We start from the raw sequence: 477,926 nt of genomic DNA on the forward strand, positions 1-477,926 counted from the left end.
CAGATTGTGCATCTTCTGAAAACAAAACAAAATAAAAAAAAAAAAAACACAGAAAAAAACCAACAACTTTCAACTGAGGCATTAATTCCTTTTTAGGCAGCTTTGGGTTATTCAGCTGCATTCATTGCCTGGGAAGGACCTCTTCCAGGGCAGCTGCATGAATACCCTCTAAATTTCTTCTCTGTGCCCTCAGGAGCTGCTGCTGCTGCACCATCTGTAGAGTAGAGAACATTTCTAGATCATCTCTATGCTGATACAGCTGCAGGTGACCTAGAATTACATATCCTGTGACCATGCTACACCAAAAATAAGGTAATTTTTTAACTAGGTGTTGCTCTCATGCTTCACCATGTTACGTGAGTATCTTTGTCCTTTGGATTCTCAGACCCAAGAGGCTGGGGGAGGGAGGGATTTATTGGCATTATTCAGTGATTCCCTCCATTTTCTATTTTTAAAGTAAGAGTTTAAGAGTTCTGCTGACGTGTGGGACAAAAGCATGGTTATGAAAGATGCAGCTGTGGCACTGTTACAAATCATTTGCCTTTGAAAGCCCTTTAGGAAGGGTTTCTGATGTGAAGAAATTAGAAGATTAATCAGTGATTTGAGAACTTAGCCAAATGGACGTCGCCAAAATACTGTAGTTTGTGAGCAGAAACCTCGAGTTGGAGGGAGCTCCATTGCTTGTTATGAAACCAAGGACAAAGGACAGAGGACGGACTATTTCCTCTTGTCTTTTGCTTGTGTGGCTTGTTTTTATGGGTCTGTTTTTTGCCAGCAAGGCCGTTCTCTCAGTTATGGTATGCACTTGACTGGCACATACATATGAAAAGCAGAGTTAAATTAAAAGCAGAGGACTTATCAACAAAAGGGCATCCAGAGAAGTTAAGCAAAGCATTTAGGATTGTTTTAATTCTCAAGTGGGTTTTCCTTTTTACGTCCAAAGCTGCTTGTGATCTAAATGAAGTTGGTTTGCATCTGCCTAGAACTGCTTCTTCTGCATAAAGATCCGGTGTATTTCCATGTATGTTGTGACTGATGCACCTTAACTCTTCTGAATGCTCCTCTATAAGTAAACTGCTATTAACTTTTAGCTTCTTGTATGCAGGAGTCTGAGCTACTTGAGAACAAACAAATATTCTTCTTCACCTTTTTTCTTTTATATGCGTATAACCAATTTTGGTAGAATGAATTGTCCCATGTTTAATTTTAACCTGCAACGTTGTTTTTTAAGCTTCTGCAGAATTTAAAAAGCAAAACACTTCTGCCAAGTGCTGTAATGGGAACTGGAGGCTTTGTACACTTGTATGGAAAAAGGGTTTTATCATAGTTATTACTTTTGTATTATGTGTAGGAAACTACACATCTTGAATGGCTGTTTCAGAACTGTTATTTTCCAGCTGTCTTTTGTGTGTCTGTACTAAGATTTCAGCTAGCCTTTCCATTTCAGCTTGTGTCATGGAGCCCAAGGAATGACTGAAGTAAATGGAGACTGTGTGCTGGCTGGGCAGCTGTCTTCAGTCACTTCTGGTGTAGGCAACCCAAAATGTGCATGTTCTCGAAATGCTGTGCTCTCCCAAAGAAGTTTCTTCCTGTATCCAACTAGCCTTGCTTTTCCTAATAATTAATGCAAAATCCTTCAGTGGATTTAAGGACCATTAACCACTTTTGGTTAAATGCATAAAAAATATTCCTTTTTCTTTGCAGTAACTTCTGATATGTTTTTTGGAAGAGTGTTATTGTGTTTCTTCTCTGTCTTCTCTCTAGGTTAAACCCTAGTTAGTTGTTTTCCTACCTCAACCAGTTTTCTAGACCCGGATAGTTTTTTTTCCTTTTTTTTTTTTTTTGTTCCCCAGTTGGCTATCCTTTCTGAGGTGAGATACCCCGTTTGAACCACATGCCAGCTGAGGCCTTCTCCCTACAGCTGTCTCAGAAGAGACAGAAGTGGGTATCGAGTTTATATTGTACATCTGTCAATCCTTCTAGTAGCAAGTAGTCTTATTATTTTTTTGAACACTGGGGGACATTTAGGCACTTTAAGAGACACCTGAAGTTAATGAGCCTTTATAAATGGTGCACGGAGGCGTAAGGCTGGACTGCAGCTCTGAGAGGGGGATTAATGCCCTGCATGGGCTGCAGCTTAGAGCACTGCACGGCTGTAAATGCTTCGAGTAGCTTCAGCCTTTCAGCAAGCACTGGGGGCACGTTTGCCTTGCCACCTGCAGCTCCTGTGACTGGGGCAGGGCCCGGGGGGCCGTGAGGCGCGGGGGGTTCCTGCCCGCTTCGGTAGGAGCCGGGCCCGGCCCCGCACACTGGGGCTGCGCCTGAGGCGAGGCCGCCCGGGCCCTGCGGTCAGCGCGGCCGAGGTACGCCGCGAGAAGCCGCGGGCACGCGAATATAAAACAGCGGCGGGGGACGAGGAGGAGGAGGGCGCGGGGCCGAGCCGAGCCGGGGGCGGCAGCAGCGGGGCCGGGGCCGGGCCTCGGGCCGGGGCAGCCCCCGGCGGCTCCTCCTCCCGCCGGGCTACAACCGGTTCGTGCCGGCACCGGCCGCGTCCCGCCCCGCCCCGCCGCGCCGGGGATGCGGGGTTGCCCCGGCTCTCCGGGGGCGGCTCCCGCCCGCCGGCCCCCGCCGCCTCCCCGCCGCCGCGGCGTGCAGGTAACCGGGGACGGCGCCGCCTCGGGGGCCCCGGGCGAGCAGCGGGTGAGCAGCGGGGGCGGCCCGGCCCTGAGGGGGGGCGGCCGGGGCCGCCTCGTGGCCGCGGAGGGGGCTGCGGCCGCCGGCAGCCAGGGGCCCCCGGGGCCGGCGGGAGGCGCCGCTGAGGGCGGCCCGGCCCCGGGCGTCGGCAGGCCGGAGGCTCTGAGGGGGCTCCGCGGGGCGCCCTGCGGCGCACGGGCGTGAGGGGGCCGAGCCCCTTCGGGCACGCTCCTCGCCCTCGGGGGCCCCCGGCGGCCATCACAGGTGCCCACCGACGCGTTGGTGCCTGCTGAGAGCGCCCATCGACGGTCAAGTGGGTGCCCGGTGGCATCATCCCCTGTGGGCAGCCATCAGCCTCCGCTGTGGGCACCCAGCGGTGTCTGTGGCAGGTGCCCGTGTGTGCACCTCACTGATGCCCGTCAGCCCATCGCGGGCTCCCCTTGGTGTCTTGGAGGGCAGCCCCTCGCCCTGTTTGCATGGCCTTGGGTGCTGGCAAGGGGAGCGTGCCCGAGGATGTCGCTTGTCACCTCACTGTGCAGACGAGCGGCCGTTGCCAAAGCAGGTCTGGGGCAGGAGGCGTCGTGTGGGACTTGGCCCTGTGGAGCAGGGCAGCGGGCTGGCCTCCGGGGGCGTGGGAAGGGGCAAGGCGAGCCGGGGCCATAAAAGCGCATCTGTCCCGCACAGGACCTGGCTGAGGGCGCAGACGGGTGGAGAGAGCGGACGCCAAGTGGAGCCCTTGCAGGTTGTGATGCGTAAGGTGTGCTGTGCACTCACCTTTGCATAGGAGTTCTCTTCTGCTGAACTAGTTGGCTGGTGGCTTATAGCAACGCTGGCTTCCATCTGTCTGTATAGATGCGTGCTAGCCTCTGACAGCCAGTTATGCTTGCAGGGGGGTTTTCCATCCCTCTGGGGCAGTGAGGCTCTGAAAACAGGTAGGACTGGTTCTGCTGAGCTGACAGATTTATACAAAGCTGGCTGGTTTATGTGCTGCCTTGATTGATGCTTCTTTATGCGAACTTATTTTGTGCAATGGGAAGAAGTTGTTATGTTTTCAGGAAGTTTTGTGCTAGTATTTTGTTTTAAACTCCATGCTGCTTTTCTTATCAGGCAGAAACGGAAGGAAATGCTTATGTTGATGAGCCTCCTATGTAAGCTACAAAAGGAAAAGTAGAGGAACGTGAGAAATTTGTAGACCTGAATGCTGATAACTGAGAGGGAAATGTGTATTCAGTGTAGAAGTACTTAAAGACAAATATTTAAACGTGGGGAGCTGCTATTGTTAGAACATCAGTTTAAGTCCGACATCATCAAAGTATAGATGTGTCTTTTTCAGTGCATTTAACACAGTGCCTATACGTGTTGTCACATCTGTATGTGTGCAGATGTGCAGAGGGTCTTGGCATGAATGCGTTGGGGTAACTGTAATGTGCTGCTGCTGCTCTGACACCCTAGGTATTACTGGCAAATTAAGTGTAGCACAAACTTCAGATGATAATTGTGAGAATGTTGATTGAAGAATAAACACAAATCTACGTGAAATCTAATGCATTTTAAAATGAGAGATGTTACCATTCTGCCTGGTACTGTCTTAATTTGTAGCAGTGCCTTGCAAAACTGGAAGAGCTGTTAATCACCCAGTGATTCTGCTGACATTAGCTTTCTTTGCAGCCATGTGCTGCTCACAGAAACCAGCATACTTAACGAGGCTCCAGTTGCACAAATAACAAACTGAAAACAATCGTTTTGCTACTGTCTTTCTCAAGATTCCCTTTGCCACAGATTAATACAAGTTTCTGTGCTGAGGGCTAATGTTTCGGTCATAATTGTGTTCTCTAAGCCAATTCTTTTTTTTTTTTTTTATTTTCGTATGTGTGTGTGCTCATCTGTCATCTTTAAGCTAAATTTTAACATTTATAGAAAAAGAGCTTGGTGTTTTGATAAAGCTGATTATATAAAAGAAAGTGGTTACAGCATGACACCACCATGTTTCTGTGTTAAAACTGTTGTTGTTCAGTTCTCTAGGGTTTTCTTTTTTTTTCCTTGTTGTTGGTAGAGGCTTTCATCAGACAGCTCTCTTCCTCTGATTCTTATTCGCTGTGAGTACAACTCATTGAAAAGCTTTTTCTAACCAAGCTTCAACTTACTGTTTAATTCGTTATGCTTTATTTCGCCATTTTTCTATTTTTGAAGTGCCTAGGTTTCCTGGAGTCCAAAACAACATCCTTAGGTTTTGTGAACAGTTAAGATTTGTGAAATGATTCCCACGTAAATCTTAAATCCACAGTTGTTTGTCTCTTTCCAGGATCACACAAGTCTTCCTTGTCCATTGAGCTCTCTTCTGTATGCGCTTCTGCTTCCTTATTTTTGATGATGTTTGTCCTCCTTTCAGCCAGAGACAGACAATAGTGAGAGGCACTTTGGATCCCTCCCAGGTAGATGCGCAGACTAGATGCACGTCCAGGCAGTGCTAGGAGTAGCGATGGTTTAGTTCCCACTGCCAGCTCTTGTTCATCCTTTTAAGTTTTTGTACTGCAACTTGTTATCTGCAGGGAAGTATTAAATAATGTAGCAATAAAAAGTGCATTGATGTCCACAGCCACAGTAACCACTTGCTTGACTGGGATACCTTTAACAGTGTACCATAGCAGAGGGCTCCAGGGAATGGGCTCCTCACACAGGGCTCTCAGCTCGCGTGCTGTCTTCAGGAGGACTTCATGCTTTGGGGAATGTTAGAAAATACACCTTGTTTTAGGTAGTAGGCACACAGCAATGTGAGCTAATGGGGCAGTCTGCAAGAGCAGGAAAGAAAAGCCAGGTTATGGTGGCTCATAAAAATTACTTGATAGATCATTTTTTCACTTCAAGGACGATTTGTGTGGGGGAAGCTATGGTGATTTTTACTTTGTGCTTGACAGTTACAGTCTGTAAATGGCTTGAAGTGTTTAGAAAATAGAGTTATTTTTGCCATCTAAAAATCTGTTATTTTAGCTAAAAGTTGTGAAAGATAACTTCTGTGCAAAATAGGAGGCTTCAGGATGTAGAAGGTCAGCTCTTTTGCTGCCATAACTTGACAGAGCTCTGTTAAAGTCAGTGAAGCTATGTAGACTTGCAGCAGATGAGGAACTGATCCAGATGGTTTTTTTAAGTCTATTAGAAAAGACTACATGACCTCAGGCTACGAAAACTTTTTTTCATCACCTGCCCTGCCCTCCCTTCCCCACTGAATGTTTAGAGTAGCAGAACTGAATCAAGGGTTATGTCTGTACCAAATTTTAGAGTGTCAATATAATGGAAATCAATATAACAGCTAGCATGTATTTGTCTTCTAAAGATTACTTTTTAAACAAATAGAAGTTGGGATTATTCACTGTATTCTGTTATTTTAGTGGCTTTCTGAAAATGTCCTTGTTTTATCTCAGTGAAACTGTCTTTTCTTAAGCTGTTATTTATTTCTACCACTCTTACTTCAGTCAGGGGCAAAACAAGCCAAGTGATACGCATTTAGTGCAAGGAGAGGTGCATATGCCCGCTCTTTTGGTGACTATATATGTACAGTCTAAATATCTTGTTTAGAGATGAAGGATCCGCTCATGATCCCCTCTTTTGTATAATTGTAAGGGTTATTTTTGTAGGAAAGTACCTATAAGCAGCTTTTTAATACTTTGATGCCTTAAGGTATGTCGTGATATCTGTCAGCTGTCACCCTGGCACCTAATGTAATCAAGGGACAATTGCCAGACATTTGAAGAAGTAAATCAAAACCCAGATTTATAACTGAAAGAAAACTTTGGAACATTTGTACCTGGAATACTGTATCTTGAAGGACTGTCTGTATGTTAAAACTATAAATCTTTCCCCAAAGTACCTAGAACATCAAAATTTATTTCATGTTAGGAAGCTATGTTTTTGTTATTTTGGTGCTCAAGGCTGCTGTCAGCTTTTGATCATTGAGGGAGGATCAGTATTTCTCCACTGAGATAATTTGATAACATGAATACTTCTGAAGTTCCTCTGAAAAGATGTTGTTTTTACTGTTGTAGTGATACTTTGGCTGAAAACTTGCTTTGCTGCTCTTTTTCTGCAGGTAGAGTTGCCACCTGAAGCTACATTTGTAGGGGGCTGAGGTCCCACCCCTCGTGGTGTGTCGTCATCCGTAAGTATCTACCCTCAGTGTAACACTTAAGTGTATCTAGGAACTAGAACTGTCCTTTTTCATTTTTCTATAGTCATTATTCCTCAAAAAATTATACCGCAGCTTTTTTGTAAGTTTTCCATGCAAGTTCTTAAAAACCGCTTGTGTGGAGTATGGGCAGCTTGAATTGAAGTTCTGTTATTATCTTCTCGTTTATACAGTTGCTTTCATAAAGCAGTCATTTTTTTCCTTTCCACTGAAAAGTTGAAGAGCTCCCTGCTTGTCACAAACAGGCAGCAAGACGTTTATTTTTCTGCTTTATTTCCTGGGGTCTCCCAGAGCAGAACTGTTACTGCAGCAGTCTTAATGCACACTCTGCAGTGTGCAAATGGTCCTTGAGAACATTTAATGAGAAAACTGGGTAAGATCTTATCTGTCTTACAGGGTAAAGAAAATAAAATAGTTGAAAATCACACATCTGGTTAGTTAGGGAGCCAGGAACAGAACATGGGTTTTGTGATCATCAGTTCAGCAGATTGCTCCCTAAAGAGAGGGAGGGCAGGTTAGTTTCATGCAAGGGAACTCACGTATCTTTGGAGCCATCCAAACTCCAAAGTAGCTTAGCCTGGGAACTTCTGAATTCTTCGCTAAAAGTTAGAGGTGCCAGTCTCTACATTCAGAAATTACTCTTGAGAAGGTGAGGACAGTCGGTTATTTAAAGTTGTAGATGAACCGATGATGGATCTTGCCATGCAGCAGAGTAGATAGTATTTATGGAGCTGAAGAAGTGAGTGCCAGTTTGGTGAAGGGGGTGATATGTGAAAACTGTGCAGAGGGCAGACACTGTAACAGCTTGTAAGAGATTTTTGTATGCATGTTTAATACTGTCATGTCTTGCCATACAAGCCAGACCAGTATACAGTTTTAGAACTCACTTTATTTACTTACTAACATGTTCAAAGTGTTTCTGGAGGCATCACTCCTCTACATGTCACCTGGTCAACACAGGGAAGTTCTGAACTGTTACTGCATCCAGAATGTCAGTAGTCGTCTTCTTAGCCTGCCCCTCCCAGAGTGTGCTGTCTGGTTGCAAATACATTGTGAAAATGCATAGTACTATGCTTGAAAATGGAATCAGAATTAAGTAGAGGTTTTGTTGTTGTTTTTGGACCTTGAACCAATATTTTTATACTTCTGATTTTTTTTTCAGACCTGGATTGTTTATTGGGGTTGTTTTATACTTGTAGTTTTTCTTGTCCTTTGAGCCTATATTACACTTTGCTCAGGATGGTGGCGCAGCTGGTGGCCAAGTGCTTCTCTTGTTGAACTGTGCCATATACTGATGTCGTAGGTCTTCACATAAGCCTACTTAACACTCAGAAAATGAAATCTCCCCCCTTTCTGTAATACAGTGCTGATGTTTGTATGACATACGTCATAGTGCAAGAATAATGCGTGAAGCTGAAAAGGTAGAAGTACCAAATGGTAACTGATCTTTGTTGCTGCATGCTGCATTTTAGATATTTCTTGAAGGTTGCTTGGCAGTGTCTCACTTGTACAGCTCACTTGTATTAGCAGACCTAGGTCAGTCACATTTCTAATGCCCTGTTCTGTCTGTCTGTTTTTTGTTTGCACAGGGTTCATCTGTACATCTACGCTCATCTGACAAGATGGTGTTTCGGAAACCACCCGATGGTGGCTGGGGTTGGGTGATTGTTGTCGTTTCCTTCTTTACTCAGTTCTTGTGTTACGGATCACCACTGGCTGTTGGAGTCTTGTATTTAGAATGGCTGGATGCTTTTGGAGAAGGGAAAGGCAAGACTGCTTGGGTTGGATCACTAGCAAATGGAATCGGATTGCTTGCCAGTAAGTATAGATAGATACAGTATTTATCTGAAAATGATACGATTCCTTTCTAATAGATGCTTTCATCTGTGTGTACTTTTGGAATAATATTAAAGACAGCTGCAAATGATGAAAGAGAATGAGGGACAGTGCGTTTTTGGTTTAGGTCAAGATAGGTAAGAACATTGCATTTATAGTTCCACTTCCACTGTACATAAACCACAGCATAATGGTAAAAGAACAATAAAAATATTAACCTCAGAAAATTCAAAATAAATGTATTTTAATAACTTGGAAATACCAAACCGTGTCTGAAAAGCTGAATGGTAATTTTGTTGATGGGATTTTTTTTTTTAATTTAATGAGACTTTAACTAACATTTATATTAGTATCTTTAAAAACAGAGCAAATTCCTATTCTGAAGTGGCTCAAGTGCTCCAGGCAGGAAGTTCTGGCTGGATGTGAGAGGTCACTTCTTTACTGTGAGGGTGACAGTACTGGAACGGGTTGCCAAGAGAGGTTGTGGAGTTTCCCTCTCTGGAGATATTCAAAACCCACCTAGATGCCATCCTGCGCAACGTGCTCAGGGTGATCCTGCTTGGCAGGGGGCTGGACTAGATGATCTTCAGAGGTCTCTTCCAGCCGTGGCCATTCTGTGATTCTGTGGGGAGAAAAAAAAAAAGTCAGTTAATAAACCAGTTACTCATTCTTCAGCCCTGGAAACAAAACCACCAGTTAGGGTGGGTGAGGGTTGTTTTTCACTGTTTGTTTCAGGGGAAGAGAACTGCTTTTGAAGCCTGTAAAGTTATGGATAACGGTGGCATTAAACAAAACAACTTTACTGAAAGCTTTTCTTTAGTAAGACATTGTCACTTGATGAAGAGGAACAGCAGGAAAATTAAACACTGTGAAAGTCCATAGGTCCATTTTGCTGTTATTGTTTTAATATTGAGCCACGGGTATTTTACTGGGTAGCGTCACTAACTTCTGCTTTTCAAAGATTTGCCATGGGAACTATTATCTTTTTGCTGAATCTGGACAAAAATTGCCTGTCAGCAGAGAAATTGCTGTGGGCAAAAGCAATTAAGTAACTTCAAAATTTGGTTGAGGATTCTGAGGAAATCTCTCCTTTAGAGAGAGTTGATGTTCACATCATGGTACGGAACTGAATAAAGGCCACTGCTTTGTAGGACTCTATAAAAGGCCAAATACCGGTGCCACTTTCGTGTTGGGGATTTATATCACTAGGCAGAATAGAAATGGGCAAAGGCAGGTGAATCATTAACCACAAGAAGACTATATTCAGTCATAGGGTGTAAGTGGGCTAAGGTCTGTAGACTGATCTTCTATCATACGTTTCTGTTTTCATGCTTTAAGTGCCTTAACTCCCATTGTAAAAGAATTAAAGCCTAAATAAACTTGAGTGAGAGAATGAAGTGGGGGGAAAAAAGTCTAAACAAGATAGTTACTTTAGAAAAACTAGGCAGAAGGGGATTGCAAGAGAAAGGGTGAAGAAAAAACTTTTTCTCTGGAGACCAGAAGTCTCTGGCTCATTCTCATAACAACAGCCTCAGTCCCTTTCCTCATATGTCAACACAATGCTGGTTTCCAGATTTCTGAGTTCTCTCTGCCTTGCCTCTCTCAGTATTGTACTTTATAGCAAATGGAAACTTCTGTGACTGAATGATGCAAATAAAAGATGCTGTTGTAATTCACTTTGGTATGGAATGATCAAATTGCTTGAAATTTTGACAGGGGATTGGAGGAACACTGTCAGCGTGATTTAATTCTTTCAGTTTGGGGTTTGAGAGCTTAGTAATTTGCAATGTTAATTCAAAGAAAAGTACAGACAGGGCCTTTTAATTGCATTGATGTAATCAGAGTTGACTGAAAACAAAATATATGTTCCCTACTCTATCTTAAATGGAAGATTCCCCTCTCTTGGCAAGGTGGGATCTGATCTTAATGATAACTCTACTTGAAGTAATCTTGCTGGAGGGACAGTGTAAGTATTATAACCTTTTCTGAAAACTAGAATGCTTTTGACAATTTACAATTTTGTGTCCTGCTGGTATACTTCTGTACTTCCGGAAAATTCCCCCAATACCCTTTACGTAGTAATATTTAAAAGTTAACGCTGTGGGACTGATATAAACACAGTAATTATATTTACTAGTTGATGTGGTCGTACATAGCAGGAAATAATGGAAAAATCCTATTGCTTTCTCATGAAATCTTTCGTCTTGAGGGAGTAATTTTTAGCTCTGGTAGTAGAAGCTGTTTATTGCAAATAAGGACTTCATGGAGGAAGTTTAGCAAGGACTAAAAGAATGGAATTGATGCTCTTTAATATGTGTCTGTGAGAATGGGGAGAAGAATGGTTAACTTGCAAAGGAATGGACTACTGATATCATATCTTCTATTCCCTCTCTGTGGGAGATCTGTTTCTCTTCCCATGCAGTGCAAGAAGGATGCATTAGTGGCAGTCACTAAGAAGCTCATCAAAATGCTTTCATGTTGTGTTAAAAGTGACCTGAACGACTACAGTTCTCTACACGTGTTTTTATTGAAGAGCAGTTCTTTTAGGATCAGCAGTTACTACTAGAGAGCACATAAAAATATACGGTTATTTAATTCTTTTTATTTCTACAAATGTCTTGATCATTTAGTGTGTTAAAATTCAAAGGGCTGCAGTAGATCAGCCTTCTGAATTGGTACAGGGAGCATTTTCAGCCTTGCTTGTGGAACATTCAGTCTCTTACAGATTGTTTTTCATGCAGTTTTCGTAGCAAGTTTTTTTTCAGACATAGTCACTAGTGTCAAGAACATGTGTTTTTAGTGCAAAAATATTGGTATAACACGCTGCAAAGTTAGACCCTTTTCATGAATATGGAAAAGGAGAACTTGTTTGTGTTCTCATTTCGGCTATTGCATGTTTAGTATTGCAGGCCAGATGGGACCATTCTGTGTTGTAGCCTATGATATTAAGTGGATGCTCAGGCTAATTGATTTTTTTTCTAAATTAGCATGTTTTCATGTATGTGAAAAGGTGCAATCTACAATTTAGTAATTTAACAATCTCCCCAAGCAAGCTGATTTCATTGACAGAATTGCTTGTGTGAATGCTAGTAACAGGACAGCTTTACCTCAAAGCCTTTCAGTAGTCCCTTTGCCTCTTACTGTTCCTAACTTCCGCTATTTCTCGTTCCTTTCCTTCTCCTTTATTTTTATTTTCAAGCACCGATCTAGTTATTTGCAGACATATTTTCAAATATTGATACTTTTAAAGTGATACAAGTTGCATGAAGAAAAGATTGTAATTCTCATTTGAATTAGAAAGTGTTTGGTTAGTGCATTCTTCATCTCTTACAACTTTACTTGGTAGTTAATTGCCTCCTTAAAAGTATGTAATCTTATGATAGAAGTTGCTTGGTTTTAATTTTCAGCTGAAGAACAAGTTTATCTTTAAGTGGTATATTTGAAGTGTCCCTGAGTAAGTGTGGTGTGTGTCTGGAGACTGCAATCAAATTACTTGTAAGTTTTCTTTTAAGCCTACACCTTGATGCAGTCCATTTGTCATCGATGCAACAGTCTTTTACTCTGTTAATTACCCTTAAGGCTCTTCTGTAAGCCTGATCCACCTTAACATCACCTTTGTGAAGCTGTGGGTGCCAGACTGGAAAAAGAATGGCATTGTGGTAGGTTTACAGCAACATGCATACAGGCAATAAGTTAATGTCTGTTTTCTTAAGGGAGATTTTTCTCATTGATAGCACTGAAAAACACATTAGATGGTGTCTGTAACAGTGGAAGGTAGGTCCAGTGGCTTTTCTAGATCTATACTGTAATGTCACTGAAAAGAGGAATATGTCCTTATATGTCATTATATGCCAGCTGGCAGCAAAAAACATTTGTGTGTCTTCTCCCCTTCCCTCTGTAAACATAATCTTAAACATTTTAAAAATAGTAGATGCTGGTGAGTCCTTTCACATTTGCTCTATTGGTATCCTTTCTACAGTGTTTACTTCTGACTTCTGTGAGAGCTAAACTTAGACCAAGACATAGAAACCTAGTACAGCACCCTGTTTATTGAGATGAACTCCCTGCTAGCCTGGTGTTCGATTTCTGTCCTCTTGTAGTACAGACAGTGTGGCTAAAGCCTGTGTTCAGCCCCTGGCTGGAGAAAGGGATGGGACAGGGACCTGATTCCTTGCAGGGTGACTTGAGTCATCATCACTTTCTGTGATGTGACCTTACCATGTATTGAAAGGAATGTGCCTATAAAAGAAAGAAAAGCAGCAGTGTTGTTATGCAGGGCAGTGGTGAGACCTCATCTACAATATTAGCTATCATAGCACTGATCAGGCTGTAGTAGATATGGGAGATGGCTCCAGGGATGATGTAGGGCTTGTTATGTAGGAAGAACTTAAAAGAGCTTAGCATGTTTTCCCTGGTAAAACAGGCCAGAGGACACTATTTATTATGTTCTTGAAGATAGCTTGTTTCTCCTGCACCAAGTGTTCTTAATTTTACATGCATTTGGAGCCTGAAATTAAATTAGAGCCATGTTATACTTGTTAAAAGCAAAACAGACAAAGACCTTGGCGCCTGTAATTGGCACCACAGCTGTTTATAGTAAGCTGATTTCACAGTATTTGGCATTGCAGGAGACACCAACAATGTGTGTCCCATTCCCACTTGCCTTTATTAATGGAGAAAGAACAAAGGCGAGATTTTCTTGAAAGATGTCTTGATAAATTAATGGGGTGTTTCTGCTGGCCTGAGGTATTCCGTGTTAAATGTCAAAAAAAAGCTTAGTTTTGTGTTTCTAGTCAATATTTGTACAACTGTGTAAAAGACCTTTGCAGCATCTGCAGACTTTGGGACAAAAATCTTGCACGTAGATAGCTCCCACTCAAAACTACAGAAGCTGTATGTAGTTTGGAGGGAGTGGAAATGTTTCCCAGATTCCTCGAAAGAGGAGCTCAGTTCATTTAATAATTTTGTCACAAAGGAGCAATCTTTCCGATGAGGTAGAAGGGGGCTCCTGTCTGGTGTGAAAGGTTTTTTTTGATTCTTATACAAACACTTGGAGGATATTGCATGTATTATGAACAAGTTTTAGCAATGCTTTTAATATGTAAAAATATTCTTTTGTTATGTCCAATGGATTTTACTTACAGTTTGTGAGCATTGCTTCTACTCTACCATTTCAATGGGCTAGGACAGATACCAACGAGTAGGGTGGGTCACATTGATGCAGGTGATAAGAAAAAGAACTGTTGTCCAGTATTATTTGTTTAGGAAAAGGTTATGTGTGTGTGTGAGGTGAAGGAGTGAGGACCCTAGATAGAGTGGGGAAGGAGAGTATTTGCTTCCAGATTTTTTTCTCTCCATGTAAGAAGATCGAGGAAGAGTATGTTAGCTCTTGATGCCTGTAAAAGAAAACAACTCTGTAGTGAAGCTGCAGACTGAAGCATCTGCTTTGGAAGGATTGTGTCTGTAGAGGTCAGAAAATGATGGCAGTCATAAAGTTCTTGTGTCAGCAGTAGATGGCTTGTTTTCACATCTTACAAAGGACTCAGCGTCATATCTGGGTGTTACTGAGGTTAAAGTCTTTTATCTATTCATAAAATCTTAATGAAAATATCAATGTACAATTGATTCCTCCCAGGAGTTCTCTCTCTTTGATCTTTCTACCTGAAGATATATTGTAAGAGCCTGTCTGTTCTGCTGCTACTCCTGGTTTTGTCCAGGGGGCTTCTGGACCACTCGCCTGCATAAAATACAATTATCAGGCTGCTGAGCCTTGACAGGTTGCGTGCAGAAGAGCACTGGCTGTCCTTGTGCTGCCTTCAAAGTCTTTCAGAGCAATTCAGTTTTCCTCCTAGAGTTAGCTGCCATTCTGATAAACTGGGCTGGTTTCTTTTCTGATAGACTTTGGTCTAGTTTTTAAGATGCATCATTTAGAAGAAAAAAAGCCCCAGGGATTTTATATGTCAAAGAGGTAAATATTTAGCATTGTCTTCAAATACTATTCTAGTACCAGTGCTAACTCCTGGAGTTGCTTAGCAAACTGAAGAAATGCTGGCTTAAAAGCCATTTTCTGTGCTTCCTATTGAGGATTGCCATTGGGAGTCTATTTTCTGTTTAAGTTATGGTGGGAAATGCATTATCAGTGGAAGGATCTTTCTGAAATAGTTGACTAAATAAAAACCCTTCTGCTGCCTGAAAAGCTGTTTGCATCTGATTGTACATTGACTCACATTCTTGAGAATACGAGCATCCACTTTGAACAAAATCCACAGGGCAGGAGTTCACAGAGCAAGTTGCAGTCCCACTCTGGGAAAGTTGAATGTTTGACCAGATTTAACTGCTTTTAGCCCATTGTGCTTGAATTACTTTCTAGAGAATTACATGTTTGTGTACAGTAAACTCCTGTGCAAATACCATGGTAATAACCAAAGGTACTGCGCCTGTTGAAAGCAGTGCCAGCTCTTTGGGAAATAGAAAGAATGTGGAGAGGCAGGAAAATGAAACAAAGATACTGGCTGTCATGGGGGGGTTCTTTTGTGACTTATTTTCTAACAGTATGATGAGGGGAGTGTGAGAGTAGGGCCTAGTGTGGATGGGAAGACGGAGCTGTTTTTCTTCTTGTCCTGGGGACATATAATAACTGTTTCAATAGTTACTCTGGGGCTCCTTCTGATAAGGAGTGCCATTGCTGAGATGCCAAATCTCTTGCTGTGTGAGATGATGCATTAATTCTGAGTTTACTGGAGCAGGTTCTTTAGTTCTGTGCAGGTTGTTTTCCATGTCAGACCAAAAAGATCTCTTCGTACTTTCTATTCTCTTTTTGGGATTATTTTTCGTAATGGGGAGAAGCTGGAAGAATGTCTCCTTGGACCCTGTCAGGGTTACCTTTGATGGTGTTCCAGAGGAAAGAGCCCTTGTCAGGGTATGCAGATGTGTTGCTCAGCTCTGTGTCTCCCTTCCTCTGGCTGGAAGCCAGGAGGTCCTGCTTTACCTCAGATTTTCTGATAGCCACCAGTGCAATCCCTATCAGCACCACCACCGCAGGCTGGGCGGAGAGCTTCTCAAAGAATGTGTCACAATACAGATACTGTTTGTTTTAGCAGGGCAGGGAGTAAGAAATAAAGAGTAGAAAAGAGTGCAAATTCCTCTGCTTAATTGAGTTATGTTATCACCACCTAATGTTCTTTTGGTGTAGAAGGTTTTCAGTACGTAATACAGATTCAATCCTTTGTTTATTTTTAAATCCTGCAGTTTTAAGAAACGTACCTATCTTAATCTGCCAGTTCTACTAATTCTGAGAACCAGCATCAATCTAATGCTCTCAGCTTTTGTTCTCGGCAAGTTACTCTGCCCAAGTTATTCTGGCCAGTTTTCATTCCCACAGCATGCTGGTTTTGAGAAGCAGCGAGTGCTTACATCTTCCTTTTTCATCATTTCCAAAGTCCTTATAAACCCAGCTTCCCCAGAATGCTTTCTTGTTTCTTCTTCAACTCTCGACTCTTTGTCTGGATAAGCCCTGACTGAAACTCTCTTCAAGTTCCCTAAACAACTCTCACACAGGGCAGAAGTTCTGACCTGCCTTCTATCTGAGGATTGTTTCACCTGTTAGCAAATCTGTGCTTCTGCCTGCCAGAACTGCTTGTCCCATGGCTGGTAACCACCCAAACACCTTGTCTACATTCCCAGCTGCTAGCTTCTGTCTGTAAACCTAGGCAAGCACCGTCATCAGCTCCAACTGTTTTTGTTCACCTTATATCGTCTCTCAGCTCAGCTCCCATTTGCCAGGAACCAGAGTTTCGCATGAGTCAGGGAGGGCCAACCTGAACAAATGGCAGACTCCTAAACTACTCCTTTTGCAGATTGTAGCGATTGATCATGGAGTGCCTTTACCTCAGTGTGAATGCAATACAAAGGTGGTGAGGGATTTTTTTTGTTTTGTTCTATAAGTAATGTCATTTGTGCATATATCTAATTTATAATTTAATGGCTGCCACATGTAGGATTGTGGGACTAATAGTCAAGTCTACTTATGAATGGTTGGAACTGAGGGGTTTCAGAAGACAATTTGTCTTTTGCAAGCCAAGTCCTTTCCTGGTTACTTATTTATGCAGAACACCAAGCTTGCATGCTACTTCAGACTAAAAGGCATATTCCAGGTCACACAACAGAAAATTAAGTGCTTATTCTACAACTTCTGTGAGGGAAGAACTGATTCAGTACAAGCAGGATATGAACATTTCCTGCACTTCGTTCTTGTTTTGAAAAACTAACCAACCAAGAAATATTGGGGAATAAAGAGAGGGAGAAACCTCTTCCAAACTTTTTAAATATTGCTTTGGATATTCTCAATAAATACCTTTTATTTTCCGTAGTTGTACAGTAAAAACCGATATAGGGAAATAAGCAGTTATTTAATAAAATGCTAACTGGGAAGTATTTAATTCCCCAGAAAATCAGGGAAGAGTACCGTTTGTCTTTATCTGGCATGTCAGCAGATATTTCCTCTATCTAAGCACCAGGTGGCATTGTTACTGTGATTATGATCAGAAGACATTATTTTCCATCTCACTTTTATAAATTTCATCTTATATCAAGATGACTACCAATACTGTCTTTTCTGAAATGCAGTTTTTAGTCTCTATGGAAAAAAAAAAATCAACTTGACTAAGGCTTGGCTGAAGGTCTAGTTTTTTTGGTACCTACAGATGAAAACACTTTTCAGAACCTTTGTCAAGTCCTTAGGTTTGTGGTCACAGTGTTACAGGCTAAGTATGTATATGTATCATCCTGTGTTTAAATAATGTTTTGCTCTCTCTCTTCCTCCCCACCCTGGTACAATTTCATGTTCTTTTTTTCAGTTTCTCCTTGAGCAAAGTATTTGCAGGCTTGATCATTTATGTTTTCATAACCTATCTTTTTAAAAATCATGTAAAAATGAGTACTCTTGATTGATATTTAATTATATATTTAAATAAGTATTACACAAAACATTTCCACAGTCTGAGGTTTTTTGTAGTTGTTGTTTTTTGTTTTGTTTTGTTTTTTAAGTTCTTGCTGTTGCTGCTATTTACAACGAATGTTTTTCCTGCTTTTTCTCTAGGTCCTGTCTGCAGCATATGCGTATCATCTTTCGGAGCAAGACCAGTAGCAATCTTCAGTGGCTTTATGGTGGCTGGTGGCCTTATGATGAGTAGTTTTGCACCTAACATATACTTCCTGTACCTTTCATATGGGATTGTTGTTGGTAAGAAAGAGCTCCCTTTTATATAGACACTTATTCTTTATTGTTCTTAGTCTTGCTTTACAAATCTGGAAGAGGAAGCTGATTCACATAGGCAGCTGTAGTCTGGGACTTCAGTTAGCAAGGAGTATTTTGATTTGGGGAAGGGTCACACAGGCAGCCTGTTGCCATGTAGTAAATGACAAAAGCAGTACTGTTTGTCAGAATTCGAAAACAATTTGTCCTCTGTTGATGCAATTGTTAGAGGTGGAAAGACTCAGGTTTTACCTAAGGGATAGACTCAAGCAGTTCTTCAGTGGGCAGGAAGTGCTAATCTTAAAGGAATAAAATCTCTTCAGGAATTTTGTCATGTACTCGTTCAAATTTGGTAAATTAGAGATAATTAAGGAATGGTGTTCTCCACATAACTGGATTGAACCTAATATGCTCAGGTATTAAGCATGAAAGTGCTGTTCTCCTGGCAGGGGGTGACCTACCTCTCTGCTGCAGAGGGCTGCTGTGGGTGGTTTATCAAATTGCAGATTAACTGTGTCAAGAATCCAGGCGCCTTGCTGGCCAGCAAGACCCAGCAGGGTGTGCTGGCTTGGGCACAGTGCCACGCAGACGAAGCTGCACTGTTTGCCAGGGCCAGCCCCAGGACTGAAAGCCATTTAACCGCTTCCACATAGCACAGAACCTGAGCTGGTGAAATCCTCAAACCAAGCCAACTCCATGCAGATTTGGGAAATGGGACTGGCTGTGGGGAGAGAAGGGTGGGACAGTGCAGGCAGCCTAATGTCTCTGTCAGTGTGACCAGTGCTGAGCCAGATCTAACTCTGTCTGGGGTACGCCGCTGTATCATATGGGGAGTAAATGGGGACATTCATTTCCCAGAGTATGCTGCATGCTTTATTCCCAAATCTTTCTCCAGGGCTTGGATGTGGCCTTTTGTATACTGCAACAGTTACCATCACTTGCCAGTATTTTGACAAACGCAGAGGCCTTGCACTTGGTCTGATTTCAACAGGTATGATTTTTAATTGTCATTCCCTCTATCTAACTTTTCAGCGCTAATACAGTTACCATTACTCTGGCAATAGTAAAACAGAAGATTATATTTTTCTGTTACTTCCAAAAGTACTTCTCAAGTCAAAACATGAGCAATGATCATGTAACAGCAGGCTTCAGACAACATAGTAACTACGTTTATAGGTGTATGGTGCGAGTTATCCATAATGATGAGAAAAGGGGGTTCACCAAAACGAAAGCAGATCGTAAGTAGCTTGGGCTGTATGCCATGAGTAATGCCAGGGGAACCTTTCTGTAGAGCTCTCTTCTCTCTCTTTGTACTTATACAAGATCACAGGTAAGAGAGAGTCTGGAGATACAGGATGTAAATGCTGGGTTACCGTAATCTCACAAAGCTCTGTCTGTTAAGGAGTAATTGAAGTTTGGGCTTTTTTTTTTTTCGTTCTTCCTTTTTTTTTTTTTTTTTCTTACTTTCCAATATAAAAGGAGAATAATGTCTGAAACCTTCCAAAAGGTCATCCCAACTTTGTCCGTGCATGTTACAGGGATCCTAGGGGAACGAGCCTTTGATAATACAGGGGAAATTCTTTGAGGGATGCTGGACAGCCTTTCTCATTCTCTCTCTGGGTGTTTAGGTTGTGTGGTGTTGTCCTTTATACCAAAAGGAACTGATAACTTAATGAACAAAGTCAGAATAGATACAGAAACACAATGTTCCACACCTGGCTTTCTGTGTTGTACAGTGTCTCTCCTCTGATCCCTTTTCTCATGTAGCTGTTATTAGAGAGAAGCTTGATCAATGTGGTCAGTGTTGCAAGATATTAATGCCTGATCCACACCAACATATTGAAGAGGAACCTCTACAGAAGTGTCCCTTGGAATTGTTTTCATTGGCTTTTATTGGGTTTACAAGTGGTCTGCAGTAAGGCCTGATCATATTGAGTCTTAGTTGATTTTAGTACCTTGGGGATAAAACAAGTCTGAACTTCACAAGTTTTTGTTGTGTTTTTAGCGCTGAAGTGTATGAATTGCTTTAATAAAACCTAGGGACAGTCTTCAGAAAATCATTTCAAATTAAAGATTGTGAGTGGAGATCCATTGATTACAATAGATCTATGCTCGCTTCAGCCAAGAGCTTTTTCTTTACGTTGGTAGGATTGCATAAAATTCTTGTACCCATAGTAATTGCGTACCTTTCAATATTTTCTTCTGAATAGCCAAATTTTTCAAATGCGTGTTTGCATTTTGAGCCCCTGCAAGGCTTCAAAAATGCCTTTGGAGTAAATTCACTTGTAAAATGTGAACCACGCTCCCTAAAGATCAAACAGTCACTTGCTGTTTGTAGGAGGGCTCTTGATGAACCACTGGTCTGTTCTTGCCTTGGAGGAGGAAGGTGGCAGCAGTGAGGAGAAAGCGGAAAATAATCTCGGATGAAATTCTAACTGTACTAACTCAAAATGGTACCTGAAGGAGTATATGTATGTATGTGCATGGCAGAAGAATGGCTTAATTGTTTATGATGTTTTTTGTCAGACAGAATATTTATCCTACTTGTTTCTGAAATGTCTGCTAGTGTTAATCATTACAAATTGTTCAGGTATTTTGAAAAGCTTTCATTTTGGGCATACTCAATAAAGACGGTTGTGCATTCTCACAAAGGTGATAACACCAGTTTGTTAAATTGGGAAGAGGAGCACTAATGACTTAGCATTCCTGGGACTGTGTTTTGTAGTTGCTGAAATGTGGCAAATTGTTATTAGTGAATGAAGTTCTCAGCTCTTCAGTTTAAACCAATCTTATTTTCATTTTATAGGCTCAAGTGTTGGACTCTTTATATATGCAGCATTGCAAAGAGAGCTTATTGACCTGTATGGACTGGATGGTTGTTTGCTAATAGTTGGTGCACTGTCTCTAAATATATTAGCGTGTGGCAGCCTAATGAGACCATTGGAGTTATCAGATTCCCCTTCACCAGAAAAAACATGTGTAGACAAAGTCCCAGACCAATGTTTTGTTTACCATGAAAAAGAAAAGACTGTTGAAGAAAACATAAGCATCCTTGAAAAGGGCTGTATTGACGAGAAATGTGCGAACAATGTGCCTGATTACAAACAAGACAACATTTTAAATAAGAATGTATTAAGCTCAATAAATGTAAATGAGAAAGACACTTATAAAAAGAAAGTTGTGGAACAGACAAACTTCTGCAAGCAACTTGCCAAAAGAAAGTGGCAGCTCTATTTGAACTACTGGGAGGAAACCATTGTTCTTTTTAAGAACAAAGTATTTTCAGCTCTCTTTGTTGCCATCTTGCTCTTTGATATTGGTGGATTTCCTCCTTCCCTGCTCATGGAAGATGTAGCAAGAAGTGCAAACATTGATGAAGAAGACTATCATATGCCCCTTATTTCCATTATAGGCATTATGACTGCAGTTGGCAAACTTATTTTAGGAATACTGGCAGATTTTAAGTGGATTAACACTTTATATCTATATGTAATCACCTTACTAATGACAGGAGTGGCCTTGTTTGCAATTCCATTTGCCAAAAGTTACCTTACACTAGCAATGCTTTCTGGGATTTTGGGTTTTCTGACTGGGAACTGGTCAATTTTTCCGTATGTAACAACGAAGACTGTGGGAATAGAGAAACTGACTCATGCGTATGGGATATTGATGTTCTTTGCTGGACTTGGGAATAGCCTCGGACCACCAATTGTAGGTAAGGTCAAATTAGATAATTTAAAATTAACAGAAAGAACTGCCCACAGGCAAATTAATTCTAGTTGGTATTAATTACAATGAAAAGATGAAGTCAAAATCTTAAAAATTAAATCCTGTTTCTCTTGAGCTGGGCAATCTGATTTTGTTCTGTTTTCATCTTTGATGAAAAGCACATTTTCATGTGTAAGTGGTCAAAGTGTGTATTAGATTTTGGCCCCTTTATTTAATGATGCTTTTCTAAATTAGGGTGCTGTGTTCAATTTAACTCCGCATTGATGCTCTTTTATTTTCACCCTCAGGTTGGTTTTACGATTGGACACAAGAGTATGACACTGCATTCTACTTCAGTGGCTTTTGTGTTTTACTGGGAGGATTTCTTCTGCTGTTGGCAGCACTACCCTGCTGGAATGCCTGTACCAATCAGAGCTCAAAGCTGCCTCCAAATACTTACTCCTACAAAGTTGCATCTAGTGCTTAGGTGACAACTGGAAAACACTTCATGCTTTTTTTATATTACAGAGCAAAGTATTTTAGTAATTTTCCACTTATTTATGAAGTCCAAAAATCCTCATCCACTAGAAAAATTCCATTGCTGGTTGCTGTTCAGTTTTTTTTTCTGTTTTTTCTTTTTTCTTTTTTAAGAACAGTCTTATTTTGTCTACTATGCACTGTATTTTCAGCCTTTGTCTACTGTAATTTCCTTTCGCCTGTAATGGGTATATTCTGCTGTATTATCAGCTGTACTGTTTTTTATAAGGGTTGGGTGGTGTGGAGGGGTGAAGACTTTGAAGCAAAAATGAAGGCCTGTTTCTTGTCCAAGAAGGCTGGCGTTTCTGTCACCTTCTATAGGTCTCCAAGTTGCACAATCAGACTTTACAAAACATTGATTTGCCTTATGAGAATGTAATGCTGTGGCAAGGTGCTTATAACATCGTGTTTAGATTAATTTTTTGGACTTTTTAAAGTTTCTCTAATTTACGATGAAGTGCCAATTGGGGAGGGGAAGAAGAGGGAGAACAAAACCAACCTTGTGTTGCATAACTGAACGTCATGATGGAAGTAAAGATTCTTACTACCACTGCAACTAAGAACTGTTTATAAATATTGCACATTTTGTGAAGTCTGTTTATAACACTGTTGAACCAAAATCTTTTAAACCAAGGAATAAATATGATTGTTGAAACCACGTAAAGAAATGCTGACTCGGTTATGCAAGTTGAACGTCTTTAGATTGGAGTTGGAGATACGCTCACAGAAGCCTGCAGGTGAGTGGTTCTAAGCAAGTTGCTGCAGTCTGGCAGTACCGGGTGCATCTCCCGTTGCACAGCTCCGGTTTAGTTGGTTGAACCTGCTGCGGAGACCTTGTGCTTAGTCATAGAGCTTTAAACTGGGTTTGATTGAAAAAGGTAAAACGTGATAACAATATATTCTTCATTATTTTTTTGATTTAGCAAGGAGAGAAGGGAGTAAAAGGGATCAAGAAAAAGCATGGGGAAGTGATAACAGAAGAGGTAAGGGACAAGCTGAGATGGTGAGAGTTGGGACACTTGAACACCAAACAGGCTCTGAGTGAGCTCCTGAAGCTACTGCCCAGAAACTCCCTAGCTGCAGTCCAGCTCTGTGCCTGTGTTGTTTTTTCCCTTGTGTTTAGCCTGAGGCCCGAGGTTGGCATGACTGGGGGATGCTGCGTGAGGTTGAAGTCTTTCCTGAGCAAGGCAGGTGATACAAGGCAGGATAGCTCAGCTAGGTCTGCACTGCCCTGCAGGCCCTGGGCAGTAGCTGTTGCTTCGCTGCTACTCCCACACTGAAGATGTGTCTGGTTGCTCTTGCACTGTAGTCACAGGAATCTCCTGTCCACTGGTGGCACATCCTGTGAGCTTTGGCTTCTTACTCTAGGATTGAACCTTACTGGAACGCATTGGGAAACCTTATATGAGGTGGAAGTTCTTAGACTTTCCTGAGCTGCATACTGTACAGTTGTCTGCAGCTGCCCAAGCAGAACATACTACTTCTCAGTAGTAGTATTGTCTTCAGATGTCTGCTGTGACTGACTCGTAAACAATCCATAAGATAAAAACCAGACAAGTAATGAGCAACTTTTATTGTCAAAGTACTATGAACAGAGTTACTGTTTTTGCAGAACTCATTAAGCAAGAGTGATATAACCTTTAAGTGGGGTAGACATACGTGTAAGTTTTGTTCCCTTTTCTGATCCAAGTTGGGAAAAAGCAGGTTGTCTTAAGACATTTTCTGCTGGCTTTCTGGGACTCACTTATTTCTGTTTGTATTAAAGCCTGACAAAAATAACAATGTAGTTACTTGGCTTTGTATTTTTTCCTCCATGTGTCATCTGGGTGTAACCACTCTGGTTTTTATTTCTTGGATCACTTATTTAATGCACGTGGAAAAAATATCGAGTACTCAGTATATGTACAAATGCAACTCCAGTTCCAAATTGGTTTCCTGTGTATCTGATGTGGAGTTGCATCAGTTGTATGGCAGCTATAGTCAGATTTCACTGCACGCACATGAAGGTGGTACCATTTTACACATCTTAGAGAAACTGCTGTGGTATACTGGATATAATCAGAATGTGTGTGACTGCAGATTAATATATTTTAAAGTCTTTCACTTCCTGCCAATGATACATTCTTAGTACTTTAAATACGAAACTGTTATTACATCACTTGTCAGTTTTTGGAAAAAATCAGCTACAATTAATGTTAATGATTGGGCAACATGTAGCACACTTTTGCAGTGGAAATAATGTCTATTATTAGACAGCTTGATGTGTTTAGAAATCTGACTAGTGATCTGTGACAGTTTGCTGATGTAACCCTACCCGTCAGGGAGGAAAGAGCCCAGGCTGTGGAATAACCTTATATTACCACTGCAGTCAATATGTGTTAGGACTCCTAATTCTAACCAGCTGGTTGATTACAGTGACTGTAATAATTGATAAACAAAACCAAAGATTTAATGCTTCGATTTTCACTTCTACTTCTCTAGTTTTGGGGGGTTCATTTTCTAAAAGATGCTTCCAGGGTTGCCGCAACTTGAGTTTTGTATGAGAGCTTTTACTTTTTCTGTCTGGCAGGCTTCATTCAAATTGACCAATAGGCTCAAATGTTTTTGTAGGAGCGGTACACCATGATTATCTATGCCTCATTTGTTTGATAACTGGGTCATTAACGTTGACAGGCTCTTAGATGCAGGTAGATATACAGTTCTGCCATGTAGAATTTAATTCTGCATCCTTTTGAATCTTACAGTCCTTGACAAATAGCTCTAGAACAGGAGGAGTTAGAAGCTTAGATAATTATTCTTTATACTCTATTGTAGAAGAAAAAGTTATTGTTGCATAAATTAATTAGTTGCTGTGGAGTCGGTCATGAATAGAACATTTATCTTATTTGCAGATCTTAAAATTTATTGTAGTTACCAAAACAAGAAAAATGAAACAGCTAAGTTTTATTAGATTTATAGGCTGCTATGTGCCTTGCTTAATTCGTAGTTTTTAAGGCTATCTGCAAAAATTGATTGCATTCCTTTGGTAGCTGTTAATTTGCCTACATCCTGCTGATACTGGATTCCAGTGTCACATACTGCCATTGAAAAATGTGCTGAATAAGGGCTACGGATCTTATGAAAATTGGCTGAGATGTTTGCACTGGATTATACTGACATTGCAGTATTTTTGACCTGAAAGATATTTCACGCGAGGCTCTTCGGAAGGGCAAGCCTGGTGTATGTGTTGGCCTGAGTATTATGCTGGTAAAACGTAAATGATACAGAAATTGGACAGATATGTCAAAGGAAGTGGCAGAAGCTTCTTTTTAGTTTGAAATAGAATTCCTCAGATTCAAAGGACTATTTCAGTGATGTTTTGCTGTAGACTCAATTAATTATGCTGAAGAGCCAAGTTAGACTTGTCAGTCATCTTACCAGTAGATTCTCAGTCAGAGCTAAAACCAAGTATGACTGGTATGAATGCAGCTCTCTTGACTTTTTCTGCCTACAGATGCTCAAGACTTCATTTAGTGAGGAATGGGAGTCTTGAGCATGTGAAGAAGACAAATCATTTGGCTCCAGGGTCTCACCACAGTGTTTTTCCTGCTGCTTCTGTCATTGCAGACTGAGAGTCTAACCTCTCTTACCTTTTTCTGGTGTCACAGTTCATGTTGAAAAGTAAACATGTTTTCTATCATTAACAGTAATGACTAGATGTTGCTGAGTAACAAGACAAAAGCCTGCCCACCTGTTCTGTAAATGGCCGCTGCTCAGACCAACTCTATAGTTACAGATCATATCTAGATTATGTACTTTTTTCTGTGGTTATAACTTTAAGTTGTGGTAACATGAAATGCACATCAGGTTGCGTTAGGTCATGCTGCCTTCTGTTGGAATCAAATTACTTTGCTGTTTAGTTAAAATGTCCCGGGGTTAGAGTGGCTCTCTCTCCGCTTTGCATTACTTAGGGGGCTGTCCTTGCAAATTGGGGTAACTGAAATCTTCTGGCATGTTTTGAATTAAAATAAAACCATGTATGGGGGCAAGGGTTCATAGAAATGCTTTTATTATTTATTATTTGTTCCAAATGAAACAGGTTTATTTGGAGATTCTGTGAGGGAATAAAGGACAAAAGAATTACATTTGTGAGAGTGGGTTTGACAATCTGGTGTCTCCCTAGGCACTATCAGTTGTAATAACAGAATTAACTAGTCACTGTTTTGGGTGTGTGGTTGGCTATTCTGGCTACCAAAAACAGAGGAAGAGAGATGGGGAAAAGGGAATTCCCACTGAGCACACCATGTATCGTGGTGCTTCAGAAATTGGAGGCTTGGATTTGTTATGACAGGATTACTGAAAACAGGGTTATGTCATCTTGCCTGGAACTGGAAAGGATAATGGAGCTGCTGCTGCCATTTCAGTTTTTTGGAGGAAAGATATCATGTTAGAGGGTCTTCCACCTTTTTCAAGTTTTCTCTAATTTTGATCAAAAACAAGAATCACAAGGCTATAGAAGACAGAGTTGCTAAAATTAATACAAAGGAGCAACTCATTTGAAACAATATTGAATCAGTGAGGACCAAAGGTGTTGAAATTGTGTGCTATTGGAGAAATACAGATAAAAACCTGCCTCTACCTGACTTCTACATGTGTTTGGGCAGCGTTCATGCATGGTGCAAGAGGATGCTGAAGTCTCCGCTTACCATATTCCTCCCTTTTTTTTTTTTTTTTTTTCAGTCCTCACCTCAGATGTGCAAGCTAGATGCAGAGAACAGGCAAGGACTAACCATGTTTTATTTCTTCACAGCTCTTCAAAGATTTCTTCAAAGAGGTAATAATGTGTTGGAACTGTATTATTTCTGCAAAATGGCAGTGTGCAGTGCCAGAGATAATTACTTCAGCTAGAGATTCGTAGCCCAATTTTTCCAATCTTCCTTCAAAACAGAGAGAAATGAGGCAGCCACCAGCAAATACCAATCAAATTTGCATGAAAAGAAAGTTTTATTTTACTTTTCAGACCAAGCCCCTATTCCCATGACTCCCTTTTCTTTGTCTGTGTGTGTACTGCACCAAGTAGCAGGTTGAATATATTTGCATTTCTGGCAGGGATGGTAAGACTCTAGGGATGGAGGTTGTTTTTTCTTCCCATCACATATTTCTTTGTGTCTTTTCCAGTAAGAAATAGTGTATGCATTGGCATATGAACTGAAATAAGGAGCGGTGGTAAGACTCTAGTTGCAGAATAGCCCTTGCACCTTTGCTCAGTTTTTACCAGACAGCCTTTACGGAATACAGTTACTACTTCCCAGCTAGTTTGAATATACTTTTGCTCTCAAATTTACCATCTGTGTCAAAGTTTGGGATTTGCTTTCACACAGTTAATTCCCAGAATGGAGAATTCAGTTATCAGCTTTATTCATATGTATTTTGAACTTAATATTATAGACTAAAATATTTTTTAAATAATTTGTAAGTCCTGAAAAGAGCTTTACTTCTTTCATTACCCGCAGCTGTTTTTCCTGATGTTCCTGCTCTTTAGGAGCAAGAGCAAGACAGTGCCTTTAGATAATGAAGCAATATTGAATTTTGAATGCTGACTTGTTTTCCCTGGAACAGCATCAAGAAAATTAAGAGGTTTAGGTGCCAGATTGAGATTAGAGGAAGAAAATGAAATTCAAAACAGGAAGCAGAGAGAGGCAGGCTCCAACTCACCTTCAGGCCATTTCCCCCAAGTGGAGAAGAACATTGACAGCGATTGACCTGTCACTTGCCAGGTACTTGCAGTTCTGCATAACTGCCAAAGAAACATGCACTTATCTGCATGGTTTTCCAAAACCTTTAAAAGAAAGCTGATGCTGGAGAGTTTAGGTGGGGGAGGTGAACTGGGGAAGCAAGCAAGCAGTCCTAACACATGCCTCCTGCTGTTTTGTTGGACAGTTCTCCACATGCCTGTAGTTCAGCTGCTGGAAATAGGCTCTGCTGAGCCACTGCAGGACACCAACACATCCACTGCCAGAGATGGGTGCAGATAGAGGGAAGCAACTACAAGCTTGCCAGGTGGGTTAATGTAGTGCTGCGTCTACAGTAATAAATAGCCTTGCCATGACTCAGGAGATATTTGCTGAGGCACAGCACTGGAGTGGTGTGTGCCTGGCTGATGGAGAAGGGGGCAGTTCCTTTGTGCTTGGCCTCACCGTGCAGACATGCCCGCCTTTGCCCCAGGCATCCGCATCCTGAGGAGACCACCCGACCAGGTGTGAACAGAAATAAAGCTGTTAGAGGGGACACTGCTGGCAGCTGATGAGCTAGCCTGGCAGGAGGGACTGTGGCCTGTGTACTCTCCCCATAAGCACACTGAAAGCAATGCATGTAGCAACAGGGAAGAGCTACATTCTTGTCAGGACAGCAAATCTTCCTTTTTGATAATTTGGCTTGGTGAGTAGACATGCTTGGTAGTCAAAATACTGTGATGGGGGATATGCAGCAATCATCCTTTATGTCTGTACTAACACTTTTGGTTTATTTCTCCACAGCTAAGTTGTGGAGAAATATATTGTGTATTGATACAGTAGTGATTAAAATAGAAATACCATTTTTTCATGCCTCATTTCTTGCCAATGATTACCTAATACATGCATTTTCCTCCCCTACATACTTCTGTATTGGTTGTCATGAATATTTCCATTTTTTTCTTTTGTTTGAGAGATCCAGTGTAGTTTCTCCATTAGCTCTATCTTCTTACCTTTGAAATGTGTGATTTTTCATAATGTACTCATTTTTCAGTTTCAAGTGGTTCATGATGAATTGGAATAAAATAGAAAAGTGCAGTGTGGCAATGAAACGTGCTTTGGAAGCCTGTAAGACAGATTTATCTGATGGAAACTCATCTGTGTATCTGGTCCTGAATGTTTTCTGTGATAATTCAGGGATACTTTTATGGGGTAAGGACACTGGAGTTGTCAAGCCTGAGATGGTGTAACTGTTGCATCATAACGCTTTTAGCAAGGGTTCATGTTGTTCCCAAAATATTACATAGAGAAGGGAAAAGATGCATTCCTGAACTGGACAGCTCTGAAGATTCTGAGCCAAGGAGTAGACAGTGTAATTTTTCTGTTTTCCTTCTGTTCAGACAAATCACTAGGGCCTTTTAGTGTTTCCAGTCATACTTGCTGAAGCTGTCAGCTGTAAGAGATCAGCACACACTGCTGGATGCTGCCAGGATTTTGTGTGCCTGTCATGGTGTATTATCCTATTTTTAAAAAGCTGTATGAATTGCAAAGTCAGAGCAATAGTGTCCCCACTTACGCAAGTGACTTTTCTGAGATCCCTACCCAAAACAAACTGTGAGGTAAAAAGGGCCAGACAGACAATGTTGGAGTCCTGCATCCCCTACTTATGCCATCAGCTTCTTGTGCTCCCTCTTCTCACAGTGCATTTCCACCTCCCTCTGCTCCCACGTGGTCTAACATGGGTCTTACAGCTGTGGGGTTGCTGCCTGGGTGCATGCGCTGATTCGCCTGCTGCCACCTGCAAAAAGCAGCACCATTATCTATGAGATCCTCTGGGATGCTACCTGGGTGGCCTTCGCCACTAGGCAGGCATTTGTTTAGATATATGGAAATTGAAGATTTCAAAAAATGACCTAGAGGTTGATTATGTGAACTTGTAGTGTCCAGTGTTCTGGATGCAGCACAGTTCATAATCTGCCTGTATTGTCAGTGTAAGTTAACACCTCCAGCAGAGCAGTCGCACAGGGTCGAGTGTTTAAGTACGCATGGAACAAATTTTGTGCTGTATTCATGAGTTGATTAATTTGTATTTAGGCTGTTCTCTGACCTCATGTACTCAAAAGGGTTTTTCTTTTCTGCCATTATTCACTTGAAAAAAACAATGTAAAAGGCCTAAACACTCTAAATGCAACAAGGCATCAACACAATTAAAATCAAGGCGTCACAAATTCTGTTTTAGGATAACAACAAATTCTGTTTTAGGATTTTTAGGATACCAGGAGACAAGCAGTGTGACCAAAACACAAGCATTTTTAGGTGGACAGTGCTTCCAATGAGAAACATAGTATTGGGTTGAATTTCTTTGGTTCATGTCAAGCTTTATGTGTTTATTTTTGAACCCCATGGTTCTCCTCTGATCCTGAGCATCCAATACTCAAAGCCTGTGGTTTGCAAGCTACTCTTCAGCTGGGACCAGCCACACTGCCCTCCTCTGTGTTTACTTCTAACCCAGAGCCACCACGGCCTCTCCAGCTGGACCTGAGCCATGGCAGGGAAAGCGGCATGGCAGGATTGCCTGAGCTGCATCCCCACTGTGGCCTCCCCGCAGGCATGCGTTCTGGCTTGGTGGCTCTTGCCCACCAAGAAGGGCTTTCTTTCCTTTTTGTCTGGCTGCTTTGAGACTCCTGAAGCTGAGATGTGGGTTACTAGATCAGCAGAACAGGCTGCTTGCAGTTTTGAAAGAAAACTAAAATGAAGGATAAAACTTCAGTTAATTGTTTTTCTTGTTGCTATCATTTTGTTTGTTTTTACTGCTGCTGACAGTGGATTTACCACAGCTACCTCTGCCCTCTCCCACAGGGTTCCTGTTGTTTCTAGTGCTTCTTTAAAAAAAAATCTAAGGAAGAAAATGAAACTTTTATGTTTTCCTTTTATATTTATCATTGTATATTTATTTTTCCTCTATCTTATCAAGAAATCAGCAGGCCTCAAAAGCCAGCCCTGTTAGTAGTTGGGAGGCCATACCCCTGCTGAAGAGTACCAAAGCAACCCCTGATGTTCCCCCAGCCTCCTTGCACCACCCAGGCCAGGGCACTGACTTTTCTCACAAGCCTTCCTCTGAGTAGCAAGGTGTTAGGAGACCAAAAGTTTTGGTTTTAATTTAGAGATGGCCCTTGAAGTCAGAGTGGCTTCCTAGGGTACCACACATCACAGTCATGCAGCCAAAGTCCTGCAGAAATTCACTTTGATCAGAGGTTGTGAAGCAAGGGTTTGAACTGCAGCTGCATGGTATAAGCAGTTACATGTTTTGTTTGTCATGTCTATGTCTGTCATTTCTGCTCTTCATACAACACCAATGCATGGAGAAATCTCTGAACTGTGTTACTTTGTATGGAAGGAGTATGCCCAGGGCTTAGGTCTCCTTGCTGTGTTTGCAGTGAGGGTTGCAGGACCACCTCTGCAGCATGTCTCGTGTGCCCTCTAGCTGCTGCAGGCTTTCTTGAGAACCAAAATATCTTTCCATTTTATGTAAGCCTCACCGCATTTTGGTTTGAACTCAGCAAGTAAGTCTTGGAAACAAAGCCTTGAGTAATTGCAGTTAGAGGAGCAGCAGAGACCAAGTGGTCGATTGTAGTCACTGCTGACTTGTTTGTGCAGCTACTGCTGTGATGATCCAATAGAAAAAAAAATGTGCTTGCTGCTCAGGCAGGGAATTTGTTCCTTTAAAAGGTATTTGCTTAGAGTTTACACGTTCGGCTGAAGCAGGGGGGAACAAGGTGTCAGCAGGACGATTCTTATGAAATCTAGTAAGAAGGGAGTAGAAACATACTGTGTGGTAGGGAGCAAAGAGTTGGGGATTTTTTTTATATTTTTTTTGAACAGGTTTTATGTAGAGAGCAAATTGCTGCCAGCCTGCAGGCACAGTTAGCTGGAGAGCTGGTGGCTCTGAGCGCCTTGTGCTTTCGTCTGTCCCAAAGGGTGCTGGGGGTATGGCACCATCAGCCTTGGTGCTGCCTGTGGGCCCAATGCCTTTGAACCAGCTTACCTATGAAGTGGGTAATTTCACAGGATGGCTGTGCTGGCGGGGTCAGGGCAGGGTTGGGGCCCCTGAGCTGCAGCTGTGGTGATGGGCCCAGGTGGAACATGCCTGTGGTGACAAGGCTGGGCTGCTCAGCTGTGTGCACATCAGCAAGTAGCCATTACGAGGTCTCTCTCTTGTAGTTCTGGGGGAGACTGGGTTGCTGGGTAAAGTGGCATCAGCCCCCTGTGCAGAGCAGGTGAGGGGCTGTGGGTGGTGGTGGTGGCAAGGAGAAGGCTGTGGCTTTGTGTGCAGCCCAGGGTGGCACAAGGGGCAGGAGGGAGTTGAGATGATGGTGGGCTGTAGGTCTGCATGTGGCTGTTTCCCCCCACACCTGTCTTCTGAGCTCTTTCCTTCACCATGCCCATGTCCTCCTCCATCACATTGGCACAATCAAAGCCTGCTTTTTTGGTGCTGGAGGGAAGTCCAAATAATGCCTGCTAAGTTCTGTGCAACATCTGCCTGGCAGGAGAGTCTGGTAGCCTGTGGGCCTGGAGGATAAAGCAAAAAATAAAAAATGCTGGAATACCCAGATCTGGAGCATGCAGAGAGAGCAGTGAGGAATTTTTGTCAAAAGGCGAACCCTGCTTAGTATGCATTTGGCCATCTTGCTACACCTGGGGGTAAAGATGGTGGTGGGCATGCACTAATACGAAAGCAAGGCCCTCACCTGTGTGCACTCATCTCATTCCAGCTGGGCAAGAAAACCTCAGATCATAGGGCAAGAAATCCTTAAACAAAGCATTTCCAGATTTCACTGTGAGGTCATGTGGAGAGGTGAGCGAGCTAAAAATCTGTATTATTTTTTTAAGTGGTATTCACTCTTCTAAGGTACTATCTGTGTTAAACCGTCACTGTGGTGTGCTGACAGAGTAACTCCTGTTGTAGTACCCTACCAGGGGAGTTTCTCTAAGCTACTGTATTTTATTTTTATTTTTATTTTTATTTTACTTTTTAATGTACCCATTAGAAAACTGACTGAATTTGAGTTAAGAATCTGTTACATTTAATTGCAACATTAACTGCTTCATTGTGGTTTACTTAGTAGGAGAGGCTTTACATCTGAAAGAATTGTAACGTAGTATTACAGTATCTACATCTTAACAGTATCTACATCTTCTGGATTTCAAAATCTGGCTGGATCATTGCTCATATATTTACCAAAATGTTTGTGCAGGTGTTATATAATTGTATATTTATACCATGTGTGTGCTGTGGGCCACCTCAAAATATTGTACTTACCACTGGTGGCAGGCAGAGTGGACAGCAGGTAATATGAATAATTTTAAACCTGCATTGAAAGAAGCTGCTCAAAACTACATATCAAATGTGTGATCTGTGCACTTTCAGGAAGCTGTGCCATTGTGTTATGGTGCTATGGAAACATCTCTAGATGGTAACACATAGTGAACTTTTGCAATATGACTTTGGAGGCAAGTGTTGGCTACAAAAAAAAAAAATCCTTCCTTCTCTGCTAGGAGTTATGTTCTACCTGGGACAGACTCTGGAGTGAAACTGCTGATTATGATGATACTTAGCAATTATACTATGATAAGTTAATTACAGAGGAACAGTCCAATGGCTGTGGTTTGCTTTGGCTGGAATGCATGAATTTATAATGGAAAGAAAGGTGATGGCATCTTCTGAGCAGCACAGCTGAGATACTGATATTCTCCTGCGGTCTAATATGGGAGCAAGTGCTTCCCTTTCAATTTGTGTAAGTGAATTTAAATCTGGCTTCTTGAGTCTCTCTCATATCTTTAATTCTTTCTGAGGAAGATGCACTTATTTTCTCAACTCAACTGTTGCATCTGAAGAGGTTAAGAGGAGGTATTTACAGTAGAATATCATGTGTTAAAAGTCTCTATTTTAAAATTCTTGCATCTTGTATTTTAAGACATTTTCATATTATTTTTTAACTTTTTTTAAGGCAATTATTAATGCTTTAGCGTTATTATCAAGTTCTAAGCTTGCTTATATATTGAAAGAGCAGAATAAGGTTTAAATTTTTCAGTCTTCGTGTGTGTTTGTGTGCCTTTGCCATGGCAACAAGGCTGAATACAGCCAAGTCAAGTTCTGGCTTGTGACATTGTTGAAGGTGTGCATTTTATGAGCTGAAATACAGCTTGTTCTATAGCAGTTCAGCTACAAATCCATAGGAAAGTCTTTCCTTTTTCCAGAAGGAAATGTAGTAATAAAAACATTGAAGGTTAGTTTTAGAATGTGTTGGGGTGGGGCTATAAAAAATTAGAATCCGCCTTTAAAATGAAGTATGTATATTGTTTAAATCTTCTTAATGCAGAACTGGTACCAGCATTTAAATCTGGATATTTCATGGTTGGACTTCTGCTTTCATTGTGTTGTGTAAAATGTCTGACTCTTTAAATATGAGTCCTCTTGTATGCGACTGTGAATGTACCCTGACTGATAATAAGTAAATAACACAACTTTCAGGGCTTTAACTTAGCTTGTGACTTGTGGCCACCTAGATTTGAATGAAGAAGTAGTAAGAGTCTTGTGGAGCTCAAAATGGTTGCTGCTGTGACATGTTGCTCTTCTCAGCAGCCAGCTTTGAAGGAGGTCCTGCTTTTAGGGTTTCACATGATATCTAAACCTATTGCTCATGTCCTTTCATGTTCCTCTGTATTTTAAACTTCCTTGTTGGATCTCTGGCTGGGCTTCATCATTAGATCATTCTTTATTTGTGAGTTACGTACAAAAGTTATATGTGCTTCAGTGTGGAAACCGCAGCGAACATGTTAGTTCAGCATCCAACTTTATAAAGATGGGCTGAAGGCCTCTGTGTCACTGCTCAGCAATGCTTGTCAAACGCAAGCTGTATTTGGATTTTTACAGTTAAAGTGTTTACAGCAAACAGTACCAGAAATCAGATGATTGAGTTCTGGAAGCAGTAATCTAGACTTGGATTTGCATTTGAAACAAATAGGGCAAATTAAAAATCTTTTCAATTTAAGCAAAAAGACGTAAGCTGCTGCTTGCTCTGGGAGTAGTCTTCTTTCATGACTTTTGTATTATAAATAGGCCTTTCTGTCGATAAAGCTTTGCAAATGCCTCAGCCACAGGGTAAAATGCCTGCAGGCTGTCCCTTCCTCATGCCGCCAGCCCCTGAGGGGTTCAGCTGAGCCCTCGGGTGTGGCCGCCAGAACTTTCTGGAACCTTCCAGAGGCAGTAGGGGCAGCCCCGCCCTCTCCTCACAGAGCCCCTCAGCCAGTGCCATTCCCCTCTCAGCCCTGGGCAGCCTCTTCCTCCTCATGAGACAGAAAAAAACAGCTCCAGAGTGTATATTGTTCATGATTTCTTCTGTACGTTTTTGCATCGGTTATCAGGGTAAGAAAAAAGAAAAACCTGATGAGCAGAGGTGGGAAACCTTTACCCGGTTTGTGCTGTGGCTGCTGCTTAAATGCCTCTTCTGGCACCATTAATCTTGCTTTTTTTTTTTTTTTTTTTAATGGTGAATTGGGCAGGTGGGATGAGAAAGCTGTGCCCTAGCATTAGTCAGCCCTTTGCCTGGCTGCTTGGGCTCTTTTTGGGGAAGGGGTTTAGCAACCCCTCCCTGTCTTAAACAGGGCACCTGCCTTGACCTGGACCCCTATTGCCTCGCGGTTTTTGTGCACAGCATTGTCTGCCTCTTTACACACACAGTTTCTATAATTGCATTTCAAAAAAAAAAAGTCTCACTTTGTGGATGGTCCAGACACATTAGTGTGCACATATGTGAAGTAAATGTGTCATGGTTTGGATGTCTTGAGGTTTTAACAGAGCAGCATGCTGTCACTGGGCCCAAGCAGGCCTGGGATGGCAGCTGCACAGAAGAGAGGGCAAAGCCCAGCCTCTGTGGTCACAACTTGTGGTTTTTTTGGTGCTGGAGTTGGGGGATCTGTTGAGATCTGGATTTTGGACTTGAGCGGACTGTAGATATGTATAGGTTTTGTTAGGATTTACCCCGTTGTAGGTCCTGTCTTATCTCTACAGAAGGATATTAGGATTTTAGGAACATGCCATGGAGGTAAAATATGCATGAGGATGCCTTAATGAGGACAATAATTGAACCTAATATGTAAATCCTTGAACTTTAATAACAAAAAAAAAAGTGTGTGTGTGTGAAAATCTGCTTCTTCTTATTGCTTTTCTGTTTTTATTCCCCAGAAATCATTATCTTCTGTTCAAGTCAGGCGCACAACAAATAAAGTCTCACCGGATCCACAGATCGACAGAGAAAGAACATTTGGTGTTCCTCTGGAAGCTCTCGTACAGGATGCAACACAATGTGGAGTCCCTTTTCTCGTCACACAGATGGTGGAATACCTAGAAGTATTTGGTAAGTTTATGTTTTGTCTGTTCTGGCCTGTTGTTTTTTGCTTAAGCAGTGCTTTTCGGCTGTAACTACTCAGCAGCTTTGTGGTCTATTTTTACAATTATTGTGCTTTTGTAGAGGAGCTCATGCTTTTTGAGATCCACTTCTCTTCACGCAGGTATGATAATGCAGCTGTTGCTTACTGTTTCATATTCCTTCTTGGGCAGGTCTGCAGCATGTTGGTATATTTCGAATCAGTGGTTCAGTGAATAAAGTCAAAGAATTGAAGCAAAAGTACAATCAAGGAGAAAAGGTAGACCTCATTAATCATGGAGATGTTGATTCTGTAGCCAGCCTTCTGAAACTGTTTCTAAAAGAACTGCCAGTGGCTGTTTTTCCAGACAATGTCTGTGCTGGCCTGCTAAAAACTTTCCAAGGTACGGAATGGACACCTTCCAAACTTCTGTCCTTTCTCTGACAGTGAACGATACTGTGTTCATAGCACCTTTGTAGTAAGCAGTGGTTTCAGTTTCCTTGACCCTAGACTGATGTTTAATTGCTTTTAATAGACCAGTCTTCCATGAAAGTGTCTGTAGTCTTTTTTTCTTTTTTTTTTTTTTTTTTAATTCATTAAAGCTTTTGGACACGATATCCTGTGGCAAGGCATTGTGCAATCCAGTCCTCTGATCTGTATTCTCTGAGAATCATCCTTTGTATGTTTTCTTTTAAAATTTGGTGCCTTACTACTTACTGAGATACCATTTTTATTTTTAATCTAATCACCATCATAATGCTGTTCATGCATTTATTTATCTGCTGCCTCACTCCTCTCTTTTCCAAGCTGAGGCCTCCCTCTCTATTTCACCTTCCCTTATACAGGAGCCTTTCTGTTCCCTGTTCTTATTTAGTACTTTTTACTAGTTTTCTTATTGTCTTCTAGGCAGCAGTGAGTGGAGTGGCATGAAGTGTTTACATCTCAAAGCCAGAATGAGTACCTATAGCAATATGCTGACTAGTTTCCTGTTCTTGTCTGTAGTTCTTAATTGTGTAAAATCAAATAAAACCCCACTACTGATGGTTGAGCTAATGCTTTCAGACAATTAGGCCAAGTGATTTTGAGTGTTAACTAATTCAGGTGTTTGCATACAAATAAGTAGGTTTTGCGGGTTAGACTGCAGGCTGCTCTTGTTCAAACTTCATCTGCTGGATTCTGAGTTATGTACACATTTACAAAAAAAGAAAGCAACAACAACAAAGTCCCTTTCATCAGATCTGAAAAGCGTATGCTGAATGATCCTTCTACAGAATTTTGCAATCACCTTGTTTTGACCATCCTGAATAGTATTGCTTAAATCCTCTTTTTTTTTTTTAATTTTTATTTTCTTTTCTCCCTCCTTCCCTCCCCTTCTCATTAATATGTTGAGCAATGTGAGTCTTGCCCTTTATGGACTGTGTTTTTTAGGGCTAGAATTGCTCTTTAGGATGTGATTTGCTATTCACAATGTTGAAGCTATGCAGATGTGTCCTGTCCTGGAGATCTATGGCAAAATTGAGCATCAACTGCCAATTATTGAGCAGTACTGCTACCTCAGTTCTAATATCCAGGAGAGTTTATCATACTAATTCTGAACTGCTGATCAAATAGAGTTGTTTGTGAAGTCATTTTTTTTGCCTTGTGACTCTTCTTTGAAGAATGGGAATCAAGGAAATGTGAAGTATTCCCAATTTAGATTTTTAAGCGTCTCTTGTGTAACAACAGTTGCATACTTAAAGAGCAAAAATGTTTTGAGACTGAGAGCTACCAGTTAGTCAGGAAACGGAGATGATGCAGTGCTGAAAGGATACAATTTCTTACTCCTTGTAATGAGAATCATACAGCGTGTGTCAAATCTCTGGGGAGAATCAAGGCTGATAATCTTTTAACATCTTTAAAGGCAGCTTTAAGGATTCACATACATGACTACTGCCTATAACTCCATTAAAAAGCAGCAAGTACTTTTGTCCTAACAGGAAGAATAGCAAAACCAGAGTATATAAAACCCAGTATTTGGAAAATCCACAGTACTTAAATACTTAATATGTGAAAATAGTTTTCCAAATTTAGTGTAGAAATTCTTCATTTAGAACATATATTAGAGCAAAGTAAAGAATAAATATTTTAAAACTGTCCCTCTTTCTCAGATCTATAATAATATCTATGATGAAATCATGTTATTATTAGGAATATCTATGGAATAACTTTTTTTTTTTTTAACAGAGCACAAAATCCACACAACAGAATGCATAAAGAATCTGAGACAATTACTCAGCTGCCTGCCCGAAGCCCATCAAAACCTTCTGCAGTTCCTGTCTGCTTTTCTGTTAAAGATAGCAACGTACAGTGCAGTGAATTTCATGACTCTGGAAAACCTAGCTGTTGTGTTTGGACCTGCTCTTTTCAAGTGAGTACTCCATATCTATTTACCCATCTTAAACAGTACTACTTCATCACGCTTTAAAACAAGGCCTCCCATCATAATTGTGCGTCCAATATAAGTACAGTATTTTGAAAGTTAAATGTTATATGCAATATTAAGGGCTAACGTGAACAGTTTCTGCTCAGGCTGACCAACTTGGCTCTGTTAGGTTGGCTCTTTACAGGCAGGGCCTCAAGTAAGAAACCATCTAAAAAGAAGAGGTGTGAGGGCTAGAGAGCTCTTTAATGAGACTTACTTGTGTTTTCCTGTCCAAGCTATGTACGGGCTGTAGAGGTTACTTACTGAGAGCACCAATTCTGAAATGCTAAGACTCATTTTGACCTCGTAATGGCATTTGATATCAGAGAAGAGAAGGGAGTCTCTTCTACCAAAGTAGAGGAGTAATTCATTCTATCCTTTGTGGAAAGTTTCGGATATACTGGTGCCAGTAAAATGCACATGGAAATGTGAACAGAGACCAGCTGAGCTTGCAAGAGGTAAGTACAGAAGCTGGTGAAGGTGTGTTTGGGATGACGGAGGGTGGCCACTTATCTGGATGCTAAAAAAGAAAGGTGGGAGAGCATGTCGGGTAAGTCAAGGTGGTGAGAGAGAGGAAACAGCCTAGAGTGGTGTGATGGTGGATTTTCCAGAGAAACTGAAATGTTTCAGTGCTTCATCCTGTTTGTCATGTTGATACAGAAAAGTGATAGTGTTCATACCTATCTTAAGATTTGTAAACCTTTGTTTCAGTGAATCAGTCCAGCTGAATGTAAACTATAAGTGAATCGCCAATTTGTAAAACTTAAGCATTAACAATTAGTGTTTTCTATACAGCAAGAAATGCCTTGTTGTTTCCCACTTTTTTTGTGTGTGTGTTTCAAGTGGAGGAAGTTTTTAAAAGGATAAATTCAGCAAAATTGGTACCATTTATATTAGAAATCACTGACAGGCTTTGTTTTGGGGAAACTGTGCTCATAAACCTTGCTGCTGTTTTCAGAGGGCTCTGTTTGTGTCTGCTTAACTGCTCTGTAGGCTTATCACCAGATGTACCAGCTTATAGCCTTTGCAGGTGATACAAATAAAAGGAACCTTACTTTTTAGCAAAAGTACAGCTGGAGAGGTGAACCTAACAGTGTGCTGTGTAACAGGACTTATACTGTTCACTCCTGTGAGAGTAGGTTTCACTACGGAGGATATTCAATTGTAGAACAAAGCAGTTACACAATAAAAACCCTTAACATCTGCATGCTGAAATCAATAAACGAGTGCAGACAGATGAGGTTTACTCCCAATGTCTGAAATAGTTGCATGACAATGCTTATAAATAGGTAAAAGGCAATGTTAAAAAGCCTTCACCAAAAATCCAGCCTTTAGACCTATGCTATCTCAAGGACTGCACTGACTGTCACTCTCCTGACATTAGACCCCTTCACCATCACATCAAGCTTGGGTGCATGCACACACGCAAGTATACTTTATTACTTCTGATATCAAATTCTCTGAATGTATGCCCACTGATATCTGAATCTGCACAGAAAATTCAAGTGAACTCCCCTTTTGATGGATGAACTGTTTCGGTTTTTAAGTACCCTAGCCTGTTTTGGGAGATCATCCAGCTACTTCTGAACATGCACCTCTGTTTTTTTGTTTTGTTTTGTTTTTGTTTTTAAGACTACACTTAGTGCTAAACTATTTGTGTCAAGTGACCTGTCTGAGAAACTTTGGAAACAATCTCTGCCAGTTACTTGTCAAGACCACACAGCTACCGTAAATAGAAGTTATAACTACCCTATGAACATTAACACCAGCTTTATGTAGTCATTCTGATCTCACCATCTCTGGGAGAAAGAAAAAACAAAGTCTGGAGCTCATTTTTTTGTAAAGTGTGTAAGTAGTGCTGTCCTTGGAGAGTGATTTTCTGGAATTATGAATAATCACCTTTCTAATAAATGGGTGGAGAGGAGAACCTTGCAACTGATATTTTCACTCAGTGAGATTGCTGTACCCCTTGCTTCTGAATGACCCAAGGCCTCCAAGACTTAGAACAAACCAGTTGTATTTTCCTTTATAAGAGGAAAAATTAAAGGCAGTCTAATGTTGAGGACAATTCTGGTTCTAATCTGCAGAAATGCATACCCTGTGCCATTGTTGGAAGTAACCTATTACTTCTTGGATGTACTATTAACTATAGTTATGGTGCTAACTCACTGCAGGTGTTAACTGTTCTGCATGCGTTCTGGTACTTGCCTTTTTTTGTGCAGTTACTTCTTCCTGCCTTTGCTTTGGGTTGTTTATAAACCTTTCTACTTTAAATTTTGATCTATTTATATTCAAGTGTAAATTCTCTCTGTGACTATCACCTGTCTCAATCTGTTGACACTTTATTTGTGGAGACCTGTCATGTTCACAGTTTCACTGAAGTGACTGAGCTTGAATATAAAGTAGTTGGAATATGGAACACATGGACCTTGGGGACACAAAATTAGAATATAAAACTTGCTGCTGATTGGACCTGATACTAACCTAAACTGCCTGTGCTTCACAGTTAGTAAATACACTAATTGCAAATAGAAGCCTTAGCACAGGTATTACGTTGGAAGCCTAGTTACAGGATCACAGAAAACCTCCTATTGCCCTGAATTTTAAATCCTAAGAATATAGTATCACTGTCTGAAAACTGAATTTTAAATAAGATGTCCATTCTCTGTTTTTAATGTTACAACCCCCTTAACTTACTGCTGCTTATTTTGAATATTTGACTGAAATCACCTTCATACAGGAATTATTCTGTTATAATGGTAGTAGTATATATGCTTCCTGTCCCTATTCAGGGTGATGGGACCCAAAGCGTGATGAAGAAAAGATGGTATGTTTCAGAAAAAGTGTAACTTAGTAAAACACTTTATTTTTACCTCGCTCTGCTTTGTAAACCACCTCCTTCTGGTTTCTTCTACTGACCTTTCTCCCTCATGCTGTTTTTCACCTGTGAGACTGTCTTCACCACTATGAGCTTGCTCCACCAGCATCTTTCAGATTGCTTTGCTCTTAGATTTGGAACCTGGCATCTGTTTCTTATCTTCTGAAACTTCAGTCTTAGCATCTGCATTATGCAACTTTCACGTCCTAACTTCCTTGTAGGTGAGGGAACCACAAACATAGCTCATAGGTGAAGTGTCAGGCTGGCTGCTCCCTAGACTTCCTGTGCTAAGATCTACTCTTCTGTCACCTTCTACTGGTGATTTCTTTCTGCTCATCCTCTGAATTATTTATTTCTGTTGCCATTCCTCCTCCTTCTTGTGAGCTGTATCATGTCCTGTAAGTGCTGAGGAGAAAGCGTTGCTTTTCTTTTATCAGAGATTTGACCAATGTTGCTTAGGTTTCTACAGGTACAATTTTATTTACACCTTCTCTTGGTAAAGAGATTTCTGCTGTTAATCTCAGTAAGCAATTCTTGAGCGTGTGCATAAGGATGCTAGCCAGCTAGCTGTTTGCATCTACTCACTTTGACTCAGTCTTCCTGTAAATTTACAGAAAGTCTAATACACAAGCCTCTGCCAGCAAGGAACTTTTGCAGATCTCCTGAACACAACCAAGGCAAAGCACTGTATGGCTTTTCTAGCTTGCCCTTTGTGGCAAAGCAACTTTGAAAGATTTAGGCTCTCTCAAGGAAACCATAGTTGATTCCTGATGGTCAAGATTCAGTTGTTTCTTATTTGTTAGTGTTCTCCTGTGTTTGATTTGTACTACAATTGATTAGAGTTTTTATGGTGTAATGCAGAATATACTTCAGTAGCTATGCTCTTCCTAGGAATGTATTCCTGGATTCAGCATTCTGTGAACACGGCTACCCTATTGTCAGCCTGATTACAGGATTTCTGCTAGAAGCAGAAGTATCTGAAGAGGCGCAGGAAATGTTTGTTTTACAGAATTAATTGAAACTCAGCGAGGAAGGTGGCTTCAGAGGAAACTAAAAATGTACTTTCTATATTTGGAATACCCATATGTTGCTACCCATGAGTGTTTGCAGATGAGCAGATATTGATATTTGGAGTCAGCTGTAGGGTCACATCCTAGAGTACAGCTTTGGTTTGTGTTAAGCTGACTTGAGAACTGAGCAGCCAAAACATAGGCTGCTACTAAGGGAAAGTGGGCCCCAGTAAATACAGAGAGAGCTGTTTATCTTCAGGAACAACTTGTGGAGTGCACCTTGCTAGCAGGGAGTTAACAGTTGGTAGGGATGAATTAGAGAACAAATGTTTAAGTTAAAGAAGATTTAAAAAAAAAAAAAAACAAAACTGAAAAGATTGCTTGTATGGCTTATGAGTTGAGAGTGTTAACGTTTGGGTAAACCCTGAGTAATTTCTTGGGCTTACTCTGTGCCGGAAAGGCTGTTGCTCAGCTAACCAGGTTTAAAAGCCATGCTTGATTTTATTTATTTATTTATTTATTTATTTTTGAGAAATTGAATCTGTCCTGAGAAGAGGAGGAATCCAAGAAGGAGAATTGTTACTCAATCCTGAAAAAGAACTGACGACACAGCAGTTTATCCTGTAAATCTAGGTCATACCTGCCTATAACTCTTCTTAAACCATTCTTTTTTAAAAGGAGCCCAAACTCGAGTTCTCACAGAAACAAATGTAGATTTACAAAATGAGAATGTGAATGAAAGCACTTGAACTGGGCCCAGTGCATATATTTGTACTTTAAAATTGCAAATAAATAATGAATGTACTAATTTAGCAAACAGAAGACTGGTGTGTGTGTATGTCTCCTCCTTAGTCTCCAGAGTTCATTAATTGTTTAATTATTGATATTATGTTGGGTGGACCTGAGTTGATGCAGCATTTCTGGGGAAGCTGGATTAGGTTACAAAATTCATATGCAAATATCCTCCAAGCCTCCAGATGGTTCACAGGGGGAATACACAGTCCCTTCACAGAATGAGATGAATCTCTTTATTTTGATTAAATGATTCTGATTTAGTCTACTTGTACGGATAGTACAAGTGAAGCTACTACTTATTAAAAAAGGAAAATAAAATCTGCTAAGGGAAGCATGGGAAGTTCCACTGCATGTGACTGAAGTCTGTGAAATTACAAATTATTACGCTGTAACAGTTTCTTATCTATGTTTATTTCAAGGCAGTTCTGGTAATAAGATATTGTTCCGGTGTTCAAAGTTCACCTTCAGAAGCTAAGCTGGAACAGCAAAACAACTCTTCCAGCCCCTGTGCCACTGAGTGGTGGCAGGCTGGCAGGCTTCTGGGGCTTTTTTTTTTTTTTTTGTCTTCATCATTGCCTTTGTGAACTTCATGGCAGACTGCCAGGTTCTAGCTATTTTGTTGCACTGCTTCAAAGATTCAGTGGGATGTGAACCAGTGTAGCAAACGCGGGTTCTGTCACTGTGGGGTTCCCAATGTTGTGACCCCCACCAAGTGGAGATGATTTTTGTTCCAACAATTGCTGATGGGAAATGAGCCTGGAACACTGTTTTATCCAGTTGCCTGGCTGGCTGCACTGGTGAATTATCTCGGGTACAAGGGGGTTCCCTGCATCACTAGCCCCTGGTATGAGAGCTCCAAAACTTAATCCATTTGTTCTTCCCTTAGGATCCCTGTCAGTCCCTTGGCTTGTGAAGAACAAAGGCTTTACAATGGTCTCCTGCTGTATTTGCTTCAACACTATGAGATGCTTTTTGTTGGTCCAAACCCTGGTTTCTCACCGAGTCAAGTAGGTGGCCTTCAGGTAAGAAAGTTACATTAATTGATTCAGCAAGGAATCAAAAGTGCTTCATTAGGTTGTAACCTACAAATGGAAATACATTTGCTTATACATAGTGTGAGTACTGACTATACCTCGTTGCCAGCAGCCTAAGTATTCATTGTATGCCCAAGCCAGAGCGGAAACATAAGTCTTTAAATTTCTGATTATGGAAAAAAAAAAAAAAAAAAGGTGAATGTAAAAGTAAAAGGTCAAGAAAAAAATACTAACTTTTTCCACTTTAGATATTTTAATGTAGAACTTTGTTAGATCAAAGCCACTGAATGTTTCCTCAAGTGAAACACTTCTTACTGCTCTACTATATGTAGATGATGCAGAAGAGCAAAACCAGAAGGGTGAAACCCCTCTCATCTTTTCAGAAAATGCTGAGTATGTTTCAGCTTTTCCTTGGGTATGTTCTTTTCTAAAACAATGTTAGTACTTTTCCTTGTTTGCCTTATTTGTCAAAAAATCTCCTAGTGGAAGAAGCATGATAGACTACTGCTGCTTTAGGGAGAGGGTCAATGTAAGTCTTGTTTTCAGGGTGTGATGTATCATTGCTGCTTAACTGCTTAACTTGAAATTGATTTTTAGAAAAGGACTTGAGGGGAATGTAGTAATAAGATCTGCAGTCTAATACTTTACCATGAAGTTACTACACATCCTTGCAGTTCAGATTGATGGAAGTGTGCCAGATCAGGTGAAGGATTATAAAAAAGATTTGCATCGCATGTAATTATAGCTCATGCTGCTCATGTTTGTGACTCCTTACTTTCCTGGCTTCTTTCTTCATGTATCTCTGTTAAGAAAAATCGGGAAATTTATAAAGTCAAATACTGTATTTAGAGCATATTATATATCCCAAAGCAGAATACTGGGACTGTTGTGCTCCTTGGAACCTCTCTTTAAGAAGTTTATCTTAAAAAAAAAAAAAATCCTGTTCAGTTGTAGGTACAGAGAACAGAAGGCACTGATGTAAGGATGTTTATGAAATATTCATTGTGTGATACAGGACATGGTCCCAAATCTAAAACTGGGGTCATTTCACACAGAGACCGTGTTGGAGCCCACACCTCTACCTTTCCTCACACTCTGATGTCTTATGCCACTACCATCTTTGGGGATTCCTGCAAATGAGTATGCAAGACCAAAATATTAGGAATCCAATTATATAATGTTTCTCTTCACAAAGCTAGGCAGATTAAGAAGCATCAGCAACTAAAGGAGATTGGAAAGGTATTAGAAAAGCCCAAAGTCAGGCCTTCTGGCTTTCTATTGCAACACTTTTGTTTTAAAAGCAACTTCATTCCCTGTAATTCTGAAAAAATGTCACAGTCTGTTTGAGATTGTGGTGATATGGGAAAGAATTCTGCTGGAAAAATCCTTTCAAGTTCTTTAATAAAACCTCAGACAAGGCATAGCCATGAGGCACTCTCCTACTCTGAGGTAAGCTTATGAAAGAAATCCCATCTATGGTGAGAAGGGAATTCGGTATTCTGTGGTTGATCTTGTTTTTGTAATTTCTGGCAGGAAATCCAGCACATTGGATAGGTACTCTTCATCTTTCATAATGTAACAATTGCTGAAAGTCCACTAAATGAGAAACATCAAAGTTAGGTTTACAAACTAAACATATTCAACGTGCATGAACTAGTTCCAGCAAAGCAAGCAGAAAGTGAAATGGCAAGCCTGGCTCAGATCCCTTGTTGCTTCCTGGAAATGGAACTTGCTTTTATTGGCTGTTTCTCATGAAATAACTTGAAGCAGTAACGCTGATACTTGCATTTGGACTACTTAATTCAGGAGATTTTTTTCATTGTTGTTGCGGTGCTTTTTTTCAGTGTAGATTTTTTCACTTCAATTTTATATGCCACTATAATTAATTGAGCTTGAACAAATAAAAGCCATACTGATCTGTCAAGCATGCTATACAGCTGACATAAGCTTAATAGGCAGCTGTGTAGTTTGTAGCCTGAGATGAACAAGACTGATTGTTCCTGATCGTAGCTCTTAGGATACCTAGAAGTGCCTGGAGTCATCCCACCTACTCTATCCCTGTAGGCTGATTCAGGCTGGCTGCTTGGGAGAAGAATTTGCAGATTTTAGAAAGCTGCCTGTCTAATAGATCAGAACTAGTATCCCAGGCTGGCTAGGAGACTGTTCACACCCACCTATTCCATCTAAAGATAGTTGTTTAAAAGATGTGTGCAAGCTACTATATGGCTTTAGTTTGTCCTTTTTCCTGACCGTTGCTGTAATGACAATGTAAGGCCTTAATGGAACCCCCTTGTAAAGGGATTGCAGAGATTCAGGTGGCTGGGGAAGGGGAGCAGGGCACTCTCCTAGACCTGCAGAAAGACTGCAGACACATCAGAGTGGATTTCTCAAACTATGCAATGTGGTTAGGAGTTGGTTGGGATCACTGAAAATTAAATATTAAAATATTAAAAGCTAAATAATATTTTATGGAGGCTATTTGAATGGTTTTTTTTGGAGAAGGGTTTTGTGGTCTAGGGAGTTTTGTCAGTATCAGACTTATAGCTTTTTTTTTTTTCAAAGAGGGAGGGGATGTTTCAGCATTAACCCTTTTCTTAAAAAATAAAAAATGAATTGGTGCCTCACTTTCATCTGAAGTTGCCATAAAAAATTGTGGTCTCCCTGATAAACTGCTCTCAATTTCAAGGACAGCTAATAACTCAACTGATATTTTCCTTTGATAATCCCCATAACAATGCTTTTGAAATTAGTTTAAACCTTTCAAAAACAGAACAAACATGATCTTATGATACAGTAAACTCAAATTTCCAGGTTAGACTAAAGTGTCTTATTGATGAAATTCTTCTTGGATAGGGGAACATATTTCCAATTCGTATTTGTGGCTCTTAGCACTTTTCCTTTACTTTAAATTGGTACAGATCTCGATTTTTTTTTTTTTTTTCTTTCACTTAAGTTCTTTGCTTAGCAAAGGTAACTTCCAGTTGCACTTAGGTGTGAACATAGTGAGTCCTGTGTGTGCCACCTGAACTTCCAGGAGTTTTGTCAATACTTCTGTAGGGATTGCTGTTACATTATAGAGAGATTTCTTCATATTGCTTCCCATCCCACATAAAAAGTGTTTCCCTACCTTTGTAAATTTAGCAGAAGCATGGACTTGTTAAACATTAAGTTCTAATTTTGTATTTGTGAACTGCCCAAACCAGAAGAGTGGATAAAAAATGCCATACCTTGGGGATCAAAGCAGGACCTGGATTTCCACAAAAATTGTGGGCCATAGATTGTAAGAATGTATTTTTTTTTCTTCTGGATAAACTGGGAAGCATATATTACTGACTACAGGCATAAGGGTTTGATAAAGAGCACTGTACTAAACAATTGTGACTTAAAACAGCCAAAGTGGATGTGGCTGGAGTATTCATTACTCATTCCAGGTCTTCAGCACCAGAGCCTTTCTGTCTATAGGTGAAGGGAATAGGGCATGGAGAGAATGAGGTGCTATTTCTGAGCACTGCCTGTGATCTGCAGCAGACCTGCCTTATAGCGGAGATCTGAAACTCAGAAACAACAAGTGTGCCTGGTCTCCAGTTTTAGCAAACTGCAGGGTGTGGAGGTAACGTCATTCATTTATTTAATGTTTGCTCCAGCATTTCTGAGGCTTTCTCCTGACCTGCTGTGTGTGTGCTGTGGGACTTGCTGTCACACTTGTAACCCTTTCTGTGACTTAATTGATTTTTGCTGGTCACCTCCCTCCTCCCCACATTATCTACGTTGTTTCTTTATTTTTCACTTCTCTTTTGGCTGTTGAGAGCTGCACCAGGAGAGAATGTCGGAAAAACATTTTGAAGGTGCTCCGCTGTGCAGAAACAAACTAAGCAGTAGTAGAGACTCACCTTTGTTACCTCTTAGTCTGTGAAGGCCTGCTTTAAGTTTTGTTGTGAACAGAGCATCTCAAAAACCCCTACCATAGTCAGACTCACAGAATTTATGTTGATTACAGATTAAGGAGTCTTAGTGCATTTCCTACCTGATGTGTTCAGAGTGGCAGCTGGTTGTTTGCTTACTAAGGTGTCAGCTACACTAGAAGGAAGAGGATTATATTAATCAGATAGCATATACATTAGGATAACACACATTTCCACTTTCAGAGGATGCATGTGGTCTTCCTCCGATGTTTTAAAATTCACCAGATTACCTTAACTGAAGACTTGCGGCTCTGAGATTTTCAGGCATCTCAAGTTTGCAGCAGCGTTTTCTTCCACTTGGTGTCAGCATTGTTCTCCTTCACTACTTAGCTGTATTTGCTTTGAACATAATTCTTTCATATGTTCTGAGTATCTTAAAACTAGGTATTGTATTTCTATTTTTGTAACATATCAGCACGTCAGCCTGTTCCTTCCTCAGATAATTGCCGATATCAGAGAGGCATGAAGGAAGGGTATGAATTCACCTCCAAACCACTGTGAAATACAATCATTTTTTGTTTTATGTTCATGTCACCTTCCTTAACTCAGCAAGACTACCAATAAAATCTGTTATCACTTTTTGTATTCCTTTTCTTTGGTGTACATAAGCAACACAATTTGTTCCAGATATGCTGATGATGAGGGCATTTGGAAAAAATAGCAGAAGTGAAGTCTTTGATAGGAAACTCATCCCTTGGGAAATTAAAAGTATTTTTACTGACAGTTCTGTGATATCTAAACATCAAAACGTTTCAGGCTTTTTTTTTCTATTCTTATAGCCCCTGACTTTGTAAAGCCAGTGAGGGTTTAAGTTTAGGGATGGGAATGGGAAATGTTACCAGAAAAGCAGACAAGAAATGCAAAATAAAGCAAAAACCTGAAAAAGTCCACTGTTAAAAGAAAATCCCATTTTTTTTATTCAACTGTAGTCTTTAGAGAGACTTGGGCTCTCTCCAATGCAGGGCTGTGTAACAGTGAATTTAACAGACGTGTTCTGAATACAGGCCCTGCTCCACCTGCCCCCAGTTCTTAGACCACTTTTTTCCTCTTTAATGAGTTTATTTTACCTACCTAGCAGAGATGCAAACATGCCAAAGTATTTAACTTTGCTTGCCAGAAGAATATGCCAACACTTATTGCAGTTGCGTGAAGAAAGGCTTGGCTGAATCTTGAAAGCATATTAGCACATTATAGCCTAATGCAGTTTCATTCTCTCCCAGCTTATTTGTTTTTTTGCTATAGAGCAGTCTCTGTGGTATTTAGTTTCTTTGCTTCAAGTAAAAAAAGGAAATATGTGTTCATGAGTCAGCATTGCTGTTAAATAGTTTCCAGAGCTATCAAACTAAATACTGGCTACCTTTTTATTTTGCTGTGAGAAAGGAAAAGGATGAAATACACCTGTAATAAAAACACAAATGCAGTTGAGCCAAAACCATGAAAAACATGATGAAATGTATGGCAAAGATGCATGTTACTCCTGTTTCCTGGGGGTCAGGGTTAGAAAAGTTTAGTTTGAATTGTCCTGATTTACTGACACATCTTAATTTTCTTAAATAGAGAGATGTGTGGGGAAGAAAAAGGGAGGAGAAAGCAGAAAATGCCTTTAAGAATATTACGGAAAAATCGACTTGATACTTCAGAAAGTTATAGTAAGAATAAATAAACACAACACCTCCTCATATGTTTTTTTCCAGATGTGTTCCTACTTATTTCAAAGGCCATTTTTAATTTAAACAAACATTACGGCAGTTTGGCTTTGTGCACATGGGTTGGCTTACACTGCTGGTAATTTAGATGCTTGAAGCTGAGGTTCTGTCAACAACCTTAATCCTGACCTTTGAATTTTCACTGACCATACTCTCGAATTAGATGTAGTCCTGTTCCCAGAGCACCACAGATGAGCATGCATGGATTTGTGCCAATAAGGAAATAATACTGTTGGCCTTCAGCTGTTCTGCCAAGTGACCCAACAGTTCCTGGGGATGATTGTGTTAAAGGATGCTGATCAGGACTAAATGTTTCCGTAAGCTGTTAGGTAGACAAGGAAATGAGGGGCTGCTGCCGTATGACGCAGCATTGCTTCCAGTATGCGACCGGAGCTTCGCCTGGGAGTTGTTGGTGTCACTGGGCTGTGCACAAAAGCAGCATAGGACCTAAGGTGGGAGATTCCTCTGCCAGCATCCACACACCGAGAGCTGGGGTTGGGGGGGAGGTGTTGTTTGCCAAATCAACAAGTTAAAAGCCACCTCCCCTGCATCTCACTGATGGAGTGGCTGCAAGATACAAGGTTTCCTAAGCAGAGGGTGCTGGGATCTCTGCCTGGCTTAGGAAGGAGAGGCACCCAGGTGCTAGGTCAGGGAAAAAGGCTGATCCCCATCTAAACCTTGCAGACTTGTGGAGAGGTAAAGCTTCACAAGATAAGGATATGGGTGTAAGCAGAGGAGAGCAGATGTCTTAGGGAGGTCTTTGTAGATCCTAAGCTCTAGCTTTAGGATTTTTATGTGCTATTTATATTTTTCCCTCACCCAAAGCAGTAAACAAAATGGAACTATGTTGGAATTAAAAAATATATTGCTATTAAAAAAAAAAATGAAGAAAAAGAAACCAGAGCATTTACATGATGGTTTTAGGATTTTCTTAAAGTAGTGCTGTAGATCAAGGAAAGAAACTATGATTTAGAACTCTCTCTTTGATATTATTTCAGTTGTTAGCTTTTTAATTCTCAGAGTTTGAAAATACGCGGATAGCTTTCATAGAATATCCCAAGTTGGAAAGGACCTACAAGGATTACTGAATCCAGCTCATGATGAGTTGGAGCATCCTTTGAGCATCCTAATCTTTTTTACCAGTCAATACAAGGGTGCAATGCAGCAATAATAAACAGTGAGCTGAATTTGGTTATATGCAGCACACTGTAACTCAAAACCATACAGTACTTCTAAAAATATATTTGTCTTTTTCATATTTTCACTAGGAAAGTATAGCAAGCAATCTACCACTTAATTGCAAGGAATGATGTGTGAACAGAATATTTCCTTGACTAAATATCTGATGTGCCGCTTTATGTTTTCTTCCAACTCTTCCCTTCATGTCCTTAAAGTTTCTTCTAAGCAATTTCCTAGCTATTTTACTAACCATTTATGTTCCATAACTCTTTCCATGCTTAAACAAAATGCTGGTTGAGGTGGAGGAAAAGGGAGATGAAACTGATAAATAGATAAATATTAAATGCGCTATAGGGCAGTTCAGACAAGCTGTATCTACTTAATTAACACTAAGCACAGTTCATATAAGAAGCTTAAAGCGACTTGTGAAAACTGCTGCTGACAGAACACCAACCTGGTGTGTTCTAGATAATCAGTGAGCTCTGCACGCCTTTCTTCTCAGTTGCCCTTAGTAATTTGGATGTTACAAAAAAAAAAAAAAAGTCTTCCTGCAAGTTGTAGAATAAAGATGCTTCTAGAAACTTTGGAATTGCAGGCAGATTTGTCAGCTAAAAGAAAATTTCCTTCTGGATCTGCCTGGAGTGTAAGTTACTAGCAGCAGCAGCAGTGTGTTGACTTCTTCTGTAGTGTTCCTTATACCCTGTGTTCTTAATGGTAGCAAAGTCACTATGCTTTCTAACCAGAAAGAGCATAAGCAGGTGAAACCTAAATTCAGATCCATGTAAACGTCAATTCTTACAAACATCTCTGTTTCTAATATATACAGTAAATGCAGGTTCATGTGATTGTCATTCTTTATGAAGTCTGTTTCTAAAGTTTAAATCATAAAACCGAATTCACCTCCTTCCTGTTTTCCTAAAAACTCAGAGATATACTGTTTCTGCAGTGTGCTTAGGGATCTCCTAAGCCATGATTTAAAAAAAAAAAAAAAAAAAACACGAAAAACCAACAGCTTTGAAAAGTTTTGCTCCAAGTTCTGTTTTGAAGCCCTTTGCTGATACCTGAGATACATACTTCTAAATTTAGATGCTGTGTTTTCCTTCAGTGAAGGCTACTTACTTTAAAGAAAGAGAGAAGTTCAGATTGGGTCAAAATCAAAGAAGAAAATATCAAAACCTTTATTTGCAGAGGAAGACATTTTTTTTTATATATTGTTATTAGGCTGTCTCTCTTGAGAAGCTTGGCACTGCCACAGACACTCTGCAAAAGGAAAAGAAACTCTTCAAAGTGCTATATGGTAACTTCAGTTAAAGGACAGGTCAGCTCTTAAGAATACTGAGGGGAGTGACGGTTCTCTTTAGTACAACTTCTTCCCACTTAACAGATTCTACATTATGTAACGTTCCCTTTGAAATCTTTATTTAGTATGGGATTTCTCTTTTTTAAAGTTAACTTTGGAGTTGAAGGTCTGCTGCTGTCCCTGTATGGTCTTTAGTTGTGGCTTTTTATTTAATCGAAAGGGAAGAAATATCAGTAGTGGAAAATAGAAGAATAAATTAATTCTTCAGTATCAACTCATACATCATTTCTGTGAAGTTGAAAGTGGTGTTCTCATCTTACCCTTCTGTAGTTCTTCTACTCAGCAAAATATTAATTCTGGAAGCTGCTATGTGGTCTTTAGATATACATTTTTTTCCCATTCTCTACCAAGAGTTTTCTTGAAAGTGCGAAAGTATGATTTTATACTCTGAAACTCTTGCTATTACAGAGTAGAACAAACAGTTGGCTTTAGAGAGACTCTTTATTTTTCTTTCTTGTTCCTTGCTAAATTAAAACAAATAGGGAGGAAATTTTCATCACTGAGCCACTTCACATCTGCTAAACTTTTGCCCCTTTGTCTAATATGATACTAAAGCAAAAAGTCGCCTATCTAGAAATCAGGTATTGCACTGATGGAGGTGCAATAGAAAGGAGTGGCAAAGTTTCTTTCATACCTTAATGCATCTCAGCCTGGTAGTACAGCTCTTGTTGCAGAGGATTTTTTTCTGAGAAGGGAAAATATTGGAGAAAACTCTAGTATATTTCACGCTCTTCACTGGCTGTTAGTTGCTTTGGGTAGAGATTGAAGGCCTTAGTCCAACTGTTAGAAGCCTTCAATGGATCAGCACCTAGCTGTGCCAATGAAAAGATTATTCCTGTATCATGTCTACTCTGAGTTGTGTAGTTGATGTGGCAGAGATCCCTGATAAAGCTAATTTTGACTCGGGAATGATTTTGTGGAGAAGAGAGTACTATTTCTGAACACAGTGCTTTCAAGGCATTTTGCAAGAAGAAATGTTTTACTTATGGTAAAGTAAAGGAGAAGGTATTATTCTCTTGACAGAAAATCCCATCTTACTGGTTTCTTATGCTCTGCACATGTGGCAGGTGACCTCCCACCGTAGCAGAAGAGAACACGTTTCACTGTGAGTAATGCTATGCCAGTCTCGTTACTCTAGGTGGTGCTTGGATATTATCACGGGAAGCTTGGAATATCAGGTGAAGTGGAATAAACATTCTGAATTGCATAACGGTGGCTTCTTGAAATTTTCACAGGGTATCTGCATTTTTTCCCTCAAATAGGCAAGAATTCATCAAATTTCAACCAAAAAAGCGCTACCATGTAAGCAAAAACATGAGAATTTGGAGGCATAGTTGTTGGGTATTCAAAGGGGAAATCTGTCTAGTAAAAGCTGCTAGAACTAGAGGTAAGAGCATTTTGGGGGATGAAGAAAGACAATATTGAAGAACCTTTATCCAATATTTTTCCTGGCACTTAAGAGTTTATTTGAAAAAACATTTTGAAGAAATAGGTTCTAAGGATCCAGGCTGAGTCCCAGGAAGAACTGTCTAGTGGCACACATGACAAACCCTCAGGTAAACAGTAATGGGTAGAGATGTAGTTAAGTAATGCAGATCTATGCAGGGAAAATATTTTCATTCCATTTTTTTTTCATAGAAGGAAGAAGGAAAAGGTTGATACAGCTTTTATCTAATTCTGAATATTTTGTTTCCTGATCCATTAACTCCATTTGCTTTATGCCAAAGGTAATTTGGGTTGTCTCTGTTGCTCTGAATAAAAGCGTAGGGGATCAGATGTGGGATGCTGTGTTAGCTCAGGCTGTGAGTCCAGAAGTAGTAGCACATCTGGAGTTTTCCCAAATGAAAGTATTGTTCTCCCCATTTCACCAGTTGATTGAAAGTTGACTGTTAATTTTGGGCAGATAGTTGTTTGTATAATAAATTCTGTTTGTGTAATATATTCCGTACGAAGACTGATTTTGACTCTTTGGGTCAGCCCATGAGATTTGTGTAATCTGAGACAGATATTCCACAGTAATCCTTGGAAAACATTGTGAATTAACTATGTACTTAATAATTTCACTGGGGGAGCAGTGCTATTTTTCTTTCATTAGTCTGATGCTAACAGATTCTGTGAAGGACAACCCAATGCTGTGCAAAGGTGCCTGAGCTAGCTCTACATTACACAATTGAAAAGGGTACAGAAGGCAGGGCAAGAATATATTTGTGTTTCATGGATGTGTGTTCCTGAATATCTTAAGCGTTTTTAATTTGCTTTTAAATTATGAAAAAAAATCAGAGCAACGGGCTGCAGCAGGGAAGTAGTCAGGGAATCTCTTTCACATGCTTTTTTTTGTATGTAGCATGGATAGTAGTTCAAAAGGGTGACTGCATTCTCAGCTGAACCTTTGACTAAAGGCTCTTAAGAGCCAGGACAAATATTGGATAACGTTTTTTCAGTATTGCCTTTCTTACTGAAACCAGAGTATTAAAAAAGAATTAAAAAAAAAAAAAAAAAAAGGAAAGATCTGTGGTGCTTACAGAAACTCTATCGTTCCCTTCTGGAGACTTAAAACCCGATCTGAAGCATAATCCATAAAAATGCGTCAAGAGGATTTGTTCATAAGCGTACCGTGCATTGACATCAGCAAACTCTTATTCGCGCTGTCTTGTTCCATATCTTGAAGCCTCATTCTAAATCTTCTGGCAGCATTCAAGTTCAGTGCTTTCAATTTTGATTGAATTAATTAGGGAAGTTTGGATGGATCCCCTGACTGTGAAGTTGTCAGAAATTTTTAAGAGGATGTTTGTAAAGGTTATTTTTACCCTAGTTAATAACAAGTAGGACATCTGACTGCATTTCTATATTGTTTAAATGGAAAATACGTTGCCCATTTGGAAGCAGAGAAAATGGTAAATGAGAGCTGTATTTATGTACTTATCTTGCCTTTAAGTTAATCTCCTGTTACTAGTCTTGAGCCTTTCACGTTGCTATAGAAACTGCCACAGCCTCCAACTGTGCTTCCGCCAAGACTTAATTGCATTCTGAGTCTCATAGACTCTCTATTAACTGCAGCACTGGCAGACACAAGCACATTGCAGGAGTTGAATTAATGGTTCAATATGATGTATGCATTTTTTTAATACTATGTTTCCGTATCCTTTTTCAATTTTTCCTTTACCAGCTGCTTACGCTCCTCTCTAACATGTAGTGATACCACAGGGATGGATTCTCTCTGTTCACTGCCACTATATTTGATGTTTTCCAGTCTTCAGCGCCATTCAAGTATCTGAAAGAGTCATTAGTCTTAAGGATTTTTTTTCCTTAGAGGAGTCAGATTATTTATGAACTCTCTTAGCTTCACTGAAGTCTTTCTGAGACTTCTTCACCTCTGCATTTGTGAAACAGACATGGAAGTGCATAGCTGCTATCTGGTAAGCTTGTGCTGGGTCAGTGCTCTTACTGTGTGGTTTTTATGTGATTGGTGTGCGTCAAAGATAGGTGGCTTTTCAGCAAGGCCTCTTTTTAGGTCAGAAATGTCAGTTTATCAAAGTTGAAACTGAGTATGGCTGTGCGCAAGGTTCAATAAGACTTTACTTGGAATTATTTATTATGTCCTTGATGGAATTTCTCATCAAAACTAGAGAACATCTCTCATTTAGCTAGTGCAACCAAATCTCAGAGGTCTGTTTCCCCACTCGGTTCTCAGCATATTGATGATGGCCGTGAAAACACACTGTTCTTACTGATGCTGTTCTACATTCAGTGGGGATGGACTAGATTGTAGCTAGTTAACAGCAATTACCATAAGAAATGGATGTAAGTTCAGAACTTCATGATAAAAAAAGCAGTCCCCACTGTTCTGATGCGCAAAAAGAGGGGAGAAATGTATTACAACAGGAGGAAGAGAGAAAGTCATGTATTTCCATTTCTGTGTTAAGCTCTCTGTCTCAGCTCTGCATTGCTTGTGCTTAGGGGATAAGACAGCGAATAGGACACACTCTGTGCACTGTTGCTCTTATGGGATGTTTCCATACTTGTGTTAATGCTGGCCCAGAGATTTATTTCTATCCTGTTCTCATTAGAAGCATTAGAGGCAGCCCACAAACTGGTGAATGGACAAAGTCAGACTGAGGCTGGGAGCAGGGCAAAGTGAAATTTTACCAGCCTTCACTGCAAAATGTTTGTGCACATTAAGTTATGCTTTTAAATAATGAACATCTGAAGACAGCTTAAATATACCTGTTGTAACATTTAAGCTTTTCAAATACCCTTTAAAATGTGTGTAGTATTTTTCATGTGGTTCACTTTTTTTCCTTCTCTATTTTTTTTTTAATTTTGAATACGTGCTGTGTTTATTGATGGGCCTTTATTAAAAAAGTCATGTAATTAAGGAGAGTAAACCAAGGTAGCCTTTCTGGTCTCAGCCTTACTGCTAGAGTTTCTCTGTGAATTTGTGTGGAAAACTTGTGTGGAAAACTCTTTTTGACTCTTACAACAAAGAAAATCGATTAGGAAAGGAAGAAATTGTGATAGTATTGTCAGAATTGACCTGAAAGAGTGTAGACAGTTTTGCAGTGCTCCATTTTCACTCTCTTTTTCTTTTTTCCCTCGTGTCCTTTTTCATTAGTTACCTATTTTGCACCTCTTGCTGTGACACAGTGCACTTCCTGTCATGGAACTTAAATCTCTTCCACAAAATGTCATCTTTCCTTTTTAGCAGCTCTGAGAGTTTGCATGTTAGAGAGAGCTGCATTTCCCTGCCAGCTCTGGCTCAAGGTATGTTTGCTGGATTGCCCTACAGTATGTCAATGTATATTCTGAAAAGCTGTGTGTGATAGAGACCTTCCTCAAACCTTCTAAAAACACCTACTTTGGGATGGAGTTCATTGGGATTTGAGTATAAAATAAGCATTATTTGTTGGCTCCTGTCGTTCTTGAGAAGCCAGATAGTTGCCACGTCTCCAAGTCGTCTGTCTGCTCGAGCTATTTTCCAGTCAGTGACAGCACCTCATTTACATAAAGCACTGCTTGCAGTGTTTTTGTGGGTATTCAGAATAAAGGTCTTGCCTATGAGCTGAACAGCCGGATGTGTGTGTGTGTGGAGGGCTTTACATTGGTTAAATATAGTTGTTAGCAGTATTAGTAAAGAGAAAAGCCTCATTACAAGTCTGTGATGTGCCAGGTTGTTTTACTGTACTGTAGATTGTATTGCAAAAGCCTTTTTCACAAGCCATCATTTCTTATGATTTCTGTAGAAAGGGTGGTGCGAAACTTGACCATAAAAAGGATTTTGGATAAGCAGGGGAGCTGGTGAAATGGTGCATGCATGTCTCAGGCAACTATCCCCATTGAAATAAGGAGATGCACAGAGAATGGAGAGGACAGGTAGGGACAATCCATTTAGCAGGTCTGCTCTTGGGTTCTGTATCATTTTTTTTGGTTTGGTGACCTAAATACAACCATCCTCTAGTACACACAGAGCAAGATGGAAGGTAACGCAGCTAAAATGTGTGTGTAGAGTGTAGGCTCTACAGGGCTGAACTTTAAAAATTCTTGGAATAGAGACTTAGAAATTACTTTTAATGTGATTTCCATCTCTTTATCCTCCCTCTTGTGTCCCCAGAATCAATCCCCAGTGAAATTTCTATTTTCTGTCTTAACCCTACTTACCCCAGTGGCCACTTAGCAGAAGAGTTTCACTTGTGTCAAGTAAACTGGTCATTTTGTATGTCCTTGCATGGCATGCCACGGAAATGAGCATGAACTCTATTAATATCTGTTCTTACGTAAACAGAATCCATTTTCTTCAGTTCTTCAGCTAATGAAGCGCTGTGGGAACAGGACAGTCAGAAGCTTGGGAATTACTCTACAAGGAAGAATCTCAGTGTTTCTTGGCAAAAGCTGCTTTATGCTCTAGGCTTTCTTGGTAAGAGCCAACAGTAACAAGGTCTTATTCTGGACAGAAGTTTAAACAAATAGACACAGAGTATTTCTGCTTGTCTTTGAAAACTGACACACAGAAATCCCAAAGTTGATTTCAAAGAAGGCTTAATTTTTGTCTAATTACAGCCAGATACTTAATTTGGAGGTGGGGGAGTGTTAGTCTAATGAAAGAAAAGAGGAGTACCAAATGGGAACTTAGTCTCCCTTTTCCTTATTTATTTCCAAATGCTGGCAGAATGGGAATATTTTTTCCTCAATTCTTTGTCAATTTCCTTAAAGTAAGAAGAAAAAACTAAGAGGCATAAGGTGGCTGAGGTGACTTACTCAGCAATAACTGGCTTTCTAGCATCAGTTGCTATTAAATTTCAGTTAACGTTGCAAAAGGAGCAGCTGAACTGTCATAAATGGTCATACACAGACTACCTCATTTGGGGATTGTTGGCAAAAGCTGTAGTGGAGGCATTAGATGGCATTAGGTTTTTGCTGTCATAACTTCTACAACGTCCTTTACAAATTTTCTTGCACTCTTACATTGCATGAGGAATAAATGAGAACTTGTGGCTAAAAGGTCAGTGTCTCCAATCTTGTGTCATGTGCAGGTGACCCTATACCCCCATGCACCCATCTGTCTAGTACTGCCCTGGTGCGCACTGATGGAGGAAAAGAGGGAAGCTCTCTTCCCTAATGTCTTCTTAGCTAGACTGAACACTGACAGCTCTGTGAACATGGTATAGCACGTTAGCTTCTGTCTGTTAAGCTGAAACCAAGGTATGTGCCATTTGACACTGTTGCATGATTCAGGAGATACTACTTGCAGAGGCCTTTTGGTTTCTCTGAGACTGGATCTGGCAGAATATTATTTCAGCATAAAGATATCATCAGAAATATAAGAAAAAGATGAATAATCCTGTTTATTCTTGTGTTGTTGGTTTTTGGTTTTTGTTATTCCATGGACCATAAGATAACAGCTAAGAAAAATTTCAGAACACAATCTTGCATTCTATATACTGCTGCAGATCTGGCAAGAACTAATGTGACAGAGGGCAGGACTTTCTGTGTTAAATATTTCTGCTTCATGCATTATTCTTCTCCCTTTGTGAAATCCTATCTTCAGCCCTCCCTGTCTTTCTGTTTTAATAAAAAGCTGAACTATGAATTTAAAACTCACAGGAAAAATGTGACCCAATGTATCTTTGCATCCCAGATGAAGCAGGAGCCTGTTTCTCTTGGCCTATGTTTTCTAATTGCCAGTTCACAATACGTTGTTACATTATCAGTAGAAATGTCAACAGGAAAGCAAGGAATCACTAGTTAATGCACTGAGCAGCACAATTAGTCTTCAAATAAATCAGGATAGCTACTCAGTGTTTTATATTCAGTATGCATTGCAACAGTTGATGTGCAACAAAATCATCTGCTAAGACCTGCATAAAAATACAGCAATAAAAGAGATATCAATCTTCATAAATGCAGAACAAAGCTGAAGGAGATTAGGACCATATGGGGAGCACCAGTGACAAAAATGAGCCATTTATTCCCAAGTCCAAAGATAAATTTATAACTCTCTGTATGAACTGGTTTTCCTGGATCCAAGCATAATGAAATAGAACCTGTATTTTGTTAAGTGCCCAGTATTGCACCTGGCCACCTGAAAGACATTTCTGAGGTTCTGGAAAAGCCTGTAGGAATCTGAAAAAGGCCAAAAAAGCACGCAGAAAATCTCAGTAACAAAACAATTAAAAAGCAATACATTTAAAAATAATTGAGAAAGTAGTTAGACAAAGAAATTGTCCCAATGCCCATTTCCTGGGAGTGTGCACTGCGCAAGGAAATACAAGGTCCTTATTCTAAGCACACCTGTGGTAAAATCCCTAATTATAATCATTCAGATAAAAGTTAATTAAAAGCACATCTTTAATATAGCAGTGCGCTTTTCCCTACATACCTTCATCTGGGACCAACTCTCTTCTGCCCTCTCTGTTATTTAACTTAAATAGAAACAAGTAGCTGCAAATGTACTTCCCATTTTCTTTTATCTGCCGAACAATACTATGTGTTCCAAGAGCACGCATGCGTGTGTGTGTGTGTGTGTGAGAGAGAGAAAGAGAGAGAGAGAGAGAGAGAATGAAATAGTGTCTCACTCTCTAATGCCGTTGAAAGTTAAAAGAGTAACTGAAAATGTATTTGCTTCTTGGGAACTGCCTTTTGTATTGCTCCCTTTGGTTCCTGCTGTCCACCACCAAACAGGTCTGCTCTTCTGGGAAGTGTCAACATCCCTGTTGATTGTTAGTCTCCTGAGACGACTTTCTCTGTAAAGTGCTGGTCTGGCACTCCATTCACAAACAGGTATCAGGTTCCCCGAGCTATGTGAGATGTGATGTGATTTACCCAGAAGATAACTTAAGGAACTAGGATAGGGGAGGGAGATGTAAATACAGCCATGCAGTTGAAGTCAAATGATCAAGGTGGTGTTTAAAATGCCCAGAAAGTTAAAACTGCATTTTCTTATAAGAAGGAATTTTGATAGCATTGCTTACGTGCGTGGAGAGCACTGATGGGCTCTCATGATATTTTGGTAATTAACTGTGGCATTATGAAGGATAATAGAGAGAACTTCTCTTGGATTTTTTTTTTTCCAAGAAGTAGCTCAAGAGTTTCTCGATGGTGGAAAAATTGGTGGACATTGCCAGCCTTTGCTAGGTCTTGCAAAATATGTGGGTTTGGAGCATACTCCCATCCCAGCCTCTTTTCTGTATGTAACTTCCACTCCTAAGTACTGTGTGATTTTTTTGATTTTTTTTTTAATGCAATGAAATTTATTTCCAGAGCATTCCCATGTCTCTCCCCTAAACTAGCCGATACTAGATTATTGCTAACAGGCTTAATGTTTCACCTAGCTAGAGGCTTCCCAAATCAGAGTTTCCCAATACGCAGTTCAAAAATAAACCAGCCCCTACACTATTGTGATGGCCCATGTTTCTGCTTCACAGAAATCAGATTAGTAATGAAATGCATCCTCTTTCTGCTCCTTGCCCCCAAAAAGTCAGTTACATTGTGCTAACAAGTACAATAAGACAAATCAGTTCTGAAGCTTATAGTTGAGGTATTAGCAAGAACTTTTGAAAAGAGACTAAAAGGGAAATGTTTGAACTCCTTTGTCTTCAAAATATTTGTCTAGCTTGCTTGCAGTGTGCCAAAATAATTGTGCCCTGTGAGGAGATGTGTCAGTTGGAATTTGAGGTAGGTAGTAAGCTGATTTCCAGGCCAGCTTGAACGATAACTGAACAGGACAAACACTTCCTCCCTGTGTGGCTTTTTGAGCACTACAACAAAGTGGCATTGCAGTGTTTCATATTGCAGGTCTGAAAGTTTGTGCAGAGAAACAAGTACAGAGTAAGAAGGCAACATATATCCAAACAAAGGTTTTAATACAGATCAAACAGAACAACCAAAAAAAAAGGGGGGGGGGGGGGGGGGGGGGGGCCGGAGGAAGGGAGAATGTGATAGCCACATTTAGCTATGTTCTTTATATAATGTTTTTAGGAGTTTAGTGTGTTATCTTCCTGCTCGTCAGTGTAGAGGAATGCTGAATTCACAATTATTTGCTACTGCAGTGGATGATACCTGTTTTCACCGAGTGGGGTGTTTAGAGTTGAAAACAACTGTTTCTTTTAAATGAATAAACATTTTAAAATTTTAGTGTGTGTTTTTACAAACATTTCAACTAATTAAAAATGATAACATGCCATCAAATTATCAACTGAGATAAACTCAGGCTGTATCAAATTCTATTCTAATTTCTAATTAGAATAGAAGTTCTATTCTAATTTCAGAAAAACTAAATTTACCTATTCAGGCCTTGGAAAGAGATAGAAAATATGGCTAAAACTAAAATCTCAGCCCCTACTGATTTTTAATATTCTGTCCAGAAGTTTCATTAATACATTTTGAGATTAAAGTTGGAGACAACTGATTGTGGCAGTAAATACTTAATTGTCTTTCATTTCAAGACGTATTTGTATTAATCTGTTTCTTTAAAAGCTTTATTTTTGTAAAATTATATTTTTCAAGCCAAGAATGAAAGTGAGAAGGCTTGGGTCTCCAAGCTGGTATTCTCACATAATAAACCATTTTATGTAAGTGTTGTTGAGCTCATCACCTTCCTTTTCACCTGAGCATTATTACTATTAGTAAGATAAATAAATGGAAATTGTGTAGTTTAGTGCTATGCATGAAATTCCTCTTGGCAGGCACTGACAGCTCTGTATGTGTGTGTTTGTGTGTTAAAGAATTAGATCTTGCTTTATTTAACAAAACAGTCCAGTGCTTGCCAACCTACTTAGCAAGTGCTTAGCATATTTAGGTTCTTAAAGTTAAATACATGCATAAGCATTTTCCTCACTTGGAGCTTAAATCACAGGTTTTCTATGTTTATGGTAATTATCATAAAGTTGCTTAAAGACTTGGCATAATAGAAGGTTACTTGGCACTTTTTGTGCGTGACAAGCTCTTCCTGGGTAGCTCTGTTTAAGTACATAATGGATATTTCATTACTACAGAATAACTACATGACAGAGGTAGTTATGATAACACTTATATGTGTACACAGCAAAATGGTGAATATTTGTGGTGTCCTGATTCCTGCACTGTGGAAGGAAAAAAATACAAGGGATGAATAAAAAGTGAAAAGTGTAGCAAAGTAAAAAATATTTTTTTCCAGTTCCCTACTACATCATGAACTGTTGAGTCCAGATAACACAAGATCTGATTGAAAACTCTATTTTCTCTTCTCTTAAAATAAATGAAAATGGTACTGCTGAGATTTTTTTTTTTTCAGCTGAACCCTAGTTCTGTCTTAAATGTAAAAAGTACAAGGTAGTTTGGGGAGAATTTTTGTAGTTTGGCAACATTGATGTTTCCCGTATTCCCATAGATGCTTCCCATTATTGAACTAACAATTCTTACTGTTTCAAATTTATATCTTCTGTTTGCCACACTGTTTACCAATTATAGGGTTATCATAGCTTTTAAATTGTGTAAAATTGCAGATTCCTTGAACAAAAAGGGATTTAATATATGTAATGCATTAGATTAGTGTGAAAAGCAGCAGAGCCAAGACTTCTGGGAGCAGAGATGACTGCACGCAGGCTACAGCAATGTCAGAAAATTTGGGCTTGGACAAAGTACTCTTTTGAATCTAAGATAAAGTGTCCCTACTGGTTTGGATTTATTACCATTGAAAATTGAAAACAGGAAAACAAACAAACACACATACACACACAAAAAAAAGCCTACTATTGCTCAATCAACAGACTTTTTTTCCCCCCTCTCTAAGGAGATGCTATATACAGTTACGTTTTATGGTCTGGGTATTTTTTGTACACTTTTCGTTTATTCCTACTAAGTTAATGTATTGCTTTATTATATGCAGAAAGATGCCACTAATTTAGTGGTCATTAAAGTATTATTTTAATACTTTAAACAGAACAGGTTTTCCTCTGTTTCTGTTAGGATTGTCTTTTTTTTCCAGCTCTCTTGCATGGGCTGAGAAATAGGAAAATGATAGCATGCAATCTTGAGTACAAGAAAATTACAAATGCTTTAATAAACTGGAATTGTGTATGAAATAATTAATTTTCATGAAAATTGACAAGAACAGCACAACAGAACATCGGACAAACTTGTCTTGAACTGAAACCCGGTCTTGTACATTTTGTTTCTTTTCTTGGTGCAGAAGAACAATACAGAAGATGAGGAGAGAGACAGATCTGCATTATTAAGGTAGGATGAAAGCACCTGTTATTTAATGGCTCCATGGAAACTTTTGATATCTCATTACCAATCCATATAATACACATCTATAATGTAATGACAGTTGGTTTATTGGAGCAGTAACCCCCCCCCCCCCCCAAATGAAAATTCTCAAATCTTAATGGTAATGTATATGAACTACAGACAGATAGCCTAGCAGGCTAAAGTCACTCGCTGACACCAAACAGATGTGTATTCTAGATTCTTGGGTGCTTTAACTTTATTTCTTTAATTATTTGGTATTTCTCTAATTTTGTATTCTGCTTGTACACGGGTATATCTCTGTGTGAGCCTATATCACGGGTCACATGTTGGGATTTCCTAAAGTGCAAGCATGAACGGCCTGGTTTCACAAAGTGTTTCATGGCTTTTCACTGGTGTGGTATTGCATCAAGAGGCTGAGATATGTTCAGAATAAATATATAAATAACTGTGTTCACTTACTCCTGGGAAGGGGAGGATGTTGGCAGTGAAATCAGCATCTTGATAGCTTACTTTTGGAGCAGAGTGGGGTGGTCAACGACTATGCCTTATGCAGATGGTTAAATTTGGTGGAGAGAGGAAAACTGATGCATAAACAAAGCTGAAATCCTTTGCTGTGTTTGTCAGAAGGATTTGGCTTTTACTAGACTTAAGTTTATGTAAGCAAGCAGTATTTTGTTATGCCCCAAGACTAGATTTTCTTGCATCATTTCTCCAGCATACGACTTGGGGGCTGTCTGACCACGGGACCATAGCTTAGCCAAAAAATTTCTTAAGGGAATATTTTTTACCTATAAGGCTTAAAAATATAGTAATGCCTTCACACCCTTTTTTGCATTTTGCAATAGCTATACTTGGACTAAGCTAGCAATCGCTGGAAAATCATAGTACATGTTCCCATCTTTCAGATTTTGTGGGTTTTGTTCTGAGATTCCACTGAAACACTGCAGTGGATGCCAAGTTAATTGTGCTCTGCAGTGAAAAAGCAGAGGTAAAGTTGTTATAGTTCAGAGCAACTTTAAGTATTTCCCAGATATTTTGGAACACCAGACACTGCTACTTAATCCCACTTAAAATTCTGCTTGCTTTGCCAGAAATGCAGAACATTAATAAACTGCATTAGTTAGGAAATAGCTTTCTGAGTGAAGTAGGGAAGATAATTCAAGGTTTTAGACAAAGCTATTGAAGCAGAGACAAGCTGGCATTTCCCAAAAGCTAATCAAATACTCATAGAGCAATAAGAGACTATAATATATCATTTGGGAGACAAAAGTCATGGGAGAAGATTTCAAAGGCTACTATCTCTATTTGCCAGCAGGTAGTACCTCCTGGTGTTGAGACTTGAACATTATAGAAATTGCCAAACACTGCTTGAAGTAATCCTGTTCTGTGAGAGGGTATCTTCTAAATCATGCTGATTGTTTAGGCCTGGTGGAAGACTTGCATATAGACCTAACTCATATCTGAATCTGAGATTCAGTGTTGGGTTCAGTAGATAATAACAATTCTGGACATTTTTTCTCTGTTTTTGGATCATAATGGAACAAATGGCAATTGTTTTTTTCTGACTGCACTGAGTATAACTCCTTTGTGTCTTACACAGTCATTGGTAAGTGATGATTTGGATGTTCATCCACCTTACAAAACAGACGAATTTCAGTATTTACAATGAATAAGTGTGTATATTTGTGTATTTGTATATATATGTATGTATAGATATATATGTGTGTTTCACTGTTTACATAATAAATGTAACACATGTATGTTCCACTGTTTATTAAATACATACATGTATGTATGTGTTTTATAAACAGCAGAACATAATAGTAAGGAGACTGGAAAGGCTCAGCTTCAACTCTACTGGAATTAGGACTTTCTTCTCTGGAATTTCAGTTAAAGTCTGGGGAAGGAGGGGAATTTAAAGTCAAATTTTCTATCTGGAGTTTGTGTCATAAATTTTGGTTTAAAAAAAAAAAAACAAAAATAACAAAACTCATCCAAAATATTTTAGTGAATACATTTGACGTGATTTTTTTTTTTTGCTAAATGAAACTTCTGCAGCAAATTCAAACCTAGTTTGTGTTTCTTTGGGACAGCTGGATTCACCTGTCTCACTGAACTCAGTATTCATTATTCTACAATGTATGCAATAATGGTGTTCGTTATTCTACAGCCAAGATCTGGTGAAGATCGGCAACAAGTAATTTTTTTCATAGAATCAACTTTGAATATGCCTGTCTCAGAAGCAGTGCATTGTTATTTTTTTAATACGTATCAGCAAGTGGGCCAATTACTGTTATGAATTTCCTCAATTTTTTGTTTTTGTTCAAACAAAATTAAGAGAATGTAGTTGAATAATCACTTTACAGACCCTTAAGCCAGTAAAGGGTACCACTTACAAAGCTGTAAACCCAACTGTTTGTTACTGCAGCTCTGCTGGTGTGAAAATGCATAGCAATTTGTTTCTGGTAAAATAGGATGGACTACCCATAACAGGTCATTTGAGTTAGCTTGGCAGATTCTTGTCTAAACAGAGAATGGAGCACCTCAATGAAGTGACTAGACTTCTGGCAAGTAGGGGCACTACCTGTATTGGGCAACATTGTTGGTTTTAAAAAATTATCCACCACCATCAGAAGGTCACAAATCTGCCAGTCTGCTACCCAAAAGATCTGTACTGCACAAAGATTCATGAAGTAAATATGTAGGAGAGAGCCATAGCCTCAGTATGCTGTGATGGGAATAGGTACTGTAATTAAGAAACCTGCTGGATGTACTGTAAAGCTTACTGATTCAGAATCAAAGTACTGGTATTCTGTTAGCAAAAAATCACCTTTCTGTTAAGTCTAAGCACAATTAAGTGCTGCCCAGTTTCTCAGTATATACATCAGTAGAGGAAAGTGTTATCAAGAGTAAGTGACTGGGAAAGGACAGTAAATCTACTTCAGCTTGCCAAAATTCATGTCTAGCTCTGAACTTAGTGAGACTAAATACCTCACACCTGCCTTAACATCACTGACATTAAATACAGTAGTTGTTGTTTAATACATCTATATGGTGGAGCTAGTTTCTTTGGCAATTCAGGCATTCTCAGATAAAACAGGATAGCGGTTCCCTTTTTCAGTTACTGCATTTTTGTATCATATTCTAGAATGAAAACTTTTCCTGATTATTTAACTTTTATCAAATTCCTTTTATAATGGAAAAGTGAGGATGACTCTCACTTTTGGTTAACAAGCTACAGACTTTCATTTACTTTACTTTGATGCTATTTTAATTTTCTGTAACCAGAGGTGTCTTTCATTTAGCTGGTTTACTATTATGCCCTTTTAAAGCAATTCAGTAGGCTATCACAAGATAGCTATTGACTGATTTTCTGTTGCTTAACTTGATGCATATACAAACCTGTCAGCTTAGGAATCTGATGTACAAAAACATGTTTGACAGACACCTATCAGTATGCTTAGCCAGGCAATTTTAGTCCCTTTAAAGTACATTTGTTATTAAGGGCAAATAAAGTGTCTTTCTTGGGGACAGACATTAGCATATATGGGATTCTAGAAACACTGTGGGGTATTTCTCTTTTGCGAATAATTGATTTTGGCAGATGCATTCTGTTGGGCTTTTTTTGTTGTTATTTATTTTCATGTAAAAGCTAATTGTTAAATATAATTAGATTTACCAACTGTGCGTGGTGAATTCAAGGATAGCTTCAGGAACACCCCAGAGCACCACACTATAACCAGTGTAGTGTCACTAGTCTGACTGTACATGATGCTAAATACTGTTGAATCTAGTAGGCACAACAACTATCATGGGTCTGTTATTGCTATGGGAGACTGATGTTTTGTTCTGCCTAGCCCCATTATATGTCTCCCAGTATATATAATTCCAATGACCTTTTTGAAAAAGATGTGCAAAGTAGCCAGAAGGCTTAGAGTTTAAAATTTTAGCAATGTAAAACTGATGTACTTAGTCCCACCTATCAAGATAGCTTTGTCAAAAATGATATAGAACTAGCAACTCCACAAAAAAAAGTTTGAAATGGATGAAAGTGTGTTTTGAAGGAGAGGATCATAAGGCTGGTGTTTCACTTCCCTCCTTTACTCTTCTAACATGCTCTTCATAAAATATGCAAATGAAACAGCAATTAAAATTGAAGATCAAGGATGGCAAAATTGATGAGCAAAGGTTCACACAGTCAGGCTCGTCAAGAGAAGGCTAGTCCAGTGATTTTGAGCATTGTATGTAGGTACTTAGGGAAAGATCCAGACTAAGCGGATGCAGGTACATCTTCTCTAATAGATGTGGAAGGATCATCATGAATGTTTGTAGCTAATGTGATCTGCTTTCCAGAACCAGGTCAGTCCTGCTGTATCTGTCCATGTGTGTGCGTGCACTCTTGAGTCCTATACATCGATATAGTGTATGCAGCAGGGAATATTTCAAGTGGATTTGATGAGAATGAAGCCATAAATTATGTAACTGAAACTCTTTGTAAGTAGGTATTGTGCCAAACATTAAGATTTCATTTTTAACTTTCACTTTGGGAGGGGAGGAGGAAAAAATTTTTGAGTATTTTCCAAATGAAAGTGAATAGTTTTCATCCAGTCACCAGTAAAATTAAATCCAATGACAACTGACGTGCAAAATCCTTGGGAGGTGCTGTTGGCAGTCATTATAAATTGTAGTTCAGTGGGCTCCCTTTCAGCTTTGGGGGTTTGACAGTAGATCTCTACAGAAGCTTTAGGTTACTGTATTTCAATCTGCAAGTATAATTATTCAAATTTCCCTAATTTCCCCTTAAAAGCAGTCATTAAAATTTGCTGACTCTTCACCCTTTCTTCGGGGAGCATGGCAGACTGAGGAAGAAGAAGTTTTCCAGAATTTATGCCAAAGCAAAGTTTTAACTTACTTGCTGTCAAGTAGCTTATTTTTCACGCAGCTGTAAAGCAGGTGTCTGTATCTCAGTATAACTACTGCTACAGTAAAATGAGTGAGGCAAGTCCTAATATCCTTGAAAGCTGAAACAACTTTGAGGATCATGAGTCATATCAACTGTGTGGGTGGAGCTGAAGAACTGGAATTACACAAACTGTTTCCTTATTGATTTCTTATGAAAATACAGTTTATTTAAATTAAGAGCTTTGGGCAGTGTATGTAAAAGGAGAAGGCTGTCCGATTTGCAATAGGGACAGTACTGAGCTACAAAATCCAGAGTTTGTCCCAAGTCTGAGATTGGGTTTGCTTTACTTCCAAATTTCACAGTCTGTCTCTCATTAAATTGCAGCATCTCAATGCTGGCACCTTTCTTTGCTACTCTGGAATAACAAGGCTGCATTTCTGGATCCAGCTGGTGACGCATCTTGACTGGGAACTGAATGTGATCACCTTGGGCTTTAACAGTGACAGTGATAAACCACACGGAACCATTTGGTAACAGGGCTTTTTCCTAACTCGAGGTAGTTAGTAACTGTCTCTCATTTAAGCCTTACCTAAAGTAGTGTAGCTGATTGTATTTCTATTCTGAAATGTTTTATGATGGCATATAACTTGCTAAGCCAAAGTTGCATTTGCTCTTAGCTCTTGATAATTCAAGACAAAATTCTTCTCCAGAGAAACTATATGGCAGTTATTTCAATGAGAGGAAAAATGCTGGAGAACTGAGTCAAGAAACACGTTCCCAAGTCAGAGCCCTTGTTAAGAACACATTTCAAACATATGATAATTATACTTTAAGTTACGGATTTATGTTCTGTCTGTAACTTCAAATACTATGAAGACTTTCTTTCTTCTAAATTTTTCTCTTTTCAACTATTGCTGCATCAAACAAAATCTGCCTGTGTTTTGAGAATTGCCAGCTAATTGGGCTTTCTAATTATCATAAAATGTGTCGGTGCTTTATAAAGAATGTTGCTGTTGTGTGCTGTAGTGATAGTGTAATTCAATCATATGCAAAACATATAAATAGCCTTGTCTTTTTGCACGTACAGTAAATATATGCTGTCTGTGGGTGAGCTCTTGGACAGAGATGTTCTGGTGTTAATGGGCAGCGCCGAGGCATGGGGAGCAGAGCAGTGCAGGCTGCGCTCCTTGCTCTTACTGCACCTCTGCCTGCCAGTGTAAGCAGCTGTGGTAATCCAGCCTCGTCCTGGGCTCTCCTTTTGGAGCAGTTCCTTAGCTTTAGAGGCAGTTAATGAGTAAATCTTTCTTCACACAGGAAGGGTATGAAAGAAAGCGTCTCAGAGCTGATTTTATTTGCTGCTGAAATGAAAAGCAGAACTCTGTAACTAATTGAATTTATCTTAGCTTCCTACCCTAGCTTCAATATCTTGTGGGTTTTTTAGTACTCAAACTTCATGGGAAAGGTGGTATGCAAAGATGTTTTCATAAAATGACATCGTTAGTGTGGAATATTTTAGGTTTTTGTTTTTATTCTTATGGTCAAATATGTTTTGCTTTTTGGGATCTGTTCCTTTTGAGAAATATTGAAGACCTCTATTGTCTGTTGACTTTGTTACTGTTCTGCAGATATACCTTTGACAAGAGCTGAGCCTAGAAAATAGCAGATTATGAATTTTATGAACACCTTTCTCTGAAATGGCACTTTAGGATGTGTGGTTTTCTTCTAGTGTGACATTAATGCTGTTTATGGCACAGCAGGACTGTCAAGAGAATTTGAAAATTAGAGGATATGATTTATCATAAAAACAGTGGTAATGTTATTTTCCATGACTACTGGCCCATGATGTAAATCTGGATCAGATCTTGCCTTATTATTGGGACAGAATTGTGGCAGGTTGGGAAAGAATTTCCCTGATATCCCTTGAAGCTTTCTTTGATACCACAGGCAATCCAGCTGTTTAATTTTATTTAATTGTTTCAGAATAATGTAGTAACTGAGAGTAATGGCACGAAAACGTGAAAAAAAAAACCTCTTAGCACAAGAGAGCAGAAATGCTAGATAGTTATTGTAACATCCTGCAAAACGTTTCCAGAGAGGATGGATGTGGCCTGAAAAGGCGTTCCTGCTCATTTCAGATTGCCAAAGAGGAGATCATCAGGCCCACTAATTAATTGTCAAGTTTAATGAAGCATTCTGAACCTCAAGTTTGAAGGCACTTATAAACCACTAGCAGTATGCAAAGCCTCTGGTTTTCCCTTATTTCGTAATAATTATAAATTTGTTCTAATATTTCAACATCCCTGAATCTCCAGCATGTGGGGTTAAAATGCTCTGTTTTGCTTTGGTTTACCTCTAAGCTGAAGACTCAATTACGGTTAACTTCAGTGAATTAATTAAAGTAAGTTTTGGCTCTTTATGTAGTAGTGAAATTTTGGTTGCTAACAAAAATATTATTTATTGTTGGTTTTCACTACACATTCCTCTGAACACTTGTGATAAAACATTTCTGGGGGTTTTAATGTAACCACTGGGGATGATGCTGTAGATACTCTTTCGAAGTATCGGGGCATCCTTTTTCTTTTACCACTTAAAGGACTTGAAAGCAATGTTCTTATTCTGCAGAGAAGGCTGAGAGAATTTACTTATTAAGTAAATGTCCCAATACCCCCTTGTCATGTGCCACAGGCTTTTACGTTAAAGGAATAAGGGAAAACATTGGTAAAATCCAAACTCCTAACATGAAGAAAAGGGACCTGTTTCAATAGGTGTGGTGTACAGTGCATGATCTGTGCTCTAAAATGTCTTTGCAAATGTCACAATTGAGGGGAACAGAAAAAGGCTTGTGCTGTGATATGCACTTAAACCTTTTTTTTTTCTGTTAAGAAAAAACAGAAAGAAAAAAAAAAGTACTGCTGTGCATATCACACATCTGACACTTGCAGTCAGCGTCCTGCAGCAGCAGGTCTAGCAGGCAGCGGTCCTCACGTCATGATGCTTTTTCCTCTCCCCTTCTGCCTTCTGTTATTTGAGCTCTGTTTCTGTGATTGTGCATTAGATTTTAAAATATATCTGTCTTCTTCTGATGTGTCTCACTGTTCTTCTCAAAACAGAAACTTAGTTTCGCTGCCTTGTGGTTAATTCTTAGCTCTCCAAGAGGTTGCCTTATTCATGAGGGACTGTTCTGTACCCTTCGTTTCACTGCAGAATGTTTTATTTTCAGATCACTCTGGGTCATCCTCTTACCATGTTCCACAAGAGTTTTTAATCCAAGAAGATTTCTTGATAAAAACTTTTAGGAAGACCCATATCCCTCTGCAGAGTGTTCCTTCCTGATAATACAGGGTGTTTTGGTGACACTTCATTGAGTGTAGAATGAAAAAGATTCTAGCCAGCTCTCTGATAGTGGATAAGTGTTTTGCGAGTATTACAGCTGACAGCTGATGTTCTGGGTAACTGTGAATTTGTTCTTGTTTATGGCCAATGTCAGAAATTCATTAGTAACTGTGTAACTGGATACTGTTGAACATCTGAGTCATAATGTATTATTCTGATTAGAGTTTGTTGTTAGATAAATTTACAAAGCCGTAGACCTTCAGATAGCTTTTTCAATATGAGGCTACTGGCAACTGGAAAAAAGATTTGGTTTTGTTTTTGAAGGGCAATTTTGTGCACTGCTTGGATTTTGTCATGAAGGGAAATGTTTGTAACTATTTGCCTTTTCTTAAGCCACATTGCTACTAGGAAAGGAAAGCCTCATCCTGGTTTGTAGGAGCCTTTTAAAGGAAAACTCTTTTGCTGAGGAAAGAAAGCAGAATTAAATGTTTTCCCTAGTTCTTGGTGCAGTGCTTGGTACTGTTTTATGGAAGGAATGGAAACTCTGGGTATTTCATTTTTCTGCTTGGACTGCATGCCTCAGAAGTGGCAGCAGGTACTTTTCTCATAGAGCAGTCAGAAAAATCTCATGCAGTCCATCTGTGGCTAACGAAGACATAGGACATGTGGATGGTGCCTCCAGGCGCCTGCTGGGGTTCTCTGTTGGGTAGCACCGTGGCAGTCAGCACCAAAAGCCAACAGTGCTTAGGAACATGGCTCTGGAATTTCAAAAACTTTCTCTAATGTCTGGGCATGACTGGAGCTAGGGTTTGGTTTAACCCCTAGCAGTGTTTTAGAGTCTGTAGGGCTCTGCTTGTCCCACTGCGTACAGGCAGTGGCACTGCCCAGGCAGAATAACTGGGAGCATGCTGTTGGCTTTATAAAGTCCCCTTGCAAACTGAGGCAGAGTTTTGACTTTATACAAACACACATATTGGCTATTTTGTTCTTACACTTTGAAAGATAACTGCACCGTGCATCTATTTATCAAACTATGCACAACACCATGATCTTGAACACTACTTTCATCTTTTTTACTTTTTTTTCCCAAGCATGATATACTGACTTAGTAGGGGGTTGCTAAATTTGTGTTACAATTGCTATACTATACAGTGGGCAGTATACAAGCTGTTGTTACCTTGGGCTTGACCAGGTATGTGTTTGAATATGTAGGTCAATCTGCAGTTTAACAGTTAAGGCTGTCATTTTTTTCAGTGACTGCTGAATTACTTTCTCGGATACTGATTTTTATTCATTTATTTATTTTTTTAATGAAACTGACATTTCTTTGCCACCTAGTTTTCCAAAGAATTTTCCATTTCCCTTCAGGGCTTTCCAAAGCTTTGGCATTTTTACATCACATATGTTACATACAACATTTTTCCAAATAATAATGGGGATATAGTGAGTTTAGAGTTATTCAGAAGAAATAACCTTACATTTCACATTATAACCTTCATGAAAACAAACTCTCTGAACCTGCTATGGTTTCATTGTAGTATGTTGAAATGGATATGTCAGCAGCAGTATTTTTCATCCTAGATTTCAAGTTCAGTACTTTTCCATATAAATAGCATATTCCTGAGTTAATGGAAAATTCATGCTGAGCTACTTCATATTGGCTAGCTTTGCATGTCACCTCCAATGTTTCTGTTGGCTGGCAAAAAAGGCTGGTATTTTCTATTTATCAGTTCTTTTGACTCTTTCTCTGCAACGAACTAAATCTAATAGCCTGCAGGTGGAACACTTCAAATATAAAAGGAAAATATGGCTTATTACATCGAAAGCCAGCAAGCTTCCAATCACACTGCTGAAATGTTGTTTCTAAATCAATTTTGATATTTAATTCGTTTGATGTGTTTGATGATTTTGAAAAATATTTTTGTAACTCCGAGAAGGCTGATGTCTAGATCGTTTACTCTTTTAATGTGAGAATAAATAAACAAATATGTTAGAGCTGTCAAGGTAAAAAATATCTATGAAACAAAAAAATTATGGTGCAACCTTGTTAGGTTTTAGTTTCAGCATGAAAAAAGCTTAGCTGTCTTTCAGAGAAAGCTGTGAGAAATCTGCTGCTTACATTTTTCACTTGCTTGTTCTAGAGACTGTACAAAACTGTTAACAGGAAAGACTATATGCTGACTGAAATTCAGACTGTAGTTGGATTTTTGCTGTTTTATGACTATGTATCCTTACCAAAACAAAAAATCTAAGAAAAAGTTTTAGCTGAGCTCTTACAATTGTCAGCTTTCATCCTTTACCATTGGCAGTTTAAAAACATAATGTGGTGACACAGATACAGTATCTCATTAAAACTGCATGCTGCAGCTGTTTTCTCATGGAAAATGTCTTTCCAGTAAAATCCTTGATGCATTTTTTTTTTCATTGCCCCCCCTTCAAAATACCAAATCAACAACTCCTTCACCATCTGCTCTTAAGAGAAGCAAATTGACAGAAGTTTTCAGCAGAGTAGTTAGAACCCACTTCTTCTCCCCAGTTCTGTTCTTAACTGTGTATATTTTAGGTTTTCTTAATTCTGTGGTGCAGAAAATGTAGTGTTTTTTTCAAAACCACAATTTTATATGAAAAAGCACTTCCATATCCTCATCTGTTCAAACAACTGTATCCCTTTGTAGTCTGTAGAATCCTGTGGGAATGTTTTGTATCATGGTTTCTTGCTTTTCTTTTGTTTTGTTTTAAGAGATTTGTTCAGAAGATCAGGGATGGTAACAGGATTTTGAACAAGCTGTACACAATTAAAATTGGAAAATTTTCTAGAATGTTGTGGGTTTTTTCGAGAATATTTTAAGCCTGGTCCCATCTGAGCACCAAGAAAGACCATACAAGAGTTTATGAGACTTGTAAAAGTGTAATATAGTTATGCTGGGAAAGCAGATGGTGAAAGTACAGTGTGGGTGGACTCCTGGATAATATCCATATAAAGACTACAGTCTCAGGTGTCACGAAACCATAGAGAAAATAGTGTCATTTTGCAATGAAGCTGACATATCGTTGGGTAGCCAAGTAGGGAGTAAATTTACACCTTGCTCCTGCCAAAGCTGTGGTGCAGTCAGGGTAGGACTGCAGGAGCCAGAGGTGCAGCAAGCATACAGACCGTCTGTGTCCGAGCTCCAGGATGGGAGGCGGCACACTTAGCCCTTGTATTTTGATATGACAGACAGCTTGTTTAGTCTCCCTTCAGTGGAGCTGAAAGGTGTGAGGCAGGCTAATGAAAATATTATGAAGTGGTCACCAGGAAAATACAAGAATCTTACAAATGTTACATCAACATCCCACTTCATTCTCTGTCTCTGAAATAACTTCATCTGTCCATTTCATTCTGAATGCATTTGCTCTGTTCTATGCCAAAAAGAGGTTCATTTTTAAATACACCTGTAAAGCAGTAAAGTATTTCATTTATTATATACTTATGCATCAGTGGTTTGATTTGCTTTTGTGGTTTGGTATTTTTGTTTGAAAGATTTCTATATGTCTGCTTGTCTACTGCAGTCTGGTAGCTGAAACTGCTTTATAATGTATGCAGAAGAACGGTTCTGGGTACGTTAATTCAGGTTAGCTGAACTAACATCAGTTTAGCTTAGAGCTCCATGTAGATTATAAAAATCAAATTAGGAGCTTAAATACTGAGAGAATGGAGCCCATGCTGAGCTCTGGGCTCTCTCTGGCTAAGTAAGAAATGCCTGTAGTTGAGCTATCTGGTTTAAAATTAACTTGGCTGTATCTACGTGCTCTGTTATGGTTGTAGCAGTGACCACTGGAGAACTGGTTGCATGTTCCCAGGAAAATTATGCTAGGAATACTTGAAAATAACCAGGATATGAATCTGTACATTTTGTTCTTGTACTGTCTTGTATGAATTGACTTTTTGTGACAGGCTACAAGTATTTTTGTATCAATTGAGTGACAAGCCAAACATGTGCTAGTAACATACTTTTTACTCTGGTTCACAAAGCTGCTATTTGAAAGCAGCACCCTGACAACACTTGAGATGGGAACAAAGTTTCTTTTGGAGAAACTTTATGACTTGTTAATGACTTCTAGGTGGTTTATTTTATCAGCAGGAATCTCTCCCAGTTGAATTTGAAATTGGCAAAATGACTATTTGCTCCTTTATTACCTGCCCATCATACTGAGATATTCATGCTAGAAATATTTCTAGCTATGCAGTTCTCATATCAGCATCCATATAAATCAATTTTTATGAGAAGGCTGACATTTTTACTTAATTACACTGTTTTAGGATAGACATTTGAAATCACATTTGGTGTCTTCTGCTTTTTCTATCATCTAGAATGCTACTGGAACACCCCTCACATCCTGCTCACGCTACCAAGTTAGCACAGGCACCTAAGTTGGCTGCTGACTTCCACTTAGGGCTCTTTCTCACTCCCTGCTCCAAAGAATAATGTTCATGTTGAATTTTGATTTCTTTTGAGGAGATGGCTTTTATGTTATTCAATAACCAGGTAATTCAAAATTCAACTAAAACTTTCATTTTGACTGTGGGAGATCTCTGAACTCCTTCTAGAGTCTCCCTTTCATTATGTGACAGAGTATAAGGGTAGGTTTATCCAACTGTGTCTGTTTGGGGCTTCTTATTTTGTGTGTTTTGTTGTGATATTGTTAAATCTTGGTAGGCAGGACAAAAAACTTTGGCAGATAGACTTTCAGACATTCCTGCTGGCAAGGTTTCATCAATGGGTGAAGCAGTTACATTGTCATTTTTGCAGAATTTGAGAAATGACATTTCTGAAGGTGATCAGTTCTGGCATTTGTTACACTGTTGTTCCTTACAGTAATTTTCAGTATTCAGACACATATATCTGTACCTTCAATGTATTGCCAGCTTTTTCTTCTTATGTTAAGTTGAAAATAGTATTTCAGCTTTCAGTCAGGCCTTATATACTTGTTTACTAAAGCCGTATTTTATTGTAAAATGTTCTTTAGTGCTGTTAACATTACAAATTCCATTAAGAATAGCTGCAAGTTCTCACCTCACGCACTGTTTAACCCCTCAAGAGATCAGGTTATCAATTTACTCTGAAAGAATGATATTGACAGGCAGAAGCTGCTGTAACCTTCTCTTGTTTTCACCCTTATCTTCAGATAGAACAGAAAATGGTGCAGAAAGAGCCCCTTGGGTGGGTAATTTTCCTGTTGAAACACTTGCATAAGTGCCATTAATACTAATGGACCACATAAGTAGATATTAAAGGGCAAACCATGCATATGTTTTACTACCAGTGTCTTATTCTGCCTGATCATTGCTTATCAGGGAAGATCAAGGTAATGGTGGGGGAGAAACGATGGTTTACTTCTTCTGTTGTTTGTATTTTGAACCAGCTGGGCAATGCAAGAAATAAACATTTTAGGGGCAAGTCTTTGAAGGAATATGTTTCCTAGCTCCCAGAGACTGTGATTAATCTCAATTTTGTGTGAGTTTCTGCTGGGAGACAGTCACTGGTGTGAGAAACATAAAGGACAAAAGGAAAAAAATCTGCGTACACCTATTTTTAGGCAATTTCCTATCCAGATTGGTGTAATATTTTGTCTAGTTTTCTCAAAAACTAAAAATAATCTCATCATGTCATTGTTCTCCACCAGCAGAGTGTTTCTGAACCGTTTCAAGCCCAAAGAGTTTGTAACCTACTGAAAGTTTCTAATGTGATATTTAAAAGCCAAGGTAATAAAACAGGTTCACGTTAAAAAAATAGACGTATTATTACAGTTGGGTAAGGATGTCTAATGCAGTTTTCTCCAGACATGCTGCTGACAGCTGTGGGCCATTAGGTCATATTTGGTACCAAAAGATGCCACACGTTATCTCCCAGAGTCACTAAATTAATGAAAAACATCTCAGCATCTGGCCACCAACTCAGAAAATAAGTTCCTCTCACTGAGACAGGCTGATGAGTGGTGAGGATTTACCAGTATTCTCTGAATTTCTGCCAGTGTAATTTCAAGACATTTTTAGTATTTGCTCTCAGTTATTGTACTTCTGTCTTCCTTAGATAGGAAATACAGATACAGTCTTAATTTGGCCTATGAATTTCCCAAGACAAGCAATGAAAATTATATCCTAGCTTGCAAAGAAAGAACAGGAGGCTGATGCCTGTGAGGGTTGTCAACATTTTCAGATGAACCTGCATAAAGGGATCCACTACTAATCCATAGTTAGTTACAGGCTGCTTCGCAGAAGTACCGAGACACCAGGGCTGTGCTGAGTAGAGTACGAGAACAGCTGCCAGTGCCCTGTTAACCCAGCCATCCACCCAGCTGGGTTAAGTGCTTGCATGCATGTTGCCTTCCTGAGCCAGCACCCTTGAAACAGACCTGTTTGGGCCCTGATGTCTACCTGTCATTAAAAGTTGAATTCTGAGTGTATTTGATGCAATGAATATTTTGCAAAATGGAAAGAGAGTTGGGGGGAGGGGAGGTAAAAATAACTTCAGAAGAGCAGCCACAAAAAAGAACCAAGTTATACAGTACGTTCATCTAATGCTCGTGTATAAAGAAGGCTGAGTACTTCAGTGAGCTTTGGACTGCTGTTTGAGGGAGGGTAACATATAGCCTATATTACATATAGGGAGGGTAACATACAGCCTAGCACTTGCAGCTCTCCAATGGTAAGTAATACATAACGAAAGAACTTTACCCAATTTCCCAAAGTATTATTAAACAGTTGGCAGAAATGTCAAATTCTAGTAAAAGGACTCTCAAAAGAAACAAGCACAAAAAGGTAACTTTGTGTACTTCCCAAAAAAGGGGAAATCAGAATGCTCTAAAATAGCGCGGTGTGTTTCAGTGTTTTTTGTGGAATGTGATAAGCAGATTACTAATTTACTGCAGTAAGCTAAAATAAATTATCAACTGCACTTAAAAAAATAAATAAAACCCACCAAATTAACAGATTTGAATTCTGTAATACCTAGAATTGCCAAAAAAAATTGTTACCATATTTTTGCGTCGGTCAACTTCAAGTGTACATAAACTGGAAATGCAGTGATAAGCAAGTTCAGTAGCGACATGCTGGTTTTGACAATGATGTGCCTCAGCACTGGATACCAGAAAGAACTCTTTATTTCATTTGGCAGTATCATTAGTTCATCTTCCAACCGTGGGTAACAAGCTGGACACCAGCTGGTACCATAAATATATATTTTTTTTCATATTTCCTAAGGAAAACTTTTGCTTTTGAAATTGCTGGTATATAAGGACTTTCAGGAAGCAGGTCAGTAGTTAATGTTCTTCAGCCACTTGAGCAGAGATTCTTACTGTGAGCAAGGTCAGGTTAAACTTTTTCATAAAAAAAACTGAATAAAAGTGTTTCACAAATCATTGAACTGGGAAAAAAAATCCTTGAAATAGTGCACTGTCGCTATTTTGGGATATACTATGTGTACTTAGTATTAATAATAAGTACTTTTTTTTTTTTTTACTGGTTTCTCATCTTTGATTATTTTCTGAATGTGAAAACGAGACAAATTGAATTACAAGGTCATGACATACTTCTTTCCTGTTCTCCTGCTCCTGACCTGTTTCTCAGTGCTGCCTTGGTTTGTTTTGTTGTTGTTGTTGATTGGTTGTAGTTTTTGTATGTGTGTGGTTTTTTTTGTGTTTTTTTTTTTTTGATATGCCAAGTTCCCTGTAAACCTCATGCTTTCTTGAGCTAAGACAGATATAAGTTGGCTGAATCACAATTAATGACCCCCTAAAATTGATGAGCTAAAAACAGCTTCTTTAATATTTAGTAATGTAAGGAAAAAAGCAATTTATCTTAGGACTTTAAAATAATTTGTAATAAATACAGGATAAGCAAAAATATATGTGCACATATCTTACTTAGGAATACTCAAGTTCTAATTTTGGTAAAACTTGTTTTTTCTGAAATCACATCAAGGCATGTGAAGATAACACCAAGAAAAACAAGTGCTGGAACTGAACAGTACATAATTCGCCTTGGGATACAGTTTCCTTTGTCATTTTGTGATCCTTTGCTGTTGCATTTTGAAGTGTCTTGCCAGGTGTGTATGTCACATAAAAACAGCAGTTTGTGTAGGCAACTGATAGAAAAATCAAAAAAGGTGGTAGTGATGGTCTGGGCGAGTCTTTTCCATGGAGACAGTAGTACCTAACTGCCATAGAAAGTTCTGTCTGTAGGTGGTACCTTTGCACAAAGAACACATGGTAAACTAACTGTTTACTGAAAAATGTTTCTATAATCGGTGTAAACATATTGCATGTGTTCACCAGCATGTCTGTGTTTACATAAAAAAGAAATCTATTATGACCCAGAATGTGAAAACCTAAAGGTCACATTCAGAAAATGTCTATTTCCAGAAACTGCAAGGAAGAAGAAATTTCTAGAGCAGTTTAGCAAAGCTAAGCTTGCTTAGCAGAGAGAATTATTTTAAAATGTATTTATTGCTTTGTATCTTAATAGAATTTCAATGTGTTTGCAATTGTATGACAGTCACCAGTCTGGCTTTCCTGTTGAGAGTGAAAAATTTACTTTCAAGATGCTAGTAATGGAGAATTATCTTACACTTTTTGAAATGTTTTCACATTTTACATACAGTACTGATTTCTCTTCTCTACAAAAAGAAGGTATGTTTCATGATCTATGGTACAAATATATCTTTTAACAAGCTCTCAGATCAGGAGAGTGTTCAAGACTATCATCAGGTGTCAGTGAAACATAAGTAAGGGGTGATTGTAATAGGTCAGCCAGAGAGATTAGTGACCTGAGGACAACTCAAGGCCTCAAGATGTTAATACTTGTTCTTTTTTTGGAATGAAAAAAAAAAGAGGTAAAAAAGAGAAAACTAATAAAAGACAATACTGCTGCAGTTCAAATGCTTTTGTTTGCCTCTTTATAAGGAAAAGCATTGTATTACTTCTCAAAAACGTGGAAAACAGCCATCTTCATAATTTTGAACGTAGGCATAGATATTTGTTGTACTCCGGGAGTTCCAGTGTTAGTTTTGCTTTGTTATGAAGGTTGGCATAAATCTTACTATCTAAGCTGTGTGACAGCAGCATGTTCTTTGTCACTCAGTATGAATACCCATTTTTCAGTAAATCTGGGATTTGTTTGCCACTCATCAAGAGTGTTGATGTGTCATGGTGATGGCCCTGCTATTCCCCCTATATGGTTTATCTCCATGGATCAGCAGCACGGTGTTTTTGCAGATGTTATCAGATACAGTTAGATAGAAAATTGTTGCCTTGTGGCTGAAGATCTTTCAAAGTTCTGATGTACCAAAAGGGTATGGGTGTTTTATTGAGATCTTCTTTGCTTTAGTGTGTGCAGTCTGTTAAAATGGTCCTTTTTTACTGAGAACATGATGGCCTGCCAGATGTTGTCAATTGTGAGGTATGTTTCCTTTGTGTTACTATGTTTTTGTTTCTGTTTGTTTCTGTAAGAGCTGATTCACCCCAAATGCCAAGAGAAGGCACTAAGGAGAGTTTTGCCATGCTTCAGAGTAGCCGATAAAGCGCTTTGAAACCTTCCAGATATGAGCCGGGCAGTGAGACAGGCTTGGCTGTGAGACCAATGATATGCCCAGCCCTTGGCCTTTTCAGTGGGAATGCTGGTGGGGCTGCCATTTGGCCTGCAACAGGAGTTTGGTGTGGGTGATGTGTGTGTTTGCTCTTAGAGTGAGTTAGTCTCTGGTGTGCATGGTGACAGACTCTAGAAGGTGATTTCATTCAACATTTTCCAAAGCACTCCTGTAAAAGAAGAATTGGGAGCCAAAATTTCAATGATGGATCAATAGATCTGAACACCTAGCTCACTTAAACCTCTAAAATTTTATACTAGGCTGCTGTGCAGTTCTTTGGTGCTAGCAGTACTACTCACTTGCATCATTTTTCATCCTGAAGTCACTTATGTGCTCCAATGATGCAAAACATTTTATTCCAACTGCAGTGATGTAGCACAGGTCCTACTGGTGATCATGATAGCTTTTAATGAAAACAGAGTTAGGGAATGACTAAGCAGAGCAGAACTCTGAAATTCTGCTTCATCAGCGGGGTTAAAAATAGCAACATCAAAAAGCAGTAGAATATATATAAAACATACAAATATGTGTGTGCATATGTGCATATAAAGGAGTCCCTTTTTCTTTTTTTCATTCAGTGGTGTGCTAAAGATATTCTGTGATGAAGGTCCAGCATAGTAAAGACATTTCGGTAGTTTTCCTGCAGATTCTTAGGACTTCATACTTTATTCTTCATTTGTCATTCTGCTTTTAGACTTTTTAGTTCATGTTATTGAAAGACTTGCTTTATATTAGTGTCTGTTTGAATGTCATCTTTGTTCCTTGTCAAAACTGTGTATTTTACAATGTACCTATGTCCTCAGATAGGAGGTATCTTGATGTATTGCTGAAAACTAAATAGTTTTCACTGTCACCAAGAAAGTATTTTGGGGATTTTTCCAGATTTTGTAAAAACAGTAGTTCGATTGATCTTGTTCATAAATTATGTGCTACATAATAAAATATTTTAGTTTTCATTAGTGCCTTTATAAACCCAGTAGAGGAATTTAATCAGAGTATTTTTTCATGATAAAATCTTGACTGTAATAAAAAATAAAATACCTTCCCTACAATTTTTTGTGTCATTTAGCAGTGTATATAGTGTCTGTCCAGATGTGATATTGATCAGAGATCACAGGGGATTTGATCTTTCAACCAAATTCACAGCCAATTCCACCCCCCCCAGAAGTTTTAGAAAATTTTGAAATCCTTAGTAATTGATAGAGCTGAGTATTGAACATGTGTAAACCAAAAAACATTTGTAGTGTACGTTTTAATGAAATGCAAAATTCACAATAGATTTTCCATCTGTTACTTTGACAAAGCAGCTGATGCTTTGACCTCCATCGCCCACTCTGAAGCATGGCAAAACTTAATGCAGTGTGTGCTATTCTCTCGTCCTTCAGCATATGGGACTAGTTGGCTCTTACAAACAGGAACAAAAATCTAATAACGCAAAGGAAATGAATAATACTACTATTCTGTTAAGACAATTCGTAACATTTCAGCCAAGTGCTCACTTCAAAGCAAAGAGAATAAAATACAAGTATAATCTTGCTTTCTTATCTCTGAATTGCTCCTTGTTTACTTCTTTCAATATAGCAGGCTGCTTTTCTGTTGTATTAGCTGTAATTTACTTTGAGACATGTATTGAAAGAAGAAAAACTAAACTCTGAAAATGCTTTCTCCTGCAGTTTTCCTATTATTTTTCAAGCCATACTTTAGTTACAATTGAATGAATAGTTTCAGGTTAAGAAATAATTATTTTGGTTAAAAAACTTCCTTTTTTTTCCCCAAATGCACACAGGATTACAGTATCACTTTCTATCTGCCAGCTCCACAGACTCTGCCTGTATCTCTGGATTTCTTAGAACTGCATGTTCCTGAAACAGGCTGCTGTGGATGCCAAAGAAGAAACTGAAAACCTGTTTCTAACCTGGAGATCTTGGGTAGTGAGTAGGTGATAAAAATGGATGAGGGGCTTTCATGCTGCTATTACCATCTCTTAGCTCCTGCTAAGGAAGGTAGGAGCTCGAGAATCTTTAAAATGGAAAGAATTATTTTAGTTTATAGTAGCTGTATAGAATGGTAGCAGGCATTTGAGAAGAACAGAAGAAGTATGAGTGCACCAAAGCAGAAGAGAACAGCAAAAATGTTTAATACACTGAATGGACAAAGCTCTCCTTCCCACAGTTTTTTGCACAGATGGTCTTGGGGCAGTGCCAGGCATGTACAGGTGCAGCAAGCCTTCCCCTGGTCCTCATTCCCTTGAAGCAGCTCTCAAACTCACAGCTCCTCAAATCTTAGGAAATGGATTGCTTTTTGCTTCTCACCAGATAATTTATAAAGGTTTTGCCAGCCACCTAGAATGTGTGTTGCTTGAAATCCCTCAAAACATTCTGTCTTACCTGGTAAGATATAGCCAGCTGAAGGAAAAAAAATGTATGTTTCAGTACTGATTATTGTGGTTTTGCCCTGTAGAAGAAGGTGAAGTAGCTCTGTGATGTTGCTATAGTAGCTGCAGTTCTTCTTGAGCATCATCCTGAGAGTTACAAGGGCCGTGAAGGCTGCTCCAAAGACAGACAGTGATTAATGCTATATTCATAGACTCACAGATCTGGAAGAAACCTCAGGAGGTGGTCTAATCCATACTTCTGCCCAAAGGCAAGGTAAACTCTGCTTAAAACATTCCTTACAGACATTTGTCTAACTTGATCTTAAAACACCAGAAGCAACATCCCTGGACAATTTACTCCAGCACTTAACCAATTTGTCTCCCTCTTCTTTATCTTCAGCTACACAGTGCTTTTTGTCATCTGTCATAGTTCCTTAGCTTTCGTGATGTGTTTATTTGTGAGGCTTAAGCTGAAGGTAAAATAGGGTGATTCAGCCCTCCTAGATTTGTTTAAAATACTGAAGACCAAAAAGAAAAGATAAGTTTATTTTGTTTAATGTTAACTGAATGAGCTCTGCCTGACTTGGGAATGGGTTAAATAGAATCACTTGGCTTCTAACTACATTTCAACCAAAGAAATATGAGCAAATTCTGCTTCTGAAGCACATCATGCTGAATAATTTAGGAACTCTTGGGCTGTTTGCTATATGTGAGGTATTGCAGGGGGTAGTATATCATTAGTTTGCACAGAGGTTTTATGTATTTTGGAATGGAATATAGAGCGTATTGCAGCAGATAAATCCTATCAGATAATAATGAATGCTTGATGAAAATTATCTGTCCAAGCATTAGTTGCTCTGTCAAAATAACAGATCCAAAATCTAATGTGAAATTTGTGTTTTGATAAAATTAATGGAGCCCATCACTGGGACTTGTGAAGGTAGTTTACGATGCTCTCACAGTGTAGTGGCCATAAATTAGCTGGATCAATTTCACAGAGAATGTCTAGACAGGCAAAACAAGTCTATACTGCAGCTTCTGGTAGCCTGGAGTATGCTGGGAACATTCGAACCAAGGGGCATGGCAGTAGTTCAGCTCTAGTTATTTGGGATATAAATGTTTCATGCAAAGACGCGTGTAGCTTTTGGCACCTGAGTGCAGTGTCAGTTGGCCTACAGTTGATTTGAGGGCACACAGGACTTGGTGACAGATCGTGTCTCCCTTGTGTCACATGCTGGTGTGTTGAGCACAGCTTGCTTAACATAAAGTGGCCTGAGAGCATGTTGCTTCTGATTTTGCCTTTTTAAACACATATCCAGTTAAAAGTACTTACATCTGTTGATGAGCAAATATCAAAGACAAAATTTTATATGCTTCTCTGTGCTTGTTGCTTATGAGGATTTTATAGTAGGGTTTTTAATTGGAGCTGGGAAGATAAGTCAAGGTATTCCACGAGGAAAGATTGAGACACACATGGTTCATTCATCTGATGCAAAATATCAAGTGAAAATGCCTACAGTACATCAGGCACAAAGAATATCTGCTTTATTTAATTCACTGGGAATAATTCACTAAACAGCACTTCTGATTTTTGTCAGTCAAAACTAGATTTCCATCTTGAGTTAGTTCTAACTTTATGGCCTATTTCTTTCCTGAATGTGTGCTGGATTTGACCTTAAAACAGTTTTCTGCACACTATACTGTTTGATGCAGCTGAGTCCAGGTGTATGATTTTAGTATTCTAATGAATACCATTACTTGTAAAATGATGTTAGTCCTGAGAGCTACTGCAAGTGGTAAGAATACTAAACTCAGTGCCACTGAAACATCTGAGCTCTGGTGCCAGTTTTAAATCTCTGATGCCTTCAGTGGTGAATATTAGAAAATGTAAAACTGGATGCACCTATATGCATGCTTATTTTTGTGGCAGTCATTTCTTTGCCTATGCAATGAACTGACTGAAAGCAATGTAACTGCCCTGGTAAAATGGATTTATTAGTTCTAACTGTAACACGCTAGACTTAATAAAAGTCTTTCAGCCAGCTCATATAACAAACTTTTATCTAGGATTCCTCTGCAAAATACTGTGTAAATGTCTGGTTAGTAGCTTGATGAGGGAGGGCACTTGCTTCCTTCTAGTACCTCTGTTGAATGGCATGAAACTTTTCATTTTGTCTGGTAAAGTAGCTGTGGAAAAAGGTTGGCACGTCCTTGCCTCATCCTCCAGAAGAGGATCTATGTCTTTGACTGGCATAGTAAGATTAGCAGAGAAGCTCAGGGTGTGCCATCCCTCTGCCCAGGAGAAGAACAGATGTATTGAACGTGGTCATATGTGAGGATGCATTCAGAAAACAGGAATGGCACCTGAGCTCCTGAACTACTTTTTCCTGTTGGCTGGCACTATGTCTCAAGCGAGACATAATTAGTGATAGGATATTTGAATAAATTTCAAGTCAACTCCAGCCAAATGTTGACTTGGCTGTGTTTCTGTCCAGCAATATATTTTAGAGCTTTACTGTGCCTTGTAAATAGAATAATGTGCTGATTAAAAAGTGCAATTTTATGCAGATTGCATTTGGTGAAAGTTTTAGTCCCTAAACTCCCAACTAATTTTTCTTTTCCAAGTTTATTGAAACATTTTTATAACGTCTCATTTTGGGGAATGGAATTCATATGGGAAATTGCATGTCACTGAACTGAAGAGATGCGTTCTGAGTCCCAGTGCTCCCTTCTGTTGAATTAAATACAAACTGAATTGCTTAACAAGAGAGGTCAGGAGAGACTCATTCTTTGTAGCCCACAGTCTGGGGCAAACTTTGGAGATGAACAGCCACAGTTCATATTCACACTCCAGGAAAGAAAAACTGGGCTGTGATTCCTGGTACCCCTCATTCAGGTGAGAATTACAGGAATGGTAGGAGATTGAGAAGCTGAGAAAGAAAGTGCAGGGAGAAAGTAAGCATCTCTTTTGTTGCTCTTTTATGTAACTCTCTGTGTAAGGCTACTTTTTTCCTTTTAAAAAAAATGGGAATGTTTTGTTTGGATCAAAATAGGTATTGAGTTGGTACTCTTTACTTCTTTTTTCTTTTATTTGTCACTGATGACTGCTACCTGATTGAGTTCTGAACAAGTGTGTTTTCTAGTTTAGTTCTATTAAGCTATAAAGAGTTCTCTTAGACACTGCATTAAATTAGCTGGATACATTCTGCTTTCATGCATTAGTACTGAACAAAACTCAAAACATTTTTTATTTCATTTTATGAAAAAAATTAAATCCATTAAGAAATACTACTGAAATATTTGAATCTAAGCTGCACAGAAATATTCTATCTAGAGAAAATGATTCATTTATACTGCTTTGTTGCAAATACACTAGCTTCCAAATAAATCAGTACTCAGGCAGCATCAAGTCCTATTTATTTCCATCCCCAAGTCTCACCTGCCTATCTGTCCTATCTGGTTAGCCCCTATCACTACAGATATGAATGTCTTGCAAACATTGAACATGCCAGAATTTTTGCTTCTGTTTTAGAATGAAAGCCTACATGCACAACAGCTGCAAATTAGAGCTGGTAACAGGAGATAAGGAATTCAAATATAAATCTAGCAGTGGCAGATACAAATATAAATCCGAGTGTAAGTCTTATACTCATGTGAGGTGTTGTATGTTAAAAAAAAAAAAAGTTTATCTAATTCTGTTAATAAACAAAAACTTATTTTTTTTTAAGCTAGTCTGGCTTTTATCAAATCCAGAATAAAGAATGGGTACAAAAATATTTATTTATAATTCTAATTATAAACAGTAAATTTATTTATAATTCTAATTATAAACAGTAATTAATAACAGTTCTAATTTTAATCCAAGCTCTTATTTTTCAGCTCTGTAATTATTTCTAATTGTTCCAAACTCACAGAGGTTAAGTTATAAACTGTACTCTGTAGATTATTCTAAAAACCAGAGTATAAGTGAACTGCCAGAAGATCAAAATAGTCACAAAGGAAAAATATGAAAATATAATTTGCATTAGTTGCAAATAGGTATTGCACACATACTTAACCAACTGATTATTTGTGCATGCAGAAATCCAGTTTAATGAATACATAAACAAATGAGAAATGCAGATTGTGTTTTCCTGTTTGCATATGTTACTGGTTGTGTATGTATTTCAGAAACATTGAATCCTATCTATCTGGGGTGTTTGGGTTAAGGAGCCATCATTGGGCTTGCTTCCATGGCTGGAATTACCAGATGGCTTTTTATGGTCATGCATATTTCCTAGCATTAATTCAATGGAAAGGAACGTGTAACAGCTACATTTTTTTTGGTTTGTTTTTGAATGAAATGCAAAATAAAGGAAGCGTAGTTAGCAACCCAAACCTCTGCTCTGGATTAATTAGATTTGCAAATTTTCAGAGATTTAGTAGTCTATTTTTGGATACATCTGGAAACCGTATCAATCATGAAAGTTTCTTTAAAATGCTTGGTAAGAGTAGGTTATTCACAAGGGGGCTCATCAAAACAGTTTGGTTTGCAGAGTCTTTTTTACAGGTTTTGCTAAAAAGAAAAAAAAGGAATTTGTCTGCCTATAAATACAGGAAAGATAAATTACCTTGACTCTTATCAATTCTTTTTCTTCTAGCCTATTATTTCTCTGTTATCATAGTTAATTTTTTCTGTGCTTTTGGAAAGCTTATCATCAAGATTCAGCCTTTCCAATTCTCTGTCTTCTCTTTTCCTAGTTCAACATGAGACCAGTTTCCTCTCCTCAGATTTTAGTGCACCATCCCACTCCATCTGAACAATTCAGCCTTCCCCATAAAGGTGCCCTGAGATACTTCTGCTTGCTTCAATCTTTTAACATTATATTTCTCCTCACCCCCCAGAATTCATTCCCTTTTCATTTCCTCAGGTTTGGAGCAGTACACTGATCTTTTTTTTACATTGCCCAGATCTGTTTTAAGTCCATGAATATTTTTTTTTTTTTTTGGCAGGCACAGTGGGTGGAACAAGGGGCTCTAACATGTTACTGAGGTATGGCAGTGAACCCAAGAGTGTCAGCACATTCCTGCCGGGCACTGACTTCTTTTTGTCCCCTTCAGTGATGTGAGGAAAGAGGACTTCTGGGGCATCCAAGCCTACAATATTCAAGAACTAGCAGTAAGTGTAAGACAAGTCACTCAGAAAGTAGTTCTCCAGAAGTTTAAATACAACCAAGGTCAGAAAGGAGAGTTGTGGCCTCCCAGCAGTCCCGCTGGGCTGAGGAAGGTGCTGGGCCTGCTTTTGGCTGAGATCAGACGCACAGCAGAGCCTGGGGCAGTGGTGCTGTGGAGAGCAAACGTGCAAGAGCAGCCCCAGGAGGGAGTGTGCAAGGCAAAGAAGGGAAGTGATTGAAATTGTTCCAGGGCATTAAAAAAAAAAGGCTTTTGAAGAGGCAGTGGTGAGAAAGCAAGAAGTTCCAGCTGGAGATTTTGCTGGGATAATGATGGGGGGAGTAGCTAAGCTACTCCTACTAAGCTACTAAGCTAAGGAGAATGGAGGATTGCATGAAAACAGAATTCATGTTCTCTTAAAGTCTGATAGCCAGCACATAACCAATTAGCTTATATGTAGTTTATTTTATGTAAATCAAAAGTTTGCCTTAAGACATGACAGATTGGAATTTGATAATGGCGAATTGTGAATGAGTCCTAAAAACTGGTCACTGGAAAGGCTACAGACCATCTTTAGGAAACTTTGCAATGTGGCAGACCTCAGCTAATCCTATCAAATGAAAACTGATATTCATCTGTGAGAATATTGTAATCCTGAGATTAAAAAAAGAAGTTTTTCATGCTACTGAATTCCATTTATTTTTGTTGTTGTTTATGTTCTTGCAAGATATACTCATCTTTAAAACGCTAGCTTGGCAATCAGAAACATTGGACTTCCGTTAGACTGACTTTTAAGGAAGCAACAATACTTTCTTTATCTCTTTGTGTACGGCTCCAAATCTTTTTCAGTTTTCATCTTATTTTGGGTAGCCATTGGAAAGCAATATCCAAACTCATATTCAAACTAAGGACTTAGCAAAGTCATGTTAAAGCCATGTTTCAAAGTAAATAATATGAAGCTCCTTTCAAATAGTGCTGATATATTTCTAATTTACATTTGTGTAAATGCTAGTAGGAAGGTATGTTATGTAGATGATGGCTGTGTCTGCATCTGAAACATTTACAAGAATGTTTTACTAGATTAATGACAGGCTTTCAGATTCCTGAAATTGTGTGGTTGTTTTTAATCTTACAACTGGGTGACTTCTTCCTGCTGAGGAAAGTGTCATGTTGATCTCAGCAGTAGCAAAAATTATTCTGAAAACTGCATACTGTGGAAACATATATAGAAACACAGATGGCTAACTGATGGTTTGAGCTGTGGGGACTATGTGATTCTTAAGATTCCTAGGATGTTCCAGGGCTTAGATAGCAGTTCTGCACTAAGACATGGATCGTGCTGTCTACATCAGTGCTATAATGACACTTTATGACAATGGTAAAGGTCTCAAGTTGCAAGCAGACTTGTTACTTGTGTCCTTTTTGCTCATGGGGAAAAACTGGAGGTCTGCCTATAAATGCAAAGTTTTGAGATTCGTTCCTTAAAATTTTTAGTTTAGGCCATCAGGTAGCAAGTGTTACAATTTTTAAGATACCTGAGCCCTGTTTTTATAGGGCTGTAAAGAGGTAACAGTGCAGCTTACTATTGACCTTTGAGTTATGCAGATGATGATGTTTATATATTTACAACTGGTATAATCAGTTACGTGATGTTGCATTTAGACCAAAAAAAAAAAAAAAAAAGAGGCCAACAAAGTAAAGACTACTGCTCATCAATATAATCAATATGGGACAATGTCACAATTTTTCTAGACTAAATTTGAGGCACATGCTTCCAGTTTTACACTTTCTCAGTTATCGTATTAAATAGGGAAGTTATTTTTGCACAGATCAGAGGACATTATGAAAAAAGTTGATGATTATTCATGTTGAGTGGCAGCAGTGTTCTGACTCACCCTTTTCACGGGCATCATTCCCTACATTCTTAATGGATTGTGAAATTTGGAACAGGTTTCTGCCAACAAACAAAATATTAATGAAATGTAGAGTTGCATAATATATTTTTTGCGTAATGTAATTCTTCCCAGAAAATGAAATGACCACCTCCTAAAATAACTGAGGAAATGCTTCATAGTCTTATTTTGCTGTGAGCTAAAAGGTGTTTGGGTAAGTGCATTGGCATACTTACTTGTAGAGCCTCTGCAGCTTTGATGCACAACATAAAACTCCTTAACCTTTTAATATATGATTTTTCACAATGCCTGATACATTAATTACAATCAGTTTCTCAGACTTGAGTAAGAAGCATTTCATCATTTTTTGTAAAGTGTGCAGTGCACAAGCAGGGAAGAAAGGATGCTGAGGACAGCTAGGAAACGCAGGAGTTCACCGGCACAAAAAAGTAAATATTTTTCTGAGTAATGACCTGGAAACTTTCTCCCAGAAAGCAGAGAGATGCTTGACTAGACTGCCTCAGCTGTTAATCAATCAAATGCTTCCTACAGTATGGATTAAATTAAGTATATCCTTGGTTACTGCCTAAGCCCCCTGGTGACAGCACAAACCTTTTGTCCTCTTTCTCTCGCTTCCCCACCTAAGGCTGTAAGTAGGTATTCATATCAAGGCCTTTGGCAACAACCTGGTTGAAGCAACTGGATTTTATACAGTCAAGGAGAGAGCAGTAAATAATAATAAAGCCCATTAATCCTCTTTTCCATTAGTGGCAATGTCAGATAAACCTGCTTAGAGACTCTTGGGAAATGTTACATGGATGATTTATTATATGTGTAGTTTTAGACGTAAGTGTAATTTTGAAACATGGTACCTCTATATATTCACATAGTGACAGAGCAGAATAGCAGATGAATTACAGCACCATATAATGGGCAGTTTCAGTATATCTCTTTAGCTGATTTCAGCTGATGAACTGAAAATTTAGTGGTGGATCATTGGGGTGACAGGACACTTTGTGGTAAGAATTGAAATTAAAAAGCTTATTCTGGTCATGCACTGGGAGAAGAGGTTTCATTTGGTTCCTTTTCTTCTGCCTTTTTGCTGTTTGACTTTGTCCCATGACTATTTGCAAAAATGAACTAGCAATAAATTTATTTGCCTACTGTACATCGCAGATGCAAAGAGTAGTTACGGTTTTATGAACTTTTTAAATACTGGGGATTCATCTTAATGGTGTATGAGGAGGAATATTTACCCTGTATTGAAGAGAGTGGGCTAATAATGAACGAATACTAAACTTTCATTTCTTTTATGGATTTAACATCCCTAATAATTTAAAAATGCAAAATGCTTTTTGCCAGAAGATGGCTGTTCCTCAAGCTCTCCCTAAAAGCATAGCTGTTCCTGACCGCAGCTGCATTTGTTTCTAAGAGAGGACTCAGCTACTTTTTTATTCTGCTTGAAATTCTCTACGCAAAACTATAATGTGGTTGAGCAGGGAGTTGTAGAGCACCTGCAGGCAGGGTGCAGGCACTTGATAGCAGGATGACTCAGCTCTGCATCCCTCTAGTCTGGTGTTCAGTTGTATTTGCCTTATGCTTGACAAAGATATAAGTCTTTTTTATTTCTTTTAGATTCTGCTAGATTCTAGAAAAAAAAAAAAACAAACAAAAAAACTTTCCTAATGCTAACTTTCTACATGTTTTATTTAAAACTTCAAGCTCCATTTATTTGCTTAGATTTACACCGTGATTCTGCTTTGGTAATCATTTCAAGATTATGGAATGCAAGGCAATTGAGAACAGACACACAGAAATGATTTAAAGGCTGACTTTTAAAAAGAGAGCTATTAAACAGGTTAGTCACAACCATGAGTCACTTGAATTGAGTCATGCTCAGTTTTTTCTAGCTATAGATTATCTGGTTTTCCTATTTCCCCACATAGCTATGAGTAATGCTGTATTAAGAAATATTACTGCTTTGGAGAATGTTTTTTCCCTACTCTGTGTGATGCCCTCCCTATCTGAATACATTTTTACATTGGTCAGTTTACAGTGTCATTGTTTGGCTCATTCTTTCAACCACTGAGTCGCTGGCTGCATAAAACAAGCAATGAAATATGTGCCAAGTGTCAGGTTGAAGAGAGAGATGAGCAAGTAAGGGACCTCACCATCAGTCTGGGATTTGCACCATTTCTGTGGGGGTTAATTTGAGATGTTAATAGTTATCTTGGCTTACATGAGCCTGTAAGCCACCCACAGCAGCTGAGGTGGGAGCTTTGGGATAGTTATACAGGATGGAGATGGTCTGTGGAGAACAGTTCAAACAAATGTGAAGGGGGGACAAAAATATGTCCTGACATGGTAACGGAGTTGATGGCTTAATAACTGTTGAAGCTGGGTTTGGATGTTGTTTTTTTTTTTTTTTTTTTTCTATATTTGTAGTGAACGTGCATCAACACAGCTGTGGTGTTAGGCATAATCACAGAGCCCTTACAACCATCATTCTAGAAATAAATTTAGCATAATATGTATTGGCCAAATGTTTTCAGCTTGGTGGCTACCAAAATTAGTCTGAAACTGTGTAGGTGCTTAAATGTGGGTTTGGGAGACTGGATTTGGGCTAAAAAGTGTAGGCTGTAGTTCTCCAAGCATCAGAAAAGAGAGGGGAATTACTGTAGCTTTGAATATTCGTGAATATGCCTACATTTAGACTGCAATATTCATTGCTGTTTTTTAAAAAGTACTGTCAGCACTTTTGTTAATATAAAGACAAAACTATGTTTCCATGCAATCATTACAGAAAGAAAATAGATATTACAGATGAGGTTTCAAGGATTTTTTTTTTCCACTGGTTCTGCTTTTGGGAATTTTTCTGAAATCTCTGATTCTCTCCAAAATGGATAGCTCACCTAGAAATAAGGCTTTCTTCCATGACTGGTGTCTTTATGATTGGTGCTGCATGGTTGCTAGATGAAAAATATTACTAAAATTAGAATGAAAACATCTTTCTTATTTTTGAGTCTCTGCTGAATAACCTAAAACCAAAACCAATTTTCTCTAATTTATCAAAGAGGTCTGGGGACAAACAATTTGAGTTAGAAAATGTGATGATGTCATGAAGAGCACTCAATGTGCTTACAACAAAGAATTCAAATGCCTCCAAAGAGAAAAACAATTTTCACTGCCATTTTGTAACAAAACTGTTGCAATAGATAGCAAAAATGGTAAAGCTGCTGTCAGTACAAATGTCTTTCCCATATGCTTCTGCTTCATTTCTGCAGATCTATACAGGAAATACTTGAGTCACGAATAGTTTTCGTAGAGGCCAACTTTGTATGAGAAGGGGTCATTTGTTCAGTGTCATCAGTTGTAAAGCTGCACAAGGTCATTCCAGAAAAAAATCTCACATGCAAGTTCTTTCTGTGCCTTAAAAGCTGTTGCTAACCTTGGATGAGAACATGTTAAAACAAATAACCAACTGAAAAAGAGCATGAGGGACGTGTTTTATAACCAAAGGACTGACTGGTGTCCACTGTGTGTGCTTATATCAGTTCAGCGAACTAATTCTGGAGACCTCTGTGAGGTAGTCTAAGTCAGAATGAAAAGTCGGCTCCTGCGGAGTCTGGTTAAGATTTGTCTTGATCCTTGGAAGAGGACCTGCCCTCAAGACTGGAAATTGTGGGCTATCGTAAGGATCTTTGAGTGGTGCCCAGGGTGACAGATCACCTGCGGACCAGCTATGTCAAAATTCACGTCTTGGTAAGAGAGCAGGAAGGTCTGCTACCTGAGAAATGGAGATGTACCAGAGTCTCTTGCACGGGACATGTCTGCAGACATACTTGAGCTCACTGCTATCTCAGGATACTTCTTGCATGGCAAGGGAGCCAAGCCAGCTCGCAAGATAAAAGCACACTCTCTTAAGCAATATGCGGTGCGGCAGGACGGTAAAAAGCAGAATGCAGATGACATGTAGTTATGTGGATATTTCCTCAGTTTTGTATTGAAATTAGGTCCTGTGTTTCTTACGTTTCAGTGCCTGCAACAGGTTTATCTTTTCCCCAAACAGCCATCAAACAAAAGGAAAGGCTTTTAAGTAATGAGAAGGTAAATTTGGACATATGTATAAGACATCTCTGTGCCTTTTATTTACGTTTTCTGTAGGGTTCTGGTTTTATGCCACAAAGCTGAATATTATGTTACAGGATTATATTATTTAATTTCTGTAGAGTGCTGTCTTGTCCCACCAGTTCTACTATGCTGAAAGACGTAATCTGCTGAGAATGTATGTTCAGGTAAAATAGAATTTTCTGTGTTTCCCTTAACCTAACATATATATGTGCTTAATGGGGGGGGGGGGGGGGGTGGGGTGTAGAGTTAAATGCATGAGTTAAAACACTTTCTGAAACTTCTGAAAAGCAAACTTTTATCTGTGCTGAGGAGTGATGCATCATCCTTTAGGGAAATTAAAATAGTAGGTGGTAGGATACTAGCACAGATTGGGAGCTTGGATAGAAATAGAAGCTGAATAAAAGAGGACTACTTTTTATGAGAAGAAATTAAAACAGATAGGTAGAAGCTGAGCAAGAGTTGACCACTGACTGTGACTGCTAATGTTGACTGGCTTATTCACGGCTTTTTGGTGAAATACAAGTGCAGACGAATGTGCCATAACTGATGAGATTTTTCTGATGTCAATGGATCATGATATTGAGAAAGTTAATGGTCTGAATCAGCAGTTTTCAAATGTCATTGACTATACATTGGAGTGAATAGAAAATCAGAAAAACAACTTGAAAAAAAAAAAAGAAAAAAGGTGGGATTCATTACCATGCATGTTTCATAATGGAAATGAGAATGAGCAACTGGAGCTACAAAACTAGATGAGCTAATGCCCATAACTAAAGGAAGGGATTTCCCCCATCTGCCTATCACAACTGCATTTTATGTTGTGATTCGTTGCTCATGTTACTTGTTTTGTATGTGCTGTTTCTTTCATGCTGTCCTTTTATTTCCTCCAGTATCAGTTTCTTTCCTTTTGCCAGCCAGATTATTCTCTCTTCTGTCTTTTCTCCCTGCCCAAAATTCCTAGCCACATGAGTAGCTTTTCCTCTCAATGAGAGGTAAGATAGCTGGGAAGAAATATTGTGCAGAATTGACATCTAGACAGGGGGAGGAGGGTAGCTCCAAAGGTGCCTGTGAGAAGTTGGATATATCTTGCTTTTAGATTTATGCAGCACATGCAGTGAATTTAGAAAAGGACATATAAATATTTGTATTATACCAATTGATGAGGCACATCATATCAAATGGATTGTATGTGCTGGGCTATAAGTACTTGTGCAGCATCCTCAGGTGGTGTAAACTAGCGTGGCTCTGTGTGGACCACCAGTACACCTGCCTCAGAGAGCTGCCTGTTGGTGTTTCCTTGTAACCGAGTGGTAGAAGTGCACACACTCATGTTTTGTAAACTTGAAAGGGGCTTAGAGAGGACTGAGTGTGAGTCTGTTTTTAATGTTATCCGAACTGTCCCTCAGACATCACCAGGACCAGTCAGCAGTTGTCATGTGGTGCACAGTGCATGCTGGGGGAGAGGGCCAGGCCTTGAAAACATGTTATTAATGATAATGAAGCTCTTTGATAATTCTAATTTAAGAGATTTTGCCTATATGTCACTGAGAATAAGCTCTGGCATCAAGCAGTGTTTGTTTTAAGTTAATATTATTATGTGATTTCTACACTGGTTTAGATTTCATTTTCTATCATTCTGGCTCATGTGCTTTTGGAAGGATAAAGCTGCAGGTGAAGCAAAGTCAAGTGTTACTACTGTGTTAGTTAGGTGGGAGTTAGTGGTTTGCAAAGCACCTCACAAGTAAATGAGGAAGAGCTCTGAGTAAAAGCATGTGTATACTTTCTTGCTTATTTTTTCCTTTCAGGAAAAAAAGTAGATTGCCCAGCATAGTCAGCCTTATTCTAAATGGCCACTGTCATTCCCTGAAGAGACAGAAAAGAGTCATGAGGGCACCTTCATACATACATGGCATATCTTTGTCATGTCTGGGCTTAACTTGAACCAAACTGACTGGGTGGCTCCATGTGTCTACAGATGCAAAGACCTAACAGAAAAAGGCTTTAATGTTTCTTGAAGGTACGAGCAGCAGTTTGCTTGCTATTCCATTTACTTTCAAATGCTCCGCCTTTTGAAAATAAGGTTGAGCTCAAGTTCACCTTTCCATTTAATTCTGTATTGGAAAATGCTAGGAACACTATGCACATTAACTTTAGTTTGGCTTTCTTGCACATGAATTACAGTCTGGCCTTTACCTATATGGTCACATTCAAGTTGTTCAGCAAGATCTGTACTCTTAGAAAGAAAAGGACATTCTTGAATTTTGAGACTGAATTCCAGAACTATTTTCTATTTCTGACTAGGTCTTTTTGGTGTTGTGTAAGGCTGTTGTACGTGAACAGATGAAATAACATAAGCTATGGAACTTTCCTTAATTTTCGTGTTCATACTCTATGTAATAGTAATAACATAAACGTTTTCCAATGTTTTCTAGGGAAAAGTAGTGTGTTTCTCTAAAGTAATCAGTCTGGGATGCTCAGAAGACAAACTTGATTTTGAATTAGTGCTCTGTTGAGTCTAGCCCAATGTTGGTGTAAGCCTGCTGGAAATTGTTTTGTCATCTGTGGCAATACCAAATTACCTGCAGTGGATGACTGCAGTCAAGCAAGTGTTAGTGTCTGTAATGGTTCAGACACCAGCACCAGTTTGACTGGTACAGTTGAGTTTGTCAGCCAGCCTAGTGCATGCTGGATAATGATACTTGGGCATCTCTGCATGACGATTTTCAACAGAGATGACTGGACTTCATAAAGCAGCTTGTTCTTTAATAACAGGCTTTGAGGTACAAATCTGTATTTCCAAAACAAAATAACTTAGCACACTTACTCAAGTCTGCAGACCCGTATGAAGTTTGCTTGTGCTAACTAACCAGGGCACCAGTAGCACAGCAGGTGTATGCACCAGAGCAACAGAAATGTAACCTAAGCAATGGGAATGAAGTGGTTCACAAATCAGAATTTCCAGTCTGCATAAAATTGTGCATTTCCATGATATTTTTCCTTTTGAAAGGCTAGGGATTTGACTGGTGTGGGGCTGTGTATTTTGGACTACAGGGTAGACATACCTCCCCCAGTACAAACTTGGATGTATTATGAAGTGTGTATGGGACTTACGGGCCCAGTGCTCAGAAGGCTTGAGCAACGACGTATGTGCGGTTTAATTGCTCACTAACTCATCTTCAGAAAATGTAACCCTGAAAGTCTACGCAGTTACACAAAACTTTATCGAATCCAACATATATATGCTTTATAGAATTGCCCTGGAATGGATGACAACAACTGTGTCTGCACCTACACTCCGCTCGAGTCTCTTCGTGTGTGAGCATGTCTATGCATTTTAAGACATACAGCAAGATCAGCTGAATGCTTTTTTCCCCCAGGTCCATTAACTCAGATGATGTGCTAATTAGGTCACTGGGAGAATCAAAGATAGAGAAACTGGACTGAGTGCTCACAAACCGGCTCCTACATGTAATTGCTGTATTTTAGTTTAATTTGTCTTAAGATGTTTTCTGATGTCTCTGAGAATGTCACCCGTAAAAAGGCAGACAGCATGTCAAGCAAGCAAGTCAGTGAACACATGAATATTTTCAGCTGCTTGAATGTATCGTTCAGTATTTATCACTACAGGAAAGAAGCATATGGCTTCTCTCTCACACGGCAGTTCCTTGGTTTATGCCTTACTGATTGGAGAGTAGCAAAAATATCCTGCAGGATCCCTCATGAAGAAAGGGCAGAGCACTGGAATGATCCACAGCGCTAACATTTCCTGCAGAATGATCCCTGCTCTTATCCCATAAAAAATCCCTGTGTGTTGGAAGAGAACAGACGTGCTGAAGGTGGAGATGAGTGACTGCAGAGTCCATCAGTTTGTTTTCTGCTTAAATGAAAGTGTTCTGTCATAACTGTGACCTCAGAAGTAGCAGTGTGACCTGACAAGCAAACATATTTAATCTGCTGTTTGGTGAGTGAATGTATTTTGTTCATAAAAGCATATGTAGTTTGTGTGTGCACAGGTAAGATTGAGTGTATCTCTGTGTTGGTACAGTCTGAGAGGGGGATGATGGACTGTTGGAGCACTTCAGGGTATTGCTACTTGGCAGGAGCACACATACTCCAAGGCAAACAAATTTGCTCAATGTTTTTATGAGTCTCTGAGCTCAGCTGGTTCTGGCAGGGATGACTTGACTTAACCCGGAGAGGCAGCAGGGGAGAGCTCATTCTAACTTTCCCTTTATTTGGGTAGTGGAACATGAGTAACATCTTCCCAGACAGGAGGGAGCCGCCTTGGCCTCCTCATCATGCGCAGCGTGTCGTACCATGTCTCTCGTGTCCCTCCATAGCGTCTAGTGCAGCTCCCTTGTATGGCCTAACTGTAGTGCAAAATGTAATTGCCTTTGATGCAGCCATTTCAGCACAAGCACTTTGGACTCTGTGGAATAACAAATAGTAGTAAAGAACACAGTCTTGCAATAAATGTTAATCACACCCTGTAGGATTGCACTGAATTTGTCGTTATCAGATAGTAGATATTAAATGCACAAATTCTAACTTTACCAGAACCTTTGAGAGATTAGAGTTCTTTGCAAATAAGTAATTCTCCCTCTAAACATACAGGTTATTTCCCAATACAAATTCTTCATTATTCTGTGGTTAAAATTGAAAAGCCTCGTCGTTTACTTGAGTCAGAAATCCCCTTAGGAGAATACAGTCATTTACTCAGATGGGCAAAGTCTGGAAATTGTGGCTAAGGTTCTGTTGTTCGGTGAAACCAAACTGCCAGGAAGTCTGCAGGTGGGTGACCATTCAGACAGCTGCAGCTTGGCAGGTTTTACCATTCCTCCTTTTTGTCTGGCCTTTTGATCTTGATCATTGGGCTTTCTTCTGTACTCCTGAAGCCAGAACTACTATTTGCACATAAATTACAGTCTGGCCTCTGCCTGTATGATCACATTTGAATTGTCTCGCTACCTCTCTCTTCTTTTGAAGTCTTCTGCAAATAGACCATACTGTCTTTGTATAGCATTCACTGGCTGATATGTTTATAGTGCCAACTAATGTTGCTCGGAGTTTATGAATCTACAATCTGTATTGTGCATGTGTCTATTACATGCAAAACTGAGCTAGAGGCTAAACTGATTCCCATCTCAGCCTTCCTCCTGAGCTAGCAGTAATTCTCTTGATGATACAAACAAAAAAATAATGAAATTTCTATGCCAATCTATTTGTCAACCATAAAAAGACAATATTTTACTCAAATTTTAAGAAGTGAACAGCAACATATTTCTGAATCCCAATATCTCCAGAATATAGGTAGATGTTTGCTTTGGAGTCCTCTATATTTATTGCCAGCTGACAGCTGGCATGTGATATTTATGTTGGTTTGATCAACTTTTGGCAAAAGAGGGTGAAAACAAAACTGGATATAAAATAGGAAGCTTTTAAAGACAAAATTTTCTTTCCATAGTTAGGATATTGGAAAAATATAAATCCTTTAAACCACTAGACGTAAGAAAGGAAAAACTGATTTAAAGTCCTTTATTTTGAGAATAAAAAGATGTATTTTAACGACTTCAAAATATAATGTCCTTAAAAGTATACTTGCTCTTCAGTGGCATAGTCCAATGCTCACTTCACATACGGGTGTAGCATTATTTTCATCAGGATGATGAGAGACCAGACACATCATGTGAAAGTGGTGACAAAATATACCAGGCACTGCAAATTTCAGTATGTTGAAGAGTGATGTTTTATAGCATTTCAAGCCTGATTGACTTTAACTTCATTACTGAAAATGAGGAGGTTGTGCTTGGAGCTTAGAAGCAAAAAAGATGCAGGTTTGAGCATCTTTGGCTTTGCCGCACCTGACTCGTCGTGTTCTGGTCTTGCCCAGAGCGTGTGGATGGGAAGCACATGAAAGGAAGTGGGGTTAGCCAATAGGGCCAAGCCAACATCACTGGTGAAATAAGTGTTTCCCCTTAAAGAGAAATTCCTTCCTTCTGGGAGTAAAAGAAAAGAGGTGAAGTTATTGTGAGTCTGCAATAGTTGCTCCCTTGGGCTCCCCCAGGAATAGGATGGCTTCATCTGTCTGGTTGGAAGATTAGCTCTGAAACAGGATCCTGGTTTTAGCTGGCCTTTATTTTCTTTATTTATTGATGTTACTCTGTTTTATGTGAAATCTTGTTTGTTTGTTTGTTTTCCCCCCCAGATGATTTCACAACCTTGCAAAAAGAGACTATCCCATAACACTGGTCAAACACCATCTTTAAAACAAATGGAAGTTTGTTAGTGACCTGAAATAAATTTAAAGTGCTTGCCTAGAAGAGATTTAGCAACAGCTGTTTAGCACTGAAGTTCATACAAACAATGCAAGAGATGACATTTTAAAGTTGGTCTCCGTCCAAAGCCTCCCTATTTTACAAACCGGTCTTCAGTCATGTTCTGTTATTAGTAATAACAAGAAAGCACTGCAGTATGTTTGCACAGGGAGTGAATTAGCAGAGAATTTGACCTTAACTTTACAGTTAGAAATGGAGAAGTTATGTTTATAAAATCCTTGTTTTCATTCTCCTTCTTGTGCATGTATAGGAAGGAGAGTAGGGATAAAAATGTAGTGTTTCTTTAAGCTCTGCTCTAATCAAGCTGTGATGCTTGTCAGTCTGATTTTGTGATAAAAAGCTGTGATTCCTCCGTTGCACACTTGAAATGCTAGCTGTAAAGTTAGCCTCAGCATTTAAAATCAAGAGCCAAGCATTTACAGATTCTGAAGTATATTTATAAAAGTAATTTAAGATTTTTTAGTTGCCCTCCACTTTTTTTTTTTTTTTAGCATGCAAACTGAGTTTTTGATTGCCACAACAGCTAGAAGCATACCTTTTGTTCAGGTGCTGTCCTGCAAATAGAAAAACAAAAAAATGAATTTAGATCTGTACAGTCAGACCCGAATAGCTAGAAACAGGAGGAGAAAAATTGAACTTCTCCGTCTAGGGCAAGTTATAAATGCTAATTATTAAACTTAGTTTTTCTGTTTGCCCTTCTCTCACAAAACCTGTTTCTTTGTAGGGCAGAAGTCCCTAGAGACTGGCTGTAATATTCTGATCCCCAGATAATTTGTGCTGTGATATGAATTGATACATATACAAATACAGGAAAGAAAAGAGCGAATAGTCTGTGCAAGCAGGTAGGAAGGCTGGGAAGAGATGAAGAAAAGATGCACTGCCAGCACTGTTGGTGAGAGAAGGGAAATTGTCACGTCTGTGGCTCCTGCCTGCTGCTGCCACCTGGGAAATGTGTCGATACCATGCAGCAACACAAGCTGCTGCAGGGAGGGGGACGCTGTACCTCTCTGTATCCCTGCTCTGCTTGCTGCTGGCGTCTGTGAGGTGCCATTGTCACAAACAGGAGTGCTTATAAGACGCTGTTGTCTGCACTGCCTTCTCTGCTTCCTCCCAAGCAAAAACAACAACAAAAAAATAATAATAATCCGAGTTCTGATATGTATCAGTGAGAATGGATTTTGTTTGTTTTGTGCTGCTCTAAGATTTCAGAATGATCCAAGAGTGTATTTACTGGCTTTGAGAGGTGTTGTTTGAGGGGGAATTCCACTGCTGCCTCAAAACCAGCCGTTTACTGTATCCTGAGTTGACCCTCAGTGAATATATTACATCAGGTCTGAAACATTTTGCTGCAGGAGGGCAGCAGCCTATTCCTTTCATAGGAATGGTTTCGTCTATTGCTTGTGGTTTGCTTAATAGCCTTTTGCTACTTGAACTGTCCTTTCTACTAGATTATTTTTTCATAGCTTCCCCTGGGGTCTGGCCACGAGCTGAGCATGTAAGAGACCACCAAACAAGAAGAAAAAACATCCAGAGATCTTAGCTGAGCAGCCCTATTTAAGTAATAAAAACAACATTGTGTTTGATGAGCCAATTACATAGAACAGGCATTTAAAGGACAGAATGCCGAATACTTGTTTGTAAACCTAAGACTGTATTAGCAGCAGTGTTACAGTTACAAAAGAACATGATCCTTTTCTGAGCCTCACGGACTACCTGCATCGCCGTATTAATTCAAAGCACTGCTGGATGGGCTTTGTGAGTGCTGTAGGGCTAATCCCTATGGTTCCTTGATTATGAGCATGTGCAGAGCAGCCGAAGGTACAGTCGTGCATGTAGAGCTAACACACAGAGACTTGCCTTGCAATGCCATGTTTGTGCATGTGTTCTTACAACTGAGAAGGATACAGGGAGCCTGCCTGCTTTGCTGACTTGTCTGATGTTTTCTTGTTTCTGTTTCAGCATTCAGGATAATTCCTTCAACACCACAGCTTTAGCAGAGTAAGTGAACACTTTAAAGATGTGCCTTATTTTTAAATAAGAATGCTGAGTTTAGCTACTGTAGAGAATAATTGTAAGTACTATGTGAGAAGTCCCAAGCTTTCTGTCATATGTTTTAATTCAGTTTTCTGTAATCTAATTTTATTATTGAGAATATGGGAAGTGTTGCATAAAACAGCTGCTTTTACTATTTTTTTGACCATTTAGCAATGAAATACCTTTCTAGGAGGATATAAATATGATGCACATCACACATGTTTAAGTGCATGACTTCAGTGTAGGATAAATCTCCTGTGAATATATTGCTCGTTTCTGGTACTGATGATCTTAACAAACTCAAGTATGTCTGAACACATGCTCTGTACTTCCTGCATACATTAGTAAGAAAAAGAATTCTTTGCAAATATTTTGAAAAAATAATCATACATTATTTAGATGGACCAAGCACCAAATACATTGTTTCTTTGTAATCAATTCCATAAACTCGTTGGAAGGGTTTTCATCTATATCATGATCATAAGGATATGTCTGTTGATTTTGTTGTTGTTTTAGAGAGACAACAAAACAGGACATTAGAAAGTTAGAAAGGTGAAGAGTTTAGGAAGGATTACAAATGAAATGGTCTTTTTTTTATTTCAGTCTAAAATGTTTCAGTTTACGTATTCTCTCTCTCATTATTTTGCACGCTTCTGATTGTTTCAAAAGCTTTTAGGGAAGACTCTTCAGCAGTAATGTGCCAAGCAGTTTCTCAGGAAGGAGATGATTTATAGATTTGTTTGTATATTAGGTGAGTTCTACACTGCTAAAACACTCATAGTTTAAAAAACCCTACCTGGACTGTGATGTGTTTGCCTAAGTGTTGTGGGGAGAGAATACACTCTGAAAAGCAGGCCAAGTTGTAATTTGGTCTGAGCCATCCCAACATATTGTCAAAATCACTATGGGAAAATATAAGCAATATTTCTTAGGGATACAAATAATTAATCTCTCCTACATTCCTGCCTTACTTTAGTTGATATTTTAAATTAGTCCCTCTTTCTGTGTGATTGTGGTAAATACGGAAAGATTTGAGAGGAGGTAGTTAAATCAGTAAGTCATTTTAAATTATTTTTTTTTTGTGTACCTGTAAGTTAAGTGATTAATTGTGGTATGTGAAATTCTGGGATGCTCCTCCTTCACAGAAGAATAGCCAGATTTCAGATAGTACATTTTTCATATTTTTGTCTCCTTTCCTTTGCTCTGTCCCCTAAATACACCCATTGTTTCCATGTTCCCCTGGTGTGGCCTGGTGCCTGCCTCACTCTTGAGGTTTTCTAGAACCTGAAAGTGATAGCTTTGCTCTGTGGTGCTTTGTGTGACATTATGATAAGGGCTAGGATGGCAGAAAAGCTGACAGCAAAGCATCAGTACTGCCCTCGTAAAAGGGAGGAGGAGAGGGGTGCAGCCCGTGCTGTGTGGAGTGAGAGGCAGCAGCGTGGCAGAGCTGGGCTAGGAACTGCCTGCAGGCTGAATCTCCCTCATTTAAGCTGTTGTTGGTTTTGTTTCAGGGGCTTTGATTTTTAATCTTATTTTCCCAAACACAGAAGTAGTAACATGCTTTTAGAAAACAAAGCAAGCGAACATCATCATCTGAAAATCATTGTCCAAATGAACAAACCTGGTTTCCAGAGTTGGTTTCCCTAAATCCTGTTTTAAAGCCTCCCCAAAGAGCCTGTTTTGAGAACTGCTGAGGATACATAATTCTTACTGATTTCAGCACTAATTGTTTGTGCTAGCCATCTCTGAAAAGAGGTACTTCTGTTTAACAGAATAAAGAGGGAGCTTGCCGTGCAATTTAGACAACCCCATTGACATTTTGTCTTTACTTGTGGCAAAGAAAAAAATCAGGGCTTCCTGAATGACATAAAATCACTGAAACAATGCTTTCAGGAACATTTCTCCACATAAAGCAAGTGCCTGGGGCTGCTATGCTCCCAGCAAGCCATGCGTGCAGCCAGGTGGAGAAGCAGTTGATATGAACATCTTAAAGGTCAAATCTGCAAAAGGAAGCAGTTTTCCAGCTGTACTGAAATGGCTCCTATGGAAAGGTGAAAATGGAAAAATAAAAAGCCAGTCCCACTAAAACAGAGTTCTCTGGAAGAAATGTACAGAGGCATTGCTATAGAGAGTCAGAGCAGCAGTCTGTCTAGACTGGGATCCCATCCCATATGTCAAAAGGCATATTTCATGCCCATTCTAAGCTTCAACCCATATGAATTTATGACTTAAAGCTGTTCTGGTGTATACTCTGATTTTTTAGGAAAGAGTTTGATGCTGCTGCAGTTTTTCTGTTGGTCGGAACTCTCCCTACTGCATGGCCACAAGCTTTCACAAGACTTACCAAATTCTTGAGTATCCCTCTAGCTGTTAAATGCAGCTGAAGTTGGGCAATGAGATTTACAAGTGGGAAGAGATGAGTGTGAGCATCTGTGTGTTTGTACGTACAGACAAGTGGCATGAACACATAAGCTGCATTTCTAAAAGAAACCAATGTAAAAACACTGTGCTTTCATGGTGGATATTTTCATTATATCGTGAATTCATCTTTTAAAAGTTCTGCTATGATCTTAGCCTCAAGCAGCATCTTGTGCGAGTGTGTTTCCTTGGTTAATGTTTATTCCTGCAGAGAGAAAAAAGTCTATTCACCCTTTCAGATTTTGTGCTTCTGAACTGCCTCATAGTCTTTTTCATTGCATGATGGTCACTGTCTTCTATGATTCACCATTGCTTATCTTTCATATCTACTGCTATCTTGTTACTTAAATACAGCTTATTGTGCTCACAGAGTATTTATAACCTGTCTTGATTTATAACTTTAACCCGTTACTGCATGCCGAGTTAGGCTTTGCGCTTCTCCAGATCACCCTTATTACAGCCAGATGAGGGAAGGTGATCGCCGAGGGCACTTCCCCTGGTTAAGGTGTGTGCACCCAAATACGCACACATAGCCTTGGCTGATGGACCTGTGCTCAGTCACCCACTGTACTTCCAGAGAGTGTTCCCAGTTGCCAAAATGGCCTTCTGTGAGTGAAGACTTCTGAGTGTGCTGACTGGTGACAGGAGGGGGTGAGTGAAGCTGGTGTTGGAAGTGCTCCCTCCCACCTTCTCTTGTGTCACACGTGGGAGGGAGAGTGGGCCCCATTGGGGGTCCCTGGCCTTTGTTGCCTGTGGCTTAGTACACGGTGCATGGCACACCTGGTGGCATAATCACCCTGCTCTTGGGTCTGTGCTGGGAGTTCTGTCCATCCAGCTGTCCTTGGCACTGTCTCCTCACTGTGCACTTCCTGTCTATATTTTCTCCTTGCCGAAAGTTTCCATCCAGGTGCCTGGCTCCTTTTCTACTGGGCTTCCCTCTTCATACTAGAGAATATTCATATTCCCCATTACATCCTGTCCTCACGTCTTGCTCATCTCAGAGACCCATAAGGTCATTTGTGAGTGATCAGAGGAGAAGGTGTGACAGACATCCAGAGGCAAAGAAAGCTGAATTTCTACAGTGAATTTATTCACTGTGTGCATCAAGCTCTGTCTTCCATCTGTCAGCCCGGTTTGCCTTGCAGGGAGAACTGCACCCATTGCAGGAATATTATGTGACTAGGGGGAACCTGCAATTGTAGGTATACATTCCAGTTGCATGCAGTGAATGCTTTCACACAAATGCTGATGTATTCAGGAAGTATAAACACTTGGTATCCCTTTAAATAATTTCTGCAGCAGTCTGGCTTTTGGTAAAGATACTGGCAGAAGACTGGTGGGAAAGTGGAATATATTAAAATCCTTGCCGTCAAATTGCAATGCAGAGCTATGAATTTATCACTTGATGTGCTCTGTCCTAAGCCGGGCAGCTCTTCTAAAAATTTGACAAGTCAGCGGAAGTACAGGCTGCTTCCCACATAATGAAGAGATTCCTCTGCCAGCAAACTTCAAGTGCTCCAGGCCTACTTAGTGTCTGTGCCCTGTGAGTATGAACTGAGGGTGAGGAGAGGGCCCTGACTCTTTCCCAGAAATCATACCCAGGAAGGGTATGTACATATTTGTTGGGAGTGTATGTGTATATATGTTTGTTTGGTTGAAGAAAAATTGATCTTGGGCTTTGCAGCAGTATCATTCTGCAAAATTAAGCAACACTGCACAGTATTCAACACAGTGTTCAACACTGGCGTTTTGCATATTTATCCAGACTTTTCTTTTTGATTATGTAGTCCTATGATAATTTTGCTATTTTTTACACAGTGGGATTGAATTGATTATGATTCTTCGTGGATTTAAAAAAATTCTGATAGTTCACTTTTGACTAATGGTCACTTTGTAATTTATTTGGGGATTCCTTTCCCTGCTGCTGAAAGAATGACTACTGTACTGTTGTTAATATTTTTGTGAGTCTAAGAGAAAAAAAAGCCTTAGCTAATTGTTGTTTCTAATTCTTTTTTGAATGTGAAGTATATTATATAAGCAATCAAAACTCAGGATTTCATGTAAAATTTTTCTGTAATTTTTATGGTAACATCTGAAGTCTTTGTTGTCATTATTTCCAGCTGGCTGAGAAAGATATGCCGAATTGTGTACATTTAACATTTCAAATACTCTTCTTCCTCTGAGATGTAGACTATCACTGAGAAGCTATGACATTAAACGATTCAGCTAAGGTGTGAAAATGTGAAATGTGTTTATGGATATTTTGAGCTGCACTGTCATGTTATTAAAAGCTAAATTTTTGCAGCAGCAGCAATTATTTATCAACAATTATTTTCTATCTATTTTCAAGGTGTGACAGGAATTCAGACTCTGTACATGAAAATCAAGTGGCCAGTTGCAGCACCAGGTATGCTACTGCAAATTTTGTCTGAAATCCATTGGCAACAAGTAAAGTTGTCAGAGTACTTCTGTTAAACCATTAGAAAGAAACCTTTATTGTCAAAAGAATGTAAAATTTCTGAGGTTTTGCCTGCTGTAGCTATTACCATTTCTGGGAAGTGTGTGTTAGTATTATATATATGTAAACAATAGGAGGATTAAATGTCGTTCTATAAGAAAATATGTTATGGTCTGTGTTTTTAGCTCCAAATCATATTACTTTCATTCATATGGAGCTCTGAAACTAATACACTGTATTTTACTGTACAGCAGCTGGTACAAAGCAGTAGTAAGTGAAGTTTTGTAACTGTGCAAGGATATGCACATTGAAGAATCTCTGTGGAAAAAAATGAAGCTGACAACCGAAGTTCCACCTGCAAACTAGGCAATAGCCAGGGATTTCAGAGCAGTAGTACCAGTCTGCTCATCCTACAAACTAAGTAGGCAGTCCCACATCCTGCATTTGGGTTGTTCCCAGTGGAAGGCATTAGAGAGGTCTAAGGTGGGATCGGTTGGATGTGGATAAGGCTAACAAGGTCTCCTTAGGATAGGTTGCACCTTGTAAACTAGGCAAAGATTGAAAACATCTGTTCAAGATTCAGTGGTTATCAGAGCATACATGAACAACCGCATCTGTTTAAACCAGCGAATATGGTGTTATAAAGGGGAATCTTTCTCCAAACTCGTGGCATTTGATACTTATCCCATCCACCCAAACATCCCTCAGGTTTTTCAAACCCTACTTCGTGTGCCTACCTTCCTTGCTCTGCACAAAAGCCCTCAAAAAGATGAGGAAAGGCTGTCAGAAGGGAGGTGTGACTATAGGGAGGAATCACTCTGTGTGAAAACATTTCTGTGAGATTATAAACTAGTGTAAAGCATTGGACAGGGAGAGGCCTGCTGCATGAAAAAGATAGTTCCAGGTTTTATTTGGGGAATATGAAATGTAGAGCTGAGGCCAAAGAGTGCCTCTAAAACTAGTCTCATTAAATGTCTCCACAAATGAATATGTAATAATACTAACTGTAGTTTAGCTTGTGATTTCTGAATAAACAGTAGCCTCTTACAGTCATTTTACTAATATATGCAATGTTTGTTTGGTGGGTAGGCAACAAACATTTAACATTAAAATTAAAACACCATGAATAGCTGAGATCTTGTTGATGTTCTTCATAATGTTTTGACAGGTGTCTGAAGTCCTGTCTGATGCATTTCATTTTTGTTTTTCTTACAGAGATGATGATAACAAAGAAAATTATCTGGACAACGCTGCTGTCTTAGGAGAAAGGCAGCTGCCTTTGCAAGACAACCAGCAGCATAAGGAGCAGGCAGTAACTGACTATGCTCTAAAGCCTGACATGGGCAACTTAAAGCTAAGAAAGCCTAAGCCCTTGGCAAAGCTAGAAAATGGAAAAAGCCATGAGGAAAGTCAGGTAAAAACTGAACTTACCAAGAGTGGGTTTACGGCACAGTGTCTGAGCAAACACACCTTTTGAAATGCAAAGTGGGACTCTGGTAATCTATGATGTAGCTATAACCCCACAGTAATCTACCCCAGTTTTCAGGGACCTGGAGTCCTGGAACCCTCCTGTAATGACAAGTAATTTCTTTGAGGCACGGAATTGCAGGGAGGGCTGTCTTGCGACTGTTGTCAGAAGTAAGTGGAGAGCATATCTGAAGATACACAAATCTCTCTCTTCAGATTTCCTGTGACTACTTGATAAGATTTTTCTGTTTTATATGACTGAGGATGTCTTGTACTGGTATTTTGGCTGCCCGTGGAAAGATTTTGTATATCCCCTTTATCTTACTTTCTGTTTTTCTCATCTTTAAGTAATAAATTTATTCCAAAAGTCTCTGCAGAGACTAGTACCAGTGCTCTGCCCACAGGCTTACTTGCATTGAGCTGAGGGGAGCAGAACTGTAACTTTCCTAAAGGCTATTTAAAAGACTAGAAATGAAGAAGCTTCTGCTGCTGACAGTGCAGGTACCCAGCTACATAGGCTCTAGGCTTACCATGCCCCCAGCACCTGCTGGAAGTGCCTCTGTTCTCCCCCAGTGCTTCCCAAGTCATATCTTGTGTGCAATGTAAGGGATAGAGCTCTTGTCCAGGTTTAACTCAGCTAGAAATATTCTCTTAACTAAGACTGTTAATGTTCACTTTGGTAGATTGGCAGCCCACACTAGGGAAAAGGCCCATGAAATGTCTGTATTTCATCTTTTATGTATAGCGTATTTGCCTTTTGTATTTTCTGTTTCTCCTCTGTTCTTGTTTGTCGATAGAAATTTGCAGTGTGCTTTCTGAAGTGCTTTGAACCATTCATAGCCCAGGAGTGGTTTTGGTCCATTTTTTGGGTATTCATTATTTTGGATGGCATCTGTTACCTTCAAAATCAGGAATTTCTTTTTGTATCATGGAACAAAAAGCAAAAGCAAATAGCATCCTAGTGGTATTATCACAGTCTCTTTCAGGATATCAACATTAGCTCTTGCCTTTTTGCATGCTTTTCCTGAAGTTTATCCCTCAGATGAAGTAATAACTTCTTTTTTTTTTTGGTAACTGTATTGTGTTACTAGGAAATACTGTGTAGGCTGCAGGTAGGTGAGGTGTGCGGGTTTACTGGCAGATAAAAAATAAGATTGGAAATTTTTCCCTATGAAGAGCAAGTGGAGGCAAATCAGGAAGAGGAGTCATGAGAAAGTCATAAAAACAGCAAGATCTGTCTCATAGATAATCTCTTGCTCTTTCAGCTGCCTGTGAGTCTTGTCTGCCCTCTCCCTGTGTACATCATGCCTGTATCTCTCACTTGATGAAAGCTAATATAGCACAGATTTGCTGCTCCATGGTATTTTATGTGGCCTGAAGGAGTTAAATGAAAATGTTGATATTCTTTCATGGGAAACTTTTTGAGCATATAATTAGACTGCCATAAAATACCAGTGCAACTCAGATATGCAGTCTCTGGAAGGAAAAACAGTGTCAGGCAGATAATTTTCACATGACTCAAGGGCTTGAATTAGGAAAAACAAAAGTGGTCCTGTGCCCTCCTCCACCTCCCAATTGCTCCCATCTTTGTCATACTGGAAGAGGTGAGATGTGTAGGCACTATTTTATCCCACCTTTGATTTGCTGGGACTACTTGAGAGACAGGAACTAATGTAGAGCTTTGAATGCAGTATAAAACAAGAACACAAAGCAAACATCATAACAGGAACTCCGCAAATTCATAGAGGGAATTGTATCCTAGTACTGTGAAAGACTTTTCAATGAATATCCTTATATCTATGCTGAGTTCAGTGGTGTTTGCAGTGTGGGAAAGTGTTTACCCCTTGGAATAGTTTACACAGGGAAGCTATTCAGGAGAAGGCATCTACCGAGCCCCTCATATGACATAGCCTTCATTCTCATTAGTAGGGATGTGCACACTCCTTGATCCCGAGTGCTTGCCTTGCTGCATCTTCAACTACCTGAAAAGCTTTTGTTCTTGAAGAAGCAAGCGCTTGGTTCATGGCTTTGTTTAAGGTGCCTGTGAAAAACAAGACTGCTTGCAGAAGTGCTCTGCAGAGTGTTTGTTTGTATGTGAGGGATTCTCATTGAGATCCTTGGTGTGTTGTGACCTTCAAAAAACTGCTGCAGCTGTCTGTGTTAGCAGCCCGAATCATAAGCTGGTTGCATCTGCTTCTCTCCATTTTGAAGCTGAAAGTGAGGTGCTGCTGTGTTTTTTTCTAGTAGCTCTTGGTTTTGTGCATATGGCAGGTTGTTGTTACCTGGGGAAGTGGGCCAGACTGATGCTTTGAAACACTGTGCAACTGCATATACCTTCCTTTTGTGAAACAGCTTGCCACCAAGCCATTCAGTGAGATAAATGATGTACTTAAAAGCAGCTGATGTCAAGCTGACAAACAGTAATATCTGAGTACTAGCATTGTAAAAGAAAAGTATGATGCGCTGCAAATGGTGATTAAATTGTTCATCCTCGTTTTCTTGAGTTTATTGATACTGTACTTTTCCAACAGCCTCAATTCCCCAACCTGAGTTCTCTGTGGCATAAAAAAAAGAGACTGTGACAATACTGCAGTGACAGTGTCTCTTTTACAGATGTTGTTCTGATAAGTCAAGAATGCTTGCTACTCACATGTATGTGTTATAAGCCTGTGAGCTGTATTTTTAGAAACTAGTCCCTTTAAAATTGGAACAGGCTTTTGGTAAATAAGTTTGCTGCATGTGTTGGAAGGATTAAAGTCTGTTTGGATGGAAACGATTTTGTGTGCCTTTCTGCTAGCGAGAATCCAGGGGATTTCCGCTGTAGAAAGGTCACTGAGAGGGAGCAGGTCTCTGTGCTCAAGTAGGGGAAAGATGGCCATCTTGGGGATTTTGAGCTTCGTGAGGCTCGGAAGTGTGTGTGTCTGCTGAAGTGTGATTTCTGTGCCTCTGATTTTTATGACACAAGTGTAGTACATGTGGTCGTGTCTTGATGAAGAAAAGGTTCTTGAATTTCCAGTGATGATTAACAGGACCAAGTCTAATAAAAGCGCAGTACCAAATGACGTCAGTTGACAAAACATCAGCTGATAAAAACTCACTACAGCAAAGCTGTTTCTTGGATATTGCATGTGGTTATTTCTTTGGAGGCAGGAAGTGGGTATGGAGGCAGAAACTGAGTGTGGAGGTTGGAGCTGGGCATGGGGGCATCTGTAGATTTTCCAAAGTATGGAAACAGGGGCAGGCTGCTGGAATGTGGCTACAACGTTGTATTAGAGCTACCTGGGTTCACCATTCCACTGGTTTCATGAGCTCTGTTTAGTAATTCTGCAATATTTATCTCTAGAAAATCAAATTAATTAGGATTTTTGGGGCTTCAAGAGATAAGGAAGCATATGCTTAGAAAATAGTTCAGGCGTTTGGTGTGAGAACAGATGGTGAGGAATGGAAAGTCTGCTCTTCTTGCCTAATCCTTTCTCTGGTCACTCACCATTAGTACACAGTCATGAATATAGATTATTAAATTAATTCATCCTCTGAATCCTCATTGATATTGAGATATTTTTATATAATGACACTAAACGTACTAGCTAATTGGTATAACAAGTATAAGTTCAGTTTTTAAGTCATATTATTAAAGTAAATGACTATTAAATTGAAATGGTGGCTTAACAATAGATACCCAGAGATGGGAATGCTGAAAACTGCTGTGTGAAATTTTGTATTTTGAGTATAAACTTAAGTTATCAGCCTACATTAATTTCAGAGGACTTCCAGTATTAAAGTTGTGGTTTTAAATACACAGAAAACAAACAAACAAACAGAGCCAATGTAAAGACAGTAGCCACACGAGCACATGAACATATCAGGTTCCACTTTGTTTTTTACATATACTCTGTTTATGTTCAAATTATACCTCCTGTCATGGATTAAATCTGTTCAGTTCACTGTCCACTAAATAAATCTGCTTCTTTTCCTGTGTAGACTGATGATTTCAGGTGGGGGAGTAGGCACTTCTGCTCAGGACTTTAGTCCTGGCTGTTTTCTGCATTGACACAGCACCATGAGGTATACCAGAGCTCTGGTCCCAAGTGCTGGTAAAGTATTCCCAGGGGCAGGAATCACAGTCAGGAATTTGCATTTGAAGAGATCTAGAAGTGTTTGTGTGTTGGGTAGGGCATGTTAAGGTTGCAAGGCACTTTTGGGGGTTCAAGAGCAGATAAGCTGCTGTGTAAACACAGCACAAGTTTGTATGTCTGTACCATCATTCAGATGCTGTGACAGAGATGGTTTATGATATGCTGTGATTGGAGGAAAACATTAAAAAAAAATCAGCCTGTGAAACAGAAACTGATTTATCTCAACATGTGTATGATGGTTGTTTTTGGCTGCTTCCAAACCCATGTATTATTTTGTGTATAAAGCAAAACTCACAGCAGTGATTACACAGCACTGAGTCTACTTAGTATTGCCTGGAGATTTCCCTATTCACAAACTGCTTACAAGATGCAGCCTGACTAGAGAAGCCTCAATCCGTAGTGAAGAAGAAAGAAAATCATAGAATGGTTTGGGTTGGAAGGGAAAGCCCATCCCGTTCCAGCCCCCTGCCATGGGCAGGGACACCACCCACCAGCCCAAGTTGCCCAAAGCTCCATGCAGCCTGGCCTTGACCACTTCTAGGGATGGGGTGTTCATGTCTCTGGGCAACCCGTGCCAGTGCCTCACCACCCTGATAGTAAAGAATTTCTTCCTTATATCTAATCTAAATCTACCCATTTTTAGTTTAAAATCATTACTCCTTCTCCTATCAAAATAAATAAAAAATAAAATAGAAGACAGCTCTATGCTGTTTGTTTCATCTGACACAGCAGAAAGAGATTTTGTTGCTCTTAAGAAACAGTTGTCCCATCAAGGGTGATTCCCTAGGGTTTCTCTATAACATCATAACAACTTAACTTACAAACAAAACAAGTAAACAACCAAAACCCACCACCACCACAAAAATAATAATAATTAAAAATACAACCACCCCATGTATTATGGTCCTCAACTTTCTCTTTCACCTAAGAGAAAGCATCTTGAATTGTCATTTTCTTTCTGCTGATAGTTGAGAGTGGAAAAGTGGCAAAAAAAAAAAAAAAGTGGCTTCTGCTGAAGCAAGTTTACCACTTGTACTTTATCAAATGCAGGTTTGGTTTAGCACTTTTAACTGGACTGGCTTTTTGGAACTTAATAATTTAAACAGTCCAACACTGAGAAGATTTCAGCCTCAAGATAAAATTGCTAAACTTGAAAGGCCGTTGTTTTGATCATTTACATAGCACCCAAAGTTTTATTTTTGCCTGTATTAACAGCTGTTGTCGTCAACTTTTGAATTTAAGCGCATCTAAGCACAAATATTTACACTTCTGTGAAAGCAGTACACAGGCATATTTTTACAGATCTCATAGACCAAGTAGAAACTAATATTCCCTTATTCAACAAGTATCCTGGTACTTTATAAGAGGACTTAGATTAAAATAAATTGTAAGAGTATAGTTAAAATATCATCATAAGAAGGAAGTAAAATGCCAATTATTGGACTTTTTATTTATTTATTTTTTACCAGGTCTTTTTACAAGTTCCTTTAGTCCTTCAACATTAATTTTGAGAGGCAAGCACTGAATATTTTCTCCTGAGAGGAAATCATTTAGGCAACTTTCTTAAATTTTATAACTTTTAGTAGAGTTTGCAATTTTATAAAAGAATAATTTACTTTTGTTTAAATAGTGTATCTGTAAGCAAGATTCATTCATAATATGTAAAGATAGAACAGGCTAAGAAGGAAGTGAAAAGCAGCCATGGTTTTTGTAAATGTAGAATGACTTCAGCACTCCAAATTCCCATCCGAGCAGTCCTATCCAATCTTCTGACTTTCAAGCTTGCATCTAAGCTTTGAGACTGGAGCAAACTCAGGAACATTGTTTTACCAGAGGAAGTGAATGTGTTGTTTTGCAAAACACATTGCATTTTAATTTTGTAAATGAGTAGAATAAAATATTGGCTGATAAAAGCTAATAAAGAAAGTAAAACAAACAAACAAACAAAAAACAACAACAACGAAAAAAAACCAAAAAAACAACTTTGATTTGAAAAAACCTTCATTAACTTACCCCTTGGCAATGCAATGGAAATATTATAACCCATTTTATAGGTAAGGAAATTAAGACGTGCTAAATAAATTGTCACAGCCATACAACTGGTTTCTGAAAGCTTGAAGTCAAGTGTATTCCTTTCTAATTCCTTGTTCTGGCTTTGATTTGTTGGACAAAATTGCCTTTTTTATTTCCTTTGTGGCTAGGTGTCTGATGTGACTGTTTTTTTTTGTTTGTTTGTTTGTTTTAATTTTGCTCACTGATTTTCACTCCTCTGCAGAAATACTCTATTCATTAAGCTATGAATATGCTGGGGAAGGGAAAGAGCAATAGGAACAAGAAGCTGGGTAAACTTTACAAATTATATTTAAGTGAACTGAATTTGCTTTTGTCAGCCAAAATTTTTCTGATTATGCCCAAGCAATGAAATATTACTGACATGTGAATAAATAATTTCAATTTAAATTTTAATGTATATATATAAAGCAAAAAATATTGAACTCTGCATACAGCACCTTTTAGCTCAGATGCTTACGTATGTTATCTAACTAATAAACATCAAATGGGTTACAGTAGCTTCTTGTCTGCATTGGTTTCAAAAAGCATTTTACAGTGAATGACGATGCTGCTTTGTTTAAAACCTTTTCTACTCTGTGTTTTCCAATTGTTTCCAGATTGTTACCAAAAAATAACAGTGAACCACAAATCAGCATCCAGTTCCATAAGCTTTTTCTTCCTTAAAGCAAAATATTCAGCTGAGTTTGATCAGTACTGACAGGACATTCAACATTTTTGTTGCTTTCTGCAGGAGCTGGAGAGCTCATTGCCAGGCCTCTCAGACTGGCAGGAGAAGGAAGGATCCTCAGCTAATGACTATGCACAGAACGTGTCCTTCAGATGCCAGGAAGAAGTCGTGAGGTTTCAGCCAAGGTAAGCTTTTGGATAAGACAGTGCATTTCATTTCTGATCATTTCTAGGAAAGGCTAATTAAGTTGCTGCCTTTTGTATAAAATATTCAGACTCCTGGCTCCGAATTGGCAGTTGTATTCTGTATTTATGTGCCTAGAACTGTTTGGAGAAAATGAAAGGGATGAAGATAAGAATGCAAATTTCATCTTTCTTTAAACCCCTTTAATTTCAAACAGGAAAAACATCCTCAGATCAGAAATTTCAGTTCCTGTGTGCCAATGCCAAGTTTCAAAAATAGCTCAATACCCCCCCCCCCCCCCCCCCCCCCAATGCTGACTTGCCTCAGTCTTTCTCAGAGCTGTATTCCCACTGAGAAATGGGAAGCCACACATTTGATTTTAGCATGGGTATGTATACATTTACATATTGTTTACACCCTGAGCACTGTGGAACTGTGCTTCTTTCAATGCTGTGAAGGGTATTGGGGGGGGGGGGGCGGGGGAGTGGGACACATTCAGGTCAAGTGTTAGCTGGGTCTTGATTACAGACAACTCAGCAGATAATGAAGTAACCTACCTCTGGTAACTACTGGGAGTCAGAATTCCATTCCCAATCTTCACAGCTCTGCAAAAGGCTGGAAATGGGGCTTCACCTCACCCAGCTGACCTGACCTACCAGTAAAGGCATGTCCCAAGGATAAGATTTAGCTCTTACTGATGGGCTTGGACTGTGTAAATAAGGTCATGCTCTTCAGAGTCATCAATTTTCAGGGTACTCCTTACAGATTTCCCATGCTCAGGTGCTGGATCAGCCCTGCTTTGCTGTGCACTTAGAGTTTCAGGCAGGTGAGCCAGGACTCTCTGATCTCTGTTCTCTGCCCGAAGGTGCATGACAGCCTTGGTGCTGTGAGCGCTTCCACTGCAGTGTGACAGAGGCTCTGGCTGTCTTTGGAGGGGACTTGAGCAGCAGCTGTACATCCTGGAGGTGATCAGTGGGTCAGGACACAGCTAGTGGACACACAGAGCTCATTGCCTCCAAGGCCTGTCTCAAGTTGGTGCTAGGTCAGTTATAACAGTTGCCATCTAATGGTATTTTGGTGCTTTATGTGAAAGGAACCGGTTGCCTTCATGACAGCCTTTAGTAGGCAATGTTGTAAATGATTTTAATTTGTGCTCTCAAAGGAAACTTTAGCAGAATGACCAACCATTTAATTAGCTTTCACAAAGAACTATATTCACTCTCCAATGCTTGTATCTGCAATTGAGACACTGCAAATCCTGCATATCAGAAAGTGTTTCTAATTACCCCTAGCCTAGGAAACCTGCCTTCTACATCTCTGGGAAAAACCTGCCTTCTACATCTCTAAGAAAAAATCACATGGATTACTTGTCAAGAGGAGAATAGTGAGTTTGGTACCAGAGAGTTAGACCTACATAACGCTCTGCTGGTAGGATCTCTGTGTTAGGATAGATAAGGAAGTAACATTGATTAATTTTGACTGGTGACAGAAACATAATGAAAGAAAGATGGACTTTAAACATAAAAGCCATAGTGTGCACGAATTAAACGGCAACAACAGCAAAATTACCCTGTGCACTTGAACTGTTTGGCCTTTTCAGTTTGCCTGGTATGAAACTGTTGCTCGCTATGCTATTTACTTGTTTAACGCCTGGGTAGTTCCTTAGGAAGCTGGCTATCCACAAATGCTAAGTTTTTTAAATAGTGGCACCTGGATTTATCATGCTAAGAGCTGTGAAAGCTTAGTCATCACATCTCAGTTCTGGCCATGTCTTAGTTTGATTATTAAAACAAAATGGAGGTGACTTTGCTGCCAAAAAAGGGACTTTGAGCGTGGAGTGAACACACATTAGCTCACGGTCCTTGGCCTCACACACACATTGTATTCACTTTAGCTGTCTCAACTTCCCCACCACCCAGCTAGGGCAGAGGACTTTGAATTGCATATGATGAGGTTAACACTTTTCAGTTTCAGGGTCACTCTGGCTGGTGACTCCTCTTAAGAGTCACCAACAGCTTGCCTCATCTCTTTGCCAGCAATAGGCTTTGATTGGGCCAGAGAGTCGTTTTGTGCCCATGTCTCAGCTTGTGCAGATCACTGGCTGCTGTGTCAGGATCACAGAACTGGCTTGTGCAATGGGCTGTGAAACACAGCTGCGAAGCTATGATGTCTTGCCTTGTTTTCTGCCTTCTCTGCTCTGGAACATGGCAAAGGTTAAGTATTTGGGCTTGGGAGCAGACAACGGTCATAGTTAGATTTTGACAGAATGCATCTGCTAGCCCTGCAAAACTTGAGTTTCGCTACCTTCTAGCTGAGTTTTGCTGGGTTACTGGTAAAAGTGAAAGTTCGTCACAACATTGCAACTTCCTAGGATACACAACTCATAGACCAGAAGCTTTCTGGTCTTTTGAAGAAGAGGAGATGACTGCATTACTGCAGGCGTGCCACTACTATCAGATGTGTGTGGGGAGGATAGGAGAGGAAGGATTTATTTGTCTCAGACTAAGGTGAATTATTTCTAGTAAGCTTTGTTGTTCCTTCTTCTATAATATAATTTCTTCAGATTGCTATAGCTCTGTAATTAGCCTCATTGGAGTTTAAAATCTAAATACATCTGAACTGTACGGAGTTTTTGAAATCTGTTCTAGTCAGTGCAGAACCAGGTCAGTTTTAATTTGACTAGATATGGATAAAAAACTGCTGAGATACAAGAAACTTTTGGGCACAGTCCCCATTTAGCAGAGCAGTCTAAATTCAGGGTGACGTAACACAGTAATTTCATAAACAGATACGTGACAGAAGAGCAGAACTCGCAATGTAAGAGAAACAATTCATAGAAATAGGGCACAAGTGCATGCGTAGATTGTTTGGGTGGAGGGGTTGGTTGCTGGTTGGGTGCTTTCATTTTATAATGACTCACAACCACTGAAGCAGTGAAGGAAAAGTTAGTGGGATTTGAGAGAAATAGGAGAATAGACTTGGTGAAGAGATTTAAGGATAACTATATTGCATTTGAAACAGAAGAATGAGGGGATATTGTCTTGGTCTTGGCTAAGCTGTATTTGCCCTGTGAATCAAGGGTTTTAACTTTGAGGTGTTTATCATGCATGATTTTATGAAAATCAGCATCAATTTAGGATATGAAATTCCATTTGTGTAGATGGAAACCTTTACAATTTATTAAAAGAACATGAATTTTTAATACTGTTGCCACTGATTACATTGAATACTGCTCTAGTCATTGTGTGTAGCTGGGTTTGGATAAGAGTATAATATAATCTGCACCTCTGGGAGATAAAAATTACATGCAAGCCCCAGGAACAAATGGTGCAATAAAGAGAATCGTCTTTTTTAAAAGAGAACAGGAAAGCATGTATGATTTTGCATGATTGCAAAAAGCTGCTCTTACTGATTGCCTTCTTAAAGTCAATCAGCAAAACTGATCCAGATTGCAGAGCTGTGCCCGCAGTTTACCTGAGTGGAGGATGGTGTTATCTTCAGATACTTGTTACACAGGCGGGGGGCTGAAGCATGGGACTCCTGGGCAATGGGAATATCAGTGTTTCAGAGAAGTTTGTGTTCCAAGTCAATGGGGGAACTACATTTTTTTTTTTCTGACAAAGAAAAAATTCCCTCTGCTTTATATTCCCCAAATAAAATAGAAGTGGAGCGGTTTCATTCAGTAGGACCCAGCTTGTCCCTGGGTTGGACTGTAATTTCTGCAGAGGTTTCAGGATAGCTATTGCTGTCAGACCTACAACTCTTCTCCAGGAAACCTGGGAATGCTGAGAGCCCTGGGCTTCCCTGGATCTGGGGCTCAGCCAGAACCTCCCAGGATGTCTCTGCCCCCCATGGGAGGCTGAGCTCTAGCAAGGCTTTCAGTAACAAACTTTTTAAGGCAAGTAGCTTTTGAGAGTGCAGTTCAAGTGGTGACTGATATCTTCCATACTTTCTGCTGAACAGATACATCTCAGAGATGTGTCAGAAAGAGCAGGGAAGATGCAGAATTGCTGATGTCCCCATACCATGTGGCGGAGCCTCATGGGTGAGGCAGGGCTGGGGAGGCTTCACTCCCATGCAGGTAGCCAGGCAAGCCGGGAGAAAACCTGGCCATATTCCCTCCGATCTGGCAAAAATTCATCATGACCAGTCTGTGTCTGTGCTTACCTCTGTGTCAGCAAATCTTGATTTGCTGATAAAGCACTGTTTTGCTGGGAAATGATGGATCAGTTCCTAAAATCAGTTTCTTCAGGAGTCTTGTATTAAAATATTGATGTATAAGGTGCTAATGATACTTCTTGTATCAAGAAATGGAAAATCCACGGGCAAACTCTTGGGTTGCCATCCACTTTAAAAAAAAAAAAAAAAAGGTGGCAGTAGTGGTGGTGGTATGACACAGGGGAAAAAGAAAAAAAAGCATATTACTGTAGCCCAAATAAGGACTGTGGGTGAGTATGAGATGCACTCATAATAAGAAAAGCAGATAATGGTGGTCCACAGCCAGCCTTTAACTACTGCAACTTGAGACGGACAATGCTCTGCTGGCTCTCTGGATGTCTGCTTGCTCCAGCATTCAGGGACTGCCCATAGAGTAGCCTAGGATGTGTCCAAGCAGTCTTGTGCCCTTAAAGATGTTTTTTTGAGAGTTCACATTCTATGTTAATCCAAAAGCCTGTTGTCATTCTGCTTTGCTTTTTAAGGATTCATAAGCCGGCTTTTTAAGCGTTTACTTGCAGCCCTGTATGAGGTGGTGAGTATGTTTGAATTTTGTAGTGCTTTTTGCCATTTGTGGGGCTCAGAAATGATGTTTCCATTTCCCTGATGCTGAGGTGTGTCGGTTGTGGGGTCTGCCATTCTGTGAACCCATGTAATGTAACCTCTGGATAGGCTGAGTCAGTCCCCTGATGTGGTACTGAGACTACATTTTCTGAGCTGTTCTTCTGACAGGCCATCCTCACAGTGGGCAGGGTAAAATTGATAGACAGACTGGAGATGAGGAAGGAATATGGGTCCAGGACAGACTGAAAGTGAATCTGGAAAAGAGGTTTCAATCCACTGCACAGAATAGAGTTTGCTTTCAAGGAGTTATCACTAGTGGCACCTCTAATGTATTACTTGGCCCAAGATGCTGAGCGCATGTGGCACTGTGGTGCATAAATGTCTCCAGAGAATGGTGTTAGTGTAATCCAGGGTTACACGGGTTTAAACATACAGGAATCTAGTCCTAATCCGAGGTAGAACTGCGAGGAGTGTAAAGGCTGGAGATGTCAAGATTATAGAATGTAATGCTCCTTTCTGGTTTTAATCTGGGAAATAAGAATTAAGTTTGCTTAGGTTTAAACATTTTCCCTAGTTTTTAAAATTGTGTGTTTTTATTTGAATTTTATATGAGTTTAGAAGTGGTATCATGCATAATTCAATACTTTACATGTTTTGATCTGTTTTTTTAAACAGCTCACTGCTCATGCAAATTCGTCCTCTCCTTGAAGTCTGTTAGGAGCTCTGTTATGATAATTAACATTTAGATTTTTTTTTTGTTATGTCCACAAGCTTCAAATGTACATGTTATTGGATTGAATCTTAGTCATCTGTGCCATAGCAGAACACAATAATTCTGCCAAAGCCAGAGTTGCCAGACTGCAGGAAGGGTGAGAGATCAGGCTTTTTATAGTTTGTAAAGAATAATGTTACACATATTTGAATAGTAGCTATAGAGAGAATTACATTTTCATTATTTTATGTGACGTCAATAATACAAAATAAGGGTTGCCTGCAATTATTCAAAATTTCAGCTGCAGTTCAAAATAATTTTAATGTTCTCAGTACAGATGGAAAATTAGGGCTTCTTGCTGCTGCTTTTGAAGTTAATGGATAATTTGTGATTGACTTTTAATGAGAGTAGGATCCAACCCTTAGTTATTAAATTGTAAGCCCTTTGTTGCCTGGTGACAATCAGATAACCTGCATTTGCCTAGCAGAGTGGTTAATCTTGGTGAAAACAAAGAAGCACACCCCCAAACTCTATAGAATAGGATTAGCTCAGCATATATAGATTGCTGTTAATGTTTTTTCACACAAAAATGGTTATTCACGTTAATGATTTCAGAAAAAGTATTTAGCATCTTCTGAATCCAAAGAACACAAAACTAAGAACATCTTATTCCAGTATTTTCAGTGAAATAAAAAGAGTAAAATGCAAGACTTCTGCATCCCTAAAACAGTAGACAAGTACATCATCTCGAATGAGAGAGGTAGTACTGCAGGGATGCTGTAAACTTTTTACCCTCCAGAGTGCAGGATTCATGAGTGATATAGCTGTGAATTATGTAGAATATCATCCTGCACCTATAAGAACTGCTGATGTCCTTCTTTAGCTTTTTTGTTTTCTTTTGCTGAGGTAGGCTAAGTTCTGCTGCATCTGATACACCCTGAAAAGAGTCATCCAAATAATACCAGAAGAGAACAAATTTGACATGTCTTTTCTTCCTTTCCACTTGTCTAGCACTTGTTCAATGTAATAAATCACTCTAAATATTTTTCACTTCATTAGTGGATTGATTCTTCAGCTGCTTGTAGTCTTGCAGGTCCTTCCTTATATGTTATTAAACAAAACTATGAGCATTTCACTTTTCCCTATTCAATTAGTTCTTTGGCTCCCCATGGTATTTCACAGTCTTGTAAAACTCTTTTCTGCTGCCTCATACTGTTGTCGCTGCTGCGTAAAAGCTAGAGATAAGTTGTTAGGCATTAATCTTTTTGCTTCTGTAATTTGGTTTTCCTTCTGTTCTCTTCACATTACAGAGATGTTTGCTATTCATTTTTAGGGGAAATGGCACAAAGGATATACATGTGGAGAGCTATACAGACATGTAGATAGATGCTGGTACAACAGTCAGCCAAAGGCACCTTGCTGCTTAAGTACCTCCAGCAATCTCTCATACACTTCTGAACAACGTATCTTCACTGAGGTGCGGGCTGGCTGGCCTGTGAGGCCTCCCATGCTGGTGCTACATGTACCACCACCAAAATGACTCCTTTTTGTTCCTACAGAAATTGCACATCTCAGAGCCTTTTTGAAGGCAAGTGGATGTTCATTGTGCTATAACTATCATGTGTATTTTAGTATAGAAAGTTTTTGTGGCAGACTTTGTGCACATTTCAGTCTTTAAATGCATAGTAAATCTATGAAGAACTATAGTTCTTGGTAAAGAACTACACAAAGGACTGTGTATTTCTGTACTTTGTTGTCTCTAGAGACTTTTAAAACTGCTTGGTTTTGCTGGGATGAGAGTGAGCACAATAGGTTGAAAAATATGAATTATTTTGTCCAAAGGAATCCGGGTTTTGTAATGATTTTGATCACATCCACAAGTGAGTTCTTGCAGGGACCAGTCTTGAACAAATATTGCCACCTTTTCAGCAATGAGAAATCTCATTCTCTGGGACAGCAATGGTTTTCTTGCTTCAGCTGAATGCTGTTGTTGCAAGTCAACTTGTGATACACCCATGTCAGTCTTTGAAGTTTTATGTGGAAAGAAAGCCTCTGCTTTGGGAAATGATAGAACTGTGGTATGAGGCTTTGCAGGTTTCTCACCTAGTGCATGGCAGGTTTTTATTAGGCTTCAGTTTCATTCCTTGATAGATGCCTGTAACTAACCCTGAAGCTGGTGTGCGTGTGGAGTCCTAGGATATGACTGCATCTGCCTGGACATGGCACAATCCTCTCACTAGCTATAGTCAGTGGGAAGAGATTTTCCCCTTGCTGGTCCAGGACCTTCCTTTCCTATTTCTGCATGGAGAAGTGGTGATAAACTGAGAGAAAATCAAAGCTATGGACACTGATGGCTGCTAAGTGAGAGTACAAAACATGGAAATCTCTATTGTTTAAAGGTTTTCCAGCTCCTCATGACAGTCTGGTGAGTCTTTGTGAAATTTGCAAAAGAGAACTTAAGCAGAAAGTTGAAGACTGGGAGCCTAAAATATCATCAAGTAGAAATACGGAAAGATTTATTCTTTATGGCTCTGATACAGGAAAACTTTTGTTCTTAACTTAAAGCATGTAGGACAAATCGTACTTAGGTTTAAATGTTTGGGCTTACTTTTGGCTTTAACCCTATTAACTTATGATGCTGAGAGCCAATCATGCTGCTGCAGGACTCTTTGTATGACAGAGCGAGCCCACACTTTAAAGTTATAGTTTCCAGGTTCTCATTCAGAGTTTAAATATATTATGTAGAATTCCATAAAATCACCAGTGTTTTTTGCATGAGGTATAAAATACAGAAGTAACTTTCATAGAAATCTTATTTTTTGAATAAATATCCTGTAACTTGCAATTTATGTACAGACATGATGAAAAGTTTGAAATATTTGCAGCACACACAAGCAATTTACTGAGTGAAAATTCTTGTTTTATTTTGTAGGCTAGATCAGAAAGCATATATTTCACGAAAGGAAGCAACTGAGCAACTGCACAGCTTAAGTGAGGTGAGTGTAACCAAAAGTTGAAATATGGTGTTACAAATTTTGAATCAAATATTTGTTTTTTGTTAATTCTCAGCTCTTGGAATAATGTAATCACTTGTGAATTGTAGGTTAGCTTTTTAATGAATCATTCTAGTCGTGTTTTTGGAGAAAAGCATAATAATGTGATGCGAGACTACTATAATGTTTTAAAAGTTGGAAGCAAGAGATTTTAAAAATATTTTAAGTGAACTATGCTGCTTTCTATCTGTGATCAGAAAAGAATTAAACATTCAGTATTGACTAGATGAAATGCCATCTTGCAAGAACGTTTGATTTTTTCATCATATTACAGCTTAAATATGTTCAACCACCAATTATGTTTTGTTTAAAAATAAGATCTCAAGGTTGCTACATCCTGTATAAATAAACTATGAACTGTATAATGTAGTCTGAAAGATAGGCTTGTCAGTAGGAGGGGAGAGTTGGAGGGAAGAGAGAAAGCAAGGGAAGTCAGATAACACCTGTGACACTTGAAAGGGGAGCTTTTTTCATAGTGATTATGTCAGGAGCACAGCATGAGAGTAGTGCGCAAAGAAACTATGTGTGTGACCATGGATGAGCCTGGGCTAAACTGTCACAGTTAAGGCAATATACGGAAGGCCAAAAACAAGTTGTGCAATTACTGAAAATGTCAAACATTATAAAGCATCTTCCACAAACAAGGGTATCTGCATACTAGCATAGACCAAACTTAATACTTCAAGATAGTACTGCAAACATGCTTGGACTTAAACAAGGAGCAGACAAAATTTTAAGTGTAGACTAAGATGACATTAAAGGCAGGTGGAGAAAAGGAAGTCTATTCCTGTCAAACCATGGAAAAACAGCTTTGTTTGTGTAATGAGCCACTGAATATCTATGCCTATTAATAGATGCCTGACTTTCATTAGGAGAAAACCACAACTTGTCCTTTTGAAGGAATTCAGACTTAATTTTCTCCTTACGTTTAATTATTTCCTGTGCATTTGTGTCATCGTTGTGCAGCTCACTGTTGAAAATCCTGATAATAACTAGGCACTTTCTGCGACCAGTATAAGGGAGTATTCTCAGCACTAGTCAAGCCAATTAAGGTCCTGGGAAAAATTACTAAATAATCATTTCTTCTGAGAAGCTCCATTGCAAACGTCACCAGAATTTCCAGAACCAAAATTGGTGAATCATAAAAAATCCTGAGGTCAAAGGCACCCACAAGGGTCTTTGAGTCCAACTCCTGGCTACACACAAGATTTAAATTACAAGATTTAAAATTCTTGCAAAGGATTCCTTAAAGGCTAAGATAAAATATTAGAATAAAAACAGTGTGAGATATTAAAACAGATAAATAGATCAGAAATTAAAATAAAATGCAAATCATTTACAGGGAATGAGCAAGAGCTACATTCTGGTGCTAACTTTCTTTTGCAAAATCTTAGATTGTAGTATATCTCAGGTCTCCTTCAAACCCAAATGGAAATGTGCCATTAGAAAACAAGTTACCTTCTTGCATCAGAGAAATTGTTGTCTCTCCTCACTGGTCACCTGTGACATTATACAAACCCAGGGCATATCTTGTTCTATCTTAGAGTTGCTTGTTTGTTCCTCGTAAGGGAAATTTTGAATTGGAAATGTCAGTTGCCTCAAGACACAAGTATTGCCCTAGCAGATACCACAGATTTATTTATATTCATATAAAATACACCTATCTTATTTTAACCTCAACTCTCAGATTAAAAGGCAAGGGAGATGCTTTTATATGTCACTGCTCTAGCTCTGCTTTTAATTTCCTTACAGTGAGGAAATTGAACGGGCTGATATTTGTTCAGTTTCCTTTCTGTATGAATCACTTCAAAGGCCATTAAATTCTGAAAGCTTGGATTATTCTCCTTCTCTGCCCCAGCTGATTTCATAGATCCAGTAAATCTGTCAGTAAACTGCATATAGTGGAATAGCTGCCTTCCTGTCCCAGGGTGGGCAGGAGCAGGCCCAGGGGCAGGGTGCAGCCATCCTGAATATTCAGAAACACAGTGTGGGGAAAGGCAGCTTCAATTTACACAGACTGCACCAAGCCCAGGCTTTTCTGACACTGGGCAGGGTTTATGGGAAGGGGCAGACCCATTCCCTTTCCCTCTTTCCTCAGTTCCTAAATTTACAAGGTCTTACATTTCCACAGGAATCAGATGAAACAGGGAACAAAATTATTTCTAACAGCAATGGCTCTCTTTTGGCCATTGGTAGCTATGTGCTTTCTCTGGGGATTTGCTGTGAGCACTGATTAATTAGCAGGCTTAATGGTACCATAGCCCTTACTGCAACAAGGGAAATATTGTTGGGCTGTGAGGCTCCATTTGGTACGTTGTTTTCTCTTGGGATGCAGCTCCCTGGTCATGCTGACTGACACAGCGCATAGGGCTGATGTTACAGGGCCCCGTGCAGGAGACCTTCAGCTGGAGAGGGAGGTACTGATAGCACCAATTAAAAAATTAAATAAATTATATATATATATATATATATATATATAAAAATCTATTTCAGGGGTCTTACATTCATTGCCAGAGAATTTTGGTGATAAACAGGGCACATTTGTTCGTTCAGCGTCACATTCTCCAGAGTGATATAGCAGTGTGAGTATAGGTGCGTGGTATTTATCTTTAGATATAAGAAGTTATCTGTCATCTCAATAATTCCTTGCCCTAAGGCCTCAACCTTTGATTTTTAATAATCATTTGCTGGAAAGAGAGATGGTCAGTGGGTACAGTCTACAAACTTGCTGGTTTGTAAAGATGGTTTCTTTACTACAGGCGGAGCTTCCTCAGCAAATGACGATCCTTTTGTATTGTTCTTTCTCCAGCAGACAAGAGTACAATACTTTAATGACTGTGTTTTCTTAAAGTGGTAGCAGGAATTACAAATAGGAATTAAATACCACACTGCATCTCTTTCTGTTTTCCTTGGACTTCTTGTAAATGTCTATATTTTTCCATTATCTTTGATCTGCAGTAATGCAGGATTTTGTTTCTTCTTCCTCTAGCGGAATTGGTATAGCTCAAGTTCTTTGAATTGTCAATTACTTTAAGAGGACAGCGAATATAAGAAACCCTTTCCCAAGACAATTATAATTTTTTCTTTTTCAAATTTGCAAAATACTGTTCTTAAGAGGTGACAATATTGGTTTTCTTTCCAATAAACTTAAGGATCCATTTTAAATATTAATATGTCCTTTCATTTCTATTAGCACGAATCAGGAATTATTGCATAGCACTAGTGTTAGGCACCAGAATAAAGTTGGAATGAGCATCAAGTCTGAAGTATTTGAGATGAGGTTGTCAGCTGCTATAATATGCCATAGCTTAAATTTCTTCAGTGATACTGGTTTTCCATGGAAGAATTTACCTAAAATTATGACGGTACCTGCCGTGACCTAACATTTCCCTCTCTCTTTATGTATTGTAGCTGTTTGTATTTGCTTCTAACTTGTTCTGCAGATCCCAGACTGGCAGGATCCACCTGGCTGCTCGGCCTTTGCCGGTACTTCAGACAGCCCCTCAGAGAGGGGGAGGGCAGGCAGCAGGGTCATCCCTACCCTTTTGTAGGACCCTCCTGTTGCTTGTGAGCTGATGACCCTAGGCAGATTTCTGCTTGGCCGCTGCTTAAAACTGTCTGTACATGGACAGGTGGTGGCTTTTCCTGTATGGTGTGCTGTGGCTGCAGTATAGTACTCAACTGTGTTTTTTAGGAGTAAGATGAGGTTGATGGCATACTCCAGATTCATTTCCCTGGTAACATCAAAGCGATAAAAGTTTCTTACTCTTTTTGTCCCTACATAAAATCTCTGTCAAGGGCATATTCAGGAAATTATAGAAGGTATTTCTATCATTATTATATGGTGTTTTTTTCAGTATTTGGCAGGGGCTGGAAATTTGCCATCCACCCACCTTCCAAAGATGGGTGAAAAAACATCATATAAAACTCAGTATAAACCAGCTAGTGAATTAGACCACAGGCATTGCTGAAATAGTGTTTAACAATATAGTCTGTGTGAATGCTTTTATACTGAGCTTGCCATAAATATTAATGTATCATAAGAAATAGTGATGCAAAATATGTTTTCTTGACTTGGGAATTTTTTTCTCAAATGCTGAAGTCCATGAAGGTTACATGTTTTTGTCAGTTATTTGTTTATGTTCTCCTTACTGGGAGACGTAGAGACTGGGAGACTTAGAGACTCCCTTGCAAACTTTGGAAGGGTGCTTGCTAAAGGTCCATGCGATAAGGTCAATGCTGGGATCAGAATTCTCACTAGTGTGTATAGTTACTGTAAAACACTGCCCATCTGCTGTGGTAACTCCACAGCCACACTGGGTCTAAGTGGGGTGAGAGGTTGTAGAAAATGAGGCCCGATGGATCATGAAAACTCTTCAAGAACCAGTGCCATGGGTGCCCATTCAAGCCAGCATACCTAGTTTCACAGGAAAAAATCACTTTTTGCTTTTTCAAAACTTCCCTATTTTGAGGTATCTCCTTGAAAGAGCTACTTTCCAATCCCTTTTCACTGCCTGAATTCTATAAAAGGATCAAGGCTGAAAGTCTTCTCTTCTGTTTTCGTTCAAATTCATTTACCTTCTTTAAGAAAAAAAAAAAAGGGCAAAAAAAAAAAAAAAGGCTGGCATCTCTTGGGCTTATAAAATGGCTGTATTACAATTAAAGTAATGCACAAATATATTAAACTACTTACTAAATAGGTGATATATTCTTACACAAGGGAAATTATTCCAATAAAGAAATTAATTATTTCTTTAAATGAATCAATAAATTGGGTTCAGAACTTTGATGCAGTAGGGAAAAAGGAGCATTTTAGGGTTATGAACTTAAGGAATATTTTTTTATGTTATGAGTCAGATTTTTTTTTTCAGAAAATGCTCTTTACAAATATGTACCATTTGAGTGATTTAACATTTTATGTATATTCTGAATGTGCCAGCTGTGTGATTATTAAGACAGCCTTGTGTGTTTTTGTTTTAAGCTGCAAGCTGTATTTCCCTTGAGAAAGGGGAGCTGAATGCACGGGATATCAATAGTGAGTCATTTCGCCCAGTTGGATGGTGATTAGGGCTTTCACAGCATTTACATCACAGCAAGATGCTTGTGTCAGATTGTACAGCTGAATATCGCATGCAGCATTAAAGATTAAAATGAGAAATGGACCAAGCAGGACACAGTAGCTGGAAGTGATGTTATAGATAATGGGTCTCATTCCCATTGATTTGTCTGTAGCAAGTGACAATGATCTGTTAATTTTGCCTTTGCAGCAGATTGGAAATGATCTTTTTGCCCTGTAGAAGCAGCAGCCGCCTACATAAAAGCAATGTCTACATAAAGAAGTATCTCTAAAAAAGCCAATCAAAAAAAATCTCTTCCAAGAATCCCATGAGGGAGTGTATTCTCAGTAACTCTTTGTTCACTGCTGTGTACTGCACAATAGGCTGGAGAGGGATACCTTTTTTTTTTTTTTTATGAATGGTGAATGGGGAGGGACATAATATCATCAGATCGTGATGTCAGCCCAATGAATGAAATACTTGCTTAGTGTATTGCCTCAAGACCAAGAAAAGGGACACCATCTCAATTTGCCTTCCTAGAATAAATTGTCTTTTGCTGACGATGTCATCTTTCCCACGTGTCACGAATAATCCATTTAAATTGGGACTTAAATAACCAGAAGTGAGGAAACTCGTGGAATAGTGCGTGTTTGTTCTCTTGCACATCCTCTCAGAGCTGCTAGTGGAACACCCCTTTGCAGGCGTTTCTGATGGGCTCAGTGAGTTGAAGAGCTATCTCTGTATTTTGTTATTCTCTATCTAGCCCAATGTTCTGCTTTTGTCTGCAGAATTCTTTGTTGAAGCTACAAGCCCTCGAAACCGATCTGTGCTCTGCATTTCTGCCAACCCAGGAGGAAACTCCTCAGCTGCCGGCACCCAAGGATCCAACCCCTTCATCAGTCCAAACCAGTGTGCATCTTGATGGGGCCAGTTGTGGAGGTAAGGGATCGTGTCATGATGTGCTCTCATTTGCAATTATAAGAAAGCCTTGTGACTTGCAGTTCAATCTCAGATTTGCAGTCCTCCGGGAAACAGTGCAGAGCTAATGCAAAGCACCATTTCCTGATGCAAATGCTATGTAATGCAAAAAGGGATGATACCTGTTAAAAGAGCAGAAATGAATGTCTGTAGTCCTCTGTTTTTCTGCAAAGGAGTGGTACTTTTCAGACAGATTTTAGGAATCCTGATTCCTTTATTTTCAGTTTAAGTCTGTAATTTGTTCAAGTAAATTTATGCTCTTTATTTCCTATGTCTGTATTGTGTGAGATCATCTGCCATATCGTGTAATTCTATTTTTGTCATTCTTTTGTCAGACCAATATCACTTCATTTCTGCTATTATTGATTTTAGTTTAATGCATCAGCAGAGAGATAGTGAAGGTGAGTTTTTACAGCATGTGGATTTTAATCATTCATGAGGCTTTATTTAAAATTACCAATGTGGGCAAATTGTGGTGTGTTATCTTTCCCTTTTTCCTCAATATGGAAATCAGTCCTTGCAAATAAATAGCCCTAAGGCTCCGCGCTATTTTTGTCAATTCATAGCTTGTAGTCATTGGGCTGGCAGAGTCGTGATGCTCAGTAGAAGAGGAATCACTGTTCGTGAAAAATAGGTCAAAGGCAATATGACTAATACATCTCATAGACAAGTGACATGAATACACAAATACCTAAATTGTTGACCACATATGGTCAAAATTAAGGCAGATAGGTAAATAATCCCTTTGCAATTGACATTTAATGTCTGAATAAATGCTAGATTCAGAACTTATTTCAGAAACTGTTTGCTTATAATTTTCAGCAAGAAATAGCAGCAAGTTATGTACCTAAAAAGATCACAAATTATAGTATTCTACTTAAGATGTTCTACAGTTTGAGGTTTGCGTTGGGCAATAAAGAGAAATGGTACGTAGAATCCAAATTATTATAAGACAGAAGGAATGTAAAGAATACTCATTTCTTTAGCTTAAAAAATGGGTGGTTTTGCACAGTGAGGCAAATACCTTAATGGCTCTCGGATACAGGTATTTAATTTTGCAACAGTGCTATTCCTTGATGTGGATCTGAGGCAGAGACAAATCTGTATGTATGTATGTATGTGCAAAAATCCACATTTTGCAGCTTATCCAAAACCTGCACTGACTTTTTCCTTTATGACAGGGTGAGTTTTATTTCCTTTTCCTGTCATTTACTGAACTATTTTGTTCTGTTAGTTTCGTAATATATTGCTAGGATGAATTGCTAGGCTTCCTTTGATTATTTTGATTATTTTTTCTCTTTTGATTTGATTCTGTTTTAATTTAAAGTGTTCGTGAACCCCTACTTTCTATCTCTTATGTGCCTATCTCCCTCTACACATGCGAATATTGGATGATGTAGCATTTCTCTCTTGTAGTTCAGAGCATGCTCTGTAACTCTGGCAGTTCAAACTTGTGCTTTAGATAAAGCTTACTTATTTAATAGATTTCAATGGATTCTCCTTTGTGGTAATACCTGTTTTGTGGTTAGTTTGCTTGTTTTTAATGACTTTCTATTTTTTATAGATGGAGCTAGTTTTAATTCTGTCTCTTAAATTACTAATGAAATCTTCTGAAAGATGCAGTTTAGGTACAGTTGCCACGTGGGACTGTTTGTTATTTTGGGTTGAACTTGGACAGAAGTCCAGAGATTTGCATCAGGCTAGAAACAAACTTTCTAGAGGATGTGCCATATACACTATGTCCCTAGTCATTAGCCTTTGCTTAGTGAATCAGGCAATAGAAAAAAAAACTATTTACAATGTACAGATGTGTTATTTTAAATATAAATATGACTGTGTAGTGCATTTCCTTTCTGTTGTTTCATGTCCCAGACAACAAAAAATTCAAAAAACATATGAATTTATAAGTGTGGTGAATGAAGCCAGAACAGTTTAGTAAAATGACAGGCTATTTCAAGACACAAATTTTAAGTGATTAACAGTAACTCTTGCTGAGAAATATCAGCAATTTCCAGTTTACTTTTGGATATGGAAAAAACTTGAATTAGAGCTGGCAGAATAAGACTATACAGAATTGCAAGGGGGGTTATTAAGCAAGGTTTTTTTAAAGGGAAAAAAGAAAAGCAGATTATAAATTAGAGTTTTGCATTCAATGCATCTGTGGTATAGTATGGTCGGGACTAAGACAGTTCTTGGGTCCATACCAAAGTGGTATAGTTGCATTAGTTTGCAAACATTAGTGGAGCAATGCTGTCAGGAGGACCTGGTGCCAAGGAAGAGGAAGGACCCTGGCCTTTGGGAAATCTACCTGGCAGGAAGGTTGTCTCCTTTTCATCTTGCTAGCTGGATGAAAGGACCTCCTCAAATGTTGGGCAGCTCTGTTTCATTTTACACTGGGGTTGCTCCAGCCACTACTCGTCCTTTGGATTTACCTTGCGGAAGTGTTCAGTTTTGAGGGTGTCCTGTTTTGTAATTTCTGAGACTGGGTTTGGCCTACTAAAATGGCCTGGTTGTAAATGTGCAAAGGGGCAAATGTCTGTGACTGTATGGCTTATCAGTAATACAGACTGCCTCCTGTAAAAGGAGAATTCATCAGTCCACTGGAAATCAGAGTTCAAACGCTGGAAAATTTTCTCCTGCCCCTATCATATACAGACCGGCTGATTTTTTTAACATCATTTTCCTTTCACAATATGGAGACAGCTACTTAATATGACTATAAAATAGTGTCTTCATTTTATTAAGAGCGCATAAGAAATAAATAGTGAAACTATTCTTAGCCAACATACTTCACAGTGATTATATGTTTATGGAAGTTCGAAGATGGTGAAATAAATAAAAAAGCCTGTTCCTTCTCATTGACAGTATTATTTTTCAGAAGTAAAAATATAAGAATAAATATTTTTTTTTAGTCTTAAAGACTAGGGGAAGATTAATTGCCAGAAAGTAACAACACTCTTGTTTGCAGAACAGCTTTTATTCTAGTCTTTATCACTGTATGTTGTCTGTGTAAATAATTTCCTTTGATGACTGGTACAATATTGTACCCTTGCCTTCTCCCAGATGCCTTTCTGGATCTATCTTTGGAAGGACTTGAATCTCATACTCTGTTTAGAACTTTTGGGAGTTGCTCTCATATCTTGGAGAGGTGAATCTGACCTACAGATCAGGAAGTACCTAGAGGAAAGATGCTAGGTTAGAATTAATGATCAGCTACATAGTCTTATTGTGAAAATGCTTAAAATAATTATAATTAATTATAATCAATGGTGCTGTTAAAGTAAATGAACACAGAGGTACAAAAGTCACACATAACTTTTGCATGACTTAAACTAAACTGTGATTATACAAGATACAGCTGGACTTTTGTTGTTGGCAAAGCAAAAACTGTTGGATACTGCCTGATAAAATAATATTTTAGGCCATTCTAACTTTTATTTTTGAAATCAATAGTTGGTTTCTATGAAGGGTGCCATTTAGAGCCAGTTTGTCCCCAGTGTTCTGGTGCAGCAATAAGGACTTACAGCTTTAGAGTCTATTGGGCAGAGGTCAGAAGAGATATATTAAAAAAAAAATCCATTAAAATCCTAAAGAAAATAACTGCTCACTGCGGGATTGTCTTGTCCTATGCAAAAAGGTGAAAATGCAAAGCAAGTGAAGATGAAAGAACTTTTTTAGACTTGCCTGCTCTTCTGGGAGTAAATCCACATACAGTTGTTTTTCTGTGTACTTTTAAACATTTATTTAATAAAAAGATTCTGTGAAATGTATTAAAGTGCATGCTATATTACGAACATAATACTGACTAGAAATAGCATGCATGCTGCCTGGAAATATAAAATAATTGATATGAATTCAAAGGCTGTATGTATATATGGTTTTAAAGGAAAAAATAATGTAGCTGATGTAAAATGTTTTGTACTATGGAAACTGACATAGAGGAATCTGAGAAGGAGCACTTTCTTTGCTTTAACATATACTTTTTGGTCTCATGGGGAGAGCTTTTTATGAGGATACGGAGTTTCTCCATAGAAGTATAATCTGTTTTCAAGCAGAATTATCTGATAGTGAAAATATCAACTACGTTAGATTATCTTCACACATTTTACCCACTGAGGGGTGAGGAAGAAGATTCAGTGGTCCTCCCTATTAGTATACCCAGGAACAGCCAAGGGAAGATGAACAATTGGTCTTCCATGGAGGTAGGCTCTGTAATGTGCCCATCAGTTTCCTTGTTAGCCATGAGTAGAATCAGTGTGATAAGGTTCACCAGTTCCTACTTTTTCAGACCAGAATAAATTATTTTGATTTCTAGCTTGACCATTTCTATAAAACAAATCTTACCTTTTGAAGCACCTGAGGTGAGGTTTCCATTTATAGTCAAAGACAGTATTAACGTAGTATTGTTACTGTGACTCCTCCAAGTAGCAGTCACTGTACATTACCTTGAATAACTGCTGTGAATGTTATTTTTTGTTATTGCTGTTTCATATCCAGTGTTCTTCAGACCCATATGTATGTTATTGGCAAAACTTAATGAAATTCTCCAGGATACTGCAAGCAACACTAGGGATTCTTAGCATCAGGAAATACTGTATTTCTGTTCTGGTTTTCTCTTGACCAAGGGACAAAATGCTAAATTACAAAATTAAGCTTGTTTTGTATATTTATCTTCTGCTTCAGGAATGTGGCTTTCAAAAGCAAAGAGATTTATAAAAAAATAATGCTTCTTTTCTAGGAAACTCTTCATCTTTATATTATACTCCATAGTTTACAAACACAGCCACCTACCTTCTCTTCTGGAATTTAAAGATACTGTATGTCAAGTCAGTAACTGTCCTTTCTATTTTCTCATCCTCAGTATTATGTTCAACCTGCATGTGGTACTTTGTTCAACTATTTGCTATGTTTACTTTGACTACTTAAGTCTTTTAATACTTCTGTATGTATAGATTTGTATTTATGTGAGTAACTAAATATCTTGTGAATGACATTCAATCCATATTGTTTTATGTGGTTTTTTTTGTTGTTGTTTGTTTGTTTTACTAGAGCCTTTACCAGCCCAGAGAGACTGGCAGAATGACATGGACAGCAGCCCACAAGAACATCACTCCCTAGGGACCAGTCGACTGCTGTATCACATTACTGATGGAGACAATCCTCTTTTGTCACCACGCTGCTCTATCTTTAGCCAAAGCCAGAGATTTAATCTAGACACAGAGTCTGCCCCTTCTCCACCAAGTGCTCAACCTTTCATGACGTAAGAAAATATATTTTAATTCTTACATATTTTAAGTACAGTGCGTGATCTCTGACTCTTCAAATTTCTCAGTTACTTCTATGTCATAAATAAGAAACTTTCATATTATAGTGTATTTCAACATGGCTAATTTGCAATACTGGAAGTGAGATCTAGCATTTTCAGTAATAACACAGTACAATATTGTTCGAAGACTTTGTTAATTATAGTTAGCAATGACAGTTTTAAAGGTTATTTAGTAGTTAGTCTCATAAGTGAACTTAAGGTAGAGGGAATTATCAAGGTACTAAATAATAAAAAATTAATCTGTAATTAAACTATAGCTTGTGTCATTCACTAGGTATGAGGGGAGTCACAGAATATATGAACAGTCCATATCAGAAACCAGGGTATGAGTTTCAGTCAGTGTTGTGGTTTAACCCGGCCGGCAGCTAAACACCACACAGCCGTTCGCTCACCCTCCCCCCTCCCTCTCTGGGATGGGGGAGAGAAATGGGAAAGTGAAGCCTGTGAGTTGAGATAAAGACAGTTTATTAAGACAGGAAAATAATAATAACAATAATAATAATAATAGTATTAATAATAATAATGTGTATGAAACAAGTGATGCACGATGCAATTGCTCACCACCCGCTGACCGATGCCCAGCCTATCCCCGAGCAGCCGGCCCCCCCACCCCGGCCAGCCACCCCTATATATTGTTTAGCATGACGTCAGATGGGATGGAATACCCCTTTGGCCAGTTTGGGTCAGCTGTCCTGGGTCTGTCCCCTCCCAGCTCCTGCTGCACCCCCAGCCTGCTCGCTGGCAGGACAGAGCGAGAAGCCGAAAAGTCCTTGGCTTGGTGTAAGCACTGCTCTGCAACAATTAAAACATCAGCCTGTTATCAGCGCTCTTCTCATCCTAATCCAAAACATAGCACCCCACCAGCTACTAGGAGGAAAATTAACTCTGTCCTAACTGGAACCAGGACAGTCAGGAACCACACTTTCATAAAAGCTTATATACATAACTCAGTCAACTGTGTATAAATAATAATCAGATCTATTGACTTGTGATTATAAAAAATCAGAAACTAAACTGCTTTCAAAATGCTTATTCCCAGTAATAAACTCCCTGGGTTTACTTTTACAAATCATGTTATTGTACCTGGAAGATTTGTGAAGTAAGATGCTGCTGTTAAATGGAAATACTGGATCAGCTTGTGACCTACTAAATTAAACTTGAAAAATATTCAAAAATCCCACAATTAATTAAGAGAGAGAGAGAGAGAGAGAGAGAAGGATAGTAAACCCGTTACTACATCCTAGGGGTAACCTCAAGCAAAAGCAATTATTTTATGCTTACATTGTAAAACTAAAACTAAACCTGTGAAAGAATCTACCTGCAAATTCCGAAGTGCTAAGAAAGTGTTAAGTATGCCTGAAAAAGGGCACAGTCTGTTTTAGCCAGTTCTTTTATCAAGCTGCTATGTATTCGGCTTTTTCAGACCAAGAAGTTCTTCTAGATGTAACTGTGAAGAGTGCAAAGAACCACAAACAATAGCACAACTTACCAAGCATCTTCAGAGTCTCAAGAGAAAAATCAGAAAGTATGAAGAAAAGTTTGAGCAAGAGAAAAAATACCTGGTAAGATAACCATTGAAAAGATAAAGGGAAATACTGCAAAAGGCAGGCAGGAATCCCAGTGTATTTAAAATTATGCAAAACAAATTATGAAATTGGAAAATAATTAGTGAGGGAATGTATTTCATCATCTTTCAGTATATTCAGTAGTGCAGAGACTAATTTGCATTTCCTTTGGATTATCTTTGTTAGAAAATGTGCATCTTCTAGCTGTGTGAGAAGTGCAAATCAGTTAAACATAGCTGATAGGCTTGTGAACCAAAAGGGTTCAAAAGATGAAAAGCTACTTATTTACTTTGTGGATGAAGTTATTTGCTTGGAAACTTTTGTTCTGCCATGCAGATTCCTTCTTTCAGGCAGATTCCTTCTTTCAGGCAGATTCCTGTAAACCTCCAAAGCATAATATCCAATAGAAGTTGTAAGTTGATGTAAGAAATAAGAGAAATAGGAATTGTGAGGTGTTACTGGTGGGGGATGTTTGAGGCTCTATGCAGTGTATTGAAGATCATTGGTCATTATCAAGCTAGTTCTGTGTAATGTGAATTGTGTCATATAAACATATAAAATATCCATGATGCTAAGATGTGTACAGTATGAAACAGGAAAATTTGTGATATGTTATAACCATGTTAAAATGAAAATGGAGCAAATTGTATTATTACCTTGTGATCTCATTAATGCCTGCAAATCTAAACATACATCTGTGAATTGTACTGCCCTGTGGTCATCATATACTCCTAGGAGTAAACTTTCATATTGAAATAGTCATCACAATGTGAAAGAAATTATTTCAGAGGCTTTATTTTGCAAAACTTCTTTGCCGTTTAAAATATCTGAGTTTTGAAATTCCAGTGTAAATTGATTTTAATCTGGAAGCATTCTAAATGCAAAGAAAGAACTGATATACAAACCTTTTGTTGTTGCTTGCTTTTGAAATCACTCAGTTGCTTTTTTTTTTTTTCCATTTAATTAGTTAAGCAGTTCAGTTGAAATGTTTAAAGTGTTGTTTCCCAGAAGAATCCCTGTTGTAAAGCAGTTAAGGCTTATCCCTGCAAGGGATGGAGTGCTTCAGTTAACATCCTGCACATCACTTAGGAACCTGACCAACATTAGGTATTTGACCAGTCCTTTTGAAGTCACTTAGGTTACTTATCCAATTAGTCAATGAAATGTTTTTTTTTGGAATCAGAGCCAAAATACTCAGACCCTTGTAGTGCTGTGCCACAATGAGGAGAGATAAGCCATGATAAACTCATGCTATGACCAAGCCAAATTTTCTGTGCAACGCTATGATATAGTGGAGCTGGAACTATGGATATTTTAGCACAGTATGTGGATAGGTTTTAATGCGTTTGTGCCTGTCTTTTTCTGATTGTGTAATCCTTACTTCTCTTTTTTTCTTCCTTTTTATTTTACATTCAGCCTTCACATGGTGACAAAACTTCGAATCCTGAAGTTCTAAAATGGATGAATGATTTGGCCAAAGGTCGCAAGCAGCTCAAAGGTACATAATAGCATCTCATTTCACTTTCTTGCTGAAGCATTTGGAAGCAGCATGAATGCACCTGGAATGTTTTAATATTAGTTTTCTGTTCTTAATGCTTGGCTTATTTTTCACTAGTGCATGACAATAAGTCTCTTAATGACAACAAAGGTATTAGGTGACATGACTTGCCCTGATTCCTGATGGCAGGGGTTAACATTAAGTCAGTCAATCCTCATAACAAGGGTAAAAAGGGGAAGGAGGAAAAGACGTCATCTGTCCCTCATAAATGTCAACATTCATGTAAAAGGCAATGTTATTGAGAATATTTTCTGACTGTGTATGCTGTTCCAAGGTCACTAAAATTAACGTAAAATACTGAATGAGAGAGGTAAAAGTTTCCTTGTACAGAAGGAGCAAAAATTTTCTTTAGGACTGAGGTTACATAGCTCTAAAGCTTTTATTTATTTGACCATAAAAACAGATCTTTCTCTGCATTTGATTTGGTCTTGGAGGTCAAATTTTGCCCTTGACTGTCTGCACACAGCTCCATTAATGTCTTTGGGTATATCATGTGCTTGCCCTCAGAGAAAATGTAGCCAGGATTGATTGATTGTTTTTAAAGGCTATTTATAAATTACCTACATCTTTTTATTTTTTTTCCATTATAAATGAATTCTCACTACTAATTAAATCCTAGTATTGTATTTCATATGTGTTTTGGATATAGTTGAGAATGTAGATGTAGACGTTGTTATTTTGGTAAATAAATAATTAAAAACTCATCTTTCAGTTAATTTCTGCTGGAAAGTTCTCCCAAGGCTGCATAGTTATTAGATTCTTTTTTCCTTGAACCTTGTGTTATAAATTTAGGAAGGGCAAATGAGAGGATGTGGCCAAACAGCATATTTTACTTTCTGAAAGTTATCTCTCTGACTCAGCCATCCTGTGAACACCCTTGATTGTATTATCCTGAATAATGACACTGATTTTAAGTGAAGCAAGATCTGTAATGTCCATGAGACAGGTACAATTGAAATGGAAAAACACTCAAGTTCTCGTAAGTCTTTTCGCAAGACCGTAAGGCTCATCCATTCTTCCTACCTCTTTGAGTTTAATAAAAATTAATACTTTTCCCTGCAAGCTTGGCCTGTGTCCTTAGACTGTCACAGCTAAAACAAACAAACAAAAACATTACTGCATAGATTTCAGTAAATTTAACAGGTGTGGGGCGAGCAATTTTCTGCCTTGTCCAAGGTCCTGCACCAGCCAGGTATGAGCTAGGAAGAAGGCCTGCTTTTATGGGAGCTACTTGGGGGAGTGAGAGGTCTCTGCTTCCGCATCCTTACCCCCTGAAGAAAACAAGCCTTCTACAAATACTTTGAAGCTCTGTTTGTCCTTTTGAGTCTTTTTCCTAACCTTATTCCAACTGAAATTCTGTGCTGATTCCTACCCTGACTGTACTCATTAACCCAGTGCCTTTTCAGTCCTCCTTCATGGTAACTTACACCTTTTATGTCAAGGATGGGTTTGGAGAGGTAACTATGTGCTTTCCTAAGTGTCATTGATCTAGATACATCTCATCCTTCATTGGATTTTGCTTTAACCAGTTAAAAGATGTTCCGTGCTGAAGCAAAGCAGAATTACTTTCCTACACAGCTGTGGTGTAATAATTGTATGCAAAAAGTTGGGATGGCTTTTTCTTATGGTGTTATAGGAAACTTCTTTGCAAATATTTCTCACCTATTTACTTGCCAAATAATTTGCCTTTCAGAGTTGAAACTCCGAATGTCAGAAGAACAAAACCGTACCTCCAGAGCACCCCAAAGAAATGATCATTGTGAAAGTACTGGGACCTCTAAGGAGACTGGGACGCGGGAGGCTACAAGCATGGAACCAGCTCCATCAGTAGAAGAAACCATGGACAGTGTACTGAGACGACTAAAGGAGAAAAGACAACACTTCAACATTCCAGAGACTATTAAGGTATTTAACAAATCTGACTCTTTCTTTCATAGCTTTATCATCTGAAGCAGATACTAGTTGCTGTGTAGCTGTATTAGCCTACTGTACGACAACATGACTGTGTTGCTTACAGCCTAAGATAGCGGCTGTGTTACTCATGGGAGATGGAGATACCTGCTGCTAGCTAGCAAATTCTCACTGTCACAGGAAAAAGCATTTGAAAAGTTACTCCTCCCTCTGTTGAATCTATACTGGGTAATGTATTGAGGCACAGCAGCTGCTGATCCTGCTTCTCCTGCAGAGGATCTCCCGAAGCAGGAAGTTAAGGGCACTAATTTATCTTGATGGGTATTCGTTTCTGCCTTCCAAGTGGGAACACGTCGGGCACTCTTATGAAGGCTGAAAATGGCAAAGGCTTTGAAAAGGGAATGGGAGCTGGGAAATGGCTTTAAGAGCAATTGAGCAAGCATTTTCAAAATGCATATGCTGGTGGGTGTGCATCCTGTGCCCTCTGGCACTGCAGTGCATTTTCTCTCTAACAAGATGGGAGCTCTAGTACAGTTTTCTGAAGTGATTTTTCTCTGAAGAGTTGCACAGAAAATCAGTTGCAGAAGGTTTTTTTGAATAGTGCCAAGCACTTTTTATTCAGAGATGCAGGTAAAGAACCATTTGCCACATGTATTTGGAACCTGCGTAGTTGAGGTTGTGTGCATGTGAAGTGCGCATTCTGATGCATCAAAGATGGTGACTGCAAATGTGATCCTATCTTGAGTCCACGGAAACTGCATGTCTAAAAATGTTCCTGAAGTGTCAGCCCCGTGTTCCCCCACGGCATGCCTGAGGCAGTGGCTTTGCTTTTAAAAGAATAGCTCTGTGCTATTCCTCCTGAGGAGCCTTAGCTGGAATAAGGGACCAGGACTTCTCCAGTAAACTAGTTTTAGAAGTTGCATCCAAACCCAAATCAGACTGCTCGTTGGCTCAACTAGGGCTTTGTTCTTATTCCTGACCACCCATGGACACCTAGAGGACTCATCGTGGACAGACTGGGAGGCTTTTTCTGGCTCCTGTATATAGGCTGAAACAGTTAGTTAGTTCTTGCTTGTATAAAAAAGTGCATTTTTCTCAGTCTTTCATTGCAGGATTCAAATGCACCCAAGGGTTCAAATGCTCCCAAGCATCTTCTAATGGCAGGCAGGGTGGCTTCAGCTTTGGTTCCTACATGGGACCCAAAGGTGCCTCCTTAGTAGACAAGTAAACCAGCAGGTCTGTTTGGTGGATCTCTTCCAAGTATTTTTGAAGCAGAGGAATTAGGAACATGTGCAAAGTAATTTTGACAGTAAAGGTCCCCTTGCACCTGAGAAAAGCTGAAACTGTTTGTCCAGTCGATAGCATTAAGATCACACGGATAGCACAACTATCCAGGCTGCTCTGCCCTTCTGATCTGGTACATTTACTTGTGTTGATATTGCCCCTGCTCTTCCACATTCTCAATTGTTCTCCTGAATTTAAGAGACGATTTCATATTCCATGAGATGTGCCGGGCATCTAATTACTTTTTTTCAAACTAGTACCTAGTTTAAAATTCTGCTGTACCTCCATACTCCTGGGACATTTTAGGATTTGTATAAATCTGTTGTTCTGCAATACATATTTTTCATAAAAAGAGTCGTTTAGTTTAGTTTAGTTTTACTATTTTTTACCACCAAATGATGTTGCTATGCCTAGTGCTGTATATCTAAGCACGACAACAAATTCTGTTCCCAAAGGTTCTTGAAATCCAAACATTGACAGTAACATCTACACTGTGGCTGCTGAAAGAAAAAGGGGGGAGGGGTTGAGAGAGACAAAGACAAGTGAAGAAGAACAAAATGCTAAACTATGCTAGAACATTCTAACACTAAGAAATGATTTTGGTTCAATTTCAATAGCAGAAGGTACACAGTAGAGGTAATTTTAAATTTATTTTGTTTTGGTTTTATTCTTGGTTCTTAACACCCAGTTAGTGTATTAAAATTAGAACCGTGCAAAACTATGCCATGCTCTGTAACTGAAATTTTGAGTTCTGCATACATGACGGATTTTTTAATTCTTTTTTTTTATAAACTACATTTTTTGAAAACTTGTAATGGAAAAAGTGTTGTAAGAAAACAAAAGACAACAACAAAAACATACAGTTCTATATATAGTCCTAAAGCCACAACAGTACAGACTGTATATGAAAATATTTTTAGTTGTTAAAATTTTTGTTATGCAAAGAATCAAATCAGATGACTCCAAAACAGATGTCAATGAGGAAATCCTTTCTAGAAAACCTCTTTTACAAGGAAGAGAGTAAGTTGGCTGGGGGTCTCAGTCACTGATTAACTGGGCTTCTCTTTATTTTCCGATTGAGAACATCCTAATTCTGTGCAATGGCAGTGCTGTCTTCAAAGTTTCTCATGAAGAATTCTGTAATGTACATGAATTTTTTGCAATAGTTAATATTTTCAAATTTTTAAAGGTTCATTTGCACATTTTAATTTATTTTCTTCCAGCATTCCTGTAGAGAGAATTTGTGTAGAAAGAATTATCCATTTGATAGTAAAGGTGTTTGATAATAGTTATATGGAATCACTATGGAACAGAGGCTTGAAAAGGAGTAATATGAAGCTGAATTGATTTATTTCAAGATAATGTTTTCAGTAGATCCTTATGTTTAACATTAATATGATTGATTTTTATTTATGAGTGATCTGGGACTTTGGGGGGAGAAAGAGCTTTACAGCAGTGGTGATGCGAAATGAATCAAGGATGTCGGCTAGTTACAGAAAAGATCAAAGGCTTCATTTAAGCTACGTGCAGCTGTGCTGTTACTGTAGATAATCTTTGTGTGAAACATTTTATTTTGTATATAACTTTTAGATCCTGTACCAGAATGTGAACTGGATTAATAGTAATCTAAATAGTAGCTTTTTAGCTTTTTTTTTTTTTTGGGGGGGGGGGGGGGGGGGGGGGGGGGGGGGGGGGGGCAGGGGGGAAGGGGCGGGACTTGTGAAACTGGGCTTGGTAAACATTTCACTGACTGGAATTGACAATGGGATTCATAGATCATAGAATTTTCATTTTTAGGCCAAAGAGGTGAAATCACTTTGAGGGACATTTTATTCATCAGATATTCAACAGTCATCCTAACAAAAAGTCAAAAATGTGAGGAAGGTGGGACACACAGAAGGGGTATAAGATCCTGAATGATCCAGTATGTCTAAAAATGACAAATCACAAAATTTGAATATGTAATAGCAGAATGTGGTTCTCAGAACAAAACATCCCCTCCCCTCTCCTCCCCCAAAAGCCTGAGTAAAGTTATTCAATTAGAAGACTTAGGGAAAATAGAGATTGACTTGTGAATGATTCCGTAACCCAAAAAGGGGCAATGACTTGTACTATCACTAGCTCCTGGTATGTCTATGGGAGCTGGTGGTTTATTTATGTATTTTCTTAGATTGTTTACCTTTATGTATCTGTCCTCTCATTATAGACCCATTTCAGTTAATAATTTCATGGGCTATAAAGCAGCTTTTGTTTAAATTAGCATTGAATTTCATGTTGCTGTGTACAGCCTACAGTCCTAAGATGTTCCAGACAATTCTGAAGTTTGTGATTCCAGTTGCCTTCTCTGATTTTGTTCAAGCCTAGCTGAATACAAACTCGTCTTGAGATTGCTAATGAAATGATCTAATGAAATAAGCCCAAATGCTAAACACTCTTGAGATTGTTTCTCATGTGTAAAATCAATATTAATGATCGCTCTCTGTTTCCTCCTAAGCATTCAACTGCTTCAGGCTTAATAGTTTTTAAAAGAATTAATCTTGTATTAATTGCAGAACTAGCAATAAATAAAATAGGTAGCTGTTTTATAATACTCCAAAATTCTAGTTAGCAGCTCTTCCCTTAATGTGAATGGCAGATAATTTTGGATTGAGTCACTCATGCAGATCTTTAAGAACAAATGTGATTAGAGGTTCTGCGCTGTTTTTGCATTCAGGCAATAAACAGAAAAGGTCATGTTCCTGACGAAATGAATTGCAAGGCTCTCCTTTGGTATTTGAAAAGCATTGCTTCTTCAGGGTTTGATATATATTTGAAGACGCAAATGATTAAAAATACTTCTCCAGTATGTCAATAAATAAAACCTAGTCATTCACTTCCTGCAGAAAGGTATTCTCACACCCCCACGCCATTCTTCTGCACATTACTTCACTGTGGTGGATGAGCTCTGCTCCAAGCCTTTGAACACTTGGCCCTAACTTGTAGAGAGATCTGTTGTGATCTGGCACAGACCGCAGGGGCTCAAAGGGTTCCAGTAAATGGGGTTACATCAGGCTGGTGGCAGTCACTAGTGTGGTTCTACAGGGCTCCATTTTAGGGCCCTGTGTCAGGTAAAGGTTCTCCACTGAGAGGGTGGTCGGGCACTGGAACAGGCTCCCCGGGTCAGTGGTCATGGCACCGAGCCTACCAAAGTTCAAGAAGCATTTGGACAATGCTGTCAGACATAGGGTTTGGGTGGTCCTGTGTGGAGGCAGGAGTTGGACTTGATGGTCCTTCTGGTTCCCTTCTAACTCAGGATATTCCGTGATTCTATGAAAATTACATTAGCTTCATGTGCTCCTTGTTGTTTCAACCCAGATGCAAATGTGCACCTGTCAGGAACAGATTTTCTTGGGAGAAGGAGGAAACTGAGAGAAGAAGAGAAATAGCAGCTAAATACTGTGTTCTCTGCACCAGACACCTATATTACTGTATCACCACCACTAATAAATCACATTGCCAAAAAAACATCATTCCTTTTTCTGCTACCAGTGCTTTATATTGTGATTTTGAACAAAAATAAACTGCGTCACTTGTGAGTCTTCACTTTAGAAGGAATCCTATACTTGTGGGATCCGTAGTTGTTAAGCATTCAGCCCAGGAGAGCAAAACAGGTGTGACTGGGGATGAAGCCCAGAGCTGCTACCATTGTTAGAACAGTGCTGCACTTTCTGCAGCTTCTCCATAGCAGTTCTACAGATGCACACTATCCAGCTGAATTTCCTGTTGGCTGATCGAGCTATTGTTCCCTTTCATTTTAAGGATAGCACCTTTTTCTAGTATGTTCAACTTTGGAGGGTTTTAACCATGGTATCACAATGTTTGGTTACTTAAAGATTTCATTGTAAATCTATCATTCCACCCAGTAAATGTGTTGTGTTTGCGTAGCTGAAACTTCTGTTCTTCATCCCTTACTAGCCAAGGCAAATCTACTTCTCCTTCTCAATGAATAATTAAAAAGTTGAGCAATGTCCTCTCTGCATTTTTGCAAGTTTTTAAGTGTTGTGTCTAGAATGATTTTGTTGCAATTATTTGTTGCAACTAAATCATGTTTAATATATAATAGAGAATTGTATGATTTACAAACTGATCTTGCAAATAGAAGCGAGTAACATACTGTTCTCATTAACAGCTTTCTCCCTAGGATGGATGAGAAAAGTACTTCTTTAATTTTTCATTTACTACAACTATTTATAAACATTACCTAAGCATCAGAAAAAGTTCTAGGAAAGTACTGATATCCATGGGACCTCAGTGTCAATACATTCCACTCACATGCTGTAGTCTTTTTTGTGAGCCCACCTTCCCAAAACCCAACCCACAAGATACACCCCATATACATTCAATCTGGTTGTGATAGTCAAGCAAAAAACTCTGCTTTTTTAGACTTTCTGTCAACATCTGTTTCCCAGATACTTTTTTTTTTTTTTTTCAGATACAGGCTCTGATCCAGCAACTCGTGAAGATCATTGCCTTATTGAATAAGACCATAGTTTGTACCCTTTGAAGTTCTCCAGATAAGGATGCAGTGTTTTTTCATTAGCCTAGTATCATTTCCTAATTTTAAGCTTGTTTAACTGCTTTTATAGAACAGTCATTTTGAAAAAAAAAAAAATCAAGGAAATAAAATATTAGATCATCATAGAATGACAGTTAACAGGAAGATTCCAACCTTCCAGTACATTTTCATTTTTGCATCTTTCTACAGGAGAAAGAGTACAAGTTCTGGCCACAAAGACTCCACTTTGGTGAGACAAAGTAAACACGGTATATTTCTTACTGGTAAACGCCTAACCTAAAACCTACTCTATTTGCTAGAAGTACCTCTATAGATTTCATCAGCTCTGTATTAGGCCTTGACTGGGTAGGTAGCGTATTCGCAATCCATTTAAAACGTCAGTCACGTAAATTTGGATTCTGTTCTTACCAAGTCAGTGCCAAGTCCCTGTTGATCTGAGGGTGGACAGAAACAGAATTCAGTGTTAATGTTTATTTGGGGAGCGCAGGTTATTGAGCAAATACCTACCTGTACCCTTGTCATGAAATCCTGACTCATAATTTCATACATAACTTTTTTAAATAGGATATGACAAAAAAGCAAATGGCTTTGGAAAAAATCAATCTTCAGAAATGCCTACTATATTTTGAGAGTATTCATGGACGGCCTGTAAGTATACCATGGAAAGATAGGTAAATTAAAACTTATTTAATTTCACTACCAAGTATTTTTGGACTCATGTATTAAATATATTTAGATTATTTTTCCATGATTAACATAATGGTAGTTATTTCAAACTAATTTTCAGATATAAATTACTGCTTTATGAATTTGGTTTATATTAAAAAAAAATAAAAAGGCAAGTTTCGAGTGGTCCTGTATCTCTCCTCATGACTAGAAGTTGCAGATTTTTACGATAAAAATGGAGAATTATATATCCATATCAGACTTGGCTCATACATACTGCAGCTGTGCTACAGCATACAAAAGATTAGAATATTTAGCAGCTGAGAAAGGTTTGTAGGGCAACATCAGAGATGAAATAAAAAAATAAATAGCCTGTCATCTGTTTTCCTTTTTTTCACAGCAGCACTTAAAAATATTAATTAAATCATTTCAAGAACTCTGTATTAAAGGGTTTTCAATGCTGAATGTAGGTACAAAACAAAAAATTTCCAACATTGGTTAGATGATGATTTGAAAATGTGTCTATGCAAATCCCTGGAATTCCTATTTGATGTGTAGGAATGTCTGTATTCTTATGTCTGTTTCTGTTTCTGCCTTGTAATTGTTGTGGTAGAGGAAACGTGGAGTGGCACCAGCAAGTGTCCAAAAATATGCCAGCTCTCAAAATTACCGTGATCTGAATCTGATCTCTGTGCATCTTGGATAAAATAATTTTTAATAATTAATAAGCCTCTTTAGGCTTTGAATGAGAGCTGAGGGATGGAGAGAATATGTAGGAAGGGTCTGAAGAAATGACTTTTCCTAAGGAGAACAAGAAAGAAATGAGTTATTAGTGCTATATACAAACGACTGAGACTTGAAAATCCAAAGATAGAGAAGAGAATAATAGGGCATGCTCTGTAGCATGGAGTACAGAGAGGGTGTTTCTTCCCAAGGTAGAGGCAGCTCTAACCATCTGAGAAAGAAAATGCTAATTGCATAATGGAAGAGATGATCAGTGATGCTAAGCAGCCATGCACCAATCTTGAATCTGCCAAACAGCTCTGACTTAAGGTCACAGAAAGCTCAGAGATTTAAAGCAGGGAAATGGAAGTTAGAAAAGATTTTTACATCTTTTGTTGTTCCTGAAAATAAGCAATCTGTAGACTGAACAGTTAGAGTTGCATACTTAAATAATCATGTATTTTAGAGAAGCAAATTTTAGTATTTGTATCTATATTAATGTATTTTCCTGTGTGAAAGGGCTGGAGATTCTGCGTGCATCCTGGTCACCAAGAACAGCTGGAGAGTGAGGCCAGCAAGGCCCAAGCTCAGTGTCGAGCACAGGCTCTGTGCCCAGTTCAGAGCTGGCAGGGCCCAGGAAAGAGCATCTCGGGAAGCTCGTGTTTGGTTTTAAGACATGCAAGGATGACAGCTTACAGAGTGAGTGCCCAGGCAGAGGCATTCTGGTGAGGTTAGCCAACAGAACAGGTGCATCTCTGCTATCAGAGAGTTGTCCCAGGGAAGCAGAAAAAGGATTTTTCACAATGCATGAACATTGACTACTGAATACTCAAGACTTAGTACTTGAAATGTTTGACCTAGCAGGCCGTGACATACCTTGCCATTTAACAAGTATCATTCTGTATCATTATCAAAAGGCTAATTTGAATGGAGTATGCTTGGCTGGGATTACAAGAAAACTACCAGAAACTTAACCCACAACTCAGATTTAAGCTAAATTTCTTTTTAGAAATTGTTTTTGTGCTACAGTTCACATGGAATCCCTATGGAAGCAAAATACACATTAGTATTTCTTTCTAAGACTTTTCTCAGCTTTACAGGAACAAATGAGGAATGTATTTATTTATTTTTCATTTTGGAGAAGTATATTTTATTATGATTTCTCTTTAGGTAACTAAACAAGAAAAGAGTCTTATGAAGCCTCTTTACGACAGATATAGAATTATCAAGAAGCTTCTTGCAACTCCATCTTTGATCACAACAATTGTAAGTTGGAAAGAATTCATAGCCATTGTGAAGAAAATGTGCTGAATGCAGTGTTTGATTTGTACCTGTATGCCAATTTAGCAGCAATGTAACTAGTGCTATTTAAAGAATCTGCTTATTAGTTAAAACAGTGTTTATATTTCAGCTAGATCAAATGCTCTGTAAATTCATCTTCCAACCATACCGGAGGTTGTAATGTAAGGCAGCAGTTCTGGAGGCAATTGTTTCAGATCACTGGGCAAGAGATCAAAGGCTGTCAGTTTTCTACTACAGCTGATGTATACAACATAAAATGAAACCTATCATAAAGCACTATACTGTCACTGTAACTAGCTGCTAAATTTTGTTAAAAAAAAAGCTTTTATTAAACATGTCGCACATAAATATCACTTGTAGTACTTTGATTAATAATATATCAATGTAATTTAACAGTAATGGTCTCACTGTGAGTAGAGGTGGTGGAGTTCCAAATTTAGTTGGGTTGATTTTAAAAATTATGAACTATTGTCCTGCTAGAGGTCAGTGGAGCTTTAGATTTCTTTGAAAATGCTGGTCTAAATCCTTAAACAAGTGCACATGGACACTTCATTTCAAAATGCAACTGAAGGTAACTGAAGGTGTTACTTAGTTTTTAGGAGCTTCGCTCCACAATTTCTCATTTAAACCCTCATTTCAAAAGCCCAAATTTCTTACGAGGCTGAAGGAATGTGGGGAAGACAGCAACATCAATCTGTTTTAGTAGTTAACATTTGTAGCTATAAAACCAAATGTAAAATGTCTACTTCCAATGCATGTTATAGCTATAATTTCTGGGCTTAATAAAAGCATTAGATGGTATTTAAGAGCAGTACAAGTTCTAGCAAGACTGCAGTGTTTGCGTAAATACAGAGTGCTCTTTAAATCATTTCTACTTGTAAAGGCTTTTGAGTAAAAAGAAAATCGATGGCTGGGAGGTACTCAGAAACAAGGTCAGCTTCTGTCCTGTTTAGCCATAGTGAACAATACCCAGTAGCTCAGCAAGCCCCATGAGAGTTCTCATGAACTCTGGGTTCTCATAGAACTGGGTAGAGCTTTCAATATCTGTGATTTTTCAGTGAATACATCCAGGAAATGAACATCAAATTCTTTGTGTTGTCATCCTATTAGTTGTTATATTGTAATGTAAATGACTAATTTGATAATGCTTATATTTTACAAGCAGGAAGAAGAAGACTCCGATGAAGACCGTTCTCAAAGCAGCCATGAGCTATCATCTGGTCCAATATCTTGCCTCCCTGTTGATGAGCATCTGTGTTACTCTCAGGAGGAGAGCGAGCCTGCATATGTTTCACCTCTAGATGAAAAGAAAGTTTTCAGACAAACAGCCCTGTCTATGTCCAACTTACATGAGGCAACAATGTGAGCTCTGTCTTTTTGTCATGGATGTTTTAAAATATTTTGTAAAGAATTTGCAAATGAAGCATGATCTATACTTGTTAAATAGGAGAAATACACATTATATGTCCATGAGAGACCACTCCATGTGTGTAAAATCTTATTATTCCTTGCAACGAGGGTATTTATTGGTGTCTGGATACCCAGAAAAATTAACAACACTCTCCTGCTCTCCTTTAAAAACAAAACAAAAACCTCCTCCGGATTTGTATTTAAAAATTCCAGGTTGCGTGAGGCAACAGGTCTCAAGATGCACATAGGCTGTTATTACTCAGCTCTGAATATGCTTTCCATGACCAGGTATGTTCTCATAACATATGGGCTATTATCTTTTTCTCAGGTTTTGGTTGGTATCACTTAGATGCATACATTATAAACTGACTAGGTTCTACCAAAAGTGACAGTAAATTAAAGTTCTGTTTTCCTGTGTAACACAACTATGTATGCAGCAGTGTGCTCACAAATTCTGTGAAGATATTTCTGTGTGTTGTGTTCTTAGGGAAAAATATAGTAGGGGATATAGCAAAACAAGCAGAATTATTTCTCTGCTTAAAAAAAACCTTATTCTCCAAATAATACCAACTAAAACATATCCTAAAAGAGAAAAAATAATATTCTGGGTACCACTGGCAGTATTACTGAATCACAGTAATATTTGGTAACAGTTGCTTTTCAGAGTAGGGCTTTGCTATTGACTTTATTTATTAAGAGCAAGAGAATGTAAGGAGTTTGCTGTAAGCCACTGAGCCCTGTCAAGTCCCTTAACTCCACATAGGATTGAGCCCACTAACAAGCCTCAGTCCTGAAAAGCTTTTCTTGCCATGTTGTCCACAGAGTCTCTGCCTTCACTTTATTAGAAGGATGAGACTAACAGTAGTAAATGGGAAGGAACACAACTGTTTAATCACGTGACTGATTGTACAAGCAGTGATATCTGTACTTGGAGGGATATGTTAGATTGCTTGGGGGCACTGAGATGAGCACCTGCCGTGGCCAACAGCAGAAGCCTGACTATTGCCCAAAACCATGGCTTTTACAGGGATTCCCGGTGCATGGGGTTTTCATGGTCTTGCCTCTGTTTTACAGGCCTGTTCTACTTGAACATCTCCGAGAAACAAGAGCAGATAAAAAAAGGCTTCGCAAGGCTCTGAGAGAGTTTGAAGAACAATTCTACAAGCAGACAGGAAGGTAAATAAACCAACTTCACAAATTCCTTCTCCTTTTCCCCTCTGGGCACCTATGCAGACATGTTTGTTTCTACTAGAGCAGGTACTCTTAGGTGAGCAGGCCAAAGAAAATGCAGTCTGGGACTGGAAGGTAACAGGGAGGTGACGGGTCTCTGTGGAGATGGCCAGCTCCCTGTTAAGTTGAGGATGTGGGCAACCCTGATGGCCATCTGGCTCTGGGGATCTTCTCAGAATATGCCTGTACTAGACATAAACCATGCAGCATGTCAGCACAGGATCTTCCTGAGGTGTAGAGAGTCTGCTAAAGAGGCTTCCTGAAGATGTCAATCTCTAGGGACTTCACTGGGAAGTTTGGCCATCTCTAAAAGGCTAGATATAAAAAACTAACTACTGTTTCTTTCACTCATAAATATTACTGTTCACTTTTTGGTTGTCTTCCTCCCATTATTTAACAAACTTTTGCTGAAAAGGTAGTAGTCTGGTAACAGTTTTCAAAGCAATGCCTAATAACTAACTTCCCCTTAGAATGAAGTACTTACACTTGCATAGCTGACTAGAAAGAAAATTACCTGATATAGGAAACGTTAATATTTAAAATCCATTTCATTTCTGTCTATGAGAGGTTGTTTTTGTTTTTTTTTGGCCCTGTCAAATTAACTTTACTCACCTACGTCTAGGAAAAAAATATACATCTGACCCCAACCTCATTAGTTGTTGCAGAATTCACTTTAAAGACTGTTTCTCTGTTTAGTCATGGAAGTGATTGTACTTTTATTTGCTTTTAATAGGAGTCCTCTAAAAGAAGATCGTGTACCAATGGCAGAGGAATACTCTGAATACAAGCACACAAAAGCCAAAATCAGGCTCTTAGAGGTTCTCATCAGTAAGCATGATGTTTCCAAAACAATTTGAAATTAATGCAATGAAGTGGTGTTATTCTCTAGCAAAACAAACAAGAACAATAACAACAAAAAAAAAAGAGGCGGTTGTCTTACAGGTCTTGGTCTGCAGCACAATTATTTGACACACTGAGATTTTTTGATGCACTTTACCAATTATACAAGCTGGGATGAGCGAGGACAGCAATATACGAGAATATTAAGTGTGGGTGAGTGAACTATAGTATATATATATATTTTTTCCTTTTGAAAAAGCCTTGAAGTGCACTGTGAAAATGTTAGAAATTCAAATGACATTGAAGTATTGTTCAGACTCAGTTTGACCTGTTCTTAGGTTTCAAGACAGAAAAAGTGTGAGGAACTGTTCTCCAGGATTTTTTTCAAATGGAGATAGTTTTTTGGTTTTTTTTTTTTTCAGAAATAAGAGCAAGCATTTGGCAAAATAAACAGGTAGTCTACTGGGAAGAGTAACACAAAGGTACTGGATGCTGTCCTTTTCACTATGGTTTACAGGACCTGGCTTGTGGTACATAAAATTCAGTAAATAGGTCAACTACATGCTAATTTTCATTTCTGTATTGAACTTTTGCACTTTATTTTGCCTGATGCTAATTTGCTTTTCTAATTACCAAAGCTTGTTTAGAAGCATGCACTTTGTAAAATGTCAAACTATTTCCTGTGTTATAAATTACCATATATATATATATATATATAAAAAAAAGACAAGACTAGATTATTGCATTATGCTAAGATATTTTGGATAGATTAAAGTACATGGTATATAATTGAGTGTCACAGTTATCTGATGAGGAACGCTAGACTTCTCATTTACTATAAATAAGATTATAAAAAAGATATTTTTCCATTGGATTTATGCGTCTTTCTTAACTTTCAGAGCACCACACTTTGTAATATTAAGGTGGTTTTTTTTCACTATTTGTGATAAACCATTTGTGTTAAAAGTGAACTGTTAACAGAAGGCTTATCAACATTTTTGTACTGCAAGTGAAAACCAGGGCTTCGGGGAAATACCTATCCCAGACATAAAGGAAGGAAGAATGAAAACAGAAAAAGGGACTTCAGAAAGTTGAATCATGTTTAGTGTTCTGCTTTAACTGTCATTTTGTATTGACCACATATTATAAGCAACCTGTTTTCTATCTATCTTGGTAAGAAAAATTTCATTTTATAAAGCCTATTATGTACTAACCACGTTTGTACTTATATTGTATGTAATGGCTCAGCATGATTTTGAAGATGTACGTACCTGTTTTCAAGTAGCTTGGAGGAAAAAGTATGACGACTAAAAATGATTTTTTTATTTCTTAGAGGTTTGTTGTTTCAGTGTACTGATTTAATAATTTGTAACTTTTATGAATCAGAATGGTCTCCTTCGTAAATCTGTTTTAATTAAAGTCATCTAGAGCAACAGGAACAGATACAGAGCTATTTGAAGTTTACAAACTACATCTTTGATAAGGGAAAATGATTTCATGACATGTATACAATTGATATTAAAATGTGATCTATATATTCTATATGATTGTATAATATTTTATACAACAGTACAAATAAAATATTTTTCTATTATATTTATTATGTCAAGACACAGTTTCTGTTTTCAGTTAGCTAATATAAATAACATAAATAACACTGTCAAACAACACGTTGTAAGTGCTGACATTTCTAGGATTTGAAATTTAAATCATGCTGCAGTTACAACCTTTCATGCTGTTTGGAGTTATCCCAGTATTTGTTCAGTAGTTAAAATGAATGCATATTTAAACACCATTTTTAAGCCATTATTTTTGTTTTGCTAAAGCAGTTTATATAGGATTTTGTTACGTTTGGCAAGAAACAGAAAACATTTTTTGCAGCATCTAGGTATAAATGGTTGCCAGAAAAAAAAAAAATCCAGGACTTCTAATCATTTAAAGCATTGGGTGAACAGAAGGGAAGGAGGGAGAGAAGAAATACTAAAAACGCTATTGGAGATTTTGAAGACCCATGTTTGCTTTTGGTGACAGTGGCATGTGCATGCTTCTGACAAAAATGTCTGACTATGGAAATGGGCAACAGAGGTTTGAAGGCTCCTAAGTAACAAGGGAATTTTTAACGTCCAACACTGATATTGCAGGTCTTGCAGCTGGGATCTTTCTTTGCATTTGCAGTAGACAAGCTCATTAGTTGGTGACCAGTAATTTCTGCAACTGTGCCGAGGGAGAGATCCACAGGATCAGTGTAAATTACTTCCAGAATAACATCCTGGGCATGATGGTAAACCATTACACCATCTTCTTCATCACAGGTCAGAAATTTATTATCTTTTATATTTAGTTGAGGAAGGCGCTGCTTACAGAATTCGTCTCCTGGCGATCCAACAGGGGCGATAACGAGAATGACATAGTGGTAGGCTGTGTACATGCAGTAGAAGTCTCCAAAATACAAGTTAGTATTTGGGTTGAAGAGTTTTTCAGCTGCAATCTCAAACCTGTATCTTCCGTATGGTGAATCCTGTGGTGGTTTCCCAGTGTTAAACTCGGTGTTGCAGCTAAAGAAGATGCCTTCCAACTTCCCGCTGATTGGAGAGCCATGGCTGCCACTGTTATCCTTAACAGAAGGCTGCAGAGCGTTCCCGTGGTGCTCTCTACAAATGAATGACTGCTGTTGTTTATTGTGTAACACATTAAGAGAGTGATAAGTTAGGACTTCATGCTGTTCAGTAACAGTTCAGAAGAGACACAAAGGAAAACCATTAACTGAGACCTGTGGTTAGTGTCACGATTTTCAGACCAAGAAACTCAAGTGAAGCCAGACTCAGAAAGGGGTAGCGTAAGTCCGGCTCAAGGGAAAAGAATTGCATTTCCAGTCTACCTGCTCTGTCAGCTGTGAGCTGGCTCAGTATTATATGAAAGAAGGCAAACAATAGCACAAACCAAAAAGTCCCCAAAGCACCAATAGCTTCCATTAGCTGATCTGTTCAGCTTTCCACTAAAATTCTAACAATAAACATATTTCAGTTTAATCACATGTTGAAAATGGCAAGTGAATCTCAGTATGCTGAACCTACTGTTAGTTAATGCATATTTTTAGCATAGGCAGTATATAGTTCATGTAGGAAAGCTGCCAAAGTTATTTCTGAATTATGTTTCTTTCTGAATTATGTTTCTCAGAGACATTATAGGAAGGAACATACTGTCTGATATCTGCTATTCTTTTTTTATATTATGTTTTATACATTTTTATTCTTTTACATTCAGATTTTGTATTTATATCTTGTATTATTATCTTGGCTTGTATCTTGTATTATTATCTTGGCTATCTCTGCACCTGCAACCATTTAATGCCAAAAACTGAAACATTCCCTCTTTTAAGTCCTGTTAAAAAAAAAAAAAACACCTTACCTTTAAAGACCTTTACCCTTAAAGATTGCATTTATACACGTTGACATATTAAGGAGGTGTTGGGGTTGTAGAGTCTTACATCTCCCCTCCCCCTTTTTTTTTTTTTTTTTTTTTTGAGGAGAGGAGAAACTAGGCAAGAGAGAACAGTTTTTATTCTCTCTCTTTTAAATTTGCAACAACTCCAGGTAAAATGGTGCTGTCTCTGAGAAAAGGATTTACCTGGTTAAGCTGGAGGTAGCAGTCAAAGCAAACACATTCAGCGTACAAGTAACAATGTAAGAAAGCTCTAATCAACAACACAGTAATGTCGCCAATTCTGGGTGTTCCCCCTCCCCCCCCCCCCCCCCCCCCCCCCCATTATTTCTAGTCTTCTCAGAAGCATATCTTAATTTATGCTTAAGTTAAAGTTCAGAGGTTTTTCTGGGCTATTCAAATAGTTATTGTCTCAAGCCCTATTATGCAAAACATCGGGCTTCTCAGGGGAGGAGAGTGAGATACAATTGGTATATTATGACTGAAGTGAATGCAAAGGAAAAAAAATAATCAGCTTGAATAACCACTCTCTCTGCAACCTAAGAAAACAGGCTTGCAGCTTTATTTCTGTGGCAAGATACTGACATCCAGTGGCCAATTATGCTAATTATAGGTCACTCTTCCCCAGGGAGCTGAGATGCTCTATTGCACTTCCAGACAAGGGAAGCAGCAGCGACGTGTGCTACTTTCAAACTCACATTTCAAATTCCTACATTTAGGGGTAGTTGCTCATTGGCTATTGGTACTACTAGAGCTACCCTATAAGTGTTTTCAAACTTATTTACTAATTATGATACCACAGAGGCCCCTGGAAGAAATGGTATGACAAAGGAATTTTTCCTAAAAGGAAGTCTGTGATTAGGGTTTTTAACACACCATTCAGAAGCATACCTTGCAAGACTAACCCTTGCAACCACGTTAGTACATTTCTGATCAGAAAAGACCACTGTTAGACAGTTACAGGTATCCTAGCTTTATATTGGCCTGGCAAAACTCAGCCTTTTGGCTCTTTAACTCACTAACAGAAGGACAACAAATTTAGTCTTCATTTGTATCAACCCAAGAAAGACCATAGGAAGAGGGAGGGAAAAGATACAGTGCAATCAATTAAAGCGTCACATTTGGCAGAAAAAGGCCAAAACCACAGTTACAAATGTACCTCAGTAGCAAGTCTTAAAGCTCTGTGAACACAAGAGCAGGCACCTTATGATTACACAGCTGAAAATAAAGCTGTAAGAGAATCAGAAACAGCACAGGAATTTCCATTCATTGGTATCTAGTCCTAGTCCAAGATGGCAGTAGATTTACTAGGTCCTCAGAGACCTCAAAATGCAATTAATTTGCTACCTCCATTGAATATGCAGCTCTATCCATGTGCAACAATGTAATTCTCCCAAAGCACAAAGGAAGGAGGAAACCCCATGCTCTGGAATATATGACAATCCTAGAATCCCGTATGTACTCATGACTACAAAGAGGAACATTTTCAAGGGTGGTGGACTCTGCTTTTTGGAGGTGAACCTACAGAATATTTTGTTTCTTCACCAGTTTTTTTTTTTTTTTTAAAATAGTTCTATGCAGGTACTAATGCGAAACGCACCTAAAACTGGCATTATATAGCACAGGAGCAGCCCCTGCACCAGTGCTGAAACAGAAGTTGTCACGCCACTTACCTCTCAACCACTTTCTTCTAACAGCAGAAGGTTACCGCTGCATGGTGGCTGTTCTTGCTCAGTCATGTACGTGAGCTGTGACTCCATCCATTGAAATGTCGTCTTTTCTATTGTAATGGTGCTTCTGCTTGTGTGTGCAAGGTCACACTGGTTCTCCATGCAGGAATAAGGAACCTACCTCCAGCTATCCCATTTATTCATTCCCACTGAAGCACAGTGTTCTCAAATTGTCTACACATCCCTCCTCCCCACACAAACATGATCTGTAAATTAAGGTTTGCATTACAGAGCCCCAGTTACGCCATTTGGGCACAGAAAAGGGGTGATTGTATGTGGAGAGCAAATACATGAGATAGATAGAACTCTTATGTACAGGCAAACACACACTTACTGATACATACAATTGTGCATTCATACTATTAGCCATCTCACCGTGAATTTCTTAATACAATGGCAGTATTTGGCTACTAAACACTTATAATATCATAGGCACTTTAATGAAGCTGGAGACTCTGTGAGTACTTAAATTCCTGCTCTAAAACACAAACTTTTATTTCCTAATCAAAGTGCTGAACAAGACAAGGTGGAAGAAATTAGTTACCTTTTATTTTTCCCTTCTTCTGAACTGGCAATAGTGCACAGACATTCTGCTCCAGCTTTACCACAGCTGCCTCCATTTACTTATTTTCATTACTACCGTAATTTGCCAAACAATTTTGCATATGTTTACTTTCTTACCTGATATAATCAAAGTATTCTTTGTGCTGATTCCGATAAAAAACAGACAGTTTAAGCATACGGCCTGCAATCACTTCAGCTTTTTCCAAAAGCTGTGTTAGGTGAACTTTTGAATAATCTGAGGAAAAAAAGACAAATCTGCTAGTATAGGAGGGGAGAAAAAACACAATGCTCTTCAAAAACTACAGACATAATTGGGAACAGAGCCTAAATAACATACCTCACATCACGCAGCAGCTATTGAGCAGCTATCAAGCTTGGCATCAGTTTCCAGCAGCAGCAAAAGACAATTGGCAGGAACGTGCATATTTGATCCCCCCCATTCCTTTCCCCATGAATACTTTGCAAGCCTCCAGTAACTCTCACCTTGGGATTCCTTGTGTTAGAGGTGGTTTCCTTGTATTTGGGAAATGCAGAGGAGCTCAGAATTGCCCTCTGACTTAAGTCATTTGATAAAATGTTTGCCGCAGTGTACCTGGTTGTGAGCCACACAATTTAAAAACCTTGCTTAGAACCCAGCCTAAGCTACGTCTCAACCAACATGGGCTTCATAGAGAGCTTGCTACAGCTCTCAACTTTCACACAGGCAGGCGTGTTGACGTTGGGTGATGTTCATCCAACAGACTACGTTTATAAATCAATGACAGGCTAAAGGTACATGTACTAGTCCTTGAGACAAGGTATTGGTGGTACTCAGGCTTTGCAGCACGCAAAGAAGGGAGAACAGCAGAATGGCTTAGGCAAGCTGTCTGTTGGGGAGCTGCCAGTGTCTTTTCTCCACTGGGGCTTGCAGGCAACAAGAGGCACACAAGTGGCCCTGCTCAACTGCAGTTCACCAGTCTCCTTTCCTGGTTCAGAAGAAGCAATGGTATAAGACACAGCAGTTCTGGGCAGCTAAGCTATTGTGAAACACAAAGGGGCACTGCAGCTGCTTCCCTCCTCTCATTAATGCATCAAACCAGTGTGCATACAAAGCCTAAAGCTAGTATTGCAGTTTCCAAATGTAACTATTAAGCTTACCAAGCTACTGCACACTGGTAGATGGCTAATCCATTCATGCAGCAAAGCTAGCCTTAATTGCATACATCCTATGGTGCGTTCTTTTCTCAGCAAAGTTACCTGCTGTGCAAAACTCAATGATTTCACTCCACTCAGAAACAACGTAATCGCCGTCAACTTGCTTTGATGCTGTCTGCACTGCTACTGTGTATTCTGTTCTCGGGCTCAAGAACCAGTGCCCACGGACCGTCATAGGCAAAGGAACAGCTTTGGCAACCAATTTAGTTGGTACATCCTGATGGGAACAACAACAACAACAACAAAACAACAAAAAACAACAACACAAAAAAGTCAGCACAACGACCAAACCAATCCACCACCACTCCCCAACCCTTGGCTCTTCTGTGTAAGCATTAACTACATCTCACAATCCATTGGTGCAGTGAAGTTAAGAGCGGCCTAGGACAATGGCCTGAGGTCTGCTCTAAAAGCTACACTGGTAACTGGCACATATGAGTTTATTTGGGGTTCCACGCGAAAACAGACCATTATATATAGCCCAAACACACAATTCAGACTAAGGTCATTTATGCTTGAGCATGCAAGCAGAGCACGAGGACATCTTAATTTAAGTACTACTTGGGCTCTTATTGACAAGCTTTTCTTTCAGTGCAACCAAGCAGGATTCCTCCTGCAGTCATTGAGCCCACCTGTATTGCTGTTGATATCTTCCACCTTGAACAGAGAAAATCAAACGTTCCAGAGTAACTTTGCACACTATACATATTTCAAGATATCCTTATGCACAGGGAATGGCCAGAACAAACCGAACATATAGCTAGATGTTCTCTGCTTACCATCACACCTCTTGCTCCCCCACATTTCAGGTGTTCTGTCAGCACATCCCATGGTAGTGCAACACAGAAGTATACTTACTACTGTAGGTATACAGAAGTATAGCTACTTTTTGTTGTTGAAATAGTTAGCTTCTGCAACAACAAAGCCTGCAGCTCAGACCACCAAAGGGAAGAAAAAACGAACTGGACAATTTATACTAGAACTGTGGGTAAAAGGACTCACAGTGAAGTTGAATGACTCTCTACGCAGTGTAGCTGAGAAGCTGTGAGAGAGTGAGAGGTGTTCTTTAACATTTACCAGTAACCACAGAACAGTAAGATGGCTGCCACGCAAAAAGTAGACATTTTAGGTAATATCCATAGCTATCCACATATAAATGCTAGTCAATAGTTACCCACCTATAAATTCTAGCAAAGCAGACCCTTAAGGAAAAAAAAAAAAAAAAAAGAAACAGAAAGTAGACTTGTTCTGTTCATGATCTGTAAGCAAGACATGGAAGATTTTTTTTTTTTTGAACATTTTCTATTATGGAAAAATCTCTTTTTATCATTTTTCTTCAGTTTCTATATTAAAAATCTGTAAAACTACCAGCTTGTGATATTACAAAACTGAAATGTGATTGACTGATGATCAAGGGTAAGATTTTGTTGTTATTTTGGTTTCTTTTTATGTTATTTTTCATATAAATCAAATTACAAACATCTTGGAGAAAACTTTCTATGTTAAGTACTCAGTTCTGTATTCTGAAATAAATAATATATACAAAAGAGAAAAAAAATACTGGTGGGAGGGGGGTAGTGACATTTAAAGTTACCACCCTAGAACTACATTGTAAAGGCATCCCACTGAACTGGATTTACCAATGCTAATGCAGTCAGCAGCTGCTACAGTTCCACTCATTAGTCTTCCTGTCATCTTTTCTTTGGCTGTGGTAAAAACTGACTCCACCTGGGTCTGCTCTCTGTGCCCATAACACTGTAGCGGTTTTTGCCCCCATTAATTTTCAGGGTGTTCACACAACATTAAAAGCCTCATTACCCCCATGGCTCAAAGCCTTACCTCCTGGCTGTGCATCAGGAAACTCTTTGAACTGCACAAGAAGAGGCCAGAACACGCAGAGCCACAACATCACTTAGAGGAGTTTCTCTCTTACATGGTGGGGTACGGGGATGGGATGGGATGGGAGGGGGAGGAGGAGAGGGAACGGGAAGGGAAGAATGATGCTTTTCATAAATTTAATTTATTGTTCTTTTTCTAAGCAAAACCTTTTTTGTTTGTTTGTTTTTTATAAGATCACTATGCTGACCTCAGGAAAAAATGTTCATGTTGAAATTTCTCTGGGCATACTCTGCTCTGCTCTGGGCTGAACAAACCAAGGGACCTAAGGGACCTCAGCTGCTCCTCATACGTCTTGCCCTCTAAGACCCTCCACCATCTTTGTAGCCCTCCTTTGGATGCTCTCTAATAGCTTTATTTCCTTCTTACACTGTGGCACCCAAAACCAGTATACCACTATACTAGTATACCAGTCATACTACCTCACTTTTTTTGGGAAGAGAAGCCTGCCTATTCTGTAAGCCCTTTTCTTTTCTAAAGAAGCTGATTTCAATTTTCAGCTTTCTTCCATTTCATCTCATCCTTCCCTTTGCCAAGTCTGCTTGTAGGACACAATGCAGGAGTTCAGTACGCCTAGCTTTGCTGCATATCTGAGCCTCATTTCCCTACCTATTATATGGGAATAATCATACATCCATATTCTAGTCTTTACATACTACTACAAATCTCCTCCTTCCCAAATATAACAATAGTCCTACATAATAAAACAATACGTACCCTAAACAAGTTGAGTATGTATTTGCTAACAGAAAAAGCATTGAAAGGATAAAGCATTCATGTTTGCTCTTCCAGAAGGAAATAAACACCATTTACTGCAGTACAGCATCCATTTACCAGGTTAAATCTGCATCCCAACTTACTTTGGCTCACAACCATCTCATATGGCACACTAACTCTCTACAAGTTACAAAATAGCTGAGCTTATCACCCATGAGAGAAACAGGCCCTTGTAGACATTCATGCGACCCTTATGCTGAGTAAGGTTTTTAATATTACTACAAATATTTTTCCTCATTTTTAACACTAGTCTCATCACTGCAATAAAGATTTTTAAGAGAATTTAGCATTTGGTCTGCTAGAGTGGCTCTGCCTTTTACAAAATCAAATTTTACAATTTAAAAACCAGTATGCATATAAATGAAAAACATGTAAATTAATAAAATGAAACAATTAAGACAAATCCATCTCAGTAAACATTTATAGTGGAAGGCATATTTATTCTTGCAGCATAAAATGGGAATGGGAGTTGAACTTCAAAGGCTGCCAGTCAAAATGTACTAATAGTAAGAAAAAAAAAAACACAAACAAATCATTCATTACCACAATTAAAACTGGATCAGAGTAAAGGCTATTATAACATTAAATTTGGTAGTGCTTTGCGTACCACTTCCTAGCAACTGCAGCATCTTGGCCAAACGTGTGAAATCCTTGATTTCAAATAGCAGTAAGTGATTCAAAAAGCAGTAAATGATTTTTGTTATGCTTAATGAATATGCTTAATGAATATTTAACAACCATGTTAAAAACAACAAAAAAAATCAAATAAGGAAGCATAAATGGAAGGTTACACACATGCTATGAACAGGGGTCACAAGAAAAATAGTCTCACAGTATTTGCAGTAATATTTTCTGGTTGTCCCATTGGTTTATACACTAAGAGTAGTTTAGGTGTTAGTAAAATTAGAGCTCTCATATTTGTCTGGATGGTTATTTGTGCCTTGGCAAACCTTATCTTTTAGGGATCTTGCCAAGACTGCAGATAATTAATTTGCAGATGACTGTGGTGTTTAATCTCCTTTTCTATCTCATTCCATGTTTCTGTAGACATCTCAGTATTTGAACTGTTTGAGGTCGAAGCAAATTTTTCTGTATTTGATAACAATAGACTCGGCAATACGTTCAGTATGTCTCTCCATCAGTGGTTTAAGGAAAGAGGCCAGATGAATATTCAGGTCAATGCTGAATGCTGCAACCTAAGGTTGCTGGAAGCCTTCCTAGAAGTGCATTAGAATTTTTGACTCTTCTGTTGAAACAACATGTATTGCCATCATGGGTCTGTCGCTGATTGAGGACAGGCACAGAAAACATAAATTGTTTAAATAATGATTAAGAACTAGTCAGGAATAAAAATGTCTGTCTTACAATAAATTGTACAGCTTCCAAAACTGTTTTAGTTTCAAATGAAATAGAAAAGGTAATATTCCTTTCTCTATGAAACAAATGTGTTTGTGTGTACATGCACATAAGGTTTAAGTGGAAGTATTCTATGTAAAAAAAAATATTGCCAGTCAGATTAATCAAACCCACCTTGCCCAGATGTCCTATACCTGGTTTTGATCAGTTAATAAACCACTGAGATTCATGTATTTAAAGTCATGCATTTCCACCTTGATTTTTAAAAGAAAATTACCTTGTGTTTAAATTTGTTGGAATTCTTGTTTTCTTTCTTGTTGAGATCAATGAAGTAATGAGTGATGCGATCCTTTGATTTAGAATCCATGTCCCAAGAAATCTTGAAGGAATCACACGTGATGTTACTTATTTTGATGTTGTGTGGGACGGGAAGTTCCTCCATCTCTGCAATCCCACTATCTTGTGATTTATTCCCTGCATAAAAAAACAAGCATGATCAGCTAAAGTCCTACTAGATTCTGTTTTCTGTGGTCTTATATGATGATATCTCTGAACAGCCTTTAACAAAATCTCATAGGTGGTACTTAGAAGCAATGGTAAGGCATAATTATGCAAGCCTCAATTTGAATGACGAGAAATACTGAAAAGGGATGGCATTCCTCATATGAACAAGCACTAGTAACACATAAGTGGGCTTCATAGACTGGCTAATATCACAACTTTGTGCAGTTACAGTTTGAGAAAAAGAAACATCTGAAGTTTTCTGGTGCTACAATGATTAGTTAAGATGCCGGCAATGTCCACAGTTCAGTTAACATAATGGCCCTATCCACACTTGTCCATGAAATAAATACAAATAGAAATCACATGTGTCCTAAAAGTATTTTTCAAGAACAAAGTAAAACCACCCTTCTCAAGGTTCATAGATGATCTCTATACATACACATATGGAAAATACTCTCCTCCACAATGAAACAAATAACAAAGGGGTCATTTTATTGAGCCATAGTAAAAGGGACATATACACCAGCATCATTTTCTTATCTTTTTTCTATTGCCCGGTTGACACCCCCCACAGTTTCCTTAGGAAGGGTGGTGTTTTTTGTTTTTTTTTTTCTTCTTCTTCTAATATCGCTAAGTGCATATATGCTGAATATAATGAACAAATGTCCACTGACTCCCTAGAAGCATCACAGGTACCAAAATTAGGTCTTCCCTTAGTTCCAGGGCAACTTTGTTGCACAGCATCCAGTGAATATTATAACTCAGAAACATTAGGTGATCTTGTACTACGTAAAACACAATTCAAAAGCAAGCAAACAATAAAAAAGACCTGAAAGACAAGAGAAAAGTAAGTGGGTAAAAAGAAAAAAAAATAGAGAAAATGATGTAAGAGAAGGAATGAAGAAGCATGGGAAAAAAAAAAAAGAACAAAAACCCCACCCACCCTTAAATAAGAATAGAAAGAAACAAAGGAGAAAAAAAAAAAAGTATGTATAAAAAACCAAGGAAAATTCCCAAATTGTGTCCAGAGGTAAAAGGCAGGGAACTCATGCTACAGTTGTACCAGAGATGTGTGGGGAACACATTATCAGAATTATTTTTAGTCAAATCTAAGTATAGCAAGAGGTAGTATTATACACGTCCATCATAACTGATAAAAAACTGGACACAAAGGGATCCAGTCAGTGATAATAATAAAATATGTGACTTGTAAATCATTAGGGACTTTTCAACCTATCAGCGTATGTTATCAAAGAGTTACATCAACACCTCAGTTCAGGAATTGTTCAGGTTGTTCTGGCTGTTCAGAATTCTCCACGTGGATACGCAAAATTCAGTTACAGTGCCTGAGAAATCCATATATTTCCAGGTGGTATTACAACAAGGTAATTTTATTGATGATGATTTAAAGAACCAATAATAATACTTTTCTATTTTTGTTTCATTTGATATATTTACAACCAACATGTCTTCTATTTTTTAAACATCTTATTGCCTTCCCCCCCATCACCCCCACCCCTTTTTAATCAATACCCGAGTCAGAAAGTGTGTGGTCTTCCTCAAAATGCTATGCTATTTGTTCCAGACACAGGGACTTTTTCAACAGCTGCACTGACTGCAATAGACTCAGGAATACCAGTCATTACTGAAGGCTTTCTGTTCATACAAAATACACAGTACATGCTTTTCCCTCCATGAGATTTCAGAAAGCTAGCAGGGAGAAAACAGAATTGTTTTGTTTTGTAAGCATTCTGTATTTGAAAAAATGACTAAAAGCTCTACCAGGTACACTGAAAAGTAACACGATTGCTCTTCCAGGAGCAAGGCTTTGTGTTTAAGCAGAAGATGGGGTGATGCTGCTGAGGTTCTCAGACCTACAGAGCTGGAGGGACTCAGATCCCAGCACACTGAATGACTGAATAAGGACATGAGCACAGACGCTGCCGTATATATCCATGATACTTCAATGTGCAACTTCGCTTCAAAACTGATCTTGTATACTCCGCACCTTTGGGCTCTAGCCACGTTATAAATGGCCCAGGTAATTTAAACTTCAGGAGACATGCAAAGCAGTAATGACCACTGACTTGAAGTAACCAAGATGAAAAAAGACTTCAGAGCACACTCATGACAGTTAAAGAGCAAAAGTGCTCCCACAAATGGCTACTGTTTTCTATATAATTTTTGGAAGTAATGTTTAGATGTCTGTGCTCCTCATCCATTTCATAGAACCATAGAATCGTACTTCCTTTACTTAAAAAGTGAATAAATAGCTTGAATGAATGCTTAAATAAATATCTCCAGATAATTTTTAGAAATATTTTTAATATGTCTTGAGAAAATAAAACTACTCACATTACTAAGTACAAAGCTATCTTTTGTGTGTGTGTGTGTGGTTGCACAAAATCCATAATAAAAACTTCTCTGAAATCTTTAAAATTCTTTGGAAGTGGAAAAAATAATTTTAGAGATTTTGAAATACAGAGTATAACAGAATATGAAATAAATAAAGCATCTCACAGTCATCACTAGCAAGCAATATTCTAGTTTCCCTTGTATTTAGAATATAAAGTATCTGTGATATATGTAACGCATATGTATATTTTTATACTTGTGTAGTTCTCAATGTCAAAAGCCATTGAATTGACAGGCAGTATTAGGAACCTGGTAATGACCAAGGATGCACGTACTAGACCAGCTTTCCCCCCACACAGATACAGCTGACTAACAAGGTAACATATTTGTACCTTGCCTTTTTCTCACCTGTGCTTTGGTAAATAGTTTGAACTGGTTTTCATACTGGAAAGCATATCCACTTCAAACCATTTCTTCCTTATACCAGCATCAATTAAAGAACAGACAACACTGGGAAATAGGAAATCTACTAAAAGCACAGATAACAGCTGAACTTACTCAAAAATAGAATATATTTTCCCTAAAGCATCCAAAAGTCCAGCTGACAAGAAGTTAGTACTGTTAGGATATGAAAATAAGTGGAGAAGGCCTTAGAACAAGCTGCTTTCATGTTAATCGTCTTCCCACTTCACTGAGGCTAAATTCGTCTTTCTTTGATGAAACATCACAATACATACAGGAATTGAAAACAGAAGCAGCATAGGAAATGTCACTCTGAATAGCTTCATATCAAATTAAAACAGATCAGCTTCCAATTAAAATGGCTGCTTTGTTTTGCATTCATGTTGCTTCAACAGTGGGTGCCACTGCAGGACTTGATAGAAACATTGCTCTCTGGTTTCTTTCAGGCAGAAAATTGTACAAAAGCTAGTAGTGAAACAAACCTGGTCTCACTGCCAAAAAACAACAACTAGGCATGTCATCCCTGCGTGCTGCAGAAACACCTCTGTTCCAACAACAGCAACAAAACAGCTTATTTCTATAACAAGCAATAGGGCTCAGTGATTCTTGACCCTTATAAAAAGTCAAAAACCACTCGTGTGCATAGGTCACACTGGAAGCATAAGACATTAAATTTCTACAAAGCCAAAGAATAAACACAAAATGCTAGCTTTACTGAGATCAGCTGAAGAAATGCAAGATTCATGTTTTATGCTCCTATTCACAGGCTTATCTCTCTCTGCCATATCCAGAGTTAAATTACAAGTTAAATTGTCTAATCAATTTTAAAGCAGTCATGATAGTCACTGCTGCAGCTGAGCCAAAATGCTGGCAAATGGGTAACAAACCAATTTTATTTATACACACACAGACACACTTAATTTAGTATCCTCATTATATCCTCTACGTACATAAATTATGTCTGAATGGGAAAAAAAGGCAGAAAATTCCCATTGAACATCCATGGCTTTCATCTGTCCTTACTGGAGACAAATGATAAGACTCAGAAATTGGTAAATCTATGCTGAAAATATTTGGAAGAGGATTTTTTTTTTATTTGCCTCATCACTCAAATCAAATTGCTGAACCATGACATCTGCAGCAGTGGCAAGGCGGTAGGGACGAACCTGGACACATCTCCAGTTGGTAGTTACTGAACCCTCACAATCACTGAATTTTTATAATTTTAGAATATTTTATTATTCTTTTTCCTTCATTCTAAAAATGCAGAACTTTGCAGCAGGGCAAGGTAATACTTGCCTGCTTTTTCATTTCTCAGGCAAACTGTTTATGTTATCCACAAAAGAAATCCTGAAAGGACTAATTTGTAATCCATCCTTTAAGGCTATTTACAGCTCCCATAAGTAAGTTTTATGTAAGTAGACCAATAAAATAACACATTGATACCAGATTCCTGTGACACTGCACGTGGAAATTATGACTCTATTTCATTATTTGGAAGCACTAAAAAGATGGGCTCATGCTCAAAGTCTGTATACCAGACACCTGCAGTAGGACTCCTAAGCATTCAAGAACTCACTTGATTTGTACTCAGCAATCAAATCACGCCTCCTTTCCCGTAACTCCATCCATAATACTAATATGCCAGCTTTCACAGCATTAACTATGTAGCTGACTGCACTGTGAAAGCATGAAAAGTTATCCAGCAGTCAATAAACAAATTCACAGAAAACAGAACTTGCAAATGCTGGAATACAATGACATAATAGCCATCCATCAACTGGGGAAAAAAAAAAAAAAAGGCAGGTATTGCAGCCATAATGAATGCAATTGCTTGTACTCACTGTGAAGTGAACTCATGAAATAGTCATTCAGCTGCAACGATGTCCATTAAGTATGGAGAAATTAAAAGAAGGAAGGGCCAGGTGAAATCATTTTCTCTGCTGGAGCTGAGAAAGCCTCCCTTCACTAATTGTGGATGAAAAAACATATCTAAAATACTACTCTCTATCTGTAACGCAGACTTGGATACTAGGGAGAACAGCAAACAAAGTAATATAAGAAAGCTTTTCATAAAGCTATTTCTTCTTCATGGCATTGGACATTTGTCCAACATCTGGATAAAAAAATATCCATTTTACACATGGGAAAACTGTAAATATCTAAGCAGACTTTGGAATTAAGGGAGGGGCACTTTCAAACCATCACTCAACCAAAATTAAAGCTGTCCTAAGTAATGGTGGAACGTTACATATCTCTGAAGTGATGTAAATGCACTTTATATCACAGATCTCAAACATGCCAGGAGAACAACCAACAGAAAAGAGAAGAAAGCGATAAAATGGCTCTTCCCTGCATCATTTTAAAAACTCTCGTTGACTGTGTTTCCTGCTAAGGCATTGTCAGACTCACAGAATGGCTGAGGTTGGCAGGGACCTCTGGAGGCCATCTGGGCCAACTCCATGCTCCATGCCACGCAGAGCACTGTCTTTAAAAAGACACTCAAGGTAGTAACCCCAGCAGATTTATCTGTGAAGTGTCAGCTACAGGAAAACCTAGGAATTTGATCAAAGGAAACAAGACTAAGGTTTGTAAGCCAGAAGAAAAAAAAAGAAAAGAAAAAAAAAAGGCAAGGTGAGATCGTACCCACCTAGCAGAAAATTAAGAGCTAAAGCTGGATTCTTAATACATTCTGGTGGGATATCTGTAAACCCGAGATAGGTAAACGGGGATGAGAGGCACAGAGGAATGAAATACAAGATACAGTGAAGTTTTCAGTCTCAGAAGATCAGGTATGCATTATACACAGATACCAATAACACATGTAATAGACACAATAAAAGCCAAATAAAACCTTATGATACAAATTTGTTTTGTTTTTTGTTTTTAATGTCACCTGGTTTAGATATTAAAATATATCCATTAGGGAAAACAGAAAGTGTGTTTCTCAAATCAACATTTCCAATACAATGAGAGGCATTAGCTATGACCTTTTGAAGTAGAAATCTTTGATGAGAGGGATCAACATGAAAAAGAGCACATCGGTACCATGGGGTAAGAAATCCTCTTAGTAGAGACTGGTATTATCGACTGAAAACAACTCGTTTAGATACAACAACTTGCGCAGAATGACCAGACACATTTTTATGAGCTCTGACAAATTTCTAGCTTTCTTTGTGTTGACAGATCAGCTGATCGGTTATATATCGGCTACATAAAGGCAAAACATTAAGTTTGTGATTCCAGGGAACTGCTTGTGTGTGACATTGAGTACTATAATTCAGTCTGAATTTTCTAACTTAGTGTGGAGGTATGTTACTTCCTCAAAAAATAAGGGAGAAGAATTTAATAGGAGGGAGAATTCGTCTTTCTGTATAACCATCAAAAATGACAGGAAAATTGCCAGGAAATTACATATGAGTTACACACTTTAAATTTATTTCATCATAAATATAATATCATGTTTTTCTCCTCAGCTTTGAAATGAATGGGGCTCTGTCCAACTGCTAGCTATGTAAGACTGTTCTACAGGACTGTGACAATATGTCCCTACTGAGCAAATTAATTAACCTGAATCTCAAAAGTTTCAATGTTCACTGCATCATCTTGCTTAAGAGACAACAAAAACACATAGAGGAAATACAACTACAACAACATTTATAAAATGATCAAGTCAAGGCAGTTATTTCTTAGGCCACGTCAGTGACACTTCTCCAGGATGGCAATCCTTTTTCAAAATTCAACTTGCTAGCCGTAGCCACCTAAGTAATATTTATGTGTTATTCAGTATCTGTGCTTCTTTTCTTGTACAAAAAATGAGTGAATTGTCTCAGACTCTTAAATGCCTCTCCCCCTCTTTCACCCAGAATCCTGGTAAACCAACTCCTAATACATATTTTTATGTTTATATAAACATATTTTAAAATATTTTCTAAATACATATCCTTGTAAAACCAATTCCCACATTAAATAAAAAGAGAATGCCTGGCTCGATAAATCCTGTTAGAGGAATAAACCTCTCTAAATCTTTCTCCTCATTTCCTCCCCATGTCTGACACTAGTGTTGTGTATTTTCTAGTAAGATAACGTGCACTCCTCTGTCCAATTTTATTTTTTGTTTAAGTTCTGAAAATTAAATATTATTTATAACAAGAATATATCTATATTTACTGAGAGGTTTGGAAATGTTTGTTATACATTCAGATTCCCTTGTTACTTGGTTTAACTCAAAGCGTAATTCCTTCCTACTAATCTACACCATTGACTTCAGCAGCAATACTCCACACTGCAAAACGAAGAAACCTAGACTTTGCGAGCACAGTTGACCCTTCAGCACAGCCAGCTTCTTCAGCAGTGAGTGCACCCCAAAACTGTGCCTACGTAAACTTCACTGGGTGATATCCACAAGGGTTACCTAGCCATTGGCAGAAATTTGAAGCTGAATGAGTTTATGAAAGCGATATAAATTTTCTAGTTTCTGCATTAAGGAATTTCTCTTGGTAAAAACTCTTACAAAAGGCTCAATTCTTCCTCTCTCTCCCATGGAGAACAAATGCCCTGCACAATCAGTCCCATGATTCACATCAGGAGAAGACCAGTACCTCAGTCCTGCAACTGACAGCAACAAATGTGCAGGCTTAGTTCCCACCGAGCAGTGCCCCGCTCTCCCCAGCATCATTTCTCACTGCCTGCTGCCAGCTACAGGACTGAGACCCTGTTCCACAAGCAGCCTCTCGCTGCACGAAGACAGCTCAGAGACTCGGTTGCTGCCTGACAAGAGGTGTAGTACAGTAACCGAAGGAAAGCGTATCATGAAAGAAAAGCATTCAGCAGTCTTGAAGGTTTGCCATCCGCATGAATACTAACTCAGCCTGGATGTTGGTCTGCCCTCAGTGAAAGTGCTTGAATATCACACACTTTGAGATCTTGGGCTGATGGGATGTCAGGGGCTTACCTTCCTCAAAGGTGTATGTCTCCACTAACACCACGGGAAATACACAGCACAAGTGTGGCAGACCTGACAGCCAGCAGCAGCACATAGAGAGTTTCGCTGATATATTTTGGACTATGATTATGCCATCAGAACTAAAGGGCTCTGGTCTAACATTCTCTCAGCAGACACTGAATGCAACATGAGGTTAAACAGGAAATTAAATACATCTGTACAGAGAAGGTCAGTATCGTTAGGAAGCAGAAATCAAATAGTCCTGTTGTAACACTTCTGTGGAATATAAATTTTGGCTTAGACACAAAATTCTTGCAAGTGGGTTTGTTGGGCCATACATACATATTCCTTCAAAGTTAAAAATAATAAAACCCAATCATTTCATTGACACTTAAAAATGACAGTAGATACAGTACCAAGGAAAAAGCGGGAACACGGGAACAACACTCCTGCCATAGATGTCTGTGGAACACCTGGAATAAATTTTACGCAAAAGATCTGTTCTCTAATGTAAATACAGACTGGCATGCGAAAGATTTTATGCATACTACTTGCAATGATGTTCATGCACAATACTTATATATATACTTGATTACAAATATCTAATGATTCATATCTAAAGGTGACAGTGAATCGTGGAAGCTCATAAGTTTCACAAACCCAAAGCCTAAGGCAAAACCTGACCAAAAGTCCAATCAGCAAAACTTTGTGCAGTTGCTAATACAGCAAGGCTGACCTCATTCATTCACTGAGATTAAATCTTTCTTGGGTATCCTTATGTCTTAGAAGTATTTAGTATTTACACTCAACTCATTCAAAACTAAACAACATTTTCAGGATGTCAATAGCAGCCTAAAAAAAAAAAAAAAAAGTGGCTTTCTGACAGACTGAGTACTAAACTGGAAAATGATGTGAATCCTTTTTCAGTTTCCCAACGCCTTATGGATACTTTCGGAAGACAATTCTTATAACTGCATACCTTCATGTTTCTGGAAAGTACACACAAGACTGGACCCCTATGACCCTATTTTTTCTGCTTCCTTTCTATATTTTTCTTACATGTAAATTGAGGTGTGTTACTAAAATGTTAAGCTAAACACACAGGTGCACACAAAATTTCATTTTCACCATGTTAAAAAATTGTAAGAGGAAATTAAGAAAAAAGAGACATTTCATTATCAGATAAAAATGCACAACTGGAAGGTTGTGAATAATCATGTGGGTACATATTTCTTCACCAAGGACCAGCAAAACTGTAGGACACTAAAATGACACACACACCATGTTTACTTTTCCCCCTCCTTCAAAGTATGCAGATCTCCTGACCTTACCATGATCTAAGGACTGATCTAACCTTCATGGTAGAGAGCTGAGAATTACTGTGATCTCCTTTTATGACCTATGAGTAGCAAAAATGAATAAACCGAACTGGCCAGATGAGCTGTGACTGAGTACAACCACCAACAACTGTGAGTGTCTCCTCACCCTTTCTTCTGAACCAAAATTTATACCAATATATTGTTCCCACTAAAGTTCTCTTAGGCTGCTTATATTATAGATGTATTTTTAGTGTACCTTGTCACACTGAAGCTAAAAAAGGCTTCTCTGGAACCTTCTGTAGAGTGAGAAATGCAGTGTGGCAAAAGTGGCTTCAGCTACTGCTGCTGTGACAGATGTTGGGCTGCCCACATCTCAGTTGGAGGACCATGACAGGTGGAACAGAGACTTTCCACCTGTGGTCACTGCAATTATAAGCGAAGAGTTGTATCAGCTCAACATTTCCAAGTCCATGGTGCCTGATGGGATTCATCCCAGAGTGCTGAAGGAAAAGGCATATGGAAAAGGCTGGACCCCTCCCAACAATTTACCAAAGATTGTGGGAGTCTGGGAAGGTCCTGGCTGACTGGAAGCTAGCCAATGTTATACCCATCTACAAAAAGGGCATGAGAGAAGAGCCAGGAAAATACAGAGAACTCAGTCCCTGGAAAAGGTATGGAGAAGATTTTCCTGGGAGATATTTAAAAAACAAAGCTATTATATGGTCAGCCACATGGTGGGTGAAAGGAAGGTGGCGGACGTAATCTTTACGGATTTTAGTGAGGTCTTGCACTGTCCCTCATGGCATCTTTCTGGACAAACTGTCCAACTGGTAGATAAGCAGGTTCAGGCTATGCTGGGTGATGAACTGGCTCAACAGTAGGGTTCAAAGGATTATACTAAATGGGGCTACACCTGGCGGGCAGCCGGTGGCTAGCCGTATTCCCCAAGGCTCAATTCTAGGGCCAATCCTGTTCAACATTTTCTCAATGATCTGGAGGCAGGAGAGGAATGCATCCTCAGCAAGTTTGCTGATGATCCTAAACTGGAAGGTGCTGTTGATGCCCTGGGGGGATGAGAAGCCTTGCAGAGGAATCTAGATAGACTGGAGTACTGGGTGATCAGAAACCGCATGGAGTTCAACAAAGGAAAATGCCAAGTGCTGCCCCTGGGATGGAGTAATGCCAGGAACAAGCACAGACTGGGAGACGAGTGGCTGGAGAGCAGCTCAGCAGGAAGAGCCCTGGGGGTGCAGCTGACAGCAGGCTCATCATGAGCCAGCAGTGTGCCCTGGAAGCCAAGAGGGCAAACTGCATTTTGGGGCGCATTAAACACAGCGCAGCCAGACAGTCAAAAGAGGGGATTCTCCTGTTATATTTAGCATTAGTGGGGCCTCACCTTTAATATTATGTGCAGTTCTGGTCTCTACTACATAAAAATGATGTCAGAGTACTTGAAAATGTCCAGAGGAGGGCAACAAAGCTGACAAAAGGGCTGGGAAGTGTGTCCTATAAGGAGAGGACACTGGGGTTCTCTAGCTTGGAGAAAAGGAGGCCGAGAGGCAACCTCGTTGCTCTCTGCAACTTCTTGAGGAGGGGAAGAGCAAAGAAAGGTGTCAGTCCCTGCTCCCTGGTCACCGATGGCAGGATGTATGGGAACGGCACTGAGGTGCACCAAGGGAGGGTCTGACTGAACACTGAGAAAAATTTCTTTACTGTGAGGGTGGTCAAACACTGGAATGGGCTTCCTAGCGAGGTGGTTGATGCCCCGCGCCTGTCAGTGTTCAAGAGGTATTTGAACAATGTCCTCTATTAATTTGCTTTAACTTTGGCTAGCCCTGAGGAAGTCAGGGGGTTGGACTCAATGATCCTTGAAGGTCTCTTCCAGCTGCACTACTCTGTTCTACTTAAAAACCATTGGTTTTCAGGCCCCTGACCGTCAGAGCTAGAGCTAGGCTAGTGCAACCCCACCTTCTTGAAATCAAACAGGACATCATAGTAGTCTGTTAACACTAAGCCACCACAGTATTTACTACTAATTAAAGTAATGCGTCCGTTTTGTTCAGCACAGCAAACTTACTGTACATGGGTGGTAAGTGGCTCTCCTCAGCATGTGCTGACTGCAAGATGCATTTTAAAAATAAATTTTAATTAAAATGAGCATTTCTCAGCTGCTGAAAGAGAAACAAGGTAGTAAGGGATGTAAACAGCTCTAAACCATCTTCTAGCTTAATTTAAATGTCATCTAAAAAATACAATGAACTATACAGCCACTTATATGCACTAGAATTTGCATGTGGACAGTTATAAGAAATTCAGATTTTGAGAGGTAGTTGCTACACCAGAAACACTACTACAGAGGCAGATCAATTTATCATACCTAACTTGTTCATTTAGCAGGAGAAGCCTGCGTTGTCAGATATCTATGCATCCTTATGAAATTCTGTACGACCATACTTTGGACTGCACTCAGACCCATTTTGTGGTGTATTTTTGGAAGGATGCTGTCTCAGTATTACAGCAGTTCAGTACTGTGTTGCTGGAAAACAGAGAATGACATTTTCCTGCATGCAGACTCCCAAACAGTTGATTATTAAAGGACAGATTTTGGAGCAGGAAGTGATCTGGAGCTTCTTATGGCATGAGGTTTCTCTCTTCTGATGAATAAACAAGTACAGCTGCCTCCAAGACGGTGAAATTGCCTACGTCTCCAAGACTAACAATGAAAGAAAACAGATCTAACAGATGAAGGCACCAACTGTATGGCCCTGGACAAGTTGCTTGGGGCCAGATTCTTATCCAAGTTACTCTGCTCTAGGTCACTGACCTAATTGCTCCAATGCTCTTCATCTAACAATGTAACTGAAGGCAAAGCATTGCCCTTAATCTTCTACTGCTGTTAATATTAACTGTGTATTAGAGAAATGAGTAGCCTTTCGAACATGATTTGTACTTTCACATGACACTGAACAAAATGGAGAGGCAAACAAACTTCAATTTTAGTTGAATATTATGAAACTCACATTAACACTTGTTCTACCTCATTCTTATTTGACTGGCAACAACTTGTGCCATTTACTGCAGCTGTGTCTTAATCAAAAACTAAAAATGTTACCTATCTCAAGTTAGGTCAAGTGAGTTCAAATCTAGCAAGGAGCGGGAGCCTTGTATTCACACGAGCTTTAATTTGACCTGTCAGCATGTCTGCAAACTACAACTGCCTTTATCGCACAAGAATTTTCATTTAAGACCCACTTTTCTTTCAAGCAAAGGGAAGCCCACAGAGAAAGGCAAAACTCATCGCTTGAAGGGTAGCAGAGAGAACTCAAGGCTGAGGAACACAATTTTACTAAGCTTTCTTGAGCAAGCAGGGTGCTCAGCATGAGTGGGCTTTTGTAACTCACTGGGTACACTGGCAGTCTGCAGCATGAATGAGCATTTCTTTACTTCAACACACTGGTAATTGCTGCGTACCTCTCACACATCTCTTGTAAGGAACAGAATTTGGCTCTGTTTTACACCAGTTTCTGCTTTTTAACTGTGATTTGAAATGTATTACATAATCTCAATAGCCGAAGACATTCTACTTCATAACTAACTCTTGTACTATTTTTTTAACGTAATTTTTATGCAGGTTTCCAACCTTCTCTTAAGACACTGACAAATGAAGGGGTTTTAAGAGCCTTTTTTTGGCAGGGGCTGTATTTGTCTGTTTTGTTCCACTTTTAGTTGGTTTCCTAGGACAACCAAACATAGGCAAGGTCTTTGCATCCACATAGGATGTGGGTCTGCCACTGGTTCACTGTTACTAACTTTCGAACCTCTGACAAGAGCAGAGAGAAGGTCATAGACAATTTAGGTTGCTACCACCGTTACTAAGGTAGGCAGACATGCAGAAATGAGAGAGGATGCTGTTAAATACTCCACATCAAGGGCAGGGCTACAATGGATTCAAGCTTTTCACAGATACTAGAATATACAAATGACATAGCTGTGAATACTGTAGTCAAAAGCAAGCTTTAAGCAGTGTTTTCACCATGTTAGAATTCACCCTTCCCTAGGAGAGAAGCTGCATAGAGTACAGGCTGTGCAGGCTTATTAGAAGTCTTGACTCCAGCTCATCATTTTCGTACCCTGATGGCATCTGTAATAGACAGCTCATATAGGTTCCCTGATGTCTAAATGAAAACGAGAAAATTCAAACTGAAGTCCTGATGTAATTAAGTTAAAAGAAATCTATAACAACTCCAAACCGTCAGATTTAAATCCATTGGAAATCCATAGTCCTCAATAGCTCCAGAATTTTTATTATTTTTTTAAAACGCAGCTCAGCTGGATGCTTTAAATAGTTTCCATAATGAAGTCTTCTGTGGTCTTATCACCCAGCCTATCAAATAGTCATTGGATCATAATAACATGGAATCAATCATGACCATGCTAAGACAAAACGGAATTAGTGCCTACAGAGAAATAGCTGTACAACTTACTACAAATTTGGTAAGCCAATCAAGTCCCCTTGGATATGTTACTTAAAAATAATTCAGACTCAGATTCATTTTTCATGTTTCAGATTTAGAACATTCAAAGGCATCCTAAGTAATACTTTCCAATTCACACTCCCTACCACGTGAGCTAAATTTAACAAGTGTACTAAGATATACTGAAGGATTTAGGTTCACTTTCTGCTTTCTGCTTTTCTGTTGGCCTTTCTGCTTTCATCTCAAGCTCCGCATACTTGAATTAGCACTGACAGCCTCACCAGACAGCCTAGGTAGTTTGCTGATGGTTTGCTCAAGGAAGCAACTCAGAAACCAGCTGAGCATTAAAGAATGTATAAAAATAGGAGGAGGAGAATCAGTATTTTGTTTCCACATACAGGTCCTGATTCTGTCTTTCCTGCACTTGTACAGTTATGAGGAAGCACAGAGTACTGGACATGTTCCTACCTAAACAAAGTGACGAAGGGAAGTACGGAAGCTACATGCAACTTATTCAATGGGTTGAGGTTCCAAAGCACGGCACAAAGCACTTCACAGACAGAAGAAGCAACGAAATGTACCTGGAGCTTCAGGTGCCTCCAATTAGGAGAAAAAAGTAAGCTCTACTTAAGGGCAGAGCTCAGACAATCCCAAGAAATAGTGTATGCGTGAAGTCCTACTGCTCAAATTTGTCCATTCATGAAGGGTAAGGCGGTAGCTGTATCACCACAGAGCACGTGACGCTGGCTAAAATTCCAGCACGTTCCACAAGCGAAGGACAAAATTTTGATGTCATGGATTGACTGAGCTGTAGTGGGTTTACGTGGCAAGGTTTTGGCAGCAGGGGACCATAGGGGTGGCTTCTGTGAGAAGGATCTAGAAGCTGCCCCATGTTAGGTAAGGGCCCCACTGCTGACCAGAGCCGAGCCCATAAGTGATGTTGTTTTGTGCCTCTGTGAGAGCATATTTAAGATGGGAAAAAAAATGCTGAGCCACACAGCAGCTGGGAGAGTGAGAGGAGTGGGAACAGCCTTGCAGGCGCCAAGGTCAGTGAAGAAGGAGGGGGAGAGGTGCTCCAGGCGCCAGAGAGAAGTCCCCTGCAGCCTGTGCTGAGGACCATGGTGAAGCAGGCTGTCCCCCTGCAGCCCATGGAGTACCACAGTGGAGCAGGGTTCCACCCTGCAGCCCGCGGAGGAGACCACGGTGGAGCAGGTGGACCTGCACCGACGGAGGCTGCGGCCTGTGGAAGACCCCTGCCGGAGCAGATTCCGGGCCGGACCTGCAGCCCGTGGAGAGGAGACCACGCAGGAGCAGGTGACCTGGCAGGAGCTGCTGCCCGTGGGGGATCCAGGTTGGAGCAGTTCGCTCCTGAGGGATGGACCCCGTGGTATGGACCCATGTCTGGAGCAGTTCTTGAAGAGCTGCTGCCTGTGGGCAGTCCACGCCGGATCAGTTCGGCAGGAACTGCATCCCATGAGAGGGACCCCACAGCACAGGGGACGAGAGTGACCGAGAAGGAGCGGCGGAGAAGAAGCGCTATAGACTGACCATAACCCTCATTCCCCCGTTCCCCTGCGCCGCTCGGGGGGAGGAAGTGGAAGAGGGTGGCTGGGGGGGAAGGTGCTTTTGGTTTCTTTCCTTTGTTTCTCACTTCTCTAGCTTGTTAGTAATAGGCAATAAATCTTACTTTCTCCCTATGCTGAGTCTGTTTTGCCCGTCATGATAATTACTGTGTGATCTCCTCGTCCTTATCTCAACCCTTGAGCCCTTTTCATGGTATTTTCTCCCCATTCCTCTTTGAGGAGGGGGAGTGAGAGAGCGGTTGTGGTGGAGCTCAGCCACCCACTCAAGTAAAACCACCACAAAAACAGATAGGCCTAGGGGTTTTCACGTCCTGTAATTAGAGATGTGTCTGGAAATTACATTTAGAGTTTAAAATCCAGAAAATAATAAGAAATGTTACCACTCTGAAAGCCATGTTTACCACTAACTTGAACATAAAATTACCAGCGTAACATCCATCATTAAAATGTAAGTGCATATTTACTTTATGTTATCAGATGCACCTTACAATTAGCATTAAAATACAATCTGCTACACACTCATCCTTATTCTTATCCCTTAGTTTATATAAACTTGCGTATAATTTCCCTTTACATACGTGAGATTAAAAGGACCGAAGACACAACATGAATCACTCTGCTGATGCTTGCATACTTGTACTTATGGCTGGCCAAGATTGAAAGAGCTTTTAAACATCTTTTCACCCTGCTGATTTTGAAGTCCATATGTCTTCAACCATAAGTACACATAAAAGAGAACTGAAAAAAAAAATCCACCACAGAATAATCTTTTAAAAATGTTTTTTCTTCTAGCCCTAAAAGAGGCAAGATGAAATCCAGACAAACCGAAACTTGAAGAGATAAAGTTTGTATTAGATACGTGTCTGTATGTGTCAGGACTGAATGCACACACCCAAAGTTAGGAAGAATATAGTTGTAAGATTGTGAAGATGCTGAGTTATGAATCTAAATTTACTTTTACACAGTCCTATTGAAGTCAGTGGAAAAGCTCAGGGACTAAACTCACGGGATACCTCTGACAATTGCAAACTGCACAATTCTCCTAACTAGAGTACATTCATACACAAAGCTCAACATGGGAATTCCTCAGACTGTTCTTATCGTCCTAGAGCTGCCAGCTGTGTCTGACTTAACAATATTGGAGAAATAAACTCCAGATACTGGTCTGTATGTGGAACTGAGAGTGCAACTCTGGTAACAGTTACTTCCTTTCATTCCGCAGGAATAAAAGAGTAACACTAAACTAGTTTTAAGGTTTCCCCTTTTTGGCAGCAGCTAGAACTGTCAAAGCTCAGAGAAACTGTTGTTAGGTTATGAAAACACTATAGCTAATCATTGTTTTTGAAAACATCCATGCAAAACAGCTTACTCATTCAAGCATAAATAAAACAAGAACACTGTGAAAACAATAAAATAAAATTGATTAATGATTCAACTACAAACACCACTGTGAAAATTGATCCAGCTACAAACACTAAAACAAATTCTAAACAAACCTTCTGTGCTGAAGGAAACATTTTCAAGGTCACATAAAGGATGCTGTGCTGTATAACAAAACAGCGTTGAAATCACAGGAAGTGATGTTGGAGCAGAGCTTTCTTTCGTTCCAATATCATAAGCATTTCGTTTGTAGTACTTTCCTATGACAAATTTTTATACATATATCATTGATTGAAAATGGCAGCAGAATTTTTTCAGACATGTTCCTAAATATTTAGGGTGGTGAGGCACTGGAACAGGTTGCTCAGAGAATCTGTGGGTGCCCCATCCCTGGAGGTGTTCAAGGCCTGGATGGGGCCCTGGGCAACCCAATCTGTTGGGAGGTGTCCCTGCCCATGGCAGGGGCTGGAACTGGATGAGCTTTTAAGGTCTCTTCCAACCCAAACCCTGCTATGATTCTATGACTTGGAAAAAGTACCTCAAGTGATATGCTTAAAACTGCTATCAAGACACAAGAAAACAGTGGATGATTCTGGGCCATGTTCAGGCAGAATTAAAAATAGCTTTCCAGGTTACATAAAGCACAAAAGGCCATGCATGCTGGCAGCATGGCAGACGTATCTACTGTACAAAGCAGACAAAGAAAAACAAGCCCAGACTGGAAGGACTTTTAAAGATTACCTCCTCAGTCGTGCGTAAAGATGCTGACACTACTTCAACAGCACAAAGAGAACTGAAACCTACCCTATTCCAAAAGCTGGGGCCTCCAAACCTGCTTTACAGAAGCCATGAATAATAAGAGGTAGAACAAATTACAGGGAATGAGTAAAGAAGGTGATCTTTCTAGATCATGGAGGGAAAAAAAGGAAAATTAATGAGGCAGAAAAGTCCCAGAATGAAAAAACAAGGTCAGGAAGATAAGCTTCAGCAAGTCTTTGGAGCCAATTTAAAACAATGATGCCTGACTGAAACCAATTCAAAAATAAATGAGGAAATACAAGACATCTCTACATAATAATGTGATATAGCCCTTCCTCCTTCCTCCCCCCACCCCTCCCCCCCCCATGACAAAACAGTCTTCTGCTCATTCTAGAACCTATGACTTCTGGGACCAAGGACCTCACTGGAAGGGTCCTGTAAAAGCTGAAGTGGCCTGTAGCACAGACTGATCTAGGTTATACAGGCATAACTGTAAGGTAAGTAATAAGCTCAGGGAAGTTTGACTCATAGTAGGCTGAGAAGAAAACTGCTACATATAGTTTAAGATAGAAGCTGAACAGATGAAGAGGTTACTAACAACATTTACTCAAGAAAAACAGCTTTTGTCTTTGAGATTTTCAGTTTATGTGAAATTTTAAGTGAGGGGGTGGCTTGACATTCCTACTTCTCAAATGCTGGAGACAGTAGTATTTCTCTTCCCTAAATGATTCCTCCTGCCATGGTAGTTACTAAGAACTTGATCTGCAAGGCTGAACACCGGCTGGCAGAGAGGAGACTGACACACGGCAAAGCATGAAAGGAGTTCAGGTGCCTAACGGACTACCACAGAGCCCACAGCTTTTTTCCAGGCTAAATAAGCATCTTCACGAACGTTCTGGAAAGAGACATCACATTTCTTTATTGCAGACAACATCAAAATAGGAGCTGCAAACACGGTGTGGCTTAGAAACGTAGACAGAAAGTGATAAAATGGATTCTGCTACAGAATAAATAAAAATGCATTTGGAAATTATAATCTGGAAGAACAAAAGCCACAAAAGAAGGGACATACATAGGAGGCAGTAATGTTTAAAATACCCTAATTTAAAACAGTGAAAATTAACTACAAAAAACTCATCATACACTTGAGTTTCAACCTAGCAATATCAGCTTATAGCACTGAGAGAGAACAGTGTTTCTGTATGTGAGTCTGGCATAATTACACATCAAGCATTTAAGATGATTTACAGCAGATCTAGGAAAGTTTCAGTGAGCAATAACTGAGTCAGCTAGGGGCACAAATAAAACGGCAGACGACTTAAATAGCTAATCATATGTAGCTTGGTTGTTGACAGATCAAACAGTTAATAATCTATTAAACAGATTGCATAACGCTCTAAAAGGAGAAGAGGAGGGAGGAAGAAGGAAGGAAAATGACCCTAAAAATAAAGAATATTAAGGAAGGATGGAAATAATTGCATTTCTTGACACAAGAATGTTGAAAAGTTATTTTTCAGCAAAGTCTCGCTAGTTATTAATGGCATCACTGCTTACAATACAAAACAAGAGTGTAAAATATTTGCATCAGTGAGATGAAGTGAAAGACATAAGCAAATCATTATTCTTCTTCTCTTCCACAATTCTAAACATCATTTATGAAGACTTCAAATAGTTGCTTGGACCCTTTTAATATACTTCTGTGTCCTAACAGTAAGGAATGTTACATGTGGAAATTTGTGCCTCTGGCAAAAATGTCAAGCTGAAATGATAATAAGTACTTCTATTTGCAACAAGAGAACTTTTGAAGCCATATGCAAGATTCTGGCTCCTACCTGACAATAGCATTATTGCTTGTCACAAAAAAAATAACCCCTAACTTTGCTAATTTGAAGTTCTGCCAACTAAGATGAAATTTTATGGAAAAAAAAATGCATTAATCAGTTGTCCCTATCATTCAAATTCTAGAAAAGTGATGCAGTTTGCAGTTGAAGAGCATGTGTTTAAATCTACAGACTTGCAGTTAGGGAGAGAAAGAGAAATGACAATAACCTCTGAACTTTGTGTGATATCTGAATATCACACAGGCATCTCTGTTATACTAGGTCTTAACATAAGGATTATCTATTATGCTCAGAACTCATTATTAACAAAACAAAACACAATAACAACAAACTATGCAAGTCTCATTCAGGACACTGAGTATTACTTCCAAACTTGTATCTCTCAGTTGTTCTTCGTGTAGGAGTCCACCTAGAAATTCATTTTTTTCCTGTCTCTCTGACTTACAGGACAATATTTCCAAAATAGCAGTGACACTGCTCCGTAATGCCATGAAAGGGATTTGAAGAATGGCTTCAGAGCCTGGATGATGCCACTCTATCCCTCCTGTTCAAAAGACAAATATGTACATGATATGGCCAAGGAAACTCCTCTCATCTACAAATTCCAGAAATGTGTTGCAGAATGCCCTGATAAACCCAACATGACAATAAACTTCTGAAATAAATAAGAAAACATGAGACAACCTCAAATAGCATGGAAAGCCAGAGATACAAGTTGTTTATACAAGACAGAAATGCCATCTTAGCTTGTATGATGTAATACCTATATAAAAGCTTTTTAGACTAAACAATTTTGATGGTGTCAAGTGTTTGGATGGTGATTGAATTGATTTACGTAACTGAAGCTGGCTAAGACCCCGATTCCAGTTGTGATCCTGACACCCAAATACTATCTTCATATATTATGAACACACAGAAAAAACAAAACAAAACAAAACACTTTAAAAACAGGTTAGTAAGACTGTATAGTTTAAACCATCAATAGTTAGAAACATCAGAATGAAGCATACTTGAATAACCTTAAATTGTCCCCTTTGTATGTTCAAATTATGATATAGTCTTTAATTGCATGATTACATACTATTTTTCTACACAAATTCTGACTCATTCAACATATTGAATAGTGCGTACATAATGAACTATTTTTCTTGTAACAGCTATTCACAATTGTTCAGTGTGTAGTCCCAGGACTTATTTATTACACATTATTCAGATCCTGCTCTGAAGACAAAATTATGAATTTAATCATGGGCTTTTCCAAGTACCTCATGGGTTTTCCAGGCTACTATGGTGCCTGGCTGCTTAACAAACATTCATTAGTTTATTTTGAAAACATCTCTGTGAGGGAAGGAAATAATATTACTTCCATTTTACACATAGAAAAGTGAGGCATGGAGAAATTAAAAAAAAGTTACTTTCAGTGCCTATTTAACATCATTAATATCTCTCCCCACCCCCCAAGCATTTAGCACCGTGCTTTCTGTACGTTCAAAGTCTCACTCTCACTGACATTACCTGCAAATGATGACTCTCAGTACCCTTGAAATCCTGATAGCACGGTTCCAGAATCAAGCACCCAGAAAAGGAGGAACACGAGTAACAAATCCCTGTGAAAAGTAGGTAGCTCTTGCTCAGCTTCATGCAGGTCAGACAAAATTTTTTTTCTCCATTATTTCTTCCCGTACTTTGCTTCCAACACGACCACTCAACATCCCCAGTATTCACGACACAACCTTCAATGTCCTAGCACCATGCCAGTTCTGCATAGAGGACTGTACTTTACCATTTCCTAGCTTTAAGAGCTTAACTTGGTAACCCTAACAACCCATTATGTCTGCCATTTCTTAGGTCTTACAAAACAGCACCTGAACAAAAGATGAAATTCTACTTGTAGCTTCGTATCAATCCTCACATAGGTAACCAGCAGCGTTGGAACATTTAGGTGCACAGTTAACAGCCACCTGCATAGTACCACCTGAACTAAAGAGCCTGCTGTCAGCCATACCAAACTGCCATCCTTCAAATGGATAAGCACTGAAAAAGGATGTCATGCTTTGCCAGGGGATTTTAGATATCTTTGCTGGTAAATAAACAAGGAGATGGCATCTGGCTATGGAACGTTGCATGTACTCATACACACTGACCTTTGTCTGCCTACCACCAAAAGATAGCTACTTCTGTCCTCTTCCTTGAGCTTGTTCCTGTCCTGCCCCTTCTTCCACTGCCCAGCCACCCTCCAGAAGTCCTGTTCTTCATTCCTAAGGCTGTCATTTTGGTCCCAGCCTCTTTGCTCAGCAAGTCTCAGTTACATTAATTTACCCCTAATCTCTGTGGTCCCAACTGCCCCGTTCCCCCACCCACATTGTCATACTTTCCGTCTCTTCTTTGCAGACAGGTCTCCAGGTTTTCTCTTCTTCACAGGCTCCCAATTCTAATTCCATCCTCATTCACCCAACTCATCTAATCTGGGTGAACACCTCCTCCTCTTATTTTCCCAACTTTTCTTCTCTGGGTACCCCATCCAAATCTGGATTTCCTCCCTTGCTACTTCATCTTCTTTTCCCATTCTCATTCGAGGTCATTCTTCCCACCCATTTTCACATGCAATTTAATCCTCATAAACATCTCCACCTTTTAAGTTTCTTCTGTTCTTTCGCCCTCAACCAGCCGCAGCCTGTCTCTACTAGCTCCATGCCCGTGTGCCTTCTGGGCCAATCCTCTCGCTCCTCTCCCAGTCCAATACTCCCAAGTTCCAACATCTTCGTTGAAGATTTGCTGCTCTGCTTTTCTCCTTTTTGCATTTGGATAGGTGCCTTTCTCTCCCCAGCTGCCTGTGCCAACTGCGGGAGCACAGAAAGCAGATGACAGCGTCGCTGCTCTCCCGCTGGCAGGACTCCAGCAGCCCAAGTGCAGGCATCTGTAGGGGGAGCCCTGAACAACGAAGGAAATTCAGCTCCTAAAATCTGTCACTGTTCTTTCTACCAAGTCTCTGAAAAGGAGAGTTTTTTCAAAATTTCGGAAGTTATATATACATTCACAGAATTGGCCTGTTCATGACGCAAAGGCCATCTATCTACTAAAGGTTAATACCCAGCTAGGGTCAATACAAATTTCGCAAAATGGTCACCAGAATTTTAAACACAGCTCAAACATTCTTTCCCTGCCTAAGTTCACAAAAATATGGCTGCAACATTCAGATACGGCAAAGGAAAGCAACAAATGATGTGCTTTTTTTCTGCAAAGTCAGTTCATTAGAGTTCTAAGGAACTAAATGTTGCCCTGTGCAACAGACTAATACAAATCTGTGCTAGTAGACACAACTAAAATAAGAAAAAAATGCAAGATATATTCATAAATAACAAAGAATGCTGAAAATAAGAGCTGATAATTGGCTTTATAATTTTGCATTCACTTTAAACCAAATCTTAATAGGTGTTTTTATTTAAAGATCTCCAAAATGCATACATTTCTTTTATTTTGCCTGAAATTTTTAAGTTTTCTAAATGGTCTGATTCATTAAGAGAGGTGGTGATATCTGTAAAAAACCTGAAACAAACAGGAAAAAAAAACTAAAAAGATATGGATTGTGATATTATTAATTGCTCACTCCGATTCCTGGATTTCTGGTTCCTGTATATTCTACCACAGAAGGTATAACCCAGTTTTCTGAATACAAAATGTTTCAATATCAATTCCCTCATCTTAAAAATACAAGAAAAATATTTTGTTATCTGTGTAAATATTTCATTATTGCTTACAGTTTTACTGCAACATTGCCTGCAATTCCAAATTAAGAGTGCAGCAGAATTTATATCATGGTTGAATTTGCTGTGCTACCATTTCGTTGGCTGTCTTCATGGCTGCTATTGTTTAGGGATAAAGGACATTTTCAAAAGATTAAAATCTAGCTTAATTCACGACAGGTAACACATATTTATGTTTATTGCAAAACTTTGACCTCAGTGATACCAGCATACCATCCTGACAGCTCAGTCTTTCACAGCTAAGATACACTAAAATAAATCATAAGTATTTATAATATAAATGCACTAACTAAACCCATGCACACAGTTGGGGATATAAATGTGTTGCACATGCATTTGCACGCTTACCTAGAAAGATTAACACCCAAATCTTTGCTTGCTTGTTTTTATGATCCCATTTAAACAAGCTTTTTGATACATAAGTGCCACCTGTAGGAAATACTGAAGTATGCTCCAGTGTGATCTTGTGCCAAGTAAGGTACTGAGTTGCATATTTTGTATGCCCGATGTAGGTGCCCCTGTCAGAAATTCGACCACATATGATAGGAAGGAATGACCCCGTCTGATACGGGCTTGCTTGATGGAGATTGGTTTGTCAAGTCAGATCTACAGGGAAGCTGTTGTTTTATTGTGAACCCCACTCAAACAGGAATTAAAATGAAAAATAAAAAGCACTATTTTTTCCATTTGCCGGTCTCTATGACTCTGTTTCACAGAAATCATGCATGTTTAACTACAGAATGTTGAACCAAATAGTGTCTGAGATGATTAACATGGAGTACTTCACTACAACTGCCTGGGGCAGACAAATATTAGGGATTGCATAATTTTTCCATTTTCACTTCTCGCCAGCATCAATAAAAAGAAACAAACGTGAAATAGTGTTTTAACAAAGCAAGCCCAGCCTCTACTACTACATATGTAGTTCATTTTTTCTAAGTAGTGCATTAGGCTTGAGAGGACGGAAGTGGATATTCTACCTTAGATCAAACATCAAAAAAAAAATCAAAGAATTGCCAATGCCACTGCAAAAATGATTACTGAAAAGACTTTTCAGTGCATTAGCAATTAATTGATTTTTTCAAGAAAAACACAGAGCTTACAGAATTTCATTGTTTAAAAGGTTTAGTCTGTCTTGGTCAAAGGAGCGAAGTATTTCATCAGAACTAATTTGTAAAAAAAAAAAAAAAAAAAAAAAAAAAAAAAAAAAGGCTGAGGAAGCTGTCTGCCTGTTCCTGTACACGCTACCTATGACAGGCTCTGACAATCCACCCACAGCAAGGAAATAGTTGAATTAATGCCACTGTGTGTCATTCACTCGTACGGGATTGCCGTTGCCCAGTATGTGCACCTGCTAACACACACCGTACGCTCAAAGCACGCTACATCCATCAAAACGAGAAGTTATTTTTGCCAAGCAGACACTCGGACGAGAGGATGGGCACGGTCGGGTATCGGCACGCCACCGGTGGCTCTCTCCCGGCCGGCAGCCCGGGCTTCTCCCCGCGGTCTGCCCCCGGAGCGCTGCGCTCCGCCGCCCCCCGCGGCCCCGCCGCCCGGTGCTGTCCGCGGTGCTGACCCGCCCGCCCCGTCCCTTTTGTTCTCGCTGGCGGCGGGGCGGCGGCGGACAAAGGGCCGCGCGGCGCGGCCTTACCGTCCCTCTCGCAGAGCTGGATGGCCTCCAGGCTCAGGTTCTTGAGCACCTCCTCGCAGGGGCTGCCGGGGCTGCTCATGGTGGGCGCCAGGCGCGGAGCCTCCATCGCGCCCCTCGCCGCTCCCTGCTGTGCCTGGGCGCCGGGCGGGGCGGGCGGGCGGGGAGGGAGCGCGGAGCGGGGCCGTCACCGCAGCGAGCGGGGAGGGGGCGGCCGCGTTTAAAGGGGCCGCGCCGAGACGCCGCGGCGGCTCGCCCGCTCCCCCCCCGCCCTTATGTAACGGCCGCGCCGCCGCACCCGCGCCCCCCCGCCGCGGGCACGCGCCGGCCCCTCACGGCGCGACCGTTACTAACGGCCGGCGGCGCGCGAGCGGCTGAGGCGCCCCGCGGGCAGCGGCTGAGGCGCCCCCCGGGAGCCCAGCGCCGCCGCCGCCGCCCCTCTGCGGCCCGGCACCTGCCGCTGCTCGCCCTCGGGCCGCGCTGTGGGGCGCGCTGCCCTTGCGGAGGAGCCCAGAGCGCTGCGCCTGCCGCGGGAGCTCCCCTCGAGCCTCCCGTCACGGATCTGAGGGAGGAAATACTGCCCGTGGCTAGACGGCCGCAGCACGGGGAGAAGGTCGGGGGTGGCAGGGCCGGGGGCGAGAACTGCCACTTGCGGCCACCTTCCCGGCGCGCCTTCACTCGGCGCGAAGGACGAGTAACCCCGGTGCACCAGCGCCAGCCTTCTGTGAGAAGCACGGTTCTTTCTCAGCGGGGACAGGAATCCCACCCCAGCTAACAGCGTCAGGCACAAGAACTGGGCTGGCGAGGGAGCACGTTTAATTCGAGAGCAACAGAAGAAGAAACTAAAACGCTCACAGCACCGCACCCTTGGTGTGTGACAGCTCAGCCCCCTCACCGCAGGGCCACGGTGGAGATGAAGGGCAAACTCCTGGGCTTGGAGCTGCAGAAGCACAGCGCGCTTTCCCAGTTTTTCCCAGATCAAATTTGGGATCAGGGTACTCGTGGTCGGATGAGATTGCCTGCCTCCAGATAAACCAGTTTCAGTCCATTTCCTACCTCACAGCATAAGTGTTCCTGGCACCTCTCTGCTCACCTTTTTGTTTCACAAAACCGAAATTGGCCCCATTTGGCCACTGATAAATTACCCTGCACAGGTCCCTGACAACCTTGTGGCAGTGATGTCTCCGGGCCGGTACCGCCAGCTGGCAAGCCTCAAGTACCCCTAAAGCTCCCGTCCGCCAGTGGAGCCCCAGCAGTCTCCCCAGCCTCCCCCAGTGCGTGCTCCCTGATCTGATGCGGTCCCAAGCTCCATGCAGTCAAATGTTTGTCACTCAGGTGGCTTTCCACCGGACTTTGGGATCATCCTGTTCTTTATGATGGTTTCTAGGGACACTAAGCTGAGGAAATGAGCTCTGGCATTATCTTTCACAAAGCCATTGCCAAGAGCTGCTGTCTGGGAGAAGGGAACAGATTTGAGGAGCCCTGACTTCCACAGCACCTTCAAAGGGCCGTGGTGCAGCGCAGGAAGAAAGCACAATGCTGAGCACCCTTCCTGCTCCATCTCCTCCCTGCTCTCTCCCTCTCTCGCTCACCTTCTATTTTCTGCTCCTCTGCCTCTGCTGTTTTTTTCACCTCAAATGAAAACGTGTGAAGAAGGGTCAGACAGAGGAAAAATGGAGTGAGTGGGAAGGAAACCTAAAGGAAGAGAAAATGAAAAGGAAGCAATAACAGACAGGGTGGGAGAGTGTGAGTCAACAGGGAGGTGGGGAGGGAGAGGAATATATGAATGAACACACAGACAGAACGAGGACAAATGTAGAATCTGAGAGGGAAGAAATGAAAGTGGGTGAGACTGCATTCATCAGGTTTTAATTTTGGCTCTGACAACCATTCATTCCCTGCATAGAAGCAAACCCTTCCTACTCATATTGCGACTGTTCTTAGCACACCGTCATCTCCTACATAAGGCTGGGTAATTTCTTTCTTTGAAGACGCTGTGTTTAGTCTCTCAGCCTTATGCTCCACGTTCGTTCCTTTCCACAACCGTGGCCGACTTCTCAGCAGCTCACAACAACCATGTAACTTATTTGCTACAACATTACATAAAGTCCATTTGAGGCAGATGGTGTTGTTTAATACTGAGAGAATTCCAATTTTATTCTCGCTGCCTCTATTTAATACATCATTCTCTCCTCTACTTTTTATTTTGAGCTAGTGAGATTGGGATTTTAAGGACTGATGGATTTTGCATAGATATTTGAAAGCAGACAGTCTTGGGGGTGTTCCCAGTCCTCCAAGGCCTCTCATTTCTCAGCTGCCTTTTAGTAATAACTTCTGGCTGAACTGCATCTATTTATCTCCCCAAACCATCACACTTTTTTTGAAGAAAAGACTAGTTAGTGTACAAATACTGCCAGACTCCTGTGGAACGGTGCCACAGAGAAACCTATTCCACAGCTCTGCCCTTCCGAAGCATGAAACAAGCTAGACCTGCCTGTGACAGCTTTTTGCAGAGTCACTCTTCAGACATGCTTCCTTCAGCCGATAGCTATTCCCATCACCTGGGCTAGGCATAAACACTCTGTAAAGCTCAAATTACTCCCAGATTTCATTCCATTTACTGTACTGGAGTCACTCCGTGATGCCCTAGGTATTTCAGTCTCGAAGCACACAGCACTATCCTAGTGTTCCTCTTATCTGAGAGAACTGTATACTCAGCTTGTCTCCTGAACAAGGAATAGCATTATCTGAGGCACAAATTACATTTGTGCTAAAGGATGACAGAGCCTCAGCCTATAATCAGAAAGTTTATTCTGAGGTGGATTATCCCTGACAGTGTTTAGCAAAAAATGTCACAAATCACAAATATGGGTCAACATTATGTAATGGGAAGCCTGCCAATGGCAGCAGAATATTAGAGACAACGAAGTGGCATGTGTCTAGAACTGCAAAAGCTTGCAAAAAATCTGCCACAACACCAACCTCCAGCACTTTCAACATTAGATAAGAAGGGTATTACCAGTTTCTGTAGTTCAACATGGGTGTATCTGTTATTACGGCAACCTTGTGCAAGCAGAGAGAAGCAGCATTTTCTAACACATTAGCAGTACCAGCAAACATGGGCTGTGGCATGCACCTCTTGCCTGGCCAGGTTCAACAGCCTCAGCTCTCCTGCGTTCGCCTGGCATTCACAGCCCCCAGGCAGGGCACAAAGGTCTTGCAGCAGGGCTACCATGTACAGCAGACAGGCAGAGAGGCTTCCCACTGGGAAGCTTCTTTCCTGCAAGCCATGACCTTATTCAAGCCATAAACACAAGAGGAAAAGGTGCTCTCCTCCCCACAAACAAAACCGCGCCATCACAAACTTCAGTCCTGCCTCTGTTATCTTAGCACTCCATCTTGGTAAAAGTGCTTCGTAGCAGCAGAGTACAGCACGGAGCAGTAAGGAAACAGCATTGTCCTTATTTGAAAACACTTTTTCAGTTCACACTAGCAGGTTTTCATTTGTGAGTTAAAAAAGAAACCTTTCTCAGACTTCCGCAAGACTCAGAGTTTCAGACATTTCTTCCCACTTGGAAATAAAAAAGACTTGTGTTATTGCTCAATGGACTGTGGAAACAGAAGGCAGAAAGGCTACAGACATGGTTTTCAGTAAAGCAAAACAAGGGAGCAAAAAAAGGCAGCCCTTTTTTCTATTAATGTCACTTCTGAGAAGAGCAAAACATTAAAGGTCAGAAGCACGGAAGGGTCAAAAATAGTATCCAGCATTTTGGGTCATTCCTAATAAGACCAAGACTAAACTTAGCAAATAACTCCTGAAGACTCATGGAAAAACACTTTGCAATTTCATGGTCATTCTTTGTCTTTAGTGGACATCCCAGTGTTTCAGCATGCAAAGGCATATACTTGCAAATGATTGTGTGCAAGATATTCTTGGAATACCATAGGACTGAAGTAAAGTCCACACAGTAGTGACAGGAAGACAAAAAAAGATTTAAGACCCTTTAGTGAAAGCCGCAACTGTGTAGAGTTAATGCGCAGTGTGACACAGCTTCCTTTTCTACACTGAGAAAGACATTGATGTATGACAGTTTGGCACACCAGGCACGGTATCTCGCTGGGAACCTCTCTGCTTTTTCTCAGATAGCTTAGCAAGAGCCTCCTCAAATGCTCAGACAGAAAGGGTGATGGCACGGATCCCCCTTTTTTCTCTGGGAAAATCCAAGGCAGAGCAGCAGTGTTTGCGTCTTAAATCCCAAGTGAGTCTTTCACACTCTCCCCCCTCCACTGGGGTCACTGCTGCAGACAGGCACCCTGGCACTAAGTCCTGTGGCCAGGCTGCGGCTCTCTCAGAAAGGGGTCCTGTCGGTTGGTTTCTGCTCTCGTCTTGCTTGTGATGCTGGGAAGCCCTCACGACTTGTGGGAACTGTCCAGTGGTTTATATACAATAGCTCATACATCTCAAAATGCCTCTCCTTCTCTGTTTGGAAGGCTCCACTGCAGTAATTGCATTCAGTTTATGCATTCAGGCTTTTCTTGCAAGGCCAAAAAGCATACTATAAAACACCAAAGATACAATTCTGAAGTAATCTTTTGAATTCTGGTGCCAGGGATCCACTCACAAATCTAGTTTTTTGTATAACATGGCATGGAATGGCATCTGTAAAACTAGTCTGCTACTCACTCAGGTAAAAAGCCAGTCAGTGTGAGAAAGAGGCAACACAGAAAGAGAGTCACAAAAGCATGCGGAGCACAGACAGGGCAACAAAGTGTGACTGCTTTTCAAGTCTCCCAGCACAAATATTAGAGAGTGTCAAATGCAGTTAACAACAACCATCTTCAAAACAAAGAGGAGGAGGAGGTGATACTTCACACAATGCTTATTACACTTGTAGAGCTTTTTGCCAAGGGAGATTGTCGATGCTAAAAGTTTGCACTGGATCAAGGAGAGGCTAGAAAAGTTCAGGGGAAAGAAATCCTTCAGAGTTACTAAATGCACAAGTGATTCAGGGTCCCTTAGCTGGAAACGATTAGAGTCTGGGGAAGAGTTACTGAAGAGAAGTATATGTGCTTGTCTTGCTCTTCTCTAAACAACCATTTACAACCATTGCTGAAGACAGGAAGCTGTGCTTGGTAGCTCTTTGGTCTGACCCAGCACCGTCAAGGAAATGCTCTGGTATCTACCCTTTCATCCCTCATTCCCCATCCCCACTCATAATAAACACTTCAAAATTTGGAGCTCTCCAACTGTACCATCTGGGTATGCAACTTCCAACTTACTCTGAGCATTGTAAGCAGTTAAAAGGAAATGTTCCTCTCATATTAATGAAAAGATATCAAGCAAATTATTATTTTATTAATGCTATTTATACTTCTGCTTTCTGAATTTCAGTTTTCTGATCTGCTTTGTAAAGCCCAAATAAGCATTTAAGAAAGACAAATTCATCACAGACGACTATAATGTATTTGTGGCTTCATAAAATTTATTTGTTGCCTAATGGGCACAAAGTACTGTTAATGATTGCCATTATCATTTATTTATTTGCTTTTCTTTAAGTTTAGCCTCACTTTATTAGATCTGTGGTATCTCTAGAGAACAACTAGAACCGTTTATATTCCCTCTCTCCTCTGTGCTGTTAATCATTCTCCTTACTTCAGTATCATTTTCACATTTAATTAGTGCTTTATCCTCCACATACTGGACCATATCTTGACCTTTAAAGGATACTACTGAGTACATATCCTCATGCATATCCCCACGAATGCTGACTGCTATTCAGATTTAATTTCTGTCTACAGTTCAGTGGCCAGCTTGTGATACCTTTAAATGAATTTTAGCCCAAGCTGACTTGATTTTGTATTTCCCTTAAGAAATTGTGCAACAGAGCATCAATACCTCTGTAAAAGTCTTAATGCTACTCTGTACTCTACTAACCTGTCACCATCATTAAAAAAAAAAAAAAAGGACAGAGGAACTTGCTAATTTGCACGGTTTAGTTTACTGTAGTACACCTGTGTCATATCTGGGTCTCATTATACTATTCGCTTCCATATGAATAAATTTTCTCCTCCTGCTTTCATATTTATACTATTACTTTCAATCTTGAACCATGCTCTTAAAACAATAGTTTCCATAGTTACTCTTAATTCAATTTTTAAAGCCTGTGACATGCTGATACTTCATTAGTCTCCCAATACCTCCTCAATTCCCTGTGATACTTTAACAACTAGCTGTTCTATCAGTTCTATAAATACCCAAAGGGACACCTCAGCTGTATTTGTTCAAGTGATGATATTTCATTATGTATTTCTTAGTTACTTTTTCCCAGCAGTTCACAATTACATCAATGATTTCTTAACCAAGCCATTATTCAAAGTTTAATCCCCTTCCCAATAAACTTCATGGCAAAAGTCCAATTAGTTTTAGTGGGAATAAGAACTGGTCCCAAAATTTATCTCCCTATTACAAATTAATTACCATTAGTATTTTCTTGGTAAAGTCATTTTGCTGCACTGTGCCTTCAGGACTTACAACAGTCTCTTCATATTATCTTTAACCTCTTGGCACCTTTTTCAATGTATTTTCTGGCTGTCCCCATTTTTCTTGTGTGCACTAAACTTGGAATATAAAAGCCTATTTTGGTGGCCCTCCAGTTTTCAGTTTCCTAGTGTGGTTAATATTTTACTTTTCCTTGCTTAAGTAGCCCACGGTGACCAATTCCTCTCTTTGGTGTTTCCCATTTTCATTGGAACAAGTTACATTTCTGCTTGCTTTCCATTACAGTATCTTCTAGAGTCTTTCCCACTGCCCTTCCCCTTTCCACAAAGGCTTTTCACGATTACCTGGAATGATCCTGTGCGTTAGATTTTCCTTATGATACTACACCCCTTCACTGGATGACATCAAAACTATTTGAAGACAGCCACGCAGGACGTAATACATAATAAAGTCTAAGTGACTGATTCTTCAATGTCATCTACTGATCTAGCTTTTGTATAACTACAGAGGTTTACATTTTTTGTTTGTTTTGTCTTTTGTATAGGCACAGAAGATGGTCATTTCAGATTAATGCTGGTGCCTGCCAGGTTTGCACTACCAAGATCTACTATGGCTGAGGTCACGTGGCAAGACAGGAAAGACTTCACTGTCTTATCCCCCACTGCTACCATAAAAAAAAAAAAAAAAAAAAAAAGCAGCTAATTAACTGCTAAGGAAACAGAAGGAAAATTATGCTAAATGAATGAGAAGAAGACACCCAGACATTCCCTCTCCTTGGCTCAGAGCCTAGATGCGTAGTGAGACTAGGCTTGTATTTCACTCACTTGACTCACAGTCACTTACTACAAACTCTTACACTCTCTTTCAGATCTCTGATTATTTAACTGTGAGACCCACAATTAGAATTTCACAAAGAAATACATTAGAAACGGCAATTAAGAGTTGTGTTTTACGTGGTTTTGTTCTGGTAGGGATGTATGCCCGCTTCAGCAGCCATATACAGGCAGATAAGATAGGGAGAGAATACAAACAGACAATAAAGTGGCTATTAGTTTATAGCACTGTTTTAACATTCATCAGCATTTCAATTAAACCATGCTCCGCTCTGAACAATGTCTTATCACCATTACTTGCGTTCTGAATATATGCCAGCCCTACAGCGCGTTCTTTATATGCATTATAGCAACCCTTACAGATTGCTGTTCCTGTACAGTGCCCCGGAGCGCTTAGAATCAGTGGAGAGATCATAGCATTGTGAGCCTTGAAAATCACAAGACTGACTCCAAAATCAGTCAGTGACTGATGCGCTGCTCGTGGTTCTTAGACCAGGCTGCACAGGAGGACAGTTGCAAAGGCTGATGTTATCCTAAGGAGCTTATTCGCCCTAGGATCTTTCCACAGCCAGTGGGGAGTGGCAAATTCCTCTACAGCATGTCTCCACAAGAGCTCATTGTAGGTGCACTCGGTTGCCCCAGAAGAAGTGCTTTCTCTTGATTCTGCAAGAAGCTGAGGAAGAAAAGCACCCTGAAGCTAAAGCCAGTCTTTGTGAATGCCCCCCAGCTTATTCTTATATGGTTGTAACAGCCGCCTCTGATAATCTGCAAGATACTTTGCAATGAGAAACGAGAACAGCAGATGTGTCAAAACCCCCCTTTGAGGCTAACATTAGCCCCTGTAAAAGCCTCTCACCCCCTTGTCCGAAGTTCAGGCAGCTTAATATACATGGCACGCTCCCAGGGACAGTGCTGGCTGCCAAGCAGAGCAAGCAGTCATTTGTCCAGGCACAGCTGCTGCCTGATGACAGAGGTCTGACAGTGGCTCCCCTGTGATGGAGCGTGGGTCTGTTTTCAGACTTGTCTGATCACTGCTTATCTGTGGCCTGCTGAACTCGCATCAAAAGCTCATCATCTGTAAATTTGTTTTTTCTAATTTCCTCTTACTCTTCCACTAATCGCTAACCTGATATCTTGTGTGAGCTTTTTTTTTTTTTTTTTTTCCTTTTGGTATCAGTATTTTTTATTCTTACTTCCTTCTAATTGTTCTCAGTTTTCAATCTAACCTCGTCTACTCCCATCTGTCTCAATGCCAACTTCTGAATAATGTATCTCCACATAAATTCAATTTAGCCACTGATGTAATTTTTTTAGGTTTCAACACATGACATCTACCTGGTCATATCTGGTGTGGGGAGGAGAAATGAGGTAGAGAATAGCAAAAAAGACAAAAAATTGCTTTCGTTGTTGACAATTTTTTTAGTGAAATTAAATTTACTGGTCTCTTGTCCTTAGCATGACTATTTACATTATCAGCTGCTAGATGAGAAAGTTGTCTCTATGGATTTTATCAATTTCATAACATATTCCTTGTCATGCTGTGGAGAGATGAATCTGTGCATATAAGCAGCAGGAAAGTTTTAGAACAGCAGACCAACAAAAGTAACCAAGTAAGGTGGAGCTATACAGAGTTTTGGAGTTTAAATGCTAGTCGCCTAGATTAGCTCCACCATTTTGCGTGGGCAATAGCTACATTACTACAGTTTATTTCCTTAATTTTTTAGAACATTCACTACCCTTTGAAGCTGTATCTCCTTCAAAATAATTTAGAGGTTGCACCAGTCTAATTATACACAGGTCTAAAGTGATACAGTTAATGTCATACAAAAACCGAGCACAGAAAACCCCTTTAATTTCTATGTACCATTAAACAGCACCTGCCAGGAATGAGTTAGCCCTGGTATTAAGATAATACCAAAGCTTGTGTGTATTTTGGGAGCAGAGCTAAACATTCATTTGTAGCCCAAAATCTAGAAACATATTACTACTACCTGTGTGTTTACATGCATAAAATGTATACAAGCAAGGTTACTCAGAAAAGGCAGATATGGCACAGAGTAAGCCTAAGGAGAGGCGGAAAACTGAAATTCTTCAGCACTGATCAAGTACTTCTCACATTTGCCTAATAGTGCAATAGAAATGATGCCAGTGGCACTACATTACATCCAAATACTCCATTCTCAGCAGAGAGTTTGAGACCAGAGTGAAAATGCTCTGCCATAACTTTTTATCATCTACCCTGTGGTTTTGTTCTTTCTTCAATAATATATCACTATAAACTTAGGAGAGTATACGTCAAGCTAAGTCCAACGGTTAATGAGATTAGCAGGTATCAGACCCATAGGCTATCTATAGCCTGACCACTAAGTCTCATGCCCTCAGGCGTTAATAACAGGGCTGTCACAACCATCAAAAATGCATGTAGCTGGCCTCTACCTGAACTGCAAGCAAAGCTTCCTGCTTCTAGCACAGCAGCAGAAATGTGTCTGATAGAAATGTGACAGCAACTAATTCAAGGAGAAAAACCAGGAAGATGTTCAAAGATGTTTTTAGGGCTTTTCCTCATGCTTAGGAGGAATAAGGGATGCTTACTGACAAACAAGACACACGTTGGGAAGCCCAGCTGTGAAAGCAGAGATTGCTTCCCCCACCCCTCTCACCAGGTAACTCAAAACTGTATTCCAAAATAAAATTTGCAAAAAATGATCTTAAAAAAAGTGTGGTGAACACAATAGTTAATATGAGGAAAAACAAGCTATCTGGAGCTTGGTTTTATTTTGGTGCACGGTTCAGCATTTGAAACCTTGCCGTCCAGAACTTCTGAGAACAGTAGTTACCGGCAAGCAATATTAAATAGCAGACAGCTTGGGCAAAGATGTTCACTTCCAACGTGCGGCTGTTTGGTTGCAGAACACAAATGCCTGGGAGGTGCCAGGAGTGTCAACACAGAAATAGGAACAAGCAGTAGGATTAGACTACAGTTGGTTTAGGGTTTTCAGCACTCATTAAAATGACTGCCTGACAGTACTGTCTAAATGGAAATATTATGCGAGCTTCTGCAAACTGTGAATTCATCTTGGAGTAAAGCCTTCTTCCTGTATCTTGCTGGGAAAAACACATTAAGCACAAATATATTCAAATTGAAATAGATCATGCAACCAATTTTAGAGAAACTGCATGGTCTTATCCCTATTTTCTCATTGTGGATTTCTCCACCTCTCTAGGGACGGTGCTCTGAACTCCCTATTCCATCAAACATTCGCTGACCTTAACAGAAAATTGCTCATCTCAAAACACAGCTGAGCAAAGCAGCCAGCTGCCTTGCCTTCAGCCAGTTGTCCCAAACCGGGGTTGCAATTCTGTGTGCAGCTGCAAGGGAGGGAACCAAGAGTGGGCTCAGTCCTCCAGCTCATCATGTGGTGGTTCCACAGACCATGGGAGCAAAAACTTGGCTACAGCAATGGTCAGGAGTATCTTCTTTCGCTACTTTTAAATTGTTTTCTCCTCTTCCTCCCCCTCAATCAGCCATGGAGACTTATTACTGCTTGATCCATCCAAACCCTAAGGCAAAGTTTTCAGCACTGGGCACGCTCCTGCTGAGACAGTTTCCTATGAATTATAAAGTCGGGGCATTCAAGTAGTACATCAATTCCCTTCCCTCAGGCTGTCTTCATGAACGTTTATTCATCTTGAAATGATGGTACACTAAGAAGTCATTTAAGCTCTTAAGCTCCCCTGATCTCATGTCACAACTTGAAGGCAAACAACCAAAAGGGGAGAAGGCGAATGCTCGGAAAGCAAAAACAAAACAAAACAAAACAAAACAAACAAACAAAAAAAACAGAAACTCTAGCCACAAACATCTCTGCTGTTGCTGCAACTGCCTTTAAATGAAAAGATCACTCCCTGCGCAGGTACAACAGTGTGTTTTGCTGTATCACTTATAACAACCTTTGACTCAGTCCAACATTTCTGTGGACAAAAGATGATTGCTGTAGCGTCCTCTCTGTAGGGGGGTTTGGGAAGGAGGAGCAACAGATAGGAAGCCCCTCTACAGGCACCCTTTTAGAGACCGTACAGGAGGAGAAGAAATGCCAAAAAGATAGCCAGCCCTTTTCTGCTGTGGGAGGACTGTTGTCTATTTCTGACAAACAGAATACCAATCTGAGAGAGACGTAGCAGCTTAAAAATATTTTTCCTGTCATTATTAACAGCAGCATTGGCAGCCTTTGCAAAGCACCCTTGTGTTTCAAAGAAAACATTACCACGTGAATGCTAGCAGGGCACTTCCATAAAGGCTAGCGAACTCATTTCTTACAGCCTTAAATCGCATCTTCCAGGCCTGCTGGATACCAGGGGGATTTGCGAAGTCACTTGTAATGTTCTACCTGCTAACTAAAGAGCAGACAAATGCCTGCGGGCTGGGCTGGAGCTGCAGGCACACGATGCTCGCTGTGCTTCACTCCAGGAGCATAGATAGCACCGCTCCCCTTTCTCTCATGGCCTCTGCCACATGCCAACAAGCAAGCAGGAGCAGGGAAGCAGCTGACCGCTTCTGATGCCAATGTGGACTGTAACAGTCTGTGCTTGCCAGCACTTCTCAAAGGAAAGGAGAAGGCAATGTTCCTCTTGAGCCTTGGGTGAGGGCAGAGGGAAGGAAGAGGAGGGGAAGCTGATCTCTCTACTCTTTCTCCTCTTGTGGGAGCTAAGCAGAGGAAGCCAGATTTCAGTAAATGTATGAACATCCCCTTCCTGCCACGACACGGCAGCTACAGCAGCATTGTCAGAGCCTCAAAGCCAGCTCTCGACATTGAACTCCCTTAGTGTGGGCAAGACGAAGGCACAGGAGCCCCTGCGCACTCTGGTGCTGTTTCTTCCCTTCCTGGGGCACAGTCCAGTGGCTGGGACAGCCAAGGAAGCTCACACACCACAGAGGTGCTCTCAAGACCTCTTTGTGCTTCTCCTCCCCTCTCTTTGCTTACCAGTGCTTTCTGGGGGAAAGAGAAAAATGGAAGAATAGGTGGCACCTGCATCTTCCCAGTTTCAGAGATAACGCAGCACTGCAGCAGAGCTCTGCTCTGCAGCCACGTGCAGGTGACACTCCTCTCCACGAGGACAGAGCAGGGCACACTGAGAAACTCGGACTTTTAGGGGTGAGGAGACTTCAGCCAGAGATGCACCCTGCAACAGTGTACCCCCTCCTCATGCTGCCCTAGCTCCAGGTCCCTGAGCCATGGGAGGCCAGTGGAGGGAATGGAATCCAACATTTACATTATTCAGAGGCAGCTCATCGATCATCTAAGGACCTGTCCAGGTCAAGTTTGATTCTATTTTCAGAGCTGCATAATGACTTTTGATGACATCTGACCACAACTGGCAGCAAGCATTGATGACTATTGTAAACAACCAGTTTTCAAATGTACAGCCACGTGTCTCCTTTCTGCTTCAGGCAACTAATAAAGATCCATTGATGGGAGCTGCTCTTTAATATGGTAAATGATTTTGGAGATTACAGTCTTAGTTTATGTAATCTTATTACATAAGGACTGAGAAAGCAAACATGCAAAGAGCAAAATGTGAACAGCAAAACAGCAGGGGCTCTGTACCTCAACATAGGTATTGCATTCTTGAAGTCTTTTCTGAGTATTCAAAGCTAAGAAAAAGCCAGCTGGAATAAAATTCACTGTCTTTTAAATATATACAAGAAAAATAAGAGTGGCACCTCACCACAGAATCCTTCGTGATAATGCATTAACTGGCTAAATAGATGTTTGGTGCATGAAAAGGCAGGTAGCTAAGTAAGTAACTTTTAATTATAAGTAAAACCAAAATAAGACTGAACAAAAAGCTACAAAAACTGGAGCCTAGAGATTGCAAATGGGTTGTTCGTGGGGTAGATTCTGGTTGGAGACAAATGAGTTGTTCCTCTTAACCAGCTATCACAGGGTGACACGCACTGACATTTTTTGTCTGCTGATTTATGAAACAGCGCTGTGTTACTCTGTTCGCAGTCTCCCCATGTGCTGCATCAGCGGCTCCTGCTGTAAGCATGTTGCTGGCTGCTCCTAAGAAGTGCTGCATTCACACATTGCTGTTTATTCCTCAGAATCCAAGCTTGTAGTAGGGAAAGAAAGGGAAGGGCTTCAAATGTTTTAAATTTTGATGGCAGAGAGAGGAGAATGTGAAAGAAAAGGTAAAGAGAAGGAAAAGAAGAAGCAAAAGCAGCAAAATAGACAGAAAAGGGAGAGACTCTATTCACATTTTAATTCATATTTATTAGTCTGCTCTGTTCCTTATCTTTCCTTGCGATATCATATATCATACTGCAAGCTTTGAGAACACTGTGCTCACCCAGACTGGCAAAAAGCCAACACATGCAAGACCTAAACATGCCAGAGAGATTAAAAATGCTCATGGGTGGAGGCTGTTTGAAGCAATGCAAGAAGACCTCAGCAAGTTTCACACCCATAGAAAAAAGGTCAAAAACAGGAGGCAGTCTGTCCTGGCTTCTGTGCATAGGGTATAGAAGGCTCGCAGATCTATGAAACTCAGTAAGCGATGGCTCCTGTGATTTTTTTTTCACTGTTTTTATATGAGATTTGAATCAAGTCTTAAGAGAGGTGAGAAAATTCAGAGAAAGTATCCACCAGCATTTGCTCAAACTTTTTTATGAATTCAGTTCAACTGAGTTCAAAGTTCCTTCTCTGTTTGTCCACTGTATGCATTCTAATAAACAAATTCAGTGGTGATGAGACTCACAGACACTGAAATTATGCAAATTATTCAGTGAAGGATTTGGAGTAATGCAACAGTAAAGACTAGATTCTTAAAGACAGAGCAACTAAGGAAATGTCACCTCTGCTTTGCTGCTACATCAGTTATAAGCAAAAGGGCTCATGTGAGTTTTTTTTCTATTCAAAAAGCTGTAATTCTGACATTAGTTAACATTAAAGTGCTTTTCATGCTTGACTTTATCAGCCACTTGTATGAAAAACACTGCCTAAACATGCGTATTTTATCCAAAACTTGTCTTTTTTTTTCTGTTTGCATTAATTGTTCTTTAAAATACAAAACATCGGTTGGTGTGCATTTCCATGGCTGTGAGATCAAGACCAAACTCAAGGAAAAACAAGTTAAAGCTCCCAATATTGGCTTCATTTACAATGAAATATCAGAGAGAGAACAAAACCAAACACAGTACGTGCACCTTTCTTTGCTTGCAGTATAGCTCCGAAGTACAAGGTAGACAAAATGGCCAAAAAGAGGGAAAAGAAGAAAAAAATAAACACCAAAGCTAGTGGAAGATAGGCTGTATGCTCTTATTTCATGGGGGAAAAACAGTAATGAGAATGTTGATCATCTAGCAAGATTCAGTCTATTAAAAAAATGAGGCTTTCACATGTTTAGTGTGAAACCAAATTACCAAATGTGACTAGAGATGTTGGCATGGCAGCTGACACTATTAACCCTGCTGCACTCCCTGGTTCTGTAACTCAGTGCTATTGTTAACAGACTCCAGTGCTGCCAGTCTCCCACTTCACTGTCCTATGCCTACCACACAAACCTGTGTTTCTCACTGGTGCTATGTATATACAACCACATTCATCCTACTTGAGATGGACTCCCTGAGACAGTTCTGGAGAGCTGGTAACCAACAGCAAGCAGACAAATACTTGACTGACATTTCTAATAACAAACTTGCTTTCTTTGTGGGACAGACAGTCATAGCAAGAAAAAAAAAGTTTGTAAGGCATTTGGCTATCATTACATCAAGAAACATAGAGACATAGGGAACTTCAGAAGGCTACCATTCTGCTCAGAAATATCTTTTCTATTAACAAACTATCCATGGAATTTTTATAATGTTCCTACAGTGCTCCTCCTCCTTCCACTTGCAGCGTTGTTCTCCATCATGAGCAGTAAGTTGGCTGTCTGGATCTCTTCATTCACTGTGACATTTAGGTACTTAAGCCTAAGGCTCCAATGTCTTTTGAAAGGTTACACAGGGTGGCAGTGCTTTGGTTCAGAAGATGAAATGCATCCAGGCACTGAATTCTGAATTTCAATTACTTCTTGACCTATACTGACAATTTGCACTCTTTTTTCCCCCTCACTCCCTTCTAGGAGGGAGACATTCAGTTATCCAAATATTTCTTTTGGACACAATATAGCTTAGTTGCAAAAATAACTGAATGTATATGAACGGTAGATCTTATTTATGACTGCTCTGTTTCATATGTGATTGATTGCCTCCAGTAAGAATACTTAAATGGAGCTGAGCTATTTGTGTTGGAGGCAGTGGCTGCAGAGCAGTATCATTTGGCAGTCACCAGATAGCTGAGCTGTCTTAGTGCTCCTCTGTACGTGCCCAAGCAGACATTATTATTTTAAAGTCAGTAATACTGCATATTAGAATCCTGAAGTGACACTTTGTCTCTGCTTCTACAAACTTTTTGCTGTTCCTTCTACACTGAAGTCATGGTTTTCATTCTCCCCCTCAACCCTCTTTTGCCAAGCTGTCTCTTTAATTTAGTCACCTGATAACATAGCATGTAAATATTTCTGTATTTATCTATAACACCTATACATTTGCCAAGTAAGGAATAGAGGGAAAGGAGAAGTGGAAGGATAAAACATCTCCTCAAAAGTCCCATAAGATGGAGATTATGTTCTCTGTCCCCAGAGTGACAGCAAGAAGGAGGTTCACTGACTTCAACGAACAGGTTGGAACAGAAGGATCCAGCCCAATGCTAGCCTCAGCAGAACAGCACGGAAGGATTTTCACAGGAAGACATTCTAAAATGACACCTGAAACTCGCTCGTACTGTATTTCAATATTAATTAGTATAATTAGTTGATACCTATTTTGATACTATCTCAAGTAATTTAAATGTAATATGCCCTGAGACTGTAAACAACAACAAAAAAAAAGGTAACGATCTGGAGGAACACCATGTCCTCCACAAAATAAAGGAATGAAACTATCAGAGAGTCTTAGCAGCAGAAGACCCCTGCTTTAAGAGATGTACATGTGGTTGTCGGTTTTTAGATTTTGCTTCTAAACTATTGAAACATCCAACAAAATAACATTACACCAGAACACTGACTAGGTCAGAAGGGAATACTGGCAAATACCATTGCCATGTAGAGACCCTCCAGGATTTTACTCATGAGTAAATAGTTTCATGCAGATGCAAAGCAAGTACAGAATTAGAACTGCTGAAAGGATTACCTATGGCCTCCTCACATTTCATCTTCGCAGTAAAACATCTTCATGAGGATAATAGAATAACAGACGGTGACGGATTGTAAGAGCAGAAGCTTTTGAAAGCATTCAAACAAGGATGCACCAGAAGAACTTCTCTTGACTTAGTATACAAACTCCAGACAAGAATGGTACTGTGGTATTTTATAGAAATGTTGGCATGTCATTTAGATATACTTTGATATTCTGTGAGTGTTCTGTTTCAGAACATGGAAGTGGCCATCACATTCTTAAAGAATGTGCATCAGAAGTTGCAGATTTTTTCCTCATGCTTTGATGATCAACACCACCACAGAATGGTCTTTACATGCCTCATGTTTCTCACAGGTCAATACAGTATTAAATTCCAACTGATAATCAGAATGAAACTTCATGGACAGAGGAAAGTGATTACACAACCACAAAAATGGCACACACCAAATTCAGCTGATGTTTTTTGAACATGAGAATGTAACTCCACTGTTAAAATCATGTAAACATACTTAAAAATAAAAATGGACACCGATTCAGGTCTTGAATATGATCCTGCAGCATATTTTGCAGGTCACCAGGCACAGACTAACTTAAAGCTGAGATAAAATACTTCTAGAGAGGGAAAGTTGTCACAAATGATCGTCACCTCCAATTCTCAGCACTGAGAAAGGGTATGCAGCTCCCATGCTTTGCCTTGGTAAATACACCATCACAGGCTGGAGGAACATGGTCTATGAACAGGAGGGCAAAACCAAAGGGTGCAGTTTAGATATAGATGCTGATTGTGGAAGTCACCTTATCTTGTTACAGAGAAGTACCACACCATGGGGAGTCTTCTGTAGATGCATGTTTCTACACTGACCTAAGCAACATGTCCTCAAGCAGAAACCCAGTCTCAGGGCAGGATGAGAGGTAGGACCTGGGCAACTGCAGGAAGACTTCTGCTCCCTTACAGCTATAAACATCGCTGTCTGCCCTACCTTCTGAATACAAGCACTCATTTTAATTAGGGTTTCATCTCCTACCTTTCTGCACCTGACCACTCCAGGGTATTTTCTTGCACTGAAAAAGTCTTAGTATTGCTGGGTGTGGTCTGGTTTGACAGACTCCTGTGGATCTACCTTCATCTTTTGTTTCCTGATGAAAATCTGCTAAATACGTGAGGCAGAAAACAAATTGTGCTTGAGCATTACTTGGATGAAAATGGCAATTTGTGGATTTGAGGAATAGCAAAGGTGCCACTAGAGTGTGTAAGTGGGCAGCTGGCACAGTAGCTTTTGCCAACATTTGTGTTGATGTGGGAGTAGAGCAATATGGTAGCTGTTAACATTGCACTCAATAAATCTCTCGTCACATGTGAAGACATGACTAGCCTTTTGGAGGAAGAAGCTGCGTATTCTCTGCATTTGCAGCAGGAGTTTATGTGTAATCCCAGCAAGCATCAGCAGGCCTTCGTGGATGCTTAAATACTGTATAAATAAAATTGCTTTCCTGAAATCTTCTGTGTAGTGAAACATGAAATAACAGTAAAATAATTCACACATTGTATTAGAGAAAAACAGTGTAATGCTCACCACTGCACCTTTTCCCAGCTGACTCAAGCCTTAAGGCAAAACACATGGGCCTGCTGCTATCAAGTGCACATGACAATTGTTGTTACTATGAGATTTGGTTTGTGTGTGCTATGTGTAGGTACATCCATAAGGGGAGGCACTTAGGTTACTTCCAACATGGTTTTGTTGTTGTTCAAAACAGGGAGGATATTAAAATTACTGTTTCGGAGTAAGGAAATTGTTTCTGTTTCACATGAATTTGACACATTTCATAACTATTTGTGTTAAACAACAAATATAATATTGTAGGTAAAAATGGCACTGGAACTCAGTGGAGTATGTTTCTACAACTATTTCTTGCCACAAAGTTTGAAAATCTCATTTCTTACAACTCTGACACAACAATTTGATATGTTGTACTATTAGGAAAAAACCTTCTGGCGTTACCTCCCAGACTCAATGCTCTGTATTTCTGCTGTACATGTTCCCTTAGAAGAAAGTAATCTATAATAAAAATTTATCATGACACCAACAACTGAAACTCCACCATTTTGAAGAGCCTAAACCACTGAGATTTTCAAGAAATGTTGTCTGTGATGCTTCAAAAAGGTCAATTCACAGAAGCAAATAGCAATAAACACGGAACTAGAGCAAAGTCAAAATATATAACATAACCCTTGCTTGATCTTTTAGTCCATTTCACTGAAAATGAACATACTAGATTTAATAAGATGATAAAATCATTATTTGTTCTCAGGACCTGTAAAAAGACCCCAAGTTAACCAATCCCCCATTTTTATTTCTTCATGTATTGTCTACAGATATCTGGCTGCTAACACGTACATTAACCACAGGGTAAACACACAGAAAAACATCAAGAAATTCTAAAAGAAATACAACAAAATGCTCTATTAAGCCCATTGTAAAACTAGCTGGCTAGTGAGGTGAAAGTTTTACAGGCTTTAGTAGTGGTGATTACCCAGTTTCCAAAACAGCTTCCAAAATGAGGATACATAACACCACTCTACTCACAGAACATCACCCATGGTTTTATTTTTACATGCAGAAAATTCTGTCTTTTATGAAAGAATTTGAGAATGTAAGCTGTTGGGGGAAAAAAGACGGTACTAAATAACAGTACTATTTCAAACTAAAAAGACTCATTATAGTGCTTATGTTATCACGTAAAAAAAAATGCACTTACATGTGTATGAAATTAAGTCTTATAGTTTTACATGCAAATATCAAGAAGGGCCATTTACATTGTCTTACTGAAAAGTTAATGGCTTGCATTCTCTAATAAGATACTTTCAGTAAGCCTCATTAATGTTAGCTATTTACATCCACAGTTAATTGCCATAAGCACAAAGGAAGATACTTTCTCCACCCTACCCTTTTAGCTTAAAAGCTTGAATTCATATCTGTACAGAAATGCCAAACTGCAATATTCCCTGACACCAAAAACCAAAACACAAAGTTGCACCTTCTGAATGAAAGTGAAGATCGTGCAATATTGCTCTGGAAAGTGAGGTTATCAGCAGGCTGATTTTAGCAGCAGGCAGCCAAGACAGACCGGGGCAGGGGAAGGTCTGTTTCCTCCTACCAGTGCGGAGACAGCTTGCTGCCTGAGAGCAGTGAAGAGCTCGTGGGGCAGGGCTAGCCCCAAGCTGGACAGAGGGGCAGACAGCCTGACTGCCCTGCGAAGTCATCGCTTCCCTTCCAGCCAGATGGAGTTGGAGACCCAGGCTGTATCTTAAGCCGGCTCACTCGTATTTGTCAAGGAGGTAAAAACAGAGCCTCGTGCAGCCATCACTAGTCTGGTTGGACAGCAATGTGGAGGGATGAGACTGCTAACCATCCTCTCCCTGGGTGCTTCCAGTGCCCCCAGGACACAGGAGAGCCCCATCAGCCTGCCCGCACACCCTCACATTTGCTGCAGAGGTGGCCGGGATGCAGCACCACCATGTTGGCTGTTCCCAGTTCTGATTTCTCCTTTCAAGCAGATACTGCCTAGTGAGTTAAGTCTGACTTGTAGCCACTCCAGGGACAGCGATCCTATCCTGTATTAAGTTTCATGTGTTTTGTGCATTTGATAATGATAGGCTAAGGCTTAAGCCGTGGCTGTATTGGCCATCTGTCTCCAGCATGCCTTCTAAGTACCAAACAAATTGTAGGAGAAATGTCAATAGGGAAATACTGTAAAATAGCATTTCATATAGAAAGTACTCTGCCATGACATTCACAATGAGTTTCTTAATCAAGCAGTACACAATTTAATACCAAAGTAATGACAGCCAGAATTCAATACCCCACATACTAGCTTTCCAATAAGAATTTAAATTAAAAAATAAAATAAAATCAAGGATGTTGACACATGTGAGATTCATGCAAATAGAAGGTGATATGCAGGAATTTGACAGTGTGGAAAGTGCTGAGAAATTTATAAACCCAAGAACTAGTCGCTCTTCATTTTCCAGTCTACCACCACACCAATGGGTTTTACAGTCCTAAGAGTTAACGAAACATTTATCTGTACGGTAAAAGCATCTATTTCCCAAACTAGGTGCCAAAATAAACAGTCTAACATCCCACCCAGTAGAACAGATCATTCTGCAGATATATAAATAAAACCCCACTCAGAAAACAAGCAACAACTAAACAAGAAAACCTTTATCCTAGAGCATCTGGGATCCAAAGGCATTCAAGTCCAAGAGAAGAAATCATGTTTGAGATTTATCACATGTTAAAGAGCAGGTCTAACCATTCTTCTAGGAGAGGACACCACCTGTTATATTTTCTTCCCAAATCACATACATGTACTCTCTCTCTCCGCCCCAAAATAATTTAAAAAAAAAAAAAAAAAGTATTCTTTTCATGGAAGCAGCCATAACTTTTTGAACAGATGGGAAACCTGATGGACTGAGATGCAATGAATCCCTTACTTATTGATTTCAAAAAGGGGAAGTTTTGGTTTTGAAAGTTGTTTTCAAGGCAGTTTCCCAACTCCACAGCTTAGAAGAAGGTCATCAGTGTAGAAGACTGTAATTTTATGTTGTTAAACTCTGGAGACATAGGATCCAGACAAACCTACTTAATGCCAGCAGAGTAAAAAATTAAAGAAAAAATGCACATCAGATTTGTCTGTACAACATGGGCATTCCCACTCAAACCCCTCAGGCGTTGCATACTCAGGATTGCATCCAGGCCTTAATTCCACAATAAATCCTCCTCCTGCTCCTCAGTGCATCCCTCTTCCCTACTTCCTGCGTATTTGAGTTTCTCATTCAATCTCACTGTCCCTGCAGGCAGTGAGTCATATTCTTCCAACTCCCTCAGACCCAGCTTCTCACTTCTCGTCATCCCTTCCTCTCCTAGTTGTTAAGCTCTTTTCTAGCTCCATTTCTTCCCTCTTTCCAGTCTCCCTCTGCCCCAGGACTGCCATACCTCATGCACAGTGTGACTGGCTGCAATCCTTGCTCGAGGAGCCACCCTCGCTCGTACTGGTAGCTTCTCTGAGGGCCCTTCCCCTCGCAGAGGCTCTGCGCTGCCCGCCCAGTGCTCCTCCCCCAGCTCCCGCAGTCCCCTCATTTGGGCACAGAGAAGAGAGGTTTTGTTCAACGTGGTGCTGGGGCCTCATGCAAGGAACGGTCCTGCCCACTGTGGCCAACAGCCAAACACCAAAGACACTGCAAGTGAAGGGACATTAAGGACCTGGGATGGTACTGGTCCTACCCCGAAGTCGGGCAGGTGTGAGCTTTGGGCTCTGAAGGCAGCCTGCCTCCGCCAGCCCCTTCACCATCAGTGCTCCTGCCAACCTCCCTCTGAGCATATACGCTTGCCCTGCTCTAGCACGGGGCAACAGAGGAGGAGGAGGTGGCTGTGCAGCCAGGCTTCCCCTGCCGCACTGCTCCCATCATACTCACATTGCACAGAGATGATCTGGCTGCCTCTGTGGGGCCCTTTGGCAGGAGCCCAGCAGCAGCCTTTCTGTGCCACTGCTCACATTGTACTGCACGAGTATAAACATGGGCTTGTCCACAGAGCAATCAACAAGAAGCTCTGGAGGAAATCCACGATCATCCTGTGTCAAATAGGCTAGAGAAGCTGGGCAACTTTCTGTACGCCAGCTCTTGCCCATAGCCTAATTTCCTACCTCTTGTAACAACATGGATGTTCACTGGCATCAGAGAAAAGATGAGAGATTGTGATGGGACTACAATAAATATTGTCATAGTTTGATGCTACAGAATTGTCTTTGATGTTCCCCTGCTTTTAAAGACACTGGATAATGCTTAGCATTTCTCGGGACCATGCCATTATGCCACAGAGATAAATAAATGAGGCAGAAAATACACAGCACTTAAGAAGAAAAAAAGAGTCACCAGTGTGAGGAGAAAAACGATTTTGGAACCAAAAAAGACCAATCCTCAACCAATTCTCTCTCTACCCTACAAATATTCAAAAGCAGTAAAAATGTTATCACCACTCTACTCCCTCCCATCTGAGCTCTCTTTGGCAGGCAGGATAAGCCTGGAAAGCACAGAGACAGGATCCTTCATCTGCCTAAGAGTTTTAATACTCTACTTCTTAATAGTGCATACTCTATATGCACCACCAGTGGATTACACTAACTTTGCACAAATTTGAGTGACTGCACAAACTTCAAAGCCCAAGAACACGAGAGCAAGACCAGAAAAAAGTCAGCACAGTCAGTCCTTTTCAAGCTTTGAGATCTCTAGCCCAGCAGAAATTCCCCATGGCTACCTGAACTTCAAGTTTGGACTTAAACCCCCTGGGTTCTCCCTCCTGTGCAGGTACTGGCCTAGTCTTCTGCAAATACCAGATGGCAAACTGCCCTAGAGCCTCACCACATATGGACCAAGACTTAATGTTGCTCCTGCAGTATGCTGTGGGGAAATTCCAGTAGTTTTAGGAGCTGATGTATGTGCTATAAACCAAAACTGCATTATTTCATTTAATCCTGTTATCACTCAGGCTGAGTTGCTTTGCCTGTAAGGAGAGACTGCCCTGAACATAGAGCCTGAAATCTAGGGCAACATAGGGGTGCAAGCAGGATCTACAGCTACTCCCCTTTGCCCATTCCACTGCAGACCAGACAGAGGGGAAAAGTACACATGCTGCGTATATACTGTAAGATACTGCTTTAGTTGCCTTTACAACAGAATGGGGCATTTCATGAATAGCCCATTTTCCACACGGACAAAAGGCAGGATTCTCCTGTCTGCCTTCCCAGTTGTCGCAGTAGTCAGCTGATCAAGTGCTTCAAGACCCCATTTGGAAACTGATCTAAATTATCTTTATTCCACTGTCTTCAATGAAGCTAGACAAATTCACACCCACTGAGGAACTACTATTCCTGCGATCTTGTACAAAGGAATATAGTTACAAAATTGAAATGCAAATATGGCTATGAAAAGAAGAATTTTTCTCTTCCCTAAAAGCTGTTACCCCATCAGTTTTCTAAAGGATCACAAAAGTGTAGGCTACAGACTTTATTCTGTATGTGTTCCTCTTGAAATTAAGATTGCTTTAAACAAGCCCAACCTCTGTAACTTTTCTTCTTTCCCAAATCAGCTACTATTTCCCGTTCTGCATTTAGTTTTTAACGAGGAATTAAATATGTACTCTGATCAAAAAATCAATTTCTTTTTGAATTACCCAAGTGTTAAAACCACATTTCTGTGGTAAAAAGATGACGCTCTGAAGAACAGAGCCATCTACAGAAATCTTTTTGATAATGGCGTCCTTCTTTCAAATCCAAACATTTCCTTGATGTAGAATACAAATTGAGCTCTAGTGTACAAGTCAGCTAGGATTTCAAAGTTGGCCTTTATACTTTGCCATTAATTAATTCCGTCCAAGAAATTCAAACAAAGATACAAACAAAAAAGTTCTCTAAATACGTTACATAAGGCATTCAGAATATTCTGATTCATTCCCCTCCAGGAACACAGCAGAGTCAAAGAATAGTGTACACAGCATGTTTAGACTGTATAAAAAGCACTAGAAACTGTAAGAATAGTTTTAAACCCATTTATTTAAAGCTCTCCATTATAAGAGCTATTGTAGAGTATTTGCTAATCAATCTACACTTCTGAGTTCTAAACAATTACAGGCTTAATGAAGTGTACTTTTCTTCACTTTCAGAAGCAGGAACAAAGAGTTTCCTATTAAAAGGGAGGAAATGAAAGCAGAAGGCAGAAGACCTCTTCCAAAACTTACTGAGGCTACACAGCAATTTAAATATTAAATAGAAAGTCAGCAACTCTTACTTGACATTTCTTCTTTTAGGGGAAAAAAAGAGATCTGGGAAAGATACTTTCCTCCCCAATGCAGCTGTGCAGCCTGAAGCCAGGTAGGATGAGTATTCTCTCCATCACAGTATGGAAAGCCTCCCAAAATCTGGCAGGGAAAACTCATACAACTTAGTCAATTTTTTATATCTCATTTTGTTGCCACTATCATAATATAACCAAAACAGAAGCTGAGAACTGGAGTCAGTAGTCAGCCAGTATAGAGAGATCTTTCAAACTGGGCGACTGACAATGTTTTTTGCTGGGTAGTAGGAAACACAGCATGGAATAACAACAGCAGATGCCTATTCAGTCTGAAAGCAAAGCAAGATTGCTTTTCCTCAAGATCTACTTAAACTAATTTATAGATAAACACAAGGGAAATGTGCCCCCTAAACTCTTTGCTGTAAAATTTTCTAGTATTCACTCACCTGAAAACAGATCTAGTAAAGAGAGGAGAAGGCAGAGCCACAAATGCTATGTCAGGCCAAAACCAACGTGAAAAGCAGACTTTGTTGTGCTCTTCAGTACTCTGCAATGCACAGATGCCATTTCCCTCCCTGTCCCTCCAGTGCTATTGTGGCAATCCTTTATAAGAGACCACAGAGCAAAGCTGACACCACACAGCGCTACAAGCACCATTAACCTCAGTGAGACTACCCACACCCATTTTATTTTTTAACTCCTACTCTTGTCTCTTTATTCTTTGGAGCCCACCTCACAGAGAAACAATTACTGTAAGCTTCCTATTTGGGCTAGGATCTTATCTGTCTTTTTTTCTTTTTTTTTTTTTTTTTGGTAGCCCATCTGGTTATTTTCTTGTAATTTTGTTTTATGTGCAATTAGATCTAGGAGTCCTACTGTATGACTTATACAACTTCATTTTTAACACTCCATTGCAAACATGCAGCATGTGAAAGGAGGTATTTCACATTCTTCCGGCATTTTAGTTAGAGGTAGACCTACAATAATGGACTATCTTAATAACGTTTTAGGTTAGCATCACTTGTAGCATTTCCTACGACAGTTTCAGAAAATACAGTTCTTGTAAGGGGCATGGAAGTTAACTCTGGTGCCTATATGGGCATAGAGAAGCACGTATCTTTCCAATTTGCATTTATAATTGTTTATGATAAGCACGGCTTAGGATTCACTGTATTTCCATCATGCAAATTTAGATATATATTTTAAGATACATTCTAGTTAGGGGAATCTGATTAAATATTCAGATTGCCTTTATGCACTGAACCACCTGCCCTGAAAGGCACAGGAAAAAATGTTCCTTGACATGTTGTCTGGAAATTTGGTACCGTGTATCTTTGCATTTATGTTCAAAAAAAGGATAAATGACTTCAGGAAATATAACTAATAACCACAAGGATTTTGTGAAGGATAAACCAAGACACCTGTGAGAAGCAATGAAATGTTGATCTTCATGGGACACAATCAAGTAGGACTTGCACCCTAAACCAGAAAACAAGCTAAGAAGTGTTCATGAAACCATAGTAGCCTTTGATATTAATATGGGTTTCAGAGGAAAGGTGAAATTCCATTTTTCTTAAGGAAACAAAGTCCATCTGTTGCCGCATAGTTATGCGATGCATAGCCAGGTATTCAGACATGAAAAGAAGACTGCAGCATTTGTCCAAGAAAAGCAGTATCACGTGAGTAAAATGTGTGGTTTTCTTGTGACTACAATTTATAGACTACATAGTCTGGGGTGGTGACTGATGAACACTTCTGCCGCATAGTGTGGGATGATTGCCTATTATGCTGAGGGCTCTCTGTAAGGAAGGTTTCCATGACAGCATTCTGTGTATCATTGTTATTTGGAAAATAACATTGAGTTTTGATCTCTGACTTCTACAGATTTGTTGTTCCCATGAAACATTATAGCCAGGCAGAAAAAAGCCAGGGCTAACATGCATATTTTACATACAGCCAGAAATGCATGGAAGTGATATCCCCATGATAAACTGTATGACTATGTGATAAACCACAGAGCTATTTGACAAATGCACCCATTAAACACCTTTAATTACTTTTTCTACTCTGTCCAGTAACAGTTCTGTCTTGGGGCTTATTCTGTTATATTTTTGAACAGGTTCAGACAGCTGGCATTTCCAGCCTGCTCACTACATTAAAATACAGACATTTTCTTGAAAACTACCTCTGCCTCAAAGCCCAAGAGAGGTTAGGTTCAATCCTGGGCCAAAAAAAAAAAAAGGCTTCTCTATACATTAAAATGTGATAGCTTTTAAAGCACAGCAGCTCGTTCCATAGAGCTGAGGATGCACTTAGCACTGAACAAGAGGGGAGCACTGGGAGAGGAACGGCCTTAAAACTGCTTCAAAATCAGATGCTCATAAAAGTTGTCCCAAATAAGTTTTTAATGTGTTTTGCAGCTCTTATTTCTCTGTGTTTGGATGGGGATTTTCCAAGGTGTCTGAAGGAGCTAGCCGCCCAATTCCTATTGAATTTCAGTAGCATTCTGCCTCTTAACTCTGACGTGCTGCTCTGAAGGCTATTAGACATGAAACATAGCCTCCCTACGTGAGTTTAAACTAACAGCGAGAATCTGTGATTTTTCAAGAGCAAGGCCAAAATACAGATCTTATCTGCAGCAGAGAGCTCCTGTGTAACTTCCTGTGGAACTGAGGACTTTCCTAAATCCACCTATTAATCTGATAGAGCGAACTATAGTATCACATTATGCATATCTGTCTGTAAGCATGTATGTACAATTTACATACAATAAAATACCTAACTAGTTGCAATCTCCTTAAGGAGCTTTTCTCTTAATCCATTTGAATTTCAAAGCCTAGCTAAAATTGCAGGGTGATTTTAATTGTATACAAGATTTGAGCTTGGATAAGCGATCCGTATGGATTCTTAATCTTTTGTGGGCAGCCATTACTTGTTAATCAGTGTAAAAAAGAATTCAATAATAAATACAAAGAACGGTGTACATTAAAAAGTCTGGATTTTCTGGTACCTTTGAAGGCACAGCACACATACCTCTGACAAAGGAAAGCAGATGCACTGTTTTCGAAATGCAACTTCAATTACTTGATTTGCCCACATTTCTTAGAGGATTATGAGAAAGATCTGAAGACATGGCAAACAGAAAACATGATCAGTACAGCATTCTCCCCACACTCCCTTCCTAGAGTAAATCCAGAAGTGTTTTTCTATATAAATGTCAGCCAGGAACATTAACCACTGGTGTCCCACTTTCACACATGCTCCTCCCTTTCAAGCTCCAAATAACCCAACAGAATATCGCATATTTCCATCCTTACAAATGCCTATCAATAACCCTGCACTGTGTCAGGAAAACTGTTTTGCTGGGATATGGCATGGAAACGAGCCACTTGCTCCCCTTCTGAAGAATGTACACATTTAACTTGTGAAAAGCTTTTTTGTGTAAAGGATGACCTGATATCCTTTGCTAACATATAACATGGAACTAGAGCTTCTGCCATGATCAACACGAACAAGATGCACTGGTGGAACCACAGATAACCCGAAACTTACTTTACACAGAGCTAGGACATTTAGCTGACAGACCAGGGCTAACGGGGAGACTAAGGCCCTTGGCACAAGTGGTGGCAATCGTGCTACTTATGATAATAATTTCTCTCTCTCTAAATTTACCATAAGAGAAGAATGAGGTAAAGTCCTGCAGGAAAACACACAGGTGAAGTAGGGAGAGGCTAAGTTTATTGTAGTCCTTTCCTTTATCCAATGCTAAGGGAAAACAATACTTTAAATCTTCTTCAGCGTCAGGTGATATGCTCAAGGGAGTCCTCTTTTTGACATCACTCTAGAAAACTCCACCTTGCACAAGTCCTGGGAAGATAATCAAATGCAAACCTACAATCAAGGGCAAAATAAAACCAACCCAAGAACAAGTTTTGATGATAAAGTGTTCCCAATCCAGACAACCTGGACATATGTCACGTTCAAGCCAAAGTCACAAATAAAAACAAAGTGTGAATTAACAGGCTGCAGAGGAAGCCAGAGAGGATTTTGGACTCTGTGAAATGCTGGCACTAGACAGCTCCTGAGCTGCAGCAGGCTGCCTTCCCTGGGCTGGCTCTCCTGCATGGGGAAGGCTGAAGGAAGGCAGCAGAGAACAGGTAGAGCTAGTACCCACATGCAAGCAGAGCAGCAGATTTCTGCAAACTGGACCGTGTAAGTGTGCAAAGCATGTAGATAGCTTATTTTAAGGTCTGTGCACCACAGGAAAGTGCAGATAAATGTTATCTTGGAAAGACTTTCACTTCTGAGAATACAATGGCAGCATAGGTCCAGTTCCTATGTACTTAGCGTGTTTCTCTTAAATCAAAACCTTGCACTGCAAAGTGTAAAAATATTTCTTCAGGCCAGAGAGATCAGGTTCCCTTCTACTTTTTTATTTTATTACCAATGAAAATTGCAATGAACACCTGAGCTGTAGAAAATACACTTTAAAATCCCAGCTTTCAAATATACACCATTTTACAGAAGCTGGCAACAATGTATGGCTCCCTACTTGTTTTGAATCTCCTGTCTGACTGCCATGGGAGCTAGCTATGTAATATCTGATGCTTACAATTCACTCATCAGCAGCTATTCTGCCTTTTTTTTTTTTCCCAAAAGAGAATGCTATGCAACTCTAATCAGAGTTGAAGTAAATCAATACAAGCCCTTACTTTCATTATATTTAAATGGACAAATGATTTATTGATTTGTATATCAAATTTAGCACACACATTTTCTGTTTTGTCTGTTTTCTGTCTGCTATAACTGTATATCTCTAGGTCCAAACATCATTCAGTACAAAACAGAGTAATTCCAGGAAGATAATCGAGCAACAGTATTAGTATAGGACACATTTATTTTATGTTGTCTTGAAGTTTATACTATGTAGACATCTCCACTTGAAAATACTGAAGTAAGGTAGTGCCCTGAAAAAGCCATTAAATTGGAATATCCTTATTTTCAAGGTTTTTTTAACAAGGTTACTTACTGGACCTAAACATGATGTGGTATTTCTAGATATTGAAAACTAATTTACAAATAAAAGCTAATTTATCCTGTGGCATTGATAATCAGTTGAAACCAACAAAGAGCTGATTAAAGAACAAAGGCCACGTCCCCTACTGCCATGTATCCTCTGCTTAATATGCCTTTGTCTTCTTTTTTTTTTTTTAAACAGTGTGGTCTGATTATACATCTGACATGAACTGATCACTAGAGTGAGAAATTACGTAGGATTCATCTCACTAGCCATGTATACTTTAGAGAAGATTTAATTTAACAGCCATCTAGGCTCCCTCTACAACCAATGCAGTAGGAAAGGGACCTCACCACCCATCCTCATATAAGGATCCTCTCCACTAATCAACCTCCGCCCAGATGGTGGACCTTGGCTAAGAACCTGTGGTTTAGACAGCCAAATACAGAAGATACGAATTGCAGCTTTGGTGAAAGCTGCTGTTCTTTCCTTATTTTTGCAGATTTGACCCAGCCCCAAGGCCTCGCTTCAGCCATGCATTACAACCATGAGCACTGCAGCTCATTTCCGTGAGATTAGTGTGCTCTTACAGCCAGGCAGAAACAAAAGGGACTTGCTGAATCACGCCCTCAGTCACAGACAGACTTGTTCACTTGTTGAAGGTTGCATAAATCGTGTGGGGGCCTTAGAGTGGGGCCTACAGGAAAGCTGGGGAAAGACTCCTTGTCAGGGAGTGCAGCAATGGTTTTAAACTAAAGGGGTAAACTAAAGGGGTAATGGTTTTAAACTAAAAGAGGGTAGATTTAGATCAGATATAAGGAAGAAATTCTTTACTATCAGGGTGGTGAGGCACTGGCACAGGCTGCCCAGAGAAGCTGTGAATGCCCCATCCCTGGAGGTGTTGAAGGCCAGGCTGGATGGGGCTTTGGGCAACTTAGGCTGGTGGGAGGTGTCCCTGCCTATGGCACAGGGAGCTGGAACTGGATGGGCTTTAAGGTCCCTTTTGACCCAAACCACTCTATGATTCTATGATATCCCATCCTTAACAGGCTTAATTAACACGGTGTTAAGGACAAAGGGCAACCCTACAACTGTAGTACCTCTAATATATTTGAGAGGGGCTTTTAGCACCTTTGACCTTTCCTTTCACAGCTGAAGTGCAGAAATGTCAGTCAGATTTATTTCCACTTGGATGAAAGGAAAAGGAACATGAAAAATAAGTTAATATCGATGAGCCATAGAATGATTGTCCAGTATGGAGGTGTCATCACCTACCAATATCTTATTTTTTTCAGGAAAAATAGCACATCTATTATACATGTCCTGAGTGTTAGCAACACCAGATTTGGGGTCAGAGAAGTTTTACTTTTGCTAGATGAATAAAAACGTGATCCTATGTGAGTGACTCAGTGCTGCTGTGTAAGCTTGTAAGCATTTTCGCATGAAAGATGAAGGCGTTTCAGATGAGCCTACTTGAATCACTGCTGTCCTCTCAAGCTTGAGGACATTGTTCTGAAGAAGACAGACTTGAAATGCAACAGGATTTGAGCTAATGTGTTATTGGAAAAGAAATCCACCAAAGCTCAGTTAATAAGGTTTCTTTACTCCTGTACACAACTCAGCGTGGCTGTGGAAAGGCCTCTGGTTAAGATTTCTTCTTGAACTCTGACCCCAGTGACACAGTCTTCCTGAGGGCAGGTACAGTCATTCTAAACTCATCTCGGTGAAGTGGTAGGTCTGAGATGTACAGCAAATGCAGGTAATTTCACAGTGATATTTTTAAGTTATTGCAACAATAACAGGTCAATCTGTTTCTTCAATCATTACTGCAGGCTTAAAGAGAGACCTATATTTTTTTTCTTGCCTCCGTCAGGCCGCTGGGGCAGGAGAGGAACTCCCCTGGGAGCCCAAGGATGCCCTGCCTGCCAGGCCCTTTGCTTGGAGAAGCCTCTGCTCTTTCTGGCTACCAACTGTGCCCCCCATATGGCCTGATGCAGTGCGAGGAGCTACCTGGCTAGCAGGGCAGCAAGCAGCCTATTGCATGGCTTTGCCTTAGGGGATGGCATACATGGGGAGCCTTGGGAAGTGGAGAGCTGTAGGGAAGTCCGCTTTTGTCAGAACTGGCACATCCCCTTGTCACAAGACTGGAACTACATACGATCTTTACAAACTTTGGACTAGTATTTCAGGCGATGCTTCCCACTCTCTCACCAACCCCAGAAAACCGTATTAGCAGATACTGCACAGATTTTAGCAATCACAGTCAGAGAGATAAATCCTGCAAAAGTTTATCATCTTACACACGCAGTCATGCCTACAGGACAACCCAAGTAAGACACTAGAAGCTTGAGAGAAAAGACACATTTAACAGGCCCCTATTCTCTCGCCACCCCCGACAACGTGTTTCTCTGTTGGCTTTGCTTCCCCAGGCAACTGTGCTGAGGCTGCAACACTTGCTTCATGCAGCCCAAATGCCGCTTTCTGTTTTGCGGAGCTACACAATTAGATTTGCTTCAGTAGTTCAAAAGTTCAACAGGGAAGAGCTCCTGTGGAGAGGAGAGGGCGAGCAGCTCGCGCTAACAAATGGGTGCTTGCCTTGGAAAACAGCACGTGTCTGTTCGCATGCATCCAAACTGCAGGCTGCAAAAGCATCCCACCGAGAGCGAGCCTGGCAGGGGAAGCAGCTTCACAGACCTTGGAGTCATCAAGAGAAATGCAAACAGGAGCCAGAAAAAATGTTTTGCTACTTAAAGGGCAATTGTTATACAGTCCTTGATAAAGTTTATTGTACTGATTCATGGAATCAGGAGTGAAAACAGTACCCGGTTCTATGAGGAGAGCATTCAGATGTTAAATGTGACCTCAGTTCTGTGTTGTTGTTGTGACAGGATAGAGAAAAAAGAACATACAAAACTCCCAGCTAAGAAAGGGAAAAGAAAAGCTGGTAGCTGAAAGAATCCCAGCTGCTGCCTAAGGACAGTCACAGTACTAGTCCAAAGGGAATCTCCCACGTCCAAGTCCACATCCAGGGCAAAAATTAGGACAAAGGTGGAAGTACTGAGGAGGTTTCAATTATTGTGCCTCGCTAAGGTCAAGCAAAAGTATTTTCAGAACAAATGAATAAAGGTGTGTAATTCTTCACCAGAAAAGGAGAAGGTCAGAGCATGCGTTATTCCACAAGCACCACAAATTACAAAGAAATACCATCCTCAAAAGTAACGTTCACTGCCCTGCTCTACTGGAGTCAAAGAGACTTCATTGGCACTGCAGGAGAAGAATAAGACCTATACATACAGTATGCACAGATACAAAGTTTTCCACACCAGTCTACTACATTTATATAGCACCTCTGATCCTAAAGAGTACAAAAACTGTTTAATATACTCTCCAATGTTAACAGGACTGTTCAGTTGCCAGCACACTTGAGCTTCTCTACCACAGCACGCCGGCCGCCAGCCCCGCTGCCAGGACAGGTGAGCTGACAGCATGCAGGCACATGGCCCCGGTGGGTGCAGAGCCCCTCTGAGCCCCCCCAGCGCACAGGGCTGCTCCCAGCCCTCACGCTGCCTTCTAATGGAGCACCCTAGCAAGCTCCCCATCTTAGCTTTACTCGCTGCGATAGAAACCTGCAACACTTCCCCTGCAGCGGGGCAGATGCTAGACAAACTGCTCTACAACTCCTGGAGGCACTCAGGAATGGGGGACAGGGAGGGCAGTGGGCAAACCTGCACTGCCTGGCACGCAGAGGTGTCCTTGGTGCCATATAACCCATTGCCCATTCAAGGGTGCAATGAAACCCAGCCAACTGTTAGGCTTTTCTGAAGCACTGCTCCCTGCCATGGTTTACAGAGGAACGGGGTGGAGCAGGCACATCTTGGGCCACCACCTTGTGGGTAAGCTACACAACCTGCTGAGCTTGAACAGACCCAATGAAATGATGTAGAGCTGAAATTAATCTGCAGAGTACTCCCAACCTTTTGGGACCCGTGTTTATAATGTTTGTTTATGACTTTTTTTCCCCCACATAATATAGCTTGAATGATGAAGTCAGCTGCTGGTAGAGAATATTGTGAGGTCAAAACATTTTATACATTGTGGTTACCAAAAAAAGAAGAAGGAAAAAAAAAAAAAAAAAAAAAAAAACAAGACAACCAGTTATTTAACTCTGTGGTTTACAGAAAGTGCTCTTAAAGTTATTTTTTAAAGGCACACCAGACCTAGAAATATTCAAGTTGGGTGGTCAGTATTTTTATTTCAGTCTCATGCAACTGGTGGAAAATGGGATCAGACAAACCATGAAAGCTTAAGCCTACCTCTGGCTGCATTTCTGGCAAGAAATCATTGCTCAGCCTGAAAACACTGCCATAGTCTACAAGAAGACAACTGTGGATGAAAAGTTATCTCAGAGATGTGTCACTTTTAACATATGAGGCCATTATCATGAGGCAGAACTAAGAAAAAAAGTCCAAAACCACTAAAGGCATTTTGGCATTTGTTTTAGACTAACAAAACTCCTGCATGTTTCTATTTGTGGTTTATTATGTGTCTGCACATCAGGAGCATGTGCATTTTGATTTGTAATGGTTCAGAAACAGGACAGGAAACCTGAGCCAAAGATAGGATTTATTTCTGCTTTTAAAACGCTTTTTTTTTTTTTTTTTCAGGCCTGAGATTAGTGGGGAATGACCCTAAAATCCTGCAATGATACTTCTGTGCCCTCTTATCAGACAAATGTATGAAGAAGAAAATGATGCCAGAAGCCACCTTTAGCCACTTCACTCACTTTTGTTGTGTCCCCCCCCCCCTCTCCTATTTTACAAAACAAAACGTTTCGTTAGAACAGTGAAGCCCTTGAGAAATTACCCAGGAAAGAAGTCCTGCAATGTTTAAAGAGAAGCTTAAACAAACACATATCAAAAATGTGTTTGAAGTTGGGAGCTCAGCTGGAGCTGCTACTTTGCAGCTGGGGAGACATGGGACAGCTGTATGGGCTGTCAGGGCAGCACTTGAAGCTGATGGAGCCCAGCATCTCTTGTGCCTTTGCCAAGGCGGGAGCTTTGGCTCATGTCCTGCAGAGATGTCCCTGAGCTGAGAGCCCCTTCCCCACCACCACTGGAAAGCTTGGAGCACACCACACTGGGTCCCTGACCAAAGGAGGGGGAGGTCCCTTGGAGCCCTTATGATTTATAAAGTAGATTTGCAGTTTAAAACCATCAGAACTGCAGACAAAATTAAAATATCTACTTTTAACTTGCATTTTGGATACAGCTACCTAAATTCTGCGTCCAGGCTGGGAGCACATTTTAGAGTACATGGATGGTGTAATGACCTATATGGACACTGTGTTTCTGCTGTTCTTTTGAGTGGGTGAATGACTTCTGCATCTTTCCCTGTTTTCATGCCTGCTCTTTAGTGCTATACTACCAACATATTTGGGATAAGTTTCTTTAGACTCACCCTCGTCTGCTCTGCAGGTTTGTTTTCAACTTTTTCTCTTAGCACTTTTATTGTAAAGATACTGAAATTTCTCCTCATATAAATGCTTCAGTTATTTTATAATTAAAAGCACGTAGTTCTTGAGTGGACTCTTCCAATGATTTTTGATTGTTCTCATCAAGAAGTGCAGCTGAGAAGCAGCTCACTTCTAGGTAAACGAGCTCTACACTGCACTGTAAGGAAACTAGCACTGCAGCAACTCACTGAAATAACAGCAATGAAGTCTGGCTCCCGGACTTTCAGTGCTGGCTAAGCAAAGTACAAGGGTTAAGAGCATTTCTACTGTACAGTGGTGCTCTTCTGCATAAATTTGGGGCTTTCTTATTTGTTTTCCAGGTCTGTCCTCCAGAACTGCCCAGAGAAGCTGGGGATGCCCCATCTCTGAAAGTGTTCGAGGTCAGGTTGGACAGGGCTTTGAGAAGCCTGGTCTGGTGGGAGGTACCCGTGGCAGTGGGGTTAGAACTGGATGAGCTTTACGGTCCCTTCCAACTCAAACCATTCTGTGGTTCTGTGAACTTGGAAACCTAGTTTGCAAAGATGTCAAAAGCACAACTGCTGAGATTTAGCCAGTCACATTAGGATTATGAGTAAAGTTGCCTTAGCAAGCATTTCATTGGCAGGCCATAAAGTTGACAAACTATTTTTCCATTAACCTGAAAACTTAACTCCACCAAGATGTATTTTGTTGATTATAGCAATAAAAACCTAAGGAAGATTAAAAGGAGAAGAAGAATCACCACTTGGCATAAGTCACGGAGCGTTCAAAAAGCTTTGTAGGTTCAATGAGGTTTAAACCAACGCTTAGCTGTTTTACTGACAGAACTGGATTTTCCTGCTGTCTGGTTTTGAGTGTTTGTACCACAGTCACTTGTCAGGATAGCATGCCATCTTCCTCCACATTTGTGTTCCAAGAAAAAGAAGAACCGTGCATGGGAAGAACTAAGGAACTCTACTTCATTCTCTAAATCTTTCATCTTAAGACTTGATTGATGGAAGCGGTGTCTAACCCACACAGGCATTCATTTTCCGCACTCCCAAACACAGCTATAGATGCGTGGTTTCTGGAGTTCAGATGTGGTTGATCTGTTGTGAACACTGCTGAGCTCCTTCCTCAGCCTGCGAAGGGCCAGCTCCCTGTCCTAATTTTCACTATTAGGATGTTTTTGAAAGGCTCCCTTTATTTAGTACTTTGAAAGTATGCTGTCTCTTCAAGCATAAAATGTTGGCACTGATAAACCCTGGGAGTGTTTATACAGTAAATTGATCAGATTATTTTGTTTAAAACTATTGTTCTAAACACAGAGACCTCTGCATCTTAGATTGTGTTCATTTTGGCCCCATCACAGCTAACATTATGACCTGAATCCCATCTAAACATTTGCCCTCTTAGCATTTATTTTGACTTTAATCATATTCTTATCATCGAGCTAGTATTTGATTACTTTTTTAGAGAAGAAAAGTATTAATAAACCAGATTAAATAGATCATTTTGTTACGCAGTTTTGACATGAAACTCTCTTCTGTAGAGCAAGTTTTTATTGCCAGATTTTTCTTTCAACCTCTGTAAACATTTACTTTACTGTCCTATAATTGCTTTAACATACATTTTTGTGTGCAAGCTAACTGTTCTCCATTAATTTTATTAGCAGGAAGATTCTGTGTAATGTTCAAACTCCTTAAAGTTGTTCACTTATTTATTTAAACACCCCATCAGTCTTACTAAATTCAGTGCTGTGTTTTGCAAACAGCCTAACTTCCATCTATCAAAGTGAGCCTTGCAGTGAAACACAACAATTTTAGGCACACACCCCAAGCCTATTCAGAAACGATCCATTTCAGCCTGTAAGCACAAGTGTCTCTGACACCTATTTATCCAGGAATAGTGTTTGAACGTTCACTAATGCATCTGGGGGCAGATCTTGGCTTCAAATTTGGATGAGATGAATGGCTGGCAAATTAATACATGTCTGGTTTACAAAAAGGAAGGTCATATTTTTCTGAACAAAAACAAAATTCCTTTTTTTTTTTTTTTTAATTTTTAGATTAACTTCAGCTTGTGGACTGACTCTCCCCACGTTCATGCATATACTTTAGCAAACACATTTTGTAGTGGACTAACTCAGGACTATTATATGGAGCCTTTTAACTCAGTGTTGCTGATTCAAATGAGTATTTTTTCAGCATGGTCATGGTGGCAGGCATTCTCTTTTCACAGTATATATAGCAAGAGCTAGCATTTACTGTGATGTGAAGCCTACACACTGCGGCACTGTAATGTTTCTGAGAGAGGGGAAGGCGAGGGAGGGAGAGGGACAGTGAGCAGCAGTAGGGAGCTCGAGCCTCTGGCAAGGTAGAGCTCCCAATCTGCATGCACCGCAAGTGCTTTATGTAAGATGTAACACATTGTTTGAGATCACTTATTTGAAAATATTGACACAGAAATTTATCACAATTATCATGAATTATTGCCTGCCTTGCCAGTTTCTGCAGTAGTCAGTGAACGGTTCTGGAACTATAAAAATAGCCTCAGTGCAATGGATGTTTTATTGTGGTCAGGACTGAAATACTGGAAATCCAACAGTATTGCTAATTCAGTGCAGCTGCTCTGCAAATGCACAGTGCCTTTGGTAACCTGGCTTTGGGGTTGAAAATCCAAAGGCTTCCAGAAGAGTCGAATTCCAAAATTTAGATGTGGCAACTGATACACCACAAACATCTTTTGCCATGTGGCACACGTGTCAGGAGCTATCTGAGATTCTTCAGTGCATCACACAAAATCCTCTTCAGTATATTTGCTTTGAATACTCAAAAAAATAAAATATAAAAAAAATCTAAGTATACCCTGTAAGAAGATATCCCATTTTTACCAGAGCTTTAGGGAAAGGAAAGAAGAATTTATCAAATGCATATTTAAAGGAAGCTACAGAAATGTTTCTAACTTTACCACGTGTTTTTACAGAAAAAAAAAAATCATGTTTCAGCCAGTTCGACTTACTATACAGTAACAAGATACGCTGGAGTTCATCATTATAACCAGTGAAGTTTCTAATGTTCTTTACTCAATATACAAGTGTATCTATGCTAGAAATATATTAATAGAGTCAGAAGGAAAACAAGCAGGTCTTGTAACTAGACCTGCTTATTAAAGGCTCCTGAACTGAATCCAGTGACTTGTTGGACTAAGGCATGATATGCTGAAAGGCAGGCAGTAAGAAACTGAATAGTTCAGCAGAATATTTCATTTTCTTTGATATCTTGTTCCAGTAGTAAGTTGCTGTCACTGTTAAACATTCCTGTCTTACTATTTGCGCTCATCTGGCTGCAGCTTCCAGCTGATCATCTTCCTCATGCCTTTCCCCACTAAATTAAAGAGCCCGTTAGAACCCATTAAAGTATTTATATCTTGTAATCAAGTTGTCTCTCAAGCCTTTTCCTGATAAACTAAACAGATTGAGCCCCTTAAGTCTTTCCATGTAAGGCATTATCTTCAGCCTTCAGATCAGTTTGGGAATTTTTACCACACACTGCCATTTCCTAGAATCATTTATTGATTTATTTATTTTTACTATGCAGCTCGCAGAGTATCTTCTGCAAATACCCAAATACCAATTGGCCAAAGGTATACAAACCAGTATCACCCAATTATTCTTATTTATTATGTTTCCTGCCATCTGTGGATTTTTTTTTCTTTTTTTTTTTTTCTTCCGGTGCTGAATCCACACTGGGAGTTGCATGTGGAACTTAGTTGCCTGTCACACACATGCAGCTGGCAATCTTGTTCCTAAAGGTGTGTTCTTCCAATCAATCAGTTTAGTAAGATAATTCTGATACCACGTCTATCCTTAATATTACTTCTTGTTACTTACTTAAAAAAATATTATTTAATGTTACTTAATATTCTACCAGTGCCTGCGTTATAGCATTTTTAATGATTACTTTCAGATTATTAGAAACTGTCTCATTGGGCATGATCATCACTCACCAAAGTGCACTTTACAGGTTCAATGTTGCAACGCTAAGTGATAAAAACATATATCTCAGACAAAACACAGCTTTACCTCAAAGGCTGAAATCAGGTTTGTCTGACCACATTAATTATACTTTTATCTTCTGATGGGCTTCACAGCAATAATGCATTTGAATCAAAACTAATCTGTTCTTATTTGCCAATTTAATTAATACAAGCAAAGGTCTCTATAATATTCCAATTAACAGACAGATGCAGCAAACTAATTCAGATCCACTCCCTTCCAGATTCCTGCTTTTCCCTAAATATTTTCTGAATTCTGTGCAGACTTTTTTCAGGCTTTTGACAAACATGGCAAATTAAATTGTTCCAGTTACCTTAGTATGGATTGCTGCATTCTGTACTGCTTAAAATCCTATCTGTAAAATCCATATGACTCAGAAATACTGCCAGAGAAGAAAAAGAATAAGCCGTTTACGACAGTTTGAAAATCAGATCAGATTACTGCAGAATGTAACAGTTTTTCTGGAGAAAATCTACACGCAGGGCAATTGTAGCAGCTAGAACTGGGTCTCCTGCTCATTTCCGCAGCTGGGTAAGGACGAGCAGAAGGTGGGTGTGCAGCCGCTGCATGCTGGGCTCTGTGCCCGCACCCTGCTGCTGCTGCTCTCCCACTGGCCTGTGCTCAGCACTGATCCGTCACACGGAAATGCAACAGGAGGACTGCCCTGCCAGCACCCTTTACCCCGGCGATCTTTCTCCTACTGTGCCATCTCTTTGTGCAAAGCTGCATAGCTTGTTTTATGAGTGACTAACATATTGTGTGACTATTTCTATTTTTGTTCCTTATTTCAACTGACAGATACATAAACATGTTGCTACAGCATGAGAACTGAACTTTCAAGAAGGTTAACCTGCAGGCTCCACAAAGAAAACAGTGACAGCAGAGAAAAGCTAACATGAAGAAGAGAAGGAGGCTCAGATCAGAGCATAAAGGTAAGATCAGGCAAGAATATGCTTTATTATCTATGTGATTTTTGCCGTCTTTCAGTCTCAGTGCCAAGTGACACCGAGTGTATGGCAAGACCTGAAAAACTTGGGAGTGAAGAGGGAAGGGAATACAAGTTTATCTAACCCAAGTGCCAAGGCCGTGACAAACAAGAAGTCCTACAGTAATAAATGGCTCTCGTGATCCCAGTCGATGTCTAAAACCTGCAGCTCCTGATACTTCTCCCAGTGCGGTGCTAGCAGCTGCTGGGGCCTCAGCACTAACACGCAGGAGGAATGTTTTGATCAGGACATGAAGGTGTGCTGATGCACGTCTCCGTAACGCTGCTGTGAGTACCAGCTTCTCCCCTGCTTCAGTGCAAGGCCAGGAGACCTGCCTGCATGGCCAAGGGCAAGGAGGGGAAGGAAAACATCTCACCCCTGCAGAAAGCACTTTTGCATTTAAGAGGTACAGCACTCACAGCTTCTTTGTGCTGGCAGCTGCTAGCCTAAAATGACTTATTACTATCAGAAGTCCAGCTTCTGATATCAGAAGTCCAGAAGTCCTAGCCCACTAAGTCAGGAAGGCACTGAAGACAAGAGAAGGGAGGTGTTTAGAAAACTGGTGTGTGCTTTGGTACACTGCTGCCTGGCGAGCACAGAGAAGCACTGGGGACGCTCTGTGTTTCAGAGCAGCTTTATGTGTCACAGCACAAAGCTGCATGGAGAATGACCTCCTTGTCATGTGTGGCAGGTAGCGGGGCACGCACAAACCATGTGGAACATTGCTTGTTTTTCCCCAGGCTGCATCAACCAGGAGATGATTTCAGAATACCTGATACAATCAAAGAGCTCCCATCAGGCTTTCAGACAAGGGGGGATGCAATCAAGCCAGTCCAGGAGATCTTTGCTATTGGTTAAACTGACAGCATAAAATGGAAAAAAAAAAAAAAGGAAAAAGAAAAAAAAGAAAAAAAAAAGACCAAGGAAGAGCGGAACACCCATAACAAAAGCATTACAGTGGCTAGAAAATAAAGAAATTTTATTGTTGCTAACAATGAACAGGAACCAATGTCTGCAGTGAAGCAGAAAAAGCAGTGAGCAAACACAAGAACAGTGGCTGTGACTGCAGACTTGCTGAAGTCATTAAAAGCCATGACAAGAAACGTATAGACACTTTATGCAAGATTTATGATGCTGCCTGTGGGAGAAGTTTTGAAGCAAACACTGCTGAAGAGATATATGCAAGAATTAAAATGATATTACTTAAAACGTGTGTAAACAAGGTATATTGGGAAGAAAGAGCCCTGGGAATGCCACAGGAAGTATCCTAGACATCAGGTCAGAAAACAGTATCAGCACTTTGCCCTACACCAGCAATCATGAGGAAAGGACATCAAGGAACAAGTGCATGCCTGCTCAGGTAAATCAAGTTTCTGCTCATGTAGGTCACTGAAAGCTGCAGCTAAGAGGCTCTCATGCGTTTCTCACCCTGCTGGGCTATCTGTATTTTAGCTGGGAAACTACAATAAAGAAGAGAAAGGTGGAATAAAAATGTGAAGCACTTGTGCCAAAGTAACAAATCAGAAGGCCTGAGAGAGAAACAGGGTTCAGCAAAATAGAGGTACTAGAACAGACGGGCATCTGATCCTATTTTGAAACCCACAATTTTCACTAACTTATTTACACATTGGCCAGAGAGAAGACATAAGCTGAAATATGTGTTATTTTCTTCTTTTAATATATGTTCTGATCAAAACTTGAGATGAAATTTCTGTGCTGTAATCAGCAGTACTCAAAGCATATTTCCTTTTTGCAGTCAGTGTCTAGCTGCAATAGCACTCTTCTCCAAGGCCTACAGCCACTCTGAAACAACAAGCTACATGGATGATTTCCAAAGCCCCTTTGTTACTTTTGGCTGTCACAGAAAATTTTCACCCGTGGTTTTGCAAATGGAACTGGATACTTGCAACTGACATGACAAACTTCAGGCAGGGTGCTTTGAATCCCACCCCCTCCAGCCCACATGTTGTCTGAGGAATTGCCACGACCAGAAAAGACTGACTTCCCTCCGCACACTGCCAGCACAGACAGTGAGTACCAGAAACACACTGCGGCTCGCAGGCTGGTTCCTGATGGACAGCACAAAAGGGCCTTCTGCAAAGGCCTCCTATTACACTGGAGCAGAAAAAGCTGTGCAAGTAACACAAATGAACTTGTACCGTACCAACACGAGAAAGAAAACCTTTTTTCACACCTCAACTACATTTTGGTAAATTCCTTGCCCCCAGACATCATTGCTCTTCTGTTACCTGCAGTCCCCCTTAAGCCTGCTGGTGGTACAACCCTTCCTCATTCTGTTGGCTCTCCCTGGGAATGGGGACTCGTTTCAGTGGGATGTGACCAGCCAGGTGTCTGGCAAGCACTTGCAAAGACTCCAGTCCAAAAACTCAATTTCTTCCACTCTCCAAATCTGTAAAGGCTTTAATGAGGTCTTGGGGAGAAGCAGCAGTTTGCAGAGATTCATTAAAGATGAGGACACCCTCACACAGCTACTAATTGCTCTAACTCACTTGTTTGTAATGTTTGTAAAAACTGGAGCTTGCCAAGCGGTGCTCTCAATGTAAATTGCTGCGGTGCTTCGTGCCCACTTTGGAACTTTCCCGCTCTGCCCCTGAATCAAAGCACAGCAAGGAGTTATTTTCCTTTTCAGCCTGACAGAAGAAACTTGTTTTGCTGGGGTCTGTGTGCACCCTTGTCTAGATAAATATTCAGCTACTGAGAGCTGTGCTATTGGAAGCTTTTGGAGGAATAATTATACAGGTGTCATCGATATAGTATGGTCCTACACACGCTGCCTCAAAGGAGGTTGCAGTGAGGTGGGGGTCAGTCTCTTCTCCCAGGCAGCAAGCGATGGGGCAAGGAAATGGCCTCAGGTTGTGCCAGGGGAGGTTTAGGTTGGATGTTAGGAAAAAATTCTTCACTGAAAGGGTTGTGAAGCATTGGTTTGGACTGCCCAGGGAAGCGTTCGAAAACCCACAATGTGTGCTTAGGGGCATAGTTAGGGGTAGACTTGGCAGGGTTAACGGTTGGATGTGACTGCAGAGGTCCTTTCCAACCTAAGCGATTCTATGAGTCTATTTAGTGGTTAACTACTGGACTGCACCCTTCCTAAACATCAGTGTGGCAAATGCTTTGTTGCTGTAGGTCTGATTAAAAATAGTGCAACCGTAGCCTTTCATGAAGAGATGTGGCAAATCAGTACTTGATGAAAATGTATTTTCTCTGTGAAGTCAGAAAGCCTCTGGCATACACTATTTTTGATCTTATATATAAAAAAATATATATATCCTTTTTGATTCATCTGCTCATGCTTTCTATGCATGCAGTATTTTCCAGTTTACCCAAACATTCCTTAGCTGTACCATGAAACCTCATTAAAATATGGCACTTGTCATTTATAATCTACTTATCAAAGTTCATGTCTAAGGGTGTTTAAATGAAGGACTAGGTAGATCACAGCTGTTAGCACCACTCATTTTGCTTAGAAGTACCTGCTAGAATTGCGGTTTTGTCTCAAGTGTTGGAAAATTATCTCTGAAGCTGCATTTATACAGGGAGAGAACTACCTGAGAAACTGAAGCCTAAGTAATTCCACTAGACCTAAGTATTTCCACTAGAAGCATTTGGGGGCGACATTAACAGAGGGCTTTGTAAATTAAACACAGCAAGGTATTTTACATCTCAGATGGACATTTTCAGAAGAAACAAATGGCAAGAGATGCCCACCTGCAGCTCCCAGCTAGGCATGGGTGACACCATACCTGTGAAAATCTACCCTGGTGCTGTCTGCTCCTCACCTGACCTGCTCACTCAGGCAGTGGATGGGACATGCACCTGACACGCACAGGATTGATTGGTTTTGTTTTTCTTGATTTTTTTTTTCTTGGGAAGGAGTATTTTCCCAATATGACTCAACACCCCAGCCAGCTTTGTCTAATTGCAAGAGCAGACTTGAAGGCAGAAATTCTGTTTCTAGAGGAGGAGCTCAAAGCTCAGGTTGCCTGAAAGACTGTCCAAAGTCCTTGAGGGAATGATCATGGTTAACAGCTTTGCACTACAGAAGGGACAAACTTTGTCCAAAAGGATAAAAATTACCTGATGAAGATATAGTTTCTTGTCTAGTTCGTGGCTATGAAATAATCCTCTTTCCCAAGCAGAAGGAATCAGAATCTTCATGCCCTACTTGCAAAAATGTGAGACAAACACCCATGGGGGTATAAAAAGGCAGAAAAGCAAAAAAAAAATTCTGAGGTAAGAATACAAAATTCTCAACTACCTTTCAGAAAGGTCAGCCTGTTCAGGTATTAAACAGAAAGCCCAGGAGAGTTGCACATGCTGCTACAACGGCACTCACTGGCTGAGCATCTCATGTTGGCTACTCACCCAACTACTGTGAGGTGCTGGGCTGCTGTGACCCCAGGCAGCTGTGTCCCAGCTGAGACTCAGACTCCCACTATGCTTAAACACCCTCTTCCCACTGGAAGATGAGTTTGGCTTTCAGAGAAATCTGCAGAAAATTGGTAATAGCTGTGAACTAAAATCCTGTGCATGGCATTTTGAATAGACCACAGTTTTTACTGAAGGAGTGAAGTGATGGGTCATCATGGAAACAAACACTCTTCGGAAAAGCAACAGTTATCACTAACTCTCCTTTCCTAGTCCCTGAGGATCTGTCAGTCTTAAGGCAAGCAGGATTTCCTCTGCCTCTCTGGATTTCCCACTGAGCTGCTGGAAATAGCCTGGGAGAGCAAAAGCCACAGTTGCTTTTGCACAAACCAGCCACTGCTGCTCGGCGAGAGCTCCCCGCTGAGCCCTCATCAGCCATCCCCTGCAGGCACCTGCGAGCGGCGGTGCCCGGGTGACCTCCTCCCTGCCCCAGCAGCCTGCCGTCTGCCCGGAGAGCCATCGTTTAGCTCTCGCCAGCTACAGCAATTACATTCTGACAGCACGGCACTTAGCCAACAACTCCATCCCGTGAGTCTTTAGTGCACTCCTCTAGAATTGAATGGCCACAGCAGCCCTATGGTCAGAACGGGGTTTTCAGCCCCATGGGAGAGCAGACGTTGCTCTGAGGTTCAGTCACACCGTCAAGCACTGACGGACACCGCCCGGGGTTGCAGCCCACAGCCGAGATGTGGGAGCACCTGGAGGTGAATCAGCAGCATGAAGTTCCTCAGAAATCTGCTGGAAGAATCTGCTTGCAGAAGGCATTCATTCAAAAAGTGAGCAGCAACTGCATTTGAAGTAACAGTGTGGAACTTCCAAAGCAGGGAAAGGAAAAGCATTTCCTTAAGCATGCTGTGTGACATGGAGTGTTTCTTAGCACTTTGTATTACATTACTTCAACAAACATTGTTCTACAGCTATTCTACTTGACATGGTATCATCCTTCCTAAATATTCTGTAATATTCTGTAGACTAAATGACGGTGTCTGCGAGTTCATGGCTCCCACCCTATCCACCCCTGTTCATGCTCTGGGAAGGGATTCACCTTGGGAGACCCACAGGGAGGCCCTGTTCCCCATACCGCTGTCTCAGAGGCACTGGGCTCTGCAGAGCAGAGGCTACTCAGAGACTCCTCTTTGGTTTCATGTGTTGGTGCTTGCAATGTGAGGTGTCAGGCACGGCTCAAACATCCTATAAAGAACTGCACAGTTCCTCCACACACAGGGCTGGGCTTGGGGCTTCAGTGTAGGCTTTAGCCAAGTGGCAGTTTTATTCTACAAAAGTAAGCAACGAGCAAGCAAGTACACCTGCTTCCAGAGATGATGGAATACAATAAGGCAAAACCCAAAACTACTGTGCTTGCACAAGGGTCCATAAAGTAAAACCAAAAGACAAAACCTCCGCGCTGTAAGACAGGATTGCTACACGAGCGAGAGTGAGCATAGGACTGTTTCTGGAAAGCATTTTAACACAGTAGACATGATGTAAAACTTTATTCAAACCAGTGCTGACAGGATCAAAACAGAACTGAAGCAACCTTCAGAGGAGAAATGTGGTGGGGTGAGTTAAGGGAATTAACACAGTTAATAAGAAGTATGCAGAATAAATTAGTTATGATAGCTAATTTATCTTCAATGAACACATATATAGGCTTACCTGAATGAATCAGATGAGCAGATTTTAACTTTGCAGGTAAATGTTCTCCAATTTGCATTCTCACTGGTTCTCACTGTGCAGCTATATCTGCATTTAATTATTAAGAGGGTGACAAATCTCTTTCCTCAGCAGCACTGCAAAAGGCAAGGAGGTTTGTCCAGTCTCCGGCCACAGCCACAGGCTGCACTGCCCTGAGCAAGTCCTCCAACTCCGCTGGGCTTCCCCTGGTATCTGTGTGCCAGAGACTGGAGCTCCCAGCCCACAGAAATAATGAGCCCCACTGCACTGCAGGCTAGAGGCAGGAGATGCAAAAGGCCTACGGACAGAGACACGCATTTCAAGAACTCTAAGAATAGGCATGAAGAAATGGAAAGAGAATTTTCCTCATTTCATTCCTTCAAAATGTTCTGACAACTGGTTATTTCATATTCTCACCCTACGAAGGGACACAAGCACAGGCTTAGGTGCTGCAGCAGGGAGGGTTTATACAGGGAGGGCATAAGAACCAAAATAATCAACCCAGACACCCAGACACCTCAAAATTCTTCTGTGTAAAACAAAGGAGGATCCTTTTTGATCGCAACCAGCCCTTCCAGCCCTCCAAAGAGAGTCAGGTCTTCAGAATGAAATTCTTCCATTAGTAGTGGATGAGCACTTGAGTCCACTTACTTCAGTATCCAAGACTCCACCTGCTATCTTTGCTGGTATTTCTCTCTTCTCTCTCCCTTTTTGAGGAGGAATTCTGGTTAATGATATGCCACGTTATGTCAGCGTCTGTGGCTGACAATACTGCGAACACGGTGTGCTGTACATGAGCTGCAGGGTGCTATTCCACCTCAAAACAACCGGTGAAAGCACCGTGTCCTGCAGCTGTCACTCAGCAGTGCAAGTGTCACCTTGCAGAGAGACGATTAAGTCTCTGCCCACCAGAGGCAGCGTCTGGCCCGAGATGACAGCAAATTAAAAAGGCGAGGCACTGCTAGAGGCACCATAATGACTCAGATACCTCCTGCAGATTTACTCAGGCAAGAATCCCCCATCACACACCTACAATTTCTCCAGCTTTCTCAGAAAACCTAGCTTGTTTCTTGGACAGATACCCACCAGCCTCACCTGTACCTGCTCTCCAGAAGACAGCTCTGTTTCACAGCTGAAATGCACACATGGGGGGCAGCGATCCCCAGCTTAGCATGGAAGCCAGGCTCCATTAATGGTTCATGAACATCACAACGTACACATGTGAATTCACTGCAGCTACATGGTTTATCTACTGTACCATTTAGTATCACCCTCCCTGAGTGGTAAATAATTTACTATCCTCTTTTCAAAGAGGACATCCTATAGTACAGCACACAGAGAAAATCAACATGACGGACAAAAACCTAGCTTGTGAAAGAGTTCTTGCACTTCTTGAATATGAATAAGTTATACCCTGTTCACAGGAACTTACTGTAACTACAATATTTAGCTGTCATACTATTCAGTATCATCTTGCCTGCACAGTAAATAATTTATCTGTTTATTTCCATAGGGAACGTCATACGAGCGAACTTGAATGGCAGTTGATTGCACGCATAGTATGTATAGCCTGAGACAGGACTTGCAGCAGCCCCGTGGTAGGAGTGCTGGCTCCTGCTGCCAACACAGAAGGGCTGAGAGGCGCACAAAGCACACGCTGGCTATCGATGAGCTTTCTTTAGGGGAGTAGGCCTCAGCAGATGTGCCCGGTGGCAGCAGGCCAGCTTACCAGCTCGCTGGCGGTTCTCAGAGGTTCGCATGAGCCTGCTAGGGAGGGACAAATGGGCCCTCGCACAGGGTGACGTTTGGTCAGACCACATTCATCTTCCAAAGCTACATGAAAGCTCCTCAAGGAAACATTAAAAAGTCATTCTCGTGTCTCTATGGCATACTTTTTTTTAGTCAAATAGCAGATAAGCAGACCTTTTCCCCTCAATAATTTGCATGAATAATAATTCTTTGTGATATTTGTATCTTATACTTGAGCTAGGAAACTGAACTGCAAGGCCAAATTTCTCATAATCACCAAGAATAAATGATTTGTGTGGACCCACTGCTATTTTACCAGGAACATCCTCCAGCTTTTCAGGCCCTTGGAGTTTCCAGGTCCTAGTCCCCACTTTGCCACTAAATGTGTAATCCTAAGCAAGCAGCAACCATCTCTGACATATTTCCCCACCCCACAAAGAGGCTGGTATACCAAACTGGTATTTTTAAAGCACTTGGAATGAAAGGTTATAGCAGCAATTTACCAATTTGCCTGCCGCTCCTTTTCCATTTAACCAGTAATGTGTTTTTGTGCATTTTTTTTTGCTGTGTCTGTCACTGTGGCATCCTGGCTGTCACAAAGATGTGTGTTACTCCAGGAAGTCTCCCCAAAAACAGACTGGTCATACCCAGAAGTAGCTCACCCCTAAGGACCAGGTCCCAGCTGCACTCTTTATGCCACAGCACTCCTGAAAGAAGCCCTTGCACCGGTTCATAGGCTAATCTGTTCCTCAGAAGAATTAAGGGACCAGATTCTGCTGCTAAAAGGAGCAAATTCATCTCATTTCTAAACTTCGTGCATCTCTGTACTGTTTAAGGAGCATCACACAAAAATGTGCAGTTGGATCAGAAAGGTTATTCATGTGTGCCAAATGGGGATCTGTCACCAATCTAACGCAAATCCTTTCAACTTCTACAGGAAGTCAAAGCTTTCAGCACTTTGCGTAGCTTCTGAGGGTACTGGTTTTGATTTTAAAATATTAATTTGGACTGTAAATTCAATGAGATATACTTTCTTCTCAAAGCAATTGTACAATTCTATTGAATTCAATTAAGCTACAACTGTTTATGCCAGTGTAATTAGGAAGAGGATCTAGCCTGATAGGATACGGCATGACCTAAAGATGCAATGCTCAGGCTGCACCGTAGAACACAGAGGTACTACTGATTTCCCCATCTCTCATTCTTACCAACTTGGAAAAAGAGACAAGAAAAAAAATATGCCTGTTTGGAGACTTCAGAATTCCTTATTGACCTCCATAATCAGCAAAACTGGATTTTGTGCTGGAATGGAAATTAATGATCCTGCCAGGTTATTTTATTGACGTTCTATGCTTTTATACAACGTGTGGGTCCCTACTGGCTTGGAAAGTTCTGGTGGCTTTTTATTGAAACTAGGCTCTGTTTGTATTAAATCTACAAAGACTTATGCCATTGCCTACACTTGGGAAGACATTTTGTTGAATATATTATTAGTTTCAGAACTGTATTGTGAAAATCTTGAGTTACACCAAGATGAATTACACTTAGGATAACTAAAGCTGTGCAGTTTGCAAACAGCATGTGTTTCCTTGTTACCTGAGCTATAAATTACTCCTGGAGCTTGGGCACAAGTTTGCCCAGAGGTGCTAATCAAAATGGATACCGTGCAAAAGCTATGCCAGTGTGACATGGAAAGAAAATTTACTCCTAGAAGAAGCTTACATAGAAGACTGAGTAGTAGAACAGAGTGATTTTTTTTCTTTCAGTTTTGATATTTGCCTGGCCAGGTGATTTGAAATGTTCTGTTCCACCTGGAAAGGAACATTAACTTTTCATTCGTTATCACATCTTTCCTTGACTTTCAGTTAAATGCTTCCCTAGCTGAACAAAAAAAACTCAGTGTATTTCTGTAGTTTCAGTCCCTGCCCGTACTTACATAGGTTTTCTCAAAGAAGCTGCCCAGCAAATCCAAACTGAATGTGGTAACAGCTTTGGTTATCTCCAAATGTTTGTATTTTTTTTTTCCCTAACCCGAATTTTAAAGGGAAGCTACTGTTTAGGAAACATGAACACACATGCACACAAAACTCCCACTGTTTCATCTGCTATGAATTGCTATGAATCCTTTAACATACTTGTGCAGATTATAGTGATGACGAATATTAGTTCTGGCACCAATGTGTCACATCGTGGCTAGGTGGACATTGATAAACATGTGTTATTAGGCAGTAGGATTATTTTGTCAAACACCAAACTAACAAAAAGGGAATCTCCATCATAAAAATCTCAAAGATAAACACAACAGATGCAATGAAAAAAAAAAAAGGTTATTCTATACAGGGAACTGATCTCAGGAAACTTGCAAATTGCAGAGGAAAAGATCCACAGCACAGCCAGAAAATTCCTAAGATCCAGGCTAGCAGTTCAGCCAGATGTCTCTCTCTAGCATGAGAGTAACTTTGTATATTAGCTTAGATCACACAATTTATAATCTATGCTCTCATTAAACCATTTGTCCCATAGATTCATCTTCAAAAGAAAAAAATAAAGCATTTATCCTTGGATTTCCCCCTTTCCAATACAATCTTAAAAAGAAAAACTGACAATAATACCAAGATTTAACCTGCTTTCCTTAATGTTTCAGTAAGAGAGAGCCTCTCAAATCTCCCTGCTTTGCCCTCTCCCTGGAGAAATTCTTCAAATAATTCAGAGCAGAAAAGGAAAACAACAACAACAAAACTATAAAATGCTGCTTCATAAACTAGTTGCTTGTTTTGGCTGTGTAGCTCTGAAAAACTACTCCAGTGCCTGCCTATAGTTACCTCACAAAGCAGCGTTTAAGAAGAAATGAGCTGTTGTCCAACACAGTTCTATTCAAAGCATTTCCCAAGTATAAGCTAAACAACCCTTCTAACATGCCCACAAGATAAATACATAAATGGTCCTTACAGAGAGAGATAGGAGACAGGGTCTGTGTGACTTGCAGAGGCCACAAGGAAAACAATCAGCAAAAGATGGCACAAACTCTGAATTTCCTATTCCCATTCACCATTTCACCTGTTGGTTATTTGACTTACAAAAAAAAAGATTCCTGCCTTTTTAACAGGTCAGCAGGAGTTAAGATATGACAATCAATACAGAGAAGCCATCTCCCCCCCATCCTTCAGTAACGACTCTCACAGGGCCATCCTTGCTCCAAGCCCCACAAAGCCTACCGAAACTGGCCACACACATGCAAACCTGGGTGAGATGGCGCCCAACGGCTCAGCACAGCTCTTACAATATATTGTGGCTGTAGCTCCATCACACTGCAGAGGAACATGTGAATCCAACCACTTTGGAGTATTTTTTTCTGTGTTTATTTTAGCCCCAAATTACGCAAAGCCTGCATCATAGCCCAGATGCCTTTGGGAGTCAGCAGTTGGATCAAGAGGCTGAACTCCCAGGCAAATCGTGCTGTTCTTTGGAGAAGCAATTATTCTGCACTGACAGACACAAATTTTAAATTACCAGGGTTGAAATTATTTCACAATCCCTATTGTGTTTCTGGCAGTTCTATACTGTCTCATTAAAAAATTTAAATTTATAGAGAAGACAGAAATAAGAGGTGGCAAAGACTCTGCACATTTTCCAACACAGTAGAAATTATTCAGTAATACTAAAACCACACAAACAGCAATCAGGGTTCCCACAGTTTGAATACGTTCTGGTCCTTGGTAGTTTCTATTGAATTCAACAACAAAAGACGAAAAGTTCTTCTACCACTTTGCCTTTTTTTTTTTTAAATTTTGTGTGAGATGGCTGTTGCTTTAATAAAAGCTAAAAAAAAATAAAACAGTAAAGCAAATATGAAAAGCTGACAGCAAAAATAACAGGCACCAGCACTGAACACATTAAGAATGAAAAAAACAGGTTTTTGTCTTACAACAATGTGTCTTGGGAGCAGTAATAATAGGTGCCTCTTTTCTCTCCGAGCCTGACTTTTTCTCTTCATCACACATGACCTGATGCGGGCCTCGTCTATCTCCGATATCTAGATGCAGAGCAAGTGAGAGAAGGAGCCTGTCTGCTATTTTAAAAGCAGGAGTTCTGACTGGAGAAGGGATGATTAAAATGCTCTGTGTGGCAACGGCAGACAAGTGACTGTCTCCCTGACAACAACGATAATGCTCATATGAATAAAATCCTGTGTTTACATGCAAGCATGGAGGTGCAGGTCCTCGAAATGTCCAAAGCAGCTGAGCCAGGTGTATCATTTAGTATTGTTATTGATTTCTTAATTATCAGGCATGAAACACTGATATTCAGGTTTATTCTATTTATAGTTTTCTCTTTTTCTGTTGCTCTCTCAGAGAAATACATTTCTAAAACCGTGGCTCTAACTACATCGTTTTTTCCAGCACATGCCGTTAAATGCAATGTCTGATACATTTACTGCTTTACAATTTCTAAACTGATTCATTACATTAGGGAAGAACATTATTTGGTTTTCTTTATTGCCACAAGGCATATTTTTATTAATTAATTACAGTAGATGTTCACATAATTTTCCCTCATTTCTGGAAAAAACATACAAAGTTAATGTTGTGTAGCTTTGGGGAAATGATGCCATGAGGCCCTTGTGAAGAACTCCGATGGGAAAGGTGCTTCATTTCTGCAGAAATATGGGTTTAGGCTTCAGAGCCAATTGCCTTTCTCTTGCTTTAAATCAAACAGCATGCATCCGTAGCTTCATTAAGGCAAAGGAAGGACGTGCTTGAGAGCTGTAATCAATAGATAAGTGCAGGTTCCCAGAACTAAAATATCTCTATTTCAGTTCAGCCACAGTCCAGAGGCTTCCCCAGCTATGTGGCCTCGGTCCCTTCCCTGGCTGTGCCTGCCCTGAGGAGCAGGGGATTAGGCAGCACTCCGGGCAAGCCCCTGCACCGGCACCACTCAGTGAGGTGCCAGCACCTGGGTCTGGGCAGCTGGAGCCAGGCTCCCTGTGAGGCCTGGATGTCAAAGAGACACCCTGGCTCTCTTTACAGCCCAGCTCTCATCTCCCAGTAGTTTTTATACCAATCAGGAACATAATAATACACAAAACGTTTAGGTCTCCTCCAGTGGTGCACTTGCTATTACAAGATGCAAGTCAAAAGTTGTGCTGCGACTCCACCAGAGCTAAGCTCAGACAGAGGGATGACCTCTTACTCCCACTGCTCCAGGAAGTCCTCTTCCCGTCCCCACACCTCTGCCACCCAACAAAGCACGATGCCAATCTCACCCAGTGAAAGTACCAGGAGATCTTACTGTAGCTGATGGCTTTTCAGCATCCTGGCTGTTAGGAGCATGTCCACGGCACGACAAACTGCTCTTTGGCCAGCACAGCCACCCTTGCACCAGGCACAGGGCTCTGAGGGCTCAGTGCTGTGGCACGAGTCAGGGCAGCCCTCGGGCAGCACGCTGAGCTCAGCATACAGCCACGATGTGCAGAGCCATGCAGAAAAATGGCTCCATCTCTGTCTACACATGGTATATGTAAGTGAGGCTTACTTAATATAGTTTACTCCAACCTGCCCCAGTCTTTTTGCTGTACTTTTACAAGTCATGTCAGCGAGCTGTTCTGGAGGCCAGCACCTTCCTTGTGAAATCACACATTGCTTCCTTCCATCCATCCGTAACGGCGTTTGCTACAAACATGCACATCTGGAAGCGGGGGCAGAACTCGGCTGACCAAGATCACGCTCCAAGCCACCAAACTACCTCAGCCCACAAATCTCCCCATGGGCGCAGGTCAGCCCTCACCAGCTGCAGGGGAGCTGGAGGCTGCAGGCCGCACGCTTACTGCAGCCAAAGCCCGTTCCCCCAGCTCCACACGGCTGAGCCCTCTGCAGGAGGTGCCTCTGCAGCGAAGTTCCTGCCCTTCCAATCTCCCGGTGAGCAGCAACACATGCAAAGGAAATTCCTCAGACTGTACAGACCGGGATTTCAATAGACTTCCTTAGGACACCTTTGCTACTCATGACTGCCATAGCAGCGCCCAGATGCATGATTGCTCTGAGCACTGTACTAATGCAGGGGAAGGCGATTCCCTGCACGCTAATTGTCTGCACAAATTATGGTGTATTTTCCAGTAGTTATGGGTTAGAAAAAGATCTGTAAACGCACTGCTCGATTTTCAAAGATACAGCTTTGATAGCAAAAGAAAAGTAATTAGTAGTGTGGGCCCTGGCAACCTGACAATAATCATTTGAGAGGTTTACTCTGAATACTTTCAGAGTATCTATTCAGAATATGCTAGTTTAATTCCTAGGGGATGACTAAAAGACAACAAGCCAAAAAAAATTTCCTTCCTTTGTTACAGGAAGGCACTCCGATTGAAAAAGAACTTGAAGCAGCAGTAATAAAATCATATTTAAAATGTAAGTAAATGAAGTTCTGATTTGAAGTATTTGTTAGAAACAACAGTTAAGTTAGTAACAAGAAATAGAGTTAGAACTTACAACAGTGCAAAAGACAATATCAAAAGGTAACTATAGCATATGCTTGTTTGTGCGACTGGTTCTTTCAATTGATTTTACCATAACTATTACTGCTTTTCAATCTGTCCATAACTGGCCTTCACACCAAGGCTTTGGCAATGCTTCAGTCCAACTTGCTATAGGACTCTTCTTCCTGAAAAGCTAAAAACAAGAACTGTGATGCTTTTGCCACTCAGCTCTTCCACTTCTGGGCTATGAATTGAAGCATGATTTCTTAGTCCTGTGGCCAGGAGAGTGGCAGCAGCCTAACAGGAGGCAGAAAGAGGGGTCATCTCATTAGGATGAACAGCTAAGACAGAACAAATGCTTCATACTGGAAGTTTTCAATATAAAAGCATTTATGAACCAATTGTGTAAGCCGAATCCAGCCATTATAACCATCTGTTCACAGCTAATTCACAATAAACAGGAAAAATAATTAAAAACCAAAAAACCTAATGGATTGTTTATTATGAATAGTTTGCCAGGTTGTGGGCACAGTAGTAGCAAACCTTGCATGTTTGCCTGCTCCAAGCACATTGTGAAATGCAGTAGGGGCTGCAAAGTCAACGTGCTCAGGGGGTGGGTGCTCTATCACCTAATTCACAGCGAAGGGTCAAGGGCCTATTGTAATTACAGCCAGTGGAAGTTTTCCCACATATTTCAAAGAGCAGCAGAGTTGTTAATTGGTGTGAGCCATGGCACAACCCAAGGCCATGCTGCCACAGAACTACTAACATTACGTAGATAGGTCACTTGATCGTAAAAGGTTCTTCAGTAAGGAATGAAAGTCTTTCAAACACTCAAGAACTGTTGCAACTACCTTTTTAATTATTATTATTTTTAAACAAAACAAAGTCTTCAAGGTAGGGTGCAGTTTTCCTAAGAACAGCCTTTGAGTTTTGTCTCATTTTGTCCCTTGTTCTATAAATGATAAACAATTAATTTAGAAGTAATTATTTGTCCATCCCATTTTTTTGTCTCCATGAAGGTTTGAAATAATCAATTTACTTCAATTTTTTGTTTATTTGTGACTATTTTATACCTATTTTTCCTCATGCCAGCTTTTACTTGAATTCAAATAACTCTCCCATAGTGTTTCTCTCCCTGATTCACCAACTGCGAGTGATCACAGATCCTCTTGTCCTTTCCTAGGTTGAACAACTAAAGCTCTTCTGGTGTTCGCCCACATCTCAGTCGCCACTTCATCCCTGATCCAGTTTCAGATCCTCATCACTCTCATGCACAGAAGAGGGCACCATACATTTTCCCAGGGTAACTGTTAGGGGTTATCTGTATTGGGGCATTATTAGAGCCATAGCTTTCAAAACACTTTAACATTCTACATTTGTCTTTCTCATGTGTGCAGCTTGGTGCAGACACTACAATCACACTCAAGTCCTTGAAGGTCTGGCAGCTGAGGCAGAGGAGTTTCTGTTTGTGGAATGGCTGTGGGGTGGGCTGTACGGGGCAGCACCAGTGGCAGGTCTCAGGATTTACCCTCACCTGAGTCATGCAGCACCTGCAGTGAGGAATGTACCCAACAACAACAGTCAAGACCAGGAGGAGTATAAAAGCATCAAACCTTACAGCTACCTTCTTCAGGATTTCTTTTCCCATTATGTCTCCTATTTATATATCATTATTTGTTTGGACAGTGCAAAGGTAAAACTACAGAAACAATAAGACTTACGGAAGGGGAGAAAATATTTTCATGGTAAAACAGTAAAGATCTCCTTTAAGGCTAACATTTCATAAGCTTTAGTGCATTGCATATTTATCACAGAAGTATTTTTCTTTTAAAAACTGAACTATTTTGAGATCTAAGTTTTCTAAATCTATGCTGGGTGTTTTGTATCTAGTCTTACTATCAGCTGGTGAGACCCATCAGGCAAACATCCTTTTTTTTTTCTGTGCGAATGTTTTATTTTGGTAGGGAGGGATTTGTCCAGTCTGCTTGGCTTTCTATTGGATGTAGGTTTCAGCATTGGTAAAAGACCATTTCTTTTAATTTCTTTGAGAAGAAGAGCAAATATCATTTCAGGGAAAGAAACTCTTAAAGACTATGAAGACACCATAACCAAAAATTTGAACTGAAGCTACATCATCTCCTACATTCTTTTGCATTTCTCATGAGCAACATCTTTAGGTACTGTCCCTCTTTCTAGGCAACAACAATGACAGAGAAAGAAAAGCTACTGATCACTCTTTCATCACCACTAACTTTCCATTTCTAAACATATTTGGTTAAATCTCCTCTTTTCAAATCAGGCTTTTGCAAATGACAAAGAATCACTTTATTTTCTCTGCTGCACTGCAGAGCAGCCCTGTGTTAATTTATCTGGAATAAACATGCATTCAGCCCACATTGTCCTCTGATAACGTTGTTTACAGTTGTTTGCCCTGTCCAGTGTGTTGTAGATGTGGACTGTTACAGATGTGTGCTGTGTTAGAAAGTACTATCTTTGCTACCAGCATGAAGTAGCTATCGCTCTTTGTCTCCCTACAATTTTCATTAGGTCTTATTCATGTGCCCCTGAGAGTGAGAGGGTCAAAGTCATCTGCCTGCTGGTTATTATGCTGTTGCACAAAGAGGTTCTTCAGCCCAGAACAGGAGACTGAAAACAAGTCTGTTGACAAATTATTGTGATCCATCCTATTCCTACTTAGAACCACTGCAGCTGTTCTGAAGCTGAGGTTAACATCCACATCTGCACATACCCAGGATGATTTTAGAGCCCTAAGCAGAGCAAAACCACCACGGACAGAGATCACGCCAAGAAATTCAGGCAGTCCTAAGCTATCTCATACTGCTTCTTCAAGTACCGAAAAAATCTTTTAAGCGCATTAAAATAAACGAGCAATTTTTCTACCCAGGCTGGTATCCTGAAGCTGAACATATCATTGGGCTCAAGTTTTTATATTAATGGAAGATTATGTTAGAATAGGTACAGAAAACAATTTTCGCTAATCACAGTCAATAAGACACTGCTAATCAGCAGGTATCCTGTCTTATGTGGTTTTTTTTCTGCATGCCACAAACCCCCAAATTACTGTAGCAATAAATGCACAGTATTTCCTGTGGTTTGGGATGTAAATACATTTATCTTAAGATGTGCATTGGGGAAACCAGGAAGTCAATAACATCCTGGAATAACTGAAAATTAGTATCTAAAGCAGTTATTAATATTTCTGCAAGAAACAAAATACATAACACCTACAAAATGGAAATGAAATCCCTCCACTGTTACGGAGCAACTTTCACAGAGTGAAACTAACTGTACTTTAGAAACAACGTTGATTTTCAAAGCCACATTTGCTTCTGATATATACCTTTCCTGTCTGGCACGATTCAAAATATTTTATCACATGCAAATCCCTACACTGAGGAAGGCAAAATCAAATACACAGTATTATGTCAGTAATAACGAGTCAGGCAGCAATATGTAGGAAAGCATTAGGAGTCATCTTGAACGGAACAAGAGTTTGCAAAGCAATGCTGATGAACAGGAGGCAGATTTCATGGGCTGCATTAATAAGGCAGCCAGTGATTCCTCTCTGTTCAATGTTGGAAAGGCCTCAGTTGGAATAATGAGTACAGTCCGGAGCCTGACACTCAATTCTTGTCTTTAGAGGCTGGGGAAATAGATGAACTTGGTCTTATCTTAAAGTTGGACTGAAGCCTCTTCAGAGGTCTCTTCCGGTCTTATATAACCCTACTTATGTATGTAAATATTAGCTTTAGTGCTCCTGGTTAAAAATAAAAATAAGACAGAAAGCCAAAATTAAACTAGAGAGCATCTACTGCACTAATGGATTTTTGTGCATTGGCCTAATGATGATATCAATGATTGCTGCATTAAGCCTTTTCCCAAAGATGTGTATTCTACAAGTGTCCCAAACATGCTTAAATATTCTTAGATTTTAGGATCAAACCCACTGTTTTCTCACTATAACCTCCGCATACTGATGCAGCTATTTTTCCAGAACTTAATTGTGAGATGACAGCCATATCAGTCCTGAAAACAATGGACTTTAGAGGGAAAGAGCAAACATCTTGCTCATCCCAGTGGCATTTTATCTCTGTGCTAAGGACCCTTCTCCTCCGAGCTAATTGCAAAGAAATGGCTTTGGCAGAAATGGATGCTATCTCTACCTGGGGAGAAAAAAAATTCCAGGAGTTAATGCACTAGCACAGAGCAAGTCTGCCAGCACAACCAGAAATGGGGACTGACAGCTCGGCGTCCCAAGGAGCGTGCAGCCTCACGCAAGCCGACCTGCCGCTGGCTTTCCTGGGACCCAGGAGAGCCCCAGGCTGCCCCCAGCTCATCCTGCTCTGATCGTGCTGCAGCGCTGAGCAGAAGGCAGGCTGAAAGTACCTCTGCTGATCTGACACCAGCACTGCTGCGGCTACACGTGACAGTGATTCATCGCTTGCCTTCAGGTTTTTGCAGATGCAGCTCCAGCTTTCAGCCAGGGCAGTACAGGCGCAAACCAACCCCTGATGTTGCCTCAGTGCATCCTCCCTGCAAGTGCCTCAGCCTGATTCAATTAACAGGTAGAGGGCACACCGAGTCTAATTCCCTCCTGCAGATCTATCATCCAGCTACTCATAAACAAGCTCCCTTTTAAAGTGGCATTAAGTCAGCCCACACATAGTTAGACCTGGAATTATAGCCCACGAGTGCTGGTGAGTAATTTATTTTCCACATTTACCTACATGTGGGTTTCTGGCTATCAGGTACCAAACCAAAAGCAGCATAAGGACTATGCCGTTATTCAAACCTGTTAGCAGGAAATAATCTCAATGAGTAGTTTACTAATTACGTGCAAAGGGAGGGAGTAGTCTAAGAAATTTTACAGCCTAAGTACAATGCCTTTGGGAACACTTTAACTACCTTTACCTGTCAACTCTTTCCTGATGCAACATCAGCTTCAGGCAAAAAATTAAGCTCACAGAATGGAGAAAAGCACATCTGGATTGAGACTGCAGCTTTCTGCTGGGAAGTGAGTGTGCCTTTATGGGACACAGCCTCTTGGCTGTCCCTCCTGCAGCAGGACTGACCTGTGGCTGGCAAGAGCCAGGAGCAAAGCCATCGGAGAGATGAAAAAATGCTACAAGGCAATACAAGTCAGGACCTGTAAACACCCAGGCTAAGCAAAATACAGTGCGCCCAGTACCAGGGCAGCAGAGGACAGAGGCTGGGCTGGAGGAAAGGCAGGCTCATCCTTGCCTGCACGGTGGAAGTAACGCCATTCCCCCCACCATGCTCATGGTGGAAGTAACACCATTCCTATTTCTCAGCAGTGAGGCTGCAGAGAGCTCAGCTTCCCTGCGGCTGTGTGATGTGGATGACCACAGAGGTGCTCGTCAGGCTGCTCCTCAAGTACTCCTTGGGGGAGACAAGGTGTCCCAAAGGTCCCTTAGACCAGGAGCCAAACCAGGCCTTACAGATCACCTCCTGCCTCCAGTGTCCCAAATAAGCCACAGAGATTCACCTACTCACATCTGTGCCTGGGGACTGGCCCAGGGACTGCCCCATCCCCAGGGCTGTGGGCAGGCTGCTCACTGCACAGGGGGACTTGCACAGGGGTCCGAGATCTCTAGCTATGAAATTATTCATGTTAAATTTCTACAGGAAGGAAAAATTTGAGTGGGAGGGTTGTTAACCTGGATTTATCAGAGGAGAGGTCTGACTTACAACAAAAAGAAACTTCTGGACAAAGCAAAAGCTGTAACCACCTCCTAGAAAGTGGGAAAGTACAGTGTGCAGTGACACAGAAGAAGGGCATTCTCTCTGTCACTCTTACAGATCAGCTCTGAAATCCTAAAATTGCTTTGGTGGAGCTTTCCTCCAGCTGATGGCCACCCTGCCTATGCCACAAAGCAGATTTCACCTTCATTACCCGCAGCCAACAGCTATTTGCCAGGACAAAACCTGTTCACCATGTTTCCCCTGCAAGAGCTGCAGCAGCGCTGGTGAGATCTGCACCCACCACAACGCCCCAGGGTGGTTCCCCTTCATCTGACACGTAAACACAGAGAACATGAGATGTAGGGGATGATGGATGCAGGGGGGGAAGTCTCAGGGAGATGAGGGCTCCTACAACACAGTTTATACCTCAAAATATTTGTACCCTAGAAATGTCACGGTGTTTTATTTCCACTTGCTGTAAGGGGAGGGCTGGTCAGGAGCAGCTCAGCTGCAGACATTGAGGGCAGGATTTATTGCCCTCAGTCACTTCTCCAGAGAAGCCATGGATGTTGTTTCAAGGAAGTGCTGCATACCAGGCTACCGGTCTGAATGAATGCCCACCCCAAAAATCAAATAAAATGTTCATCATCTACCAGGAAAGACAAAATCCAGCACGGCTTTTCAAATATTATCCCAAGTAGATAGGAGGTTTTTGTTAAAATGTGGCACATTACCAGAGCCCTTGCAGTGCCCGCTGAGCAGAAGTGGCTCAGCTACTGGCTAGAAGGATATTCTAGATGTTGTTTCTGAAGCCTACTGTGCTCAGCATGAGAGATTTCTGTTTACAAAGAACCAAAAATCTAGCACTTCCTATATGCAGGCAATGAAGAGTGCAAATTCCAATTCCTCATGCTGTTTTTCCGGACCTGCAGCTGCTTTGACACTGTTGCCCAAAGGTGTGAGTCACAGTCATCCCAGACAAAAAATGAGCCCAAACCTCACTAATCAATACTGCTGCCTTGACACTCTGCACCTTCCTAGGTGTTTTGCCGGGATCCCTAGGAGAAGCAGCAAAAAGGGGAAACGTACAGCTAATTCCTCCCCCATGCAGCGTGGCCAGGCTGCACCTTTAAGGAGTTGTTATGATGATTGTTCGCAGCAATCGAGCTCAGCAGAGGCTTTCGTGTTCAGCACACTGCATCATCTCCAGGGAGCTTCCTTTACAACACTTATAAATGAGAAAACAAGATAACTTTAGACTGCACAGCTGCAGGGTGCAGGAGGAAAGCGATAAAATAACACTGAATTAATCCATTCATTCAAAGGCCACTGAATTGTAATGGATGGATTTAATGAGACTGGACTCTAAATAGCAAACAAGAAAAAAAAAAGAAAAGAAAAAAAAATAAATTCTTGCCCCCTTCCCATCCCATACCCAGCTCCCCCAGCTCATCTCCCAGAAACAGTTGCAGGCAAGGCTTCCCACATTATGTAGGTCAGCGCCCACTCTAAAATTCATCTGTTTTAGTGAAAATAGAGGGCAGGCACCAGAGAGATGTTTCCTGACCCCAGCTCTTCAGAGCAACTTTGTCAGAGATTGTTTTATTTTTTCCAGGTGCTCTGTGGTTTGCACCTCATGAGGCTGGAGCGTGCCAGCACTATGCAGGTCAGGCTAATGCTCATCCTCACGGCTGAGCACACTGCAACGCTTTGTGGCTCTCAGGATGAACTGGGCACTTGTAGTTCAGACTTATGCACTGCTAATATTTTTGATAATTATGACTTGAGTCAGGAAAGAAGAGTACACCGTATTTTACTAAGACAGCAATGTGCAGCAACATTTTCAGTTGTTGGGAGAACACTGAAAGAAGTTGAATCTTAGGTAGTCCCAGCCCCTCACTGCCACAAACTGCTGGACGGAGGCTGCGGTGAGCCTCTCCCCTAGCCAGGCATGCTCAGCCATCAGGGCCCAAGGAGCCAGAGCAACCTGGGCGCCAGCCTTCCCCCCACACAGGTGTGTTCCTTCTCACCTGCCCGGGCATAAAACATCCATCCTCACAAAAAAAACGCACACCCTCCCTCCCTGAGGAACAGGACAACCACCATGTGTGACAAATACATGACATGGTGTTTACAGCCTACGGCACTCATATTTCAGGCTCCTCAGACAGAGGTAAGAACCTATGTACAACTGAAGATGGGGAAGAAATGCAAATTAATATTTTTTTTCCACATAATATTTAGAAGAGTCATGCTTTAAACCACAGGTGCAAATCACAGGAATGTTAGGGCTATTGCATCATGCTGGACACGCAGCAGTAGCACAGGGTGGAGATCAGGGATCGCATCTTCATCTTAGTGCTGCATTGCTGAGTCAGAGCCGGGGCCCGCGATCCACCGAGATGTGCTCGCACAGTGCCAGCACCGGCCACTCTTGGACAACAAAACTCCCGCAGCAGCCTCTGCAGGGGCAGCTATAGCAACGCTCCTACAGTCGGGCACAGGCTTACAAAGGTGGCTGATTTCAGCCTGAGCACAGTGATTTTCACACAAACCAAAAGTGCTTATTATCTGCTGACACGGAAAAAGCGTATTTAAAACAGATTATTCCATGCATACAGTGAGCTTACTTACATGAGAATTAGTATTCTATACACCAGCCTGTATTTATGAAGTGTGTGATCTGTGTGATTAAAAACTAAAGACAACTACCTGATTCATGTACTTTTATCTTGTTTGAAAAAAAAAATATTTTGACTTTTCAAGTTGGAATGTACAAAGAGCAAAACAGTTCCTCACAAGCACTGTTTTCCTCTGGGTGTCCAGAGGCCCCACACATGGGACCAGAAATAGGAGAAACGTGCCCTCAGAGCCCCTCCACATGGGGTGAGACACTACTGTGTGCAGGGGGACTGGTACAGATCATTTTTTCAGATCAGTCACAGTCCTGGATGGGACTGCACCGCTGGCACTTGGTAGAGCCGGGCTTTAGCATCCTGGTTTTCCCCTGCTAGGGCTCTGCTACGAGTTGGAACCAGCAGGACCTTATTTGCGAGGAGTTAGAAAGCACAGCAAAAATACTAACACCATGTTATAATCAAAAGGCAGACCGGCAAGCTAAACAGGACACCTCTGCATAGAGAAACTACTAGACAGAGATAAAATACTTCCCTGTTTAAGATCTACTGCCAAATTCCTCTCTCTGATAATTTTCCCTACTGGTAGGATGATACTCTCCATGTCTGATGAGCACAGAAGGAACATGCAGTAAGAAAATGGCTCCACAGGGGGGTTCAGTTCCAGCCTAACCCCAAGCATAATTTAGGGAATGGCGGTGGTTCTAAACTTTGGAAACTTCTCCAAGCTCCAGAGCCACACCAGCATACAGCCGTGTACTCAGTACAGCACTCTGCCCCACACCACCTCTCCCACAAGGGCAGCCCTCCAGCTGCCTCACACTTTGCCAACCCAGAGGAGATTCCCAGCCTTGATGGTTCAGCTTTAGGAAATTTGTACTGCTGCTAAAGCCTCCGAGTACAGCGTCTACCACAGGTCAGGTCTGCAGGTTTTTTGGTGTGAAGAACTGAACCCTTAGGTTAGGCTGGATTTTGAACAGCTAACATCTTATGGTAGAAAGTGCCTCACACACATACAGAACGACTTGCTCCAAACTTTGTCACTGCCTGCAGCAAAATGCTGCCTGGTCCAGAGCACAGATAGTCTCAGGGAAGCAAACCTCATGCCATTCCTCCCAGATGCACATCTTTCCAATAATTTGTCACTTGGATAATCTGCTGCCCTAAGAAGGATTATTCATAATTCCTGGGGACATTTGGTGAACTCCCAGGGAGCATCTGAGGACACAGAGAATGCCACAGGTTGGGGAAACCAGAGGCACAGACAGGCTGAGAGTGACTGTCAGCTCTGCCTACGTCTTTGGTGCAGCAGGCACTAGCCAGAGGGCAAACCATACCCCACACCAGCTCTCGTTCCCCTGACTCCCATTCATAGGGAGAATCTAGCTGCAAAAACACAGGGGAGGTAAAGACAGTGCCCAAAATTCTTTCAGAATTAAAGCCTTGCAATTCCTCAGCTCTACAAAAGCTGGGCATACATATGCAAGATCAGACAAAGACAAAACCTATCCCCCCTAAAAACCCTCCTTACACAGACTTTTTATCCTGTGTGCCAGAGAAAAATAATCCACTAAGGATTTCACTATTGCTATTGACATGGTGTAAGAATTATCTAATACACCAAAGCACCAGGTGGCAACGAAAGATCTTTAAAACATGTTGAAAGGATACAGTAAGAATAACCAGATCAATCGAAACCACACACAGTATTTCCTCCATCAACTGAATGAAGTTGAACGAGTTTGCAAAGCTGAAGTTCACTGAGATCAGAGTTTGGAAATTCAAAAATTCCTCATTTTCATAAATCTAATCCTAGTTCAGCTGGCCAGTGCATCTCTAGTGGTATATTTTTAGCAAACCAAACTTTCAATCCATGCACCCAAGACATCTTTACAATCTTAGCTGCACCTTAGCATAGCACGTTGCCTAAGCACTACGCTGGCGCCAGAAACAGCCCATACTGCAATAGCATTCCCCCTTTCGTTTCTAAATATAGTTTGACTCTCCTGGAAACTTAAGACATTTTTGGATCTTTTTTTGCAGAGGTTTATCCTGGTTCAGTGCAGATTGTTTTTAAGATATCTATCTATATACAGAGAATGTGGAGGTAAACACACTGTGTGTAGGTGTGCCTCTGACTCCATCAAAAAGGCTGTGCCCACTGGACCGTGAAGAGCAAAATTAATTCTGCATGACAAGGTTTTTATTTGTGTGTTTTTGGTGACAAACCCTCTCAGATAGACAGGAAAGGTGTTATTATATTAGCACTGTTACTGCAACGCTGTCACACCCAGAGCCCATCAAACAACCTTGCTCCCTTCCCCACCCTGTCACCTTCCCGCCAGCCCAGGAGCAGCGTTTGCAGCCACCGACGTGGATTTACAGCCCCCCAAAGCCAACCTCATGAGCCCAAGGTTTCTCCAGATTATAGAAGGCATGAAAACTGCTTTAGACCTATTGCAGCAAGATGCCGGTGGCATGGAGAGCACAGACGCAAGAGCAATGGAGGGAGACCAAGTGGAGCATACTGAATGCCACTGCCGCTGGCACAAAGGGGCCGTGGAGCTGCTCCCATCCCCTCAGGGACATGGGGCGTGTGGTCCATGGCTGTGCCAGTCACCTCAGCACTGCCCAGGGACACCGCTGGGTGCCAGACCTCTGCCATCAACATCACTAAGTTATGAGGGGTTTTATTTTTAAAAACGGGTTAAAGTTTAGGTTCTCCCTGACTGGGATTTACCATGGTCTGTGTTCACATGCTACTGGGTATAGCTTGGTAAGACCTGTGTAGCACAGAGAAAGGAGAACTGGCGTGTAATTCAGCTAACTCTCACTTCCAGTTTATGATTATTAATGACAAACTATATTGCTGTTTGGGGGGGGGGGCGTTTGTTTGTTTGTTTTTAAATGGAGTATGGTTTATATTTCTAGCAGCAGGCAGGATTTCTGTTAAGCACTATATTGGCATCAAAATTAGAATGATTTAATCAAGAGCACACAGGTTTATCTCAAATCTGCATCTCTTCAGTCTTCAGATTCAGAAGGTGCATATTTTATCCCAGTACTACTCTGATTTAATCAGCCACTTCCAAGAAAGGTTAAAGTTTCATTTCTATATCGTCTGCAGCCTAATCAAAAGAGCAGAAATACCAGGCTTACTAGGGAAAGAAAGAGATGAGAGATGGAGAGAGCATTTGAACACACTTCATTTACAGAAAACAAAGATGGCCTTGTTTTTTTTATAGTGCTGCACAGCAGTTAGTGCTGTCTTCATCTTGAACCATTCAATCTCTTCCCAGAGCTCTCTCCTCTTTAGTATCTCCTCGCATCCATTTCCATCCGCAGGCAGCAAGCCCAGATTGAGACACAAGCAATTTCAAGCCTCCAGGTAATGCAACCAGTCGTTGTATGTTGCCTGATGGAGCAGCGAAGGGTTCTTTGTCCTGAAGGCCTTTGGTTTTGTTTTTAAAATGTTTCACGTGCTAATAATAGATTAAAGGACTAACCGTGTGCTTGTCAGCACGTGGTCATGGAATCCATTACCGAATGACTGTGTTGCTCAGGAGAACATGCCGTTGTACCTAATGGGGAAAATTTCAGGAGTTCACTGAATTCTTAATTTCTTGAGACACTTAGTGCCCATGACACTACCCAGCAGAGGAACTGAGAGGTTTGCTCTCGAGACAGCAGGGAAGGAGCAGCATCAAACTGCTCCTCGGCAGCACCCAAGGCAGACCCACAAGGGCCACAGCTCCCTAGTGGGTCAGCTAATGCTGCCTTGCCTTCCCCCCAGTGAAGGCCAGCGCTGGTTTCTCGCTTCCCCAGACCTCCTCAGACGGGTTCCCTCTCACCCCGCTCTTCCATCCCATTGTGACAGCCAGCCTGTGTGGTCAGAGATGGTGCTTCAGACCTCTCAGGTTCCTGCAACCAAAGTGAAATGTTTTCCATCATGCTGTCTTTTATATTTGGAAAAAGTGGCTTTTGTGGTTATTAAATGCTCCCATGATGTGCTGACATTTAGCCATCCCTATAAGCTGTTTAGCGTACATTGCAGACTGTACTCTTTTACTATGACATTATTCTTTAATTCTTCTAATGAATCGTGTGTTTTTTGTAGTAAACCAGGCAGTAAATCACACAGGCAATTGGTTTTACAACCCAGACTTCAAGGACAGCTCAGGGAGAAGACCACATTATTAAAAAAAAAAAAAAAAAAAGGCAGTTCAGTTACTACCAGCAATTCCATGCTGAGCTTCTACTGCCTATTTTCTTCTGTTTCTCTGACTTTCACCTGGGTTCATGCGCTTGGAGGCTGCCCCCTGAGCGCGTGCCTGCTGAACACGCCCAGCGCTCACCCCCTCCCACCACGTGTCCCCCATGTTGGGACACATTTTCTCTTCCCTGCTGCTTCCCAAAGCATGCACAACAGGCATTTCTTGTGTATTCAGAGGCTGTGCAGCCAACTTGAGCCCAGCCTCGATGACAAGCAGTCAGGACAGACATGGGGCAGGAGATGCAGCTGTTGGCTGCAGGGCTGTGGAAACCTGCATGCAGTCTGGGTGGTGCTGGGCCCAGCCTGGCACGCCTAGAGCAGCTTTCAGCTCTTTGCCAAGCACGGCTCGGTAAAGGGAACCCAGAGGATGCAGTGTAGATTAATTGAGCAGCTCAGGTACGTTGGTGATGCTGTGCACTTGGTAGAGATAATTAATACACTCCATCTCTGTGCAGAGAAACTACTTAAGGTTTGCATTCCCACTGCAAGAATCAACTGGAGCAAGTTTTCAGCTTGCATACTGCCTTACGCTGAATCCCCAAAAAGCTTTCTGACTTCAATAGCAGGGTGAGGACACAGCAAAGCACGCATAGCTACCGGCACTGGCTGCTCTGCACTGACACCCCACAAACAGTGGTGAGCTGTGGGCAAGCAAGGCACAAAGAGAGGCAGAAGGTCACAAGCACAGGTCTCAAAAAACATGTCGCCAAATCCTGGGAACAGAAAATTTCTACGTGTTTATGTTATCTGTGATGCCCAGCATGAGGGCAGGGAAGAAATTTGGAAGTACAGAGTCCCTGTGGGATATTCAGAGCAGATGGGAAGACCACTTTCCCTCCAAGAGCACCAGTCTGACCCCTTGGTGCTTGGCAGGCTGAGAGCCATGGGGAGCTGGTGGATTTTAGGAGACATGAAAATCAGACTGCTTCTGCAGGCTGTGCCACGCAATACCACTGTTGTATCAAACAGATTATAGAGCGTCCCTGTTCAGCCTGCAGCTGTGTGTATTACTGATGTAATTGAAAGCCATGCCAGAATGAAGATTTAAAAAAAAAAAAAAAAAAAAGACAAAACAACACATTTTAGCTTTGGCTTATGATACTTGGGGCATTTTATATCAGAACAAGTGGGCATTTGTCTGGGGTAGGTCTGCAAAGACACTCCAGCAGAGATGCATTTATTATTTATCCAGGCTCTGGGCCTAGAGAAAGCAAAAGGCTTATGTAAACACCCAGTTGGGATTTCTAGATCCTCATTTAGACATTTGCTGTACCAGCTTCGCATGGAGACAGCCCACTCAATTAGGGATAGAGAGCAAAAAGGATTCCTTCATCAGAGTGTAGGTACCATTAAGTGCATGACTTAGAGCTGCTCTTGCATAGCTGAAATGTAATTTTCCCCAAAGCAGGGGTGAGTAGGCAGGAAAGAGCCTTGTGTACCCATGGCTGAAGGCAAACTGCAGCCATTACATCTGCCAACGCGAAGCTGTCCAACCCCGTGCAGCTGGGCTCTGCTGGTGCTGGCAGGAAAAGGCAGCCCCAGGAAGAAGGGAGGACAGAGGGGCTGCCCCCACGGGCCGGGACATCCCTTTCCCTTCCCGTCCTTCACAGAAAAAGGGGAAATCATGCATCTGAGTGTCCAAAATCAATAACAAAATGAAGTCATCTAACCTGACTGTTTACACTTGGGTCTCTCCCCCTTGTTGTTGGACAAAATCATCTTGCAGGACTGCTTGGTATCAGGTCCCCAGCACCACGTAGCGATGGACCCAGCCAGATCCTACAGCCCAAATTTCGACCTTCTATTGGTCCTTACTCTGACAACAGCAGAGCCTGGCAACATGAAGGTGTACGTTGCGTACCTTATGCATACTAAGGTTTTAAGACCAGTGGAGTCTGAGACCTTAGGAATAGCCACATGCTGCTTCACAGTATTTTGGTGCTTAGCTTTGTAAATGTAACTCTCAGGAATTCAACCATATCTCTGTAATTAAAAGGCTTTAGCTAATTATGTTGGCTCTGAATTAGTAGGCGGCCAATTAAAGCTCACATTGCATAACAAAGGTCAAAGAAGCAAATCAGTTTTAATTGAATATGCAAATTATATGAACTATCTAGACGTCAAGAAGGTAGAAAGCAAAGATGCAAGTTTGGTAAGTTACTCTAGAAATCAAATGAGATGTGTCTGTCCTTTAACTAAGTGTAGTTAGAGGGCTCGAAAAGCAGCAGAGGGACGATTCCCACCTGCATTGGGAACTGCTGCCTAACCACCGGGGAGAGGGCAAGAAACTACATTTACACTTCCAGGCTGAAGATAGCTTGAGCTTTGAAGGAACATTGCTGTTTACTACAAATCTAGCCATTTTCAGTTAGCAGATAGCTTTAGGCAGTGCACTTCTGCATTCCAGCTATTTATTTTTGTGACTTCACAATCTTCCCTCCATTATCTCTCACAATGCATGTGTAAAAGCCCCACAAAAACAAATTCTGACAGACTGTGCAGGGGAATAGTAAAACTGACTATACACAATGTGCTGTGAAATGCAAGGAGATAAACAAATAGAAAAGCAGGTGGCATAATTTCTTAATTTGTTTCATCTACCTTGGGTGTTACTTGAACAGCACTAGGTAGGCATTTGCTAACAAACATGTGAGTTTGCAGCAGATGGTCCTCCATTAAAAATGCAATCTCAGACAGAGAGCTCTGGGAAGCCCTTGGAGGACCAAAGAAACTGTCGGTCTCGTATTTATGCCTCTCTCCAGAATTCAGGATATAAAGCCAACCCATGTGAGCCACATACCCAAACAAGAAGAATAAGCAATCTTGTCCTGCCTCTATCTTGCTGAGGTACTAATCCTCTACATGGCATGTGTGGCCTGCAGCCTTTTTCTTTAACCAATGGTTGCAGAAGAATGGTCAGAAGCAGCAGCAGCAAACCTCAGTGGTAGCTACTTCACCAGCCAAAGAGTGACCATAAATAAATCAAGGTAATACACAAATAGGTTCTTGACAAAGAGCATAAAATACAAGCTAAGAATGTAGCAACCGCATTTCTATTACACTTGAATGCCCAGGGAAGGCCGGACTGTATGATTATATCTCATCTCCTAAATTTCACTATTTCTGCTCATGGATGAATTTTTAAAACCTAATTTTAATGCAGTATCTTTGAACCTCAGCTCCATCAGACATGGGGGAGAGTTGGCAGACATCATCTAACTCTGCATAAAAGGGCTTTTTCAGGTTTGGGATGCAGAGTAACCCTAGCATGTCTGGAAGGATGAGTGTATAAAGTGCCCTGTGCACATCACAATGTGTGAAAGCTAATTTGAAGGCACAAAAGTGTTCTGCACTGCCATCACTGCAGTGTGACCACTGGCAGCCTAGCTGGCCAGGATGCCCGAGCAGCCCGGAGCTTTTCAGCCTGCTGTTGAGAGCCCACACAAGCCAGCCCCGCACAGCAGCCCCTACCCACCCTACTGCCACCAGCACCTCCACTCACACTGCAGCCAACCCTCCAGCACAGCGGACACCCAAAAACTACTCTAAGAGATCAGGTAGACATTCATCTACCTTTCAGGCAAAGAACCTCTCATCTTAAGGGGCTGTGCAGTGCGACCTGCCATGCCACAATACTGCATGTCAGCAGATGAAGAATTAATGCACTCTGGAAGATTTTCCAACCAAAATCAGGGCAGATATCCTAAAGAAGGTTTTTGTCCCTTGTCTCCCATCATTGAGGTGCCCCGGGTATATACATGTATCCCATCTGAAGTAGAGTCACAGGTTGGAGTAGGAAGGGAGAGAGAGGCTCTGTTCCTGTGTATGTGTGTACACTCATGCTCTCTGTTTCCTCATATTTAAAATAAAACTAATTCTTTTGTCCTGAATGAATTATTTCAAGATTTCTGGATAATAAATCAAAAGCTGGTGACTTCATGAAATAAAAAAATCACCTCTATTTCATGTCACAGAAATGATTTGCTGCTACCCAGGCACCTCAACTTCCCTGGGTACACATTGCACTGCTGCTCTCGTACCAGCACTTTCTTGGTTTGAGAGGAGCACTGACCCAAGATTTCCCCGAAGGAAGCATTTCTACAAATCAAAAGGGAAAAACTTCCACATATCGTTTATCTCCAGGCATGCTGTGGTACATGACAGACTTCTCATAGCCAAAGGCATGGAAATAACAGACCCTATACAATTTACTCCATTGATAAAGTTTAGAGTCCTACTGGAAAATCTGGTTAAACATAAGAGGTCTTCCTAAACAGCAAGCAGCAACCACACAGGGGATAATTGCAACTCTTGCCTGCAGGCATCTTCTTTTCCTTCATATCTTTGACTTCCAGACTCTATCCCAAAGACATTATTCCTCTCATAAAGTACATGCAGCAATAAAGCACACAACTGCTGCAAAACGTTTGGCATTCTAGTTGCTTGGTGGTGGTATTTGAAAGGATATAAACACTCGTACATATATTTGTCTAAGCTATTTACAGTAACTCCAAGTGCCAAAAAGATGCAGGTGTACTTATTTAAACACATTTTTATGGCTCATTTCTGAACTAACATTGATTTGGGGTAACTGAGCTTTCGCAAGAGGATCCATCAGCTATGACAAGCAAACAACAAGGCTCATGTCTGCTGCGTGGTGAGGAGGCGGCCGAAACCCCATGCAGACCTGGTGCCTGCTGGAGACCGGCAGGGAGAGGTGGCACCAGCAAGCTGCACAGCCTCCGGCATGCTGGCATGAAGGCAGCTTCTTGTGGTATGGCTCATTTCCCTGCCTGCACAGGTAGAGGTGGGTGTTTTTATAGTTGCTACCTCTATGTGGTGGTTGCACCACTTTAAATATCCTCCCCAAAATAGCACAGCGATACCTTTAGAGAAATAAAGGTGCTTTACAAAGGAAAAGGACTTCCATAGGAAGTCTGGAAATTTTTACACAGCTTAGTAGAAGGCACATCCGCTCTGTAAGTAGCAGCGCATACAGAAATTTGTTGAATTACTCTAACACTGAGCCAAAACACTGACTAGCACCAGACCCTGATCCCAGCAAGTAAAGTTATCCTAGGGGCCTGCAAGAGAAGGCCCTGAGCACGTGTTACCTTATGCTTCTGCCTTGAACCTGCCATGAGCTCTCAGGTACCCAGATGGTTTCTTGGCCTCGGGAGCTCTTTTCAGAAATTTGTTGAACCATTTATGCCCTCTCTCCATTTCCCATGTGAAGCTGCGGGGTGTGTGCAGGGGCCAACAAATGTCTGGGCGCCCCCTGGTCTCAGGGAGCCACCCTTCTGCTGCCCCATACCACAGAAACCTTTGACAAGCTGGGACAGGGGCAGGGGAGGAACAGGAAGGGCCGGTTTTGCAGAGTACCTCCCCAAAAGCACGCCAAGCTCCAGCATGGCTCAGCTCCTGGTTCCTTGCAGAGGAGCTGCGGCATTGCTGCTGAAGAGCAGGGCAAGTCTGAGTCATCCGCACGCACCTCTTGCAGATGACACGCTTGATGTGCTTCATTACAATCAAAGGCTCCAGCACTGCTGCCTGGCTTCATTTCACAACCCAGAAATGTAAATGCACTTTCCCCATCTAGTGGTCCAGCAGAGTAAAAATGCCTTTTGTCTCCTGCAGCTGAGGGGGGAGCCACATCTGGCAGGAACATCTCTCGGCTGTGCGCTCATCCACCCACAGCTCTGCCCATCTCAGCAGTGGGCCGCAAGCAGGGGAAGGACGGAGACAAACGCTATGGCAGGATGCACGTCTGCTGAAAAGAAAAGCTTTAATAGAGCTAGAAAAACAAATAAACAAACAAAGCAAAGTTGCTTTGAGTACTCCAACAAGAAATAGCATATAAAGAAGCATGTTCCTTAGGCTGATGCAGGATGAAGCCCAGTGCATTTTAAAACAATCAAGAAACCGGTCTCCTGAAAAATCAGAATTACCTTGGAAACTCTGACAAGCTATTAGCCGTGACAGCAACAAAATGGCTTCCTGGAGCTAACGCTCCCTGATCAAATCCTCGTTCACTGGATACAGGCCTGACACCCGGTGTTATTAGAGCGACACACTTACAGAAATAATAAACCAAATCCCTTCAGTGAGGCAGCTTTCAGCAGCAGTGATCTACATTTCCATGGGCTTCACTGCTATGATTCTCCCTGCCACAATGGGATTAAAGCAATGCAGGCAAGTGGGCTGCAGCACCTAGCCCTTCTCTCCTCATTCGCAGCCAGTGAATCTAAACCACACAAAGTGACCAGAGCAAGAGCAGCCCCCATTCCAGGTGGCACAGGGGGAGCGGTGTCCAGGCACCTCTCGTTCCCTACCTGCTATGAAGACGTGGGGTGGTAGTGGCCACCCCTGGTGTGATTCCTGGCGCATTTTCTTTGAAGCAACAAAGGCCAGAAACCAGCTTTGACATTAGCAAAGCAGCAGAAATATTCCCCTCATGTGGCAGCACCAAGTCACTCTCCTTTTCCCGGTGCCTGGTCCACACAACACTGAAACTAAACCCAAATCATGAGATGTGCCATTCCTTTCTAGTCCAACACCAAACCACACTCCACTCCCTTTGCTTTCCACTTTGGGTAATTACACAAACATTGTTTGAAACGGATATGCTGTGACATTCATGATTAAAGGTACTTATAGCCAAGAGAATTTAATATCACAAGTAATACAACCAAACTCCCTTGATCCAAAACTGAACCAAGTAGCCCAGACTGATCCCGTTGGTATGCAGGACTTCTGACTTGTTAAATCTTCTTTTGGAAAGAGTACTCAGGGAGGTATTTTAGCTAGACCCATTATAATTCAGAAAGTTCCTCCTCTGTCATTTTGTATCAGCAGCAGAGAAAGTTTCTTATTTTCCCTTCTTGTTTTTAATGGATTTTCCATAGGGAGCATCCATTGTAAGAAAGGATAAGATACATTCACTTCTGTAATATAAAAATATCCATTTCTTTTACACATATTGCAACCTATCTGTTCCATGCAGTTTATATGTAGTTTGGTCTGTTCACACACACAAAAAAAGTATCTTTATAGAGAATGAGATATTTGCATAAATATCAAATTTCATTTTAAGAGAGAAAGTCTAGTTAACCTCACAAGAGAAGAGAAAGAAAGAATTTGGCAAACCAGCCCGTCTTTTCAGAGCTTTTACTTGGGGCTTTTCTTGACTACTCACATTAACGTAACAGACAGCATTTCTTCCTAACAGCCTTTGGTTCATGCTGGCTGGAGCTGGGAAATAGTTGGATACCTCAGCTTAAGCCATACAAAATATTTCACTGGTGACTTGAACAAGGGAAAATTCCCTTGGGGTGATCTGGTCTGTGCAGCCAGGGGAGAGAAGCTGCTTCTGGCCTGTGCCTTCGGATGACTTTGAGCTTGGAGAATGCAAAACGTGCGTGAGACACCAGAGGTGGGGAGCAATGGGCATCAAAGGGAAAAAATTTCCCTGGCCAGCACACGCTCCCTGAGCTGAGCCTTATCCCTATGATCAGCTGTGCTCATTCCTCACAGGGAAGACTTGGAGAGAGAGAAAGCGAGCACTGCCAGATAACTGAGGGGAAAAAGCATAGCTAAATCTACATCCATTTTGTTGTAGCTGTACAGAGGACAAAACAAGCCTTTTCACGTTTTGTTATTATTACTGGAAGCAACAGAGGTTGGGGACTTGGGGAGTGCAAGGATGTGGTGGTGAACTTCAAGCACAGGAAGCTAACGATGTGTTTTTTTTTTTTAAAAAAAAAAAGAAAGGAAATTTAATTGTATAAACAGCCTATAAGAAAAAATAGAAAGAGTCCATTCATATCCAAGGGAAACAGCACAGCAGGGCTGGCTGTGGAAAGGCTGGGAGCAGCTGAAGCAGCACCCAGTTAAGCACGCACACTAGCACAGGGTGCGGGGAGCCCCATGGGTCACCAGCCTGGAAGGTGCCTCGAGGAATGGGTGCTCCCATCACACCCCACTCTCAGGGTCTCCTAGCGCGGCTCTGTGCAATTCCAGCACCCTCAGTGCTCAGTGGCCATCACTCCAGGATGAGGTGAAACCCACACGAGAGATGTCACCATGGTCCCCGGTCTGACAGCCTGGGTCACACGAGGTGGTTTGCAGAGGTTAAGCACGAGGCAGCTCTGAGCTCCTCCCAGTGATTTCCTATTTCAGTGCTAACCTTCAGATGAAGTTTTGTATGATACTTTTCTGGAAAGTACTGTCAAAGGGCCACCACATTACAGCTCTGAAACCACCAGGGTCTCACTGCTCTCCCCTCAAAAAGCAGGCTTTCTTTCCTCCTTCCCCTAAACAGATGAATAATTCTTTCAGAAACACGCAGTTGGATTCAGGAGACCCAAACCACTCTCTCCACAGAGCACAAACAACTTGGAGAGCAGCCCTGAAAACTTTCCCACACTGAGGCTGTCACCTTCTCCCCTCCCTCTAGGAGGATCATTGAAACCAGGACAGTAATTCGGTTTTCTGGCCCTCTCTCCGTCTTCACTCCTTCATTCAGTGTTCACAAAAACACGACCGTGTGCCAAGCACAGCGCAACGTCTGCAGGGAGGACATGCGTCTGAGATGGATGAAAGCAGGAGATGCAGCTCATTTCCCACAGGCCACCTCAGATCTCCCCAGGCCACCGAGTCTGGTTAAACCACTGCCGCAAGTGCAGTGTGCGCTGATAGCTGCACTATGCAAGTAGTGCCTTGAAAACTTCAGGTGACCTACAAATAGCAGTACTGACCACCAGTAAGCAAACTGAGGGAAAAAGAACAGTCCACGCAGCATAGACCAATGTGCCGGGGAAGCCCTGCCAGCAGTGCTGGGACTGGCACAGGTTGGTCAACCACCAGGGACTGATGGTGCTCAGGTTGGGTATTGCCTGGGCCAAAAGCAGGCACCTGCCCTTCCTGGCTTCCTTCCCTTCAGCCCGTCCTCCAAGCAGCTTAGCGCTCGCACAGTGCTGAGGGTCACAGAGGTAACCCCTTCCCTCAATAAGTGAAATATCGAGAAGAGATGTGAAAAAGCCTGGGCTGGAGCCTTTAGCAACAGGAAGGAGGTTGTTACAGCAGTAATTTACTGTGGTAGGTTTTTGCAGCATGATTGCAACATATCATTACACCAGTTTTATCCTTTTCCATTTGGCAGACGCTGATTCCTTCCCCCCCATTTCTTACAGAGCACAAGCCAACATGGCAGTATTTCAAATGGTTTTAAACCCTGCCAATGGCAATAAAAAAAATAACTGAAAAGTTCTCACAATTGCATTTGCTTACCCAAAACTAATACATACACACACACATGTAAAAAATATACACGGTTCAGCCAACTTGCAAGGGTGGCGCCAGAGAAATAGCGGGGCTGGGCTCCTCTCCAGGGAGGTAAAACAAACCAAAGAAGGGTTAAGTGGAAGTCTGCAAGGAGGGGGGCTGTGCAGGCCTCCAGACAGACAGAACTCCTCCTAGGTAGTCCACCACCTCAAATGCATTCGGCACTTTCCAGGCCCACTCTGCAAGACGTATGTGCGCTACAAGACGTGGAGTCAAACATCACACACCACAGGGATGGCAAAGGATCAGTGCTCTGTGCACTGTGAGGAGGAAGGAGGCATTCAAGAAATATAATATAGTCTTGTATTCCCCCCCCTCCCAGGCTCCTCTTTGCTCTTCATACAAATCATCAGTCCAGCAGTAGAAAGTACGTGGTGAATGAGTCATTAGAAACCTTTCTTCGGGAGGCTCAAAAAAGCATTTTTGCAGCCGAGCCCTTCACTTACACTAACGTAAATAAGAAATAACTCCTGTGAAGTTGCCGAAGGTTGTCTGGGGCAAAGCCAAGGAGAAAGAGGAGTGCTCTCGGTCTTTCGGGAGCTCCACAGCTCCCCTACAGCGACTGAAAGCCTCTGCGCAGGAGCCACAAATGGGGAGGGGACCTGGGAGGAAACAGGGCTGTCGCTGCCTCCACCAGCAGCAAGAGGAGGGTGGGATTTGCTATACATGGCATTTTGTATTTCTTCTCCCTTGTTTTAAGCTTTGGGAGGATGTGGCAGGATGCTTCCTCTGGTGCTGGAGCCATTTTCATTCACATTCAGCTGCTTCTTCCAAGGAACAACTTCATTGCCAACCATCATCTCCTTGCAGAAGCTGCTGTTCCTTCTTGCTCCAGTCAACTTTTCTCTTATGGAACTGCAGATCAGGAGCTGGCAGCCCAAAGTACAGAGGGGAAGAAGGTGAAAAACACAGGCCAAGGTGAGGAAGTGCATCTCTCCCCGGGGTTTGGCCAAACAGATCTTCACAACAGGACCAGAGAGCCACCACCTACAGCAGCCTCTGTTGTTTGTGCCAGGAGGAAGGCATTTTCTTTCCTTGCTATTTTTTTCTGTAGGCAGCACACAACTGGAGCTATACACAGGCATATCCCAGATGTAGGAAGGTACACTGGAAGGCACGAAAGCCTAAGTTCTCCTACTTATTCCTATTTATGGTTTGATTCCTACTTGAAGGCAAGGGTTTACGCCAAAGTGATGAGGCAAGAGGAAGTGTATATCAGCTCTGATTAGCTCTCACTTAATGGAGGATGCTCCTGAGATTTCAGAAGGATGATAAAATAGGACAATATATTACTTTATTATTTAAAGGAAAATAAACTGCAGTATTGAGATTGCCTTTCAGAGGATCTATTTATAATGGAATTGAACCAATGTTATTCTCAGAAGTATTTAAATTTAAGTTCCTTCTCAGAATGTATAAAAGATATTAAAGCAAATATTTGCAAAACTTGCAACTGTTCTTTAGCTTAGGTCTAAGTAGTCAGCAATTAACATACGGTGATAATTCTGTCTTTTTGTTCTAGATTTGAAACTTTGGTTGAGCTCCAATTCAACCAAGAAACACCTGTTTCTAAAATATCTACTACCTTATTTATAACTTGCGTTCACATTTCTACCAGCCTTGGTGGGGACGAAGAGATGAGCAGAGAGGCTGCTAATCTTTCTCCCGTTTAAATTCTTGTTTATGATTTCAGTGGTGTTGCATAAGTAATCACTCGCAATGAAATAATTTATAATTTTCACATTTAAGAATGTGATTCTTAGAAAAATGTTTTCATTAAAAATGTACTTCAATATCTTGTCAGAACAATAAAACCATTCTTTTAAAGGTCAGCTATTATACTTTTCATGGAAAAAGAATAATCTTATTAATCCTAAGCGACTTCTTCAAATGAAACAATAAATGACTTGACTTCTTTTCATTTTTCCTGCATATATTATGAGCAAGGCATTAATGAAAAGAGGCTCCAGTGAAAAACCCTCTGATTTTTTATTTTTTTTTTTATTTTAAATGTGGATCAGTTCAGCACAGAATAGCAAATGCATCTGTGTGGGCAGAGCGAACAAATTTGCAGGAAACAAATCTGCTGAACAAGTTATCTTAGCAGTAAGAAGGAAAAGCTTGTATGTTGTAAAATGTTTCTGTATGACATACATTTGAATATGAATACTTCTATATGCGGATATACCCTTCATCCAAGCATGAGAAACTGTTTTTACAGTTCATTTTGCTGCTTTAATTTCATAAAACAATCTACTCCCTCATTCTCCCTGCACCATGGTGGGCCTCCCTTCTCGTCCATCTGGTCAGCTGCTCTTGGGCACAAATCCTAAAACCATTCCTTGAGGAGATAAATTTCACTTGCCCAGCAGTTTGTGTTTTCAAAACTGAGCATGAATGTGGGGGGAGTGAACTTCACTCTGTGTGTAATAATCCAGAGAAGGAAGATGGAGATTTACCACATTTTGATTATTTTCCTACACAACTCTCAAATCAGTGAATGCAAGAGAGACTTCTGCAGTAGCTTCTGCTCTGGTCAGCAGTCCAAACACAATTTAAATATTCACATCCAAGTTATAGTGGTGTAAAAACTAAAATTTATTTAAAAAGATTAAATAGCAAAAATCATAAGGGAGAGAGGCCTTTTTTTTTTTTTTTTAACCAGAAGGTTCTTTTCTGATTGTTTAAGAGAAGTTAATTTTAAACACTATGCAGTCAGCCTCTGAATGGAAGCTTATAAAAGACAATCCTTCAGAAATTAAACTTCAATGGAACAGATTTTACTTTACTTATTAAATAACTGTTTCCAGCATAACTATCAGACTGCACCCAAGCCTTCTCATGTCAAGAGAAAACAGAGCAAAGAGAAGAAGCTGGGAATATCTACTATTGATAAGAAGTGCCCACAAAGCAAAAAGAAGTCCTTACAAGAAAACCTACAAATGCCACCAAATTTGCAAAGTATATATCACCCCAACTGTATAAAATTGTAACCAGTGCTAGATCTCAACTGAATTATTAAAAACCCCTGATACAGAAGTCAAGGGTTCTAATACTGAAACAAACAAACAAACAAGCAACCTCTACACAAATACCATCAAAAGCTTTTGAGAAGATTCAGAGCAAAAACTTTACACGAGAAACTAGGCTGGAGCAAAACCAAGATTATAATGTTTTAAAACAGGAATGTACACACACCCACCCAAATACCAGAGGATTAAATTAGAAGTGAAAGGGATGGATAATAAGCTTCATTTACCTAACGTGATAGCATGAAGATGATCCTTTCCTTGAAATAAGAAACATAAGGAAAACCCTACCCGTTGGTCACCAGGGAGAAAAACTTCCCTGGATATACTCATTAGTGGCACTGAACTTACATTTTCAGACAAGTTCCTTTAATGACCTTACAAACTCTTTCCTAAAAAGCCAGTAGATCATTTTGAGCTCATCTCTGAGTTTGCACTGCTGGAGGCATTTCCTGCCACTACTGAGCTTAAAATTCAGTTTCCATCGGTATAAAATTCTCTGACATTTTCTTATCTAGCGGCTCAGAATTGCAAAACCCATATTCTCACTGCCCTGAACAATCCTGAATAACATCCGCTTAAACTGTCCCAAGTGATTTGACATCTTCAAGAAACTTTGTCACTCAATAGCCACCTATTTCCCCAGATAATTATGAGTTCATTGAACAGTGGTTTGCTCTGGCTTCTCAATAGACATCCTGGCTATTTATTAATCTTTTTTTCCCCCTTCAGCTACTTATATCCATTAATCCACTAAAAAAAAAAAAAGTGAAGGAAATCCTCTTTCCCTATAATGTTTTAGTATCTGTAGGAACAACATGGGCTGAAGTACTTACAGTAACTTTTCTATGCATCTAAAGATTCCACAGCAAGTGGGTTGTTTTGTTGTTCTTGACACCTTAAAAATGACAGATGCATAAGTATGCCTTCTCATGGTGAGAGCTGTCATGACTGTATGATTTGTTTCTTCTTATTACAGCATTCCACTTCTACCAAGCTTTTGACATATTTTTTGTGTCTACATTCTTATTTAAACCAGACATTGCTTTTCACACACTTTTTTTTTTTTCCTGCTCAGGATCTGCAGCATTTGTGCATAGAATATAGCTAAATTTGCTTCTTGCCATGCCTATTTTTATGTACTGTGATTATCAAGGACTATTTACTTTTAATGTTCTTTGTTATTCTTTCACAAGTTTTATTATATTCTATTATTTTTATTACCCGATTAGAGAATTTTCATCATTTTCTCTGCTTGTGATGCATCATCCAGATTTATGCACTCTTCCAATGTTTTTCTAGCTTGGAAAACAAAACAAAACCAACATATAAGCCTCAGTGATGAATAATGCCACCAGAATAACCGCAACCAACCAGGCATGGCCGAGGTGAAGCCCATCTTTCTTGTGTACACTTGCTCCAAAAGCTGTCCCGGTTCATAGAAAACCTAAACTATGCATCCTACTACTACTTTTTCAACCAGCTATCAGCCTTGGCTTCTTCCCCTTGGCTGTGCAGGCAGCCAAATCCCGCAGAAGCGCTCTCAGCATAGCAGTGCAGCGGTCAGAAGGGCCCATGCACCCCATGCACCCTCCCCTCTCCCCTTCCCTGTGCAAGTCATCTCTCCACCTCAGAACCACAGGTTTCCCAGACTGCAACAGAAATGCAACCAAAGCCCCAGATGGTTTCACAACTGCAGGGAGGAAAAAAGAATACATGAAGCCTCCCTGATCTACGAAACTGCTGGCATAGCAACCACAGAGAGGAAAATCAGAGCAGAGCATTTTTCAGTGTGAAACCATTATTTTTAAGGAGTCTATGGGTAAAAGCCTTCCCTGCTCAATAGGCTCCTTGTCAGAGAGCTGTCCTTGGTTATTGAGAACCTTGGTTATTTGGAAATTTGAAATTGAATTTTCCAAAGCCTCACATCAAAAGTGAATTTTCAATAGATAATATAGCAAGAACATGTATTCTGTACTACCCAGCATGAAATGCTAATTGAAACTGAGGTCAAGGTGACTTGCATCTTGACAATCAAACAACATATGTTCATTAAAGGAAAATATTACCAGATGAGCTTGATTGCATTTTTAAAAGAAACGGACAAAATTAGACTAAAGAAATGAATTGGAGACAATTTAACATTTATAGATTTCAGTAAGGAATCTGATATATTACTATTTAATATCCCGAGGGAAACCATTAATTAAATTGGCTTATTCTAAAATGCAATTAAATTGATACAAAGCAGACTACTGAGCTTCAGAAATCACGTAATAGCAAACCAGAGTCCTCACAGCATCTACAAGAGCTTCTGCAGGCCCAGGTTAAGTCCTTTCTGAAGCACCATAAAGGACCTGAAAAGCCATGCTGGGAGAAGCTTGTCTGAGAGTAGAGATGGTGCCAAACACCCAGGGAGCTGGGGAGAACAGGACCGACAGCGAGATGGCAGAGCTAACAAAGCCCGGTCTGCCTGGGGTTCTGCCTCCAGTAACACGTCTCAGGAGCGGGGCACCTGATGGGTACTTCACCAGTCTTTGAAAACAGCGGCAGCAAAGACAAGCCGGCTGTGAGAGCTGAGAGCAAATTGCAGCCCGGTGCCCAGGGTGATGCCGTAGTAAAGGAACTCAGAACCAGGCAGCTAACGTTGTTTTTTCTTTAATGATTTGTGTATCTGAGGTCTGCAGCTAACACCACGGTGTTTTACTGATTTGGGTAGTACACACATATCTCCAAAAAGTGGATTTATGAGCTTGAGCCCGTGTGGCTGTCATCAGCCTCGCAGTCAGGTTGCCAACATTCAGCTGCCTGTCAAAGAGCCTACTCTGCAGCCCAAAAGGCACATAATTTAAGAACAAATGGGTGAACTTGGCTATTAGTATCAGGCCCAAACAGCTGGAGACTGGTTTATTGTTGAACTAAAGCCATGGCTGTGCCTGAGCTGGATACAGATTGGCAAGTTCACAACAGGTTTCCTACCAGAGTCGTAGAACTTCCTTTTTGGGGGTCTTGGTGGAAGTAGAAGGGGAAAAAAGAATTTTCAGCCTTTGAGGACTTTATTTTCTAGCCTAAACAATATCAGAAAACACAAAAATGCATTTAATGGGAAATGAATGCTACATTTTTCCCTGAACCTTAAAATATATTTGCTCTCGTTAGTGGAAGGGCTTGTGCTGGATCACTGTCCATTTGAGCTTTAAGGTCTGAAGTGCATTTAAGACAAACAACGATTTTTCCCTGAGTGAAGGAAGTAGCACAGCTCTGTTCTCAGTGATAGACTTTGCACTCCTAGGCCTCTGACACCATTTCGCAGCGCACCAGCAGCATGGCAGGAACACGCAGTGCCTTCGGCACAAAAATGCCTACACCCAGTGCCCTCTCCATCCCCACACCCCATCTGCTCACCCATCAGGCCTCACACCCAGACAAGTCCTTCGGTGGAAGCTGTCACTGGACCACTGCAGCCCTTTGGCTCCCAAAGAGAGCAGCACTGTGCCGTACCAGAAAACCCGAAGCTGTAGGGGACTTGGGGCTGGCATATGTATTTCGGGGAAAGGGCCCTTCTGTAAGGGGCAGCACTTCTGCTCTGTGCGAGTGTTGCAGTGGGGATTTCTACTTCTCAGATGAAGGAACCACCTGGGCTGCAAAACTGCCCTGGTCCCTGCAGCAGCCAGAGGGGGTGATCACAAAACCACGCTGGAAGGAACGGCACGCTGGGGAGGCTGGCTTGGATTACAAGGCAAATCTCACTCACTCCTTTCTCTAAGGCTTTAAATGCTGTATTTAAAGCAGAAGACCGTAAAGTGCTCAAAACATTTTAACATGCCTCTAATGGGCTTCCACCAGAAAAGAGAAACAACTACTATTAAGACTCCTGTAAGCAGCTTATTCCTTATCCCAGGGATATCGTTTCTTCCTTAGTGCGTGCAGAAGTGTGGCATCAAGTCCATGAAAGCTTCCCAAAAAGTAGAGAAAACTGGATAAGAACCAAATGGACCAGGAACTTTTTTTGTGTGTGAAAAGAATATCTACAACATTTACACTTAGTTTTTATTTATAATGTTGCATGCTTTGTGATTTTTTTCTTTAACAGAAAGACTTGTGCAGTTTTAATTATGCAGAATATTTCAAAAGAAGAGAATTCAGTCTAGAAAGTTATCCCATAGTCCTGATGAAACACAGCTATGCTAAAAATGAGAAGAAACCAAAACTCCTAGCTGATAACATGGGAATTTGTCCCTTGACATAATTTCTGGAAGCACAGCAAGTTTTCACACCAATACCAACATATTTTCATTGTTAACAGTAAACAGCAGAAATTCTGAGTTGAGGGCAGTACCACAGCATGCAATTCACAGCACTCTCAAGCAAGAGGTCCCAAACCTCAGAGCTGCTCTGAGGCCTGGCAGAGGAGGGCCCTGCAGCGATCAGCACCAGGCCCCGAGGTACCCATGGTGCTCAGGCCTGCACCACCACTGTTGACACGGCCCTGTGCCTGATGAGACCGTGCTGTACACAGATCCTCCAGAGCACACTAGCTTTATAGGCACGCAAGCTTAGCCACAAACAAAAATGTGGCTGCTCGGGAGCTGCCTCGGCCCAGCGCTGGGGTGGAAAGAACAGACATGCTCACAGCAAGTGCTGCTCCAACAGAAGGCACTGCTGAGGTCTGCATAACCAAATTCAATTGTGTCCTTACTCCGCAGGTCAAAAAACTTTTCAGAACTTGCTAGGTCTTTACCAGCCTTATTGCTTGCAAAAATGTTGCACAAATAACAAGTAGCCCCCCCCATTAACCAAGCTGCTATTTATGTAAGTGCCTCAGATTGAAAGGTGAGTGCAAATGTGTTGAAGACATTGCTCCTCAGGCAAAAATCTGTTTGGTAAAGTCCATTCCCAGCCTGTCTGTAGAGAGAAACTAACAGAGAGGCATTTAGTAGAGGTTTTGAGCAGAGAGAAATTTTGAAGTATTCCAGTTCTCAAGTTTGGGTTCATTTTCATTTCCAAATGACATACAAGTTTTGCATGCAGGTTAATTTGAAAAGTGTCCATCAAAAGAAAATTTGGTCCCATGATACCTATTATTTCAAAAACATTTCATGAATTTCAGTCACCTAGAGGATTGCTGAAGATCTGTATCAATGGTTTAGTCAAGCCATTGCTGTCCACATGTGCTCTATCCAAACTGCTGTGGGAGTGGACACTGGGAAGCCCACACTAGGCTGAAGGGAAGAAAAACATTTAAGCCACTCTTGGAGTTACTGAGGGTGATTTTTTTTTTTTTTTTTTAAGTATGTATAAAGACTTTTGGTAGCTCACTAAATATATCAGTCTATTACATTGAATTTCATTCTGTTGACCTTTTAGGTCACTGTACAATAATGAGATAACGCAGTGGAAATGCTCACTTGGATAAGCAAAACCTTTTATCTTCTTATAGCCTTAACATCTAAAAAAGCTTGTTCATTACTGTAGAGACAAACTACGCTTTTTCCTGGGAACTGAGCGCCTACAGGGTATGAAAGCTGTCTGGCAAGTTTCACACCTAAGTAGAGGAACTGAGAACAGATTTTTTGTTCTTTCCTGCTTTATGGGGAGAAAAAAAGAAAAAAAAACCCAACCACCACCACCTTTACAGCCAAGTAGTCACAGAGTTTGTCTTAGTTATTTTCAGGAAAATTGGCATTGTAAGAAGGCAATCAGGAAGGTGGAGAGTATAGTGGTGTAAGCAGCATGAGGTATATTAAAAATAACCAACCTTTTTTTGATGTGGATGCTCCATGGGACTCGGTGAACTAATTTGCCTTTTACTGTCTGGGGAGCCCAAAATATTGCAATAGGAACGCAAGAAGGAAGCAAGCACATGTTTGACTTTTGGTGGAAGGACTTGAATAAATGCTCAAGTAAGTCTTGTTTTTTAAACTCTCTACAAGCGGCAAATGCTGGAAGGGAACATCTGTGGGATTTAAAGCACGCTGTAGGAATTGCCCTGATCCCAGGTGAACTGCAGCTATCCAGTCCCAGATATCCCTCGAGCCTTAACAGAACACCAGGGTACTGAAAGAAAAACTCTGGTTTGCACTTGTGCAAAATGCCAGCTACGGTGGCACATGGGAAGGGCACGTGGAAACAGGAGGAGAGGAAAGCAGAGCAGCAGGGAAAGTCTTTGCTTTGTGACCCAACCTTTATCCCAATATTATCCTCAAACCAAAACTCTGCATGCGCTGGGGCACAAAAGCCACTAACAAGCTTTTGCCTGCACCTGTTACTTGCTGTAAGCTAAAAGGTCTGAGGGTTATGGCCCTCACTACTGCAACATCTGTGAGTCAAAACTTCCACTTCCAACCCTGGGATGCAACTGGAGTTGACAATATTTCAAAGCTCACAAGACTCTTAGATTTTCTTAATTGCAAGCTAAAATCCTGTATCAATGTTGTGCCATACTTATCCTGATAGGCTGCAAAAGAAAACCCAACAACAAAAAAAAACAGCCTCTAAAATACTCAGTTTCAGATCCAGATCTAGATCAAATGCCTGGCAAATCTGTAGTTGTCTAATTCAGATGTGGACAGCTGGAGCATGCAGCACTGCCATCAGAGGATCAGCCCCAACTGCAGAAGACCTGGGCCCATTAGAAATGATTCAGGCGGACAAATAACAAATACTGTGTGACTGCAGCTTTAGATAGCTGGGATATAGCAATCAGAGGGGAACAGACCCTGCCGGGACTCGGAATACCTAGGGTGAAATTCTTTGGAACCACATGCTTCATGATGTGCAGAAAATTCACTTCTGTCTTTATTTAGGTGCTGAACAAACCCAGCCCCTATAACGTACGGAGAGCAGACTATTTTTGTTGGAGCAGAGAGAGAAATGGTATACATTTTCACAGATGCTGAAAGCTCCAAGTTTCTGCAGTCAGAGCCCAACACAGCCCCAGTGACAAACTCAAGCACATGTTTTTGTCAGCCTTTCAGTGGGGACTGCCCTGCCCTTCCCCTGTCAGCCCTCTCCCCGTGCTTTCCCTGGGGGCACACAGATGCACAGCTCTGCAGCACAGAGATGTGCAGGCCTTGCAAACACAACACCTTCCGCACCCTTGAGATACTGTCAGAAACCAACACCAAGGAACGCTGCGCCTGCAACCCTGAGATGGAGAAAAAATAATAGTGAAGAATAAAATAAAGTCAGTACTTTAAATTAACATTTTTGCTATAAGCAGAGCAGCAGGCTGTCTCAGCGAGGAGCCTAGCTTTGAGAAAGGCCACACTGACAAATCTCAGCACCCACCATGGACCAGCACCACTAAGGAGAAGCAGGATGGAGCATTTCCCCAAGGCAGGGGCAGCCCTGCTGAGCTTGTAGGAACACACCTGAGATCCTGCACCTCTCAGATGGCTGCAACAACGTCTGCTTTGCCAACAGGACTTTAAAGAATCACCTAAGACAAATGTTAAGGTATAAAAGTGCCTAATAAAATAAAACATTGGCTTACATTGAATTGGGACTATATTTTGGCTCCCTAACAAGAGCAGAAGCACGCCGGGACCGGTTTCATTGGTGAGAAAAGGTTAACACCCTAACAATTAAAATTCTTTGCATGCTGATATTTTCCATTTGTTCCTTAGCAGTGGATATAACCGTAGAGACTTCGTAGTGATTTTTCCTCCAGCACATAAAAGCAACAGTTCACACACCGTCCTTCCTCAGAGGTGTTTCTGCCTGGAAAAGCAAGTGGCCCCCAGGGGCTGACTGGACCAGGACAGGCAGTGGCTGGGACCCCAGGGACTCCTCTCCTGCCTGGCTGGGAAGCCAAGAGCAGAAAATAATTTCTCCTCACAGCCCTCATCTCCAGATGAGGTGGAGCTCTGCTTTTCCTGCAGTGAAAGCGCAGCTCTGCTGACGGCAGCAGTCGACGTCTTCTTGAGGAGCTGCTGTATTTTCTCCCGTGTCCAAAGTCATCTGTTTATTTTGAGACAGTGACAAAGTCTCCGCTGCTCTCCAGACAACACCGTTACCATGTCAGTACAAAACATCCCCCCTCCTCTGCCTCCGTCTGGCCACCCCTCCCTGCCTGCATGCGTGCGACGGGTGGGAGGACAGCGATTTCCTTTCGCTAAATTATCCCTCTAAAACGTTACCTCAGTTGTTTCTGGACAAGCCTAACACTGCATACCTCTTCCAGCCACATGCCTCTGCTGTTTTCTGAGCTGCGGCTTCCTATTCTGGCCCACGACAGTAACCCCAGAGAACGATGTGCTGCCACAGCTGCTTGACACCAACCAGCTCTTTAGGCTGGCAGGAGCTTCCCTGGCCACTTCCCAATCATACGTAAAACGGGCCGGGCTGAAGCTGAAGGTCAAGGAGGTGATATGCTGCATGAATATTTTTCTTTCATGTTCCTAAAAGCACTCAAGGTACTAGCAAATAAACTTCCATGAGAGCAACTTCAGCCCCTAACATGTTCAATGCTGAATTTGTGGGTGTTTTTACCAATATTGATATCAGTGCTCGAGAGAATGAAGGTTAGCAGAGCTGCCAAAGCCTGGAAAAAACTGCAAATAAGCAAGTGAAATTCCTGCTAAATTTTTCAGATGTTATAGAGCTGGAAAATAAAGGGTTTAAAATACTTAGAAAAAGGTAAAGTAATGGAGATTCCTATTTCAGCAAAGCCAACATGAAAAACCGTCCTTAACAGTCAGGGTGTATTGTCTGCTGTCTCTTCTGGATATTTTAATCATGGGAAAAAGCATCGTTTTAGTCCCTAAATAAATGTACGGCATATGATACATGCTGAAAGCGAGCTGAAGCCGAAGGGAAGAATGACAGCAGTTGTACACGTTTGTTGGCCTGTTGGATGGGGCAAACGGAGCCCCTCCCGAGCAGGGCAGGAGCTGGGCCAGAGCACAGGGGCTGCGCAGCGCATGCCCGCAGGCACGGCCCGCTGACCAGGATTTGTGTCCGCTGCATGCACCACTGCCCGAATCGCCCTTGCTAGAAGGGGACAGTGCTGCCGTTACCCAAACACGAGGTGGTAAATCACAAAGTATTTCATGGACGTCCCAATGGAGTTATCTTTCACTGGTCATAGCAGAAGAATGACTTCAGTTTGTTTTTTAATTTTTCAAAAGGGATGGGCTGGCTTGCACATGCCAGAGTCCTGACCACTGTGAGGTGCAGACAACCTAAGGTCTGGGGCTCACATGCAGGCCTCCTCTCTTCTGCGCAAGAATCACCACAAGAAGAACCTTTGCACCCTTTAACAGAAGGGGCTTCACCTCCCCTTCAGCCTCCTCTCCCCAGAACAGCCACCAATGGGTCTCAATGCAGTTTCCACGAGGCAGGTGTTTCTCCCAGCTGGCGCCCAGGGATAACCAGAGGAACTTGCTGACCCCCAGGGAAAATGCAGGGCAGTCAAGCACCTCAGCTGCCTTCCCCAGCACCGAACTCGCACCCATCCTCCCCTCGGCAATGGCAACAGAAGAGAGAAATTCAACTCCGAGAAATGCTAAAACCCAGCCAAAAACAAAAGCCAACAGAGCAGGCGGCCAGCAGGGTCGTGTAAGTATGCGATACGTGACAGCGTGCTGCGTTTTATTAAACAGCAAGCACCTCGCAACAGAGGAACTGTCTCCAAAACGTTAATTTTCCTACAGTTGATTAGCTGTCCAGCATCCAGACTCACATTACCTCTGGGACGGAGCACGCGTGGGAGGGAAACTGGCAGCGAGCGCAGCAAACGAGTGCCAGTGTGCGGTTGTGAAGTGCTCTCGCACCACGGTGGGGATCACTGCATTCCTCAGAGAAATGCCAGATACTCCCCCCGAGTTTTTCACTTCTTTTTTTGGTGGATGGGGACAGCGTTGCCTGTTAGTCATTCAGTCGGACATTCCTGCCCGGTTCTTTTGGGCAGGCTGACAGACACAAATGTATTGTCTACCTCCTCCACACTTGCGTGCAAGGCTCTCAGGAGCCTCCTGCCTGCAAACACGTCTGTCTTTATTTTTTAATTAAAAGCAGTCTTGATGTGCTTTTTAATGCAGACAATAGCATTTCTATTTTGTTGTTGTTTTTCACTGAACTCTGCAAACAGGAAGGGGACTGAGCTGCCCCGCCTCCCGGTGCATGTGGCTGCTGCGCACAAACGTCAGCCTGTTTCTGAAGGCCAGCGTGCAATGGGAATGATCCTGTTCCCGTAAGTCAACAATGTTTAGAAAGGTCTGTGCTGTGGGAGGATTTCCTAACATAACGTAAATCAGACTTAAAACACATGTCTAAGCCGGTAAAATTAATAAAGCAACAAGGCTGTGTTGGAAAACAGATACAGGAAAACAAGAACTTTCTCCTGATGACTTCACCCCACAGGGGTCAGCTGCAAATCATGGGCTGCATTGGTTGGGAAGGGGAAGCTCTGGAGATTTCATGAAGAACTTGAAAGTAAACTTGTTGACTTGAATAACAAAAACAACATTTTTCTTCTAAAAAAAAAAAAAAGAAAGAACATTTTCCCAGCATTGTATCACAAGGGCATCACTCATGGGGCAAGTGTTGCAACCTGTATCAGCAAGGAACAAGCCTGGCCTCAGCCACTGAAGAGTTTGTTTCACCCCTTTCTCACTCTGGGGACAACACAATAACACATGGACATGTCTCTCCCACACCCGACATTCACCCATGTATTTTACTCAGGCAATCTTAGGGAAGATCAAAAAATGAGGTCAACACTTTAAAATATCAGAAAAGACCAAAAAAAAAAAAAAAAGTCCTGAGTTTGCCTAACGAAGCTCGGTTAAGGCTGTGTCAGCAATGGAAGTTTGCCCCTGCCTGTAAAGCAGGCAGAGAGGGATAGATCCACCAGAGAGGGCCAGGCTGCCCCAGGGACAATCCTCAGGTGCACTTTGAAAAAAGACATTTAGATAATTAAATTGTGGACCTTTTTTCTTCCCCATCTTCTCAACATAACTATCAAAATAAAAACTGATCCAGTTGTCTGGAAGCTTCTGAGTAATCTGCTAGAGTCTGAAAGGAAATTCTAGGGAATATTCTTGGCTCTTGACAACGCACTCCTGGACCAGATGGACCGTGACCTACCCCACCGTGGCTGTTCCCAGGTATACTATCATCTGCTTACACCAAACAGGGCTTTACAAAGTTGCCTTTTCTATTTTATTTTTTAAGTACTTTGCATGCAAATGAAGTACTTGTGCAGCACACCGCAGTTATAAAAGCTTTACTCCTTTTCCTATGGCCTGGGGAGCACAATAGATGTTTTTCATTTATTACCATGAAGATCTCATCCTCTACAACTTCAAGACCTCTAAAGATCAATCATTAGCTAATCTTCTGATTTTAATAAATAAGTAGCATGTTGCAGAAACCTGCATTAAAATCCCACAATCACATATACATGCAAAACCAAACATACAAAAACTAAACTTTTACGTGGTAAAAACGAACAAACAAAACCACACATGCTTATCTTAACTCTGACAATCAGCTTTAGCCAAACTCCTAATCTACCTTAAACTTGACTGCATCTCCTGTTGTTTGCACTAAAACTTCTATTTACTGTACTGCATTTGATTCAATGCCAACTCACTATTTTCCTAAAAAACAACTTCCCAATACCTAAATTTATTTAGAATAGGACAATCACAGAAATAAAACAATCACTGACTCCCCTAACCACATCTCAAGTCTTTTACCTTTCTTCCTGAAATTACATGAACCATATGAGCAAAGAAAAACATAGAATCAGAAGTTATTGCAATTCCACAAACCATATAAAACAGTTATTTGTTACTGAAATGTCCAAACTACCAAAATGTTATTATTTTCTTCAGTTAAAATGTAAGAGAGCAATAGCCAAAGTACTCCAGTGTTGACTATGGAACTCTGAGGATGGAAGAAAGTTTAATAAGCAGTAGGTAATTTTCTCAGACTTCACCAGTTATAAAACCTCTAAACATGTGATATTTTTATGTAATCTTGTAAAAGCTTGTTTTAAATTCTTTAATATGTGTGGCTATAATGATCTAATGAAGTTCATCATTTGAGCCAGAACGATGTTGTTTTGTGAGGCTATTACCCGGCCAGCTTCCAGACTCTTATGAAATACAGCTGCTTCACGATTCCTGACGAGTCCAGACAGTGCCTCTGGGCACCTCAAAGCTCAGCGGCAGATTTTAAACCACAACTCACAGGTCACTGTCCTCAGACAGAGTTTCAGCAAGCTACAAGTGTATTGTATGAACTCACCAAGAGCAACTTTGACACACTACAGCTTTACATGCAAAGGAAAGAAAGATCTTTGATAAGTGAGACCCACACAGAAGTTTCCTTTATTGCTTATGACCTACATGTGAGCTGCAGCCGTCCTTGGGCTCCTCGTCGACACCAGAAACTCATTAACCTCCCTTATACCACTCTCACAGCACAACAGAAGCACACCTGTTCTCACTGCACCAAACACACTGTGAAGTCCCAGCAAACTTTTCTACAGGTGCAATAGGGGATTCACATCAGATGTGCCAGCCCCATAACTACCTGAAAGACACTTCATTTCCACACAGACGGTAAAGCTTGCAAAGCAGAGAAGAAAATGCTGTTTCTATTAAAACATATTCAACATTCAGCAATGCAATCAATCAACAACTCTTAAAAAAATCCTCAATGTTTATAACTAATTCATTTGGGAATCTTTTAATTTGTACTTCTTAGCAGTTAAGGATATCGTTCCAAAGCCCCTAATAATAATTAGCTAGTCACCACTAGGCCAAAAAGCTGACATTTCCACATACTAATCCGACTTCTGGAACCACAATTTCAAATGTCAGAGCTACAGAGGTTACTTATAAAGTTGCGAACAGATAGAGAAGTTTTATTATTTTGGATGGGTTAAGTGATTTGCAAGAAAACAGGAGGGAGTATATAAGGCATGATGTAAGAGAACTAACCTAGAAGATTTCATTAAAAAATCATTTTCTACCAGTTCTGATGAAATCAAAGTTGTAGCAGAAGAAAAATGGGTTCTTTTTCTAGCACAATTAAACATTATTTTAACATTTTTGCTAGCAAGTACAGATGACAGCAATTATCTGAATGATGTGCTCAGATATTTAAGTTTGATTTGTCCCAGAAACAACAGGGCACAGAAAGATTTTGAAGCTTCTGGATGATTTGCAGAGGTTTACAGAATGCTGAAATGCCTTCGTGTGTGTGTGTGTGCATGCGGGTTGATGGAAAGCCACAGTACTGATATTTTGCCCTGGAAAAAAAGTCACAAAAGGTCAAAAGCAATAAAAACCTCAAAACGCTATTAGAAGTTTTGCTACATTTTTGTGGTACCTTTGGAATCCCCTTCTCAGCATTTGTTACTCTCCCCTCGGCCCTGGCTGCTGCAGCGTGCTCTGTTCTGCCAACCCGGCTCACCCCAGCAAAGCCCGTCTTTCGGAGCGGTGCACGCCATGGAAGTAACATCCTCCCTACTTGCCAATCTCTCCATCTGCTGCCACAGCAGGGGCGTTGGGAAAGCTCTACTTAGATGTCATACTGCCTGTTGCTGGAAATTTTTGCCATCTGCTGCTAGTGCCTTTACTCCTATCCTTTGCAAAAGCATCAGAGACTCAAAATGGAAAGCAATTCCTTTATCATATGTTTAAAAATACTCTTAATTTGAATCACAACTGCTTTTTGATTGCTCTTGTATTTACACAAAGATAACAAATAGGCGCAGACTAAGGAATTAAGATGTAAGGTTAGATTGCATAGATATTAAATAACCAAACATATTTAACTGTCTACACCAAAGCTACTTCTTACAACAAGCTTTTGTACTTCTTGTTTGTTTTTAAAACTGTGATTTGGATGACTCACAACCTGTGTGAACAATATGCGATTTCTCACAAAGCCAAGCCCTAAACTCATCACACAGCTTAGAATCATAGAATATCCCGTGTTGGAAGGGACTCATAAGGATCATCAAGTCCAACTCCTGGCACCGCACAGGTCTGCCCAAAAGTTTAGACCATGGGATTAAGTGCACAGTCTTCTTAAATTCAGACAGGCCTGGTGCAGTGACTACTTCACTGGGGAGCGTGTTCCAGTGTGCATCCACCCTCTCGATGAAGAACCTCTTCCTGATGTCCAGCCTCAACTTCCCCTGCCTCAGCTTCACACCGTTCCCGCGGGTCCTATCACTGGTGATAACGGAGAATAGGTCCCCTGCCTCTCCACTCCCCCTCGCGAGGAAGTTGTGGACTGTGATGAGGTCCCCCCTCAGCCTCCTCTTCTCCAACTTATCACATTGGAAGGCAGCTTAAAATCATGCAGTGTCATACACAGAAGCACACCATCTCTGCTTGCACAGCACCCTGAGCATGTGACTGGCCACACAGGGGACCTTCCTTCCCTGTGCCCGCTTCTATTTCACGTCATGTAACCGCTTATGCCTGCACCTGGCAAACCAGGCCTCAATGAGACTAAATATACAATTTGAAATACCCCTGGCTACAACACAGCACTTTAAAATAAGTTAAAAATCAAGTATTTGTAGAATAAAACATCCTCTACAGTCCTTCTGTGGCCCAAATCCAGGCATCAACACCCAACCGTACAGCCAGACCTCGAAGGCTTTACAGACCACCCAGCACACGGACAATGCATTGCCTCCACGGACAGAGCCCCAGCTCCTGCTGTGAAGGGCCCCATTGTGTGTGCAAGGGAGAGCAAAGAAAGGGATCGTGCGCCCAGATGCAACTGGGCCACAGACAACTTTCCAGACAGTTTCTTCCACAGGATTTTTAAGAGGACTTACCTTAGCGTGGTGCTCCTGGATACTGCTCCTCCTGCCTCTGCTCACCAAGGCTGGCATTCCTCATTTCGCAGCAGCTCAGGCAGCAGCTCGAGGTGATAAACGCAGGTGCTTCCCCTCACAACCCCACAGCACAGCGCTGAGTGCCCCATCCCTCCCAGGCCCCAGGGCCACTCCTCACCACCAACCCTCCCTACCTGGAGCATCATTCATCAGCAGCCCCTCCAGGTTTGCCTCATGACACAGAAAGGCTTTTGCACCCAAATTGCTCCCCACAGCTGGGAAATCCTTACCTTTGTGTGCTAGACAGCATGGCCAGCCTCAGCTCGGCAGCCTGCAGGCGCCATCTCCTTTCAGTCACAATGGCGAAGCAGTGGCTGGGGGTCACCACACGGGGCTGAGCTGGCTGGGGCTGCTCCCAAACACGCCTTGCATGGAGGAGCCAGGGAGCGTGGTGGGGCTGAGGGAAAATTTGGAGCCCATTCTGAGTGCCCTGGTGCGGGCTGAGGGCCTGAGGCTCTCTGTGAGGAGAGGGTGGGGCCACCCCCCCCACACCTGCTCCCACCGCTTCTGGAAGGTTCCAGAAAGTTCTGGCAGCCGCACCCTGGGGGCACAGCTGAGCCCCTCAGGTGTCTGGTGGGGAAGTTAATTGAAGAACAGGCAAAAACACCACAGGGCAGGGAGCGAGGGAAAAAAGTAGGAAAGTACACACCTTAAAGGGGTGATACAATGTATCATCAAGTCTAGAAGCCTGAATTTGACTTAAAAAAAAAAAAAAAGCATGTAAGATCACAGCATGGGTAGAGGGAAGAAATCATTGCTCTATTATACACTTCTGTGCTTGAACACAAAACAACATGATTTTCACTTGCTTCAAGTAAAGGGAAAATCTGACATGAAGAGTTAGAGGTCAAGCAAAAAAGCTTTTGCCATCTTTTTGAGGTTTTCACACACCCCTCATGTGGACTAGCATGAAAATATACTGGAATGTTTATTGGAAAATGATTTTCCTTTAGGAGTCACAAGTATCTTCATTTGCCTGCTGCCAAATTTTGTGAGCTTGGAAAATTTCAATTAGATAAAAAATGCTTTAAGATGAAACACTGAACTGTTACTGCTTTTGGGAAGGAGGGTGAAAGGAACAGTCTCGGTGATTCTGTCACAGCATTCTGGGTTTTTATGCGTATGTACAGACCCTGAAATGTACATAAAGTTTCACTTAAACCCAGCATAGACCAAGGGTACAATGCCTCCAGTTGTACTCAATTTATAGTCGAGATTTTAAAAAAAGTATTTTCATACAGTACATGATTTAATGCCTGTTTTACCCCAGATAATATAAACATAAAAAAACAAACACTTGAAAGTGATTTGAGGAGCAGACATAAACAGTCTCAAAACTTACAAACTCATCACAGAATGATTAGGCAGAGAGATGATTTGAAAATGTTGGGTTTTAAAGTTGCCAGCAGACCAACACACCTGTTGAGTCCAAAGACTTTATCTCCCGACATGTTTATGCAGCGAGACGATGCACTAGGAACTAGACCATATGCAATCCTGGTTTTGGGGTTTCATTATACTGTCTCTGCAGCAGCTCCAGGAAAGAATAACCCCATATTAATATGCAACTGAAAAACGTGAATACATCGGTCTTAGTAGTAATATTACAGACAGATGGGAAGCAAGGAAGAAACATGCCATTGTACTCCAACAATTAAAGAGGAAGTGGGTGGACTTTAAAGAATCCTTCTATGTATAATTGTGTATTTATTATTGGTTACAGGAGATGCCCTGTGGAGTCACTTTGCATAATCATTTTTAAACTGTAATAAAAACACCATGCAAAAGGACAGATGCTCCTTTTTAGGAACATATAAAAAAAAGAACCAGAGAAATAAACAAATGCTTCCTTCACTTATTCTTCATCCACAAGCACCCATCCGAAGAAATAATGGCCTCATCTAAACTGGTCTTGTAATCAGTGTGCTGTTCATGTTGTGCTTACAAATTTCATTTCAGTGCCCAGTGATCACTACCAGCATCTGCACCCTCACTGCCATTGTCTGTAGAGTGCTGCAGTCCCTACAAAGAGCAAAGGAAATACAATTCTGCCTGAAAATTTGAAATGTCTCAAAACCTCCCAGTAGTAGTCATTTGAAACTTTACTGCTCACCAGAAGAGAGCAGAAACTAGGGCCAAGTATGGGAGAGCCAAGATCTAGGAGAGGTGAGCAGACAAGACCAGCAGCCAAGAAAGCCAGCAGTGCCAGAAGTGTTATTTCCACTCTACAGTCATGACTTTCAAATCCCTTAAAAAAAAAAGAAAAAGCCTTCAAAGCTCTCATCCACACTAGTGGTTCTGGATATTCTCCACATTAATCACTCATAGGAAAAGTCAATGCTGTGCTTGTACAAGCAAGAAGCTCATGAAACTGCAAGCAAAATTTAAAAATATAGCTCTTTCTAGCATTTGGAGTCCAAAAGTATGATGGAAAAAAAGCACTGAATCAACAATGGAGCATGTGTAACCACTTTCAGCGAAGATGGAAGATAAACCAGTGCTGGAGGCACACTCAGAAGGAGACTTCTTACATGATAGATGCCTTCAGTATTCCAGCATCCTGGCTATTGTCATCATTTGCAGTGTTTCTCCTTCCACCAAGGACAAAGGTAATTCTAATGTAGTTGAACAAAAATATCTATTGGCCCAAAGAGACTAGTCAGCTAATTGCCTCCCATCCAGCTTCCAAGCAAGATTCAAATTGTCAACAGTTTAGGGTCGCTTACTGTGTTATCTTTGTTTGTACTGATTTTTAGACACTGGACTACACTGAAAATATTTTTCAGTATGAAAAGAATCTACATTTTTAATACTGAACTATCATCCAGGCTGTTTCAGAGTAAGGATCTTTCTGGTACCTGCAATAGCAACTTCACACTGAGGTGAGCTTAGGCATTAAAACAGAAGCTTACTCTTGGAGAAACCAAAAACCATTGTACTGCATGATAGAAAAAGATTCCTGCTAGTTGAAGATTGGGAATGTTCTGCTCAATCTGAATTTTAAACTTCATTTACTTTGAAATGCATTCATTCTCAGGATCATCTCTTCTTTTCTTGTAGTGCATTAACATTACATACAGCAAGATTTACTGTCATGCTGGTTAACACTGAAGGTTTCTTATATCATCCTTCTCAAAAATCTTGTATCTTTTCCTATATTTCTCTAGATCGTCTCTATACAGCTTGAGACTGTGTTTTCCTTGGGATGCTTTTGTTTTAGGAACAATAAATTTGTGTCACGTCCATTTCAGGCCTTTTCAAATCTTCTCTCTTGTCAAAGGCTGACAAAGTTATTTCTATCAGAGCAAAAAACTATAACAATATCCATATCAGTGCCTGGTCCTTGGGTTATTATACTAGTGGTGACTTTATTTCTTAAGACATTCATCACCCATTGTTAGAAATGACAAATTTTTACTTCATTACATAATTGGTTCTTTTTTTTCATATTTTTTTTCCCCCATCTGTTAGTTTCCATTAAGTTGCAACACAGTTTTGGCACAAGCTAGGTAGTTTCCATCACAACGTATTAATCTTTTTTCATGTTTTGGTCAAACATCTGGAATCACTCTGCATCTCTCAGTAGAACAAATATTGCCCAAATCTTACTCCTTGGAAGATCAGAGAAGCTTGACACCAATTGACGCTTTGACTAGTGTATAAGGTTCTGAATCTTCATAACCAAGTATATTCGTTTCCCAGCATAAATAAGATTTACTCTGATTCAACTGTCAAATGAAATCCATAGAATAGTTCTGATAATTATAGCCCAAGATATTCTAAAGGATACTTGGAGTAACAAAACAATACACTATAAATATACATACATGAAATTGCAAAAATTTTAGCGTATTTTTGGGACTAATTTGAGAAACAATTTGCAAACAATTTTTTTCCTCATAGCTGAAAACTTGCTTTTTGATGAAAAGTTATGAGTTACTTGTTGTTGCTTTGCTGCTGAAATTTGTTACAGTAAATAGTTTAACATCTGAGTCTGTTCTTCAACAGTTTACTTTCTTCAAGGTGAGGAAAAAATTAACAGCTATTGACTCCTCCTAATGTCAGTGTCAATATTCAAATGGCAAATATGACTGTTCTACTTCATTTCGACTTCTAAAATTTGCTTTGTTGATTTTATTAAATCATGTAAAACCAGAAACACTATAAACAGAAATGTTGGTATGTCTGTAGGAGACAGGAGACAATGATAAACTCACATCTTCCTTAGTACAATGGTAAATCATGATATTCAAAAAGACACTTCAACTTTTGGGATTTATTTTTTAGATGCAGAAACGTCCCAGATAGTATCTTAAGCCAAGATAAAAATAAAGGAAGTTTATGCCAAAAGCACAAGTTTATTATTATTAGCAGTAGTAAAGTCTGTTACATAACATATGAGACAGAGGAAAAATGACCATTGGACTAGGAAACAAGAAAACAAAGGTCCGTTTCCGCAATACCCACAAAAACCTTCATTTAAACTTGGGCATATTTAGTAAGGAATATTTATTCTTCCAAAAGCTGTAAAATCCATTAATGTTGCAATATACAGAAGATGGGGAGCACACATGGATACTTACTTCTTAAGCAGGGTTTCCTGCTATGCCCCATTCATACAAGCAACATCATGACTTTTTAAACAGAAAATTTCTTTAATGGATTTACATTCATTCTTCACTAAGTTGGGGTTAATTAAAACTGCTTTGAGCTGTATCCAGAGGAGGACAGAAGACAAAATAAATGTAAGCACCAATCTACAACTTTATCAGCAATTGATTTGACTTCTGAATTGCTAAGTGTTAAGTCCACTACAGAATTACTAAGCAACCTTTAATGCAGTGGTAAATGTATTCTTCAACAGGATTAGTACCAGAAGCTAGACCTGAGTCTGCAGTCCAGACTGTGACTTCTGCCAAATGTGAACACCTTCCACGTGTGGCAAGTAAAGTGGGGCAATGGGTGTGTACCTTCAGGCTCTGTTTGTCAGAGAGGGTAAACAACATGTGAATTGCCTGCAGCTCAGAGGGTCCTGCATTATGAACTCTCGGGGTGCATCCATCTGAAAACTATCTTTTTTATTTCTATACCAGATACTGCATGAGTTGTTTTAAGTAGGTACCTTTTCTAGCTACTCAGGAGTGCTTCCTCCCTCAGCCAGCTTTAAACGGCTATGCACATTGATTTCCTGCTGGTTTTGTATCTGATCAACATGTTTCTCATATCCTTGTGGTAGCTATCAGTTTCATCTTGCTGTTTGTTGGAGCAATTGCTTGACTGGTTACTGGCACTTCCATAAGACCATTCTTCTGTTTGTACTTGTCTTGAAGAACCTTTAACAATAAAATATTTCAATAATGAAAATATTAGACTCATCAGCAAACTATCATAAAATAGAAGAAAATGGTGTCAATGAACAGACAGTAAAAGAAATAACCTGTTTTCTAAACTTGCAAAATTAACATTATATGAATTTTTTGACATTAAATGCTATCACCCACCTCTTATATGGCATGTAAAGAAATATTAGCTTATGAAAAACATTTACAATTAACCCCATATCAGAGTAAGAGGTCATTTATGTTTCAACCAATTCAGACACCTTCCCTAGCTGCCTACGTATCTGTACAGTTCTCTTACTTCAGAGAAGCTATGGAAAATATTGTAGACAGCAATCATGCACATCACAGACTTCCGGAAGACCGACTGTTTTTCCCTCTTCTCAAATAATCAAGAGCTGTGCAACCTCAGGTAAAAAAAAAAAAAACAAACCTTTCTTCTGCTCAGATGCCTGTGATTGGTTCTTCACTGAGAAAAGGTAGCTGTAAGTGTCCAAACCTGTCTGGAAACAAATACTTCCTGGCTTACTTACTGTACTTATAGTAAAATCACACATATCCTCGCCTACTGCACTTTTCCCAGCCAGCCTGCAACAGGACTCATACGCTTTCTGTAGCCACTTTTTCCAAGACTTTGTAAAGATAACAGTCCTCTCCACCAAGCAATTGATTGGAGTTGAGTCAAACAGTGAGGATGGATGTCCCATTGTTAACTTTTACACAGCTTAGAATATCTTTCTATTTTCTCTTGTGTATAGCCAACATTTCTTAGTACATTCTCCTCCTCTTCAGACTGAGGATCACTAGCTTTGCTCTTCTGACTGGTTGAATAGCAAAGTGATGAGTATCTGGACAGCAAAGCCTCTTCAGTCAAGGAGCCATCCTGTTCATGCCTTGCCACACCAGCTGCCAGGAACACTGCTTGCACTGCATGAAGAATGGCCATTCAGCTCTGATGGTCCGTCCCTGCTCCTCCTCTTTCCCACACTATCTTTACCATTCTGCTAACTGTAACCACACAGTAGTTCCATCAGAAGAAATTACCAAATAAACAGTCTGCAAATGAAACCATCTTGTTTCCGATCCCTGTAGTTAATTATCGCTCAGGCATCAGAAGCACTTTGCAATTTGCAGGTCCACCTGCCTCTGCAATTCCCACTTAATTTATGCCAATGCCTTGTGAATTGGTGCTGAGTAGCACAGCCTTTGGTTGCCTTCAAGAGAAGAGTTGATCTGTCCCTGTTCCTGCATCATTTTCCTGAATATGTACTGGGAATTGCAGAAAGCATTTTTAAGAGGTCAGTGATCCAGGAATACTGTAATTTGAGTAAGTGGAAAGCTGTGTGTACAAAATAGTTAACAAAAGAAAACACAGACATCATGAAGTGCTTGGACGTACTGTGTGAGGTAAGTAACATTAAATGCATCTCACTACATTTCAAACAAACAGACAAGATTGATGCAACATTGCCTGCATATTACCTCAGTGGGAAAGCTATTCCTCTTGCTAGATTTCGACCGGTTCCACGGCCAGCATCCCAAATAAAGAAATAAAGAATTCCTATTGCTTTTCAAGAATTGAGTTCTCTTTTACGCTGAAAGTGATAGTGTAATGACCATCACAAAAGAACACAAACAATCAAACCGAACACAGTCCTTAAAATGGGAAGGCCAAAAGAAAGAATAAAACTTGCATAAGCCGAGCCATTAAGACCTGCTCTGAATTGAACCTGAGATAACTTAATCCCTTTTGCATTATTATTTTAATGAGGTATAGCAAAAAGTGTTCTCATTTAAAGCCAAACATATTGCATGTGATACAAAAAGAACAGTAGAACAGAGTACTAGCATGTGAAAGAAACATGTTGCAATTATGTGAAATACTGCTTTTGATATTTTATTAACAAGCAAGCATCCCTGGAATTGGGTCTAAATAAAAATACTTCATTAACCAATCAGAATACAAGGGAGTTATATAAATTTATTTTACGGAGCATTGATTAGTTTTGAAAATTCCCATTTTTAATGTTTTAATTTCATCTTTTATTTAAAAAATCACTAAAAGGACACAACCCACAAAAATACAATCTGTATCTGCTCTATATTTACAGATAACTGGTCACTATTAAGGCACAGATTTAAAACTAACATTTTTATGTAGCAACTCAAATATTTGTGCATAATACAATACTAACAATACGGTATGCTGTACTGTCATATTCCCTTTGTGGAATCAAAATAAGTGAGAAATTTTTTTTCCAGTGTGTTCTTTTTTTTGTGTGAAGCCCTATTGAAAATAATGTTGTTAATGGGAAATTCTTCACTTCGGTGTAGATGATAATAAGCACTGCTCAGCAAAAGACCACATCAACTTAATACTGTAATAAGTTCAGTTTCCAAATATAGTACTGTCTAGATACATAGTATGCACTTATGAAAGACTAAAAAGTTAAGAGTGTAAAGAGTTTTTTGATACTTTTAAGTTCAGGCAAAACAAGCAAGAAGGGGTTGCAGAAAGTTCTGCACAAAGTGTTATAGAGTATTTCAATAAAAGGTCTTATAAAATCAACATGACTGAAAACAACTTGATTTTCAAACAATGGTCTTGAAAATGCAAACATTTAAATGAAAGCTCATTTGTAAGCACATAAGTCAGTCCATGTCAATGGAGCTATCTATGTGCTTAGAAGCAAGCATAAGTGTAAATAGTTTTAGAATTAGAAATCGTGGCTTCCACAAGGGTTCGCATGAAGTTGCTCTTTCCTGTGTAACAAACACACACACAAATACCTCACAAATAAGTGGATATTTACCTATGGCATTTGAGCACAGCAACTTTGATGTGAACAACTGTGTGCATGCAAGATGCAGTTCTATCCATTCTAATCTGAAGTACAATTTTAAACCCGGAGGAAGCTAACTGCTACTTGATCTACAGTGGAAGTCACCCAGCTATACACCATTAAGTAGATATGGCTGAAATGAGTACTGAGCAGTTTTTTTTTTTTTTGCTAGCCGCAATAGGCTTTATATCATTGCTTGATCATCTATGCCCTCAAGTAATAACTTCTTTAAATTCCCTTTGTGTGTGCAAATCTCTCTAGACATCATTTTGGTTTTCTCACCTTAAAAGAATTATCCATGGAAAGTGTCAAAACTATTTCACACCCATTTTTGCATAAAAACCAACTACTGTAAATGTTACTCTAATGCCTTCTGTTAAGAGCACTTGACAGTGGTTTATGTCCATCTCAAAAGGCTTGTACACTGAACATAAATAATACATTACAGTAGAGGTAATTCACAACATTTCTAATGGGAAAGCTTTTCAACAAATTAATGCTTGGAAATTTTATATTGCATTGCAGAAAGAGGCACTTTATGAATTCCTTCATTATATGAGAACCCTTCATAAACCCATAACAAGACATTTGTAAAGACAGAGGAATAATATTGCCAAATTATTCGGACTTTCACAGTATAAGAATGCAATAGTTAGCTCTAGCCACTTATAATATCGACTCTGCTGAACATAACTTGTTTCAGAAATAGTTCATCTCCAGAGTTTTAAACACTTCTGCAGCTGACCATTACAAATCTAAATTGAACAAAACAGATGCTATTACACCTATTTCATGTTGGTCACTTATTTGCTGCATGCATAGTCATGTAAGTAATATGCGTCATTTATTAAATGGCAACAGTGCCGTCTTGTCAAATTAGATTAGTTGTATTTAATCAAACTGACAGCCCAGAGCTCTAGTTTGATGAATGCCTTTCATTCTCTACCATAAATCTGCAGTAGATCAGTTTAATGTTACATATCATAGGTGTATAGGATCTAAAAATAAAAGTCTGATATAAATAAGTGTCCTTTAGTGGCAGGATACTAAAAATAGCCCTTTGCTTTGAGACAACCATTAAAAACAGTTTTAGCATAACAGGCAGCAGTTAAATATGATGACTGCAAAGGGTTAATATTGCAAGGTCCATTTTGGTCTTTCATTGCATCTGTTACAGTTAGCAAATTTCACTGCAAGCAGTACTAGACTGCTTCATGAGAGCATAATAGGACTGGTCCACTACCATGTGGCTGGATTTCGGAACAATCTCTTCAGGTAGCTACTGGGGAGACAGAGAGAAGGGAAATCTGCATAAGAACCAGTTCCTAGTACCATTAGAGTGAGAAGTGACTTAATGCAGGAACATCTGAAAAAAATTTGATTAGTGCCAATATAAAAATCAATATGGAAATGAAAGAAAAATTTCCACAGGACAAGAAATCAGAACATGTAAAGTGCAGAAAGACCTCAATAATTATTTTAAGCAGTACCAGAAAAATCCATCTTGATAAAACCAAAATCTATGCTCTCTGGCATCCCAGCTCTTCATTCTTCCTTCATTCAACAAAGTAAAAATTCAGTGCATACATTATAGTTATAGGTAATAAAATACTAAACAAAGAACCCTATATTATTATTATTGCAAAATCTGTCCAATCTACATGAGTAAAACATAACCCACATTTGGTGTTTTGAAAGACAATGTGTTTTCTCTTTTTTGGCACAGTATTGTGCAGACAAAATGCTTTGGTCCTTGATACCCAAACTTCCAAAGTGCAGAGGGTGGTGTGCAGTGAAGGCTGTCCACAGGATTGCCATGTCCATCTTTACAGTTGACTTTTTGAGCCACAACTTACTGCTACCAGCGACCACTGACACTAGCAATGTCCGAATGATACTGACGTGGCAGTCTTCCACTCGCTCCACCTTCGAGGAATGAGGCACGTATGTTTGCTGGGTCAAACAGCTTTCTTCGGTTTTTATTCAGTTCTACAAAGTAAACAAAAAACCTCTCAGATACAAGTGTTATTTTATTTATTTATTTATTTTTTAAATCAAAACAACCCAAAGATTCTATTTCAATAAGAATGTTTTAGATACAGAACAGCATCAACTGAAAATGTCAGTGAGGTACTCATTCAGTTTAATCAGGATAGTATGAGTGCCAGGGTAAGACTTCATAGAAGCTGATTGGGAAGCAAGCATCTATTTGTTGCAATTCTTAATTTGCACCGATACAATGTGGAGTTGATACTCTTTTTGCAATGATGATTTAGATCAAATTGCCATAGCCGAAATAATTTTAAAAGGTTCTGCTACCAAACTCAAAGGCTGCAGTCTTCTGAAGGGACATGCACATAGAATGTATAGTTGCAACACAACCATGTTATATAAAATGAGATCACAAAAAAACTTATCAGCATCTCAATTATTTCCCAATGCACGATTCTTTAACAATAACATTGAAATAATATTTTACTATGGATTTTATTAAAAAACAGGTGCTCACCTCTCATTCAAATACACACCCTAAGTTTGTATTAGCAAATGCTCATCCAAAATGTTTTTTCTTTCCCCACTTGTCCGTTCTTGTGAGCAAACCAGATGTGACAGACACAAATCACAGAGATCGTAGATTTTCATGACTGCTACTAAACCAAGTACATTGTATTTTTACCCTCTTTAGGCCATCACTTTATATGCATTCACTAAGAGCAACAGTAGAAGAGATGCAATTGGAAGGAAAAATGATCTAATGTTGCACTATCTACCTGAAGAAAACTTTCTCCAATACAAATTCATTGCCAAGACAGTGAAGACAGAATATTCGTATGTAATATGAAATTGCATGCTATTTATTACAATTAGAAAACACATCTAGGCATAGTACAGCACACTAGCAGAAACAGCATTTGGCCTTCATCTTTCTGCACACAGGGTACGAGACAACCTTTTAAAGTGAATTGGAAAAAAAAAAAATCAAGTAATGTGTTTTATTCAAACCCATGCATTCTGTAGGGACTCACAGTTCCGGGGGATAAAACAGTTCACTATCTGCTATGAAACAGACTTTCTACCAAGCTCCAACTTTCCAAGCAGACCATGCAACTGAAAATTTATTTGGGAATATGAAAGCTTTATAAAACCTGGTTTTAAGTGCCTTCTGATGAGGGGTAGGTCAGTAAAAATCAACAAATGAAAACCCGTGTGAAGTAGTTTCTTTACCTGAGATTGCAAGCAGCATTTTTCTTCTGGCACCGAAAGTGGTAATTCCTAGCTCTTTCAAATCTTGATCAGTAAGAGTAAGGAATGTCTGCAGATCAATCTAGAGTGATAAAGAATAGGAAAATTAAACAAAACAAGTTTATCCCCAAAACCATTAAGCTGTTAAATGTGGATCAGGATAGCCTCATTTTTTTTTCCTACTGCATTTTACATTTCTGCCAACTAGTTCTCTGCATGTAAACAGCAATCACTGCGTTCCAATGACTTCTTCACAGTTTCTCAGTTTGCTACCCTATTTCTCTGACAGAAACTTAAAGTAAGCAGTTTTTGAAAAGCACAGAAGTCTACTAATCACATTTGATTTTGAGTATTTATCAGAATTGCTATAATGAATTGGAAAAAAACAGGTAGATATGGTAGGTGATTCAGATTTCGGAAAGTTAACAGAGGAACATTGCTCAACTACTGGTGATGTATTTGAATTAATTAAAGCACTGAGCATTTCACAACGTTCCAAAGTGTGTGCTACTAATACAATTCATGAAAATGCGGTAGAAAATTTACTTTTCATTCTGGCCTAACTGTTAGGCTCATCACACTTAATCAATGACTCTTGAGGTTAAAATAAAATAAAACATCATCAAACAAAAGCCATCTTTAATGTTAGAAACCAACACAGCCATCTCTAGTTACACATCGAGAGTGGCCTCAAAATAATATCAAAGTTTTAATGACTACATAATATGGGCATTATGGAGCACGCAGGGGAGCACAAAAGAGATGAACCTGAGGGACTGTACACAGAATTAATTGAGGCACAGCTGGACTTATTTCCCCAGATTGAGTATTGATCCTGCCACAGTTTGGTTGCACAGAAACAGAATTCCACCCCAGCGGTAAGCAGTAAGATTAGAGAGATGAGAAGCATTGGCAGGAAATGCACCAAATTCAGCTGCCCTGAGCTGGGATGGCAGCAACACACTCCAACGGACCCAGGACAACTCCATGAGTGTGCGTACATGAGTGACTTGGTGTGCTGGAGGAGGTACAAGCTTGCCTTGTGTCTAGCCTTGAATATACCCCTGGTGCATGCAAAGCAGTTTTCCTCTCCCAGAAGCGTATCTCAAGCTGAACATTGGTACACCAACAGAGCAACTCAAGTACAACATGAATGGAAGGTCCTCTTGGAGTTTATTCTTTATGAACACGTGCACAGTCCTCTTAACAAGAAGGTAGTCTGTGCAGATACCCACTTTGCATGGTCTGTTAGGACAAAACACCCAGGTGTGGATCTGAGACCACCAACTGGTGCATATCTTACTGCTGATAAAAATCAAAGTTGCAGGATGAAACAGTACCCATGCCCAAGCTCACTATCTGGAAATTCAGAGACATGATAAAGCTTCAATAGAGCTGCTCATGAAAATCCTGTCACCAAGACACTTCTCATCAGCTTTGGTCAAGAGATGGAACAACCACTGTTGTAAAAACACACTACAAACACAAAGACGTCTTCAAAAGAATACTGACCTCTTGCTGTTGAAATACATCTGTGTATTTGCCCAAACCAAGTTTGCTGAACAGCTCAGGCAGGTCAGATCCCTTAAAGAGGCTGTTCAGGTTGCAGCCATTGCTTCCTGTCAGCGAGGAAATGCAGTCCATGTAATTACTGCTACTGAGATAGTGTTCAGCTGAAAGGGAAGAAGTGCACTTTTCAGTCATGTCACAGATGTGCAATTTTCAGTCACTTCAACAATGCATTCAATTAGATCATTAAATTACCAAAATATTTAAATTATTTAACATCAAAAATGAAAGCAAAAAAAATAATCAAAAAACACTTTTCAGTGGTCTTTGAAAATGAACAGAATTACAGGTTTTTTTTTTCCTTAAGTTCTGGTATTTGTTTTCTACACAAAGTCACATTATGTCAACAGTTATGTGGATGCACTTCAGAACCTCATACAGGGGAAAAACCTGAAATGCGCCACTGCTTTTCCCTCTCCTTAAGCCCTCTCCTGTTTTCTCCAGTAGGTGTTTTGGAAAATACCATTGCAAACAATCACAACCTGCTCTTTTTGGTCTGGATGGGGAGAATACCATGCTGGAGCAATTCCTGGTAGAGGACCAGCGAGTACCTGCATGATTTGTTGTATGGTAGAGATTTAAAAAGAATGAAATAGTTTTATAGAAGATTAAAACTGGAAATATGCTCCTTATAAAATTTTAAATTACATTGCCAAAAAGTGTATTTAAAAAAGCATTTCCAGGGTGAAGTTTTTAAACAAGAAAACCGATGTGGCTGCACAATCCTTTATCTTCTGTATGTCATAGTACACAACCAGATAGCGTTTTTTTTTTTTTTTGTGCAGCATAAGAAAAATAAGATAGCTGCCTGGAACTACATCCGGAATTTGTGTAAATGGGGCCACTGTAAGCACTCCCTCCCTTGTTTACAGGCACCAGAAAGTATATAGCAAAAGGGTACCTTCCTACGCAAGTAAAAATACGATTGTCCCAGAGCCTTCTGCAATAGCCTCCACTAAAGACTGCCAATAGGAAGTTATAAAAACACCACTGTACACAAGTGCTGTGCTAGCTTTGTCTTTTGGGCACAAACTAGTTAGAACGTCTCCAAACTATTAATTTGATACCAAGATCCATTTTGGAGGAGAATTTTAGAACAGACTATTCAGTGTTCAGTATTAGAACCATGAGAAGTTTGGCAAATGACGCAATTACTAGGCTGGCATTTTAGGCTGTAAAAGGCAGTGCCTTCATTTCCTCTGTATAAGAGTAAAACAATACAACACATACCCAAACAGAAACTAATGGCCCTACAATCAGGGCAGATTATGCAAGACTATGTATTGGAAAAAGTGAAATATTACAAGATACTACTGATGCAGTTAGGAACCACTAGCATAAAAACAAAGCAGAAATTCAATACCACTATATGACCGTATGAACAAAAACTTACATAGTAGTACTCCTAAACTTGTATGTTAAGGTAAGCATATTAATTTGTCCAGCCAACTCATAACTGTTTCTTTCATCTCCTGTCCACAAATTCCATTCTTCACTCACTAGCAGATAGCCCAGTAAAGATTTGGCTATTGCTGCATCAATAACAGCAGAATAATGATAGTCTAGAAATAAGCTTTTAAGTCTGTACACCTTGGAAAAAAAAAAAAAAAAACCTTCCAAGACAGGAAAGAGCTTTCAGAAAGAATGTTTTGCATAAAGAAAGTCCTTAAAGATTTTCCAGACCAATACTTGTATATCGCATTATACTACCTTGCATAAGCTTTGAATATATGTTCATTGATATCAATTATATATTCACAATATTCATTGATATAAATTTAATAATAATAATAATGATCAGATCTTAGGAAATTATTAACCTGATTTATTTTGTTTCCTCTTGGGGCTGCCAATTGAGGAGACAAATTCATGAGCTGTGGGTCCAAGCCCATTATGATCTCTCCAGTTATCAGATTCGCTGCCATTTCCCAGGTGCTCCCGACTGTTGGACCGTGAGAGAGACATTGATGAACCCTGTAAGCCACAGAAAGAACATTTGGGCAGAAAACAGAAGTTTCATTGTGATTCAAATGTTTTCTTTGAAGCAGTCCCGTTTAAAAACACAGCTTTAATGCTTGCAAACATCCTTTTGGCAGTTGATCAATTGTCAAATTTCAAGCCAGACACCAAAACAGCAGGTGTGCTTAAAACATATGTAGTTTAAGGATTTTAAACAGTTTAGAGACTACACTTCAGAATAAATTGCTTGGTATTTCCGACTTTGTTTCCAAAAAGTTCTATTATATCAGATTCCCATACAAATTTGAGACATTAAGCACTCTGTCTATGCATCCCTTCATGGGGAAGAGAACTACAGAACATTTGTTTAGAGAGAAGTGAATCAAGTATACAGTACTTTACAATGATATTGTATACAATACAATGACAACAATCCTGCAACCATTTGTGAATTTTTTGCTATCTTTTAAAAAGATTTTCACATTCCTGTAGAATATTAATTATCAACTCTAATTACCACTGAGTCAGAGTGTTTCCAGTAAAGGCAACATTCCCTGAAGAGCTGCAGTTAATTAGGGAATTGGGTGGGGATATACCGAAAAAAAGATTAATATTGATACTGCACACATACACTAGCTAAAAAAAGATAGAATTAAACAATTTAGTTCTATATATTTGCATCTAATTCTAATTGAAAAAGCATGATTTAGGAGTTAACAATCTTTTCTACTGCTCAGGAAAATTGACACCACTGGAGAAAAGCAAAAGATCCTTGTCTTCGGCAAAATCAGGAAGGTGTGAACTATGATTAGTATGACCCAACAAATGAAGAAAGGAACGGATTTACTCCAAGCCTTAGAAATGAACAAGAAAAGACAGAGTTTCTACATTGTGTTTGAGCACGGTGATGGCTAAAAGTTGTAAAGCAAAAAAGATGTCGGCCAATGTTTCTGAACACCCAGTAAAATATTACAGTGGAGATTAAATGTTCAGTGATCTTATTCTACAAATTAACTTTCCAGACCATAGACTATAATACCAATACTGTGTCTGTTCAAAGACTAGTCCCTCCGTACATCCCACACATTCCACATGAAAAATGTACATGCAGGGAAGAAGGGTGGCAGTATGATCTCTGATACTAATGACATTGCAGACTACTAAACAGAAGCATGATAACAAGGAATCCACAATTTTTATTTTCCCCAGATGTTTCCACAATTGCTCATACCAAACAAGGGAAACAGGAGTCCTAACACACTACATCTCAGGGGAAGGAGCTAAGCCTGTGGTTTGTACGTCGGCAAACTCCAAGTGACTAAAACACGAAACGGTCTTACAATTATATGTCTGCTTAGAGACCCTTAGCAGTGCATCACAGCTTGGGGAAAACCCACAGCCCAGCTGAATCAGTAAAGTCAGTTAAATAAAATGACAGATTTTAGTTGTCATTTTTTCTCTCCAAGTCGTTACTGCAAACTCAGTATAAGTACTCAAATCTATTATGTATAATTGAATGTCACGTGAAGTTCATATATCAAGTGGGGAACACTAAAGTACTTCAAAAAAACACGGTTGAATATTTCTTTTTAATTAAGTAGACCAATAAAGCAAACTTCTACAGCTTTGTGAACAGAATGTAACATAAGCTGCTACTATTTCTTTTTCTAACATTGTTTCACCATGCAGTAATTATATAGCTTACATGTTACATAATCACATTATTTTTAAGTAGGTTACACAATTTCTACCACTAGTCTGTCTACAATTATTGAGTCATTTGGTCCCATAAGTTGTTTTTAGCTGCTTTAAACAAATATCTTCACAGGAGCAGAATTCTATAGATCTAGAGCATGATTTATACAGCTGATATAACTGTATGTTGGGCTGAACGTATTCCATATGTGTTGTTAATTATCTAAGAAACATTTTTCAGAGTAAAAATACTTAGTACCTTAAAAAGAAAGCTAAAAAAATCTTACCTGAGACCAAGCTTCAGACAATTCTCAAAAGAAAAAATTGCATCATTCAATAGAAATAAATTTCCATTACACTATGTTTTTTATATACCTCATATGTAGTTGTCATAGATGGCTTGTACGATACATGATTAGCTCTTCTCAGTTCTTTGATAGTTTCTGCAGGCATAGATTTAGAGAATCCCAACCCACTCCATGTATTTGTTGGAGTTCTCACTTCTGTTACAACTGGCTTCTTTAACATAGCTGAAAAAATGCAAAGATAAATTGGTAAATCTCAACCTTATTAAAGACACAGAGATAATAATCTTGAAATCATGTATGCTCACGGGCTTCAACACACCAAACAAATCCTTAACACTTCCAGTTGCTACACAGATTGAATCCTATACTTCACGAGGACAATTTACTCTGTCAGAGTTAGGTAAACCCCTTAGGGCTCCACTGAAGCTAAAGGAATCTCATCTGTTTCAAAACAAAGTGCTTCTGTTTTTCTTTTGGCAGGAGCATATTTGGTTTGTTTTTTAAATAGGGTCAAAGACATGGTTATGTCCCTTATCAATTTTATAACTTAATCTACTCCTGAAACGTGGAGCAACCTTGCCAATATGACAAACATCCTAAAATTTAAATTGGTTTAGATAAAGTATTACAGCTGTGAGTCTTTCTGCAACTTGTTTACACTGAGTACTTTATACTATGTTGGTATTAAAAAAATTTGGAACATAAAAAATAATATACATGTGTTTCACTATCAGCTTGAAATTTGATTAAATCAAATTATAGAACTGAGCCTTCAGAAAATTCTTTCAGTAATGTACCAACAAACTTTTCAGAAGTCACTGTTAATCCACATACCTTTGGTCGCTAGTAGCTTCTTCTGTTCATAGTCAAATGCCTTAAAAGCAAATACACAGGAGATAGTTTAATTACCATTCCAACTAAATGTCATTCTAGTATTTAGCTCTTTTTCAAAACAAAGTTTTTCAGAAGTTGCCAAGGAATATGTAACAAAGTTTCTCATAAATGTAAAGCACTCATTCAAGCGTAGATTTAGATTTATTCAAACATAGATAAAGACTTTAAATAATTATCTGATTTCCATTTGCATGAGGCTACAGCACCATTTAGAAACTTAGGGCAGAACAATTGTTTTGTAAGATTTTTTTTTAAGCCTAGTTTCTCTTCCATAATCATCTATTCTTACCAGTTAAAACATTCCCCAACAGTATGAAGCAATATATATATTAGACAGCAAATCTAGGTACCACTGTTATCTTGAATAACCTTCTTTCAAGTTTCGTTCCTCTCCATGCACTCATTTTCTAAAAGGAAAACAGGTGAGCTTTGGCAGAATTTAAAAACTTGTGTTTTCACTACCAAAGGCAACGGAAAATTTGAACTTCGGATGTCACCAATTAAACCCATTCTGCTTCTCTGAATTACAGATTAGCAAGTCTAAATATGCAAAAGTGCAAAAATGCATTATTTAGCCTGAAGCATTAAACTCATTATTTAAAACAACTAAACCTCTGATAAGAAAAAGGGCTGCAAAACACCAAACTTAGTCTTGCCCCATTACTCAATGCAGTCTAGTTATGCTCACACTGATAGATCTATACTGAAAAAGAACTGTTACTACTGTTTTACAAACAAAGCATATCATATTTGTATGACAGAACTAGTGTAGCTGCTTCAGTAAGTGCTCCTGTAGATAAACCTGAAGCTAGTGAGAAGTGTTTTGACACTGCTTATGAAAACTTGTAAAGTGTTTTTCATAAGTTATCACTCATATTAAAGTAATGATATAAGATTTTACACACATATTTAAGATGCTTGAGTAGACTAATTAGCCATATAGTTTTTTGAGTAGACTAATTAGCCATATAGTTTTTTGTGCTGAATTTTTATTTATTTAAGCTCAGCAGAAGCATAATAGTTCCCTCCCCCCCTTCAGACGTTAAGTTGAAGACCAAACTAATTTTTTTTTCTTGCTTTCTTTGGAGTACAAAGACTTGGAGAGATTAATATTTCTCCTCCATTAAGTTTCTATGAGAAGGTAATGATGGTATTTACTTATTTGAAAAGGTCTTGCTGTATTACGCCAAAAATAGCTAGTAATCATATAGCAGTTTCAACACAAAAATAAGATTTTCTTCCTTCTGTAATGTATGGTACCCTGGGATGTCATCTGAGAACTAAGGGAAAGGTAAAGTTAACAACAGAAGCTATCGCTATTACACATTGAAAGAAGCCTCCTGTATATCACCATACCTTCCTGCAACTGGAGATTCCATTTTGTCTAAACTCACAAGACCAGCCACCTCAACATCATTTCTGCATATGAAAACAAACCAGCCAACCTAAATACAACCCACATCTTGAAAGAATGAACAATTTTGCTGGGAAATGCATTCCTGAAACATTAATGACAAGTCAGTCTGCTAGCCAGTTTCCTTTGCACTGTGTAATACATACACTTCGCAATTACCAAGTTTTGCAGTAGATTTGGGTTTACTTAGGAAACATACCTGCATATTTACATAAGATGGCTGTGCTAGACGTGCTCTTTCGGAGTTCTGCTGGGCAGCTGCTGCTCGCTCTGCTGCCCGCTCACTTCCAGGAGCCTTTTTGTCAGCCATAGGACTTTCAGAAGCACTTAACTCTGCATCTGAGAGCAACCTCTCTGTAGTACTATGGAACAAAGTAAGTATTAACTCCAATCTTTCTCTTCACAAGCAGTGAATATTCAATGCAATTGTCATAACTGAGCTTTACTTCGAGAAGTTTGGCAGCAAAACTCAACAAAAGCCAGTAGTATACAAATATCAACATTTTTCCCCAATATTCCTTAAGTCTCAGTTTTCCTTCACTATGTACCATTTTTCTCCAACGGTGAAACAAGACATATTGCTGCTGCCTATATTACCAAGTATGAGATCATCAATTAAGATTGAAGCTTTCTGGTGTCAGGAATCATTACATGCAATCCCTACATAGTGTGGCTTTATGCTGTTCAGCTTTGCTCAGGCCAGCAGCTCAACACTTCTAACAAACTAACAGTAGTAGGAAGAGAGATACATCTAAGTGGGAACTAAGAAAGATAACATGGGTGCAATGCTTCAACAATCATGACCCTGCATACCAATGTACCTCATATTGGAATTCTTTCTTCCGAAAAAAAGCCCTATCTTATGCCTGTTCTCAAGCAAGTGTAAACTCTTACTTCAAAGCAGATAGAAGTAATCATGTTTTAAAAGATTACTCCCAGAAGAATAAAAAACTAAAGAAACGTTGAGACTAAATCCACAACAAAAAGAACAAGACATACAAACAACTGAGCCTGATAGTTTAGAAATCCCAGGATTTCTGCTAATGAGAGCAGAATTAATGAAATAGATATTACAGCTTTAACAGTGTAAATAAATGAGGTAAAAAAATATGCATCTCAAGAGTCATGATAAGCAGTTCCCAAAACTACTTAATACTACTTAAAGTAGATTGCACAAAACATCACATTAAGAACAAAACCTGTATTGCCAAGATGTATTATGACTCAAAAGGGCCTTTCCCACTGCTGGGTCATTTAAAAAAATACAAAAACAAAAACAAAATCATTGGGAACATGCTGTTATGTCCTGAAAGTCATTTTTCTATGAAGAAAACAGCCTCAAGTACACACAAAAGCAAAAAGGCTGGAACTTAAGAATTGTTCTCAATGTAATCAATAAGAAGGGGATGTGCAAAAACATATCCTTTAGAAATAGCTAATGAAAGTTCCTCTGAAAAAAATGCCCACCCTTTTGTGGGGAAGAAAAGGTGGGGTTTTTTTTTCATCCCTTCAGACATGGACACAAACTAAAGGGAAAAATTCTTAATATGTACAAAAAGTATTCAAAGTTCACAAACAAAAGACAAAGTGGAGGACATAGTAAACAAGCCAAGCTCAATTTAAGACAGCTCTTTGAACATCTAATGACTGAAACATCTATCTTCAAACACAAGATAGTTCCATTAATCTATATTTGCACTTTCAGCTTACTGTAAGTGAGAGTTTTTGGTGCCTTGCAGTAATTCAACTGTTTGCCTCTTCGTACACGCCTGTTTGGAAGAGCTCATCATCTGCTTCAGGTCACTGGTATTTGCTGAATGTGATGGACTCCTTGGCATGCCCACTTCTACAAAAGCATCATTGCAACCTATAAGGCCAATAAGAGAACACTTAAACAAAACTCCTCTTATATTCTAGTGTGCTTATTAAAGTGATAACTATTAAAAAAATTGCTCTTCTTATTAACCTAGTCTTCAGAATTAACAACTTGGCCTGAGGTAAATCAAAAATGTAATTTCAGATACACAGAAAAAAAGCATCAATATTAATGTAGTGTGTCTACTGTATCTTGTTAGTATTTTCCTTTATTTATTCAAGTAAAAGGCAAGTAATAGTAGTTAATATCAAATTTAGATAATCAGAATGACTATTTCAAACAAATTTGATTTGGTATCCAGTTTTAATAAACCTTGTCAGGTGCTCATATAATCTTTGCTGGAATAAAAGGTCCCTACTTAATATATAAATACTTCTGGAATGTATTTTTGCAAATATTAATTGCCTTAATTGGGCAATGTACCATTTATTCAAATCTATTTCAGATGGCTACAAGTATTAAGAAAAGAACATCTCCACGTTGATCGGTATTTGAAAGGGAAGCAGGGCCTTTACACAAACCTGCACAGAAGTTCAAAATGAAACTTGCTTTCCTTCCCTCCATAAATGAAGGAACAGATCATTATGCTGCGTTTGAACAGCTAAAGGAACAAACTGAGGTTTTATTATAAATAGCAAATTAATTCTGTCTGCTGATGTCATCTAAGTTTGATCTACACATAATTTTGTGCAAGAATAACTCTCTCAAAAGTCATTATTTCTTTCCATTCATTGAAGAGCAAAAATAAAACATTGCTAAAAAATTCTCTACTGGTTTAAGCTATGAAGTGAAGCTGCTATAAAAAAAATACTAAAATTGTTATAGATTGTTTCCCTACATAAATAATATAAAAATAATATGGGGAGTAAATAAAACGATAAAAGCATATTTATGTTAACTTAAGGTGTTTCTATCATCAGCAAGGCTCTGTTAGCACAATTTACTTTCCTTGACAATAGATCTGTGAGATCCAAAAGGTATTTTCCTTCAGCATCGTTGTACAACCAATGCACAGGCATCATGTGTTCATTTAATTAACTATGTTAATTGTGCATTTCTGTTTCATGAACTATATGTAGGTTGCACAAACACCACCAGACAAAAGAACAGAATGTCAAAGTCTTACCTTCTGCACTATTTGACTTGGCAGCTACTTGTTCTGAGGCACCGTGAGTACTTGTTTGTCTTGCCGAATCACTGTGGTTTGTGCTCAACACATTTTCTCCCAGCGATGTGGCAGACAGTGCAGCATACTTGATATTTGAGGTCTGAAATGATTGTCAAAAATGGAAGTGATTTTATGCTTTATGCTTAAGAAAATATTGCAAAGTTTGCTTTTCTGTCTGTGCAAGAAAGCAAGAGATTCATTTCTGTTACAGGAGAAATTTCGTTTCCAATTTTTCAACATGGGACATGTTTTCAAAAATATAAAGATGTTATAACAGTACTGTTCTATGTAGAAACTTAGTAGCTTTAAGAATCTACCAATGAAGCTATTTTTTTTTCCTAACTTTCTTAGAACAGGTTCATTACAAACAGATCTGGTTCTCCAGAGATCACGTCACTTACCTTCACGTGACCATTTAAAGAAGGTGACCCTTTTTTACTTTCTGATTGCAGGCCGTTGACATGGACTTCAACAGGAGTCAAGCCTGGTGGTGGAGATGGAGTGTTCTGACTATAACTAGGTACTCCAGACAGCAAAATACTAGTTAAAGTTGCTTGGGCAGTAGATGGTATCATTAGGTGTGGAATAGCAGAGAAACCTGCAACAAATTTTGGTCATGTTCTGAATAATATTCTCATTTTAAAAAATTCTCAATACTTCAAATAAATGTCTATCTTTATATAGATTTGACACATTACTGAAGAAGTTGCCTTTAGAATTGCATGCCAAAACCAAAATGCTCTAACCGTTACTTTGTGAGTTATCTGTTTCTTACCTAAAACATCAAAACATTGTATGCAACAGCAGGTTATAAATGTATATAAAGTTATAGTTTCAAATTTTGATATTTATTCATCTGTGTGAATATAAACTTAAGAATTAAGGCTTTAATAAATGAAAAATTCTGGACTTTCAGTTGTCATTCTTACAAGTTACTGTTGAACAATTCATTTAATTTAACTTCTACCAACCTGTGGCATTCGTGTTAGCAAGAGATGTTGCCCATAATGTGGGGCTAGGTGTGCCTGAACTTGGACTCTGTAGGGGACTCACAGAGCTATTCAGAGCATTCAACAGAGAGTTTGGAGTAGTTGAGGTGTTGACCGACAGGGCTGTTGGACCTAAAAGGCCTGCAAAAAGTTGCACATGTGAATATTCAGCTAAGACTTAGTGAAAAACATTACTGCAAGTTTTTAAGTACTAATTAAAACAAAAACACAACCAAAGTAGCACCCTCATACATTTCACAGACATATTTGAACATTAAACCTGCTGTTTACTTGGTGCAGAAAACAAAGTACAAGGATTCTTAAACTGGGAAACAAGAACTGTAGCATCCTTTATGTCCATCTACTGGACTAACTATTGTAAAATCAAAGCATCTGCACAGGTTGCTTTTAATCTATGCCATTCTTGTGTATCTCCTTCACTGCTTCTGTCAGTTTGTTCCACAGAAGCATCATTTGCAAAACAAGAAAGTAACTGCACTTCACAACCTTACTTTCATTTCAAATAGCCTTTTTCTGAAAACCTCATATGGATGAACCACTACTTCCACACTAGAAACTATTTAATTCCTTCTTGCTTTTTCAATAATGACGGCAAGTCACCCTCCGAAGGCATTACCTCAAACCAGCTCTTCACCTATGAACATTCACAGGTCATTTCAGCATTGTAATGACAAGAGGTAAAACAAAAGTAAACAAAAATCAAACAATAGCAAGGACCAAACAATACCAAGGCATGACAACAACAGTAACAAGAGCTGCATTAAAAGCCACAGTCAAATGGCACAACCACTTGTACCCATGTGACCCTCACAAAAGCATCTGACATGGAATTGCAAAGCACCGCTGAATGGCAGGTTGCAAAGTTGTTACGTGAGAACACTGAATTTCAAGAGCCAGTGTCAAGATTTGACACTGAATTCTTCTGTCAGTTTTTTATTTTTTATTTTTATTTTTAAACATTTCTGGTATCAGGTATTTGCAGAACTTGAAAATGATGTAGTTATTCCAGTCTGGACTATGCATTTCTTCTATAAAATGATGTAAGATCGAAAACTTAGACCTTATTTATCATTATAAAATTTAGCACAGAAATGCCTAAATTAATAGCCTGTGCATCCTCAACTAAACTAGAACTGAAATGTTGTGTTGGGTATGTGCACTTTCATGTTACAGTTTACAAACATAAGTACCCACCCAAATTCAAGGCAACCTCATACGTTGCAATATTGCCAAAGGAAAAAAAATCACTTGAAAAAGATTCCTCTGAAAAATCACAGAAGTAGCGTCCTATATCACCTGCATTTCCCATCCTTTCCTTTTCAGCTGAGTGGTTTGCAAGCTTCTGGATGATTTTCTACAGAGATGAGTCATGCTGCTGATTATGAAAGCCTTGGAGGAAGTTTTTACAACAACAAGCCCTTGAAAGGCCAGATGCTTTTGGAATAATCTAATGCTTTAACACAAGTCCTTATGCAAAAACACATCTGGGTTTTGCACAAAAACTAAATATGTATATTTTTAAAGTGCACGTGAATTAAGTTTCAAATGTGTGCACGTGTACATATATGTACACACGTAAATGTGTATATAGGTATATATACACACATGTAAACATATACATAAAAATAAAATACATACCAAGTCCAGTGAGTCCTAGTCCTGCTGAGGACAGGATATCCAAACCAGGACAGGAAAGACCAACAGGGCATGAGACAGTAGAGGGATTTGATGGTATGGTGACTCCACTACTTTCAAGTCCCAGGAGACATTTCCGTGCCTCATACATATTTAAGGCATTTCGTTCAACACTTTTTACAATCACAGACTGTAGGGGGAAGAAAAAACAAATCAAACCAAAGAAAAAAACAAGGAAAACCAGTGACTAGCAAGATCTAGAGAGGTGAGCCAATAATTAAAGGCTTGTATTCTCTTTTATCAGTAGTCTATATATCAAAGCGGACAAAAAGGGTTTATATGAAAGCTATTAAAGTTCTAGCTGTCTGGAAAAAAAAAGTAAGGAACACCTGAAAAACTAAGTTACCAAAAAAAACCATTTGTTTTGGTACATGTATTGTGTATTGATTTTTATATATCCCTACACAGAGACACTAAACCACTAACACAATGGAACAGTCAATACTTGGAAATTTGTCTTTTATGGCAGACAGATAACAATGCAGGTAACTGGGCGGGTTTCCTCTTCATGTTCATCTGAGTATTTTTACAAAGAATATCTATCCCTCTAATAAATTTGCGGTTATTTCTTGTGTTGTTCGTTTTTTTTTTTTTCCAACTTCTCACGCAGACAGGTTTTTCTCACAGTAGATTTTTTTTTCTTTTTGAAATTGATTGCTAACAAACACTACAGTTATGCAGAGAAGATGTGATTGAAGGCATATTTCTATAAAAAAAGTGTTTCAAATTTGCCTCCCCATAATTTTTTTGGTTGTTTATCAGTATCTTCCATAAAAAAACTAATCTCTGTATTGTCAAATATTTAACGAAAAATTCAAACTGCCATAAAGGAGAACTGTTATAACATTTCAATTGATATTTCAAGTGGAAAATATATATATGCATCTTACACATTTATGATCCATTAAGTCAGGGAGGAGGGGCAGACATGTCAACTCATCAGCTCTGAAAAGCTGGCATGAAAGCCTAAAAATAATATATTAGTTTCTCACCAACCTTGCTTGGTTGCTTTGGCTTCGGCTTAATGCTTATGAAGACATCTAACTGCTCCATTAGTTGTGTTATAAACTGTGGTTCTACTTCAATTTCTTCCTTCATATCAAACATGAGCACAAGAGGAAGGCAACCCTGAAAAGACATTCAAAAATTCATAAAACTTATAACCTACACTGCTTCCACATTAATGTTGGCAATAAATTAAAATACATAGATTGTACACATGTACATCATGGTATTATAAGTTCAGAATAAAAAGCATGGATGAAATTAAGTAAAGCTACCTCATTGCCTGCAACGGTACAACAGTATATTCTTGCCCTAAGATTTTGACCATCACGGTAAGCTCATACGTGCCCCCACACTAGCTACCTATGCAAAATTAAAGGTGTCTGGAGGATTCAAATTCAGAAACAACTATTATATATCAAATCAGAATAAAACATTGTCAAGAACAGATAGTAGCACTCAAACAGTCCACAATAAACTAAGTTTGTAATAAAACAAGGTTTCTGCAACTCATTATTGTCTAAAGCTCAACTTTTACCTTTCTTTTCCCCCCATCCTCTGTAGCTACATCAGTATTTTCCAGTGATATAGATGACAACTCTGAAACCTTTCAAACAGTAAAATTGTAAGTAACCTGCCAAAAAATCAAGAAAAAAATCTCTACCAAAACAAAAACACAACCGAAGAAGGGGAGGGGAAAGGAGAACAGAAAATCCACCCCAGCCCTTCACAGGATATCTTGGGATTATTAGATTGCTCATAAAATAAGAACAGAGGGTAACAGTGAAAGACAAATCCAACTTTGAGAATTTAGATTCACACACAAAGTAAATATCACACATCAGAAAAAACAGTAATGTACATTTTAGAAAGTGGTCATATTTAGTCAGTTTCCTGTTTCTATCATTTTTTTTTTCAGAACAAAAAGCAGCTAATTGGTATATTCTTCAGATCACTAGCTCAGTATTTTATATTTACATAGCCCTTCACAACAGTACCACCTATAGCTACAGAGTACTTTCCAAACCTAAATAATTGAAGTTATTTTAACTTAAGCAAAATTAAGGCAAGATATCTTAATTATTTTGACTTTACGAAGACTGACAAACACAGCTTAACTTCAGTAAATGAACTTAGCTGAAAAAACAGTTATAAATGGAGTTTATTTTAAAACACTGAAATTAATAATCCAATAATAAAGGACTTTAGTTTAACAGAACTGCTGAGAGCAATTCATACATGGATTTTCCAAATGTTTTCATTTCATAAAAGAGTTACAGAAACTATTATCAGAAGGTTTCATCAAATGCCTGCTGAATGAGAATGCAACTAAAAGGTTAGCAAGAAAAAAAGGAAAGTGAGAACTTTGAAATTGGAATGTCATATAAGTGGATAGATTTTTGCACTACGGTTTTGTTCGTGTGTGTTTAGAGCACCTGCATGATGATGTTGAGAGAAACACAAGCATTGCTCTTCAATAGAATGTGAGTGAACAAAAGTGATTTGTCAACGTCCTCCATAATATAGTACAGCCTGCATTATTATATGCGAAACTAACAAAAAGCAAGTCTCGGTATATTTTTAGTGATTATCAAAACAGGAGAAAACCAAAGGGTTTGGGATGAAGGGAAGACAAACCAAGAACACTTCACCAAAACCCCTCTCACTTGTTTAAGTATTTCATTTAAAATCATTACACATTCTTTCTTCCTTCTCCAGTTTGCTCTCATCACTACTGTAAACACTATACTATACTGAATATAACTCTGCAAGCAATATGCTTATGCTCAGAAACTAAGACTTGTAATGCTTGTCAGAGATGATAGATGTTCACAATTCATACACCACACAGCCTTCTCAATTAAATTAGTTACTAGTTAATATTAAAGCTTCCGTTTAGACATACTGCTAAGCAACTTCTAAAAAAGTAGTGCTACTACATTACATATGTCATACTCTAAGGAATGCTATCTATGCACAGTATTACATTTCCTGTTGATATTGTCAGCTCTGCCTCTAACATTAGCCTCATGAGAATTACAGAATCACATGAAAATGTGAATTTAGTAGTTCAGAAAATGGTTATGGCATTTCTTTTCTTGGTATCAATGTCCAGGTGCTTCTAGATAGTTACTTATAGGACACCTGTAAAGATCAAACCAGTTTTTATTTCATTTTTAAATCACATACTCAGTTCCACAGGACATTTCTACTGCCTTGCTGTGAAACAGCATCAGCTATTACTCTGGCTGAATCAGAGCACCTGGAAAGAGCCAGTAACAAACCTGACTGTGGGGAAAAAGCCAGCATGCAGTCACACCTTGCAGGAAATTGCTCTAAAACACAGAAATTTGATTCCACCCAACAATGCCAGAGAAGAAAACAATCAAGCTAAACATACTTCAAAAGAAGCTGAGTGATTGCAGCCATTTATCTCTAGTTAGCACAGCTGTCTTTCTTGTTTTTATCTGAAGCTGAAAAAAACAACTCACTGCTTTTACTAAGGTAGGAAATGGAGATAAGCTTTTATCTGGTTAGTTGCTTCTTCCTTCAGCTTTTCAAATTTTTGTTGTTTGAAAATACATATTCCATTATTAAGTCTGATTTATCTACAAAACTGGAAACAACAACAGCAGTTTCTGAACATGTAATCCATGGGAGTTGAAACAGACCAAATCTCAATTTATCCATGTCCTTATGTCAGTACACTTCTTAACGCGTGATAGTCAGCATGATTTGGGACACAGAGCTGTTCTGCTGCATTTGCAATTAACAACTCAGACTTCAATATTTCATAAAACAGCTCTTGTGTAATTCAAAGTTTCTAGAGTAAAGATATATTTTGATATTTACAGGATAGCTCGTTTGCATTTCCTTCCACTTATAAAACCTACATAAAAGCACTCTTTAAACATCATTACAGAAATACGTAGAATAAGACTTTTAGTATTTATAGACACTATCCTCCCAGAATATAATAACCATGACTATAACTGTACAAAGAGAAAGGTGGCACGTTTTTGCTTTCCACTATACAGTGAAGCACTGTGCAGCACAATAGAGATGTTGACTTTTAGAACTTGATGGTATCATGGTTTATCCTGATACCAGCTTCAAACTGGATTTGAGTCCAATCTTCCCATGTGTTGCTCATAAATATCCATATAAAAAAACACATGTACATGCATTAGTACTACAACAATGCCAAAAAGCTCCTATTAAGATTAAAGGCCAATATAACAAAAAGCTTTATAAATAATAATAATATTCATCACCAAAGTTATTTTTATAAAAGGGCTTATAGTATTGAGGCTATGTTACTAGAAGGAGTGTAAGACTGTGGCGTGAGTAAACATCTTCTCTAATTCTCTGTTTTCCTTGAAAACTCACCCACACAGAAGGTAAGGAAACCCTGCCTCTTCCAAAGGGACCTACTTACCTGACAAACAGGGAAAAGACAAGCTGACAAAAACAAAAGACAGCCCAGCACCTAACAACAATAACCCCCTTCCCCACCTCCCAAATCTGCTTTCTACTCTGGAGCACATTGTTATCAAATATCATAAATTTAAATGGCTCATGCTGCACTTATATTGCCAAGACCTTTATTCAAAGCATACTACGACAGATTGCAAATATTTTGGATAACTACGCACACTCAAAACACTAACAAAATTAGAGCATTCAATCAATTCAGCATTCTGCAATGTGAGTAATAAACCCTCCCCTCCAAAACTAATTTATATTGGACCAATAAATACATGTGGAAGTGGCATATTTTTCCCAGAACTTAACATTTTTACAGGGAAGTTTAACAGAAACTACTTACCATGAGATACTGTCTGGCAAGACAGACAGACTCAATTGTGCCCTGGAGGTAGACAGTGGATTTCTTCTGTGGGTTACTAGGGTCAGGAAAGTGGATCTGAGCACCAGTCCTCTGCATGATATGCTTGATGTTACTTCCATTTCGACCCATCATAAAGAGATGATGCTGTGCTGCAATGTCTAGTTGTGTGCTCACAGGGATTGCAGAAGCCAGACTCCCAGCTAGGTGTTCTAGAAGCATGGCTGTTCCTTCCTGCAGGGGTAAGTGCAAGAGACTGGTTAAACAGGCATACAAAACAATGCTTCATCAGATGGTTTCCTTATCCATCATGCACTTCACATCCAAGGTAAAGAAACTTCCGTTTTGTTTAAAAACCTGGTTGATTTGTAACAGGGTAAGATATGAACTAACCTTTACCTACTATTTCTGTTTTATGACAAAATGCAGAGTTTAATTGCCATTATTAAAGGCAAACAGGAGGACAAACTGCCTGAGCCCAGTGGAACTTCTGTGCCCACAAACAGCAATAAGGAAGCCAACTGAGACATAACTGGGTAGGTACACTTCCAAAGTTTGCCTTTCAGTTTTGGTCTAAGGCATTCTTATGGGCCTGAGATATACCCACATGAGACTGTACCAATCTGTCACACTGGCAGTCATTAACAAAAACTTACTAATTTTATTATGATAAATAGCCTCATGGCAGTTCCTTTACTTGCATGTTAAATTCACATCTCCCAGTCCTGGTTTTGCAAGACGAGTTTGATTAACTGCTATGGCGAGTTTCACGGTTATGTATTTGACCGCACAATGAAAAGATTGAAGTGTGGAGGATTTTTATTTATAAAGTTTTTATTATTTATGGACATTGGCAGGATTAGGACTAATTTCAGAATTGCTGCAAAGCTGAAGAGGTAAGCAACAGAAAAAAATTAAAAGCTTACCACAACGTCAAATTCTAAACTTAAAATTATTTCCTCCACATTTTTACACTTTACCAACACCAGTTAAATTTAAAAAAAATTAAAAAATAGTATTCAGACTTTAGAAGTGATTATATGATAACATGTACAGATAAGGCAAGATATAATGTTAATATACTGCTTAAGTATCTAAATTATGAGTATTTCTAAAATACAGCAGCTTGCTTAGGAAGACACATTACCTTCACAGCACTAGTGTTGTTTTGTGACCCTCTGACAATGACTGTAGCACCATACATTCGAGACCGTTGTTTAAAGGAAACTGAAATATTATATGTCTGAGATATATGCTGAATTGTGGGAGAATTAGGATCTGGGATTGGTTGCAGAATTCCAGCAATAGGCAATTCAAACATGAGTACCAATGGAAGCAGCTCCTAGAACATTAAAAAGAAAATATTGAAAACCTAGGTCATATTCAGTGAAATTAACACAACTTACTGAATCATAATGTATCAGTCAGTGATAATTAAATTGATAAAATACACACTCTACCCAGCGTCCATTTGTAAAAACTTTATCTTGAGTTCAAAAAAGGCACTGCTTTTCCAAGGAAACAAGTTTTGTTTTTTTTTTTTTTTCCCTCATGTTTTTTGCTTTGGGTGGAGTTTGTCTTTGTGTTTGATCCAAAATAACAGTCTTTTGCAACTATGCAGCAGTCATAAAGTCAGGTTCATTGCCCATATTTATCCATATGGGTCTACACACATCAATATTTGTAAACATTCATAGAGAAGCTTTTTTCACTGTCATGGATTAATTAGAGCTCTGAAGTCAGCTACAAAGCTGCATACCATTGGCTTCTTTCATGACTGTCAAGACCAAAGTTGTATAAGTGGCACACCTGACTATAATTGTGAAAAAAAACAATTTAATAGACTTAGTATCCATACCACAATACACATACAATCAAAACTAGAAAGTGAAGACAAAAGTGCTGTGAGTGGAGAAAGGAATCAAAATCCACCAAGTTACTTACATGAAAACTGTTAAAATTAAAAAGGTTGCAGTTGCCTTTCTTAACTCAGATTCACACAGGATGGCTGAGCTCCTACAGACCATCTCTAGAGTGTAAATCAAGATGCAATTTTAAACACAATATGGGATACTTTACTTCTTGCTTATACTGTAGACTCTGTGTTCAAGGTCCACCTAGGGCTAGTTAAAGATTTTGCCAGAATGTGAATCAGTTTTTGTAATACCTTTTGCATATTACTCATACAAATCCTCACATTTGTTCTCACATTTCTGCTGTCAGAGGATAGAGCTAGACAACCTTAGGGTTCTCAAACCTCTACTGCAATATTTTCCTTTAAGGTGTTTTCACAGGAACGTTATACTGAAATAGGCTATTACCCGAATTCTAACTCTTGCGGACTCCACTCCAGCTGGCTGTCCTGCAATAGACACCTGGAAAAGTAAGGATATAGAAAATATTGCATCACATTTTCAAGCGAGGCATTTGAAAATATATTCAAATACCTATGTTTTCTTTAAGTATCAACATATCACATCTGGTGACATCCTAAGTGTTGTCTGAACGGTAGCTGAAAATTTAATTCTGTTAAAAAGAAGAAACCTATCTATAAATATTGTAGCATCTTAGGTTACATGAGCTTAAGCAACTAGAAGAAATTTATCAAATAATCAACACAGCTATTTGGATCAAATAATAGAATTACTATTGTATGCATGTGCTCAGTACTCAACAAAATAGTCAACAAAATAGTGTTTTCTTGAATCTTTTGAAACCACGGTTTTGCTGAGCAGCCACTGGGATGCACAAGAGGGATTCTAAATACTAGGATGAAAGATTTGAAGGTTAACTTTTCTCTAACATTAGCTTCACAAAAGATGACCAAATGAGGTACAATGACTTATTCTAATAAAGTTAAACTATTACAATGGAACATCAGTTTTTGCTAGTTATCCACCTACTTTAGCGTTCAAAAAAAGTTACATCATGAGCCAAAAGCACCAAGAAATTAAACATTGTGCTAAATAAGTCAAGATTTGAAGAGGAAAAAAATTTACAAAGGCTTTTCCTACTGTTTCTCTAGTAGGATGCTCACACTAAGTTGTTCATTTCTGTACTCTCAAAATAATTTCAGTTTAAAAAAAAATAAAATGATTGATGAATCACCACAAATTGTTCCCATCCATTGATCAAGTTTTGTTCATTTAGGAAGTCCCATGCTTTCCAAAAAAAGTGTAAGTGTAAATCTTACTTTCCTGAATATGAATTCACCACTCCTCTCCCCTCAAAATAAAAACAAACCAGTAAAAGAAGTTTAGAAAAGATGTTTCATATTCTCAGCAACTACATTCTAATTAAGTTTAAATATATATATATATATTAGTTAATATACACCAGTTTTTATAAAAATAAAAGCTATATATATACATATATATACACACACACACACTCTTACTTGGTTGCTTTTTTCTGCTTGATTATTCCTATTTGAGTCTGGAAAATGGATATGGCATCCTGTTTCCTCCATCACCTTTTTAATATTATTGCCACCTTTACCTATCACATGAGAATGTTCTGTATGCGAAACATCCATCTTCAAGGTTACCCGATTGCTCTGGAAATCAAGCACCCATGATTAGATTTATTAAGAGCAGAACCTGAGTATTTTATAATAACGTAGCTTCAAGAACGACATTGAAAATTGCATTTCCAAGCACTTTTGTAGTGGCTTAGCTTCTACTCAAGTAAGATGTTTTTAATATAGATCAGAGTCAGAAGCTAAGTCATTAACATTTTCTTTCCAATATAGAAATTAAGGTACATCTTCAAAAATAGTGTCTAAAGCTTTTAAAACATGTCCCAGATTTTATGAACAGTGACTTCAATGTCCTTCTGCAATCTACTCCAATTTGTTTGAATCCTGTGGTGTTTCAATTGCAGTCACACGCCTCACTGATCTGAAAGGATCATATGATGACAAGTTTGGAAAAATCACAAAGCCAAAGGACCTGAAAATAACTTCTCTTCCCCCTTGAGAAGACACACCAAATTTTTCTGGTGCATCAATTTTTGAAGTGTACAAATAGCGTCTACAGCTATTCTTAATAACATTGACTGTTAACAATAGACTTAATAGTTACTCAAAAAAACCCACACCTATCACTGGTGAGCTCCTTTTGGCAATCTGTTTTGAGTACCAAAGAGCTGGTATACAACTATGCAGAAGCTGCATACACTGTCCTGAAAAACTTGCCATTACATGAAATAAAAATTTGATATAAGACTCTTGGCCAAATATTAGAAATCTCATATTCTGGTCTGGATTTTTTAAAGTAGACGATCACTGTAATATTTAACACAGAACTATGTAAGTGCTCCTAAAATTAAATTTCAAGCACAACTAGCATTTTAAAGTCTATTAATAAAACTATTTTGTTTTTAAACATGTCTAGTCATTTATATCAGAAGTAGACAATATTGCCAGTGACTAGAAAGAGAGATCAGAAAAATCCTCCTTTTGAAAAGGAGCATTTGTCTTCAGGAACGTTACAGAGAAGTTTGGGGATTAAAAGGGTTGTTTAGCTTGCTCCTGCTTCCTGCAGCGGAATACAGACCATATGAACTCACATCATTTTTAACCTGAGTACATGCCAGTTTCCAGGAGTCTCTAGAATGAGTAGTTCTCAGAGTTGTCTGTATTCTATATTTTTAATTTTCCTCCCCTGGCTAATCCAGCCTGGGTGTGTGTCACTCAGCCACTACCGCTGCTTGCTCACTCCCACTGCAGTAGTGCAGGGACCATGCAAGTTCTCCCAAGACACAGCACCATCTTCACATCTTCCCCAGACACAGAGGTATGCCTTCTGCCTCTTGACCAGGTCCTAAACATTTGGCTTTTCTTTGGGCCAAGTGCAAAGGCATCTGCCTTCTAAGTCTTCTTCTACATCAATTTCACCACAGATTTAGGGGGTTAAGATCTCAAATTTTAAATAATTTTTTTTTCTTACTTTTGTGTCCAGGACAGACATGATTTTCTCTTTAGCTTCTTTAACATTTTCCTTTTTTCCAGAGACTTTAATATGGGGATCTATAAAAGAAATAGATACTTGTGAGGAAAAAAAAATACAAGAAAATCTGTCAAACTTCCCTCACTGTTTCAATAATAGCAGTCTGAAAACAAAGCCTTTTCAAATCTTCCAGAACTATTTGCACCCGTTTACTATAATTAGTTGGTAAATAATACCATCAACATTTGGGATTCAGCTAAAAAACAAACATTCTTCAATCCATTCATCCCCAGTTAGGATTACCAAATGAGTTTATTAAATACACTAACGAGCTTTAAATAAATAAAACTGAAATGTCAAGTCCAAGTCTCAGTATTAAAAATATTATCCGCAATGCAGTTAAGTAGCTAAGCCACCATGTCTTCTCAAAAAGTAGTAACAGAGGGCAAGCAAAGAGCATTTTGACAGCCTCACTTAAGCTTCTAATGGAGACAACATCTAAGAGGGGGAAAAAACAAAAACCCCAACAACCCTCAAGCATCACTGCGTTATTTAATTCATTTCTGGAAATATCCTCTGCAGTCTTAACTGGCAATAAAAAATGTGCTCTGCCAGAAGCTTTCTAATTGAATTTATTAAATCAAATTTAAACAGTACTATTAAATAATAAATCAAATCTCTGAAGTGTCATGTATATTAAGATTTGCTATTAAGCTAAATATCCAAGAGTAACACCAGCTGATAGAAGTTTTAGCCCTGTGAGACGTAAAATTGTGGTTCCACAACACCAGTCAGTCTGCATTATATCTTTCAGACCGTTGTCTTTAAAAAGTAGAACGTGTTGCGCTAACACGTAGACTTCCACTTAAGTCAAGTATCAATCACTCGAAGTGTGAAAAATCACACATTAGCTGGTGCAGCAGCACCATCTGGTGTCCAGAAGCATAAAGTACCACAATGTAAAATTACTATCAAAACATCAGACATTAGACTCCAACCAAATCTAGCAGTCTCAAACACAGATACAATTCTGCAGGTGGTATCTGGTCTGTTTCTCTTGCCCTAATTCTGGAATAAATTTTCTTCTTCTCCTGTGATGGGATCAACTGTTTTCCCAAAAAAAAGTAAGCAAAAAAATGAAATTCTCGTCTAGCTAATGAATGATGAATTAATTCATTATGCTAAACAGCTCACATAAAAGTAAATATCTCTAACTTGTACGTATTTTCAATGGCAGGAGGAAACAGCATAATACAACATACCTGCCTTTCCCATCATCTCAGCAACTGAACTAATTTCACTACTAAAGAAATGCCAAATAATACAACTTTAAATTGTAAACCTGTTGTATTCAATTGAGAACTGAGTATGTTTAAACTATGCCTGGATACTCTTCTGTTCCAACAATAAAAAAATAGTCTTTTACCACTGGGAAGTTTTGAACACATTCAGCTGGGGATGAAATATTCAGAAATTCAGAAATATTCAGAAATTTTTCAGATGAAAAATTCAGAAGTACTGAAGGAACAGCACATTCACTGCCAATTCTCATGAAAGTCAGAAAAGTGCAGTATTTTCAGTTCTGAGAAGCAGGTATATTTATTATTAGAAATAGAAAAACTGCAGTCGCTAAAACATGGTATGCGCACAGAATCTAACAGAAGCTCTGAAAATCTGCTGCTTCAGCCTTTTCACAATGAAGTAAAAAAAAAAATAGTCTTAAGGGCAATTTTTCTTTTCTGTTTTAAGTTGACAGTAAGCCATGTGGTTCTAATGTGTTTAAGCTGTGAATTATATTTGAAGTGGATGTTGCAGGCAGAAATTCCCAGAAGCAGATTCTAGCACACGATGTATGCTCCAAATGCTCGTTAGAGGCAACCAGGAAAAACACAAAACCAAAGGAAGAACACTTCAGGCTGATTTGCAAATATTTGTAAGCCTTGTATTTTAATAGACATTTAGGTCACAAGTACGACAAGTATCTGGAATCACATCTGGCATCCCATAGTTCTTAGTACCAAAGAAAAGTATTACTAGTCTGTAATGCTGTTTGTTCATCCATGGGTGAAAATACATTTCAGGATGCCTTTTTTTTTTTTTTTAAACATATCAGACTCCCCTTTTTTGTTAATACTGCCAGCTTCAGAAAAAAATAATCCTGTACTGCTGCACTTAATCTTTCTTTGTTCTTTATAGTGGGGAAAAACAGCTCAATTCTTCATTTTAAAAACAAAAAACCCACTGATGCCAGTGACAATTCCAAGATATGCTAAGAAGTCTTTCAAAATTGGTCTTAAATACCCTCTCCTTACTTGACAACTTCTCAATGACACAGTGGTTGGTAATGGATATGAAGCAACTTGTTTTTAAGTTACCAAAATTCCTCCTTCGAGGCTTGCTCAGTCTTTCCTTCAAGGAAACACAGTTTTGATATGACATCTCAATCGAAATCTTGCATTAAAAAAAACAACAAACAAAAAACCCCTAACTTTCAACAAACACATTTTTGAATTGGCTTTGCAGGAGTTGAGTGTGCACTGAAATGATGCACGGCCTCCAGGCAAACCAACAGATACCCATGTGATACTGAACTGGCGCACAGAAACAGATCACTAATTCAGGAATTGCTTAAAAGTTCAGAGGGGCAATTAGGTTAGATTAGCATCATTTTCTGTATATTACAGACATTTAAATTTCTTAAATACACCTCTCCAGGGAATCACTTAAATTGTTTACTTTGCAGTTCCTCTACAAAACATGGAAATATGGAAAACTGTCTGCTCTAATGATTCATCAGTTTCAGCCTCCCAAATGTGTACCTGGTTTCTGTCATGTTTTTCACTTATATTCCATGTTTCTTCTTCTACCTTTTTTTCCCCACTGAGACTAAAGAACAGTATTTCCTTCCAGGGAAGGTACCTACATGCAATCAAGTCACTCTATCATTACAATCATTTTTTGAGTCAAAGCCTAAATACTCGCTTGTCAAACCATTACAAACAAGCTAGAGAAGGTGTTTTTTTTTTCCCTTTTTTTTTTTCCCCCTGGCTAAATGGTACACTTTCAAACTAAAAGACTTTCTATTTCTGTTTTTAAACACTATAGCAGGTTTACCAGAGTGTAATCAAAAGGCAAGTTTCTCCTTGGCTTCCTGCAAGCCCAGGTACACAGTACAGACCAGGCTGCGTTTGACCTTAAATGTCTGCCAACAGAGAAAATCTGTCACTAATGGAATCAGCATTTACCTGAAATTTCAGCTTTTTGGTTAGTCCAGACTATTTGCTGCAAAAGCCTGAAACTACATAGTATCCATGAATTGTTTTCACTGAGCAGAATAAAATGCCTAGTAGAATAAAATAGCATGCTATGTTTTTTTATGCATCAATACAGGGGAGTAATTAAACTATTGATTTGGGCTTCTTAAATATTTCCTGAAGCTGTTGCCATCAATACAGAGCCAAATACCTTAAAAATCTTTGTTCCAAACAGTTTCTGCTTTTTAGCTCCATAAACTTAGTGTTGGTCAGTAACTGCATATGGCAAGTGACACCCCTTCGCTATTGTGTTTACATAAGCTGAGGCTGAACACAAAACTTTTCTATGCCACCTATTTTCTAACGTGCAACTATTTATTTCATGCATTTACGGTTAACATTTTAAAGTTCATTAAAATATTACTATCTTACCTTTACTGAGACAAAAAAAAATTGTTGGATAAAGCTATACACTTAACATTTGAAATACCTGCAGGGTACAAACATTGCAATGCATTCTCATTAGACAAAGCCCAAAATAAGATAATTGGTACTGTTTGAAGTGTGAAGACGATTGTCAGGCAAAAAAGTAGAGCAGGTGTAACATATCTATAATACAGTCAGGACAGATGAGCATAAAAATCACCCTCCTGCCAGTATCTAGACTTAGCTGATTCACTACAGCAGGTGCACGTGGTCTTAGCCTGCCAGAGACCACTTCTTCACAAGGAGCAGGTTGACTGCTTCCAACAGAGCTGTCTCTGGTGACACTGGGACATAACAAGGCCATTTTTGTCCAGATGACAACTGGATCCAGTCATTAAGATGCCATGGCCTATTCTATCTTGAGGCTTCAGGATAACACGGGTTTTGTACACCTACCTCCCCCTCCCAAAACACTTTTGAACATATCAAATCTTAATCCCATATTTATCAACTCTCTTGACTGGAAGTATGCTTTAAATATATGTATAATTACAGCAAAGAACAGATGCTTACTATGAAAATATGAAAAAAGGAATGAGGCGCTGAATCTTTACGAACTATTTGTCACATAGCACAAAGGCTTATGAAGCAATCTGCATGCTGAAAACATGCAAAGCTCTAATACTTAAATACACTGTGTACTATCATAACTGGAAAAGATTTTGACTTATAAAAAACCCTTTAATGTCTTGCAAAATGTGAAAAATTGCTCTATGGTAATTTATCTTGTAATGTATTTTGACATACAGTATCTTTCCTAAGAATGGAAAAGGCATTTTATTTTAACAGATTTGTTTCCTTCAAGATTGGGGGAATGTTTATATAAAATAGAAAGCTGAAGTTGCACAACAGAAAATGCTGGAAGTTTTTCTCAACAGTCTTCATTTTGCCAGACTCCTGCCTTGAAGTGGCCTTTTATTGCTCCTCTCCTCAAATTCCTCACTCCACACTTTGGCAGAGTTTCCAGCTCCTCTGTCCACAGCTACACCAGCAAGCCTCCAGCTTTTTTGCTACTATTGTGTGCAGCATTTCTGTAAACAAAGTAAAATTCCTCCAAGCCAAAACACGTTTGTGCCAGTGCAAGCGCATCTACAGTAACTTCTGCCAGGCAAGAAGTATTTCAAATAATTAGACATTTAACTTGCAGGCCTCTACTGTAAATCAGACATTACGTTTAACGGGCAAGCTCTTCAGACCACAACTATGCATCTAGCTTGTTTACAGGATGAACAGACTTAAGTTACAGAAACTCCACTATTCTAAAATTAGCTAGGCAACTGGGCAACAGGAGGGCAGATGACAGTCATTCACAGTAAGCAGCTGATTAGGATCTGAATAGCCCATATGCATTACTGAATCTGAGCCATTTGAAGAAAAAAATACAGACAAAAGAGACCTGGCATTTTTAAGAAGTTATGAAAGTAGCAGTCCAGAACGTACTAGCAAAAATTCAAACTATATGAAGGGAAAAAAAGAGAAAGTCAAATGAACATATGAAAGTTGATGTGTTCTCAAAAGGAAGAGCACCTTATTTACACTACAACAAGATGAAACAGGTCTATAAACCACGGAATTAAATCAAAAAAAGTCAAGTAGAACTTACTATTAATACAGAAAAAAGGATACTTAAATTGAAAAATATTTATTTAATGCTTTTAAATAAATTAGGAAATACTGTGTATACAGTTGTTAGAGTGGATGGTCACTGACTGAACAAGATAGATTGATGTCAATAGCTAAAATAGACTTGAAACAGGCTCAATCTATTCCCATGGAGAGAAGCATTAAGGCAAAAAGCATGCAGCAAATGCTCGTGATTAAGGGCATATGCAAATGAATTCAATGGAGTGAGAAAGGAAATTTGTCATTTGGGCACTTCTTGCTGTTGGCTGATCAGTTTAGAAGATTTCTCACACTTCCAGTGCATTCACTTACCTCCTGGTATCTAAACCACAGAAGAAATAAAGCTACTGATACACTGAGGGAGAATGCAGAGGTCATTGCCTAGTGCAGAATTCCCTGTACCCTCAGATGTATCACTTAATGCCACGAGGTTGGGCTTCTTCTGGTTTAGTTTGTTTTCCCCCCCTGTAGTTTAAGTCAGACTGCAGCGTTGTCATATCTGAAAAAGATTTCAGCTGGCTAACTGGGCATCATCAAAAGCCCAGCCAAAGCACCACAAAACTCAACATGGGCTGCAAGCAATTAACAGTGTCTTTAGAGCAGACACAGCCTGAGGCTCTGGGCATTCCGGGGGATCTATTTGTTGTGGAGGAACAGCTGATTATGAAATGTCCTTGTGAAGAGCTAGAACCAATGCCTATATGAATGCATGCATTTGAAAAGCTTTTTCTTCTCAGATCTTCTTGACTCTTAACTTTCCCTCTTCCTAGCATTTAACTCCAAACCTTCTTTGGAATTTCTGTTCTACTTGGAGTATGACAAGGAAAGTGAACAAAAACTGAATATTTGTGGCACTGCTGCTGCCACAGCTTTAGCATTTCAGTTATGGTTGTTTAATCACCTGAAGAGCACTAGATATCAGAGCATTACTTGTCAGTCCTGCACTATAACAACTGTATGATGGTGAAGTCTACTATCCCCTCCTTACTTCTCTCCAGCATTTATAAAAATACATAGATACACATATACACATGGGTGGGTCCACCTGACTGCAGATTCTTGAAGCAGGGACTGGGTAAAGCAACCCTGACATGACACCCCCTCGCCCCCCTCCAAACAAAGAATTGAAGAAACACTGTGCAACTTCTGGTAGAGGTGAGGACATCTTGTTTATCAGATTTCATAATATGCATTATATACGGTAGTTTAAAAGAGAACTTTAAAAACTCTAGCAGGCTACTTCAAATAAAAGCTGTTTGATGCAACATTACAAATAAAAAGAAAAAACAAAATCAGGTGCACTACTGCATGAAATCATAGCTGAATCCTACATTCAGATCTCCTAGCAGCCTTGAAATGTCACCACAGAAAACCAGAAGTTAAAGTTCAGAAAACCTAGAATTAAGTGACAATCAGCCAGAAATATCAGATAAGCTTAAAAAAGATTACCTGTACAATTTATTATTTTTGGAGAAAACCTATTGATGACTGGATTCGGATCCAGTGACAGAGGAAATGAAGTTGAAAAGACTTCTCTTAAAGCACAAGCAAAGAGGCAAGACAAGGGACAGGTAACAGAACATATGACAAATTAAACAGAAAAGTGACTGGATTTGAAGGGAGAAGGGGAAGGCCAAGGTGGAGAAGAAGACCTGAAAAGAAGAAATGAGAATGAATTAATTGTAGTCACCTGGAGAGTTCCATTTCAGACACACAATTTTCATCTCCGAGCACTTTTCTTACCATTAAATTCCTTATTTTACTTTTTCTAAACATCATTTTTAGGGACATTTTGTAAATGCATTCAGCCCAGGCCATCAATACTGCTACTTCTTGGACAGTTAGTTGTTCTTCAGCCTTTCCCCTAAAAAGCCAGCCCAAGCAAGGCAGTCTCTCAGCAGGACACAAGTCTGTTATGCCTTATTTTTTCAGCATGGAACCAATGAAGTCATGGCTCATTACTTAAATGTCTGTTGCCATTGTATCTCAAAGCACAAATGCAGACCCACAATGCTTGGGAAAGAAAATAAGAAATAAAGGGAGGAAAAAAATTAGGAATTTAAGTCATCTCTTAAATTTAATACTATGAAAGACACCACCATTATATTTCCACTGCACATATGGTCAAATTCAAGGTAATAATTCTGATGTATAAGCCTGGAAATCATTTTAGATTTTATACACACATACTTGCAAAAAACAGTAATCCTGGCCATGCTTTGCTAAATAAAAAGGGAAAAACATTGTAACACCTGACTTGTCAGCCTAAATGCTAGCCTCAGACTCAACCTGCTTTGCAAATTCTCCCACATCCAAATCCAACTACGTTTACTTTGCATCTTTATGCCTGCTGGTTAATGCTGCTCCTTTTAATGCCTTATGCTCTAGCTGACTGCATTCCAGTATGCAATTTCTGTCTTACACAACTGTTGGGATACAGCATTAGCATTAATTTTGTGGTTGGAACAGGAGGATGCAGCCAGCCTTCCAGCAAAGAATACTGCACTGGTTACACCTGCGTGAACAGGACAAACAGAACTCTCCTTTGAGAATCCACATAAAATAAAAGTGTATCAGAAAGATGGAATGAGCTGGTTCTTGACACTGCATGGGGCACTTAGTGACTAAAGCCAAAGATAGTTAAAGGTACTATTTTTGGTTACTATTACAAATACTCTATCACTTCTGTTAGTATGATATTTCGACAGTGCAAAAAGCACAAGTCTCCCTTTCCAGGTTTAAGTTATTTAAAAGTTCTTTTCATCTGCGTTTCTGCAGAACATTGTAAGGATCTTCCCACCCTCTCCTTAATGAGAGCAATGCCAAGTCCAACACAAAAAAAACATTTGAACAATTTTCTTGAGAGCTAGGTAGCAGCAGCTACAAGAAGTACATGGAAATGATTCATATTTCAAGCTGCAGCAAGGCAGTCAGGTCATGCATTATGAGCGTGCTGGCCTTTCAAAGAGTACCCCAACCTCTCACCCCAACCCAAACACAGATAAACGCATGACGCGGAGCACTCCACCAGCTGCCCAGTAGCAACCTGAAGTACAGTGACAAGATGCAGCATCCCACAGAGGAGCAGGGCACTCCAGTGGGGTCAGCAAACAGCCTCTGTGAGTGCAGGAGAATAGAGACGTGTCCTGATGAGCTAATGCTGGAGACAGTATTTAAGTAAATTTTATTATAGGGGAGAAAAGTGACTGTTTTTAAAAAAATGTCAGCAGTTTATTGCTCATAAACCCTAGTGTGTGTTGTATTAATATCACCTGCCTACACTGCATCGATGCACAGAGCATGCACAATGCAGAATAGCAGCAGCACAGTGCAGGGGGGTTCTTATATCCCTGACAACCCAAAGCTCCAGTCTAACAGTCCACTGTCTAATACTGACTTGACATTTTAGTAGATTCATAAAAACAAACTCAAGTTCAAACAGAACACGTTCGGTGCCCAAATTTCATCTACTCACCTATCAGATACAAATTACATTGCTTACAATCTATCTATATGCTAAGGAAGAAAAACCTCCTTAATCCTTTTACAAAATTGTAAGGTGGCAATCATTTTATTTCCAATGCGCAAAGTTAAGTTATTGCTACATATTACATTTTTAAATATTGAGTTTGAAATTTGAAATGTAATATCAATATGTATTTTAAAATTATGGTAATGTTATAGCATATAAAATTTGACTCAAAAATAGTTATGACTTTTTAAAATATGTATTTTAAAATCACTGGGTGCTTTTATTTTAAAGCCAACGTGATAATATAATAGCTGGAGACGTTCTTCCACGAATTACTGCTATGCAGGCTCTAATCTCCACAAAGAAAAAAAGATTAAATTAGACAGAAGGAAGGTGGAAACACTGCTTCCCCTAAAGCCACCTATGATGGGTCTTATCAGGAAAGAAAAGTAATTTAGTGGCAATTATTTCTGACTTTTGAAAGCTTCAGGATGCTTTTATACAGAGAATTTTTAACATAAATGGCAAATTACACATTCTCATCTCATAATTATCTGCCATTTCTTTGTTTTTAGCACAGTAATATTTGTGTGGCACTGTAACAGTTGAAAATCTTGCATTAGAAAGTAATTCTTATTTATAGATACTAAATTTTCTGCAAAATGACAGGCAGGGTACCCCTGATATGGGAAGTGAACCTTCATATTCTGAAGACCAATGACCTCCCTGAAATTTCTTCTGTTTAACAAGGAGTTCATAGCAAGTAAACAACACACTGCTTATGCTGTTTCTCTGAGGGTAATTTTTCCAGGCTTTGCTTAAAAAAAAAAATTACCTGAGGCAGATGTCAAGTCTTAGCTTTTAAATCAGCCAACCAGACCTGAGCTGTTCCAATGAACTTGCTCTGCATCTCTTCTGTCCACCTGTCTCCAGCATTAGCCCAATTATAAAACTCACCTCTGATAAATTTATCTCCTGCACCTATGCAATGTCAAATTCAGCAAATTCACTCTTATCTCTGCGTGCCCCAAATCTGAGTTCAAATAGAACGATGGGGCCACAGAGAAGACCAGTCAGACTCTGGTTTACAAGTACACACAGTATAGAGCACTTTGCCAGGTACCTGCTAAGGGCAAGAAAGTCCTAAAAAAAATAAATCCAAGAACAACACATAAGCTAATGCCAATTTCAGCTGAAAGATTGTGACAATTTTGTATCCCCGAGTAATTTAATTACAATAATATGAGTTCGTATTACCACATTCCAGGGCTTGAAATTTTTAGTTTTACCACAGTTACTGCCAAGCGCCCTTACTGGACATTGAGGCCCTTGATAATTCCCTTCACAACACAACTGTGCTTGTATTTTGGCTCTGCCTTATCTGCCCAAGTATAAGCAAGTTGCTGTTCTGCACCACAACACACAGCAAGCCCTGAGCAAAAACAGAAAAGCCTAAAACTTTGTTCCTACTCTTCTTACAGAAATGACCACAGTTCAAATAACTTCTCTGTAGAATTACCTAAAGTTCTTGGGCTTCCTTTTTTAAAAAAAAGGAAACAAACATTCCCACCTGTTGCCTTGCTCACTGCTTAGAGTTTGTTTTCGTAGATCATTTATAAATGTGACCAGAAAGTACTGTATGTTTCTCTGAGCCAATAATGCTAGTTCATCTCACATTTTTGTGTAGAAGCAGTACTAGATAGAGGATAAGCAGTGAGCACGGAAACCCAACAATTTCACCACAAACAAGATAAAAGACTCCAGCAAATGTGATTTTCTTTAAAAGGTTTCTCAGTTGTCACCTACACTGCACACAAAGGGGGGAGCATTAATCGATCTGTCTGCTTTCTGAAGTGGCAGCAAGCTGGAGGCTTGCATAAATAGCTCCAGTAAATGAACTATGTGCTGCCAGCTGCTGGCTCAGGGGATGCTGTGGATTTGTGAGTGTCAAACTGCTCTGATCGAAGAGAACTGACATGAACTCCCGTGGCCATGTTTCGCCTGGCCTGGGACAGTCTCTTCTGTTCATTTATTTATTGCAAAACAGGGAGGAGTCATTTATGCCTGGGTCAGCTCCTCCAGAAACAAAAGAAATAAACGAACTTGTGATCTAAACACAACTGCTCTTTAATTTTTAAAGTACACAATTACAGGGTTTGAGGATTTTTCTTCAAAATATGAGAAACAGTTTGCACTGACAGTTTCTCATTTATGGAGAAAGTTAACAAAAAGCAGATGCAGCTCATAACACAGAGCCTGCAATACATGCTGTAATTAATCTGGCATTCCAAACAATAAACACAGTGTCAGCAAGAGACTTGCTTTAAATCTTTAAGTCAATTATGTACTGATAGCCTTAGCAACACATTCAGGAAAATATTTACCCATTTACAAAGCTGTGTTAAGAGGAACCATAGTTAAACTGCTGTTCAGCAGGTAGCCTATCGGTTAATTTAGGAAGCTTGGCAGGCAGTGAGTATGTAAGGTGAGTACTTGGAGAGCTATTGAAACTACTAAGATCCTTTCCCTCAATGTACTCACAAGCCAAACATCATAAAGACAGAAAAGAGCAGAACTTATCTAGCTTCTTCTCTCAGCCTGATGACAGCAATCCCCAAGGAAGAGGGAGCGGATATTTTGTGTGCATGCATGCACGTTTCAGATGACAAAATACACAGATACTGTCACTCCTGGCAAATTCTGAGTAGAAAATAGTGAACTATAAGAAATTTGGGCCTTCAGGTAGAGAACAGGTGGGGGCAGCAGCTGTTTCATCTGAGATCTTGAGAAACTCAGTCTTTTTTTTTCTCCACCTTCTGCATTCCCCATTTAAAGTAAAAACCTTCCAGCATTAGTTTTCCACTAATTGTTTGTCTACAGCAGGAAAAAAAATTAAAACCCCTTTCTAGCATCCCCTACAAATCTGTCCAGTCAATTCAAGCTAGGAAAACACAGAGCAACAGCTGTGGACAAACAACATAAAACAGCTGGAAATCGTCCCTACAGTTTAGCTGTCTAAATATTTGTGGGAGAAGACAAGTTTTCCATTCAATGCAGAAAAGTCAAAGTCAAAATTCTAGCTCTCAAGTATAGTCAAATTCAAAGAGTAAACATTGAGAATTCAACCAATAATGAAGTTATGCCATATTCAAGAAGCTGCTTTCAAATTGTTTTACTCTAACAAAATTCAGCCAAAATTGTTTTTGTTTACTGCTACCACCAGGCGAAGGAGTCAAAGTCATCTGCAAGCAAAGGACTTACAAGTCAAAGATGCTGCTTGAGAGAAGCTCTAAACTATGACCTAGCACCAGCAAGCTGCCTTGGTTGGGTTGCAATTCCTGAATGCCAATGCTGAGCACAAGATAATGTCTATATTTTAATTAGTTACATTCTTATGTACCTTGCTATTCAGGTAGACTTCTACCCTCCCGCTAAAAAAATAAAATGAAGAAGGTCAGAAAGCAATGAGAATGAGCTCAATACAATAGCAGGAAGAGAAGATTTGAAACTTCAAAACCTTTTCAAAATGAAACTTCTCAGTGACAAAACACAAAATTCTGCATCTCCCAGAAGTCCCAGTTAATTCATTCAGCTCTGCAGTCCCACCTTCCTTAGGTGAGGCACAGATCTCCAAACTTGTGCTCTGCACCTGACCTTTTCTGCACCTCCAAAGGCCACAAAAGGCCAGGGGAGGCACTGCTGGACAGCTGCACGTAACCGCCTTGGTTGGACTAACACAGCAAATTTGGGTACCCTGACACCCACAGCCAGGACAGCAGAACATTCTCTGCTCGTTTATAAGCATTGAGGCACTGTTAATGGCAGCACACTAGTTGTGACACTGAGGTAGCAACCATACGTTGCTGGGGATGCGAAATAAAATGTGAAGGAAACTAATAAATGCCAAAATATCATGGAGAATCCCCACCTGCAAGGAACGCTCTCTCCAGCCCCAGCTCAGTGCTCACTCCTTTTCCCTACCAGCAGATGAGAGCAGAGCAGCAAAGGACACCACTTTCAGATACACATTTAGGAACCTAAATTTAAGTACTCAAACACAACTTACCAAGCACTCATTTTGAGCTGACTGTGATTCAAGTTGAACTAAAATTGCAGAAGAGGAAGGAGCAAAAATTATGCCAAAAAAAACATCTCTTAGCTTTTCCTCTGTAAAATCCAACAGAAATCTCTTCTACGACAGAAATGTTTGCTTCTAATCCTGTACTAAGCAGATGCTGATAACAAATGACCTCTCCTATTCCTACATAACATTTATTATTACTTTTTAAAATATACACAAGAATATTTTCTAAACTCTTCCTACTTTTATTTTCAAAGTATGTACTCTGCCTTTGAATGTCAATAGTATTCTGTTGTCTTGATGCCATTTGCACATCTTGATAAATGCATCCTATTCCATCAATTAACGGTCACTGAAAACACTGACCAGTACAGGGCAGCATGTCAGAAAATTTAGCGGAAGGCAAGGTGCTACGTATCAATCACTTTAAGGATAGGACGCCACCTGATCTCCCTGGGTTTTAGGCAAATTTCTTAGAAGCAGAGAAGAGAATAACATACACTGCACCTAAACATTTTTGATTTTTTTTTGTCCTAGGAAGTGCACACATTTTGAAAGTTTGGATTTCCTTGAAGTGACCAAATGTATATTTATATGCATGTCACTCATGTTTATAGTTCTCCAAGCGCCTGTACCCACAAACAGAAAAGTTAACGCTAACAGCACTCAAATTTTCACTCCAATTATAATAGAAAAGGGGGAAAAGAAATATACACATGCATGTATTTTGCACATGTAGAGTTTAGTATAATTCAAAAAATTTATTGCTAAAAAACTCGATGTGAACAGTTTGGCACAGCAATATTTTAAGCAAGTTCCACATAACAGCTTGCATTTTCTCGAAGCTCAATATTCTCTCAGATTATTTTATCAGCTATTATTCTCCTCCAGTGTTACAAACCCAAGCAGTTTACATTATTTGACATTGCACTGGACACAAATCTAATAAACTGGATGACAGTTGCACTCAAATTGAATCCTTTTAATTGCTGTCTTATTTCACTTGCACACATTCCAATTCTGTTTTGCGATCTTTAGCAGAAAGCACCAATATCCTCAGCTCCCTCAGACTAGAAACATGCTTTGTGTTCCCCATATTTTAAATCATACATATGTTTTGATGTAAGTCAAGACATCTGCTAAATCTTTAACAAACTGAAATTGTAGTCAGCTAGCTACATCTTCACCAAAGCTGCATAAAGATACTAGATAGGAGAAAAGCAACATGCTAGATATCTAATCAGCAGTTTAAGATAGTACTGAAAGTCTGCACCAATACAGTGCTGTTTACCAGCTTTTCTCCGTGATACTTTGCTCATAGAAACTTCAGAGTTGAACCTGACCTCATTTCCAAGATGAGGATGTGTACTGGAAGCCCATGTCAGCACCAATGGACACTGGGTTGTAATCCTCCCCTCCACTTAGAACGTCCATTTTTCATCCCTTCCTTCCCTTCATCTTCCTCTTTCCACCTCCCACCTGTTTTCCTGTTCTCTATATGCCACTTGCATAATTTACTCTATTATTCTGCTCTCTCAAAAGCCTCACTCTGCCCTCATGTTTCCTGCAACTCATTTGCTGACCCACACCTCCATCTCTCCGACTCTCTCTTCAGTGCCTCCATCAGCCTCCCATTTCCTTTCCGTGTCTCTCCCTTCTCGTTCCACTTCATCCCCAACTTTTTCCATTCCCACAGCTTTACTCCCATTACCAAGATATCATTTACCTTTTCCCTTCCCGTGAGTTAATTTCGGGAGTACACATAGCCAACAGCCCTCAGTAACTAGCCGTGGTCAATCAGTGTTGGCAGGCTGTAGGGGTCTCCCTGGGTGAACCACACCAATTCAGCAGCTGCAGTTGCAGCCACACAGCCAGAATTGCAGCCTACCAGAGCACATGACAAACACTTACCAAAACAATTATTTCTTAACTGCTAAAACTCTGGAAAAACAGTATTTATCCCAAGAACACTATTTATGCCCTGAATTTTGCTCTCTTTGGATTTGAGTTGTTTTTACAGGAAATGTTAGTCTTGCTCAAAAACCAAGAAACCAAATGACTCGCACAGTTTATACAAAGTTAAGTTTGTTCAGATCAAAAGCTTAGAAGTCAGAAAGCCATTCCATGCTGTCCTTATTTTTCATATATTCCCTCCTATTGCTTATTCCAGAAAGATCATATGATTCAAATTAGTTTCCAGAGGAAGTCATTAAAGAGAGTTTCTATCAATGACGGTTCTGTGTGTTTGCACTTGGTCTTTGGCACAGCCCTAGGCTATATTTAGAATCTAAAATGTGAAGAATGTTTGAAACCAAAGCAATTTGAAAAAAATGAATTTATAATAAAATAAGATCTGCAGAAAATGGATGATACTCATTAGATTTTGGTTCTAGAGAGTCTATAGGGGTTACACAAGCTTGAAGAGGGGAACTGGGCTGCCAGCCCTACCTGCAACTCCCACAGGCAGCAGGAAAGCCTGAACATCAACTGAGGCACTGGCTCTCTGCGGGGAAGACTGCTCTCAGGATGGCAACTACACATAGAGAGTAGTACAGAAATGGAAAGACTAAAAACATGGGGAATTTTTTCAGGCACGAAATATTGTATATTAAACATTATTCCTTCAGAGTATATAAATGTAGTGCTCTGACTCCACAGTAAAACTGGCATGGATATAATTTTTTTTTTTTTTTTTTTTTTTTTTTTTAAGATTAAGGGTCTGACACGTTCAACTTGATTTCTGCTGTGTGCAGTATTTTCTCCATGCTCTTGAAAGCTGTTTTCAGGTCCTATCCTTTTCCACTCAAGCCATTTTTGATCCAAATCAAAATATAACAATTTGCATCTTGTTTGCTAACCTAGCACATCATTGCCATTCACTGACCAAAGCCTAATGCATAAGCCATCTTTTTAAATTGGCATCTTTAACTAGGCTTACAATAAATTTCATATTAGTGTCAAACATCTGCATAATATAACATTAGATTTGGATCCAGAACATCTTAACTTTGGAACCTTCTGAACCCTTACGGTTTAAATACATGGAAGCAGGAGTGAGTTACAGCTAGAAGTGAAACAACACTTGCTTTCTCAAAGCTTTCCCAACAAAATCCAAGTATGTGCTCAAACACAAAACAAAAACATACTGTGGGCTTCAAATGATGTTTCACACCTTCAGAGTTAATTTTCTCTTACAGGAAAAATCCTAAAAACTGTGGATAATCCCTTCAAAAAAGGAAGAAATGTACTAATGAGTGGTAATAGTTAAAAAAAGCAGACAGCCTACAGCTACAGCATTACAACTGATTGATGACTGCAGCATCTTCCAGAGACGCATTCTGAAGCCCTAATTGTATATGCATGTATTTATACATGATTGATAGGAATTACCTGACCATCACTCTGTATTATGACAATTATCAAGAAGATGAAGACTATTAAAGTATTTTTGCAATCGTACTTCTTTTGGTTGTGCTTATTTGATTTATATCAGAGCAAAATCAAATCAGAAACTAATTTTAAGCACTTCAGATGATCTGAGTTACAAGCTAGCAGATGCCACATGGACCAAATTAACTTTTAGTTACATGGAAATGCCAAATAGCATTAGTTTTGCTACAGAACAGTCAAGCACAAGTTTTTTTAAAAAAAATCATTTCCCAGGTTATGTACCACATCTGATTGAAACGTAATTTTATCAAATAATTGCAGGTACAAGAAGTGATCATTTTTTCACCTCAAGAAGTCTTGTTTGCAAGAAACATTACAGGGCATCCTTCACCTCCTGACATGACGGCCTGCAGTATGTAGAAACATACCGTTGTGGAATTCATTTGCTTCTCATACGTACTATTTAAAAATAAAGTTACGAGTTTTAAAAAACTTATAATTTTTTTTAAATAGCTACTTACAGACAAAGTTATCAGCTGGACAACTCCATATCAGAACGAACCTTTTACATGTTTTTAGTGAGGTCAAGAAAAGCTGCACAGGAATTTTGCGGCATGCATAGTCCACAGCAGAGCTGGCATAGGCCAAGCCTGTCATCATGGGGACCAGCAAGGAAAAGGCATTTAAATGCCAAGATTTTTAAGAAAACCTCTGCTGAACTGGTATGAAGTCATGCCTACATTTTATACCTTGGGAACCAGAACTAAACAGCTTTAAAGACCAATCTGTGACAAAAGGGCAGAGGCATCAATAAAGCAGCAGCCTTGACCTCCCTCTCCAGCAGGAGGATTTGGCACAGGGTGCACCAGGCTGGTGGGCTGAGCTGCCTGGCAGGTAGCTGTGGAGACACAGAGGCACAGTCAGGCATGCAAGAAAGCAAGAGATAAGACCACAACCGTGCTGTTCGGCAGCTGTGAAAACAGTTCTGTCTCCCTCGTTTTGTTTCTGGCTGAAGTGGTTCCTGTTCTTCCCTTGGAAGAGCACTTCCAAGTACTTGAAGAAGGTGCAACCCAGCACAGCTTTATCATTCTCTGCAACTTCAGGAACAGGGTCACTCTGGGGGTATGGCAATCGAAAAACATCGTGCCCATTACTACCATAGGAAGTTGCCTCGAATTGATGCACTAGGACCCTGTTACCACTTACAGATGGGGAAAAACAGGTGGCGCAGCTTCAAAAGGTTTCTTCTAACAACTCTGTTGACCCATGTGCAAGCAGCTGGAGGACTCCCTGCCCGAGAAAACAGGCACCCACCGCATGGAGCCATGCAGCCTGATGGGCAAACCTCATCCACAGCCATCCTTGTGTGGGCAGCACCGACGTGCCTGCGGGCAGGGCCCAGGCTGGGGTACGTTATGGGATCTCTGCAGACCTTGTACAACATGCAGTAGGGCATCTGCCATTTGAACCCATGCTCACGTTCATCTACACTGGAATCAATGCTGAGACAACAGAAAATTACACCTTGAGCATGAACTGATCCAGAAGTTACCTTTGTTTTTAAGCACTTCAGCATCTAAGCACCTCACAGAGGTTTGGCTGCTTTCTGTTCGTGCAAGATCTGCATCACTTGACTTCTAGTCAGAGACGATAGAGCACATCCTCAAAAGCTCAATAACACCACTGCAGGTCAACAAGAGTCTGACTAAAATAAATTAACGTAAAACAAAGCTCTGAACTAATTACGTGGCTATTCATAGCATAGAATTTAAGGCAGGAAAATGAGTTGATTGCATCCCATGTTCTCCTTCTTGCACTGTCCATTTGTTTTGCTTTGCCTTATTCTGAGAACAGCAGAAACTACAATTATTTTAACCAAAAGCAGCACACAGTGAGACTGAAGTAGTTCAGGAACAAAAGCTGACCAAAACTATGAAAAATTACTGTTATTTTTGCTGCATTAACCAGTCTGAAGTACCCATCTGAAGTATTTGGCAGTCCTGTGATACAGTATCACACCTTCTCTGGTAGGGATGGCTCAGCATATAAGATTCAAATGTGAAATTAAATTCAAAGAATGCATTATTACACTTAGAGAAACAAACTGTGAACTGCTTTTACAGTAAGTTAGTTTTTAAACTTAAAAATAACCTTCACAATCTGATAAATCAGCTATGTAGCTCCATGCTGGCAAACATATAAGCAATTCCAGCCCATTAAGCTTTGTTTCCCCATTATTCACCATGTCATTTTTATGGAGTTTCAGAGATTATGGAGGGTTACAAGTGAAAAGAATTTTAGAATGGAATGAAATTAAAATTTGTCATGAAATTTCGATAAAGTGCTTACGCACTTAAAGACCATTAACACAGTTTACATGGGCAAACTCTCTAGGAAAGTAGCAGGATTCATTTTTATCTTCAAAGAATTAAGATGGTATCAAGCATAATTAGGAAATCTAGCCTTTGCCAGAACGTGTTTTTACACAACTTGAACCATCTCTGAAATATATAATCAAATTTCTACTGAAAAGAAGTATGCCCTGATATTGTAGCTCAGGTTCATACACAGCTGTAAATTCACCTTTCCCTCCTCTCATCCTGAGATTTGAATCTCCATTTGCCAAGTAGAACATACATGACAAAGAAAAACTTATTTGAAACATACATATTTTCAGATTGAGGCCATAAACTGTCTAGATCTATGTAAAGTAGTCTGTGAACACTCTTAAACTCACTACCCATATTCAATGAAGAGAGATGCTTATTTTCCTCTGTTTACATACACACACACTTTTATTAACTTTCCAGACTAGATTCATATTCTCCATGAAGAACTGGGTAACTCACTACATGCTGGACAAACAGCTAAGAGGCTCATGCACAGCAAGGCTGGCTTGACATCATCTACTCTTAAGAGAGCAGCAAAGTAAGAGATTTTTCCAGTTGTTTTGTGAAATAACTGTTTTCTATACTTAGAACAATAACAAACAAAATGAAGGAATTCATCCTCACCATTCATTTCTAGGAATGCTTTTAGAAGTGTTCTTATGACATTGTACAGAATGTAACAACTATTGACAGGAAAGCACAGGTACGTATTCTACTTTTGTTCTAATTTTGGTTAAAAAGTAAAGCAGATCATAGTACATATGTGCTATGAAAAAGAAAGAGGATCTAACCTCTCTTTAGTCCAGAGTAACAAAGTCATTTAGGGAAAATACAGATGAAAAAGCTACGTTAAGGTTATAAATAACAGTAAGTAGGAATAACATGCACAAATAAAGCCTGAGAATAGGAAAACACTCTAGACTTTAAGAATAAAGCAATCCTAACAGGCATAGCGTGCTCTCTCTGCCTATAGATTTGCACACACATATATAGCACAGAATTATATATTTAAACTGCAAGGTCAGTGGTGTAGCTGCCAAACTGCAGGAAACAGCCTACAGTTTCCAACAGTAGCAGTTAAACAACACAGAAGTAAATAGCCTAAACTATTAGGCAATTTTTAGTTACTTTTATGCTTGTTAGACTAAATTCAGACTTGACCAAATTCTTCGGGGAAATTTCAGATTATAGAACTGCACTTTGCAGACATGCCAGACCCTGAAGCACACCAAGCCACCCAGTATTTAAAAAAGATGGGCATTCTACTTAGTAGCATACACTAGAACCCTTTAGTATTCCACCATTCTCAGTGATCACTGGAAGTAGGAAAATCTATTTGTTTATCTAATGCTTGCATTTATTATCAAGTAACATCAACACGAGGAACTCCTGCTGTAAGGGTCCCAGACCAACTCTTTATACCACAAACTTTTCACAGTACTCACAGTTTCTCACCTGCTGCCTCATTAGTCTCAGTACTAGATATTATTTGAGGACTATGCCCGTGACACTTCTGTCTGCTACCAGATCTCAGTACAGAATGGTGGGTTATATAGTTTGTAACGGAAGGATACAATTAGTCAGTCCAGTAAGTGGCTCTTCTCCTCTGCACCAGCAGTGAGCTTACCTACCTGCAGCCTAAACTAGGCATTTAAACACCATTTTCAGTGACACAGAAGGTCCCCTCCTCCTCCTCAAGTTTTTGTCACCAAACAAGAGCAATCTTTTCACAGGACATCGCTGTGGTCACCACAGAGGTCCCATGCAGTGGCAGAATTAGGTATGGCCAGTGTAGGACGGAAGGCAATGCTGCATGGCCACCACAGGCCACGTGCAAAAAGGAGCATCAAGAGGGAGCATCACAGTCATCTATAGTAGATATTTGACAGATAACACGCAACTTCCAAAATTCCTGCCTAACCTGCACTCCTTTTTCTTCCAAGCAGATCAGACCCATGCTTGTAAGAAAGCACCACCTACAAGCAGGGAACTTGCTACCTGAGAATGAACAGCAGCAGCTGCTTGCCTAACCGCATTTGTGGGATCCTGGGCAGGACTCAGCGTTTGATTCCTTTTTCAATTCACAGGAGTATGACTGTTGCACACACTGGGAGAGGTTATGGTGCTGTTTAAGACTCACAAAACTCCTGCAGGATGGTGCTGTATGGGGGTTATCAACTCTCCCACTTTCACTTCACCCTAAAATACTGGGTTTGAACATGACCATTCAATACATTTCATCTGCATTCATAAATACACTGGAAAAAAAACAATGCTGAGGTGTTCTACAGTTTTATGCCATGTGTTTCACTGAAATTTCCATTTGGAAACAGCAGTCTTTCCTTTGTGTGAATTTGCGATTCAGCTCAATCCCAATATCGAAAGCTGAAATGGTCAGGGATGCATTTGTGTATTAAGAAATGAGGTAATCTCTCCATGGAACATGCTTAAATTATGAAGTGCCTGCACGTGTGACACTAAAAACTGGCAAGTAAAATGCTGAACTGCTGATATGCAAGCCAATCCTCCATGTTTGTGTTTTTTTTTTTTATAATTATTATTATCATTATCAGAGGTTTAGGGACTCATAATTATCCCTGTTCTGTAAGCTCAGTGTAACTTGCATTTCCCTTTACCACCTCTTTTAATCTCTCCAAATTTTCCCTGCTCTAACTCTCTGAATTTATTCCTGCCTAGTGCCACTAAGGTTCCATGAGCTGAAGTGATTTCTTAGGCTGACTGTTGGCCAAGCATTACTGCAGGGCTGCCCATGTTCTCAGCACATGCATGTCCCCCTAACTTCCTTATAGCTGTTGAAAATAAAGGCACACACCTATACAGAGAGGACCAACATCAAAAGGAGGAATGAAAAAAGATGAACACACATGAAATCTCAACTCTTGCATACCCATTCCCTAAAGTTCCAAAGGGCACCTTAAACTGCCCAACACACGCTGCCGAATAATGTGGTCTCCACCTGCTCCCACTGCTTTCATCCATTCCGCCTTACAAGTTCACCCAATCATGCAGCAAAGCAGACCGAGGATACAGTTTGGGTTACAACAGCTAGCAAGTGCACAGAAAAAACGATCCAACTGCAAAAATTCTCCACGGTTAGTTTTAAGCCAACCTGGTCTCCTGTGTGACAATATAAACAGCAGTGGCAGCATAGCATAAAGGGCTAACAGGAGAGCAGGATGAAGAACAGGGCAGGACAGTATTTGGAAAGGGAGAGGGCAAAAGTTTTAGCTCTAACTAAATATGCCCTGCTGTGAACTTTCATACTACTGAATAAATCTTGTAAAGACAAGCATTCCTAGGCAACATTAACCATACCAGAGAAAAAAAAAGACACGTTGACAGCAAGAGGGAAAATAGAAAAATTCCCGTTTGTCTGTTTGACCATTATTTCACGGAACTTTGGAAGATCTGAAGCCTCCAGAACATCAGTTGCTGGTACGCCCTGAACACCTCCTCTTGCACCCCCCATGTAAAAGCAGAGGCACACAGCTCAGGTCATGAATTCTGGTTGTTCCAGTCATTGGCAGAGAGGGATCGGGCATTACAGAAGTGTTTCAAGTTGTTCCCCCTCTAAAGCCTTAATGGTATGGAATCTCCTCGTGAACCTGAACAAATGGCTTTCTTAAAGATGCTATTGGAAGACTTATATCTGTTTGTGTTTTCTAAACACACATTTCAAAATAGTTCACCCTCATCACCCGAGCAAGACTGCAACATCTGGTATTCATTAAAGCCAGGAAATTCCTGTTTTGGCTTTTATGAAACTATTGAGAGTTGATAATTGATTTGTGAATTCTAGCCTTTGTAAAGAGCTATTTTTGCAATTTCATATTAAAACAATTTTTAATTAGCAAATTGTTTAAAATCTGCATATGCTAAGTAGAGACGTTGGCATTTTTCAATTCAAAATTTTTAGAAAACATTTATCAAGTTTGAGTTAAATCCCCATTACAATACTCAGTTATTTCACAACCATTAATTTAAAAGTTGTAGTAAGTATAAAACAAAATAAAGTTTAGCAACTTAGAGGTCACTACTCTGAATGCTTCAGCTTCGTCACAGCAAATTTCTCCTCAAGGGATCAGAAGAAGGTTCAGGGGCTTGTACAGAACATAATCTTCAGATCCTGACTAACCCTTCTGATACACAGCTTGTCTACAAATCTCTATTTATGTGCAGTAATTAGAAAGAAACTATGTATGCTGTCCTTCCTGAAATAGTATCAACATCAAATTAAAAACTGACAACAGCAAGAAGAGCACCACATAAAGCCCTAAACACTTCACAGTAGACTCGATAACATGACACAAACAGCATGTACAGAGAAGTCTTCCTAATGGTTTTTCCTTTGGGAATCATGATTTTTTGATGTGTGATACTACTGATACTGCAGGCAAACTAAATTTTATATTTACTCATACAGCTACACTGTATGAAAAGAAGGTTTAATTTGATTATGATAACATGCAGTATACGACTGGTTGACAATATTGTGCATCAGTAACTGCTTCTCCACCAACTGCTTACCAGGCACTCAATTGCCAGCCAAGGAGATGGGTAAACAGTGTGTGCTCAGAGTTCAAGTCCGCAGCAAGCTGGCCGGTTACTTGTTTCAGACTCCCCTCTCCATCACAAAGTATCATTAAGCAAAGCTAAAGTATGTTAAACACTTGAGAATATTTTCCCCATATAAACAGCTGCTGTGTCCACAAATGGAAAGTTAGAGAACTGCAAACAATTGACACCAAATGTAAACAGAATATATTAACTACACTATATTTCACAAGAAATAGGAACCTTTAGGTTAAAGGATTCTTTGCACACAAACTGTAATTCACTATTTTAGGTGAATATAGTGAACTTCCCTGGGCAAAGCCAGCCAGAGAGTAAAATCTTGACTCAAGAGCCACCCTGCAGTCCATGGACATTTGAAACTTTTTTAATAGTTCAGCATATTACTAAAATGCCTCCTCATTTGCAGCCCATCACTATCTACTATCTAAAGCATATTTTGGCATGAAGACTTTCCAAGATATTCACTCCTATTACAGATGCACTCAATGTGCCCTACTGTATTATGTGTTTCTTCCCCCCCCCCCCCCCCCCCCCAATTTTTAACTTTATCACCTCATATCTTTTAGCTATTTTATTACCCTTGGTCTTCAAATTCATCCCATATATTTACAGAGCTTCATCTACAATCTAGCATTTTCTCTTTGAGATCACTAAAAAAAGTTTAAATTAATTTACATAATGTGCATCTCTAAGTACCAATCCAGCATTCCAGCCAGCCACCTCTCTTAGCTCTGTACACAGATGCTTTTCAGCTTCAGAACTAGGATCATTTAACTTGGAAAGAAAACAAATGCAAGTACTGCTTTATTTCTTCTTTTACTCACTTCAAAAATAAAAAATAAAACCCCACACACTTCTCCTGCCTCAGTTTCCTGAGGAGCTTTAGCTGTGTTTTGATTCATAGCACAGTAGGCAGTAGACCACAGGATTGCACAAAGACCTTGCTACTCTCACCCTCCTATAAACACTAGTTCCACATATGAATATATACATACGATACTTGCATTTTTTTTTTCCAGTCTGAATTCTTCCCCCATTTTCCCCTCAAGTGTTTTTTTTTTTCCTGTACAGGTGGAAAATTTGTACTTCAATAGCATGTGGGAAAGTACCTCAGAGACCAAATCTCATTTTACTCCATGTTATTAATCCTGCACTTTTCTAAAGAGATTATTTTTCTTCTTCTAAGACCTTCTTCACTTACAAAGGTTAGCCCAAATCTCCACTACATTCTAAATAAAACACACCAAGAAATTATTTGAACTCCACCTTTTGGGGTTTTAATATATATCAGCCTGAACAAAAATACATGAAATGTTGAAAAACATACCCAGTTTCATTTTTTCTGCAGCTGAGGAATTAAGTATTACTTTCATTCAGTCACAACCTTTAAGAACAGAACTAGAATGCTTATTTCAGAAAGATCTTCCAGATGATATAATCGATACATATGAATAGCCTGTACTTCCAAAAGAAGCATAATTTCAAACAGATAATACCAGCCATTAGTAAGGAAACACTCTACTTCAGTTTCATTAAGAAAACAAAGAGGCATACAGAGTGTTGCTGTCAGGAACACAAATGGTATATATTATTCTAACTGGGCTTAACTAACACATCTTTTACTCTATAAAGCAAAACAAAAAAAAACAAGAATAACAGAACACCCACTAATATACAATATTATGAGGAAAAAAAAACTAGCTTTGGCTAGCGTAAAATAAAGAAGCCATTCAGATGGGATGTAGAATTATACAGAAGAAAGCAGGCATGCTAAAGACAATATGTACATCAGTGTTGACAACATATCTGCAGAAGCACAAGTTACTTAAAAATGGATTTGTACATCAGATATCTATACAAAGTTGAGATAAATTCAACAAGAAATTCTCAAAACCAGAAGACTGAAATAAAAAATTTCAGATGCCCACTACTGATAAGGTGATTCTAAAGACAGAATTGCTTGTTCCATGGCTTTACTTCTTTAAGAGTTAATCCCACCCAATAAAAATAAAAAGAATGAAACAAAATACCTTTTTTCGATTTTGCTCCGATCTTCAACTTTGATGGCCAAGCAATCTGTGTATTTGTTTCTTCCATAATCTATTAAAAAAGAAAGCATTTAAGCAAAATTAAGTTTTTATTGCTCTCCTACAAAGCTAAGAGTTCATTTTTGCAAAAGAACAAAAAAAGATTTGTTCACTATTTTTAATCTATCAATTATTATTATAAATTCGTGACTTGTGCTAATGATGGTTTTCTTGAGAGGAATTTGTTTGGTGATAGGTGGAGCTGATTTCTGATAATCCAAAAGAAATCTGAAAAGCAAACCAAGAATGCTGCTCCATGTTCATCAATTTCAAAAGGCTACTACTAGCCACAACATGCTCCAGGTCCATCTCAGAGTGAGTTTCAAAGCTTTACAGTTCAATAAAAACATTAAGTTATCTTAAGATAGTTTCTAAGTAAAGACCATCAAATTTAAATCAAATTCTTTTGAGTTGCCTTAAGATGCATCAGTTTGTGTTTAAGGCTTTTCGTTGTTGTTGGGTTTTTGTTTTACCTTTACCCGAAAGCAATTTTTCACTGTAAGCCTATCCAGGCCTCAAGAGTTTTACTTCCTGTTTTAGGAGCTCAGATAAGAAATTCAACAGTGTTTAGCACAACACAATGCAACCTACCTGTAAATCTCAAGCTAGTTAACAAGGTAAAAACCATATGCGTGCAAACACGCACTTGGAAAACCATGTACTTATTTGGCTCAATGTAGCTTTCTGTTGCTTTCTCCATTTTAGACAGTAAGTCCGCTGGGCAAAGGAACATTCTACTAGAATTTTAAAATGACACAATTACATTGCATCACTAAACACACTTAGTATAAATATGGAAGATGAATCAAATAACACCAAAGACTTCACACACAAATTGAAATTCAGTTCTAAAAAATGTTGGGCATGTCTACTGAGACTGAAGAACTTGTATTCTATACTGTGATCTCATCAAGAAGTACGATGATCAAATAACTCTCATCATATTTAAGAATAACTGATCATCATGAGTACAAACACAGTATTTCATCATGAACACCTGCAGAAATGAGGAAGATCTGTCCTTATTAGTACATGACAAAATGGTTATAGGATGCCAAGAAAACACATGTACTAAAAACAAATAGCATCCTAGGCTGCATCGAGCACGGCATTTTCCCAGGGTTCTTTTACTGGCAATAGATAAAGACTGCAATTAGATTCCCTTCACCTCCTTTCCCCCATGCTGAACAAACCCTGCTCTCTCAGCTTCTGCTTGTAAATCCACTGCTCCAGGCCCTTGACCAACCTGGTGATCCTCCACTGGAGTCACTCCTGTTCGTCAGGGTCTTTTTTGGGCTGAGGGGGATGCAACTGGATAAAGGCCTCCGTATGCTGCCATCAGTACACAAACAGATGGGACTAACCAATTCCTAACCAGTTCCCTTGATATGCTGGGTCATGTCATTTTAGATAGCCTATACAAAAATAGTTTTGCCAAGAAGAGGGTAGTAAGTATTAAGAAGGTTATTGAACACACAATGGCAAAAAGTACACAAGTATTCACTGTAAATTTAGTCTGTAAAGTGAAAAAAAATGTAAAATTGGAAGCACTAAAATAATACCTGATTGACCCAAGTAAGAGGTAGGAATAGACAAAGAGAGCTTTTCAGATGGCAACTCTCAGGGTCTGGTTCCTCCTATATGAAGGATATTTGTTCAACTTCCATGAGAGGGGTAAAAAATTCTCATACAAATGAGAATTACAATACACAAAAAAATGGATACTGTCCAAAAGAGAGAACTCATGAAAAGTGGTGGGGGTGAGGGAATTAAACAAAGCAGTACATTTTAGCATTTCTTGTCATGAGCGACAAATGTAAGCAATAATAAAAAAATCTAATTCCAAAATAAATTAGTCACATCCAAGAAGAAAATGACTGCATTGAAAACTCAGCTACAATACCAATAAATTTTCAATAGTAGTGTAAGTCACAACTAAGGCTGACTTCTCTAAAAACTCCTTATTCTTATCTTCTCCATCCAAATCCCCAGTACACCAAAACAATTTCCAGATTAGCACACCATGTGGAAAAACTGAAAGCGTCAGCCAGACTTCATTATACTATATTTTTGGTTTAAGCAAATATTGGATAATAAGTTACAGCTGAAATAAGACGTTTCCAGGAGGATGAAATTCTATCAGCAACATAGACATACTTCTCACAATTTTCCAATCCAGATGTGAAAAAAGTTATTTCAAAGAATTCACTTGTGTCTGATAGAGGGCTTTGGGCCAGGATTATTCTTAGTTGTGCAACAGGCAAATAAATATACAGAAAATAGCAAGGAATTAACTAAAAGGAGAAGGGAGATGCTAAAACAAATAAAGGATGCAGGAGTGAGTTTTAAAAGATTCAACATAAAGGGAACCACAAAAGAGGAGAAAAAGAGTAGTGAATGATCATCATTCCAGGCAAGTGTTATGTCCCATCATTACTTCACCCACTCAAAAAAGATTGGAAACTTATGTCTTAAAGAAATTAAGTCCTCCTTATATCTAATGATTAAAAAAAAAATGAAAGCCCATGGCTTCAGAGATGCATACATTCTGGAGACATACAAAAGAGATGCCTGATGAGATCTTCAAAGTAAAAGAGGTCTGACTGCCAGTCACTGAGATTTGGCTAACTAATACCTTCAAATTCTTTTAAGAATGCAAGGCTACAATTTACTACATTAGACCAAAAGGAAGGCTCACAATTTGGTCACTATAAAGACAAGTTTATCTCCTGTCTTATGTAGTTACGCAGAAAAATGTCTGGATGCATTTAAATTAAGTGCATTTATTGAAGTATAAGCATGCTCAGAGTACTACTGGCTTTGAACTCTAAACAGTAAACTTCATGATAAATTCCAAGCTGACAGTAATCATCATCATCTTTTCCACATACTTGAAAACCCCATATTACATAGGAAAAAATAAGTTTTCTGCTGCAACGCTCATTTTTTCACCCATTAAAATAACTTCTCTTGCTTGTCAAGGAATTTGAGATCACAACTGCCTAAAAAGGTTTGCCACAGAAAATAATTTGTTTATATTTTTGAGAAATCACAATTTTCATAGGAACCCTTAGGCAGAGTTTAAGCTGTATATCAAAACTAAAGCACATGTACTACAATAATCAGAAAGCTCAAGAAGTTATATGACGAGGATCAAAATTGCAAAAAGTTGTATTTTGTATACTTCCTAACTCAAGTCACCTACTTGGTTTTTTTTCCATTGTCATTGTTGTTTTTTGTTAAATAACAAAAGCCCCACCACTATTTACTGTAACAGCAGGAGGGGTCACAAACCTCTAGAAATCTAGAAGCTGAGTTTGTCCTGTAGCTGTTAAACTTGAAGGTAACAATCTTGAAAACTGCATCACAGTAAAACTCTGCATAGCATAGATCACCACAGCATCAACTTTAACTGTATTTTAACATTCTAACCAAGACAGTTTTAAGTGTAAAAAAAAAAGTATTACCCAGGTGTTTTTTTGTTTTTCCCCACAAAACACATTTGGAATCACTCCATAAAAGCCTCAACAGCATGTTGCAATGGAATACTTAGTGTAAACTCAGTGTTATGCCACTTACCCTGAAAACAACAGCACTTCTCTCAAACAAGCAAAACAGAACACAGAACTTGCTCCGTAAGTGATTATATATATATACGTATAGTACAGATTATATAGTACAAATATTTCAGTTGCAAAACATTTACAGGAAATTCAGTCTAGGGATGAATACATCTGAGTTCCTGACCAGCTAGACTGCTGAAGAGCACCTCTGCCTAGGTTTCCCTTCTTTTCAAATAAAATAAATGGTAGGGTTTGTACTAATTGATACTCTCCCCATCTTGAAGGATCAGCTGACTGAAAGAAGGATCAGGCACATTTGGCAGCAATATTTAATAGCATAATAAATAATCTCAAGGTTCGTCTCCTCAGAATGAAAGAACTCTTAAATAATTATCTCCATTTTCACTTCTCTCAAAAGAAATTGTGGTATTTATGCAGCCAAAATATACAAGTTACTCTCAGTGGAGAATACACAGAAGATGACACAAGATACTGTAAGACACACAAGAAATGGAGCCGTGACCTTACCCTAAAATCTGACTCCAGTTGCAGATCACTGAGCCTTCAAGAAAAAAAATCCATCTCAGGCAGCTTTCAGCCTCCTTGCATTCCAGCTACTCTGAATTTATTTAAAAAAATATAGTTTACGCACTTTGGAGGGTTTTTACATTAAAATATAATTTCCTATTGTCTTAAGTTGTAATTTTTGTATAGCTGATTTTGGATGCAATCAGGAATGCCCTGATGCAAAGAAACAATGAACAAGGACTTTGTTAAAACCCCCAAGTATTTTACAAAAAGCAGATAAAAACCAACCTATTGATCAGGCTTTTCCTCATTTAGAAGCAACTCATCAAATGAAAGCAATATTATTTATCATTTGTGTTATGAAGTTATCTTTTTCTGTTTATCTGGCCTTTGGGATTCATGCATCTCAGCCATTTCTGCCTTACTCCTTATTCACACGGAAAGGGAAAAGAGGTAAGAAAAGAACCCGCAAGTTTTTGCACCTGCCAGAGTGGACACTTTTGCAATTGTTTTTCTCAACTTTAGCTCAGCAAACAGCTCATTCAAACTGAAGTGACAAAAGAAACTTCTCAAAACTGCAAGTATAGCTGTCAAAAATATAAGAACACCACCACCACCACCACCACCAGAAAACAGCCATTCATTTTGTCAGTGGTAAATCCCTCTCTTTCAGCATGGGAAGTTAGTAAGGTTAAACTGAGGAATCTAAGTACAACAGAAAAATATATATGCCTTTTTAACAGTGTACTTAAACAATGAAAATGTTCCAAGTCTTAAAAAGCATAAATTCCATTTTTAGAACACATGCATGTTTGTCTCAATTCTATATTTAAGAACATAACTTTTTTCCCCCCTCTTTAAATACACAATAGCAAGTTTTGTAGATACCCTGAATTTTTCATGCTATTAAAAAACATAGAAAGTAATTAAATTGTACACCCACTGGCAGTTCTCATTCATTTGTCCAGATAGCGTTTGTTTCGAACAGATCAGTTCTTGTCTTCAAAGCCTTTTCCTAGTTTGTCTTCGCCCATTAGAACCAAACACACACCTAGGTGCAGATCACCAACACCACCAAAACCCCATCTTAGTTTAGATGGTACTTCACCATCCATTGCCTTAGCACAACTGGCAGCTTCTAGCACGATTCTCTTCAACCCCTAAAATCTTGCACACCTAGCCTCTTGCATCAATGAGAAAGCCACTCTTAACAGGCCCAAAACACAACCAACACTACCTTCGAACAACAAGACTTGGAAGAAGTCAGGTGCTCAAAGCTAAGTCTCTTACTCCCTTGGGCTGGCCCATGGGTCACGGTACCCAGAGGAGGCCTGCACTGCCACAGCAGCCCTCCGGGACACCTGGGTCACCGACAGCAGCACCAAGCGCTAAGGAGTAAACATATAAATTACTGCAACAGTATACCTTGTTTTCAACTGCCAAACAGTGACAGTTACCAGCAAGCACTCGGCATTGCTGCTCGGACTATTTCAGAGCCCACCACCACACACCACTGCTGGCAGGGAGACAGCAAATCCTGTAACAGGGCCTGGTGACAAACACTCCAAGCTCAACATCCTGAACAAAATATTTTAGCTAAAGAGTAAAGACACCAACATTCCAATAAAATTGAGGATATATTATAAGCATGGATCTAAGATTTCAGTAAGCAGAGATAAGGCAGGCAACAAATCTCCATTTTAATTTGCCACCATGAAACAAAAATCCCTTCCCCAACAAGAACCACCTCCAGCATTCTCAAGGCTAGAGGCAAAGTTACTTCTTGCCAAACAGCTGGAGCAGATAGGCTAGGTAAATTACACAAAATAAAGTTAAACTGAATAACTACAGGTGATCATATCTGTGAAAACAAGAGTTACTGTCTCTGAGGCAAAATAAAATAGAGGTAGATGAGAAGCAAGGGAGGAAATGGAGCAGTGATTCCTGTAGCTTGCTTTACCCTTCTCAAAGTGACCTGAAATCCCTTTGGGGGAGTGGGGACAGCTCCTTCAGCAGGTTAAATGATGAAAAGAAAAAAACTGTAGGGAAAAATAACGACATCCTTCTAGATCTTGGTTTGGACTTAGAAATTGCCTTTTCATACAGAAAAAAACACACCACCATGTACAGTCAGGACAAGGACTGAACCATGCTCAGAATACCTTTAAAGTCCTTCTTAATGTTACTTCCAATCCTTGGTTCATGTCTCAGAGACCAGCTCTTAGCATAAAATCATCTTGCAGCAAGAAAAAAAAGGCATGACCAAATAAGATACAATCTTTCCAAGCAGTATGAAGGTAAAATGGAAAAGTTTGAGGTAATGTTAAAGTAGCAAGTCAAGGGAAAGAGCAAACCGGGAAAAAAAAAAAAGGAAAATCTAAATCAGAAGAGTAAGACACTGAACCAGGAGACAACATGTAGATGGCTCAGCTGCAAAACAAGTCAAAAAATATTTGCAAGGGCTGAGTTGTAATTCAAGCAGATATTGGAGACGGACAGAAAATGCACAATAGACTTTACTCATCATATTCCATTAGTATACCTCAGACCAGCAAGTATAAGGATGCCTCTAGAGAATTATTACTGGCAACAATACCCTGTTGAACTTCAGAGCTAAATAATCTGCAAGTTCAAGATGACTTCCAATCTCCACTTTAACACAACATCAATTAATACCACTTTCTCCACTGACATAAGAACTATAAAGCTCTTGGAGTCAGCAGAAACCCTCAACAGCTACCTATACTACAAAAAAAAAAAGTATCTCTCTGCATTAGCATGTACTGCCAAAACTACTGCAAAGGAGAAAATCTCATGTACGGGGGTAGGATGAAGATAGGGAAAGAAGATAAACAGTACCATTTACATAAAAGTCGTGATAATAGAAATAAGTGTTTGGTAATCGTGTTTTGGAGCTGAATCTCCATTTTGTTAAACCATGCAATTCTTTATGGATTACCATGATTTGTTAAATTTATTGAGAATAACAAGTACCCAAGGAATCATAAATGACTGCTGAAGGAAAGGTGATTGATAGTTGTTATCCACATATCCACATCCATTTTTAGCATCTGACTTTGGGAAACAGTTTCTCCCCTGAACCTCAAGAAAATTTGTTATATCAAGTTTGCAGAAAACAAAGATGAAAGCTACTGTGCAAGACAGCACAAAAAAATGAAATCCAGGAGCAGCAATAGCAAAAAGGTGGTAACATGAAAATGGCCTTTCAAAATTTGACAAATACATTTTTCCATAAACAAGCAATATTGATGGCATGTGGTGTTACTGTCATAAAAATTAAGATTCTTTATGCAGATCCAAAACACTGTCACATGATTGCTCATTAACACTTGCAGGTGCAGAAAAGCAAGGCAAGTGTTTTGTTGATCATATGGACTTCACCAACCTCCACAGGTAGAAGGGAAGACTCCTGCCATTAACAGCCACCCAGAATCCTCTCGGCACAACTGATCCCTGAACTCCACAGCACATCTTTTTGCTCTTCTCCAGGTACTTTTATTTGCTTAGTTATTCACAGGGAACACATTGTTTAAAGGATAAAATGGAAAATATTTAAGCAGTGAGGTTAAATCACAATGCTGGTTGAGTAACTTTAATGTTAAATAACTGCAGAAGGTTTCTAAGAAGGGTTTTGAATGATAAAGTGTGCTTTAACGACAAAAGGTCTATAAAGTCAGACGCCTTTTTTTTTTTTAAAGGATCATAAAACATGTCAAAGCCAGGTTTCTTACAAAAAGGAGACCAAAACATGGTCCAACTTTACGGTCATCCACTACCTGATACAGATTTTTAAACACTTATTTTTCCAAGTGTTATACAAAATATTCTTCAAGATCAAAATTAATTCAGTAGTTAACTGAAAATACTATGAAAGATACTGGAGCAGTCTGATTACATTTATCTTACCAGAAGATAAAGATCATACTAATTTCATGCCTGTTAGTTCTCCTTTATACCTAAAATTACCTCAAATACTTAGTAAAATTGGTTAACCAGAATCAAAGTGACACATAGTACTGTCAATCTTACACTGGCTCAGTCCAGCGTAAACCATAAACATGGATTATAGCTTCCATTGAAATAAATATATATAAGTATGTATTTGTTTATAAGCAGGAGAAGATCTGAGCTGAAGAGTCACAGCAGACAAGCAAAATACTACAAGGGCTGATACTTGTTCTTTTAATGAAGATACAGTGAAACAGCAGTATTTGAGAGGATGACTAATCCCTGAACAAGAGTTTTGGCAGCAAGAACAGAGCAATGGGTGTAGCTGGAACCAGAAGGAATATTATATTTAATGGCTTGTTGGTTTTGTTTATTTGTTGGGGGAGGACAAGGATGAGAAGGAAAAAATAAGACAAAAGCAATTGTGTTGTTAACCCAGGAACTGGCAATTCAGCCTCTAAAATTGGTCAGGCCATAGTAAGTATTTAAGATGCCAAAGCCAGAACACATCAAAGGTAGAGCGCACCAATGGTAGAGCACCTGTGTTTGGTGAGGAAATATGGGAGATGTAAGACATGGTGCAAATATATAGCTCTTCTGAAGGGCTGGCCCACATTTTGAGTACAGCAATGAATTCTTAGCCCAAGCTGTGCCCCCATCTCCCCTCCTAAGGTCTACATATGAAATTCAAGATCAGAATTTCCTGCATACATTAGAACTACTGCACACACAAAAAAACACCCACCACCACTGTACTGTGTGTCTGACTCCATAGCATTCACGTTACTTCTTTGCAGGTAAAAGCAAAGGAGTATTTCTGAACACAAGCACTACTAGATGGCACCAAGGCACCAATAACTTTTAGGCTAAAACAGAATTTAGAGTTCAGTCTGTGCTCTTCTGTAGCAGAGAAAAAATCATCTGCTATTCAGAGTGGCTGCACAGTGAGCATTAAAGCTATAAAACATAAGAAACAAATTTGTACTTAATATAAGTTGTCCTAGATTAGTAGTTTACTTAACTATTTAAAAACACGCAACAAAATCATGCATAGGGAAGACAAGAACTGATCCCTAGTTGTCTAAATTTCTGTGTAGTAAGTAACAGTATGAAAAAAGCCTTCCCATGTACAAGGAGATGAATGCATGCAGCTCTTGTAGGGTGGGGTAAACGTATCTGATTTTCTGATTTTATTTTACAACTGTCAGAAACCCAAAACATTTAAAGTCTCTGTGCAACTACTTTGCTAGTCCTTCTCCTGTAACTCTACCTGTATTTGAAAAGGGTTAAATATATATACATAGTCATCTGGGAGACTGTATATGGAATGGATAAGGTTCAATATTGGCAAAAACCAACAACTTCATGATTCCATTACAAGTTATTTATTTCAGCATTGCAGGAATTTGATCTTCACATATGTGTTTTTTGTTAGAAGGATTTAAATTTAAAATTAGCTTCAATAAATGCGAAAGTAATTTATCCAAAAAAGTCAAAATGTTTCATAGTTTTCCAACTAATCCAGATTCAGGTACAAATGCAACAAAAACCATGTCTATTTCCAAATCACATACATCTACAGCTTCATGTCAAACTAAGCAAAACACTTATGTGTTTTCCTTCAACCTCTCATGACTGATAATTTTGTGGTCTGCATGTACAGACTTTGAGACTTCCACTAGCAAGCAAGCAGGATGTTTTAAAGGACTATATCTCAGAACAAATTAAGTCTAAAGAAACTCACCATCTTTGGTACATATTCATAGCTATTTCTAGTGAGAAGAAAACTCTTGATCAGATGCCCTTACCTATAGAGAAACATTTAAGCCTTTTCTTGAATTGACTTCATTGTTTTGTTTACCCTGAATGGAAATATAAGTTCAAGGTGGCAAGTAATGGTTTTATTTTAAATAAATGGCTGAAAATATAGTACAAAGTGTAAAAGGATTATCTAAACATGCAAAAAAGAAGCTAGAAATCAGTGCATCTCTGTGTACAGCGTTAAAGAGTTCCAAACAAGTAACAGGACAAAAAAGGAGAAATTTATCTGAGAAAATTATTTAACATTGAAGCCCCACAGCATGTTCCTGGAAGAGCAATAGATAGGTAGCCACCTCTCCTCCCTTCAAAGCAGCAGAACAGGCAGCCCCCTTCCCACAAGAATCAGGAAACCACTGCAGGTTATTCATGGGTATCACTCACTCACCTCCTCTTTTCTCACTATTTCAGAAGGAATACAACCATTTGAGGACCAAAAATCCTTCGTCTGTATTGTAAGACAGGACTTCTCTTTCAGAGTGAAAAGGATCAAGCATCTCAGAGATTGCAGTGACCAACTGTTCCTTCTCTGTTGCTTTAGAAATCTTGCACAAAAGATGAAGTATAGCAGTGTGGTTGCATAAAATGGGACTTCATCAACTAAAGCCGTGTTTCACTTGGACCTCAGACTGAGTTCCACACAGTGAAACAGTCACTCACTCCATACTAATGGGCATTTTGATCCCTTGTTTCTGACTAAGGAAACTATCCCCTACAAGCTCGGCAGGGACAGTCACTGTTTTAAGGCTTTCACATGCAGTGAGCACTTCAAGAGTTAGGCCCATCAGACAGCATTTTCGTGTTACAGGCTAACTCTCAAGATTGCCCCCCTTATATCAGAAGCAACGAAGAAGCAGCTAAAGCTCATGATTTATTTAAGTCCTTGTACTTACTCCATTCCCTTAACAGAATGATTGCTACACTACAGATGTGATGAACAGTTTTCCACATGAATGAAGACTTCCCACCACTTAGCTCTGCCTGAACTAAGCAAAATGGTAAAATAAACATTCTCAATTTACCTTTTTAGACCAACTGATCCAACCTAAATAAGCCTCCTCCTTTCCACCGGGTGGGGCTTTACCAAAAGGGAGACAAAACTCTTAATCTCAAGATTTCTTGCAAGTGTTGACTACTACTGACTTTCTTTCAACTCTCTCATCCATACCAACATCTCAGAGTAGTCACTTCCTCTTTCCAGGAAGCAAAACAGAGGAGCTAAACATAAATTAGAAGCTCATGCCAGCAGTCCCACCACAGAATAGCACAGCCAGGTGTTTGAAACAAATTCTGGAAATGTATTGCCTTAATATATCCTTGTCACATGCTATGAGCCAAACTCCACATCAAGCGTATATTTTAATGCTAACTCATACGGATATGGATTGATTTCTACCCAGAAAAAGGGAAAGTGTGGTATCAGTTTCTACAGTTCCCAACTGCTGCTGCAGTTAAAATGGGGATAAAAACCCATGATAATGTATAGATAAGCATGAATTTATTATGTCTCACTAGCAAAAATAAATAGCACTGGAAGAAACCAACAGCTGCATTATTGCCGTCAGAAATGAGAATATAGCCTTAGGGAAGCAATAATTACAAATACACAGTTTCAGAGAAGTCATGGATGGAGACACATGGAAAGCCCTTCAAAAAGTTCCTGCTGAACACAGATTATAATCAGCCTGGGACATCTTAGTCTCAGGTCAATGATTAATATTTGTTATGCCTGAAAGTGCCCTAAGCCATCCGCATTTACAGCTTTACCTACACATTCCATATTCAAAGATTAAGAAGGAAGATTGACCAAATTCCAGCCTGACCTACAGCAGCAACAGAAAGATATCATTTTTAGTTATTTACTTGTATCAGAACATACTTGAAGTGTTCATGTACATGAGAACTTGGTCAATATATTCACTCAAGCATTTTGCAAAAGTTAAAAGGTTTGCCTAATATGATCCTCAAAAATTTTTTTTATTTTTTATTTTTTTTTTAAGTTGCATACAAATGAAAATACAGGATGTTGCAAAACGAGCTCTATTACTGTTAGATAAATAAACAGGGTTTGAGGCTGCTTCCTTATTGCCTTTGCTACCAGAGCCTCCTAAACAAAAGGTAATGTACGGTCATTAATAACTTATGCATATGGGAAAGGAATTTAACCGAAAAGTGATACAAAATGGAATTAGATATGTTCTCATATATAATAACTTTTTTTAAAAAAAAAACTCTTAATACTACTGTTTTTCCAATCTTTATACTGAAAAAGTAACTAGCTTTAAAAGATGGCTTCGCCAAATATTTCTTCTAAAAATACACAGTATGTTTGAAGAGCCTACTCATTTAATGAAATAAAGAAAATGAGAAATGGAAACCCTAGTCTTCCTTTACACACCTAACTTATTACCAGGTGAGATTTTCATACACATGTAATATTTGCATATTTGCGGCTTCATGCTTCCAACATTTCCAAGCATGATTACATTCCCTTCAGTGAGTAACAGGCACTGTAGTCAAGAAAGAAGCATAAGCATTTATAAAACATTTTGCCTAAATCCAGTGTTACCTTAAAAAACAAAACACCTATATATCTTCAACTGTGTAAATGAATATTAATTCCTACAAACACTATTTCTTTTTGATTAAAAAGAAATCCACATCTCAAACATTCAGAGACAATAAAAGCCACAAGTTACAGTTGTCTGGTAGCATGTTGTGCTTTCCACAAAACCAAACTCTGCAAACAATTGAAAGCCAGGAAAGGAAGAACTGAAGAGCCCCCTCAGAAATACTTTAAGAGCCCATGACTAATGCGCATAACACACTGAACCATGCTGAAATGAGGAGCTTACATCCGACCTAGAGTCAAGCATTTGGACAGAACCCCACATGGGCATTTCCAGAGCTGCTCCTTCTGCACATGCAGTCTTACATTAGCCTAAGAACTACACCCAGCTTCTACTAAACCACAACATTCACCCATCTCCCACCATACTGTTGACAGTCTCATGATTAAGGCTCCTCATACACTGTTTCCTTGACAAATTTTAGAGTGAATGGTTATCATTTAACATTAAGATTCCAAATATTAAAAAAAAAAGGCAAGACTTGAGAAGGCCAGAACCAAAGGCAAGCAGAAATGATGCAATAAATTCCCCTCTGTCCATACGGCCAACACTCATCTGGTTTGGATTATAAACTCCTCAGGGCAGAGACCCACCACCTTCTTACATTTTATATGAAGTGCCACGCATATCTATAGTGCTACATAAATTACAATGTTCCCTGAAACAATGTCCTGTCTTGGTCTGGGAGGGACCCTGCTTGCCTATGAGGCATGAACCAGATGTTATGGAACTCAACGGAAAAATTCCACCATCAACTGTAAATGGGCTTTGGATCAAAAGAATTTTATTATGCATTACTCACAGAATAAATTAGGACAATAATATATAGAGCATGGTCCACGAGGATCTTTTACCTAAACTGTATATAATACAACAGCCAACCAATCCATGTTTATTTAAGATTACCTGCCACTGAACTGAAGATCAGAGAGCTAGGCAGAGAAAACCATCATGTTATTTATGCATCCCTTGTTAGCAGCTCCCAGTGGTTTTGAAAAATCCACATCAGATTGTGTTAGGTGCTCACCCTCCACCCTGCCTCTGCTAAGTAGAAGACAGCATCACAAAATTTGTGTTAACCTAATCCTTTAAAAACATGATAGATTCATTAAAAAGCATCTTATGTGTAGCTTAATGACCCTAGTTAAGTCCTGACTTTAAAGCTCAGCTTAGAGATCACTGAGTAAATTCTGCTCCTCCTGAAGTCTAGCTTATATGGAACCAAGCACCGTCTCCTGTTGTCCAGCCACCACATGAAGCTATCGGCATTGTCTTGCTTCCCTCCAGTACTGGCCTCCTCTCTCCTCCCTCTTCATCTGTGTCTTGACATACAGAATCACTGAGTCTTTGTTCCATTGCTTCTGTCATTTCAGCATTCATATGGAAACTTCTCTCACCTGGCTCATCCCTTCCAACCCACTGTAGTTCAACACATTGAGGGTACAATTTGTCTGAAGATGTTATACATGGCAGCATTTATGCCAATTACACCCTCAATTCTTGATGTCACTTAAGAGTGATGCACCTCACTTCACCACTCAACTTTGGTCCAACAATGCAGCCCTGAAGAACGGATTATTCTGAATGCATTTTTGAAGTAGTTTTTACTACACCTTTGAATTCATATTAATTTTCTGGAAGGTACCTTGCTACCCTAGTTTGCAATATGTTTTCAGTGCCCCAAATGAGTTTCTTCCTCACTACAACCTGAAACACATGAAAAGTCTTCATTTAACCTCCAGAGATTCTGCCTTATTCATTTCACATAAGAGGGGGAAAAAAAGCATATCCCTAATTAAAGGAAATTGCACAGACAGACTGTGAGTAAGCTATGAGCAACCAAAGTTTTTTTTTTGAACAAAAGAGAAAACTTACAAAGCAGATAGCTTCCATCTGTTTTTATTAGCTGTAATATCATGTGTATGTACACAAAAGATTCACTAATCTAAATTGAACTACAGAGTTGATGAGTCACTAAGAAGAATGCTAGTCAAAATGAAGCAGCTTTAGCTTGTTGCCATATCCACATTGTGCCTATATAATTACACAGGCATATGACAATACATTAATGCCAAAATAGACGATGCATTATCAATATTGATAAGTAGTGTACTCTTATTCACACAGCACATTTTCCTATTAAATTCAAACCAGTATTTTTTGCTATACTAACAGCTGTGTAATTGTAAGGTACATTATATCTACAGTAAATAATCAGGTATCCAATGCACATCAAATATGTCAGTCCTTTAACCCCATACAGAGGAAATACCTTGTTCACAGCTTTAAGAATTATGAGCAATTTTACACAAGGGTGTGAAAATGCTGTGCTGTAAAATAGATGTGTAATATGAAGTATCTGCTACTAAGGCTCAGCTTCATTGCAGCAAGTTAAAAAAAATCCATGCATTTTGATAAAAATCCTAAGGAAGAATTATTGACAATTCCTCCTCCGTGCTCGCGAATATTGGAAAGTCAAGCACAAGCAGCACATTCAGAAGAGTAATTCATTTGTCAGTCAAGAACATCATCTGAAGACTCCCATACCATTGTTTTTAAAAACAGATACTTTGCTTGTATACATGTTCCTCCCCTCCAGCCTTGATCAACGCATTTGATGACCACATACAGGATAAACTGTTCTTTCACATCTAAGAAGATACCTTCTAGCAGTACCATCTTTAAGTATGAACAAAACATTGAAAAAAATATGAACAACGACTTGTTTAACAGACAACCAGTCAAAAAGTTGTTTCAAGACTTTTCAGGATACAGCATGAAGATTTACATTGTCTTTTCTATGGTACAGAAAGACAAAGCAGCTCATTTTTATTTGCATACTGTATGCAGATCTTCATTAACTCAAATAATATTTTACACACTATTCATAAAAAAACATGCTGCTTTGTGAAAAGCAATTTCAAAGTCATTACTCTTGGTCATGCTTCTCTTTGTAGTTTAGTTGCTGCAGGACTATTTTTTCCAGTCCTTCCATGCCTCTGTCTAACCACAAGCTTTATTGAATCACGGTGTGGACTGTGCATGTCTTTCTTAAAAAGGACTTTGCATTTCCCAACCAAATATTTATGCTTTCAATGATAGCACAATAAGTCTCACGTCAGTTCTTCAGTAACAGGATGTAGTGTTTATCCCCAGAGATAAAAGCCTTAAGACCACCTCACAACATCTTTCAGATGAGCCCCCTGCTATTAGGCAAAATACTTCCATAACACGTAGTGAAAAACTTTCAATTAAAGAATAATTAAGCTCTTCTGTGAATAGCAGTAGAACATACCAAAGAACATATTTATCATGGTCCATGCACAGCTAATGGTTAATAAAGACTTAAAAACTGTATTTGATCAATACAGTGGAAACTGCACGTTAAGTTTAATTAGTTGACCTCATGAATGAACAATTAATGTAATTTTTCATCTAGTCAACTGTTGCTATTGAATTAAAATATCTTTCTTACCTTCTGAAAAAAGTCTTCCCCACTTTTCCCTTTGCCCTCAGCAGCAGCTGTAAAACAAAAATAAGATCTGATTTCAAAATACTTCGGAGAAAATTTGTAAGTCTGTATACAGAAATCATCAATGAGTTAATGCTACTGTGAAGTTATAACTCTAGGTCCTCATCTTCTCGTGCAATAGGTGTTTATCAGCAACTGACTAACACTTGGAACAACTCTTTGCAAGTCACTTGCTAAGGATCAAGTCCAAGCAGATGTTTTCATTTGCATAATAGAGCTACTACACATGGATCTATATGTTAGTTACAGACTATGTAAGATCATCCAAGTCTAGTGATTTATTCACACTGCATACATTAACATGTAATTCTACTAATAAGATGATAAAAAGAAAGCCAGAAGGGCACAGCATTTGCTTGATCAAGAGTTAGAACCAGAACAAGAAGCATTGTATTAAGCCTGAATTGATTTAATAATAGTCCTGTTTTATTTTTTAATCCAAGGGAAATATCTCAACTTGATCCAGAGAATTTTTGCAACATGTACTTTCTACCAGCCAGTGTTTGAGCTGCTACATTCAGCTGCTACAGCTGAGAACCAAAAGCAACCCTAGACACTAGCAACAGCACCACTGCACACATGCGCTTTTGAGCACTCCAGAGCAGCGTTCAAAAGAGACGACTTCAAGCTAGAAGTGGCTGTGAATGTGGCTGCTGCTGCTAAAGCTTGGCAATAGGCAAACATTAACTCGTCATGCAGGAAAAACATCTGGATATGCTTAGCCTAGGAAATCAAAGGCTGAAAGGTGAAAATACTGACTTCATGAAGAGAAGCTCTTCAGAGGAATGAAAAGGAACCTCTTCACACCAGTACCATTTGTAGGAAAAGAGACAAAATGGAGAACACCACCCTCCTCCTCACACCCAACACACTTCTTGTGGAGTCAAATGGTACGATGTGAGGGGTAGGTCTGGGGGGTCAAAAAGGGGCATGGTCAGAGGGGTGTGTGCCAGCACGCTGAAACGCTCCCTGTACTCCACGGGCCACACTGGGACATTCATATTTATCAAAAGGGCAAGAGCATTAGCAGGAAGAGCAAATAACTAGCCTAAGCACACGTGGGCAGTAAACAAACTATACAGCCTTAAGAGTACTTTTCAAAAAGCCTGCAGAAAAAAAGAGCAGCATCATTTCAGAACAGGGCTTGCAAGCTTATAAGAAGCAATCATAGAACTTAGTGGTTTCCAGAAGACGACATGAATTAGGGATTGACACTCTCCCATGTGTACTGAAACTTCTAGCTGTACACTTAGACAATGCACGCAGTGGCACTTAAAACGGTACAACTGTTTGCATCTAGCATATGTTGCAGCTTATCTGTGTTGCAACTCAGGACACAGCAACCAAGTCAAAACACAGTAGGTCTTCTAGAAGAGAGCAAATCACAGAGCTAATTATAGAGAGGATAATTCTCTTTTCCCAGAAAAAGGAATGCCTCCAGATGAAACTCCAAGGAGAGGGGAGTTTCTTAAGTAGTACTGGATTGCTGAAGAAACTCCTTGTCATTGCGATATTTCTGTATTTCTCACGCACAGATTAGGTCTCTGGTTTGCCCCATAACCCAACCTTCAAAACTCTGTTCCAACTACTTAGTTCTTCCCACTCTTCTAATTACACAAGCAATTTCAAGCTCCTCAATTAGCATTAACTCAGCTAATGCATTCAAAGAACAACTGCAACGGAGCAGATACAAGCTAGTGGCATGAGACTTGTTTCTGCCCAAGAGAAAACAACGCCACTACAGTTGTAACAGGCTTCTCAGGGAACACCACCACCGTCACCTATGTTCCATGGAGAAACCATAGACTACAAAGTCCTATCTGATAAATCACATCAACTTCTGAATTGTAACTCAAAGATGGTCAAAACAGAGACACTGAGCGAAGCCTAGCAAGCAGCCACCTTGGGGCAGAGCAATTCCAGGCTCCACAACTCCACAAACTGAGAAACCGTAGGGCACCCTCCAGCATGCTTTTATTCAGAGGACACGGAAGATAAGCTGTAGAAGAGAAGATGACAGATGGGAGGCTGAAGTTGTAGCTTTGAGAATAGACAGATTTTGTTCCAGCTGCAAATACATGATTTCTAAACTGAATACAAACAAGAGCTGGCTCAGATAATAGCAGTGATGCTCTACAGGGCATTTAAGCAGGATGCTGACAAAGCAAATTCCAAGCTTTTCATTGTAGGTTTATTTTTAATCAGAATCATTCTGGTGACCTGATTTACAGCTTGGCCCCACCAGCAGCTGTATGACACAACCCACTGACTCCAACAAGCACGGACAGAGCCAGGAAGAGCAGGGAGTGACAGCAGCCTAAACAGGGCTCACAGAAAAAAAAGACAGTTGTAGAGAGAATAATGAGTTAGAGCAAATGGCATTTAGAAACAGTTTAGGTTAATGTTCAGTGTTTTCAGTTGTTATACTGTATTATGAAGATATGGTTTGTCATTGTAACTTTTCAGTAGGTGAGATATTTGTCAAATCTCACGGTGTCTACCAAAAGACAGGGAAGGCTGTACCGTATTTTTTGAAACAGACCTGAAGTTTAACATTGCTATACCTTAAAGTTGTTCTTACCATGATCGAAAAGGCACAGCAATATTTCAGTATTTTGTCCATGCCCACTCTGCATTTAGTCTCTTAAGAGTTATGCCTACGCTCCTTTTTTTTGTGCAAGATGGTTGTTGAATATTAAGGTGGCCTAGTCATTACCATCTCCATTATGCAGTGAATAAAAAAACTCAGAATGTTAGCCCAAAATACTGAGCTAGACTTAAGGTATCTTTCAACAGAAAAGAAAAAAATAAGAAACCTACAAGTAAAAAGATAACCTGTATGAAGCAGTATATTCTGTTTTCCATTGTTAGCTATTTTCCAGTTATTTCCCCCTTTCACAATCCCTCATCCTCGTAACTCTTTGAGCCAGTGATAGTGCGTTACTGTTATGTTACTCAGCTTCTTATAATTTGCTTATTTATTTCTATGAGGAGGAGAAATTACACTTAAAATCAGAAATTTTATCAGTAGTTTATACATTTGAGGATACCACCTGTAATTGCATACATAATAATCTATGTTTACCTGCAAAGTACGGAGGCAAAGGATGCAAAAAGATCAGCTGCTTCAGAGAACAGCAAGAGTTGCCAGACAAGGAAAAGTTACTCATTTCTTTCATAATTAAAAGGTTGAACTGATTTTGTTCAAGCACCACAAACCCGCTATCTTCTGCAGGGAAATAACTTGCTGGAATGTTTCTGAGCTTATGAAATTTGTGCACCAGTCATTGAAAATGGTAACACTTCTACGGTGTTCAGAAGCTTACAGTGTTCACTAGGATAAGCTGTAATTTAGTAAGTCACTGAGGTTGACCTCAATCAGACAAACTGAGAGAAAAGCAAGTGTTAACTTGTGTTTAGGAAAGAAAGCCTGCTAGATCACTGCATCCTAAGCTCAACTTCTTTCTAAACAAATCTTGAGAGTATTAACCCTGACTTTCAAAAAAAATTTCATCTTTTACAAATCATATTGAGGAGCTCTCAGAATTTATATCTGACATTCGTTCCCTGACAGATTATTTTAGTAATCCCACTAATATTAATTGAATCATCAATATGAAACTGACTTCCCTTCAAAAAGCAGCATTTGGAAATTTCAAACAGGGGAGGCAGAGGGACTGGCAGTGCCACACAGAAGGCACAGTGTAAGCCATCTGACCACTGAATTTGAAATAAACTTTCAGATTTTAATATAAAAAAGTTTTGCATTTTCTGACTTCGTAAACAAAATTAGTGTTTTCAAAAACACCATACCAGTAACAAAGATGAAACACTCCTGCCTAGCTCTTAAGGTAAGATCATTAATCCTGATCTAGGAAATCCTATGTCAACAACAGCAATTCAGTTATTAAATGACTTGCTAAATTCCACTTCAAATAATCATTAAAAAGAAAACTAAATGAAAAAAACTTCAAGAGCTCTTTTCCCAGACATGCAGGTCACTAAAGCCCGCACTATCCTGAGCTGCTGTTTAAACAACAAACCCAAGAAGTAGTGTGAAAGACAGGTTTTATTTTATAACAGCACTTGTAGCCATTGAAGGGAAAGCCTTTGCTGACCACTTCCACCTTGTGCTGCTCTCCTTGGTCTGGCAGCACAGCCTTCTGCACAGCCACAGCAGGGCCCACACCTAGCTTTCCACCCCGAAGAACCAGCAGCATTTACTGGAACTGTTCCCCAGTCTTACTTGGCTGGAAGGTGCTGAGGGAAGGAGTTTGGGGCTCACTTTGCTGGCAGCTCTGCTACGCACCAGCCAAAGGTGTTCGGGCAGCCACAGCCTCAGGCAGGAGCAGCAGACCAAGTTCTCTCTCCTACAGCTTCGCCAGAACCTTGGACTCCCTCAAACAGTGGGACCAGGCACCACAAATATGACCCAAGCAGGAACAGAGCAGTTCTTCAACTTTCTAACATCCCACTTTACAGCATAAGCACTACCAAGTCAAGGGAAGTACTCCTTGAACTGCAGGGTGTACAATGACAAAGGATTAGCCGCATCTCCACTGAGAAATAGGAAAGCATCAGCACTTAAACAGGATTTCCAGAGCTCATGCCTAGGCACACCAGCCCTTCTGTCCGTGGTCCCTGTCCCAAAAGGGGATTTGACCGAAGCCACATTAAATGAAATGGCAATTAACACCGTGTGCTGACTTCTGACTGAGAAATTTATTCATCTTTGCCAACCTCCACTACTCAGGAAATATTGTATTCTTAGAATACTATTTATTTTCTGGTATTAAATAAATAATCATTTAACTGACCTTCACAAAAGGATTATTTTTGCACAAAATGCTAACATTGGTTTCAGAAATACAAAAAAGGACTAAAGTAAATGTGCATAATAAGCATTTTATATTTTAAGCCACACTGTTTATTATAATTTCTTCCATACCATGAAATATTTTATATCAGGTTTTCACTTTTCAAGATATATTGGATTGCCAAGGTCCCATCCAATACAAATATGAAACAGTTGAAACAGGTGTTAACTATTATGGTACCCACGAACTACACTGCTTGTCTACTTAATCACCAAATCATAAAAAAGCCCAATTGTAATTTCTTCTAAATTCACATGGAAAAGTGAATTTGAACTTTTACTTTGAACGTTATTTTAATTACAAAAAGAATTATTACAATGCAGACCATATTTTATAGGAACCAAACCCAAGGCCCAAGGATTCAGTCAACTTTTGTTTAAAGGAGTTGTTATTGCAACTTTTTGTTGATCTCACACATTAGCTTTGTGTCTCATTTCCTAAGCTCTTGAAATTGATATTGCAAACAATGAAATATGTATTTGTGAATGTGCCTTTAGACTGATTAGCATCTAAACTTCTTCCTCTCTCCTCATTGAGAGACTACAGTTATTAAAGAATCTAATAGCATGTTTGTCTCTTAAGGTTTCAGCTATGAAGAAAATTACTCCTTACATCAAAAAACTCTTTAAAAGGAGAGTTAACAACAAAATAATATTTGAATTTTAACAAGACAGATCAACTTAATGGGATTTCAAATAACTAGAATATTCCTGAAAATATGTAGCAAATTATCTTAACTTTTCTATCCACTGAATCAGAAAGACCTTGAGATTTTCCTCATGGCAATTGAATCTGATCTTTACTGAAAGTCACAAAGGTGTTAACCACATAGTGATTTTTTTTTTGTTTGTTTCAATGAAATAGACAGTTCACCATCAGAAATAGACAAAAGCCAAGTCAGAGTTTTTTCCTCAGAAGCTACCAAGCCTGTTGTTGTAAAAAAAATAAGATAAAAATCATTGAACAGCTAGGCTTGAACCAGAAACCAACACAAAAAAATATGCTTTTCTGTGCACAAAGTCAGACTATAACCCACACATACTCTTAAAGCTTGCTTGTATCAAGCCAAGATAAAGAATTCCACCCCCATAGGTCACTGAGTTAAGCCAAATAGCACAAAACAAGCCTTTAGGAACAAAAAGATAGACTACACATTGTTAAGAAAAAAAGTCTAACCTAAAGTTGAATTTATTGAAATCCAAACAAAGTAATTCTCCATTTTCCTTGTAATGATAGAGCTAGTCTCACTTTCTTTCAGCTCAGAAACTAAGCTTAGTTCATCTCTTTTTCTGTCTAACTTCTGAAATGAAGGTGTCTGGTGAAAGAGAGTAGCGAGGCCTAACTAAACAAGGAAATTACACAAAAAAATAGAATTCAAGGTTGTTTTTAGCTGGCTTTTCAGTAGTGCATCACTTACACATTCTTCTCACTGCAAAGTTCCTTAGATTTTCTGTGACTAGTTCTGAATGTGCTGCAAGTTACAGATATTATCCCAATAACACAACTGACTTTGCTTTCATGGGGAGACAGAACTTTGCTACTGGAGGGTGGGGGGGCAGGGTCAGGATCTTCCCTGTGCAGTGGTCTTCCTTAAGTGACTAACAGGAAAAAAACATCACTTTTATTATAATAAATTTCATCGAGTAACATGTAACACTTACCAATCTCAGTATTTTAGGGTCTCAATCAATCTCTGTTTTTCAGAGTCAGAGAATGGAAAAAAAAATAAGGCACTTACACTTTCTTAAATTCCTAAGTAAAGCAGCCTTTGGTTTTGAGGGTGCTCACCACAGGTCAGAGTAAGCCACAAATCAGCTGGAAGTATCAGGAAGGGAGACAAAAGCCAAAATACTCAAGAAGTTACTGGCACACTCAACTAAAAAAGCTAGCAAAAATATATCTGTACATACACCACGCTGACAAATTAAATTTGTTGAGTCAGGAACTACAAGACATCTGGAATATTATACAAATTACCCAATGGCTACATATGCTGTGATTGAAGGACTCTAGGGCTGCAGATAACAATAGGAGCATCACCTTTCATCAACAAATTACAGAGGAAAAAAGATTAAAACAATGAAGACAGATATCCATGACACAGCTTTCTTCTTCCAGCTGTGCATCCAGAGAACTGGAAGAATTTCAGCGTGGTCCGTAAGTGACAATAAGTAGGTTGTAAGTAACTGGATGGACATTGGGTGGGTTTCACTGTATCTCCTTCTGTTGGAAGGTGCTTGATACACAAGCTACAAAGTCACTGGTAAAAGAAAAAGTGTCCTAGGTGCTATAACATCCAACAGATATACCTAATTCTGGGAAAAAAGCAAACGGAACATAGGAGACTTTAATCCTGCTGTTGAAATACAGCAGCTATGAGCACCATGGAAGTACAATGCCTATGGCCTCTTTTCAGACTACCTACTAGCCAAATCAGACTTCCTGAATCGAGGCCTCATCTGAACACACACAAACACAGAGGTAAGAATTTATTTTTCATTACTCCCCGAAGTCTACATTTACTCTATGATACATCATGAAAGCTATATAAACTTATTCAGCCATTAGACTATTTTTCAATAACCTTTTTCTGCATACTATATTAAAATTAAGACTACTAGCAAATAACCAAAACTATCCCAAAAAATTCAAAATTTCATCTCTTTTCAATGACTAGAGAACAATGCACAGAAAAAGGAAAAGCTTAAAACAAATTATACTTACTTCCATTGCAGACATTGCCAAGAAAGAATGGAAGAGAAAATGCCACATATACTCAAAAGGCCCAGATGACATTGGTTTTGAACAAATATTCCTAATGATTTGTGTCTGTTTTCTTTAAGAACTCCATAGATTTGGTGGCTAATAGCATTGGGGGAGGGGAAAAAAAACAAACACAAAGCTACTGCCTCATCAATTTTCTCTCCCCTATATCAACATTTTCAGAATTGCATACCCTAAAGTCCATCCAGAACCAATAATTTAATATATAACACTTGTAAATCTCAGATACATACCAACAGATTTTTCTCATTTTGTAAAACAAATTGATCTCCAGGGAAAAAGCTGTCTGCCAAGCCTCTGCACAGAGAAAGTTCATTTTATATATTTTTGTAATCAAGTCACAGACTGAAAGCCTGCTGTGAAGCTGGGGTTGCTTTGGGACCCCATTTTCCATGTCAGGGATCTCTTCTGCAAAAGGCACACGTGGGACTGGCTCATCCACAGAACCACAGCACACTTCCTGACACAACATGGAGTGCAGCAGACTATGGCCAAAGATTTGGGATTTCAATGAGGATAATGAAGTGAATGTTTTGCTTCCAGCTAGCTATTCTTAAGAATTCAGCCAGGAAAACCGAGTAGCTGTCAGTGCTCCATTACCTGATTAAAAGTACTCTATTAGCTGCCTCACAGAGGCTTCTTCAGTATTAAAATGAATAAAACCTGTCACCTCTAAGCTAGAGGACTGGTGGTCATAGGAAATACTGGATGTTTTTTCTGAAATGAGGAACAGCTGGCTTACATTAATGTAAGTATTCATAAGTTAAATTTAAAACCTTATCATTCTAATTAAGTCCTGGTGATAAAACCTGAAATTAAAAATCACTGTTGAAGTTTTAGATCATACTACATAAACTTAGAGGACATGCACAGCATAGGCAAACTGAGGTTTTGTTTGCTTTCTCAAGAGGATTCTTTTAAAGAACAGCAACCTAACTTTTGATAGCTTTTCACCCAGATTTGCATTTTTATTTTAGACTTTTTTTTTCTCCATTTTAATCAATGGATTAAGACAGCTTTCCAGCATCTAAACATTGTACTAGCAGAGCTTAGCTACCTATTTTTCCCTTAGGACAGAAAAAAATTGCATCTGCAGTACTGATAATTGACTTTTTTTTTTTAATATCACACTATTTTACAATAAGACAGATTAGCTAAGATACATGTCTATTAATATGAGTGAAATCTGATTAAAACATTGGACACTTGTGCACCCTCCCTTATACCAGTATTTCCCCCCCCCCCCCAGTTTTGCTAAAAACATTTTTGGGTGTAAATGGGATACAGGACTAAAAAAGGAGGAGAATGATTAACCTTAACGTTTCTAAAACGTTTTCACTAACTGAAGCACTCACACTCCTCATCCAAGCTGTGCCGCAGAAAGATGCGAAGTGGAGTCATGTCCCAGGAAACATCACCTGCACTGACATATATGTTTTGCCATTTTACTCAAAGAGCCAGTTAATTACCTCCTCTCCTTCAAAAGGGCCTTTCTGCAATTCAGTCTTTTAGAAAATTTGGGAGCCTGTGGTCAAAGTGATAGGCTGGCAAAAAAAGTTTGCACATCACATGAACTCATCCCAAATGCTTTGTAGACACAAAACTGACAGCACCAGTCCTTGGCCAGACATGAAGTCAACAAGAACGATGCTCTCCCACACCACACACTGCCAAAATAATATCAATTCCCTTGACCCATGATCCGAAGAGAGGTAGTTCTGGAGGAGACAGCTGGAGAAGGGCTGCTCTGGTAGCCGTAGGAAAATCTCACCAACATCCCACAGGACCCATGGCTGTTATAAAATACTTCTAAGAGAAACGAAAAGCTATTTATCCTGGCAAATTGTTTTTCCATTACTGTATGCCTACTCCCTGACACAAGGGAAGAGCTCAAAACAATGCAGTCAGGTTAAGCCCTTCCAGCACCGCTTTCACGTTGCCTATCAGCTGATTCCCTTACTGGTCTATGAGCCCACACGCACCCAACCCGTGCTGAATGTGAGGGCTGCTTTTCCACCTACAGAGATGGGGAGAGCAAAGATGAAGAAAAAGACCTGTCTTTCAGGCTCTAGCATCCTTCCTCTTCCCTGAAGCCCAGCCACCAAACACTTCCTGGGAGGAACAGGACCCCGGTAGAGCCCCCGTGTTGTCACATGCTTGGAACCAAGACTTACAGGTAAGTGCAAGAGTAAGAAGTAGGAGACATAAAGCTTGCTATTTTTCTAAAAAAAGCTCTGCAGCAGAGCTGCTTCCCTCAATTGCTGGATGCTGTAAAGACAGGAAAGTCTTGAGTGCCTCTGGAGGCAGAGCCTCTCCTGCTGCCAGTGACTGACAGATCTGATTCTGCCCCCGAGCCACAGTCTCCATTTAACAGAACTTGCTGTTTACAGGAGGAAAAAAAATTATATATACTATATATATATATATATATATATATATATAATCATTTCAGAAGTGCCCCAGGGATTGACAGAGGATAATTGCCAAATACAAAAGCTCTGCTCTCACCAGATTGATGACTAGGGATATTCTTTCTATTTGTTTAGTGTTCAACTTTCTCTCTATGCACAAGCACTTCTCTTGTCAGGTATATACACAGATACTGTATGATTCATTGCATAGGAGAGAAGAATGCAGTGAGGCTGTAAAAAAATTAGAAACAAAAACCCTACAGATTTGGATAAAAATGTACACAATATTTTTCTGATGGCTCTGCTTCTTATGAGTCATTCACAGATGTGGAGTTGCAGGATGGAAGCCAAGATTAAGTCAAAGACAAAGCTTTATACAGGAAACCAGCTCAAGTCTGTTGCAATGCAGGTTACATACTGAGCTACAAGGAAAAAAAAGCCTTTTCATCAGTAAAGAAACACTGTGCTTATCTGCCACCATTATGCTAAAGGATTCTGCAAGTACCCAGGGACAAGGACAAAAAACATTATTCGGAATTAAGAGGTCTCTTCCCTTTCTAAAAGCCAACCAGCCACATGCTCTCCAGCGTCGTGGAGATAACCGGAACATTTGGAGAATAAAACACAAACAGTTCCCTTTTTGTTCAAAAACACTTTCTTTTTGTCTCTGTATCAAAATAAATAAAAATGTCCCCGAGTTTTTCAAGAATGCACATTATGAGTCCTTTGCAAGATTTCTAACCTTGTGTTTCTGCAGGAGTACACAGGTTGTTGTAACACCTCATATGACAAAACCACACTCACAAATCCAAGCACCCCAACAGTTTGCTGTCACATTTTCCCTTTAGCTCAGCATTCTGAATGTCTGCCCTTTCCTAGTTTGCATTAATCAGATGGTTTGAACCATGATGCATCACCTCAGATCTAAGTTCGTTCATGGATACCAGCCACACATCCTTCTTGGTTTTTGCCTCACATCCCAAGACTCCTTATGAAGTATTTGGCACTGAGGTAAGGTGTTCACCACCTATCGTACCATATATAATTGGCATCATTAAAATAAGTCCTTCTAATTATTAAATGTAGTAGAAGCCTATAAAATTCTACTTAATAAACAAGCATAAAAATGATTTAAAAACAGGAAGTAAGGCATGTGACTTTAATAATTCTAGATGGGGGCCGTAAAATTTAGAATAACATGATAAAGTTCAGTATAAGACTGTCTCTCTTCCGTATTAGGTTTACAATGTATTACACTACTGACACTACAACTGAAGCCGGGACCATTTGTTATCAACTGTTACTCTGAGCATCCCGTAAATCAGATCCTTTCGTCACTTTTTCTCCTGCAAGAAAAAACAGAAGCCTAAGCTTACATGCAGAAGAAAGTAAACCCACTTAAACGTACTTTATATAAAACATAACTGGGCTATACATTTGTATAAAGTAGCAAAGGACAACAGATTAAAAACAAATCAAGAAAAAAAGCATCTAATGTCTTGAGATACTGATGTATTCAGATGTATGTAAGTACAGGCACAAGTACTGCAGCGCAGTACTTCGTTAATTCAATGGAGAAACTGAATGGAGAAAGTATGAAACCTCAAACTTCAGAGAAGGTAAAAATTGCATTTTAACATGTAAGCCAACTTACAGCAATGCACTTCATGTCTCATTACGTACAGTTCACATCTTCAAAAAAAATTGTGTTCCAGTCTGGTTTGTTCTAAGATATTGCCATAAACCAGATTACATTTGAATAAAATAAGTTGGTCTGTTTCATTCAAGAATAAATAGATTTATTTTTTTTTTTGGTCTGTGCTCTGCAACCTAGAGGAACTAACTTCAACATGCAATAGAAGTTGCAAAGTTGTTGTCTGTGTAAGGCAAGTTACATGTGTAAGGTAGTGGGATGGATCTCCCCAAATGATATGTTTAAGGGTCGGGGCATAGCAAATGAGAAACTAACCCACACTTCAAGTTTAGAGCAATGGAGCACTGCAACAAAGCACTCACTAATTTGTTACCTCTTTTCCCATACATTAGATAGGCAAAGAATCCAAATTATGTATCAGTATAAAAACCTATAAAAAACCTAAGTTATGTTCGCCAAACTACAGTTTACTCCCAGCATCAAGGTCTTTCTTCTTTTAAGAAACCAAGGAAATGAAGTAATTGTTTAGGTAAGAAGATCAAAGCACAACAAAAGTCTAGACCTTTCTGGTAAAGGTGAAAGAGTTTTAAGAGTTTTATTTTCACAGCTGTTTTTATGTCCACATTTTCAACATCTACGTATTTTTTTCCCCTATGACCAGTTCCCATATTAAAAAACAGAACTGCTACATGCAGATGCTGAAGAAAACAAATGATTGTTTGTGCGTGTATATAAATAGATAAAAACATACAAACTCAGAGTGAAGAAAGAATGCCACATCGTATAATTACAATTTATAGAGTATAAAATAAGGTAAAAGCCTGTGCTGTTTTACATTGGAGTGGTAAAATTTAGCAGCAAGCCTAGCACCCATACAGGCTCAAATCAGGCTGTGCTGGAAGATGTAGACCGCATTTGTTATTGTGTATTGCTTTCATTTTACTAAATGCTGTTTCAGAAACCTACCAAACTGACTGTAAGGGTGGAATAATAAAAGCAGAATTTCAAATCATACAAACAAGCAAAGCAGCATATGCCAGTACAGTTTCACTGGTAACTGCTCAGTTTAAAGCTTTTATGTCCTACATCATACAAAATCCACAAGCTTCTTCAGACTGCCTTGGAACCCAAAGTACCACCATGGATGCTTAAGTATTGCGAACTGGCGCTGATTCTGTAGGTTACAGAGGGGACACAGGAAGAGCCCAACCTAGTTATCCACCGAAGGTTTAAAAAAACAAAAAACAAAAAGCAAATTTTAATGTAGCAGAATGTTCCTGACACACAAACACAGAAAATGGTTGATAAACTCAGGGCCTGATGAAGCACCAATTGTCTCATTTTATGCTTGCTGTTGTTTGCTCAGGGCATCCCCATTAGGGGATGCAAAAGAGAAAAGGTAGTAAAACCACTGGCCTTTTATATAGACTTAAGTCTATTCAAGCCAAATGAAATGTCTGCTGCTCAGAAAACAGACAAGGGACTTAAAAGCAAGAAAGCCTTCCTAAAGCTATTTTCACATGAAAGACAGTTACGCCGTTATCACTGGCAAAGGTTGATGTACAGCCTGAGCTGATCAGCCCTACAGGCCTGAAGCTTCTGGTCATCACACAAAATAAAATACAAGTAAAAAAATAAACAGTAAAAAAATCCTTTCCTCATCTTTTTGTTCTATGAACTTGGTATAAGAATTATTTACCATTGAAACTTGTATCTCAGGAATACCCCAAATCTCTTTTTGGAAGTTGAATGAACGTGCTGGAAGCACACGTTGCTGAGACTACGTATGGATGGTGGAAAGCTGATGTTTTACATTTAAGTAGTTTTACCTGTTCCGTTCACCATACATCACTGATGTATGTATTTTCATATTGCGATTCCTCCCACATTCAAGTTGATCTCAAGACAACAAAAACTCAAATCAAGGACGCAAGTTTTTCAATTTTTGATCAAAAATTATTGCTATAGATTGCTCATATTATCACCAATTTTATAGCTCAACCATCAAACCCCACACATATTATTGAGCCACAAATACATAAGCATGCTGCTGCCAATTTTGTGTCTTATTTTATTTATACAATTTTTCTCAGCTTCCAAACTACGTATGGTGGCTACTCAGGAGATATATAGAAACACAAAGCTTTCCCCTGCCTGCCCAACCCTCACAGCAGATCTATCTTTGCAGAATACATATACACCTATGCAGAAAAATTTGTTTGCACTTTTCAGTTTTCAGGAAACCATCTTAAACCTCTAGTTTCAGATGTACAAGGCTGAGCCATCAAACGGAATACTGCACACCAACGCATTCAACTAGGTTCTAACTAAACACCACTTATGAATAGGCCTAACAAAATTTGAAAACCACTGTTTGAATTGGTGAATCTTTTATTCAAAGCTTATTCAACTGAGCAAGGTGTTGAAAACACAAGTAGAGAGTTGTTCTGACATTATGCTGCCTACGCAAGCAGGCCCCAAATCCATTACTGCAAGCAAATCAGTGCCCACAGCACGCAGTCCAGCAGATGAGTAGTACATAGGCCCCTGCTAGCTAATTTATATTTTTATGGACACAAAGCTGTTTCTAAAGCTGTTGTTTACAAGAAAAAAATAGAAGCCAGAGAAATTATACAATACTATTTACACAAAGCTGCGATACAGGGCAGGAAATGCTGAAGTTAAACTAATGACTCCAAGAAAACAAGAAAGCATTGTTTTGTGGTTAGACAACTAATTCTGAATTACACAACTCACTTGATCTAGTTACCTTCAGCATTTCTGATACTAAAGTTTCTCATTTCCATTTTTTAAGCCTCAAAAAAATATCAGATCTTCTAAGCGGGACTAATACCAAAAACTTTTAAGTTCATACAAAATAAACTGAAAAGAAACTTGTAAACTTAAAGGATATAAAATGTCAAGCGTGGGGAAGTGAAAAATTAAAACAAAGAATGTGTGATTTCTGCCAAAATCTAGAAAAACAAACGATAAAGAGTAAGGAACTAATATTTGGCCTACTTCTGCCTCCAGTTTCTGTGTGGGAGCTTTAGCTGAAGAAATACTGCATTTTTGCAAACAAAAACAATATTAAGCAGCACGATGTTAGTGCAGCTGACAATGTAATGCTGTTTTCAGGAATAATTTTTACCATTTCTGCTCTGTATTTTCAACTCAGATCCTTTTAGAAAAGGTTCACGTGAGTATGTTTCTACTGTTTTATATCAACTCCTCTTTTAGGGTCTACACAGTAATGAGTAACTCATACAGGAGAAATAGGAAAGCTAATCAAATCCTAACCTGTATGAGAAAGTTTTAATATATCATGAATGTTTATAAGTGATCTTGAACATGACTTAGCATTTCAAAGTGTCTGCTGATTAGTGCAAGGTACATGTATCCCACAATTAGTGATGAAACGATAAGCATTCATACTTCCCATCTACACAAGCATTTAGCATATTCTAAGATGACACTTACTAGTATAAACAGTGTCTCCAATGTCTACATTTATTTTTTTGTACGTATATTCGGTACTAAAGTAAAAAGCTTAGTGAGTCTCAAGAACAATGGGAAGTGCCTCTGTCGCCAGATAGCATACCAGCCTACTTCTCAGAACAACAAAAAAAAATCAAAACACAACCCAAAACAAAACCAAAACAACCACTCAGAACTTGCAAAAACACAGACAAGTAACTGGTAACATTTATAGCTCTTTCAAGCTGGAGCAGATTTAAGTAATGGGGTAACAAAGAAAATTCTAATTCTTTATCACAAAACGCAGAATATTATTACCACATTATCTACAGAACATGCTATGCAGAAAACATCGTGTAATGCTTCAGGACACATCTCTTCACATGATGTATCTCTTGCAAAATACCCCGTTTTTTATTAATATTGTCCATGTGCTTCATGTCTGCATAAAGCATTTGCCAAAACACTCGCTTTCTAACTGACATGGAAATTGTGCTCATTTGGAAGGAATGTCAGTGAACCAATGAGAAAAAAATCAGGACTATTTTTAAAACCTTGTCATTTGCGCTATCCGTTACCTGCCAATTTGTGTCCTTTGGAGCAGTCATAATTAACTGAAATAACTTCATAGCTGTGGGACAAACAAAACATCAAACTGTTATCCAAGAACTTGTAAAGATTAAGGCTATGCATTATCTGTTGCCATAGCAATCTAACCACAGGTAATCTTGCTTTTTATTTAACAGGTACAGAAGTATTGATAAAGTGATTTTAAAATACGGCAAGAAATAACTAGCCTAAATCATCAACTTAAATAGCACACAAGTCTGGCAAAAGACAACATATTGTCTACAAGTCTTTATAAAAGCAACATAGCCAACAACCACAATTGAGGAACACTAGAAGAGAATATGATTACTGGTTAGAGTTATTTTCAAGAACAGAAACATGTGATGAGAAAAAGGACTCTTACTCAGGGAGCCATGTTTGCCCCTGAGAGGTACCGAACTGTGTTTGCGTTCTACAATGCACAACAGATGACTGTATTCATATGAATTATTAGTTATGCGGTTATTTTTAATTTTCATTTATCATATCTATAGCTCATGTGGGAAAACAAGAACATTATATGAATACATAATGTCTAATTCAAGAACGCTTTTGTTGTAGGTGGGCAAAGGTTGCTGAACTGCAGACCTTCTTGAAGAAGCAGTCTACTTGAGAGCAGTGTAAAGTAGCTCAAAATCAGCATTCCTGACATAAGCATGCACTGGGTCAGGCTTCAGTGGAGGAGACCAGCTCCCATCTATTAAAAAATGGCCGTATGTTTGTTAGCAATAGCCATCAGTAGTATCTTCATCCAAAAATGAAACGTATCAGCATTTTACAGTCAACTGAAATTAAGATAAAGCAAACCTAGATTACTCAGATTTGCAGAGAATAACAATGCAATGGACCCTTTGTCACCTGTGAGCCAAGGAGATTTCTGTTTTATACCTCAACAGAAGCCTGGAGTATAGATCAGATACAGCATTCTGTGCTTTATTTATTAAAGAGTATACTTGAAAGGTAGACACTCCTTCACTTTCTTTCTGATGACTATTTTAAGTTACATTCTTTTTCAACACTGAACTACAATGCATACAGGCAAGTATCGCGATCACAGAAGAATCTCAGAGCTTACAGACCACCATTACTTCCTCTGGGTTTTATCAAAAAAGAGGGAAAAAAGTCTTTCACAAACTGGATCAGATTTGACCTTCTGGGAATTTCTGCAAGTTGACTTTATCCTCTAATGCGTCTTCCATCTTATAACTTAAGAAAATACTCCACTGATGACCTTCTTATATTATAAATATGTTCATTTCAATATATTGAGCCCTTCCACTCTTAACCACAATGACTCTGTACAGAGAACACCAGGTCAGTATTCTCACAGGTTTTTAAGAACCTAGAATCTAGGTGAAGCCTAGACTGATGCTGAATAATGCCACCAAATCACCCAAGGGCAAAAACCAAAAGGCACACATGTGCCACTAGCTGAAAGAAATAAATTTAATAATATGCATCTTCACTAAATTGCCAACCCTACATTCCCCCCCCCCCCCCAAGACAAGAAGTAAATTGAACATGGAGCCTTCTCATCAGAAAACACCTACAACCAAGGAACAGAAAAACTAAACAAGTGATTACAGCCTTTGCTTGTAGCCATCCAAAGCAAAGATACACAAAGTTCTGCGGCAAAATATAAACTGTCCACAAAAGATTCCTAACATTCCTCTTCCATTATAATAATTTAGTCTTCAAGATGTTCCACAACATGAGCTGTAGCTTCTTGCAGCGCAAGCCAACTAACGTAAAAAGTACATTCTTTTTGCAGTTAAAATGGATTAGCTTTAAAACTAAGCAGAAAGGGAAAATTGAGCAAAGATAGCTAGGACTTGCTGCTCTACTTCCTCTGTTGAATGTTTTGGAAAGTTCATGTTTCAGGAGTTTTTAAGCCCAGTAAACAGTAATTTAAGGCTGCAAAAGACTGCACTTGAGGAGGAAAAAGAATAATAGTACTGTAAGTTATATTAGTATAATTTCCTTGCAAATGCATCATACCAAAAGCTTCCACACAAGGTAGTTGCATAATAACTACTCATTGAAGTCTTAAAGGAGCCTTTATTCTCTAATATCATCCAGACATTGAGAAAGGATAATGCTCAGCTCTGCCATCACAGTGCAGATGCAGTGGACATGAGATAGTGTTTCAAGTTCAGAAAAATCCTCCTTAAAAAGGAAGGGCCCACCTAGCAGAAAAAGCATACAGCTACCTAATGCCTGCTCCAGAAAAATGGCAAACACAGCTCTGCTCACAAATGGCAAGTATCAAGCAATGTGTCCTACTATTAATTTAACTGGATCTTCCCACAGTTGTAATTTACCCATAGGAATTTTCCTAGTTTCTCAGTTAGCAGAGTTGATAGCATTTTATAATCAAGTTTATTTTTAGAGTTGAAAAAACCTCAAGTCTGCATACAATAATGCAAAACTAAGATTCAGACTACCATCTCCTAATATTGAAATCCAGGTATTCTAACTACGTATATGGTTAGAATACATAAAAATATACACACTTTATTTGGCCACATTCTAAAGACAGTACTTATCATGAGCACTACTTACTCTTAAACACACAGGACGTTACAGAAGTCTTACCATCAACTGCACGCAATATCACCTGCACAAACACACGAGAAGAACTTCCATTCTTCATCCTTCAGAGTCCCGTTAGATGAGACAAGTCACTTTTACTGCTGGTTCTTGAGATAGACCTGATGGCGAGGTGTTTTCCACGGTACAAACAGTAATTTCATCATTTACATACTTTATCACTAGTCAAGCTTTTTCATTGGTGACCTCTTTTGTTTCTGTTGTTTAAAATCAGTGCTACTTCAATTCTTTCAGCTGTCCCTTTAAGCCAGAAATTGCATTTTTTCTTTTTGCATGTTACTAAAAACAATGATATAATTAAGTTGTATGAAGACTTGTGGATTGCTCTGCAAGGACAAGCATGGAAGTTTATAAATTACTCTTTTCCATAGACATTGCAAAGCTCCCAAAATTGTGTTGACACAGTAAGTAATATTACAGTGATCAGAGTGAAAGTCAAAAAAGATCAGATTTGAAAAAAAACACTGCAAATATCAGCTGTGAATAAAGAAAAAAATCTAGAAAGAACAGAGGTAAGTTTGGATGGTCAACTGCGTTTCTAGAGTTCACAAACCATTATTATTAGGACTGCCATTATTATTAAGACTGCCAAAAAAAGCAACATTTCCTGTTTGCATTTTCTTCTTTTATTTTGATATTGGTTGGATTCAAGTTTCCTGTTTCAGTTCAGCTGGCTTTAACCATAAAATACTTGTCAGCTCGGTAAGTTCCTACCCTGAAATCATGAGACAGCTTGGCTACTATGAAGCCACAGCTTTGGCAAAACCAATTTGCAGAAACAGAGACAAGTTTTCTCTGTAACTTGCTGAAAAATAACCACCAAATGTAAGGTGTTTCAGAAAAAAAAATTTGCTTCTGTTGCCTAAGCTGTCACAGTGAAATGTGTACCACCTCTAGCTGTACCTGCATCAGTCTACTCAATCACAGATTAGAGAAGTTTCTCCAGAAAAGAGAAGCTATCTGCATGTTGCTGAAGAAACAGTACTGAGGAGCTAGCTCTAGCACAATCCCAGTACATTCAGCGTGGATGATCAGTCAGCTGCCAAGCTCTACTTTGCAGCAATTAGCTAGTTACTCTCAGAAAGTCATGAAACACTCCAAGTTTAAGCAAAATTATTTGGTAACACAGTAGTTTGGACCTGTGGTCCGCTTGGGGTTTTAAGTTGCCATTTATACCAGAAAGTACTAGAGTCTTTAACAGAGAACCTAAAAAAAAAAGAATTAAAGGTACAGAATAATTTGCCTAAAAGGCATCTTCCTCCTAAACAAGCATTTTATTCTTTTCTGTCCTGAAAAAAAGTGGGAATACCATCCCTATAATGCAATCAAGTTCAACTCAAGACCTACCTGAAAACATAAATTGCATTTCTGAAGCAGAAGTAAAGAGAAAGCGTAAGAGCAGAACACTGGAGAAGACAACAACATTTGGGAATTACTAGAGATCACAATGAAAGATTTTTCTATTTTTTAAAACGTAAGTCATTCCTAGTTACCTTTTGCTGATGCTGAACTCTTGTTGCTTGATGGTGTTGCAGAGTATGAAGCTGTATAGAAGTTTACCATTACTACCAGACAGAATTGATATTCCTTAAAAATCAACACATTCTCCTAATTATTTTAATTAATTTGCAATGTGAAAACAATTTGTAAAACAGTGCAATACTGATACTTAGAAGGTGAATATGGAGCTGTACTTCAAACTGATTAACTATGATCTTTAAATCTCACGGGTTTCGTACAAGATTACAACATATACTTTATGGTCCTTGCTTTTTCTTTAGAGTAGAATGATGCAAACCAAAAATGGCCAACCCACAGCCAACAGCTCTACATCATGGTCTTCCTCCGTTTTTTATTATGGAAGTCAACAGGCACTGAGGTATCTGAATTGGCTTTACTGCCATGAACAGAGAAAGGACACCTGCCTTACTGATGTTTTCATTGCAGTAAAGCAGACCTGATCAACTGGAGTAGTGCTCACCAGCATGCAGGAGACGCATGCACTAGCTCTCCCTACTCCATATATCACACAGAAAGCAAGGAAGCCTGTATAAGTAGAAAAGAATTTACACCAAAGCCTACATTAAAAAAAAACAGCATTGGCCAAATGCGTGCTCCCTCTGAAAGGGCAGGCTAGGGGAGGAGGGAAGAAAGCTGGGCATTCCCCGGGCCTGCCCACGGCCTGCTCTCGCTCGTGAAGTGGCAGCAGGCCTGTGAGCCTTAAGTGGCCCTGTTCATCACACTGCAGGAAGGAAGCTGAACATAAATGCCAAGAGGGTTCTCCCCTTTCTTCTCATGGAAGGACATTTGTACAGAAGTGCAGAAAACAGCTCTGCTCAGCAGTAGTGTGTCTGGCAGCCACACTGTGGGGAGATCTTCTCCGTGCGCTTCCAAAGCTACCCAGCTTCTATAGCCACCTTAGCCATGTACCTGCTCCCCTTTCTGGGAAAGAGATCTCCCACTTTAAAAATCCACCTAAAACATTTGGCCTTCACACTCTCCCGGCTAAACTACAGGGGCAGCCACACAAGCCTCCCCCCCAACCACACGCTTCCCCATGGCCTGGCCAGCGTTCTGGAGGACAAACACCTCCTTAGCTTGTAAATGTCTGCAGAAGGTAGCAGGGAAGAGACACCAAAGGCACCCCTGAGGCTGAAAGCACTAACCCTGTAACACCCGCTAAAGCTGCTCTCACACAGCTGCTGGCTCCTCAGGCCAGAACGTGAGGCAGCACCAATGCCACCTCTGCGGCAGTAAGAGACTAACCCCATTACAAGACCCTTGTAAATACGCATTTGATATTCCCGAAAGAAAAAAAAAGAAGTATATTTAATATTTTAAGTTTTAGTTTGAATCATATTCCCAACTCAGAACACTAGTAGCAACACTCAGCATCACATGTAAGTGAAGAAAACATTTCCAACTAGATATATACTGATTAAAAATGCTTAATTCAGATATAACGATCTGTAATCAAAGTTACATCTTTCAGGTGATAAATCACTCAAAACTATACTAACATCCAACAGCATTCTCTTCCAGCACTCCCAGATATTTACAATAACACAGAATATAAAGTTTGGTAAATATTTAAACATAAACAGAACTTTACAACAAACTGACCCTACTTTTTCATGGCTTAAACGATTCCTCATGTTTCAAACACTGGAATGACTTTTTATTTCTGCCAAACCTCTGAAAAAAATTGAAAGATGTCACTGAAGGCCATTTAAAATAAAGAACCTGACTGCTGCTAAGCAACCCAGAAAACATCCTTATGTGTTCAATTGTTTAGTGCATTAAAAAAATTTCACACATATGGCAAATCCATGTATTCTGGACTCTAGCGACGGTAATGTCTTCCACACTGAGGGAGAAGAGAGAATTCTGCAGGATATGTTCACATTTCAGGAAAGGAATTGCTTTTAAAGTACTAAAGATTGATCAAATATATTCACTGTTTCTGCACATGGCATAGATTAAAAAACAGATTCTTTCTTATCCGCTATTTTACACACACTCCAGAAGTAAGTTTACTAAGGAAAAACAGCACTTAAATTTGTTCTACCAAAAAAAGTAGTGAGATTCCTTTCCAATACATAAAACAATATTTTAAAAATGTGCTCCATATCCATACTCTTAAAACTAATGCTATTTTAACTGCCCTGGCTGCATATAAACAAAGGCTGTTTAACATAATTTAATATTCACCATTCTGTAGCACTTCTCACCCATGGATGCACCACACATTCAGAAGTGGAACCAAATCTTACGTTCGCTGAAGTAGATCACAATGAAATGAAGTATTTTCATATCACAGTAAAGATGACACGCACATGTATCCTGTACTTGTGTGACAAAAATCTACCATTGATGGTCGCACAGAGCAGCACAGCAGAATGGAGGATGCAGCAACTCATGTCAAAACACTCCAATTTTTTCATTAAGTGATTAACCTTTCTCTCATCAAGGCTTTTGTAGTACAGTGTAGTGTTCAGTACAGGAGCTACCTTACAACACATCTTTTGGTTTAATTATTCTGCACAGTCTGCAGAATCACAGTTTATATTCCCTCAAGCAATTCAATTATCTTACCATAAAGGTCATGGAGAATATCTTCAGAAGACATCAATCTGCTAAAGCTTTCCAGAACATAAAAACGCTTCAATGCACCACTTAATTGACCTAATATTTATTTTGGAATTAAGGATTTCATTTTTCACATTTCTCAAGATGCTTAGTCTTAAGTTACCAGTCTCATACATTCAACTGCTACAAATTTATCACAGGCTCATTCTGAACAGAGCAGAGCCAGTAAAAATAGATATAATCAAAGCCCTCCATTCACACAAAACTATTAGCAATAAGGAAAGAAGAAGATTTAAAGGTCAGTTTAAAACACTAATCCAGGACAGCAATGCAAGATTTCTAAAAGGAGCAGACCTCGCTTAGAAAGGAAAGTAGTATCATCACCCATAAGCAGAATATACACACACACATATATTTGTTTTACAAGCAAGAAAGGAAAGGTGGTGAAAATATATTTAAACTTTGGAAAATCTGATAACCCCACCATGAGACTTCATAACATTAGTAGAAATAAAAATTGTAAAGCCTTATACAGCAACATACTAACAGCACAGGGTGATGACAGAACACAGGATGTTTGTGTGTGTTACACTTAAAAAAAATGTATATATGCACACAATTCTTTTTGAAAGGGCTGAAATGGGATGGTGTTTTTTTTTAATTATAATAAAACACAGTATTACCAATTTCTAACTCCAATTATCTATTAACATTGTTTCTTCAGGCCAGATGTACTTGGCTTACTGCTGATTTCCAGACGTGTTGTACTGTTTAGCTGATCATCATAAAAACGTTGCAAGTTTTCCTCACAAGGAAATAAAGAATAATTTCTTTCCAAGAATGAAGTTTACCAGAGGAAACACATGATCTGGCCTCCTCCACGAGGCACAAAATGGCACATTGGTTTATTGGTTTTATTCTGCTAGTTGTCTCATTACAAATAAGGGGAATAAATCTAGCACCAATAGTATCAATAGTATCTAGCACAGATACTTTGCACCAAATAAGTGAGAAATGCTAACATTGACTTATATATATATATATATACACACACACATACACATTCAAATTACATATTTCACTTCAATGATGACCTGGAACGAAAACATTTGCTTTTTCATCCCTTGGCATTCATTTTTATTTACAGGTTCTGCCTTCCAATACTCTGTAATATTCCAGCATCTACAGCAAAAATATCCTGTGGCACTTAAGTTATCTTTGCAAGCCAGAAAACTTCAGGGGAGGACTAGAAGACCTACAACAATGACAATCCCATAGCTTCTTAAGGAAAATGTTAAGTGAGACAGAGCAGAAAAAAACAAACGAAACAGAAAAGCCTTTTTGTGGCAGAGGGGGAAGTCCTACTTGTAGAAGCCACAGGGTAACAAAGAAATTCTTGACTATCTATCTACTGCGAGCCTCACAATAACAGTATAAGCAGAAAGATAACTGCTCCCCGCCACCCCCCCACCCGCCCCCCCGAAAACAGTTCTTACAGACCTTACTCACATTGCATTGCTTTAGTGGAAAATTGAAAGGAGGCTCTGCAAAGCCTCCCGGGGCTGGCCTATAGAGAAGTTTAGCAAATGGAAAAATGGAAGGTTCAGGCTTCACTTGCATCTACACACATCCCAACAGGCAAAAAGCCAAAAGAGGAAGAATGGGAGTCACCATTTTCTTAAATTAATATTTGAGAGAAAGCTTTCCATATAAGTTTATCAAGTTTTCTTTGGAAGAAATATTTTTCACAGGGTTTATACCGGCCCCTGCTCAACAGGCAAGTAGTATAGGAATTGCACTGGAGCAGGGAACCTGAGGCCACATTGCAGCTGGCACCATTCTGACCATCTTCTTACCTCCAAGAACGGCTCCTGGTCAAAACACGCTGGGGCAAGGAAAGCAATTTAATCAAGATCTGAAGGCAGATAAGTGGAGGAGATTACTTTCAGTTCAGTGACAGATCCAGTAGGCTGCACTCGTAACTCTCTAAAGACAGAGCAAGAGCTACAACACAACTACCCACACACACGTCACCCACCACATGCTGAGGAAGTCTTCAAGAGACCTTCAGCTAACCACAGGCTGAATACATCCTTGCAAGTGACCCCCTCGAGTGACCACAATGTGCTCCAATGTTCCTTAGCCTTTAATATAGCGGTCCGATTTTGACCCATTTAAGTTCTAGGGGATACCAATCTGGGTGACTTAAAAAAAAAATTAAGAAGAGTTAACTTTATTTCACAGTCTTTATAGAGCTGCTGATCCCAAAATGCATGACAAACTCAAAAGAAGCAACTGCTGGCATCTGGCCATTTGGGAGGTAGTCAGTTTTTGAATTATAAAATGGTGTCTGAAAAACAGCAGTAACCACACTAAAAGAATAGAACAAGAACGCAAATAAAGCATTAGTGATTTTCTACTTATTCAACGGAATCACAGCTTAAAAATGCAAAGGCAGCCTAAATAACTTTTGCATGTTCCAGAACTATTTGAAGTTTCACTGAAATAACACTAAAAAGCATCAGTAACAGGCATAAGAAATCCTAAGATTAAAAATCTAAATTCTCCCAGAGCTTTTAAATGTACAGACCAGTTTTTTTCTAGCAGATGCTTCTCACTGTCCTGGGGAAGGCAAATTGATCCCAATATTCAACCACAATTTTATCAGTCCTGGAATACAGTTCATGCTCCAAAGTGCCCTTTTTTCCACTGGCAACTGATCAAGCACTTACCTAAAAACGTGTATTAATACACTAATTCAATACATAACACTAATAAATATTGTGCTCTAATATTACACTCTAATATTAAGATTTAGTTTAACTCAATTACAAATTTGAAATTAATGCTAAGCTTTGTAGTTAGGAAGCATAGCCACTCTGCAAGAAAAGACTATCTCACCTCATCACTACAAAACTGAGAATCACGATTTTTACACACTTCTTTCTAGGATAAATCCAATTTTATCAGGTTGAACTACACATTGACATGCAATAAAAATAATGGCCGCTTTTTTTTTTTAATCAGGTAGATTTTTTCTTCTGTTTTAGATCATAAAGCTTGCAATCTTGATTTCTGCTCTATCAAACGCACACTTGTTCTTTTTAAAAAAATAGATTTCCTATTTTTCCTATGTTGTGACTATTGCATAACATTCAAACTGTCAGGATCCCTACTCAACATCCCTCGTCCAGAACAGCTCAGGGGAATACCCCTACCTACACACACCACACAAACACATTTGAAGTGTCCCATGCATTCCTACATAAAAAATCCAAGTGCCACAGATATTTATACATACCAATTCCCTGTATTTTTATAGTGTGAAACAATACAACCAAATTTGCAAATCCAAAACTACAGTATAGGGATGAAACTTGTTTGTGTGCCTTTCTGACTCCCATGACCTGGCTGCCACTGCACTAGAGCAACACATCCTGGATAATGGTCAGGACAGACCAAAGGGGATGCATACATCAACCCCTAGTCACAAAATCAGTTTTCAACAGAGAAATTAAACATAGTTATGCTAGTGGGCAATTGATTTATCCATTCAGACATACCGTATTATCTGTACTCATTTTAAGCCCCCCTAGCCCTCACTCCCATCTTTTCTCACAGATACTTCAAGAGTTTTCCCCCCCAGTATCCAAAAAACTACACTAGTAGATATAAACATGGGAGAACTTGGTGAATACCCTAATTCTCCAGGCTCCTATTAACTACATGAACAGCAGAAGCAATGCAGCTCATTTCTGTGAGGACTGCAGTCATTCCAACAGCTCCACACGGGGACAACTGGCCGCGGGCTGCTATCACGCATGACCAAAAGCCATCACTCCTTGTAGATTTTGCTCTGCTTCGTTCAGGTCTGGGAAAAGACAGATCCTATCTGTGGCTGACACTACAAATACACTTGCTTACCCTTAAAGTTCAGATATGTATTTCTCGTCAGTCTTTTGAGAAAACATTCCTTCACAATATCAATGAACCTTTAACAGGAAACATTTCTTAGGAAATTTTATATTCCTACTCCAGTAAAGAGGATATCACTGCAGAAGTCTTTACATAAATCAGCTATAAAAGTCAGTGAAACATGAAGAGTTACATTACCCCATGCAAAGCGGTCATCCTGATCTGAACTGGATACATGAAAGCCTAGTTATAAACAAAACCAGACACTGAGCGAGACTTCCCAGTATGCTCAAAAAATGTTTTTTTGCTGCTTAACACAAAATCATTCTGAAAACTACCACTGATTAACAGGTAGAGGCTTAAGGAAGAAATCCTTAAATCAAGCACTCGCTCCTTCAGCTACAAAACGTACACACAATTAATAAGCTATCCCAAGTCCAATTCACATGTAGTCAGTTTTTATGCTCAGAGTAAAAAACAGGCAGCACTACGCCTTCCCAGTAAGAGGTATTATTGTAAAAAAAAAAAACAACAAACGATTAGTTCTTCAACACAGAGGGCTGAAATTAAAGAAAAACTAGCATGTTTCATTGTTTGACAGGCATAAAGCCAAAAGCCTGGAATAAGTACTCAAAATAGGACATATTTTCCAATGGAGGTAAAGATTACAATATAACCAACAGGAATGTGCAAGCCAGCAATACTTAACTTAGGAGTTCATGCCAAACCATGATAGTCCGTTGTACTACTTAAAAAACACTGAAACTTGAGAAAGTGGTATTATTACAATTGTTAACAATGGAATGCAAGAATATTTTTAAACTACAAGTCACACAAATTCATTTCATATATTTATTTTTGTAGAAATAGACTATTCAGCACTTTGGGGATTTGAAAGCCTGACAAAGAAATGGAACTTATTTTTCCTGCTACATGTAAGTTAAACACCAAATGTAAATGCTGTTAGAAAGGTTCCCGTTACCCCACAACAATGTTCTTGTCCAGGCTACGCTGATAAACTACAACAACAAATAGAAAAACATGAACAGAAATCTCATACATAGTTCAGTAGAAAAAAAAACATTTTCTTTCTCTAGGAAGAGAAACTTTGTTTAGAGCCTACTAAAATTAGAGTTTGCGAAGTTATTTCAGTAAGAAACTGGTGAAGGAAAACACAACATACCTCTTACAGCTCCAACAGGTACACAGGGAACTTTAAACAGAAGTAAAAGTCAACAACGCTAAGTATTTGCAACTTCATTCATAAGTAAGGTATACTATTCAAATGAGCACTGTACACTTAGTTTTATCATACAGACTTCTGCCATCATCACACAAAAATCCAGCAAGGAAGCAGTAACTCCTGCTAAGCCATACAAATACCAACATATTTAACACACCGGTCAAGGTTACCATCCCCACACAGAAACCACCAGTCAGGACCACCCTATTTAAGCTGAGATTGCCTATAAAGCAGCTGAACTGCTCAAAATCTATTAAGTTGCATCTTCAGCCACTAATAGAACTATTGTTTGTAGCAAAGTCTCAGCAGAGGCCCAGTTTTCATAGAACATTGAATGTGCTGAAGATGGAAATATCAAGGGTTTTTTTCTCCAGCCCCCCCCAGCTTTATCTGTCAGACATTGATCCGTCATTCTCTGTAACTGACACAAACTAGTCTAAGAAAGGTATTATAAGTACACTTTCCCACCTAGTTATGCATTAAATTGGGAAAACACGCTTGTTTAAACGCAGAAAGTTTCACCTGACAGATCAGCAAACAGGAAATAAATTGGTTATCATTCAGGCATCGGAGGCAGGTATTGCCTAAGCAGTCTTAGCATCAGGCAACGACCTCAACAGTGCGCTTTGGGCAAAGGAATTAAGGAGTGATTTCCAGTAGATTTACAGTAACGAGGTACAGTTCACTTCAATTAGATGGACCAAATGAAGTTGCCCAAGTATTTATGTCCCTCCCATCAAAGAGGAACAGGACTTGTTTTGGTGAAAAATGACCACTTGAGTGTTTTTCCAACGCCAAACCACAGGCAAAGAGCACAAAAACAAAGGGAGCAATAAGAGTCGTGTCTATACTCATTTACATACGGTAGATTCCTATAAATGTTGACCTACTTCAGTTAGCACATGACAGAACTAACCAGCACTAAATCAGCGCAGGCCAAGATTCCCACTGGGTATCGACAACCTTCTCTGGAGCACATGCCCAACAACTGATGGAGCATTTGTGGTGCTGGGTACCCATCGAAGTTTTCTAAGCATCTAGTTCTGTGCTTCTCTTCAGGTGTTCATTTATCAATAACTGAGAAGAATACAATTACCTCATTAAAAGACTCTCTAGGTACTGAAATTAAAGTTATCCAAAGAGTCCCCAGAACAAAAGATGTGTTTAAAAAAGCAGAATTCTGACAGGCACACACACTTGGTCTTGTTTTAAGCAGAGATGTGTAACATGGCATCTTCATCACTGCTACAGTTAGGCTTCTCTTAAAAAAAATGTTATTTTTTTTTGGCCCAAGTAATATTGTGTGAAAGAGCACTATAAAATTAAAGCATTTAAACATGCACTGTACATACATCCCACCAAACCCCCCTATGTCTGTTAAAGAATATGTCATAGCAAAAAGGATTTTTTTGTAAATAAAAGACTGGCAAAACACTTTGTAGCCAAGAAAAAGATGCCACACAGGAGAAAGGTGTTGCCTTTTTTACCCTCCTCTCCTTTTCAACAGTGCATGGCTAACTTGTGAGTCTTTTTATGGCTGCTGCATTAATTGTTAGATTGTAGCTTTTTTGACAACTTTTCCAAGTTTCATGGTTTTTATTTTTGCAATGACACTCAGCTGCTAAGGTAACAGTCACTCAAATAATCACAAAGTAAGTTATTCCACAGTATTAAGTCACCTGAGTGTTCACCAGAGGTTAGTACACAGCAGCTATGATTAATACGGGTACTATGAAATATTTTCTTCTAATAAGCTGTGACTACTGAGAAGAATAGCTGATCTTTTTTATTCCAATTTGTTTCCTGAAAAAAAAAAAAAAGTTTCTCAACTCTAAAGAGATCTGTTCACCAACAAACTCTGATGAGGACACGCACCATAAGACAGTATGCATCCCACTATAAAGACTCAGACTTGTGGGCCATTATTCCCCTCACCTGTGATCAAGTACTAAAACAGTAATACAAGATAGCTTGACTTTTTTTTTAATATATAAAAAAACCTTACATTCAAAGTTCTCACCACAGCTTTTGGCTTTTCTGATATACCAACCAGAAAGACAAAATGTGAGAGGCTCCCTCTGCCTTTCATTTAATATACGTACCTTAAGGCTATTCAGAATCCAACTTTGGAACATGAAAAATACTAAACCAACTATTTTGAAGTGGGAAAAAAATGTACAAGCAGCACCCTCACTTTTACCAGTGCTTTCTGCCACCTCAGTTCAGACTTGATTTCTGCTTCAAAAGTGATTGGTGGTAGCAAAAGGGCCATACCAATAGCTTGTCTATAGAGAGCTACCTTTGCCTTGCCACAGCACTTGCTCCATCTGTGGATTGTGTGTGTGACATTATAGTACCCAAGCCCCCAGGCCCACCCATGAGCTAAATAAAAAGTCTGCTACGCCAGGTCAGTTTCGCAGAAGCCAGCATCATCCCTTGAGAAACTATGCATAAAATATCAAGCGCAGAAAAGATGAGTAAGAATCATGGCAGAAATATGTATAAAATTTAGTAAGGCAATAATAGAATTCAATAAACAGCAGAAACACAAAGCCTAACAGTAAGCTTCTTCTATTTCTTTCTACTGCTTACCCCTTTGTATATTTCTTCATCAGTATAGTGAACAGCAGATATTAACTAGTAGAAAAAAAACAAACAAGAAAATCACCAAGGGTTCCCCGAGCAAGGAGAACATATGACAGGTTTCTTCAATAGATGCTGTTTAAAACTTGGCTTTAATGACAACTTAACTCAAGATGTTGTATTTGCACATTCATATAACATAAAAAAGCTACTGTGAACGCCTGAACAAGCCATATATTTTAAAATAATTTAAAAAGTAACTTTCATGAGCATAAACCTGCTCTCTAAGAGCTGGTCAAACCAAAAGAGTAGATCCAATATGAGCAAGAAACTGTATTTACACCAGCTCAGATTAAAAAAAAAAGGCAAAAAATTGGTTAATTGTTGGAAATCAAAAATCTGGCCATCGCCACTTAAGACTACAAAGATGACTCCCTTCTGCAGTGTCATTTCTTCACATTAAGACCTTCCAGTGAAAAATACAGAATTAGAAACAATAGGAAACATGACCCTATGAGTTCTCCAATAAGAGTTCCTGAATTTTTGAAGATAGCATACAGATTCTCTTCCACCATTCCTTTCCTCCAAGGGGTGAGTCAAAGTCTATGCTTCCAAAAGATGGCCACAAAAAAAAAAAGCTCAAAAAAAATCAACTGTGGCTTGTAATCAGTAACGTGACTGACCTGCAACTTCTGGGTACCATTTACAGACCTGGCTTCACAACATCCCGTGTGACTGGCAACATTGCTCAGTACTTCATTTATTCCTCTACAAAAAAAGGAGAAGTAAAACCTCCCTTGGAACGAAGTCAAGACATAAGGTAAAAAATTTGTATAGTAATGAGAGGAAGACTGAAAGCAAATGTTTAACAAACAGTTTGGCGTTTTCTGATAGAACGAACTATTGTTTGCCTCTTTTATATTTCCTAATAAATCTGTTTTTTGCATTACCCATAAGCCAGAAAGTTTAGGTTTTCACTCTAAATTAATAAATCAGATGATGCTGCATTCAACATGTGCTTTTCTTCACACACAAGAAACAAGCAAACAGATGCAAAAATCCCTCAAACCACCTTCTGAAGCATGTATGTCTGCGATGGACACAGAGCATCTCCCCCAAACACGCAGCATTCTGCCCGCACTTACTCAGTGTGCTGTCAGGCTTCTTACTCACCTCTTATGAGGAGATGAAAAAAAAACAAAAACAGGAGCAAGCAAGGAGTGCCTCATTTGCCACTGGCTCCTGCTGGATGCCCCAACCTACACAGGCCTTGGGTTCTGCTCAGGAGCTCTGTTTACCCTCACACGCTCACTACCTCAGGCAGCAGAAAGACAGACTGTGTGCGGGATGAGAAAATGGAAATTTATTTCACTAGTAGAGGAAAATGTTAAAGCAACCGTTGGTCTTCTTGCGGCACTTTGTAACTTTTGACCCTTTTCCCTGCCTCTTCATACACGCTAATACTTTTTCTTCTCAATATCCATGTGCCTCTTAAGTCTGAGAGGCTCCTGATGAGCGCATCTTTATAAGCGGTTTCTGCTTAGGACAGGCTTTTCTCAGAAGTCCTTACTCTTTACTTGCATTACATAATGAGGTTTCTCTACCAGTTCCACAGTATTAGCTGATTACAGATTAACCCACCCCCAGGGGACAGAATCTCATTTTAAAAAATTCCAGAGGCCGCGGTCACCGAGCCAGAGCTCAGGCTTTCGGTGGCCGAGCCAACTCGCCCGCTGCTCCTCGGGGAGCCCCGGCACCCTTCCCTCCCCTGGCAGGGCAGAGCCAGGCACTCACAGCTCCCAGCCGCCCAACGAAGCCCCTTCCACGTCAGAAACAGCGAAATATTTCTCAGGGTTTGGTTCTGTTTTGACACTTCCCGCAGCTCACCCCCCCGCAGCACCGAGGTACCACAGCTCGCCCCTGCCCTCCCTCAGCCACCGCCACGGCGCCTTCCGTCCAAAAGCTGAACCGCTCAGCGCCATCCCCAAACCATTCGTCCAAAGCCGCCCATGCAGCTTCCACCCAGGGGCAGACCCTTCAGAAGTTACTGCGACAAAGCACGTAGCCTCGAGGAGGGACGAAAATAAAAGTCAAACGCGCTGGAAACCCGAGTGCCGCCGGCCCCGCGTCCAGGGGATGCTCCCCCGGCACGGCGGCCTCCTCGGGCCGTTCCTAGAAAGCGGAGAGCCCGAGGCACCCCGACGGAGCCGGCACCTCCTGCCCACCGCCCTCGGCCCCGCAGGGTCCTGCTCTGCCCGCCCGGCCGGGACGGGGCAGCACCGGGCGCCCGGCTCCGCTCGGCTCCGGGGGCAGCCCGCCGACCGGCCCCGCGGCCACCCCGCGCCCCCCGGCGCCTCTCCCCGCCCTCACCTTGGAGCATGGCCTCCAGTTTCTTCCTGTCCACCCGGAATCGCTCCTCGCCCCACTCCGGGCTGTGCAGGGGCCGCGGCGGGCCGGCCGAGTCCTCCTCGGAGCCGGGCACGGGCGAGTCGGTGCTGCGCTCGCTGTTGGAGCCCGGGTCGGAGAGCGGCTGCTGCAGGTACCCGCTCAGCGGGTCGCACTGAGCCGCCATGGCGCTGCCGGGCGGCCCCCGCCGCCGCTCCGAGCCCCACTCGGCCGCCTCCCCGCGGGACGCTATCTGCCCCCACAGCCGCCCCCCCGCCTCATCCCAGCCGCCGCCGCCTGCCAGAGTCCCGGCCCCGGCGCCGCCGCCCGCGCCCGCCTCTGCCTCCGGCTCCCCGCCGAGTGTGCGCGGCCCCGGGCCGGCGGCGTCCGCGGCTCGGCGGCGCCCCCAGCCCGCCCGCAGCCCGCACAGCATCCCCGCCTCCATGGGGCCGCCGCCGGCCCGCCGGGGAGGGGCCGGGGATATCCCCGTCCGCGGCCCGGGAGGAGGGGGCGGAGGGGAGGGAGGGGTGGGGAGATGCCGCCCCCGAGCGCCGCGCAGGCGATGGCGGCGGCAGCCCGGCGGGGTCGGGGCTTGTGGCGGTCCCCGTGGCAGGCCCGGTCCGTGTGTGAGGGGCTCCGGGAGATCCGCCGCCGCCCTGCCCGCCCCGAGGCCGCCCCTCGCCCGGGCAGGCCCCGCCGTGAGGTGAGCGGCCCCTGGGCGGAGGGGCCGCGCTGCCCGCCCTCAGGGTGCTGGGTGAAGGAAAGGGCGCTCCGGGGTCGCGATCCTGAAAATTAGCCCTGATTAACTTCCCCCCCCAAACACGCACACACAAAGCCAACACGTCTGTGTGTGCAGCAGACACAAACACACCTTTGTTTCGTTTGAATCGGCGTGTGTTGGTCAGCGTGTATTGGAAATGGCATCCGTCCTGCGAAGCTGACACATCTCCACATGATGACGGCTTTCACCTTCGTGGCTTTTCGGTACTGAGGCTCAGACAGAGAAATTACCTCACATTATGGTATCCTCTAAGTAAAAAAAATGTTACAAATCCCTGACCTTGGGGCATAATTGCGTTAAACTACACGCTAGAGTCCCGGGGCTGGCCTAATGGTGGACAATTGATTCTGTATGAAGTGTTAGTTTTTACCACAGCGTAGTTCGCATCACTTAACAAACAGTTTAAGCCCCAAACCGCGTATCGGTGTAAAGGAAGAATCCACAGAAGACCTGGCACTGGCTGTGATGCCAAATGGCTCCTGGTGGCCAAAGTGCGCTACTGAACGCGTGCCAGAAAGCAGTAGAAAAATTACAGCGGACTCAGGTGATGGTTACTCACCTCACAGTTAACGTCAGCCTGAAGGACGATATTAAAAGTCATCAGGAGCTGTGCTGATGCTCCAGGTAGATGGGAGCCACTCTACATCTTGTTGTAAGATGCGGTTATTTTTACAGAGGTTTGCATTTTGACTCCCTGAGTCATTTGCATATTTCCCACTTAACACCATGATTGTGATTTCTACACCACCTATGGTTTCATTTTTACTGAATGCTACATGCACATGGGGAAGCAGTCTTACTGGAAACACATAGTATTCAGCTGTAGCATTTAATTCTCTTGGTGGTCTCACAGCGTCTGTGAATCCTAGCCAGTGGCTTGCAGGCAGCATACTTCTCACACGATCCTCTGGTACTTCTCATGACCATGGGAATTAAAACAGCCAAAGCCAACAACAATAACACAAAACATTAATATAGGTCTTTAAAATAATGTGATCTCCATTTCTCTTCATAATAGTTTGCTTGTAGTACAATGATAATTTCGGTGTGGTAGGCAGTCTGAGGGAAGACTGAAAGTAGAACAGTACTTTTCTTCCCAGTTCAGAAGTTTAGTTATAAATCCGCCCCACCTCTTTTTTTTTTTTTTTTTTTTTCCAGATGGGAAAGTGAAGATGGTGCTTATCAAACCAGGTTGATATCCAGAGAGTTCTGCTGCTTTGCCCCCAGATCAGCACCACCTGGACTTGTCCGTTTTCTAGAATGCCAGGATGTGTGAGTTATACAATCCAAATGTTCAGAAGTTATGAGTGTCGACAAGGCCAATTACAGTCCACAGCTGCTACAGGTGCTTAGCACCTCCGAGCAGAACAATTATTTGGGTATTTTCTACTCATAAACTAGTTAGATTTACAGTCAGATTCTCAGTGTAGGAGGTCCCTTTCCTTGCATTTTATCAGTTCCTACAATACAGCCACAGAAACTTTTTTCTCCTAAATTAGCTATGGTCAAACTCAGCAGTATTTTTTCAGCAACCATGTAAACAATATAATAAATCAAAGATCTCTTTAAAAATAATGATGTACACAGTTCAGTTTTTATTAATTAGAAATAACCCTTTCATGGTGCGGTTTTAGACCAAAAATGAAATTAAGCCTATCTAAATCTATATAAATGGCCAAAAAAGAAACACTTTTAGTGATTAGGAGTTTTTATTGGTAGTATATGTTCAATAGAGTATCATTTGTATTGCATAAATGGCATTTCATTTCTCTACTATATTGCAGTGGAAGAATAAAACGTTTGTTGCACAGAAGTCTTAAACTAAGTAGAAACCACATTTTAATGGCTAAAATAATATTAAATGTGGACACAATTGGGGAAAATGGGAGGAAGTTGGCAGATAAAAGATCAAATGGCTATAAAGAACATAAGCTGGAGTTGACTTTGGCATATGTAACTTCTTTTGGCCATTTTTCTGTGGCCAGTGGCTTGATCAAAGAAAAGAATAACAGGATCTTTCTCATTTTGGCATACCAGGTCTATTTTGCTACGTTCTCTCCCTCTTTTTTCATCCTGTTCTCTTTTCCTCACCTCACACACATACAATATTTACAAAACTCAGAAAAAGCCTAACTGAATAGAAAAGTGTTTTTTTCTCACACTCAGATGATACGTAAAGTCTCTTGTATAGTATCCATCTGTATGGAATAGCTTCTGAGAGTTTAAAGGAGATTCATGAACCAGTTTATTTATTCTAATCAATCACATCTGTTTGGGACTGCATGGAACCCCCAAATTTAGAGCTGTATAGGACCTCTCCTATGGAGAAGGAAGAGAAGTGACAGTCTTCAAGCAGAAAGCACCATTAGATGTCCACAGGTCTGCCCTAAGGCTGCTGCCAAAGCATGAAGCTGACAGCTGGTTGTCTCTGTACTCTGCACTGCCCAAGATGCAGAGGTTACCTATAAATGGAAGAGTGGTATGAAACATTTATCATCAATACAGCATGGTCTGTATTCCAGACCTCACAATCTTGAATTTATTTACTTACTTCACGACATAACTGTGAAACAAAGTGCCATTATCTGTATTTTTCTGAGGTGGGAGCCATGCAAGAAAAGACTGGCTCACAAAGCTATGAAGTGAAGGTGGGGAAAGAAAAGGAGGCATACACAATATATAAGTGATCTGTGGTATCTAGAAGTGCTTTGCTGGGAAGAATGCTCACTTTGGTTTCAGTAATTTAGGAGAGGTTTATTACTGGTGAAAATTAATTCTGGTGGCATTTTGAAATGCTTTATTTATAGCATTGGTCTCCTTTGCAGAAGTAACAGCCCGTAAGATTTGACTTTTCATTATATTGTACCATATTCCCCAAGCTGGGCCCATTAACTTTAATTTCTCAGAATAATATAATGCAACCTACTCTGCACTAACATACTGTATACTTAAGGCACACCAGAAAACAAATAAAAGGTCCTCCACAGCCATTATAAAAACTTTTCTACCTCTACAAATTCCCGAGATAAATTCTTTTACTAACAATAAGAGTAGAGAGATTCTGAAATATCTTTCTAATTATACTTAATCGTGGAACTATAAAAAAGAGATTGAAAGAAATCTCGAAAAGGTCATCTAGTCCATCTCCTAATTACACTTACTTCATTCCTGACAGATATAGGTATATCCATTCCTTAACAATTTCTAATTGTTAAGAGGTCTCCGTGACCTCTCTAGGAAATTCCTATCTTCGTTTACCATCAAGAAGTATTTTCCCCATAATAAGTAACTTGAATTTTTCTTGCTGCTATTTAAAGCTGTTAATTCTTTTCCTGTCCACAACAGACATGGTGAATGGATTATTTGTTCTCTGTAGCAGCCTTCGGTGCTTGTGAAGACTTTTATCAAGCATTGATCATGCCTTCGGTGTTCTCTTCTGTTAGCTAGTCACTCCTAAGTCTCAGCCCATTCTCAGAGGTGTTTTTTATTGTTGTTCTCCAACAAGCTCTTTCCACAGTAGTCTACAGACTTCTTGAAATACAAAGCACAAAACTGGAGAGAGTGTACCAGCTGAGGCCTCACTGGTGCTGAACATAACTGCATGATCTTATCATGTGTCTCATGCCTGCTTACCCATCTCTGCATCATGTTTATCCTGTCTCTGCAGCATGACATTGTTGGCTTATACTGATGTACTATAATCCCTAGGTACTCTTCCGAAAAAAAAAAGAAAAAAAAAGAAAGAAAAAAGAAAACACCAAAAAAACCCACCTCTAATTGTTCCTCAGTGTGCATTTGTGGTGTTGATTACTGGTCTCCTGGGTTTGTCCCTATTGAATTTCATCCTGTTTTCTTTTTTTTTTTTTTTTTAAAGACTGTTTTCCCAGTTATTTACATCTGTTCGTGCCAATATTATACTTCTGCAGTTTTATTTTTTATGCCTCTAAGAAGCATACTCTTAGTTTCCTCACCCAGGTCACCACTGAAACACTGAACAGATACAGGCCCAGAACAGAACATTGCAATCCTCTATTTTATACACCTTTCTATTTTGGCAGTGAAACAATGATAACAATCCTGCATGGAGAGGCTTATTCACCCATTTTTATGTCAGTTTTAGCCATACCGTATGGGAATATTACAGGAAACAGGGTTTAAACTCTGTGCAAATCCTGAAGTATGGCCTCTGCTGCTACTCTCCTGTCTGCAGACTTTCCTAGTCTATTATAGTAGCGTATTAGTCCCATATAATTTATTCCTGTCAGATCTGTACTGGCTATGTATACATCCTGTTATTAAGTTACCTGTTACGTGGAACAGTTACCTATTTTGGTTTGTATGGTAGGGTGGGTTTTTTGTGTGTTTGTTTGCTTGCTTCAGAATATTCCTGAGAGCTGAAGTTGAACTGATTAGACTAAAATGTTTTGGTTCTTTTCATTGCTATTTAAAAGAGAGTCACTATTTTTTACCTTTTCTAGTTTTCTGATATCTCATCCATTGCCAACTAATTTAAAGAAAACCAATAGTGACTGTGAGAATGAGCAGGGGAATAAATGCAGCCTTGGCAGACCTGAGAGAAAAACAGGGAACCTAAAAAAAGCCAGGCTTAAAATTTTCTGATTGCACACAAGGTGTTAACAACATTCGGTAACATTCAATGTACTGTATAACCTTCTATACACTGGTCTTTATAGACATGCAACTTTAAATATCTTAATCTGACTGGAAGACTTTTCAGCAATAGGACTTTGTGAACCTTGTCTTTGCTGAAATGTTAGGAGAATGAGAACCAAATGTCAGCATCTCAGAAATCTAGGAATTTTCACTCTTGAGAATTGCATTGGCCCTCTCAAGAGTCAACCCGTCTATTTCAGCCCTGAGAAGCTAAGTAATAATTTCACATTCTAAATCTAATTAGAAACCAACTATAGTAAGAGATCTAAATATTACCAATTAAAATATAGATAGATAGATAGATATAGCCTAATTTGTAAGGAAAGTAATAAATGAAAGCATGAATTATGGTGTAACTGGAGATGGTACTATAAAGAACCAAAATGACAGAGAACAAGAATACCACACTGGGAATCTCATTGTCATGTCAGATAATATCCTGCATTGCTGTCAAACAAACAACAATATTAATCTGTAAATTAGGAAAAGCTGTTTCATAATGTTTTTAGTAAATTAGAATCTAAATACTAAATCCTGGATCTGATAACCACATTTTTTTCTTACTTAAGAGGATTTACACTCTTTCTATTTTATTAAAATAGGTTTAAAGTGGGAGATAGGAAAGACTTGTATTGAAGTGGCTGCTTTTTCACATTGACCTTTTTCAAAGTCAGTCTTTAAACTGAAAGCATGGACAACGTTGTATTAGGGCCTTCTAGAATGAATTTTGTTGTTTCCTTCAATGAAGTTCCTACACAGTTCAGACTGGGGCAGGGAATGCAGGTTACTCAACTGATCAGCTTACGGATCGAATAAGCAGTTGTAACAGGAGAAATATGACAGTGATTGTTACAATCATTAATTAAGAGAAATCACAATTTTTCTTCCTTGTTAGAAAAATAATTAGAATAAAAGCAGATGTACTTTTTTAAAGCGGGAAGATTTAAGACATGAATTAGGGGGCACCTCTGGAGAGGGTATCTAAAATCATTTCTGGTATCACTATACCACTGAGGAGACAATCTTCAAGACAATGCTTCATGTGAAAATCTTTCACTTGAAGCCAAATACATACTTAAACATTTTTCTTGAATATTCCTACCTTAATATAAATAAAATTACAGATGTTACAATGTTTTCTGAACTCACGTCACAAATGGATCAATTTTTATTAATAATATTCATGCCATTTTTGTTTTGCTAATATTTGAACATGTAGTGTACATTTTTAGCATCTTGCATAGCTAAAATTCTGCATTTAACAGTGACACATGAATAAAATCTATTTTTCCATTTGTATTAGCAAATTAAATTGACTACATTATTATAATGCTCCCTCAACTACGAGAAAGTTTCCTTCACACTGCACAGGTACCCCTGGTCATACAAGGCTTCCATGTTGTATAAAAATGAATGAATGCAATTCATTCATTTCCACTGCAGCAGTAAAGGCTAATAGCTACTGAGATCAGCCTTTGGTTATGTACCAGGAATCAAACAGAAAAATGTGATTTGAGGTTTGGTTTTTTTTATGTAAATCTAATACTTGATTTCATTACTAAGGATTGCTAGCACTTTGAGAGTCACTATTTCATAATAGAGAGATTGAAACATGCTTTCCTTTATTCCGCACAGCTACTCATCTCTCACTCCTCAGTAGCCATACTCTTGACACATGCTGTCAGAACTGACAGTGCAGCTGAGTGCACTGATATGCTCTAATTGCCCCAAGCAGCTTCAGTTGGGGCTCCACCTCCACCCAGGGGCGCAGGAGCTCCATTTAAGCTCAGACCTGAGCTTTTGCTCCTGGTTTGGGTTACACTGGAGTTCAGTCTCTTATTCCGTTTTGTCTTTTGGCTGGACTTTGGCTTGCATAGTTGGTAGTTGTATCTCCTATTTTTTGCTACTTCTTCCTAGAGTCCTCGTATGTGTCGTAGTGATTCATAACTGGTCCATATCTGATCCTGTTGATAGGGTGTGTTATTTGTGTCCTGCTCTTCCTGCTGTGTCCAGGTAACAAAGAATTGCACTTAGGTTGGTTAGATACTATTGCTGTGTTTCTGGCTTGTCCTGCCTTACAGAGTAGCCCTGCTCTTGCTGTTTCTGATAAAAAATTTTCTGTTATAAAAAGATACTTTACTGGCTAATTGTCCTTGTTTTAAAAAATGAGTCCATTTCCCGAGTGGGTAAGTGTCAATACTGCAAATTTAAATTGCTTAATTGTGGCTGAAAGTGATGCTAGCGCTCTACCGAGCTTTGGATCTGGCTTTTCAGTAACATAGGGCAATACAAATATGGCTTTCTAGGTGTTGGAAAGAAGAGACTCTCACAAGCTTCAGTCTGAACTCCGGGTACCTGTTTCTCTATTCCCCTTGGCTTTGTATGTTCACTTATTCTTGCAGAGTAAAATGCTGGTACTTCAGAATTTCCAGCAGTTTATTGTCAAAGTAACACATCTACTTTATGCATGTATAAATAACTGAATAAAACAAAGGGAATTAATAGTCATATCAAAACAATATTGTGTGTGTTTTTTTTACTATCCTTTAACTTTGGATGTTGAAGAATTTGTTTAACTTATTTTATCTAAAATGTGTTGATTCAGGCAGACTGGGTATTCTATCAGGTCATTGAACTGCAGGGAGAAGATAGATTTAAAAGGAACTTCCAATTTTTATTCAGTTCCCCTTCCTTCCTAATACTCTTAGTTGCTTTGATGTCTTTACTTTTGCATGATTCCTGAAGAGCTTAGTATGGTCTGTTTTCAATGATGAAGTAAATGTATGACCTGGTAGAGGAAGTGAAACAAAAGGTCCTTGAACTTCAACAGCCAACTGGCTGTGAGAGCAAAAAACTTCTTGTCCTTACAAGAAGACATGCAAGTACTTACAGGCAGAGAGAGTGTCTTGTTACAAGCATCAAGAAACTGATAGCTAAAATCTCTCTCGTGCATGTTACTGTTTTGTTTTGTTTATTTTGTTTTGCACTGCTTTGTTTTGCTGTACCAATTCAGAACAGAGAATGCTTTTAGGAGATAATGTCCCTAAGTACTTTCTATTTCCTGTTTGTGTAGTTATCCCTTAAATTTAGTCTAATACCTTGCTGAATTTTGAACATTGCTTTGTGGAAAGCAGTGTTCAAGCTGTACAAATTGCTCTGTAAGCATACATGTGAGCAGTTTTGTCTTCTGTTTCAGTTCTTATACTTCATTATACATTTTGTGAGTTGATTATTCTGATAGCTGATTTAGAAGTGGGAAAGATTTCTTTCCATTTTGGGTGTTTGGTCTCTCCAAGTGCAAGGAGCTATTCTGTAATTAAATTTTCAGAAAACTAGGTTAGTTTGATGGAGGTGTGAAACATGGGCTATGAAGAAAGCAGAGTTAGCTTTCCAGTGCATTTGTTGAGGCAAATGCAGCCCTGATCTAAATAGGGAGGAGTGTTAAGAGCAGGAAGGGGGGAACCTGGCTTTGCAGCTGGGTGCTGTAGTATTAGAAACATGCACGGTCCTGTGGATGCTAGGGGGAAAACTACTAGAGGCTGGGGTACCTTATTTGTCAGTATACAGGCTTTAGACAGAGTTAGAATGTGTTCTTTGATGTTATCTGCTTCTCAGCAGAGATCTCTTTTCCTTATCTGTGTAACGCTTACAAGCAGACGCTTACTGGGGGATGCTACTTGGTGTCTTATACTTTTCCAGAGTATTTTAGCCTGCCATCAACAAGAACTATTTCAGCAATGGCAATTGCTTTGAGCCCAGGTGGTTCAAAGAAGATGAAAACTGCCTCTCCTTAATCTCTTCTGGACCTGCTGTCTTGAGCTATATCTGCCAGGTGTAGAATACAGGTCTCCTGAATTTACTACAATTTGTATGAGTTCTATACGTGACCCAGTTAAGAAATAGATGAATAAAAACTTGTTTATGTTCAGAGGTCAAAGACTTCATGTACTGACATACTTGTTCCTTTTTTGTGTGTTTTTCCTCCCCTGCCAAGTGTTAGGAGTATGTAGAAGACCTGTGTCATCAAAAATGTATTAAGACCTGACATAGTTAAGTGTGAAGACTTCTTTCCACTTATTCCCTCAGTTTAGTAGTACAGCCATGTTTTCAGGCATGGGAAATGGTTAGCTGTCTGCAAGCACTTTATCAAAATGATAATGGAATGTAGGGCTCAGACCTTCAACAAGTGTAAACTTACACAGCTTCAAAGAAGCTCTGCTGACAGCTGACCTTGGATGATTTACATCAGGTGAAAATCTACTTATTTCAACAAAAATACCCTAGATAAAACACATGGAATAGAGAAATGGTTCTAGCACACAGTGGAATTAAAATCAGAAGTGGAAGAGAAGAGGAGCACTGGCAGTTCCTAGTATCCTAAAGACTGCAGCCAAAACAGCGAAGATTAGAGGAAATGACTCATAGTACTCAGAAGAAAGAAAAACATCATAGTGATGGCAAGCAAAGCTAGGTTAATGTAACCATACTGTTGAAGTCAAGTTTACTAGCCCAGAGAGGCAGAGACAGGAAGCATTGAAATGACTGAATTACATTCCTAAAACGAGTCTGTAATAGTGTTTTATCAGGTTAGTGACTGTAAGTGGCCAAGAACTTCAGTGACATGAAGGAATACCTTTTTCTCTTGGACATTTTTACACAGACATGCTGAAGTAAATGAATTTGCACATGTAACAGATAAAGATTTGATCCAGTCATGGTAGTGTATCAAATACTCATTGGCAATACCATGAAGCATGTTTTTCACTTAGCCTAATAAATACCTGACTCCCAATCTTGCTATTTTTTTAAAGTGTTATTTAAAAATATATATGTTGATGATTTCTGGACTAATCTTTGTATTACAGCTGTTTAAAAAAAAAGGAAAAATTATGTAAGATACTGATTACATAGGAATGTTTGCTGTCTTATTGCATGAATGGGTTATAAATAGTAAAGACAAATATGGATTTGTACTGTAAATACAAAGATGATATGTGAATATAGAGTTCATCAGAAAAATATAGCCTGGGCCATAATTGTTACATTTATTTCCTAATTAGAATAATGTTTTTAACAGTATTTTTTTGTGAACAATTGGTGTTGCCCTTAGCCTCCAAATGTAGTGTGGCTGTGGGTAGCAGGGCTGCCTGACTGAGAGCTGTTCTTTTACTTCTTTCAAAGGAGCAGTCAGGTAATGAACGGACAGGAGGCAGTGGGCACAGGTTGGCACTCACAGTCCTGAACAGATTGTCCTTGGGACATGACCATGAGCAGCCTGTTCTAATTGGCACTGTTTTGAACATGGGACTGTGGGCTTGCCCTTCAGAGGCCACTTTCCACTTAATTTCGTCCATTTTCCTCTTTTCCGCTATTTACATGACTTGTATACAGATTTTTTTTTCTGAATTTTCTTTTCAAACAGTTGTATAGTCTTATTCTAGATGCTTACTCCATACCACAGATTTCTAGTTGAAGGATGTTATGTGGAACTTTGTTAAAGGCTTATCGTAATATTATTCTGAGATACGCTACATTTGCTAGTTTTCCTTGTGGAAAGCTGTAACATGTTATTGACAAATCTGGCTATTCTTTATGCCCTATGTGTTTTAAAATTACTAATTTATTCTGGTATACATTTGGTTATATTTCCAATCTAACTCTTCCTGCTTTTGAGATTAGTGCTGTGCTCTTGCATTATTTTGATTTTCACATTTTCTGTGAGGATCGTGGTTCATGTTTTTTTTCGTTTTCCCCTGCTTTTTTTTTAATATGGTGACTGATGTATCACCTGCAGGGAATGATAGTTGCTGTCTTTAGGAAATACAGCACCTCTGCTGTGACAACTGGATCTGCTCCTTTTGTTTTGTGTAATGCATTGACTCCTACAGACGAGGGCATGGGGACAGACTTAGGCTTGGCAGGAAAGTACTGTTTGCTAAGAGGCAGCAACTTGTCTCTTCCCTAAAGCTAAATGTTCCAGACACCAAGTAAATAGTATTCTCTTGTAAGGTTGACCACACTAATACAATATTTTTCTGCTGAGCAACTTTCTGTCAGCAGAAGGGACAGATCTGATTTGCAGAATCAGATCAGATTTCCAAAATGCTAAGCTGGAGACTGTTGGGATTGTCTTTCTGAATTTAGTTGGTGTAGGTCAGTATATTTAAAAATGGGATTCTCAAAAAAAAAAAAAAGGAAATAGACACTCAATTTCTATCCATGTGCAATAGGAATCAGCACCTAATTTATTTTAGTGCCAGTGGAAATGATTTTTCCACTTCCTGTCTTCTACTATGGTTTAGTCTTTCTGCAAAGCTGTGAACAATATAAGAGTTGAAATAAGTTTGCTTTTCAAGCATTGCTTGGAGCAGTACTGGCTAGGACCACCAGCCAGAATTCACCATACAGGAGATATAATGTACAAGTAACTTTGCAAATGTATATTTACATGTACTGGTCTGCCTGCATTCTGAGTGAATGCTGTGGAGTTTGAAGAACTGGTGTGGTCGCCAGAGTAGTTTGATATGCAGGTATGTCTTCCGCTGTGATCTAAGGGGCATGGGAAGCCTGGATGGCTTTAAACTATGTGGCTTGCTGCACTTTTTGTTACAGCCACCAAGGCATTTAGCTTATTCTACTTTTCTAGATTCCTGTTGCACCTCTGTATGCAGTTATAATACGCTGCTATGCATGGATGAAATACAAAATGATTAGTCTTCCATTCCTTTTTTATCCTAGTATGTGTACTTCTAAATGAGATGAATTACTAACTTGACTTGGTTAACCCTAAGGGAAGGCCCTTTAATAATTAACTTAAATAGTTGTGGGAGTCTTGCACACTGCTCTAAGAATGTTATGCATTTTATACTAAAATAGTCTGTGTCTTACCTGACTCTTTCTGGATATTTAAAGTCTTCTAGTATCTAGTGAAAAAGCACTGGCTGAGACCACTGAACCAAATTAATCTTAGGAGGTGTGGCAGCAGTTTCTACTAACAAAGAGCAATGTCCTTCCACACAGCAATCCTGCAAGGGATACAGACACTTATAGCTGATGGAGTTTAAGTGAAGAGCAGCATGACTCCAGAGGGTGATGTAAAAGCACAAAGATGGGGACTCTTCCTTACAGGGCACGGTAATTATGCAATACAAGGGCTTCTGCACAGATGCTGCGTGCTAAATTATGCTTGCTTAACTAATCTGTACCCTTCGTGAACTCTTTGTGTAACATGCTGTGGTCAGTGCTGGAGTGGCAAAGGGCATGTGGGTCTTGAGGTGTGAGTAGATGAGATGCATAATTATTTATATGTGGAAACAGTCCAGCAATACAGCACCACAGACAACTGCACATCCACTAGTGGGCTATTTACTGGAGTGACTCTCTACATAGATGTACTGGAGCAGGCTGCTTGAATGCACTTTGAGAGTGTAATCAGTTAAAAGACTGGCCTGTAACAGGAGGGAGGAGGAGGAGAGCAGGATTCAGGTCCCTGGGAAAGGTACTCTGTAGTGCCATTGTATCGATGTTTAGCTCATACTGTAGAAATCCTGGATGCAGCTTTTCTGAAATAGCTAAAGCTTATCACGTACATATTAACATTCAGATAGCTAGAAGATTCTAGGTAATGTGTAAGTACAGGATTGTGAAGAGGTCATCACTCACTGTGATGCTTCTTCCTGGCTTTATGTATACAAATAAATCCACCAAAATGAATAGGCCTACTAATGGAATTAAACTATGCATCTGCTTAAGTTTCTTGTTGGAACAGTCGTGTACTTGAAACTACAACATGTAAAACAATGTGCCTCAGGGTTAAAGTACAATCTGCAACAAAAATAATAGTGGGAAAAGGAGGAGTTAAAAATATGTATTTGGCTGTTACTAGGTGCAGGTCTGAGAGCCCAGGGTTGACAACTGGACAGGAGCATATTGTGCAGTGGAGACAAATTTTTTTCGTATGTGGATTGTTGCTGACTTAGAAGTAGGTTTTGTGATGCATGGCACGGTCTTTTGAATACTTGTTCCATGTTTTAGTAAGAAAAATGTGTATAAGGAAGCCTAGAAAACCTATTGGCTACTAGTATTCTGGTGGTCAGGAAGCATTGCTGGTTAGTTACCATTAACATTTTTGTGAAACCTTTTTCTGTTATGGAGCTGATAAAACAATGGCTAATCATTGAAAAATCTCCATGTGCTCATACCAGATTGAGTTTCACAAGCAGCATTCCAGTGTCTTACAAATGAGCTGCCATGACACTGATTCCTGAGCTATGAGAAAATGTTTTCTTTGGTTTACAGGTGGGTTAATATTGGAAATTCCTATGAACAGTGCCAGATACTATTAGCTCTGATAAAGAAAGTTTTTTTTCTTGTTTGGGGGAACTACATTGTTCATCTAAATCCAAATAGCATGGAGTTAGCAAACATCAAAATCTTTACCTTTTGAATTTTCCTACTCCAGTTAAAATAACTTATGCAGCTACAAAATGTTTGCTGGTTTTTCTTCATGACATGTTCAATCAGTTTAAAAATCCGCCTTTTCGTTTGTAGCTCGGGCACTACTTTCAATATAATACATGAGGAATTAGTTAAATTAGTGACTTTCAATTTCATGGAAGTGATAGCTGAGCTATTAGGAAAAGACTGCATTTCTTGACTCTTCTACATCTTTTGTAGATGAGATTATGTTAATGTTTAGTCTATGCTAGGGATTTTGAGATCACTTTTCCTCACACTGTTCCATTCAGCTGAAATTGCTTAGTCTCCCTCATGATCAGCTTGCCTGGGAATTTTGAGGTTCTGTGGGCATTGTGGGGGGTTCCCACCCACTTCCCCAGCAGCATGTTTTTCCTCCCTCATGTTTTTCCTTCAGTAAGTGGACCCTTAGGTATGCTTCAGCAGCCTTTAGTTAGGCCCTACTCCCACCAGAGTGAAGCAGAGGTGTGAGGTGTAGTGGGTTCTGCTCTGGTGGGAATTGCACAATTTGACCCAAGGGGAGCTGTGACTGACAAAAGGGCAAGCATCTCAGTAACTAATTGGCTTGCCTATGGATAATTATTTAGTATGTTTTGCTACCACCCATGGCTTAAACTTGAGAACAGTTGAAGTAGTTGGAAGGTAAGCATAAAGGATCTAAACAGGGTTGGTCTTTAATAGTCTGAATTCGAACATAAATGCAGCATGAATGTAGACCTTTATCTTCTTTGCATGATGAATGTGTGATTAAAACAAATTAACCTGGAAAAATGGTTCCTGAAGAATATACTGGCATTGACCCACATAGTACAGCAGAAGTAACCCTTGACAGAGTTGATATAGCTCTTTAGATGACTAAACTATAATTTTGGTATGTATATGAAATGTAACTTAGCTTACAAATGTATTCCTTTTGTTTTTTCACTAGCAGTTCTATGAATTCTGGTTTGTTGTAAACATCATTTTTCCATCTCTTACTGTTTAGTGGAATATGTAGAGATTGTTTGGTTAAGGCCTGGTATGAAAACACTGTCTTCATAGTCTGGGTCTAAGTACTCCTGTGAGTAAGAGCACGGGATCGGACTTGGTTGCTTAGTCAGATGAATCAGAAATGTGCATAATGTACCAGTGTTCTGAGTGTTAATTGTAGCCTCATGTTTACCCAGCACTACAAGGATGTTGTCTTAAAAAGCCATCTGCAATTAATCATTTAAAAAAAAAAATTAATTGAAAATGATTTGGTACATTTTTGTCATCTTACGTAAGAAGCATATTTTTTTCCACTCTGTTGACAAATGAAATAAATAAGCTGTGCAGGAGTTTTCTGTAATGCTGGAAAGTAAATGTACCTCTAATAGTTTATGATGGCTTGAAATCAGCCTTGGTAGAAAGCCTAAAAATTCCTGCTTCCTGTTGAAAGCACATTCAGCACACTGGGACACATTTGTCTGGATGTGATATGTAGGTCTACTTTTTTTATTTACACTAAATTTTCAGTGATTCCTGTTATTTCAAACCACATACACCCACACAGCTATGGTTACTTGGAATCTGTCTTGACTGGAATATATCAGGAGTAATTGGGTTGGTATGCCATCTTTTGTTGATAATTGGAAACTTTTGGATCTGACACAAGAAGCTAACAAATTCCCTGTACTTAGCCATATGTTTTAGAAGTTCTTGCAACAGCAATTTTCAGGTCATTTGTCTAGCTGGAATTCGAGAAGAAACATATGGCTACTGCTTATGTCCTGCCTTACTATTCTTAAGAGTATTATTTCATAAACAGAAAGAGCTCATTAACTGGTAAATTATTCATAGACCTAGCTGGAATTGAACCAGGTATGCAGAGGGACTCTTGAAAGTGTTGTGTTTTTTTTTGATAGCCTGTATTTGGAATTGTCTGGGCAGAGATATGTTTTTTCCCTAAGACAAATAAAACACTACAAAGCAGTTCATCTCATTTAAACCAAACTGTATGGCAGTTTCACATCAAATACTTTTTATATGTAAGAATAGGAAAAAAAATACTTGCTAATAAAGAAATCATGGATTTAGCTGTTACTTGTGTTCTGATGAGCTGTGTAAAGCTATCACTTATAGTCAAGTAATTAAAGTGCTCATATGCATTGCAAAGATGAGTATTTTTTTAATTTTAGTGGCTACATCTGCTTTAAGACTGTTCCAGGCTTCGGTTTCAGTGGTCCTTTGTGTAAATGTTAAAATATTCTCTGGTGCCATCTAATGGTAAAATTGTACAGTTACTTTATACTGAGAATAAACAATGGTAACCCACCACATATATTATTTCACTGAGGTCTGTAAGGATCAGTGCTGTGACCTGAATATACATATAGTAAAAAGATGGTTTCTAAGACAAATTGCTTCCAGTCGAAACATTTCATTGTTAAATGAAACAGTACAGTAAATCCTTTACTCCTTCCTTAACTTCTAACTGAACTGATTTTTAAAAGGTTTGGATACCAGCCTGATCCAAAGCAACCAGACCTGAAATCAAATCTGCATTCTGAAAACCCATAATTTTGTAGAAGGCCAAACAAAAAACTCAATATTGCAGTTCAGTATTACATTATTGGGAACAGAAAATTCAGATAGAGATCCTAGGTTTGTGGCTTTTTTTCTGTATTGCCACAACTCCACAATTTGTTGGTCCAGTCTGATTTCCAGGAAGCTGGAAGATGTCCATCTGAATGTGGGAGTTATAGTATGAACTTATGGCAGCAATGCCACTCATCTTGCACCATCTGCATAACCTCCGTATGCTTCAGAGCAGTTGTGCTATCTGCATAGTTGGTAGCTGCCCAGTGAACACGCTCTGCTGGGCAGACAGTATGCTGGAGGACGTGTGGAGGGAACCTTGTGCTTCTGCAGCAGTGGGGGAAGGTATGAGGCAGAGGAGGCTGCAAGGCAAAACAGATCCAGAACCTCTAGAGAGTCTTGGGAGTCACTCGGAGGAGGTCAGGTTCCCACAGATGCCTGACAGCCTGGAAGCAGGTTTCTTGACTTACCCCAAGTAACCCTTAGGAGAGATGGATCTGGTCATTCCTGTGTGAAGGCTGTGGGTAATTCTTTGTTTCCGTTCTCTCATTAGGATTGGGTCTTCCCATGTATTTATTCCACTTGCTTACATTTAAATATGCTTTAGCAATTGGATGTGAGTGTGCTTACATCTTTACTGTAAGATGTCATTGTGCCTTGGAGTGACAATTTACACATGCTGTTCTTGGAGAGGGATGGGATGGAGAATTGGGGAAAAGAATGTAACCTCCTGCTCTAAATGAAATAAGTGTATGTGAATATTTTGCCAAAGTCTGCAGAGAAAAACTGTAATGGGACAATAAGATGTGATTCTCTATCCTTGTAAGAAGCTAGTGGAAGGGACAGCATAGCCAAAGGATGTTGCAAGAGAACTGCTTAAGTGAATTATTTCTCAATCGTCTGGAAAAGAATGTTCAGTATGTTTCGACTGATCAATTCTGCTATCACACATTTTCTGAATACCTGGTTAAGAAGGAATTAATAGAGTTGAGGCAAATAAACAACAATACCCTAGAGGCAAAAACAGTTTTATCCAAATAGCTGAAATATTAGGTTTGCTGCCAATTTGAGTCTCAGAAGGCTATTAAAATAATGCAATTGTCAGTTACTGTAGTTAGAAGTAACTGCACCCACTGCAACATGAGCTGCTGACTTCCGCTCTGTCTGGTTTTGAACAATAGATTTACAGATTTTTTTTTAATGTTGTGAATCATCTTTCGATTCTCTATCTTTGAGTCCTTTCTTCAAGAATAGCCTACACTTGCAAACAGACTATTTGCACAAATAGGAGTTGTGATATTACTTCTCTAGAAGTTTCATTGTGGACAAAGTTATACAGTCTTTTTTTTTTTTTGCTGTGAAATAGTTGTATTTTGGGGTTGGAAGTGACTTGTTTTCCTCTGTGGCTAGTGATTCCATTTTGGGACAAACAAAATCCCAGTGTGTTCTCTCACAGGTATTATAGGTTTAGGGTCAGTATGTATGGATAACAGGGATTAAACAGTTGCTATAGAACTGGCATTTTTTCCCTTTGCATAATCATGACTAGGGAAAATATGGGTCAAATTGTTTGCAGATGTAACCATTGTGGTTTCATTGACTTATGGGCAGATTTTAAAAGATTTTGTCCCAATAGGAGATATGTGCAAAGCGCTTCTGATGGTCTGGCCAATTTGTGGGTTCCCAGTCTCAGCTGAGAAACTGGCACTATGCTTTTGGAAATGTGGCTTTCAAAGGATTGTGCCACATTACAAAACCAGAGGTTTTGGCCCAGTTATGAAACTAACTGCCTGAACACAAATCCTTGATTATTTTTTAGGTCAATCCAATAATAAAATTGATTCCTTCCCTGAACTGCAGATAAAGGAGTCATTCTCTCTGGGTAATTGTGGATTGCTGTTGTCCTCAAAGGCACTGCTTACAGTCAGTGCTTAATATTGGCTTCCTCTTCAGTTGGGATCCTTCTATCTGAAAAAAAGCCCAAATAATACCCCAAGTTAAAACTCGTTCTGTATACAGTCAACATCTTGAGCCTTCCTGCTTTTTGTAAGAATTTTGTTCCTGCTTTCGTGATCCTTCATAAATCTGCAGCTGACATTCCACTGTCAACTCATGTTTAAAAAGCTTGAAGCTGGTCCCAGATAATGATGTTGATCTCCCCAAGATGCTATTAAATTTGTTTCCCAACTGGGTATTGTAGCTCACATGTACACCTGCATTCTACGTATTAAGAATGAGAAAAGGTGAAGGAAGGAACTGTTCATTATAGGAGTTCAGAGGCTGAAGCATTTGGAGATAAACAGTGGCACCACTGCAGTGAATAGCAATAGTTCTGCTCATCCTGCAGTAGTTATTTTATCCCCATAGTGCAAACCTGTTGGAAACAGTGTGAACCAGCAGTGCTGTCTGTTGGTAGCTTCAGTTGTTTGAGGTTATGGAAAGCTCAACTCTGACTAGTACACTTAATTTCCTGTCAGAAATGTCTTCTGAGTTTTTATGCCAGTTTTTTGCACCTTCTACTTATGGCTAACTTCTCCCAAGACAAGTTCAATTAGTTTTGAAAGTATGGCTTTGTTGAGGAGCCTGGTGTGTCTAGGTGAGTGTGGAAAGCTTTCTCTCCCTTTCTTAGTACTGCCTAGAGCACCCATTTTTCAGGGATGATGTGACATTTGTAGATGCCACTGTCCAATGTCATATCAGGTTTCTTAGAGCATAGTTTTTATGAAGATAGGTTAAGGAGAAGGCCTTACAGATCCCACCTATACATCTTACAGATGCACTTAGTATATCACAATGCCAGTTATTTGCATGCGGAAATGTTCACCTGAAATAATTTTCTAACAGGTGCCAGCAGTGTTCAGCCACAAATCCTTCTGACTTTGTTGGTGAGGCCTAGGAAGCCAGTCAAGTTGCTAGTTGTGCTTGCCTCTGTGGTATGCCTACAAAACCCTCCATGGGGACGTGGCAGAAAAGTTGCTTCTCTGCAACCATGTAACTGGGATCTACTCAGATGGCTGACCTCCAACTTAGTAATTAACCTAGGAGCTTAGAAATGGCTGGAGAACCTGAGCTGGAGAGCAGAAGGGAAAATGTGGTTTTGCTACAGCCTCACCTTCCTAAGAACACTGGAAAGAGAAGAGATGGGTTGTGTCCTAAGTTTGTGGTGATTTTGTTTTTATTGTATTAAACGCTTCTGTTAGATGGGAAATCCTTGACTTACAGCACTCTACCTTAAGCGTGCTCTGTGTGGCTGTTTGCAGAAGCCTCTAAAGGAGGCTGAGTACTTCCTTAGTCATAGTCTTAGTGCAGACTGCATGCTGAGCTCTCCTACTTGTATGAGTCATGAGCTACAGGAATACTAGAGGCTTAGCGAGTTTGTATGCTGGCACTGAACCTCAGGGACAGAAATGAATCAGTAGAGAAGCTCAACAAATGGGAGCAGGATGTGAAATGTAGTTGCAGCAAGGCCCTTCCTTTTCTTAGAAGCTTCTAACAAACTCAACCTTTACCTCATTACCTTTAGATATTTCATGCTTTTCTGTCCTGACCCTTGCCTTGGAAGGTCTCCTTTCCTACCAGGTTCTGCTTTCAGAGTAAATTACTACAGCAGTCTGAAAGACTTTTCAAACTCCCGAGTCTTCCTCTGAGCCCTGCCTGTGTCACTACTGTGCCAGTAACTGCAAAAAGACACAACACTTTCTGGTGCTTGTTTCCTGTGTCTAATCTGTTCTCATCTCAGGGCAGGCAAGCCTTGTTTGACTACTTTCATAAGTGTGAGGTAGGGGAACAGCTTTGCAGAGAGCCTTCCTCAGAGCAAGAGCAGCACAGGAGCAGTATACAGTTTTCCAGGGATGGCTCTTTAGCCAAAGACTCATCATCCTTAGTCCCTGGAAGCATATCCTCTAAGGATCTCCTGAGGACAGATAACCAGTGAGCAAAATCCCTGAAGAACAAACACCTGACAAACTGGGGTCTGTGATGAATGTCTCCTGTGGTGTCCCAGAGTGTTGGTGTGACACCCAGCTTGGGTGGGAGGTAAGTCCCTGCTAAGAGTGGTGTTGGTGAGAAAAGGCAAGAGCAGTAAAGGAAAAGTCAGGGGATGCTTGGGATCACATGCTGGGCAGGTTATGCCTGAAATGTAACTCACCACCTTAAACATACCAAATGAGACTGTCCTTGGTGCCACTGTATCTCTGTTATAGGAGTCTTGACTCCTTCAGTGATGGCAGTTTTTAACCTTTTGGGAGCACTGGGCACACTGGTGTTAATCCTTTCGGCAAATGTCTTTTTTTTTTTTGTTCCTCAACCATCACTTTTTTGTACCCTTCAGCTTTAAACAATTAAAAGATCTGGGAACATGCAGACTTAAAAACATTAGTAGCTCCTTGTGTTTTCTTCTGTCTCTTCTGCCTTAATCTTATCAGCAAGATGCTTGGCTTATTAAATTTGAGAAAATATTTGCTCCCGGTGAGCCTTATCAAATTCCTGCCTCTCGTATACAGCATAACTCTGCCCTCTTGTGCTCTCGTCCCTGGCCACAGTCATGATGCCCAACCATCTCGCAGCATTAGCTGCCAGGGGACAGCAGCTCACCCCAGCAGCGGTTGGCCCAGCACCCTCTGGGCTCCTCCTCGAGTTGCATTTCATGGCTCCTTGCAGAATGGTGCAATGCAAGAGTGACATGCTGTTTGCATCTTTTAGTAAATTTAGCTTTTTTTTTTAACAATATTTCTTAACATTTCCTGACAGATGTGTCCAGGAAATACCTGGTGTTTTGCAGGCAAAAACATATGCCCACCTGTCCTTTGTCACACTGTGCTGATTTCTCAAATCCAGCATGGGCAGAGCAGGCAACAATAATTTGCTATGCAGCTATTGTTCACCTGCATCCCCAAAGATAAAATCTATTTTTTGTGTGTTTGCTGAAGGAGTCTTCAGCTACTGAGTTAGCCATTTTTTCTAAATGCCAGAGAGCTTCAGTTGCTCTAACAGCCCTTGAAACCCTTTGGCATTTTGGGGCCGCTGGTTTGGACTTGCTGTCAGTATTAATGTTACTTGACTCCTAGATTTTTAAGCCTTGTGCAAAGCCACATTTGGCCAGGATGCTTCACAGTGTCCAAGGTTCGTAAACTCTTTTCTTCCCGTTATCCTGCCCCCCCTCCAAAAGTTTACAATAATGAAGCCCAAAATGGGGGCGATATGCATACATGTACATGAACACAAGCTCCATGTCTTTGAAAGCAATTAGTGAGCTGGATTTCAGTCCAGCACCTGGGGTCAAAATAGCAAGGCTATTTTTAGCATTTTCTTTAAGCTAGAAACAAGTATTCAGGTTGGGAAGACATTAGTCGGGGAAAAACAGCCATGCAAAGATATGAAGATGAAGTAAGAAAATATTTACTTTGCTCAAGCTGTGGATGCATCCCTGGATGTATTTGTAAACAGAAAGTGAACAATTTCGAAGAGACCTCTGGATCTACTTTGAAGGGTATGTACATTTGTTAAGAAGCTTGAAGGAGCAAGGGTTGAATACATGGGCTGTTAAATACCAGAGAAAGAGGAAGGGTAAAATATTCTTAATGTCAGTTAGTATGAAACTCATAAATGTCATCAGTCCTTGAAACTGGTGACAGGCTGGTTTTAGGTAGCAGTCTACTTCAAAGTATGACTTAGATGAGCTATTATTACTGTTTTAAGTTGTTTCAAGGTCTCTAGCGGTTGTATGAAATACTGGAAAGTGCTGAAGAGCCCCTTGCTGTACAGGGTTGCGGCTTACAGGCGTACACAGTGGCAAACTTAGAGTCCGTGCTTCATTATTGCACTGTTTCAGACTCTTCCTCTTATCCAGAAGGCAAATAATGATTTGTGAGGCTTGAGCCCCCAGGGGAAGGAGATGTGGATATGAAGCCTGTCTTCTGTTATTACTTGTCCTGTCTGTTTTTGGTGGCCCCAGCTACTGCTCGCCATGTGGAGTGGTGACTTAGAAATGGGAGCAGTTCTGTAAAAATGCTGGGCAGCGATGTATGACCTCAGGCTTTGATGTCAGCTGTGGCAGGACTTGAGATATGATAGCTGGAAGCATGCAAGCTGGGACCAACCACTGAACACTAGGAAAAATATCTTTGCTTGATAAAGCTGTTGAGTGCTTGGTTCAAGTGATCCACAAAAGCAAAACCTTACTTTAGAAATCTTCATGAAGATGTCTGCGTTTTCTATGCAACTCAGATTGAGGGGACAGATTCCTCAAAATCTCATCAAGAGACTGTGCAGAAAGCTTAGAAAGAAAGGAGGGAAATGTGACTTGGGAAGTGTTCGTGGTGAGGCTGCAGTAGCCAACAACTAGTCCAAAGGGAGGGAGAGAAGATGGGAAGATGACAAACAGCTTTGAAAGGGAACGAGCAGCTTCTCGGTGCCAGACTGGGAGCTGCACACAGCAGCTGGTAGGGGCAGGGGGGGCACCAGTGGTGTTAGGCAGTGCCTTTGACTTCCTCATGGGCAGTCCTCCATGGCTTCACTCCCAGGGCAGCAGGGAGCGAGGTGGTGCCTGACTTAAACCATTGCACCCCAGGGCTGCCTCTGAGCACGGTGCGGGCATGGGAGAATTCACCAGAGCTTTGCAGGCTGGTGCACCCAGGTGAATCGCTGTGGAAGGATCAATGGAGAGGAATATTCACTGCTGCTCCTGGGCTCTGTTACAGGCCATGCCTGGCTGCACATGTGGGCAATGCGGGCTGTTACCTTGAGGGTGGGTTGCCTGCTCTGCTTGTAACAGAGGCAAAGGGTTTTGACAGCACAGCATGCTCTTCTCTGCAGCTCAGCACTGCCTCCTGTGTGCTGGGGCCTTTGCTTATGGATATGGGGCTGGCAGCTCCTCTGTGAGTGGGGGCTGGCTTCAGCCCTCCCAGCAGCAGCAGTCACTGCTCCCATAAAGATCCCTTCCTCAGACTTCTTGGCTGCAGCCCTAAACCAAAGTTTTGCTGAGGAGTCCCAAGTCAGTTTTGTTATGGAGGATATTCCTCAGCAGAGGCACTGGTATCAGGCAGGGTGCCAACGCACGAGTCTTCTTTCAGAGACATGTTTGTGACACTTCTGTATACAGGACAAAAGTAAGGGTTAATGCTCTCACAGGCTAGGGGCAGAGAATTAACAGTATGTTCTATGTGCAAAATACTTCCTATTCCACTGTTGTTATTCTGGTTATTAATGGCTTGTAGGGCATCTAAGTGAAGTTCATTCAGAATATAAATGACTGAGGAAGGCAGAAGAAAACACAGATTTCCAAGTGGAGGTGACCTCTGTTGCTCTTTGAGCTCAGGCTCATTTTGGCTGGAGCAAAATGAAGAGAAGGCTTGGCTTGGAAAAAGGCGATGCAGCTGCCAGCCCCTGTAATTAGCCAAAAGGCCTGCGGAGTGTAGGGAGGGGGTCACAGCACATGGCTCCTGCCATGGAACTGCTCCACCTAGAGTAGTGCCCGCAGGAATTTAAAGCCCAGCCAAAGCCCAGATACTGCAGCTGATCCCATGGGAAGGCCAGACCCCTTCTTCTGGGAATGAGATTGCTAAGGTACAGGATGTGCTGTGCAAGGGTTGGGCAACCTGCCCCTTTAGCATGATGTTATGGAGTCTTTGGAGCGGGAAATGCATAATCCTATGTGAATGCACAGAGCAGTCCCTACCAAGTGCCTCCAAGGATGCTTGCAGGTAATTATTCAGAGTAAACTACAACCTTGAAGATCATGGATTGCAAGTGAACTTCTGAAATGTACAATAATGGAATTATTTATAATTATTATATATTTATAACTTTGCTTAATATAATTGCAGAGAAAAGGGTTGCAGCAGGCAAGACTTCTCTGGCAACCACTGGGTCAGTGACATTATATTTCTATATATGTAAATTCCAGACCTATATGCAAAATATTTTCTGCTGATAATTGAAATATAGGATAAGCTTTTTATCAAGACTTAATTTCTTCACTTTTTTTTTTACTTTCTCGTATCATCTAAGGAAGGTAATCAAGGAAACAAAGACAAAAGTTTGTCAGGCTTTTTACTACAAATATTTCTCCCTCCATGATATCTAAAAGGAAAACCACATTTACTTTTTTGCTAAAGCAACGCATTCATTGATACAGGCTGGATTGGGAATGTAAAGAGCAAGTATATCACACAGGAGTCACAAGAATAGACATGGGCTTGATATCAGAAGCTGTAGATTGAAAAAAAACTCTTTCCTTACTGGGAAGGAAATGGTAGGATTCCTTACTTATTCCTTTCCTCAGTGGGTAGCAGCACAGCACTGTATTTGTATGCTCCCCAGCAAAACTGGATGCAGAAGCAGTTTCTGGCCCACGTTTTGTCCCCAAGCACAGTTTCTCTCTAGAAGTGAAAATCAAGCAAATGTGCAGGCAGCAGGGAAAGTATTTCAGCCTGCACTACTTGAGCTGTAGAGCTGTTGCTGCTTGACACTAGTTCTGCGGCTTTTTTTCTTTTTGTCTCCATCCCTGCAAACTGTTCAAGCAGCAGGGAAGTTTGATTTCTCAAAACAGTCTGACTTGTGGGATGTCTCAGTTCTTCATTAAGTGATGGAGTTACATGTAGTGGAAAACTCTGTGAGACTTCAACAATAATGATGTGTGCTCCTTAAGAGGCATTTCCCATCACTTTTGTATTGGATTTCAGAAGCATTTTAGGTAACTGAGCTATTTCTCATGGGTGAATTGTGGGTACTTTATTTCCATGTACATGGATTTATTTCAAGTTTGTTTTTGTTGTGAATGACACAGCTGAGAAAAACTTAGGCAGGAGAAGATGCACAAGTAAGCGTAATGGTCTAACCTAAGATCGTTCCTCTGCAGAATCTCACAGCTTTAGATTTTTTTTGTCAACATATATTAAACCGTACGGGCTATGGCATGGATTGGCATAGGTTTTGATAAGTCTTCATTCATTCCAAAACATTTTGTGAAGAACCTTCAGCATTTTTTCCTGGTCTTCACAACTTTGCTGTGATATCTGACAGGGATGCCAGATGGCCCAATGAGATAAACATCAAACAAGTAAAGTGTCCCAGCATCCAGCCCTTTGATGGTCTCAGTGGTGACAGCTCGCTGGAGATTGACATCATAGAAATACTTGCACAGCACTTTCTCTGACTTGTGCCGAGATTCAGGTCCAGAGCACCTGTCTGTGCTCCGCAGTTCCATCCACACTTGATCTTCTTCAATCCTTTTCTTGTACACGCAGTACTTGCTCTGCTCTTGTGTTCCTAGCCAGGCAATGGTGATGGAATTGCAGGTCCTCAGTTTGCTGAAAGACTTGATTTTTAAGCTTTCTGGAAGAAGTGGGAATAAGGGCTTGTTGAATTGAGAGGAGACCTGTACTTTCACAGAAGAGTTAGATTCCTCTGTGGACCTCAGCTGCACCAGGTACGTGTCCAGCAGCTTTCCCTTCAGTGACAAATATCTCAGTCCCAAAATGTTTTCTGATGCTACTGTTTTACCATTCTTTGTTATGTGAACCCGTACTTGACCACGACACAACTGAAAGGTAAATTGTACTTTCTTGTGCCTTGCTTGGTACTGCAGTGTGTGGAATTTCTGCTTTTTTCCATCCAGGACAACCTGAATCACCTTCCCATCTTTCAGCTCCATCACCTTAGGTTCAGGTTCTTCCAGAGTTCTTGCAAATGTCCCAGTGTAAGCAGCGCTGGCGTTCGTGAGGAGATTGACAACAAAAACATCAAAATAATACTGAGTGCTGGGACTGAGATTGGGCACAGTGTAAGTGTTCTTGGTACCCATGCATATCTGCCTGACTTCCCCACTGCTCACTCTGTTGATGATGCTCAGCTCACTGTTGGACAATATCATCACCTGCTGTGGCTCAAGAAGGTATGGAGAGAGAGACAAGGCTAAGGTAGCTGGCAGTTTCATTCCAGAGGATCTGATTGCAGTCTCAGCAGCACACAAACTCTTATAATTGTGCTTTTCATTAACTAGAAGGCAGTACTGTATGTTTTCTCTATGTTGCAAGACAGAGGGACTGTGTTTCCAGGCCAGAGTCACTGTTGTATGGCCAATGCCAATCACATCTAAGCGTGGATCCAGTGGCAGTTCTGGATAGAGGTTCCCAGATGTTGTGTCCGTAGTTAAGTACACGGTGATGTGTGTATCACGCTCGGTGGATAAGAACTCCAGCATGTAGAGGGCAGAATGAGAAGACATGCCCATGTAAGTCTCTACAGAATTTCCCTTGTAGTTGAAAATGGTTGACACAAAGCTTGTAGCCTTCTGGGCTTTTGAGACATCATCTGTATCATGGTCACCTGCAAGCAAAAAGCAGACGTGTAACTTTTGCTTTCATAGATGTCAAAGCACATTGCTTAGGTTTCCTTGTTTGTGTCCTACTTTCTACCTTCCTGAAAATAATTATAGCTAAAGATGCTGTTTGCTACTGGCAATTTATTAAAAGAAAATTTGAGTGGCTTTTATTTTAACAGTGCAGTCGTGGAACTGTTTTCAAAAAGACTATAAAACCACAGCTTGCACAAGCTTGAACTTTATTGTGCCTGATACACCTACAATTTTCTTCTTCCACTAGCTTTTTATTTAGGTATTTTTCTTCAAGGAGACTCATCTTCTGTGAAAGGAGTTTTGGTTTTGTGCCTCTGTCTCCTATGAAGAGGAAAAACATCACTTCTAAAAGAACAATATTTGAACTCCTCAGTTAGGTTTATCTGTCTGACAGTGGCAGCTTTTAGATCTTAGTTTTTTTAAAAAATCATTCCAGAAATCATGAAAAAAATGGAATTTCCTCATAGGCTAAAGTCAGGATAATGCCCACTGCCATGATAAGTACTCCTGGAAGATCAAATGGCTAAATCTTCTGCACATCACTGGGAGATAAACCAGACAATGACTGTTTCAGGTGGCCTAAGCCACAGAGAAACATCCGAGACAGCTCTTCCCTCTGGCTGGGCTGACTGGAAAGCCTGCCTCGATAATGCTGTATAGCAAGATTTCCTTAGGAAGAAGCTGGTTTTAAAAACACATGGAGATCCAGGGCTACAAGCAGTGTGTTTTGCAATGTCATAATGTTACTGCTATCAGCTTAGCTTTGTCACAGAAGGCAAGATTACAGAGGGAAGACAGGGAAAGAACAAACAGTTCATGAAGCTGATCCATGTCTGTGGTACCAGAAACACCCACTGTGGTTCCCAAATATTACCCTGAGATTTTGATATTTATAGATGTAATCTCTAATTTACTTGAATTGATGGCAAAATCCCATGGACTGCGAATATCGCCTATGGAGACATGGGCATCCTCTCCATGGTAGAGTTTAGAGATGTTTAAGCTTGTGGCAAACTTTCTGTAACAACACTCCTTATGAAAATCTTAGGGTTTCTCTGTCTCTGCTCAGGCAGGCTGAAGGTCTTACCTTGTGCTACTTTTCCAAGGAAGCTCGCTGAAGCCTTGTGCACAAGTATGCTCCATTCGATGGGAACATCACAGGGGGTCACTGTTATTGAGAAAGGTGCCAGAGCTCTGCCCTCCTCCAGAACAAAGTAGTACCTGTAAACGTGGATTAGAAATAGAGCGAAAGCTTCAAGAAATTCAAGTCTACCACTAAGTGTCCCTTCTGATGTGGTCACTCCACTGTGGGTAGAGATGACTGCTCCCTTTTGAGGTGCATCAAAAACGATGCATCTCAGTTGCAGGATGTCTGAACCTTTCAGCTGTGGGAAGAACATACGCTGTGATTTTTTCTAATTCACAAATCGTTGCTGGAAGTCTTGTCCACTTAGCACAGGCAGTATTTTTTTCCCACTGAATTTTAGTATGCTTCAGGTGAACAGCATATCTCAGTACTTACCTGGTTATTTTGGATGATGAACGTGGTAAGCTGCCTTATAGATAACCACTCGTTGGCTAACTCTGGGGCAATTTGGTACACTTTCCCCCCAGATTTCCTGTCTGGAATTCTTTGAAAGCTCTGAGTTTGCTCATATCTGCTTGAATATCTAGGACTTCATCTGTGTAAGATGAAGATTAAATAGTTTTAGCCAGTCCTGGAGATTATCAGGCATCAATGGCAGGTTCAGACAGTTCTGTTCTAACTTGCTTTTGTGACAGAGGCTGCTGTGTGTTAATAGTAGCAAGGGGCCTCAGTCTACTCAGTAAATTTTTTATTCCTCCTTATTTACAGTAAAGCCCAGCCTCCTGTCTCACTCTTTTGTTTTTTTTGTTGTTTCCGTAAACGTTGACAGTGTACAGCCACAAAAATGTTTGGACTTGGGTCACTCACTCTGCAGTTAAATGTAGGCAATTGTAATTTTGTTTGTTGGCGAGACAAGCCTATTCATTATGGATGGATTATGTCAGCCTAAAGGTCTGGCTTGCTTTCAGGATGTGGCTACTGGTCTGGAGTTAACTTTCACTGGAAACAGCTCCACATTCTCAAGTCTTTTAAGCCAAATTTTGTCATCTGATTTCCTTCTTGGATGACTTCGGGTCTCATAAGGTTCTTACCTGATCATGCTACACTGCCTTTTTTGTTGTTTTTTTATTCCTAGTAGAAACCTTAATGTTATGTCACAATAGTACAGCATAATTCACTGTTCTGAGATTTAAATACCTATTTCCCTTCAAAAAGGAGAGCTTCTAGTTTTGCTCTTGTGAGCATCATCATGTTATGTAATGTGCTGTGTTCCAGTCTTTGCAGTGTGTATCAAGACCAAACCATCTGGCTCATCCTCTGCTCCATGACTGCTCTGCTCAGATGTACATCAAAATCTGTATGTGCTGGTCACTGTTCAAAGGATTCTGATTAAACCAATTGAAGTGTCTCTCTTCTTAAACAGGCAGATCAGTTAGCCTTTCCTGCCTAATATGCAGTGCCAGTTGTAATATTTAGATAAGGCACCAAATTTTGCAGCTATTTGGAGGAAGTGAGGAATCTGGAATTTCCACATAAAAAGCATATTTGATCTTAGCAATAGCTCCATTCATCTGAAACCTTTCTAGCATGCAGGATGTTGACAGAAGTTCTTCTAATAAGAAAAGTCTGTATACGCGTTCTACTGATTTTTGGGGTAGCTAGTTTGGTAAAATTGTCTTTTACAGCCAATGTAGGAAGGATGATGTGTCTGCAGTTCTGAAGCCAGGTTGTTTATGCGACAGCTGTTTGCTGTTGGAGCCCCCCAGTTCTGTACCACCACAGAAAGCTGCCTGCAGTGCGTATGTGAACCTGAACTTTGTCTTGGGGGTCTCCAGACTGGGCAAAATAACAAACATCGGAGGACACTTGAGCTGGACAGAAACGGAGCATGGTGTGTCTCAGGAAATTCAGTGGATACTGATGGAGCTCTGCAGACTTTTGACTTGTGCTGGTAGTGTGCAGCTACTGGTGTCACGGGAAAGGGGAAGTACCTGAGAACAGGAGTACCTGACTTGCTCTTACCTTTTAGGGATATCCTTCAGCAGGTGAATTGTGGTTTCCTTACCATCGGCAAGAATTAGAGAGTGGTAGAAGTTGAAGAGGTTGCTCTTGAAGCTCTGTTGCGAACTGCTGGTGGGTGCTTTAATGGAATGACACAAGCAAGCAGCCATGAGAAGATGGAGAGGCAGATAAAACCAGCACCAAGACATCTTCAGTACTGCAAAGTGAAATGACAAAAGTGAACGTAAACTGCTGTCTTGAGGGAGAAAATCAGTGACCTCTTTTTGTTCCATTAGTGATATTGATCATAATCACAGCAAGCCAGGCATTCAAACAGCCACTTTCCACTTTGCTGAATTGCTTTTAATTCACAGAGAAATATTTTTCTCAGATCTCATTGCAAAGATTTAATGGTAGAAGCTGCTGTCAAGTCTTTAATTATAGGATTACATACATATATCTACATTGACTATGTGTATCACAAATGCAATATCATGCCAAAAAAAAAAAAAACAACTTCATTGCTGATGGAATGAATGGAGAATTACATTAAAATTTTTCCTGGTTTATAATATTCATTTACTAAATTCAAAGCCAGGTTATTTGTAATGGAACTTATTTTAAAACTCACAGGCGGTCACTATCCCAAACATGTTTTCTGTCAGAGGTCATTTAATTTTTTTCATACAGACTGCACATCTCTCATGACTATAGGTATATGTAAGGAAGATCAAAATAAGTTATTCAGAGTTGGGTGAAATCTTGTTTGATGGAAAGTGGCAGATCCTGAATAAGTAGCCATACATTGATTCTAAATTAATTTTTTTAAGTTGTGTGCATCTAATTTGGAAGGTAACTTTCTTGCTGTTTGGGTAGCTGCATAAATCATTCTGAGACTGTGAATTACACATCTTTCATACCTGCATCATTTCCAGACCATTGCAGCATTTGCTATTCACTGGAAATGTAACAGCTCTATAGTATTCACCCTTACTGGGTTTCAGAAATCATATATGCCCACCCCCTTTTGTCAAAAGGCTTTGTTATCAGCTTCTCAAATCTATGAAAGAAAAACACACTGCTCAAACACTTCCAGAGCTCACCTATGAAAATGCCTATGTTATTTGAACTGTTCTTTGTACATTGTACAGAACTACACAGGAGGCTCCAGTTCAGACAAAATTTTGACAGTACACTGTTATGTGAGATTGTTGATTATCCTTGCAACCTTTTTTCTCTGCCACATCCGGCTTTGGAAAGGGGAAAATACAGAAGTGGGAAAGGCTTTAAAGAGAAGGGAATAGACCTTTAAAAACAGGTGACAGCTGTAGCTCAGGGATTTGGAAAGCAGAGGGAGCTCTGTGAGCAATATCCCTTTATGGGAAGAGTAGTTTGTATCTTACAAGCAGCAAGAAGGAGTAAAGATCCTGCTTGAATCTGATTATCAGTCAATGATGAAGAGAACATAAAAGACAAAGGTTCAATACTTTGTAATTTTTACTTGTTTCTGAGATCAGCCATTTCCTCTCAGTGTCTGCAAAGGTGCTTTTGACTTCAGCACTCAGCCTACAACTCAGCAGAGCTGCTGATCATTATGATTCACCTAAATGAGTCTATAAAAGAGCCGGTTCTGTTATAAATCCATTCAAGATCTGCACATTTAAATGTAGTACTGAATACACTGTAGACTTCCATGTACAAGACTTTTCGTCACTGATTCCCAAATTCCCAAAGTGATGTATATCTTCAGAATCATTGAGATTATTAAAATTATCACTCCCAGATCATCTGAATGTCCTACTTAACATCCTAACAATTAGAATATTCCTTTCCTCTTTCAAAAGGTCTGTGATAATCTTAGCACCTGGCTGAATGTAAGATTAAATAACAATCCAAACAAGTCAAAAGAATGGTTGAGAAGATATCAGTTTTAATGTTTTTTTTTAAACAGTTTTCCTTATGAATAGTTTTTCTTATGAATCTGAGTTAATTCTCTGCCACTTTGTTATTCTTGTAGTCAAAATATAGCTTACACATCAAAAATATAACTCCAAATATTTTGCTTTACCTTTGACAGTGGAATATGCAATCCGTGTTTCTTGCATTTAAAAAAGGATTTTTTAAAAAAAAAGTCTATCTGCTGCTTGAATGTCAGGATCTCGCCAACCACACTGACACCACAGCAGCTCAGCTTTTCTTGTCCAGGGAAAACAAACAAACCAGGCGACCGACCAACCTATAATCAGCTTATCCCAAAGACAGCATCGTCCTGAAGGCTGATTTCAGTCAGTTACACAAACAGTGTACTTCTAGACTCCTGAAATATGTTACACAAAAAACGCTCTGCTTACCTTTTGTGTTTCTGGCCAGATGATCCCCAGACCACTTGCTTTCTTTGCTGAAAAAGCATACAATAAAACAACATAGACTTCTCAGATCTCTGTAGACAGATGAAAACCACAACTGTGCAACCAGTTCAACAGGACAGAACTGATTTTTCCATATGGCTCCTGAACAGTCATTGTAACTAAAATGCTTGCAGTCTTTCAGGAAAAGAAAAAAATAAAGAGTTGTGATATTTTGTTAGGTTGGGGCTTTTCAAAGGTAATTTTAAACTTGCAGAATTTTGAAATCTTCCAACTCCTGCCTGCTGCTCTTTCAGGTCCGGAGCTCCTTCGGGAGGGCTGCGCGATGCCCGCGTGTGCTGCCTCCGGACAGCGGGGCTTGATTCCTGCACAGGGTGTCCGCGAGCCAGCTAATAGCCTAATCCCAGCCCTGGCTGGCCAGGGAGCAGATCTTTGACAGAAGCGCACAGAGGAGGAGGGGGTGAGACAGAGAGCGGTTAACCCTTGTTAGCCCACACTAGTAGCCAGCAAGGGGCACACCGGTTGCTTCCAGAAAATGTCTTGCATTAGGAGCTCGATGGAGCAAGTCCACGGAGCGTGCAAGCGCCTTGCCCACAGCGCTTCAGCAGTGTCAGGCTTTCTCCAGTGTGCTTTCAGTTATGCTGGTTGTGGCCCAACAGGTGCCGGCTGGCTCACAGAAGGGAAGGGAGAAGAGCTGTGAGGGAGGGAACGCTCTGCATTTTTTGTGCACGCAGGAATCAGCAATCCTTTGAAGACTGTCGGGAATCTACAGCATTGGAGCCGTGGAGATTTCTGGCAGAGGATTTGTAGGGAAGAAACTCCAAAAGTGCTTGGGCTGTATTGTGGCTGGGGGAGCAAGCAGGGAAAAGGTGCATGGGAAACTGCCTACAACCAGTACAAACGCTTCCTTCTGTGATCGGGGCTGCAGAGCAGTTGCAGAAAAGCTGTGGTCCTGAAAAGACCTGCTCCTGCTGAGCGAGAGCAGGGTACAGCCGGGACGCGTGTGCTGCTGGTTTCTTCTTGGCCTCTTGGCCTGAGATGTCGGGATGGGAGCCCTGGGCTCATCTGTGTGAGGACATCTACTTTGCTTCTTCAGGTCTGCTTGGAAGGGCAAGCCCCAGAAAGCTGCATCGGCTTCTGGGCAGGCACTTTGCGGGGCTCAAAGGCAGAGGATGGTCTGGAGGCTAGGCCTCTTATTTATTTTAAAATAAATTCAGTGTTTGAAGAGAGTGACTTGCAGTAACCCTTTACCGTTGTCCCCCTGGACTTGGAGTTGTATTATTTAAACCTTCCCAAGACTAAAAGCTTGCTAAGAAGAAGGGCAGGTGAGTGAGAAGTAGGAGGAGGTTTTCACAGATTTTACATAACCTAGCCCTAAGATTTTCTCATCAACAGATACAATGGAGAGAAACATTTACAGTGTGTTTACTCTTACTGCAGAAGATGATAGGAAAAATTAAGATGTTGTTTATCAATGCTTTCCTAAAATTTAGTTGCACAAAGGATTTTCTGAGCAACTGGGCTTTTACCAAGGGGACAACATGTGGGAGCCTTGATACAGACACTGTATGATCAGAGATTTGGCACCATGGAGCTAGTGAGGGATCTTGCAAGATGTTTGCTGGACAGCTAGAAAAAGCAGGACTAAAAGATGTCCATGTAACAGACATCAGGAAATGTCCATTTGGAACTAATGAAACCGTATGAACTAATGAAAATATAAGCACCTAGTCAGAAGCAAACCATTCTCCTAATGAAGGAGAAGCATGAGAAAAAGGTGCTGCAAATTCAGTAAGTTCCTGGACCAGGCATGGAAGAGGGAAATGTAGGTTGGTTGAGGTGCATCAAAAGAATGTGCAATGAAAAAAGGGCACAAAAGAAAGGGTATCAGCCATAAGTGCAGGGACTGTGGCATGTTGTTGCTGAGGTTTGGAGGGACTCCTGAGTTGCAGTGAGCAGAGGTGAGCTCACTGTCTCACCCCCCAGAACCTCCCCACTGCCCTCAAGGCAAGCCGTTCCCCAGGGCAGAATTCAGCTTCCAGGGCAAGTAATGGGCATCTGAAAACCGTCCATAGTTTTAGCTAAATGCTTGAAGGAGCACTCCGTCTCCTGCTGAATAATATCAACAGGGATGTCAGGTGGAAGAGGTTGACAGGTGTCTTTACTATAGAAGTAGTCCAATTCCTTCCTCTGTGATTTTGCGCATACTTTCTGTGTGTGTGTGCTTACATGCTTTGCTGGATGTACATTGGTAGATTTAGAGGTTCACTGAAATAGTCTCAAAGAAAAACTACATATTCTCTACTGAGAAAGAAAGAGCTAAATTTATGACTCACAGAGCTTGACTGAACTCAGTGGAGTTACAACAGGGATAAATCAAACCCTTGATTTGACATAAAATTGATACGACAGACTTCTCAATTAAAAAAAAAAATGGTAGTCTATAACGAGCAGGTCCTGCTGTGCCTCAGAGCTGAATCAGTGACTTCAGGAGGGCTGTTCAAGGGATCCTGCTCTTTTTCCAACCCCGCTGGCCATCAACATTTCTCAAATGCAAGTGGTGGCCACCTTTGACATCAGAGACTTGCCTTACACTCTGTTATGTAGCAGCTCTGCTAACAGATCGGTAACACTAAAAACAAAGGAACTCAGATGAAACCAGAGCAAGAAGTCAGACCATCAGGGAGCTAGCCTGAAGCTCTCAAAGACACTTCAGGTGTGTATTTCCAGCAATTGTAGTCCTGGTTTCTGTATTCTGGTAAAGGATCCCACAAGCCAGAGGAGTGTTCTGCACTCCCTCACAGCTGTCCCACAGCACGCCCTGCCCACAGCATTCGGTTGCTCTTTCAGGGGATGCTCTGCTAAAGGATGCTCGGGGCGATGCTCAGAGCCTGCAGGAGGGACAGCCTGCCCAGCACACCTCCTGTAACCGCTAGCGCCTTCCTACTTGGCAGGTGGGTGCAAAAACTGACCATGAGCATTTCTGACAAGGAAGTTCCTCATGCTGGCAACCTACCTTTGAGATGGTCAGGCTGCCTTCTTCAGGAGGTGGCATCGGCATGAAGGGCCAGGAGAGATCTAGTCCCCACCATCGGTACCATGCACCGCGGAGCAGTGACAGTGGTGTTCCCATCCACAGCCCGTCTGGATCATGGCCTGGCTGTAGCCCAGGCAGTTGCCCACCCAGACAACTTCCCTATGCCCCCAGGCCTGCTGAGGGAGCTCTGTTTCGTGAAACTCTGTAAGCACATTAAAAATGCATGGGGAAATAGAAATCTAATCTTTCCGTTACAAGGCAAGTAATATTCCCCCCTTCTGTCTTTCACACGTGTGCACACACATATATTCTATGAACAACTAAGTCAAAATTAGTCTTTGGCATACCGCTACATATCTGTCTATAAAATATCTTTTTAACTAATGAGGATTTACAACCTGTGTTCATAGTAGTGAGTGGAAGTAGCTGTGGCTGTCTTACGTTTTTGAACATGTTCCGTATCTGATCCGTTGGCATGATTATAGCATCCTAATGTATTTTGCGTTTTCCACGGCTGTAAGTTACAATCCATTCCTCTTGGCAGAAGACTCTAGCTTCTAACTTGTCCTACTGGCTATGGAAGGGGGGTGCAAATTTCTGTAAAAATCCCCTCCCAAGTGGAGGGATTGTCAGAATCACTGCTTGACAGCTACCAGAGCTAATAGGTCCTTGAGAAGTTAACATACTGATGGTTAGTATTACTGCTCAAAAAATATCTTCTTAGACAGCTTTGGCTCCAAAATCACACTTCCCTTTGAAACTGTGAAAGACAAGCCTAAGCAAAAGTCTGGAGCTTAAAGCCCACCGAGTGTACAGTCGTGGGGCAGCTGCTGATATTTCTTCCAGGTTTTGTTAAGCTCTGGCAATGCACAAACATTCAAAGGCCTGTCTGATAAGAAAAGCTCTGGTCTGTTCCTATTCAGCGGCATTAATAAGCAGGAGAGACAGGGAATTGCTCTGAAGTGAAAAGCAGACTTGGAATTTTCCTGCAGCAGGAAATAAAGGAATAGGTTGTTTCGGAAGCTAGTGGGTTGTCCCAGCATCGCGTATTGGCTTTGTAGGATAAAAAGCCAGTGGCCTGCTGTATTTTGGACCCATACCCTCTTTGGTATGTCTCTGTTAAGAAGTTCTCCAGAGGATTATATAGTGGTAATTGCTATAAATACTGAAATTGCAGATGAAGTTTTTTGCTTAGATGTCCCTTGCCAGGGAATAAGGTGCTGCTGCCTTTATACTTGAAAATGATCTTTTTTTCTGATACTATTGAAACAAAAGATAGCCTTGAAGGGTCTTTTAGTAAGCAGCCATCTAAAAAATATGGAAATCCGATTATCCCTCACTATATTCTTATTCCATATTTTTAAGAGTAGTAGTAGTTAGTTAGAGGAATCCAGAGACCAATAGTACAGGTGATATAGGGGAGATTTCCTATGCAAAGCTCTGATTTTCCAGGATGTAAGAGATTGCTTCTGAGGGTACTATATAAAATTTATTGGGAAAATTCCCTATTTTTGTGGCAGAATTTGTTCCTCCACAAGAGTAAATTCAGTGCAACGTAGGAATCTTCAAGTCCCAGCCAGGATGCAGTATTACACTAACAGCTTCTTTATGAATTAAAGAGGAAAACATATTGAAGGTCCTGAGCTGCTACTTTCATTTCCTTTTCCTTTTACCATACCCCCAGGCTTTCAGGATTTTAGGTTAAGCCTTGTTAAAAATGCCTTAGAAAGCACCTACAAAATTCCCTTCAAAGCAGTGAATCAGTTGGGGCAGGTAAGGACTAATAACGTGAGGGTTTCAGTTCAGCTGGAAGCTGCTGAAGATTTCAATTGCCAAAGTCACAGAAAGGAAAGAAGTGGCATTGTCCGTAATCAGTGCGCCATTTTAATAGGATAATTCCCATATTTTGTTTTTAGCTACAGTCTTGCTTGTTTTACATGCCAAAGGATTAAACACATATGAATAGGACTAATCCACCCTTGTGAACAAGGAACATCCAAGTGTTTTCTGTGGCAGAGGTTCTCAAGTGCTGGTTTAATTCCTCCTAATGACAAGTTGGAGAGCAGCAGGCAATGTTGAGCAGCCAGGCTCTTGCTCTTCAATCAAGCACAGGCCTGCCAAATTTCACTTGTCTGGAGGGAGAATCTCTGATCCTGCGGTACTCCACAAGGTTTTTACAAACACCTTCGATCTGGCCAAGAGGCCTTTCACCTTGTGGGTACTGGTTTCACTTAGACCATTTCACTTCCCTCTTGGGCCCCAGGGAGAGCTCCCTCCTTCACATCTACACGGGAATTTACAAGCAACCGAAATTTCCACCTGAAGCACAGAACAGTTTTTCAGAAGGATGTGATTACTGGTCTGTGCTCTGTGTGTCCCCAGGGGCTGCAGCGGCTTGCTCCCAGGAGCATTAAGCTACAAAGTGCATGTTACAGTGTTGTCAGGAAAGCGGACTGCATTAATTTTCCTTACAGACATCTTCTGTGGTGGCCGGCTGAGCAGGAGTTAACCGCTGTCCTCTTTTCTGCCTTTGCTGGCTGGAGTCAGTGGCATCCCATCTGGTCCAGGCTGTCCTCAGCCCTTCCCGGCCGTCTCTGGGGAAGGCACTACAATACCCAGGAATTTTAACAATCCTAAACAGATTGGGGGCCACATATGGAGCAAAATGATTAGATTATAAGAAATCCAATCACATTTGCTGCCCCGGCCTTATATTTGTAAGCATTCGGGATCAGGCTTTCTGCTCAATTACGAATATTTTACATGCAGCAGAGATAATGTTATTATGTTCATCTCTCCATTTTGTCCCCACAGGAATAGTATCCATTTTAATGTTTGATTGTAGGAATTTAATGAATAAGTTAACATTACATCTAATAAAATCTGCCACTTTTGTCATAAATTGTCATAGCGACCTACTGTTCATGACAGTCATATTTACATTATACAGAAGAAGGAATACAAAACTTACTCATACATATGTATCCAGAAGGGGAAAAATAATCTCTGTGCCTTGTTAACTCTGCCTTGTTTATTCTAATGTGTGTGTGTGTGTTTTTTTTCCTGTGCAGTTAAAAAGAGTTCATTTTTGTGAAATATTTTTTTAGCAAAAAATCTTCATTGAGCAAATCCCTCCAAATGTGAAGCATAAGTATAAAAAATGAATAGAAAATCATGGAGCTCATCCTCCAGCCATTTCATCCTTCATCTCTTGCTATCACCCTCCCTTGTGACACATAACAGCCCTTACTGTGACTTAGCTTGCTGCAGCAGCCACGAAGTCCTGTCTCCTCTTCTAGCATCCCTGCCCCAGCACAGAGCAGCAAGCATGAATTTGGAGTTCTTGTGCAGGAATGTCTTTGGCTTTTAGTAGGCTTTGTGGACTTTTGTCTGGTGTTGAGTGAAGTCCCCAGAGATGGCAGAAGAGAATGGAGGTAGACTGGGCATGGAAAGCCACATTTGTACCCATGTGAGTGCCCTCCAGACCAGCCTATTGACTGTCTCTGCACTCCTCTGCTGTGGGCTCCTTCACAGCTCCAGCCCCTCGAGCATCGTGCCTCCTCAGCCTGTCCTTCAGCCCAGCAGTCTCCTCCACCCCTCTGATCGCCTGCTGTCCCTCTCTGATCTTTACGTGGGATCGATAAATGCGCACACCAGGCAGGAATACAGGTCCTTGCAAAGTTGCAGAGGGTCTTGTAAAGCCAACACAGCTTTTTGTCCAGAGGCAAGCCTAAAAGGCCACAAACTAGCAGAAGGGCTCCGCAGGGAATTCTCTTAGTGGAAATGCAGAGCTGGCGGAGCTGGCTCTCTTCGTTTTCCTTCCCACAGGCCAGAAGTTTTGCCTGGGGTGAATTTTCCACTTAGAAAAGTTGATTATAAAAATTGTCTTGCTAATTCTTCTCCTGACATCTTGGGTAAGATGTTAAGTCCTCAACAGCCCCTGTAGGAAGTGGTCTGCCAGGCTGCTGAAAGCAGGGATTCCTGTACTAGGGCTGCCTAATAACCACGGAGTGCTTTATCTTGTCTCTGGCACTGGTCTGCAGCAGGAGTCCTAGCTCTTTGCTGTAGCACGGTAGCACACCTAAGACCAGTGATTAAGAGCAGTGGCTGGAGCCAGCTAATGCTTCAGAGTCTCCAGGAAAGTTGCACTGTTGATTTTTTTTTTTTAAACATGACTGCTCTAAATTTACAAGCTATTTTATGGACTCATTAATTTTTCACAGGGGAAAGATAAATGAGTGGCTGGAGAGGAGCTCAGAATATGGGCTATTTACGCTTAATTTATAAATTATGAACTTGAAAGCTGACACTTTATGGTGCTTGGTATCATTTCATAATGAAATGGAATGAATCACTCTGCTTCTATGCGGGCTCTGGTGTAACATCCACATCTACACCGCCAGGCAGTTTCTGACAGCAGCGACTGAGCACTGCTCAGCCCGTGGCTGGCAGAGGGGTTTCCTTTGCAATCATCTCAGCTCATTTTCCTTGCACTTCCTCCCACTTTCCTCTGGCTGATGAGTGGCCCCCTTGCTCTGCAGCTTGCAGGTTACCCATTAGAGTCCAGGCATGGTCTGGGTAGACACCGTGACCCTGCTCTGACTTCAGAACCCAGTGGCTTCATCTCCGTACCCAAGGAAGCATGAGTCAGGCTCACTCACCCTGCTGTGACTCTACCAAATCACTCCTTGAGGTTTCTGCAGCATGAGAGGGAACTAGGGAAATCTAAGGCAGCTCCAATGGCACATTCATTCTGATTACATGAGGTATCTGGGACAGAGATAAGAGAACTTGCCCCTTCTGTGTGCCTGCTGTATTCAGGTGCCCCATGGAGTCTCCATGGGCAAACTCCTGGACTCCTGGAGGGGCCTCTGATGAGTCCTACGACAGGAGCAAGAAGCAGTGATGGCACCGCAAAGACAGAAGTGCAGAAGATCCGGGGAAATCCCACCATTTACATGATGCTTACAGGACTTTGATTGCGCTGAATCAGATGCAAATGTGTGCAAAGAAAGCACAGCCACAAGCTCATGTGGGACTAATTCAATATTCTCCCTTCACTGACACTGCTGCTTACGTGTCAGTCTGCCCTAAAATACTGTTTCTGACGTTAGATTAGCTCCGGTGTTTTCCAGCATTTTGGATTTATTCCTGACACTGGCCTCATTTATTTCACCACTTGGCCAGTGGCCATTTCTTGCCGAGCCTCGTCTCTAGATTTCGGCGTGAAATGAAATTTCACCACCTTGTTAGCCCTCCCTGCTGGCACACAGCCTCCCAGGGCGCTGCTCCGAGCGGGAGCAGCCTGAGAAGCTGGTCCCGTAGGCACTGGCCCGCACTGCCAGCCCTGCTCGCAGGCAGCCCCTCGGCTCTTGCTGGGACACAGGGCTGGCAGCATGGCGATTTGCCTCCCCGTATCTCAAGTCCCTCTTCCCCCTGATGAGATGCTTTGGAAAGGCCTCAGCACTTACTTAGGGTAACCCGTTGCCCTTGGCTTCCAGCTGTCCCACGGATCGCTGCAGTAGTCCCTTACCAGGGAAATGGGGTGGCCAGGCCAGCCCCAGGCTGGCTCGCTGGGCGGGCATCAAGCCACCCTTCGTGCCGTGATGTGCCCTCCCTGGCTTCTTGCTCCTGTATCTGAGGAACTTTTGGGGATTCCAGTGGTGCCAAAACTTTTCAGGCCGAAGCCTCCCCAAAGGTCTCAAGAGCAGGTTGTCATCAGAAATCCCTGAGCTTTCCTCCTCTATCCATGAGGTTCTGTGGGTTTCACTTAATGCTCTATTGTTCTTTCCCTACATGAAATTTCTCTGGTCTTGGGTCAGACTTGATTTTAATTGGTGTTTAGTATCAGGACTGTATTAAGAAAAAGTTGTCGTAACATTGCCAGAGCCTTGGCATCTGTATGTGCATCTGGATTGTGTGTCAGTTCACATCTTCTGGTACTTCCCTTGAGCGATGATTAGAAACGCTTGTGGCTGGATCTCACTAGCCATAAAACAGGCCTTCCATCAGCACAGCCTACCTGTGCGACAAGAGGCAGAAGCATTAGGCTTTGACAAGCCCTGCCCTGAACCTTCATGCGCAGGCTGTTCATGTCTGAGCGCTGGTTCTCCCCCGGGCTGTGGGCCCTCACTTTCTGGCTGTTGTGTTACACACAGCTCGAGCGAGGAGGGAAGTGGGGGCCACGTCTGACCCTTCAGCAAGGGAAAAAGAATTGTCTTTGGAGACAAAACGGAGCAGAGGAGGCAGGAGGCATTTAATTCTCACAGCAGACGCCGTGCTTGGAGGAGCCACAAGGCAGGGTCAGGAAATGTCTCTTCCCCACACCGACTGCCTTTCTCTCCAAACGCAGTGAGGCGCAGAGCGATGGGGCTGCAGCTCCAGATGGCAGGGCAGCGACACAGACAGCAGTGCTGGGGGAGAGACACGAGCGTGTCCGGAGAGCGTGGGGGTGAGCTGGTGAATAGCGATCCGGGGGGTCAGGCCGGGAGGGAGAGGGAAGAGCCACACCATTTTAGCTCCAGGTCAGCGCCTCCACAGGCTGGGCCCTGGCAGCTGGGGGAGTGCCTCTCCTATTTCCATTTTTATGATGTGGGTTTCCCAGATTTTCTTGGCTGGAGCAACGTGCACGAACTTGTTACCTGTTTTGTTAGCCTCTGCAACCTCGTACTGCGTAGGCCAAAGAATAAAAACATGTTCTGCCCTCACCTTGCTCCTGGGATGAGTTTGTTTGTCTGACATATGGTAACCCAGATTTATATTTCTGATCTATGCTAATAAATCCCCTTTTCATGGGGGAAGAATCAGGGAATGGGAACTTTGAACAAGGGACAAGGAACTGCTGGGAAAGCAAACATTGGTAAGTGCCTGCGCTGGGAAGACACCTTTCTAAACAAAACTGCTCCCAGAGCTATTGTCAGGGAAGCAACAGTCAATTCCTAAAGGAATTAATCTCCTCATAATCGCCTGTGATGAGTGTCTTTATCATACTAGCTGACTGATTGCACTGCTGTCAGCAAGGGATTACCGTTAATTGATTAAAATGTTGTTTCGCTGCGGTATGCACCTGACTTATTATCCGAGGGAGGGAAAAAGCCTTGGCTCAGAGAGAGGAGCTAAAAGAGTTGGGGGAGAAAGGAGGGAAGGAAAGTAGAATTTCCTCAAAGGATCTACTTAGAAATATAAAGCAGGTTGTCAGAAAAAATGCATTCAAAGGAATAATGTCTCTCAACCATCATATTTCAACTATAAGACCACAAGGAAATGAAATTCACCCTCACACTCCAACATGCCAATCTGATCCAGACATAGAAGGAAGCTGAACTGGGGAGCGCACGTTGCACTCATATGAAAATGTGAAATATAACAGCCAGCTAAGGAAAGTCAGCAGTTTAAGTGGTCAACAAATGAGACATTGTTTGAGCCAAGTTGGCTTTATTCCTGGTCTTCATAAGCCCACACAAGAGCTCTCTGGACTTTAGAGCAGATGATTGAGTTAGCTTTATTGTGCTCTTGCAAGCAAGCCAACAATGGCTTTTCCAATTTTTTTTTTTCTCCTGTTTTGTTTTATTTTGTTTTGATTTCAAAACATGGATGTCACACCTTTCTGGAGTGAATTCTTTTTTCCTCCCTTCAGAACAACAGTGAAAATGCTTGAGGGCCCCAGTCTGCAAGCACTGCTCCTGAACAAGTAACAAGGCTTCTCCCCGTGAAGTTATGCCCAGGGTAAGCAGTTACAAAGTTGAGCCTTTGGCCCAGAGAACTCATGCTGGCTTGGAAAGGTGCTAAGAACGCACTTGTAATTGCACAGTTAAAAAAGCCAATTAAAAAATGAATACCACAAACAGCACAGCTTAGTAAGAGGTGGGCCCCTTACCTTTGAGATAGAAATGCCACACAATTTCATCATTTCTACATAGCGGTTTAATGCCCAAAAGAGGCTGACAAATCTGTCAGTCTGACCACATATTTTCCACTTATTAAAATGAAATGTGTGTGACCATTTCTCCAAGCTGCTTTGGGAGTATCTACCTATTAAATTTCAACATAAAAGACTTCCCTTAGACTTTCCACTCCTCAAAAAACTCCTTTCCACGTTGGCAGCTCCCACAGGAGGATCTGAGACTGCAGTGACCTTCATTATTTGGAAAGCCTGAGGGACATAACGTCCCCAGGACATACTGCGGTGCAGTGGAGAGGTGCCAGACTTGCACGCTGGGTGATCACAAGCACACTGCTCACAGCATCGTCGCTTCATGCGGCCCCACACCGGAGGAGCAGGCTGAGCACTTTCACAGAGGCTGAACTTGACCCTGAGGAGCAGCTTTGTTCTTCTTGGCCAGAAGTGCCCAAAAGCTATGCAGGGAAAGCACAGGTGCAGATGATATTAATGCTCAGAAAGGGAGATTGCTGTGATAACTTGGTGAAAAACCTGTGCCATCTGAGCTCCCCCACTGTAGACCATACTGCAAAGAGGTTTTTGATGGCAAAGAGTGGCTCAGAAATCTTAGCTTCCCTCCCCGACCACCCCTGCCAGCTCGTGGCCTGCAGCCTGCTGGCACGTCCACATTCCTTCCCGTTAAACAGGGAGGGAAAAGAGTGGAAGCTGGTAGGAAAGAGTGGCAGATAGATATCCAGCCCGCTAGGATAGGTCGAACGTGAAATGTGGCTTGTGGGATGTGCTAAGAGCCTTCTCTGAAAGTAGGGGATAAACCTCTTCTGTGTAAAGTCACCAACATTGGCCGAGCTGCTGCAGATCCAGAGCTCAGCTGTTGTCAGGTTCTTTTTGCTGATGCAGACCAAGCGCTAGTGAGGGAAGTGCCCTCATTTTATTACACAAACAGCAATACATATCAGTTTTTAAATACTCAGATAATACTCAGATACAAAGGCTTCAAGCTGTGCATGCTTTTAAGGTCCTCTTACAGACCTCTGTCTAATAAAAATCTGTTTGGCTTTTGTTGCTGTTTTCTTTTACTTATTTAGAGGAGAAAAAGCCTGCTTTCACCTTGATGGCCTCCCCAGCCTTTTGCTTCCATGGGCAACTGGGTATGAAAACTGGGATAGCATACCATTAGCTGGTCAAAACAGAGGACATCTGATACTATGTTGGTTGCATTCCCTTTGAGACTTATCTTGTTCTTCCACTTTCCCATTCTTTCTATGTGTTCCCATCCCCGTTCATTTCAGTTCATACCCATCACTGGGAGACTGCATTGAGTTGACTGTGCTTTGGGTGGGCCCTGTAAACACACACACAGACACACACAGACACAGACACACACAGACACACAAACAGACAGACAGACACACACACATGAAAACATAGCCTCAGGCAGTCCTGCCCACGGCTCCCTGCAACAAAATCTGTGAAGATGACATTTCCCTGTGAAGAACATTTAGTACCGTAGTGGGGTTTCCAGTTTTCTCCCTATTTCTATCTCCACTGTTAACTCAGGCTATCATTCTGGGCAGGTGTCTGTCTTTGGTCTGCCCCTTCTGTTCAGTGGACAATACAATACTTCTGCCTTCTCACTAAACCCTGTGTCGGAAGATGAAAGAAGTTTGAGAAATCCTTGTAAACCCTGGCAAAAATACAAACTGTTATAGGTGCCAGAAATGAAAAACAGTGAAATAACCATCTGGAAATAATAGTAATAGTTCCACAGAAACATAAAAGCATAACTTATGATATTCATAGCATGGCTGAAAATGCTTATTTTTTCCCTATGTTGAAATACCAATTTCTGAAGCATATGCAAAGAAGTTAGGCTGCAATTTGATAGGATGTGCTGCCCTGAAAATTTTGCTATCAAGCACATCTTAAATTGAGTGATGACTGCTGCATAGTGACATTGCCTCTATTTCTGTCCATCAGTAATAGACAGCAGGCACCTGTGAGCGATGGTATATCAGCTTCTTAATTGCATTGTAATGTATATAGAGTTTCTGCAGCACAGATTAGGACACTATGTGACCTTGAGAGTCCTGAGACAGCATGTTTTAATACTACTTTTTGCAGGAGGTGATATCTTCAACCTCAGCCTTAACCCTGGTAGTCCTTTACTTCAGCACCTGGTAGGACTTTGAGACAGACGGGCAATGATGAGGACTTCACCAGTTGGTTTACAAGCCTCAGATGTAGCCCTCTGTCCTGAAGTGAGGAGAAGTCTTTCTGGGGAGAAGGCCCAAGCTGTGGTGGCTCTGGGTGCACTGCAGAGGCAAATTTGGTACCTGCTCCTCCAGCCTGTCATTCAAAAGATTTGAGCCTACATTCTTGCTTTACCATCTGTGTCTTTGTATTTTAGGAAGAAGAGATGCCCTCCTTGCAGAGCTCCCATGCACCAAAGGCCAAAATATCCAACAGCGTGACTCATGTGCCTCTCTGTCACAGGTATGAAAAAGAGGAAACCCTTATTAATGGGAATTTAATTTATATTATGTGTCCTACCTACCCAATGCTCTTGTAAACTGAAGAACAGGTGAATTTATAATGCTGGAAAGGACCATGCTAGGCATGATAGATACATTATCATAATAAGAAACAAGAATAAATGTAATAGAATGAAATAACAATACTTCCAATTTAAATGGAGATACCAGCTCTATCCAAGCAGTCCTGAAGAAATACATGGTATGCAACATAAGTACATAGTATTCAACATATGCAACTGCACTAAGCAGTTCAGGGAGGAATTCTTCATTCTTGTGTCTCCAGTCCTGGAGCCTTTGGGAAGCACGCTCTCCTCTCCACTGAGGGTAAAAAATTCTTCTCTTTAGACAGGAATGAAAGCTTGCACACTTAGTGACGCCACTTGTTTCACTGAGTGGACATAAATGAGAGCATAGGTTGCCTGTCTCCCTCATGCATTAGTTTTGAGAATTCAACTATGTGAGCACACAGCTCCTCCTACATTTAAATCAACTGTTCTGTTTGCAGATCATGACCCTCTTGTCCTTTCTGCATTGCTAAATGGGGCAGGGTGGGGTGAGGATCTAACTGGGATCCAATGTGCTGTGAATGTGCACTTTTGTGTGGAGTTAGCTGGGAGAAGTTGAGTCACTGATCTCATTTTCAGAAGAGAGCGGATTAAACAGAAGGAAAGACTGTTTCCTTAAGACTGACATTTACAAGTATATGAATGCACTCTTAAATGAATGATAATCTGTTAATCTACTCCTACCTGTGGTTTGTCTCAGAACACTTTTCAATGTTATCTGAGATGCATTATTATCTGAGGTGGGCTGGTCGACAGATTTGTACTGCACAGCTTATCAGCATGTTGTGGAGTGTCCATTTAGGTTTTTGCATTTTTTCTCCATATTTGTTCACTGCTAAACCACATTGCCACCATTCAAAAGTCAGATGATGCCAAAAAAAGAGAGTTCCTCAGTTCCCTGACCTCCACTGACATCCTGAATTTCTCTACTGTGTTTCCAAACAGGTCCTCAGCTCTTAGGTCTTTTTTTCTGACCTCAGATGAGCAATCTGATCTGATCACAAGTAAGATCCTCATTTTGGGCATGCCTGAGTGCACGTTGCACCACAAAGTCTTAAATTCAGGCTGTAGGCTCCCAACATTTTTTTCTCTCTCATTCTGAAGTGAGCAGGAGAGAAGTGGTTGATTGTTTCCTGGGACTTGTAGAGCTCCCAGTGAGTGGCTGAAAGGTCATCATTTAGTTCAGGACAAACTGCCTCTGGGCAGTTTTGGTAATAGACAGAAATGCAGACAGTCAGATGGGTACTTGTCCTGGGTAAGAACAGCTGATAATAATGGCTGATCATTCCTATAACACCACTACATTTATTTTTTTATAATACTGTGAAGAACTATGACAAAATAATTTCTCTAGAAGAATGCAATTTGATAAAGGTATAAATGGAATATAAAGGTACAAGTGGAAGCATTGATCTACAAGGTGAATTACAATATTATTAAAAAATCAATGAGTAGTTGAAACTGCAAAATACTGGTAGTTTAGCATCACTCTGAAGAGTTAATAGCACTTTTCAAAACATCCAGACTATTCAAGTAGGATACAAAATGTGTGAGGGGTTAAATTACAGGGCATCTCACTTTCCTGATGTCTGGTAATGGAAAATGGAGCTTTTCAACTCTGGGTAACTTCGGGATCTACTAATATGACTGAGAGTTATGACTGCCCTCTGTGAAACAGTGTCTTTTTCTCCAGATGAAAGATCTCTCTCCCTCTGTCTATCTTCTCCTCCCTCAATGTACCTCTCATATAATCAGGTTTGGTACTTTTGATGGGGAGAGTATACAAATGCCTCACCAGCACAGTGAGAGGCTGTGTACAACCTACTGCTACACCAGGGATGGAAAAGGGTACAAGGGGGTCATGCAAACTGGATGAAAATCTTATCCTGAGAGATCTGAAAGGATGATCTTGTATAAACACTTTAAATAGTTTTGAAAGTGCTTTTTAAATACTGAGGCTATGCAGTCTTATTGCATTGAGTGACTAAAACCTAAGCAACTGTACTGCTTATACTCTGTGTGGAAATGAAACCGCTATACAGAGCAGTTTCTTCCTGGCGGCATGGGAAAAGAGTTGTCACTGTCTTGCAGCATCTATTGGCATTACATTTGTCACGTCTTCATTTGCTGGGGCTGCTCTGTGGATGAACACAGGATATCCATCTGCAGTGCTGCCAATCAATAATTTTCATCAACATTCACTTAATTTTTACTGTAGAAAACAATAACACTGCACCAGGAGATAAGGACAAGCCAGTGTCTGAGACAGCTTGGCATGTTTTGATATTATCTCTCTATCACTGCTGTTCTGAGATTCTCAAATGAGCTCAAGTCAACACAGCCCATATTATACAAGGACACACAAGGTATCTGGAGAGTTCACTTGTCGTTCTGCTGGACAGCAAGACTGCCACCTTTTGTAAAGAAACTACTCCTTGGGCAGGGTCTCTGCAGCAATGAACAGCTGCGATGAGCTCAAGCTGCTGGACAACTTAGATATTTACAATCGTGGTTGGGTCAGACCCCACCAACTGCAATCATGAGGAAATCCAGTATAAATCCCTTTTTTATTTAAGCAGAAATGAAAATCAAAGAACAGATGTGAGGTAGTGGACAAAGAAGAATTCTAAGGTTGTCCCACTGAGGTAACATCAGCACTGCTTGCTGGGTTAAGGAGCACCAGTTTTACCCTTGTGCTACTGTACCAGAGATTGTGTTGCTGACAGGTCTCCTGTCAGTTGTTCTTACTCTTTGGGCCATGAAATAGAGCCAGAGTTGTTTTCCTTCCTTTCAGAGTATATACCAGAAGTTTCTAGAGCAGGTTCTGGCAACCCCCAACCCAACCCGTGGCCTCAGTGGATCTGGCACTGTTAGACCATGCACCGTAATGAGCCCAGAGCACCTTCCGTGGCTCAGCCTGCACTGCGCCCACGGGATACCAGGACAATTCTTTGACTTGCCTCTTGATGGTGAATTTCTCTTTAATGAAACCCCTGTCAGTGGGCTGCTAGGTTGTTCTCACCAGAATGCTCTCGCTGAAGCCTAGTACAAACGCCATAGCCTAGCATGGTACAGGAGGGCTTGATGTGCCATATTCTCTTGGGTGCTATCACGACACTAGCTGTCAGGGTCCAAAGGGCACTAGTAGCTCTTAGCAGCCTTGCCCAGCCCCACCTGGGGGCTCCACCTGCAGCCCCTGCCCATGGGCTCAGGAGCAATACTTAAGCTCAGCCCTGGGCCTTCACTTTTATGTAGAGCTGTGTTGTATGGTGTTGGTCCCTAGGTTGTCTCTGCTTGTGCCTGGTGGTATTGTGGTGCTCTAGCCCTGTGGGCTGACTTCCTGGCTTGGCTTAGGACCTGACCCATCACCATGAGCTTGCTCGATCTGGCCTGCCTTGCTCAGGTACTGTGGGAGGGGGCCTGGCTTGTGAGCCCCCTGCCCTGCTGGCTCTGTTGCTGTGTCTGTTTCCCTGCCCATTAGGGAGCAACCAGTCCTTGCTGCTTTCTGACATTAGCAGAAGTGCTAAAGGGCCCCTGGGATAATCTTTAGGGCCGAGAGCTAAATTCTTATAAAGTAGAGATCCCCATGCCCTATCTGGGTGGTAAGCCTGTTGCATCCAGTTTGGGTTCTTGTACTCAGTGAGGTTGTGTTCTTTGGCCTTCCGGCACCTCCTTGGTGCTGGTCCCAGTGTTTGTCCAACCACCTGCTGCAGCAGGGAGAGGCAGCTGGGGCTGGTAAAGCTAATCTTATAACTCTGCAGCATCCTTTGCACTGGCAGCCAACCAGCCACCTCAAGCTTGGCACGTGCAGTGAGGGAGAACTAACCAAGAGCCTCCTGCTTGGCCTCTGTGTTAGTGTTTCCCGTCGGGGCAGCAAGGGGCACGGACAGCTGGCAAAAGGGATGCAGGCAGGGCAATGGCCTTGGCAGGCTGTTTTTCCTAAAAGGCCAGGAGCCAGCCTTTGCTCTCAGACACGCATGATTTCCAGTGGGATCAACAGCGAAAACTGAAGGTAAGGTGAAGTCCCATAAAGCAGATGCAGTGCCATGATCAAAAGCAAAGTAGGAGTTAAAATTGATATTCAACTTGTCAAATTATCTCATCTGAAAGTAATTTTGCAGGGACTGCACAAACACAGCAAGTAGGGATCCTGCAAGTGAATTTGAATTACTTGAGAAGTGCTCAACAAGCCTCTATCTGTTTTTACTTTTTGAATCTTATTTTTAAATTGCCTGTGTTGGCTGTATGCTTCTTATTTTGGGTGTGTACTGTGTAATTGGGAGAGAAGGGTCAGAATCCTGGCTCTTAAGTGAAGGCAGATGCCCCTTTTGCTTGTTGCCTTTAAAACTTTCTTAAAGTGGGATAATGTTTCTGCATGGAGCTATTCAGTGTTATTTGGTGGAAAGGATGAAAGTAGTGCCAAATATCAGCTTTGAGTATAATAGCACCTTTGAATAGGGATTAGACTCCTGAGTTCATTTCTCTTCCTTCTTTCCTTTCAGGCTTGTTCAGACAGCTACACGATTTCTCCTATAAATTTGCAACTTTTTTCTAGAAAACAATTTTAAACAAGCAAATGTCATCATCACACATGAATATTTGCAATTCAGATGCCACAGGATGGATATTCATATCAAGTGTTTGCGCATTCATCCCTCGTGAGAACTAACATCACATGGCTTATTTGAATCATCCCAAACAATCAAATTGGCTTAATCAGTAAAAATTACATAATTATATCTACTGTGGTTTATAATTAAAGGATGAATGTTGGAAAGAAGCTCCCACAAAGCCTGTGGTGAGGAGAGCTGCAGAGGAGGTGCAGTCTGCAGCACCTGTGCTGGTGTGCTGGGTATGCCACTGGGTGCAGGGAGACGGGAGCACGGTCCTGCAGCCAGAAATGCTTTGTTTACTGTGCCCTGATGTGCATCCAGCTTTGAGTCCTGTTTCTTCTTAATTGCATTATGCTGTAAGTCACACACTGTAAATGATTAATCAGCTTGAATTGTCATTTGGACAGGGTTTGTCCTGGATGGCTCAGGCTGGAGCTGCACACACAGCTCTGGTTTCTGAGGGAGTCATGATTTCAAAGCCAAGTGCAGGCAGGGAACATGAAAGGTCCCAAAACAAGTATGCAGCTCAGGACAGAAAGAAGAACTCAGGTGTTCTTTAGATAAGTGTGCCAAAAAACAACTGTGCAGCATCCTTTGAACCCTGATGGACCTGGGAGGAAGGGGAGGTGTTGCTGACTGCCCTCACTCCTGGCTGGGTAGGCCAGCCTACTCCTGTAGGATGGGCAAGAGAGCACTTTGTATCCCCCTGTGCCCTCCAGGGTGGCTGTGCTGCTCCCTCAGGGAGTGGGCATCCAGAGACTGCCCAGAGAACTGGTGCTCACTGCTTCACTGGAAATCCCAGCCTCACTTCTGAAACTGGTGTGTAACTCTGTGTGGGCGATGAAGACTGACTGCGGACACAGGTAACAGGCAGAGGTTTTTCAGTGGTCACAGGAGAAGAGCAAAGAGATTTCCTGGATGTCCCAGCGGTCATGTCCTGTGTCTCTATCAAACACAAAGCTTTCCCAAGCCCTGCTGCCTGGATTTCTTATTTCACTTTAGTGCTTTTGTTGCAGGAAGGGTAGAGGGGGAGCAGCTCCGACCTTCTTGAATCCCTCAATCTTTCGTGTTAGAGATTCACTGAAGAAACTTGTGCCCTGAGCTACTGCAATTGCCTTTCACCTCCTACTCCACCATCTCTCTGGCAATATATCCACACAGACTGATCCCTGGGGGGACCTCTCACTTGCTCCTGGAGCACGCTGCAACCCAAGGGCTGTTCCCATCTATCTGCTCTCACCAGCCCTACTCAGAGCCAGTCTCCAGGGCAGTTTCAGCTCCTCCAATATGTTTATGAATAAAAAAGCCCAACTACAAGTGGGAGATGGGCTTTCTTCTGCACTTTACACTGTGACCAGTTCATGGAAGGGTTCTCCTTTGGGCCAGACAAGGAACTGCACGAGACTGTGGTCTGTGCAACGCTGTCCCCAAGCTCCCTGTGCTAGCTGACAATTGCACTCCACCTGCAAACAGCCCCACCAGCCCTGTGGTCCTTGCTCTGTGCTAATAAATGAATTGAAAAAATTGTCTGTTCATGGCCAATCTGTGCTCAAAGGGATGTGCTGTGTCAGATGATCCCTTATGAATTATTTGCCTGGCACTAATGGGAACGTAGCAGCAATGAATGGATAAATATGCCCTCTCCAGGAAAAAATTTGGTTCCTTAATGGAGATGCAAGGGAAGTCATTTATCCTTAATGTTTAAAATAAAAATTGCCTGATTGTTAGCAGTGATTTATTGGTTTTGCTTGGGTCCTACAAATGGAGTGGATTCGGAAGGTTAAACCCAGATGAGCTCATGCTGTTCAGCTGGATGATATTAGGAGTTAATCCCTTTGCATGGTTCCCTGTTCTGTAATACCTCTCAAGCCTGATGATTGCAGCTGTATTTTAAAAGCTTTTTTAAAAGATAATCTGCTGGAAATGTGAAGCTGGTAGAAATAAAGAATAGTCTCTTCTTTCCATGGAAAAGACACGGTATTTGTTTCCACACTTAAATTTTTCTTTGAACTGACTTGCAAAACAGATTCAGGATTGATTAGAGCCTTCCAGTGATGCCTCGTAAAGTCAAATCTCTTTTGGAGATGTAACTGGTAGCGGTTCCCACAACTGCTGTAGGTAATTACAGGTCTCCTTCATAAATCTAATAACGTGCTTGTTTCATGGCTGCTAAGTAACTTTTGTTCCATGTGGTTTTTCTTTGCTTTGTGTTGCTGGCACTTAGGATGGCTGGCTTCTGGAGTCTTTGGGCTGCCATGTGCTTTAAGCGTAGCTTATCACCAACCAGACAATTTTATAGCCTTCCAGTTATGAGATTATCAAATATATGTATAAGAAATGTACCCTGTGGCCTGAAACTGTGTGCTCAGTTGACCTAGGGGTCCCAGCAGGGGTTATTTATTTGATTCCCATGCTAACAGAATGTTCTAGGGATTTGCTGCTTACATGTCAAATCCCCGTACTGGGTTTCTGAGCCATCCACCGAACAGTTGATCCACTCATCCAGGTTAACCTTCGTGTTCCCATCTGTGTCGCAGGGCTTGGAGATGGAAAGTGGATTGCAAATACCAGATGAGCTCTCTTTGAAGAATTGTGGGAACACTGCAGTGCCCGAAGTGTTTGCAACATGCCTCAGAGCTAAATATCAATTAAAGAAATCTTTCTTCTGAAAGAAAGCCAGAGTGTTGCTAACTCTGGCTTGCTTTAATTCTCATGAGTTTTTTTCTACAGCTTCTGTGTAAAAAGCAAAAAGTCCATATGGTTGCAGAGAAACATTATCTAAGCAAATAACTTAAAAATCAGAAAGCAGAGTAAAGTGCTTTGTATAGGTAAGCATGTGGTCCTTTTACAGACTGAGTTTAAATGCAGAACTGCAGAACACTGCTTTAGATGGCTCTCCTTAGTGAGAGACCAGACTGAGGCCAGCGAGGAAGAAGCTTTCTTTTCTGTAGAAATATTTGGTGTGTGAGCTGTTACTCAAAGCTCCTTATGGGCACATGCTCTTTGTGAAGAAATGAACCCTGCAGGCACACTGCAAGGGTGCTGCTTCCAAGATTTCTGTGATCTATAAGTCAGTCAAGTAATTGCGAGGGCCTGACTTTTGATTTAGGAATGCTTAGGCCTGCCAGTGCCAGGAATGAAGCAGAGAGTAATAGAAATGGGGTTTGGAAGGGAACTAAGTGATGAAGGAGAAACAGATGGAAGAAGAAAAAGCATGGTATTGTGCCATTTGTACTTTTCTTTTCAATTGGTATTTCTTTTTCACGTTTCCTTGATTCTTTTCCAACTCCTTCCTCTGTTCTCCTTTTCTGTTTCTCACCTGCTTAGGTTCAAATAAATGCTAGAAAACATTGGTCCTGTTTTTTATCTGTAGAAATGTGTGGAAGAGATTAGAGTTTAAGGGACCTCAGTTCTAGGCTGGATTTTGTGACTAAAATAGATTATATTCTTGTCCAAATCTATGTACTGTTAATATTGGCTCTTCTGGTGTCAGAAAAGTTGGTCTTAAAGTTCCTGAATTTAGCTCAGTGGGGCCAAAAAGGAGGTTATCTGTGCTAGACATGGAATTTTGCTGCCTTATTTGACTGGAATAGTTCTCAAGGTGTAGTCTTTCAGATTGCTCTCCCTGGTGTAGGCTGAAAAGCCTTCTAGTTGAGTCTGAACTGCGACATGAAAAATATTTTGGCTCTCCGCTATCCCTCTGATCTTTGGCAAATCTGATCTCAGTGCAGCTATTCACCAGAAACACTTCGTGTCTCCCAGGAGTAGGAGAGGCAAGTCGTTCATGTTTATAGCATCTGAGCGTTTCAGGGTGGTGAGGAGCATACAAATACCCATGGAAACAGGCAAGTTTCTAGAGCAGTAATTTGTAAATACCCCTCTTATTTAGTGTATGATAGCTAGTAATTTGTGACTTGCTTGTAAATGAACACGGGTAGCGTCTGTTTAGTTTTCATATAAAGCAGCAGTAATAGGAACTGAGCCTAAACTAGGTTGTATCAAATGTCTGCCAGTGCTGTTGCCCATGCTAGTGCTGGCCAGAGTTGTTTCTGTGGGCTCTTTTGTGAGGCACCTGCGTGTCACCACCCTAACAAGCCACTCAGCATGTTCTCCGTATCTGATAATATAGCTTGCATTACCCCAAAGCCACTGTACAAATCAACTCAGTGAGATGGGAATCCAGTCTGTAAACTTCAGGTTGGCATTACAAGTGCTGGCAGGAAGATGGGTAACTGAAGTCTGGCTCACCAGTGCTGTGCACCTAACTGGGTGGCTGTGTAAGTGCCTCTTGGAGGTATGAAAGAGGCTGAAGAGTCCCTGATGTTGTATATTTAGTTAAGCGTGGAGCTGTAGGAGGTGCTGCTGCCTGCTGAGCACTCAGCAAACCAGCTCTTTATTTCAGACTTCAGCTGTACTTGGAAAAGTATGGGGAGTGCTCCAGGGATGTAACCTCCAGGAGGTACCTTCTCGTCCCCTGTGCCTCAGGTAATGCACATGGAAATGAGATGCAGTGCATTTTAGAGTGGAAACAAAGAAGCACATCTGGAAAAGGAAGCAAAACTTTGTGCCTGCCCAGTTTAAAGAAATGATGTGTTGTTATTTAACTGGAGGGGATTTTCGTATTAAGATTTACTGGGGAAAAAAGCTTCAGCAGGCTATGCCAGCAGAAGGCATAGGTAATAAAGTTTTTGCAGCTCTTGTTGGCCACGTTTGTGGTTTCTGTTATGAGCTGAGATGTGGACTCTGCTGCAATATCCCCAAAAGGGAAGGAAGAAATAAACCTAAAGCTTTTCTGCAATGCTTGAAGTTTAGGTATGTTCTATGTATCTTTAAAAATGAGAAATCAAGAGTGATGAAAAGATTGAGTTGTTCAAATCTTACTTCAACCATCATGCATTTTGGCTGCAGTTGTATTAATTTAAGTCCTTCTATAAACTTGGTTGAATAATGACTTCTTCAAAAGAAATAATGTTCTTCTAACTTGCTGGATTTCAAGTATACCAGCAGAGCAGTGGATATGTGTGTACTTAGGTTGTGATCTTGAAAAAAATCTTTTGCCAACACCACTATTAAGAGTTTATAAAGGCACTAAGATATAGATTAAAGCAATGTCTCGGTTTACATACATGTTAAAAGACAAAGTGATGAGAAAATTTTAGTTAAGTTTCAGCACAAAGCTGGGTTAATTATGATGTACTTCAAGTTTTTTATGCTAAGACCCAGATAAAATTACACAATAAGCTAGGACCAGCGTTTTTGATGGTAAAGAGGAACTCCTTGGAGTTCTCAGATTTCAGCGCTTCCTAACAGCAAATTAAATACAGACTTGATAAATGCTATATCGTGCTAACAGGAAGAATCATTTAAAACCATGTAAGAGTACTTAAGAGTTAACTAATTAACTAATGACTTGGGAAAGGGTGTGAATGTCACTGCATTGCCCAGCAAAGTTTGCGTGACAGGTTAAGAAATGTCAGGCAACCAGAATATGCAGGGCTGAGCGTGTGGCAGAGCTTGTGCCCTTACCTGGGGCGATGGCCAGGCCTCAATGACCTGGGAGATGCATTAGGAAAGCTGGGACTGAATAAACTGGAAATGGACTCCAGAAGCTCTCACAATAAGCCTGTTACTGAAACAGGGTTTTTAAGCAGATGAACAACAGAAAAATTTCTTCCTACCTCTCCTGTTTTTACTCCATTATAATCTGGTTTCTTGTCTGAACACCCTGGAATAGAGCACAGATGTAACCTGGAGCTGGCAAGTGGCCTGGGCTGTTCAAGTGGCTGGGTTGCTGTTAGGTGGAGATCAGGTGGCCCAGAGAAGGATGAGTGCAGCCTCCCTGTGATACCCCTTATTGGCCAAATTCTGGTGTAGACACAGCGAGAGGGAAAACCGAAATCCTTCTGTGAGGGATCACATTGGATCTGGGAGGCAACACTTTAGCTGCCTGTGGTGGTCAGGAGCTTTTCAGAGTCTGGGGATAAAGGGTAAAAGAATAAATCTCCGAGGCTGTGACAAGGCCTTCACCTTGCTGCCTGCGGGAGCTTCTTCCTGGCTGGCAGAGCAGCTCCCAGGTACCTGCTGGTCCCAGCGAAGGCATCTCCCTCTCAAGACACTGCCTCAGAGCCCAGCTGGCTCCGTGGTTGCTTTGGGCTTCAGCAATCGCTGAGGTCATGACTGTTGCAAAACGCTGCTCCTGTGACCTGTTTACAGCACAGCTCAAAGACTAGGTAGGGAATCAAAGCCACATCTTTGGGGTTTTAGCTCTGAGGACATGGTTTAGCCCTGTCAGGCAGTGGTTTGAACTGTGGTGTACAATTTGGCAGCAACGCGCTTCCCTAATGTGGTTATGGTGGAGTATTAAAGCTGGTCACTTCTGTGTTAAATCTTCCTGTAATGCTTGCCTCTTCCCCTGCTTCCTGCCTCTGCTTCTGTGCTGATGGGAACTCCCGGTGAAGTGTTTTGATTTTCCTTCTCTAGAAGATGTACAGAAAAATGGATTGCATGTAATAACACCTGCATAGGCAGAGCTTTTTGATAGTAGAAAGCTGTCATAGTACAATGGTGAGTGTCTGGCTTGTATGCCCCATCCTAACCTGGGGACAGACTGTGAGCACACCTGCATTTGGGATTTTTGCTTGGCTTTCCTTACTTGACACAAGGGTCCCGTGGCCTTGCTATTTTTTGTGAGCCTGTAGAGCTTTTAGGAAAAGGAAATAGGAAAGAATGCAAGAGGACAGCATTGTCTTTACGTTTGCCCCTTTGAGCTGGGCATGGTAATGGCAGGAGAGGAGAACTGGAGCCTTGGATCAGGAGCTGAGCTGATAACTGTGCTGCCCCGTTTGGTTGGTGACTCCCTCGTGACTCAAAGCAGTCCTCCTAGCAGTTTGTAGGGAGAGCTGAAGGTGAGGACACTGGTTAACAGGAGCTGCATAAAGGCATTTTTTTGGGCTTGGAAAGAAGCAGCCAACCTGGAGCAGAGCACAGGCTGAGAACAATTGCTCAGAGTTCACCTTAATCGTGGTTGTGTGGTGCTGGACTAGAGCATAGAGATAACTATTAGGTCTGCTCAGCCATGCGTGGGGGCCACTGTTCCTGTTCCCTGCTGCAAAACCTGGAGCAGGTGCAGCCTGCCAGGTCTCCCATGTGCCAGGCAGGGGTGTCCTGACCCCGGAGGTGGCCAGGGTGCCGTCCCCTCCCAGAAACGTGCCCCCAGAGCAAGACCATGCCCCAGGTCGGGTTATGGTGCCATGCGGGTGCCTTCCTCCTCGGGCAGGAGGAGGAAGGAGCAGACAAGCACCAAAGTCTTTCACCGGTCTTTCCAGGTGACTAAGCACCAATTTTATTTTTAATGAAAGCTAATGCTAGGAAAGCAAATACGGCTGATGACGCATCTGGGAGAGTTTGTGTCACTTCCTGCGCTGTGAAAACCTGCTTAAGCTCTGAGAGATGCATTGCCTTGTATTGATTTTCCTACCTCGGGCTGAGTGTGCTTGTTAGCTTTCTCCCCGGTGACAAATTAGGTCATCCCTGCTGAAGGTCGGGATGGCTTTTCAGCATCTTTTTTCTATTCCGGGAGGTCGGGTTTTTGACTTTCCTGTCTGTGCTTGTTTTGGCCAGCAGAGGGTACTAAAGGAAAGGTTAATACCGAGGAAAGCTTTTTGCTGTCAGCTTGTTTATCAGGCTGGGCTCAAAGTTGAAGATAAAAAGCTGCGCTTCTGGTAACCGAGAGGTCTATAACAAAGAACAATTAGAAGTGCTTATATCCTCAAATTGCCTTTCTATGCTAATTTGCTTTGTTTTATGCTTAAAACATTTGAATTTAAAACTTGCCAGTCATGTAAATGATCTCAAGTTTTTATTCAGTGTACAGTTAGCAATATATGTTGCTTCACATCCTTGATGGCATCTTTTGTAGAAATGAATAAATGCCTAATAATTATAGGGTTATGGTAAAAACAAAGCTAAAAAAGCAGTCACGAAGTGATCTCCATTATAAAACACGTAGCTGACTTTAAAGAATATATATCTAAAGCTAGTGCTTGAAAGCATTGATGTAAAGTGTTTATCCTCCAAGATTAACGTGGAATTTTCACCCGCTATTTTTATCCACTTGGGACTTCGCCGTCCCTTCTGTCCCTGCTCATGTAATCTGTATCTCATTGCCAGATGTCTGCCCTGCATTGGGGGGTGCTGGACCACCTTACTCCACCTCTTTTCAGACAGGCTGTTTGCTTAGGTTTTGGTAAAGATCATGCTTTGTGTTTCCTGGCTTATTGCTGTCTATTTCTGTAAGCCCCAGGCACGGCCTCACTGTGTTAGTCACAGGTGAACACTTCCCAGGTCCCTGCCTGGGAGGATACACAGGCCAATGCTGCTGAACTCCTGGAACATGTCTGCAGCCAAAAATGAAGAGTTTATTCTCCTGGTCCTCCAAAGGCAGGGCTGTGCTGGGTCTGCTGTGTGTCAGCTGCAGAGAGGCTCCCCGGTGCTGTCACACGGAGCATATGGCACGTCTGGGTCACGGGCTGGAGCAGGCTGCGGCTCTCCCCCTGCTCCGCTGTCCCAGATCTGGTGATAGATGTGTTGGCCAGTTGACCCGAGGTACTTTGTTACAATGGTGATGCACAGTGCTGCTGCTATTGAGGTTGTGTGGTTATCGGAGCCTGTGGGCTCCTGGAGAAGGGCTGCGGTCCTCCTGTGTTGCTCATTAGGCACCCATCTCCTCTGAGCACGGTCTCTGGAGCAGTGAGATGGGGATGAAGGCAAGACTGGAGGCAACAAACCTGTTAATTCTCCATGGATTATGGTTTTTCCCCCTCTGCAAAACAGATAATACCTTAATTAAACTGCACAGTTGTGACCTGCTTTCATAGTTTTCAAGAAAATGCTATGTTATTGCTATTTTGTTAGCTTCTCCAGTCCATCCTTGTGTTCCCATCTGGGAGGAACTACATGTAGGGAAAAGCGAGGAACAACTATTTTCAGGAAAAACAGGGCTTTGGGAATACCTTTTCAGAAAAACAGCAAAATAGCAGTGACGTTTTTCAGCTGGGGTTCTAAAGCAGTTTTACATCTGTGAAACACTTTATAGCTTTTGTCATTTTACAGATATTTCGTATATTAATGTTTTGTACAGACAATGCTAATATGAAAAATAAAATGAGCATTTATCAGGAAGTATAATTTTAGAAGAAAATTTATTTATAATTTAAGAGAAATCTTCACAAATGGAGAAATATAGAACGGAGGTTTCAAGCCCACGTGGACCCCTGCATCTTCTCACATCTTATCATCAACACTATTATACATTGACAATTAATATATCTAATAGTATACGGAGGGTGATAAATTATGAATGTGTGCATGCATCTGCAGAACCACAGAATGGGACAAACAGGACTTGCATTCATTTGGGACTCAGTCCTCTGCACCTTCACTCTCTAAGCTGTGACCAAATGGGGAAAGCTCCCATGAGGAAAAGTAAACTTAGCAAACAAACTTCCTGCATTCCTGGGGCATGCCAAGGCAAGGAGTCTATCTTGTTTTGACTGTTTTTGACTTGTTTTTGACTGGCCCATAACATTGGCCTTGACCATGCTTTTGGCTGTGAAAGATGTATGCTTTATTCCAGTACAACAGATTTCTTAAATTCCTCTGAGCTTTTCGTAGCAAATATTAATAAACTTATGTAAATGTTAATGTGATTTTCCACCCAAATCTCTTCCAAACTACTGTGTCACAGAAACGTGAAGAAGTTTAAGAGTTAGGCTGTGCTGCTGTGTTGTGATCACCGCCTGTCATAGCGAGTAATTCTGTTTTATTGTTTTTGTACTCCTGTGCTTATCTCTTGTCACTTAGGTCTTGTTTTGGACTAGGTTTAAGCGTATGGCAGAGGTATATACTTAATGGTTTTCAGTTACACTATACTCCGTAATTGATAGCCAGAAAACCTGAAGGGTAACAAACAATGAACCCTAATAATATTTATAAAATGAGCCTCTAAACAGAAATGTAAGAGTTAAATATAAATTCTAATAGCTATAACTGTCGTTGCTTGTTTGCAGTTTATAACTTTCCTAGAAATACTATATTGAGGTATGAACTAGGGAGAAGATCTACACCACCATGCACTGCTGCCTGGGATAGAGCTGCCCCGTGTTTAAAAGATGTCTTAAAGTGAAAAGGGAAGATGGAGTGCTTGCTTGGGAAGTACTGTTTTGCCATATGCTGACTCAGAAAGCACAGATGCTTAGCTTGTGAGTAAACCCCCTTACAGAACTGGGGCTTTCTGTAGCCAAGTGATGTTTATATACTCCTTAATAGGCTGTGACATACCTCTTCAAGGAGTAGTTCCCTCTTCTAGATTAAATCTCAAATTTCTTTGTTTTATATCTTCCTATTTTACAGGCTTCTCTGGGCTTCTCTGGAGGTCTCTGTGCAACTCAAGTTAAGAGCTAATTAGGAGCTTCAGTCATTCTTTAAGGCTTTTTTTCCCCTCAGTTATTTGTGCTACGTGTTCACTACTGTCCTTGAATGCTCCGCAGGCAGAGCAGGTCAGGGGGATTCTTCTAATTCCTTGACTTTCAAAGCCTTGCCTAGTGTTTAAGCCACATGATTCTCTAAAATCACTAAAAGGTGTCTGACTTCAGTTCTGTGTAATGTCCTGAAAGTGTAACAGTGGCTTTCCTTTAATACCTCTACTGTATTTTTCTGCTTTTGATTCTAGTGAGTAGATGTGGATTAAACTATAAACAGAGCCTGCAGAAGGTGCTTATCATTACTGCTTATTTAGGATTAGCAGGGTTAGTGAAAATGACCCCTTTCCTTACTGTGACAAACCGCATGCTTATTTGTACATTCATGAAATCATGAAACAGCAACATAAAGCTGTGTAGCTCTGCCACAAATTTTAGCAGCTGTGCCATTGGATCTCATGTGCAGCATGGTAAGGCTACATACAAAATAAAAGACTCATTGTAAAGCACTGAGGGCCGTGGCGTATGCCTGGTGTGTCAGTATATGAGCTGGGGCTCACAACACTAGAAGCTTTCATGTGTCAGGAGCACAGGGTGAGAAGGGAGTAATGGCATCTCTGATGCCACCTGACCCCACACAGCCGTGTAATGGACACTGGCTGCTCCAGGCTCCTTTTCCCGTTTGGACTGGGCTCTGCAGCTAACTGCTGGCTGAGGAGGTGGAGCTGAAATACGAAGCAGTCCTGTCCTGCTCCCAGGATTGCTGCTCAAAATGGTGGCAGTGCCAGTAATGAACATCGCCTCAGGATTTCAAATCCTGGGCTACTGCAGAAAAACTTCGTACACATCTACTTCATGTGGAGAGGTACATAATACATCTATTCCCGGCACTGCAAAACACTTCTCAGTATCTTTAGGGACTTTGCACTGGTGATTAGGGATTGTGACTGCAATGTGTCCAGGAAGAAAGCAAAGATCACGGGCTCTGCCACTAGCCCCACCTGTAACAGCAGGTCACTTACCAGCTGCAACTTGCACATGCGCAATAGGAGTGTGCTGTGAGTCTTCCTTTACAGGAAGATGAGTGAGACCCCAGGGCTTCCTAACAGTCTTCCGTAGGGTAGTTCTTTCTCGATCCCAAGTCTACGAACTGGTGTAAGCATTCATCTGTCCTCTGTAACTTTTTTGGCATTGAGCAGTCTCCAGGGCTTGCACAAGGTGCACACACCCTCCCTGGCCAATCTTCCCCCAAATGAGTTGGATGTGAGGGAGAAAGATATGTTTTTGGCCAAAATAAATAATAACTAAAGCATGGTATTTAATATAAAAAGTTTTAAAAACAATGATCAAGTGGTAGTTGTCCTCTTGTGTTCTTTCACGGGACTAGAAACAGACAACCAAGTGTTCATGAGTTTTGATTTTGCTTAAAGGACTTTCTAAGAGGCTCTCAGTGGTGTCACTGTTCACAGTTCTCAGTCCACGACACAGCTTCAGTTCTTCATTCCTACTATCTTTTCAGTTAACCTTGACAGTCTTACCCTCAGTTCATAGTTCAGCTGCTCGCAGCCACAGACATGAACTACAAAAGCTTTTCTCAAAGTCTGTTTTGGCTCTACTGCAAAACATGACCCCAGCTGCGAGAAACCAGGCTCTGATGATGAAGCTTGGCTTGTAATGTAGATTGTGGGTTATACACAGCTCTTTGGCCTTCAAGACAGTGCCCCAGACACAAGGGATTGCTTATTAGGACCACAGCTCATTTCTGCTTCTGCTTAGCTCCTGGGTGCTCTCTGCAGGTGCTCCCTCCTGCAGAAATGCCTGGAGGCTGGAGCAGGGACTTCACCCATTAAACCAGGTCGGAGAGCACGAGCCCATTGTATTGGCTGCTGGCCAGCTGCTAGGGCTGCTCAATTACTTTCATCTCCCATCTGGACTGGATTTCAACCAGTGACATGGGGGTAAAAAGCTTGCTATTCCATTACAAATCCCCTGAAATTTCTGTTTCGCCAGCTGTCCTTACTGGTAAAGCTTTTTGCTTAATGGCTACCTCTCACATCTTGTCTGGAGGTCTTAGGGACCTCTGGCGTTACAGATGATGCAGTTTTACAAATAAGTTGCATTTCCAGACAACCAGTAATGTTTCTAAAAATGCCTGACTGTCTTGAGCATCCAGGCAGGGATTAGACTAGAGGCATCTTTTGGTCTAATTGGATAATTGCCCAACACTGTAAAGGCAGCTAAGAATGGACCCACCCAATTTTTCATATTATTTGCATCTATTTGGGTAACACAATTAGCATAATGCGCTAAGTAGCTATTGATGCTAATTGCAAAGCTGCATCTGGAAATATTTGTAACATCCATGTTTGCTATGATTTTTCAATTTGAAAAGCAATCACTTTTCAGAGCGATAGACGAATCATTATTTTTCAGCGCTGAAAAGAGGATGTATGAGCAGCCCCCTGGGACTTCTCTATTAAAAGAAACTTTTATAGTTCATGCCTCAACTTTTGATTGCAAGGCCTTATAATAATACTGTGACATATCATTAATTCAGCAGATAGTGGAAAAAGTCCTCCCTTGACATTTTTTTCCTCAGCTTGGAAGGTATCTTTGCTATAGTTAGGGAAACCCTGCTTCTGTACAGAAAGTACCATGCAGTGATTCTTGTACGTGTGGTCCACAGCTCCCTGCTTAGGGATCACACTGCTTGAAAATATATCAAGTACTGCATTTAGCAAGAGCCAGTGGGTTGCTGACCTGCGGTGTGATTTGGTTTGGTCACGTAGTAACTTCAACACACTGTCTTTGCAGACCATTAGCAACATAAGCTGTTTTATTGTTTGTTTGTTTGCTGTTTGGTATAACAGGACTCTGCTGTTATACCACAAACTTGGGGGTCAGGGGATCCACATACATTGGAGCCAGCTCTGTTTTCCCTATGGTGAGCCACATTGCTGTATGTTGGCATTCAGGGACACTGTAACTGCTGCTCTTGCAGAAGTCAGAAGTTTTGAGGACTGCAGAACCAGGCCAGACCACTGTGGTGTACAAGTGGCTAATGGATGTGAGCTCTGCCGCATAGCGTGTGTGCGAGTCCTGGATATATTCTGGGAACAACAAAGTGTTTTAGGAAATATGCTGAGTGTTCAGTGAAATAACTAATTTTGTTTAATTTTTGATGTTCTAGGCTATGTCCACATTGGGATAACTGTGGGTCAGATTCCCTTAGTTCATACCCCAGCAGAGACCTAGGGACTTTCGGTATGTACACAAGAGGAAGCTGGAGCAGGTCTCCTGGTGATGCAGCTTGTCACTGATGTGCTTAGAGGCATTTCAGTCAGGAAACAATTGCTTTCTCCTGAAGGAACTGTACAGGACCCTTACAGGGGTTAAAGCCCACAGCTATCTATTTAGCCAAGAGATAAGAGTGAGCAGTTTCTATTTATGCCATGCAGCTGTTGAAATGAGCACACTGCTGGCTAGAGGCATCAGCACAGCTGCTTTAAGTAGCTTATTGAATCTGAAGCTTTGCTGTTTACTGCTGCCCTTTAGTCCTTGTCAAAATGTGGACAGAAAATTCATGTTTGTTCTTACAGAATAGATACCATGTTCTGCTCTTTCTCTAGGTAAAAAAATGCTTGCTTCTGAAAAGTGGCTCAGGAAGTCAAATAATAAGCACGTACACTTGTCACAGTTCTCCTGAGCCTGGACAAAGCAACTACCGTGTCTGCAAGAACTCAAGCCCTGTTCTCAGCCTTCAGGGCAGGGTGTCAGTCCTTGGACACCACATCGTTTTGTACAATACAGCACCTACACCACACTGCATGTGTTCCCCCAGTTCCAGCCAGAACCCCTGCTGTGGAGCTGTGGGCTCTGAGGGCCCCCAGGAGCAGCCGGGCAGGTGATGTGGTGCTGGTGGAGCCTGGAGAATTGGGATCGTGCATGCTGTTTTCCCGCAGTCTTTGCACACACATAAAATGCTGTGGTGCTTGTTAGTGCCTCGTAGGCACTATAAGAAAAAGAGAACAAAAGATTTCAGTTCTATGAGACACAGTAGATCAATTAAATCTCATGCTGCCAAGGCAATGTATAAATAAATATAGGCTGTCACCTGTATTTCACATTTACTTACAAATGAAATGATTAAGTAGAGCGTATCAGCTAAGGTTTGTTAACTTACTTTATTATAGATAACTACAATATGAATGCAAATCAATATAGCTGGCTACTAAGGAGATAGAAACAATGCAGCTCTCATATCAGCTTGTGAGAAAAGTTAGCCTTCGTTTTAATTTTAGATATGGGGCTGGAAACATCATAAAACTTAAATTGAATAATATATGAGTAATTTCAATCACTAACTTTATCTAAATTTGAAGAGCAGTTTAAATGTCTTTCCAGAGAATGTCCCACCCGTTCTTTTGAGGAAAATAGGGTTTCAACAATAGCAATACTTTAATGAAAGTCCTTATAGAGAATTGAAATTAATTACTCAATTGCATAAAAAGACTTGTAATGAAATTAATAGAGTAGAAAATTTGTAACGTTAATTCAAATCTAAATTGACTATGGAAGAAAACTTCAAAGGAACTACTCCAATGGGAGCCTTTTGCGGGCTGCAGTAGGCATGGGTAGGGCCTGGAATTACGGAAGAGTTGTAAGAAATGTCTGAGGAGAAAAACAAACAAACAAAAAAAACACTTTGCTACTAAAAGGATGAGAAGATGATTGACTGGAGGTCTGTATGCCAGGTATGGGATTAGCAAGCAGGCAGAGCTCTTACCAGTTAGACATTAATAATGTCAGGGTAGGGTCAGATTAACCAGGGGCATGGCCAGTGCTAAGCTGCTGTGGGGTCACCTTGGCCTGACCCTGGGCTTCCCCTGCAGGCACAGCTGGCTGCACACCACAGCGAGTCTCATGTGCCCATGATATAAAGTGTCGATGAAATGTAGCCTGGCATCTGCCCCCGCTGTTCCAGGTGCAGTCTGTCTCTCACAATATGGAGTTTTTAAGACCCTTCCGGCACTCTGTCATCTGTGCCAGAGGCTTACATACCCTAGCATCCCTCTGCAGGTGAGGCCTGTAAGAGTGTCAGGTTATTGATGCAATTTATCTGTTGTCACTTGAGGCAAAAATCACTACATTGAGGTGCTTGCAACCGGTATAGCTGGAAATGACTCATCCAGAAATCTTTAAAACCTGACATCCCATCAGTACCCCCAGAAAATACATTAGAAAACTTCAATAGCTCTGCAGTATTCTTCTGTTTGGAAGGCAGTCCATAAAAATGCCCTACATAGGTTCCTGCTGTTTGAGAGCCATACGGTCATTTAAAACTGTAGTAAAGACTGCCCAAGTGCAAAGGGAAGGGGCTTGGATGCAATGGGAAGTCTTAATATCATCTCCAGGTACTGCCATGAATCAGCTCTTATATGAGCTGGGCACAAAGCAGCATGGGGCTAGGTAGATGCACAGAACAACAGGACTCGGTGGCATGGAGTCCTTTAAAATAACTTTTTTTTTTTTTTTTTACTCACAATTTAAAATGGCTGTTCTGTTCATTTAGAATTTCTGGGCTAGAACTTGCATGATCTACTTCAGGCTATTGTGCAGCTTGAGAGACTTGTAGGAGGAGGAAAAGGGCTATTTTGAGTAGAAAAAACTCCTAAACTATAATTACAGCACCACCACTTAGCTATGGCAATTTAGCTACAAATGTCATTGAAGGAACTCAGGAGCAGCGGCACAGCGTACTCCGTTGGTGGGCTGCGGTGGTCTCACCCTGCTGGCAGCTCAACTCCACCACAAGTGTGCTCTCACTCCCCCTCCTCAAAGGGAGAGTGGGGAAAGAAAGCAAGCTGGGAAAGAAAAAGGCTCTCTGGTTGTGATAAAGGTAACTTCACTGAAGGGAAAAAAGGGCTGTGAGGGGTGGGAGCAAAGGCTCCCACTCATATGGGGTGGGAGATACCCCTTTGGTTTAGGTCAGCTGCCCTGGTGACCTTTTGTACAGGCTGAATTTGGGTTTTGGATATTCACAAGCAACTTCTAGTAACTGTCATATATTTGGGCAGAATTAACCCAGAAATGTATTCACCATCCTGCATATATCAGGCTATTAATTAACTAATGCAGAGTGCTGTGAAGGAGGAGGCCAGCAGCAGCATCGGTTGCTTTGTAGCCCAGGCTGAAGCCAAATAGGCTGTCACAGACTGAAGGAAAAAGCATTTTTTTTCTTCCAGCAAGGTCCTGTAACTGTTCTCCCTCATATTAAACATAAGAAAAATTCTGTAGAGCCTACAAGTTAAACTTGTGTATCGATTCTGAGGAAAGCACTTTGTTTATTGCTGCAGAATTTGCTGGATGCCCTCACAGGTGAGGGAATTTTCCACTTGTAGATCCATTTCAGTCTCATGAGCACATTAAAATGTATTTTCGACAACTACCTATGGTGCTCAGAGGCCAGGAAAATTCCTTTTAGATCCCTCAGGGTCCGACTCCCTCATTCTGCTGTGTCATCCTGCAGCGCATCCTGCTGTTGTATCGCTGCTGACAAATCAATTCCCTGGGCCATCAGTTAACCCCCGTGGGTCTGGTGCCTAGCTCTTCAGCAGGCAGGGGACTTTCTTCCCCTCTCAGGAAGGTGCAAGAAGAGTCTTCTCCCAGGGAGAAGTCGTAATGATGGCAAGCAACACGCAGGCAGCGCTGCAGACCTGGATGGGACTTTGCACGTGGGATTTATCTTTCCAGTAGCACGTATGTAAATGCTGTTGTTCCATGAGAGTGAAAAATGCGTCCCTTCAGGAAGGGGAGTGATGTGAGGCTGGCTGCTGCATCGCCCCTTTGACACCCTGTAACCCCCCTGCCACTTGACTGATGTGGACCAGGACTACTCTAATAGGTGCTGCTGATGTTTTCAATGCCACTGCAAGAGAGAAACATGATTTCTGTTGTCTTCTGCATGTGTTATATGTCTGGTACAGCTGCGGATATCTCAGTAGGGTTTCAAGGAGCCTAAAAGGCCCTTGAGATTTTCATTGTGTTTTATAAATTCAATCACAGGGATTGACATTAAGAGCGTGCTCTCAGAGCACTGGTGATGTTTCTCTGTTCACTGTAATTTCCTGCACGCCTCTCTTCGTTTTGTTGTTCCACTCTACAGGTGGCACAGAAGCTCGAGTGCTGCTTTTGCCATCTGGCATCGCTGTGGATGCGAGTGGCACAGCCAGGATCACGGCTTCCTACTCCCTTTGCAGTCCTCCCTGTCCCTAATAACCCCCAAGGAATGTGCCAAAAGAAAAAAGGGGGCAACCTCCAGTCCCTTTACTTAGAAATGGAGGTTGCAAATCCACCAGCTTTACTCGAAATCTGTGCCAGGGAAAGGGCAGATCCTGGCCTTGCTGGATGTCTTGGTGAACTCATGCAAATTTTCCAGTTTGTCATCTTGTCATGTACACTTCCCTGCCTCTCGGGGGTGGGAGAACACTTCTGAACTCTGGCTTTCTGCAAAAAAAAAAAAAAAAAAATGGGGGGGGGGCTGCTCATCAGAGGCATGCTTACATGGGGGAGAACTAGCTTTGATACTAATTGAGAATTTGGCCTTGTGTACTGCGGCTGTTTTCACATGCATAAGCAAATACTACTGTAAACAATAGTTTAGACCCTAGGCAAACATTCATTGCTGGGGCCTAGAAAGAAAAGTTTGTGCTTTATTTCTGCTTTAATGTGCAGTTATGTTAATTGAAAAGCATACAAAATAAATAACAATAAAAACCTCTCCTGCTGGAATTGGCACTGTGGGCCCATCCAAACCAGTATTCCTGAAGGAAATGGGGTAAAGCCTCTGCGGTGCAACTGTGCTCCTTGGTTTTCTTGCAAAATGCTTGTCCATGCCTGCATTGGAAGTAACTGCTAACCTTTGTGACTCCATAAGTAATACTAACATTGATTCCTTTTTAAGGCTGTATATCCCGCTCTCTGGAAATTAGTGGGGGAGAAACTGGGAAAGGATCTCTTATTTTTGAAAGAAGCTTCAGTTTTGCAAGCAATTTCAGCACATGTTCATGGACTTATACTCCCTTTTAGTTCTGCAGGCTCCTTAGAAAATTGTAGCTCAATAGCTATGATTTAGGTGAAATGTTAGAGCTACTTCTGTTATTGCTGTTCTTACATCATGAGGACATGCCCCAAAAGCAATTTCCATTCTGCTTTGGCAGCTCGAAACTGTATATCACGCAAATCCCTACCTCAAGACTGAATTGTGATCAGCCCGTGCAGTTACTGGTACCAGAGTATCTATGTCAAAAGCAACCTGAAACTCTTTCTCAAGAGTGACTAACTGAATTGGGTTTATTCCATGGTATACGGCGTTGCTGTCAAGCATCCCATTGACTGGGAAGTGTCTAGTAACTCTAAGTTTATAGTCAGTAAAGGAATGCAAATAATTTAATTAAATTAGTACATTTACGAGTCTGTGAAGACGAAGCAGAAATATAAGAATAGGTGCATTACTGCTGATAACCAAGACTAAATAAAAGTGTAATAAATGCCATAAAATTAATTGCTACAGCAATTAAGTTGAAATAACTCAATGTTTGTCAAACAAAATTCTAGAAACCTCACATTGCTGTGAAGCGTTTATTCTAATTAAAAACATTAAATACATATTCTGCTTTGTGCTAGGGAAACAAAAAAAATCAGAAGATAATCTATAAATCCTTGAAAAATAGTCTACTTAATCACTTTCATTTTTTTTCTGTGCTATTATCTGTTACTGCAACTGTTCATGTGAAGTTCAGATTTTGATTTTTTTTTTTCATGGTGTTGGTACCGTGTGGTAATTCTCTGCTTGAATTTGTCCTGATTAAGATATCAAATAGTTGATATGAAACAGACTTCTGTTCTACATAACAAATTGACTTTATGCAGAAGTATAAGTACACTTACAAGTACAATAAGTTTTCTATTATCTAATTAACCAAGTATAGGTGAAATTTTAATTTAAATCATATGATAGCTATTCTTTAAACATGAATGTACTTAAGTCTTACTCGAGAGAACTGATTGTTAATATAGTTAATAGTTAAACACAGGTTCTCATTTTTAAAATCTCAGCCAAGCCAAGAAAAAGAAGAAGAAAACCTAATATGCAAGTCCAAGGCTAAGCCATCATTTCAGTCACACAAGAAGCAAACAGACATCATCAAACACTGACCTGAAGCTATATCTGGGGGTGTAATATCATACTTAGATGTTATATTGTGCTTTTTTCTTTAGCAGGCTTTAGATAAGTACTTGCTCAAAGGAACAATTGGTTCAGATGATGGAGTAAGGTTGCCTGCTCTTGTCCAAGATACAATCTTTTGTATCCTAATAAGTCTCATACACCCTCTGTATTTCTGCAAAAGACAGCTGCAGCTGAACTTTCATATCAGTTCCTGTTTAATGTGAAGCTTATATATTCTTCTCTATTACTATACTATTGCAATGAACTCGATCATTGCACATTAACCAAGAAAGCAACTTCCTCCACTCACACCTTTCCTTCTGTAGATCAAGTCCTGTAAATACACACCTTTTAAAGAGTTCTTGGAGTGGCAGGAATAGCTGAGATGGCTGTGCAATCCAGGAGCAGTGGGCTTTGCCTCTGGTGAGGCAGCAGCTGGAGGGGGACAAGGAGCTGAAGGTCACAAGCTGTAGGGATGGCCACTGTCAGGGAGCTCCACATGCAGCTGCTAAGGGCCTGGTCCAAATTCCACAGACCCAGGTGCTGTCAGGAGTGCTTTAAATAGCATTTTTAGGGGTTACTGGGACATACTAAGTGACATCTAAAATTCCTTGTAGTGCAGTTTTCTGTGAAGCCATAAATCTGCGCTTTGTTCCATGCTGAAGGCTGTTTATGGTCTCTCTGCACAGAGTCTCCATTCTTATGCCTTCTGAATGCAGATGGAATAATGAAATACTTGCATTAATGGACTATTAACCCATCCAATCTTTTCTTTAGTGAATAAAAAACTTGGTAGCCGAGTATGGCATTCCAGGCCAAAAGCTTGCTAGATTCTGACACAAGACCGTGAGGCTACAGCTGATTTCTTGGGCCATTCTGCCTACTTTCTTGGTACTACTGCAGGCAACCATGGCATGTGGTCCTTCTCCTAAACCAATGAAGCTCCACAGACACAAAGCACATCATCTTGCTTTGCTGTCCAAGCTGGCAGTTGTCTCCTGCTTCGTGCTAATTCCAAACGAGACAGTTTCTACATAGAATCTAAGTTTTTATGCTCCTAAAGAAAATACTACATAACCTCTTAGAAAACAACCTGTTATTTTGACAATTAATAATAAGTGAACAAGCTATTTTGTTAAACTACTGACCTAATGTTGATATGCTGGGACCCCTTAGCTCCTGAGAAGCAGTCTTCTCCGGATAAACCAACCAAAGATACTTCTGTAATGCCATTTTAATTAGATCCAGCTACCACTAAGAACCACCCTGCCCCAAAGTGAATTGGCAAGTGCAGCGATTCGGCTTCTTAGAAGCTAAACTTAAGCTGTTTCATTTCGGGGTTTAGGCTCCACCGTCCGTCCCCAGTGCAGGAAATGAGGTCCTTAACACCCGCAGCTGCGGCAAAGCCCCGCACGGGCAGGAGCAGTGGGCTCAGCCTTCAGTCCTTCTGTAAGCAGAACTTAAAAGCAGTTGTTCCCCTCGCACTTAATGAAAAGCTGGAGAGAAGAAAAGGCCAGCAATTAGTAACAGTAGCTAGTTAATTGGTAGAAATGTTAAAAAAAACCTTTGATAATCCCGTGACGAATGTCAGAATGGGACTGTGACAATGACAGCTTTGGAATACACGCTCATCTGGAAAAGCAGCTCCAGTATTGACTAAATTGCTAAATCTATTTCAATATGACTTTGCGTTTCTCATCAATCTTAAGCAATGATTATATTACAGGGGCCTGTACCGTATGGTTTTTGACTCTGCTGTCTTAAAAATCTGCTTAAGGTATCTATCAAGACAATTACAGCTCCCCTTTTTGTTCCCCTATGTTGCTCTGGGGCCCTTGCACTGGAGTTGTGCGCTCCAAGCTGTGCAGGCAGAGCCGGCAGGGCTCCTCTGAGCCTTAGGAACAGCCCAGGGCTGCCAGAGGTGAAGGACAGAGGGAATTTGTGTGAGCACACCGAGAGTGGGGCCATGCCTGGGCGGAACGGGCTTGCCCGGTGTCACCGATGACACTCCTGTATCGCTGGGGCTATTTGGCTTGGGCGACCCAGCACACCTGCCCAGGACAGCTGACAATGAATCGCTGGACAGCACTGATCTAACATCCCTACCTATGGAAATTCATCCCTGGTGCATCCCTTATGTGGGAGCATGGATGGAGTCTGTCGTTACATATTTACAGTTGTTCTGCATTGGTCTGCACTGACAAAATCCCCAGGGTTTAAGGCTCCAGCTGTACCTCACTGGCCGGTCACTGGCTGGCAGTGGGGAAAGCCAGAAACACGACTTCTGTTCTTGATGCTTCAGAAGCAAGTTTCTGAATCTGGAAATGAAATTTGATTTTCTTGCCAGAACTTAGCAATAAAAATGTGATTGAAACATGTCTCATATGTCAGGCCAAATTTTCTTAAGCCTTTCCTTTGGGAAAAGATAGAGATTTCTAGGGTGGATCATGCTGGATATGAAAGGCTAGAAACATCTCTTTTCACTTCTAAGCTGCGTGCGAAGTAAGCAGAAATGTGTTTCAGCCAAAAGGCTGAAACAATTTAATCCTCCCTCCTAGCCGCTGGTATAATTGCAGGCCAACTCTGAGCCAGGCATTAGAGATCAGACCTTTCTGCCAGCATAACTGGGCTGTGTAGTGAGGAAAGGGAAAATTCCCACCAAGATCCTACAGAGCTGAGCAGAGCAGATTTTTTTTTCCTGCCACTGTTAATATGCAGAGCAAAGCACGTTCTGTAAAGCTCTGCTGCTCTGTTGTAACTTACCCAGACACCTGGGATCTGTCATGAGTTAATAGGTAAGGGTTAGTATTTGCCAGCCCAAATTTTCCCAGTCTGTGAATCCTTTTCCCAGTTGAGGTTGCTGCTCTGCTGAACTGTGGCTGCTGTACAGTCTCACAGTAAAATACTGCATGCTGTAGTATTGTGACTTTGTCAAAAGCACTTACAGGCAAAAATTAGTGTCTGCTGGGGGGATGCGTATACTTCCTTTGCCATTGTTTAGGCAGGTAAATGCAGGGGCAGTGGTTTGACTGGAAGAAACATGGCAATAGTCTCCATATTCTCTAAAACCCTGTCATTGCTGGCTGCTGCTAATTTTCTAGTTGAAAATAATATAGACAAGCAGACCTTCTCTGTGCAGAGATTCTGACCTCCCAGGTGAATTTAGTTTTTTGTATTTTAGTTGAAGCATTAAATGCAATTGTTTCTAGCAATTTTGAATCAATTTTGTTAGTTCCTGAGGCTTTTTCCACACATCATCTTACTGAGGTAATAGCCAGCTGGGCGTGAAACCAAGAAGAAAAGCATGAAGAGAAAAATGTAAGGCAATAAAGAATATCGAATGAGCACAATTATGGGAAAAAGAGATAGAAAGTCTATTCTCCACCAATCTGTAGACCTGTGAAAACTGTTTTTAAACCTGATGCTCTGTTAGTAATCTCACTGCTGTTGTCCTCTTTCTCCTACAAAACATTCCTGCGTGTGGCAGATTGAACTGGAATCAGGAGATAAATCCTCTTTAAATAAGCAGCACTTTCTAAATTGTTTCTGAGCGTGGCATGTGGGCCTTCCACAGCTCTGCTGCCCAGACGGCATCTTTGGGAGAATAACGGGAACTATCGCACCGTGCTCCGGGATGCCAGCAGATCTGCAAGGGCTCGCCTATAGCTTTGTAGTAGCTGCCAGAATCGCATCTGTTACCTGTTGGGGTGGTGCTTGAATGCCTCCAATCTAAAGCAGGTGTCAAATTCAGCAGAGTTCAGTCTGTAATGCATAAACTCCTACAGGAGCTTAAAATGTGGTGTTTAGATGGAATGCATCTGTTCGGTGCCCTTTATCTCTGTCCGTCACGAAAGACCATCAATTCTCAGCTGAAGAACAGTGCTCCCGTTTTTGTGTTTGGTGTTTGGCTCTACAGGATATCGAAGGTTCTCATGGGAATGACCTTACAAACTCCTCAGTGATAAAATTCTGCAGAAAATCACAGTGCTGCTCAATTTACATTGCAATATGTGGAGCAGGGCTGTTGTAATAAACTTCTGGTTCCCTGTTTGTGTGCCGCAGTGAACTCTTGATTCTGAGCGGTGAAATAGCTGAGTTTATGCACAGCAATGCAGATGGAATTGATGCATTAGAGTTTAGCAGGTTATCATTACTGTAGAAATAGATAATGACGGATCTTCTAATTAGGAAAAATACTCAGTGGTTAGGGTGAATTAAAGGCTAGAGCTGATTTGACCCCAATCAGTACAAGTGAGGATATAGTGCTTCATCATGCAGACAGTGCTGATAGCATCAGGGTCCAAAAGCCATCTGCTCCTTCCAGTCTTTAAAAGAAATGCACTCAAGGGTGTTTCTAGGACTGTTCTCTTTCAATCTTTGGTCTTTCATGCAAATGGGAGTGAGTTGAGATTCCTGAGTGCAATCACTTTAACTCTTATTTAAGTCACTGTAATGTTCAACTCCAGTTGAGGAAAATCTTAGCATGCTGGCAGATCTGGTGCCAGCGCGATGCCTACCTACTGCCCATGGCTGGCCTGGGAGTTGGAGATTATACATTAAAATATGAAACCCATTTCCTCATCAGCCGTACCTTAGGGACATCCGTGCATTTGCAAATCTCTGTACAAAGTACTAACAAATGATCAGGTTACCCGTTGTTTTTACAGTTTCTAAGATTCTTATTTAGCTTGAAGGAAACTAAAATTGAATTTATCACATAGAATATAACATTAATAAAAGGTTTTCAAATGTATTTCACAGCACTATGACAAAATGCAATCTAGCAATTGTGAAGTAATTATTATAAGCTATGTAATAGTCAAAGAGGTGGAGGTCGTTTTAGGTACAAATCACAAAAAATTCCTTAGTAAAGGGATTTTTTTTTTTTTTTTCTATCAAAGAGAAAGGAATATTTGCAATGAAAGGACTGTTATAAAAAAGTGCTGCTCCAGTTTTATCAGATGCCTCCCAGTGAGAGATGTCATCACTCACTGGATTTTGAGGGCACTCCTTTTCATGTCTGATTTCTGTTAAGCCAGGCAGTGCAAGGAAACGGCTGTTCTTCAGCAGGACACTTCCACATGGAGAGAAAAACTCACCTCTGGTATCGGCCTGTGCAGGGAGTACCTGAAATTGTTTATCCTTCTCTCCTGTTTCTCATTGTCTTTGGAATCAATTTCATCCTACAGGGTGTGTGAAAGATAAAGACAAGGCAGTCTCCCGAAAGCAAGGTTTGTCACTGTTTCCACCACTTGTACAACATGGCTGTTTTCTTCTCCCATACACTCAACAAAGGGAATGGAGAGGTAGACAGAAATACTTCAGCATTTTGCACTGCCTTCAGTAAAGCAGAAAGATGGATGTAAGAAGCATGAACACTGAAAGGTAAGAGGACATGATGATGAATTGTCATGAATGATAAATTCACAACTTCAGTCCCATAGGGTCCTGAAAACATGAAACCAAGTATAAAAGTATTTTACAATCTTGCAATAGCTTTTGCAAGTTGAACTTAGAGAATTTAACTTGCTTTTATTGAAAAGTTCAATTACCTGTGAAGGTCTTAGAGATAATCATAGCCTTTGTGTTTAAAATATTTCACTTAGGGATGAAGCCATTCATTTCTAATGGAAGTTATTCCAGGAAGGATATGTATACAAAAGCCTGACTTAAACTTACTGTATGTTATTTGATAGAGAAAACCCATCTTTCATATAAGCTGAAATATGCTTTTAAGGAATTTATGGGCTAGTCTGGAGCATTGGGAAGTTCAAAAAAATGATTGAGCTTGCACATACTTAGCTCAAAAAATATTTTTGATTCTATTAGTAAAATCATAATTGTACCCAGGTAAATATAGCAGCCTAATTGCCATTTTTCCTGAACATAACAAAACAAAAAAGCCCACTAATTATTTTAGTTCTTGTCATTCTCTCAGAGTCTTGGCATCCCAAGTACTGGAAGACAAATCCCTTGAGAGAGACTGCAGGAAGTTTATTCACAGCAGCAATCTCTTGTGTAAACATATCTTCCCCCATGTGACTTGATCCGCAGAGGAAGTAAGGCACACCTATGGAAAGTGGGGCTGGTGCAGGAGGTTTGCCAGAACACGAGCACGGCTTTGAAAAGTTGCTCGGGCAGGGGGTGATTCTTACCGTGGTTGCACTGTGCAGCTTTTCATTTGTCAGTTCAGGTCTTGCTTGCAATATAAGTTTGGATTGCTGAGTATTGTGTTTGCATTGCAACTGTGCAGTGAGGGCCTGTGCAAAATATAAGCTCTGTATTGCAAATAAAAATAAAATTTCTAGTTATATTTCTCCTGAAAACTAATTAAAAAAGGTAGGTATTATCCATATTCCACTTGTGTTGGAAAATAAAAAATTAGATAAGGAAGTCTTAGTCATAAGGTCTAAATGTGGATGAGAACTTTTCAGGTAATGTATTGTATGATTTACCAGAATATTAAACTTTATTTAGCTGTTACTAATCTGACTTCATGAGTTGGTAAAAGACTATCATGTTTAAATTAGTTAAATATAACAGTTTTCTAATTTGTGCCTTTTTATTTCTCATAAATCTAAAAGAAATACAAATAAATAAAAGTACAACCCATGCTCCATTTATCAGCTGAAAACATCCAAGATGTGAATTGCACAATATTTGCTTATTCTGTGCAAAAGGAACCCTTCACTGGTACAACACTTCCGTGTTCCAAAAACAGGGAAATAACCTTGGAATAAACTCTCCATATTAAAGTAGCTTTTTTTTACTTGATAAATATTGGCAAGAAAGTCTTATAAAAATACAAGCTTTAAAATTTAATAATATATAAGAATGCATACTGTATTTAACTGCAAAGTACATTGTAAACACATTTTGGAAAGACAGATAATTCGCTTTCCTTGTTTTTCTTTCGTAGTTCTACACTACGGAACAATTTACCCCTAAAAGGATTAGCTAAAACTGAGTTTTGATTTTATGCTACTTAATTTAGCTCTTTAAAAGTTTGTATTGCTGGTGCTTACCTCTTTTTGGTAGAGAGGAGTCTCTCTTCCTCAGCCAATTATTTTTCACTCCCTTGGGCCCTTCCCTGCTTAGGCAGCTGTACAGAAACTCTTAAGAATCTGAAAACAGTTGCTAAAGTTGGATCTTCAAGGATCTTGAAGATCCTTGAAGGAGCCCTTCAAGTGAACAAAAATATTAAATTGAACTGGTTCTGTTTACTACAGCTGTACCCAAGGTCAAAATGCTCAAGATAAGATGTTTTGATCACAAAGTTTAAAAAAGATTGAAAATAAATAATACAATAATTTGTTTGGTAACTGTTTAAATTCCATTGGATGTGGGGGACTGAAAATTGGATGGGCCATTCCCCGTGGCTTCTTTACTTCAAAACCTCACCTCTGGCTTCTAACACGTTGTGTTTTAATGAAATAAAGTTAAAAAGTCACTGCCTGCTATGGGCTTCAAATATTAAAATAGAAGTACTTCACAGTTCTGTATCTTTTCTCTGTATCTGCAAGTAAATCAGTTTTTATTTCCAAAAGACACTTTTCTTTTTTTTTTGCTAGGTGCCTCCGTTCTGGGCAACCAGCTTGGTGGACCTTGGTCTAGGGCTCCTTGGGTGCGAAACGCATGCTGCAGTCACTTCCATTATTGCTGTGGGTGTACTGGGTGCTTCTGAAAACAAACAAACAAACCAAAACAACAACAACAAGTGTCAGTAGTTGATCATACAGAAATGTAGAATGCTTTTGAAAATTTGACTTTGTGGCTACTTGAGTTCATACAGCAATTTCATAGGAGAACCAGGATGCAAAACTGTGGACCCCAACTTTGCAGCCTTAACTTCAATGGACCATGGAAGCGTGGACCATTAATTTTCATGTGAAAAGAGTTTTTGTTCAGGGTGAGCAGTGCAACAGCAGTATTCAGCGTGCTGCTTGACTGCATCTTGTTAATATAGTGTTACGTTGACACAACACCTTTTATCCAGGATTGTAATCACCATATCGCATCACTGGTGGTGTCAACTGAGTGCTTTTAATTCTGAATTCTTCTGCCTTTGCTCTGAGCTGAAGAATAAGGCTTTTAGCCTTTCCTGAACTGCTTGGATGAGGGGCTTGACAGGAGCCTGTTCGCCTTTCTGTTCTCCTCTCAGGATCATTAAGCTCAGACATGAAGTAGAGGCTAATCTTTAGTGTGCCCGGTTCTGCTAGTCCTCCCTAACGGCTACTGCAAGGGCACAGAAGCATTAATTGACTAATTTTGGGGATCGTTTTACACACAACATTTTGTCATCCATTTCGATCGTAAGCTCCATCTTGATGTTCCAATGGATTTGAACACATCGGAAAGAGCTTTCTTGGCAGGTAAACACATTGTGTTCACGCACAGTGCTGAATTTCTAAAATTTGGGAGGGAAGGCAGGAGCAAGACAGAAAATTTCTGTTGCTTTAGAAAACAAGAGTGATTTAACAGCTTGTCAGATGACTAGAACAGCAGAAGAGCCTGTCTTGGAGGTTTTCTGATCAGATTAAAAGGTTTCCATACTGGCAGGGAACTTTGCTAACAGAATTGAATACCACCAACTCTGTGGAAGAAGTGTTCACTCAGAGGGAATATCTGTTAAATCACAACTAATTAATTAAACAGGTCTTCAACGGCAGATGTCACTGAAGCCTTAAAATTTAAGAGAGGATTTCAGAAGGCTGAGGAACTAAATAAGCAAGCCTTGGTATTACTTTAACTGTTAACATACTGTGTATGTATATTACTTTATTTACTATGAGAGTCTCATCTCTAGAAGATGCAATAAATTGATATTCTTTATTGCACTCATTCTTGTTATTACTGTTATATTTGGCTTCACCTTCACCAAATTATGCCTATGGTAGTGGTGTTTTTTCTGTCTCCTTAAAACTGACTTTCTTATTATTAGCTCAGCTTTATCAGCAATAATATGTGTAGGAGGTATTAGGATAAAGAGGATTCATATTAGCTGTCAATCTTAGCCTTCACAGCCCCTGATTAGGCTGGCCTGTCCCATGCAGCGCTCAGAAAAGAATCTGCTGTAGTAGCATTTTCAATGCACTCACTTAACGACCAGCAGCGGTGTTTTTCTGCTGAGAGATGCTCGTGACAGGCAGTGCTGTCTCCTGGTCACCAAGACACTGAGTATCAGTGAGAGACTCGGTTCAGTTGTGGGCCCTGGGGCAGCCGTACGGCTGGCTGGCCCTGCTGGGGTCTGTCTGGCTCGCCTCCCGACCGCAGTGGGGGCAGCCAGTGGCTGGGATTTTGTCAGCTCCCAGCTCGCATTTCTGTGGGCTGCAGCCTTGTGTCCCAGGGTCTGGCTGCCCCACTGACCTCAATTGCTCGGGACCTAGATCTTCCCATGCTGAGAGGGAAAAGGTGTTGGCAGGGAACCCAGAAAAGGAGTGTCCAGGATAAAGATATTAGAGATTAGTCTCTGCACTGTGTTAGAGTGATATTAAGCTGCTAAGTTGTCCCACTTTCCAAGTCTTTTTCATAATGCTGCTTAAAATGGAAGTAGTCTGACTACCTATGTTTGTATCAGCCCTGATTGGTACAGCGTGAGACAATGAAATAATGCATCAGCAGACTCTGATTGATTTCCCTCTGCCAGATTTTAACCTTTCCTTATACTCAGCCTGTTTCTTCACCCTGGATTAACATAATGCAAATGCAATTCAATTTTCTAATGAGAAATTGACCCAGGCTCTCTGCTGTAAAATAAAGTGAGTGGACAGTCACAATCAATTAGGGTCAGTATAGCTAAGTCAAAAAAATCCATATGGATGCCGTTATAGAACATCTATGTCTGGTTATCTGTCTTAGAGGCTTGCATCTTTTGATTAGGGTGTCAGACACAGGGTAGGGTTATCCACGCTGAAGCTTGCATGGCAGATGCTTAGGAGAATGAATCTATGAGCTTTCATTTCACACCCTGTTGAGATGATTTTCATTAGAGAAATTAGATGATGGTACAAATGTCACGTTTTATTGCTAAGGTGTGCGATGTGAAAAAAGCTGATTTTTTTTCCCCTGTTTTTATTAAGCTGCTGAAAAGAAATCAGTGAAGTTTCCCAAGCTCTTCTGTATAATTTGCTAATCCAAAATGTCTGAAAGCAGTATGATTCACAACGGTTGTTTAGGATGTCTAAAAATATCCAGAAGCAAGGTCAGACAAGAACCTTACATTAAGTCCTAACCATAAGGTGTAAGAATCACAGGCTGTCCAATGCAGTAGCGATTGAAGTCTGGCCCAAGAGGTATACCCTTCATTAGGTGGTGTGAAAAGAAATTCAGGGAGATGTATGCCTCCCCTTCCTCCACGTGAGCATGGGTGGATGTGGCAGAAAAGCTCCCACATCTGGTGAGGTGTTTGCCGTCTTGTGGTTGAGCAGGTCTCCGCTTTCCTCTCCCTCTTCTCACCACCTCGCAGGGCAGGGTTGGCTCTGTCCTTGCCGAAAATTGCAGACACGGTGCCTGCTTTCCAATGCAATGTAGGGAGAGCAGAGCTATGCTTGGCTAACATAGATGAATAATGAATAACGTGCTGAAGATGCTCGGACTCAATCCCTATAACCTTTGTAAATCATTGCAAGACTTGGTAATACTCCTGCTTTATAACAGAAATTTACAAAAGGACACTCTTTATCATTCATCTTAGAAATTTTAGAGCTGCTCTGCTTTGAGAGAGAAAATCTCACTGCGTTGACCTAACAAGATTTTTCTGGCACACATATGCAGGCTGTATTTTGTACCTTTGGCTTTAGCTAAATGTTTCCATATAATGAAAACTGCAGCTATGATTGCCTGTTGTTAGTAAACAATCACAGGTCCAGGAGACTTCTAATGCATAGCCGTGCTCTCCGGGACCCACTGGGAACAGTCCTAGATGGAGTGCATACAAACAAACAAAAGATATTTAGGATTATACTGTAATATTAAGCCACAGGCCCTATAAGACGTTGAAGATTCTGACCATCTCAATTTGTAGCTGTGTGTTTAATTGCTTCAGCTTTAAATTCTCCCAAAGGAAGGATGTCTTCTTAGGCACAGAAATAAATGGGATGGTATACAGATGCTGACAAACTACATGCATCTGTGGGGTAAAATACAACTCGCATAAAGAAGTCGGAGTGAATAAAGAGCCCATGGATCACAGTGACAATAGAATTACCGAGAGGAATGAGGACACATCACAGACTATACTGTAGTCATTGTATAGGACAGCAATAAAAAAACCACGATGCTATTTGAGTACAGTACATGATGATATAGCTAAAGAATGGAGCACAATATATGTACCCCTATGACGGGAGTCATATGTTTGGGTTTTCCTGAATAATGAGTACACAGCCATTTCACTACAGCATTTCTCAGACCTGGTTTCATGTGCATTGGGTATTAACTGGCAGTAACTGTGGTAGCTACTGAGGAAGGAGCATCTGCATATTCTCTTGCCTTGCTGCTGTAATTCTGCATCTCAAGCAAAAGGCAATTTCGAGAAGTCGTTGATGTTTTTCATATAAACAAAAGTATGAAAGACATCACATATATTAAAATATATGTTGATATACAGTGCATTTCAGAACAGATCTGGGTGCTGTTTTGTCCAGCTGTGACTGGGCTATAAAGAAGGATTGTACCAAATCACTAATAGGCCAAGAACAGAAGCTGTAGCAGCCAGGGCAGCCAACAGCATCTTTTATGTTTGTTTTGAGACACGCCACAGTTCCCAGCACTGCAGAACGCTTCTCCAAAGCAAGGCTGCTTTGCCTGTCCTAAATTTAATCTAGTGGAAGAAATCTTTTAGATTATTGCTGTGTCCTTTACTGACCCTCAGCTCTTACCAGCAGGTCTTGGTGCCAATATCTTAATTTTTCATTTTATGCTGCTTGCTTTAACAATGTGTTCTTTGGCAGTCAGCCATGTCTACAGCACTCTACTATTAAAATGCCTGCTCTCTACTGCAGCTGTCCATTTGCTTTATGGACTGATCAGCCAGTAGAGTGTAATTTAAGAGAATAGGAATAAGTCATAGTTGAGGGCACAAAGTATCAGCAGATTTGCTGTACGCAGGTCTGTCCTTCAGAGATTTTTGAACATGACTTGTCATACTACATGTTTATTTTTTAATTAGTGCATTACATGGAGAGGAAGAATGACTTGTCACGCTGCACACAGAGGGTGAATAAAATAGTGCTGCCCTTGTGGAAATACTCTTGGTACTGAGAGCACTCAGGAGTGACACAGCTGTCAAAGTGAACACAGCACGTAGTACTTTCCTTACTTAAATGTCATTACAGGTCTAGAGGGCAGGATAATTTGAATTGGTAATGGCATTAGCTTTCCCATTTAAATAGAGCACAAAGATGATCGGTTCTTAGGATACACTCGCCTACTAGATTTTCTCCTGTAATTACTGTGGTCTTACTGGGCCAAACCAAGCTGTAAACTGAGTATTTAGGTGAGAGGCATTCTACAAAATGTCCTATTTGCCTATAACAATGGATGCTAAGCGAAGCAATGGAGAGAGTGGCTTACTGAACTAATGAAAACAAAAACATCGACTGATACAACCCAAAGACTGGCTTGACATCATGTCTGGTAAACAAGGGAAGAATGGAACCAGAAATTAATGGATCATAATTGATGTGTCAGGAATTAGAGCCAACTAGCAGACGGGGTGCCGGATGGATGACTCTGCTCCACATCTTTTCTGAAGTCATTAAAAAGTGTGGGAAGCGGCTGTGGAGAAGAGCTGGGAGGGTGGAAGGAATTTTTCTGTCATGTTTGCCATCCTTAGTATCCCTGGGATTTAGAGAAGTCCACCTGCTTCCTCCCCACACCCTTCTCATAACTGCATCGTTTCTGGGCCTGATCCAGGGACATGCACTGATTAGAAAAGCCAGAGATAAGGAATATCGAGATAGCCATCTTGACCAGCAAACAAAACCTGAGAAGACTTTTCTGTTTTCCTTCTCTGCTTTATTTTAGTCCTCTCATCTTTTACTTAAAAAAAAAAAAAAAGCATTTGCTTTAGCAAGACATGACTTGCTCTGTCTCAATATCCCCCTAAGCTGATGGCCTGTAAAGCAGTTAAAAGCAATGACTGAAATGGCTCAGCAGTGGCGTACATTTGCCAAGTCTCAGAGTAGCCAATGTGAATGAGTGCTTGAATTCCTCCCTCCAAGAGTAAATTGGCAAGATATATAAATAAATACATATGATATATATTTGTGTATATAAATAGATGTAAAAAATGAAGGCAGGAGAATGAATGATAAAAATAAGCAAAACAAGCAGAATACGGATCTAGTTTATCTTCTTAAATTTAGGTAGAAACAGGAAAGCATCAGACCTGTAATAATGATTTTTTTTTTTTCCCACAATAAGAAAAAAAGACAGAAGATCTTAAGTATATTCTCACTCTCCCTCTTCCCCCAGTTTATTTGTAAGCTGGCAAATACACTATTTACTACACTAATCAAAATATAGCCTCCTGCTGTTGCCTACATTTTGATATGGAAATGCATTCTGACTTGTATGTATCATTTTACAGAACTCAGTCTTGCAGACCAAATATAAAAAACACTCTTACTAATCAGTTTCTATTCTTTCTGTTTACTATACACATTGATGAACTTTTAGTGTTAACTTTATTCCCTGCTGGCAGTGACAAAAGACCATCTAATATAGCACTTCAAACATATTATTAGCTTTTGACTGAGTACATTTTATAAGAAATTACATGCTCTAAAAAGAGATAATGGATAATAAGATATATATCTCAAAGGAGTAGTAAAGGGAATATAGTGAGATTCAATTCGCAGTCATCAACTGGGTCACATCTCAGCGAAAAGATGGATTATTTCTGACAGACATTATGGTCCGATGACTATTAAAAGAGCAACAGAGTAAATTTGATGATCATAGCCCAGTCCTCAGTGGTCAAACTTCCAATGAAAGCTGGTATTCCCAGCGGGTATTAATATTTCTGTCTTGTGACCGTGTGCTCTTTATTCTATAAAGCAGAATGTTAGTAGTTTTGGTTAAAAGGCCATCGACTAATTAGACATATCTTCTCCCCTGAAGAAGATCTCTTAGCTTAGAGAAGACATAAG

At 40.2% G+C, this 477,926-nt stretch overlaps 6 protein-coding genes and 4 long non-coding RNA genes across 45 annotated transcripts; 6 read left to right on the forward strand and 4 right to left on the reverse strand.

Moving 5' to 3' along the window:
- Window positions 1-2,182: 2,182 nt before the first annotated feature.
- On the reverse strand, window positions 2,183-3,025 carry LOC136791255 (proline-rich protein HaeIII subfamily 1-like). The gene has a single exon (XM_067000620.1). It carries the CDS (start codon window positions 3,023-3,025, stop codon window positions 2,183-2,185), a length of 843 nt encoding a protein of 280 aa, XP_066856721.1.
- Window positions 2,544-22,876, forward strand: SLC16A9 (solute carrier family 16 member 9). Of its 7 annotated transcripts, none has more exons than XM_067000518.1 (8): window positions 2,544-2,655; window positions 3,379-3,436; window positions 6,779-6,847; window positions 8,464-8,692; window positions 17,808-17,951; window positions 18,859-18,954; window positions 20,770-21,678; window positions 21,980-22,876. In XM_067000518.1, the coding sequence occupies exons 4-8, from the start codon at window positions 8,497-8,499 to the stop codon at window positions 22,156-22,158; spliced, it is 1,524 nt and encodes a 507-aa protein (XP_066856619.1). In that variant the 5' UTR covers window positions 2,544-2,655; window positions 3,379-3,436; window positions 6,779-6,847; window positions 8,464-8,496; the 3' UTR covers window positions 22,159-22,876. The 7 variants fall into 7 exon arrangements, with proteins under 7 accessions (XP_066856619.1, XP_066856622.1, XP_066856621.1 ...); XM_067000519.1 differs by having other exon boundaries at window positions 2,580-2,700; XM_067000521.1 differs by lacking the exon at window positions 3,379-3,436 and having other exon boundaries at window positions 2,553-2,655.
- On the forward strand, window positions 22,816-154,945 carry FAM13C (family with sequence similarity 13 member C). 21 transcript variants are annotated; one of them, XM_048069367.2, is made up of 25 exons: window positions 22,816-22,945; window positions 26,928-27,021; window positions 28,128-28,247; window positions 36,165-36,336; window positions 36,540-36,749; window positions 38,570-38,753; window positions 44,377-44,512; window positions 64,394-64,440; window positions 104,157-104,195; window positions 109,000-109,056; window positions 110,323-110,521; window positions 117,514-117,635; window positions 126,057-126,120; window positions 132,023-132,173; window positions 132,548-132,613; window positions 137,262-137,472; window positions 138,962-139,100; window positions 140,520-140,601; window positions 142,355-142,566; window positions 148,976-149,059; window positions 150,320-150,499; window positions 150,971-151,066; window positions 152,265-152,464; window positions 153,587-153,688; window positions 154,476-154,945. In XM_048069367.2, the coding sequence occupies exons 3-25, from the start codon at window positions 28,209-28,211 to the stop codon at window positions 154,597-154,599; spliced, it is 2,916 nt and encodes a 971-aa protein (XP_047925324.1). In that variant the 5' UTR covers window positions 22,816-22,945; window positions 26,928-27,021; window positions 28,128-28,208; the 3' UTR covers window positions 154,600-154,945. The 21 variants fall into 21 exon arrangements, 19 of the variants coding, with proteins under 19 accessions (XP_047925324.1, XP_047925322.1, XP_047925323.1 ...); XM_048069365.2 differs by lacking the exon at window positions 22,816-22,945 and adding an exon at window positions 23,055-23,191; XM_048069366.2 differs by lacking the exon at window positions 22,816-22,945 and having other exon boundaries at window positions 26,928-27,964.
- A 1,019-nt stretch (window positions 154,946-155,964) lies between these two features.
- PHYHIPL (phytanoyl-CoA 2-hydroxylase interacting protein like) lies at window positions 155,965-285,234 on the reverse strand. Of its 7 annotated transcripts, none has more exons than XM_013174131.3 (5): window positions 284,981-285,234; window positions 165,818-166,014; window positions 161,554-161,728; window positions 160,435-160,552; window positions 155,965-157,233 (listed from the first exon to the last, which is right to left on the reverse strand). In XM_013174131.3, the coding sequence occupies exons 2-5, from the start codon at window positions 165,980-165,982 to the stop codon at window positions 156,699-156,701; spliced, it is 993 nt and encodes a 330-aa protein (XP_013029585.1). In that variant the 5' UTR covers window positions 165,983-166,014; window positions 284,981-285,234; the 3' UTR covers window positions 155,965-156,698. The 7 variants fall into 7 exon arrangements, with proteins under 7 accessions (XP_013029585.1, XP_066856625.1, XP_047925345.1 ...); XM_067000524.1 differs by lacking the exon at window positions 284,981-285,234 and adding an exon at window positions 284,691-284,709; XM_048069388.2 differs by lacking the exon at window positions 284,981-285,234 and adding an exon at window positions 278,052-278,271.
- On the forward strand, window positions 194,701-197,719 carry LOC125183413 (uncharacterized). Its single transcript, XR_007165377.2, has 2 exons — window positions 194,701-194,837; window positions 197,622-197,719. It is a non-coding gene; the product is annotated as an uncharacterized lncRNA (long non-coding RNA).
- Window positions 285,235-291,833: 6,599 nt separating the features above from the next.
- Window positions 291,834-393,977, reverse strand: BICC1 (BicC family RNA binding protein 1). Of its 3 annotated transcripts, XM_013174080.3 has the most exons (22): window positions 391,245-391,593; window positions 376,765-376,817; window positions 360,927-360,973; window positions 344,887-344,956; window positions 319,565-319,644; window positions 318,013-318,171; window positions 316,937-316,990; window positions 315,763-315,957; window positions 314,598-314,849; window positions 310,760-310,891; window positions 309,707-309,893; window positions 308,030-308,188; window positions 307,460-307,656; window positions 307,017-307,158; window positions 305,725-305,881; window positions 304,214-304,376; window positions 302,541-302,580; window positions 301,774-301,928; window positions 299,565-299,718; window positions 297,688-297,848; window positions 296,158-296,257; window positions 291,834-294,921 (listed from the first exon to the last, which is right to left on the reverse strand). In XM_013174080.3, exons 1-22 carry the CDS (start codon window positions 391,262-391,264, stop codon window positions 294,791-294,793), a joined length of 2,808 nt encoding a protein of 935 aa, XP_013029534.1. In that variant the 5' UTR covers window positions 391,265-391,593; the 3' UTR covers window positions 291,834-294,790. The 3 variants fall into 3 exon arrangements, with proteins under 3 accessions (XP_013029534.1, XP_047925321.1, XP_013029527.1); XM_048069364.2 differs by lacking the exons at window positions 376,765-376,817; window positions 391,245-391,593 and adding an exon at window positions 393,606-393,977; XM_013174073.3 differs by lacking the exon at window positions 391,245-391,593 and having other exon boundaries at window positions 376,765-378,192.
- On the forward strand, window positions 314,820-335,817 carry LOC106031671 (uncharacterized). Of its 2 annotated transcripts, none has more exons than XR_001204399.3 (3): window positions 314,820-314,943; window positions 315,045-315,151; window positions 335,678-335,817. It is a non-coding gene; the product is annotated as an uncharacterized lncRNA (long non-coding RNA). The 2 variants fall into 2 exon arrangements; XR_007165376.2 differs by lacking the exon at window positions 335,678-335,817 and adding an exon at window positions 318,498-318,635.
- Window positions 393,978-394,079: 102 nt separating the features above from the next.
- On the forward strand, window positions 394,080-439,496 carry LOC136791239 (uncharacterized). The gene is made up of 3 exons (XR_010832801.1): window positions 394,080-394,604; window positions 395,560-395,673; window positions 439,262-439,496. It is a non-coding gene; the product is annotated as an uncharacterized lncRNA (long non-coding RNA).
- On the reverse strand, window positions 418,154-426,711 carry LOC106031687 (protein NDNF-like). The gene is made up of 4 exons (XM_013174221.3): window positions 425,903-426,711; window positions 423,573-423,768; window positions 421,551-421,684; window positions 418,154-420,435 (listed from the first exon to the last, which is right to left on the reverse strand). The coding sequence occupies exons 2-4, from the start codon at window positions 423,758-423,760 to the stop codon at window positions 419,084-419,086; spliced, it is 1,674 nt and encodes a 557-aa protein (XP_013029675.3). The 5' UTR covers window positions 423,761-423,768; window positions 425,903-426,711; the 3' UTR covers window positions 418,154-419,083.
- Window positions 439,497-442,710: 3,214 nt separating the features above from the next.
- Window positions 442,711-446,381, forward strand: LOC106031693 (uncharacterized). Its single transcript, XR_001204408.3, has 3 exons — window positions 442,711-442,856; window positions 443,215-443,465; window positions 443,956-446,381. It is a non-coding gene; the product is annotated as an uncharacterized lncRNA (long non-coding RNA).
- Window positions 446,382-477,926: the final 31,545 nt, after the last annotated feature.

This window comes from Anser cygnoides, chromosome 7 (assembly GCF_040182565.1).
Source record: "Anser cygnoides isolate HZ-2024a breed goose chromosome 7, Taihu_goose_T2T_genome, whole genome shotgun sequence".
Taxonomy (NCBI): Eukaryota; Metazoa; Chordata; class Aves; order Anseriformes; family Anatidae; genus Anser; species Anser cygnoides.

Bases quoted from the DNA above. Each gene is read 5' to 3' on its own strand.
- BICC1 (XM_048069364.2), bottom strand. From the start codon at position 393,807: ATGGCGGCTCAGTGCGACCCGCTGAGCGGGTACCTGCAGCAGCCGCTC. The intron at 319,645-344,886 runs GTATTTTGTTTC...TTTCTTTTATAG, and splicing joins CGGAGCAAAATCGAAAAAAG to ATCCCCATATTAAAGTCTCT. The intron at 301,929-302,540 runs GTATGTGGATTA...GCATTTTTTCAG, and splicing joins GAAGCTACTAGCGACCAAAG to CTATGTTAAAGAAGCCAGTT.
- PHYHIPL (XM_048069388.2), bottom strand. From the start codon at position 278,256: ATGCAGCATATCACCTCCTTGACCTTCAGCTTCAGCCCGGCCCGTTTT. The intron at 166,015-278,051 runs GTATGCAGTGTT...TTTTTTATGCAG, and splicing joins GAGGCATGTGGCTGGAAGAG to GGAATAAATCACAAGATAGT. The intron at 161,729-165,817 runs GTAATTTTCTTT...TGTTCCCATCAG, and splicing joins CCAACAAATTTAAACACAAG to GATGTACCAACTAAATTGGT.
- SLC16A9 (XM_067000518.1), top strand. From the start codon at position 8,497: ATGGTGTTTCGGAAACCACCCGATGGTGGCTGGGGTTGGGTGATTGTT. The intron at 8,693-17,807 runs GTAAGTATAGAT...CTTTTTCTCTAG, and splicing joins TGGAATCGGATTGCTTGCCA to GTCCTGTCTGCAGCATATGC. The intron at 17,952-18,858 runs GTAAGAAAGAGC...ATCTTTCTCCAG, and splicing joins TTCATATGGGATTGTTGTTG to GGCTTGGATGTGGCCTTTTG.
- LOC106031687 (XM_013174221.3), bottom strand. From the start codon at position 423,760: ATGTCTTGGTGCTGGTTTTATCTGCCTCTCCATCTTCTCATGGCTGCT. The intron at 421,685-423,572 runs GTAAGAGCAAGT...CCACGTTTACAG, and splicing joins CTGAAGGATATCCCTAAAAG to GTACTACTTTGTTCTGGAGG. The intron at 420,436-421,550 runs GTAAGACCTTCA...TTTTGCTTGCAG, and splicing joins CCTTGGAAAAGTAGCACAAG to GTGACCATGATACAGATGAT.
- FAM13C (XM_048069367.2), top strand. From the start codon at position 28,209: ATGGGTGCAGATAGAGGGAAGCAACTACAAGCTTGCCAG. The intron at 132,614-137,261 runs GTGAGTTTTTAC...TTGTTTTACTAG, and splicing joins TCAGCAGAGAGATAGTGAAG to AGCCTTTACCAGCCCAGAGA. The intron at 140,602-142,354 runs GTACATAATAGC...TTTGCCTTTCAG, and splicing joins AGGTCGCAAGCAGCTCAAAG to AGTTGAAACTCCGAATGTCA.
- LOC136791255 (XM_067000620.1), bottom strand. From the start codon at position 3,025: ATGCCACCGGGCACCCACTTGACCGTCGATGGGCGCTCTCAGCAGGCA.